The sequence below is a fragment of the Xiphophorus maculatus genome, chromosome 11 (genome assembly GCF_002775205.1).
Source record: "Xiphophorus maculatus strain JP 163 A chromosome 11, X_maculatus-5.0-male, whole genome shotgun sequence".
Lineage (NCBI taxonomy): Eukaryota > Metazoa > Chordata > Actinopteri > Cyprinodontiformes > Poeciliidae > Xiphophorus > Xiphophorus maculatus.
This window is the reverse complement of record NC_036453.1, coordinates 17,814,632-18,391,347: the sequence shown is the minus strand read 5'-3', so window position 1 is coordinate 18,391,347 and position 576,716 is coordinate 17,814,632. Positions and strand designations below refer to the sequence as shown.

At 38.3% G+C, this 576,716-nt stretch overlaps 27 protein-coding genes across 57 annotated transcripts in view; 12 read left to right on the top strand and 15 right to left on the bottom strand.

Moving 5' to 3' along the window:
• LOC102218549 (pro-neuregulin-2, membrane-bound isoform-like) overlaps nt 1-84,038 on the top strand; it is a 124,645-nt gene extending 40,607 nt beyond the window's left edge. For 2 of the 8 annotated variants that reach the window (XM_023342156.1, XM_023342163.1), the window contains exons 2-12: nt 43,819-43,984; nt 45,194-45,312; nt 66,006-66,068; nt 67,868-67,988; nt 72,384-72,442; nt 75,854-75,877; nt 77,224-77,326; nt 77,833-77,956; nt 78,042-78,169; nt 79,717-79,938; nt 81,997-84,038. In XM_023342156.1, the coding sequence (XP_023197924.1) occupies nt 43,819-43,984; nt 45,194-45,312; nt 66,006-66,068; nt 67,868-67,988; nt 72,384-72,442; nt 75,854-75,877; nt 77,224-77,326; nt 77,833-77,956; nt 78,042-78,169; nt 79,717-79,938; nt 81,997-82,651 (1,784 nt within the window). In that variant the 3' untranslated portion in view covers nt 82,652-84,038. Of the gene's footprint in view, nt 1-30,102; nt 30,546-43,818; nt 43,985-45,193; nt 45,313-66,005; nt 66,069-67,867; nt 67,989-71,930; nt 72,008-72,383; nt 72,443-75,853; nt 75,878-77,223; nt 77,327-77,832; nt 77,957-78,041; nt 78,170-79,716; nt 79,939-81,996 lie in introns of those variants that run through there. The other 6 variants (XM_023342162.1, XM_014471313.2, XM_023342158.1 and 3 more) reach the window with 6 other exon arrangements.
• Nucleotides 84,039-88,200: 4,162 nt separating this feature from the next.
• On the bottom strand, nt 88,201-94,757 carry LOC102230659 (solute carrier family 22 member 6-like). Its single transcript, XM_005805825.3, has 11 exons — nt 94,389-94,757; nt 93,849-94,239; nt 93,631-93,734; nt 93,336-93,490; nt 92,845-93,013; nt 92,615-92,738; nt 92,417-92,532; nt 92,118-92,332; nt 91,413-91,521; nt 88,796-88,999; nt 88,201-88,676 (listed from the first exon to the last, which is right to left on the bottom strand). Exons 2-11 carry the CDS (start codon nt 94,233-94,235, stop codon nt 88,583-88,585), a joined length of 1,677 nt encoding a protein of 558 aa, XP_005805882.1. The 5' UTR covers nt 94,236-94,239; nt 94,389-94,757; the 3' UTR covers nt 88,201-88,582.
• A 6,995-nt stretch (nt 94,758-101,752) lies between these two features.
• On the bottom strand, nt 101,753-120,577 carry LOC102230208 (glycogen phosphorylase, muscle form). Its single transcript, XM_005805823.2, has 20 exons — nt 120,247-120,577; nt 115,001-115,102; nt 114,808-114,886; nt 114,612-114,715; nt 113,917-114,048; nt 113,713-113,824; nt 113,536-113,618; nt 109,410-109,553; nt 109,122-109,214; nt 107,962-108,108; nt 107,175-107,338; nt 106,453-106,567; nt 106,240-106,341; nt 104,712-104,859; nt 103,954-104,012; nt 103,734-103,875; nt 103,440-103,647; nt 102,831-102,965; nt 102,410-102,476; nt 101,753-102,269 (listed from the first exon to the last, which is right to left on the bottom strand). The coding sequence occupies exons 1-20, from the start codon at nt 120,487-120,489 to the stop codon at nt 102,120-102,122; spliced, it is 2,529 nt and encodes an 842-aa protein (XP_005805880.1). The 5' UTR covers nt 120,490-120,577; the 3' UTR covers nt 101,753-102,119.
• Nucleotides 120,578-140,311: 19,734 nt separating this feature from the next.
• LOC102229945 (neurexin-2-like) lies at nt 140,312-307,740 on the top strand. 8 transcript variants are annotated; one of them, XM_023341836.1, is made up of 22 exons: nt 140,312-140,734; nt 174,922-176,008; nt 178,355-178,375; nt 186,882-186,911; nt 187,141-187,152; nt 194,335-194,636; nt 200,608-200,769; nt 213,037-213,466; nt 215,204-215,587; nt 216,437-216,640; nt 222,349-222,375; nt 228,286-228,405; nt 228,480-228,861; nt 230,393-230,583; nt 230,688-230,861; nt 232,398-232,517; nt 286,951-287,132; nt 294,878-295,049; nt 298,111-298,200; nt 300,684-301,012; nt 303,241-303,325; nt 305,262-307,740. In XM_023341836.1, exons 2-22 carry the CDS (start codon nt 175,306-175,308, stop codon nt 306,062-306,064), a joined length of 4,923 nt encoding a protein of 1,640 aa, XP_023197604.1. In that variant the 5' UTR covers nt 140,312-140,734; nt 174,922-175,305; the 3' UTR covers nt 306,065-307,740. The 8 variants fall into 8 exon arrangements, with proteins under 8 accessions (XP_023197604.1, XP_023197607.1, XP_023197609.1 ...); XM_023341838.1 differs by lacking the exon at nt 140,312-140,734 and adding an exon at nt 140,765-140,783; XM_023341837.1 differs by lacking the exon at nt 140,312-140,734 and adding an exon at nt 140,893-140,987.
• Nucleotides 307,741-313,670: 5,930 nt separating this feature from the next.
• On the top strand, nt 313,671-340,050 carry pcnx3 (pecanex homolog 3). 3 transcript variants are annotated; one of them, XM_023342108.1, is made up of 36 exons: nt 313,671-313,880; nt 314,783-315,261; nt 316,835-317,043; nt 317,120-317,225; nt 317,417-317,456; nt 317,576-317,671; nt 318,399-320,138; nt 323,041-323,170; nt 323,379-323,548; nt 324,013-324,070; nt 324,184-324,325; nt 324,428-324,585; nt 324,759-324,912; nt 325,107-325,139; nt 325,769-325,940; nt 326,064-326,174; nt 326,429-326,520; nt 326,600-326,709; nt 327,261-327,366; nt 327,449-327,541; nt 327,642-327,792; nt 328,572-328,716; nt 328,845-329,022; nt 329,120-329,228; nt 329,361-329,490; nt 329,593-329,651; nt 330,169-330,384; nt 330,763-331,016; nt 331,618-331,848; nt 331,948-332,051; nt 332,697-332,844; nt 332,939-333,169; nt 333,787-334,061; nt 334,170-334,339; nt 335,000-335,388; nt 336,309-340,050. In XM_023342108.1, the coding sequence occupies exons 2-36, from the start codon at nt 315,109-315,111 to the stop codon at nt 336,420-336,422; spliced, it is 6,777 nt and encodes a 2,258-aa protein (XP_023197876.1). In that variant the 5' UTR covers nt 313,671-313,880; nt 314,783-315,108; the 3' UTR covers nt 336,423-340,050. The 3 variants fall into 3 exon arrangements, with proteins under 3 accessions (XP_023197876.1, XP_023197877.1, XP_014326800.1); XM_023342109.1 differs by having other exon boundaries at nt 313,671-314,001; nt 328,848-329,022; XM_014471314.2 differs by having other exon boundaries at nt 313,671-314,001.
• On the bottom strand, nt 332,769-344,711 carry LOC102218029 (immunoglobulin superfamily member 11-like). 3 transcript variants are annotated; one of them, XM_023342113.1, is made up of 8 exons: nt 344,639-344,711; nt 343,786-343,940; nt 343,244-343,310; nt 343,008-343,139; nt 342,216-342,371; nt 341,467-341,595; nt 341,163-341,391; nt 332,769-332,853 (listed from the first exon to the last, which is right to left on the bottom strand). In XM_023342113.1, the coding sequence occupies exons 1-7, from the start codon at nt 344,709-344,711 to the stop codon at nt 341,177-341,179; spliced, it is 927 nt and encodes a 308-aa protein (XP_023197881.1). In that variant the 3' UTR covers nt 332,769-332,853; nt 341,163-341,176. The 3 variants fall into 3 exon arrangements, with proteins under 3 accessions (XP_023197881.1, XP_023197878.1, XP_023197880.1); XM_023342110.1 differs by having other exon boundaries at nt 341,163-341,595; XM_023342112.1 differs by lacking the exon at nt 332,769-332,853 and adding an exon at nt 340,736-340,853 and having other exon boundaries at nt 341,163-341,595.
• A 4,051-nt stretch (nt 344,712-348,762) lies between these two features.
• On the bottom strand, nt 348,763-357,952 carry dlat (dihydrolipoamide S-acetyltransferase). Its single transcript, XM_005805821.3, has 14 exons — nt 357,538-357,952; nt 355,822-355,923; nt 355,596-355,720; nt 355,328-355,490; nt 354,362-354,488; nt 354,020-354,213; nt 353,052-353,184; nt 352,888-352,955; nt 351,758-351,871; nt 351,361-351,468; nt 351,128-351,246; nt 350,022-350,184; nt 349,799-349,935; nt 348,763-349,709 (listed from the first exon to the last, which is right to left on the bottom strand). The coding sequence occupies exons 1-14, from the start codon at nt 357,790-357,792 to the stop codon at nt 349,580-349,582; spliced, it is 1,938 nt and encodes a 645-aa protein (XP_005805878.1). The 5' UTR covers nt 357,793-357,952; the 3' UTR covers nt 348,763-349,579.
• A 1,061-nt stretch (nt 357,953-359,013) lies between these two features.
• LOC102217780 (dixin-like) lies at nt 359,014-372,330 on the bottom strand. Of its 3 annotated transcripts, none has more exons than XM_014471320.2 (21): nt 372,088-372,330; nt 371,243-371,372; nt 370,006-370,131; nt 369,389-369,620; nt 368,476-368,577; nt 366,060-366,160; nt 365,877-365,980; nt 364,435-364,518; nt 364,136-364,189; nt 363,954-364,004; nt 363,767-363,871; nt 363,553-363,606; nt 363,368-363,442; nt 362,915-362,986; nt 362,739-362,804; nt 362,117-362,266; nt 361,082-361,145; nt 360,889-360,985; nt 360,581-360,689; nt 360,245-360,324; nt 359,014-360,167 (listed from the first exon to the last, which is right to left on the bottom strand). In XM_014471320.2, the coding sequence occupies exons 1-21, from the start codon at nt 372,148-372,150 to the stop codon at nt 360,158-360,160; spliced, it is 1,929 nt and encodes a 642-aa protein (XP_014326806.1). In that variant the 5' UTR covers nt 372,151-372,330; the 3' UTR covers nt 359,014-360,157. The 3 variants fall into 3 exon arrangements, with proteins under 3 accessions (XP_014326806.1, XP_023198573.1, XP_023198574.1); XM_023342805.1 differs by having other exon boundaries at nt 363,368-363,439; XM_023342806.1 differs by having other exon boundaries at nt 366,060-366,154.
• Nucleotides 372,331-373,069: 739 nt separating this feature from the next.
• cfap54 (cilia and flagella associated protein 54) lies at nt 373,070-399,397 on the bottom strand. 2 transcript variants are annotated; one of them, XM_023341665.1, is made up of 57 exons: nt 399,182-399,397; nt 398,864-398,969; nt 398,479-398,628; nt 398,232-398,397; nt 397,450-397,508; nt 396,940-397,083; nt 396,561-396,671; nt 395,566-395,664; nt 395,088-395,280; nt 394,836-394,934; nt 394,091-394,203; nt 393,712-393,823; nt 392,911-392,996; nt 392,639-392,776; nt 392,351-392,498; nt 392,216-392,265; nt 391,180-391,308; nt 390,831-391,065; nt 390,557-390,690; nt 389,522-389,716; nt 389,352-389,444; nt 389,075-389,263; nt 388,859-388,977; nt 388,623-388,770; nt 388,339-388,494; nt 388,135-388,257; nt 386,823-386,945; nt 386,582-386,702; nt 386,001-386,084; nt 385,384-385,510; nt 385,062-385,164; nt 383,484-383,566; nt 383,200-383,397; nt 382,861-383,021; nt 382,643-382,779; nt 382,356-382,565; nt 382,069-382,268; nt 381,089-381,224; nt 380,855-380,981; nt 380,515-380,676; nt 380,221-380,433; nt 379,979-380,066; nt 379,684-379,854; nt 379,518-379,584; nt 379,177-379,362; nt 379,010-379,096; nt 378,466-378,585; nt 378,260-378,307; nt 377,713-377,854; nt 377,354-377,529; nt 377,052-377,206; nt 376,869-376,950; nt 375,702-375,861; nt 375,308-375,465; nt 374,447-374,593; nt 374,227-374,347; nt 373,070-373,423 (listed from the first exon to the last, which is right to left on the bottom strand). In XM_023341665.1, the coding sequence occupies exons 1-57, from the start codon at nt 399,325-399,327 to the stop codon at nt 373,284-373,286; spliced, it is 7,674 nt and encodes a 2,557-aa protein (XP_023197433.1). In that variant the 5' UTR covers nt 399,328-399,397; the 3' UTR covers nt 373,070-373,283. The 2 variants fall into 2 exon arrangements, with proteins under 2 accessions (XP_023197433.1, XP_023197434.1); XM_023341666.1 differs by lacking the exons at nt 373,070-373,423; nt 374,227-374,347; nt 374,447-374,593; ... (1 more) ...; nt 375,702-375,861; nt 376,869-376,950 and having other exon boundaries at nt 377,090-377,206; nt 377,816-377,854.
• Nucleotides 399,398-400,698: 1,301 nt separating this feature from the next.
• Nucleotides 400,699-402,403, top strand: LOC102229423 (alpha-crystallin B chain-like). Its single transcript, XM_005805820.3, has 3 exons — nt 400,699-401,005; nt 401,203-401,325; nt 401,402-402,403. The coding sequence occupies exons 1-3, from the start codon at nt 400,826-400,828 to the stop codon at nt 401,591-401,593; spliced, it is 495 nt and encodes a 164-aa protein (XP_005805877.1). The 5' UTR covers nt 400,699-400,825; the 3' UTR covers nt 401,594-402,403.
• A 169-nt stretch (nt 402,404-402,572) lies between these two features.
• On the bottom strand, nt 402,573-406,069 carry LOC102217275 (melanoma-derived growth regulatory protein-like). Its single transcript, XM_005805860.2, has 4 exons — nt 405,537-406,069; nt 404,575-404,708; nt 403,474-403,584; nt 402,573-403,367 (listed from the first exon to the last, which is right to left on the bottom strand). Exons 1-4 carry the CDS (start codon nt 405,652-405,654, stop codon nt 403,344-403,346), a joined length of 387 nt encoding a protein of 128 aa, XP_005805917.1. The 5' UTR covers nt 405,655-406,069; the 3' UTR covers nt 402,573-403,343.
• An 88-nt stretch (nt 406,070-406,157) lies between these two features.
• On the top strand, nt 406,158-412,716 carry LOC102217030 (BICD family-like cargo adapter 2). 4 transcript variants are annotated; one of them, XM_023341908.1, is made up of 10 exons: nt 406,158-406,242; nt 406,772-407,202; nt 408,774-408,989; nt 409,094-409,210; nt 410,132-410,278; nt 410,461-410,607; nt 410,822-410,896; nt 411,272-411,351; nt 411,457-411,571; nt 412,401-412,716. In XM_023341908.1, exons 2-10 carry the CDS (start codon nt 406,960-406,962, stop codon nt 412,572-412,574), a joined length of 1,314 nt encoding a protein of 437 aa, XP_023197676.1. In that variant the 5' UTR covers nt 406,158-406,242; nt 406,772-406,959; the 3' UTR covers nt 412,575-412,716. The 4 variants fall into 4 exon arrangements, with proteins under 4 accessions (XP_023197676.1, XP_023197678.1, XP_023197677.1 ...); XM_023341909.1 differs by lacking the exon at nt 406,158-406,242 and adding an exon at nt 406,259-406,685; XM_023341910.1 differs by lacking the exon at nt 410,461-410,607.
• Nucleotides 412,717-413,284: 568 nt separating this feature from the next.
• LOC102229166 (mitochondrial import receptor subunit TOM40B-like) lies at nt 413,285-426,564 on the bottom strand. Of its 3 annotated transcripts, none has more exons than XM_023341912.1 (10): nt 426,447-426,564; nt 417,381-417,580; nt 416,737-416,804; nt 416,565-416,657; nt 416,071-416,172; nt 415,839-415,944; nt 415,521-415,643; nt 414,647-414,723; nt 414,457-414,569; nt 413,285-414,384 (listed from the first exon to the last, which is right to left on the bottom strand). In XM_023341912.1, exons 1-10 carry the CDS (start codon nt 426,458-426,460, stop codon nt 414,282-414,284), a joined length of 999 nt encoding a protein of 332 aa, XP_023197680.1. In that variant the 5' UTR covers nt 426,461-426,564; the 3' UTR covers nt 413,285-414,281. The 3 variants fall into 3 exon arrangements, with proteins under 3 accessions (XP_023197680.1, XP_023197679.1, XP_005805876.1); XM_023341911.1 differs by having other exon boundaries at nt 414,467-414,569; XM_005805819.2 differs by lacking the exon at nt 426,447-426,564 and adding an exon at nt 417,970-418,272 and having other exon boundaries at nt 414,467-414,569.
• fdxacb1 (ferredoxin-fold anticodon binding domain containing 1) lies at nt 418,353-421,709 on the top strand. Of its 2 annotated transcripts, none has more exons than XM_023341906.1 (5): nt 418,353-418,841; nt 418,925-419,081; nt 419,759-419,867; nt 420,150-420,229; nt 420,306-421,709. In XM_023341906.1, exons 1-5 carry the CDS (start codon nt 418,664-418,666, stop codon nt 421,504-421,506), a joined length of 1,725 nt encoding a protein of 574 aa, XP_023197674.1. In that variant the 5' UTR covers nt 418,353-418,663; the 3' UTR covers nt 421,507-421,709. The 2 variants fall into 2 exon arrangements, with proteins under 2 accessions (XP_023197674.1, XP_005805915.1); XM_005805858.2 differs by having other exon boundaries at nt 418,354-418,841; nt 419,759-419,962; nt 420,071-420,229; nt 420,306-421,708.
• alg9 (ALG9, alpha-1,2-mannosyltransferase) lies at nt 426,006-434,556 on the top strand. Its single transcript, XM_005816088.3, has 15 exons — nt 426,006-426,194; nt 427,639-427,774; nt 427,919-428,053; nt 428,300-428,370; nt 428,713-428,801; nt 429,808-429,943; nt 430,029-430,116; nt 430,313-430,418; nt 431,397-431,519; nt 431,820-431,974; nt 432,061-432,190; nt 432,272-432,419; nt 433,219-433,348; nt 433,429-433,559; nt 433,703-434,556. Exons 1-15 carry the CDS (start codon nt 426,055-426,057, stop codon nt 433,824-433,826), a joined length of 1,842 nt encoding a protein of 613 aa, XP_005816145.1. The 5' UTR covers nt 426,006-426,054; the 3' UTR covers nt 433,827-434,556.
• A 78-nt stretch (nt 434,557-434,634) lies between these two features.
• On the bottom strand, nt 434,635-443,968 carry layn (layilin). 3 transcript variants are annotated; one of them, XM_023341714.1, is made up of 9 exons: nt 442,383-443,968; nt 442,252-442,272; nt 441,835-442,132; nt 439,304-439,461; nt 439,184-439,228; nt 439,017-439,079; nt 438,837-438,933; nt 437,113-437,769; nt 434,635-434,823 (listed from the first exon to the last, which is right to left on the bottom strand). In XM_023341714.1, exons 1-9 carry the CDS (start codon nt 442,462-442,464, stop codon nt 434,751-434,753), a joined length of 1,494 nt encoding a protein of 497 aa, XP_023197482.1. In that variant the 5' UTR covers nt 442,465-443,968; the 3' UTR covers nt 434,635-434,750. The 3 variants fall into 3 exon arrangements, with proteins under 3 accessions (XP_023197482.1, XP_023197483.1, XP_023197484.1); XM_023341715.1 differs by having other exon boundaries at nt 442,252-442,269; XM_023341716.1 differs by having other exon boundaries at nt 434,635-437,769.
• Nucleotides 443,969-447,542: 3,574 nt separating this feature from the next.
• LOC102216506 (complement factor B-like) lies at nt 447,543-462,153 on the bottom strand. Its single transcript, XM_023342815.1, has 18 exons — nt 462,048-462,153; nt 457,175-457,381; nt 456,900-457,085; nt 456,351-456,527; nt 455,440-455,526; nt 455,095-455,234; nt 453,244-453,388; nt 453,014-453,142; nt 452,309-452,404; nt 451,553-451,687; nt 450,019-450,128; nt 449,698-449,830; nt 449,359-449,497; nt 449,172-449,248; nt 448,453-448,553; nt 448,250-448,379; nt 448,117-448,166; nt 447,543-447,998 (listed from the first exon to the last, which is right to left on the bottom strand). Exons 1-18 carry the CDS (start codon nt 462,103-462,105, stop codon nt 447,816-447,818), a joined length of 2,283 nt encoding a protein of 760 aa, XP_023198583.1. The 5' UTR covers nt 462,106-462,153; the 3' UTR covers nt 447,543-447,815.
• Nucleotides 462,154-465,818: 3,665 nt separating this feature from the next.
• On the bottom strand, nt 465,819-475,420 carry LOC102235456 (complement factor B-like). Its single transcript, XM_023342852.1, has 18 exons — nt 475,315-475,420; nt 473,875-474,081; nt 473,600-473,785; nt 473,050-473,226; nt 472,147-472,233; nt 471,802-471,941; nt 470,474-470,618; nt 470,244-470,372; nt 469,524-469,634; nt 468,767-468,901; nt 468,187-468,296; nt 467,866-467,998; nt 467,527-467,665; nt 467,338-467,414; nt 466,619-466,719; nt 466,416-466,545; nt 466,283-466,332; nt 465,819-466,164 (listed from the first exon to the last, which is right to left on the bottom strand). The coding sequence occupies exons 1-18, from the start codon at nt 475,370-475,372 to the stop codon at nt 465,982-465,984; spliced, it is 2,298 nt and encodes a 765-aa protein (XP_023198620.1). The 5' UTR covers nt 475,373-475,420; the 3' UTR covers nt 465,819-465,981.
• A 1,053-nt stretch (nt 475,421-476,473) lies between these two features.
• chek1 (checkpoint kinase 1) lies at nt 476,474-482,310 on the top strand. Its single transcript, XM_005805856.3, has 14 exons — nt 476,474-476,608; nt 476,799-476,864; nt 477,136-477,250; nt 477,316-477,424; nt 477,753-477,817; nt 477,895-477,964; nt 478,044-478,232; nt 479,007-479,111; nt 479,842-479,925; nt 480,203-480,269; nt 480,353-480,521; nt 480,626-480,757; nt 480,873-480,974; nt 481,636-482,310. The coding sequence occupies exons 2-14, from the start codon at nt 476,800-476,802 to the stop codon at nt 481,729-481,731; spliced, it is 1,368 nt and encodes a 455-aa protein (XP_005805913.1). The 5' UTR covers nt 476,474-476,608; nt 476,799; the 3' UTR covers nt 481,732-482,310.
• Nucleotides 482,311-482,644: 334 nt separating this feature from the next.
• On the bottom strand, nt 482,645-489,281 carry LOC111610125 (V-set and immunoglobulin domain-containing protein 10-like 2). Its single transcript, XM_023342719.1, has 11 exons — nt 489,092-489,281; nt 488,104-488,487; nt 486,694-486,969; nt 485,756-486,031; nt 484,992-485,276; nt 484,645-484,902; nt 484,268-484,558; nt 483,756-484,112; nt 483,043-483,165; nt 482,916-482,940; nt 482,645-482,823 (listed from the first exon to the last, which is right to left on the bottom strand). Exons 1-11 carry the CDS (start codon nt 489,159-489,161, stop codon nt 482,667-482,669), a joined length of 2,502 nt encoding a protein of 833 aa, XP_023198487.1. The 5' UTR covers nt 489,162-489,281; the 3' UTR covers nt 482,645-482,666.
• A 15,696-nt stretch (nt 489,282-504,977) lies between these two features.
• On the bottom strand, nt 504,978-507,473 carry LOC111610102 (V-set and immunoglobulin domain-containing protein 10-like 2). Its single transcript, XM_023342537.1, has 4 exons — nt 507,320-507,473; nt 505,588-505,863; nt 505,156-505,388; nt 504,978-505,016 (listed from the first exon to the last, which is right to left on the bottom strand). The coding sequence occupies exons 1-4, from the start codon at nt 507,471-507,473 to the stop codon at nt 504,978-504,980; spliced, it is 702 nt and encodes a 233-aa protein (XP_023198305.1).
• A 1,833-nt stretch (nt 507,474-509,306) lies between these two features.
• Nucleotides 509,307-525,638, bottom strand: LOC102238052 (nectin-1-like). The gene is made up of 10 exons (XM_014471325.2): nt 525,238-525,638; nt 514,812-514,924; nt 514,083-514,341; nt 513,740-513,857; nt 513,264-513,445; nt 512,390-512,507; nt 511,661-511,812; nt 511,215-511,347; nt 511,050-511,110; nt 509,307-510,280 (listed from the first exon to the last, which is right to left on the bottom strand). The coding sequence occupies exons 1-10, from the start codon at nt 525,287-525,289 to the stop codon at nt 509,963-509,965; spliced, it is 1,506 nt and encodes a 501-aa protein (XP_014326811.2). The 5' UTR covers nt 525,290-525,638; the 3' UTR covers nt 509,307-509,962.
• Nucleotides 525,639-527,531: 1,893 nt separating this feature from the next.
• Nucleotides 527,532-529,600, top strand: LOC102228903 (thy-1 membrane glycoprotein-like). Its single transcript, XM_005805818.2, has 4 exons — nt 527,532-527,658; nt 528,110-528,160; nt 528,825-529,151; nt 529,229-529,600. Exons 2-4 carry the CDS (start codon nt 528,124-528,126, stop codon nt 529,324-529,326), a joined length of 462 nt encoding a protein of 153 aa, XP_005805875.1. The 5' UTR covers nt 527,532-527,658; nt 528,110-528,123; the 3' UTR covers nt 529,327-529,600.
• A 1,877-nt stretch (nt 529,601-531,477) lies between these two features.
• bud13 (BUD13 homolog) lies at nt 531,478-535,545 on the top strand. Its single transcript, XM_005805854.3, has 10 exons — nt 531,478-531,652; nt 531,791-531,878; nt 532,098-532,182; nt 532,262-532,546; nt 533,281-533,570; nt 533,670-533,778; nt 533,868-534,006; nt 534,087-534,268; nt 534,375-534,456; nt 535,210-535,545. Exons 1-10 carry the CDS (start codon nt 531,513-531,515, stop codon nt 535,301-535,303), a joined length of 1,494 nt encoding a protein of 497 aa, XP_005805911.1. The 5' UTR covers nt 531,478-531,512; the 3' UTR covers nt 535,304-535,545.
• Nucleotides 535,546-536,509: 964 nt separating this feature from the next.
• snrnp35 (small nuclear ribonucleoprotein U11/U12 subunit 35) lies at nt 536,510-538,043 on the top strand. The gene has a single exon (XM_005805853.2). It carries the CDS (start codon nt 536,668-536,670, stop codon nt 537,334-537,336), a length of 669 nt encoding a protein of 222 aa, XP_005805910.1. The 5' UTR covers nt 536,510-536,667; the 3' UTR covers nt 537,337-538,043.
• Nucleotides 538,044-541,455: 3,412 nt separating this feature from the next.
• Nucleotides 541,456-559,824, top strand: LOC102237276 (rho GTPase-activating protein 42-like). Its single transcript, XM_014471304.2, has 24 exons — nt 541,456-542,037; nt 545,060-545,155; nt 545,250-545,311; nt 548,896-548,967; nt 550,405-550,506; nt 550,606-550,716; nt 551,305-551,409; nt 552,544-552,673; nt 552,820-552,920; nt 553,770-553,879; nt 554,006-554,084; nt 554,190-554,229; nt 554,319-554,381; nt 554,474-554,548; nt 554,647-554,731; nt 554,823-554,881; nt 555,563-555,668; nt 555,876-556,035; nt 556,112-556,262; nt 557,352-558,005; nt 558,106-558,262; nt 558,487-558,558; nt 558,659-558,738; nt 559,493-559,824. The coding sequence occupies exons 1-24, from the start codon at nt 541,884-541,886 to the stop codon at nt 559,579-559,581; spliced, it is 2,913 nt and encodes a 970-aa protein (XP_014326790.2). The 5' UTR covers nt 541,456-541,883; the 3' UTR covers nt 559,582-559,824.
• A 251-nt stretch (nt 559,825-560,075) lies between these two features.
• LOC102237023 (short transient receptor potential channel 3-like) lies at nt 560,076-575,215 on the bottom strand. Of its 2 annotated transcripts, none has more exons than XM_014471309.2 (14): nt 575,009-575,215; nt 573,845-574,176; nt 570,381-570,513; nt 569,785-570,085; nt 568,124-568,309; nt 567,535-567,699; nt 567,219-567,462; nt 566,915-567,136; nt 565,485-565,749; nt 564,590-564,785; nt 562,499-562,699; nt 561,797-561,853; nt 561,599-561,674; nt 560,076-561,272 (listed from the first exon to the last, which is right to left on the bottom strand). In XM_014471309.2, exons 1-14 carry the CDS (start codon nt 575,212-575,214, stop codon nt 561,142-561,144), a joined length of 2,715 nt encoding a protein of 904 aa, XP_014326795.2. In that variant the 5' UTR covers nt 575,215; the 3' UTR covers nt 560,076-561,141. The 2 variants fall into 2 exon arrangements, with proteins under 2 accessions (XP_014326795.2, XP_023197777.1); XM_023342009.1 differs by having other exon boundaries at nt 573,845-574,173.
• Between the last annotated feature and the right edge of the window lie 1,501 nt (nt 575,216-576,716).

Below are 576,716 nucleotides of genomic sequence, written 5' to 3'. Positions count from 1 at the left end.
CACATATAGAATTCAAAGTTAGATGTCTCCGATTTATTATAAATGAAGACGAAAACCTCTACCGGATGCAGTTTCAGCACCAGGGACAGCGGCGTGTTGCCGGTTGCCTGTCACGTGTAGAAAATCACGCTGTCCTCAGCAAATTGGTTCCTAGGCTATTTTTAGTTTCACACCCAGCTTTAATGCTTTAATACCTAAAGCGTTTGGAAGTCTTAAGTCCTTCTCACCCATATGCATCTTTACACATACAAGCGTAGAGGTGTGAGCTGTACTTATCAGCAGGAAGAAATGAGTGCTGCAGCTTTTCAGATTCGTTACTATTACTATTTTCATATTAAATAGTCTCAAATAATATAGAGGGACTCTCCTAAGTTTAGACATTCTTGTTAAAACTTTTGAGAAAACGTGTCAACTTGTGATTTCAAACAACCATGATCAATTATTTGCAAATTATTTGCCCCCATTCAATAGGATTATTTTTAGCATTTCAGCAAAAAAAATGAATTCATCTTTAAGAGAGGGAATAGAAGGTGAGAAGCTGCAATAACCCCAGTTACATAAGTGTGCACAGAAATACTCTAAAACTTTGTCAAACCAATTTTTCATCTAATTTCAAAGTTCAATCTGCTGCAGCATCCAGTTGCCATTAATTGGAGGGAATTTGATGAAGCTAGAGGGATTGTTTTTATTTGTTAGTTTAATTGTACATATTTTTTGGTAAGAAAAAAGTTACAAAAAGCTCTGTTGTTCTCAAAATTATTCATACCCCAGGCAGATTTAGTTTTCAGTTAATCTTTAAATTTTGGAGATGCGTTTCTTTCTGACAATGTTGATGATTTTGGAGTGGCCTAGCCAGAGTACTGGCTTCGGTTTGAGCTGATAAAACTCTTGACTGGGAAAAATAATCTAAAATCTAAAATACACCAGAGATAGTAATATTAAATATTATCGAGCTTAAATGTGGTATACTGTATTAAAGTGAAGTGAGCCATTATCAGTAACTGAAGGAAATATGGGCTACAGTGAACGAAACATAAAATTTCTCCAAGATGAGGAAGACTATAAGACAGAAACTAGCTAGAGAGGTCGCCAAGAGGCATAAAGTAACATTGTAGGAACAGCAAAAGTTTATAGCAAGTACTGTTTATGCTCTGTATGTGACAACAATCTCTTGTATGCTCATATCTCTGGAGTAAGAGTAAGTTTGAAAGACAGAAGTCTTACTTTCCCAAAGTATTTGGATCTGATTAAATGAGCTAATGATACCAAACTGGGACTCTATCACCATAGTTTCAAAAGGCAATGAAATGCTGCTATGCATCAGCAAAAGAGCACCATACACATAGTGAAACAGGTTCGGGGGAAACGTTTCTTCAGATTGTAGTGTATATTTTTGTTTAGGTGGATAAGCATTTGAGCAACATCTCTAGGGCTTTGTTGATAAGTGCCTTAAGGTGGCAACCGTTTCTAAACTGAACAGAACTGAAATTGAATTTGAAAACGGAAGAAAAAGAGAGATATTATACAGCATCATTGTGAACCTATTTTGTAAAATAAAGGCGTCAATAGAAGAAAAGTAGATTTTTTTCATAAACAGGTTCTTAACTCCCCTGCCACTGCATGCAAAGTGTAACAGAAACTGGACCATGAAAGGACAACGCCACATGTACAGAAGTCTTGCTGATCTCTCAGAATCTGGACTATTAGCACTTTCTTTGTTTGATTAATCTTTAGTTTAGCTGCTTTTGGAAGAAACAGATGTTGGATTCACAGTGCCAAACATTAGAAAGACCCTCCAGGTAGTTACTGCAGAAACAACTTGATGGCGTAGGGGGGTGTATCATTGCCCAAGGCATGATTGATTGGGTTAAAAGGTTTAATTGCTGCAGAATTATGGAGATAAATCAGCTACAATAAAGGAGATGTCTTTTCCAGGGCAGCCTGCTGTTATTTTGAAAGCAAAGCTTCATCGGCGCTGAGAGTGTTTGCTGTACTTGACTCTCTGCAGTACACACCTTTCTCTGCATGGCACATCATAAAGAGGAGAAGAATGCTACAGATGTGATCTGCTGAGCAGCTGGAGCTTTGACTTCATGTTTAATAGAAACTGCTTATGAAACCTAAACTAGATACTCTCAGCTCTCAAACTTTAAAAAAATATTTTTAATAACAGCAATGGAAAGAATATTACAACCGCCTGCTACCTTTATTTTAATGCACATTTAAAAACAAAAAAGAACCAATTTACTTATCTGTCTGCTACAGAAACGTTCATAAATAATTACAGATTCTACTTTATGTTGACATTTTAATGTAAAATCCATCATTTTGCTAAAAAAAAAACCCAATTGTTCCAACAAAAATGGGAACAAGTGTCTTTCCAATCAAAGTTGAATTCAATAATTTTTCCACTCTTCTCTCATGCTTTTGACTTTTATATTTTGAAGAGTAGCAACAAGAAGTTGTTGTCTCCATCATTCACTTAAATAACCCAGGGAATATGAGGTCATGGATTACTAACCTAAAGTTCCTAGACGCAAATGCATATGAAAAAGTAACATTAAAATGCTTTAGTTCTATTTATTTTACAGGAATTTGTAGGCTTGAAAGTAAGTTTGCTACTGATAAAAATAATCCTACAATGGGATCCCCTCATGAAAAACTGTTCTTAAATCAAAGATTGGGTTCTTCTAAGGAAAACATCAACAATAACAAGTACAACATTATATTTCTGCAGGAGCATATACATTTAATAAATAAGAGGCTTTTCCCATCTTTACCAGGGAAACTGATTCAGCTTGTTTTCTTTTGACTTGTCAGCAAGTTTTCCCGTTTTGTCAACTCTGTTCATAACAACCTTTTAGTGTTTCTCCTTGATGTTTAAGTCATTTACTGCAGCTTTTAATCTCTGCTGAGTTAGAAGTAGCCCACACTGAACCATGTCACATCACAGCTTCAATAAAGGACCGTCAGCAAGTTGTTAAGCTGGTACGGCCACCTGTCCCAGCTCACTCTTCAGCATAAAGCTCCTATAAGATATGGAGTCTTGTGCTCAGAGGGAGTACTCTCATCATAGATTCTTATGCTATACCTTCTTTTGATCAATTAAATTATTTCTAGTAAAATATGGTCATCCCAACATAAAAACCTGTGTTAGTATATGCTTAGCTGGTAAATTTATGTTTCAGTTACCATCATGGCATTCAAGATCTCTGTATAGGTCAAGAAACTCAGACAACATATGTGACATGCACTCTGCTGGATAACTACGATATGAGGTCTCCTGCAGTCATTATGAAATGAATGCATGCAGGCCGTATTCCGCTGCATTAGGTTGTGATAAAAAAAAGTCTTAAAGTTGCTTCCAAAGTGCCAGACTTTGTTTGCATCAGACTCTCTCTTCTTCGTATGTTCCGGATCAATAGTTCTCCATGCTTGAAGAACACGAAGGTCTTTTCAAGTGTTTCTAGGAATTTGTACGATTTTCCTGTTCGTACTTAATCAGTCTTACCTGGCAATGGAAGGTACACAATCATGTGTTGGCGTGTGGGGTGTGTGTGGTGTGGGCGTGTGGGTGCGTGTGAGAGAGAGAGACAAAAAGAGAGAGGACAGACAGAATATAAGAGAAGGAGAATGATAAAATATTTCGGGCCTGGAGATAATAAAGAGAGGATCTATCTGTGAGAATAAAGTCACATATTTAAGTATGAGTAAAAGAAAATGAAGATCTCATTTGTGCCAAATTGTCATCTCACTTTTTTTTGCTGTGAAAATACTATTTTCTGTTGTGCTGTGTCGTCTCTCGTATTTTTGTAGATTAATCTAAAGAGATGGGAATAAAACGAGCCTTTGTGACACATATGTTACAAAACATCCCTCTAATTGTGTGTATGTTTTCTTTTTCTGGATGAATAGACTATTCGTTTTTCTATAACAAACAAATAGTGCAACCTGTAGAAGATTTCGTTGAGTATTTGTCAGGTTTTGTCTGATATTTGAAATGGGAAACTAATTAAGATTAACACTGTGTCATTAATAACTTGGGTTTCTTCCGCATTTAATACACCTGGAATCCATTCAAATTTTGACGTGCTACAACCAGTAGTGGTTCTTGCATGAATGGGAGCCTGGGTAAATCTCTTTTGCAGTCCCCCAATCAATACGAATGTAAGATATCTAAATTTAGAGGTGGGTTAAAATGTGTTGCTGCCCTGCACACCAAATAGTCCTAGTAGCAAGCAGAGGGCGCCAACTCCCTATTGACTGCACATGCATAAAACCAATAAAAATTTATTTATGGCTCAACTGGCAAGTAAGTTAGATCTGCTGCTTGTGCGCTCCATTTCTAATGCCACCCTGGGCAACTGCCCTTAGACACGTTTATAAACCAATGGTTGCAGCCAGAAATGTAAGTATATGTTAGTGTGATTTTCTTTGATATAAGAACAATAGTGCACAACTATTAAGTAAAACAATGCTCAATTTTAATCTTTTTTTTTTTTTTTGCTTCTATAAATTAAAAAAGTTTAATTTGACTCGCCCTTTGAGTCAGAACTAGAATCACACTTTTGCTGCAATTACAGGGTATGTTTGGGTATGTCTGAACCAGCTTTGTAAATAGCTTAGGCACAGTTAGATTGGATCTGTGGGCATTCATTTTTACGTTTTGCAGCAGATTCCTAATTGGCTTTAAGTCTGGGTTTTTAATTGCACAATTGACATGGCGCCACCTGTCAGTCATTCTACGGGGTTTGTCAGAAACTGACCAATCGGTGCTCGCAATTTGTCCCTAAGTACAACGCCCCTTATCTGGAGGAACATTGCCGGGGGTTTATCGTCGCTAACGGGTGCGGTCATACAGATTTCGAAGAAAATAATAGGAAATCACGGTCCAGTGTTGTCAGTGAGGAACATGCATCCCGCCAGCCGTTACCCAGAGCGTGTAGAGGGCGGAATACAATTTATGACATTTCCAAACCTAAACAAAGTGTGGAATAATGCAAGAAATGGATCAAGGCCTGCAGTCGACCCCATGTCCACTTGAATGAAACTGCGAGGAAGGGCATCTAACACTTCGTCTGCACTAAGGTAACTGGTAGATCAATAAGTGAAGGTAGTTATGCTTGATTTTATGTGTGCAAATTCAATGGTAGCTCTACAGCAGCGTGAAAACGTGCTGCAGTAACTGCTGTGTTTACATGTGAGCACCTTTTTATGCTAATTTATTTTTAAGCATTTACCTGAAGGCAGATTTTCACAAGCAGGTATTATTTAAATTATTAGTCACCCGTTTTCTACGTGCACAATGTGTCCGCCACAGTTTTCACAGTCACATCCAGTGAGACTTGAGCTATAACGTTGATTTCTCCGTTGTAATCAGTAAATAACCTTACTGACCTGATGTAGGACTCGTTGGAGAATTTTGCTTCAATAGAGGCAAAAACGACAGGCAAGAAAAAAAACTACTCTTAAAATGTTTCGGGTAACCACTGAATTCCCCAACACTGTTTGCTTGTCCGAGGTTTGTTCTACTTCCGCTTGTGGGCGGAACCAGCGTCATGCAGGTCTGCATGTTGGTTTAGGGTCATTTTTTCCGCTGGAAGGTTAACCTCTTTCTCAGTCTAATGCCTTCAATTTCTACTACTTTCTGTTGTCCGATTTCATAAATGGAAAAAAAAATACTTTGGAGATTGTGGTTGAAATTTGGCAAAGGGAGAAAAAGTTTAAGGGGTGTAACTATTATTACCCCATTTCTTACTGTGTGGCTGTTTTTAGACTAGTTGCATCTTTGCATCAGTGAATATATTGACAACTGTGTTCAGAAGAAGGTGTGTTAATTTGTGGAGTGATGGATTGACATATTGCTACTAACCAAGCATTGTGATAGTTTTTAATTGAACAGGCCTCTATTTAGCTTGCTTGTTTTCAGATATAGTGATGTTTCTCTTTTTTAAAAGAAGCAGCCTCGTTTCCTCACAAATCTGTCACAATGAAGTGTGTGCAGGTCGCAGCTGGTGCATTGAGGTGGCAGACAGACTGAATTTCACCCCGAGCTATGCATCTGTCTGTGACCTGAAAGAGTTGCTTCAGTGAGCTGGATGTTGTGCATGTGTGACAGCTGCCTGATGGCTTCAGGGTTCTGCTCCTGCGCCACAGTTTGTCTGGTGGCTAATTTAACTCATATGTATCTATAAATTTACCTTTGAAGAGTTTTAATTGAGCAACCTGACATCAGTGGCGTGCTCTTATGGTATTAGAGTACCAAAAATGTTCTTTTAAAAACAAATTTCTAGTCCCTTTATGTAGACCTTCTGCTCCAATTGTTTTTCTTGAGCTGACAAGAGAATTTGATGTATATTTATAGGGTGTGTGGAAAAAAAAAGAAGAAACAGTCATGGCCATTTCAGTAATTGGTCACTCATTTTCTTGTCCATTAGGCACTTTCTTGCCATCATTCAGGTTTTTACTCCACATTCCAAAGACAGAATTTAACAAGTTATATTATGACACCAGGGGCAAATTAGAATCCAAGCAAAAACGTTCCTGCCGTTACTCACCATTTTTACTGGTAAAGTTAGAGTTTACGTAACCCCTTTTTGCGTTACACATTTGAGAGAAAAATACATTTCATAAGCCTTCATTTATGTTCTTTATTACACCCTAAAACAGGGATGTCCATAATGTGGTCCACGGGCCATTTGTGGCTCTTGAAACGCTTTTGCGTGACCCATTACTGTAGTTCAAGAAGGGTACAAATATGTAAATGTCTGATTCCATTTTCTTAGGATGAGATATCAAACAAAATATTTGATACAAGAAGTTGACGGTTCATTTCAACGCAAAGGATTTATTATGCATTTATAATTTTTTTTTTTGCTCTGATTTTAATTTCATAGTACATTTGAAAAATATCTAGCAACTTTTACTCAAACCCAGTTTTACTTAAACTTGCTGTTTATTAATCTTGGCTGATAATGGTCACCAAACCAGTGTTTAGGCCTGACCGCATTAAGTTGGGCATATTTACTTGAAAGATTTAACAAATTCCAGTTTTCTTTTCACACAACCATAAGTTCGGTCATGTGGTAAAGATCAATTGTGGCAAAAGGAGACTTTCTCATCTGATGACCAACAATCAGCCCAACATCCTGATTGAGGTATTTCTAAATGGTCGGTGTCTTGTATACCAATGTACTGTGTTTATTACACAGCAGTATAATCAAAACAATATCTTACTGCTGTTTACCATTTTATCAGGTACTTTCCTGACATCTCTGAACACAAAACTGGTAGGTAGATATTTTCATAAATGGGAAAATATAAATAGTCATTATCTGTCAACTAAATATAACAAAATATGAGATTTTAAAAAGTAAGTCATTTTTCTCCTGTCCTGAAAGACTTTTGTTTCTGAATAAGAAAACTTAAGTTAACTAAGCTTTTGTTTCTTCTGCACTCCTTTCAGTACCAAGATGAACACTGGCATGTAAGTGTACTCTGAGCTCCTCTTACTTCTGAAAAATTGTTAGAAATTGTTGGGTTTTAGAAGAAAATGTTTTCTTATTAGCACTAATACAGTTTAATGTAGACATTATAAAGGTTATGTCTGTCATATGTGAGGTCTAAGCTGCTTGTCTGGCATTTCACCCTTGCAGTCCTCCGACGATTATTTCCGGAGTGTGAAAACGTCACTGATGAGATCAGTAGCGCCTGTGGGCTAACCCGCCACATAATAATCCCTTCAAAGCTGATTTTAAAAAGAAAACAGAGCCGATGAAAAGACTTAACATTTTATTTGTCTTCTCAAATATGAAGGAAGGAATAAAATGTGAAAATAATTACTTGCTGTTATTTGTGTAATCCTCCTTTAAAAAGATCTAGATTTCTCACTGAGCTAAAGGAATTCCAGGAACAGAAAATATGTGCATGGAGATTATCTGGATCCGTTTCCCAAAAGACTTAAAAACACGAGAGAGGCAAAACAAAGCTGTGTTTTCATAGCCTACTGTAAGCATACAAAAGAAACATGAGGCAGTTGTCACTCTTATCACTAGAAAAATATTTTTAGCACTTAGATGTGCTAAGGTAAACTCAAATGTTGCCGGTTCAGTTCTGAATTCTGGGTCCAAGCTCTCCGTGTGACGGATATTTTGCGCAGATGGAATGACTGTTTCCTTGTCCTTTAATCACACTCGCAACAAAACAAAGCTTTGGATGATTACATATCAATGCTGCAATACAGAATTACCTCTAGGCTGTTGGACGACAATGAGCTTACTGTAAGATCTGCTGGATAAATACTGGGAAGACAAGTCTGCAATTCTGTTCTGGTTAAGACTTTGAACATGTTTCCTAACTGCTAGCGACTTGAGAAAGACCATAAAATGTGTTTGAATAGGAGCCAGGGTAAAGTGTGTATAAGTCTGGCAAAGTGACATGGAAACTAATGTCTTTGGATTTCAGCCCTTTATAAACAAAAATCAGTGAAATCTCCATGCACCCAGTAAGAAAATGATTTTAGGTTTTAAAATAAATTTCTGCACCACTTTGACAGGGGTTTCAGTAGGTGTGGAGACTTAAAGTAAGAAGAACTAAAGGTCACTATTTTAATAAAATGATAAGCAATAATCCCAAATAATGTAAGTGAGACTTACCATTTCACTGAGCCCATTGAATTCTTACTCTGAGAGCTGCAGACAGCTGGCTGAAATCTCAGGGAGCAGCAGGACTGGGTAAAGTGGCAGTGTCAATGTAAATCAGATTTGAACTAATCTCACAACAGCTATTGTTCATTAATCTCTTTCTTAAAATTAATTTTCTGACATGAAAGTGGGGTTTGTTGCATATGTATATATTTCAAATAGAATTTGATTCAGATCAGTGAGGACAAATGAACATGGAACCATTGTCCACTATTTAATAAACTGTTAATGTGCCAACACAAGCCAGTGCATAGAAGATGTAGAAAGTTAAATAATTTTAAGTTTTTATTTGCAAAAAAAAGAAGAAAAAAGTTTGTATTCTGCCCCATCTAATAGTATTCTCTTCCATTTTCGTACATATAAAGATTGAATTATTTTTCCCGTAACAGCTTAAGCTTAGTCAGACTTGAGAGAGAGCGTCAGTTAATGACATTTTTCAACTCTTGGCAAGTGTGTCTAGGTCTGGACTTAAACTGGACCATTCTAACATATGAATCTGCTTCAACCATTCTGTTCTAGCTGTGAATTAATTCTTAGGGTTCTTGTCTTGCTGTAATTTGAACCTCTTTACCAGTCTCTGCTAATAAGTCCAAGTATGCCCCTTTGGTTCTTCACTGCTGGTTCATCTACTCAATATGCTTTGTGCTCAAACGTTGGTAAGTCTTCCAGCTCTGTTTAATTTTTACGTTCTTTCTTCAAGTGTTTGGATTTTTGGACCTTGCTTTGTTCTGTATCTGTTTGGCATATTAAAAATGTTTTTTGTTTTTTTTTCCATCCACCTTTGCATCTCTCTAGGATGCTTTTCCAAAGGCAAGCCAGCTATTGGTGTATGGCTAGTGGAAACTCAAAGATTCACTGCAGTCATACTTGGATTAGAAATCGTACTTGGACCAAATTAGCTGACAAGCAAAGGCAGTGGGATGTGTTTAAGCATATTAGAGGACAGGGAACTGAATTCAGATGGACAAATTTAAGAACCATCTACGATTTTATTTCTTACAGTTCATAATTATGCACTAGTTTGTGTTGCTCTATTCCATGCAACAAAGTTCACTAGATTTTGTGTTGAAATGTCATGAGATTCAAGGAGTGTGAATATTTTTACAAGGATAGGTGTAAAGTCCTGCGACAGACTGGTGACCTGTCCAGGGTGAACCCCGCCTCTCACCCGAAACATTTGCTGGAGATAGGCACCAGCACCTCCTGACCCCACTAGGGACAAGTGTGTACAGAAAATGGATGGATGGATGGATGGATGGATAGGCGTAAAGTCACATTTTAGCGATGATGATACTTGATTTTTTCCACAAGAAGCTTGAAGAAAAGTAACACAAAGTGTCTCTCTAACCTCTTCTGCTGCATGCTGTCTCTATGAAGCAACTTACACAATAAATGCTGTATTTTTACAAACATATTCTATGTACTCTGACATAAACAGAGAAAAGAACCAGAAACAAAATGCTCACGATGCAAAAAACAAAACAAAAAAACCTTAGCCTCTCATGTTGACTTCACCACAATGAGGCAGTATATGATCAAGATAGGGAAGCAGGAGAAACTCCTGGAAAAAAAAGAAAAAAGTTTGAAGGGATGACTCCTTTGGGAATGTCACAGCAGTTGTTAGGCCTGCGGCCCCTGGAGTTGGAACAGTGTCAAAAAAACTCAAAAGCCCCACAGTTGAGTTCAGTCCGGAAGATATGTCCAGTGCAACAACTGTGAAAGTCAGTGCCATTTGGATTTCAGTGTGATCGCTGGAGTGAGCCAAGTTTTATAAGGTTGCAGTAAAACCTGGGCAGTTAATTCTGCAGGCAGCTTAGAATATATGTTTCTTTGACTAAACTAAGCGTAATGGTGTCTCCTGGGCAAAGACAATCATGTTCAGCATTGGACTGTAGAAAAACAGATGGCCAGTAGTAACTCTATCCAGAGATTTGTGTAGATAAACACATCTATTGCTGCCTCTCTACTGAATATCCCCAAGATGCAAGAAATAAGTCATTTTTAACTAAGACTGTTCCTGAAAAACAGGGAGACTGGACTAATAGCACAAAAATATGAGAGCAGTGCCAAAAATAAAATCACAGTGGAAACGTTACTACAACACAAAATCTCAAATATGGAGAGAAAACTCGCTTTGTTGTTACTATTCATTGGATACCTCATGATATCATTTAACATGTTTTATGTCTGCCAGCTCTACTATTGCTCTTGAAGGCAGTTTAAGTTTATCCAACCTTTTGAATCATTCAGTAATTTGCAGCTATCTTGGGCTGCAATACTCTTCCTTCTGAAGCTGCAGCCACTGGATGTAATTAATTATTGAAACTTTTTTTTTCTTCTGTGCAAAGCAGGAAAGGTTGTTGGAAAAAAACGAATCCTTTAAGCAGTCAACTTGTACCAAAATTTTATCCCAAATCTGTTGCTAAAGGAAGCTCAACACAGCTGACCATTGTCAGAAATGCTTTATGCTGCCTTGGAAAAGTATTCATTCCCTAACAGCCACAAACTCTGTACTTTGTTGGGATTTAATGAGGCAGACTGACACAAAGTAGAAAATAATTTATATTTATTTATAAATAAAAATCTGAAAAAGGGAGCATGTCTTTATTTTCAGCCTCCTTGCGTCAGATTCCCCTTAATAAAAATTCAGTGCAACCAATTGCCTTGAGCAGTCACCTAATTAGTAAATGAAGTCTTAATCTTGTATTATTTAGTCTCAGTGTGAATCACAGCCATTTTGTGATTTTTGTACAAGTGTGGCAGAAAACATTAGTGGAAAAAAAAAACAGCATCCGGAAGCCCAGTGAACACAGAAGGCAGGTCAGGGATTACGTTGAGGAGAAGTTTAAAGCAGAGTTAGTTTATAAAACAATATCACCCTATCACTTTTAACAAGATGCCGCCCTGGGCAGTTGCCCACGTCACCTAGATCAGAAATTGCAGTAAAATACATTAAAGATTGTGACTGCAATGTGACAATATGCAATCAAGTTTCAACAGAGTTAAGACTTTTTTTATGGACTGCTATTCATGTTCTGTATGACACCTTACATTTTTATTGAAATTGTTAAAATCATATTTTGTTTTACATGAGAAAAGGCAGTTTGGGAAAAAGCATATCTATGATTAAATATTTTAAAACCAAGTTAAAAGTAAGAAATATGCAAAAATATATGTATCTTACCATGATAGGATACATGGACTGTCCTAAACGTTAAAAGAAAAAGTAGATTTATGTTCTAACATTGAACTAATAACACTTACAGGAAAAATAGGTCATATTTTTATCAGGTCTATTAACACTTTTTATATGCATTTGGCAGTTCTGCTTCAATAAATACCCATTAGATCATGTCTCTGTGATCTTAAACCTGTTCAGGTTGCCTGACTCACTGCAATAAAAGAATATTTTTAAAAAAAAAAAAAGGTTGCCGTGGCATGAAAAACCTCCTGTCCAAACTTCTGGAACTTGTTATCATCCCAGACGGAGTCAGATCAGCATTTGATGGATACTGTTTATGAACTGTATAATTGTCTGCAACATAAGGCTGGTGATTGGGAGTGTCAAGATCACACAAATCAAAGTTGAGATCAACATAGTTTTGGCATGTTGCTGGAATAATCTAACGTTTCCTATGCCAAGATGGGATGGAGGAGATGACAAGCTCTTCCATGCTTGTTTTCAGACAAATCTGTCTGGTTTTGAAAAAAAAACAACTCCAGAGGATTAAAAAAAACTGGTTTATAAATGACAGGAAGGCTTCTTTATTATTATTTATTCACTGATTTAAGGAGGATTAGCATCAGTCAGCTTGTAGTGCAGTCTCATTTGGGCATTGTTTTGTTACTGGCGTCAAGCACTGGCCTTACTGAGGATAGGGGTGAACCTTTTTTTGTTTTCTTCAGGTGGAATTCCGTGCTTTGCAAAACCTACCCGGAAACAAAATATGAAAGAAATCCCTATCCAGCTTTCTGGCAAAGGATAACCTGATGATGATGACGATGTTCCAGGAAGTGAATAGTCGGTTTTGGCTGGAAGCCATAGGGAAAGGTTATCAACTGAAATGGAAAGTATCGGCAGCGGATTTTAATACCTCGTCACTATTTGCTTTGCAAATGTCTAAAACGTGGATCAAGTAAACCAGAAACGTATTAGACATGCTGTTATGTATCCGGGTTGGGTGTGGATTTTCCTTTATAAATGTGCATACTTCATTGACCTTAGCAGCAGCTTGGGGAAGAGAGCTATCACAAGGCTCTTTATGGGAAAACCTAACTGGCAATAAAACATGAGCAGATCCGGGTGCCTCCTCGTTGCAACATCTCCTGACTGAGGTGTCAGTTAGATTCACAAGAAGTAACATGACACTTAAGGATAATTCAGGAGATAACCTTCTTCTGCACTTTCTCTCTTCTTGGGATTCATTGAATATAAGCCTCAGGCCACTGTTTTGCTCTTATCGAGCATTTCTTTCTAGTCCTCTTGTGGTCTTATCTGTTGAGATAAACCTGCTTTGTGACATCACTGACTTAAAGGCTGAGACACCCAGGCTTTCTTTCCATCTACAGGGTCATGTCATGTTAAATAGATCACCCTGAGCACTGAACAATAACTGCAGCATGCTACATGCATATGAATACCAGTTAATCCATTCTTGAAATGCACTAAAGTTTAGTTTTCTGTCTACGCAGACTTGCAGAAATGGTCAAATTCAGTTCTGTTTCAAGCTCTGACTCGGGTGACTTTCTGGAACTTCTTCATTGACGTGAGGAACTTGAATTTCTATGAAGTCGATCTGCAAAATTTCTGAATTTGCAAGCAAACAGTGCCTTGCAAAAATTAACAAACTACCACCACAAAATAACTGCAATGTGCTGCTTGCATATTCTGCTTCATCATTTGGTTGTAAGATGGCTAGTTTCCTTAATGCACATTCTTTTGTTTCATGAGTGAAAAAAGGGACTTTTCTTCTGATAGATTTTGCACAGTCTTCATGAAATATCAAAGAAACACTGCAATGTGCTTTGTTTCAAAAATACTCACTTCTTGGAAGTTTTTCAAGATTTTGGCATTCAGACACCAACTTCAGTAAATTATCCTGAGAATTTATTTAATAGAAAAAAAGAGTAAACATGAAAGTTGTTTATTTTAAATTTTTTTTTAATTTACCACACGAACAGTGAAAAGTGCCTTTAGAGTAATTGTGCATTACAGTTAATTTCAATGTATTTCATTGGTATTTTAGGGGATAAAACAACACAATGTAATGAATAATGAAATAGTGAAGGCAAAGCATTCTTATTTTTTCATTACCAATAATAATAATAAAAAAAGTTGTAGCATGCATTTATATTCATCCCCGCAAACCTAGTGCTCCAAAATAAAATCCGGTGCAACAAATCTTTCCTTTACACTTACTATGTACTGAATTGTGTTGCTCTTTCACGAGAAATTTATAAAACACACCTAAAAGTTTGTGGCTCAGTGAGTGTAAATACTTTAGCCAGGCTCTTTATGCACACAGACTTTGAATTATTGTAGATCTACACAACTTAGACATTCAAATTACATTTTGTAAACATATAAGTTGTAGATATCAACTCTGCAAACTTTGAAATAGTAGATCTGAAGTGGAAGGTTTGCATGTATATGGAATTGTTTTTAGGGTATCTGACTTTAGGAGGGTCGAACACAAATGTAACCTCTTGGATTTGAATTATTTTTCTTCCGAAACCATGCTAAATTTTCCTATCACTTTCTGTTGGTTTATCACATACAATCCTAGTAAAATGCACTTACCTTAGCAGTACAATTACAGTGCTTGCATTGCTCCTTAGTTGCGACAGAAGAGCCTAGTTGGAGAGAAGTGCCTCCTTTTGTTTAGTGATTTTAAAATGTGATTGCTCTCACATAATCTTTATGAAATATCAGGGATCACTGAAGTGAGTTCATCCTGGTGTTTGCCAGTAATAAATGTCCAAAGAAAGCTGACTGTGTCCATGACAGGAACTCCCCACAAAACGACGGGGAACAAAAGGACCATGGAAAGGGCAACTGTGCTTGTGTGCGCCGTGCCGAAGTGTTGAAAAGAGGGGCTGCTGGCACTCCTGCCGGGCGCCTCCCGGTGTGTTCAGGGAACGTGTCCGGCCACGTTTGCCCCACACACACTCAGTGCATATCCTGAGAGAAGGTTTGTTTCCTCAGGTATGTTGTAGGTGTGGATTGATGTGTGTCTTAACATGAAAAGACTTTACACAGAATGGAATGGCTTGTTAGCAATGTTTGGAAGTGGACCAGCAGAAAAACCATGTTTCCCTCTGCGGGGGTCTCCTGCTTGGAGATTTGAGGCTTATTTCAACAGAGCTCGTGATAACACGCCATCGCGGCAGAGCGGAGATGAATTGCCTAATTCTGTGGTCTTATTAAATGAAAGAGAGAGGAGGAGCTGTTAGAATATTATGACACTGCTGACTCACAGTGAAATAAAATGTCAACAACTGAACACAGACATTCCTTAGTATTAGCTACACGAATTGGACATTTTGACATATGTAGGTTCACCATATAGCCTTCCATACAAAGTGCCTCAAAAGAGTATTTACAACCCCTGAAATGTTAGTTTTCATGAAAAATATCGCATTACAGCCATGGATTAAATTTTTTTTTTTGGAATTTTAGTGATAAGCTAATACAAAGTGGGGATTAATCATGACAAGGAAGTGGTCATGGTGGTGGTAGCATCATGCTGTGGGAATGTTTTTCTTTATCAGGGAAAGGAAATATGGCAGAGTTGTTTGGAAGATGAATGGAGCTCAATAATAGGCAGTCCAGGAAGAAAACCTGTTGAGACAGAGGTTCAAATATCATTTTGTCTATTTTCATTGTCTTTTTTAAAATTTCAAGTGTGTGCTTTATATTCGTTTTAAATGGTTTTTTTTATGTCTTGATTTTTATTCCATGTCTCGGTTGTCTCGTTTTTGTACAGCACTTTGGACAAACTTCTGTCCTTTAAATGTACTTTATAAATAAATTAGATTTGCATTTGGATTATACTGTACATAATGTGGTAAGAGATGAAGCTTGTTTTCAATAAAGGACCTGTGGCAACATAAAATTGCTGTTCAAAGACATTCTCCATCTGATCTGACTGAGCTCTTTTATTTTAGCTATTTTGCAAAGAAATATCCTCAATTTTTTTTTCTCTTGATGTTCAAAGCTGGTGTTGACAAACCTAAAATTAGCTCTAACTGCAGCGAATTGTGGTCCTACAATGCATGCAACCAAAGGATCTTTATTTGTGTCAAAACATTTCAAAACCACACATTTTTTCCCTTCCACATTATAATCATACACTAGTTTGTGTTGTCGTATCAAATAAAACCTGAAAAACGTACATTGAGGTTTGTGGTGGTAGTAACATGATAAAATATGTTCAAGGCCCATAAATAAATTTTCAAGGCACTGTATTGAACACAGTTTCAGCAACCGCACTGACTGGAGCTGGTGTGTTATTTTTATGCTTGTGATACTGAGAATTTCTGTGTCAAAATACAGGGCAAGCTGATTCCAATTCTGGAATCCCATACCAATGATTTTTTTTCTTGAAATATCCTCATCATTACATAATTTGGCGACTTGACTTCAGTTAGTTAATTCTGATTATGGTAAAATACATGGCAAAGATCCAACTGCAATATAATGCAATGTAACAGAAAATAAATTAAATAATTCCCCTTTTACCTTTTACTACTACACACAATTGTTTCTGTGTTGTAGTGAACACATGGCCTTATCATATTGAGCCATATTAATATTTGCAAACATTACAAAGGCATGAAATCCTGCTCTCATATTGAAAATGGAAGCAAGTGATATTTGGCATTTTCATTCTTGCATATGTGACTGGCATGAACTTCAGCAGATTTGAGTAATTTGGTGGACATATGGAAGAGAAACTGCAAACACAAATATCATTCTCCTCACGCTGATATCAATCTGATTCCAATCCTTACTTTGGTATTGAAAGTATAGATCTTTAGGCCAATACATCCAGTCCTAGTTTCCACAACTGTATGGTTATTCATATTAATTTTGACACTTTTCCATGTGATAATAACTTTAGGAGGAAAGGAAATGGATGGTAAACCTTCCAAAAGGATGTATTCACATGAAAAGGAAAATGTCTCATTTGAATAGTTAAATAATAAGTAAATTAAAGTCAAAATTATATTTTGTTGCAAATTCATCCCTTTGATTAGCATAAAACCTGCCAAAGTAATGGGACCGACTGTATGTTTCTTGCAAATGTTCCTGCATGTGTAATGCATTGTGGAAGTGTGTGTTTTAGCAGCTTCCCTGTCCTTTTTACCAGTGCTCGCTCCTGACCTTCCACCGGTGCTGCTGCTGCTTTGCTCATTCTTGTGTTGCTCTAATCTGGATCGGACAGGACTGGGTGCAGAAGTGTATTTATCTTCCTGCACAAATAGGACCTCTTTCCGTCTGGTCCTTGCTCAGCTTGTTGTTGAAAGATAGCGAGCAGCATAGAGCAGGCTTTAGTGTGCGTGTGTGTGCATGGGGTGAACTCAGATGTGTCCCAGCTGGCCCACCGACCAGCACGCTAACCATCACCTCACTGCAGCAATGTAGACAAAAGGGGGATATATCTCCCCTGTGATATCGATACTCCTCGACTGTGGGGTTGTTTTACTCAGGATGAAAAAAGCAACATTCCTCAAAGAAGTCTGGTAAAAAGTCTGTAAGATCACAGTTGCAGAAAGTCCCTGCAGAGTCTCCTCCGTAAGCCCTTTTCTGCTTTTCCTCCATCCCATCTGCTCGGAAGTGTATGGACTGTCTAAGCATGTTTTATTGTATTCCCTTGCCGTCTCCCTGATATTAGGCTCACAAACCTAGCTTCCAATGGCTACAAGCCAAGTAACCAATACTTGGCTGTATTGCTGGCTAATTCAAGGGTTAGCCAGCAATACAAAAACGCAAAAATGTACCTTTAAAAAAAGACACAGCTCATCTTTCTGTCACCACTTACTATGAGTGCAATGTTACATCCAGCTCACAAGAGAATAGGATATATAATATTGGATTTATCAGAACAAAATTTAGGCAATATTTTTGGAGAAAACCAACAGTCTACATTTTTTGTTTTCACAAATACAGTATATGTTTGACAAGTGAAAAAACTGCGTTTTAAACAATTTCTGCTCAATGTAAAACATCTTGACATTCCTTCCCATTTTAGTTCTTAATAGGAAGGTTCAAAGCCAATGTTAACTTTAGTGATGTTCTCATAATTTATGCAAACCACTTGTATCTTATTTAGGATGCTGGTAATCATTCTTATTATTGTTTATAGAGGTTATGTCAATGTATCCATCTCAAGAAACCATAAAACGGTCATCTTAAATGACAATGTGTCTTTTAAAGAATATATAAATGCAGAATAGTTCAGGTTTGCCAAGTTCATATACTGCAGTTTATCGTGAATTCTACTTGCAACAAATGAAAACACAACATTTTAAGATTAGGCTATTACATCAGACCAATGAAAAACGTACTTTTTACACAGAAATGTGGTCTTCATGGAAAGGAATGTTAATACCAGCTTAAAGGTTATCATTGTCAAAAAGTACTTTTAATCTGACAAACGAGCCTTGTTGGAATGCAAATTGTAATTCATTAAATATGTTATAAATTACTTATCAGAATCAGGACCAGAATTTGCTTTCATTGGCCAGAACTGTGTGCACAAACAAGGAATTTATCTTTGGTTTCACACGCTCACAGCAAAACCCCCCATAAATTTTAGCAGGCATAGAATAAAAGGAAGGATATGTACATGTATGTGTATGCTCACACATTATGGGGCTTTTTTCTAAAGAAAAGTTGTGGTAACACAAAATATGCTTATTTTGTTTCACATTGGAGTAGTTGACAACTCTTCCTCTAAGATGTGTTGAGATTGTGTTCATCAGAGAGAACCTGACAGAACAAACTGTCTCTGTGACTTTTGCAAATATTGCTCCATAGTGCTGACCTGAAGGTAAAAGGCCAAACAATTTGTGTCCAGCATGTGTGGGGTATGTGGAGATGTAAGCTGCCCCTTTCCTCATGCTACACCTGTACATCCAGACCTAAACTATATAGATAGAAGGTCACCTCTGAGGATCCTCTCTGTAGATCTGATTGTTTGTTGCAGTTTGGCCCTGTCTTGTTTTTTGGCTGAATGAAACCACACTGTGATGGACGAACACAGGACAGACTAAATAGTACCAGGGTAAAAGATCCTGTAATGGATTTTATTTCTTCAGTTGCTGCAGGAATTATATTCTCTGCTGGGCTTTTCCAGACAGTATCTATGTGCTAGGATGATCTCAAGTCACAAGAAAGGGTTTCCATTTCTAAGTTGACAATTTATCTTTCACGCTGTGCTCCAAGTCTCTGAGGTGGGAAGGCCTCCTTGACATCAGCCTGATGTTTTGCTTCAGATTCTCCATGAGAATCAGTCGAGACTCTTGTTGGGCCACTCCAAAACTTTAGTATTACTAAGAAGAAAGATAGAACTAAAACAAAATATTACTTTAAACTTAAATCTGTTTGCGACAACAATATTTTAACTCTCTATATTGTAACATTCATGAAAGAACCACTTCAGACAATAACGAGGAAGCAGATAGACTCCAGTTCGATGAGAAATATAGGCTTCAGCCTATATTTCCACACTTGATCAATTCATCCTGATCTTCATGTTTTGTATTACTGTCTTTTTTCATGCAAGGCTTCTGAAGGTAAATATCATTAATGATAGACTTTTTTAGCTAAAGATTTGATTCTGTGCCTCTGTCCATAAGCTGCTCAGCAATGGCAGCGGTTTGCCTCCTTTAGCTATTACAGCTTGAGTAAGCTTTGACCTCCTTCTTATGCTTGTCATTCACTGCCACGATGGGATTTACCCCGCTTGTCTGGGTTTTTTTTCTTTTTTTTCTTTGTCCATCCGAGCGGTCATGTTGTCGCTTTGAGATGACCCAAGTGCCACTCTGGCTCTGTGGCTGTCGGCCAGAACGCTGTGTGAGGCCCTCCTGGCACTCTTGACCAGTTATCAGGCTCAGTCAATTTGAGCCCGCCTTCATCTGGACGTATGCTGGCCGAGGCATGATCTAAGCTTACACATGCGTAGTGGCCTGTTTTCCAGGAAAGGCCGACGTTGGCGAAAAACAAACAAAGAGATAAGGCATACTTTTGATAAGCCGTGAGAGGGGCAAGCAGAAATGCAAATGATGTAGCCAAGATGCTGGTTCGACTTTGTGTGAAACTCCTCACAGTGTCCTCATCCTGACATGTTTGTGTTGCTCCAAAAGCACATTCTGGAGATAAAGGACAAGTGCAGAGCGCTGGAGGAATTTGATTTGATGCAAAGAATGTGAAGCAGAGAGCGGATGCTTGTATGTTTTTGAAGAGGGGGGTCTGCTGATAAAAGGAACAACCTTCCTGTGTTTTCCTTTGAGTAAACTCACAATTCTGTGTTTTTATGAAAACCTAATTGACAGAATCAACCCTCAATGAAGACAGTTTGAAACCTGTTTAAATCTTTAATTTCACTTTCATTCAAAACAAACAAAATAACAATCCAACCAAAACGGGGTTAAACATGTCTATGTGAAACGTTTCACATCATAATTTATGATTAACCACCTTGTTTTGGACCCAATTATTGTCAAACTGGCGAACCAAGAAAAACACCTCGATAGAACCTGTTTTACAACATGAAGTTGGCAAAAATATGTCAAAAAGCAACACGTCATACTCTGACCTTAACGGGGTAAATAACTCCTAATGCTGTATGTCTGAGGGTCAAGGTTAGTTCGAGTCTTCTAAAAACAAATCTACGCATTACCAACAAGCAGTAAAGTTATTTAGTAGGTGTGAAAATTTGAGCGTAATGGAAACAAAATTGCAATTCTGGGGAAACACTGTGATTCACATGTGATGTCCTAAACGCCGCGTTTGTACATGACGCATGGCATCACACAGCCGAATGGTTTATGTTCACAGTTAGTGGAAAAATGTCCATTTTGAAGACATCAGAAACTCCTGAACTTCCTCGACAGTATTTACTCGTGGATGCACCTGCGTGTTTGCATGCGTATGTACGTGTTTGAGGGGGTCGTGTTTGGATCTGAGTGTGACAGTGTATACTTAGTCAGCCGGAGGATACTTAGATTGAGTGCGTACAGTCCTCTCTTTGGCGAGAGCGCACATATGTGTTTGTGCGAAGACCCGGTCCTATGTGGGTGTGTGTTTGATAAACTGTGAGAGCATGTGGGAGACTGTTTGTCTATTCATCTGGGTGAGAGCGGGAGAGAAAGAGCAGAATGAGGAGGTGGAGGAGATCTGCTTTCCAGCCTCTATCTTCAAGTCAATCTGCTCACAGTAACACAAACCTCTTTATCTCTGCCTTAAACAGAAGGGAGGGAGACAGGCAGAGAGACAGACAGAGGGACAGACTCAAAATAAATGCTTTTAGCAGGAGGAAAAATACAGAGAGAAGGAGACAGAGATTCAATCAAACAGCCTTAAGAAGATCAAGCAGATAATCATATAAGAGGAGCGTGTTTTTTAGCATTCGTCATTAAAGATGTTTGTTCTGTTGTAGTGAGCCATAATTGTTCTATTTAGAGGCCTCTTCTGGTTAGGTAGATAAAATACATGTCAGTACCTCTGTTATTTCAGTGCTTGTTATTCCCAGTGTTACAGTTAATTGTAATAGTAAAAAAAAAAGGATAACCGACTGGCTTTACTGCTACGGTGTCTTGCAGAAGTATTTACAATTCTAAATGTTTTTAGAAATTGTGTCGCATTCCAACCACAAAATTGAATGCATGTCATTGAAGTTTTATTTTAGAGACCAATACAAAGTTGTACATAATTGCAAAGTGCTAAAACATAAAACATGGTTTAATTTTTTTTCCCCCCCCCAAGTAAAATTATGTTGCAGCTTCCACAGACTTTCCTTTACATTCATTCGAATCACCATAAACATGATCTCCACATAGCAACTTTCTCCACATTTTTCATCTGCTCCATTACTTGCAGCAAGACTGCAAATAGGACTTTGTGTGTGTTTTTTTTCCCCAACAATGTTTTTCTTTAATCTATTTTTTCAGAAAGACCAAATTTATGGAGGACACAAGTGATAGTTGTTCCATCAACATATTCTATCACCTGAACAGTGGATCTCTGCAGCTCCTCCACAGTTTGTTGTAAAATGACTTGCTACATGCATTTTAAACCCTAACTTATATTTTTTTAGTTCACCAACATGCATTGTTTCATCCCAATACAATACATGAAGTTTCAGATTGTAAATTGAGACACTTTTCAAAAGTTCCATTGGTATAAATACTTTTTTAATGCCGCTATTCGTTTCTGAGCCACTATATGGACTTCTCTTTTTTTTTTTTTTCCCCCATGCATTTACAGCAAACAAAAATTCACACACATAACCAGACACTTCCTCACATAACCATGACCGATGCCAAAGATAAGAATCATCTTCCAGGCCTGAAACAAGGAAAACCACACAGTTTTATCTCTGTCTTGGCGAGTGTATGTCTGCCCGCAGAGCAAGCATGACCAGCCAAAAACAAAAAAAAAAAACAAAGAAGATGGAAAGCGATAAGAAAGAAGGAATCATTATAAACTCCTAATTGTAATTTAAAGACGAGTGGGCGGGGGGTCATTCACCGCTCGGCTTTTGCAACCGACCGAATTAGGAGGACGGCCAGTGGGAGTGCTGCAGGCACAGAGATCACATCTGGTCGCAGGGTGTTGTTTATGTGTGGGTTCAAGGCAGACGTGGTCCCGGCCCGTTGTTGCACTATCATGCCCCATTGGCTGATGTGTTGCTATGCTCATCTGTCGGTTCTCTCAGCCCCGATCAACCCTGTCAGATTCTAAGTCACTGTGGCCGTAAGTGGGGAAAGATGCCTCTTACGATTACATCAATCACTTATCAGGGGCATCAATCAAGCCACGTCCACTGAGGGGCCACGTCTGGAAAGGGATCGGCCGTGTCATGTGCTTGTGAAGTGAGTGGAAGACTGGGATGGAGGGGTTGGGGGGAAACTGAACTAACCCATACGGCTGAAATCTCATTTTCTCCACGGCCTTGAGAGTGGAGCATGCCCAGTACTGATGTTTGTCATGTCTCCTCTCTTTGAGATGCTGCTGCAGTGCTTCCCAGCAAGCTTGGCACAGGCTTACCCATAGACATTTCTCTTATTGGACAGATTCAGCGCAGCAGCCTAGTAGATATCTCTCTCTCTCTCTCTCTCTCTCTCTCTCTCTCTCTCTCTCTCTCTCTCTCTCTCTCTCTCTCTCTCTCTCTCTCTCTCTCTCTCTCTCTCTCTCCTCTCTCTCTCTCTCTCTCTCTCTCTCTCTCTCTCTCTCTCTCTCTCTCTCTCTCTCTCTCTCTTCTCTCTCCTTCTCCTCTCTCTCTCTCTCTCTCTCTCTCTCTCTTTCAGCATTGCACTTCCAGCTCTTCACTGCTCCCCTGTCTTTGCTTTTCTCGTTCTTCCTCTCGCTGTATTTCTCACACGTTATCTCCTATTTTGTCTCTTATCCTCACTCAGCCATTCTCTCTCTTACATACTCTCGCTGCTACCCTTAAGACTGTGGTTGCCATGGTGACAGCTTTGTGCTGCAGGAAACGTCAAAGAGCCGAATCCGCCCAGCATCACTTCCTCGTTTAACACACAAATTCTGCTTCATTGTTTCCTCCTTGCTGTGATTTCTGTAACATGACAAATAGCCGAACTTGAGTTGTATGATTTAATATAAATTTATTCATGGAGGTGTGAGCATTGTCAATGAGTCAGCAACTTTGAATTTGACATACCAGATCTCCACTCTTTTACCTTTAGATTTGGCACAATTGACCTTGGAAAAACTCGCTTAGCCTACAAAGAATGCTCAGTGTTTCCCCCAGGAACTTGGACCTGAGGCATGTGGGCGGGTGCTAGAAATGACATTTTTTTCAGCTTGATTGAATCCAATTTCCTTTAATTTTGGGTGATCAAAGTTCAACTGAAACTTGCATGTGAAGCTTATCTTATCCACTGATCCAATCTACCTCCACAAAGGTCTTGAAATTAGCCACTGCCCCCTTTTGCTCTCCCGTGACAGAGCTGGTCAATTCTGCGGGTGCACGTCACAGTCAACTGACTGTTGCCAACTTAGCAACTTTTTTTTTTTTGCTATAATTAGACCAAAAGAAAATCTGTATCAGCAGGTCAGACTTTCTCATCACTGCTTTCTTTTTTTAGCATCAATCTGTAGAAAAACTGACTGCTGTAAGACGTAACAGTCATTAATACAAATAAATATATTTAACAGTTGTTGAAGAAGTCCTTGAATACGTCTTGAATATATGCACAAATTCAACAGAGCAGTCCTAATAAAAGGAAATAGAAAATGTTCTTTATTTCTCTGCAATGTGCTACAATAATATAATTTTTAATATGTCTCTCTCTATTTTTCAATCTTTATTTACTGTATCTTTGTCTCCCTCTTTGCCAAACTCAGTCTTAAAGAGCCACAGGGAAAATTTTACTCCGACAGCTGAGCCAGGTTAGGCTGGCCGTTGTTGTCCTGTCTGCTCAATTCTCATCTCCCTTCAACGCTCAGTCTGGAATTCCTCCCATTGAACTTGATTTCTCCAGTTGAATTTCAACCAAGCCGGACAGAAGAAGGAGTTGTGAACAATGTAAAGGCAATGAACATGCCATATAATGTAGGGGGATTATATGCAATTACAACGTAACATAATGGACAAGTTTCAATGTTAATATATTTCTGTTTTGGATTCATTGCAAACGTAGGCCCCAGCGTGTGAATTGTCTTTGCAGTGACTGGAAAACATAAGATTCATTATTTTGAACTTTAAAACATGTTTTCTATTTTTTCTTTTTTGTTGTTTTTATCACCAAGCTGCTGTGTGAAGCAGGGTTAATACTCAGGCACATTACTGCCTCCAACAGGTCAGTTGTAGTAACTTAACTTTGCTTAGATAGCGCACTTGTCACTTCAGCACATGGAGCAAATTTGCATTTAGTTTTTTTTTTTGCAAAAAAACAAACAAAAAAGGTTCTCCTTGAGAAATAGATGGAAAAGAGTCCAAATTTTGGTTGGGGAAAGGCAGATGTTTTTTGCTATCACTGATCTCGAAATCTATTATGGTTTAAAACATAGTGATAGCTGGAAAAATAAATGTTTCAGTTGCCCTTCTGATAGTGTGTATTGCATTAAATCATTCAAGTATTACTGTATCTACTCCTTTAGTGTTTAAATTGATAAAATGTAAGGATATTAGGGCTGAAACGATTCCTCGAATGATTGCAGTACCTCGATTATTAAAATTCTTTGAGGAAAATTTATCTGCCCCGAAGCTTTCGTGTTCCGCTCGAATCATTATTTGTGGTGGGCAGCGCTCTTACTTCCGCCTATGAGTAGTTGTGAAGTGCTAGCAGCATGGTGTTTAATTGTGTGCCGTTTTGTCATGGGACAAATAAGGATTGTTGAAGTTTGCGGTGCAATGGTCGGACTACGAGGGTTTGTGGTGTCGGAATCGTGCCGTCACGATTTTGGAGCGAACGGTAGGAATGAGAGAGATCCGATTCCTTGGATAATCGTAAAAATATTCTATACAGTACTCGATTACTTAAAATATTCTTTTACAACAGCCTTAAAGGATTAGCAGCAAATCCTTTAGCAGCGAAGACTAACCACTGTTAGCCTTTGCTGCTAATGGATGGATTAGCAGCATGAATTAATTGGTTTTAAGGCATTCTCAGATCCAGTTTCTTGGTTCACTATTGTCAACTTCAGTTTCTTGAAATATGGTCACCATGCATCTGTCCCAACTTGTCTTTTTATTAGCTAGATATAAAACTTAAAAACCTTTGTTTGCCTTCTAATTCTTTGACACCCAACTTTCTAATGAGTACCCCGAAATGAAATCAAAGTACCACCAGTACTACTCATCCCACAGGTTAGGAATCAGGGCCCTTGAAGTGAGGAAAATCTAAAACTTAAACTACATATGCATAATCAGAAAGCGTCAGCTCTCACAGAGTTGGCTGTAAACCGCAGAACGTGTGCTTCTTTTGTGTCTCCTGAAACCGTCACTAAAGCCAAATGAGCAGCTTTTTATCTCTGCAGTCAGTCGGCCTGCATTTATGTTTTGTTACCACAGCATGGTTCAATGCATGGCCAAGGAGACAGATGCCTTATTAAAAAAGGTGAAAATCAGCATGTGGTGCTTTTTTCTGCCATCTGATGTAGAGGTCGTTATCTTTTAGCTCTCAAATACCTCTGTCACGCTTTTTACCTTTTTTCCCCTCCCTCTTTAATTTTTTTTTGTGTTAATTCTGTTTGATCTCCCTTTAATTTCTATCTCCTGCTGCGGTTTTACGCCCCTCTACCCTCCTCCCTCACTACAGAGAATTAAACCTGCAGATGGGCGTTAAAAGCAAGCACCATACAGTACTCCAACTCCCTCAATCAACCCCCTCTGCAACCACCATCACCACCATCACCACACATGCAAGCACACCCATGTCCACTCTATTGGAGAAAAAGAAAGAAAAAAGCCCAGACAGATGTAAACAACAAAACCTAATGGCTGTTTAAAGCCATTATGTCGAAAAAGATAAACTCTCCTGGCTGTGAAAGGGCAGGAGTGCTGTTGAGCGGTATCAGTGTGATGATGTGCAGGTATGCCGCTGTTAGGAGTGAACTGCTCGGCTCCACAGTGGAGGAAAGCTCTCTCTTTTTTTTTTTTTTCTGGGAGCAGCAAAAAGAGGGATTAGGAGGCAGGCAGAGATGGGTTCTGTGAGGCATTTATGGAAAGCGCGCACAGTATCAATCAAAAGTTTGGACCTATTTTCTTCAGGCTTTATAAATATGATCCCCATAAAAATTGTTTCATTTTATTACCGTTCCATATTTTTGCTGAATTTTTTAAAATGGTAATGGAAAAGCTCATACTTTAATTATATATTATTATATCTGAAAACTTTGTTTTTCACTTTGTACCTAGTTATGTCGGTTGTGATCTCAAAAAACTCAGGTATGAAGTCGGGAGGAAGTGATCACCAGTTTTATTGATTATTATGATCAAATTTCCAACTGTATTTAAAAATGGAAAAACTGTTATTACATTTCTTTTTTGTTGTTTTTCTGTGGGTTTTACTGTCCATTGAACGCACCATCTTAGTTGCTCACTAAAATATTTCAACTCCTTTTCAATGACCAGATGCTCCAGTGTTTGTATCCTGGCCCGGGGTGTTTCTGCATTGAGTTTGCATATTTTCCTCATACATGTGTGAGTTCTCTCCAGATGCTCGGCTTCCACCCACGGCCCAAAAACATGACTGTTAAGGGGCAGTGTTATGTATTTTCCAGGCATATAGTGCCAAGGAGAAGCTTTTGGAAATAGGCAGCGCTTTGTATGAACTAGCATTTAGGAATGGCTGCCAAAGGAGATTCAAGGATTTCTCAAATATCCACAATAGAATCAAAATATTGGAATTTGGAAATATTTCTGTTTGGGGAAAAAAAAATAGACACTTGTGTTGTGGAACGAAAGGAGCGCCACCCATTATTCTGACAAAGGTCACAGCTTTAGAAATAAAGTTGGCAGGTGGCTTTAAATCTAAGCATCGAGATTGTAGAATGCATTTTTATTTTGAATCTTGTTAACATGTGGATTATGTGGAATCATGAGAATCATGTCAGCCAATGCTTAGCTCTTGTGCATTCTCGTAATTCTAACCTGGCTGTATTTGCATTGTTTCATAAATTCGCTTCAAAACATGCTTACGATGTTGAAAACAACAGATGACAAACATTTCCAAAGAAAAAATCTCTTTCCAAATTTACATACTGTCATCCTCAAAGGCATTTTTTTTGTTTTGCAACTTGACATCATGTGTGCTCACATAAACTGCGTGCCCACCCAGAAACGTGCAATCCTTGCTACAAGTCCCATCTTGTCAAAACGGCAAGTGGAGGAAGTGAGCGTTGAGATTGGGGCGATAGGGCGGTACGAGGCGTCAGGAGCATATCCCTGTCATACCGCGGCCCCTGCCAGCTCTTACTCCTTCCTCCGTTGATAGATTAGATCATGGAGAACTACCACAGGAGGAGAGAGCAGAGGAAAGAGCAATTTGTTTTTTCTGAACTCAGAAAAGCACTGCGTCGGAGCCGGTTGGTGTTTCAAACCTTGGCCTTGTTTTGACCCCTCTAGCCCACAGATAAGGATTATGCTACTGAGTGCAGTGACCTGTTAAGACATGACCCATGAGCTGCCCCTCTCAATCCCTGCCGCTACCGCCTACTCGAAAGAGACGACAAGAATCCTCTGAGGGCTTGACGGAGACAAACCCCGGTATGGCCCCGCAGATGACTCATCGATGAGTTTCATTGAGAGTAACTGTTGTTGTTCTTCTGTTTCTTTTTGTCTACATTTTTTTTGGCACTTTACCAGAACATTGAAGTGCAGGAAGCCTAATTTTGGAAAACCTTGCTTTAATATGTAGTGCCTTGTTATTCCACATTTTCTCATATTATAACTGCAACCTATGCTATTGGAATTTTTATTGGAGTTTTTGTGTGATTGAGCCACATAAAACAGGACATAATTCAGCAGAGAAAGAAGGTGATCCATTTCTTTTCACAAATAAAAATCCGAAAAGTGACTTTATGTTGTCTTTGGACCCGTTTCCTCTGATGAGCCTCAGTAAAAGCTTCTGCATTCAGTATTTAGTTTTATCTCAGTATAAGTCCAACTCAGTGGTTTCTAAGATGACAATTGCAGATAAACAGGATCACGAGGACAACAAGGAGCACACCTGATTGGTCAGGGGAAGTTGTGTAGAAGCTTAAAGCAGGGTTAAGTTCCAACACATTACCTAAAGCTATGGACTCTATTTGATCAATCGTCGGCAAAGAAAAAAGCACAACTACCAACCTACTTAAATTAGGAGTCTGAAACCTGGTGGCTTCTTGTAACTTTGGCCAAAGACGAAATAAAAATGAGGTATGTTTTAATTTATAAAGAAAATATAATTTCTACACCAGGGTTATATATAAAGTTTTTTAAAGTCATTTTTGGTCATTTATTGTTAACCTACATACTTTTTGATGTGTTTTTATATCCTTTATGAAAAAAAATAGTATAATTTTCTTTATTCTTACCTCTAAATAAATAAAATGAAGTGGTATTGTTTTTCTTTGTTTCACTAGACTAATTGTACTTTGGAGTAATGTGGGTAAAAATGGCTGTTATCAACACATGTTCATATTTTAGAATTGCCTAGTCAAAGTCTGCGGCAATAATTGTTGTTCCGGGGCTCCTTATCTAATCTGACTGATTACTCTGTGAGTAAAGCTGATTGTGCCCTAACCATAAGAGGTGGAACTACAACGTATTCATTCGGAGGGGCTGAATACAAAAATGCATGCCACACTTTTCAGATTTTTATTTGAAAACCAAAATTGGTTTTGTGTGTTATTTCTCCACTTCATAACTATTTTGCTGTTAGTCTGCTATATATAATCGTCGTAAAGTATATTGAAGTTTGTGGTTGTAAGTGGCGCTGTAAAAAAATCTTTCCTTTTACAAGACACTGCGGTAGGTTGAAATAAGACTTGGCCACATAAAGCAGGACATAATTCCTGACATAAGTCCGCTGTCACTGTTGCAGACATGTCAGATGGACATGAAAGGGAAAGTTGTCCCTTTTTTACAGTGTCACCCTGCTGTCTTTTGGAGCCACGAATGTAACTGTCCTGATCGTCATCTTGGTTCTGTCTGCCTTTTATCCAAAGTGTCTCCTTTGCTCTGTTTTTTTTTTTTTTTTTTTTTTTCAATGCTCCAAACTGTCTAGACAAAACATCAAGGCTAATAACGCTTTTTAGATTCAAGAAAGATACAGAAAAATATCACAATATCGGTGTAAAACACGCTGTACCTGTTTTGCACTCTTATTGCTGCTTGGACAATAATGACAACCGGCCAGAGGCGTCAGTGAACAGAGAACCTCAGGCACCGGCGTGCTGAAACTCGCCTATCGTACCGGTGGAGGTACTGACAGATGAGTGAGGAAGTGCAATTTTGAGCAGCAGTCCTTCATAGATTGGTATCTGACATTCAGCACCTCGCACACGCATATCCACAGAATCTGCGCTTCGCAAATGGGAACCAGATGTGAGGCTGCTCTGGGACCCCGACATCATCCTGGCAAGGGCAGGTCGTCTGCAGGCTTATCTGGGTGGGGTGAGCAGCGCTAAGGGGGTGGGGGGATAACTTAACTGGTCTCATTTCGCTTTTCTTCTATGGGTCAGTAGAGAGGAGAAGATGCTGCCCGGGATGGCGAAACGGAGCTCTCCGGAAGCACTGTTGTGAAGTTGAAGATTTATGATCAGATTCCTTGGGACACCCTCTCGGTCTCTGTCTTGAGTCACGGCTTCAGGGTCTGGAAGATCCAGTCATAGAAGGGTTGATTGCCATCATGCAATGGGAAATGCTTTTCTTGTTCCCACCCTCTTCCCTCCCTCTCTGTCAGAGTTGCTATCCTTGATCAGTGCAAGTCTATATAGGAGCAGAGAGACGCTCTCACAGCTTCAGAGAGTCTGGTGGTGCCCATTTGCCACACGTTTCCAAAAAGGACTACCACTTGACTGCAGCATGACAGAACCCAAGAAGAAAGACAGGAAAGGGAGAAAGAATGGGGGTAAGAGAGGACGAAAAGAGAGCGATCCTACTAGAGGTAAATACAATTTAGTTTCTGTGTTACATGTTTAAACTTGTGTATGTTTACAACAGAGAGGAACAGTGACGCAGAAATAGACTCGGACAAACAAAAGAGCAAGATTAGGATTGAATTACTGTATTAAGAAGGGGAAATTATAGCCTTGTTTTGTAAAAGTTGCAGCCAAGTTGTCACATGAACTTACCTTTCAGTAGCCAATGACACACAGAGGCACTTGTTCTGGCAACTCTTTCTTTAAGCAAAAATGATAGACCAAGTTAAAAAAATTCAGATTTTAAAACAGCTGAACAGAGAAGATCTAAAAACTTGCTCACAGGAGAGTTTTAGCAGTCCATGTGTTTTATCCCCTATCACAGGGTATTAATTGAATAGTAATGTCTGTGTGACAGCAAACCCTGCGTCATAATGCACTGTTTGACAGGGTTAATATTTCAAAGGTTGCTAAAGTGTTTTCACTTCTCATTTTAATATTGAGTCTGCCGTGACTCATCCAGCATAAGAGTCGGCACTTTTCTTTTTTGCGCGTGTGCCCTAAGCTGATTTAGTTTTACAAAAAAGAAAAGGAAGCTGGAGACCTGTTTGTATTTCATATACACAAGAGGTAGAAATGCGGTTGCTCTGTAGTGAGTTCAACAAGCTGCAGCATGTCACTTTAGTTTGACCTCGGGTCATGGGGAGGCCCAGCCCCCGTTTTAGTGACACTTTAAGGACAATAGCTTGATTAGTACTGTAGTTTCTACATATGTCATTCCTTGCTTGATCAGATACTGTCTCTTTGAGGGTTCATCTTGATAGACATTTTGTACCTGGTGATGTCACCCCCCTCAGCCTCCAGCAGATAAAACCGGAGATTAAATGGGATGTTTTTCTCTAAATCCAACTTTTTTTCTGTCTGTCTGTCTTTTTTTTTCTTTTTTTTTTTTAGCCTGCTAAATGTTTCAGTTTCCTTCCGTTATGTAAGCCAACTACTGGTGATCTGGCTTGTTTTAAACAAAGTGTTGAAATACTTGCTGGCTGCCATTCTAGATTTGAGGGTAGCCTCTAAACTTGTGAAATACATAGCTTACAAAATTCATCCTTTTTCAAACAGCCTGAGAAAGGTCAGTGAGTTTATGATCAAAATGGTTTATTTTATGGAAGTGTTATCTTGCAAGAAAAATTTACTTATGGCAAACCAGCATTGGGTGTCTTTATAGGGGCTTATTGTTTAAAACAAAAAGTATGACGGGAGAAACTTTTTCCAAAGCTCAATTACGTTTCTTCAGCTCTTCATTAAACATCTGACTCTTGATTAAACAGGGTAATTAAAGCTGAATTATTTGGATAAGTTTATTAGTGTTGGTCCACGAAAACTTCTATATGTCATTGCATGAGTAGCCACCTGGGGGCAGTATAGCGACCTTGTTGAACAATCTGGCTGTCTTGTGCAAATGAAATGGAAAAATCAGTATTCGCGCAACGTATTTCCTTTTACTGTTGTAAGTGCACCGCAGTGTGGAAAATACATGTTTATTCTGCTGTATCAAGGTCTCAAATAATAATTTAACCAGACACATTTTGGTACATAAGCATTGTGATTTATTTATTTATTTTCGGAAAGTTGATCATCCTTAAAATAGCAATGTATAAGTGTGAATTCTAGCTGTTCATGGTGCAAGTAACAGGACTTTCACATATCCGGATTCTTATAATTTCCCCATAATAGCGTTTCAGTTTTTACCTAACTTTGTTGAAGAAAGGCCACGAGTCAGTTTGGCTTCGTAGCGGAGCACAATATTAAACATTAATCTAGTTTAGTTTTGATTATTTTATACGTGTTTGTTCTGTGAAATTAGTTCATACGGTGTATGCCGTTTTGTGATTGCAGGATTAATGAAAACTGCATGCAACCTTTTTTTTTTATATGCAACCATAACCCTGTATTTACGTTACCAATGTGTTCTTTTTAATCTAACTTAAACAGCTCATGATTTATTTTAGCAGCTGGTTTAGGATGACAATGAGACATAAAAATGCCAATAAATTAGTAACTCCAACTTAGACTGACACTCTGAAGGTGCATAGCCTTTCTCCTCTGCAGTTAACCCATGAACACTTTTGTCTTCGCAGTTGATCAGGTTATGCATAAAAAGTTATTTTACAAATAAATATAACTGTAATTTGACTGTGACTTAACTTTTTACCTCTGAAAAGTAAGACCATCATTCATTTCCTCTTTTTTTTTTTTTTTTTTACTATATTTGGTCTTATTCAAATTTTAAACTATGTGTGCTCTTTATTTTCATAACAGTCCTTTTCACTGTTGTGCTTGTGGTTTTATGTAATAATAATTTTGGACTCTTTCTGGTAAAAGGTCTAAAAGAGCCAAAACTAAACCTTGTTTTCTTATTTGATCTAAAAAATATATAAAGACACCATAGATGTAAAACATACCTAGGTTAATTATTTATATTAAATTTTCACTTAACATATAAATAATAAAGTTTATTTATTGCCATCTAAATTCTAAATTTCACACAAATTATACGTTAAAATAGTTTCAAACCTGGTGGGTTCCTTTCACTTTGCCCACTCAGCTCCTCCAGACTAGCGGCAGTAACAATTAGCAAACAACCTGGTGGAACTGTGCATCTGCTGAGCTTATCATACAAAGTGCTTCTCAATCCGATGTTTCTCAGAACGTTGTAAAGGTCATAATGGCTCATCATTGTTGTGATAATGTCCTGAAGACAGAAAGAGCAGGAGCTTCTTAAAGAGATAGAGACCACTTCAAAGTGTCAAATTGTGAAGTCAAATTTATCTTATGTTTAATATATACATTAGATGGCTGTATGACTTTAAAATACATAATTCTGCCCCTTTAAGTAAAGTGAACAATCCAAATGTTCAAATCCTGAACATGTGATTTGAACACGCCTCTTCAAATCATTAGAAGATTATACCTTATATCATTATGCCTCTTTGGTCGTTTCGTACCTTTGCGGTTTTTGTTGTTTTGCAACCAAATTTTTTGAGATACAAAATGGTGCCAATTGGTTGGTCTGTTTTACACCGACCTTTCATAGCCACATGGAAACCGCTGACAATTTACAGTAATTTTATATATTCTACTCAAGCTTTAAAATGAATTTATTGAATAGAGCTGAACTTTATGCCCTTTTAAGGCAAACAATATTGTGTTAGCCGGAGAGCATAATTTCCAACTTTTATTATCAGTCCTAAGAGAAAACATTCTCCATGTGTTTTTAAGTGTCACACGTATTGTGTTGTATTAACACTTAAAGTGATATATTCGATCACTGATGATGGTTTTTGAAAACATCTTGTTTTTAAGTTTACACTGTTGAAAAAGGATAATGTAAATGTACATAATGTAAATGTTGTAACGTGGGGTGGAATTTCACTGCTGAAAAAAATGTTCGATATATATGTTGTGAAAATAAGCAGACTGAATATGAATATGTGTATTTTTTTTATTTCATTCACGAATTGTTGCTTTTCATTAGTTCACACTAGCTACTTTTGACTAATTAGCCAACAAGCTAGCCAAAACTAGCTAACTCATTTAAAAAAACAAGACCAGAATTATATATTTACTTCAGCCAATACGCCAGTGCTCAATTGAAGTTGTCATATTTGAACAATTTTCCTTCACATGTTTCCAAATTGGCCAGTCGCATGCTAAAGATGTCATTTCAAGATTACTTTTGCATAGATGCAACGATATGCGGCATAATTTGGAGTTATACAATATGCTGTGTGAGCATGTGCATGTGTACACGTGCCTGTCTGAATTAGGTGTGTCGACCCATAATTGTATGTAAACAGGAGCAATCTGCCGAAGCTGTCAGTCAGTGATCAAAGAGATCAATGTGGCATTGGGGGCGTGAGACAGGTTCTTCTTCTGTTTTTTTGTTTTTGTTTTTTTGCAGAATTTTTTTTTCACATTAATTTCAAGATATCCCCTCACAGCAGGTGTTTCTTAAAGTAAGCACCCTTTCATTCAAGCTGACATCTTTGAACCAAAAAGTGTTGATGTGTGCCATTTTGCATCTGCTCTGTTGCATGATCATTTACTGACTCATTTATCTACTTTAACTACTTGTAATGTAGCTGCAAAGCTGGTAGTTTTTAGAAAATGTCAAAAAAAGGACAAGTTTAACACACTTTTACAATGGAAGGCCTTCAGTTTTTAATACTAGTTGTTGGTGGAAGAAAATTGCATCTCAGCAGAAGAAAAACTAAGCACTAACTCTAATTGGATGTCTTTGCAGTCTTCCTGACCTATATAGATATGCTGCTCCTGTTTGTGATGTAATAATTCATAATCATGCACCTCCCACCTATCATATGTCAAGACAAAACACAACAAGTTTCTTTCTGCGTGGATGGGTTTGCGTGTGTAGCCAAGGATTGCAATAATTACTCAAGGAAGTAAAGAAATGGCTGTTCATTTTGTGCTTGTTGCTTTTCATCATGTAGTAATACCTGCTGCACCTTTAAAGTTATGGTGGTGCTGTTTGAATTATTCAGCAACTAGTCAGTGGAGGCAGCAGGGATTGCTTCCAACTATTTCAGGGTGATCTTGCATTTATTTCTCACCAGAAGAGGATTCTCACAAAGAAAACAAATCTAGTCCATCATTATGCCTTCACTCTGCGACATCTTCTAATTTTTTTTTTTATTTTAATGTATTCTTTCGAATGCCACTTTGTTGTGTTCATTAAAAGAGATGGGGGTTGAAATGTGTCCTTTCAAAAGCATGAAGCTAGAAAGTTTTTCAGGCTGAATTATGTGAGATATTCAGATAAATTCTGATCAAATCTTAACTTGAACACCAATTTTAGATGACAGCAAAGATGTAAAATTTACTGCTTGTCTTTATGACGATACATAATTCATATAGTGTCTGGTTTTAGCAGGATTCAGGTGTGACTACAGTCAACACTACCACACTGTCAGCAAAGACTTGATTCATCATTAATTGTAGTTACACAAGGACTGGCTAACAGTATGACAATATAGAGTTTAAATACAACAGCAGAACATTATCACCACCCAAAGTTTAAAACAAAAATGTAAATAATTATATAATTTCTTTCCAATCAAAACAGCAATAGCTTTTGCATTGCTGCTGCTAAATAATATTGAATATTACAGATAATGTTGTCTGGAACATTTATTATTTATTGACAAAACAGCTAAGGATGTTGACAGTCAGTTGTTTCATGTATGACAATAATTTAAAAAAAATAAAGTTTTGCTTCACTTGCAAGCACCCAAATAGTCAGTGTGACTACTTGGTCAGTACTTAGTCAGGTACTACTGACTATTATCTGCATCAAACTGCAGATGATTTTAAAGGTTAGCTAGCCTGCACTCTGCTTAACATACAAACTGCTACAGAATGATGGAACAATATCTGTAAATTCAGAAGAGCATTAGCTTATAGTAGCAAGTAATGTATGGCGTCCTTTAATTTCCAGTTCATAGCTTTCCAAGTAGCTGTGACTTTCCTCCAGACTCCACCCACTCCAGAACTTTCTCTGGAGTCGGTGGACACTCCTCATTTTACTGGGGAGTGTCGCAAGAGTAGAAGCTTCTTAAAGAGACAAAGGCCCATGTCAAGGCTTCAGATTAGTCAAATGTCTTATTTTTTATGAGACATTTTCAAAACAATTGAAGGTAACATGGTTACTTGATTGTTCTATGAAACGGCACTATGTATCTGGAAAATAGAAAATAAACTCCCTTTGAAGGAACTTAAAACCTTAAAACATAATAAACATAGGAGACACTTGTTAAGCTTTTGCACCGTGACCCTGGCTTTGATTTTACAAACTGGTACTGTTCCATTGATATGACTGGATTAAGTTTGCTCATGTCTGGGAAAATATGTATCTGTTGTGCTGACATGTGTAAATTTCTTCCTGCATTTAAATGTAACTTTGGAAACTTCTGCTGCATCAAGGTAGAATTAGGATTCAGTCCATTAAAAAAAAAGTAATGTTTAGAACTACATTTTTAAGAGATACTGTTACATACAGAATAGCAAGCTGCTTCCCAAAGTAATAACTAAATTTTGTGAACCGCTGGGTGGCCAGCAATGCTCCTTTGGATCTGAAACGTCCTGAGTTGAAATTCTTCTCAGGCTTTATTTTATTTTATTTTTTTTTTGTATGGTATTTGCATGAAATCTCTGTGCATAGATAAGTTTTCTCTGGGTACACCAGTTTCCTCCCAATGTCCAAAAACATTCATGTTTGGCTATTGGTCACCACCTCTTTCCCACTTATCACTTGAGCTGGGAACCAAACAGTTAGTTAATGCAGATGATTACACAGCATCATCATCTTGATGATACACCACAGAGTTAAAGTTAATACATTTAGTTACTTTTTGTGGTGTCCTGTCTGTAATTTATAATTCAAATTTGTAATGCACAATACTATAGAAACATTTATGTCAGGATTGGCCGGTGTTAGTCATATTTGAACTAATTGGTATCGGCCTCATAAGGAAAATATGTAACAGTGCTAGTGATGCAGAATAAGATTAGGACTGGATTTTGACCATAGCAGCAACATCAGTGTCAGACCAAAATGGTATGTTGGTGCATCTCTAGTCATACTACAGCTGAAGAAGCTGGATTTCAGTCACTGAAGTAGATTATTAAAGCTGATTTCAATCTGGAGAGACTCAGACAAAGAAAGGGAAACAATTAGGAAAGTTTATTAACAGCATGAGTTACATTTTTGACGCTCGGGCCCCGGCTGAGGACATCTATTATCGCAAACTTTGCGATGGGCTCGGATCCCTGACTCTGAACGGAACGTCATCCCCCCGGGACCCGACACTGGTGGTGGAGGCGATGAGGGATGCAGCCGGATGGCCGAGCGAGTGGAGGTGAGGGGGTGGAGGTGGGTTGAGCTCTGTTGGAAAGCGAGAGACGCCGTGGATGGTGGTCCATTTCAGCTGGAACTCTGTCGGAGATTGGGCGTGACTTGGATTTGGACCAGCGTTGGTTAATCAGCGGTGATGAGCAGGAAGCGCCGGTTGGATGATGCAGATGGGGCTAAAGAGTCTTCCAGATTGAATTTACGCCTAGGCTTCGTTTCAGTTTAAAGCCTGATAAACTGAGTTTCATGCAGACTGTTTCAATACCACCAAGGTTTCAGCGACGTAATATTGGCATCATGCAAGTGCAAACAAACAAAGATGTTTATCCTCTGAAAACATCAAGTAACCATATTCATTACTAGCTGAAGTTTGTGCCGACATGTTTTGAATACTGTGGACCGTTTCAAACAGCACATCAGTAGTTATTTGAAATACAACGAGTGAAATGGTCTGATTAAATTAAACATAGTCCAGCATGACTTGTCAAGATTTTTGGCTCCAAACAGCTTCTTATAAACAAATATAAGTCGGCTGGCTTTTTTTTGATCTGAGATCACAAAGTGAAGGCGATCATTATTTAGCTTTTCCTGTTGACTTCCTCAGTTTTTGTGGGGTGATTCATCTCTCTTTGGCATCATGGGTTAGGTGTTGAACACAGGGAGGGTTTTAAAGAGATAAACTAAACTTTAGATTGAGAATTATGACTTTCAAGCAACAGTTCAGACCTTGCGTTTTGCCTCAACCCCTGAACACATGATATATTCGCATTCTCTATTAAAACCTAGAATTGTCCTTTAGACATGACGGACAATTGTCTATCATGTAGCAAAAAATGTACTAGAGAAAGTACGCATGTATAGTCTGATAATGTATGAATAGTTAGACATTTTATTGATTGTTAAGCTTGGCTCAAACGTGCAAAAATCTCAACTAATACAGAGTGTTGGCAATGAAGTATCCAATACAATTTTACTTTCAAAGGTTACAAGTAGGTTTGCTGTTTGAATTTGTCCACAGCTGAAAAGTTTCAGTACAGGATTGATAGTAATTTGGGGGATCTCCGGATGGTAGGTAAAACAATCCCAAGAATGTACAAGGTCCTCACTTTGTAAAAGCAGATTTGGCTGGATGCTATTAAACTGATCTTTTTGAACAGATGTTGTGTTACAGTAACTAGCGTATGGCATCTGAGGGGCATTTCCACATGCAAATGGCATATCTCTGGCTGCCATGCAATGCGGTTTGTCTTTTGACAACGTGCAGCGAGGTGACATAACACCGCAGTAATCAGGGATACTTTGTATGGGGGGGAAAAAAAGGAAAAACACAAAGGCATGCCTTAGATTCCTTTCCTAAGCTCCTGGAAATGAAACAGAAATGTTAACTCGATAATAAGGGTAAGGCATTGTTAATATATCAAATAACTTTGTTTTTGAACAGCTATGTGGGCTGAGATCTCCAACTGTTACCCAAGGCATGAGCTGTTGACACGCCAGATAGGCTTCTATTCTCAAATTGGGTTTTTATAGTCCATGTCTGCAGCTGCCCCTGTGCTTCAAAAAGAGAGAAACAGGCTGTTCTTGAGGCCACGGTTTATCATCACTCCTGCACAGTTTTTCATTGAGGAAATGGAAAAGGACTTTTTGGTTACATTGACAACTTGTTTTCATCAAAAGTTGATCATAGCATAGTGCAAAAGCTTTAAAGGTTATTTCAGACATTTTAAGAGTGAGGTTCTGTGACATTATTAACCGGGATAGTTCATTTACCTGTAGTATGAAGATATCAGTGAATATATCCTCAAATTGGCAGATGGCTAATAGGTGGCCATGTTCTAGGTAGCTTTAGCAATTGAATAAAGCTGATAATTTGTTTAAAAACTAAGAATGTTTGAATCTATGAAGTATATTGCTAAATAAATGAATATTTACATTCTGCTGTTACAACTGTTATCAAGTTTCACTGCTGTCTCAGTTAAACAGCTTTCTATGCTAAAGATGGTTGACTTTGTTATTAAGTTTATTGTCTTCATATTACTATTCTAAGATGACATTTTGTGAAGTTGTTACCTGCGTCATTTGTGACTGCAGAAATTATTTTTAGATGTCTACAACACCTATAAAATCACCATTAAGATCCATCTTTGAAGACACTGCATATATTAGAGACTTAATAACTATGTAAATTTTACTTACAGATTTAGAGTGGAGTGATTTTAAGGATTAATGGTGTGTTAATCCTGCTTAATACGGAAAACCACATGTGAGAAGAGAGGTACGTTCCACTAAAATAACACACCCTGTCTTGATGGAGTGGAACACTGTGAATTCCACACCCTTGATCCCAATACTCATGATTGATTCAAACTGGGAGGAGATTAAAACCAACACTCGCACTTGAAAGCCCTGATGTTTCACAAAATCCGTTTCATTTCACGACATTTATACCTGCGGAACATGTGTTTTTTTAAAATGGCCACAGTGCAAGAAAGAAAATACCATGAGAGCAGCTTTTAAACTGTCTTGCTATCTTGGTGTTAATGTTTTTCATCTGTTGGAAGAGAGCATTTTCAGTCTGAGTTGTGTTAAGTTGCTAAAATAAAGAATCTGTCTGATTACTTCTTAGCCATCCATGGTTTATTTATTATGCGGGTCAATTTACATCTTTCTACTATAGGGAAGGGAAATATTTTGATAACTCCACAGAACTTCACTTAAAAACCTTAACCTATTCTTTTAGTTTGTTAGATATATGTGCAAGGGGGATTAATTTAATGATACTGATCAGTATCTGAAAGCTGGGCAGATGAAGCAGACCCTCCAGCACATCTGGCTAGCTGGACTGATGAAAAGTAGAGTCCTGTGTTTCTGTTGCTTCTCTTGCCAAGGACAAATCTTTGCTAATTCTCTTGGCAATGACAGACTCATGTCCAGACATTTTTTTTTTTCCGTATAGTCGGTGCAACCTCATTCTTGCAGCTCTCTGACTGACGAGGCTTTCCTCAGGCAGTGTGCACTGGTTCAGTGTGGCACAGTTCAGTGTGTGTAGATATCACAGGCAGACGTTCAGTTTCTCAGACTTGGGTCGGCTCACGCAAGCATTTCTAAGTTTTGCTCTCCGTGTTTTAAATATCTGCAGAAGACAATGAATTTTCTAAGCCTTTCAAATGCCAGACATTTGCAGATACTCTTACACAGTTGCAGTGCGACTAATACAGTACTGTTTTTTTCCTTTGGTGAGAGTAATGTAAAAGTTAGAGGTAGGTCAGTAGGGTGGACCACAGAACATTGAGCACTATTTAACATCAATTCCCATGTAGTGCATTAAATTGTTAAACAGCAAAAAATCTTTATGGCTCAGTATTAGACCTAGCTTCTAGCTATCAATAAACCTGAAGCACTTGCAGAGTTGATGTCAAATGGTAATATGTTGTGTATGTTCAGCCCATATAATTTTATGACTTTCAGCAGATCTGCAGTTATGCTTTGCTGAATTAATGGGGGTTTTATATTTCCAAACTCTTGGGACTTCAAAATCTTGAAGCAATTCCTCGAGCAATTGCACCACCAATATCTATCTTGAGACAGAAAGCTCATTAAAGTTTCAAAGTGCTACATTACAAAAGTACATCTTGCCTTTTCCCTGAATGTTAGATTCTTTGTCTTTGTTTTCCCAATGCTGCAAATATCATCAGCCACATTTCCCAGCTGCATGCTGTTTGTAGATAAAAGGCCCTTGTCTTAATGAAAACAGGATAATTTTAGCAACAAAGTGACCGCTATGAAGCTAAAAATGGCTATGTTTCCATTGATCTGTGTGCTATTTTGGTTTTTTTGATTTACAAACTGATCTATTTTAAACAGAGGATGTGTTATCTTCATTAATATATCAATCTTCCTTGGATATATCCATGCTGCTTTGCATTTAAAGATTTAATGCATATTACTTTTCAAACTTTGTGAAGTACACTAAACGCAAAGACTTTTTGAAGCTTTTGCTGGGGTTTACGTTTTAGCAGACCGTGTTATATGCATTATCAGGAATAAAAGAGCTTTTCTCTGAGCAAAGAGATGCTTCTCTCATGAATATTAGTGCCAAATGCAAAATATGAGACATAATTAGAAACGTATGCACTGCTTTACAAAAGATTTTATTCTCCTTGAACATTTCTACATTTTGGTATTACCGCAAACTGCAATGTAAATAATTGGTATTTGGTTTGTCCTGCAATGTTTTAGTTCCAATCTTTACTCTGGTGCCCTCAAATAAAATCAAGTGCAACCAATTAACTTCAGCAATGTCAAGAAGATGGACATTGCTGAAACAATGCCTTACCCCTATTTCTACTAATTACTATCAGAACTCTCAATAATTACTTGTAGGACTTCTGAATGCTAAATGTGTTGGAAAAGTAGCACTTTATGCTATAATAAACACACCACCTCCACAGTCAAATGAGGTGGTGGCAGCTTCATGCTGTAGGATTGCTTTTCCTCAGCAGGACCAGTGAAACTGGTCAGAGTTGGGTTGATATGGATTGAGTTAAACACAAAACAGCATAGCTGGTAAGATGTAACCCATAAGAGTTGCAGCTCTAATTGCAGTGACAGATGGTTCTATAAGTGTTGACACAGGAAGGTTGAAAACATATGAATGTCTCACCTCTCAGATTTCTTTTTGTGAAAAGTTTTAATAACTGAGTAAAGTATTATTTTTCAACGATTCATCACTTTGTGCTTGTCTTTGTGGAAGAAGGTGCTCTGGTCAGATAAAATCAAAACGGAAATATTTGGTATACATGTAAAACATATAACTGTGAACATGCCACCCCCACTATGAAATATGGTGGTGTCAGCATGACACTGTGGTCATACTGCAGGGATAAGTTCCCAGCAGCCCAGTGACCCTGTCCAAACAAACAAAGTCTTCAGTGCAAATCCATGAGATAAAATGAACTCAGTCAGTATTTACTCAGGGGGCTAAACACAAATGTAAGCCTCACTTTTCAGATGCCGATCTACAGAATATTTAAAAGACAAGCATCATTTTCCTCTCAGCAATTATGCATTATGTTTGTCTGTCAGACGAAACATGTTGATATTTGTGGTTGCAACAAGACAAAATGGGAATAGCATAAGGGGATTAAATACTTTTGGAAAGTACAACAGTTCACTGTTGTAAGAGTTCCTGGTATTTACATTTGCAAAAGTCTCCCAGGTATGTGACCTCTCGAGAACTGATGATTTCTTCAAATCCAGTTGAAGATTATCATAATAGCTGTTTTGTCATTACTCACTTAAGTGTTTAAAATTTTCACTGACAGAGGAAAAAAAGTGTCTGAATACCTCTGTGAATGCTAACTGAACATTACCCTAAATCCATCACAACTGTCAACCTAAATCCACCAAAACGTCTTAAAAACTGCAACATCATTGGATTTGTTTTCTTTTTTTGGCTCTGCGCAGACATGTCTTCTTTTAATAGGTCAGTAAAGTAGGACAGTCTCTTAAAAAAAGAGGGCAAGGGGGGATACATTTGGTGCAATGCTATTTCTGTGCCCAGTTGTTACCTGCGTGAACTTCATTTTGCTTGTCATGGTTTGTTCGTCTTCATTCAAGTGTCGTCTTCGGGAGGTAACTGCAGCAAGCAGCTATTTGCAGGACAGCATGGTGCAGATTGTGCATGAAATCGTGAATGTTACTCATGGTTATTGGAGGCGACGGAGGATGTGTGTGTGTGGGGGTGTGTTTGTGTGTGTGTGCACCAGGGGTCATCCCCGGGCTGACCTTTGCTCACCCCTTTTCTTACTCCACCTAAACATGTGTGCAGCTGTCAGCTGACATGTTGCTGTGTTCTTTGTATGTATTTGATGATTTATGTTGTATGATCATCACAAATATGGTTATCATAGAACGAAAGCACAGAATGAGTGTTATGATTTAGCATGTTTTCTTTTCCCTCTCACAAACACAACAGGCCAGTTTTACAATGTTTTAACTTTTCTTATTTCCAGATTGACTTTAATTGTGCGTGATATTTGTGGCTGCATATTTCCCCTCCTCAGCTGGTGGATGTTTGCTAAATACTGCCTCAGGTGTTTTTGTAGCAGCAAAGCCAGAGTGAATATGAGCGTGTTTATTAGTCCAAGGCGAAGTTGATGATGTCTCCAGTGACCACATCTGGAGGTCACCTGAGAGAGCTGTTGGCTCACTCCATTAAGAGGGGTTTCTGGCTCAGCTCCTGTTTCTCCACTCTTCCCCTGTCTCGTTTTGTAGCAAACCATGATGCATAAACCTGAAATATGTTTTCTTTTTGTTACATTGCATTAACACTGAGGTTTTTTTTCTTTCGTCTTTTTATTCCATCTTAGCTGTTGCTCCAAAGTTGAAACCAATCAAGAATCCCATCGTCGTCGGTGAGGGAAGCAAGCTTATGGTGAAGTGTGAGGCCACAGGAAAGCCTGTCCCAACCTACAGATGGTTTAAAGATGGCAATGAGCTGACAAGTAGTCGAAAAGTCAAGATCAAGTCCAACTTGTGAGTACAAAGAATCGTTTTCTAGTAAGCCAAACACTATCACACTATCAAGAATGTTGTAAGTTGTCTACAAATGATCTTCTTGTAGTCGGCCACCATCTAATAAAATCTTAGACAATGAAAGAATCAATAGAACAGCCCGTGTACTGTGGTATTTCACTTTTCACACTATGGTTTAATCTGAAATAACCTTCAAATTTTTTGTTCATAGCTTTTGTTCATACACCACTGGTGTTGCACCACCACTTAGCTCCATTTCTGATTAAAAAACCTTTCAGCTTTTATGTAAATATAGTTTGTAAAATAGTATTCTCATAAACGGCTAAGAGATTTTTGAGGATGGAGCGTTTTTTTAAAACACTCATTGTTGTCTTTGGTCTTGGTCCCTCCTAGGCCACGCATTAGCTTGAATCCATTAGCTTTGCTTAGCCTCTCTTGTTCTAACCATTCACTTCAGACTCAGCCTCTTAGATTAGTCTTTAGATCCAGATAATTAGTTTGACCCCTTTTTGATTAGCTGTTAGCTTCATTCTTTAAAACTAACTAATATAGATTTATACAAAATAAAGAACATAAAGCCAATTATGCACTAAAGGACGTTAGGACCTACTCAGAGGCTTATGACTTAACCTCACTTCAAAAATCCTGAACTATGTCTTTCAGAAAACATTTTAGTTAGTTAAAAGCTAAGTCACTAGTTTAAATAGCTTGTAAAAAGAAGTCTTACCAAGATTTAAATTAGTGTAGAGGCCATATAATGTTGCTGTCGCCAGCATCTTTTTTGTAATAAGCTTACATAACTGAGAGAAGCAGCTCAAAGCATTTAGCCAAAGATAAAGAAAGAAAGACAGCTTTTCATTGTGCTTAAATCCTGTAATTTCTCCTTTTTGACAAAATGGCTAATGGTGAGCTAAAGTTAAACATACTCACTTTGAGGAGAAAATACCCAAAATAAGAGCTTACATTGACAATATAATAGCAAAGTCTTTATTGATAGTAGAAATGTAAATAAGTTAAGCTGCAAAGGAACATGTTGGGTAACCTGGATGCCATACTGAAGCATCATAAGTTAGAGATGAGCGTGTGCTATAATTGCTCTTCGGCCTCTTTGTCTCTCTATGTTCCCACTTGTTGTGTTTCCATACCTTTTTTTTCCTCCTCCCTGCCCTGATTCCCCTGACTCAGCTGTGCGAGTGTTGTCACCCACAGGAAATCCTCCAAAGTCCAGATCAACATAGCGAAACTGGAGGATTCTGGGAATTACACTTGTGTGGTGGAGAACTCGCTGGGGAAGGACAACTCCACTGGCACCGTCAACGTACAAAGCAGTGAGTACCGACTCCCGAGCAACAGGCAGAGCAGCGCAGATGACCTGGCATTGTTGTTGTTGTTGCAACTGTTCTCTTGCCAATTGAGAGATCTGACAGAGTCAGATGGCATGCAGGGATAGTAACATGCATGGAGAACAACTGTCCACACATGTGGTTTTGGCCTACTGTTCAGTGGAATGGCGCACTATACTTGGCAATGAGCAAGAGTGAAATGTATCGGAAGGTATGTCTGTTTCAAACAGCAACTAATTAAAATGGGAAGTTTCAAAAGGAGTGTGGGATAGAAGCTAATGGGATTGTTTGGTAGAGATTGATGTCTGTGGGTTACAGATTTTCACAAAGCCTGTAGCAGATGAAAGAGTTTTGATAACAGCTGCTTCCATTTGGTGAGGTGGTGAGTTTGCCTTTGGTCCAAGAAGTGTCGGGAAAGTTCAAGGCTGCTCTTGGTAGCTTTTATTTTTATATGAATTGGTCCAAAATAACATAAGAGTTGAAGGAATCTCACCTATAGATCTTCTTCTGCTTCTAATCAAGAAAGAACATGCTGGATATTGGATACAGATTGTTCAAAAAAGATCCTGCATTGAACTTTCTGTGCAAGATGAAAACATATCTGTACAAGTTCTAGGAAATGTACAGAATATCCACATTGCCTTAGAAAATATCCATATTTATTCATTTTATAACTACAGACTTTATTGTAATTTAATGGGATTTTATCTGACGTGCATAATTATGAAGTGAAAACAAAATAGTCAAATCTAAAATGTGTGGTAAACATTTTCATTCAGACTTGTTTACTTTGTTACCACTGAGGAATTCCCATGTAACAAATTACGCATGCAATCAAGCTTTTGGACGCCTTCTGACTGTGGTTTAATGTCAGTGTAAATATATTTTCTCTGAAGGGATAAGTGGTTTGTTAGAGAACATTAGTGAAGACCAAGGACCACAAGATAGGTCAGAAAGAAATTTGTAATTTGGGTAAAACCATGTAGAAGAAACAGCAAACATCTAGAAGAAGGTGGAGTTTAAAACGGAACTTTTTGGCCTACAGGCAAAAAGGCTCATGGTTATGTATTACATATTATTGGTCTATTACATAAAATCCCAATATTATACATCCAAATCTTTGGTTACAGCATAACAAAAAGTCAAAAAGATGAAGGGGAGTTAATTAGCAAGCCTCTCAATAGTTTTGAATATTGTGTGACTTCAAAATGCTGGACACCATTTCTGACCCTGACAGCTGGTTGATTTTTGTTGACATCCCACACACCTAGAGATATAGCTGCTGAAAAAAGACGAAAAGCCGGCTTCGGCAACCGGGGGCTGTTGAGTTACACTTAGTGTCCTTGTAATCACTTTCAGGCACAATATTCACTCCCCCTTCTTTCTTTACATTAGTCAAGGCCACCTTTTTAGAGCTATTGTTTAGCGTTTGCAGTCTTAAGCTTGAGCTGCATTATTAGAGTATGGCTGCTCTTCTCAGAGAAAGAACGCGCCCATTGTGTTTGGGAAAAACAGAGAAGGCTTGATATCCAGCAAACAATTTTTGCAGAAAAGAAGCCATCCATCTTGTGTTTTTAAATTGGCTGCAGATTGCCTCTTTTATTTCTCTGACATCTAAAAAGCTTTAGCTGAGTTTTATGAGTGGATCATGTGACTCCTACTTTATGCGTACAGTGCGACACTCGGCTTTGTCCAGACACGGTGTCTTATTTCTCTTTGCCAAAATCAATGCAATATTTATGCATCCTTCTAAGACACACTGTGCTGACATTTATTAAATGTTAATGTCATACAGGTAAGTCACTGCACAACAACCATGTTTATTGGCAATTAAAACAAAATGGGTTGAATCATGCTCTGAAGCCTCAGAGGTTGGAGAATCCCTGGTGACTGCACCTGCTTGTCTTCATATTCAGTGAAGGCTCAAGAGTATGTGATTGGTGGCCCATGAAACTATATATGATGATCTTAGCAGGCTGAAATCCTGGTGATGCAGAAATATCAAAGAAAATCTAAAATTACAAAGCAGTGAGCATGTGGGCTTATTCCCACAGTAGCCATAATGGAGAAAACATGACAGAGCAGCATTATGGAACAGTGTTTTCACTTGCAGTGCAGACGATTTAAAACAAGTTGAACAGGATATCCTTACGTGTAGCGCAATGTATGATAAACAAGAGCTGGCAACTGGTAGAGCAGACGCTAAAGCAAAGACAAAAAAAATATGTTTCGTCTTTCTTATTCACCATCTATACATATCTTTGTGTAAAAGCGTCCCTGTGCTTTTCCATCTGTCAGCACGGACGTTTCTTTAAGTCGCTCAATGGCATAGCTGTCCTTCCCTTAAAACGCCAGCGATCACGGGTTGTATGTCACAGTTTGGTTTGTTTGTGTACGTGTGGATGTGTCGGTTCACCGTTCCTTAAAAACATCCCATTGTACTCCAACAGCACGCCCACTTCTGTCATGCTTCAGGGAAGAAGGCAAGACGGGGCGAATCGGGGGTGACACGTCTATAGGCAGGTCTGAAGACTTCGCTGAGGAGATGTACGCTAATTATCCATAACAGTATAACTACCCACCAAATGTTAAGGCAGGTTCACTTTTTGACTTTTAAGCATCACTGACTTGATGAGATAAGGACTTCATTAATCATCTGAAGCTTTGTATTCATATCCAGCTTCCGTTTAGTCCGATTTCCGTAAATTGGAGTAAATCCAGCATAGCCTAATGAATTCAGAAGTTATCTAATTGACCTAAAAAGGTCATTTTGTGTACAGTGGTGAACAAAAATGCCATCAAGAAGACAAAAGAATGCAGCAAACTGATTAGTGATAATGTTTTGGACAACTTTAAAGCATTGGTAGATGATAAAACAATATCCCAAGGTGTCGAGTCAATCGTATTCATGAGTATTAGTGGCCCAGTCAAAGTCTGTACTTAAATCTCACTGAGAATCTGTGCAAAGAAGTACAGTTCATAACAAGAGGACTCTCCATTCAATGTAATTTCTGTTTCTAGATGTATGAAACAGGTGAAGACATACCTAAATGAACTGCAGCTGCACATGCAGCGAAACACGATATTACAAGGCATTGACTTGTGGAGTTGAATACAAACGGACAACACTTTAAACCTTGCATCACCTAAATGATCTACTTTGTGTTGGTCTGTCACATAAAATTTCATTAGAATACACTGACATTTCTGGTTGTAATATGAGATATTTAAGTACTTTTGTACGGCACTGTAACATGAACTTTTTCAGTACTTTATTTACATTAGTTATGCTACTGAGTACAACAACATGGACCAATGGATGCTTTGTTCAGCCTGTTGCCAGCTTTCATTTCTTAAACAAAAATCTTCTTCTTTCGATGGCTTTAGGTAAGCCCTGGCCTTCGCAGGCCGGAAACATCCTACAACAGCTGCAGATGTTGAGATGCTATGACTCAGCTCTTTAGGCATCAAATTTTGGCTGTTGCAAAAGTCTCCCCTGTAATCCTTAGCCATTTTCTTTCTTCTGCTTTCAGCATATCATCTTCATGGACAAAATGTCCACAATGTGCCTAAACTTATCTCTGGTTCTACTGTAACAAAATATATTTTTCACTGTCTGCTTTCACAACGTTGTGGCTAAATATTGTATTTCTTTAAAGAGGAATGTCGCTGTGATTACAACATGTGGTTGCGAGGCTTAAGGTAGTTGTTTAGGGAAAATGACACATTGCCGTTAAAGCAAATGTGATCAAAGAAAGGTTTGTTGGAAGCTAAAAGCATGGTTTTATTAAAGACGACGCATAGTTGATTAAGGGAGTTTCTTTCCATCCTATTGGGTCAGGAGAGAACCGGCTGTTGTGTTAAAGGGCTGCAGTGGAGCGCGCTTTCCTGCTGCAGTATGTTGCCAAAGCAGCATGTAGCTGCAGTATTATCTGTGTATGTGTGCCTTCAAGTGAGGGAGAGCGAAAGGAGGGAGGGGGGTGCAGATGTAGATGGACAGGGGGAGCAAAAGAAGAAGAAGAAGAACAGAGCGTGGATAAAGGGAGGGGAGAACATGTAAAATGAGGGAATGCATGACAGAAAACAGACAAAGCTATTAGTAAGAGCAAGAGAGATATGTATTACTTGTGGAAGGAGAATACCAGAGCAAGGGAAAAAAAAGTGTGAAGAGAAGGAAGATGTGTTACAGTGCAGTCAGCGGTTTCAAGCTTTTCCCCTTCTTCTTTCTGCTGTATCTGATGTCTGCGTTAGGGTGCAACAGTGTACCTCTTTTCAGAGTGTGATGTGTGTTTTAGCCAAACCTGAGCAAAAAGAAAATGTTAAAAATTTTTATTTTTCCAATTTAAAAAAAAGATCACAGATACATTTTAAAGCAGCTTGGTGCAGCAGCATCAGTTCGACTCACAGCTTACCTACAGTGTAGCACATGGCTGTGCCTGCATGCTGCCTGAAACCAGCACTTAGCTCCACCACATGGTGAATCCAGGCCACCACAACCTACTTCTGCAGAATGTACAGACTTCCCCAGACAAGCATTTGTGTGTTTTTACTTCCATATTTGATAGTTATTACAGAAATGTCTGTTCATAGATTTTTGCAACAGTGTTAGGCAGTAAAATAATATGTCTCTGGCACGGTAAATATAGCAAAAACATTTTTATCAGCATGCCTGAGTAGCACTGAAGGGTGATGACATCTGAGTTGCCTAAAAAAATTCCCAAAAGTGAAAGTGATAGCCGGATTTGGTGCAGAAGCTTCTAACTAAAAACATATAAGACGTTTTCACTGATGCAACACTTTACAGCTGGCCACTGTAACAATATTTGTGCAGCAAGACAAATGTAACCAAGTCTGCCTCGGACAAGAAAAACATGCCAGTTTTCCTCAGAGTGAACCCCATCTCAGCATTTGAAGGCATGCAGTGGCTTCATGCCAGCGGATGGAGTTCGCCAATAATATTGATTGATTGGACTTGTGTGGGGATTTTGCTCATGCCTCTCTGTTGGACGAGTGGAAGAGAAACATACAGTGATTAAGTGCCAGTTACTGAATATTCTACACAGATGGCTGAGATAAGTGTTTGAGTTTCTTGTTTTTTTGTGTTTGTGCATGTAAAAGTACAGTTTTGGCTGCATTTATTCCAGATTTTCCCCAGTGGGCGGTCCACCGTGTTTTTGTATTTAAACATGTTAAGTTGACATTAAATATAAAATGTGAATTAGTAATTATACGTTCCTGGAAGTCATTGTTGACTCCCAATTAGCCAGTGGATCTAAAAACACTAAGTAACACTGTTGACATTTATAACAGACCCAACGCATATATGAACTAAGCAGCTGATTTAGGCCCCCCAGGCCTTCAGGGGCCCCATAAATACTAACATTTTAACACAAACCACAGATATAGAATTTTATCACATGTTTATTGAGAATGTCAATAAATTTGATTTAATGATTTCAGCATAGATGAATTAAAGGAATTCAATTTAAGATTTCACAAAAGATCTTTGTAAAAGTGCAAAGAATAATTTTTGTAGTTAGATTAATTGTTGTTAAACTCACAGCATTAGTGAGAGCCTAATCCTGTGAGTTTGATCTTTGAGTTTGAGCTCTGTTTGTTCAGTAATACATCTCAGTAAGTTACAGTTATCACTGATTGCTTTTATACTTGGCCACAGCAAAGACACATGCAGTCCGGGGTCACTGGTTTATAAAATAAGCTATTTTAAGGAGTTATTCCTTTTTTTAAAAAATAAAAACCAGCGATGCTTAGCCTGTCGGGGTGAAGTGCAGCCTGGCGCCCCGACAGGTTTATAATACATTGGAGGAAACCCTGTCTATTCATTTGAAATGAGGTCCCCTATTATTATCAGTAGTTCCCCACCAGTAGTAGTTTATATGTCGTGTTTTAGTGAGTTTGTGAAAAATTGAACACATCCTCTAAGAGGTAGAAGACTAATGGCACGAAAAAAACTGTTGTCTTAAAATAGGAAGTTTGTTTTCTGTCTACTAAAGATCTTTGATGTTATTGCTATTTGTTGCGATCCCAAACAGTAGGACTAAATAAACTTTGGAAAGTGTAATAATATTTCGGTTTGATATTGGTTCAGAATTTCTTTTCTCCAGTTGTCCATCCAGTTGTGATTTTAAGGATTTTTGCAAAACGGAAGAAATTTGTTCTGTCACGCAAGGTCGCAAGGACACATTTCTTTCATATTTCACAAGAACTCACGTTCAGAGACCCTGGGAAGTCCTCAAAAGTCCCTCCCAACTGTAAACTTCTAACTAAATGTTATATTCAAATGTTGGGGAGGTGTAGATTTTTTAAAGTGTAGCAATACATGTCTTGAATATGTAACATTTTAGTTTGAAATCTTTTAACTGCTAAAATGAGACAAAACTCAGGTCTGACAACCTTCTAGCATTTAAGCTCTCTAAAGATTGAATCGGTTTTCTTGAAAGTTTCTTTCATTAAACTATGAAACACCATGTGCTGTTGATAGAGTACATTAGAAATACTTTTTCTTTCAGGTAAATGGAACTGTGTTTGTCCTCTCCAGACATCTCAGCAACAATTGCTACCATTTAGCAAGTGCTGACTTAAACTTCATCCACGACCCCCAGTGTAGACGCCCGGGGACCATTTGTTGTCCATGTGGTCTGACCTCTACCCTGTAATCAGTCTGGCATGGTGAGACCTGCTGGCCCTCTGCAGCGCGGTGTAGTATATCATCAACTGTTTTCTACAGGGCCAGCTTTGAGAGGCAGCAGCAGTCAGAGTTTGCTTGTTTCCACGTGGCTTCAGATTAAGGCCGCCATTTATCCTGCAGGCCGCCGTGTTGTGATAAGCGCTTGCAAGGCAGCCATGTGTCTGCAGGCTGCAGGTCACATCCTTGGGGGGTGCTGCACACAGCTCCACAGAGAGGCTGTGTGAGCGTCCAGGAATGTGTTGATGGAAATCACAGCTGAACATATGATTGCTCCAACCTCAGTAGTCATGCTGAGGCCCACTAGAAACAATTTGCACACTCCGGGACCCTCCTCTTTACCCCCAGTGACATACACACATAGATGTGCACACGTATGTTTTCCCTCTGTGTCCTGAAGTAGTGATTAACTAATTCACAATGTCTTAATCGTTTTACGGTTGAGTGGAAGGAAGCTCGTTAACATCTTTTCCACACCACAGTTTGGTTTATTTGGCAAGCTCACTATGCCATCTAACATCATACATCAGTAATATTTGAATTTTATTCGAGGGTTTATTGTTGAGATTCTGGAAAGTTTTTGTGTAACATGATTAAACCAAATACAGGAATAACTGTTGTCATCGAGCAAAAACAAAACTGAATTTTTTTCCTGCTTTCTTCCAGTAAATCTGAAGATCTGTTTTACGTAAGTGAAACTGTAAGCACTTTGACTAGGATAAACAGCAGCTTCCTTCGTACCTACTATGTCACCCTTTAGCCTGCGTGCGTAAAACATAACTTACTCACTTGTACCACGCAAACAACAAGATAAACTCGACTCCAATGACGCTAAAGGATGTTAGTTGTGGCCTTGTCGTAAGCCAGTCAATTGTATTGATCGCTGTGTGCAAGAAGAAGCGGCAGCAACAGCTGGACCGCCTATATCTAAGAAGAGCAACTCTTTACATCTGCCAAATGATTTGTATTTACAGCCCACCAGAGAACACCTCGTCAGGCTCTGTGGATGTAGCTGCTGTGCTATTAGTCATACCCACTTTTTCCAAATAATCCAAAGTCTTGAGTTCTGGATAAGAATTCCTGTTTGTGCCAGAATCCCAGGTCTTTTTTAGTCGAAATCTACACACAGAGGCATAATCGGGTCCAGGAGAGATGTTGTAATCTAACTGACAACATTGCAACAAAAAGATTATTTTTACATGGGTCACTTTACCTTTAGAATCCTCCTGATTATCTTTACTTTGTTGAATAAATAGAAATGAATGGAACTGATCATAATCCGAGCATTTAGGACTAAAAATAACAAACTTCCAAAAGAAGATTTTTTATTTAGTTTTCTGTCATTATCAAAGCAAGCTGCGTCAAAGATATTATCCCCAGCATCAGCTCACTGACCGAGGGTGGTTTGTTTCCAACAGAGCTGTGACAGTTTGCACTTATGAGAGTTCAAGCCCTCTTTTTTCTCAAGGGGTTCTCAAATCCAGCCATTTCACCCACGCCGGCGTTTGTTTTTGTTTACTGTTTGGGCCTTCCTGGAAATCTAGTCAGTTTCCAGAAGTGTGGGAGGATCGAGAGTAAGTGGAAAAATTTATGTTTTGAGCAGATGAACACCTCCAGTGTCATAAGCACCAATCATGCACTGGAGCAACATTGCTGATCTGTCAGGCTACAGCATGGGATTGTTATAGTATGTATTTGGCCGACTTAAACTAAGCTGACTCGATCTTAAACTTTAACCTTAAAAAATTCAAAGTCTTCAAAACTTCTCATACATATTAAACTTTTTTTTAAGAATTCACATTATGTCAAACTAATGTATTTTAGTGCGATTTTATGTGACAGGGCAGCAAGGGCAGTGAAGACTGTGAAGTGAAAGAAAAATGTTTTTGAATTTCTTTCTCTTTTTACAAATAAAAATCAAAATAATGCATTTTTATGTTTATGTATTCAGCCACCTCTACTCTAAATATTTTTAGCAAAATCCAGCACAACTATTTTCATTCAGAAGTTATCCAAAAGTGGCAGAAAGCTAAAAGTTCACATCATCCTCATGGGCAAACATGGTGGAAGAAGGAAGGATCACAGTATACGAATGCTTTCTCTTCCTCCTGTGTATAATGTTCCTTTTACCTTAAGTGGAACACAATAGATAGACCAGCAACATAACCCAATAAAAACACAAAAACTGGAGTTCAAAAACCCTGAATTGGGTTAAACCTCCTTCAAGAAATTGAAATATTTTCCATTTTTGTGCTTCTTCTTTGATGCTTTTTATTCTGAGAAACATTTAGTAATGTTTGACTAATAAAACATAATTAAGCACTTTAATGTGGTGCATCCTTCTTCTAATCATAGCCTTTTATATTCTGTATAGACTTAAGAAGCATAATTGGGCAAACAGAATAAAGCAGCTTCCAAATGTTTCCCTCAAACTTTTGTTTTCTCTCTCAGCTTAGTTTCATCCGGTCATTTTGATGTTCTAATGTTATAAATAATCAAAGCACGTCTCATTTCAGAAGATATCCAGTAATCTCTGTGTGTTATACGGGTCAGTTAAGCCATCAGTTTGAATGGATGAGGATATGGCTATGAATGCAGGAGGAAGCAGCTGTTACACTTGAAAAGCTGAGTGATGTGAGCAGGAGGTGACACAAGGTTTTCGCTGTGTGCAGGGGCTTTGTTAACTCTTCCAGTGCTCCTGGACAGAATGTATCAGGGCCTTAATTTGATAGCATAATAAAAAAAATCCCTCTCAGCCCCCTGTCAGCTGTCCTGGTGGTCTTTTCTCTGCTGGTGACCCCAGCTGCGGCTGGCTGTGCTCTGGTTTCTGTTTTAACTTGCCAAATAACTAACAAACACAGCCGTGTTTGTTACTGTTTTCAAAGAGGAGAATTATGGCCTAAAATGTTTCATTGCATCATAAAGGCTTGTTTGTACTGAGGCCGTAATAATTCGCAGTTGCTTGGATGTTTTGTGAACAGAGCAAGAACACTGAGAAGGGGCTTGCCAGAAAACTATTGTTCACTCACATCAAACAAAATCGAGGCTCCTCCTGTTACCTTGCATTGTTCAGAGCGGGGTATGACTAATTCTAGGTGTCCTTGTGCTTTTTAAAATTTTCTTCGTGCACCAGGGGAACATATACTTACCATTCCATTGCTTAAAGCTCAGCAGCTCAGTGTTGTAGTTGAGTTGCCACAGATGTCTGTTATCCTAAACCTCCCATTACTCCATCACGCTGTTTCCGTTCATTGGTGATTTGGCACCTTTACTCATCATCACATCATGTTTGTTAAGGTGAGCAAGGTTCTTCTCCGGGATTTTGTATGAGTAGTGGGTACCTGTAAGTTTACGCTATCCACGTTTAAGTATTAAGGCACGACTTGAGGATGAAACCGTGATACACTCACAGTGAAGTTGATGTGTAGTATACAGAGGCCCAAAAGCCTAACAAATACCCTTGCTACATGACCTGTTTTCAGGGTGTAAGACAAGTGTGGGTGGGGTGTGTATGCATGTGTGTTTATAGGCATAAGAGGGCTGTACTCACACACGCACACGCCCGCATACACGCAAATACAGGTAGGCTATGTACAAATAGGCTGAGTGCTTTTTGGCTTTCGGGGAATAGCAGTGGGAAAATCTTTGGTCTGAACAGCTGGCCATCACAATAACTGTGAGTATGAGACCCAAATTTGGAGTAGGGGTTAAAGGGTTTCCTTTTAGCTCACTAAATCTACTTCTCCTCAGTAAAAAGAGCATCTCACATGCTGACTTTCCAAGTGAAACAGGCATCTGTATTCGTATACCCTATTCATAGTTAACTCCAAAATTACTGATAGTAGATATTCAGATTTAAAGTAAAGTTTTAATTTTATCAACATATTTATAGGCTACTTACTGGAGGTAATATTTTCGAGTGACCCAGTTAAACCCACCACAGAAAAATTGTGAAAATACTGGTGGAAACTTTAAGAACAGTTTCATTGCTGCAACACCAATAAAGCTCTTGCTTTTGATTTTTGACAAGTGTGTAAATATTTTTGACATGCCATTTTTTTAATAAATGCAATAAAAAAATTCATTAAAAATTGAAATTCATTTTACATTTTTATTGTCTTTACAGAGATATCAGAAATCTGCTTATGGGTTGAGACAAAAATAAATAAAAAATTCTATATTTTCCATGGATATCATTTTGGCATTTTGTCCTCATCATCAATGTTCTCTTTAGCAAGACATAACCTCGTATGAGCAAGAAGACTGGAGACTGAAGTGTGGTGTTTGAAAAATTAGTTGATTAAAGCTGCAGTATGTAATTTTATTGCGTAGCTCCAATAAAAGTGTCGACTTCGCCTGTTAATTTTTACTTGAGTCACCTTCAGCTAACCTTGCATAAGACTTAAATCTAAAAGTGTGGCGGTAAAAACATCATCATCTTGCTGAGTGACACATTGTATTCTACACATGCTGAAGGAATTTCCACACAACTTACCATTTGGCCTTTAAGTTCAAATGTGTCACCTTATGGCTGCAAATCTACTTTGTTGACATAACTATAAGAAGCTCTGCCCTGTCGGGGGGCTTTGACCAAAGATGTTGGCAAATTTAGAGGTTTTAAAGTGGATGGGCTTAGGTCCTCAGGGTCAGTGATCAGTGCTAGATTTTACCTTTCCACATCAGTGAGTTAGTGTTTCAAATCTTTCCCAACTGGGTTTTCAGAGTCCCTCCAGCACTGAAAATAAGGACACTCCAAAAGAAGTATGTTCACCACTTCTTGCTCAGGAGATCCAAGGCTGCATTCGTTTTTAATTTTTTTTTTATTTTTATTTTTTATATTTCAACATTTAAAATGTGCAAATAGTTTGAACAACAGAAACGACCAAGCAGAGAGCAAACCTGCCTGGAACTGAGCTGCAGAAAACACAGTTTGGCCATTAGTTGCCAACTGCACTCAAACTGGTGTCCGACAGCAGCCATGGCGTGCGCCCGCGTGTGTGTCGTGCCATTTTCCCGCCCTGCCAAAGACGCACTTTGCTTCCTTGCAGTGCCTGAACAGCTGTTGTGCAATCACATACAAGGTTGCTCTTTGATTACACTTCAGCGCTAAGACGATTGAGGCAGACAAGACCAGGCATATCAGCTATGTGACTGAAAAATGGTAATAGGAGACAAGAATATAAAAGAAGACACACTGGTTGTGGTGGTCTTACTGACGAGTGGGTGGTAGATTAATGTTGCGGGCGGGCTCCATTTTGTTCATTTTCTAAACATTCCTGTTTTCATTTCAAAGGTGTTTGAATTGGGGATAATTTTCTATTGGAAAGAAGCTTTAAAGGAACTCTTATTCATAAAGGGTTTTTTTAATGCATCACACTGAGAGTAAATAGTAATTTAATTCCTCTGGTTATTTGACATGAAATCTCCCTCGCTTGAAGGCACAGATGCTGGATGCAGCTATTGATTGGGTGTGGTTAAACTCTACGTACGGTATTTGGTTTTTGTTAGTTTTGGCACGCTTTGATATTTTCCTTCTGATCGTGTCAACACACCATCTTTTCTCTTCCGTCGTCTTCCAAGCATTCAGTCTGTATCTTGTGCTTTCTTTTCGGCTACCTTTTTATATGTTTTTTTTTTTTTTTATTATTAATCTTACTTTGGCGACAGCTTTATCTCGGTTTCAGCTTCTGTCAACATATGTTGTAATTTCGAATCTGAAAATAAAAACATGTTTCATGCGTCAACGTTCATATTAATACATAAAAATGTCAGTGCTTGCTAATATCTAAAACATAAAGAGCCTTCATGTAACTTCTGCTCCATCTTTTGCTTTGTTTCATGTTTAATTTGTGTTCAGCTGGATAAATGGAGTCATTTATTTCCCCTTTCTTTCATGCACTTTGTTTAAACCACAGAACTTAAGCCCACAAACTTACATCTAAAACTTTCTGCACATCCTCTGTAACCACATCAGACCAAGCTGTCAACGACTTTATATTCAACCAAAGGCACACTTCCCACTTTGGTCTTTTGTGCTGCCAACTTATCAGGTTCATTGTATTAAGTCCATTTAGAGAAGACTGCCTTTGCACAACAGCATAAAAGAACATGCAACACGCAAAAGTGTAGCAAGAATGCCTGCAACTTGAACTGGACCTGAGTTGAAAGATCCTGGTCCCAGCTGTAACAGGAGACATGTCAGACATTCTCTGCCAAGAAGTAAGGAGGTGAAGGGAGGTGAAGGGTGTGTGAGTCTGAAGAGGGGGGAACAATCTGAATTTTTTTTTTCCCGGTTCATAAAAGTGAGTTGTGGAAAAGCATGTATGGGTGACAGAGATTACAGGTACCATCACCCTCTTTATTTATGTTTAATAACCTGTACTTGTGACATTTATAATGTTTTTCCATCTGATTTTCACAGCCCAACAAAGATATTTGTTTTTTGTTTTAATTGTGATGGTGATTTACTGCATCTCGCGTCTGCATGTTTTTGTAGCTCGAAGCTGAATGTCTGAATGAAGGCCTGTGGACTGTTCTCTTACGACTGTGATTTACTCCTGAATCAGAGACATGATTTATACGTTTTATCTTGACAACATTGCTTTTAAGAGCAAAAGTAAAAAAGCCGTAACAAAGTCCAGATGGATGGTGGTCCAGCAGTGTTTAAATAACTGCCTTGACGTTCGCCCTACGCAGATTCAGATTCTATCTCATGCTTCGAGATGCTTTTCTGTTCAACAGCGCTCCGCAGAAGTAAAACAGATTAAGCAAAGCTGAAGAAAATTATCAACATTTGTCATGAATTAGCAGAACATGTGTACAACTTTGCACCGTAGTCGGGCCAAACTGAAAACTTTCATTACACAATTCTGGATAAATGGACTGGACTGTGAGGTGTGGTTCAGGGCTATGATTCGGTGCAAGCAGTTTTCTGTTTGCTACATATGCAGAGGGTGCCTCAGGAGAGGGAAAAAAAAAAGAAACGTGTAAAAGGGACCTCTCTTTTCACTTTTACGATTTTCCTAGAATCCTTTGGAGAGCGTGGAAAGACAGGCATGTTTATGAAGGTTTCCAGATGGTCCGGCTTGCACCCCCAGCTTTTCCTTTTCAGTACTTGGGCCATGAAGGATTAATCAAAGTCAGTGGCAAAAGCTGATGCCTAAACACTGTGGCTCTTACTAACCCAGGAGGAAACCTCTTCTCAGATCTCTTCACATTCAAAGCCCCAGGCTATACTGCTGTGGAAAACTGAAACGCGAGGTTAAGAAACCAAGCAAACTTATCAAAACCTTGGCTACATGAGTGCATATAAACAACACAGGGAAAAAATCCTCTTACTTCAACCCTCATCAACCCAGCAGCCAATCTCCTACTTGGGGTAAAAGGAAATTGTCCCCAATGTTCGGCCAAGAATTAATGAACATACCTTTAACTTTGGAAGGTGCCTAAAGAGCAATATGTGGAATGCACCTGAACTATTTACTCTACAAAACACAGATCATTAAGAAAGTAGGAAGTTTAGATACCAATGATTCAATGTGACTAGTTTCTACATCATTGGGAGCTACATATAAATTAGTTGGATGTCAGAGAAAGCAACGTAAAAAGGGTACATTTCCTTTCAGTTCCTCAGGTTGGGAACTGAAGTTGAAGGTTTCAGAGGAAGTTTATTTTAAAAACTCTGAATTATACCTCACAAAAAATACTTTAAAAAGTAAAGGTTTAGAGTAATTCCTAAAGCAGTATTGTTTAACATTCTTACTAGGTAACTTAAACAACTCATCACTATTGAGAACTAAAGGAACGCACAACTCAACAGAGCATTGACTCTGCATTAGTTGGGATATTTTCGGAGGAAAACTTTAATGCCATGAATTATATTTTTTAAAGAATACATTTTATTCATAATCACCCAAAGTCATCTCTATGTGACTCCATAAAGCTGTGACTTTGCATTAGTTTTGCCACTGAACTAAGATCATTTTTGTTGTCGCCTATTGATGATGACATTTATGCTGTTCTACAAATATAGAACATCAAATTACATTTGAACTATTTATCTGTATAAATAGATTGTACAGCCTGATACAGTTGTATGAAAATAGTGGAGTCAATTTCTCCGTTTTTAAAGAAGACATGCTTAAAGGTGGCTCACTTTTTCTATATTATAAAAAAAAATTGATCTAAACTGGATGAGCACATTCAAACACCAGAAATAAATATGCACCTGATTTACCAAACACATTAAAAGTTGTATATTTTAGAGCTACAAACTGTTCCAAGTTACGTACATAAAAAAAATAAAACCTTCACTGCATTATGAAAAAATAATGTAAAGAATATCAAACCCACCATCAAGAATCTAGTGCTATTTATTAGCAGTGGCTGAATGAAAAGAATAAAGGAATGTAATAAGACTAAAGGTGTTGTAAGTAAAATATGTGCTTTCACTGTGATTATTTTCACTTGCTTCATGTTCAGACATTATTTTGAGAAAGATTTAACCCACTTAAACCTAATCTTCCTCTCAAGACAAACATTCGTCTGATGTAAAACCGATGTGACTGAACGCAATTAAAGAAATCCAAACACACACATAAAACAGAATGACTACTCAACATTATAAACCCACATTGCGTCTATCTCACAGGTTATGAATGTGTACGTAAGCTGAGTTTACTAAGCGTGAAAAATGAAACTCTTCTTCAAGCTGTGAACTGAACCATCACAACATATTGAAAATAAGTAGGTCGGTATAATACTTGAAAATGTTTTTTACACACTTACTGCCAAGAAATTTGTAGGAAAAAAAATGTATGAATGAGCAATGGAGGAAAACAATATCTGTTATAATCACAGAAAAGAAATGCACTTGCAGACTGGATGGATATGCTGTGTTATCAGAGTTTACAACAACTCTGGAAGAATATTCTGTCTGTGAAGAAAATCTGGTCAAAATGTTCTGTCAAGTCACTCATTTAAGTGATGGTGAACGTTTTGCTGCATCACATTTACACAAGAGACGCTCTGGTGATGTGTCAATGTTAATCTCTAAACAATTCAATAAATACTTAAGCTTTATCACGATGTTTAATCTCAAGCTAATATGTTGTTGAGCCTGAACAAACATTAGCACAAACAGATTAGAACAGAAACACAAAGGGATGGAGTATAGGAAGGCATGTGAGAAATCAGCAGCCTCATTTGCAGCATTTCTGCAGTCAGGTCATTAGGATCACTGATTGCGCTTAGTAGTAAAAAACATTTTATTTGTGTATAGAAAATAAGGAAAACTGAAATTCTCGAACATATGTAAACTTTTTTCTTTGATAAAGAGGGAAACTTCAGCCTTTTTCACACCCTTATTTTGATTTTTATTGTTAGCCTAATTATGGGCTTTCCAAGTGATTTAACTGTATAGGCTGCGAACAAATGACGTAGTTCCTGTAATCTTATCATATTTTGTGGTGTTGTGACAAAAGAAAATGCGTCAAAAAAGAAAAAAAAAAAGCAGTTAGGGAAAAAAACAGCTTTGTTTATGACATGCAATACAGACAAATTGCAAAACATCAGTACCAGAGATGATTTTATTCCAAACATGTGCCCCTTTTTCAGTTGTGGTTAGCTGAGACACGCTGGGTTGCACAACAATAAAAAAAAGACCTTCATTTAATTAGGTAAGAGCCAGCAAATCGATCGGTTTATTTTTGCAGCTTGTTGCAAAATGTCGAAGCGAGTTATGGTATTTATACGTGTTTGTAGCCCGATAAAACCTCCTGCAGATGTGCAACTCATACTGAAAAGTTTCCAGAGGACACTTAATGTGTAGTAAGTTTTCCAAACTAAGTGGACAGACTTTTTTTATTTTTTAGCTTTCATCAGTGCTTTTGCAATCCAGAGTGACAAAGCATTAAGGAGAATTTCTATCTGTGCATTAAATCCTTGCATAGATGCGTCAGAAATCACTTAGAGCAGGGGTCTCAAACTCCAGTCCTTGAGGGCCGGTGTCCTGCAACTTTTAGATGTGCCTCTGCTGCACCACACCTAAATAGAATAATTAGGTCATTAGCAATTGGAGAACTGATCTGGAGAACTGACCTACACAAGGAGGAGGTCATTAAGCCCTTTCATTCCAGTGTTTTGTACCTGTGGCACATCTAAAAACTGCAGGACAGCGGCCCTCGAGGACTGGAGTTTGAGACCCCTGACTTAGATCCTTTACTGTCCAAGAGAGCTCTTTTATTTCATGGTTATTTTTCACAGAATTTTGTATTTAGAGATCTCTTAGTTCATGTGAGAACATTCTAAAACTACCCCTTTATTTTTGTCTAGCTTCAGTGTTAAAGTTATGCAAAAGGGGAGGGAGAACAGAAAAAATTAGAACTCTTGGATTTTTTCCTGTGCGACATTATATGTAATAATACTAATTTTTACCATTGCATTTAGTGAAAATTTATATGTACGCCACTGAAAAAATTTACAATATAATTGTAATTGTGTAGCAACTTTTTACATTTTTTTTATTTTTTTGGAATTCTTGAATTGTCTAGGAAGACTTTTTTTTTTCTTTTCATTTCACTGTTAGGAGGGTAAAGCCACGCTTCTGCTTCTTAGAAAAAGCCCTTGAAGACAAACAGATGGGATTTGTTGTTTGGCTAAATGAATCCTGTGTACTGAGCGTAGATGTGTGGGCTCCACCTGCAAGTACTCAGCTGGATGTCAACACAAGACCAGCCTGCTGCTATAGCTGTTTAGTGAAGGTTCCCACTTTAAGGACGTTTGACGAAAAGCCTGTTAGCTGTACTTTAGCCTCTGCTCTTCATTTTTACAATGTATTGATTTTTGAACTTGATGTTTAGATTTTAAATAATCATCAAGTGAATCATAACCTGCTTAATATCCAACTAATGTCTCTTACAGTGATTACCAGAGTTAATGCCAACCAAAGAAAGTGACTGAGTTGAGCAGTTTGTTTCTAAGACATGCCAGGTTTTTGTCTGGAGGAAATACCTGTAATGTACCAAACTGATTGGATTTGACAGGACTTGTCAACAAATATTGCTGAGCATGAAGAAGTATAAAAATGGAAATCAATCCCATGCTTATGTTATCTATTCCCTTAGAAATGCTCAGAGGTGCTGGAGACATTAAGAAAACAGCAGTAGTCTGTTTTTAGACATATTTAAATCATGTCTAAAAATGGTTTCAACCGTTTTTTCCGATATTTTTCCACTCATTAGGGCTGCTTATAGAGTACCACAGGGTATAGTGCTGGAACCAATTTTCCTTTTACATATATCCATCCATCCATCCATCCATCCATCCATCCATCCATCCATCCATCCATCCATCCATCCATCCATTGTCTTGTATCAATAAACGATTGTTGCATGTCAGTTAAAAATCTTGCCATGTTTGAGTGGAATAAGTTCAATAAAGGATCATTTCACCAAACACAGCTGGTGTTATTTTACAGAAACTAAGAGGGGTTTTGTTTATTCATCTATGACCAAAGTAAGCTTGGCTGCTGTACCCTTTTCACATTTTAAAATAAAACTTTTCCCATACTGTTAGCAGCTGAAGAATTGTTATTCACTAAAAAATAATAGACTTCAGTAGTTAAAATACTGCTACAAAAAAATAATAATCACCAATTACATATACAAATGAATTGCAGAATATTTGAACTGTATTATAACGTAACATCTTGTCATTCTGATTTTATTATAGCAGTACAAGTATAACAAACTCAACTGGTAATTGTTTTGGCAGACTGTTTGAGTTGATATAGTTGGTCAGTTATAATCAGACATCGTTTTATTTTTATTTTCCAAGCAGCCGGATTTTTCTTTCTTGTAAGCGACAAAAGCAGTATGGTAGGCTTCTGTCAGACAGCTGACTGGCAGTGTGCAGCATATGATGGGAAAGAACAACTCTCAAAACAACTTCGAAACTTTATGAAAACTTTGTAACCCCCCCACCCCTCCCTCCTCTACTCTGCCCCATCCCAACATCAACAGCTGCTGCTCTGTTTAATGATTCACCCAGCTTGTTTTGCAGTCTTTCCACTAACATTTTTTAAAGCCAAACCCCTAGGAAAGCTTTCCACTTTTAGCATTGGAGGGTGGGTTCAGTCCTTCGAGGTGCCTCAGTCCTTACCTGATCTTTTTTATCAGGAGTTTTACCTGGCAGGACGCAAACTGAATGAGTCAGGTGAAAGTGAAGTTAGCTCCGATCTGCTGCTGAAGCTGAAAATGTTTTCCCATGGAAGTGGCAGCGGATAATGCCGAGGGGTGTGCTGGTATGAAAATATTATTGTGTTTTGTTAAACCCTGGAATATGGGTGACAGTGAAGCTTAGGAGTTTAGACATGTAATCCAGTTGCAGCTGAGATGTTTTTCATGAATCACACATTAACTAATCTAATCAGATTAAACCTGCCGTAAACGTATATCTTGGTTTATTATTTGGGTGGATGTTTATTGGAGTTAAACCTGAGATTCTTTGAGTGTGGCCTGCTCTGCATTTTGAGAGTTGAGCAGAAACTTCTTACTGCTTTGCAAGGCAGTTGTACTTTCATCATGTATGCGCTCGCATTTTTAATTTTTATAAAAGCTTTGTGTTTTCTGACTAGAAACAAGAGCATTGACTTAGTATATATATTTGATTTACCTTGTTTACTAGCGGAAGAACAAACCTTTCTAGTTTTTTGTCAAAGCAAAACATCTCTACCTTCTTGAAATAATAACGAACGAGAAGCAAGAGTTGTGAAACCTCGCCGTGGAGGCAAACAGACCCAGAGGCCTCGCTGAAGAAATTCCTTGAGCAATTTCTTGTCACAGCACTTTGCACGGCATGAGTATCAGACTACAGATATATTGGAGCTATTGACATTTTTTTCTCGGTGCAAAGCGTTTGTGTCTCCACCAGCACACTGCAGCATCTCACTTCAGGTACAATCGCATTTCAGCATCTGACATGCAAAGCACAACCCTCTCTCCTCAAGCCCAATCCTGCCATGTTTTACCTGTCCCTGTGTTTTGATAAGCAGACTTCATCCCAGGCATGTTATGTCAGCTCAGTCAGAGGAAGGGGGATTAAGTTCAGATACATGACATTTCGGGCCATTCCAACGAATTGAGTCAGTGCATAAACAACTCCTACGTTATGTCAGGGAAATATTTATCTTTCTTCGTAAAAGCTTCTTGAGATAGTGTCAACACTGCTTAGAGACACAATTACATCTGAGGCTGAGCATCGAAGAGTCCTTTTGGAGATAAAAGTGTGGTTTATAAGTAAATCACAAAATACTTGTGGCTATACAGGACTATCGCTCTGATAAAACTGTCCCAGAAGTGCATATTTAAAGAAATACTAAGCGTGGCCATTAATCATATCGTTTATTCATATTTTGACTTGAAGAGATTGCATTACGGTGATCTTTTGGTGGCTATTAAGAGAAATAATTCAGCTTCATAAAAACAGCAGCCTTTATGATTTTGTCACCTCAAATAAACGTGAGTAAAAGCCTTAAAATAAGTCACAGTAGCATACATTAAACTTCCCAGCGTTCAATTTAATTCATTGACATCATCATTTCTGTTACCTGTACTATCGACAATATTTTCCTTTTAGGCGCCTAACTCCACAGTACAGCCACCCACTCTCCACAGCTGCATGCACACAGACTTGGGAGAGGTTTAATGTCGGATGCCCGGCCTGACACCCCCGGGAAGGGAGGGAACTAGGTTGAATGCGAGAACCTCCAGGCCTACAGCAAACCTGCTCTACCACCCAAACCACTTCCATCTACTCTAAAATTATTGCAACTAAGCCAGTTTTCAAATCTATTCTTTTCTATTTGTCATGGTTGGTTGTATCTTTTTTAACTCACATGCAGAATCACTGACATGTTAATAAATTAATTGTACCGTACTTGTTGTAAAACACTGGTTTCTTTGTTATCTTTCAGGCGTGGATTGTACAATGAGCAACTTCTCTTGCAGCACCACTACAGAAAGGACAAAAGGAACAGGTGAGTACATGGAATAATGTACAACAAGTATGAAAATCTTTGGTTAATGGGGGACAGAAAGGTTAGACTGACAAGAACAAGAAGGTCGGCTTTGGAGGAGGATGTTCGTGGAGGTAAGTGTTCCAATGTTGTTCTTCGAATCCTTCTTAGAACGTGGACGATTTCCAAGGAAGTAATTTCAGAGAACACAAAAGGAGAAACTCAGTTGGGATTCTACAGGAACACAAGTATACACAAAGGTATACTAGTAGACTAGTAACATAGAGAGCAACAGAACTGCATTATTCCTTTCCTGATACGACGATTACACAGGGATGTGAGAAAGGAGCCAGCAAAAGCCATGGACCCCAGATCTGTGCTGTCACCCTGCCTTAACAAATGCCTCTTGGTGGCTCAGAAGATCCAGATGGTGGAGAAGCTGTGCAGCTGGTGATCATGGAGTCATCTCTGCTTGATTTTGGACAAACAGAAGGTCGTGCGCTTAGGTTTGGAAAAAAGGAAATAGACAGCAGTGGGACTGACGTTGGATTTTATTAAGGCACCTTGAATATCTTATAATAGCACTTAAAGGGGAAGTCTTTTGCAGAAAACCATGCCTTTTGGCCAAGCTAGTATTTTGGGCCTGGAGTTCTTTTATGCTTGTTAGTTTTGTTTAGAGATTCCTTGGAGGGGTGAAGTAGTTTAGTTCCACATCTTTCAGTCCATATGCTGGTGAACTATATGTACGTTGGCATGGGATTTATGTGCATGTTCGATCACCGGTAAACGTTGACCCCGTGAATAAGGATTAGAATTGGTTACGAACCTAAATGTGACTTCCATTTCCTGACTGAGTTGTTCATTTTCACCATTATTTCTTGGATGGAAACCTGAACTAAGCATAACTTTTCCGATTGGGAGATACCATGAAGTCTACACACGTTTTGGATGAAAAGGTTGGTTATCTTGCTGCCAGATGGGAGTTTTTTCTTCATCAATGAACCATCAAGACTTGGGGAAGCAATTATTCATAGATAGGATTATTTTTGAAGAACCCAGTAAAATGTATCAAGACGTCTTTGACCAGGACTTGGAATACAGCAAGGGCAAATCTGAGTTTGAAGGGTGTTGCTGTCTGAGTTTCAAAAGCTTTTTCCATCATTCCCCTTCCACATGCAGGTCAGATGATAAGTTTTGTGGAGGTCTCTGTTGGACAATGTAGTGGTGCAATGTACTGATCTGAATGCTGTGGAAATGAGAGGCAGTGATTTGGTTGAGACCGTGGTATTCAGTAGACTTGGGGAGCTATCTTTCTTCAAAGCAGACCTGATTTCAGGTCTTGAAAACTTGAGACCTAATCTCAAGTTTTGAAAAACTTTATAATTATTAATTCATACAAAGTTTCCCTAGGACATAAATACAATGTGACAAAGGTTAAAGACTTTTCTCACATCTTTACCACCACGTGTGGGGTTTCTTGTTAAATAAACAGAACAATTTTTCATCTAAATGTTTAAAGATTATTATTTATGGTCAAAATATGGACAAAAACTATGATAAATGGCCATGCTTAGTTCTTATTTAACTTAGTTCTTATTTAACTTTGTACTTGTGAGATTTATCACATGTATTTCTTGCAGAAAATACATTATTATTGTCTAAATAACTCTTCAATGTTCAAGTTCCATCATGGTGTCTGCATTGCCTGACGTTTTGCACATCTTTACAAGTTTTGACAATATTTGTTGAGGTCTGGGCATGTATGTGAAAATGTCTTAATGTTGTCTGTTTCTTTTTGTTCTTTTCTCTTTTTTTTCTAGTAACCACAACGCTATCTCCAGGCTCAGGCCATGCCCGAAGATGCAATGACACAGAGAAGACCTTCTGTGTGAATGGCGGCGACTGTTACTTCATCCCTGGTATAAATAAGATTTCCTGCAAGTGAGTTTTCGTCCTGGTGATATTGGGATTCCCCGTTTTTATTGTCAGAGTTTGATCTTTACAAGATGTTTTGCTGTGTAATAACGTTCTAGCACCATATTAAAAATTGTTTTCATCATTATGCTGCAGTTTTCAGCAGCAGTAGTTACACATCAAGTGGGGGAGGGGGAAAAACTCAGTTCCTCTAATCTGCCACCTGTTGTGTATTTTAACGCTAATAATGAAGTGAGGCGGTGTGCTTACTCTTTTAAGTTTTGTTTAGTGTAGAGAAGGGCTGCACATTAAAAGCCCTTTCAAAATGTCATGAGTCACTGGTTTAGTAGTGAGCAAATATTTATGCCTGTTCGAGGCCTCCAATGAGATAAATACAATCATTGCTTACATTTGACAGAAGGGATCAAGGCCAGTGTGCAAGGATGTGTTTAACTCTGTATCATTGCTTTCTAAGTGGAAAACGGGTTGACGTTTTCTAAGAAACAACCATTTTTCTCTCCCTCTGACGTTTAGATTTGAGTTTGTCTGATGCTTACAGTCAAGAAACATTAGTAAGGATGGTGTGTAGGAGAACATAAACAACGAGTTTTCTATTTGTTTTCATCAGACATTTTTATTTTTGAGCAGATGTTTACTCATTCGGGTGATCCTCAAATGTTTTCTCTAAACTTTAATACATTTCTAATTTCAGGTTCAGAGTTGGTTAACCTTGGCTTGATATCTTCTAATCTGTTACAGTACCTATAAAAAACCACTCCAAAACTATTTGCTAATTCTATGATGAAGTTTTGCTGTCAAGCCGGTGATTTTAATTTAGGTTTTAGTTTAGCTATATTTACGTAATGTGGCTAAATACAAATGCATGCTTCTTATTTTCAGATTTTCAAGTAAAAAATATTCTATCAGATGCAATTTTACTTCCACTTCTCCATTACTGTATATTGTACAGTATACAATATACAATATTCCGTACTGTATACAATATATTGGTTTACCACATAAAATAAAAAAAAAAAAAAACAACACAAAGGCTTGTGGTTGTAAAGTCACAAACTCTGAAATGATTCTAGCAAGGCACTGTGTTTTACTTGGAAAAAATGCAGATTTTTATTACTTCTAGTTTATGAACTGGTTAAATGAAAACAATATACAATCCAATGTGAGTTGCATGTTTAAAATCCGAGAAAAATTATACATCTTTGCTTCAGGTTAGATTATTGAAAGAACAATGCAAACCGTTCCAAATTTTGATGAAAAACAAAAACAGTTAGTGAGTATGATATTGCTAGTTTGACTTTATAAAGTAGAAACTAATATCAGAAAACAAACTAATCTCCCTCCAAAGGTTGCCAGGCGTTACCATGCAGATTTTTCTGGGAGCACAAACTGTCACATAAGTCTGTCAGTGGTTTTGATGTAAAGTCGAAATATTAGCAAGGCTCTGCTGCCAAGTCGGCCAGAGAAAGTATGTCTAAACAACCAGCGAGGACACGGCTGCAACCAAAGTTTGATAGGCTGTGTACAAATCAGAGGCGGCAATAATCCAGCCGCTGCAGCTAATTCATTCACGGCCGGGGCATAGGTCCAGAAACGTTGGATAATGCGGGGAAGGCCTGCAGCAATTTGTTGTCCCACTGCCATTTCACTCGACACCGACCAGGTTTCTCTTTGGTTATAACTGAGAGGCTAAACAATCATGTAGACAACAAGTCTGTGTTTCACACCCATCTGCTTCTCATTGATGTACAAGTTTTGAAAAAGTGAGGTTAATTAATAAACTAAATATATTTATGTGTAATCAAATATAAGCAGAAAAATAAACAGGATTACAAAGAAAGTAAAACACAAACAGAATCAACAAGAATATTTTTAACTGTTAAACATGATGATTTTCTTTTATATTAGATACTTTTATGCAGTGGGAAACAAAGATAGTCAGATTTTGCTAACAGGAGTTGATCATACAATTGCTGGCAAAACTTTTTTTTTTACATTTTGTGACAGGTTAACACAGATTACTGCATAATTACAAAGTGGAAGGAAATGGATAAATGGTTTCAGAGAGTTTTAAAATTAAATTTTTGAAAAGTGTAGCTATCATTTGTATTCATCCCCCTTTACTCTGACAGCCCTAAATAGAGCAATCAGTTGCCTTCAAAAATGACATCTTAAGTAAACACATGTCCAAATATGTTAAGTTTAATTTTAGTATAAATCCAGCTATGCATTAGTGAACAGACAGCATAATGAAGATCAGCACAGCAGACAGTTCCAGTATCAAGTTGTGAAACATTTAGGTGGCAGCCTCATGCCACATTTATGCTTAAGGGATATGGCTATATTTGTAATCTATAAATGTGACACAGAAGGTTTTACTCTTAGGTTCAGTTCATTACAGTGAGCTGGACACAAATTAACACATTTGTGCTGTCAACCTTGTCTTGCTTTTTCTTCTAAAATATGCTTAAAATCTATTAGAACAAAAAAAAATAAGTATTACAAATTACATAATAAGTAAGTACAAAAAAATATTTCTACCTCACTCTGGGACTGAAATATCTGCAAACAGCAGATCCTTCCAGACAAGTCCAAACCTATGCTAATTTGCTTATTTCGTTCTGCATGTAACAAGTTTGGTTTTGGTCCCATCCCAGAGCCCTGTTTTCTCTTCTAATTTTTTCTTAATTACTCATCAGGGTTTTTTTGTTTTTTTTTAACTTTCAGCAAAGATTTCTTGGATTAGCCAGTCTTGTGTTACTTGTCGGTAAAACGTTGGTGGCCCTTTGAAAGGCCCACTCTTATCCTAATGGGACTATAATGAGGAAGTATGGTCAACACCCTTGATCCTGGAGATAGTCTGTCTTCAGTAACAAAAACATTAAGCTACATGCTATCACCATAAACCATGTAAAGTAAACAGTCCAATATTAGGAAGCATCTATGTTTTCACAAATTCCAGTGAAAAATTTGGAGTTTACTTTTGTCTGATTTGTTGTTACAATAATAAAACTCTCACATTTGCAGGTTGTGAGCACAGCTACTGGGATTCCAAGAGGCTTTTCAAAGGAAGACCTCATTAATCTATTTTCAGTTTTGTTGCACAGGTTTCCTTCAGTTGATTTATGGATGAAGACTTGCATGGCGATAAAAGGGGGACTATCAGAAATCAGCTTTTATTTAATAATACCCATTTGTTGATTATTTTGTAAAAGTTTTGTGTTTGTTTTATTGATATGCAGAGGCTCTAGTAGGCCCTTTTATATGTGTCGGGCTTTTGTGATGAAAAAAAGTCAGATCATGGTAATGTTACTATCAGGAAAAAAAGTTTAATTTGGCATTTTGGTTTCCTTGTAGAAAAAAAGCCTCTGTCCATCACCACTGACTGGGTTTTATTAATGTATTCATTAATATATATGTCAGTTTAACTCTGTCTTTGAATTCATTTTTGGCCAAAAATGTATTTTGATTGAGCAACTCAGTTCTTTAGTTCAGCTTAGTTCCAGCAGACCACAATGCCTTGTAAGTTTATGGGGAATTTTAGCCAGGGCTGCAATTTATTTTGCAATCTCTTGCCTTCAAACAACAAATGTGAAAATTAGGAGACTTTTGTTGGATGTAGAACACAACCAACACATGACAGAAAATCCAGCAGCTGCTCATTTATTCATCTTTTCTTCTAATAGTTTCTTTTATGTTTTATGTTAATTTTATTGTCCCATCAAAAATGTGAAAAAATTCTTGAATGATTTTTTTTTATTATTTTTTTTTAAATCATGTCACTTTTTAGGTCTCAAAAGCCTGGCTTTAAAACTGGATACAATCTTGAGAGCCCCTCTTTTTTTCCCCATACATGACATGTCACGCTGCACGAATGAATGCCTTGAAATTTAAAAATGCACCCACTCCCCGTGTTTTCTTTTTTCATAACACATGTCTGCTCTTTCCCAGTTGTCCACCCGGATACTTCGGTCGTCGATGCTCGCAGACCGAGCCCCTGCGGTCGTACATGCCCTATCCTAATAAAAGTATGTCCACTTGATATGAGCAGCTGAGAACAGAGATGCAGTTGTCCCTGGATTCTTCCAGTGGACTCCTGTCACCCCGACCGTCTTGCTCTTTCTCCTTCTCTTCTTCCCTCTTAGGTCAACTTCACAATGAGCTGTGCACAGCACCATGCACACAGTGGTTTCGTCCATGGGGAACACTCTGCTTTTGCTGTCTATAGTTTTGCTGTTGTTCTAATTCTGTGTCTCTCTCCCTTTCTCCCACCCCTCCCCCCGATTTCTCCCCTTTTTTTTCTTACACATGCTCTTCCTTTTCACTCCACTGTCCCTCTATTTTCTTCCTTTTATTTTCCTCACTGATCTCCTCCCTCTGTTCCTTTGGCTTTCTTCCCATCAGGTGTCCAAATGACTTTACTGGTGATCGCTGTCAAACCTACGTTATGGCCAGTTTCTACCGTATGTCAACTTGTCTCTTCTGTCTCTGTGTCAGACTGTCCTCGTGTGATGCATGTACGCTGGGTGTAGAGAGATTGCACTCATTTCCTGTTCTTACCTAATAATTATATCTGTGTCTCCTTTGATGACTCATTCACAAGCTGGCACAGATTAGTAGAGCGTGTTTCTGTGGTTGGTCACCATGTGATTTGGCGTGTGCGTGTGTGTGTGTATGTGCTTCCCCTGTAGCTCAAAAGAGCTTCGCATGTGCTTTCCCGTAGTAGATTTGCCTGCAACCTGTTGTGAAGTGAAGTGATCTTGCTTTAGATGCTGCCTGAAACAATTGTTTGCACATAATGAGCTGCATGTAACAACACCGGCAGGATAAATGCTAAAACACACCTCTTTATGCAATCAGTTGCAGACATGCAAGCTTGGGCAATATTACCTGAGACAGTCCATTAATGCGGAACCAGATCTGAACAAAACCTGTCAATGAAAAGGCAGGTGAAATTTGATGTTCAGTGTGTTCCAGCCTAATGAAAGAGGAACACACGACTTCTCTACTGCAGAATGTCTCTCACAGAATTCCTTTATATTTACAGTTTTAATTAGCTGTATTGTCAGATGCAACATGAACCAACGTGACAGAACACTTCCCAATACTTGTTTAATTCTTGACTAATTGTGCCTGCATGCATCTGAAAGCCTAGCATCACATCCCTTCAAGCTGTGACAAGAAGCCCCTGCTCGTTTCACTTTCAGGCCAGTTGATCGCATGCTGAGTTCCTCAATTACAGCCATTCTGAGAAAATGAAAGGTTAGGGCTCCATCATTAAAAATACAGCTAGTTGTTATTGTTTGGGGGTGGGAGGGAGAGTTGTATCTGCTAACATGCAGCACTTTAGAAAAAAAGCAACAAAATGGCACTCACAATTGGAAGAGCCCCATTGCACAAAGTGCCTTGCAAAGATATTCAACTCTTTTCATTTTGTCATGTCACATCTGCAAACATCAATGTAATTTTTTGGAATTTTATGTGATAAATCAACAGGAAATGATGAAAAAGTGTGAAGTGGAGGGGGGAATGACACATTTCCACATGAGCAAAAACCATAAGGTGTTGCATACATTGGAAATGATGAATTTTAATATCTCAACTCTACATGGCGACATTGGCAAAGACAGCCATCAGCTGAAAGATTATCCCAAAATTGGTGGAAGAGCTGCTGAGAACTCTCCTGGATGGATCCTGGCCTCCAGGGATTTTCCTGTGAAAACAGTCTGGAGACGAGCTTCTCCTTCAGTCTGTCTGCCTTTAAAGCCGCTGAAGTGCTTCCAGTATCACAAAAGTATTCGACAGTGTTAAGTGATGCTGCAATACTGTTACAAAAACATACAGCTACAGAAAACATTCTTACATTTTCTACAACAATGAAAACAAGATTCCTTTCTGTTAAAAAAAAAAGACCTCCTGCTAATCCCATTGCATATGTGCAGTCATCGTGTGTTTGCAAGATCATACAGTTTCAATTTAAAGTACATAGCAGTGAGTGCATCTGCTCTTGTTAATCCGCCTGCTGATTACAGAGACCCGTCTCTGCGGTCCATGTTACTCAACTCGCATATGCTGTTTGTTGTGTGTTGGCAACGAATGAATTGCAAACACCCCATCTCTCCCCCATTGTCTCTCTCCTCCATCTTAACTACAAGTAATTTAACCTCACACTAAGCAGCAATGCACTGCAGTGAAATTACTTGTCTTTTGGCAAAGTATTGTTGTGTTTTTTCCGACACTCACTCACTTTGGTGCAGCTGTTCATCTGCGTCAAGGTCGGCGTCTATTTCCTGTTGCTGTGTAGTCGTATGGAGACAGGCCAGCCTTTCTCCGCTTTGTTCCTTGTACAACATCTTGTCAGCATAAAGAGAGATCAAAAGATAAAAGGCGAGTTGATATAAGTCTTAATAAAGTGATTTTATTCACACTTATTGAGCGCTTCCATGTTTGGTCGCATTGTAGCCACAAACTTTGCACGTGATTGTGGAGTGGAAGCTGTTTTAGAAAAAAAAAAAGATAACATTTCAATTTTAAGCAAAGTTGGGAAGGGCATTTTTCAAACTTGTATCTCTAAAAGCTTCTGATAACCATGCATCATGCTCCTTCCATATCAAAATGAGGGTGTTTCATATAAGAGCCCAATAAAACACGCTACATTAAAGTCTGTGATTGTAACATGAGAAGATGAGACAAAGTTCACTGGATACGACATTTTTCCAAAGCACAGTAAAAACATCTTAATTGTACACTAAATGAAGGCATATAAAAGGGTGCATCTCTCCTCATGAGATACAGCAGAGAAGGAGGATGGTTTCTTCCTCTCGGCCGTGAGGGCTTGAATTAATAAGGCATGTTGTCATAAGGACAGCTGGGACTCGCCTAAGCCCAAGCAAACCAACAGAGTTGCCAGAGTTATGGACTCGGCTAGTTGGTGCAACATCCCTATGGCCTCGCTCTGCCAGAAAGCTTAGGCCCAGCAATAATTCAACGATATTATTCCAATATTGAGTACAGCTGTATTGAAGCAACCCCTGTTCTCACAGCAGCCCTTTAACTTGCCTGTTCATGTGATGGGTGTGTCAGGGAGCTGACAGTGTAGCAGTTCTGCACGGCAGAACAGTGAAAAGCACAAGTAATCTCTGCATATGACACATATTTTCCCCAAACAGCACCAATGAGGGTTACTATGCAACCAAAATTCAATTCCCATTCACAGAGTTTGTTTACTTGAAACGTCTCTGCAGAACGGAATTGTAAAAAAAAATATAAAGCTGTGCCGCTTTCACTGGTTGTATGACAAACAGTGCCTCGGAGAGTAGTCATGCAAAGTAAGATGTTTAAGACTAAAACTTAAAAAAAAAAAAAAAGTGGTTCATTCTGTTAGGAGTTAATGAGTTAATACACGACGGTGGCACCACCATCCTGAGGGACGCTATTCTCAAAACGGTGTCTTCTTTTCCTCCAACTTCACAGTTATTCTCAGCGTTGTGTTGATTTGTCCCTTAAAACACAATCAAACACATTAAGGTTTGTGGTCGTGACAATGTTAAAGACTTTATATGTTGGGTTGAGACATGCAGCTACCAGAACACGTTTCACCTCCCTAAACTGAGAGCCCCAATCATGAATGTGAAATTAGCATTGTTCATTTGTCTTGTGTGGAGTTGTAGAGTTTAGTTTAAAGTGTGTGCTGCATGCTTTTGTCTTGTCTTGCACAATTTCTGACATGTTTGTTGTTTCAGTTGGCTGTGTTAAGTTACTTATCCGCCACTATGTATATGTATGCTCCGAGGTGCCACTACCTTAATCTGCTCTCTTGTTTCTTGTTTTTGTTCTTGTTTCTCCTTCCATCTGTCAACCCTCTGCAATGGCAGAGCATCTTGGGATTGAATTTATGGGTATGAAACAATCCATTTTGACTCTCAGTCCTAGCCTAGCTCCCACAATGTCCGTCAATGTGACATGCTTGTTGATTTGTAAAACACATCGTCCCCCTTTTTTTATTAACCAATCAACGTCTTTAGTGAGCATAACTCATACGAATGACAAGCTCACACGTCCTCCGCCCGGCATCATTAACATGGATTCAATACGTCCCTCCGTACATGTGATCAGATGTTTCCACCTTATACTCACGATAGTTAGTTTTCCCTTTTAGAAGCTTGGATTTTAATTTCATTCATAACAAGCATGATGTCTCATGTTTGTCCCTACCAGATGATTTGACTCCGTTTTCAGTCCAAGTCATTTTTCCTTCATCTCTATCTTTTTTTTTTTTCTGACATGCCTCGTCTCACTTTTGATTTACATGTGATCTCCTCTACTTTTATTGCAATCCTCTGTTGTTAGCCGTGCAGAAATGCAATGTTGAAGTCTGAATCATGATATGTGTGTTCTTGGCTCAAATTCTCCCTTTTCTAATGCATGATATTTTAATGTTTGACAGCCTTCCCTTTCCTTTCTATCAGCTTCTGTCTCTTTTTCATTGTTGGCTTTTGTCTTCTGACACTTTTTTTTTTTTTTTTTACCAGAAAAGAGCTTCAGAGTGTGAGATTTTAGAATAATGGCTAGAGGCATCCTTTCAGACATCGTGCAATTATACAAGTGCATTCACGCACTGGAACAGAGGAACACTATGTTATTGCAGAAACACCAGTATTATTTCCTCTGTGTAAAGTCATTATCAGCAGATGACATGCACCGTGAAATATTCCCCACTTTGCTCCTACAGATAAACTAACTTTATTTATGGTGCCATAAACTTCTCACAAATTGGCATGATGACGAACATGGCTGCCGGTGAATGAAAGACGGAGCCTCCTATGGGAGGGGATGTGAGAAATCTATCACATTACTTATCAAAGATCCCGTCAGCACAGCATTTTCTGCCTCAGCCACGCAGCACTGGAGCTCTTTTTTTGTTCAAACACAAATCACTCTTCAAAATAATCATATTTAACTTTTAAATTAACTTGTTTTTATAATGTTGTGACAATATGTTTCATTCCTTGCTGAAATCTTGAGTAGATGTATAATTCTGTAAAGTTTAGGACTGCTACATATATGTTAGACATCTTAGATTTTATTGCTGCTTAGAGCATATTGTGTTTGTGTTGCTGGGAGGATGAAGATTTATCCGACAGAATTTAGATCTGGAAAGTACTTTGGGAAGGATCACCTCCTTTGTGAAGCTAATTGTTTCCTGTCTTTTCTCTCTGTTGTCTCGTGGGTTTAATTTTGACAGAGGCAGAAGAACTCTACCAGAAAAGAGTCCTGACAATCACGGGTATTTGTGTGGCTCTGTTGGTGGTAGGCATCCTGTGTGTGGTTGCCTACTGTAAAACCAAGTAAGTCCTGCAGATGACATGTTAATGTGACTTATGTGTGGTCATTTGAGCCAATGGATTTTAGTGAAAAGATTATAAAAGCTTATCATAGGATTAAGTTTATGGTCTAAGGGGCATATATCATCACTTTTTTTCTTCAGTAATGCACATGCTTACAGCTGAAAATAATTTTAGATAGTTATATCTATTTTGTGTAAAGAAATTGAGAAAAATGTTTTCTAGAAAAAAAATATCTAGCACTAGGCTGACTAGAATGCAAAGGAAAGTAAAGACTGGATTTTTTTTTTTTTTTTTTGCCAAAATGTGTTTTTAAAGTAACCAGTCCGATTTGAAAAACAATGAGTAGGTCACTATAAATATATATATTTTTATTTATTTAATATAAATAAGCTTTAAAATATAATGTGATCCCTCTAATATGCAGTTTTATGCATAATTAATTCTAGTTCTTTTGTTAAATTGCAAGCTTAACATTAAAAGAAAAATTGATCAAAATCGTTCCACAGGAAACAAAGAAAGAAGATGCACAATCATATGCGACAGAACATGTGTCCTGAACATCCCAATCGTAACCTTGCTAACGGACCTAATCACCCAGGACCCGGCCCGGAGGAAATCCCTATGGTGGATGTACGTTTTTATGAGAACATAAACATATCGAATCAAAGGTTTTCTCTCTTTTACATTTCTTAATCGTTTGATTCTAATTTTACAGTACATATCAAAGAATGTCCCTGCAACTGAGCGAGTCATACGGCCCGCGACAGAGCGATCATTCCCAGCCAGTCACGCCTCTTCCAGATCTCACAACTCTTCCACACGAGCCCACTCATCAACTCAAAGGTAAGCAGTCATTATGCGTCACGCTGTGTGTGTCATGTTGTACCCCCTTGCACTGATGTGATGTACTTCAACAAAAATTCATCCTTTGGTTAGATTGTGTGACTAATTTTTGCTAATCTACTCATTCTCACTGTATTTCTGACTACTAAGGGTTAGGTTTTATTTCAGATTTGTTTCTTCTTATTGGGCTGTCTCTGTTGTGTAAGAGCCTTATCTCTTGTCCCAGAGAGTTTTGGAGAGTTTTGTTGCCTGTAATCATCACTAGGTGTCCTCAGTTTCCCTCGGGTTCTCTCAACCTGTTTCCTTCAAATCATCTTTCCACCCGTTGGCTGTTTCTGTCAAACTCTTTTCTCTGCTCTCCCAGCATCTCAACTCAGAGGATGTCTGAATCTGAAAAACAGAGGATGCTTTACAGATTTCCATTTTTCAGAATGTTCCTTTGATGTTAGTGTTTTTGTGTTTCTCAGTCTGTTTGGTTAGTTGTTTGGCTCGTCCCGCTTTGTTGAGATTTTGGCTAGTTTTAGTCAAATAAAGGTTTTCCAGTTGTTTATCTGCCTATGTTTTCACTACAGATAGACAATGCAGGAACATGCCATTCATGGAATAATTAAAATGATAAAGTATTTGCCAACATGCAAAATGCATAGTATACAAGTATTCATACAAGTATTGAAATGATTATCTAATTTATTATAGAAACAAATTCCATCCAAATCAACTTGAACAAGGGTGGAAAAAATAAGCTCTTGGATTATGCCGGACATTGATCCAAAACACACGCTAGCAACTCAATTTCTGACAGGACAGGGAGAAAACAAGTTAAGTGATGGTTTGGTTTTAGCCTAGTCACCACCCTGAGTTAAACAAGCTATAAACAGGCAATTCTTGTTTGAAAATCGTCATTTTTTTATCGAAGCAAGCTATTGTTTAGTTGAGTGGGCCAAAATTCACCCACAGCAATGTAAGACTGATTTCCATTTATGGTAACTTTTTCGCCCCAAATACATGAACTCACCATTTAAGAATGACTTTTGTGTATATTCCGGTTATCGATGCCTGAAATTTATGTGACGATCAAAAAGAAACCTAAAAGCTGTGATGAATTTGTTGGGATTTAGGATAATATAAAACAAAATTGTTTACTTGGTTGGTGAATTCAGTTGATTAGAAATATTTTTGTTAGATAATAATAAAATAAAATTGTGAGTTAAGCTTTTAATGTTCATAACAGATACAAGTTTTTTCAACTTCAAGAAAATACTATAGACTAATTTTTGCAGCATTGAAATAAACCCATCTTGTTTAGTGTACAGGAATATCACCACCATTAGTTTCTACTGGTCAGATCAGCTACAAGGCAGGAGATTACGAAATAGAATCTGTGGTTTTAACACACATGAATTATACCAAAACGCTTGCGCCTGCGGAAACAGTAAAACGGTTCCTTTTGTTCTCCGAAGGCATTCTTCAGCGTCTACAAAGAAAGAGAAATATTTCTTGGGGACACTTCTGGGTGTGGGTATGTTAACACCTATTTTATTTGACAGACATGAGGAACGGACATGGAGCCTGGAACGTTCTGAAAGTTTCCTCTCTGACTCGCCGGGAATGATGTCATCGTCCGTGGGGACCAGTAAATGCAGCAGTCCTGCGTGCATGGAAGCGCGGGCGCGGCGAGCTGCTCACTGTGGTTACTCTGATCCCCATCGGCCGGGGCTGCAGTACGGGGACTCGTTCGACTCGCTGGGAGACTCTCCGCACAGCGACAGGTGGGAAGCGAGGCCTGCCCGGCCGATTTGGCTCTGTCTGTAATAAACACGCTGAAAAGTTTCCCCTCTCTGCTGGCTCCGTGTCCACCTCGGGAGGCCAGCGAGGGCAATCAGTGGAAACTGACACACAGCAGGCATGATGTTCAAATATGCAAAGGAAGGCAAAATTAGAAAAAGTGCTTATGTCAGTGGGAACTCTGCTCTTGCAGCTATAGGACCATTATTCCTTTTCTCATATGTTGTTCTTGAGGCTGTTTTTCACTTGCTGCTTTCGTTTTTGTTGTTGTTGTTTTTGTTTTTTCTTATTTTTTAGTAAGCCACGTGTCAGTCACAAAAGACGATAATTCTGCCATAAAAATAGTTGAAGCGCAAGTTAGCACAAAGGGAAAGCCTGACAAGGGAGGAAATGAGGCTTTCATCAACTCTGATGTAGTCTATATTTATCCTGTGCATATTTCTTTATATTGTAGGCAACAAGATACCAATCTTCTTATGCAGCTCTGGGCATGACAGACAGTAACCTTAACAGCCTTATCTTCTAAAACATCAGGCTAGTCGCCTTAACATGAACGTTCTGCACAGCTGCTCAGTCACAATGGACTTTCTAAAGTATTATGCTTTCATGTCTGCCGTACACATTTTATTCGAAAAAATCTGTTTCGTATGTACAGTAACTCACTTTTTATGGCTTTACTGTAAGCTGAATTGAAATTTGCCAGCAATATCAATAGCAAAAGAGCCAAGCAACAAAAATGGCCCTCTTCGCTATATTGTAATGTTTGAAATTCTAGTGAAAAAATGTCCATTATTGCTTCCTGATCCAAATTTACAGCTGTTTGGCTGTAAGTTTTCATCCAAGTATCTGACTTTATGAAAAATTGGTTATCAGTAACATCAGTGTATCTATTTCAACTCTTTCCATATCTTGGGACTTGCACTTTTAAGGTATATCAAAGTTTAAAAAACTTAAGACTTTCAAACAATATGTTTGTTCTTTTGTCTTTATATTACCAGGTAAAATGTTTGAGAATCAGTTCTAATCAGAAAGCCTGACTTGGCCAAGAGGCTGTTAAAAGGAAAAGTGCAAGAACACACAAATAAATGGAAACAATGTGGAACAGTCATGTAAATCATTAAAATGGAATCAGAGCTACGAAGTAAAATAAATCATCTAGGACTGACGGGAAAGGAGGAGGATAATGTGTGTATGTTACTGTGACTTAAACTCTGTTTAATGGGATCCTAGAGAAAGTGCCAGAATGAGAAGAAGTTTTTGTTTTGTTTGTATGGAGCATAGAATGATACAAGTCCTTCTCTTCTCCACGGACTGTTAGCTGGCTACATTACACCGGCCTCATTACACTTTAAATCTTTTTATCAAGTTAAAGAAAAAATTTGTGACTGATTCCAAAATTGTTCCACTTTAAGAACATGCATGTTTTTTATTCCTGCCTATAGCCATTTGAATGCAAAGAAGATGCAAATGTTGTCACAATCCCTGTTAACAAGGGAGATGATAAATGCTGGAGATTCTGTTTTTTGGATACTACGAAAATTATTGTAGACATGGATTTTTATTTGTATCCCTTGCAGATCAATATAATATATGTGTATTATTGGATCCAAATGTTAGCAAAACAACAGCGGTCCAGAAAACCAAACTCATTGGGGATCTGTTTTGAGCCTGAGCAGGATCGTTTCCAATGAAGACTATTTCATCATCAGCAAAGGTTGAGCCAGCTTGAGCAGCAAAAGAGAAAATAAATCAGGCAACAATAACATGTTTTGTCTTGAATCAGTTGTAAAACGTAATTTAACAGATACTTTATGAAAGACATTCCACAGAAGGAAGTAGATCAATGCCCACCATGCATCCTAACTTGTTGATGTACACAGAAACTCTGTGGAAAAGTACCTCCCACACACTGTTCTAGTTTCTGCTCAACCTGACAATAAGGGCGTGATTTGTGTTCAGTCATCAAAATGCTGTACGCTCCTCCTTCTCTGCTCTTTGTCCTGCTCCAATCACCTGTAAATTTTTCTCTGTATTTCAAACAGGTACGTGTCAGCCCTGACAACACCAGCCCGCCTGTCCCCGGTGGATTTCCATTACTCGTTGCCCCCCCAGGTGCCTACCTTCCAGATAACATCCCCCAATGCCAGCCACGCCATGTCGCTTCCTCCTGCTGTCCACAACCCCTATCCTCCAGAGGATGACCAGCCGCTGCTGCGCCGCTACCAGGTGCCCCTACATGACGCCCAGTGCCAGGAGCCCTACCGGCAGCAGCGCCGCACCTACCTAAAGAACAGCAGGGGCAGCCTGCCCTCCAGCCCCTACCGGCTGGCCGAGGAAGAAGACTATGAGACTACCCAGGAGTACCTCTCCTCTCGGGAGCAACCAAAGACAAGTGGGTCCAGCGAAACTGGTAGCCGGCGCTGGAAGAGATCCAGACTGAACGGCCACGTGGCCCCACGTGGATACGAGGCATCTCGGGACTATGGATCTCGAAGCTGCCTAACAGAAAGCGAGTCAGAGGAGGACGGTGAGAGCACTCCCTTTCTCAGTATGCAGAACATGAACGCCGAGCCCTCTACCATCTACAGGCCGGTGGACACTCGGACTTCTCACTCATCAGGGTGGCACAGCGGGCGTGGCAACATGCATACAAGACTCACACAGTCGCGCTCCAAACCGGACAGTACGCCCCATTAAAGAGTGACGATGAACCAACAAAAATCAATATAGTATAGACCTGCATCTATAAGAAATATTTTTATTTTATATAACTGACAGATATTCTAAACAAATGAAATATTTATTTTCATTTTAGCAAAAGTTGTCTACTAGTTAACAGCAAAGAATTTTTTATAGGGAAAACTCTATTTATATGTACATTTTGATTTACAGCATAAAAAAGATGTGCCAGTTTTTTCACAACGTTAAAAAAAAAAAAAAAAAATAGAGTAATATTGTGGTGCCTTTTGCTGTTTGCCGATGCCAGAGGGCCAGTGGAGGTTTTTGTAGCCTTTCTTATATGGACGCCTCATTTTTTATACACATTTATGTTCTTTTGTTCTGTCTGATTTATTTTTTTTTTCCTGTCTCACTTTCTTTCCAAAAAAAAAGGCATTCTTTGAGAAGTCTGTCCCCACTGGAGCATAACCCCTTCCATGTCACGCAATATAAACCACTTCAACATAAAGTGTGTGTTTACATTAATATGATTCGTCCTGTAGGGTTTGGTGGTTCGGGGATATAACAGAACGCCTGACAAATACAATGTAGAACATTTCTGACGTATGTGCCCTGAGAGACGAAGAAAGAAGATAGTGATGTTCGGTTGAGTGCAGGTACAAATGAATCTGTGTGAGTGTAACGTTGCTTGCATGCTTTTGTGAATGTTAGGAGAATATCATGTTGTGAGATTAAATGTGTGGATCTCAGGAGAGCTGCCACTGACCCCTTCTCCTCTTCCCTTCTCCCTCCCTTTGTGTAGGTGGACAGGTAAGGCCGGGTTGTATTATGCAGGTCATTTCTTAATGATGTATTTACAACTGTCTGGCCCCAAGTCTTCCCCTATTCTGTCCTTTTTAAAACATCCTTGTACGAGGCCAACAAACGCTTAGCTGATGGGCAAGGAGTGGACATATCGACGTAGGAGACCAAATCAAAAGATATAATCTGTTTTCACTTAAAACGACTCCTCCTCCCACATCTCATTATCATTCTGTATCCATTCTGTTTCTGTGGCTTGTTTTAAAGGCCACACAGTGTCTCAGGATTTCCACATAGCCCGCTCCACCCCACACACCCACTTTCACCTCCTCTCACACCTTGAGTAAGGCCTACCTAAGACGACGGTTCTCGGAAGTTGAGGACCTGGAGATAAACACGCTACCAGTCTACCAGTCCCACGCAAAGAAAAGGTGGAAGCAGCTCTGCTGAAGGAGAGTAGAAACAATGTAGGGAATTAGCTGTGAAAACTACGGAGGATCATACAATGCAAAAATATGCAAACTTTACATTTTGCTGTTTGACTACATCATTTTCTAAGAGGTGACTGTAGTGTGTTGTGTGCGCAAAAAAAAAAAAAAAAAAACTCTCTAATGCCTGTGGAGCAGAATGAAAACAATGGGTACCTACCTGAGTTATTTTTTAAAGCCATTATGCAGACATCTATCCACTGCTTTGATCCATCCTTCACTTGCTCACAGAACAACTGTGTCTGTGGCACAGGATTTAATTAGACCACTCCACATCACACATACACTTCCAAATATTGTCTCGTCTAGTAGTGCTGTGTACTGCTTTGTCTGTTTGACGCGTTTTATCATTTTGAATTTAATCTGTAAATGATCGTTTTACCAAGGTGCTCATAGAGTAAGTAATATCACCCTCGTTTAAAGTAGAGATGTGCCAAGAATCAAACTCAACTTGTCTGGAGACTGTTCAATCAAATACTCAAACTGACTTTGCAAACCCAAAGGAGGCGACACATGGAGATGAGTGGGGTCAATAGAGTATTAGTCTATTCTTTTAAACATTTCAGCTCTTTTCAGTTTTATTCTTTTTTCAGGCTAAACAGCACTTGCAGAAAATCCAGTGATCTGTCTTGTTGGTCTATAGCATGATGTGCGTGGTGAAGGTTTCGCCTTAAATATGCTACTTACCTCGGCACATAGACCATCTGTAACCAGCGACCAGCTTTTACAAGTCAGCTGATGCTATGACTGACTTGCTCGATGAGTGAGAGGACATAACGGGGAGAACTTGACCTCAACCGCCCCAATCCCCTTCACTATTTGATCCATTCATCAAACACATGGAGAGAATAAAATAGTTCTACCTATTTTCATTGTCAGTGAGGAGTTTGAAAAGGAAGTCTAAGGACGTATGTAGATGTAAGAAATGATATAAACTGAAACTATTTTTCATTGTTGATTTGTTTTTTCATGCTGCAAAATTAGAGCAAGTATTATCCAGATGCTGGGGATTTTGCTCCCTCATCACCAACTTGTACTTTTGCACTTTACATAGTGTTTTCCCCCTTTCATTAGTTATAGGAAAGAGCCGTCAGGCAGAGGACATCAATTGGTGACTATTAGAATATTTATTATTTAAAGACAAATCTTGGGAATTTTGGTGTGTTATTTGACATCTTTTCAGACTCGAACATGAAAGCTTCTATAGGTTTTCTGTGCTTTATATGCCCTGGCTCCAAAACATTCAAAGGCCACCCAGTCCTCTCTCAGCAGTGTGTCCCAGCTGTAGACAAGAATAAGAGAACTTCATCCCATTTATCTCCAGACAGTAATGGCTGTAATGTCATTTTTTTAACTTCTACATGGATTTTAAAAAATCTAAACAAATATAAAGAAAATTTGACAATGTATTTTAGCTCATTTTTGTCACGTCCAGATAAAGATCTAAAATTGTGACTTGTGAAGAAAGTTTATTTGGATTACAAAACAGAGTTTTACCCACTTTTTGCTTTCCCAAAATGCCCCTTGCCTTTTAGAATGGCTGTTACAAATATACACACTTCTCCAATTGCATAAATTAGATTGTTAAGCCAATAGCTACATTGCTTAGTGAGGAGCTGACAAAACAATGTTTTGCTGCATTAGCAAAGAAGCAAAATGATTTGGAGTTGATTCCTGTAGATACCAGGACTGCCAAACACATTACAGAAAATATTCAGAATCTTAAGGTAATGGTTTACATTGTCTTGGGAATACACACAGAGACTGGTGTTCACATCTACTAATGCTAAGAGGACTAATCACGCTAACTCCTAACATAAGATGCTAAGTTCAGCTTTAAATGACCCTTCTCTGGTAATGCTAGTGTTAAAAGGGCATGCCATCTGATTTTGTTTTGGATTAAAAGAGTGAACCCATTTTAAAGCCTGTGCTCTCAATAGGATGTCAACGCCATGCTGAAGACAGATAACAGAAAAAAAAATCTAATCAGAAATTGGTCACAAATCTCTTATGGGTGCATCTCTACTTTAAAGGGACATGGTAAGAAATTAAGCCAATGATCACATGTCACAGCTGGTCCTTTTTTTCTTTTTAAGAGAAACTGAATACTCAATTGTCCCATGAATATTGACCCACAACTGTCAGAAAAATGTGTCTGCAATTTGGAAAATGCACAGAGGTATTGTGACAGACGGCGATTTCTGGTCACACCTCCATCACATCTTCCAGATATTTCATCAGGTTTCTCACCGGGGTCGAATTTTGTATGTCTGATTGAGATGAGAGACGACTCCACACCTCTAGTTCAAATGTGACGCCCTCTTCACTTTACCAATCCTCTCACACAGTTGATACGGTACCAGGCATGTCCTGCCAGTCTCTTCTTTTTTTTTTATTTTACGTTCTCCCACCCATCCACGCCTATACACGCACACACACACACACACACACACACAAACATACACCTGACCCCGCCCCTCGCTTGAAATGTTTGAACACCTCTCCTCTGCATGTCTTTGTGATCAAGGTTAGATGGGTGCATGGATACTGAAAAAAAATAAATAAATAAGGAAGAAAAATAAAGCAGCAGACAATTATTTTCGAGTCAGTGAATGTGCATTTCATTTAACATTCAGCAATAAAAAGGAATCCTTACCCCTCCCTCATGTCATTCCTAAAATATGCTAGAAAAAAGTAAGTTAAAAATGCGAGACTGTCATAGATTGTAAAATAAAGTGAAAAATGAATCCACCTGTTCATATGAAAAATAAATCTTTATTCATATCATTTTATGTTGCGTTTATTTCTGAAGAGCATTTTTCTTTCTTTTGGATCTCAGCCCGGAGGCTGAACTCTCTTTTTCCATGTTGTTGCGCCTCTCAGGAGTGCGCACATAAAATCTCAAGGTGAAAGGAAATCTGTTTAATGTGGCGGTTGGGGCTTTATAAATTATAGTAAAAGGGTTACAGTCTCAGATGCACAAAAAAAAAGAGCCAAATACCATATATTGATTTTTAAGAGGTGAAGAATGTGTCTTCGGGCTCTTTAATAAATAATCAGACATAAATTGCTGTCTTTAGCATTGTACTCTCTAATTTACCAATATTGATGTCACTTACGCCTTTAGCTGTTTTTAGCACATAATGGATTGTTTTTTTTTTATCCATTATGCAATACTACTAAAGGTCCACTAGATGGAGACAAAGCAAACATCAGGCTCAAGAGAACAACTGGCCTTCTGTAGGCAGAGACATTTGGGTTTTTGGTCCTTTAGTATTATAGTATATAAACAAATGATTCTACATTATGCAATGCAATTATTAGTATATTCTTTTTAAATTTCTGGATTTTTGCTTATTTATTTTCATTTGATTTCTTTTACATATTGATAAATGTGTTGGCCCTATTTAGGATGTAATGGGTCAACATAAAACGATATTTGGAAATTTAGGGCATGAATGACACATTTTGTATTTCCAGAACTTAATTGATATGAAATGATACAAACGTGTACTATTGCAATAATAACTTGCATGCAGTCATTTTCTCAACATGGGATGAAAAATAACACACAAAAAAAACACACCAGAAAGATATGCTATCATTGCCAAGAGATAAAAAAGAGAATATGATCCCACATAGAAAAACCATTTAAATTGACTGTCTCTCGAATAAAAATTACTGAAGGGTAAACAAGGAGTCCATTGATACTCCTTGAGCTTTTCATCCCTTGAATCCACTAAGTGCTCAATAAATTAATTGGGACTGTGACAGACCAACACAGGAAGAGTTTTGAAGGACTTGCAGTGGTAATTATTCAGGTAATTGCAGCAAAAGGAGTTTCTACTCGGTATGTAATCTGGGTGGTTGCGTTCTTATAATCTGTATCATTTACCTTCCATTTAACTTATTTTCTTCACATAAAATTCCATTAAAATACATTTCATGTAGCTGTAATGTGACAAAACGTGGACATTTTTATGTGTAAAGAGCGCTCTGTTTCAAGATTATGATTTTTTAAAATTAAATTATTAGCCTTAGGAAAATGCCTTGCGAACATAAATAGTATTCAGAAGCAGTGATGGTATGCTTTCAAGGTTCATCAGCTGAAAGTTGAATTAGCAAAGATGATGTTATTTACTTTTGCATTCTTTGGTTTCTTCTGCTTTTCATCATTTCCATGGTTGTTCCAGTTAGGTTAAATACGACTAATTTAAACTTTGACAGCTCCCATTCTAGTAATATCTGAGTTAAAAACAATAAAGCCAAACTCAGAAGTGGAGTATGTGTTCACTTTTATTGAAAAATACAAAGTGGTACATACAAAGCAAAACAAATTTACAAAAGCACCAATAAACATATAGTCAGCCTTGTATTCGTTCTACTCAGAGATTTGGGTTATAGACATGATTGTTGCAAAGAAGTCCTGAATTTCTCAAAGCTACTGTTTCACCAACAAACATACTGCAGATCCAATTTCTTGATGCATTCAGATTATTTTACTGACCTTTTTTAAATAACACTCTCTCTCCATTTTTCGGGATAAAACAACACAAAATAAACTGTGAAAATCAAATATGCAGCTATGAAGAAAACAAACCGTACAAACGCCATTTTTATTTATGTGTCTGCACATTCACCAGGTTTATATGCAGGGATTTCAGGCAGCCTGTTTGAGGAAATCCACTTTAGTGTCCTGCAAGATCATCGTTTCCTTTGTTGGCGTCGGACACTTGGAGCTTTTTCCAGAACCCCTGAGATCAGAACAGAGAAGGAAAAACTGAATAAACTATCCTTTCTCTGCATTTCAAAGGGTTTTTGCAAGACTGAGCCATTTGCTGTTTTAATTTTCAACTTTGCATGTTGATCATACCTGTCCTCCACATCCTGTATTGTGTCAGGGAGATGTGTGCCCAGTGTCTCTGGAAGAAAAACTGCAGCAAACCCTGAGAGAATTGGAGCTCCTCCGTAGATTAAACCTGGCAGCCAAGGTATGTAGTCCCCAGTGAGCTGAACCATTGGGGCCACCATAGCTCCCACGCGAGCCATCATGGACACCCAACCCATGCCACTTTGACTGAATGTGGAAAAAGTCAAAATGATACAATAAAAGCAGAATCAGTGGTCTAGTTGCTCTGCAGTTAGAAATAAAATTATTTTACAGCCTTTAATTGACATTTTTGTCAGAGGACATTCTTAAAGGAAGATAGCAGGGGCTCCAGAAGTGAATGAATGAATGAGTTTAATATGATTAAACTAAATTTGAATATTGAATCAATTTTGTATTTTTGCAGTGTTCACACAATTCCACTATAAAAATTTGGCAGAGAGGACGATTTTAAAAATGTAACAAAATCAGAAGGGGGAAATCTATGACATTTAGCTCAAGATAGAGTCCCTGGCACTTTAGATGCCAGGAATTGACAGTATTAAGCAGCTAAGGGGTTCACTGTAACATCTACAGCTCATGAGGGAGAACTAGTTGATTCAGAGCTAATCTTGGAACAATGGCACTATGAACGCCACGATTGAAAAGACCACCCCCAAAAAACGTACTAAAAAAACTAAATAATACAAAATGTTATGTGGAGGAAAACTAACACCACACATGCCCGTTGACACACCATCTCCTGCTGGATTGAAGTAAATATATTGGAATACTGAAAGTAAAAAAAATTGAGGGTTAAACAAACGGGGGACAGAGGTTCACCTTCTGGCAGGACAACGCTAAGCAAACAGTCACAGCTGCAATCAAAAGATTTGGATCAATGAATGACCTGAATACAAATACCCACAACAGATCTTTGAAAAAAAAAATCAAAGCACACATATTTTTCCACTTCACAATTATGCCTTACTTTCTCTTTGTCTGTCCCATAAAATCTCAATGAAATACATCCAGCTTTGTGGCTAGAACATGACAGTAATTTATCCAAGGAGTATTAATAATTTTGAAAGACACTGTACAAACACTGTGTGCATTTAACCAAATAACTCAGAGTCAAATCCTTCAACAAACCTGGATTTGCTTTAGCTCCTTTTAAATATGAATGGAAATCTTTTGTGAAAAAAAGAAGATTTTGTAACAAATGAGTGAACAAAAACCATGTGATGTTACAAACTTTATATTCCAGAAAAAAAAACAAATGCTGTGTAAATCTCATCTGACACATTGGCAGTCCACAATAAGCGCATACAAGAGGATATATTAGCCTGCAGTCATTGGCACTCATCACAAACATCTGTTTGCAGAACTTGTTTGAAACTCAAGAGTATTTATCCTGGCCAAAGGTCACCTGGAGACTTCCCAAGGTCAACTTGAAACTCTTAGATCATTCTTCTTTTTTTGTCAAAACCTTTTCAAACTCCTTGAATGCTGTTTTGTTTTTGTTGTTGTTTTTGGTTTTTTTTGGTCCAAATTCCTGGTAGTATATTTAGCTCTTATATGTCTGTAAATGTTTCTCAGGTAATGTTCACAAAGCTGTTTTTGTTTTCCTTGATTGTTTGCTCGTTTGGAACATCTCATTGAGATGAATAAAAATAGTCTTATGAATCACTGCATTCATACTGTTTCATAACAGGCCCAATTGTTTGTTCTAATAAAAACTAACAAGTCTGGCTTGCATTTGAATTTACCCGTTTGCACTTGTTAGATGCCTTTCATCGAATCTTGCTGAGCTTCAGCTGCTTTGCAAGAAAGAATCATTAACAGTTTCAGTCTGTAGTTGTGCACAGCTGATAGAGACAGACCCCAAAATAGTTGCAGCTGTAAATACCACAAAATGTGGCACTGCAAGGATTTGTAGAGCCACAATACGTCTTTGGATTTATGACGCTCTTTTAACACCATGCACCACTTTCCTTCCTCTTTCATTCTGTTTTCTGACACATAAAATCAGAGTAAAATACATTGAAACTTGTTGTAACACAATGGAATCTAAAAGATTTGCGGCGCACGGATACTTTTGGTCACATGTGAGAAAATGGTCACTTATTTAACTCAATCCCTCACTGTTTAGTCCAAGTTTGGACTGAATTGAACTCTGTGTGACACTGTTAATCTGCAAACCTCCACCCTCTGACCTGTATCACTGAACACATGTGCCCGTAAATAAACAGAGAAGCAAACATAATTCAGTGTATTTTCACTACTACATCACAAACCTTATCAACTTTAAGCTTAATTTGTTTTTATATTTTCATTACTTTCTTTCTCCTGAAATTAAGTATACAAACATATACGTTTTTTATTATTATTTGTATCAATTATCACTTTTGTGTCTTTAATCATGCTTTAATTTAATCATGTTTTAATTTTGACGGGGTTTTTTTGTCAAGACGTTTGTGAGATGAACAAAGTCACAAGTTCTATTTTTGTCAGAAACACCTGTCCAGTCCAGAATTACACTCACGTCATAAAATGGAGGAACACTGATTTTCGTCAGGAGGAATCAGATTCAATAAATTCAATTTCTGTTTTTAAAACATACCGGATGATAGTTGGGTAAAGTTCTCCAGAGTACAGGTAGCAGCAGCTGAAGGATGCAGCCAGACAGCCTTTGCCCACCACTGCCAGACAGGTTCGCACAGTCTGTTTGTCTAAAGAAAAAAAGACACATTACTAAATGTATAATAACTTTTCCCATTTCAGTAGATAACTGTATGTTTAGTTTATTACGAAGCATGCAAAAACAAGGAAAATCAATTACAATAAAATTATTTTCGGGAGTTTTAGTTTCTTTTATGCCTTCTCACACCATGATACTGCCACCGCCATGTTTTACAGTAGAACTGGTATATTCGGGCTCAAGCGCAATATGAGATTTCTAATCATTTACTGCATGGTTTTCATTGATGTTCTCCAAAAAGCTTGGGAGATCTTAACCGAGCAACTGGATTTACATTGAGATTTAATGACACGCAGATACTCTATCCACTAATTAAACCACTTCTAAAGCCAGTCAGTTGCTGTCACAGTTTGAGTAAAAATATACGCATGCAACAATTTTTAGGTTTTCACTTGGGGCAAAAAAAAAAAGGTGGTACATTGTTTTTTCATCCAATTCAAAATGATGCACTGTTTTGTGTTGGTCTCTCAATTATTGTCTCTAGAAACACTTTTCTGGTTGTAACGTAAAATCTAAAAAAAAGTCCAATAATATAATACCAGGGTAAGATATACGTTCCATATTTACCATAAGGTACCAGTATGTTGATCAGAATTGTGACTCCAGCCAAGATGAGAGCGCCGCATTGTGACGGCCGGCGTCCAATGAAACTCATACACACGGTAATGACAACTTTAGCAGGGATGTCGACCGCTCCAAAGATCACTTGTATCAAGTAGATGTTCACCCCAAATTTCTGGAGATCCATAGCAAGGCCGTAGTATGCAAAGCTGGTTGATAACCTGAGAGAGAGAGTGTCCTTTACTGCAGATTATTTAAAGATGGGTTTTGTTTGTGTCTTTTCATAGAAAAATCAGAATGTCTACCAGGTGGCACTGAGGCAGAAAGTCATGATGCGCATTTTGGGCGTGCGGAACAGATCAAGGGCAGAGTGGGTCCCCTGGGAGCAGGACAGTTCTTTTTTCATAGATTCTTGCAGCATCTACGCATAAAGAAGACATACTTTCAGTGCACGTCCCTTTTATGAATAAAAACACAATTCTATGAAAATGACATTGCCATACTTTTACATTAATCTTTTCCCCTTCTTCATGGCGGCCATTAAACCTGGCCACACTTTTAAGCATCTTGACAGCCTGTTCAGTTTTATTGTTTATCGCCAGCCATCTTGACGATTCATGAAACCACCTGAGAATATACATGTGTTTATTTTCTTAGATGGTTTTTGCCATTTACAGACCCTCCCAACATTTGACCAGTCCATCCACTCGCATCTTTGTATTCACCATCTTACCATGCAATAAGGAAGAACACATAGAAGGGCAACGACACAGTCAGGGTCAACCACCTCCAGTCCGTGATGAAGTAGGCAGCGGCTGGCAGAAGCATCTGCCCCACAGTGTAGCAGTAGCCGGTTGCCGTCCCTGTGAATGTCCGCACACGAGTCGGGATCCACTCCACAACTTCACGTGAAAGAATCAAAGAAAAACATTTTAGTTCCAGACAAACGTCCATAAAAAGTCATAGATTATAATAGAGAATATAGAAAGAGGCGGGTGAAGAGACAGACAGATATGCTGCAGTTTTATTTCAATTTATGTTAGTTAAAGATAGCCATTCAAAAATAAAATCAACATCAATAATGATAATAAAAAAATAACATCTTGGTTATTATTGTTATTGCCTTCCACAGTTTGTCTGATGAGTTATAGTTTAGGCTACATTTTATCCCTTTAGCAAACAAATTCTTGTTGTTTTTATGTTTTTGACGGAATGCTTAATTACTGAGTGAGAAGGTGTTGAGTCCCAGGCCGGACAGAGCCATGCCACAGCCAAACCGGAACAGACAGAAGAGGGAAAAGGAAGGGGAGAAAGCAGCACACGTTCCTGAAACCGCCATGAGCAGGTTAGAGATCAGCAGGAGGATGCGGCGGCCATATCTAGGAGAGAAGAGCGATGTTTGGAAAATGTTTCTTTTTTAAAGGCACATTAAAGGAAAAGACTATTTTACTGATTTTGAACATGTTTGCAGTTAGCATCAGATGGAGTTGGAACTACGGATAAAAAATTTGGAGGATACCTGTCTGAAAGGCCTCCGAAGACAAGAGCCCCCACAAGCACACCGCCCATATAAATGGTTTGGCCCATTTGCTTTAAGGAGCGCAGGTCACACACCAAATGCCACTGAAGAAAAGAACATATACATCAAAAAACAAACATGTAAGTGTCTCCTACAATCATCTCTGGCTTGATTAAAACCCCCATGATAGCAATAAAGTCTGAAGAACGCAGCCCTACATCAGATATGATAGTGGACGTCATATCCGTCATGTTGTAGGACCATCCATCAACACATCCCTCCAAGACGACACCATAATCCCTCTCTGTAGAGGAACTACCATTCTTAGCCAGGAGGTGCCACTGTGGAGCAGCGTATCGCTGGCAACTCTGTGGTTTCCCTGCTTCATTCAGTGGTACTGTGATCTGCAGAATCTCCTCCGGGCTCAGCTGGGTCCAAGACATGTTGGAATGTGTGCTGCAGTGATGAGGCGGCACCATGGCCACAAAGTTCTGCAGCAGGTTGTGACTGGCCATCATCAGGACGGGTGTGCAGAGGAGCATCACATGGAGGATCTGGAAGCGACCCGTGCTGCCAACCTGTTCGAGGAGGTCTGCAAAGGCCATCCTTCTGCACAACCACAATATTGATATTAAAATTCAGGTTCTGCTGCATTAACAAACTTACATTAGATGAGTAAAAAAAAAAAAAAAGCAAGTACTCTGTAACCATCTGTGGCATCAAAGTGTTGCTGTTGATAAGAAATGTAACAAACTTACCTGATTGATCACGCTTTGCTTTGTAAAGAAAAATTCCTAAAGCAATAATAAAAAAAAAATGCTTAATGCACGAAAACTAACTAAGTTTAACCTAAAATCCCCATATAAGTCCTGAAAATGTGGGGAAAAAAGGGCACCACAGAGAAAAAACTAGCTTTGTCACTGCACCATATTTAAATCCATAAGCGGCTCTGAAATTCCTCTACTTCTTCTCAACCTTAGGAATTAGCAGCTTTTTGTTTGAGCACAGAGGTAAAAGAACAGAGTCCTTTCTTCACAGGTCTTGTTGAAAGATTTGAAAGAACTCCAGCATCAGTCGAACCTCAGCTCTTGTCCCTCTTTGCACTGAGACACTCAGTGCGCTTTAGTGGTTACTTAATATGAATGACGGGGTGTGTGCGCGGGTGTGTGTGTGTGTGTGTGTGAAAGAGAGAAAACGAGAGAGAGGCACACGTGCATACACGAGATCAAGCAAGAAATGTTTTTCTTTACTATTTTTTGCTGATGTTTCTGATTACAGCACCAAGAAGTTAGCAGGATTAAAGATAAACAACAAGAAAAGAGGTAATAAGTGAGTGAACAATGAGTGAGTCATTGGCGTAAGTTGCAAAAGACATTGATCAATATTCAACAATTGAAATGCCCTTTAACACTGTGAACCTTTTCTCCTTCTCTCTAGCACCTTGTGTTATAACACTGTAAATAAGTTACTGCGCTTTGCTTTGCAAACTAAATAATATAGGAGAAAACGACTGAAAATAACATATAAAAAATCCAATAATTGTATTTTCAAGGTTTGATCCGATTGTAACTGAAATATTAGCTACTTTAGCTTTGTTAGATTCCTGCTGATTAGTTTTGAGGAATGTTTTCTCTTATGTAATAGTCAGCATGAGACGTCGGAGCGAATGAAGCTGCAGGTGCACCGGGGCTAAACAAGAAAATCTTAGTTTTTTCAGCTGTCTGACTCAGAGACCGACTTGAGCTGCTAGATTATTCCTTCTTAAGCATATTTCTTGTATATCGATGTATTTAAAACTGGAATCAAGGTAAAACCGTATCATGCGGTGCTTTGTAAAAATAACTTTTTACCCTGTTCCATTTTGGAAAACTTTAATATGTCTTTTTGTGATGGGTTGTGAAAAAAGCAACACAAATGTTGCATAACTGCGGATGGGAATTTTTTCTTCACGGTTTATCAAATAAATAAAAATCTGAATAATGCAGCTGGTATTTATGTTCAGCCCCTTTAATAATGTGACAGTATGCAATCTCAGTATTTATACTGAGATTGATTTAATCAATCTCAGTATAAATACTATGGCTCAGTGAAAAAATATGTAGATTTGATACAAATTTGGGGAGAAACATTTTTCTTTTATAAAAATGAACACAGAAATATCTTTACTTTTGTTTCTGTTTTACAAATAAAAAATTGGTTGTAAGAGCCCCCTCTTTTCCATTTCACATACCTGAGATATTCTTTAATGAATATATCCATAAGAAAAGAAACACAAGCAGAAGAGAGAGAAACAGGAGATATTAAATGTCCCGCTTTCGTCTTTTATTTTGTTCTTTTCCTTAATCTCACATTATTCAAAGAACAAGGGACTGAAACAGAAAAAAAAAATGTACAGAGAAATCATCCATAAATTATAACATAAAACTCTGGAGAAAACTTTGAATACAGTCTTAATGTCTTACACAAGATGTGTCAACATTTTGGCAGCTTTCTATGTTCAAGGTTGAATATCTAACCAGACGCGGTAGAATATGCAAATTATTTATCTGATCCTAGAGGTGAGCAGGCAATGTTTCTGTGATGTTATAGCGAGGCAGAAAGCAACAAAGCTTCTCAGATCAAAATAGTAGTAATAATAACAATAAACAAATGTAAAAAAAAATTTTAAAGCATGAACACCAGCGAATCAACTGCAGATGAAGATTTGTGGGATCATTTAGCTTGAGTTGAGCTGGGCTGTTCCATTAGGTCCACTTTACATGTCACTGTGTTACATAAGACCAGTTCAGAAAACGCTTTCCCATTGCTAAAGTACTCAGAACCCAAGAACCTGCTCACATTTTGTCACCGTGCAACCAGAAACCTCTGTCTTCTTTGTAATGATGAGCCAACACAAATACAATCTTATCGTAAATTTTTTGCTCTTCTTAAAATAAAAAATAAAATAAAATAAAATAAAATAAAAAATCAACCGGTAACCTGGATTCCCATACAGGAAGTCTTTGGGTTAAAATATTTTCTATACCCACTTATTTCTTCCAGGGTGCCTCCTGGCAATGGTGATCCCAACGTCCAAGTGAAGTCTGATCTCATCACTGTTTAGTTAAAAATGGCTGGCTGAGAATAATCATGAAACCCCTCTTAAGGATAAAACAAACCAAGTCACAATTTTTGACTCAATTATTGGTTAAAGTTATGCAACCTTTGTCGCAACTGCAAGAACCCAGCATTTGGCTTAAACAAATCACGAGAAATCAGTAAGACTCCAGCCTTGCTAGCAATTCAAGTACCTCAAGTTTACCTGTAGATATGAAAATTCCTGTTTATTTTGCTCCACATCATAGTGAAAACATAATGAGTTGATGGCAACTAAAGTTTCTCCAGCAAGCATCATGTTTGTGGTTTGTAATTGAAGTGCAGTGTTTTAACAAACTAGACCAAATAGAAAAAGCCGTCTATTTGTAAAAACAGATAAGTATACTTTTACAAATACAGCGACCAGTTAAACTAGCTGGGATATTTGTTGGTGTGAACGTATTTACTGAACATTCTCCTCTAAAGTTATTAGTCCTTCTTATATCACAAGAGTCTGACTCTGTTGAAGAAGGCGACGGGGGCGAGCAGACTTGTTTCTTGGATTGAAAGACTGACTTATTGAGCGAGACACATTTATTTTTTTTCAAACAAGAGACTGTTTTCTGTCTCTGTCATATATTGATCAAAGCAAGTCTCAAGCATTTCATTTACACCTCAGGAAACTCTGTCATAAGGCATAATATCTCTCCACAAACACAGAGCTACAAAGTGAGGCAATTGCAGCCAGTGACTCCTCGAGAGGAGCATTTTTACAGACCCACAGATCATAACTTTAAAAGGTAAAGTTATGTTTTACAAGGGAACAAGACATAAGTGGAAATCCTGTTTAAATTCGTTATATATCTACTGTTATCTGAAGCGTGGGATTTGTGCTTGATCCTTGAACTCAAAGATAAGCCCAAAAGCAACAAGTTATCTTACAGTTTACTGCAACTCTAAAACCAGACTATAGAAGCCAAAATTTATAAATGTGACATAACACATGTTTCCTTTTATCCTCTCATCAAGTCTGTTAATGGGTTTTTTCAAGATTAAACACACAACCCTGATCTTTTGTCACTGTGCAAGCAAAGCTTGTTGAATAGAAATGTGTGAATCATCCATTTAAAGTCAAGCTCCAACATGGTTAGAAAATAACACAACTTTTTTTTATTGGTGTCAGATGTATATAAAAATATCCTCTTCTTCACTGGCAATAGGGCTGTGAAAATGTGATCCCCTCATTCTGGTTTTCTTTTGTTTGTCAAATTTAAATATTCCAATTCATCAAACAAAGCTGAATAGCAGCTAAATGGAGTAAAGTGAAAATCATTTTTCAATGGTCATTTATTCCCAACTTAAATCATGAATGAATTGTGTTTAACAACAATCTGTGGAAGACTGAAGAGACTTTCATGCATGACACCCATTCGAGGGAAATCAAGAAATCATTGACAACATAGCAGGCTCAAAGAAACACTATGTCATAGTCATTGATACTGACATTTATCAGCTTGGAAATGGTTACAAAAAACATTTCTAAAACTTTGAGACTCCAGGGCACCACAGTGAGAGTCATTATCCACAAATAGAGAAAATATGGATCGGCGGCAAACATTTTCAGAAGTGGTCTGCATACCAAAATTACTCCAAAAGCTCATCTATGACTCATCCAAGAGGTCTCCATGTAACCAATAGATTGACAACTATCTACTGAGTGAGGCCTGAGTGTTTTGGTTGGTTAATCACTCGTTGGTTAATGGTTTTTGAGAGCACCGTAGATCTTAGCTGCTCCAGCGTGTGTTGCTTCGACAAAAAGTGGTTGTCAAAATTTAGCATCTGCAGCAGGCTAATATTCAGCTTCTTTCATGGATTTGTCCACATTACTTCCAGGCATTCACTACTCACTTGGTTTGTTTTTCTGCTTCCTTAGATGTCCTATCTACTTGTTGACATTGTTGCCGTCACCTGGCACAACAGGGCCTCTCAATGTTAATGTTCACTTCTTTCAAATCTTGCGTCACCATTTGCTACAGCAGCTTCCTCAACCTCATTTACTTCTTATTTACCCATGAATTCTAAAAATCTTTGCAAAATCAAGCGTCGCAGTTAAATTCTCTCTGGTTACTTCAAATAGACTTCAAACTTGATATTTGATGACCTTGAATTTTATTGATTCTTTGTACGCGGTTCTTTCTCTGACAATTACTGAGAAAAGTTTCTGTTCTTTGGTGATTTAAAAAAAGAGGGTTTAACTCTGCAGTTTGTGACTGATGACATACTCAGCATTTCAAATGCTTGTATTTGCCATCGGGTCACAGCCAAACTCCAAAAATGTCACCTATTATTCACTTTTAATGGTGTAAGCATATCACAGATACAAAAGCTATTTACTGTACAAGAGTTTTGATTTGGCAGAGATTAAAAAGCCTGGATAAGTTTTCCTTTTTTTTTTCATGACACATTTTGAACCCACATATTACAGAGGTTTTATTTATTAGCTGTTTTTCAGTTACTTGTACATTTTTTAATTTAGAGCGCACTGCCACACAAAAGTATGTCTAGCCTTTAAACTTTTTCACCTGTTGTCACATTGCAACCTCAAACTTCCACGTATTTATTATGAGATAAAAATGTCGAAAGTGTAGTATTCTTTATGCTGTTTGCTGAACTCACAGCTGCAAATGTTTCCCAATATGTCCCCAGTAACTTTAAATATCAAGACACTGAAATAGTTCAAATTTAGTCAAATTGGATGGAAAGTGTCTATCAACAGTGAATCTCAGTTGGTTGCAGGTCTATTGTTGCTCTGGCTGCATGTTTAGGGTTGCTCTTCTGCTGGAAAATGAACATCCCTCTGACTCTGTTTTGTGATAAGGTAACTTCAGAAGATAATGGAGTGCACTGGACTTTGTTTGAATAGAAGTAAATAGATCTGAGCATGATATAATGTGCTAGCAGATAAAAGACCTCTAGTTGGGGTTGCAAAGAAAGGGGTTCTTCTCTAAATCTAAATGTTGTTCAGCACATGCTGGCAAATTCGGGCCATTTAAATTCAACACTCAGTTTGTAGTCGAGGTCATGGCCTCCTTGTTAAACTTAAAATAAAAAAAAGATCAATAACTGCTCTAACAGGTCACACATCCTATCGGACTGGAGAGAGGAGCCGGTTTATCGTAGCAGAGGTTCTTTTTTATGCTGATGTTGTGATTCGTGGCTTTTTATTTAACTATATGAGTACACCCGTTGCACTGGAGCAAATGTTATCAGGAAGAGCCTGTGATAACAGCTCATATTAAGATTAACTGCTTCTGGCTGCATCCCTCCGCTGGAGTGCTGCCCTCACAAGTAAAAGTGCCAAAGTCCTGTCTCCTGGTAAACTGGGTCTCGTGCTAATGTTGACACAGAGGTTTGCTCTGGGGCAACAGCCTTATCAGACACCAATATCCTTGTTTTTGTGTTGACCTATTTAACTGGACATATTGTCCTTTTCTTTCTTTATTTTTGCAATGCCATCCCATGTTGGGTGTTGGAGTTTTGTCCAAAACAATCCATCCTGAACTCATTCACATCTTGACTGTTTTGGCAGGTACCCTATTTATTTTCCCAGCAGCTGATATGGTTTTACTAGGGCATAAACGAGCACATTTTGTGATACATTTATGGAAATACCTGTCATATCCATTGACGTTAATGAAGGGATGTGCCTGTTAAAATGTAAAGTCTGCAGTTCTGTGGAAAAAGAATTTACCCCCTTACTTTGCTTTTTTGCAAGAGTGAATGTTTCAAATCATCAAACAAATGTTATCAAAGGAAGCACTAAAAGCAGTTTTCAAATGAGGATTAAATTTTTAGGCAACAAAAGCAATTCAAACAACATGTGAAAAAAGTTATCTTTCCTTGCCCAAACATAAATTAATTTAGATGACGCCAGCAAATTTGTTCAGGTAGGTACAGCTCATCCTGACCTTACTTAATACAGGACCTTTCTCACAATCTGCAGAATATAGCAGGCAAATACTACTGATTTTGGTGTACCATTTAAGCTGCAAAATCTCTAACTGTACTCTTAAGTTCATGAGCTATCATTGGCCGCTTTGTTACCTTCAGCCCATCTACCTCCCCTGTACCTGCATGGGCTCTGAGGTCAGAGACCCTCTCTTCATTTTCTGAAATGTGGAAGGGATAGTCATGGTGTTTACATGCGCTTATCACCGATATGTTGAAGAGCATGCTCATGGTGTAAAGAGACTGAAGCTAATAATCATTTCATTTTAAATTTACATGCACGTTGTCTGTGATTATGCTAATTTTTCAAAGCTAAGTGCAGGATCACCAATTACATAAAGACCTGATTACTGCTAGACACGTAGAATCAAGAAGCCACATAAATGGAAACCATCAGACATCATTAAGTATGCTAAAAGATCATAAAGAAAGGTCATGGCACAAAGTAAAAAAATTCAAGCACAAACCCACTTTTTTATGTAGAGCAATATATATGTTTTCATTATTAAAGGATATTAAAGACATCATTTTTTATTTACTTAGTAAAGAAATGATTTAAAAAAATATATATACAATGTGAAAATGTTAAGTGTGAAAATAAAGAAAAACTGTTTTTTTTTTGTTTTTTACTTGTAATAAGACTGACGATATGAGACAGGGGGTTAAAGAAGCAGTAAAGAGAGTCTGGTGACATCTAGTGGCCAAGGTACACATTGCAATCACTTCAACACTTATTTTCCTAATGAAGCACAGCATCACCCTTTTCATCCAACAGGTTAGGTGAATTTCAAAATAAAAAAAGCACAATGCTTCTATTTATTAGTCAGATTTGCATAGAAATACATAAAATAATGCTTACTCGTTACATGATTTTTATCTAGTAGACATTTTCTCTGTAGTTACTTTTCTGAAACAAATGTGATTATATCCCAAAATATATATTAAACATAACATTTAAGGTGGAAAATAATGTCTAAAACCTATAATGAAGTCCACGTGGCCCAACAATAGTGTGTTAGGTAAATAAAGTCTCAGAAAGGAAAGTTGTTAAAACACATTTTATTTAGAATGAATCTGAATGGATATATAACAGAAACGTTTTAATAATAATAAAAAATATCACCAAAAAAATGTACAAAGCCCACCACAAAGCTCTTTCAATCCACTTTACTTCAGATACATATCAACTCCTACATCTCCAAAGAAACAGTTTTCCTTTGCCATTATGTTACCTGGATTAGTAATAATGAAGGTAAGGAGAAAGGTAAACTTTTTGAGGTTTGAATGTGCTGTGGATGCAAGCTTGTGGGGGCTTCTTGCCTGACATTACAGAGTCAACAATACCGGTTTCAGGTGTTGGAGCCTAGGTGTGAAAGTGTGTGTGTGTTGGCTGTCATAAGAAGAGTTTATTGCTTATCATCAGGGGCAGGCAGTTTCTCAAGCGTGGGCTCCATGCCCCAGATCTCACGCGCGTACTGGGCAATGGTGCGGTCACTGGAGAACTTGCCACATCCAGCAATGTTGTAAATCACCTTCTTGGTCCATTCCTTAGGGTTCTGTTATAAGATGAAAATAACAAGTAAGCAATAGAAGCAGTCACTTTTGTTTCCCCCTATTAAGACTACACTAACAGTACACTAACAGGACTAATCCTAAGCAAGACAGTTAGAAATAATGATTTATTTTGAATTTATACCTTGTACAAAGCATTGACTTTCTCCTGGCATTTAATGTAGTCTTCATAGTCAGCAAAGACCTTGAACCTGAGAGGAAAACATGAAAAACTTAATGAATGAAATGTAGACAATACAAAGCTAAGGCTACAGAGATCAGAGATCTGACATCTTGATGTCTGATTCCAAATTCCTAGAGTCAATGCCAACTTTTATTAAATTATTTTCTTTAAAATGCTTAGACTAGTCAGACCTGACAAACAATAGAAATTCATCAAGGCCTGATCCAGTTTGCTCTACCACCTGCACAACCAGAAAGCCTGTTCGTCAATAATGGTCCTATTTGTACACACTTGCTAGAGTCCACTAAGACCTTCTGCACACATATATATGTTCATCAATATCTATATATTTAAATATACACAAACACTAGATTGTTTGTACCTGTCGTGATGCATCAGCATGTTGACGATTTCCTTAAACAGGTCTGGCTGCTTTGGGCTGAAGAAGCCACCGGCGATCTGGTCAATGGCCTGTTTCAGCTCAGGCAGTCGGTTGTAATACTCCTCAGCATGGTATCTAAGCAGGATGAAAAACAAAAATGAAAAACATTGACTAAAGCACAAGCTTATCGCTGTGGTAACAAGCTCTTTCATCGGTGCAACTACAAAACAGCTCTGTGTTCTTTACAGTCCCTCCTTTTAATATACAAAACTCTTACTATGCTAGGAAAAAACAGTCTTTGAGCAAAGGAAAAGGAAAAGATTATTATTAAAACCAGTGAAACAGCTCAGAGCAGCTGGACTGTCAGAGCTTGTGGAGCTCACTGCGGTGATTTTAAAAGGTCTTGACAGTTGGCCTCTCTCGGAGGTATTTCCCCAAATGGATCTGATAATGATACTCCGATGGCACAAGTAAAAAGAAAAGGATAAACCTCTCTGTACTCCGTCTAAGTCGTCCTATAAGGAATTCTAACATTTTTCAGAGCCAGTAAAAGATTTTCCTGTCCTCTTGATTGCACATGAAAGACGGAAGGTGTGGTTCACTCCTTACCCCTTCTTGTCGAGTGCATCAACGTCATCTACCCTCATGCCAAAGATGAAAATATTGTCTTCCCCAGCTTCCTCTGCCATCTCAACGTTAGCTCCATCCATGGTGCCAATGGTCAGGGCTCCGTTAAGCATGAACTTCATGTTCCCGGTGCCGGAGGCCTCAGTGCCAGCTGTGGAGATCTGCTCTGACAAGTCTGATGCTGGGATAGCTGCAAGATGGCAAAAGAAGAATGTTGATCTCTGCAGTAAGCGCTTCATATAAGTCTTTTCCTCTCGGCATAGAGTGGTTTCTTACCTTTCTCTGCCAGTGTGACTCTGTAGTTCTCCAAAAAGATTACCTTCAGGCGATCTCCGACGACAGGATCGTGGTTGATGACCTCGCCAATTGCTGTAATCAGACGAATGATCATCTTGGCTGTGTGGTATCCAGGAGCAGCCTGCAAGTTGACTTCAGTTAAAGATCTGGTCACATATCTTGTCAAAGTGTAATATTTTTTTTTAATTTTAATACAAACCTTTCCTCCAATCATGACTGTTCTTGGAGTCCACTGCTTGTTTGGCTCTCTCTTAATGCCTAGTAGGAATTGCAACAAAAGTAACTTAACAACCTAAAACTACAAAACAGTACAAAAAAACAAACCTGAATTTATTATGTAAATAAATCTCTGTGAAGGTTGTAAACTGAATGGATGAGCTGGAAGGAACCATCTAAATCCTGACTATTAAAAAGTACAGCTGTCCAACACAGTAAAAACGTTTAAAGGGTATCCTAACTCTACTGAGAAGATTAATGTATAAAGTAATTATAAATATAAAAGCAGTTTTCAGGTTATGGTTTAATTTAATAAGGGACAATTAGTATCCAAGCATGTCGAGTAGCAGTGTAGTTAGGTGTTTCAGCTTTCCAAGTTGCACTCCCTTCAGAATCTTTTAGATATACCTAATGAAAAAAATCTGTGAGTAATTTGGAGTTATCTTCCACTGAAAAACCCATGAATACTGAACCACAAGTAACTGGGAGTCAACTGTAACTCCAACACAAATACTGAAATGAAGGACCCTTTTGAATGGGAGGTAGAAGGACTCCAAAAAACAAAAGACAAATTCTATTTAATCACTTTATATGTTTTACGTCCTGGATAACTGATAATAGACACCAGAAATCTCAAAAGTTGTTACAGGAAAAAATACAAAGCGCTAAAGGACCTCAACAGTGGAAGATTTTACATAATAAAGTAGATGTAGAGCCAGAGGCAGCTAAATGAGGACTTACGGTTGTAGTAAGTGATGATGTGGAGGCAGTTGAGCAGCTGTCTCTTGTATTCGTGGATTCTCTTCACTTGGACGTCAAACATGGAGTTGGGATTGATCTTCACCTTGTAGTGCTCCTCCAAGTGCACAGCGAACTTCAGCTTGTTCTCCTACAGGATCGAAGCATTTGTTTTTGTTTGTAAAGAAAAAAAAAACGTACTTCAGTGTCTGCCACTGTGAACAGATTCATTATGCAAAGGCGGTTAAAGCAATTACCGGAGACAAACAATACGCGAAACACAAACGCGGGAAAAATGCCAATGAAAACTCATAAAGTGTCATGTCACCTCTCTACGCTGATTGCTGGCTGTCACAGCCTGGGTGGGCCAGGGGCCAAGGATGTATTCATTATAATTGCTTTTTAATTACACAGAGAGTTAGAAGTAATGAAACTGGGACACGCCTGTGATGTATAGAGGAGAGATATCCAGATGGAGCTTGGGAATGCCTGGGAATTATATTTGTACTTAAAAAGCCAGTAGCTGTTTCTATGTGTGAAGGACATAATTTTGGTGTTAACAGCCTGTGACTACACAAACATTTTTATATGTTGTCAGAATCCAACCACAAGCTTTAAATACTTTTATAGGGATTTTATGTGATAAACCAACTAAAAGATCTGTGGTAATACTGGAGGAGCAACATGACATCAATTCATTGTGCACCCCACAAACATCTTTGACAGAAGAGAGAAGGCATCCATTGTTGCTGTGACCTTCAGGATAGAGAAGCTGACCACAGTTTATAGAAAGATGGGTGAAGGTAAATACAAATCAATCCTGGGGGAAAAAAACGACGTGAGAAAGCAGAACAATGACTCTTAACGGGCAGCCAGAGCTGCAATGGAATGATTTGGACCAAAGTATATTCTGAAGTTAGAATATTCAAAATGCAGACCAAAATCTAGCTGTGGCAAGAACTGAACATTAATGTCCAGACATGCTTTCCATCTAATCTGACTGAGATTGAGCTAATGGGCAACAACTTCAGTCTCTAGAGGTGAAAACCCAGCAGAGAGATTCCTCAAAGATCAGCAGCTGTAACTTCATCAAAAGGAGGATACACAAAGCACTGAGTCAAATACACTGAAAACAAACCAATAGCACATTTATCAGAATCATATTAGTGAAATCAATTAACCACTGGGACAAAATGTGCAAATGGTTAGGGGATATAATAACATTATCAAGGCACTGTAATTAGATTTAAGGCAACATTGAAAGCATTGTGTGAACTTAAAAAGTGAAGACATACAATATATGTGAAATCTTGCAAAAGCCTATTTTCTTTCACAAAGCTGCTGAAAAAGAAACCAAGATCAGCAGTATGCTCTATTTTTGTGCTGCTAATTAACCATGCTGTGAACCCCAAGGAATGTTGCTACTAAGGTGAGGGAAGTATTTGGTTTTTAAATTTTATTTTTGCTGGGTTAGTGAACAGTTAATGAATCACAAACTCAAGCACATACAGCTAAATAGTCCATTATTCACCTGTTTCACTTTGGCAACATCCCGAATAAATGCCTCATCATTCACAAAATCCCGGAGACGCTGCAGCTGGTCCAGATCACGAATGAAGTCCTCCCCAATTCTCTGATGAGCAACAAAACGACACCAAGTCAGCCCATACTGTGAAGTGGTTCATTCTGCCAGATGACCTAAATATGAGCTTGGTTTTGTTTATGCCGTCTGAGCGCAGCTGACCTCAGCAATGATCTCTGCCAGCCCGGGGTTGCACATGACCAGCCAGCGGCGAGGGGTGATGCCATTGGTCTTGTTTTGGAACTTGTGTGGCTCCATTTCATAGAAATCCTTAAAGCTGGCGGGAAAAGAAAACTTTAGATATATCTGCACACAGCTGCTTGACATTCATTATGTTATTATATAATTTACAATAGAAGTCCTTAAAGCATTCAGGACACCTTGAAGGTTCTCTCTCATTATTTGCAAAACAGCTCAGATTTGTCAGATCAGACTGGGGCCGTCTGTTTACTTTATTTATTTATTTTTTAACTATTCTGTTGTTTCTCAGCAGTATTCTTTTTCTTGGTAGTGACTAAAATTCATCCTAATCTGAAGTGTTTTGCTGCCTGAAATGCAGCCTTAAAATACTGTCCCATATTTACCTCTGTTGATCGCATCAAATCTAAACAGCTGCCACCACCATGTTTCATGTGGAGATAGTGTGAATGAAGTGAGAAGGTGAATGAAGATAAACAAAGCTGCCCACCCTGCTTGCGTCTTTTTCTACTTCTAAGATTACATCCTGCTTTCTGTTGCTGTATCACAAAAAAATCCCAAAACATAAAATGTTGTTGTTTGCTCTGATATGATTAAATGAGAAAGTAAGTAAAACAGGGATGTATGCTTTTTCAAGGGACTGTAGTTCTAATTTAATTCCTGGTAAAACGTTTTTGGCTACTTACATTGTAGCTTTCAGGATATCAGAGTGGATTCTGGCCACACCATTGACAGCGTGAGAACCAACTATGCACAAATGGGCCATGTTAATCCTCTTCTGCCCTTCTTCCTCAATCAGCGACATCCGACGAAGACGATCAACATCTCCTGGAAATGCGGCGGCAACTTTCTGCAAAATCAAAAGGAATGCCTAATTTTAGAAAGAATTACAAACACATCTTTTGCTTGTTACATCAAAGCTGGTCGTTGTCTATACACAACAGGTCACACCATACATTTAAACTACAAGTTAGCAGCATCATGACCATTTCCATCAGTGTGACAGTAGATGAAAGCTTTCACATGAAAGCTTTCTCTTTTTTTTATTGTGCAGCTCTGCCCACCACTTCATGTCAGAAATATCTTTGTCTTGTTTCAGAAGAGATGTGGGAGTTTTTTCTGACAGATGTTGAAAATAAAACTCAAGATACATCTATTTTTTTTTTTTTTTTTTTTTTTTGTGCTTTCACATTCTGAAAGATATTCATCTTTAAAATAACGTTTTTGGCACTGAAAGTCATTGCTGCACTTTGTGTGTTAAATAAATTCTCATTTAATTGTTTTCTAATCTTGTTATTGTTAATTGTTAATGTAAGAGATTAGATATAATTTAATTTCGTCATCATTTTATTTTCAACCATGCTGAGTATACTCTGTGAAGATTAAGCAATAGTCTTATTCCACCATACACTGAAATAGGGTTTTGGATGCAACACTGCTGTCTGTACAGATGTTGCAGTTTGCAGCACCAACCTCCAGGTGGCGTCGGTTGATCTCAAAGACGATTTCCAGGTGACGGGGCAGCAGATGGGAAAACAGGTCTACTGGCCAGCGCTCCAGAGCTTCAGGAAGGACTGTGTGGTTGGTGTAGGCACAGGTCCTAACACATATGTCCCAGGCCTGAACATCAGCCACAGGAAGCAATAGTTAAACATCTTTGTTTTGTTTAATATCACCCATCCATCCATCCATCCATCCATCCATCCATCCATCCATCCATCCATCCATCCATCCATCCATCCATCCATCCATCCATCCATCCATCCATCCATCCATCCATCCATCCATCCATCCATCCATCCATTTTCTGTCCCTTAGAGGGGTCAGGAGGTGCTGGTGTCTATCTCCAGCTAACATTCCGGGCAAGAGGTACACCCTGGACAGGTCGCCAGTCTGTCGCAGGGCATGTCTAATATCAATAAAATCATATAGTTTCTTGAATGATATGATGATACAGGGTTTTCCCAATCATTTACAATGTAATCAAAATTATATGTTGTTTTAGTAATTCAATTTAAAGAGTGAAACTCATATTTTAGATTAATATCTGAGTTTCACAAAGTGATGTGTTTCAAACATGTTTTCCGGCTTTTTTTAATTAATATTCAAATTTTTAAAAAATACCCCAAAATTCTGCTTAATAGATTTTTTTAAAATATTAGAACTAATTAAAAAAAGCATTTTTTACACAAAAATTTCGACCAGAAAAAACACATCCAAAGTAATTTCAAATTATGCACACCATGAGGAACTAATTCCAGTCTCAATTCACATCTTGTAAATCTCCTTCAAATTCTTTAATGAAATGTACACTTTCCCATTCTCTGTCATAGTGGCAATAATCTCTGTAGTTTATGTACTTTTTGAGCCACAGTTTTCCTTTCACTAAATTTTCCATTAATAGGCCCACTGTTTCTTTAGTAATACACTTTTGGGTCTCACCCTCTGTGTAAGCCATTACCAACACAAACAGACACACATCATTCTGTTCGTAATTTATTATTTCCAGTCTTATGAATTGAATAATTTACCTTTTTATTGATTTACTGCTTTGTAACTTTGTACTACTAAGATATACTTGTGCCTGGTACCTGTGAAGAGCTTTAGGAAGATAAAGAAAACGGGACATTTACCGATTCCCAAGAGAGTTTTTCATTATCAACAAGAACCCTCATCAGCTCCGGAATAGCCATTGCAGGGTGGGTGTCATTTAGCTGGATTGCAACCTGCATGTGCAGAATATTTGGTCAATGTAGAACATGCACAAAATGCCAGTAACAAACGTAAAAAACATCGCAGGTGCTGTTCATGCCAACTTAAAATGATCAATAAACAACTACAATATCGGCTCAACACACTGATAGAAAGTTTTTCATGCAGACATTTGACAGAAGTGACTCTGTCAAGTTTTCCCACTGTACCTTGTCAGGCAGTTTGCTGAAGTCTGTGCGAGCGACCTCCCTGGAGCCAAACTTTGAGACCTTGAAGCGACGGATGATGTCCTGCAGGGTGGCAGACACCACAAAGTATTCCTGCTTCAGACGGAGCTCCTTCCCTTCAAAGAACTGGACACAAAGACACCGTTTCGTTCTGAAGTCAAATTTCAGTTATTTTTATTCATTAAATGGGTACTTTCATTCAAATCATGTTTTTTTTTTGCATAATTATAATCAAGGCATTGACTAAAAGTCAATTAGGTATTTGCACAAGTTTGTTGCTGCTGTTGTGCTCTTATCTTTTGTAGATCTACAATAGTGTGAGTTAATTTTTTTTTTACAGTTCAGTAGATGGTTTCACATCCATTCATCCACACCCAGACATCTTTCTCCACTAGTCCATTCTAATGAGTCCCAATACGTTCTCAGGTCATAAGGAATATATAGTGCCTACAGCAAACATTTTCAATATGCTCAGAAGGCTTCCAGATCAGATATCCATAAATATCTCTGCTGACTCCTTTCAACGCAGAAGTGCAGTACCTCTACTCTAAATAAAGTAGTACCTCACTCATTTTCTGAGCGTCAATGAATGTTGCCACACAGCCAGGCTAAACAAAGAAGGCTGATATCAGCAGCTTGTGTCTGGAATAGTGTTCCTTGAGTCACAAACAATAATTCATGACCATAAGCTTTGATGTTTCAAAAGCCGTCAATGTTTTGTTTATATTAAAAATAAAAAAGTGTGGCAGGCATTTATATCCTCCGTCCTTCCCCATATACATAAACACATGCACCCCCGCACACCCACACACACATATCACCCATCAAGCAAATATTTTGTAGAACCAGATGTTGTCACAGTAAAAACTGCATATCTTTTGATGTGTGTATCTTCTAGTTTTGCACATCTACACAGACTTTTTTTTAGCCAAACTTGCTTTCAAAATATCTCAAGCTCAGTCAGATTCGATCTAAACCTTTTCACTGTAGCTTTGTCCAAATGTCTACCGTTGTTCTGATGGAAGGTGAACCACTGCCTCAGTTTCAATTGGTTTTCAACCACTGACAGGTATTTTCAGACTAAAAAGACATCCTGATAATACATATATACAAATATTGTTACATCTTAATCCAAAAAGTACACTGTGTTCCAAATTATTAAGCAGGTGATGTTTTCTCAGATTTTCCTAAATGGTCAATGCAAATGACGGTCAGTATAATTTTCAGGTCTCATATTGTTACAGTTATTATTGCAGTATAAATCTAATTTTACTGAACAAAGCTCCCCATGAGAACAGTATTTTTTTCAAAAATAAAAAACTCAAAATGCACTGCTCCAAATTATTATGGATAGCAGATTTTCTCGACATCTTATGGATTATAAAGAACTGCAAACGGTCATTCTTTGAATGTGCAGCATTAAGTGGTCACATGTACTAAAATCAAAAGATATTTCAATCAAAGATATCTTAATAGACCAAGTTACATGTTAACATAGGATCCCTTCTTTGATATCACCTGCACAATTCTTGCATCCATTGAATTTGTGAGTTTGTGGAAAGTTTCTGCTTGAATTTCTTTGCAGGATGTCAGAATACCTTCCCAGAGCTGCTGTTTTGATATGAACTGCATTCCACCCTCAGGTCTTCTGCTTGAGGAAACTCCAAAGGTTCTCAATAGGTCAGAGGTCAGAGGAGGATGGTGACCACACCATGAGTTTCTCCCCTTTTATGCCCATAGCAGCCAATGACACAGTTGTATTCCTTGCAGCATGAAATGGTGCATTGTCATGCATGAAGATGATTTTGCTACTGAAGGTACGGCTCTTCTTTTTGAACCATGAAAGAAAGTGATCAGTCAGAAAGTCCATATACTTTGCTGAGGTCATTTTCACACCTTCAGGGACTCTGAAGGGTTCGACCAATGATTCTCTCCCCATGAATTCAGCCCAAAAAATGACTCCACCACCTCCTTGCTGACGTCACAGCCGCGTTGGGACGTGGTGGCCGTCCACCACCAATCCACTACTGAGTCCCTCTGGACCATCCAGGGTTGCACAGCAGTCATCAGTGAACAAGTCTGTTTGAAAATTAATCTTCATGTACGGCTGGGTCCACTGTGACTGTTTCTGCTTGTGAGCTCTGGTTAGGGATGGCTGAATAGTAGGTTCGTGCACCACTAGCCTCTGGAGGATCCTCCACCTTGAGGTTCCAGAGGCATCAGCAGCTACATATAACTGTTTGCTACTTTTAAGGGCATTTTAGCAGCTGCTCTCTTAATCCGATAAATTTGTCTAACAGAAACCTTCCTCATTTTGCCTTAATCTGCCCAAACCCATCTTTGTTTTGAATCAGCCACAAATTTCTTCACAGTACAATAATGCTACAGTTTTCGTTAAATATCTAATGTTTTCATACCTTGTCATACGGCACTACACTAGCTGATGATTTTCGTCATCAGAGATCCTTTCTCTTTCCCATATTGCTTGAAATCTGTGGCCTGCTTAATAATGTAATAATGTTCTTAAGTAGATTTCCTTTAATTGAGCTCACCAGACAAACTAATCAGCCAGCTCTCTGAAATTAATTATAGTGATTCAAAGAGCCCTGACACACAATACCATCTATAAATTTAATAGCACAACAAAAAATTTTATCTTTATGAGACTTAGATCCAATTTGCATAATAATTTGGAACACGGTGTCTATAGTGCTGCAAAAAGCTCTGTTTCAGTTCACTAAACATTTGTAATTTCACAGCTGCAGTGGCTACCCATCCCAACATCTGCTCTCACTTGCACAGACATAAATTTCTAAGCTCTTCCTGACTTATAGCTCAAACTAGATGTCTGTCTCCTGGAGTAAATCCTTATTCTTGGGCTTTCAGAAAGCAGAGGTCAGGCCTTAAGTCAGGTCTAAAAGACACCAGAAAACTCCTTGGACAGGGGACTGTGATTGAACTGAAGACAAAACACATTCATTGTCATGTCAGGTGGCTCCTGTCTCCAGGTTAATCACACAACAGCCACACTTTCTTATCTTCTCACCAAATATACTGTGCAGGGAAAAATCAGAAGACAAACCTGTATTCCGTGATTTGATTCCATGCAAACAAAAACCAAAATAAACATTAGGTTATTAATTAAAGGAACAGTATTATATATTTTCCAGGCATTTTATATCACAATCAAGTAACTATGTTACCTCCAATTCTTATAAAAATGCTTTATATTACAAATATGACTTAAAATATATTCGACTTTATAATTTAACACCTTGAAATTGGGCCTCTGTCTCTTTAAAAACTCCTGCTCTTTCTGAAACTCCGCTTTCAGGAAGTCATCACATTATCCATGCTTACCACGTGGTGAGGTGAGGTTTTATGCTGGAAATGTTTTATTTTTCATCCCAAACTGGTCCTCTCTCTTAGTGTCCAACTATTTAAATTTCAGACTCATCTGTTGAAACATTTTCTTTACATTTTCTGCGGCAAACTTCAATGTGGCCCTCATCTTCAGTTTTCTTTTTTGTTCAAGGAGAGCAGAACATCCTTGCAAACCTGCCTTGAAATTTCAACTTGTGCAGTCTCTTTCTGACTGTACAGACATGCACTTAAATATTAATAAGGGCCTGTTGTAGGTTTGGTGAGAAAAGGTTATGGGGGACATTCAGTATTTTGCAGTCGGTTGAACGAGCTTTCCTGGATGGCCAGACCGTGGCATGTTTACTGTCGAAAGTTACCGTTGTGTAGACTACTTTCAGTCCAGTGGAATGAGTAATTTCAGACTCTTTAGAGACTTTCTAAAATCCCTTACCAGACACAAAAGGTTTTACAATCTTTTTTTAAGGCTTCAGGCAGCTCTTAAGGTTTCCCTCCCTCTTCAACAGTTGGAGCCACAATAGACTTAATGTCTGGGGTTTAAACAGCAATAACTTCATTTAAGTACTCTATTTCTCACCATTTTAAATGGGCAAAAAAATAGGATTTTCTATTAAATTGGTATTAAATGTCCATATTTACAAATGTGTTAGAAAAACACACAGTGTCCTAAATGTTGGGTCAGTGGCTCCAGTTCTTGTGGATTAGAAGGTAATATAGTTTTTCTTACATTATCATTGGGGTAAAGGACACGGGAGATGTTCTCAGCCAAGTTCCTGTCCAAAACAGCCTGAATGTAGCCACCAACATTGACTATGAAGAGAAAATAAAACACAAACTTATTGGTTTAAGCAAGATCTGGAATTAGAGAATGTATTAAAAAGTGTCACTAATGTCAGACACGTACAGTCTTTGAGGTTAAACTCGCAAGGAGCCTTCGCAGACCACAGCCTCATGGTGTTCACAACGTTGTTTCTGTAGCCAGGTACAGGCGTGTCATATGGCAGAGCCAACACAACCTATCAGTGCATGAAGGGACAGAAGTATTGCATGTCAGTAGTGTCCCATCTGAACAAGATTTAATCTTTGCTACTTCAGATTATATTTTCACCTGGGTGTCCACCCATTTCACACCGTCAGGCTGATGCTCAGTTCTGCCATAGAAATGAACTGGACGCATGTACTCCGGTCGAGCCTTCTCCCAAGGGTTGCCATAACGCAGCCAGTCATCGGCCTCCTCCACCTGACAAGTGACAGACAGGACAAATGCACGAGTAAGATCACAGAAAAAAATTAATCTTCCATGCGATTTATGGTTAAAAAAAAAAAAAGAATTACCGGTACTGCTAATTGCAGTGCCTTATAAATTATTCTTACTCCTTGAACTTTTGATATCATCCAATGTTTCAACATTAAGGTTTTGCGTATTTTTTATGATTGTAGGAGATACGGTAGCAAGAAATTAGACATGAATATTATACCCACAGTTAAACAGTACCATGTTTTATTAATGACACGGTAAAGGGTGAGCTGCGAAACTGTTTAAAAGTCACATTTTCATCTCATATGCCCAGAACCTCTTCTTAAACACGTTACCCAGATGGTTTGTGCCAAATTGCATATGGTACATTTTTTCTAGCTTTCTTTCAACAATTTTGCGAATCGTTATAAAGAGCACGACGGACGCCATGACTATGAATTGTCCTGTTAACAGATTTCCCCACATTTCCCCCAGGGCTCGGTTAAGAGGAATGAACACAATATTTTTGCAAAACACTGTATTAACATTCACTTTTTTTTCTATACCTGCCATCCATTGACGATTCTTTGGTTAAAAATGCCAAATTCATAGCGAATGCCGTAACCATACGCAGCCAGGCCCAATGAAGCCATTGAGTCCAGGAAACAGGCTAAACAAACAAAAGCATGTAAGAATGTATTCATAGAAAACAAGAGTGATAATTTTCATCTCATGCAAAGTGCAACAAAATAAAAGACGTACCAGCAAGACGTCCCAGGCCTCCGTTACCCAAGCCAGCATCTTCCTCCATGTCCTCCAAGTCCTCCATGTCCAAACCCAACTACACAGAATGGACAAAAGAAGAGGGGATTTGGGGGAAGCTGCTCCTTTATGCACTCTTTGGAAACAGAATTTCACTCTCATAAGAGGATTAAATTAAGCTGCTTTGTCTCACCTGGTACATGGCCTCGTCACAGGCGTTCTCCAGTGCGAGGTTCACCATGGTGTTTTGGAGCGTGCGGCCCATGTAGAACTCCAGAGAGATGTAGTACACACGCTGCAGATTGGACACAAAGAAAGACGAAATCCTGTCACCTTCAATAAACTGAACAAATGAATAAAAAGGCGTTAAGAGGTTTCATTTGTGCCACTGTTATAACGGTGAAAGCTCCTCCCAGCTGGATGGATGGTAGTGGTGGTTCTCAAAGGTTCACACATTCTTGTTAAAATGCCGGGTCTACATGCCATAAGCAAATGAGAGGAAGAAAATTTAGCATTGTTTCAACGTATTCTCCATCAACAGAATTCGCCATGTAATGTCAGAGGAAAAACACATTAATTATAATATTAGTGCAATTGACTGATTAAATATGTGTGCACAACTTAACCTGATATTTTACTAGGGCAACTTGAGGCAACTATTTGGTTTACATCTCAAATTAGTAATATTTTTCCTTTGTCTAATTTGACAAAGTTCTCTGCGCAATTGCAATCCTTGGTAAAAAGAAAAATTCTTGAATTTTTTTTTTTTTTTTTAATTTAAAAAATCATTAAAGCTGCATTGTGTGTATGCAAAAAAGTTGCATATTCATTACAACTGCTATTATATCCTGATAGTGTCATGTGAAAAATTAAGCTCCTCTGCCTTCTCCCTGTGTTTCTACTGCCATCGGCAGAAATACACCACTCGGTCAAAAACAACCAATCAGAAGCAGGAGTAGGACTTTAGCACTGTCAATCAAGCTCGTGTACACACTGCTCACACCCTCCTTCTCGATCTCTGTTGCGCTACAGCTCCTTTCCTTCTTTTCCCTCCTGTGAATGCACAGGCTAGTTATCATGGCCATGATGATGGCGGAAGATAGTTTTTTTCTGAAACAGTAAGTTGTTTCTCCGCAATTAGCACAGCTGCAGTAAACCGGCAATCTTGACCAGTACATACACTAGCGTGATTAACAGTGCTGAGAACTTCCTCCTGGCTCTGATGGGTTGTTTCTGATCGAGTGCTATATTGATGGCAGTAGGACCACAAGCAGGAAGGAGAAGAACTTGTTGTTTTTCCCAGATTATCTGTTTCATGTTATACAGTCATGACATACTGACAGTTTGACCAAATATGTAACAAACATATTTTTATAAAAGATACCGACTGCCAGGTTTCTTTTTGGACGTCTTATGCATGCTTGAACTCTCAGTGATGCTTGAATTCATCAGACCTTAACACATTCTCCTAGAAGGCTTTAACATTGATCTTCAAATCCAGGCCTGGAGGCCCAGTGTCCTGCAAGTTTTTGATGTGTTTCTGCTTTAACACACCTCAGTCAAATAATGAGATCATTAGTAGGACTCTGGAGAACTCAAGTGCATGGAGGCGGTGATTCAGCCATTCGGCCGTGTTGGACCGTGAACTCATCTAAAACCTGCAGGGCACTGGACATTGAGGCCTGAACCAGAAGACCTCTGGTTTAAGAGATTTTAACCAGGCCTGGATGGTTTCTTTGAAGGAATAATATTATTTTAATACCCCACTTATTAGTCTAGACACACGGAGAATGCAGAACATTGTTGTCATATGTAGAATACAACTAGTTCATGCTTGAAATAAATTCTCCTTCAGTGTTGCTCTCTGACCCTTGGCTGCCTCCCTGACCACTACAAGCTCATTCTTTTAAGCAGTTGCTGAAAAGGTTCAGTTTCTATGATATTCCTCTCAATCCATAGATGAAATTATTGGTAACTTTCTACATTGTTGGCATATGTAAAATGCTAAATGATGTAAAATGATTATTATTTGTTTACCATTTTTTGCACTGTAATGATGGGAAAGAATGACATCAAGAAAATCTTACTTGTGCAGCTTATCTTTATTTCAGGTTAACCCAAAGATCCTTGAAATATTATAGTTGTGAACTCAATTCTGAAACTGATTTAAAAGGAGCTCAAACAAAACATTAGCTCAAGGGTGTGCATACTAATAAAGCCAGAATATTGCTGCTCTTTATTTTTATATATTTCCTCTAATAAAGTCGTTTTTAGTTTAACTGTGCAGGATATGTCACTGACTTTATTCGTGGAATAAGGTTTTTAAATCCTTTATCAAAGTCTAATTTTCTTACCTCTCACTTTTGAACAGGGGTTTGCACCCTTTTAAGAGTTTCTGTATTTGGCACTGAAACTATAAACCTGAGAAATCATATGCCAAATGTCAAAATAACGCCCACACCTTTCTTGAAAAAACAAACAAACAAAAAAAAAAACTTCAAGTTTCATGATTTAGTTTCATGGTTGGGAGCGCTTATAAATGTGCCACCTGAGACAGTGTTTAGCCTTTGCCATTTAGATGTTGTTGTTTTTTCCCCCCCTTTCCTCTGACATGGAAGGGCACACACAGGCAGAGGAGAGAAGGAGGAGGACTAGGGAGGGGAGCGGGTAGAGAGCGAGGGAGGGGACTAGGGGAACAGATTGCTTTGGGTATTACATAACATCCAACATTTTGGGCCCGGTAAAAAATAGCTCCTGTAGAGGTCGTTGTAAAGGTCAGCCAGAACCTGATAACCTTTAATTGTGGAGTTCAAGTCCTGGTAGACAGAGACGGTACAGATAGATGTTTAAAAACGATGGTGAGGGGAAATGACAGGGGCTCCATTTTGAGTGGTGCTGAGGATTCATTAAATTATATATAACAGCACGTTCCTATCCCATTTTACTTAATTTACTCTACTGATCACCCTGTTTTTTCCAAGAATGCAATCAGTATTAAGAGAATGGATCACGGAGGTCCACACCTTAGTTTAGCTTGGATGACCTTCCTCCCTATGCTTTCCAGTTAGACCAGCATGTTATTCACCTTCGACCATTCCGTTCAGAGCTCAACCCCAACATGCCACTCTGCTTCTGATTGTGCTGTTGTAGCCCACTGACCTCTGAGCAAACGTTTTCATACAATCACCAGGATCTTTCTTGAAAGCATTGCCTCAGCAAGTGTTGTTGAAAAGCGGGTTCCCTCTTCCAGCTTTGTTCAGTAGGTTTATTAATGAGCCTCCAAAGAACATATTATCACACAACGTAAGAGGAGATGGAGCTGACTTTTACCCTCCTTCTCAACCCTCCGCCTGTAATTACATACGGTTCCAGCTGACATTTCTAAGTGCAAATGTGTTGCAGCTTGCAGTTTTATTGTTCTGTTCAAGTGAACCACAGCCTTATAGTTCCTCTAAGATTCCCAGCTGTAGCTGCTGCTTAATGACTGAGTGGCTGTTGGCATAAAGCTTTAACGTAACTGCATTACAACAAGCAGGTTTCGGGCGGCCTTGGATCTCACACACTCACACGACCTAAGCAAGGAGGAGGAGGAGTACGTGTTGGTGGTCAGACGGGACAGGAACAGAAGGTCATGGGTGAGTTTAGTGTTTCAACACACTATAAGCAATGGGGGCATACTAGCAGAGTGCTAAGAACCCCTACCCCAAAGAAGTCTAAATGTCATGGCTGCCATACATTGGCATCAGTATGTTAAAACTGTGCTTGGTATTACTATCCTGGGCTCAGAGGAAGAGTTCATATAATTTACCTTCAGTACAACACAGTTAAGTTCCTTACTGTATTTGGTCATACAATAATAATGTATTCTTATTTATTGTTTTATCTATATAAAGGCAATGTTTTGTTTTGGCTAAACACACAATACCCTGGCTGGGCTGTTGGTAACCAAAAACTCCACAAAAATACTGATGATAAACTAACATGCTATTATAATACAATTATGTAATATTTATATAAAATAAATACTAGTGCATCACTGCTTTCAGGCCGGTAAAATCTAAAATCTGTACTGTACAAGAAACAGGATATGGGCGTTTTAAATTACACCAGAGAGTTCTCATTGTTGTATTACTGTACAGTACAAGCAATATTTGTTGCTGTATGCGACGGTAAGCAGCAGTAAAGCTGGTGGCATGTTCAGTGGTGCTAGACTTAACACAATTGTTACAGCCTAAGTATGGCATGACTGTTAATTTTAATCAAATACTGTGACATTTTTTACAAATTAATGTTTTGGTTTTTTTTTTTCTGTTTTTTCTCCGAAGAGTTTTTGCGGCGCTAGTGGCTCGTATTTTTTTGTACAGTAGGCAGACAGGAAGGAGGGTGAGGAGAGGGGGGAGGACATGCGGTAAAGGTCGTCGGGACCGGGAGTCAAACCCGCGACGTCCGCGTTGAGGACTAAGGCCTCCAAACGTGGGGCGTGCTAACCCCCCTGCGCCACCACAAATTAATGTTTTTATACAATATAAGATATGGTGATATTTTAGGTATGAGTCAAGGCTGATTAGGGGATAATGTTTATTATGCATGTTTAGTCTTTTCTTGTAGCAATGGTCCAAACAGGGCCAGTATTTAGCAAAGTAAGTATGACTCCACTGCAATTTGTGTTTGTTTGTAATCAAAGCCTGCTTTGTGTAGGTAGGGCCCCAAAGCTGCCTTTTGACTTTTGCCTTCTCTGACACTGGGCACAAAATTGGAGTCAACTAAAGATTTCCCACCTTTTTTAAAGCATTTACTGATTACTTTTAATTTATTTAGACCTTGCATTAAATAATTTAGAAACTTGAGTACAAATACTTGTAGCACTAAATATCTTTTAGAAAATTATGCAATTTAAAAACTTCAACGTTGTTTTTTTAAATTAACTGATGGGCAGACTTTGAGGGTGGCACACCAGAACCAAGAGCTACACCAGAATTTCTGTGTTTTTATCATGCTGAATGAGTACCAGCATAATAAACCAGGAATCAAGATAAACTGCCTGACCACAAGGTCAAATAAATAAATAAATTATGCCATTTAATGAAGCTTGCACTGTGACTCCTTTAATTAATGTAATAGACTTGATCAGGGAGAGCAACATTGGTGGGTGTGGCTTTTTTTCTCGGGGGTGCCATTGCCTTTTTGGATCCCATCAGTGACACCACTGTTAAATAAAAATGTTAAAATCCAAAATATTTGCACATAATGATTGTGATCATTGTTCATGATATAGGTGTAGGTATTTTAATTTCATCTCACAAAAACAATCTTTCACTCCCTTTTTCTCATAATAGTTAGAGAAGTGTCTTTGCTTTTGAACTCTTACTGTTTATTTTTTTATAAATTGGAATATGAACATATTGGCTTACATTTAGTGCTGCTCTGAGCGTGACTTACTTTGGGATCTTTCTCATAGTAGTGCTGCTGGGTTCTGATCCACCTGCCCACCAAGTGGTCTCGCACCGTGTGGGCGAGAGCAAAGTAGTAATCCCTTTTGGTGGCGACATTCCTGTCCTTCACCAGCGTGAAGTGGAGATGTCTGTTGAAGTTCTGCTTCAGATCTGTGATGTTCTCGACGCCGGCAAGACCCCTCACTGAAATCTGTTTCTTCCTGTCGTGGTCGGACAGAGGCTTGGACATGTTGGCAGCTCAGCTCTCTGAGGTGGGTAGAGATGTAAACGACAAACTAAGCTCAGAGACGCAACTAGAGAAGCAGCCAACACCGCAGGCTGAGGATGAGCATTTTATAGACACGGGTATGAATATTAAGCAAAGGGTGGAGTGGCCTCCGTGTATTGGGTAAAGGGGAGGAGAGAACATGCTGAGGCAGAAGACATCACTGTCAGACTCATGAATAACCAAGGAGGGGCTGTTTGGGACCAATGAGGTTTCCCTGGCAGAAAGACAGTTCACCCCCATAACATGACAGTATCATTTGCAGGATGCATAATCATTCTAAACAAAGTAAAGATTTTCATAAATGTAGCATTCAGTCAGTACATAAAGTTCCATGCAGAGGTATCCATACACATCAGGATTTATGCATTTTGTCAAGTTACAGTCCCAAAACACAACATATTTTGCCACAGAACAACACAAAGTACCATATAATTCAAAGTTAAAGAAAATGATTTAACAGTTTTCAGAGTTCGAAGAGGTCTAAAACGTGGAACTTGAATTTGTATTCAGCGCCATTTACATTAACAACCCCAAATATAATCTTGGTATAAATTGGCCTTAGAGGTTTTTTGAAGAACATGTCAATGGCACTTTAGCTGTAATTTAATCTATTCACACTATGAATAAAGTCTCATTTCTGCACAGGCTTGGTCTCGCACATCCTTGTCATGCTACTGTATTACTAGACAATGCAATAGTACTGTAAGTAGTGAGTGATCGATGCAACGTGTGTGTTTAAATCACACTGTTCAGCAGCCCAGAGCAACGTCAGGCACAAAATTAGCAGGAGCAAAGCAACTAAGACCCACTCTATTCTCAGTTATCACTCTGGCGCGTACACTATCATAAAGTCTTGACCTTCTATAAATAGTTACTCTGACCCAGTCCCAAAGGCCATGATATTTGAAAGGCGTATCTTGTTAATGTCAGCAAGAGCCGGCAGAAAAAACTAGTATATTACTATCAGTAGGACGGAAATTGCAGTAGTTTCCTCAGCTGGTCTCAGTGGGACGCAGTGCTGCATGATTATAATTTCTCCGGTATAGAGGCGTTCTACCTCTGGACTGAAATTGGATAAAAGCTGGTTGAGAGAGTGAATCCTACTTTGCACTTTGCAGTGCGTTGAATTGCTCAGCACTTTGAATAAATGTTGACAGGAAAAGTATGAGGAATAAAATTACCATGTCTCTGCAGCTATTTCTCCAGTCTGTCTCAAGATGCAAACAAGAAAGAGAGAGAAAAAAAATCCCGCTGTCAACCATTACACCACTCAGACAGAAGCTAAATAGAAATCAAGCTGCAGGTGGCTGAGGTGCAGTGCTGCAGAATCTTTAGAATCTGAGCAATATTTTGAATTTAGTCAGTGCAGAAATGCCGTTTCTATTATGTTCCTGGATGCCAAACGACCCGCAGGACAGGAGAACAACCGCAGAGCAAGTGACAGAGATTGAAGCTGGCATGCCCCTGATTTGTCCAGTATGATGAACGAATTATGCTCTTACATGTCTACTGGGTGTTCAGTCAAAATGTGTGTCGAGTATTTCACAACCAAGCTAAATGAGCACACAGGCTAATGAAGACAGAAATGAATAATTATACAGTCTTAGGAAGCCTGTTTCCAGCAATATCATGAATTTCTTGAACTAGACTCTTTCCCCATTTCTCCAATACTAATAAGACACAGAATAATTTGCGGAGCAGTTTCTTTCACACAAGTCAGAAAAAGCGGATTGTTTCTACAGTAACAGCAAATGTCTAGAAAATATCCAAGTTTGCCAAATGCTTTCACAAAACAGCAAGTTTCAAGGTTAGACTTAAGAGATGTGTTCCTGGTGAGATGTGTGTGAGTTTAGCAGGACAGAGAGCTCCATCAAATGGGGGCTCTAATAGTGAAAACCCAAACGCCACAGCAGTAAAAAACTGTGACCTTGGTACAGCTAGCAGGGAGCTTTTATGGATATAAGCAGCAACAGGGTGTACAACATATCGATAACCAGGTTAGGGACAAGGTCATTTCAAGTTCAGAAAGTAAACACAAAAATTTTTAAGTGAGAGTGTTATGTAAGAAAAGCATTGAGGTAGTTTTTCCTCCATGTTAGTCTTAGAAATGGATTTAACTGCTGGATTTTGTCCCAGCTAAGGAGGTGAAGGGAACTGCGATAGCGACTTGAATTTATGATGTGCAGACTTGTCTTGAACATAAATTTGAACTGACAACATTTGCATGTTTTATTTGTTTTCGTGTACTTTAGAGCACAGGTGTCAAACTCCAGTCCTCGAGGGCCGCAGTCCTGCAGTTTTTAGATGTGCCACAGGTACAAAACACTGGAATGAAATGGTTTAATTACCTCCTCCTTGTGTAGATCAGTTCTCCAGAGCCTTAATAACCTAATTATTATATTCAGGTGTGGTGCAGCAGAGGCACATCTAAAAGTTGCAGGACACCGGCCCTTGAGGCCTGGAGTTTGACACCCCCGCTTTAGAGCAGGGGTGCTCAAATCCAGTCCTCGAGAGCTACCATCCTGCAACTTTCAGATGCATCCCAGCTCCAACACACTTGAATCAAATGAATGGCTTGTTACCAGGCCTGTTTAGAGCTGATCCCGGTCTGTTGGAGTAAGGATGCTTCTAAAAGTTGCAGGATGATAGCTCTCGAGGACTGGACTTGAGCACCCCTGCTTTAGAGCAATTTCCTGCTGTGCAACCTACAAGTGTGCATCACCTAAGGTTCATTAACTGATGGCTGGACAATCCTTCAGGATTTTTCATCACTTGACAGTTGAATTTACTTTAGTTATCCCTTTACTTTGTTGATGATCAGGAAAAATGATAATAATGTGACAACACACCAAAAACAGAAGGCATCTGTAAGAGAACAAATTCTTTTTCACAGCACTTTACAAGTTTCATGTCAAATAATTCAAGTAAAATTTCACACTGTCTAATACAGAGATGCCCAAGTCCACTCCTCAAGTCCTCACACCTGAATCAAATGGCTGAGTTCCCTCATCAGCAGGTCATTCAGCTCAGCAGAAGCCTGGTAACGAGTCATTTGTCTGATTCAGGTGTGTAGGAGAAGGGACGCTTTGAAAGATTGCAGGATAGAAGCTCTTTACTTCTGAACTCCAGCGTCCCTGCTCTAATGTATAAAGTCAGTTATCTCTGTTTATTAAAGTTTTATTAAATCAAGATTAATCACAGCAGTTGCAATAATTAATTCCAACTCTGTCGTTTTGGCTCTTTGATCCAATAAAATCTGGCAAAAAAAAAACACTTTAGGCGAAGACAAAAGCCACAGAGTTGAGTCAGTCCTTATGTAAACACCAACCTTCCTGGTTCTAAATTTGCCTCCTTGATAAGAAACACTTGAGCCTGTTGGATCGTCACTCAAGACACACCCCGGAAAATCTGCATGTCTACTGAGACTAAATAAACACAATTAAACTATATTTACTATTTTAGTGAGTTCTGAAGGATATTTGCACTGGATTTTATTTAGTGGGATCAGACTAAACAGGGATGAAGTCTAATGTACGAACCAGTATTTAGGTCTTTATTCCAATTTTAAACGTTTTTTAAAACAATATATTGACTTGGTCATGCTTGTTAGTATTTTTTAGATTTTCATTTTGTTTTGTTCTAATTTTGGTTAGTTTTTCTGCTCCTATGTTTTGAAAAAGTCATTCCCCAGGCAGATAACCTCCAGCACACAGTAAGTTTAACCTTTTATTTGATTAAAGACACTGTTCAACATGACTGAGTATAAATCCTGCTTGAAAGAGGATCCCACACAATAAGTTCTATTATTTTCTCCCCTTTTTTTTTTTTTTACAATTGTGCATAGTTACGCACTACCCTACGTTGGTGTATCACATAGCATCCCAATAAAAATGCTAAAGTTTATAGGTGTAGCATAAAAATTGTAAATCAGTTAAGTAGATTATAATAGCTTTACAAATTGCTCAATGAAAGCAAATCAGTTGCTTCACCTTGCTTTCAAAAAGAGATGTGCAACTAGTGGACAAAAAGCAGCGCTCAGCCTGTTTAGTGCAGCAGAGACTGGCTGCTAAGCAAAGATGACAGAACACTTAATGAAAAATGTTGAACGATAAAAGAATCAGAGTTAGCTGGGAAAACAACCTACTCAAAATTTGATCCTGTGTCACTTACAGCATCTGCTGTATCCACAGCATAATTATATGCATCAATATGGATGAAGATTTCTGTTTATATAAACACAGCAGTTTAACTAACATTTATTTTAGGCCACACGGCTACTTCCACCAGCTAAAACAACTGCCTTCTTCTCATAAAGTAATTTCAGGACTAAATCAGCTTAGTTAAAGCGAACAATTATATATATTTATGAATGTTTGACTTACTTTTGAATGATGCAATTATTTTAATTATTTTTTGGGGTGTCCTAATTTTCTATGGGTGCTTTTCACAATTAAGAGTTTGCTTCCCATCTTTTATGTTTTTTTTGATGGATGCAAACAATTTATATTTCACATGCAAACAAAAAGTGAAAAAAACAAAACATATTTGCCTGACATTTAAAAAGAAGCATCTGCAGAAAGGTTTTGGTGACATTATTTATGGATCATGTTGTTTTGTTGTTGTTGCTCCATTTTATGATGTAAACTTCAGGGAAGATTTGTTTTCCCCTTTTTTTGCGTTTGTAGGATGAAAAACTGTAAAGCAACAAGCCCACCACTCCTTCTCCTTACACTGCTGTAAACATATCTGAAAGCTGTCATACAAAATGATGTGCTACATTTGCAGGTGTAATATTTGTCTCGCACTTCAATGTCATAAACATGATGTTTCTTCGTAACCTTTCACAAGCTTTCAGGTCATGCATTGGCTTCCTTTTCTTTTTGCTTCTATTTTTCTCTTATTTGCCTCATATTCTTGCCTTTGGCTGGTTGTTGAATCCTTTCATGATGAAGGAAGGATTTACATCTCTTATTTCCACAATATTAGATCAGAGATGTCATGGGACTAAAAGGATGAAAGGATTAAAAAATTAAAAATGACAGTAACAAAAATCTGGTGAAGAAAAGAAAGTCTTTTCTTCTCTCACACACTAGTGCAATCTAAGCCTCTCATTTTGTATTTTCAGCTCATGGTTATATACTTGTCTACATTCTGCATTACAACAATGCAGGACAAGACAGGACTCCTCTATAGATATCGTATACAAGAGCAAAACAGCCAAACGATTTGATCTTAAAACCTCATGTCACACAGGAACATCAACATTGTTACACACAGTTAGCTGTTTCCCTTCTTTTGCTGAAGGGAAGCTTCATCTTTGTTTACATCTCACCAAAACTGAGATGTAAAATTTATTAGCACTTTGGGATTTGCTGTTGTGTGTTTCTGTGTGAAATGTTAATTCATCCCTGAGGTTTAAGCAAAATATATTTTTTCTGTATGTGAAAAAAAAAATGGTTTGTTTGCTGCAAACTCTGTTTGCAAAACTAGTTCTAGAGGTTTTCCCCACAACATAACACTTACGACCACAAAATCAAATCCAATGCAACCCACTGGCCAAATGGCCTCATCAGTAAACAGAGTACACCTGTCTGTAATTTCAACTCAGTATAAATATTTTGTTCTGAGAAGAGATCAATGTTTGTCAGAGAGTATTACTGGATGGTTAAATTCACACAATCTGTTTTTCATCTCCTGCTGCACTTGCTTTCCTTAAGTGGGTATGGATGCTCTGCTGTGGTGTCTGAGCACCTGATCCCTATCTTCTCATCAGGCAGGCGATATAAGTGCAGCAACCTCATGGTCACCTTTAGATGCCATTTTTTGCTGATGATCTCTAACTAGAATCTCCCACACAAACACCCAGAACTCCTCTGCAACTCTTTACCACAAGGATTTATATGAATTCCTTGGTCCTTATTCTCAAAGAATTATAAGACTAAAGGTTGCTCCTGACATCATTTCAAGAAAATTCAAATAATTTCTAGACAACCACTGAGTGTCTTAAGCAGGGACACTCAGTGGCAGAGAGATTGACAGGAGAGCTATTCTCCATAAAATGGATAGAGCTGTGCCAGCAGCCGGCCCTGCACCTCTGTCCGTATGGTTTGGATTCCTTTTCTTCATTTTATGTTGGTAGTTTTGTCAGCTCAAACAAGTTTATACAAGCAAACAGTCACAGCTAAAAGCTGATCATAATGTCAAATAGATGACTTTGTAAAATGACCAGCATGATGAGAAGTTGTGACAATTCACAGTAATGATGATGTAAATAAGGTACGATTAAACACGTTGATGCCGTGTGGTGATTCATTCAATTTTGCATAGTTTCATCATCATGACACACTTATTAATCCAGCCTATATTCAAAGATCGTTAAATTTCTATCAACTGTTTGGGACACATTTATTTATTTATTTATTTATTTATTTATTTGTGAATCAACCAATCACAGTTAAAACTGGACCTTAGTGATCTAATTCAGAAAGGCTCGAGAAGAAAACCTACCATATCTTATTTTTCAAGACCGTGGAAAGTACGGATATGACATTTGGTCTATGTTTATGTTTCTTACCAGTTGGTGGCGGTAATGCTCCAGTAAGCTTACCAATCATCATAAAGAAGTTGAAGAAGAAGAACCAATCCTCCCTAGAAGACAGCGTCACATTACCCATCGTCTCCTTATTACGATGGGAATTTCTGTTGTCTCGTCAACAGCTGACTCTTAGGCTACGTTGACACTGCAGGCCTTGATGCTCTTTATTTTTTTGTGAAATCTGATTTTGTTTTTCTTTATGCGTGGTCGTTCACATTTCTAAATATATGCGACTTGCATGTGAACTGCAAACGATCTGTGTCCCGCATGCGCAGTAGAGGGCGCAATGAGGTCACACATAGAAAGCGTGCTCAGTACCACTGTAAGAAAAAAAAAAAAAAGAAAGTGCTCAGTGTTTGCGTAGGTAATCGTGGATGGTAGTGGTGGAGCTTAGCTTGCGATTTTGAAGTTGTCGTTCGGCCGATAAATAAATTGGATTTGGGTCTTTTCACTTAGGCTGCAGTGTGAAAGTAGCCTTAAATTAGGACTTTTGGGGCCAAGATAGGAGCTCTCTGAGAATCGTTCAGTATTCGGGCCGTGGTTTCCCTCTATTGTCTGCAGCAAATGCTCACCTCTAGTCACCAAGCATTCTGTGCCTCAACCTGCAAAGCACCTTCTGGACACAAGCCTGGACTAACACACCCCACTGTGGAAGCCAAGTTAATGTCTGAAATATGTAGTTACGGTTAAAACTTATTTGTTTAATTAGTAATTCAATGAGTGCATTTGTAGTTGAGGTTTAGGTGAAATTATTATGTTACATGTAGGTAATTTCATAATATTTTATTGTGAATAAGTGTTTTATTAGAAGTTTGTATGTTTTATAGCTTAATTGGCCTCTTCGCAATTTATGCAAATGAGGTGTGCCATGCTGGAGCGACAACAATGATAGATAGCAGAGGAGGGAGGGCGCTGTAAAGTAGATAGAGCCACACGGTTTTTCAAACGTAGTTTGTTTTGTGGAGGTTATCTAAGATTCAATTGCTCGTGTAAAGGATAACACCGAAACTGTGGAATAAATTTTTGTTTTGCATCTTTACATCGGAGCACAGTGGAAGTTTTTATATTTCCTCTTCAAACACACGAGTGAAATCTGAGAAATTAACCTTGTGGCAACACACTCACCTTGCATACTGTAAGCATTTGTTGCAACCATTCAAAATCAATCAGCACTTCACCCTTCTGTTGATAAATTGCAACATGTTAGGCAACTTTCTAATCAACAATCTGCTTTTCCTCTTACAAGAAAAATCAACAAGACATACTGGATATTTGCGTATAATAAACTTTATCATAACTTATCCAGGTCAAAAAATAAATCTTTTGAACATATTATGAAGACCATGGAACACACAATGCATGGGAGGGTTAAAGCTGTGCTTAAGGCAGGGTTGGGTAACTGGAGGTGTTGCCTAGATCTGGTAGAAGAATGTGTCAGCAAGACAGCTGTGGACTCAGTTTACAAATCTGACCTTCAGCGGCAAGAAGAAAGCAATCAAACTCTGACCTACATGTAGAAAGCACAATGTGTGATAGACACATCACCCTGCCACCACCACAAAACCTGGTGGTGGTAGCATTATGCTGTGGGGATGATATTTTGTTCTGGCAAAGCAATTGAAGCCAGTCAAATGTTATGAGAAGATGGATGGAGATAAATACAAGAAAACTTGTTAGGTACAGCAAAAAGTTTGGAACTGGTTCACTATCCAGATGGAGCAACAATTTGAAACGCACAACCAGAAATGCAGTGAATGCTTTATTCATGGGCCAGAATGGCTCAATCAAAGTCTAGTACTGCCAGTCTGATTGAGCCAGAGCTAATTTGCAAAGCTGAGAAATGCCACTAAAATTCTGTAATTACAGTAAAATATTCACTCAGAGGAGCTTATTACACAAGTCACGCCGTTCTTATCTTTAAAGAAAAATTTAAAAATCATGCATTATTTTACCATCACATAAATGCTCTCTGTCGCACTTGAGGTTGTAACACCTCAACTTGTATACAAGCTTGAGGGGAAATCAATATATTTGTAAAACATTTTTCTCTGGTGGCGAATTGCAGAACATTTCATCTAGATGGGCTTATGTTGCAGCATGTTTAACTCGGGTCAGAGGCTTTATTTTGTCTGTGATATCCTCAATGGTTTGGGTGGACGGAGAGCAGTAGGAATACTGTCACCTGCTGGTGCATAAGGTAATCTCACAATGAAAGCCAGGTTTTGCTCTGTAGCAGACTGTGGAGCAGCACCAGCAGCTGCACCTGTTAGAAGTAAGCATTATCAACTAATTAAATTTACAAATTAACACGGAGATGTAGAGTAATGACCAGCTACAGATGTTCTCCCTTATTTGTACATTTGTGGCTTAAGTTTATCCAGTTTCTAACAGGAATAAAAAAAAATTCTGTAACAATAAAAAAATTATACAGATTAGTTAGAATTCATGAATTAATTTGGTTTGTCTGACTTTTGCATTATATTGTCATTCCTCTGATGCTTTTTCATCTTGCAGTTGGTAATTGTTTCTTTCATGTTTCTGTTTTTATGTGTGTTCTTGTCTAGATATATTCCCCCATGTTTCCCTGAAGTGTTTACATTCATTCACCAGCCACTTTATACGTGCACCTGTTCAGTTGCTTGTTAACACATATAACAAACTATCCACTTAGCGTGGTAGCAAGTCATTGTATTTAAGCGTCTACACATGGTGAAGACAACTTGCTGAAGTTTAAACATAGCGTCAGAAAGGGAAGAAACAGGATTTAGGTGTCTTTGGATGTGGCTGGGTTGTTTGGTCCCAGACCAGCTGCTGTGGGTATTACAGAAGCTGCTGATCTGCTGGCATTTAACACGCAACCAGCTCACGTTTACAGAGAATGGCTTGAAAAACAAATTGTGCAGATAAAAGCACCTGCTTGACATAAGCGTTCAGAGAAGAATGAACAGTCGGGTTCAAGATGGTAGAATAGCAGCACCAACTCAAATTGCTACTTTTTACAACTAAGGTATGCAGAATGCCATCTCTGAACATGCAACATGAAGGTGTGTGCTACAGCAGCAGAAAACACATCAGGTGTGACTCCTGATATCTGAGGCTACAATTTGCAGATGCAAATAACAGACAATAACAGATTGCAAAAATATTATCTCATCCAATAAATCTCAGTCTCAGCTGTGACATAAGTGATGTTTTGGGTCCCTTAGCTCTACTGCCTACCTGAATTGTAGATCACTATCACCATGACGACCACAGTGTCCAGATCATCTGACTCTCAGTGTTTGGCTGGTGAAAACATCTTCAACTACTGTCTTAAACATAATGAGCTCACTGTATTGCATTGATCTCCACAGTCACCATCCAATAGAATACTTTTAAGGTTGACAAACAGTCAGATTTAAAAATAGATGTGAGACCAACATATTTGCAGCAACTGCTTGATGTTATGTTAAAAACTCAGGAATATTTCAGAAACCTTGTTAAGTGATGTGAGTAAGCAAAGTTTTCCTTTGATACAGTTCTCTTAGTACCTGTGTTTATGCTGCCCTATAATTTTTATCAGCTGTTCCCAGGCCAGTTACTCAGACTCACTGTTTTTACACCAGTAATCACCTCTCAATAATCAACATCACTGCTGATTTTTTCCTGTTTTCTTCCTGCCCCTTGTTGCTCCAGTGTGTGCTCTGAAAGCTATTGTTTTTTTCTCCCATATTTGGATTTCCTCGCTGCACGAATTCTTCACAATAAGCTTTTCAGTTCCATTCCTATTAAAGTGCTGCTGTATATTATACCAAAATGTCCTTGCTACATTGGGCTTATCTAAAAATCAAAACATAACTGTACTGAAACGTTCAAATTTGAGGGAGTGTTTCCTGAGCATCGGCAAAATTTAAGCCTTGGGAAAATTCACATTTTAAAATGTACTGAATACATTGGTATTTTTGGTCAGTTTGATTTACATTCCTAATACATCTACTTAGTATTAGACTAACGTTCACACTGCAGACCTTAATACTCAATTACGATTTTTTTTTCTTTGAGAAACCTGTTTTTGTTTGTTCTTTTTTCATAGTCGTTCACAACTTACAAATATATATGAATCCCCCTGAATTGCAAACGATCTAGTGTCCCGCATGCGCAGTAGTGGGCGCAATAACGTCACACAGATGTTATGCTAACATGTGACGTAGATGCTAATGGTGGAGTATATCTTATGATTTTGAAGCTGTCCGATCGGAGCCAGCACATTAACAATTTAATAATCATTATCATCCGCCATGGTGGTTGTTCTGTTTTTTTCCAGCTTGTGCAGAATAGTGACATTTGTCGAGTATCAATGACGTTTAGGTCGTGTGAACGTGACGTGGCCATACAGATTCTGGTCACGTTTGAAAAGATCTATACTTAGTGGCCTGCTTCGCATTCAAAAACATCCGATCGGTGCTGTTTCGACTGTCGTGAAAAGATCAGATACAGGTCGCATTTAATGCAAAAAAAATCGGATTTGGGTCACTAGAGGCTGCAGTGTGAACATAGCCATAGCCAATTTTGATTAACAGAAAAGGTTTTAGAAGCTACAAACTCATAAAACTGTTTTTTTTTTTTTGCTTTGTAAGTTTCATCTGTTTTTTTTTTTTTAGTTGTTTTTTTTGTTTTAGATAATTAATAGAGACTCCTATGTAGATATTCTTTCCTTTTTGGTGCTGCTCTGCTCTAGTGTGGGGGGTAGGTTTTAAGGAGTATCCAGCCTTGTGAGACCAAACTGACAATTGTATACATGCTTTGCACAAAGTTGAACTGTTCCCAGTCTGAATTGGACTTCCTCACAGCTGCTCCTTGTCACTGATTGTGTTCGTGTTGTTCTAGGCATCTTCAGACCATTACCTCTAGGATGAGCTGGAGCAGTTAATAACTCATTGTGAAGCAGAAGAGGGTCAAATCCTTGGAGTTTGGAGCCATGATTCCCAACATCAAAAAGGTTGGATTTCTCTCTCCAGGTAGGAATTATTCTCAACTTTTGTCATAATGTAATGTTCTAGAGGACAAAAATGCAAAAACAACAAACCTGAGAGTGGTTAAGGATGATTTATTAATAAAATGGAACAAGAAACCAGCATGTGGACTACAGTATTATCTAATGTTGTGTCACTGAAACCGAGAAGTGTAAAATACTAACTTGATTCCTGGATGCAACATGTGAGTAAATGAGCAGATGGACCTGTGTACATGAACCAGAAGCTTAGGCTCTGATATAAAAATGACACTACTTATCTAGAATTTAAGAGAAAATTAATAGGATGGAAAAATATAATGAAAATAATTAATCTTAATTTCAGTTCCATGTTTCATCGATAGTCATTTAATGTGGGTCATGGTTTTATAAATGAGATCCCAGACCCAAATAGATGAAAAAGCTTTCAGAATCACATTCTCAACATAGACGTCAGATTCTGCAACTTCACTTACAAGGTACCTTCATTTCTTTTTCTGTGCCATATTCCAACCAGAATCTCATTGACAGCAATATTACAATCTCTCTTTTTTTAATAAAATGTCATTTTACAAAAAGCTAAATTTATCTGTTATTCTAAATTAATTTGACATGGAATGAGAATGTATGCTATTTATGGTCAAAATATTTCTTTAACCTCTTATAACTGTTACCTACTGTATATTGTTTGTTTTTAGAATTATTTTCAAAAATCAAAAGACATGTGCCTTTTTGCGTTGAAAAGTGTGCTCACTGGAAAAGTAACTTGTCCTAGAGAGAGATTCGGGAATGAATGACAGGCAAGATTTATGAAAGACCTTGAAAATGTGGCTGCCAAGCTGAAAGCAGCAGTCACTAATTGTATCGTTCACACCTGGGATTTTCTGACTGAAGTGACAAAATACTGTCAGTGAAAGTAATTATTGATTTTCTGACTTTCTCCATGATATTTCATATTTTGACAAGCGATACTGATGCAACAACCATTATGAGATCAACAATCGACCTGTTATACATTTATTATTTGATGCTTTTAGGTCATTAGGCAGTCACCTCTGGCTTCTCTGCTTCCTTGTTTTCTTGCACCTCGCCTCTCATATCATCAGTAAGCTGTCTGTTTAGAGTTCAGTCTTGACTCTACAAGCCACAAACGTCTTGTAAGCTGATGTCTGAGTGTTCTTTGTTCTTGTTCTGCAGCTGAATCCCAGATAGAATGCTCAATAATGTGCGTGCTTTACTTAAGTCCTGAGGGCTTTCTCCTAATATGGGCCTTTCAATATTTTATTACAAAAAGTATCTCTCTGCACCACAGATAAGCACCCCTATTTCCTCGACGAGGCCGCAGAGCTTCAGTCTGTCTTACATTGGAACAAAAATCAATAATTGGCCCAGACAAGGCACTAAAACACATACGCACACACACATATCTGTTTGGTAAAGTGTTTTTGAGGTCGAAATTACACAGATGTTCCAAAACAAAAGCACTGGTTTCAAAAATACTCCAACACTGGAACAACAGCTGTATGATTAAAGCTAACTGTGACACGGTGTGGTAAAGCAAAGCACCCATTCTGTCGAGTTTGTTCCTTGCTACACTGTTGATATTCTACTTGGCAGCTTTGGTTACATTTGCACAACATTTTTGCTTTTAAACAGCATCATAATAAAATCTGCTTTTGTGCCAGTAAGCAGCATAAAGCACATACAGTGATGAGGCGCAATAAAATGCTTAAAACTGTGTAGATCCCAAAACAACCGCAGCGCCCTCCACAATTGTTTGCACTCCTGGTAAAGATGTGTGAAAGGCATTAAGCTGGATTCATCTTTTATTGCAGCATGATTTCACGCAGCAAAGAAAAAAAAAGCATTTTTTTTCTAAACTGTGAGGTTTTAGAGCCTTTTAATACCTCTCTCCTCTGTGTGGGCTTTTAAGATAAACTAGGATGCTCTCCAAGCTTTGATTGACACATTTCAAGTTATTTTAATGAACATTTCATTTGTTGCTCTTATTAATATTATTATTTGTACATGTAATTTCTTCCAACCTCAAACTTTAATCGATCTTAATGGGATTTTATGTGATGGACCAAAACTAAGTAATTTTTTACACATCCCTAAATCCAATCCAGAGCGAACATTTTCTTTTATTAGACACAAAGAGTTCACTTGATTAACAAATGTATGGCACATTCTTCCAATTAAACAGTTTATCTACCTCATAACTACACAAAGTAGCGCAATTATGCACTTCTTTGTGTTCATCTATCACAAAAAATCATTTTTTGTTATTATGTGAAAAAAGTGTAAAGGTATGAATAATTTTGCAAGGCACTTTTTTGACAAATCTGGGCAAGTAGCTACTTATAGCCATTTTCTAACTGACTCATGTACAGTACATCTGGCTTCTCTGAATAGCATGTTCTCATGTGTTTCCTGTTTTGAAGGGTAGCTAAAAGAACTGGACCTCTTTTCCATGTCCTAGTTATATTTCAAGGACTTTGAAATTTACTTAGTACCTTAAAATACACAATAAAAAGTAAGGTTACATTAAATTGTTAAGATGCAACAATTGTTTTATGTGTATATGTGTTTATGTACTGTATATATACTGTATATATATATATATATATATATAATTAAAGTGGCTTTTTCTTAATTAAATTATTTGAAGGTTGTATTTTTCTAGATTTTCCTGAAATTATGCTACTACAGTAAAATAACATCACTTAAAAGTTTCTGATTTTGTTTTTTTCTCATATTTACTATAGGTGCCAATGAATTTGGAGGGTATTACAGTGCTATAGTTTTGGAAAAGCAGACATGGGTGGATTACAACAGTATTTGTTAGGCTGTCTGGTGCTGGATGCTGGCAGCAAATCTACTCTGGTAAAATCTGTAGATGCTTGGGATCAGTAAAGCTGCGTAAGCACCTTTTTCTTTTTTTTGTTATTGTCTCTTGAGCTGTTTATGACGTCGCGGTCCGTATTGAGGTGCCACGGGGAACAACTTACATCAGCAAGCAATATCTTGGCCTGAAATTATGGTACTGATTATCCTCTTTACTATTAAAAAGTACATTTCAACTTCAATGCTACAACTAAATCTTTGACCATTGTTTGGCGGCAAAGCAGTGCATTGTTGATCACTTATTTGCGATATTTATCAGTGACTTCAACATCTTTGTCGATCTTTACTGAAACACATTGTGAGAAAGTAGTTAACCTTCATCATCCAAAAGATTTTTGAACACCAGTTGTAAAATCCTGAGGAGGACTGGAACTAGCATTCTATAGAAGACAGAAAATTGATACCACTTCTAGTTTCTGTGCTAAACAAGGCCAGAAACTATGCAGGGGTGTCTAACCTCTGAAGTTTGAGCGTTCAAACAGGTCTTTGAAACAGTCACACCTCTGAAGTGGACTTTGTTTGAAATTCACTGCACATTTCCCACTATGTGACTGACAGGCAAATGGAGACTATTCTTTTTATTCAGAACCAATTGGTGGGCTTTGCTGAGGTTGTCCTGTACCATATTTCTGTAAAAATATTGTTTTGACTTTGGGACTTTTAATACAAGAACATAAAAGCTTGAAAACAATAACAGATTTGCATATTATAATTTATAATCCACGAAACTGCCTCTTTGTTGCTATTCTTCAGGGTCCAAATGCATTACTGGGTCTGACCAGTTGCCATTTTGGTCAGAAGTTTACAGACGTACATTCATCATTGTTGTGACTGTAAATGTAATTTGGAGCTTTTAATTATTCAATTGATCTGTTTTTAAAAACTGACAAAACAGTTTTTTGATGTGTTTTGGGATCATTGTCCTATTGGAACATTCAATTATATGCTGGCTTCAACTATCCGGCCTAAACTGTCAACCCTGATAAAAGGAAATTTGACATTTCACCTGGCTGCTGAGAGACCAACGCATACATTTAAAACAACTCTTTTCTAAAACTTTGACATTTGCAGCTGCCCACATGAACAAGCTAAATAGTTCCAGTTGAGGGTTTTTATTCGGCTGCTGTTCCCCATGAGCCCGCCTACTGAGGTTTCCAGAACCACAATGATCCCAGGCACACATGTCTGGAACTAGTTAAAGAAAATGTATCTAGAATTAGCGAAGTTTATGTATATTTTTAAATCTGCGTGTAGCAAAGAAATGGTTTCAATTGCATAACTGCACGCTTAGCCCAAGCTGTATACCTAAATTTGAGTTTTTTTGTGGCGCCTACTCAGACATTACTAGTAAGTGTTACTTACTTCCTCACTTGGACTGAATTGTTTAGCAGGGAAAAATAAGATTTTTGAGCATTTATTATTTATATATCTCCCTGAGAGTCAAGATTGCTTTGACTTTTATCCGGAAGTAAAGTCGTCGACGTACCTCGGCTCTCTGGAACTGATATGTCAAATAGTCTACACTCCCAGACAGAGCTTGTGCAAGGCGCACGATATGAAATTTGACTTTTCAAAACAATAACGTGCTTAAAATTTCTCATAGCAAAAGCAAATGCTTTTAGCGTTCCATCTGGTTCCCTGATAGCTGTAACCTTTTGAGTCTAAGCCCGAAATGGAAAAGTATCAACATTTTCACACAGCTGAAATGAAAATGAAGTGCTAAAAAGGACAGCTTGCACCTTCATAGAGTACAATTTAACCACAAAGAACCCTACAAATTAAAACAGACAATTTAAATGTCTCAATTTGAAAAAGAATTAGCTCTTTTAAAAAAAAGAAAAAAGAAAAGTGTTTGAAGTGCTTGCTTAACATTTTGGCTTTGCCGGCAGAGCATCTCGGGGTTAACCTCTAAAAACGACACAAAGCTGTCACTGAAACAAGTTATTTTGATGGACTAACCATTGTTGAGAGCTGCTGTCAGCTTGAGTAACTTTGCCTTTCTTTCCCTTCTCTTTTCTCCCTTCTACTCTTGTTTTAAAGCAAGCACCTTCTCATTACTTTGCTGTCTTCACTCTGACAAAGCAGACATGTATTATTTGTGAATCCAAAACTGCTATTTAAATCTCTTTAATTTATGATTTATGCACGCAGTTTTTTTATCTGTGTTTATAAATACTGTAGATGTGGATTGTCTATGTATAACAAATGTGCTAAAGTGTCATAAATTGAAGGTTCAAGGGGGGAAAAAATCAATTCAGTGAAGAGAGGACATTTGTAGGCATATACTGTACATTGGTTTCTTTTAATTTACCTGTGTGTGGCAAGAATTTATTTTTGTACTTAAAGGTAGTGTATACAGTAAATTTAATTTTGATATTTTTAAAAGCAAGCTAACACCCCATCTACAAGGGAAAGTTTTTATTTTATTTAAAAATAATTTTTTAAAAATTGGTTGTCACTGCATGTTTCATCTACACAGAAATGCAGAGAATGGCTCAAAACCTTTTTTTTTTAACTCTCCCAGACCAATAAATTGGATTATAAAATTGTTATAAAACAGGATTCAGCTTGGGTCTTAGCTGAAAGGAATGTTTTATTACCAATTCATGTTTTCATAAGCTAGAAATTCATAATTTGGATTATGGAAATCTATGGATTTTAACAACTATTAAAGTCTATATTTATGCACAGCTATTGTATTGTACTTCTGTTAACACTTCAGTAATTGAATTTCTACTTTATTCATCAAATGTTATGCTAACTGTATCGTTAGTCTTTAAGATTTTATCACCTATCACTCCATTTCAATGTTCACTATTTAAGATTCTATAAATAACATTTTTCACTTCATGATTATTTCCTCAGTTAATCTATATGTAATTTTTATTTTTTGTTTTTGTTTATTTTGCTTGACTGTTAGGCATATTTCAATAAACACTTCTATCTAATTTTACCCTATATAAATGCCCATGCATGTGATTCTGACTGTTTCTTTGCCATCATAGTTACAGTTCTGTCACAGTAATTGACACCAGTGTAATGCAAAGTTGTTTTAATTTTTGATTACCTCTTAATAATTTGTACTTTACAGTTTCAGGATTGTGTTAACATGCATTTGTATGAGGACTTTTATACCAACTTGCTTGTCTGTTTGACGTGTAGTTTATTTATGTAGAACTTTTAATGTCTACCGAAGAAAAACACATGAATGTAAGAATTCGGGATGGGCAGATTTGTGTCCTTTGACTTGCTGAGAGGTTCATAAGAGCTGGGTTTTAAGGTCCACATGAGTTGGATCTGTGTCTGGAGAGGGTTGACAAGTGGACCTGGAGGCATTCTGTGGAAGGTACTGTGGAGTAAGATGTCCCACAGTAGGTCCTGCTATGTCAAAGCGGGACATACTCGGATGTCCCGCTTTGACACGTCGGGATTTCATCTCTTCATTTTGCAAATGTTTTTCCGTTGGTATTTTCAATCCATTACTTTCAACGCACAAAGAGCTCTGATATCTGAGGGAAGGTTGAGACATTGATTATATATTACAAAAGTAATAGTGGTAATGTTTATTAATATATATCGATGGGTTGAAGTACAGACACTGCTCTGCTGCATTGTGTCAGTATAGGTAGTTTAGGCATCAATTCAGTATACCTCTTAAACGCCTCCCTTAGGAGGTTTTCCCAGAATGTCCCACTGAGAGGGAAACCTCAGAGTAGACCCGGAATCTCCTGTAGAGTTCTAGAAACCATGTGGAGAGAGATAAGGGTAGAGTTTGTTATCATCCAAAAATGTGGAGGAAATTGTTTGGGTTAGACATGCATCCATTATAATTATGTTGCTTACTTTGAGTCTTACAGTCTGGTCACTGGTGAAGTTAATGTCAGAAATGTTTAATTTCTAAACCTCACATTCCTCATGTCATCCCTGCACATAATGTGAAAGGCAAGATCTAATGACAACTGAAGAACTTTGTATGCATTTGTCAGCGAGTAGCGTAAATTGGAGTGACCGAGAGGAAATGAATGTAATTGATCCTGATCTGTTGAAAATAAAATCATTCGCAACGAATACATTTCCCTTGAGTCATAAGGATTTTCCTGAGTGAAATTCCCAATTAGGCAGGCTGCTGTTGTAGGAACTGCATGGGGATCTATTGAGTTTAATATGAGATAAAAAGGTTTTCATTTTTATGTCATGGTAAGCCAATTGAAACCAGCTAAAAATCAGCAGAGTATGAAAATAGCTTAAATTTCATCTAAGAGTGCAGACCCCCAGTGCACGCAAAACAGAATCTGACGCTTGTAAAGAGGCAAAATATGCTTGTAATTTTATTTAGCAAATGTTTGGACTTTAAACCTGGGTTGAGTTTTGCCATTTGACTATGAAAGAAATGTCATTTATTTTAACATATGAAATCTTAAAAAGATACTAACTAAAATCTGTTGAGTATGAACTGCAATTTGTGTCTACCTACATGGACAAGTCAAATCTCTTGAGGACAAAAGATTTTTACGGTTGGAGAAAACAGTGGGTGACTTTTTCTTTATTATTTATTTATTTATTTGCCCTGAAGACATGAATCACAGATGCAGGAGTTAAGGTGAGGCTTCAAAATCCAAGAAAGCAACCCAACTCTCTTGCTGAGGCGTCTGTTGCTTGTGGAGCTCCTGCATTATGCAAAGTGAATGGTCAAATGAATTATTGTTACCTTCAGATTCCTAAACTTCAGTACAAATTAGCAGCTTGATGGGTGACAGTTGGGTAAGAAAATTATCCCAATCATCTGTAATGAATAAAGTAACATTAAGCTTACTAAAAATGTATGCAATTAAAAAGAGCCATTTGTGATCATCAATAATGTCTAGTGTGTTACCAGATGTTTCTATGTTTATTTGATAGTAATCTAACCGGAAGCAGTTAAATGTTAGCTTTCGATTTTTAATGGATGGATAAAAAGTTATCCACCAAAATAGGGAAGAAGTGGGTAAAAAAGTGGTGAGTGGCTTGCACCTTGCTCAAGGGCACTTTAACAGGATGAGAGGAGGACGTGGGGGGCTGATGGAGGGAGAGGAAACAGGAAACATGAGATGTCTCCTGTATCAGGATACCTGATCACGGCAAATTAAAATACACCCACTCACAAAGCCGGGGTTACGATCCCGCGTGGTACATTTATACGCAGTTTAATCCTCCCTGGCAACGTTGATGTTATAGTTTTGATGGGGGTGGAGGATTGGTCAACAGCAGCTGACCGCGCCCTCAACCCTTATAAGCTACCTACTAAACTATTACCATCAAGTGTCGGGGGAGAGGGGGATGACGGCTCTGCTGCTGCTGCTGCTGCTGCTGCTGCCCTCAGTGCGGCGGAGGAGAGAAAGCATCTTTGTCTGCACAGAGCAGCTCTGCTGGGCTTCCCTGCCTGTCTGCTTTCATCTACACAGCAACATCTAAAGATAAGGGAGACTCTTCCTGAAAACGGGATTCGTGGATTCATCTGCCGCATTCATCTCTGCTGAAATTTTCGGACTTTTCCTTCCCGTTTCCTTCTCTCTTCCTCTCTCTCTCTCTCTCTCTCTTTCTCTCTCCATTGTGCTTTCCGGGCTTTTTGTGTGTGTGTGTGTGTGTTTTTTTTCTTTTTTCTTTTCTGTTGCCTTGCTGGAATAATCCAACCCTCCCCTCCGTGTCCATGTGTCGGATCGCTGGATGATGCACAGGTAAATGACACCACGCACCTCCTACACACAAACGACCTTACGGACGGAGGTAATTGCTTTTTTTAAGGCATGCCGCAGCGGAAAGCCACGTTATACACGCCGTGTATTTGTGTTTAAAGCTGCGAGGCTGTGCTCCCTTTTTTTCTTCTTCTTTCTCTCTCCTATGTCAGTGATTTGTTTTCTGTCACAATTCGGGGGCTTCTCATTTACTACTTCTTCGGGGTGTCTTTTGGAGATCTCAGTCTCTATGCAGGTAAAGGTGATCTGATTTTCTTTCAGAATTTAAATACATTTCCAGTCAGCTCAGCTGGGTGGAAGAGGACAGAGGTATGGTTTCAAAATCTCAGCACGGTTTTGCGGATGAGGTCGCCTTATTGCGTGCCGGAAGACATGCCCCGTGGTTGGGCTGTACATGCACCACATACTGTGGGGGCTTTTCCTTTGAATGCATACAGAAAACTGGCATGGTTTCAACAGATCCCACGTACCAGGCTGACTGGTGAAGATGCTAAATATTTTATGGGGAGGAGAGAGGGGGAGAAAAAAAAAAAAAGTGAAGTTGAGGTGGTCTTTGAGTCATGCAGCAGGCAGGGCCCTTGTCTGTAAAATGCTCGAGGTAGCCTATTTATTATTGAGGGGGATTTTGTGTTCTGTGCCAGAGGACCAGCTAGTTTAAATAAAAACAGAAGGAATGGGAGAGGGAACAGTTGCAGCCAGTTCAGCTTTAAATACGATAATAAAATTTGAGAAAAGTTGGTATTCCTTCCAGCGTTTATGGTTGCAAAAATCTAATTGTGTGGTTTGCATTTTAGGAGTTGTTGTGGCTCAAATTACAGCTTGTTCTCTATCTTCTTCCGAATACATTTGCTTTATTTAATTCTCAGTTCTAATTTACAACCCCGCACATTATAACTAGATTATTGTGACTGAGCAGAGGGAAACAGCTTATTTAATCACCACCTATTGTTTATGGGAAGGCACCAATTGTCATGGTGCACTACTGTATTTGGGTGTTACTTTCCTCCTCACTGGTGTTTGTTTTTATTTTGTGTATCTTTTGTGTCTTGAATATTTTTTTATAGAACAGTAGCGACTCTGATCACAGCTTGATGTTTTCCCCCTTAATAATTAGATTAATTTATCCAAAAACTGAGGGGAGGTGCCCAAGGGGGCTGCTGCCGCTCTTCTCAAAAGGAGTGTGGCTGCCCTCCTTGCACCTCCTGCAAACCAATTTGCTATGCAAATTCAGCTCCACCTGTGATCTGATGCATACTGTTACTTGTCTTTGTCAGGATGGAGCAAAACATCCAGCTCAAGACATTAGGCAATAAACGAAGTTGGATTCACAAGAACACAACCAGATTTTTTAAAAGATATTATTAAGCAATAGTATTTCGGGTAAAAATCCTTACTTTATATATTATTTATACAAATAGAGTAATCTCATAGTGTTTGAAGAGTCTCTAATCTACGTTGGACATTGAAAATGCTCCTTTTTGTGTTTTCACAAATAGAACAAATACTTAATGAATGTCAAACTTGGATCTCTCCAGTGAAGAATTACCCACTTTTAGTTTTTTCAGCTCAAGTATTTTAGATTTTCAACTAGAGATGATTAAATACAGTCTTTAAAAAAGTGCAGATGCTAACTTTAGGATAGTTAGTAGCTAATAGTTATCCAGTCCATTGCGTACATGTAAGCTGTATTTTTCTGTTAAGTCCTCCTTCAGTGCCTTTGGAAAATAGATGTTGTCGGTCAGCACAATGCAGAGTTTTTTTTCACTGAGTCAATATAACACAACATCTGGTTACATCCCTAAATTGCCGACTCCAAATCAAATCAGAAACAGTTAAGATCAATTTAATCCTATACAAACTGTGTAATGGACCTTTAATTTAACACCCATAGGAAGCTCCGAAGCAGATGGGAAACATTGCATCATTAGTGGCTGATGGCTTTGCACACACTGTAGTCTTGCAGTGCTTACAAATCATTTGTGTCTTGTCTATAACTCTTTTAATGTTTCTATACTGTGCACCCAAATGCTACCTGACCCATAGCCAGAAAGTTATGAGTGTTTTTGTTCAGCTGTCCCAAACAGAATTATTTTTTTAGTCGACTCTGGCAAGAAGTAAACTCAAGAACTACTTCCTAGCTTACAAAAAAAATATAAAAATAAATACATAAAATCTATCCCACCATAAACACAAGAGGTTTGTCAAGGTTTAGCCAAGTTTTAAACAGTTAAAACATTTTTCAGTGCTTCCCCACCTGTTGCTGCGCATTGATGGTCAGCTGACACCCTTATGCTTTTCAGACGCATAAGTCAAAGCTGATCTTCTGGAAGTATTTCCAGATGCTGCATACTTTTTCCAGTTGTGAAAAGTTTAGAGTATCATTGTGCCTAAGCTTCAAAACAATGATAAATATTATGATATTGCAACCAATATGTTTTACTATTTCAGCAGTAGCAGGAATAATTGCTGGTTTTCTGTTTTACATAACTATAAAATAGTTTTATATATTTCTGGTCAACATTATCGTACCATTAGATTGTCATGCTGCCCAGACCTACTAATTACTGAGGTCAAGCTTGAAGTACTAACCTTCATGTCATATTCATAATAGTAGCTTACACTTACCTCACTAGATAAGGTCACATCCTAACAGCAACTACTAGATTGCGCTTTTGGAGACAGACTTCGTCTCGTTTTGATGAGAAATATCATGGCATTTTAGTAATGCAAGGACCTCAGGTTTCATTGAATAGAATGACCAAAATAAATGATTTTGCAAAGAAAGAAAAGGGTGAGGGACCATTCAAAATGAGGTATTGCTAAGGTCATAGTTACAGACTTTGGTGAACTAAGCTTTATTGCATTCAAATTCTTAATGGATTTACCAATCTTATAGCTTAATACTACAATTCCGATTTTTAAATCAAATTTCAGCTTTACTTTCACTCAATGTGCTATAGCTAGGATTTCTCCCATTACCCTGTTGCTATTTTTTGGAGGGGGAGGAGCTTTCAGGGCCACACTTTCCACACTTGTGTGGCTATGATCTGACTCACTAGGCATCTGCTTTCATTACTGCCTCCAATAAAATGTGAGAGTTTGGGAAGGTTTGGGCGTTTAAGAAAGAGGGAAATTGTGTCACTGCTGTCATCACAGCAACTTATTTAATACCAAGTCATTGGAATCATTTTTAAAATAATTTTTGTGATATTTTTTTCAAACCTATTAGAATGTGGCAGATCACATAACTTCACTTTTATTTAGTTGAGCCTTTTTTCTCCCAAAGGTATTTCTTGTCTATTGGAATGAAACAGAAATGCAGATTCAAGACATAACATAAAGCACCAGCTAGAACGCAGCGAGAGATGGGTGGCTTGACCAAGGAGACTGCTTGAAATAACAAGAGGGCAAAGTTGACGTGGTGTGCGTGGATGTTTGTGTGTTTTTCATACATGTGTGTCACAGCTCAATGGCTGCAGCATGCATTCTGGGGAAGCGGAAGGTTACAGATATTGTGTGGCATTGCAAATCGTGTCGCTTCCTCTTTATCATACCCCATCAAGGTCATACCCACAGACTGAAAGTGGTGGCCCTGGCCTTTTCCACTCCTGGCTCTGGCAGAGGAACGGGGCCCGCGGACCACTGTTGCTTCTAATCAGGGCTGACGCGTGACTCAGTTGCATGCCAGCTGCAGAGCCAAACAGGGATTATGTCCCTGGATGATGAAGACAAAAAAACAAAGGTCACTGTTGAGATCTTTGTCTCTCTACACCTTCAGGGAGCTCGAGTTATTTCATCATTTGTGCGTTATTTTCTAATGAACTTTGCTCCACAGAATGGAGCAAATAGTAGAAATAAAAAGAAATCTTTTACCCAGTACAAGTCACATAGCCAGAGGGCTGTATAGTTAGAGTTGTGACACCAGCAGCATAGTGTTGGTTAAATTACAATCTGGGTCATTGTGCCACTTGTTTCAAAGGGTAGAAACAAGGATTTAAAACATTGTTATGCACAGCCGAAAATCACAGGGGACGGACCCCCTGCCCTCTTTTCTGGGAAAACTGGAGCGTTATGCCACAAAGTATTTCACTGTAATTCTAACTATATAATTTTATATTGTTCATTATGCATGTTAGGTGCATGTGGTAATTACAGATACAAAACAAGTCTTTTCAGAACTTTGAAGATTTTTTTTTCCTCTCTCCTACGCCTCACAATGCTATATATGTTACAGCCCACTCAACTGACTGGAAGTGTGTCAGATGCTGCTGAGAACTAGTAAACAGATTTTTTTTTTGTAGTAGTAGTTAAAACAGGGCAGGATTTAAAAAAAAAACAAAACAAACAAAAAAAACTTTTCCCAGGCAGAATAAAATATGCACTTTGTCTTACCTTGCACTAGACATATAACAAAACGTCTAACTTATGAGACAAAACATGTAAAGAAGATGCAAGAAATTGGACTTGAGAAAACATGAGATGATGAGTATTTTTGTTGAAACAAAGAATTCTGTTTTTTTTTTTTTTCGCAAAAATTTGTGTTGAATAGTACAGCCCAAGTTTGGCTTATGTGTTTTTTTGCACCTATCTAATCTAGGGTGTTCTTATTGTACCAAAAACGACCTAAAATACTTCTTTCTGTGTATTTATAAATAGACTAAAGGTTTCATGTCTATTTTAAAGAATCTGTCTTCAAAGTTGACATATCCAGTTCAGTCCTGAAAAGCCTAGTTGTTTTTGATTTTGATCTAAAGCTGACCAATTGCAGTTCACACTAATTAAACACACTGAAACATGGAAATGTGAAACAGATGCTAACTTAACAGTGAGCTAGTTGTGGTTTTCTTACTGAGTCATCTATCATCCTGTCACAGTGTTTTTTCCCCCCTCTAATTTCATTTTAAGTTTGTCTTTTATGCATGTTAAATGTGTGGAAATTACTGATGCAAAACATGTCCTTTGAAAGCTTTAAAATTTTATATTGCTCTCTTATACTTCGCAATCATCAGGTGCAATATCTTACAACCCACTCATCTGACTTGGAAGATAATTATTGCTTAAAAGTCAGCATCAGACATTTTTTTATTTTATTTATTTATTCATTTTTGCACATTTCCCATTCAGAATAGACAAATGCTTTGCATTTTGTTTTCTCCATTAAATGCTCCATTTGGGATATAATAATACATTCGGCTCACAGTACATGACATTACACTATTGGCTCACAAGAGCTTGACAAGATTAGATTTAAGTCATATTTTATTTGTTGTTGTTTTTTTAATAAATACAGTAAAGATTTAAGAAATTATGCACTGTATTTAAAAGAGTATGTTTAATATTTCTGTTCATGCTTTGCTTATGTATACATAAGCAAAGCAATTTTTCTTCTTTTCTAAGGTGATCCCGGTGCTGAACAAAAATATTTTCTGTTTTCACAAAATGTACATTTTCTAAATTCTTTAGATTTAGAAAATTTAGATTTTCTAAATCTAAATTTATAGATTTAGAAAACCTATAAAGATTTTTTAAATGTAAGACTGTTTTCAAAAATGCTTGCCCACAAAATAGGAATGAAAGTGACTTGTCGCTGTGATTATTAGCCGAGCACGCAATCATTACATGAAGTCAGTTAAAAAGATCGATTACGCAAATCAAACATCATCCGCGGCAACATTCTTTATCTATAACTGATGTAAAATTAAGAGCATAAATGTTTTAACATGACCATTTTCTTCTTATTTTTGTTTAGATTTCTGAAGAGAATCTGTTTAGTGTGCAGTTATTCTGTCTTTCACAATCTTTTTATATTTTAATCTTTAGTTGATCTTTAATTCTATGCATCACTTTGAGTTGCTTTTAGTACGAAGCGTGCTCTATAAATTTCAAATGGATTGATTGATTCATTGATCAAGCACTCAGTCAGCCCAGATTCATCAGCAACTGGTCATTAAAGCTCAGCTGCTTATGATGCTAAAGTTAGCATCTGCTTCCAATGTTTAGCCACAAGCTGAATCTTTAAAAAAAAAAAATTCTGACAGTTTTATTTTTCTTTTTTTAGTTCTTTTGGTACTGAGCAGCATAATGTTTTCAGTTAAAATCTTTATTTACTCCATCAACACAACATCTGGTGTGGCATCTGATCATACCTCTGCCTTGCACCAGCTCCTTATCGCAAATTGTTAAATGTCACCTCGGAATCAGTTGAGATCATTTCAATCCTATGCAAGTGTTTATCTGTTACACCTTAGTTAAGCTCAAAAGTCAGGTTTTAACACCACAATGCTTTTAATCGAATCATTTTTTTACACCCTGTACTCTCCAGAATGTCTGACAAGACTGGAGAATGTCTGACAAAAGCATTGAACCATGCTGTTGAGGCCCAAACAGGGGCCTTTTGAAACATCTATGAAGAAAAATAATAACTTATTTGCATATGCAGCAGCTACTGATTTTAAAAGCCTGATTGGTCCTGCCATATATCTGTGAAATAATTGACGGTAAAATTGCCTGTGATTTTCACCACAGGTGGTACAGTAGGTGGAAAGGAACGAAAGGCGGTCTGTAATTTTCCGTAAGCACAATGCTACTTAGGATTCATCAAAGGTTGTCAGCGGAGTCTGTCATACTTAGGAGACACGGTGACAAAAATGTCTCTTGAAAAGCTCAGCTGTTGTTCATTAAGTATGTGCATGACAAAAATGTACCCGGTCAGATTTTTCCCCGACATCTTGCACTCAAAATGGAGAGACATTTATATTTGTTACGTGTTTTTTCTGTCGTATTTTTCTAATAACACAAATGCTGTTAGATTGAAGTTGTTTTTTTGTTTTTTTGGGGGGAAAATAAGCCACATAATTTACGTGGGGTTAATGTGAGAAACATGTGGCATGCAGAACCTAAAGTTTTATTTCCCTTCATCCTGGAAATTTTACTCTATTCTATTTTGCTTAACTTAACAAATACGTTTTCTCCTACCCCGTCGAGCAGCTAAATTTTGTAACTGATGGGCTCCTGAGGTTGACACCACAGACTCCAATCAGCTCCAGTCTTGATTAAGAGGCTATTGTAGGCCAGTAAAGTAAAAAAAAAAAAAAAAAGTAATGTAAGTAGTCATTATCACCCTTTTTAACTTTGTGATCTGCTATAATCTTACTAAAATATCATAGAGTAATGGGTTCTGAGAGTGCTGATTGAAGGGGATATTTATTCACTGTTGAACTGAAGACGTACAGCCCTCTAGTTAAACAAAGTGGCTTCATCTTGCAGCGCCATTCAGGTATCTTTTGCACATTTAAAAAGTGTTGCATTACATTGCAGATGTAGGAATTTTTAAGCCCATCCATCTTTGTGACAGAATGAGTTAAAGGAGGCTGAAGCTGCACTGTTAAGCGAAAGGTGCCTAGGCAGCATAATCGGTGCCCTTAGTGAAATAAAACACAACATCACTTTGTCAAGACATACGTTGTGCCGTTAGACTGCTCAAAAAAAACAGCAATCCTACAAGGACCAAATCTGCTGCTGGAAGGAAAAGGATTTGAGTTTGCAAGAATAAAAACTAATGCAGTTATAGTATTGCTTTGAATTAGTATTTTTTGGTCTAGAGAAATGGTCTTGATTTTCTGCTATCAAAATTAAGGATGCACCGAATACTCAGTTGGCCACCAGAAGCGGATGATCTTCAGCTTGACCGACTTGATTGCTAACAGTAAAACATAAATACAATTTAAAATGAGTTACAGAAAGTATGAGATGTAAGAAGGTGCTAATGAGAAAAAAAAATGCTATGGAGTTTGTTTGTTACTGATTGTATTTCTCAGCGCTGGATTGGCTGAGGTTTCCTTTGTATCTATGACTTAAATAGTTAATCTTTTCAAATGTAATTAGTTATGATTTGAGGCCTAGCGAAAGTGTGCTTGTCCTGTGTACGTTTGTGTTTTAAGTCATGATTAACTGCAGAAAAAAAAACTATTAGCGGTTTTTGCCTCCCTTATAGCTCAGACTAACTCCTCCCTGTGTTTTAAGTCAGGTGTGTCCAAGGTCAGACCTTAAGGGCCGGTATCCTGTGTTAGTTCTCTTCCTGGTGGTAGTTACTATCTCCTCAGCAAGTCAGTGTTCTGCAGAGGCCTGCTAACGAGCCATCATTTGAATCAGGTGTGCTGAACCAGAGAGAAAACCTGCAGGATACTGACTGGCCTTTTAAACTGACTTTGCACACCCCTATTTTAAGCATTCTCAAACATTCGCTCACATAGCGTAAAGCTGAAAAGTACAAATATATTTCTTTTTTCGTACCGATGGAATGTCTTTTTTGATTAATGCACCACAGCATGGAAAATAACCAAGAAGGTACATGGTATTTGCAGGGTTTTGGAGATGTCTCCTGTGCTGCATCGAAAATAGTTTGCATCCCTCATGATATTTGATGAAGTGTAAAAGGTCTTAGCCATGCAGAAAACAACCATGTTGTTGTAGTTGCGGGTTGGCATTGTCGTAGCAGTTATTAAAGATCAAAACTCACAAACACAACAAACACTACAGTTTGTGGTGTTTGTGAGTTTTGAAATCCAAGTGAACACCACAAACACTACAGTTTGTGGTGTTCACTTGGATTTCACTTTGGTTTGAAATCCAAAGTGTACTGCACTAAGACTTGTGTACAAAATGGCAGCCTCTGCTGTGCATTGTAAAGGCCCCTCACATACATTGTCAGATGCTGCTGATAAACTTATACAATAAATATTGTTTTCCTCTTCCACAAAATGGTGGAGCTGCTAGTTCAGGTGCAGAAACCTCTCATATTAGATAAATTAAGCATATTGTGAAGAAATATGTCAATGCAGGCATGATGCTTGTGGCTATAGCATCCTGACAGAATTAGTAGAAAGTACACCAGGATCTTCCTTTTTTTTTCCCAATTAAACTGTTATCAAAATTTTTCGCATTCACACTTGGATCTCCGGACAGTCTTGGACAGCCATGAAGGGGATGGTACTGGCTTCCTGATTGTTCATACGGCATATGTGGGCATTTTGACTTCGGGCCTATTTGTGTTAAGAGTAGCACTAAGAACTGATGGAATACCGGTTCAGTTTTGCTTTGAAATATTTTAAAACACTACCCAAGAGATAGTGGTAAGGGTCGAATCTCAACCAGGTGAATATGAAAGCTTGTAAATTAAAAGAAATGTGCATTTTATGCTGTCTGTTTGTTCTCAGTGAGAAATTGGAATCTGCCAAAATCTTAATTGTCAGGTCAAGGAGTAAGTGTAAAATGCTGCTGTTGGTGCATCTCTAATCATGATGAGATTGTGCGTGTTCATCTCATTGTAAAAAGCTAAATTGTAGTCAAGTGTTCCAAATTACAGAGTGTAATTAACTGTAAAGAGCCACACAATCCCAAGGCTATTATTCTGATTTTTGTATTCTTTATGGTATACAACAATCTGAAGCTTTTAGTTTTGCAAACGACATATTTTGGGTATAATGCCGTCAACTGGAAAGACTTGCTGCATTATTCAAAGGCCAGCTTTAAAGAAACGTGCGCATCAGCCTCTTTCTTCTTGAAAGATGAAAACAATGATGACATGGAGAAGGTTAAACGTTCACCTTGGCTGACAGCGCGTGATTATGTATTATCTGCATCACCTCAGCAACCCGTGGCTCTGAATTAAAAAGAAAAAAAAAAAGTCTGCATTTTGGTTCGCTGAAATATTTTGATTGAACTTGCATCAGATTTGTTGTCAGAAACTCCTGGTAGGGCCACAGAGGTTTTACTCAATCTCAGTTGCAAATCGCTCAATGGATCTTTCTCTTTCATTCCAGCATTAATGTCACCAGTAGGGGAATTCATCTTCTCAAGGTAATATCCACACGGCTCTCACATGGGAGGTGGGAAGGAGTTCACAACGAATGTGTTGGAAACCTGGGCAGACTTGTAAAATTGCACTGGTATGTTAGAGGTAGAGTCCTGTCAGCTTTTAATTTTTTATTTTTCTCCCCTCTCTTATCATGTGACAACAGGGCGTAGGGCAGATTTACGTGGATGCAGTTGATCAGTGAATGGCAGGCGGGTTGCGAAGCGAAAGATTCTTAGCAGCTGTCTGGCTGTCCATCCATCACGCCGCACTCAGGCGCGCCAGTCACACTTAGATGACCAGCAGACTGCAGAATGGGGGATGCTGTGGTAAACACTGGTACAGTCGTTTATTTCAATTCAAGCTGTGTCTTCTGGCATCTCTCATGGGGAGCGGATTCTCACTAATTTGTTACAGTATGCAGCGGAAATCTTGCCTAATGCTGCATTGCAAAGTCAGTCTTTTCCTTGCCCGCGGCTGCTTCATCTATAAAGGTGTCTGTCTCATGTGTCCTATCTGTGCGAGGGAGCTTTATGCTGTATCAATGTCAGCTTTCATTGGGTCTTAGCGGAGCTTTCTGATTCTGGCAAAAGGAGCTGTTACCTAAGATCAACCTAGGCCTTTCTTTTGCTTAGCCGCCGAAGAGGAAAGAGGAGTCGTGGGTTTGTGTGCAAGTCTGTGTACATGTGTGAAAAGAAAAGGCTCGGCGAGCAGGATCCTCGCTTTGCTTCCGCTCAGGGTTTTTGTCTGGTGGCATCCTCCTCAGGATGAGATGTGACAGCACTGGATGATCTAATCATGGATGTCATGGCATAGCTGCTTATTAACTGAGATTTCAAGGGCAAACATTTCCATCATTAGTAGCTAGTATACTGTATAAATGGCTCCATGAGCAAGTGGTGCAGTGGTGATGGCTTCTGGTAATGTCACAGTATGTGGTGGTGGAGAGGAGCTTGTCTCATTACATTTTTTGCATGTATATATGAAGAATTTATCTTCATATATATGTGCAGATATACTGTATATGTGCTGCTGCTGTTGTATACTGGATACAAATGGTTGCATCCAGTATACAACCATTTGTATTTTCAGAGAAATTTAAAGTCCTCTGAGGTTCAGAATTACATAGGATGTAAAATATATGCTCATTCATGTTAACTAAAACATTAAAAAAATGTACATTTTAATTTTAGTCAAGTGCTGTCATGAAAATTATTAATGCACATCAAATATGTTGGTCAATGTTTAATTTATTATGGTTTAAAAGTAGCTCTAAAAGGTGACTTTTTAGCTTAGATATAAAGGAACTATGTGTTTCAGCTGTTTTGCAGTTTTCTATAAGTTTGATCCAGATTTGTGGTGCATAGAAGCTGAATGCCGCTTCTCCTTACTTGGTTCTGGTTCTGGGGATGCAGAGCAGACCAGAACCAGAAGACCTGAGAGGTCCAGAAGGCTGAAACAACAACAGCAGATATTTAATGTATTTTGCTGCTCAGCTGTGACGTGAGTTGTAAACTAACATAACTATTTTGAAGTCTATTCTCTGAGCTACAGGGAGCCAGTGGAAGGACTTTAGAACTAGCGTGAGGTTCTCTATCTTCCTGGTATTAGTGAGAACACAAGCAGCAGCATTCTGGATCTGCTGCTGATGTTGTATAATTGATTTTTTATTTTTTATTTGGCAGACCTGGGAGGATACTGTGAGATAAACACACAGATGAGTTTCTCTAGATCTTGCTGGGACATTAGACTTTAATCCTGGAAATGTTCTTCAGATGACAGAATGCTGACTTTGTAACTGCACATATTAAATAAGATTGAATACACATCTACCATCATTTACACTAGAGTCTCATTTAAAGGTCAGTGGCGATACTTGACTTTTACTGACATTTTCTTATTTACATCTCTAAGCACCATCCATTTAACATGTCCCTTTAAAATTTGTGGAGAGACAAGAAGAAAACTGGTCGCTGGTGTTGCTAAGAGGCCTACCTATGTGTTTAAAGTACTGGCTGTGTTCACTGCATATGACTGGACCGAAGACTAATAATAAAAACAGCCAGTCATAGCAAAGTCTCCGTAAGCATGTGAGAAAATTGAATATAGTGCGATCAAACTATGTTTGGCACAAACCTACACCGCACATCACCAAAAGAACCCCGGCCTGAATTGAAGCGTAGTGGTGGCAGCAAGACTGAAGCTTTGTTTAACCCAATTCAACAAGAGAATAGTTTATTTCTGTCACATTTCAAAGACAGGATTTCATTTTCCTGTCCGTAAGTAGCATTGCTTGAATAGAAGATAAGGAAGTAAAAGTTAGCAGACTGAATTGCTTTATAATGCAAATTTATGTGCATCAGTTTGAGCAGAGAAGTTTGAGTCAGACTTGTGAAATTGCATTTCAAAATACTCTATTGTTGCTACTGTGGTGAATTTTCCATCGCAGCCTTGCCTAAGTTGTCCCACCTGTCTCTGAGATAGCAGAAGAAATCCTCTGGCAGCAGCAGAGACATTTTATGCCTGGAGCACATAGTGTCTGTCTTACATGAGAAACAAAATTGTACACGTCAAGTGACGGAGTGTCTCTGTGCACTGGACACCGAACCATTAGCTGTAAGTTTCTGCCCATATCATCCGCTGACAGAATCCACCTATATTATTTGGTGACGCTCTAAGTGATGTCACCGGCTCGGTTGTTGCCAGGCTACAACCACAACATCCAGATACAGTCACTGTGATCCACAGAGATTTGAAGCACACCTCTACCTTTGCCACACATCCAGCTTTCCTTCCGTTTACTCAGATAGAACATGCTATATAATTATTTTCACAGTGTAACAGATGCCTACCCTAGTAAAATGTATTAAAATGGGCAAAAAAAGGTAATTAACTTGCCAGAAGAGCAACCAAAAGCAGCCAGTTTAAATAAACTATGCCGATTTTGATGACAGTACATGTTAACAATCCAGCCAAAGTCATGCCACGGCCTTTCTGACAGTTACAAAAGAGATATTCCAAACATTTGCACTGATGTATGTGAAGATTTGAACCTGTAATATTCCCATAAAATTCACATTCATTTAAAATTCAAAGGTCACATAGTATACCGAATTCAGATACAAACCAAAGGTGTGCCCCTCCATGTCAAACTGTCGTTTGACATGGAGGGGCGCTAACATGTTGGCAGTGAAAATGATCTCAGTTCACATTTTGATTTCCATGCGTCTCACCAGAACATAACACACTCACTAATGCAGCTCCTTACCTTCTGTAAGGCAGCCTGGATTTATTTCTGAGATCCGTCTCAGGCGAGAAGCTTTTCTCGAAACATTAGGAAGGGTGGAAGATTACTGTGTATTAACAGAAAATCAGAATCATTTATGATGTTATGACATTGATTGGCTAAATTCAGTCGAGCCCTAAATTATTCTGACTCTATCAGATTTTGGTTTAAAGTAATCTTTTAAGTTTATCAGCATGTTTCTTCTGATTTAAAGTGATAGTAAAGTTTTGGGTTAGTCTCAGTCCTGGATCATCTATGGAGGGAGAATAGGATGAAGGTCATGACAAAGATCTGAAACTCATTTCCAACTATAAGTCATTCAAGTTCCAGATAACTTTATGCAAAAACCTGTACCAAATAAAGATTATTCTACTGATTGAGGAGAGTGTAATTTTTAAGCTTTAATTTGTGGATATACATCTATATCTCAAAATTGAACCTTTGTCATTTTCATTGTCATTGTCTTATTTCTTATGAGAGACAAACTTCTTGGTTAACTTGAAGTTCATTTTTTTTACATCAAAAGCCCTGAATATACTCTGCAAGAACAGAGAATTTTGTTCCGTCTCCGAGGGATGCAAGAACAAAATGACATCTTTCTGTTCTTGCAGATTATCTTGACACATTTTAAGGGGAGAACAATTTTCTCTTGTGGTGTCTGAGATAATATTAAGTCATTGAAAAGAATTTAAAGAGGGCAGTGATACTACACTGAGAAATGGGAGCGACCTATGAGGACTTCCCAGGAGTTCTGCACAAGTATTTGTATCATAGTGTTGCTAAATGCTGTTGTAATTCTTGATAAATTTATATACTTAAAGACTTGGGGTGTTTTCACATCTGATAGTCTGCTAGACTCTTCGATTGGGACCAAAATTGCAACATTTGTTACATGTTCAGCTGGTGTGGTTTACTTTCACACTGTTGCATTAAACAAACCAAATGCTTTGAGCAACCTGTTCACCTTCTCACCTGTGGTGGCGCTACACCAAGAACCAAAGAACTACTGGGAGAAAGCACTCAACACACACCTATGAAGCACACAACTTCCTTCTTCACAAAATGTAAATGGTGGTGTGACATCAGATTTTAATGGTTGTAGAATTTCTCTTTTGTCTTTAGCAAAAGGCCACAAGGCATTTCTCCAATCAACGCTATACACTCATTTGTTTTGATTGCATTTACCCAGAATGCCATGGGCTAAAGTTTGCTTCCGTCTTGTGGGGTAGTCTCCGGTACACTTGGCATTTACATCTGCATTTGAACAACACCACTTCAACCAAGAGCTAGGTTTTTAGGCGAACCAGAATTCACTTTTTTGGTCCGGCATCAGTTTGATCACACTTCCCCAAAAGATCCAGCCTCTCTAGGCAAATTAACTTGCGTTAGATTAAAGCTGACTAAAGTTCAGAGGGCTGGTCTGAATGCTCCCTTATACTTAAAAGTCATAGGTTAATATTTTTCTATTAAAGCTTTTATATAAATCGATGTTTATAAAATATTTAATCCTGTCAAGAATCCTGCTGTGTTTTTAAAAAGAATGTATTTTAGCAGCTATATGCCTTTTTTGTCTCATTCCTCATCTGCTTTCTTTTAGGTTAGACTTATTAACACTATTTTTTTAAACTTTGAATTCACCAGCAAATGTGGTTACCTTCTGGTAAAACCATCAGCTCTGGATTTAGAGATCAAAATTGTGCTCCTTTGATCACCTGACACCAGTTCATTTGGCTGGGGCAGGGATGAGTCTCTTTAACAGTTAGCAGCTAACTGCTAACTGTGTGACATGTGATCGAAGGAGCATAATTTGATTGGCTAAAAGCTGCTTGACCTGATCTAGGGCTGATTGCTTTGGCTTGGGTCACCAGAAGGTCACCACTTTTGCAGGTAAATTTCTTTTGCTAGTGAAGTTAAAGGAGATATATATATATATATATATATATATATATATATATATATAGTATATAATAATTGAACAGGATAGAAATTCAGTGTTATCAAGTCAGAAAAAGTCTGATTCAAATGAGACTATATTTCTTCCATACTGTTAAGACTGTATTTCTTCCTTAGTAAAGTTAACGTCTAACTGCTTGTATCAGCACTTTTTTTGGAGCCAGGACTGCATTTGGTCATTTGTAGTTCAAAGCTAAAACGCTTACAGTAGTGAAACCTGAACTGATTCATCCGATACTGAACAGAGATTCTTTGAAACACACATTAAGTCATATGAAAACCTTTGTTTTGTTTGAGAACAAAAAAGGGTGTTCTTTTTTTTTTAAACGTCTTCTCTCATTCTCATGAAACCAACATCAAACGTGGTTTTGTGTAGTTAGCTTGATGTAGCATCACACCCTGACAAAATAGCACTTCATACCTCCATACTCATTCTCGCACACATCATGCCTGCCATCACATGCTGAAGTGGGTGTCAAGCAGAGGATTTTAGTCTTCACTAAGCTTGCTAAAACAAATATTTCTCTTCAGACACGGTCATGTTCTGATTCCCTCTTACCCACACCGTCAAATGTTAATGGGGGAATTTCATCTTGATGGTGTGCCAGGACAAAAATCTGTCTAATGATGCTTGGGAGGGTTTGGTGCCTGAGCTGAGCTTCTGTTAACTCAACCTCCACCTCAGTGTGTGATAAGGGTGGTGCTCTGATCCTGCTGGGTTGGACACAGACAGCGAGGCAGGCTCATTTGCAACGTGCAGGCGAACAAGCTGCGCGATGCCTGCCGTGTTGTCGTTTAAATCACTTTTTTTCTTGCTGTGGGTATCCAACCAAATGGCATTTCTGAGGAAGGTTTTTCAAACGCCACGGTTACAGCTATACAGGGAGCAGATGTGCATGCATTGTGTCATTACTACGCCTACAATACATTTACATTCACTTAATGAGGGCATTGTGCGCAGTACCATGTTTATGCTTGTAGCGAGTGTTACGTATTTAGTTACCTAATTACCTGGCTTGCTGGTTTGTGAAAGTGTCAGCTGTTATAATGTCTTGTACCACAGAGAAAATGGAAGCCTGTGTTCTGTTGACATGAGCTCGGCATGTACGGCCTGTGCAGGATTCTACTGAGCTGACAGAACCTTTAAACTGGATGTTCCGCTTGACACAAGATCTGCTTATATTTATCCAACTCGCATCGAGGAGTGCTGTAAAAAAAAAAGCACAGATTTTTTTTGGTGTGTGTATTTGTATCTGAATGTGTCAGTGCTTCCTCTGTGAGACAAATTGGCAGTATGTGAGGAAAAATACAGGAGCATGATCACAGATTCTCAGAAAATGGTTGACATGATCGTTTGCAGTTAAAGTCAATATTCTAGCCTGCGCTTTCTGTATATTTGAGATAAAAAATGTGGTAGCAAATATCGATCACTCCATGAGGTCTACTGTTTCTTTAAATGGCACAAATTTCAAAATAAGAGTGGCTTACATGCCAAACAATCAGCTGACATGTTTGGCAGTAAAGCTGATTCTGGCGTTGGTTATTTCTTAAGCTTGCTACTGAAGTTAAAGGTATTTAAAAAATACAGTTGCACAAATATGAGACAAAAATTGTTTGTTTTATGACTATATAGAAGCCTTTATATTAATAATAATAAGTTACTATAATAAAAAGCAATTATAAATCTTTTGAACTGAATATCAAATATTTTGTTCTCCCAAGCCATTTTTATTTACCTGAAATCCCAATGCTGCATCACAAAGCAAAAGTTCAGTGCTTTGAAAAGGGCTTTTGCTATTTTGTGTCTTGCTGAGAGTTAGATGAGACAACTGATAACACTCCCGTGTCTGGACAGCAGATATGAAGAGACTGCCAGCAGCTAGCCAACTTATCTTCCCACAAAAAGGAAAAATAGTGGGAACATAGCTGCACCGCATTTGTTCAACTGTAACAAAAAATGTGCACACCGGCAACTCTAATGCACCTCCTACTGACATGTTGTATTTAAGGTGGACAAAAGGTGTAAAAACTAAAAATGAATTGGGTTTTACAGGGATCAGTGGGGATTTCTGGAATGTGCTGGAGGTGATCATCAGTAAAAAGTAGATTTCCTCCATAACTTTGTTTCAACCTCAGAGCCTCTTTATTTCTGGTGCTAGTACATGTAAATATGTTCACATGCTACATTTTCCTGCTGTTAGGATTTGTGATTGTAAAAAAAAAAGGGTTTTGATTTTATTTTGACTCCAAAAACAGTGAATTTGACAAAAATAAATATTATGGAGAGTTTTTGGCCACAGGTGCAATAAATGTAATGTTTTTTCCAAAGCTAAAGGATATAGTGACAAATCATGAGGAAGAGTACTTATTTAAATATCAAGCAAAAATAATTGTGATTTTACAAAAAAAATATTTAAACATACTTTCCTTTTTGCTTAATTTATATTTAATGTTACCTCCTTGGTGAGTGTACTTATGTAAGTAGAAGACACAAGCTAAAGGATATAAAAGCGGAAAAAATATATATTTCCTACATCCTAACTGCTCACCAGCACTTAAACGTTTAATCCATTACTATTTTCTATTTTAACTAATTTCTTTCCAAATTCACTGATAAGTGTTCAGATAATTTTCCTCTTCAATTTTTTGATTGCTGTTCTCTCATAATTGGATCATCTCAAATGCATTTCAGCTCCAAGTCTGAAAAGCTCCTTACTTTGCTTCTTACTGGCTGAAAAGTTTCAAATCGTTCATATTTACTAAAAATTATATGCCTGTTTTGACATATAATTTAAGGAAGCAAGAGGACAAAAATGTAACTATAAAAAGAAAAACATCCATAGAGTGTAAAGTACAAACAAGATGTATCAAATAACTAGCGTTAGTAAAAGATTTAATGAACATACTGATAAACATATTTCTGAAATTAAATTTAATTAAAAAAAAGAGATAGTGTTATAATTTGGGATTTTATTGATAAAGGGATAAATGAGACTGGAAGGGATTTTCTCCAACTCGTATTATTTATTTTTGCTTGTACCCACTGTAAAACTTCCAATTTCCACCACAACATAATCAATACGTCGGTGTACCAAATGGTTGGTCATTAATTACGCATTCTCTATGTGAATTAAAATCTGTGGATGATGGCTATCTGAAGCCATCATCAGACAACCATCATGTGTTTTATGGCGCTGGATCTATAGCGGTAAAAATCTTTATTGTCTTTGTGCTGATATTGAACTCTCCTTTATTTCTCATATTGACAATGTCAAAGGATATAGTTACACTGGGGGAGAGTTTTGTGGCCACAGAAATACCCATTTTGTGTCCTCATATATAGAATACAGATTTTGAAAACATTTTTTTAAAGACTGACTTAAAGAAAGACTTTGAAAAGTGAGAACACCATACCATTTTTTACTCACTGCTCACATCTGTTAGGGAAAAGTGGTATCACAATAAAACATGTTTTAAAAATACTTGTCCTTCTCTAGATGCATTGAAATAGTAGATATGGTTTTTATGTTCCTGCTTATTTATATTTTTCGTTGCAAAAAACAAAAAAAAGCAGCTGCACGTGAAGCATCAATTGTCTGTGCTTTAGAGCTTACCTCTCTCCCATCAATCTTTTTCTTAAGCAAGGTGCATTCTCGGCAAAAGAGAGCAAAAGAAAGACAAATACTAGATCCCTTGTATCTGTAATTAAAGTTTTAAGTTACACCAGCCACTATGGGTAAGTGCAGGCCCATCATAAAAGATTAAGTTACTCCAATGAAGTTGGATCCAAAAAAAGACTGAGTACTGAGGAAAAGGCAAAAGGAATAAAATGTAAGATTCATAAAGCTGGAGGAAGATGAGAGAGTGTTGTTTGCAACGTGACATACATTAGAAGATGGGACACTGACATGCACTATGGAAAATGTGGATCTTTGCTATTGAGAACAACACGGATATAAAAATAGCAGGCAGGTATTTACTGAGCAAATTACAGCACACAACATAGGTTTATGTGACAAAAGTAATGCGGGAGGAGAGAGATTGTCTTAGTGTCTAATACACTTTCTTATGGGGAAAACTGTTGAACAATTAACTCCAAATTTAAAAAAAACCCATCGCTAACGCATCCTTACTGCCAATAAATTAAAAAAAAGAGCCGTGTGGAAGAATTTGTAGCAGTAAATAAATGCATACACATGCTCATTAACCTTCTTTTGATAAAGTGACCGTTTTCCTGTCTCGCCAAGACTTTGTGCAGTATCTTTTCCTTAGAATGATCCTTTCAGAGATAAAAAATGCAGCCATCTAGGGACTGAAATGCAAATAATTGATGCTGTCCTCTGGCTCCAGAAGGTTGAAATGGTAAACAATGACTGAAAATGTCCTCAGATTTAGTCTCTAGGTTAAACTTGAACAAAAAATTTAAGAAGAAAATGATTGTCAAAAAAATGCACTTGGGTTTTGAACGCGGCAGAAAAATGAAGTTCAGTCATAAAATATTAGTTTTCTCCAACATTTATGATGTAGACTTCAAATAAAGCAGCAAACGGTTAAATATATTCATGGTTATTAATTTCTGTTGTTTGAAGAGGTATCCTTCTTGGCGGGAAACCTCTGACAATGCAGTGGGGAATGTGTGTAAAAAAGCACTAGGAAAACAAGCAGTCTTTTCTAATTACAGCTCGACACACATCACAAAATAAAATAAACAAGACTGATGGCAAATATTGCAAAAAAATTTGCTGACCTGAGAGCATGAGAGCCTGGAAGAATAGATCTGCATAAAGCTTGAATTCCCCACACAGAAGTAAAAACATGGCTAAGATTCTTAATTTATTGGAAATGTAGTCATGTTCAAAGTATCATGTATACGACAGAAGATAAAACATAAAGAAAGGACGATATTGACTCAACAGATTTATTTCTTTTTTTATTTTATTTTTGTAACATGCATTCAACATACCTGAATTAAAATTTTATTTTTGTGACCCATTATATGCTTTCTTATATTGTCTAAGTAAATTTTTCACAAATCAAACAGAGCTAGTGAAACATTTTAAGATTGTGAATTGCTTTGCTTTTGTGTCTTAGTAAAGCCTCACAGAAGCACTGACACCCTAAATCTGTTTCATGGCAGACATTTTGACATGTCTTAGCAGGAAATAGACTGGTCTGCTAATTAATTAGAGGTTGATTGCCAAGGATTACTGGGGCACTGAAAGGAACCAAGCCATCATTCATGTCACTCAGTAAATCTGTGCTCTGAAAAGGCAAAACGTCTTCTGTGGAAGCCAAGCATGTTTTAGAGTCTGATTTTATAGCAGTTCATCTAAACTTCCTATCAAAGTGCACCTTGTTGTTGTTTGTTTCTCTGAGTTTATTTTAGTTGTAGAAATTATTTACTTTAGAGCTGTAGAAAAACTTGCAAGCTATTTTTGCAAGATCTTTTTCTCCTTTTGTGTTGCCTCCACTTCAAGGGACACATCTGCTGAGGAAATTGCCCCTGAACACAATTGACCGTATGGATTATTGTTCAGTCAGGGATTGTTGACGTTGAGAAAACATTTGAACTGAATCGGCTTTGTACAAAACTACACCTTATGGCCTGACAAAAGGGTGATCTGTAATGATTTCTTTTTTTCAAAAACTGTCAGATTGCTTTCTGCAATATTAAAATTAGCTTGTATGTTGACATATCTAAAAATACGTTTTACAGTGTGCGACTCAGAATGTAACCAAGTGAAGCAAAACATCACCAGTAACGTCACATACTGTATATTAAGCAATTGTGTTGCTTATGGTGCTTTTGTTTATCATCTGCTTTGAACTTTGTAACATTTACTGAGAGAACCCTGTTTTGTGATTGTGTCTCTTTCTTTTGGATAGACCATCTTGGGCTGAAAGGTCTATGCTACATATGTAGTTTGTTCTCCTTGACACGGTCAAATAATTAACAAAAATATTTAAAAAATAAGTGCAGCTTCCCCGTCACGTCAGACACACATTTGGTGTACTGTGGTGAATCTTCACTAGCAAAGATAGTGTCTGCATATATTGTTGTGACATGAAAATATGTCATTTTTTACTGTCATTTACAAAACAAAAAGTTTTTCATAGCAGTGTTGTGTGTCATAGTGTTGACACTGATGCTACAAAATGTTCCAACATGTCCACAAAAGTCTGATCCCACCTTGACTAGCTTGAGTTCACAGCACGTGCTGCTCTATCGGATTTTCAGAAATACAATGTTGGTGCCACATTTACTATATACTTTGAAGTTCTTTATCTAGACACAAAATTGCAAAAACAAATGCAAGGCAGAAATTCAGTAGTGTGTAATATTGAGGTAACCTAACCAGGATACTGTTCCTTACTTCAAACTAAGCTATGTAGTGTCAAATTTAAATGCTAAGATAGTAGCTATAAAACTGACACTATTAATCTACTTGTTACATCAGCTGGATGGCATTTCTTGACAAGACAGACCTCCCTTTGACAAGTGTACTTGTGTTTTATATCTCGTGATCTCATGCCACAGGATCTCATCATACCCCTGATAAATGCTTTTTAACTTGACAGAAATTGCGTAGTGGTGACATTGATTAGTTCTCAGTGGAACAAGCTTATGAGTTTAGATCTCATTTAAATAAAGTAAGAGCTTTATGAAACAAACGTAGCTCTTCAAAATCTGATCTTCTGACTTAATGCTGCCTAATTGTGTTCCCCATATTTAGTTATAGTGTTCAGCATCTTTTAAAGTATTAGAATTTTTCTTTCTGTTCCATCTGTAATTAGCAACTTTAAATGATAATAAGCTGGCAGTATTGACAAACCACTTAGACATTTTCTGTGTAAAAGAAACAGCGTCTTGCGCCTGTGCAAACAATGCTTCATTTTATAACATTTATCATATTAACTGTACATAAAGATAGATCTTTGTGTACAAAACTTTACATAATGACAGAACATTGATGTAAAGTCAAATGACATAAGAATAAATGCCCTCACAGTTGAAAGGAAGAAAGTCCTTGTGACAGCTGGCGGAGATCCGCCGTGGACTCACTGACAGGAGGAATTTGTTGTAACAAAGGCAGCCACAGCTCGCTGAGGCCGCCTGTAAGCAGAGTGAAAAGCTTCAGCCAGGCCAGACTGAGGTAGCAGCTTGTTAGAGCGACCCCACACAGCTGAGCAACCTTCTGTGGCTCGTCCTGGCTGCTGCAGGGTGGAGGACGGGTGCAGTCCTTGTGACTTTGCTGTAGCTCCCCAGGCATTATCAGTGCCTGAGTGACAAGTCCCTCTCCCCCCCCGCCTCCTCCTCCTGGTGCCTTTTGCTCGCTCCCATTTGTATGCACATCCTATTTATAAACTTTCACTTTAGCACAGCAGATTTTGCGCTTACATATTTAAGGTTGATGAATATTCATTAGTGTTATGATAGTCATCCTCGGAACTTTGCATAAATGTCCAAATATCTGTGACAGCGGCTTGGAAATGTTCGTTTTTGACATTAGAGAAAGTTCAGGTTTAGATTGGTGTGAATCCCAAAGAGTGAGGGGTTCCTGCAATTCTTCTAGATGTAGAGAAATTATGACACAAACACTACATGGCTTGGAATCATAACCATATACCGAGCTGTAGAAGAAAATAGATAATATTATTAAAGTGATGTTCTTTCTCACTTTGGTATTTTCATTTTGATTGCAGGATTCCTTATTTTCAATTTAAGATGTACTGAGAAAAACTCTGCGCTCACGCTCAAGTCCAGTTGGCTTGCTTCCAAATGCACTTTTCTGCATTTCTGCTCTCAGATTTAAAACCTCTGGCACAAATATTTCCATCACCTGTGTGCTACTCCTTGTGCTCAAAACGTCTCTGAGGTTTCTCTTGTCTCCTCATGGATTATTTTGCTCTTGCAAATCTGCCTAGTAACAATTTAAGCCAATAGAGTGTCAGCGTGTGACTGTAGTATCACGGCTTTTTAGTGGAGTTCTTGTTTTACTGACACTCTAGCCAAACTAGCTATGAAAAGTATTTTGGTTAAGTCAACATTTAATATTCAAGATTGAGAATTGAGAGACCAATAAAGGGAATCTTTGTGCAAGCGGGACATCTGTAAGCAAGCAACAATGTTGTGCTTTTGTGGTTTGAAATTAGAAGTCTCCCATAGTTCGTGCCCCATCCTTGGAAGCAGACAGGCCTGTGATCTGCCAGTTTTGCTGGTAATTCAGATCAGATTTACAGCATCAAAGAGCTTCGCTTTGATTAAAACGTGTGTATATATATCTACTTTGGTTTTTACCAGGAGGTCATTTAGTTCAGTACTTCAAATGCATGAAATTTATATGGTTTGCACGGTTCTTACGAAACTAGTGGGGAAAGGAGTATTTTAAAGAGTTCTTAGTGTTTTCCTGGGTGTAGTCTGTGCATACGATGCATGGTAGACTTACAGGTTTGTAGAGCGAGAAAATCTTCCGGTTCCAGCCCTTTTTGTCTGCCATGCAACAGCACTTCCCAGCATGCTGACCTAGTTGGGTTTTCATTGTCTGATTGAGGCTCCACTTGTTGGATAGTGTTTTGTCTCTTATTTTATTTATTAAATAACTTTCCTTGCTCTCATAGTTTTGCCACATAGAAATTGGTGAGGCTGTTAGTGGAAATAAAGTTCTAGTGTGAACGAAAGCATACAGCTACATCAGGTTTATTTGAAGAAATCACTCTCATTGTTACACTCTGTAATTAACATGCCACCAAGAAGATATATACATGGTTCATTTTTAGAGAGGAAACAAAAAAAGAAAAAAAAAAAGTTGTGACTCAGGCTCTCCATTTGGCAAAAAAAAAAAAATACCTTGGCTGACAGATGAAGTGTGAAGACAGCACAGGTTATCAGATATTCATAAATGCTTAAATTGAAGTCTACTTCCTTCTTTTTATTTTTGGTAGATGGTTTACCCCTACTTCTAAAAGCTTCTTCGGTTCTGAACATGGATTGGCAGCACCAGGTTTATACAGGTCTGTTGATTCAAATAATTTGATTGTGTAAAAAGCCTTAAAGTAAATGGCTACTTCAGGTGAAATTGCAAAGGATGGCTTAGGTGCAATGTCTGGTATTTGGAGAGTTGGATGGCCTTTTTTGCCTTTGGTCCTGAAATAGTGCATAGATCTTTCTGATCAACATGCTGCAGAGTGATTTTTAGAATATTACTACGTTGTAAACATAAAAGTGTGCCAAGAAAACACCACAACCATATTATCTCACTACCACCAGCCTAAAACATTTATACAAGGCAGGACTGATCCAGATCTTCAAGTTTTCTATCCCATTTTCTGACTCAACTATCTGAATGTCACAGCTAAAATCAAGATTAATTGGGCCATTTTTCCAATATGGTTTTCTCCAATCATGGTGAGCCTCTGTGACTTGTAGCCTCAGCTTCCTGTTCTTAGCTGACCGTAGTGTCACCCTTTCTGCTAATGTTTAATTCCCACCATGTTAAACTAGCTTGCCTCTTCTCCTCTGGCACCAAGAAGGGATTTTTGTTCACATTACTGCCACACATTCTGTTTTTGACTATTCTTTGTAAACTCAAGAGATTGTTATCTGGCACCAACCACCATGTGACGTTCAGACATTTAAATCCTCTTTCTTCCTGAGTAGTACGTTTTATTCAGCTTGTCACAATGACCAAAGGTTTTGAGTTGCTGCCTTGTAATTGGCTGATTTGCTGTTTAGTAGAAATTATACAGTGGGGATGTATCAGGGGTGAGAGTAGAGTAGCCAAAAATTGTACTCAAGTAAGAGAAGCATTATTTCAGAATATTTTTACTCATGTAAAAATAAATTGTAGCCATCCAAGAAATTATTCAATAGTAATACAGTATTTGGTGAAAAGGCTACTCAAGTATTGAGTAACTGAACAAAACAATCATTTAATATAAAAAAATTACATGATCAAATGGACCAAAATGTAATGTTATGTGGAAATGTTTATATCTTAACAAAAATAAGCAGAATTCATATAAGTAACATAAATACAAAAGAACAAAATCAGGCAAAAGAAACATGTTTTCCAAATCAGTTTCTTTCAATATAAAAATGATGAAACTTGGACAGTTATGAACAAAAACTGCAGGTGTATATCTATTTAATTTTTGATTAAAACAAGCGTGTGCTTCATTCAGTGAAATTACTCAATCGGCAGAGTATCCAGAAATTTTACTCAAGAGTAGGTATACGTCATAATAAAATTACTCCTAAAAGTTCCTTCTTGTCCAAAGAGCTACTCAAGTAAATGTAGCTAGTTTCTGCCACCTCTGCTTCAACTATTCATGTTTTTAAGCAGTTTCACCATAAATGTGACCCAATTTTGTAGTCTGTTTCTATCGTTCCAAACAGCTACAGAGAAATTTTAAACAAATTCAACGGGTGAAACATTCACAGTTTTGTGACTCTTATTTGTCCAATTATTGGAGCAAAGCTATAAAAAAGCTCCTCCTAATATAAATAATTAAAAAAAACATTAACTTGACAGTAAACAGGTATTTCCTTGAACATTTCCTCATGCTGGAGCAACTTCTTACACAGAGGGAATCTTCTGCTCAAATGCAGCTCCCAAATGTCATGAATACTTCATTAGATGTTTGTGATTCATGGCGGTAATTAATATCCAAAGACATGCCCTATTTTGCTGCTAGCATCGCACGGACCACGACGCCGAAGATTGAGGGGGTGAAAGATCACAGAGGCGTGGAGAGAAGTCATTTCTTGCCGCCCAACTCTCACTCCGTGCACAAAGCCTTGACACACCCATACCTTTTGAAGATTGGGCATGCATATTGAGTGCAGTTTTTCTCCCATTTGCTCCTATTGGGACCTATTGGAAATGCATCCACGCTCTCACAGGCCCCATTTAGAGAATGACTGGATATTTAGCCCCCTCTGGTCCTCTAATAGAAAAAAAAATGATGGATGAAAGCAGCAAAGCTAAACAGCTGGAGAAAAACATAGCCACAAGGAAGATTGGGTTCAAATGCTAAATTCTTCTTCCTATTGGAAGCCTAATGTGCTTGGATAAACGTTGGTTTAAAAGAATAGCTTCAGAGCATGTGCAGTTTATTTAAGCATTAAATAGAAACCAATCCGTGCAAGGAAGGCAAGCTGTAAGACAAGAAGACCTTGAGCTGTGTCTGCAACAGAACAAACACTGTCTACATCGCAGTGTTTGAAGATGCCTCCGTGACAAGCAGGCGCAGACGTCATATATGATTAAGTCAAACTCACTAATGCATTTTAAACAGTGCCGCAGCATTACATACGTACATGTTACGGTATCTGCCGTGTCACAGAAACTATTGCAAAAAAAAAAAAAAATGTTCTGTACTGTTCTAAGGTCTCTTGGACACATTTCTGCGTCTCTGAGCTGTTTTATTTTTGTTTAGCCACTTCACAGTCCACTTCCTGCTCTGCTCTTTAACCCGTTTGCTAAGTTGATTCCACGCAGGGAGTCTTTAAGATCGCCACTGTGTTTACTGACACGCTGCTGAGGATCAGGAACACGGCGAGCCTCGCGCCATGATCCCTGTTGTTTGTTGTCAGCTTGTAGAATCAAGAAAAATGGTTCGGTCCTATTCCCTGCAACACTCACTCTGTGGGGAACCAACACGTATAATCAGTAATTGCTGACCCCAGGGCCCTTCCTCTGGTTACCTCTGAGCTTCAGCAGCAGCTCATCCATTCTTAATCTCCTGTGCAATACAATACTCTTAAAGATTGTGGTTGGATCTATTTAAGAGAATGTTTCGATTGGTAAGATTATGTTTAATTGGTAGAAATTTTTAGCTTCCTTGAGATTTTGATGTATTATACGGCTACATTTTTATGGCCAGTAGCAACAGCCTGAGATTAATGGTTGTTGTCGGACAGCAGTATCTACGATATCGCATTCTTGAGACGTGTCATAACTATTATCATCATGAATGTCTCATATATATATATGTGTGTGTGTGGCAGTGTGGCATATAACAAACCTAGCAACACACTGTTGCAGTGTCCAAGATGTATGAATTTAGCATATTGTTTAGATTGTTTTTGGGGTCTTTTTGCTCATGTAGCATGACATTAATCTAGTCAAGAAAGCTAAGTTTGCTTTTAAAAGCAGTACGATTTATGTAAAATCAATTTAATATAAAACTGCAATAGAGTAACTTTGTAATTATGTAGAAATTCTACTTGTAGTTTAAAAATAAGTGTAGAAAACACATCAAAGGCAACAATTATTGAGTTATTTCTGCTACTCAATTTACATTAACTTTAACAATTCATTTGAAAAACATTTTTCTACTTTGCCATGAAATGATGAAGAGCAGGACCCAAATGCAAGGAGAGAGCAGGCAGGTGAAAATAACCAAAATTAAAGAATGCTTTTCAAAACCTAAGGCCAAAATTATATATTGGTATGGGAACACCAGGAAACAGACTGCTGGCAACAAAATGATTTGACCAAGTGAGAGATTTTAAGCTTCAGAGTTGATTGCTGAATATGGAAAATATGGTTGACCAAAACCTGGGTGCAGCTGTGAGGCAATGCAAGTAACTCAAGTGGACCTGAGGAGAAACGGCTGCTGGATTACACAGGAAATATCAGGCTGTACTAAAATAAAGCTGAACATAAAATCTCTAAGGTCATTGCAATAAATAGACAGCTTTTTGTTACTATTACTTAAATTGCATTTGTTACTGTAGATAGTTATGTTTTACTTTTTAAAAGCAGCACAGATAACACAAAAATAGATTCAACTCTATTCAAAGCTCCACATTAATATTTAGTTCCAAACAGGAATTAAAATAGCAAACGCTTTAAGTTTAAAGACAGGCTAATATTACTAAAGTGAACTATTGATTTATCTTTTGTGCAGTTGGTCTATTATGTTTTTTGCTTTTTTAATCTGTTTTGCATATGCATGACTTTTGCATAGTGTGTAAAAGAGAAACAGAATATTCTCTCTTTAGCTTCAGGAAAGTTTTTTTGTTCATCAGACTGCAGTCCAAAATCTTTAATACTTTGATGAAATATGAGTTAATTTAATATTTAACAAAAGCACTGAAAAGGGTGTCGAAAGAAGTCAATCTTGCACTCATTTCTTTTTTTTTTACACTAATTGCAATTCATGATTGCTTTTCCCAGTTAAGCAATAAACCTACTAAGGCAGCTATTGTCAAAACCTGACCTGTAAATCATTAGCCTTGCTTTTGTTTTTACTGGGTTACTATAATTCTCTTTTTAATCTCTTTTTAAGAAATTGATTTTAATTTATTGAGGTTCAAAAAAAAGCAGCAGCAAAAATTTTATCTTGCACAAATTAACAAGCTGTTAACTGTCACTCCTGTTTTAACTTCACTCCACTTGTTGCCAGGCAATTTTAAAGTTTAATATTCCTGTACAAACATTAAGATGAAAAGCTCCTCAATATATCTCAAACCTACCAGAAACGTATTCTTCCTCTTGGCGGTCTTATGTTTACCAGCCAAAGGTTGCTGATGATTTCATGCACTCTGTGTGCAACTCTTCAGTATTGATCCTTCGAATCAGTTGCACTGAGACTTTGGAAAGCATTTCCTCTATCTTTTGGGTGCAAAGAGACTATTGACTCTTTTAAACGGCATCTGAAGGTGCTTTTATATAGACATGCATTCCGTTAACTCTGTCGCTTTGATGCTTCCTGAATCACATATTTAAAATTTGTTCAATGTATTAGAAGGTACAGAAGGCTCTGGGGTAATGTTTTCAATTTCTCTGTTTTTAGTAATTTCATACTTTAAAATCATTGTTACTAGAACTTTTTAAACTTTGAAATAAACCTTACTTACATTAGAATCCTATAACCACAGTCTTGCTTTATGACACCTAAACTGTATTTGTGAAAATAAAAAAAATTGGATTCTTAATTTTCCATAAAATATATGTTTAAAGTCTATTTGTAAATGATTAATTTTGACTAGCCAGACAAATGTAATGGGACAATGTTTTTTGTGAGCTGCTTAGTGTTTTTATGCAGGCTTTGAAATACGAACAATGCACAATCAGTATTTACCATGGAATGCATTTAATATTACTCTTAATGCTTGTTATATAAATGTTTTAGTTGGTTAATGGGCGTACAGTGCAGTTCAATGGACTTGCCAGGGTTTAATAATACATGATGGTACACAGCCTTGTTCTCTTATTGTGTTATTAGTGTCTTAGTGTGGATAAAAATCGCAACTGTCCTTAATTTGAATTATATACAGCTCTGGGGGAAAAAAAACATTGCATTGAACCCCATGAAACCCTCCTGGTTATTCCACCAAAGACTGATTTCTGAACTCTTCCTGAATTAAAACATTAGTATTGTTGTTTCCAAATGAATGTGAACTTGTTTTCTTTGCACTGTTTGAGGTCTGAAAGCACTTAATCTTTTTCATTAATTTGACTATTTCTCATTTTCTGCAAATAAATACTACATTTTTGGTTGGGATTTTGGAGAAATGTTGTCAGTAGTTCATAGAATAAAAGAACAATGTTCATTTGACTCAAAATGCACATTATAAACTCATTTTGAGTTCATTTGAACTCAGTACCTCATAGATATAAACATATGCTTTATACCCATAAAGAGTAAAGTCAGAGAAACGGTGCAGTTCGTACTGGGCGCAGATGATCTGACGGATCTCAATCAGATGTTAGCCTGGAGAAGATGCCTGGCATTTATATACCACGGTTCAATAAAGACTCATTAAATAATTGGACAAATCGGGTTATCAATGACATTACAGAAACTGGAGATTTATCTAAGATTGTTTTAAAGACAATCTCTTGTGGCAACTTGCCTGGCAACCATTGTTTTAGCAACAGTGCAGTAGCTGCAGGCATTTCCAGCATGCACTGGTTACGGTCTACAGGTGATAACCAGCTTTAAGGCTAAGCTGAGAAATGTGGTTGTCAGGCAGAATTGTTGCCACCCAAAGAAATTATCCTGGAGTTGCTTAAGTCTCCCTTATGACAAAAATGCTAGAAAGGTGATGCATAGATGAAATTAATACAAACTGAGATATTTTGCAAAGAAGGATGGGCTAAGGTCACTGAGTTAAGATGTGGCATCAAAATCATCATCAAAATGTGCAAATTTATGTGATTAATTTTTATAGTTTTTTTCCCCCTGTTTCAAAGGGTTTATTTGGTTTTCTGTTGAATTTTACAGGATAAATGTCCCATTTTATGGGCGCAAACCTTTGAAGCAATGAAGCATGCACACAGTTTTCACAAAGGGTGTGTGTAATTTTGAGAGCCTCTGTGTGAGTAAAGTTTTCCATTGTAAAGTGTTACCAGGCATATTTTATTTTCAGTGACGTGCGGTGAGGTTCATAGCTGGTGAGGCACTGACTTCATCAGAATCAGATTTACAAATAGATGCATAAATTGACAGCAGTTTACAGGTTATGTTTCACTTCTGCATCCTTACACATACAAACTGTAGCTCACAAAATCTATCGCTGCACTTGACTTGCTTCCCGAATCGTTTAGCCTAGCTCGCTGTCACTTACTCGGCAGTTGAGGAGTGAACAAGACGAACGTCTGGGATCTTGAGCGCCCCCTGCCATGAGGCAAGAGAACTGCCTGCCTCACCTCGAACCTGTTCTCTGCCGTTTATAATCGCTCATTACACGAAACACGTTACACAAACACAGTTGGTGACAAAAAGCACTGTACATTATATACATAAGCTAAATTATTGGAAATAAGTTCACATATTAAATTTGTTTAAACCATTTTATTGACGCCGTACAGCAACATGCTCTCTCCGCTTAGCAGCCAGCGCAGAGCCAGGGGTTGCGCAATCCAAGGTGAGGCAGAGCTCGCTGCTGCCTCACCGGCATCGCTTCCAAGCATTTGAATGGGAAAATAAGAAAATTCAGCGATTTTGAACAAATAAAAATCGAAATTGGTGAAGCTACATGAAAAATAAATATTTTTTAGTACAAACCACCGGATGAATATAACAATTTAAATTACTTTATGATTATATATTTTCTTTCTTTCCATGATGGCTGGTGAGGCACTGCCTCACCTGCCTCCCCTGACCGCACGTCACTGTTTATTTTGTAGATGTTCTGTTTTTATTCGTCTTTTATGCAACTTAAGGAGAAAATCCAGCAGCCTCAATGGATTAAATTCGTGTTTTCAGGGCTTTTCGGTTGGCAGAAGATAGAGATGCACATTTGGCTGTGTTATTGTTTTGGGCACAGGTCTCCAATTTAATGACATTAATTTATAACCCCGGATAAATGCTAGAGCCCATTGTGCTCATGATCTGTAATTGGCCTGCTGCTTTTAATGGAAAAAGTGGATGTTATCCAGTGAGAAAAGCCATTAGATGTACAGAAGGCTCTGGGCCATTTTACAAGCATTGCTGTTAAGTTGTCACAGAATTGCAATGTAACAGGCGCCACAAACACAAAGAAAGACACTTTAAATTCTACTGCATCTATATAATGTTTTAGAAGTTTTCTGTAGATTTTTATTTTCTTGTTTTCTGTTTGCATTGGACATTTTATTTAATTTTCTAAAGCTGTCTTTAAACAGTCGTTATAAACTGAATAAATAATGTGAAGTGCTACTGTGTGGTTTAAAAAAAAACCTTGGTTTCTGAAGAGTTTACTATAAAATACTTTTCAAATATTAAAGATGTCAAAGCCCACAGTTCCTATATGAGCTCGATTCAGCTGGTTTGCTGGATAAGGATTTGATTTATTTATTAAATTTTTTTTTTTTAAACATTTGTAGACAATTGACATTGACCGAGCTGCCTCTCATAGCTCTTGTGGGGAATCGCTGTCTCTATTAGCTTAGCTGTGGGTGCCATGTTGATAGAACTGGCTGTAAAAAAGATAGAGGATTATTACTGTAAAAACCCCACAGAAAATGTGGAATGCGGAATCAGAAACAGGCTTGAGCTGTTGCACAGTCTTCTTGCTGTTAAGAAAATGTGTTTGTCCTGCCTTCATGTTTGAATTTTTATACCACTCGCTCATTTTAATGAGTACAGGCTGGAGAAGGATCGACATGCGATGATGCTTTAAACCTGAAAGGTGCCGCAGCCCTCCTTATTTCAGCGTGTACAAAACGACCAATGTGTTGTTTTTCAAAATCAATACAAACCCCGGCTGTATCAGAAATAGTATTTCCCACACCGTGCGTGACCCTGACAAATAGCAATTCATTCTGCAAGGAAAGTGTCAGCTTTTATGACCTTCCTCGATGCAGCTGTTCCCTTGATAAACCTGTCTGTCAGTAAGTTTTTTTCAGCCTACAGCAATCTGATACTTTGGTAAGAAATTTGGATTGATCTTGTCAAGAAATCTCTGTTGCACTTCTTCTATTCATTTTAATGTTTTTGGGGGGTTTTTTCCCCTAGGAAGCCGATTTTGGCATCAGTTTGCTCTGATTGATTAGAAGAAGTCCCGGTAGCTGCAAATATTTTAGAATGTTTAAAAGGAATTAAATGCCCTAAATAAATTATACTCTAATTTGAATGGGACTGTGTGAGCTAATGTATTCTGGAGAAATCATGAATACCTACAACTGTTTCATTCTTTTGTGAAAACTGTAATCGATTGTGGCTGTTGATTTTGTGTTTCATCGCTTAATTGGACCATACAAGGGGTTTGTTCTTTTATTTTATTATAATAGCATTAAAGCAGCTTTGGGAAATGAGCTCTACCAAGCTGTGTATTCTGTACACTCCATACCTACAGTTTTTTATTTTGTTGTTGTTCTCTTGCTAAAACGTAAATATTCTGGGAAGAGTAGACAGAAGGAATCATTCACATGAAATCTGAAAGTAAAGTTTTACTTATTTTATGAGTTGTAGTATTATTGTACTAGGTCTGGTCCCATTGTATCATTCCCATCCTTCAATTCTAGCATTACTATGTCATGTCAGCGTTACAACACAAAACTACCGACTAACTTAGTTTCACTCGATCTGCCAGCGACCTTGAAAGCACATTTGAATCTAAAGTACATGAGCCTGCACATGGTACATTTTTTAAAAAATTATTTTTTGATCACTTTTGCATGAAATGGGACTATGGTGTGATCTCACCTTATTTTTTCACTTTGCTGATATCCTTTTTGTTGAAGCCAATATCTCTTGTGCCAAAAGTGGGAAAGTAAATTAGGCTAATTGAAGTACTGCCTGGCCATTGTGTGTGTGATGAAGGTGTACCCCTCCATCACATACACAAGGCTTCACATTGTGTGATTACCAAGTCACACAGGTGCAGGTGAGCTCCCCATGGCACCAGGACAAAGATAAACGATAAATGGATCAAACTTATGTACTGTTGTGTAGGACTGTGCAATATTAGGAAAACTTGTGAAACGGAATATTATTGGAATAATGATATTTAATGATTTAGTCTGGTGTTAAAGTCAGGGGTTACTTCAGTGGGACGTTATTCTAAATGATTGTTGCTAAGTACAATATGTGATAGCAATATAGTAATCCTTTTCTAGTCGACAGAAAATAAACATTTATATTTACTTTTCTTGTTTATTTACAGGCCGACTTGTTTTGCTCATTTGTACCTTCTCTCTTTGGGTGCCAGGAGGAACCTGTTAGGGGCTTGATTTTTTCAAGGTAGACAGCCTTTATGTTGTGCCAACATATTTTTGTGGGTAATTTTCAAACATCCCACTATCATTTTAGAAATTAGTTGACTTTAGCTGCTTTCTCCGTTTGCTTGGTTATGAGGGGATATGGTAGGCTGCCAGATTTTAGAGAGCCCATTACTAGTGGAAAACATCTTTTCTCTAGTCAAAATCTTTGTTTTTAAAAGTTGCCCTTAAAAGCTTCTAAATGCTGATTTCTGAATATATTACTCTGATCTCCATAGCTCCCTCCTTAATAATTTGTTAGATTTTTGTAATTCATTTGCCACGGTATTGGTAATGAATGCAGATTATTTACCTTTTTTGTGCAATCACAGGCTCATAATGCTTCCAGCTATTCATTACACATTCTTCTTTCATGTTTTAGGATATTGGGATGCTGAGCAGAGTGGAGGCTGTACCTAGGCTGCATGCCTAGCTAACCCATGGAGAACTGACAGGAGCAGTGCTGGATGGAGGCCAAGTCACTGGATGGCGAAGACGAGGAAGCACACAGTACTGTGGATCGCTCGCATTGTTTGTTCTCTTCCTCAGATGAAAAGTAGATGCGCCTCGATTGTCAAGAGATGGCAAAAACAAATCAGGATAGGCAGTCAGTGCTGAACAAACTGTGCTGCACATAGAATTTTAAGTGTTTTTTTTTCTTTCGCCAATTTTATGGTGACTTCAGAAATATTATAGACATTAGATAAAATTCCCTGATTAAATTGGAGAACACACAGACGCCAATAGGAAGCAGAGAGAAACCACCATGGGCAGCTGTAAACGCGAGGTTTCCCGGTTTTTGTTTTTAGCGTGTTTAGTGTTAACAGGAGTAGCCTTGGAATATGAAGGGGTACCTGGCCAGTGGACTCGCTATGCTCAGTGGGACGCTAAGACGACAGGCGAGCTGAGCTTTATTCTGAAGACCAACATCACCAAAGCCCTGGTCCTCTACCTGGATGATGGCGGGAACTGCGACTTCTTGGAGCTCCTGATCGCAGACGGGAGGCTTCAGATGCGATTCACCATCCACTGCGCAGAGCCGGCCTCCCTCCACACGGAGACGTATGTCAGTGACCAGCGTTGGCACAGAGTCCTCCTCACCCGCAATTACCGGGAGACCCGATTAATGCTGGACAGTGAGGAGAAAGTGGCCGAGGTGAAGTCCAAGAGGAAAGAGATGGTTGTGGCCAGCGACTTGTACGTCGGTGGGATCTCACCCGACGTGCGTCTCTCTGCTCTGACGTCGAGCACCGTCAAGTACGAGCCCCCGTTCCAGGGCTTTGTAACCAATTTAAAAGTGGGAGATGCTCTGCCTGTGCTGCTGGATGGTCAAGCCGTGCACAATGATTTGGAGTACATATGTGAGGCATACTCACCCTGCAGCAACCAAGGCCTGTGCTCTGTCAGCCAAGGAGAGGTCCTCTGTGAATGTATCAATACCAGCTATAGGGGAAGGTACTGCCAAGAAGGTGTGTAAACTCCAATCTTCTTTCTTCTTTCTGCAAGATGTGTGAAAAGATTTACAGGCTAGACGGAGTTTCATTCCGTAAGCAAGACCAGACACTGTTTTAAAATTCATAGCAAATCTATTAATTTGAGGCTCATGCAATTATTAATCTGAGTCTCTCATAAGTTGCAGCCGCTGAAAATTACCAAAGTGTTCAAACGGTACATCTGCTCCAGGAAAATACATTTTAATCTTCAGCTCTATTATACAAATGCACCTGATCTGTTACAGCCTAAAGACAAAACACACTGATTTCATATTGGGCAACTCATAAATCACATTGACATGCTGTATTTCAGAATTATTCTTGTTTTTGTCTTTAGTTTTGCTGACTGGTTCACTGTTTATGTCATCCTTATGACGATATTACTTTTAGTTTGCGATCTTTTTTTCCAAGGGTGGAGTGATTATACAACTTTAACAAAGTATTACTACTTTAATAAAGTATATTTGTTAATTTAAATTTTTCTTCAAAAATGCACAAATATTTACATGCACGCACAATGTTTGTTTAGTGTTCATTTTTTTAAGGAAAATTAAAAAAAGGAATTAAGTAGCAGTATAATTCTGACTGCTAAAGTCTTTGAAATTGGTTTCCTTTCTGATATGGAATCAGCTCTGAATTATGTTTCTGAATTTTTTCAACAGGTTTGAGGTTAGAGTTTTTGGAAGACTTTTCCAGACCAAACCAGTTTTTACAAATGTTTGGGTTCATGCAATTATCTCCTTATCTCAGGCAACTGCTGAGATGAGGCAAGATTGACCTTTCACCTCATCTGTCCACAACTGTCAGTAAAATTAGTTTGATACAGTAACGCTGCCACCTTTCTTCGGTCTTCTATATAATCTTCTTGGTGAGTTCACCTTTATTTATACAGGTAAATCTTGTGGAGATCCACTGTCTGCTTTTCAAGAGCACCTGCTTTATGCAGACAAACAAAACTACAATATGTTAAAACAGACAATCTTCGGTATATCCTATACAACAGATTAACTGAAAAAGTACAACTGAGTAAAGACAGTAGCAATAAAACATTAAGAACAGGAACTTAATGTGGATGGTTGATCAGTGTGATCAACCATCCACATTAAGTTCCACACTGGATCTACTGTGGTTGGCGGCTGGTGCAACCGTTCCAAAGCTTAAGATGGACACAGGTGGCTTTGTGCTTGGAAATCAACTCATTTTAACAATCTCTACCCTTTCTGCCTCAGAGAATTGTAAAATATTCAAACCGAATTGTACTTTAAACTTGTTGATGGCTCCAAAGAGGGCACTAGCCAAATTTTAGCGGAGATGTACATATTAGTTTGATTGTGTGGATTAGAGAAACTCCTCAATTAAAAATCATTGAAGATGTATGTTTAGTATTCACTCCACCCTGGGAAAAAAAAAGAGTGGTCTGTTATGTTAACATGACAAACACGCCCATGATGGGTGCATGCAGACTTCCGAGTGGATCTTTTGTAATTCTTTCGTACTAAACAGCAGATGCTACCATCAGCTGCATTTGTTTGGCCCATAAATGGTACCAATATGTTATTAATATCCCCTTCTAAACATATAGTTCCAACTCTCATTGAGCTCCTGGGGATAATCAATAAAGCCCACTTAACAGCAATCCAAGACAAAGTGTGCTCCAGCAGTGCTCGCAGGCTGCTCGGTGAAGCAGTTATCTTCACAAGGCAGAGGATTTAAGCCGTCTAATGTGATCGGTGTTCGCATCTTTTTTTTTTTTCTTTTTTAAATGCTCAGACATCTAACGGGCCTCCCAAAATGAATGTCATTTTCTTCTTCTGGAAAAAGCTGAGCAAAGAATTTAGCATTATAAAGTGAGCTCTTAATCTCCTGCAGCTCGGAGCGGAACGTGTAAATGCAGAATATACTTTCCACTCTGCACTTAAGGTTTGCTGTTTTATGAATGTTAGTCATTAAAAATATGACTGACGTGGAAACTATGCGGTCCAACCGCAGGGTTTCTTTATAGTCTAAAATACTAAAGATCCCAAACTGCGGTCCTTTTAATTTAACAATGATTGTCTGAAATTCATTTATGTGCCACAGATGTGATACAATGCCGCCATTAAAGGGCATTAATTTTATTGCTGCGAATATAATGGGCAAAAAAATCACACCCCACCATGCAAGGCTGAATTGTTTTAGCCAGCATGTATTTTCTTATTCAGAGCAACAGCAAGAAGATATATAACATAGCATGGTGAATCCATGGTTTGGTATGCACATTTCATGTATTATTCTGTTGTCAACATTGTAAACATCAGTTTTCTGTTCTTTATTCCCCTGCAGCTGTCCAGAGAGAAGTTGAAGGTAAGGAAATGCATCCAATAATGAGCGCAAACGGAGAACGTGGCCTGTTTTATGGTGATGTTCTTATTTGCAAAGGATATCACTTTAGCATGACTGTGTGAGAGAGTGTGTTTGGTTATTATAAGGTTGTTATTTTCAGTTTGGACTGCAGTTCCAACATCCAACAAATTAAGCTGAGCTGAGACATACTATTGCCGGTCACAGGGTCACAAAAAGGGAAAAGCGTCTAATGTGCTCAACGCTCATTGTGTACATAATCAGCGCGCTCAAGGTGACTAAAGGTCTACAGAGTGCGTGGGTGTCACACAATATGGACAACATTCACAAACTCCATAAAGGAGCAAATGACAGTGCAGAGTTGCAATTCAGTTATTTATGAATCCTTCGTTTTCCTGCCTCTGCAGGGCATATTTTTCACATCTTAATTACTTGTTATGAGGTTTACTTTGTATAGTGTGCCATTAAGTGCTGAGGTCAGTATGTGTGCAGTATTAAACTCAAAATTACTTAACTCACCATGACTGATCACTGAAACCTTAATAATCAACTTGTGTGTAATAAGATTTAGAAAGATGGTTTTCTTTTCATGAAGGGGGAAAAAAACTTGTGCTACTTCTACTGACTTCATTTTGGTTTCTAATGAGGTGCCCATACCGAGCTGAAAGGAAGGTTGAGAGTGAGTTGGGAAATTTGTTTAGTCGACATTGGAGAGATACATCCATCTCCCCCCAGTAAGGACTCACGGTTCTGGTGAAAGGGCAGCCAGCGGACTCAGGAGACCAGTATGAGGTGTGCTGCTCTGGTGCACGTTATAAATCACTGTAACTTACACAAGATGCCAAACCCATACACACACCTGTTTTCTGAAGTACTACCTCTGGCACACACTTGCCATACAACAGCAAAATAGACAAAAAATTCATACCTATTGGATGTTTTTCCATTTTGTCACATTACAAATACAAAATAAAACATTTTTCTAAGACAGAAAAAAAACCTGCATGATTTTCTACATTGTTTCACAAACTAAAACCAAAAAACTCTGGCCTTGATTTGATTTTATTTAGGGTTATTTTGATAACCCTAAATAAATGCCAGCACTGCCAAGCGCCTTCAGAATGAATCTGGTACATTGAGTCAACCTGTGTGTAGAGTAGCAGAGATCTTAGGAATGGGCAATATTAAGTAAAAAAATAGTTTATAGTATTTTGTGTTATTTATTACAATAATGGTTAAAAGAAGCCATTAAAATTCTCTGCAGTCTAGAAAGCAATTATAGAGCTATGACTGTATGTCACTGCATACAATCATAGCCTCACAAACACAAATGCAGCTCTTAAAGTTCCCTGATCTTTATGCAGGGATACTGAGATAAAGTTCCATATTTTTCGGACTATAAGGCGCACATAAAATCCCTATATTTGCAAAAAAAAAAACGGTAATGTGCCTTATATTCCGGTGCGATCGACAATCAGCAGGAAACTAATTCTTTTTTATATGTTAAATTATAAAGCATCATTCAGTCGCAGCAGGATGTTCTGTCCTCTGCTGAAGATTTTTTTATTTATTTACTAAAATAAATTCTTACCTGACTTTCAGATCTCCTGCAATGTTTTTTATTTTTTTGTCTTTTTATGTGCCTTATGTATGAACAGTGTACCGTATGTTTTATTATGACTTTGGTAAGCGACGAAGCCACTCCCCTTGATTGTCAAAGCATAGGTAAATTTGTTTCAGATTTTTATGAGAAATTCAAGAAAACCAAAAGTATGGTTTTCTTTCAACTTTACATTTATGCAGTGCTTTGTGTTGGCCTATCAAATTTCATCAATATACACAGAAGCACGTGGTTGTAATTTGACAAAATGTGAAAATGCTGAAGTGCTATGGACACTCTGTAGGTGTGTGGAGCTCAACAGGCATGAGGACGGAATGTGTAGAGATAATAGCCTTAGTGTAGATTCTCTGCTGCTTTGAAGACTTAGTCACAGAGATATGTGATTTTTATTTTTAAGCAACATTTAATGGGTTTCATCTCAGCACAAATTGCAAAAACAGGCATTAATCATTACTAATGTGAGCAAAGATGTCAGGACTCTGCTTACAGCTAAATTGCAAGGAATATCAAATGACATGCGCAAAAAAAGAGCACATCAGAATGTTTATTGGATTAAAGCTTGACACGGAAACAATCCCCCATTGCAGAACGCATGAAAACAACACTGACAAGACTGGGGGGAAAAAAACACATTCACCAAATGCCTCTTTTCTGTCCTTCACACCAGTCTGTGAGAAGGAGCCAGTCTTCTCTGTTGCCCTTGCATCAGCTGAAATAGACCGATCTATGCATTACCTAAATCGCCTACTCCCAACAGAGATGACAAAGATGGTAACCCAAATGCTATATTTGGTCTTTGCTGTGTGTGTTTAAGTGGCACAGGAGTAGTCTTTATTTGTCTGAGGAGCTGCTCTAAGATGGTGAAAACCTTTCGGATTAGCAGGTGAGTCCTCTGAGTTGTCCATCTGCATTATGCGGCACGCGGGCTCGCATTGATCTGTCCCCACAAAGGCCGCGCCGGAGCCTGCTCAGCTGGCGAAACAGTGCAGCAGCCTCTGACGTGCTGCGAGATCTGCGAACAAGAGATAAGGAAAGCCACCACAAGAGGCAAATAGAAAGAGAAATCACTCCAAATATATATATATATATATATATATATATACATATATATATATATATATATGTATATATATATATATATATATATATATATCTGAAGCATACACAGATATATTTATAAGAAACACATGCTAATAGTGCAATTTTAGTTGCACTATTAAAACAAGTGTTAAAGTTTGTGAAGGACGAAGGACACATAGGCTTGCATTTTGGAGCAGCAGTGACTTTGGTCTAATCCATCATTACTATTAGCCCCTAAATGCTTTACTTTTTGTGGGGGGAAAAAAGAAAAAATTGGTAAATCCTAATCCGTCTGTGCTGCCTCTTTCTTCTCAGATGTCTGCTAATTAAAGCCACAATAATGATGTCTTTCAACATCTCCAACTGTTTTCACTTTATTTTTTGTTGAAACATTTGGAGATAATTGTTTTTATGCTCTAGATAGGACATCTTAAAAGGGTAATGTTGCAATAAAAAGTACAAATAAATTATTTTCACTTTACATAGTCATGCCAAAAAGTATTTTCTCCTCAAGCACATAGTTTTAAAAGTACAAAATACATGTTCCTACTATGTTGGATGAAGGTGAATAGAAAATCATGATGGGCAGTAGACAGAATCTGTGAAAAAAGGAAAACAGGAGAAAATGTGTCTCAAGGAATCCCCTTTGCTTTGTGCCATTATTTCACATTATTGAACAATGTGAAAAGCTTTCTTGCTCAGTGGAAATTGGGCTTTTTTACCAAACCAGTTAAAGTGCTGAAGTAGAAGTAGAGCCAGTTCTTAACTGGTTCCATTTTTCACAGTCAGAGAGCCAGCTTGGTGCTTCTGCATTACTTTAATTGAAACCTCTCTTCCAGTAAATGTTTGATCCTCCCTCTATTATATTCTAAATTTCTGCGCAGATCACATTGCATTGAGACAGTTTATATCTTTCACATTATTTAACTCATTTTCCATCCAAACATTTATGTTAATAGCATCAACTTAATTTATTTATGTGAAAACGACAGTCTGTTTGTGAATACTTTACGTAGTCAGGACCAGCTGCACTCTAAAGTATATTTACAGGTCTAGAAACTGTAATTAGGCAAGGTTAATTAAAATAACCATAATTTTAAAATGCAGAAAATGTTTGATTTAGAAATGATTTTCACAGCTACAAAAATCAATGTAATCAAAATAAGTTTATTCCATTGCTAACCACGTTATATATCTAATCAGTGTGAAAGATTCATCTTAAGCAAATTAGATTAGAAGCTAAAGTGTAACTCAGCATGATGCTCTTAATGTTTTGATTACTAGTTTTCATGAGCTTTACCTTTAGCTCCTGACAAAAACAATTCCTTCCTTTCACCCAGTAAACCAGGGGTCTCAAACTCCAGTCCTCAATGGCCGCAGTCCTGCAACTTTTAGATGTGCCTCTGCTGCACCACACCTGAACAGAATAATTAGGTCATTAAGGCTCTGGAGAACTGATCTACACAAGGAGGAGGTCATTAAGTCATTTCATTCCAGTGTTTTGTACCTGTGACACATCTAAAAACTGCAGGACTGCGGCTCTCGAGGCCTGGAGTTTGAGACCCCTGCAGTAAAGGTTTTGTGCCAAGATGGTTGGTGCCTCTGGCTGTGGAAAAAAGAACCAGTATTAAGCAAGAACTGGTTCACCAAGTCCTGTTTAGTAATGGAATCGGCTGCTTTGGCTATAATTGGGGCTTGACTATTGTAGCAAAGCAGAGAGAAGTTTTTGGGTAGGATTTTCTATTCATGTACATTATGCATACAAAGCACATGGATGTGAATTAGAGATGCACCGATTAGAGATTTGTGGATGATGTCCGATTGGAATGGGCATTTTAAACTGTCTTAATTGTAAACTAAACACTGTAAGCAACAAACCTTTGCTTGGAGTACTCAAATAAAGTTGAACTATACCTTCATTTTGAGAATTACAAAATCTACCAGCATTTTTAACAATTTATGTAAAATTTATTTATTTTTTTGTGAAATTTAACAGATAATTCCTGAAAGAAAAGTTCCAGCTCCCTGGGTCTAGCATAATCAAGACTAATCATTGTAATAAATAACTCTGACAAAGGTAAAGGGCTATGGAGCTGGAAAAAACACCAGGAAGAAATAATAAATGAGTGAGTAAAGGCCTTTTACAGTCTATGCTGTTAGTAGGTCTCAGTTGGCTATTGAAAATCAGCTTTTTTCTGCCTTTATATTAGAATATAAAAATACTTTACATGTTCATTGAGAAATGGCACTAATCTCTCAATGATGTGCTTTTGGAGTTCTATGTGTTTTATTATTTGATAGTATAAAGATTGCCATCCTTTCCCATGTTGACTGTATTCTCAACCTGCAATAGATCATTAAAATAGTTGAATATGAAACTACTGACCCCTCAGAAATTAAAGAGCAGATTAAAAAAACCTGCTAAATTTGTTAATTGGACTCTAAATCAACAACAGAATTCCTGCAGTTTATCACTTGATCTAGAAATAAGATGGATAGTTTCCTTTTCTTATTTTTGCTGCTCACTCATCCCTAAAATGAGAATAATCTTCCATCTGTTACAGCTTCCACACTGAAGAGTCTTGTGCCGTTTGCAACCTTGTAGCACTAAGATTTAGTGCATTTGTTTATTTATGATTTTTATTTATTTATTTATTTGTATTTCAAAGCAGTTGGTCATATTGGAAATCATTCTGTTCCGGTTACCATCAGATTTCTCGGTGCATCTCTAATGTTTATTCACAGAATGTGGATATGAACAAACCAAACCAATTATTTCCTGAAGCTTCCTCAGAACAAAAATCATCCAATTTACATCTTCCTAGTTCAGTTAGAAATTGACAATGGTTATTTTACATTGTCTGACAGTAAAAACAAATGATTTGACGTATATAAAGGCCAAGTCAGAAGGACTCTAAGTAGCAATGCAAAGTAGTTTTGTTCAGAGGTTTAGTTTGCTTCTTATTTAAAAATAGAAAGCTGGTAGATTATGGGTAGGACGGGCAGCTTATTTCCACAGTCTTTCTCCTCTACTGGGACTCTACAGGTCTGAGCCAGTTATCTCTGCATTTCCACTCACTGAGATTTGGGTGGAAGGCGCAGCAAAGTAGGAAGCACACATTCAATAGTTGGCTGCCTTTATGAAAGGGCAGGAACGACACCTCTCCTAATCCACAGGAGTGTTTTGAAATATCGTCAGAGACTTAATTCACTGACTGGTGTGTTTGCGAGGCAACCACCTTGACCTGTTTTTTTTCTGCCAGCGTTTCAGATAGATGCGGATTTTCATTGCCCGGTGCACTACTAAAACTGGTGGTGTGAGGAGGCTAAATGTTTTGGTCAAAAACCTTTCTTCAGCTTTGTAGCAGAAAAGCTGGAGGAGGAGACCAACTGGACCTTAATCCAGTGGCATTTAGAGAGAGAGTGAAAGAGAAAGCTTTGTACTGTACATACACAACCCAGCCATCTAAAGAAAAAGTGAATTACTCGTAGGTTTGTCAAAAGCAAGTACAATATGCATAAGAATGAAGGCAAAATAAAAAAAACAATAACAACCTGCAGGCCATCCAAGCAGCAATAAAATACATAGCAGTACAATTTAGTTCGACTCCGTGTGATTCCACCGTTGAACACCAGAGTCTGAAACCCTTCTGTCACACCTTCTTTATTCTGTCATGTATTCAGACATTGTTTGTTTTCTGGAAGATGATTGTACATATCAGAGATTTGCAGCCGACTAAAAACCAACTTATTTTCTCTCTCCCTTTCTGGTGACTGGGTTGATGCATAGATTGGCCTGTCTTGTAGATTGCACAGCCGCAGTTTGGGTGCACACAGCAGCTCTTTGTCTGCTATGCAGACTGGGCTTTGGCTGAATCCTGTGAGTGAGCAGAGGCTCAGTCACTGGCTTTGCGATGGCACACTCTATCAAAAGCCTACGTGTTGGCAAGCAAGGACCCTCCCAGGGGTAATTATGTTCATTCCACACTCAGAGCTGCAGCATTAATAGCCTTGTTCAGCTGTACATGAGTAGATTTCTACAACCTGGCCCTTCTGAAAGTTTTAACTAATGACTAAAATGGGACAATAGTGGTAATGTAAGTATTAATGAGTAATATAAATGACTTACTGTGCAGAGCTGTTTGTGTTTATTGGCACAGTGGCCTCATGTGCACAAGTGTAGCAGAAGGAGCCGATGACGTATGCCGTGCAATTTTCAGCTGACCTATTGAGATATTTCTGTGTCTCACATGTGTATGTGCATTACAAAAGAGGTAAGGATACAGAACAGAGATGTACAGGAATGTAATTTTCACTGTTTTGCTCTAAATAGTCAACATTTTGCAAACCTCCACTGATTTTATCCATTGTCACTTGCAGTAAGGTGCCTCGTTACTTTGCATTTACTTTCTATTGGGATGAATCGTATCACTCCTTCCCTTTTATAGAGCTGTGCTAAATCAAAGTCTAGATATACAGAGACTTGTAAAAATATTCACATCCTTGAATTTTCGTGCATTTTTATCAGCTTACCACAACCAACTGTAATGCATTTCATTGAGATTTAATTTGACAGCTCAACACACAAGATCATGTAATTTTGAAATGGAAGGAAGAATATGAAGGTTTTATTTTTGGAACAAATGAAAATGCTTAAAGTGTGGGTTGCCTTTTCAGTCCATTTGTTCAGTAAAGGCTTCAGAGGCTTTTAGGTGGACAACAGTGAGCAAACATCATCATGAAGTAGAAAACACAACAGATCAGGGATGAAATTAAAGAAGTTTAAAGCAAAGTTAGGTTAAGAAACTACTTTACAAGGTGATCGAAGGAGCTCTGGTTAGAACTACTAGAACGCAACGTGTGACAGAAGACTAGTATTCCATGAAACCCAGAAGAAACCTTTAGCAGGGTTGGACATAGTGGTGGCAACATTATGCTGTGGGAATACTTTACTACAGGAATGACAGGACAGCTGGTAAGAGCTGATGAAAAGATGGATAGAATTAAATACAAGGCAAGATAATGTTTTCAACATTTCCTCATGCCTAAACATATAACAAGGGCTACATTGGGAAGACTCAGATTTAAGCAAAGTTGGTTGATGGAGTCTAATCTAAATTCAGAACTAAATCCAACTGGGACTCTGTGGCAAGACTTAAATTGATGTTCACCAATGTTTACATGGACCTCGGTGAACATGGAGAAATCAATACAACTACACACTACACCGTTTAGGTTTTTAAATGCACCATTATGTTTTACTCTGTGTTGAACTGTCATCTAAAATCTTCATAAAATGACACAAATGGATATTTTTTTAATATGCCAGGAGGTTAAAAAGTTAAAGGGGTATGAATATATTTTCAAAGAACTTCAGAAATAAACTGTGCATCTGCAAAACATAATAAAAATCAGTGAATGAGCCTTACCAAGTGCGGTTTATTTATACGAGGTGTTTTCAATACACGGCAGCCTCTATGTATAGTAACACATCCCAAACGTCTGCATCTAGTAAACATACAATATGTGTTCCATTAGAAAAAAGCATCTGTGTGAGCAACTACCTGTGAGGGTTGCGCCGGTCAAGATGTTTTTTTCTCTCCTTGCCTCCCCTCTCCTCCCTTGAGATGTTTGTCTGTTTGAGTTTAATTTTCCCCTTATATTTTAGTTTGAACTTTGACATCCGTACCTACCCCCAAGGATGTCTGTCACAAACTGCAGTCCAACATTGTGACAATGCTTTTGTTCTCCCGAACCTCTTTATGAACTTCCTGTTTTCGTATCCTTTTTTCTGTTCTTTCCCTCAAGGTCTGGCGCACCTGATGTTAAACCGCCAAGGTATGGGGTCTATTGTTTTGCTTTTCCCTCCCAGCCACCTGAACACCCAGAGGTCATTCAGTTTACTGTGCTGCACTAATATTTCCTCTCCTCTTTTTATTTTTTACATATACTTGCCTGTTCATTTTATGCTTCCTCTCATGTTATTCTCACTACTCACTCAATATTTGTCCGTCAAACCCTTGTCCTGACCACTGACTGATCTACTGGAACATCTTCATCTCTGCAGTTTTACGCCAAGGTAATGCTTCTAATGCTAATAGAATTTGTTCGGTTTGGTTTAATGGTGTTTTCAGACGATTCAGTGATGAAGAGCAAATGTTTCACATCCCAAAAGTAGCGTTAGCACTTTCAAAACAATCAAGACAGATAATTGTATTCTGGTAGGAATAAATTCTTGCATTAGGTTTTTGCTATTTTTCATTCTCAGGGTTTCATTTCAAAACTACCCAGATTTCTCACTCAGTTGCATATGATCATTGATCAGCAGGGGATTTCAAAGCACAAATGGAAGCGAAATCTTTACCTTGGGGAGTTTCACTAATAAAGAGCTAGCAGCCCAGTAATACACACTTGGCAATGCTGTTATTTATCATTTTTCACACTCTGTAGAACGCTTAAATTAAAATAAAGCAATAGCAGTGAGAGTAAAAATCTTGGAAGGCAAACATGCATCTGCTGCTAAACTGGGAAAAAATGACCTAAATTAATTCTGAGATGCATACATTTACAGTGCTAAGAAAAAGTATTAGCTCCCTTACAGTTTTCTTCTGCTTTTGCGTTTTTGTCTGAAACATTTAAAATGTTTCAGATCATGAACATTTTTTATATATCAAAGATAACCTCACTCAAGTAACAAAAGAAACCCATAACAACATTGAATGCACCGCAGGCCTCACTTGCATCAATTATGTAAGGTCAGTATTGATGATTCAACAATATGAAAGAGACTTTTCAAAATGGCATCCAAGGGAGAGTCCTGCGATGAAAATCACTGCTGGGGAAAAAAACCCCCACAATGTCTTGTCTTAGATTTACCAAAGAAATCATCTTTATGTTTCCCAAGATTTTCTGGAAAATATTCAGTGGAGTGACAAGACAAAAATGGAAACTTTTTGGGAGGTGTGTGACCTGTTAGGCATAAAGGACTTCACACCTGTAATCAAACTGCAGGTGTGAATGTCTGGAACTACCTTGCTGCTCCAGGACAACTTGATTTATTTGATGAAACCACAAATTCTGATCGGTTTGTGACATTAATCTGACGCACACGTGGGTAATGCAGGAGAATAATGATCCAAAGCACATCCGTAGGTCTAGCATTGCCTGGTGCACAAAATTAAATAAATAAATGAAGATTTTGGAGGCACTTACTCAAACTCTGGTCCATAAATTTAATTAAGATGAGGTTGCATACTCTTAAGCAGACCTTCCATGCTCAAAAAACCACCAATGTGGTTGAATTAAAACAATTCTGCAACTGAAAGTGGACCAAATTCCTTCCATAGCAATTTAAAAGACTTATTTCCAGTTATAGGAAATGCTTAATAGTTATTGCCTCCAAGGCTGGACAATCACTTAATGGAGCTAGATGGCTTTCACTTTTTCACAAAAGGGCATATGAAGGTTTAGTTCACTTCATCTCCTTTTTTCAATTAAAATCATAATTTGAATTTTTTTTTAGATTTTCTTACTGAAATTTCTCCACAGCAATGTAAAAGAATCATCACCAATTGTAGGAAACACTTGATGGCAATTCTGGCAAAACAGTCGGTATGTTTAAGGGACAAATACTTTTTCACATGTGAAACAGGTTGGTTTGGATAGCTTACACCCCAAATAAATGAAATCATCCTTTGAAAACTTCAGTTTCTGTGAAGGTTATCTTTGTCTAATGTTAAATTTAGCTTGATGGTCTGAAATATTTAATTGTGCCAAAAAACTCAAAACAGAAGAAATCTGTAAGGAGATAATTGTTTTTTAAAGGACTGTCTGTACATATAAATTCAAACACATATAGATATTTAGTTTTGAAACTGTGCCTCCAGGTTTTCCTCGTGTCTCCATGGGAGTCTGGATTGCCTTGAAACCTACTTAAGACATGGCTTTCATGACCCATTCTGCCCAAGTCCTCGAGATAATGAGTCACCTAAGCAGAAAAAAAAAACACTTGCTGTTGGGTTATCATTACACTTCCTGTGTTCTTTGCTTCTTTTTTTTTAACTCAATTTCCTCAGAGACATAAGACTGAATAATCTGCAGCTGTGAACTGAAATTGCTTTGTCTGTCATCTTGTGTTACTTTCACATCCTCTGAAAAGAGAGGGTGTGGCGGCACTCTCAATGTTCTCATGCACATGTTTTGTGCTGAGCTGATTATGATATCAAGGCTATTCTGATTAAATTACTTAATCAAATTAGACCGGTTTATCTGTACCTACAAATTATGCAGCTAGAGGCCAAGCATGGGTCTGATATTTTAGATTAAAGTCTGCTTTTATTGTTTTCTAATTGTGGAGCTCATTTTTGCATGTTTAAGGGCCGTTAAGCTGCCTGAACGCTGTGACTGAACACACTGAATGCTTCCACATCCTCTGCTTTCTCAGAATAAGTGCTCTATAGCTGATTCAGGACATTGTACAGTAAGTGTGTCCCAAAGCCACACACAACGTGAGTTATCATGAACTGAAGAATGGGATATGTAATTGCTTAATTTCATGCATTAATGTAAAAGAGAAATTCATTTTAGAAGGAAGATTTACAGAATTGTATCTGCGAGTGATAACCATAACGCAGCCCACAGTTATTAAAATGATATCATAGCATGTACATGAGACATCAAATTTTTATTCAGACGTTAAATGTTTGAAGGAACATTAGTTATTAGCAATTACCCAGCTTTAGCCTTAGGGGCTGTTCGAGATAGAGTTCTGATATGATGTGATAGATTCATGCAGACCTCAGGAGGTTGAATATTGGCTGGTGTGCACAGAAATCCTTGATGTAATGCAAATTGTAAAATCATTCAGACACCCATGGACTGTGCTGGTAAGCTACACTTTTTTAATCTCTCCTTTTCTGCTGTAGTCCATTGTTAAGATGATTGTCCAACTGTATGTGAACACTGCTTTTATTCATACGCTTACCCTTAAGAATTAGATTATGGGCTGCTCCATTGACAGTAACTTTGCTCTAAGGTTAATATTAATGAAGAGATGTGTTCATTATTGTGGTCAAACATGCAGAAGAAATAAATGTAGAAAAAAAACACAGTTACTTGGTTACAAACTCCCTAAGCCAATTCTTTGTTGGAGGACCTCCTGTTTCAGTTTCAGCATTCTCTTTTCTTTCATAGGAATTTCTAAACATCACAGATTTTCACCGGTAGAGTGATTAATATCTAATCGCCCTCTAATGTGAACATTCTACAAATCCTCCAGATCTTGACATCTCTTGTCCACAACCCTCCTGAGGAGACGCCACAATTTTCCTGTCAGATTTAGTTGTGAACATTTTGAAGCATTCTTTTTGTTTATTCAGGGGTATTCTTGGACTTACTGCAACACAGAGAAGTTAAAGGGGGGATATTATGCAAAATTGATTTTTATGATCTTTATTCCATGTTCATCAAAAACATACATACAGTGTTGATTTAACTCATTCATGTATGTTTAAAATCATGGTGGCCATTTGAAGAGCCTAAGTGCCTTCTCATACAATGCGCCGCCTTTTAACCCAAAGCTACACCTTGAAGCTAAGCTTCCACCCCACAGAGCATCGCTCCTCCAGACTAGCGGCAGCAAATAGCAAACATCTAGTGGATAGATTATCTGCTGAGCTCATCATACAAACTATAATGCTCCTAAGAATGGTGGGCAGCATGGAGAAGCCTTGTGATGATGTGCTGAACAGGTAGTGTCAGAAAGTGAAGGAAGTTCTAGACGGAGGCCAATTCAAGGCATCAGATATAACAATGATGCAAAGTTAATTGTTTGAAGGTGTTTTTGATGCATAAAGCATTTTTATGACAACTGAAGTCAAGATAGTTACTAGATTGTGGAATAAAATGGCACTAGGCCTGGAAAATACACACCTCTCATTTAAGAACCTTTTCATTTTCCCTGCAGACCCCTGATGGTTTTGGGATCTACAGTAAACTGATAATTGAAATGATTCACAATTTCAAACACTGTTACAAAAACGTAATATTTCACATTAGGTATGGTGTTTCTTTGGAGATACCAAATATACTTTATGGAATTGTGGTCCAGGGGTTTAAGGCCTGAGTGTTTAGTTTTGAAGGAAGTGATTCCATGTTTCAAATGTACATCTTATTCCAGACATATCAAATTTAACAAGGACTGTTGTCATATGTAAAATACAACCAGTACATGACCTAGATTTTTACAGCTTCCTCCATTATGTTATTGGCCTCTTAAGCTTTCCTGACGTGCTTACATCTCGTCGTTTTCTTATTTTGAAAAACATCCAGTTTTTGTTGTCTTTTCTGATGTATTTTTTTACCCTTTCCTGCACCGTGGTGTATAGAATGTTATAAAATGGTCCTTGTCTTCTTCTCACACACCTTTAAACAATGAGATCATTTTAAACTTTTGACTCCGTATGCAAACTGCAACCTTAGCTAAAAGATGTAAAGGTCATGAAAATCCATTTAGGACATCTGATCTTTATTTCTGCTTAATCAAATTTACTTTAGTTGATGTGAGGCGTGAACCCACGAGCAATGAATGCTAAAACTGAACCAAAAGCCACTTTAGTTAATTTAAGGATAGGACAGGATATATGTTGTGTTAAAACATGAGTTAGCTGTACCTGGCCCGCAACAGCAAATGTTTTAATGTAATATTTCAACAAAGGCAGATAAAGTAAAGTATACAGCGCTTCTTTCTTGTTTGTTTATTTATTTATTAGCAAAGAAATATGATATCTTTTGATGTAAAATGACTTTGAATGAGATGCTTTTTTAAATCCAAGGGCATAAGTGTTAATGAATTGATACAATTATCAGTTCACAGGAAGTTTGATATGCTAGACAATGCTACAATGCTGTTTCCTTTGGAAAATTAGGATAGCTACTGTACATGCTAGACAAAAACAAATAAGTGAAATATATGTGTTGTAACACATTGTTGCATATTTTTCCCATTTTTCAATGTGATATGATCCCTCTAATTGCTTTTATTGTGTTAAACAAAATGTGAAACCAATAATATTTGAGGCCTCTCTTTTTGGAAGTAGCTCAATAAATCATAACTTGTTGGGCACACACATACTGGCAACGATGGCTTTCATGGAGTGCAGAGGTGGTGGAAGATCACTGAGAAGGCAAATTGCTGACACAAAAAAGAGCAAGACATGACATCCAGTTGAGAAGTAGGAGAGATTCCTGGAGACTGTTGGTGTTTCCATTATATTCTGCTGAGCTTTCATTTTCTATCGAAGGGTTCTTCTATTTGCATCTTGGTTCAGCACAATGGTCTCATGCTTAATTCCAAGAGAGTTTGAAAGCAAAGCCTCCCCCACCTTATTGCCTCCAGTCAGCAGCAACGTACAAAAAAAAAACTGCTTGGAAAGCATCTTTTTCAATAACGACTACAGCCATCGTCTTAGAAAGCGTTTCAACAGAGTTAGTGCCAAAGTATGTGTGGTGTTGTGACAAAAAGAAAAACACAGTAATAAATATTTCTCATGCTGGGAAATTTTTGTTGTTTCTGCAGATATTAGTCTACTCTCTAGATAGGCTGCCCATGTAATTATTCATAATACCCTATAGAAGGCCTTTAAGATGGTGTCATGGTCATCTACAGAGGACATTTTCATGGCAGGAAGTTATAATGAAAAAAAAAGATTGCACTAGCTTTGGTTTCATTTCTTAAAAATGTTACTTTTTTAGCTTAAATTGTATAGTATCTACTTCTGGGTTGTTGTTTTTGGTAAGAATGCACTTATCAGTAGGGAGGCTCACTGATAATTTATCAATTTGTTGTGTGCACAGTGTTTGAGCACCTACATAGCCTGAACAATAAAAAGTAATGGGGCCCAGTCAACCCACAGCCTTAAATTGGCCCTGGAGCATCGGCGCTGACATTTACAGTACAAACAAGCGCAGGCTTTAGGGACGGCTTATCCGTCCTGCTTGAAATAGCTCAGTAGCAAACACTGCAACTATCTAAGGACAAAGCTTGACACAACCTACACATTTTAAATGGGGGTATTTATTGGTTAACAACTCTTATTCCATGTCAATGTCAAACAACAGTTTAATGGCAGAAATTATAGCGTTGGTACTGTATTGGAGAAGTTTGTCATAGTCAAGAGTGGTTGTCTCAGCATACTGTATTCATGTGGCTGTCTGTCAATCTAGCATTTGTCTATCTGTTTATCTAGCTGTCTAACTTTTTTATTATATATTTAACATGTGTTTTAGTGTCATCTACCACATATTTTTGAGTGGTTTTCAAATAGAAATTCAAACTGCTAGAACAACAGTAAAACCAGCAAAAGCATTTTTAATCATCCTCTATATGATGTCCTCTGTAGTGTTGGGGAAAACCTTCCAACATTTCACAGGGCATCTATATCACCCAATGACAAGTCTTGGAAAGTAGGTGTAAAACAAATATTTGACCAAGTCGGCCACAATTAGTTAGCCATCCTTTCACATTGTCTTGCAAAAGTATTCACATCCCTTGGATTTATTCCAAAGTGTATCACAAGTTTAAACTTTACCATATTGTATTGTTTTTATAGACCAACATAAAATAGAGCGTAATGTGAAGTAGAAAGAAAGGGTGAATGGCCTCAAACTGTTGTTTTTTTTCAGAAATACTCTGTATTTAGCTCCATCCATCTTCTCACTAACTCTGACAAGCGTTCTTGTCCTTCCTTTCAGATTTGTATTTGTAAAATATGTTGAAAATAATATAACACTTTTCTTTCACTTCACAATTATGCTCTTCCTTGGTTTTGTCTGTCACATAAAATCCCATTGAAATAAACAGCTGTTTGTGTTTATAACATGACAAAATGTGAAACCCTTTAGGGGATGTATATACTCTTGCAAGGCACAGTAAATGCTAATGTTGAAGAAATAGCAATATTGTGGAATGTTGAATGTATATTTCAAAAGGGTGAAAAAAGGTCATGCTTAGCTAGCTTGATCTATATTGTGTTATACTCTTTACTTGTTACTTGTTTCTATTTAGTTTAAATGCATGTAGACAGCGTTTCTAAATAGCTTTCTCACGCAATATTGTCTTTTCTACTCATTTTAGTCCTTACTTTTACCCACTAAACATATCTTACTCAGCCATGCCTCAGATGTAAATGCATTCATTTTGCAGAGTCACAGTTTTATCTAATTATACGGACATTTTTCCAAGATGTTTCTTTTCCCCTCTCAGGGCAGCAAGAGTCGGTGGCCACCTTTAAAGGCAACGAGTTCTTCAGCTACAACCTGTCCACGACTCCCATTCAGAGCAGTTTGGACGAGATCACGCTGTCCTTCCGGACCCTGCAAAGGAATGGCCTGCTGCTCCACACCGGGAAGTCAGCCGATTATGTTAACCTGTCGCTGAGGAACGGAGCTGTGTGGCTGGTCATCAACCTGGGCTCTGGGGCCTTTGAAGCGCTGGTGGAGCCTGCCAGTGGAAAGTTCAATGACAATGTCTGGCATGATGTGCGAGTGACACGCAACCTTCGCCAGGTGTGTATGCAACTGTTACCTCAGCATTCAGTGCTTGGAATCAGGACTTGAATTTGAGGCATCGAAGTCTCAAATTCAAGTCTTGAGCATTAGCCCAAGACTTTACTTTGGCTAATGCTCTAAAGATTCTGGAGTTTACTAAAAAAAAAATTATTAATCACCTGCAAGCTGTAATGTAAATTGGCAAGTAAGCTCCAGAGTTAGACAGCGATGTGCATATTCTCCTGTGAAAGGGAAAGTTCTGATTTATCTGGCATGGTGGTGGTGCAGGGAATAGAGCGCTGAACCCATGTCCTCAGTCCTTGACGAGACCGTCACAGGTTCGAGTCCCGGCTCTTGAACCTTTGCCAGATGTCTTCCCTCTTTGTCACAACCCTCTTTTCTCTCAATCTAATGTCTCTCAAAATGAGCTCTTTAATTATTTTCAGGTAATGTCAGAACTAAACAAGCTTAACCTCCCTGAAATGTCATGTTACATTGCGGATAAAAAAAAACCCTACCAAAAACTACCCCTTTTGCAATCAGTTAAATTTTTTTTTACCTTTTTACTTTACTTTAGTACACCTGACTTTTGTTTCATAATTTCTCCCATGCCTAGGAACATCAGGGAATGAGGGAAGCATTGCACCAATTAAGTTTCTAACGGTCTCTTTAGATGCTGAGCGAAATGTGAAAAAATGAAGCGAATTGTTGATCGTCATGTGTTAAAGGACAAAGCAGTTTCACAACCCTGTACAGTTCCACTGTTAGAGGACAATAATTGCACTTTTTTATTGCTAGAACAAGAATTTCAATCATTAAAGCCATGAATTGTTACTTAGAATGGTTTGAGAATTTAATTGTTTCCACTATTTAAAGAATTGAGACTCGACTTGGACATGAGTTGTAAGAGTGGAGGCCTGACATTGGTTGAGATTAAATACTTGGCATTTGACTTGGAATTGAGATGAAATTGTTGAGGACTTGGTTGGACTTTTCCCTTAAGGGTTTAATATTTTGACCTGAGACGTAAGACTGAAGACTTGACCTGAGCTGAAAAAGAAAGGTTTATAACTTGAAAGACCTGATATTTAACAATTTGAGACTGGATTTAGACTTGGAAAAAAAATAAAAACACCTCAGACTCTAATTGGACTTAAAACAAAAGAGTTCAGCGTATTTTGACGTCTGAAACTTAATGATGTACTTTCATTTTGCTCCCCATTTTACTTTGTGAATAGCAGGTGGGGTGTATAATTTATCATTTAAAATGAAACATATTATATTGTCTTTTCATACAACACTTTCTTTTTTTTTTACCTCAAAGTCAATACAAACAAGCCTTATAAAAAGAAAACAGACCATCTGTCCATTCTAGGGCTTAAGTAAATGACTGACCTATAATGATAAGAATACACTGCAGTAGTAATGATTTTCCAGGATTCTGCTCATTTTGCCACGTCTATCGTCACTCAGATTGCCATATTTTTGTGTGCTTCAGTTTCACAAAGCGCTATGAATTTGTTTTGGTATCTGCAGACTCTGATGCAACACTGCAGCAGGATAAGTAAGTTATACAAAAACGGGATGGGTTTATTTAATGAATATAGCAACTTTGTGTGTCCGGCATTGTTTTCCTGCATTGTTCTGCAGCCAAGTATTACTCAGCCTTAAATTTTCTATATCGGAAATAATCTGGACAATGTGCTGATCACCCAAACTTATTTAATACTTTTACTGTTACCTTTAGTGCAATTGTTCTCATTTCACTGTGACTTACAGGGTTTTTTTTCAAACCCACCAAATTAAAATTATTATAATGTAATGCACACTACTTGCTTGCAGTGAGAACTGTGCAAATAATTAGCCTTTTTTTCATTATGATACATTTCTATGCAAAACAGTAAATGGTAATAAAGAAACAAACATTTAAATACAGTGTCACCACATTTTTCAATCATTTTATCTAATAGCATCAATAATATGTTAATAATCTTTATTATGATTATCTATTTTATATTCATGTTTTCTATAACTTGGATTATCTACAACCTAAAACAGGGATGAATGCCTATGCCCACCGATTCATCTATCTGAGTTTGGGCTCTGTTTATATTCAGGTTTTTCTACCAATTAATTTTATCAGACATAACATTATCAGACATTTTAAACTGTCCTCAGCCTCACAATTACCATTAGTAACTGCAAACAGCTAAGAGATCTTAGACCCTCTACATTAAAACAGAAAGTTTTATTTGATTTATGTTTTGAAAAAAGGCAGTGTAAGCTATGTCGCTGTTTTTTATTCATACAAACATTTTTATACATAAAAATGGCATGCAGTTAAATCCACATATTTCATCTAGTAAAGTCCACTTGTGATTTTTTTTTACATAGATCATTTCATATCATTTTCAATATTTAAATCATTGTTGTAAATTGGACTGACTGTTTACTTGTCTACATTGATTTAGCTCATGTCTGACTGTTGACTTTACTCATAGTTTTCAGGCAGCGCTTGGCCTTTTCATTTCTGACTTAAAGGACTCAAGATTCATTGCAGTGTATGCATTTAAAGATGTGTTAGTAAAAAGCCCTTCTTTGTTAGTCAAGAGCAGAAGGCTAAGTCAGTTCGGTCCTGTGTTTTTTTTTTTATTATTATTATTTTATTTATCTTAAACTCTAACTGTAAATTGTGTCACTCACTGACATTCTTTTTTTTTTTTTTTACTTAATATTTACTATTATGAATTTGCTTAAAACCTGCAGCAGATCTTACTGCTTAACCCCACACACCACCCAAAGAAAAAAAGGCCATATTTTCTGCCAGAAAAAGTCCAAGCTACATTAATGCCCTTAAATTTTTTGAGCATGCTATCTTCTCTGGCAATGGTGTTAATTGGGCCCTTGCGGCGCGAGGCAATTCTGTTACAGTTGATAACATTGCTGGAGACTGCAATAAAAAAAATTAAAAATAAGCATAACACATTTGAATAATCCATATCCAATACAGCTGGTGATGAAATACAGTATTTTAAACATGGTTTTATTTAAAAAGGTCAAATTTCTGCATGCTGCAGTGACTGAATTTATGGCACATTATGGATGAAATCCGTATATGAAGTACTGTCTATGAGATGCATTTAAATCCATACAAAAAAAAAAAAAACTCCCCAAAGTCTAACATGATGCATTTCTAAAAAAGAACATCTACTCTCATGGTGGTTTGTGTGCATAAATTATATATGATTAACTCAGCTAAACATAATATATTCAATACACTCATAGCAATCTTTGTGAATGCCAGTTGTTTTTAACATAGCCAAATCTATTTTGTGTCTAACCGTCTCATCGTCACCATTATGTTCTGAACCCGTCATACAAAACCTGTGTGTGTTGCATCCTCCTCCACATCTATTTCCTTACCCTAGCTTCCAGAGGAGCTGCAATCCAATGTTAGCCACGTCACTTATGCTTTCAGGCATGCATTTGATCCCTGAGTAAATTGCTTTCCCTTCAGATAAGTTACCTCACTGACATGTAGATAGGGGGAACTGTTGCTCCCGAGAGATTGTGGGTGGAAGCATTTTATTAGATCTGGTGGTGCTTTTGAGGCTAGAATTTCTCCTGTTACTTTCTTTACCTTTTTTCTGATTGGCAGTGTGTTTCAGTCATGGGTGAGCAGGGCTTGGTTCATCCTTAACCTTATTTTTTCTGTTTGGGTGGAACTCTGCTCACTCCACACAGCATACCCAATGAAATTCTCCATGAGAGGTCAGTTTCAAGTTGTTGCCACCCAAATACTGAAGCGTAGCCATGGCTGTGTGTCTTAAATTAATCATGACCCAGTTCTACATGTCTCTCTGAATGCATTGATCCCATACCCCAGATATTCAGACCAGTTCAGGTACTATCTGTGTGCTGCACATGGTGTAATTTCATGCCACACAGTGGTTGTGCCGGGTTATCATTATCAAGAGAAAAGGAGAGCACCATCAATCAGTTTGTAGCCATGAAAGCCTGTTTTTCTAAAGGTTCCTAATGTTTCGTGTCATCAATTTGAAGCCCTTTCATTGTCTGCTGTCCAAGCCAATGACTTTCCGAAGACTTAGATGGACACAAATCAATATTGGATGTTGAATGAAGAAAGACTTTTATCCGATAGAGGTTAAAGCCGAGCATGCCGTCCCAGGTCTTCCTTTTGTCTATTGTCTAGTTTTCACATGACCTACACAAGCATCGCATAAATTTAGGTAAAATGTTAACCCCTAGTGATCAAGTGTTTTTTTTTTTACACTTACTGAACCTTTGGTTGCTTGATTATAATTTATTCAGAACTATTTCTACATTTACTATTTACAAATGTTGGCACTACTAGTAAAGATTTGCTAAAGAATTGAGGTTTCTTTTTTTTGCAGGAGCATAATATTATGCTGAAAATTAAGAAAACAAAAATCCAACCTATAATTTGAGCAAACAACCTATAATTTGAGCAAACAACCTATAATTTGATAAACATTTTTTATACAATTCTTATGACCTCTCTGACCAACATGACACCACTTAAAATTTTAATATAATGTTTTTATTTTTATTTTTGACCATTCCTCTATATACAATTTAACTACATTAACTAAAGTTCTGTTTTCTCTCTCATGTCATCTCGCAGCTTTTCTGCAGCATTTAGTTTTTAAAGAGTGAGAAAGGGTCACCATGTCTGTGTGGATTTGGCCATATGTTGTGGATCATTATCCATCTGCAAGACCCACCAGTGACACATTTTCACTTCACTAGCAAAGACCAACACATTGTTTTTTTAAATCTTCTGGTATTTCAAAGAGTTTATTCTGTCTAACAAGGTCCCCAGAAACAGGCCAACAATATCATGGATCTCATCTCCTGTGTGTTTTGCACAAGTTTGTCTTTTGTCTCACACCAAATCTACCAGAAGTGGTTGTTGTCAAAAAGTCTAATCTTATTGCGATGAGACCAAAGCACACAGTTCCAGCTACATTCCAGGTAGAGTTTTGGAAACTCCATGTTTACATCTGAGATGGTTAGACAGAAAATGCCTCTTTCGTTCTACCTTTGTCCCATATGGAACAGTATTATAAGAAATATCACCAGTGCCAAACATAAATAAAATATAACAATAATTTCTGTTTTAGGTAAATAACATTATTGCCGTCTATATGAAATATTTAGAGAAAAGGGGAAAAAAATCTTTAGTCTTTAGGGCACCAAAATGTCTGTAAATTATGCACAACTAATCCAGTTTATTTGCATCTTTACCTCTTTGACACAATTTACTAGACTGATTTTAGCACACATTTCTTGTGTGACATTTTCCCACTCAAGATTTATGAAATGATGTTGAATAACCTCAACCATTAGCAAAAAAAGAGAGAGATTTCACAAGATTGTTACAGTGGTCATTTCCATTTTTCACCTGACACACATTTTACAAAAGAATATTACATTTGGTTAAAAATTGAGACAAAGAAATGGAAATTGTTTTGGAATATTACTGTTAAGTGGGAGCTTTTACATCAGTGCAAGATTCTGTCTTAAGTGTAGGCTTATTGTCATGGCAACAAGCACATCGCTTTTACCTCCACAGCCCCGTTCAGCCGTTTTGTTTCCTTCTCTAGGTAGTGATGAAACTGATATGGAAATTATCTTGTCTTGTTTATGATGAAGCACAGGTACTGCAGCTTCTGGGTATCTTTCATCTCAAATTAATTGAGCAAACTGTGGCATTCTGATCACTTTGGAGCTGAAGGAAAATTTATGGAGCATTGACTCCTCTGCCATCCGGCTCACATATCAGAAACGGGGATCAGCTGAGATTAGTGAACTCTTTAAAGCTGTTCTTGTAATTGCCTCCAAGTGCCAACATTAAGGCGAGCTCAACCAGAATCAAGAAATGAGGCGTGAAATAATTAGGCCAGTTCTTTCTGTTTAGGCTCATAATCTCTGCTTGGTTTTGTAGGTGACGATCTTAGTGGACGGGATCCTCACCACCACTGGCTACACGCAGGAGGACTACACCATGCTGGGCTCTGATGATCTCTTCTACATCGGGGGAAGCCTGAACACAGCCGACCTGCCTGGCTCCCCGGTCAGCAACAACTTCATGGGCTGTCTGAAGGATGTGAGTACTACTTGACCTCTCGCTGTGGCCTGCAAATATTATCTGAACCTCCCTTGATAGCAACGCCCCACCCTGGAGCAGAGTGTATTGAAAAAGCTTCTCTTATGTTTGTACTGATGCTGCTGCTGTAGGGTATTTGAAGGAGAAGCTTTCAGTTGAGAGGCAGCACTGTGCACTTATGGATTCCTCTGGGAAACCCTTTGAGAATGTTAAACTAATATACATGAGAAACAATGCTATCTCATGTTCGCTCCTGACACACAGGACCAAACTCACTCCTCATCACTACTTCCACTATTTTTTCTGAAGCATTTTCACTCCAACCTACACTTGTCACATTGATTATCTAGAAGATCAGATCATGCACTTTGCATGGGAAGTAGCATACAGTGCTGCCATCCCACACATTTCTAATATACAATCTGAATAATAATAAAATATGATCTGAGTAAGTACAAGCTGCATCTTTCGATTTAACTATTTTTGGGGGGGTGTAGGCCAACCAAACTAACCTGGTTATATGTGAAAAAGTCTTTCCCCATTAAACACAAAGACTGTTTGTCCCACCCTCGGGGGCAACAGCTGCCATCAAGAGTTAACTATCAATGAGCCTTTAACATGTCCGTGGAGGAATTTTAGCTTATTCTTCTTTGCAGAAAGGTTTTCACTCATCACCATAGGGGGATGCCTTTTTGAAGTCATTTTAATTGGATTTAATCTTTTACTTTATTATTTTATTAAGATTTTGAGTCTCTCACAGGTAGATTTGTTGGTAGGCTTCAGATCATTGTCATATTGCAGGACCCAAAATGTACTTAATTTCAAGCCAAGAAACTGATTGCTGGATCTTCTCCTGTACAATTTTGTGGTGGACAGCATAATTCAAGGACCCATCAATTATGGTAAATCATGCAGGTCCTGCAAAGCAGTGCAAGACAACCACCACCGTGACAGTGCTCGTGATGTTCTTTATCTGAAATGATGCGGAAGGATTTATGCTGGATGTAAACAGACTCACTACTCATGAAAGGTTCCATGTTTGTCTCATTATTCCACTGAATAATATATTAAAAATCTTAAGAATCATCAAGTTTTTAGGCAAATGTTACCCTGGCCTTTGTGTTATTTTAACCTTGGGACTCTACCAGGATGCCAATTTGCTCAGCTTCTTTTGTATTGTTGAACCAGGAACCCTGATCTTAACTGAGGAAAGTGAGGCATGCAGCACTATAGTTGTTCTGAGTCTCTTTTGTGGCCGTCTGCATGTGGAATACTTACACTCCTATTTTGTAATATGGTAATTTTGGCTTCAAAATAATATAATAATGATAATAAATAAATGATTATTTTGAGGCCACGTCTCAGAAGGTTCCCCAATGTTCTATATTTTCATTTAATAGTTCTCACTGCAGTTCAGTGAAATACCAAAGACTTAAAAAATGCTTTGTAACTCTTTGAAGACATGTGTCACGGACTTGGCTATCTTTGTCTGATATTAAAATGTGCTTAAGATTTGAAATGTGGATCTTGGAAGGTGTGTGTGAAAATGAACATCCCGAAATCACAAGAGTTGGACTTCGGTCCGACCATGTTGGGCGCTTTTGGGTAACGCAAGAGACACATTGCTTTAAACAATCAATAGGAGAGAACTGATTTAAATAGTCCACATTATTTAGACTAAAACAGACGCCAAGATTGTTATCAAAGTATCCCTGTAGATACAATATCAGAAGCAGATGTTACAAATAAGGTTCTATCCTTATTGTCTTTTAATTCTACTAAAATAAAAGACAGGTTTATAACTAATGATATTTAAAGGACTGTGACATGTATTGGCAGGTATATTGTCTAACAAGGGCATCTTGAAGGCACTGAAAGGAAAGCACCTAAAAGATAAAACCTGGTGTTTTTGTGTAACCTAGAAAAAGCAGCAAACGTTGGTTTTCTAAAAGAATCTTAACAATCAGCCTTATTCTTTAGGAAACAATGATGAGTTATGACCATCGTTTTATTAGGGTCAGTGCCCAACTACAAATAAGTTGACTTCTCTCAGCCTTTAACGTCATAGATAAATGAATTATTTCATTATATAAATTGCTGTTAAACTCTGCTCCCAATCCCTATTAAATCCAGCTGCAGGGGATGCATCAGAGAGTGCACCAGGAATAGAACAGACACATCATTCAGACATAGGATACATAAAATGCACAAGGCAAATAGAGTGGAAATAACCTGATTAGGCTACATGCAGTAACAGCAGTGGCAGGTTGGAAGGAAGTTTAACCAGCTGCTGCTTCATTATGCATGAACGCAAATGCTTGGCAGTTATTTTTCTGTAATTTCTTAGGGTTTATACAGCCGGTCAAATTGTGCAATCATGAAATCATGTATCATATAAAAAGACATGTCTGTAATGGGGAAGTGAAAAAGTTGAAATAAAAAAAGGTGTGTATGAAATCTTTCGGGCACATGAATATATCTATTTTCAGTCGGATGGGTACAGTAACTAAATATTTTCATAGCTAATGTCTGCAGTTTCAGGAGGCCAGATAGAGAAAATGCATTCTCTAAACAAGGAATCAAAAAAGGAAGAAAAACTCATAAAATTATGCTAACCTTTTCAACGTATTTTCACAGATTTGAACTTTTTAGAAATTGTAATAAAAAAGGGTTTTACTTAGGTAAATAACAGTGTTAGCTCAAGTTAAATTTCTAAAGGTGTCATATACAGGATCATTCAAATTGAAACCCTAGGCGGCCCACCGGGCCTATAATACTTTGGCAGGGAGACCTGCACTTTTAATCATAGTTCACAGAAGACAAAACTGTCTTTACTATTTCTTCTCAACAAAACTTTGTTAAAAGAAGCTCTTCAGACAAAGTCACTGGTTCTTATCCCGACCACTTAGCAGTTCGGCAAAGAAATAAATAAGTCAATAAAAAGTGTGTCAGTCTTCAAGACCTTGGGTGATCAAATTAAACGTTCCTGGAAACTCTGCAAGTCATTATTATATTTGACCAGCTGGAGGAACTTTAACTGCTTTTGATGTAACATAATGGTGTATATAGGGACTGAGATACTAAAGTGGAAGGGTCTTGTGATGATGGAAAAGAATCAGGAAGATGTGAGTTAAATGTAATCAATATCAACATTGAAATTCAAGTTTTCCTGATATGATGAAGCCAACACTTGCAACCCACACAATAAAACACAACCATTTTATTCAAACAAACATCTTCATACTAGCAATACACACACCAACAACCTTTTGTTCAGTTTGCCCAATTAAATATTCAAAGACTGTCTTGATGGTGTCTTTTACATCTTCTAAATAGATTGTGAGTATTATAACTTGTGGAGTTGCTTCTGTAACCACATCATCAACCATTTTCTCATCATTATTGAGAATTGCAGTAGTGGCCAGCAGTCATAAAGTTATTTTCAGCCTCAACAGTTTACATGTACACGCTTTAATCTGCAATATGATCTGGTTAATAAAATGCAAAGACAGAAACTAGAGTTTGATCATTTCAATTATAGTTTACAAATGTTGTTCACATTCATGGTTCCACAACACATTAGACTTTAATGACTAGATAATCACCTCACTCTCGGGTGCTGTTCATTGACCTGAAAAGCACAGATGAAAGAACTTTAAATAAATAGTGGAAGACTACAGATTGAAGCCAAATGTGGAAGCAGAAATGTGTTTGCTTTTAAGCAAGGACAGATAACCAGTCCTTTTTTGTTCTAACATTGTTCAGACATTTTAATTGGGTCACTGTTTATCATCTTGATCATGTTTGTACTTGAAATAAGTATTGCTGCTTTTAACACTGAACAAACATGTTTGCTACCTGAGAAGGATCAACACCTTTAGTATAGATTCCTTTTCTCAGATCTATTCTCAGCTGCTGAACATGCTACTCCTGACCGAAGTTCGGGACACACTGTGCGAGTTTCACTGTCTTCACAAATTTTTGAAAAAAATAGGTGTTAACACACTGGTTTTCATTTTAAGACTGATAGACTGAGGATCACATACTTATCGACTGGACCTGGTCAGGGTTCACAAACTACAGGATTTATGAAGCCAACTAAAGTCAGCTGAGCCCGTAAAAGTCATGGGGACTCTAGCAAGGGCTAAGGTTTGAAGGAGCAGTTTGAAGTATGTATTATCCTCGGTGGCGATTTGTGGTTATGAGCATATTGTTGCATCCAGAACAGTCTGAACAAACTAAAACATGTTTGTTTGACTTCGACTGAGGTCAGCGGGTTCTCCTCAGACATGTGCAGGCTCCAGTTTTCACCCCAACTCACACTAAGATTTTCATTCTGACTCACCCTGCCAACAGTCCACAACTTGTGCAGACTGGCGCCAATTTGTCTGACTGGGAATCAGGGGTAAATTTGGGCAAAAACTTCATGTCGTATAACCCGAGCTTAATGTGTCTATTCCAGAAGATTTTTGCTCTAATTTGTAAGGCAATTCTATTTTCTCAGTATTTAGGCCCTCATGAGGTAATTAGCATCTTGAAAGAAAGTTATTAACCCTCTTGGTCATCATGTAAGTCATCTGAAACTCATGTAACACACTGCTTTTAAACAGATGGCAATGCTGTTCTGCTTGTATCTGGCATCTTATAAATGTTTTACCTTTAAAAACAAAATTCTGATGGCTTTCAGAAACAAAAACAGTCTGAGACAACAGATGAGACATTCAAATAAATATAAAGCGAATATGTGAATTTATATCATTGATGCTAAGAGTCTACATCTATACATCAAGGTACAATACAGAAATGCTCCTCAGTTATGAACCTGCAAAACTTGGATAAGGATTGCTCCTTTGAAAACATGAAAGTCCACATTTTGGACAGAGGAAAAGGAAAGACTAATAAAAGGTGACATATTGAATCTATTTTTAATTGAAATAGCCTAAATTGTGGCCTAAAGCATCCACTAGTCATGTATAGTGATTTGTACTGATGTTTTAAAGCTCCATATACTTGTTTTAGTGATCTGTTGGTTTACAAGTTAGTGTATCAAACACACAACTAACCTCAGTCCGAACTTGAACACTTAATGGCTTTTGTGAACACACTTGTTACTTCCAAACTGAGAAGAAGATGAGAAACTTTCTCATTAGGTGACAAGAGAGGAAACCTTTCAGGTTGCTTAAACACCTGAGGTGTTTAATTTGTTTAAAATGAATTCAGGTTTGTTTCCCTTCTTAGTGGAGTCAATTATGAGCAGACGTGAACATAGAAATCACTCTTTTGTGCAGACCAAAACAAGAGACCAAAATGGAAAAAAGTGGTCTTGGTACAGTTCCAAGCAAACCTTGAAGCAGATAATATGTATATGAGCCAATCGCAATTCAGTAAAGCTGTATGCTGGATTCTTGTTCCAAACACCTTTCCATAGCCAGGTTTGCACTGCATTGTGGGATGCATTAGAGTAAACTAAGTAATAACATATATTCTTTTCAAAAAGCATAAAGGCCTATCCATCTTGCAACCTGTCTTCTCAAAATCCTTCATTGTGCTTCTCAGATAGTCTTTTCCTGAAGTAGTAACCAGAACCACAACAGTAATACATTTCAAATCTCAGTGTTTATTGCTAACATCTGATTCCTGTATTTACATTTTCTACTTTGGCCTTTGACACAATTGACGAATAAACAGCCAGAAAAATGTTTGCATGGTTTGTAGTGACGGATTTTGGTTTGCTTGGAGTTTTGAAAAGAAACCAACCAACTGGGAAAAGTTAAAGTTAACAAACTCGTCAACTAATTTGGACTACAATAAACAAACTATAGGTAAGAAAATACCTGTAATTGAAATACTAGGAAGAAGAAAAAAAACAATAGCTAAACAAAGAAGTACTGAGACTGGGGTACTTTCTATGGGACACTCAAACGTTCTAGTCACGATAGCTCTATCAATGGGTTAATCCAGAAAAATTACACAGTGAAACGTTGAAGCATCGACTCTGGAGTACCTTCTACGGTAGAGGGAAGCATAGGGAACACAAACATTTAATGGCAGCAATAGGTCTAATAATAGCATAATCTAAAAAAACACAAAGTTGAACATAGAAACATTTAATTAAGAGTACTTTTAAAGGAGAACAGAAGAAGGGCCTCAGCCGCACAGCTAAAAACAAGTCAGTAATCACAAGAAGCATATAAATGCAGCCACTTGGTTCTAGCTGACTTTATTCCCATACATGTATATATCCAGTCAGCTAAATCCAAATGGATTCTTTGAACAATTGAATTAGAATAATTTCTTATTAAAGTATGTAAGATGGACATTTTAAAGCACATCTGTAGAAAGGCTTTCAATTCAGTGTTTACATAATTACTTTGCCATCTGTATGCAGCGAAATGAAAACGAGATGTTATTTATGGACAGGTTATTGTTCCAGCATCACTGCCAATGCTCCAACCTCCGCTCTGTGGGCGGTGTGGCTGTTGGTGGTGTTTAGACCTACTACTGCTGTGGATAATCACACAGATGTACTGTAGGCATGCAGCGGGAGCAATATGGCAGGAAGGAGAGAGATAGTCAGGAAGATGGGCTGACATATCTCAGAAATCCTAAATTGTGGGAGTTGTGGGAGAAGCAGAGGTGATGAAATGGGATCAGCTCTCCAGACAGTCCCGCCGCCTGGCGCAGAGACATGTCTGACCGGGCCAAAGGTCCTGAGGTCGGTGATAAACGAGAGGAGCAGAGTGGACGTAGTTCAGACAAGATATTAATCTTAATCCACGAGAAGAGAGAAAAACCTGCAGCGAGGAAAATATTTATTGTGTAAGCACCACATCTATTTAGGGAGTCTTATTTCACTGACTCTAGAGAGTATGCGCCATGACTAATCTCTCCAGACGTTGCACAATAACAGATGTGAATGGAGCTCGGCAGGCCATCGGGATCATCAGGTGTGAGGAAAATAATGGCGACTTTCACATGAAGGTCACAACTACAACGACAAACAAGGAAAGGCAGGTTTGTCTTTGAAGTCGAGAGTTTGTTGCGCGCACCCGGGGGATATTCCACACTAGTTCATTAGGTTCCTGTATTTTACCACTTCAAAGATGGGACCCAATTTAGTCATGAAGACAGTTGTGAGCAGCGGAGAGGGTCATTTTCAAAGTGATGTTACTCTTCACAGCTTGAGCAGTAATGACATAGCTGCTTTGTCGGATGACTCTAAAGGAGCTTTATTCTTGTGTTTTGGGATACTCTATAATCCAACTAACACACAGTAAGCATCTGAATCTGTGAAACAGGATTCCACTCACTGTATTGTCCTTTGGCTTATATAATAGTTCTGCAGAGGTCATAGCTCCTCTTTTTCGTGGCCATCTCTGCCTTCTAACACGTTGTTAGCTCTTTGTAAAAATGGCCGTCTTGACTGGATTCCCCTTTTAGAGTTTGCCCGTTTCATTCATTTCTCAACGGTCAGTTTCAGCATCTGATTTCACCGTCTAATTAGTCACACCGAGGCAGTGTAAAGTGTGATATTGGCTTACACAGGCTCCAGGCTCTGCTGTTAGTCCTGTGTGCAGTGTGGTGTGTCACCTCAGGCGGCGGCTGGTGGTAGAGTGAGGTGGCAGATAACAGTGGGGCGACTTACAACTGATACAAAATGAGACAAGGGTTGCTGTGTCTTGTGAATATTGATGAAGCCAGAGTGGAAGCCAAAAAAAACAAAGTAACATAAAGAAACCCACGGGCATTCTTTCAATGTATGCATCAACTTCTGGTATCGGATCAAGGTTGATTGATTTAGATTGTTTTGTATTCCAGTAAGTCAAAAATGACCTTGTAAAAAAAATATTCATTCCCCAGAATGCCCCTTTTTACATTTAGTCATGTTACAAACATAAAATTTGGTGTCTTTTCATGGGATTTTATGCAACAAATCACATAAATGTGAAGGGGAAGGACTTGAAGCAAATTTCCACCCTTGCCACAGTTCCTCCTTTGGATCTGGACTTTGATTGGGCCATTCTGAATCTTAATCTGAATGTCTCCACTCCAAAACTGTCCTGCAACTTTGTATTTTGAAAAATAATTTTAAAAAATGTAGTCTTTTCTTTCCACTTTGCGTCTATGCACCGTGTTGTGTTGGTTAACAAACAAAATTTGAATGCATTTAATAAAGTTTGTGTCAAAGTCTGGAAAGGTTTTAGCTGCATAATTCCTTTGAAAAAAAAATTTATAGCAAAACTATATTTGTTGTTCCCAAAACACAAACAAACCATGGGCATAGTAACTGCACTAGAAATAAAATACAGTGCTGAGGGACTTTAAATTTGTTGTTGAAGAAATGACTCTGCTTTTCTCTTTATACAAGAAATTAGGACACATGAGTTTAAAGTGGTATACTCCTTTAAGCTGCTGTTTACTCTTTATTTTAGTAGTTTTATGTCATATTTAACGTTAACTTTGTATTAGTTTTGTTACTTTTCTACTAGCAGGTTGCAAGTTCAAATCTGTGCTTTGCAGGTATTTGCTTGGGATGTTTGTTCTCCCTACACCTATATGGCTTTTCTGTTGGTACTCCAGGCTTCTCCCACAGTACAAAAACACATTAGGTTGACTGATTAAAAGAAAATTGACATAATGAGCCAGAATGAGTGTGCATCGTCGCTTTGTGTATCTCGTTGTTGGCCTTGTGTTGCATTGGCGTCATGTCCTGAGTGTTGCCCACAGACAGCCAGTTCCAGCTTCCCACAAGCTGAAACCAAGAAGGACCAAGAAGGTGTGAATACATGGATGAATCTATTCTCCTGACCTTCATCTGATTTGAGATTGTTTTTGCTTGTGGGCCTGAATTAATTACATTTTATAAACTGTTTATCCGCTTTTTCTTTTTTAGATTTGATTCCTATGTCTTTGAGTAGCTGAGGCCAATTAACAAACACCTAAAGACTCTCACTGAAAGGTGTTAAATTATTGTGAAAATCAGTAAATTCCTTTTGCTAACAAATTTGTTTGCTAAATTATCTCCTTTAAATTTCTATGATATGCACTTTCAGAAAGTACTCATCAAAAGACAGCTTCTTATCTTGCCATGTATGTTGCCATATCTGAAAATGGGTTTTACATAATGTCCACAAATAAAAAACAAAGTTCACTGTGTCCTGTTGCATAGACAGCATTATACATTTGGAAATGAGACAAAAAGTAAAATGAGATGATAATAGAAGAGGAAAAGTAATTTAGTCCTTTTGCTGTAACATCATGTACACTTTAAACCTTTCATCACAAAATACTGACAGAATATATTAAAGGGCCCAGAATATACATGCATAATGTGACTACATTTTTCCACATTTTGAAAAAAATAAGTGGCTGCCTGGCTTAGCTGGAGATCACGTTCCATGTACTACAGTATCAAATGTGTAGGAAGGTGATGCTGAATGTTATTTACTTAAAGCCATGTGTCTCTTCAACCCATGGAAACACAAAGCCAATGTGCAATAGTGTGACGGGGTTTAACAGAACAATGGTTTAAAGCAGGAGGCCCTAGACTCAGACTTCAAAACCATTTATGTATTTAAAAAGGGGACATGTAAGCATTCTTTTTATTGCTAAATGTCCCATTTTTTACCAGAAAATTTATATACACCATATTCCCAAAGTTGCCAGCTCATCCAATCAGATCATTACATTCAGGATTTCCAGTCACCCCAATGGCCACAGGTATATAAAATCTTGCACCTTGCCATGCAGACAGAAGGAAATAGTTGTGAAAAGATGGGTTACTCTAGATAAGTGACCCACCTGTGCAATTAGTCCAGTTGTGAACATTTATAAGTAGTTTTTATTCAACAGTCGACTGCTATACTAAAGTGGAAGTTATCAGGATCAACAGCAACTCAGCCACAAAGTGGTTGGCCACATCAAACCATTGATTGGGGTGAGCAGATGCTGAGGTGCACATAGAGGTCACCAATTTTCTGCAATAGCTACAGACCTTCAATAGAGATGAAAGAAGTTTGGGTGGCAAAACAGCTGCATTTATGCCTTACATCACCAAGTACAATTCAAAACATTTAGATGTAAAGCACATGGCGACAGTGAAAGAGTTTTCTCTGAAGTGACAAAATATTTGGTAATTCGGTTGATCAATTTGAACAGGCCTTGCTAGGAGAACAACACTTGCCTGACTTCATTGTCAAACGTAAAGTTTAATGCAGACAGGATAATGGGGTGGGCTATTTTTAAGGAGTTGAGCCTTTGGTTCCAGAGAAAAGAACTCTTAATTATTCCAAATACCAAGATATTTTTTGGCAATATTATGCACCAGACTATTTGGGGACCGTTTAATCCCAGTTCCTGTTTCAATGAAAGCATAACATTTGGTGTAGAAGAACTTGACTGCCAGACCTCCTGGTAGCAGTAGAGTGTAGACTGTGAGCCAGGTCTTCTTGTCCAACACCAGTGTTGTTGTTGTTTAGTTTCTGATCATTCAGAAACTAAACAGCTTGATAAACCTTGGGGAGAACCTTCCTAGACGTGTTGATGGGCCGACATCTTAGTAACACCTGGGTTAAGAATGTGATGTCACTCGAATCCATATGTGAGTAAAGGCAGATAAACAAATACTTACATATACAGCTCTGGAAAAAATGAGAGTCCACTGCATTGAACCCCATTGAAAACCTCCTGGTTATTCCACCAAATATTGATTTCTGAACTCTTCCTGAGTTAAAACATTGGTATTGTTGTTTCTAAATGAATATAAACTTGACTTATTTGCTTTATTTGAGGTCTGAAAGCACTGCGTTTTTTTGTTATTTTGACCATTTCTCATTTTCTTGTAATAAACAGAAAATTTTTTGCTTGGATTTTCAGCGACATGTTGTTACTAGTTCATAGAATAAAAGAACAATGTTCATTTTTACTAAAACATATACCTATAAAAAGTAAAATCAGAGAAACTGATCATTTTAAATGTTCTCTTAATTTTTTTCCAGACCTGTATATAAAGTCTATCTAGAGTTGGAAAGGATGATGTAACATTTTGCAAGCTGAAAAATAACTAGCGTTGGTAGCCATGTGAATTTTTCTGTGAATTAAAAAAGTTTAATTCTTCTCTCAGTGTGTAGAAAATTAGATAATTCAATTTATTTAAAATAAAATAGTCCAGTAAGAAAATTTCTGTATTTACATTTGTTACAATTTACTGTCAGTAGTATGAAAGTTAACATTGTAGAAATTATACAATTTGTTTAAAGACCATGCAACAAAATGATTATTCAGATTTTAGGTCATTTGGATTTGACCTTTAGCATACAATATGATTTTAACAGCTCATGCTTTCCTCAGAGGTCTATCTAAGTGCTGCAGCTCTATGTAATAAACCATCTGGTGGATCAGAGCAGGCTTTCACTTGTAATGTCTGATTTCACAAAACAGTATCGCAACAACCCAAAGTGAGACAAGATGGTTGTGTCTGCTGTGTCTATGTTTAACACGTTGTCTGCGGATTTGGTTGAATGCAAAACATTTTGTTTTTGCTGTTTAGAAATCTTGTTTTTCCCGTTTTCTTATTCTGCATCTGTGACATCAATTTTGTCTGAACTGATGTTTTTCAGTTAGCTGAGACTTAAAACACATATTTTCGGTCACTCTGGATATTGATTTTTTTTGTGTGACTGTGACAGCTTGATTTAGTTTTTTTTAATCTGCTCTGGCATAAACCAACTCAAGCATATTTCTTAAAAATGTATACATTTCATCAACATCCGAATGTAAATCAATTTTTCCAGTTTCAGAGTCCTTGCAGCTCTCTGCTTTGATCCTTTTTGATAGCAGTGTTGCAGCACTTTCTAGGTGATAAAAACAGGCAAATTAATACATGATGCAAGGTCTCATTGGGGAGAAAAATAATGTCTGGCTTCACAAATAATTTTTAAAGCTTTCAGCTGATGAGTTTATTAAATGGTACAATCTGTTCAGTGCTCCTCTGTCAATGCATTGACACACAAACCATCTCAGCGAGGCTAAATGTGTGTTTTTTTTTTAGATTACTGCACTAAGTGGTCATAATTCCATCTAATGAAAATTTGCCTGTTTATTTCAGCTCAGGGATCACTCAACACGCTGTCTGCTGTGTACCCTCGTAAATGCTGCTGCGCCATATTGATTCCTGGATTTATTGATGAGCAGTATTCAAGCTCGACGCCAAATCTTACCCCCCTCTTCTAGCTGTCATCTCACTACGACATCTCTCTCATTTATTAGGTGGTCTACAGGAATAATGAGTTCAGACTGGAACTGTCACGGCTGGCTGAGCAGCGGGACCCCAAGATCAGTATCCATGGTGACCTGATATTCAGCTGTGAAAACGTGGAAGCTCTGGAGCCGGTCACCTTCGACACGCCGTCTGCCTACCTGACATTGCCCAGGTGGAACACAAAGAAGACCGGCGCCATATCTTTCGACTTCCGCACCACAGAGCCCAGCGGCTTGCTGCTGTTCAGCCACGGCAGCCAGCAGGGAGAGCTGCCCGACAGGAAGCCCCGCGCAGACTTCTTCGCCATAGAGCTGCTGGAGGGATTTCTCTACCTGGCCATGGACATGGGCTCTGGCAGCATTAAGATTAAGGCCAGCAACAAGAGGCTTGACGATGGCGAGTGGTGGCATGTGGACTTCCAGAGAAAGGGGCGCAATGGTGAGATAATTTCATGCATTTGTGAAGGCGAGGGGTGGAGGTGGGGAGCCTTCTGTCTGCTTCTGTGTGTCTCCAGTTTTAGCTGTTGGGCATAAAGGCCTCCAAGCTGTGAAATTGCCATATGCCAGCATGGATACAGTGACATCCGCACGTTCCTGCTGCTTTTTATTCGCTGCAGTGAAACAGGCGCACATATTAGGTTTTAATTATGATGATATTTTGGGATGGTGTAATCTCGAAATGACATTTTGAAATTTGTGTTAACCTATTTCACAAGTGGCCAATTATACAGTTACCTTGTTCAAGTGAAACTGTTAAATGGCCTGCTGTATTTGAGTAATGAAAATGTCTTATTAGCAGAATCCAAGTGAGACACACTGATCTTTTCGTTTGTATTCCTGCTATGCATAAGTGAGAAGTACCCATATAGCTTGAAGGTTTTTTTTTTAAAACCACAGTTTTCATTTTAGTTTTGTTGAGATTCGTATATTTTAGACCAACACAAATTGCCACATAGTTTTCAAAAGATTTTATTTTCTTTTGGAAACTATTGAAAACGAAGGATCATGGTGTGCATTTGTCTTCATTCCCTCTAAGTCAATATTTTGTAGAACCATCTTTCCCTGCAGTTACATCTTCTGATCTGTTGGGAATTGATTCTTTCAGCTTAGCGCATGAAAATTCTCTGCAAAAGGCTCATTTAGACTGAATGGAGAGCAACTGTGAACAGACATTTTCAAGTTTTGCCACAAATTCACAAATGGGTTGAGGTCTTGATTTGACTTGACTTGGTCGTTCTACCACATTAATATGTTTTGATCTAAAACAGCCTATTGTAGCTATGGCTGTAAGTTTTGGGAAGTTTTCTGCTAGAAAATTCCATTTTAATCTCAACGCTTTTTCAGTCTAACATTTTTTTTCTGTTATTGCCACCTATTTAGCTCCTTTCATTCCTTCATCACATCAAACCAACTTTTCAAAAGAAAACACTCCTGTGGCATGATGCTGCAACCAATACTTTTTCTTGTGAAAATAGTGTGTTCACGGCTGTACCTTAGTTATCTTTTACACAGTAGTTAACATGTGCATTATAACTTTAAATTTTGTGAGCACCTTGTTCTATATGTTTTCACATTTCTTTTCTCTTCCATATAGAGATTGCCCCAAATGAGCTATGGAGCTCTGCAGCTCCTCCAGTGTTACCATAAGCCTCATGGCTGCTTCTTTTTATTTGTGCTGAGTTAAAATCATAAACAGGTGGACAGTGTTTAATAATTTAATAATTTGGTGACTTCTAACATTCTGTCTACGCTGAATTTCACTGAGGAAAAACAGAGTAATTTGTAAAAAAATTAAATAAATAAAACCATGTATCCTTTTCTTTTCACTTCACAACTATCTGGACCTTAGTGTTGCTCAATTACATGGAAACAATTTACACATAAGACTAAGCTCAAGAGCACTGAATACGCTTATGAGTCACTGTTATACAGTGAGCAAAATGTGGATATCTAATTTGAACCTTCATTCAAATTTTAAGCTCTTAAACACTGAGCAATGTCTTCATGTGGATCCTTCAAAATTAGCGAGTTGGTTCCCATTACCGTAGCCTTATACTTTGTTTATGCATTTCACTCAGCACCACCCACACCCAGCTGCTGTTTCCTTTTTCTTTTCCAAAGCATCAAAACCCTTCTACGAGTTCAAATTGGTTCAGTGTTAATGTCCACCCCACAGGCTTCATCTCAGTGAACAGCCAGAGCATCCCCTTCACCGCCAACGAGGGCAGTGAGATCCTTGACCTGGATGGAGACATGTATCTGGGAGGTTTACCCGAAGATCGGCAAGCCCTCATTCTGCCCCCTGAGGTGTGGACAGCCTCCCTCGGCCTCGGCTTCGTGGGCTGCGTGAGGGACCTGTTCATCGATGGACAGAGCCGCAACCTGTGGAGGCTGGCTGAGGTGCAGAGCGCCGTGGGTGTCAGTAGTTTCTGCACCAGGGAGACTCATCTGAGGTGCTCCAGAGACACGTGCGCCAATGGCGGACACTGCAGAGAGGGCTGGAATCGGCATATTTGCGACTGCGGTGGCACAGGCTACGTGGGCCCCAGCTGTGAGAAGGGTAAGAGTCTCTGGAAGGGATGGTGGTGGTGCTGCATGGAGGGGACAAGTGATTTTAAAATGCTGCAGGGATGCTTTTAGCACACTTTGGGTTGTATTTTATTTATTAGGCGAGGTGTAAAAAGTGACTGCACAGACAGGAATAATGTAGATACAGAGAAAATTTATCATCTGACCTAATATCCCAGGCCTCCACAGAAATTTAATTTGCGGTTGCAAGTGGATCATTCTTTAGATTCTCATATGTATTTAAATGAGATCCATGAACTCACCTCCAAATATTGCTTTATGTCTTGAAAGCAGTTTGGTAAAAATTACAGCACACTGGGAAAAAAATAATGTTTTATTTAAGGCCTTCTAAAGTAAATAGCAGTATTTTCCCACAGTCGAGTAGTTCATTAATGAATTGTCTGTGTTGTGCGGGTGCGTGTGTGTTGTGCGTTTCATTAGGGATGCACTGGTGCTTGGGCAGAGTCGTTCACCCTGAATCGCTTTGCATTATCCATGCAGATGGTTTTCTCACGGAGAGGCCAAATTACGCAGATCCATTGGCAGCTAATAATATGACGGATGTATGAAAATCCCTCCTGTATTGCATTGGGATGGGAATAAATCCTTCGGAAATTTAATTGCCGCCGCATTTCTCACCCCCTGCCTTCATCTGCTCCAGGCTTTTTCTGCCATCTGGTGCGGCTGATGAAAACTGCAGTCTAAAACTTTATCATTCTGTCCCCAAGATTGTCTCAACAGGGGATTCAGGGTTTTTTTTTCATAAATGCTGTTTATTTTTTTATTTAGTGTTTATTGATTTCAGTGTCCATTAAGACACTCCTGTTCCCTAATTGCACAGAGGCCACAGCAGTGAGCTATGATGGCAGCATGTATCTGAAGGTGGTGCTGCCGAGGACGCTGCACACAGAGGCCGAGGACGTGTCCCTGCGGTTCATGTCCCAGAGGGCCTTTGGTTTGCTGATGGCCACCACATCTCAGCAGTCAGCGGACACCTTACGCGTGGAGCTGGACGGAGGCAGAGTCAAACTCACTGTCAACCTGGGTAAAGCTGCTGCAGCAAATTTAAGCAGATCATTCCACCTGACTTATCAGGACGTGTCACCTAGACAAATGAAATTTGTTTAGTTAGACTTTCTTCCATTCACATCTTCATGCACAATAACTACAGTTGTCTAAAAAGATAAACACATCTCTCGTCTGTCTGTTGGAGCTTGAAATTGTTTTAATGTTGAATTTGACCAAAAATCTGAACTACTGAAGTAGAAAACTCTTGCTATGATCATTCACACCTAACATTAAAAGTCTTATTTTGAAACTCTTGAGGCGTTTCGTTATGTAGCAAAAGTTGTGCTACATAACTTGTGTCATTTTTAGTGACTTATGGGTTAAGTCACTAAATATCTTAACCCATAAAAAGGTGCAACCATATGGAGCAAGTATTGTTGTTTTTACTGCATGAATTTATTTACAATTAAATTTTTTTTTTTTCTTGAAAAGGGATTCTAGATTCAGCAGAGATGGTTCATTTGAATGTATTTAATGTGAATAATAAATGTAGGTATGCAGATTAACAAAATCGCGCATAACTGGGTATAATCTGCACCCCTAGAAAGTGAAGGTAGGACAGTGCAATTCATACACTTTTGGAGTGATTTTGGTAGGCCAGTTTGCAATTGTCCTATGACTTTTCCATTTCAGATAATGACTCTCACTGTGTTTGCTGAAGTCCCAAAGTCTCAGACTTGAATGTCTTTAGATTGGAGCTTGAAGTGTTACTTTATATGATCGATTTTGTCTCTTTGATGTTGACTTGATTCCTTGATTCAACAGTTCAAACAGTAATCAGGAGTGGGTGTGAAAACTTATTAAGAATGGTTTAAATATAGTCAATTTATGGTTTAACATTTGAATATAATTTTGAAAAAAAATCATTTTGCAAACTCACAAAATATATAATTGTCCATGCTGATTTTGAGCGCAAAATTAGCACAATGACAATATGACAAGATCAGTGACGTGCGGTGAGGTTCATAGCGGGTGAGGCACTGACTTAATCATAATCAGATTTACAAATATAGACACCCTGCATGTTACTGTTTACATATGGAAATTTCGCGCATGCGGACAAGCTGGAGGACACGAAGTCTATTCTTTTACATGTCATCCATAGCTGCGCTGCCGCAGTAGAATAAATCCGTTAACTCAATTAAACTTGGACATGTAGATATTATTAATTTCGTGCTGTGCTCCACAGCAAAGGGGAAACCCGTTTAAGTACAACTCAAAACCACGTCTTTCTCGCTCTCTGTGTCAGCAGACTCTTTACCATAGCGACTGACAACAACGCCACAAAAAAAACCGCACTGAAATGTTTCCCACACAAAAAGCAGAACATTCAGTCTGTTGCAGTAGCATGGTTTTAGGCTTCATTGTGATTATTAATAAGTGATTGCTGTGGTAAGAGGAGAAAACTAAATATATCGCTGCATTTTACTGTATGGCTAGCTCCATGGCTAGCTCGCTGTTATCGTCTCTTACTCTGCAGTTGTGGAGTCACAATGTCTGGGATCATGAGCGCCCCCTGCCATGAGGCAGGAGAACTGCCTGCCTCACCTCGAATCTGTTCTCTGCCGTTTCTGATCGCTCCTTAGCACACGAAACACGTTACACACACAGTTGGTGACAAAAAACACTGTACATTATATACAGTACAGACCAAAAGTTTGGATACACCTTCTAATTCAATGGGTTTTCTTTATTTTCATGACTATTTATAAGGCAAGAAATCCCACTTATTAACCTGACAGGGCAGGTTGACCTATGAAGTGAAAACCATTTCAGGTGACTACCTCTTGAAGCTCATCAAGAAAATGCAGAGTAGTAGCAAAGCAGTAATCACAGCAAAAGGTTGCTACTTTGAAGAAACTAGAATATAAGGGGTATTTTCAGTTGTTTTACACTTTTTTGTTTAGTGCATATTTCCACATGTGTTATTCATAGTTTTGATGCCTTCAGTGTGAATCTACAATGTCAATAGTCATGAAAATAAAGGAAACTCATTGAATTAAAAGGTGTGTCCAAACTTTTGGTCTGTACTGTACATAAGTTAAATTATGAAAAATTAGTTCATACATTAAATGTTTTTAACCATTTTATTGGCGATGTTCAGACAGGAGGAACTTGCTCCCATAGAATGGCAGCCAGTGAAGTTAGCGAGAGCTTGCGCAATCCCAGGTGAGGCTCAACTCGCTGCTGCCTCACATGCATTTGAATGCTGAAATGCGAAAATTCAGCGATTTTAAAGAGAAAAAAAATCAAAAGCTAAATGAAAAATAAATACTTTGTAGTACAAACCACAGGGTAAAAATAGCAATTAAAATTATTTTATCATTATTTTTCCATGATGACAGGTGAGCCTGTGCCTCACTTGCCTCCCCTGACCGCATGCCACTGGATAGGATGTTGGAGCCAGAGTTAGTATGCACATTCTTGTAGTCAATTCACTTCATTTAAAATCACCCTGACCCTCTGTGTATTGTCCTAATTTCATTATGAGAGTCATTGTTATATATAAAAAAAGAAAGTACAGGGAGTGGCTTTGACATTTGATAAAAATCAGTGTTTCCATGGTAGCCTGGTCAAATTAAGCAGTGCAGATCAGTTATTCAGATTTTCTCGGTGGAAAAGCAAATCAATTACACTCGTGCATGTTTAAGGAAATACTGTGGAAATTTTAACCTTTATTGAAAAGGTTTTGGCACAGAAAGACAAACGGAGAGATTGCCATCTGGAACCATTTAAGCTTCAGTCATGTGGTAGGCAACATTATATATCAGAAAATGTGTCATGTTTAATGAGTTTAAAGTAGAGGCACTCTACCAGGCAGACAAGTACCAGGAATAAGCAGAGTAAAAGGTTATATTTATAAAGGCAACAAGAAACTTGCATATAATGCACAAGGGAAACAGAATGTGGAGCGTGGGCAGCATAATGCAGGGAACGATGCAAATAATAGTGAAAACCAGTGAGCTTATGCTTGGGAAAGGATGGAGAATGATATAGGGACTTGTTAAACAAAAAAAGAGGAAGTTTCTGATGAGCTGTTGATGCAAACCAAACAGGCAGACTGAGGGAAAGTGACTATTCCATTGGTAAAATTTAATTTAAGTATTAAATTAAAAAATTTAAATATTGACTTTAATTAAAGTGCAAAATATAATGCTTCCACCATCTTAGTCAAACAAAACCCTTTTCAATGAGCTTATTTGTGCTTTAATAAAGCCCAACAAAACAAGGGATGCTGCACCTTTTTAAACAACTGTACATGTGCATGTTTCGTCTGCCTCTTTATTTCTCTCTAGCTATACCTGTCTCCCTGTCTCTCTCCTCTCAGTTCATCCTGGGGTCGGGTCCCACCCGACTGTCTCGGCTCTATCAGCCCTTCAATGGCTTGTCTGCAGTTCAAGGAGAGGGCAGTCAGAGACCTGATCCATCATTACGCTGAAATATCACCACTTAAACTCCTCACACTGTAGATGGACCCATTGTCGTTCCTTCCCCTCACATTTGCTGGCTTGTCCAGTTTAGAGTCACTTCACTGAGCAGGAAGCGCCAGTGATGGACACACACACAGACACACAGACTCAAAGAAACACATACACACGCCAGCATCAGAAAACTCTCAGGTCTCTGGGTGTCTGTTTCCACTGCTCTGTGATGGTTGACAGCCTGAGAGCACTCCGCCGCCACCTGATTTACACCAGTCTATTGTTGTACATTTCCTCAGGTTGTCTAAATTTTCCAAACTTTAATGTGTCTTATCTGGATTAATCTATTTTTGAGTTGAAAAATGTTATATCTTGTTAACTTGAAAGATCCAATCAGTTTTGGATGTCAATAATGCATTAGATTTGTGCTTTAATAGTTTCGTAAGGTGTAAGTTTGACTGTGGCTGCAGGTTGTGCAAATCACCACTTTTCCTCCCTGTTTAACATGGTAAATAAATTGCCATTAAATCTATAGAATGAGGCTTAATGGCAACTTCAGTTGAAATACCATACATTCTTTGAATAAAGGTGCATCAGCCTAAACATTTAGAGAGTTAACTATCAAACCAGCAATGCATTAATCAAAATCGCATCAGTCAGTTTGTATTACTTAATAACCAAACAGTTCTTGGGATCAAGTGTTTACTTTGTTCTTATTCTTCCCTTCATGTACTGTATACAGGGTTTCAGTACAGACTAGAGATGGAAAGGAGTGGTTTTAATTGTGCATAGTAAATCATTCAGTTCTTTTAATATTCATTTTGCACATGAATTAAGAATTGCCATTCAAAAAGTCAACTGTCATAAAACTTGCATACAAACAACGAAAGTTCTGAGAGCTGTACTGCAGGAGAATAATATAATATAATATAATATAATATAATATAATATAATATAATATAATATAATATAATATAATATAATATAATATACAAATAAACTTTCATGAAAACCCATAATGAAAAAATTGTTTTTTCAGACTGTAAGGCGCTCCTGAGTCCAAGTCGCATCGGTGAAAAAATATGTCATGAAGATAAGAAAAACATAAGCCGCATTTATTTAGAAATCGTCAATCACGTTGGGGACCTTGACCATCACAATGATGTGACCCAGTAACATGTTGTGTTCAGTCAACAGCTTTTCAATAACATGCGGAAAATGACTTTCTGCAGCACGAAAGTCACAAATGGCTTCACTCTGCTGGTGAAGTACGCATCCGAGCAGAGACGCATGCAGAGTAAATCTAGAGTGGAATGGACCAGGGCATAAAGACGTAACTGCATTGATCACAAGCTTTAGCTTGTACAATGTAAGCTAGCCTAAGATGGTTGAAGTACATGAGTATACTAAAATCTGTTTGAAGGTACAAATGGAAGTGGGAAGAGACGAAATAGTAATTTTTGGGTAACAAACAAGGTGCACATTGGTCAAGGAGTGAAATGACCTGAAGTTTAATGAAACTGTTTAAATGTGATTCTTCACAATAAAACCGTAGACAAAAAAAAATGTCACAAGCTTTGTTTTTAATTATGAACATACAATTTTACAACATAAGCTGTTTATTGCATAGTTGTTACAGATGTTAAAAAGCCAATCTGGCGTTATCTAAATAGAAAAATACATGAATAAATCTTTATCGTAAATGTTTTTTTGCTCTGCTGATATGTTTGAAGTTGTTTCATATCAGCTGCACGACATGCTCAAATTTAGCACATGTTCCATTTTCTATTTTCGTTATCTTCTTCAGACGACTTTCCTCACAGCGGTGCATGTTTGCTGATTTACCCTAGAGCACATGTCAGTAAAACTATCAGTCACGGCTTCTGAAACAATCAAACTCTGCCAAAAGCTAAGCATAAGCAGCCTCGCCAGAGCCGGTACTCATGCGGAAAACAAAGTAAAGCTGGTGCACCTTTACTTTTATGGTCAATAAAGCTCTTATTGATCCGAACTTTGATGTGCTCTGTTATGCCTCCAGCAGAGCCAGACACACAGTGAGCTTTGTCCTTTCTCTCGCTGGTTTGTTGTGAAAACTACAGGGAGGGAAGTGGCGGTTTAGACTCTCGAGGCTGTCCCCGGATGGTGGGCTCTGAAAAGCACTGAACTGTCTGCAGAATATACCTTGAAGGATGTGAAATATTCTCCTCTTTTGTGCTGTTCTTTTTTTCCTTTAATCTCACCATCTCACTCTCTCTCTCACCAGATTGTATCAGGATAGACTGTAATCTCAGTAAGTGTCTCCTATGATTATCTTTCGTTCCATGATTTAGAGAACATGCACTGTGATATATTTATATTCTTCTTTCCTTTTCCCCCCCTCATGAAACAGAACATTCGTCTTGTTTACTGTTGCTGCTGTTTCTCTGAAGTACCATTACAGATAACAGCAAAAATGAGACCTTTATTCACTGAACAGCTGCACAGCTAAATGTAATTAGATCCCTTTGTGCTTTGCTCAGGAAACCCAACAATCTAGTTACATGTTTTCTAATTATTTTAGCTCCATAATGCAGTAATCAAATGTAGCTAAATTTGACATATACTAGTCTACTGCCACTCAGTTAATTATCTGTTTGCATTTTGCTAATTGGCTCTCATGCCAGACAAATGGGTTTAGCTTAAGAATAATTAGCAGTTTTTTTTTCCTCATGAGTAAATTAGATCCAAGACTTAAAAAAAGCAGAAGTGAAGATGGCAAGTAGAGATAATCATACATTAAGTATGTTTTAATCAGGAATTGGTGTGACATTATGCAAACTAGTAAAGTGCAAGTTTGCATGATCCTACATTAGAATTGCAACAAATAGTTTGTCAGAACTGCCTTTATATGCTGCATCAAAATAAGATTAGCTGGGATAAACTAGCTTAAGACTAATAATTAAAGAATAACTGGTCACATACAATGCACCAACCACAGGTACTGAGATTTGCCAGAATCTTATTTAAAAGTGTCTCGATTGTAAGCCCAGCTAATTATTGGGACTCTATTAATATATAATATATCCTAAATGTTACCCTTCAGTAAGTAATACTCAGTAAAATGAGTATCACAGCAACAACAAAAAATTTCAAGATGTCTTAATGACTCCATGAGTAGAGTTAAATATTTCCACCTAACATTCATGAGGAATTTTTATGGCATATTTCAACAAGCATTTTATTTTCCTGATAATGACTCTTAGCTTAATCCTGGACTTATATTTGGCTGAATAAACGACTTAGAATAAAAATCAATAAAAGAATGACTGTTTAAGTCTTTCAAAACCAGCAAGGCATCAAAAGAAGGCTTTCCTTTAGATCAACACAATTGATTTTCTGGAATTCAATCCTATGAAATGTAGCGATATTTTATATCTCAGCACAGTCAAATACATGATGAAGATTGTGGTGCTCAACAGATAGCAAGAGGCAGGCAATTTAGGCTCTGCCTGAGATAGCAGCAGTGTTAGAAACAGATAAAATGTATCACCAGGAAAGCTGTGAACATGCTTTATATAGACGCTGGGAAAAGTTACTTCTGCAATGCAGGTTGTTTGCAACCTCTGTGTTTCAATAATTTCGGATTATTTTTGAATAAAATGTCTAAATGTTCCATTTCTCAGTGATTTACAGGATTAGTGTGCGTGATTATGCATTTCTTATTACATGAAATGAAAACCCTAATCAGAGTAGTTTTTATTAGACTCGCAAATGCAACATTTTCAGTTCATTAAGACCTGGTCTCAGCCTGTAATCCTATAAATTTATTAGTTGGAGATGAAGCTTTAACGTCTTTGAAAGGCATATAAGGGCACATTTGCAACAGATTTATTGCACATCTGTAAGACTAATCTGCTGCCCCCTATGTTCAATTGATTGCACTTTCTTTATCTGATCAAGGTAAGTAGAGGGAATGTTTATGTATGTGTGTGAATAGTTATCTTAAAGATATTATTTTTAAGATTTTCTGCGCCTAGTAGAAAATTGTAATATAACAAAAAATTGTGAAATTGGCTAAAGCGAGCAGTTACCCCTCTTTCCTTTAACTGTCTGGGTTTAAAAAAAAAAGTCCCAATGTGTGCCAGCAGATGGCAATGCACTTTCACATATTGATCATAGAACATATGTGTCGTATGTGTGTAATTAAATGGCTTCCAGATATTTTTAAAAGATGATGGCCTATGCAAAAGCCTAATCGACAGATGTGACAAAAGAATGCTGAACCAAGCAGCACCAAACCTCTGAGCGAGTTAAAAATATATCTGCTCTATTAATTTCATGGAGGACATAAAAAAAATAAATAAATAAAATTCCAAGGTTGATAATTAAGATATTTGATGTATAATTGTGACAGGACCAGAGAATGAGCTTCTCTGCAGACAGTGCCTGGAAACCATCCATCACTGGATGCACACAGGGAGGGTAAAAGTTGGTTTAACAAATCCTGTTACAGCGCCCTTAATTAATTCTTGTATAACCACAGAATAATGGGCCACTAGATGCTTCTGAAGTAAGATGCACCAAATTACAAAATGACTATAACACGCTTCGATTAACATGCACGTCACGCACGGCTGGGTCTCGGCGCGCTCGCAGGGATGACCTGTATAGCTGCGGCGGCACCTTTGAAGTCGTCTTTGTTTGAGAGTATTAATCAAATTCAATTTTAAGTGAGGATCAAACTGGACAAAACAGACTCCTTACATGGGCGGCTAGGGCTTGAGCTTCTGGAAGAAGAGCTTGTGAAGTGAAGGAGGTTTGAAAGGAAGCCAGATTTCAAAGAGTTTATGGTCAGATGCCCGGAAGAATATACATCACAGTCCACCATCTCAATACCTCCTGCTGAATCAGAGCTAGATCTCTGTCTTTTATAAGAATGCACTTTTATTACATTTATTATATAGTTTATTTATAATTACTGATAGGCTATCATATAAATGCTGACTAAGTTAGGATGTTTAAATTAGTTAAACATCCTAAGTTAAACATAGGATGTTCAACTTGCAAATTTTAATTCATTTAATTTTTTTTCTTTAAAGAACATCTCTTTAGAATCTGTTTTAAACTAATGAAGGACAAAAGAGCCATCAGGTGAATGTGTTGCAGCATCAAATTTATCGTCGAAACACAAATTTCAGGTATGGATCAGCAACTGAGGACAAATAAATTGATTTTCAGTCACAAAACAATTTTTTTGTGTGTGTTAAACCACACAATGGGGTTTCAGCCCTTTGATACTATATGGTAGATACAGATGCTTTTAAATTTAAAAATCACTTGATGCACTAAGATGAGAAAGAAATATGTAGAGGACAATGTCCTCATCAAACATTTTTTATCTGAGTTCTTCACTAAATTCTTAATGACAGACAAAATAGCAAGACAATCACTGCATTGTGAGACATCTGTTTCCTAACCCTTATGCTCAACATATGCAAGTTGAGCATATGTTTTTTAAAGGATCCAACACTATGCAAACAATATAGTAATACCGTAAAGTATAAGTGTATTTTATGTTTCAATCAGAAAATAGTTAAAACCAAAATTATTAATTCCTTCGGCAGATTCGGGTTAAAAGTAATTTAATGAACATGTTTCTTCTGAATAAAGGAACTTTTAAAGTTTTGGAGTGGAACAGCCAGAGTCCAAACTTGAATCTGACCGAGAATCAATAGACTGAACAAAAAATTAGAGTGATGGCAAAGAGGCCTTCCAACCTTAAATATCTTTAAAAATACCAGTGGAAATTTTCAAAAAGCTGGTCAGAAACTATAAGAAGAGATTCTGATTGCTGTAATGCCATTTTTTGCTGATTACTGCTAATTATTGAGATTGCTTTTAAAAGTTTTAAGAGAATTCTTGTAAAAGGAAAAACAGATGTAGGTAATAGCCCGGATAATTCTGACATAGAAAGGAATCAAAACAACTAATTCAACAGTTTTAAAGATATAAATGAAATAATTAAACCTGCAAGCATCCCCCTGCAGTTCGTTTTTAGAAAAACTTAAAATTTATACAGAAGATCATTCACCACAGAAATCTTCATTCAAAATTAATGTCATCAGTTTACCATATTAATGTTTGCTCATATAAGTCACTAAAACTGCCTTAGATTCTCTCTGATAGAGTTTAAATTTGATTAGTGTGAGGAAATTTTAATGCCAAGGTGGAGTTTGTCAAAGTTCGACATGTGTAAATTGTCAAAATTCCTCAAAAATGATTTGTTAAAAATTGCCTGTGGGAGAAAGAGCCTCTTACGCCATTCTTGACTGAAATTCAAATCCTAAAGTTTCCTGCTGCAAGGCAACTGTGGTTTATATGTAAACAATAAGTAATTGTACTGAACTGTGGTGACCTTAGTGTATGCTCACTGCTCAAAACTCCACTGTTGAAGAAATAGATTGCTGAAACTCATTCAAAGCTTCCTGAAGGCAATTTGGAAAATTTAACATACATCAAAAGTAAAGTAAAGAATAGATTAGATTCAAAGGTATCTCTTTAAAAATGTTAAGGCACACACAATATTTAGAGAAGATATGGCACTGCACACCACAGGAAAACACATCATCAGTGAGGTTTGAATCTGGGACTATCACGATAGGGAGTAGTTTCTAGCATTCTACTGGCAAGCTTCATATCGAATGAAGGATCAATGGAGAAATGTACCGGGACCTTCTTAATAAGAATCTGAAGAAGAAACGACGGTGGATTTTTCAGCAAGAGAATGATCCTGAGCACACAGCCAAGGAAACTCTCAAATGATTTCTGAGACAAAAAATAAAGCTCCTTGAAGATTAGATTTCATAGAAGAGGCCCCCAGAAGCTTTTAAGATTGGAAGACAGTAATGTGGAAGAAAATCTCAAACTCAAACCTAAGAAATGCAAATGGCTTTTTTTTTTACACAGAAGATGACTTAAAGTTGTAATTACTCTAAAAAGCTTTGAAAAAATGTCCGTGATCATGTTCCATTCCGCTTTATTACACATAATTTAATGGACCAAGTTGCCTACATTTCTCCATATGAACTCGTGTAAGTTTTGTGTCAATAGCTTCGTGAGAAATATATTTTCTGAGGGAAACATTTGTTTGCTCAATGTTTATTTTCCCTGCTGTATAAATCATTACTTCCCTGGCCCAAACTTTCTAGAAGTAACATTTTTTTCTGTGTGGGTATTCGTGTATTTGGCCTTATATGTTTAGATAGCACCAAAGCTCCCCCCTGAGCAGCACAGATTAGATGAACAGCCTCCTCTACCCTTCGTCCTGCAAACTCCTATTTCATTACAGCAAATCCTGCCTGTATGTCTGATTTCATGATAGTGATTCACAAGGTAAACATTTCTGCCTTTTCAGCTCTACTTGACTCCGCACAGTGGTTTGTTTTTCCATCTAAGTAAGTACATTGAATGCAAAGGATGCAGGATTTGATGTTATTGATCCACTCAGAGTGCATAGCCAATATTCAGTCCGTGTCATGCGATGTGCTACGTGGAGACACTTAATTTGCAGCCGGACAAGGTCTCCAGGCACGGGTTTTATTTCCCAGAGGATGAAACAGTGTATTGTTCGGAAACCAGCTGATGTTTTTCATTTATTGCCCTCTATGCGTCCCTTGTAATTCTCCTGCGCCCTGAGCACAATTAGACAGACAAACCCCTCAAGGCAAAGTCAGCTTAGGCATGGCCAATTAGTTTCCCAAGCGATGTCAGAACTCCTTTGAACTGCCGTGTCGGCCTGTTGCATAGGCACTGATTCGGGTTGACGGTACTGCAGTGGCAAGCCTCTGCACTGTGACCTATTTTTAAACCAGTGAAAAATGCAGAGGATAGTGAAGAAAATCTGAAAGTTGAATTTATATGAGCGAGCCAGGCCCTTTGCTGTAAGCCAACACAGCTTTTCAGCAGAGATCACACAAATGTCTCAACACACGTTAAATATTTAGCCTGAAAATGACTGCGCTGTAGGTGTTTTGTTCTTAGTTGTACTTTGAAATGGGGTGAATTTAAATTATTGCTTTCTCCTGAATGTTTCTGCTGTATGTGTGAGTGATAAGTAAATGGATGTATTCACCCTGTAAGTGCTTCTCAAGTTTGAGTGCTCGTGTGGAAAGATACTGCGCCCCTGTGATATGATTGTCACTTGACGCTTTCCTCCTCTTAGGCAAGGGACCAGAGACTCTTCTTGTAGGCGAGAAGCTGAATGACAACGAGTGGCACACAGTGAAGGTGGCGCGACGTGGGAAGAACTTGCAGCTATCAGTAGACAATGTGACAATGGAAGGTAGAGATGAGAAAAAGAAACTTGGCCTATCAAAAGTGTTTTAGCAGCTCATGATAAATGGGTTTGTTCTGTAGGCCACATGACTGGTGCCCACACCCGCCTGGAGTTCAACAACATCGAGACAGGAATCATGACAGAGCGCCGCTTCATCTCAGTGATGCCCTCCAATTTCATCGGCCACTTGCAAGCGCTCTCTTTCAATGGGATGCTCTATCTGGACCAGTGCAAGAATGGAGACATTTCCTTCTGCGAGCTTAATGCTCGGTTTGGCATGAGGCACATTGTGGCCAACCCTGTAACTTTCCTAACTCAAGCCAGCTATTTGGCCTTTTCGACCTTGCAGGCCTATGCTTCCATGCATCTCTTTTTCCAGTTTAAAACCACCAGTGCGGATGGCCTGATATTGTATAACTCTGGAGATGGCAGTGACTTCATCGTGGTGGAGCTTGTCAAAGGGTGAGTGATGGGATATTTCACACATGCAATTTAAAGGGGTGATATAATGTGTGTTACAGGGATATAACGCCATTTTATAGCAAACTATATAGCAAAAATGCTATATATCAAACAAAACTTAACTGTATGATGTAAGAAAACTTGCCTTATCAATTTAATACTTTGAAATTGGCCTCTGTCTCTTTATGAAGCTCCCAATTGTATATAGGCAGTGCTTTGTATGAGCAAGTATTTAGGCATGCCAGAATGGCTGCCACAATAGAGTCAAGGATTCTTCAAGCATGCCTGAGAATTTCAAAGCAACACTTCAGGTCTGTTTTTGATGAAGGAATAACATAATATATTATATAAAACTCAAAGTCGATTTTACATAATACTCCTCTTTAAAGTAGGACTTTTACATACAGTATGTATGAATGTCATGTTAATGTTTCATGTTAAAACATGAAAGGTTTTTTTTTATTTCTTAATCCCATGGAAGTTTTTTCCTAGTCGAAATAATACAAATACATCTTAAAGACATTTTTTAAACAAAAATTGGCTAAACAAGTCATTTAACTTTCCAGAAACCATATGTTGACATACACTGAGGGAAAGAGTCCATGCATGTTATTTTCTCACTTCTATACTATATCAGATTTAATAATTGCTGTTTAAGTCAGTCAGGATAAATAAAAATGTTTATCTGCTAAATTAAATTATTTTCAAGAGAATCTTTATAATTTTCAAAATCCAAAGTTTACTCATACTGAGCTTGTTATGCCTTTAGCAACTGACGAAACCCGACATCATGCAAGTTATTTGTTCTATAATCAATCCACTCTGGGGAAAGAACGTTTCAAATTCAAAGTTAAAAGCCCCACAATTATATGATACTAGATGTAAATTCCTGAACTGTAAATGCATGATATAGAAAATTATTTAAATTATTTGTGAGGACAATCGGCGTCCAGGAGTCTCAAGTTAAAACACGATGATAGCTCCCCTATAGAAGCATCAATAACATAGACATGTTTCAAAGGATCTTTTATTTTTCTATTAAAGATATTTTTTCATGGCAAGAACATCAGAAAGTGGCTGTGGAAACAGAGCCAGCAAAGCCGCAATTGTATCATCCCACTGAAATGCCAAGCACAGACTCTCTGTCAGTGAGCAATTAGTCAGCAGGAGGTCTTGTTCAGATCTGGAACCAGCAGCAGAAGCTCCCAAAGACAACACAGACAAAAAAAAAGGCTCCCAACACTTCTGTCAGGATTTTCCGGCTGTTCAGTGTTTTGTGTGAAGTGTGGCGGCTCATTCATGGATGGTTCTTAACTTTGATTATTAACATAATTAAGTTTGAATTAAGTCTGTCTGATGACTATGCTTGAAGTAAAAGACACTCGTTCGCAATTAAATCACATTATTTTATTTGAATGGCAGCAAAAGAAAATGAATTGTTGCCAAGTGGAATTAGTGGTAATTTATGTGTGACATTTGTTATGAAAGGAATTTAAAAATACAGATCTTGAGCAAATATTTTGTCTTATAGGTACATTCATTATGTGTTTGACTTGGGAAATGGACCGTCACTAATGAAGGGAAACTCTGACAAGCCTCTCAATGATAACCAATGGCACAACGTGGTGATCTCCCGTGACAACAACAATGTACACGTACTCAAGATTGATTCCCGTACCGTTACCCAACACACCAACGGAGCCCGAAACCTGGACCTAAAAGGTAAAAGTCATGCAGTTTACATCAAAATCTGACTATTTTCCTGTTTAATTTGAAATTAAAGTTTGCTAAAGAGCATTTCTATTTCTTAACTTGGTGTTTTCCAGGGGAGCTGTACATCGGTGGTGTTGGAAAGAGCATGTACAGCAGCCTTCCCAGGTTAATAGCTTCTCGGGAAGGATACAAGGGCTGTCTGGCTTCTGTGGACTTAAATGGAAGGCTCCCTGAGCTGCTGGCGGATGCCCTTCACAAGGTGGGAGAGGTGGAACGAGGCTGCGGAGGTGAGGGCAAAAAAACCCCATCCCAGATCATTTCTGTAAATGGTTTTCTTGTTGTTCAGCTTGGCGTATTAGGGATTAAACCAGAGGGACAGGAGGCCTCTCACTGCACGCTAATTGTTCCCGATTGGTCTTGGAATTGAACAGGTGTCTCAAATATTCCACATTGATTGGGAAGAAAACAAATTCAGTAAATCTATTTTTTATTTTAAATGTTGCAGTATTTATCCATGAGTGGATTTTGACTTTTTTTTTTTTTTTTTCTTTTTTGTAATTTTTTTACAGTCCAAAATGTAATCTATAAAAACTGCCTAATAAAATGCTGAGAGAGCTGATGAGTGGTAATGACAACTGGGAGTGGCAATCAGGGGGATGTGGAGCAGCTGGGAAAGAAACCATAAGGGAAAACTAAGGGAAGTTGATTAATAAGAACCGAATGAACACAAGAGGAGACGAACCAAAACACAAAATAATCTACTAAACAACAGGAGAAGTATTAATACAAAAAAGAAATATATGTCTAAACCAAAATACACAGAGAACAAAACTTAAGAAACAACTTTTAAACTAACAGTTTTAGCCAAAATAATCCAAATACAAACACAGGGGATTCCAAAAACATTAGGAACATCTCCAGGTCACACTCTATGAAGTCCCTCCCTGTGAGAATCACATAAATAGATGCAAATAAGCCCTAGATCTATCTAAACAGAGTCAGCTATTCCCTCGTGTAAAATCTGTTTCACATTGATAAGTTGTCTTTCATATCTTGTGCTTATGCACCCAACCTTGTAATGCCTATATTGCCCACATAAAAGGCGACTTGAATCTAAACAAAATGTGATTGAATCCCTGCATACTCAGGGATATATACTTTCGATATACCTTTGTAGAAATGACCCCTGATTATTCATTAACCAAAACTCTAGAATTAACAGAGTATGTGCTTTTCTTTTAATGTGACTGGATGTATTTAAATGCCCAAAGTCTTAGTCCTAAGGTAGTAAAGGTCTTTTTTAGTTCTTGGCTTTGAGATTCTGTCATTAGAAATCAAAGTGGCATGACTTAACAAAATTTACTTTTAAAATGCACTTATTATTGATTTATGTTTTAGTTTTTTGTCCCTTTATCCAATGTATTCAGTATATTTTATCAGTGAAAACCTATTTATTTATTTTTGTAGGAAAGCATGAGAACTATTCATTCATTCATCCATCCCACACTGCAGAATTATGAATTGGAAGGGAAACAATGGGTGGCTGTGAATCCCATTTACTCTGTTAACCCTAAATTAAATCTGGTGCAACATACAAACTATTAACTGAAGAGGGTTGAACGCAAATGTAGGCCACTCTCTCAAGATTTTGTTTGTACAACATTCCTAAACTATATAGATTGTTGGATATGTTGGATGTGTAAAGGTAGCCATATGTAAGTGTTTTACTTACTTTGGTTTCATTCACTCCTCTTGAGTAAAAGCAAAGGTGCATAAAATGAAGTGAAAAGCCCTTTGCTTAATCTACTGTGAACACCCTTCAGGGCCCAGCACAACCTGCACAGAGGACTCCTGCCACCACCAAGGTGTGTGTCTGCAGCTGTGGGAGGGCTTCTCCTGCGACTGCACCATGACCACCTACGGGGGACCTTTCTGCAGTGACCGTAAGTAGAGGTGTATCACGCCCGACTGGCTACAATGCTGGAAAATGTCTTTTTGGGGCTTATCACTGACACGATGCAGATCAAATTCCACCATCAATACAGAATTCAGTAACGCATGAAATACACTTTAGAAAGAACAGTCAGTGTTTTTTTTTTTTTACCTCTAAAGGGATGAAACCTTTAGGTGGTGTCCTGCCTGCTACGCATTGAAACGGCTTCCATTTACATCTTAATAGAATTTTAATGAGTTTTTGTCTTAGAGGATTCACAATCTAAGGACTGAAGGTAAGTTTTACACAACGATATGAGATTAATGTGTTAACCATTCCAACAAAATCCAAGCAATAATTATTTCCTCTCTGTGCATTTTCTTTTTAAACATAGTTACACATGACTCACCATTTCACTATATTACAACAACAAAACATATTTCTTATGTAGCAAGGTTATGAATAATACAGCCAACTGTTACCACGGGCTCCTCATATTAATTATAGAAAAGTATTGGGTTTAATAGGCCAACCATGGCAAGTTAAGCTTCATTTGCTGCAGAATCGTTTAGAATAACTGCAAGAAATGTGTCTTTGTGGTAATTGTTTTTAAAATGTGGTTTTATGTTTTACTTTTTAAGAGGGTAAAGTACATTAAGCTATAAGCTCAGCAGGCACTGTAACAGAGGATAATTTCTTGATAAGTGGTGTTCTGGTTAGAAAGTTAATATATAAAGATAAAAAAAAACACTTCAAGGATAGGAGCTCATTTGTTCGCTCACAAAGACAGCAGTTTTGGGTCTGAGGGAAGAATTCAGTGAGCAGTACGAAAAGCACGTAAGGATTAAAAGATAATACTTTGTCATTGATGGTTAGAAGCATGTTTGTTCACTCACATTTTAACTCTGAAGAGAAAATTCAGCAAACCTTTGTGCACTTGATGTTGCAGAAGTCATCAAAAGCGGTTTCCTCACCGCAGGGTTTCCTTGATGTGCTTTTTTTTTAAGTTAAATACACTTTTCTGTAGTTTTCAAAAAGCATCCATTAATGTGCAAAGACAATAAAGGTTGTAACTAGAGATGCACTGAAAGATCCGCTGGTGACTAGAATATTACTGTGTTTAGCTTCCTTAGTCCTAAAAGCTGATCGGAAACTCAAAACTGGACTTTTTTCAATCAGTAAATGAATAAGAAAGTGACACAAGTTTGACACTTGTTCTACAGATGCTGATTATTCCATAGCCTGTCTAATATAATTCATGAATATGTGTGACATATTTAGTCTTTCAGAATAAACATGCAGTGGAATTTGCAAAGTGAGGCAGAAAGTACCGTGCGCTGAACACCATCTGCTGGAAACAATCATAAAAACACACAAAAAATAGTCAGAATAGAACAATTTAAGGATGACTCTCCTCCTTGGCGATCATCCTCCTTAAAACAGTCAGACTTTTACAAATGAAAGCAAACAAGAAGGAGACACTGATATGTGGAGATGGATAGATAGGCCCATGGACTTTATATACAAATAAAGGTAAGATCAGATCCATTTTCAAGCTTATTTTCAAAAAAAGAAAGAGATCAGAGCAAAAAAAAAGAGTAAATTTTTCAGTCAAAAGAAGACTGAGTTATGTCTCTGGTGTTCAAAAGTGACACCAGATGAGGCATCAAAGGTGTAACTTTACAGCTCAGCTTGAAAAGCATTACTGTTAAAGCAGATCTTATCTTTCATACAGTTGCACAAGAAAAAATTGTTTAAAAGGATGAAGTGAACCATGGACATTCTTAGTTTAGTTTTGTCTTGTATTCAGAGAACCTTTTATGTATGCTTTTCAAAGTGTGCCCTGATTTGTTGATTTTCACTTCACATTACTGTCTTGAAATTGACTCATTTCTCTTTTCACTTTCAGTCACTTGCGAGTGCATTTGTTTTTCCACTTATAATTCTGCTTATGTTGTAAGCTGTTTTCTTTGAAACAAACAGACCTCCAAATTTTTTTCCCCTTTCTCATAAACAGCAACAACATGCAGTTGATCCTTATTATTCTTGAATAAGATGTCAAATGAGTTCCATAATGTTGCTATGTGGGTTTTCAGTTTTAATTACAAGTCTACTGAATAAACCACATAAATCCTCCCACCAACCTTTGCTGATTTTTCTTTTTAAACTCCAGATACCTGATTTTACTTTTGTAATTTTGAGACATAATCACACGGCTTAGCTATTTATTAAAGTATTTCCGATTCCAGCATCATGTTATTGTGATTAGGATGTTTTGAACTGTGACCTTGATTCCAGTTTTTCAGTTCAATTCTTTTCTCAAGTTCCTAAAGAAAATGTTTTTCAAATTATGCAAAAAAAAAGACTTTTAACATCACAGCAAAACAACATATTCAACAAAAGCCCAATTTCATGGAAGGTTTTGTGATTTTCATCTCTCCTCCGTTTTTGGGAGGCCTCTCAATCAAGCCCATGCTTAAATGGCATGGCAGCCCAATATCAAAGGTCAACCCAATAGATCAGATCTGTTTGAAGTAAATAACAAGTCTTGTGCTTCACATTGAACCATCACTGAGTCCTTGGAAGCAAAACAAAATGTTGCTGTAGTGTATAAACAATGAACAGTGTAGCAATGGGGTTTTTTTTTTTGCCTTGCAGCAAAACGTTCTTGGATTCAGATCCTCTCTGGGGTTCTTTCAGCATGAATACGCTAACTTCCGTCCACAGTGCAACAACATGAATGTTAGGTCAATTGGTCTCTAAGCTAGCCTTCGGTACGACTCTACGCATGTTTTGTTGTTTGTATGTTGACCTGTGATGGGCTGGCTGGTTAGGGTCAATAGATCTGTGTAAAAACAATGATTAATACTTGGAATTTTGTAGTTTTATTCAGCATGAGATGTCAAAGCTCGCCTCTTTTCACACTGGAAAGTAAATTTTGGTTAATTTTATCAACACCGACAATCTGAAGAATTTTTCCGTGACCAAGGATTAGAAAGAAACTGTTCTGTTGAACCATTTAACCCATAATAGGAAAAGCTGAAATCACTTCTGCTTGGTTTGTGACTCAGTGCATTGATATTCATATACAGACATTGTCTAAGTGAGTTTGCTATAAACATCTGTGCTTATTATTTCTAGGTCATGGCTTCATTACCAGAATTAACAAGAATGATGTTCGGTGCTCACTTTTCAGCACTTCCTCCTCTAAACATATGGTGTGTGTGTAATTATTGGTTAACCTTTGCAGCTACGGATAATTGATTTGGCATATTTATTACCTGCTTGTGTTCACACATTGGCCCGTTTGTCGCAGTAAAAAAAGAGAAACTATAAGGATTATAGATGTACTCATGTTTCTTCCATGATATTTTATTTTTTTCATTCAACTTTAATTTTAGAAAATGTGACATTTAATTTAAGATAAATTGAACATTGATTTACTTATTCATTCTCAGTTCGGACTGAGTAAAGTTTTTAGTATATTCTAATTTATTTAGTTATGGTAATCCTTGCTTTTCCTTTTCCTTTGGATAAATAAGTATAAAATATTTGATTTTATACTTAACACACAGAGGCAATTCGCCATAGCCACTCTTCAAAATAGGAAAGACTACAGTACATGCAATTTACATAAAATGTATGTTTATCTTTGTAAATCAGGAAGTATTACTCTGATGCTATTTTTCCCACTGGTATTTATCTGCCATTCCCCTCTTGTACCCTGGTTAACCAACCACATATTAATCACCTCCTCATCACTTTTACCTCCCTCTTCTGTTATGCCTTTGTCAGATCATCAGGCTAGTTGCTGTTATCCTCCCTGACACCATGTATATTATGATTCTGGTATCCACCATTTTTGAAAAGGAATTTCATTAGTTATGAATAATGTTTCTTCTAATTGCTCTTCCAGTTTTTATTGAAACAGAAAATATCTTCGAAATTCTATCCATACCACTTAAATATTGGTTCTACTTGTGTTCTTCCATTGGTTTTGATAAGTTCCTGTCGTTCTGCTCGCCTCCTGCCAATGACTGAGTTCACTACCAGTGAAAAACATGACAGTGACAGCCATTACAGCGGGTTCCCAACTCGTGTAGAGATTTAAGATATTTCGAAATGTGTTTTGTTACATGTTTTTAGAAAGATTAAAACGTCCTGCTTTGTGGTTTTAGGAGAAATGTGATGTTTCACCTGAAAATGGGGGGGAAAGGAGGGAAAATGTACCAGGATGCGATGCTCGATAAACTGCTGTTTTTCTTTTGACCTTCATTTCAGGTGGATTCATTCACAATTACTCGTACGTCCCAGACGGGATAATCCAGGATAGAGGTTTTGACTTAATCTTGTGCCTTGGGACAGAGGCTCAAGAAAACATATTGCTCTTCATAACATGATGACCTAACAGGAATAGAGTTCAGATATGTGACTCTTCCTGGAGCCTGTAAAGCTACAATTTTAGTTTGCTTTGGATCAAACTAAGGACTTAAAAAAATGTACAATAATTTTTTTTTTTTTTATCCCCATACATGAGGCACATCTGCTTAAAAAGACTTTTCATACAACAGAAATTTTACGAGCTTGCAATGAATGTTTATATTCCAGGTTTATTTAAGTATTTCTGATTAGCAGTAATTACAGCTAAACAGGCTAATGCAGAAAGAGCATGTTGAATTGGAGACATAAATGAGTGACTCACAGCAGCGTTCATTTAACAGTTTTAACTAATCTAACATCAAATTCAGTGCAGCTTGTTGAAATTGTCTTAATTAAGTTTTTGAAAATGAGCATGGCGGTCTGTGGAAAATGATATAAGCAGATCACTGTAAGGTTTTAGTACATGTTTCAGAAAGTTAGGTTTGTGCAGATTAAAAAGTTCTGCTTTGATAATTTCGCACAATTAACAAAATGTCTTCTGTTGGTATAATTAGTTTCAGAAGCACGTTTAGGCTCTGATTTCTGCATATAATAAAAATAATGAGATCCTACCTGCCACAGAACACTATTTAAATATACCCAAGTGGAATTAAAACCAAAATTAAGAATAATAGTTGGTTTGGAATAAATGCAAAAAACCATTCTTTTAGTTTGTGTTTTTCCTAGATGAACTAACCTTTCTTTTAGAATATGAACTAAAGATGCAAAATATAGCAACATTGCACATTTCCATTGCTACATGAATATATGCATATAAGAGAATGAATATAAGAGAACTGCAGTACATTATTTGGTAATGTGGCATGCATTCAAGTTTTCCAGGAACATTTTTGGTCAGACTTTTATTATCTTTGTTGCCATAGTTCTCTGAACAAGGTGCTAAATGTTAGAGAAAACGGTCAGAACATCATATTAATGGAAAAGGCAGAGAATAGTTAGGAAATTGTGGGTTAATTGCATAATGATATTGCTATTACCATCCAATTAAGGATTCACAAAACAAAAATATATACAGTACAGACCAAAAGTTTGGACACACCTTCTCATTGAATTCAATTTCAATGCATACCGTATCATTGAATTCAATGAGAAGGTGTGTCCAAACTTTTGGTCTGTATTGAGTACAGACCAAAAGTTTGGACACAGCTGTGTGTCCAAACTTTGGACACAACTGTGTGTCCAAATTTTTGGTCTGTACTGTATATTCAGAGATTAAAGGATTATCATGGCATAAAAGACTTGAAGATGTCCGTCTGCTAATTACCGTAAGTATTTCCCTTTGCAGACATCCCACTCCGAAATTTATTCTTTGGGATCTCAAGGTTTTCCTCAAGTCTACTGTGACAAAATGGCCATCAGATTTTGAGTTTTCGCCCGAGTCTCCTCCCAGTAGGATGTGCCCTGAAAACATTAAAAGAGGCATCCCAACAGGATTCCTCAACCACCTCAAGAGACTCTTTTCAAGGCAGTCTACCTTTATTCAGAGCTCCCTTCGAATGATGGTTCTCCTCTGCCTATCTATACAGCCAAGAACAGCCACCCAAAAGAAGCTCTTTTCAGCCTCCTATATGTGGGTTATCAACCTTTCTGTCACAATCCATATCTAATGACCGCAGGTGAGGGTTGAAATGTAGACAGACAGATAAATGGAGGCTTTTTGACTCAGCTCTTTCTTTTCCACAGTAGACAGAAATAGCACCCATATTACCTCAGACAACACCCCAGTCAGCCTATGCTGCTCCTGCTTCATCATACGATCAATTGAGAAAAAGGCAGAGAATGAGTCTTGACTTGTATGGAGAGGTCTACTTTCTCCTGGTTGAGGACCATTGTCTAAGAAAAGTGGATTTTTATCCCTGCTTCTTCACAGTCGACTGCAGGCAGCTACACTTCACACCAAAAGCCATAGTCACATCATCTGCAAAAAACAAAGATGAAACCTTGAGGTGCTCTTCTTTAGATTCTGTTTAAAGAAACATAAACATGGTCAGGGATTAGGACCAGTCCAGCCTGCATTTGAAAAAAGTTTAATGTTCAGCTGAGATTGCAGACAAAGCTTTTAGTTTTAGCCTTTTTCAGATCCACAAAAGCAAAGGTTGACCTGACAAGGGCATGCAGGTGACCCTCCTAACAGTGGTTCACTGTTCTATGGACAGAATATAAGCCACACTGCTTCTCCTTCAATATCCAACCATCCAACTTTATAAAGATCTTAATATTTTTTAACAGAGACTGGATAAAAGCTGAACAGAGTAACAGAGAGTATTTAAGGTTCTTAAAGATTAGCCTCTAATCTAATTCTATTTTTATGAGGAAAACATTCAAATTCATCATTTCATAAAATTCATCACGTCAGGTTGAATCAACGCTACACGTTTGCAGCATTCAGCCCTTCAGCCTTGTGCAAGAAACACTTAGGACAATTACATAGATGTGAGAAGAAGTCAAGCACCTGAGGGAAAAATGTCCTTTCCGGCTTATTTTTGTTTCTGTCCTTGTAGTCTCTCACATCATGTCTTCTGTGGCACAGTTTAATGTTTTTTTTCTCAGAAGAGCAGCATCACTGCTCAGACACTAAAAACTCTAGTAAACATGATTAAATACTAATCTGTTTTTTATGTTAATCGTGCATTAAAAGTGCCATCAGTAATCAGACCAGATTAATATCTTATCCTGTTCGGCAATATTTGAAGTGAAACTCTGCTGGGTTTCATGTAGTGACACTGACAAAATGAGTCATGCAGTTTAATAAACTGGCAAAGACATAAAGCAGTTTGTCTAAAGAGATACTGATGATGCTCTTCCATAAATTGCATTTATGGATTTTGAGCTGTCAAGATAATAAAACAGTGCAATTTAACAGAATAATTTTAGATAAAAGTGTTGGAAAGATGAACGAATAGAAAACATTAATGTTGCTTTTTATTGGATAAACTGACTCAGACTTAATGCTGTTCTCTATTGATAGTTTACTTCTCAAAGGCCAATCGAGGATTTTCCCTGTCGGTTCAATTCAAATGTCAACGTGTGACATTATAAGAAATGTGAAGCAACTTCATAATGATGAAATCAAATACAGTGAAGAGGTGTACAATTTATTTTCTTTTTCACAAAGCATCTGTTAAGAGATTGTAATTTGTCTTAAATGTATTAGCTTTCATTTTGGTGAGTGAGTATAAGAAACATCCAACACCGATCAGGTAAAACATAATACTGAAAGCAACGTCTGACAGAACGAAGGGGGAAAAAAGTAAATTTTACAAAACGAATATGAATCAATCTTTAAGATTCAGAGTCTATATATTTACCTTGACCTTATACTGACCTGCCATTTTATTGAACATACATTGTTAGTACCGGTTCAGGCTTGATTTTGTCTTCAGAACTGCCTTAACGGTCAGTTTCAGATTTGAGCTTTGTGACATAGTTTTATTTTTATGCTGCTGAAAGCAGCCAGAAAGAGATGGACGTGGTCAGCAGCAATACCAAGGCGGCGAGTAAACAAGGCTAAATTGGTGGTAAACAGACTCTAAACGTACTAAGAAAATGTCCCCTGTTTTATTACACTACCTTCAGCATGAATTATTGATGGGAGGAAGATTGGACCTATGCTCTCGTGTTTACATCAAATTCTAACCTACCGTCCGAATGCGGCAGCTGAAATCGAGACTTACTGAGCCGATACATTTTTCCTATCTCTTATTGTCAGTTATTTTGGATTGCCCGCATACATTTTAGCCTTAGTTTGCTGTTCTTACCTGGCAGGAATGACACCCACTGTGATCTTCAGCTTCTGTAGCTCATCTGCTTCAAGGTTTGATGTGTTGTACATTCAGAGATTATTTTCCCCATATCTTGGTTGTGGTTATTTAGGAAACTGTTGCCTTTCTTTCATCTCGAACCAGACTGCCCATTTTCCTCTGACCTTTGGCAGAGGCAAACAAGGCATTTTCTTCCACACTGCTGCTCTTTGGACAGTTTCCCTTCTCCCTTCCCATTCTCTGCAAACCCGAGACATGGTTTTTGTGTTAAGATCCAAGTAAATTGTCCGTTTCTGAAATACCCATTCCAGCCTGTCTGGCACCAACAACCATACTACATCACACAAAGTCCCTGTCTTCTCTGTTCTGATACTCAGTTTGAACTTCAGCATGCCATGTTCACATGCGTAAAGGCCTAAATGCACGGAGTTTCTGCAATATGCTTGAAGGATTTGTTGATTGAAGTGATTAAATAAATAGACTGTGAATACAAAAAACTTCTAAACACAAGTTTGAGATCAGTAGTAAAAGAAAACTAAAACTGCTTTAACGTTTACATGGAAAAATCTAATGCTCATTTTATCCTATTTCTTTTTGAGATTGTGCTTCTCCTTTGTTATACATCTTTTATGATATCCAACATGAGTTGATGCACTGTTTAACTTGGAGCACAAGTAACAGTGGCACATAACAGCTGGTTATTTTTCTGAAGTCTATGTAACACTATTTTGTATCTGCTTTGAATTTAAATTACTTAGTAAGATAGACAAATAAATGATGCATAAAGGATTGACTGCTGATTCTCTGCATCTATTTTTGGAAAATCTCCAGCTAAAACAAGCTACCACAAACTTTTTGGAACAGTCGAATGGTTTTGTTGCACGAGCGTCATGACTAAGAGATGGGAGAGTGGTTGGCCATTAGCAGGGTGTGCTGTGGTGGCGCAGGGGTTAAGCATAACCCACATACAGTGGCCTTAATTCTCAGTGCGGCTGTCGCAGGTTCTCTTCCTGGCCTGGGGTCCTTTGTCACATGTTTTCCCCCCTTCTCTCATTACCCATTTTACTGTCAATTCACTATCAAATAAAGGCCACTAGAGCCTATAAAACCTTTAAAAAAAATACTACTGGCAGTCAGTAGTCATCGAATTCACTTTAAAAAAACATTACATCACTTGAATCTACAAAAACACCAACACAAGTTGCAGTTTGAATCTACTTGTATTTCAAAACAAGAACATCATCAAACAGCACTGACAGCAATATACAACAAAGGTCACACAGTATGGAAATCTTTTCTTAACCACACATTTCAGAAAACTGCTTGTCATAGGGATTGTAATAAACCAAGTCATTAATTGGAAGAACGTAAAATGAATCCTCTTACTGATACGGTATGCATTTAAATGATCATTATATTGAAGACTGTCCACTCTGTCAGCCAAAATAAAAGTAAGGATATTCTTCTCCTCCAGTGTCGTGAAAATGTCCCATCAATGCTACATACTTATCTGAACTCAACAAAATATGCTTTATCTCCTGATATTTGGGCAGACGTAAAACTAAAAAAAGTGATTATTACTATATGTGGCAGTGTAAAAATCACTGACTGCAGGTTTAGGTTATTCACAATGAAACATGAACATCTTAACCACTTCAGTTTGTCTCAAAAAACAGATTCATTTTAAAACATTATTTGCTTTTTGTGTTGATCTTTATTACAATGAAGCAATCAACTGTACATATTGATATCTGCTTTTACAACAAGGTCCCCAGTCAACATCACTTACTGGTGTAGTAAAACTGAAAATGTTATGTAAGTGATTTACTTCAATATTAAATATTGAAGATATCAGCCGGAAAGCTAAAAATTGTACACAAATTTTTTTCAAAACGTGACTAAAAGACACCAAACTCAATGTTTTGGAGTGTTTATTAATAAACTTTTTATCTGAGTCCCTTTGCAAATTTGTGGGCAGAGCACAAAATAAGTGTTTCAGCAAAATCACCCCACAAATCTGACTCAGTTACTCGTTCTGTCTATAGGAGGGCGACCCGAGTTCCAGCAAACTATTGTGAGAAACTTGAGGAACGATACCTCAAAATGTTATTCTGTTAAAGATAATCCTTCTCAAAATTAGCGAAATGTTTATAAAGTTTTATGTCTGAAGAAAGTATTTTAAAAATTTCCTAAACGTAGATCTCTCTCTATAATATGAAATTTATCAAATATAATTACTCGTGGGAAAATTAAGTGGAATACTAGTCCGACGGAATGTCAGACAGTGAGACAAAAAGTTCGCCTTAAGTTGTATACAGTGTATGTAAACATCTGATTTAATCTATACTTTTAGCCGTGATGGTTCAATATAATATAGCTTAGCAAGATTGTTTTCCAGTAAAAGCAATGTTTACTTTGGTCTGATGTTGTTTACACTGGTTTAGGTCTAAAGTACCAAAGTTGCCTGTGTGACTGCCGACTGCAGTGCTGGTCCTCGGTGTCTTCATCTCCTCATTAGCCTCAAGAACTTATATCATCAGCAATCTAAATTTTTTCCGCAAATAAACCTGTTCATTATTTACAGTGACTAGACATTGCTTCCCCTGACCTCTTGTATGCTTTTGGGTGAAGTGTCACGGATTGAGATAATTTAATGCGAGCTGATGGCTCATTAGAATGCAAGCAGACGCAGGCTGTGCTGAGCTATGTTCAACAGATTTGAAAATGCGAGCCACACTGGCAGCTCACTCAGATATGCGACAGGTTATTTCATGATTAGTCATGGCCTCTTATGACTCACCCTCCAAACACTGAATGCAGGAGAGAGGGAGTTCAGTCTTTTGCCGATGTCACACTGACTAACAGAGTTAGGAGAAATATCCAAACCCCTACAATACATATTTTACTCTCTGTGTCCGCAGAGGGGTTCAAAACTTACAGGAGGAAATTGAGCTTCTCTCTGCAGCTTTTGTTTGAAATCCATAACAGGGTGGTCACTCTGGTTAACCAAGTGAGTTCTCATTTCTTCCCTTTTATCAGAGAAAATGCATTTATGTGTGAAATTCTTTAGGAAATGTCTGTGTAACGTACAAGTATTCAGTCTTGAAACTCAGATCTCATTTTTATCCGTGGTAGTAGTTTGGTTCATTTTATTGTTGTAGCACCAATTCGCAACAAACGTGATCTCAAAATATTTTACAGGACACAAAGGTCCAACTCATCAGCATCAACATAGAACAAATTATGAATGTGGCATAAATTCTGCTCAGAAAATCACTAATAAACCACGAGAGGTTTCTTGTGTTCTTATTATAGAGTACATTATTTTTAATTAGTATTTTTTTTATCTATTTTAATACTTTTATCTTTGTGGAAACATAAAATCCTCAAACTCGTATCATTTTGCTGTTGTTACACCTGAATTACCCCACCATGGGAGAATAAAAGATATTTTTATTTAATAATAAATTCCCAAGCAAATATGTGTCATATGATTCAAAAAGCTGTTTTTGTCCTCCATTCTAAAAATTAAAATGTGTTTAGATCTGAATGACTTCCAGTGACTTTTCCAGATCATTTATGAAAATCTTTGTAAATTTTGTTTTAGAGTAAAACTCTAATGTTTTATTCATATGTTTGAGTTTTAGAACAAAGAAGAGCATCAACTAAAACCTACTTTGAATGGAATGTTCTGCAGTTATGCAAAGAGAAACAAAAACACCCAGTTTGCAGCATTATGAAATATAACAAAATATTTCTTTTTAGCTCAAACAATTCTGATTTCCATCTCAAATTGACTAAACCTATTAGGAGCCACTGTGGATCCCCTAATGAGCCAATCAGGGCTCCAGATCTGCAGCAGGAAGACCTCTGGTGTGTTTGGGAATCTTTCTGTGACCTAAGACTAGCAACCCTCTTCTCTGCAGCATCACATTGAAAGTAAGCAACCTCATTGCACTGTGGTTGTGCGAACATGACAGCCAGTGTGGTAGAAAGCATCTCAAGGCAGCAGGCGTAATCAGTGGTTATTCTGTCTGGTGAATACTAACTGTGTCAGCATTGTCACCTTTACTCTAAGGGAGGTTTGCAAAAGTTGTCCCAACATAATAGGTTCTGCACAGAATGAATAGTTCAACCCAGTTGATGTTTCACTGCCAAGAAACCAGCACCTATTCAGTCACTGCATTCACACATGGCTTATTTTGTGTTACCAATTTAAGTATCATTATTATTGAATAACTGCTTTGTTGAACATAACGGAGTCTATTATGTTGTTGAACCTCATTGTCAGCATCCTCGTCTGTTCCTTCAAGCAGAGAGGAATTATTGTAATAGAGAGCGCTATAAATTGCCTGGAAGCATCCCCCTTGCTCTAAATGGATTAAAACATGTACCAACACCAACCAGAAGCACACAATAGCTTTGAATAGGTCACAGGAAGTACTGCATTCTGGCTGCGAAAGTGAAAACAGCAAAACTGTGAGTTATTTCATAGTTATAAATTGACTTGTGATGTCTGCGTTCTTTTTTGCTGGAAGCTACGATGCTATTTATGAAACTTTGTACTTAATTATGTCTTAAATTTCAAAGGCAGTTATTGCAATTTAAATACAACACAAAGGACGGCCAAATTTAAAAGTCAGTTTTACAATTTATAGAATATTAATTTCTTACATTTGACAGAATAACATTTAGTATTGAAAATTATCAGTTTATGTTACCATTATGGTGGCTTAAGTATTCATAACCCTTGATCTAGACAAAGTAGTTAGTAATTTTTTTTAAGTGGATTAAAGTCATGAATAATTTTACATGGTTTTCCAAGCTGTTTTAGTAAAACACAGGTCATTTATTCAGTAAATGATTAATTAAGGAACATGTTTCAGCAAACAGAATCATGAAGACCTACAAACACAGCAGACAGGGCAGGGAGAAAGTTGTGGAGGAGTTTTAAGTTTTGAACACCTTTAAAAATAAAAAGCCTTCGGATTTTGTCCTCTGAAAGCGGAAAATGCATAGTGCAGCTGCAAAACTGCCCAAAAAGGAGAGCATTTCTGTCACAAGACACACAAGTGGTTTCCTAGCTCCCCGGGGGTTTTCATTTTTCTAAAATGGATACATCATTAATCCACCTTTGAGTTTGTAAAACATATATTGCTATAGTGCTCAGGAGTTGCCTTGACAGCACTGCACATGATATCTGTCATTAGTCTCCCTACACTGCGCTATTCAAAACAATAATGGCGATCTAAGTGAAACTAAGTGAAGCGACCATGTTGTTGGTTGTGTGATTGCTTCAAATTTAAATATCTCTCCCTTCCATGCTGTTACTTTTGGAGGCCTGTTTATGCTTGTAAATCCTTTTACAATTGAACATTTTGTATCGAAGCCTATTCATATGATCGAGACCTGAATCCTATTTTAATTCAATCTCCAAAAGTTTACTACATTTCATAGATTTTCATAAAACAAATAGAAAAATATGTACTTTTATAATCTTGCATTGATTTATTACGTTGTATTCAAATGTCACATAAAATCCCAATAAAAATAATAATAATAATAATTTGCAGCCTTCGGTGTACTTATTACATTCTTCGGGCAATTGTACATTGCACCTCCAACTGTATCTTCCAACTTTTTCTACCCATATTTCACCCTGAATAATATTATGGAAAGGGGAAAAAAATAAATAAATATCTGAAATAATGCATATTTGATGCAAACAGGAGAACTATTTTTTCCCCTTCTCAAAATCTGTTTGGGGAAAAAAAGAAAACACACAGCCTCCTCTGACTTTGTTTGCCAGAGGTAGACCTACAGGGTGGAACGCCTCTATTGCAGTATTGTAAACAGACAATAAAACTGAAAGATTCCCTGAAAATAGCTATCGGGAAGGCTGTATATCAGCCAGAAAGAACCTCTTGCATGATGACTTATTCCAGCGGCCACAGGCAGTTTAGAAGCCTATTGTAATATGATAAGAGCCAAGTAAAAGATTGCAGCAGTAGCAAGAACTGAGTTCCACACAAAGGATTCGTCTCTGCTAGGGAGGAGGTTTTCTTTTTATAATAACAGACACTTTATTAGAGAGGACATTTAAAAATAATTGCCATTTAAAGGCTATTTATTGAACAAACATTTTTGAAAATTACTTTCTCACTAGCAAAAGAAGAAGCAGCAATCATAATACGCCTGCAGGTGAAGTAACCAAGAGCACACATAATTATAGCAATAAATGGTGTGAAAGTGGGGTCAGAGGCTCTCCAAGAGGCTCTGTGCTGCTGCTCACAATGAGTGCAGTGGGTGTTTTCAGATGTAAAATACGCTGCCTTGCACTGGCAGTTAGTGCCTCTGTGCCGCTCTCCCATTTCCAGGACGATATTCAGCGCAGCATCTCCCTGGTTCCAGTTCTGGGGCCGACATTATGCAAGACTTGATTACCAAGTGGCCGGTCGCTGCTCAGTGCTGACTGTTACTCTGTGCCCTGCTCTCCATGGGAACATGGTGGGTTTCACTTGACACTTAGACCACGCAGCAGCTGAGCCTCAGATGAATGCTAGTCTATACCTGCTCCCCCTGGGGGCGGGGGCAAAGCGGGGGAGTCTGGGGCTTCCGAGTCTCTGCTGCAGGGGTTGTGTGAGAGGAGAAAGGTTACATTCAGTTTACATCATAAAGGCTAGACACACACACACACTCACACACAGGCCTTCAGATACAGAGCCCCCCTCTATCTGACTCCATCTTTGACTTTCTGTTGTTTTTTTGTTGTTTTTTTTTCTCCTAACACTCTCAGACACACTGATACTCAGTGATACATCATTCACTTGCTGTTCCCCTCAAAAAGTCACACTTTCATTCTGTTCAGAGCTGAGTAAAATTACAATCCTCTATTGTGAGTCCCTGCAATGTGTCAATGTTGTTACATGTGTCTTAAAATCTATATCTTTATTTTGTTGGGGGAAAAAAACACAGTTTTATAATGTCTAGCACACAATGTGAAATCAGATTAACCAATTTCACTTTATTGTACCTACTAATCAACCTGGCTATTTGTGAAAAAGTAATTAGAACAGCAAACCCCCCTGGTTAGTAAGCAGTTTTCCTAACATACATGTACCTGACTAGTTTTCAGCTGTAGTTTTAAAACAATGCCTAAGGTGCTATTACAATTACATAATAAAGCATATGTAATTTAATATGAAGATAATACCGAACATGGCATTAAGATCTAGGTTTTTGTTTTGTTTTTTAACCTGTCCAGTCCAGCAGTGTAGTAACCAGAATTTATGTTAGTCCCAAGAAGAAGCCTAACAGATTTACAGGAGTGTTCCAGCAAATGTTCCACTTAATATGCATTTTAAAAAACTTTATTAGAATTTGCTTTAGGTTTCTTTCAATCACAACGGAAACTGAGAGGGAAACGAAAAGGCAAGGAGAATATAGGAACAAGAACTCGGTTACCTGAAAATAGCCAGAATTTTTGCTGGCACAATACTAACAGCAATATTCTGCTCCATGACCTAAATTGCTTTTTGTTAAAACAGTTGTTTGTTTGTTTTTTTGACAGTTTTAATAAGAATTAATTTATGATGCAAGTGAATGAGTGCAGGTGTAGAAAAGATTGATAATAAATTAAACTACACATAGCTGTGTAAATGTAGAGTACCCAAAATATTGTGTGAGCATCTTGGGTATTTTCACATCATACTGAATTTTATTTTGACTACGCAAATCTGAATTACCATAATCAATAAATGCCTTACTGCTGAGATGCAGACGGACATTAAAAGAAGCAAAAATTTCTATGTACTTCTTCTGAACATTAAGTTTATTCAATATCACTTAGATGTGTGTGACTTAAACTATTGTCAGCTAAACACCCAAAAAACTGTTTTAAGTTGCGGCAAACAAAGCGTGCCAGTTTTTGAACATGCTGCTAAAAACAAGAGATATGAATCTTCAAAATTACCTACAAAACAAAGTTGAAACTGATGTTTACATACACTTTATATTTCTGACTTTCTGACATTAAATCAGACTACACCTTTCTAGTCAAATTCAAATATTTGCTAACACTAGTATTCCACTGTCCTTAAACAATCTGGGATGCCTGGTTTATGCTTTGGTTCCAGGTTTGGTACATTTGATCCAATTAACCTACAGTAAATCAAAAGCACAAAGTCTTATGAAGATTGTCTTTTTCTAGTATGGGAATGCCATTATCCACAGGTAAACACAAAACCTGCACTGATATGGCGTGTGAGGCTCTTGGCAAGGAAGGGGTAATTACTTCCAAAGCAACATAAATATCAAATTAAAGTTTGCAAATGTAGTCTGAGACAAAGACATTAATTTCTGAAGAAATTTCCCGGGGCCAGATGAAACTATAATGGAAGTGTTTGGCTTTAATGATCATAGTTACATTTGGAGGAAAACGGGAAGCTTGCAACCCTCAGAGCATCATCCCAACTGTGAAGTTCAGTGATGGCAGCGTCCTGCTGTTGGGATGTTTTATTAAATGAGGGGTTTGTGCTCTTCACAATGTAAGAGGCGGGACGAGGAAATGGTAAGACATGTCTAGAGATGAACCAGGAAGTTAAAATTTGGGCACAAATGGGTCTTCCAAAAGAACATGAATCATAATCATACCACAAAATTAGTTGCAAAGTGGTACAAGGACATGACACCACAAAGCCCTGATGTCAGTTCCATAGCACATTTGTGGACAGAGCTGTCTAGACTGGCAGAAATTCAGCCACTAATTCTAATTCACTTTGTAATTGGTGTCTGAGATCTTTCTGTTCTGACCAATCACCTATTAGCGCTAATGCACTTCAAGCTACTTCGACATTTTAGGTTTGGTTTGCCCTTCTTCTTTCTGCTGCTTGTATGCACTACAGCACTCAGTATTCATTGATCTTTCCCTCTTGTGAACTTAAAAGTGGTTTTATTTGCATCATAGTAACATTTGGTTTGAGCTAAATCAAATCTTCCCTCAGAGACCACGGTTTGAATTTCATATTGCATTTTCCCAGTACACCAGGAAATCCTCTGTATATGTATCTCTTTCTCTTGCACACACACACACACACACACACACACACACACACACACACACACACACACACACACACACACAGCTCTTTACTTCTTCCCTTTCCATTTTCCCCCCTCTAAGTCTCTTTGTCACCTGCTCTCTATTCCCGGCTCATACTCTGGTCATTGCACAACAAAGCGCCAGTCGCTGCATGCTCAGCAAAAGAAAACCTTTAGATTTTTTTCTTTTGCTCCCAGTTCATTTTGATGAATTGTTCCCTCACTTTCTTCTATGTTCAATGAATAATAAAAGGATCTTTTAAGCTTCTCCCTCTATTGTGAAGTAAACTTGCTGTTCCTCATACAGTTTTCCTCAGATGCAGTTGTAATGCAGATAATGATATATTCATGGCCCACATATGTATTCATTTCTCACCTGATTTGATTCTTTGCGCAGTGTGGCTTCAGTACACAGTGGGCGCCCCTGTTATTTGGGCAACGATACAATGCATTATGATTTCAGTTTGAATACGGTTAGGCTAATAAACTCTAGAAAGAGCTGCTTTTTTACCATTACATTACCTAAAATTGCATAAATAATACTGTTTTCCATTCACATCCAGTCTAACCTCTATGCAAAAAAGCAAAGTTTAATACCTTTCTAAGAGATATGTACAAACACAGACAATTATGTTAGCAACCATAGTCTCAATATTTAAAAACCCTCCAAACAAATTAACCTTTGTTGACCTTTGGCATTATTTAACCCTAAAACCTTTAGAAAAAAAAACATCAAATGTTACTCATATCAGTCTCTAAAATAAATCTAACTGGAGGATCTTGGTCAGTAGCATCTTCTAATCAGCATTCAATGATTTGGGGGTATAAATATGATGTGACCCTTGGGCCCTTTTCTTTAGCCTTTTGCTAAAAAGGCTGGATGAAGACCCATACTTATCTTGCCACCATGCTTAATGACCAAGATGGTTAGGGCAACTTGGGGCAAATGAGTCTCCATAACAATCATTAGATGCCATTTACAAGCCATTTAGTTTGTAGGTGATGCCAGACGAAAGCCCTATCTGTCCTACGATCCCAAACAGTTTGCTAAATGCTGCTGAAACATTGACTGGAGTTATGCGCTTCTGTGACATTAAATTCAGATTGATCTTTTCGGCAACAAACGATTCACAAAGGATGAATATGTGTGTCACTTCCAAATGTTTTAAGAACCATAAACAGTTTGAATTACCATGATATTTAAGATCAACAGATACAACATCAAGTATCTTTCATGGCCACTTCAGTCCTCACACCTTAAGAAAGTAGAAAACTTTTGGTTTGAATGAAAAAAAGAGAACATAAGAGAGAATTTATTAGTAGTATTTTCTAATTGTTATCTAACTATGCTTGTTTTTCAGCAAGATTGAATGGATGTATTGTTAGATTTAGAATTGTGAATTCTAAATCTAACAATATAGTCATAATAATAATATTTCACTTTAATTTTAATTTAACTTTTATGTCTTTCAACTGATGTGTAAAAGCTTTTGTCCTTGAAGCAGGAGGAAACATGAAGACGCTGTTCAGCGTCCTTCAGAAAGCTTCATGGTTCATGCTTTATAATTACACCTTGTTTTAAGTGTCAACATCATCCTTGTCTTTTTATTGTCCCCTTAATTGTTATCCAAATTACTTACCAGCTTACCAGTGTCATGAAAAAGCACCACTTGTTAAACACAACAGAAACCAGGACAAATGTTGATTAAGATGAAGAGTTTATAAAGCACACCTTGAAAATGCACACAATATCATAGTATGGTCAGAATCTCAGTCAGCAGTGCTTGTTGTTTTTCCCAAACACCTGAATACTGTCTGCTAACCACCACACATAAGACCTGTACTATGAAGCAAGACCAGTGGTTTATTGAGTTAACGTCAAGTTAGATTCAAGAATTTCAGTATCATAAAGCTGATTCACTTCTTGCCTGGGTCTGTCATCATGGTAATTTATGCAACTTATTACCAAATTACAGCTGAAGATCATGGAAGCACTGCTTTTCAACCAATAAATAACCCAAGAAAATGAAAAAAGGAAAAGGACGGCAGTGTATGGGCACTGTCTCCATTTTTTCTCTTCATGTTGCAGTCATATCTTCCTTTCACCAGCAAATATTTGTACGAGAGCTTACAGCAGAATTGCAACAGATACACCAAAACAGATACTGATTTTTCTGAAGTTTGTTTCTGTTTGAATCTGAAGCCAAGAACTTGGTTAATTGCATTTTCTAATTAAATGTAATCCTCTGAAAATCGATTCCTCAATTCTCAGCCAAAGCTATTTGCTGCATGTCTTTCTCTTCGCTCTCTCTCCACATCTTCCTGTCCATATACTGTTGAATAAAGACCATTAGTGCCACAAAAATCTCTACAAATTATTTTCAGTGCACTGGGGAAATACGACTTTTATACAGCCGGTAGCGAGAGGCTTGGCAAAGTTTTATTATGAGGGTCATATACTGATAAAAGAGAATATTCAGTTTCTGTAACCTAGTACCTGAAGAACATGCTTTCTTGACATGTTTCACTCTATTTGCCATGTGAAAGTAGAGTAGTCTTCTCTCAGTTACAGGAATCATGCTTTGCGATATTATCCAAAACATCCCAGAAAGTATCTTTATTGTCAGAGATCAATATCTTGATGAGCCATCTGAAATATTACGAGTTGGATTTAAAAGTACTATCTGTTAATTTTTTATGGTATAATAATTCCCTTTATGTTTTAATTGATAGGTACAAATGCTGGTAAAATTGGATGTTCACTCAGACTTTTGCTACCCAGGCCACCACATTAGTACCTCTGTTTCAATGACAAAGCATTTAGCTGCTGTAGCTGCTGTTTCCTGTGCTGGAAGGTTGGTAATTGTTCCACAGGTCTAAATGTAAGGAAAGGAATTGGATTTTGTGGAACATCAATTTCTGTAATGTCAGTGAAATAATTTGTGTTGCTTTTCATGCATTCATGTTTTCAATAGTGCCTCTGTATTGGGAATGAGGATGTGGTATTCACAGTACTCATTCCTGATGTTGTGGTGTTACCATTTCATAATTTCCCCCATACTTGTAGATCAACTTCCTGCCTGGAGATTAGATTTCAGTACTTTATAGTTTCCCCAAGTTGTCACATATTAGCATATTATTAGCTACTCATTATATTCATGTTACCAGTTTTACTGAGTTTCAAGAATCCAACATCCTGAGGTGAGTGAATGTTCATCAATCAATCAGCCAATCAAATTTTATTTGTAAAGCACATTCCAGCAGCAAGGCATTTCAAAGTGCTTTACATCATAAAAAGCACCAAAACACCAAGTCGTGCAACATAGAATCAACAATCAAAATATTACATTAAGTCCAGTGCCATCATTAAATTCGGAATTGATTATGTTTCAATACAATTCTAAACAGGTGGGTTCTTTAGTCGAGATTTAAAGGAAGTCAGTGTTTCAGCTGTTTTACAGTTTTCTGGAACTTTGTTCCAGATTTGTGGGGCATAGAAGCTGAATGCTGTTTCTCCTCGATTGGTTCTGGTTCTGGGGATGCAGAGCAGACCAGAGCCGGAAGACCTGAGGGGTCTGGAAGGTTGATACAACAGCAGATCTTTAATGTATTGTGGTGCTAAGCCGTTCAGTGATTTATAAACTAACAACAGTATTTTAAAGTCTATTCTTTGAGCTACAGGGAGCCAGTGGAGGGACTTTAAAACTGGTGTTATGTGCTCTATCTTCCTGGTTTTAGTGAGAACGCGAGCAGCAGCATTCTGGATCAGCTGCAGCTGTTTTATTCATTTGTTGGACAGACCTGTGAAGACGCTGTTGCTGCTGAGCAGCAGTCTGTGTAAATGATGTAGCGTTGGAGCATGTTTGGTATACATGATGCGTGAGAGACGGGGTGTTTTTCTGACATTTAAAAAAAAATCCATAGCAGCCTTACTTATCAAGTGATCACATTATGCATGCTACCAAGTTAAATGTGTTATGCATTATTTGCCTAAGGCGAAATATCCTCCTGCTACATTGAAATGAAGAACAGATATGCGTTACTGTGGTGTGGGATAACACACATTCTTGGCATAGGTTGGCTACAGTCTTGAAACGTCATAAAAAATGTATATTTGAACACTTTTTCCCCTTCGACAAGCTTTATTAATGCCTCCTCCTGTTTTACATACATTTCCATATATTCCTTTTTAGTTATCCTTGAGTGACTAACAAAGCTAAATAAAATGTTTCGTGGTACTAAAATCAATAATGTAAGGAAGGTTAGGATCTTTTGAAATAACCCATCGTTGTATTGGGCCGTGTTGTTTTGTCTCTCACTGCTTACACATCTCTCTTGTCTTTGTTTCCTCTTAAAACTGTATTGTCTTCTTTTTTACAGTTTCTTTTTCCCCATGCTAGGTTTAGCTCTTCCATACTTGATCAATGCTCCTTGGTGTTAACTGTTTTGTTATTTATTAAACATTTGCTTTTTTTGTTTCCTCTCTTTTGTGCATTTTGTTTCTCTCCACCGTTGTGATGCACAGCAGTGTGACATATTTTTACACTCTGCTCTCAGAAATTGGAGATACAACAGGCAACTTTAAAACAGTGAGGAGTTCAGGCCCAATCAGAAGTAAAACATCTCTTTAATGGCTGTCGTACAAGAATGTATAAGTGCAAAGTAACTGTGAGTTTGGTGTGTTAAGGTGTTAGAAGAGGTGTCCTCAGAAGAGATTTCAAAGGCACAGTCTGCTCTGATAACCTTTGACAGCTTTTTCCATCATCGTGGAACTACAAATAGGAACAGTCGTCTTTGAGACTACTTTGTACACAGGAACAGATTCCAGAAAAAAAATTATTGCAAAAAATGTTGCTTACACAAGATTTCATTATTTGTTTTGTCAAAAATGAAAGAACTGGTAGTGTTGAAAACTGTGTTCTGTTTTTAAACAGCATTTTTGAAAATATTAACACATTTATCACAGTGCCGTTTGCACCAAAGCCCATCTTTGCTGCTGCTTACAGCAAATTTCTAATTTTTATGCCACCCTTGGGTGTCTTAATAGATGACTCAATTATTAACATAATTGTTTGGGAAGGGCCCCTATTCCTTAAAGGGATCCATGATTAGCTGTACATGTTGACCTGAACATATTGTAATTTTCTCATTAACTAAAAAATTGGCTATTTGGGATACATAAATACTCATAATTACTTCTAAAATGTTATATCTTTCATTATATTTTTCACCCATGAACGTCCTCATTTTTTCATCTGCACAATGCAATGCTGGGTTAATGACATCCATGTGACAATATTTTTGATTTATGAAAACCAAACAGCCTTCAGTATTTTTACTGTATTGTTTTTACGTCTAATATAAGGTTATCAGTTGTGCACTCTACAAATCTGGGCTTTTGTGGAAAGCCTACCTGCAGTTTTTTGCTGCATGTTTGAGTTTCCCAACCAGAGATGAGAATGAGGGCAAGAAGGCCTTCACAACTCAAAGACTTGCTCTTATCCAAAGATAAATCATCAAATACTAAAAATGCAACAAATTAGTCGGTAATCATAAGAAGGATTTGACTTTCAGCAGATATATAAACCTGTTGAATTTAAGACTCCATGACATTATTATTATTATTATTATTATTATTATTATTTCAAAACTCTGCTTCATTTCTTATTGTTAAGAGATTAAGTTCTCTTCCTTTAAATATATTGGTGAATGAAAATATTTAAGTGCATAAAAGTTTAACTCTTCTTAACGGTGAATTTTTTTTGGCACAACCAAACTGCACATTTAGACAGGTTTATCTAAATAACCAGTTGGATAGGGTGCATTACTTCCAACTGCACTTTTGCACATTTACCTCTGGCTGCAGGTTACAGTTTTATTTTACTCCTTATTGTTTTTCTACACTTCTTCCTGAGCTTTGAAACTTGGCAAATGATAAAGAGTTGAAAAGTTTGCAGCACCACCACTGGGATTAGAACTAAGAGAACATTGTCTCTATGAATAAAGCACTTTCTTGCAAAAAGGTTTATGAAAGCGTTAAGAGTGAAATGTAGCGAAATTGTTAATGGAGCCCATTTTGAAACAATATTCTCAAAGTTGAAAAATTACTGTTGGGTGATTTTACTATCATAAATTAATATCAGACGTAACTGATCCTTTTGAAAAGTTATCTGTAGCTCTTTCCTAACTCTGTAAGTTAAAGTTTAAATTAACATGATTTACTCAACATCTATTATGTTGCCAGAAATATAAATGCTCCAGGAAATAATCAGACCATGTGGTTTTACATGATTTTTCTCAGAAGGAGACATTTTTCTTCTGCTTCTCTCATTCAGTTGTTTGAAAAACCACCACCAGTGTTGGAGGCTGCCTCATCACTCATTCATAGGCCATACACTGGCGTTATGGTATTAATTAATGTTAAGAGCCGAGCTCAAGTGTGTAAAAATGTACGGCAACTAAATATTGACATCGTAACAAATCCCTATCTTTACTACCTATTGCAATAAATGTACACTCTAGTGCTTTAGTCAGTTTCCGATGTTAGATTTCTTATTGGTGCATTTCTTTGCCTCACAATTCAATGAATCACATGTGAATGGTGTGAAAAATTCAGTTGTGCAGCACTTCAGCAGTCAGCGATGATCCAAAATGTCAGGGTGAGCAAAGCAGTGAATTCAGATGCAGCCCAAGGTTTGAATGTTAAATCAGCAGTGTGTGAGCAACAAAGAAAGAATATTTCATTGTTTTGTCTCTGTTTCCCTTGAGTGTCTTGATGCTGAAAGGATGGAAACAATAATAAAAGGAAAGGAGTTCACAGATCTTCTGTTTGCTTTATCATTTACAAAACACAACAAATATGATGTACGGATTTGAACTTGTTGAATTTAAGACTCCGTGATCAAATCACTACAAATCCCTGCAGCACAACTAACAAAACAAAACCCTCTCCGTGGTAATAAGCTAGAACATATGCTGTTGTATAACAGGAATTCAACATATCCTTCCCCTTTCTGTGGTTTGTCACTGTAATCTTCTCAGCAGTTTTTTAGCTGTTCCACTCTTAAATCTTTACAAGTTGTAAACTCCATGCAGAAAGAACTCAGACTGGGATTCGAACCCACAATCTCATAGAAGCAAGGCATCACTCCTACCATTTGCACCATTTTGCAGCCCAAACAAAATTTGTCATTTAAAATTTCCAAAGCTGCGACACACTGGCGTCCTGTCCAGGGTGAACCCCGCCTCTCACCCAGAACGTTAGCTGGAGATAAGCACCACCACCCTGACCCCTTTAGGGTCAAGGGTGTTAGAAAATGAATGAATGAATGAATAATGGATGGATGGATGGATGGATGGATGGATGGATGGATGGATGGATGGATGGATGGATGGATGGATGGATGGATGGATGGATGGATGGATGGATGGATGGATGGATGGATGGATGGATGGATGGATGGATGGATGGATGTTTCCAAAGCATATTTGGAGTTTGATGGAACAAAAATGCCACAATGTTCAGTGTCTGTAAACTAAAGGTACAGTTCAATTTAGTTTCATGTGTGTATATGTGGATAGTTTTGAATCACTACTAAATTAATTCATGAATACTTTCTCAAATGTTTGGTAGTGAAACAAATATGGAAAAAATGTGACATTAAAATAACATTCATTGCATTAAAACACCAAATTTTTTCTTGCTCAAAAATAATATAATAATTGTAGAGACAAATTAACAATGCAGTCTCATCGTGTAACCTACACTATTTCCACATAAGAAATATGTAATAAGTACCAGTAATAAGATGTAGTACAATGTAGTACACTGTAGTACCAATGTTGTACCAGGTAATAAGATGTTTTGATGTTACAGTCAAAATTTTGTGTATGTAGCATAAAATGTAGCATATTTCCTTTTACTTTCCAAAATTATCATGTATTCTGGTAATAACAGCAGTGATGTTGTGATAATACTAGAGTAATTATTTGGTTGTAAATAAAAAAATTATAAGTTTGTATAGTTATTAAAGTTATCATATAATTAACTGGTATTTACTCCTTACAGTATTATGGTAACAATGTAGTATTTATTTGAGCGTGTAAAAAAAGTGATATCATGTAATTACATCAAAGGAAAACAAATGTTCATATTTTCATATAGAAAACAGACACTTTGAAATTGTAAAGTTTCACAGTTTTGTACATATTCATTTTTGGGTTTTTTTTATTGACAATTTTTATTGAGTTTGTTTAGACTTTCTTCCTGTTTAACACTCCTCTCAGTTTGAATAGTGCAGTGTAATTTACAGTGTTCAGGTGTGTCAGTGTGATGCACGCTACTGATGACTAGACATCATTGTATTTTTTTAAATATTTAATGATCATTTGGCCATCTGGCCGTATTTCAAGCATTGAACAGATACTTCAATCTGTTCAAAGCAAATCAATGCATGGATGTGCCATAAGTTTCTTCATCTGAATAGAAACCAAGTTTAGGTACTTATTTTTGTCAGGACAAAGCTAGAAACTACTGATCAGACTTGAAATCTGAGTGTAGTGATAGGACCTTTGCGGTCTGTGTTGTATCACCAGAAGAATATTTCTTGGCTTAAAGGACGAATTTCCCACTACTGTGTAGAGAAACTCATTTGTACCTTTATCTGCAGTGTCTTCACAGGTTTGCTAAAAAAGTCAGACAGCTGCAGTTGTTCCACAATGGTGTTGCTTGCCTCCTTACTAAAACAAGGAAAATAGAGTGCACATCACAATGTCCTTAAACCGGCTCCCTGCAGCTCAGAGAACAGACTTAAAAAAAGCTGTTGTTAGTTTAAATCACTGAATAGCTAAGAACCAAAATACGTAAAAGATTTGTTTTCCTGTCTTCCTCCCAGACCTCTCAGCTCTGAAATAAACTTCCAGAAAACTACCAAAATGATAAAACACTCAGCTCCTTTAAACCAAGAATAAAAAAACCCATTTGTTTAAGGTTGCCTTTGATTGATGATACCTGGAACATCATTAACTGTAGGTTGAATTCTTACTTTTGATTAGTTTCATTTATTTTTCCACTGCAGTGTAATGTTTCTTGCTTGCTGTTATGTTTTCATCATGTAAAACACATTGAACTGCCATACAAATAAGCTCATCTTGCCTGGGAGCTAAATGCAATGCCTAATATGTTCCCCCAAATGTTTAGATAATTATGGGCCAAATTAATCGGAATGTAGGTCATGCTATCTGTTTCACTTCCCAAGGTGAGTGAATGTTTGTAGTGTTTGCATTGTGGTGCAGGCAATTAGACAACTGCAGTTTTTTAAGTGGTATTGTGGTGGATGCGTGGTATACCTGGCATGTGTAAATTTTTCAACATCCAAAAAGATTTAGTAGATGATCAAATTATTTGTGCTAGAGTATGAAATGAGTTAGAAAAGGATGCTGGTTGGTTATTTACCCGAGACATCAAAATGCAGAACCAATGCATGTCACTGTGAAGTTTAAATTAATTTATGTCTAAGCCTAAAATGCTGCTACACCAACAGTCTAAAAGTGGCAGAGGCCTTTCTATTGCAAGATGCCTGTATTATAGACTTATAAAACATAGTTTATACTTACTTCAACAGATAAAACCAAATGGTGACAGCAAACTGAATTGTTTCACAAGAAAGAGTGGAGCATTTTAGCATTCTGAAATCTCATTCCTTGAAGCCTCAGGACACATCTAATGTATTCCTTTACTAATTTCATGCAAGAGAAAATGGAACATAACAGCTAGGTGTCAGTAATTAAACTGATTATCAACAGGTTTGATCATCTATTGTATTGGGAGCTTTTGGGCTGAAACCAGAACAAACCGTTTCAATCCACTAAACCTTCCAAGCTGGGAATTTGTGAACACAGTAAAAATATTCAGTGCGATTTTGCTGTGGGTTTATATAATAAAGGATAGAGGATGAAAGGGAAAATCAACAAGTGGGTTTGAAACATTTCTAACTCCATTTCAAATGCTTAAAGTGATTTCTAAATGCGTTAAATCGGTACACAAGCTGAAAGGTACCATCTCCTCTGCATGCCTGCTTGCTTTACCTAGTGACTATATAATGAGTAAACCAGCTGATCAAAACTAACCAAAGCTCCTTCCCTAATGAGCTTCCAACTCATAGTTTCCTAGATTTATTGTCAAAATATTATCAGATCATTAAGCTGGGAAGACTTGAGATTCTTTCGCAGGTTTGGATTTCCATGATGGCAGCATGTATAATTTATTCCTCTGAGCCACAGCAGTTTAGAATGATGGATATTCAGATTTGGCTGACTGTGGCTCTTTATCCCTTGTCGTTGGCATTTGTCTGCATTGTATGCATCGCTGCCACTCTTCGTTTCCAGGAACCATGCTGGGGCTAGCAGGCTCAGCTAAACAAGCAAATGGAGTCTATTTTTGCCAGCACCCTGTGCAGCCGGCAACATGCAACACACTTCTGCAAAGGATGTCTTTTCGAATGAGAATTTTGCAGGATGCCAAGACACCAGAGTTTTGTTTTTTTTTCAAGCAAAGAGTGAGAAATCAATGTGCACTGAAAGTATGAATTTTAATAAGAAAAAAGTGCTAATAAAGTTGTGCATCATTAAGCCCTCCTTTACTTCAACTCTGAATAAAGAACCGTAGATTCTTTTTGTTCCCAACTGTGGAACTGCAATTAGTATTAGCTCAGTAAAAAAAATAAAACAACAAGCAAGTTGGATTCCATTTTTGCAACAAAATGATTCTGTGCAATTCTGCTGGTTTTTGGTGCAGCTGCGGTGCATCGTGCTGCGTGTTGTCTCCTTCTCTTCCACCGTCTGAGCCAGGTTTATTTTAGGTGTTGTCGCTTTGAGATTAATGAAATCAACCAAACATCACAACTGCAGGCCATGCCTTACAGAGGACGCTAGCATTATGAGTAATTAATCTGAAAGTGCTATGATTAATCCTGCTACTTTACCCCCTGGGGCTAGACTGGATGTCTGCAGAAAAAATCCCCTCACCAATCCTCCTGAGAAAAAACATGCACATTTAGCTTTCTTAAGTCCTTAAAACGCCGTGCACGTCCTTTCATATTATGTCATTTGCAAGTTTACGGGAAACCTCCTGGCTTCTTCTTTTACTACGATATTCAAAGCTCTCCTCATAACATATATATTTATATTATAACATACAAGGAAAAGAGAGTGGCTTAGTGGATCCAAGTGAAAAAGATTTGGTTGTAATGTAAAAAATGTATGTAAAAAAAGTATCTGGACGGTGCTGCAGAAATGGAAAATCTAGGGCAGTTACGATCCCATCCAAAAACATTTTCCCCATCAAATATATATCTTTGTTTTTGCTTTTTTTGTCACACTTGAATGTGTCAGACCAAAAAATGGCCCGACAAAGATAATCTGAGTAAATACAAAATGCAGCTTCCACATGTTGATTTCATGCATTAATTGAATCAACTGTCTAAACCATCCTGGCCCTATGTAAAAATAAAAATACAGTAAAAGCCTCTTGATAAACTTTCATTTTATAGTTGAGATCATTCTCATTAGCCACACCCAGACTAATAAAAATGAACATTGAATCAATATTCTATTAAATGTAGCCGATTAGAAACGATGATACAGGCTGACTCATCTGCAAAAGCAGTTCAGTTCAATTTAGTTTATTTCTATAGCACCAATTCGCAACAAATGATTTTGCAAGGCACTTTACAAAAATATCATTTCAATTTAATCACACATCCTGTACATTCCAATTAATTAATCCTAGTTACCAAACAGGACAGTATGCTCAATTAATTCTTCAAAGTATTTAAAAAACTTTACCCAGCACTTCACTTCTCTTCACAGCAAAAAAAACCCCTCAGTACCAAGCATGCATGTAGCAACAGTGGAGAGAAAAGCTTCCCTTTAACTGGAAGAAACCTCCAGCAAACCCTGGTTCAGTGCAAGCGGCCATCTGCCAACGCTGACAGGGGCTTTGAGAAGACAGACCAGATCTAAGCAAAACATTATTCTTTGTTGTAGAATCAATTTAAGAACAAATAAAGAACCAACTCAGAGACATTTATAAGTTTAAAAGCAGTTGCAAAGGTATTTCTAAAGCTATGCCACTGCAACGTAACACAGTTAGAATTGTTATTCTCAAAAGGAAAAGACATGAAAAGGGCGTGTCTAGTCTACTAAAACACTACAACTTGAATTGAATTGTAGAAAAAATATCATGCCAACAGTGAAATATTGTTTGTTTGCCATATATGGCAAATATTTTGCCATATACTGTATGTTTGCATTTTAAAAGTGCCCCTTACAGCTGATCCATATCATACCATTCCTGGGCCTGCTCAGCCGTAGGTCCGTAAATTCAATTTACAATTTAATTTTTCTTTTCAATTGAAAATTCCATAGGATTTTCAATTCCAGCTAATTAGGGGCTGAAAATAAGGTCAGAAAACAGTGGGATTTGCTAGTTATTGTGATCCTAACTACTATTAGCAATATAAACTAATACTAAAGTATTTTTTCCTCATTTATTTTAAGAGACAAGAGTAAGTTCACAAATAGCTATTGCACAATACAATGTATAACACTGTACTAAACTTAAAATGTGCTATTCAAAAGTCAGTCACCTCCTCTTCATTCTATGTTCATGGTTGCCATGTTGAATAAAAAAACTTGTGGTGCCTCAGTAAGCCCTGACTTTCCCAGCCGTAATCCGGACTTTATCGGGTGTTCTTGTTGAATCTCCAACTCTGAACGTGGAAAATCCACCTTTAAGAGCAAAGAGGGCGCATTAAAACTCAAGGGCTTTTGGGTTTTGCTGCAGCACAATGATCTGAAGCACACCAGCAACTCAACCTCTGGATGAATCGTAAATAAAGCAATAGATAAAGATTTTAATAGATAAATATTTTTGGAGAGACCAAGTCATGGTGCAGGCTTAAATCAGACTTTGATGCTGGGTTGAAAAACCCTCAAATGTGACTCAGTTAGAATAATTCTGCAAAGAAGAGCCAGGTTGGTTAAGATAAAAATTTCTCTTATTAAATGAAATCATCAGCAGCGATTTGTATTTTCTTATGCTATCTTTTATGTTAAAATTTGTTTGATTTTTCTCAAAAATTTAAATGTGATTATTTTCTTTAAATCTGGACAACTTCACCAGAGTTTTATTTTAAATAAATGAATCAAATATGTGTTCAAATACTGCTTATCCGTACATCTCGTGTGGTCTGTCGGAAGTTCTACATGGGATGCTCAGCCTATCGAATATCCAAGGACAGCACAAGGACAGCCAGTGAGTCTCAGGCTTCTCCATCTCCCCAGACTTCCTTCATGTTGAGCAACCCTCGAGCCTATAAATTGATTAAGGACAGCTTTTCACTGCTGACAGCTCCCACCAAGATATCATCACTGCCTAGAAAGATGATCGCATGCTGGACAGCCTGACAGTCCAAGTCGCACATTATAAATCACCCCACTCTGTTCTGTTGTACTCAGACCTCACTATAATTGGAAATTACATGCTGTTTTTATACTTGTGTGTTTTCATAGTGTGAAATCCCACACAACATTAGTGGGGGTTTTTTCATAGCTATTAATGTAGTTTATCCACTAGGTAAAAAATAGCAGTAAGAAAGAAAGTGAAAAGACAAAATCCAAAACACACGTATACAATTAAAAATTTTAAAAACATAATGTGAAATTAAAATCTCACAAAAGCAAAATGAAAACATGATGACCTTTAACTAAACTCTCAAGCTAAAAGCATACACATATTTTCAAAGTAAAATTAACATGAAGCATCTCAGGATTCCTTTTTATTCTCCCGGACCAAGTAGTCAAGAAAATGACATTGCACCAGCTTACAGCATCCACCACAAATTAAATAATATCACCTTTTATTGGAGCAGAACAGATGCTTACATAAAAATTCTGTAAAATATAACCTTTAATTTGAGTATATTTATTGTGGTATAACAAATGTGTTAAATTCCACAGCTAATGGTATTCCTGCTGTAGATAGATGAACAGCATATCTTCAGATTTCTTCAGATTCATCAAAGTTGAAGCATGCACACAGAGGGATCTTTGCACGTTCTTTTTATGCTCTCTCCCACTCAGCTCCCTAATGAGCCAAATTTAGGAGTTTTTATGGAAGAACTTTGACTTTATGTCTAGTTTTGACATATTCTCAAAATATTCTCGGATAGTTTTAATTCTTAAAAACCTGGTGACCTATTATGAGTTTACAGGCATTTTTATTTAAGATCTGGTGGTATTTAAGACATCATGGTGATTTCTACTCTAACAAAGTGCTCAGGTTCTTGAGAAATGAAAAGAGGCCCTCATCATCACAAACCCTCTACCGTACACCAAAACCTAATTGACTGTTTGCGACTGTAAAGCTTAAATCTCAAATCCCACTAGATTACAACAAACATCGCATTTAAAAAAAGGTTTTGTCCTAGGAAACACTCAGTTATTCCATAAATGCCACTTTGAAGACTTTGTGTCCTCTGGTTGCCACTCTTTGTTGTCGTTCTCTGACAACGAGCCTTAGAGATTTTTTTTCATTCCTCTCCCCCCCCATGTTTGTCCTTTTTGCCAATGGAGACAAGATAAAGTTGTCCAGCCCAGTGACCAGTGTGCTGTCACATATTTTCCCTGGGAAACAAGAGGGCGTTTATTATTAATTAAAAGTTTCTAGATGCTCTGATCAACTTAAATCAAATAAAGTTTTATTTTACTAAATGTTTTTCTATTATAATTATTATATAAGAGTTGTTGGGGTGTCATTAAGTTTGCCACCATTGATTTCATTAGGAACAATTGCTCCAAGATTAGAAGTTTTTTGTCCTTTAAATAAAGGTACTCAAATTAAAGTTTGTGTTTTTCTAAATTGTTCAACATGAAATAATAGTGCTGCAGTAAAAAAATTATTTATTTCCGGGTTTTTTATGTATCTTAACCAAGGATGTATGTGGAAGTAGATTTAATGCTTATGATACATTTCAAGCTAATAAATAGAGGATTAAATACGACAGACATGAAATTGAACATACAAAAATAAAATTGTAACATAATGTAGTTAATACTGTAGTGTGACATATTACTCTTCTATAAGATAAAACAAAGTTGAACAACACACGCCACACACATTAAATAAATCACTTATTCACAGTTTTCTTATGTGACCTCATAGCTGACAATATTATATATTCCCTAAGAGATTTAAGAATAATAACATGAAAAATAGACAAGTAAAAAAAAATAGAATAAGCCCCTAAATAAATAAAAAAACTGCTGACTTTAACAGTTGTTAGAAAACAGTAATAATGTGCCACACTACAGTATTAAAAAAATATTACAAAAAAATATTCACATTAAAGAATGGACAAAATATAATTTACACAAACAACTTATGAACTTTTGTTGACATTTTTATTTTGCGTTGTCAAATTTCTTTCACTGTTTTGTGTTTTTGTTTTTGCATGCGCCAGGTCAATGCAATTACTCTTTTCCTTTCCTTTTTCAAATTGTATGCTCATAATGATGCATAAGTAAACATAGTTTTATAAAATTATCCAATGACGTTACACTCATATGTAAAGTAATTGGAGTTTCCTTATCTGTGTGCGAGGGATCATTCCACTGTTTATATCTCTGTAAATGTCCTCATCTAAATTATAGAAAATTCATATGTACTGACAAGGACCTCCACATCGTGATACCACAACCTCCAAACTCCACTGTTGCTTTGATATTTAAGGGTTGCTATGTTCATTGGCTTGTCCGGATGTAAATTATAAACAAGTTTAAGCCTCTTTTTTTTTCCTGCAGTGGAATCTTGTGAGCAGACAGAGGAAATTGCATTACTTGATGTTTTGATGGTCGAATGGTGGTTCGATGGATCTGCTAAAGTCTTTCTGCGACTGTAAATGAGCCAACGCTTCTGGTTATTTTTTCCACTAAAATATTGTGGGGTGTAGCTTTTCTCGGCTGGTTTACGGTGAACTAATGTTTTCATTGACAGAATATGGCCCCAGTGATGCTTTCTGAAATTTTCAGAAGTAGAGATGCATCTGTGACCACTGCCATCATTTTCTTCCTCAGGTGAAAGGTTGTGAATGTCTTGGGAGAGCGCTGTACTGATAGCTATCACAAGATGCTTCTTGTGTGACACCCTGGAAATGAGAAACTGCTATACTAGCCACAATTTTGATTAAATCAGCTTATTTGAAGGGTTTGTGCTTCAACTATTGACAGATTCCACTTGGTTTCTCTGCCTTTTTATACCTTCATATGTTCAATAATTTATTGCCTTTGCAATTCTACTTTAATACACACAACCTAATTTATGAGATAACTTTTTACGGTGTCTTTTTTGCGCGTGGATTTCTTGGGTTGTTACCAATTATTGAAGCCATAAAACAACAACAACCTATAATTTACTTGCAACAGGCTATTTGTAGATTATAGAAAATTGCTTTAAATCAGTAGTTCACAAAGCAGGCATAAATGTCCCAACTGATGCATGATTGCTACAAAAAAAGACCAAAACCGCAAAGATGCAGAATAGCAAAAGGGAAAATGACCTGACATACAAGTCCATAATGTTTTCTTTTATTGTGCACTGCAAAACTTGAGCAGACCTGTTATAAGGAGAGTGAAATGTGCATCTGTGCAGGTATTGCCGATGAGGTGTCTGTATGTTTTGTCACCAAAGAGACATTTGCCATAAACTAATCTTCATGTTATAAACAGGCAGTGTCTGTTTGGGAGAGCTGACACGCATTACGATTTACTGAAAAGTACAAAGAGAAGGGAACACATAAAGGATTTAAATCTCCTTCTGACTCAGATGGGAAAACGAAAGCAGATCCACAGCCTCTATCGGTTTATTTATGTCCACAATATCCGCGGATGAATGTCTGAACGCCGTTCAGCCACTTGTGATTTCACAGCGTCGTGCGCGTATCTCTCCTCAGTTCCTTTAGTTCAATCAGCCTCGCTCCGCCACACGCAGCACTCCCTCCCTCTCTTGAGTAATGGCCTGTGTCGGCTTCTTGTCACCGTGAGAGGTGGTGCTGCATGGCTCGCCTCTGTCCTCCTGTTTCCATGCCTGTCCTTTCAACCGACCAGGCAATCCCGGCTGATATCTCTATCGACCGTGATTCACTTGATACAGCTGCAGCCTCCCTCTCCCGATGTCTTCCTCCCCTTGTGTTTCTCCTCTTCTCCCTTCGCTCCTGTCCCTACCTTCTTCTCATAACGTCTCCATTGTGCCAGAGCGCCACATATTTTTCCTGTGAGCAGCTCAGGCATGGCCGGAGAGCCCCTGACCCCACGGATCGGTCGTGGCTGTGAATGAGTTCAGCATGGTTAAGCAGCATGAGAGCTCCTGAGCAAACAAGAGAGGTGACTGGTATACAGATGTAGGAGGAGGGATTGTGAGCAAATAGATTGGGAGCATGGCGATGCTCTCCTGCGAAGAGACAGGTCTTCGATTGGATTTTGATGCAGCTCTTCTTGATTTCTTCTAGACAGATTACACCGCCCAACCTCTGACTTCCTCCGTCCTGCTTTGTTTTCGGCATGCGTTCTCGTTCCCCTCTCCTCTCTACCTGTTGTAGCGTTGGGGTCTTTATGCTGCTTGTATCCCCCTGTGTTCCCTGTGCAACAGCTCTGACAGCTCACCTAAATCAAGCTCCTCCTCTGCAGTATGATTCCTACGTGTTACTGCCAGGACCTGCAAGCCAGCGCGCTGCGAATTCTCTAGCATGTATTTATTCACACAACCCATTTACTTGCCTCACTATTTCCCGGAGTGTTTGCCTGTTCTCTCTTTCGCCGTCTCTTCCTGAGTCGCCCTCCCTTCCTTCCTCCCTCCCTCCCTTCCTCTCTGCCGCTGTCCCTCACTCACCCACCCTCACCCTCCTCGCTCATTTGCTCACAGACTCTTCCTCAGACGCACACACACACACAAACATACACAGAGGCACATGCTGTGCCTCGCTGGATCAGAGCACCCTGACTACAGTGTGCCTTCAGAAGAGCTCCTTTAGCTCGCCTCCAGTCCAAGGCGAGGATATCGTCCTCACCGGGAATCTGGGCTTGTCCTGGAATCTCAGTCATTCCTGGGATTTATCACAGTCTTTCATTTTAATTAGCATAAACCTTTCTGCAGCGAGTCGAGCATCACCTGCCCTCCTCCGGAGACCAGACGCCGCCACTTGAATGTCCTCCACCAGAAGCTAGCGGATCTGGACAAGGTAACCGGAGAGGATAAAGGGAAGAAACGAAGGAGGGGGGGGGGGGAGGAAAGGAGCAGCAGCGGCAGCGAGGGGAATGCAGCAGTAGTCGTTGCTGCATGAGTCTGAGCAGGTGGAGCGTGAGAGATGGAGCCTACGTCCGTCTGAAGCTGCTGTAGCTGCATTCTGATGGATCTCTGAGCACGACAGAGGTTGCGGTTCGCCAGATCTGCGGCGCCACTGAGAGGAGGACTGGGGGGAAGAGGAGCTGCTGACAAATTATTTATTTATTTTTCTGGATTTTCTTCTTTACCGCGCTGCTGCAGATACTGCTCCCCGGCTTTCTAACCTCCCCCCCACCCCCTCCTCCTCCCTGTCTCTATTCTTTTTTCTTTTTTGTTTCATTCCCCGGTTAAAGGGAACAAAAGCACTGGCTCCAGCGTCATCCTCCGTAGCTGCACCCCTCGTATTTTTATCTGCTCGAGATTTATTTATTTATTTATTTATTTCCTTAATGAAATGATTCATTTTCCCACGGAAACGTGTTTCATCTTTTACTGCGGTGGAGGGGCTCTCTTCTTCTTAGTGGGCAGGCTCAGCTGCCCTCAAGCTCTACCTGTGGGCGATGGAGGCTCTTATCAGAATTCTTATCACACGAGTCTCTGCCCTGCCAGCATTCATGCCTAAATATAATGACTGGACAACATGGCTGTTGGACTGAACCCCAAGCTTTGTTTGGATCTGCATCTTCCTGCATGCTGGAGCTCAGTTTTGGAAGAATGTTCTCGAGGAAGCTTTCCAGATAGATTTTGAAATTTTGTGGGGGTTTTATCTTGTTTTAGTAAACACCTTTGCGTGTGGCTCTGGGTTTGGATTGTTTCTTTTGAATTCTCTTTTTTTTTCTTCTTTTTGGTGCAAATCTAAAGGATATTTTTCTACCAGAGTCCAGGCCAAAACAAAGAGACTAATCCAGCAAGGGATCCTGAAAAGAAATGGATCCAGCCTCTCAGTGAGATGCCCTGCTGTCTTCAGGCTGAACGATCAGAGGCCAGAGCCCGGCCCCGTTGTCTCTCCTGGGCCTTCGTGGAATCAGCACACATGGGTAGACTTTTTGCAGCCACCCCCGTGCTCGGACACAGGAGCAGCTGGTCCCAGTTCAGTCTCAGCATGGGTCTGAGTTATTGTTCGAGGCAAATACTCTGGTTCACCTTGATTACTTTGCTCCCAATCCAGACCGGTACGGCGCGAGTTTCTTCGAGTTTGAGCACCACCCACCATGTCCACCACTTCCACAATAAGCATGGTACCGTCCCCATTGCGATCAACAGGATGCCTTTTCTTACGAGAGCGGGGCATGGTAAGACATTTCCCCTCCAGCTTCCTGTTTCTTGTATCCTTTGGTTCTGACAGTGCAGATTGGTAGAAATGATAAGAATTAGTTATTCCACGCGTAGTGTGTACTGGTGGTAACATTGGTGGCTTTCTTGTGACGTGCATTGAAAGGATGAGTGTTTCACCAACTGTGTATGTGCTTCAGCCTCTGTGCACCATGAAATATCTTATGTCTCTGTTAGAATCAGTGGCGTTTGCTGTTTCACATGCTTACAGCATCAGAGTACGAACACACACCAGCAGTGGGATGAATCATCATTGCGAGGTTTTTTACTCCTTTTTCAGTGACATATCTGATGTTTGAGCAGCACAAAGCACTGATCTATTAATTAGGATGTTTTGTGGCAGTGGTGTTCAGAATATTTCAATTAGTTTACAGTTGGATCTCAGTCAGTCAGAATAGATCGAAACGTCATTTAGTATAACTTATTAATTTAGTTCAGTAATTCAAATTCAAGTGAAACTTATTATTTACATTAACGTCACACAAAGTGGTATGCTTCAGCACTTTAGTTTATCATAAAACTATAATATTACATTACAGCAATAAAAGATGCTTTTTATTACATAAAAGTTATTGAAAGATTCATTTACACCCTAAACTTTAAAGGATATTTCTTAAGAATCTGGCTTTTCACATCCTGCCACATTTAAGTACATTAGTGGAAAGTTAGGTGGAAGAAAAAAGTGTGGTAGAAAAGCAGGGTCAGGTACTGGGGATATCTACTGGCTTGAGAGGATTTTGAAGCAAAGGCCGTTCAAACTTTAATATCTTTACGGCCCTCCATGCACAGGACAGACGGACAGGACAACTGTTGCATGTCAACCCAGAACCATCAGATTCTGGATTGACAGAACTAGGGTTCAGAAAAATATGGCCTTGACTAAGAAAAAAAGGAACCGTATTTTTGCTCAGTAGTCCAAATTCCTCCTTTCAGATGACAGTAAATTTTGCAATTCCCTTTGGAATAAAAGTCCCAGAGTATTGAGGAAGTTGCCTGAGGTAAAATGTGAATCATCACAGTCAGTGAGGATTTGGACTCCCATGTCTTCTGATGGTGTTAACTTATTTTACCAACTCCAAAGTCAGTGCAGCATCTGCAAAATCTTTTAAGTGACTGATAGACTTGGCAGCTTCCAAAATTACCAGTACCTTGTTTAATGACCCCAGTATGTCTGTGGTGGACTGACCAGCACATCCCCTTGACCTAAGCTCAAAGAGAAGCTATACTGTCAAGAGGTAGTGAGAGAAGAAGAGCCAGAAATGCAGATGACTGCTGTTAAATCAACTTTGGCTTCTTTAAGCCCTCAGCAGAATGACAGGCTGATTGCCTCCATGCAATGCTGCATTGATGCAGTAATTCAGGCAAAAAGTGGCCACATTAAGTACTGAGTGCATATACTATCTAGTGGCTGGACAGACCTTCCAACAGGCTTACATTTCTTTAATAAAAAAGCTTTTTAAATTAGAGCTTATGGGTTATTCTAATTTTCTGATCTAAATGAATTTTAGGTTTTCATTATGTGTAAGCCATGAGCAAATGTTTTTCATATATCACTGTGCATACTAAATCCATTTTTGAACTAAAATATTGAAATACATTAACTGAGAGGCACCTGTGGTGTCATTGCTTTTATAGGCTTAATATCCTGGTGTTGGAACATTTAATAAAACTTGAAATAATGCTCAATATTTGAGTCCTTCTTCTTACCAAACTTCATTTTGTATTTAATTTTTAAAAATTCATGCTACGATTGGTTGGGGAATGTGAAGTATCAACCTATCCCGGAGAATCTACATCAAATTTGTTACGCTACTCAAAATGGCTCGATCAAAGCACTGACACAAGTCGTTTCTCTCTTTCATATCTCAGTTTGAAAAATCAGTCCTAAGACTCACTTTTATGTTCTATAAAAAGAGGCCCAATGGATTTGTGATGTTTTTTTTTTTCCACCGCAGCAGTTTTGTCAGTTTCAAAAAGGGCCCAAAAAAGAATGTGATGAATTACATCGACGCTGTTACAGCCGTATCATTCTGGGCCAGACTTTTACAGGCACAGCAAAGCCTCTGATTAAACAAGACCATAAAATACTCTTCAAAGAACTCACTGATATATTTTCAATTACCTGTATTGCAGATTTTCAGCTGTGAATTATTATGAAGTATGTGCTTCAGAGCAAGAAATTCAATTTCCTTTGACATAAGTGATACAGACAGCGCTTATGATTTACAAGTCGTGTACACAAAGCTCTATTGCTCTGTGTGGAGTACATTTTCTGATTTTGTTCAACATTTGTTGGTGCTGTAATTACTATAGTGAGCCAAATTACAACGTTTACAGAAGCACAACGGATTTAAAAAGCAAAATTATCTTTGAATTTAACAGTCACAAATCTCTCGTGCTTTTTTGTAAGTCTTCTTATAAGTCAGGAAGATACATGTATTCATTTCTTTAAGGTGTTTATTTTAGGGTTATATTTATGAAATAAATCTACACTATGAATACATAAGCCCACACTTGCATCCCAACCTCAATAAATTAAATAACTGCAAGCAAAAAGGCCCTTTTGACGTCAATAGATTCACCCTCATTACAAATGCAGTTCCAGCAACACAAACATACAGCTCTGAAAAAAATTAAGAGCCCACTGCACTGAACTCAGTTGAAAACCTCCTGGTTTATTCCACCAACTTGATTTCTGAACTCTTCCTGAGTTACATTAGTATTGTTGTTTTTAAACAAATATGAACTTGTTTTCTTTGCATTATTTGAGGTCTGAAAGCACTGCGTCTTTTTCGTTATTTTGACCATTTCTCGTTTTCTGCAAATAAATAATATTTGCTTGAAATTTTGGAGATGTGTTGTAAAGAGTTCATAGAATAGGAAAACGCTGTTTATGTTACTCAAACATATACCTATAAAGAGTAAAATCAGAGAAACCGATCATTTTAAACGGTCTCTTAGTTTTTTCCAGAGCTGTATGTATTTGGCCATTTCCAGTCAAAAGAGACAAAAGGAAATTTGACACATTTGCATCACATTGCCACAGTCAACAACAGAAAATCTCATGTATTCTTAATTCAATTTAGCTTAAAGTCATATCCTTCTAGCTTGTACTCAGTTTTTCTTTGTCACGTTTTACAACCTCAAACTTTAATGCTTCATTAGTTTTTATTGTGATAGGCCATGGCAGATGCTTTAAACATTTTAAAAGTAAGAATCTTGAAAGTATGGCATATACTTGTAGTCATCCCCCTTTACTCTCACACCTAATTCCACAAAATGTCCATCTGTTTGCAACTTAGCCTTAGTATAAATCGAGCTGTTCTGTGAAGGCGTCAGAGGCTTGTTAGATGATATTAGTGAACAAACCGCACCATGAAGATGAAGGAACACATCAAACAGCTCGGGAGAAAGTTCTAGATACGCTTATAGCCCAGTTGGCAATAAAAACAAATATCCCAAGCTTTGACCATGTCGTGGAGCTCTGTTCAACACATTATCTTAAAATAGAAACAGCGTGGTGCAACTAAGATTCACAGTTCAGGTGGGAACTACAGCTCTCATCTTTATGAAAGAAAAATAACATGAGAAAGAATCCGTTTTTGAAAGAAACTTACAAGAAGTCCCATTTGAAGGTGTCACAGTTAACATGTTAAAGAATGTGAACTGTTCAGATGAGGTCAAAACTGAACTTGTTTTTTTAAATGAACACTACACATCCCTAACATAAACCATCCCTAACATGAAACATGGCAATGGTGATGGTAATGCTGGTCAGAGTTTGTGGGAAGCTAAAATGGGCCAAGTATAGAATAATTCTGGATGAAATTCTGCAAAATAATTAAGACTAGGGTGGAGGTCTTCCTTCCAGCAGGATAACAGCCATAAAGGTAAAGTTAGAGCTGTAGCTGCTTAGATCAAAGCATGTTCAGCTGTTAAATTAGTTCAGTAACTCCAGATCTAAATTCATTAGTGGCAAGAATGTTGCTGTTCAGACACACTCCACTCAATCTTTCTAAGCTTAAACTATTTTGTTTCCCACAAACATTGACTGCACTGTGTGTGTCTATCACATTGAACAATCAAAAGCATTGAAGTCTGTAGTCATAGTGTGACAAATTTCAATATCTTTGCAAGGCCAGTTTGGTCCAAATTCAAGCAAATCCTACACTGGGAGGATTCTGGACGAATTGTACTTTAGAGTCTCATTTTATCTAAAATGCAATTCAATCAAACTGAGTGGATCAGGAAATGCCAAATGGCAAAAAGTCTGAAGAAATTACGTTGAGTCAGTTGGCTCTGCAGCAAGACTCAAAAGGCATGATGTGATAGTTGAGAGGGAACAAGTGCGAATCTCAAAATGTCTAAAGATTTGTTTGATCAAAACACAATATTTAGATTTTTTTTTTTTTTGGTGTACCCTGATTTTCATACTTAAGCCTGTCAACCAAGCCAGTTAGCTTATTAGCTGGTAGCATTATTTTTATTTGGACATCTCTTTTGTTTCTATCCAAATCAAACCTTTGTATGTTTTTCCCTTTGTTATGCAAAGGGAAAAATCTCCGTCCATGTAGCAGTCTGATGCTGTGACTGCTTGATGCATGCACTCGGTTTATTTGCATAGGCTGCAGCATGCCTGAGCTGGTTGTTAGCACAGAAGTATAAATCAAGTTCCGGACTCCTGGAAATGGATGTGAGTCATTGTGATGCCCTCCGTCATGGATACACAACTGTATAAGTGTGCATGAGTGTTTCAAGGCTGGCCAAAGATTTCTGAGCGCCCCTGGGCAACTCTCTATTAATAGCTCACCTCCCCTGCTGCAGCGCCTCTCATTCCTCATCTAAAACAGAGGTTACTGCATGGATTGTTACATTATTCCAATATCAGGACTGCAGACAGTTCATCAAAAAACACATGAAAGAATAATGTCAACTATTCAGACACGTTTCACATAATTAAATGAAACTTCAACTGCTTTGCACAAGTTCAAATAAATGACTGAACTTATAAACATTAAACACACAAATTTATGTTAAGCTAAGAAACTAAAATAAGTCTTGGCAACTACTGTATAATAAGGTGTTATATTTAGTATACAGCTAGGGAATCGCAGTCACAACTGATGAATGCTGAAATATGAACACAAGAATTGAAACTCTGAAACTAGAATATAAAACATTAGCAAAATGTAAATTATCAAATCTAAAAAAAAATGTCACTGAAACTAAAATAAAATTATAAATAACACTAGGGTATCATGGTTGAAATGGAAAAATAATTGCATTAAGCAAATAAGTGAAAGGAAGCGAAATAAAGAAGATAAAAACCACGACGGCACGGCTAAAGTGACTGAAATCCAGGCTAAAAATATTTATTTTTAAGGAAAGTTGTTGCAAAGGCAATGGTTGTAATAAATAAATAATTGACTGCAAAGATTTCTAGATGTTCAATAAATGCATCATATGTGTTTTGTTTATTATACTGTTTTATGCTTTAATCTTTTATTTTTTTAAACAATTTCGTTCTTTACACTCAAAAGAAATCAAGTAACTCTGAAAAAAATACTCCAAAAAAGTTTTTTCATAATTGTCCCACATAAAAGTAATGTAATAATACATTAAACATGTAATAATTAGCTGGCCAGAAATAGGATTGGCAACTCTTTGCTCAATTGTTTCAGATTGCTGAGCAGCAGTCCAAATATGGAAAAATCGCAATAAAATTCCTCAATAAACAAATACATCAAAACAAAGCCCTGCCAACTTTCTTGGTTCTGCTTTGAAATTTCCCTCTTAATCTTCCCATCAGTGTATAAGACATGCTTCAGTTGGTGTGAATAAGAATTTAGTGAGAGAAACCTTTTTTTTCTTCCACTGTGTACATGATACGAAATTAAAATCTTGTAATTTGCATACAGATCAGACAATCAGATTTCTATTTAAAGCTTACAGTCTTAAATCCCACATCATATTTCAAATATTAGGTTTGCAGCTAATATTGACTTAAACAATTCATATTTCAGAATTAATCTGCCCATAATAAAGTAAAGAGCCATATCTGTACAAGTTAGAAAAGGCCTATCAGAGAAATCCTTCGGTGTGTCTGGTTTCACAAAGATAGTGATGCTTCAGCGCACATTTTACTCTGTACTTGTGTTGCACCGCAACGCTAAGGGAGAGTCAGCCACCACCATGACCACAGAACCAAAGAACTTGTATTCTCTCAACTGGATTATAAAAAAAGCTTGCACTGTTGCTGACCCCTCATCACAAGCCCAACACACCAGCCCGATCAACACACTCATGAAAAATCTGCTGCACTTCATTCTCCAGGGCCTCGGTGTTAGTGTTAGGGCTGTCTGGCTGTGGCAAAGCAAAGAGCAACTAATGCCTCCAGAGAGACGTCTGAAAGGGGGAAGGAGGGGGGAGCATCTTTCGAAGGATGTATCCGTTGAGCCTGATTCAAAAATTGAATTTAACAGAGGACAGGTTGTCCTTAGATCAATGCATTAGTGCTGGGAAATGTTTTTCTACGGGGCTCTCTCCAGTAATGTGTGGAGCAATGTTTATTTTATCTCAAAAATTGGAGAACAAAGGGCCATGGGCATCATTGAGTCAGTTCAAGAGGGCTCAAATTCCCCCCCCACGCCCCCCGGGTAACAAACTGCATTACCTCATGAGTGATGGTGACTGGCTTAAATACACATTTTCACTGACCTTCATAAAAACAAACAACAGCAAAAACCCGCCAGCATCTGTAAATTTTGGTTAAGTATTAGAATTAAATCCGTATTTACAGGTGCAATAATTAGAATATGTTTGAAGAGTTCATTTGTTTTAGTGGTGGAATTCAAAAATTGATGCTGATATGTTTATGCAATCATTACATGAAAAGTGATAAATTTCAGGCATCTTTTTCAGTTGACTTCAATTAATATGGCTTACAGCTAATGAAAACTCTAAATTGGGTTTCTCAGAAATAAATATTGCATAAAACAGATTTTTAAAAAGGTGTTTGAGAACAAAACTGCTGGCCTTCTGAATGGTATTATGGTTTTTCTTAGGAAGAGTTTGTCTATATTCTCTTTAAAATATAGATTTTCGATGGGTTATGATCAGGCAAATTTGCTTCACAATCCAGACTCAGTGTGTCATTGACACGAGTATTCGTACCTTTGGCAATGTGGAGAGGTCAACTCAACATTCCCATTAAGATTGAAAGTAGAAGGAAACAGGAAGTGCTTTAAAATGTCCTATTATATGGCTATGCTAACATTGGATTTGATAAGCACAGTAGACCAACACCATGGTACCCCAACTCATCACTGACTGTGGAAACTTCTCACTGAACCTCAAACAACTTGGATCTTTTGCCTCTCTACTCTCCTCCAAGCCTCTGAGAACTTGATTTCCAAAAACTGACTTTCATGTGTGAAGAGGACTCGTTACCACTGAGCAACAGTCCAGTCTAATTTCTCATTAGCTCAAGTAGGACCATTCTGACATTGTCTCTTAATCACAATCCTCTCAAGGCTGCAGTTTGAGCACCTTTTCTACTGCCACACCTTTTCCTTCCACTTGATTTTCCTTTTTACATTCTTGCTTTGAACTGCCATATTCTTCACAAATAAAATGTTATGACTCTTGGAGGATATCATTGAATGTCTGGCTGAGTTTCGAGACATCAGTTTTTCCTTAGATTGTGTAGAAGATACTATAACATTTTCATACATGAAATCCTTTCTTATTGGTATTTTGCAAAATAAAAAAGAATAATAAAAATGAATAATAAGAATACCGATGAAGGAAAAGCTGTTGAAGGTTTACAGGTGCAGTGTTTTAGCAAACAATCAAGCACACCACTGCACAAGTGCGGCAAACCAAAACAAGCTAAATGTAAACACAAACTGACAAGGCTTTAGTTTTCATTGTCTATTTGTAGTTTCACACAGCTGATGCCTTTTCAAAATTACTATCACTGTTTATGACAGTCATAAAGATGAGATCTTTCAGAAAACTGCCAATTGAAATCTAACAAGGTCGTAGAAAAACATATAAAAAGGCATAAGCAGTCAAACATTTGTTTTACTGCTTCTGGTTAATCAATGAAAACTGTTTTTTTTTCCTCCTTTTTTTATTTTTGAACGAGTCCAGTAAGAAGCAGAACCATCTGTACTGTTCTAGATATTTGTGGCAGCTGGTAAAACACCGGTCTAGTTTTCTAATCTTGCCTGTAATGTTTTGGACTTGAACAAGCAGTCGGATTTTACAGTGAGCATCAGCAGCATTTTAGAGGAATCCATGGTGATCTTTAGAAAGCGACGCAGACAGATGTGCTATATATGTTTTTGCTGTCATGATGGATAACTTGTTACAACCAGTTTGGACAAGAAGATAATAAACCCTTTTATACAAATTTTATGAGATTAAATAAGATATATTGTTGATTTGTAAATTTTAAAAAATAATGGCAGATAAAATAACGAGGTGATCATGTAGAAGAGAACATCTTTAATATTTATTTTAGGTCCCTTTTGAATCTTTTGAAACCCTGAACATCCCTGATAAAGCAATCTGTCTTTATGATGTCAGACAGATGAAGTTTTTTCACAGTAGATCTGCACAAATAATGAGCATACCGTGTCTCATACATGTCAGGATCTTAAAATCAAGTTTGTTCTTGATTGTATTAACATTCTCATCCAAATCGTAATGTAATATGTAGTGACGTCTTAGCTTAGAGACACAACAGGTACAGCTAAGGATAACAGTAAACAATCCTGTAGCTAAGAAACATGGGGATATAATAATTTAAAATGTATAAAATGATTGGAGAGTATGAAAGATATATTTCCACAAAGCACAACAAACTTTCATGTGCACCTGAGATTCTGGTATTTTTAAGTTTGCAAAACAGAAGTGTGTCTTTGGTTGCGTCTTTGCATCTTCTGGTTTCTGTTTTGCTTTATGAAATATTTCTTTTCTCATTTTCCTGAGTCAAATATTGTTTGTTTTTAATGTTTGGGACTTCACAGAAAATGTACACAGCATTAAAGACATAGCAAAATGATTTTTTATTTTTTTCAAGCATGGTTTTTTGGGGGGGGTTACATTATCTGAATCACAAGTTCTTAACAGTCACAGTTTCTAAGAAATCAAGGTATGAATAACTTTTCCAAGAATATTGCCAGCATTTTATTATTTTCTTAAGTGGAGCTCAATTTTTAGGATATTTCTTTTTTCCAGAAATCTCTGTGAATCATTTCAGTCTTTCTGAGCCACCATCATCTTACCCAGCAAGTCGCACAGCATGAGGGACATTCAGGGTTTGATGGTGTATATTACACTAAGCCACGGCCTTTTTTAAAACCTGACCTCGAAGATTTGGTGGCCAGAACCAACAAGAGAAAACAAAAGAAGTACATGTCACTAGAACAATTTAGAAACTCAGGACTGGACTGATACATTGTTATATTTTATCAAAATCCTTCTGATGTGACAAACCCAATACTAATGCAGGAACAGCATACTATTTATTAGAAACATTCATACGGTATCTATCTGACATGTTACTTGACTGGGCTGCATTACGTTCAGCACAGTAATTCATGTGCTGCATTCGCATCGGCACAATTTCATCGCAACCCCGAGTCACCTGAAATCTGAGTGGGAGAAAGCCTGAACGCCATAATGGAGAAGAAAGGGCTGTTTGAGGTGCCGCGAGCTGCAGACATTCAATTTGAAAACTGGCAGTCTGAATGCGTCTTGCTGAAAGGCGCAGAAACAGCAGTTCGACCATAATAAAGCTGAAGTCAGCGTGTGCCGACTGCATGTGTGGTTTATTTAAGATTCATAAGACTTTTCCAGCCCACTTTCGCTTGGCCAAATTTAATTGGTGTGATTGATTTTTATTTGTTGAGTCTTTGCACACAGCTCTAAGTGTGTGATGCTGCTTTCTAACTGGAACACTATATTTTAGCTTGAGAACCATATGTTCTCTCTGACAGGCTTCAGGCCTGCGTATTCATTTTCATCATTTCACTAAGCTGAATTTAATAGACCATGGTGCAAGTCTGCCTCAGATGCTATAAGCCAGATGAGAAATTTGAACTCCATGACTCCCCGTTCCTTCAGAACTGCTCACATTAGAGAATTTAAGTCTAAATCGAACAGCTTTGTTTGATGTGGCCTTGTTGCCCTTCACAAACTGTCTTTCCTGAAGCGTCCACACAACACTGTACACAGTTGGCCACTTTTGCCCTGCCAGAAATATTTCCAGACAGCGAAACGCTGTAATTCAGAAACGAAGCAAACGACCATTAAAAATCCTGTGTAAGTTATAAAAATAAAAGCTCTTACTGCCGCAGATGAAATTGAAGATTAGTTCTAACCTGCTCTTTCAGCTCTCGGCCAGTTCAAGTATGAGACATCATATTATGAATTTAATAGCAATACTACAATTTCATGCAGTGGCGGTTCTTACTTGAGTGGTACAGAAACGAGTCTCTTCCCAACCACAATTTAGTGTGGGCTTAGTGCCAAAACAGTACGTGTATTTCCATAAATGGAAAAGGTTGCAAACAGTATTTTTATATAAAATTGGTCGAGTAATTTAGTTTATGTGTTGCACAATCTAAGTATTTTAGATTTTGAGAAAAAGATGATAAAAGCATCCCCAATTCCTTAAGGATCTGTGCAAATGTTTTCTATTCAAGCAATGAATCAGAAGGCAACAGATGTGTTCAGTCATATTTCTAATTGAGCTTTTACTAAAACCGACACCGGAGGGCACGGTATCACTCCATACTGCCACAATGTGAAAATAATTATCAGAAAACCTGTACAGGGAGTGACTGACTGGTATCACTGGTGTCATAACATGGAAATTGAAGCAGCTATGCACAATATGATCTGATTGTCTATTTAAAACAAAATACTAATAGATTAACTGTATTTTTCAGACTTGATCTAAAGCCAACTCTTTCTGTTGTTTTTCCAGAATTGGAAAAACAAAGTCTGCTGTCCCCGCTGTTGGACCATTCAGAAGATCATAATATAATAATAATAGATAATGTTAGACAATGTTTTCTTTGACCCTGAACAAAGCCATATGCAAAAATTTACTTTATTTTAGGAGTAACAGTTACTAGATGCTATTGGTCAGCGCGGTGCACTGCACTGCTCGCTTGCCTGGTCGCCATGACATCGCACTCATTAGTTGCTGTGCAGCGCCGGACCCAGATCTATGTGCCAGTGGCATACTATGTATTGTAATAATGATATAAAAACAAAGTTTTGAGATGGGAAACTGAGAAGTGTCCTTGCAGACATGAATGCCTCCGATTATATAAATGCTCTTTGGAGTGTTTTTTTTTTCCACCACTATGTTGCTGGTGGATGTTGTCATCTCCAAAGTCAGTAACCAGTAAACCAGTTGGTTTTAATATGTCCAATTATTGCATTTTTGTATTGCATAGTAGCTTGCCATCATCAGTGTGTGAATATGTGCGTAAATGGAAATAACTGATTTCATTGTAGAGCAAATTTGAGAACCCCTTTGAGGGTGGAAAAGCAGACGTACAAGTCTGATGTAATTTCATTTAATTTCATTTCTTATTATTCTCATGTTCTACAATGTTGCATCGGTGACTAATCAATTCTGGGATCTCATTGTATTTTCATGTCTTATGGCTACAACCTTTCTTCTTTTTCACATTCAGCTGGCTTAGAGAACATATGAAAGAAGGACAGAATATTTGTGTGGGTAGCATTCATCTTGGCATAAATACTGTAAACCCTCCATACTGTTGCATTTGTTGTGTAAAGATCCTTTAGGACATGATAGAGTGTCATGATTACTTTTTGAGAGCTTAACCAAAACGAGTTGTAATTAATTTAAAAAGCGAACATCGTTACTATAACTCAGTCTTCTTGGGCTTTGAGGGGGGTAAGAAAAATGCTGCTCATTTTGTATGTAAACATGCAGAGGTTCACCTATTTTTCATAGACCTCTTGTATATTGTTTCAGATGCAAGTGTTACTAGAATGTCTGTGCAGCTTGATTTAATTTTCAAGGTTACCAACTAATAATGATGACACAGTACTGATCGTGCAGTTTAGAATCTCAAGGCTGCCTTTTTATTCATGTTATGAGAAAAAAGACGAGCAGAGCAGCTCCCATGAGACGTTCCACAAAGCCCCGTTACCGAGGTGCTTCAAGGTAGTAAACTGTGTGGTTTTTAGTAATCATTTTAATAAAGCTGATTTACCACCAGCTTCTGCTCAATGCAGGTCTTCCTTTTAGAAAGGTAGAGCTGGAGCGGCGAGGCAGAAAGGTGTAATGAAACGCTTTAATGTCATTACTAATGCAGATGGTGCTGTTGTCTATAGATAGATGCCTCCATGTTTTCCTCCAGGTGCATTAATATTCCATATTTCAGGAAGCGCATGGCAGGGAAGCATGTTAACCTCATTCGGCCTTCTACTTTTTCTCTTGTCTGTCTGCTTGTTTACAAAAATCTCCATTTCATAAGCTGTTTTTCGAGAGGTCTTCACAGTAGTGCGATAATTTATATTTTTTTCCCAAAATATTATTAAATGTCATTAAATTACCTTTATTTACAATGCACAGAAACTCATTTTAGTATGTACTGATGTGTTCAAAGCCTTGACGTGAACCAGCAGAATGAAATGAATTGCATACAGTTGGATTTGACTAGGACACTTAGATGGCTTTTGTTTTGATTTGGTGCTAAACAATAAAACTGAAATACCTTTGGGTAGTATTTTATCAATCAAATTACTTCTGTCTAAAAGTTATACTTATTATGACCTGTATATTCATCATCTACTATTACAGCTCATACCCAATTAACATGGATACCCTGTAGATCAACAATTTACAACTTTTCCTGATTACTTTGTCAAACTCATGCCTCGTACAATATCTGCTGCCCTAGGAAAATGTAAACTAAAGTTTTCACAGTTAAATATATTTAACCTCATAGCTAGAATTAACTTTAGCTTGTGTGAATTGATTAAATTAACATCTAGAAAGGAGAAACAAACAAATCATGTCTTATTTGAGTCACTCGCTTGCTTGTTGAGATTGGCCAACTGCAAATCATGTAAATCAACAAAGAAGCAACCCACACAGTAATGTTTTTGAAAAGACAAACACCCCTGAAGCAGCAGGATGATGTGACCATATAATACAGGAGAATACAGTAAAGTATAATCAGTCAGGGCCTATTAAAATAGGTCAGATTCCTAATCTAACTGGTAGCTATTGCTGCAAACCTTTTAGAAGACTGTAAAAAAACTGTAAGGGTGTATCATTATTGTAAAGTCTGTTAGTAAGTTCAGCAACCTAGATTCTTGATAGAAGAAAGGTTTGCAACAAGCAGTCTGCTGCAGAGCACAGTATGCACAGCTCAGAATATCACATGGTTAGCATTAGCTGGCAATGTTCAATTTCAGCCAATTCAGACTCCCCAAAACCTCGTTTTTCTCATGAATGATTTAAAGTCCACAAAGAATAATTTGAGGTCTTGTCTGAGTTTGAATATTAAAAAAATATATATGTATTTACCCTGCAGGTCAGCCAGCTAGTGGTGCAGAAGATTTCACAGTAAAGAGCCCAGTTAAATATTGATTTGATAATTTAGACTACTGGAGCCTTTCTTCAAAATAAAAATCAATTGAGAATTGCTTTCTAAAAACCAGTATGCAGTGGCTGCAGAGGAAAGCTATTGGAGTGCAGTAAATGTTTGATGTACATGAGGAAATTTCAGTATTATGTCTGAAGTCTGAAACAGGATGATCCAGATGTTCTCTGACAATGGAAAAAATCCTAAGTTGATTAATGGACTGAACATATGTAGCACTTTTCCATCTGTACTGACCAGTAGAGCACAGACATGCATGCATTTATACATCAATACAGAGACCTTAAGGTTAAGTGCCTTGCCCAAGGAGATATCAACATCAAATCTACAACCTTCCAGTTGCAAGACAACAACTTTATCAACTGAACCACCCTCAACACAGTTAAAAGTGACCCTCTCTTATATTCATATACTTTTAATTATACGTACAGAAATGCTATGCTGTGGCCTAAATAATCAAGGTTAAAACTGTTGACTTGGCAGCTGCTTAGCAGACACTAGAGACACTCTCCACAAGGAGGGTAAGACACAAATGGTCTTTGCTAACGAAGTTGGAAATTCTTATGTGTTGCACTTATCTAGTCATACTGACTAATCAAAGAGCTGTTAGGCTAGAGGAACATTCACCCAGCCACACTTACTCATACACCAATATGCAAATTGTAAAGCAACTTGGGGTTAAGTCCATTTGCATTCATTTCTTTTCAGATGAAAGTCAATATTCATTTCATTTTGCATTGGCATAGACACCAGATCCAGCTGAACTAACTAAACTTTTGTGTTTTCTAACATATTGGCCAAATCATGTAATAATAATAATAATAATAATAATTAAAAAAATTATTTATAAGACCCATTATATCTGTAATTTAAATCTCAAAGGGCTTATTCACCCACTGATTATGGTAAGCTACTGGTTTGTAGCCACACCTGCCCTGGGGCAGGTTGACAGAAGCAAGGCTGCAATTGATTTTTTGCAATTTGATTTGCATCTAAAACATGTTTTAGATGCAATCAAATGCATATTTTCAATGACCAATGTAAATCTTTTTAGAACTTACTAAAAGATTGTATTTAGGGCAGAAATCTAAAACATTTGAAAAAGAATCAAGGCTATGCTCATGATTCTGTTAAGTAATTTAATTGTGGAGAAAAGGGGGGGAAACTTAGAGGCCAGATGTAGATAACTTTCACTGAAAGGAAGAAACTAATAAACCACTCAGTGAGCCTCTTTGATGTGACTAATGTCACTGACTCACATTTGACTGCAAATCCCAGACATTAATTAAGATTAACTCAATAAGAAATAATTAACTCGGAAACAATCACCGTTGGAGAGCTCACCCTTTGAATTAAATTCAAAGTCAGCACAAGGTGTTTTTTGAACCCTCAGATGAAGCGTTTAATGTTATTTTTAGCTGTCAGCCAGAAGTTAGTTTTCCACAATAGGAGACCTTTTATGCACTCAGCAGAAGAGCCTTTGCAGATTGTTGAAAATGGGGCCACAATTTTTTTCCTCAAGTGTTCCTCAGCTTCACTGAATAATACCAAGCGCACACACTACACTTTTCAGGTGTGACAACAGTGCCATAAACACAGAGCTGTGTTCTTTCTAAGGTGATTGTTGTTTCCGCTCCCAGCTGCATAACACCCACTGACGCTGCACAATAAGATATTATCTGGCACTTTCTGCAGTCACCACATGAAGTCCTAACTTTGAGCTGGCATGATCTACATATGCATGGGGTGCATAAATGGATTACTGCTCTTCTCACAATATCCTTGAACAAATTACAGAATTTAGCAATTTGCAGCAGGTTTAGCGAACAACCGGCACAGTACATCTCTTCACATCTTTCAAAGGTGTGATTTACAAGCAAAAGAATTTAAACACATGACTTTGCGGATATTCTCTGGTATTTCTGTAATTTGAGCTAGACTTGTAAATGACAAAATTAGCTTCAACGTTTCCTCATTTATCTCAAGGACAGACATGAATCGTTGTGAGTGGAAAGGAATAACTTAAGGGATAAAAAGTTTAGGCAGAAGCAATTGCTTTTCCACGCACCTGCCAGATTCTGAAGGACCAGGTGGAGGAATTTCAATCAGACATGAATGAATGCTTTAAAAAAAAAAAGCACATTGAAATACGACCCATCTTTATATATATATATATATATATATATATATATATATATATATATATATATATATATATATATATATATATATATATATATATATATATATATATATATATATATATATACAGTATATATACAGTATATATATTGTATATATACAGTACAGACCAAAAGTTTGGACACACCTTCTAATTCAATGGGTTTTCTTTATTTTCATGACTATTTATAAGGCGAGAAATCCCACTTATTAACCTGACAGGGCAGGTTGACCTATGAAGTGAAAACCATTTCAGGTGACGACCTCTTGAAGCTCATCAAGAAAATGCAGAGTGTGTGCAAAGCAGTAATCACAGCAAAAGGTTGCTACTTTGAAGAAACTAGAATATAAGGGCTATATTCAGTTGTTTTACACTTTTTTGTTTAGTGCATATTTCCACATGTGTTATTCATAGTTTTGATGCCTTCAGTGTGAATCTACAATGTCAATAGTCATGAAAATAAAGGAAACTCATTGAATTAAAAGGTGTGTCCAAACTTTTGGTCTGTACTGTATATATACAGTATATATATATATCTACATTTGACAGTTAATGTATAGTGTTGTGCATTTCTTAATCTTTGACTTTTCTAAAGCTCCAGTCACCCTTCTTGTTTTGACTTGTGTGCTCTTGTTTAAAATAAAAATCAAATGTTAGGCGGAAGAGGAAGCAGATTCTGTTAAGTCTGAAGTCCTGTTAGGACATTAAATTGCATATATTACTCTTGCCTTATAGGTCTTAATACTACATGTGTATCTGGGTCAAGCATGTCAAATTTACAGTGCTCTGCTGCATTAGAACAGGTCACCTTTCTTTTGCTGTGACGTCACAACTTGTTTTATTTATTTCTAAGTCAGTTTCTATGATAAATGTGAAGTAAACTAGCAACAAAAACAGAACTGTTTCCCTGTGGCTTAGAGTCTTCCTACTCCACTGAAACAAAAGATAGGCATGGAGCGGTGTAGCAGATGTTTAAGATTAGTATTTAAATATCTACATATATGGCACAATAAGTAAAAGTGAAAGTCAAACAATTAAAATAATGAATCAGTCAGATTTGAGAAATAAGCATGACTATGCTCAGAAAGAAAATGAATCTTACATAAAACATAAATTAAAAAATTGTTTGGTTTTGTTCAAAATTGAGAATTTAAAAATATTATAGTGTTGAACTTAATATTTGAAACAACTTTATGTGTGAGTCCCAAAATCTTATGACAATTATTTGGCTATATCATTCAGCTAATGATTGGCACCGCTTACTTTCAAAACCCTTATTCTACTTTCTAAATTAGGGTTTTTTAGTAACCATTAAATGAAAGAATTCATCCCTAATTAATTTCCATTCTTTGCAGTCCGATGGAAGCTTTTGGTTTGCTTTTTTTTATTATTTTGAATTACATAAAAAGTGGAGAGCACAGCTGAGGACAGAGGTGGCCTTGTTAAGAGAGGGTTAGAGGAGAAAGCATAATTTCATCTTCATACAAGGGTTGGTGCTCTAAAAGCTGAAAAGGGCAAATGTAAAGTCTGAATTTCTGTGCTTGACGAGATCTATTATTAAATACCTGCAAAAAAAAACAAACAATGACTACTTTCTAATGTTTTCTTTTTCTGTCTGTTCCCAGCTGGGACCACATACATCTTTGGCAAAGGAGGGGCCCTCATCACATTCACCTGGGCCCCCAATGAAAGGCCGAGCACCCGGGCCGACCGGTTAGCCGTGGGCTTCAGCACTCAACAGAAGGAGGCCATTTTGGTGCGCGTGGAGAGCACCCATGGGCTTGGAGACTATCTCCAACTGCACATTGTAAGTACACCACAGGGAAATACTTTTTAAAATGTTGTGGTCAATATAGGCTGCAGGCAAAAAAAATGTTGATGTAAAATTGATCAAATTCATATTAAATACGGTGAGTCACTTAGTATTTATTAATTTACCAATCAGCTCAGTTCTCCTGGTCATTGTGATGTCATCAACCTAAATATTTGTAGCTTTTTTTCTTAATTGCGCTACTTGAAAAATGTATTTCCTGACATCATGAGTTAAAAAAAGAGCATACAGCACTGGATAGTATTTTTAATTTTTTTTTACCTTTATATCCTTTAAAATTGCAACTTATCTGTAAATATTACAGGCTGTTGAGCAACAAACTGCTGAGATAGATTAAATATAAGAGACCAGAGGGTCACTTTACAAACATTTCTAGTCAAGGGGAAATCTAACTTTAAAATAAAACTCCCAACAGTGGCAAAAATAGAACATTTTTTATAGAATTTCATGCAGGGGAAAACAGAAAACCATTTCCAAATGTTTAAAAAGTTGCATGATTCCAATCTTAAAGCACTGTGCTCCACATTTTAGCAAAATACTCCTAAAACCTATTGTAATAAATTGTGAATTAGGTTGTAACTACTAATGCTTTTATTCTTGGCTCTAAGACACCACAGCTTGTATGATTCACCAATGTTCAGCTACGGTGTCCAAACATTGAAGTAAATTAGTAGCTAAAAAAAATAAAAATACAAGGAACAGGAAGAAGATTGAGAGCGTCACATTTGCCATGCGATGTTTCCTAAAATATATTCTTCCATAGATTGAGTCCAAGTGAGTCAGCAGATGCTAGTTTATTTTTTCAAGGTCTGTTTTGGTGTGTAGACGCAGCAGGATGTGGAACCAGGCAGACAAACTGTGAAATATCTGAGTGGTGTAATAATTAAAATCACATCTGTTGTCAAAGCACCTGACAAAAACTGGTGTGTATGTAGTTTGTTGTGAACACATGCTTACTGAAAGCGTATTATGTACCCTGTCATAAATCAAACCTGAATAATTCTTTGGTAGAACAATACATGCCATCCTGTGATGGTGCTGTATATGATGAAAATGATGCAGGCACACATCTACTGCTGATTTAAAGTCACGTCTAACTGAATACACAAATGTTGTGATGATGAATGAAGGCCATATCAATCATAAAATTCATCAAGGCCTACAAGAGTAGAACATCTACTGGTCTCTACGCACAAATCAACATGTTGCCTCATGTTTTAAGACACCTCATCTTGTAAAATACAATCTACAAGATCACGTTTGGTTTTTTTGTTTTGTTTTTTTATCTAACATGCTTAGCATTTTTAAATAACTCTCTACAAATTCAATGATTGCCTCTTAGCATGTACCACTAATTTCAAGACATCCAAGCCTGTTCGAGTTACAAGTAAAAAATATACATATTTTTTAGTCGTTAGGCTTGATGACATGTAAACTACTGTTAATTTGTAACAAAGCACTAAATCTTAAAATCAATAAAATAAATCAAATTGTGCCTGTAGGTTATAGTAAGACAGGCATTTAAAAACTGAAATTTGAGGAATAATTTCCCTCAGTTTACGTTGACATTGACTATTTTTTTAAGATATCCCAGTGAAATGTTGGAGAAGCAACCTCCGAAAGATTTACCTTTAACATGGTTCAAATACATGTCAGTTAATCCATTTGTAATAGTCCCTTTATTCAGCCAAAAGGGCACATACTTCTCCACACTTCTTGTTTAAATTATTTTACTTTTAAATGTGTGATGCTGACCTAGCCTGCCTTGCACATAAATGCCTTGATTGCTGCCGACGTGCAAACCAGGCAATTTTTTTTTTCTTCCTTTTTTCAGAAGCTGCCAAGCCTCTCACAACGCGACAGATTGCTTAGTTTGACAGCTTATTACCACTTTGTGGAAAGGAATCCAGAAAGATTTCAGAGGGTGTCGAGGCCTTTTGTCACTTCGTAAAATTCTAGCTTTCCTTTTTGAACACATTCTGTTTCTTTGCTTTAATTATCATTTTAAAAGGACTGTGGAAACTCTGGGAAGACAAAGAGAAACTGCTTGCTGCTGGCCAAAATAATACTGGCCACAAGGGAGAGCTGAAAATAGTAAAGGAAACAGATGATTTATGACTTTTATATGCTGCACGCATATAGGTGATTCAGATAAGAGCCCTTTCTCTCAATGCTCCAGACCCATCTATTTATTTTTTTTTTATTATTTAGACCTATAGTAAGACAAATAATAGCAGTGAAACAGAAGAGTGCCATATTAGAGTAGTCACACAGTTCACTGCAACTGTTACTCAGAACATGGCCTGTGCAGCAGCTCCATAGACCAATTACTCTGCACAAACTGAACAAACCATCCCAGCATTCACCAGAGAGCATATTAGAGGAACTAATGATGGTCTCAAATGATCATGTTTTTAATGAGTGTCTAAAAGATGCAACTTACAAAGCTCTCACTGTTCAGAAAATTATGTTGATTAGAATTGCTGAAGAAGTTACGGAGCACAGCTATGCGTCAAACCGCAGAGAGGCAAAATATGTACTTATTTGGTAACCAGATGAGGTTTGGAAGATGCTTTGTTATGCATTTTCATTATAAATTTATCAGGTACATGGCCAAATTGTTGAGTAATATTTCAAATAGCAGAGAAATGTTTTTATTAACTTGATTACTTCAGATGTGTAGGTGAGGTAGACGTCATGCACCCAAAATGTTTTCATATTAAAACCACAAACTACAATGTATTTTATTGCAATATTATGTGACATATTAACATGAAGTAGCACATAATTGGGAAGCTGTAGTAAAATTATGCATTGTCTCTTTCTTTTTTACAAATATAAATCTGGAATTTCTGCACTGTATTCAGACCCCATTTATTCTGATAATGCTAAATAAAATGAATCACATCTCACTGCCTTCAAAAATCATGTAATTAGTAAACAGAATCGTGTAGCTTTAGCTCAGAATAAATCCAGCTGTTCTAGTAAAGCTTCAGAGGTTTGTTAGATTGTTTGCAATTTGTTTGAAAATTTCCTGGAGCCAAGCAGGAGAAACAGCAACATGAGAGAAGGAACTCAGGTCAGGTGGGGCTTAAATTAAACCTTTTAGCTTGTATGCAAAGTGCTGTGTGTCAGAAGACTAACAACCTCTTTGTGCAAGACTATATGTCACTGGTCATTAAAAGCCAAAGCCTGATGTTTAAAATTGAACAATTTTCTGTAATATTAAACATCTGATATGAAGTTTACTGTAATAATTTATTTGCACATCGATGTCCTTCTAGAGAAAATACTTTCTTTTGATCATTTGGGAAATGTGTAAAAGCTCAAAGGATGAACGCTTCAAAGGCTTTTTTTTATTTTTTGATGTCTCATTTCCATCAAGTAATCTTCCGAAATGAAAAAGAATCGGCTCTCCATGCTCACCAACAATTGTATCCGTTACCGTCTGCCATAGCTATCGCCGAGCTGCTGAAAAGACACTTTCTTTATTCCAGTGGGAATGAAAGAAGATAAGAAGCCTCCGAATCCCCAGCAGCACTGAGACGTCTACAGCAAAGAACCTAGTAAAGCCAGGCAGAACAGAGGAAGACAGTTGGCTGATGACAAACTGAGACAGACAGATCTGCCGGTCTTCTTAAAAGAATAATGATCCGTCCACTTTAAGCTCTGTTTAAAGATGTATCAAGTGGCAATGATGTCTCATCACAGATCTGTCAGTTCTAGAGCCCTGAAGGATTTTTCTTTTTCAACTAATCAAAGATAAATCCTGATGATCATAATTTATCTACATGATAATCAATCCTTCTCCCTTGGAATGGGATTAAATTTTGATCTCAGCTCTGAGAATTGAGCTGATGGTGTCACAGAATACTTCATCAGATGAGTTAGATGGAAGATTATTTCAAATCAACCGACAGAAACAGTAAATGAACAAAAAAAAGGGAACTTTGGCTTAATTCAAGCTAGAATGCTAGGTTGTTGTTATACCAGATATCACAAGCTGCTTCGCTGCTATATTGTTGTCAAGCCGGAAAGAAATCAAAGTAGATGCAAATCTTTCTATGGAGCTGCAAGAGACCATCAACAGACTGTTTTGACCTAAGAGATTTTAATTGCTTTGTCCAACATAAGGGTTAGATTAACCTTAGGTCGCTCTGCCCTGTAGCTGTCTAATGACTACTTGTCAGACGGCCTCATCAGTAGAGTAATTAAAGTCTAAGTAACTTTCTACAAAGCCTGTGGAATATAGAGAAACATGGAACGTGCAGGGCTGAACTTGAGAGATACTGTATGAGTGATTAATTATATATGTGAAAAGGTGATAACAGGGTTTCTAGTCGTGCATTTGTGTGACTTAGGTGTTCCTTACCATGAGGTGATCTTTCCCACTGAGGATCTGTAACACTGACTTTAATTAGCTGACAGGTTTGTATGAACTAAGTGTGAGGGGTGAATATTTTGACCGCAGGGGTTCTCCTCTTCATTCTGACACGTGTGGTTTAGATTAGCTGGTGCTTTTGCGTCACAAAGCAACAATATTGACAATTGTGTTTCCCACTGTTAAAGTTTATTCAAAATAATCTGTATATAATCCAAAAACCTGCTAGTTAAATGACAGAAATGTTCACACTGTCGAAGTTTCAACTCTTTAATTACTCAACCCTAGTGCGCCTGAAAAAAACCCATTATATTAGGTAGAGATTCACATTAACACCTCTAAGCCTATTTTGACAGCGAGCATTTAATGTCTGGATCTTTTACTGAACATTGAATTCAATCCATCCGTCTTAATGGCTGTGAGGTTGGGGGCTGCTGCCTTTCATTAGCTGTCATTGGGCGAAAGGCAACAGAGAGATACACAGAACAACCAACCATGCACAAACACACTCAGATGTGAAACAGTCATCTTTTTGGACTGTGAGTGGAAACAGGAGAGAACCCCTCAATGCAACTCCATGCAAAAGAATAGCAGGCCAGTATGAACCTAGGATATTCTTAAATCAAGTCAACAGTGCTAACAGCACCACCATTCTATAAGGTACAATATTTAGCAGACAATGAAAACAAGTAGAAATCTGAGTGTAAAATTTGGTAATGTGGATGTATATTTATAACACTTAGCTGATCTAGCTGATCATCTAGACATTTGACTCAACTCACCCTTGCAAGTTGGAAAATTTCAGGCTTTGCTTAGACTTGTAATCTGGGACTTGAGTTTTTATTTCATGTAATGAGGAGTTAAACTGAGCTGCTATGCTCAGGCAACGCATTTTTTACTGACATCCAGATTCTGCTCCTGTTGCTGTAGCTTCGTAATATTAGCCACACTGATAGCTCTGCACATGAATGATGGATTAAATGACTTCAGGGGTTGATTGTTTTTTTTCTGGAGAAAGAAAACCAAATTAACTTACCTACGAGATTTGATTCTGTCACCTTGAAATACTTTTATTGCTTAGGCTTGACAACAAATGTTTTAAAAAATAGTTATATGTTTTTCTTGTATTAAATAATGCATTATTATGTTTATATTTATGATTGGATATTGTGATAGTAAACAGCAGCTTATAACAGTTGGATTGCACATTAAAAAGTTAAAAAAACAACAGTTAAATGTTGTGATAAATTAGATCTAACGATTAGATCAGCGATTCTGTGTTACAGAGGAAAGTAAATGGCATGCTTTTGATGAGAAAATGTTTATTTCAGTCATTAAAAAGTGAAGGACTGAAACTGTTGAGATTATTCATACTTGGAAAAAAATATTTTTGAACATATTTGGTCAATGGTAGGTACAGTAAACCATCCTAAGTTATTTAATACACAGTTTGCTATCCCTGTGGTCACTATTATGACGCTACAGCAAAAATGAAAAGCTTGTTACGAACCATTACAAGCACCAAAGTGTGGTTAATAAATCAAACACACATTTCACAAGGGAGTATGCACATCTCTGAGGTCATTTATGATCTTTGGTAGCAAGGATCTCCACCAACCAGCTTGCTGCTTGTAGTTCAGTTTTTGTTTGTGTAACTTAAATGCACCTCGAGTCTCAATCCCAGTCCCCATCTTTACTGAAGAATAGTCTCAAGGTTGTTTTTTTTCAATCACAAACTTTACATCATTAGAGAAACACTTAAGGTCTCTGAGAAGACCTCTAAATTTAAAACCGAATGTGTCTGCATAAATTATCATTTTTTTATTTCAAAAGCCTACATGATTGATTTTATTTTACAGATTTTGCATCACATAATAGCAGCTGTCACTGAGGCTAAAAAAGAAAAGAAAAATTCTGTCTAGATTCTAGAATTTCTTTTATGTTTTAGTCATTAATGCAATTTGGGGTGTAGGAACAATCAGTTATAATAAGTGGGACATGTCAAGAACTTTGTTTTTAAAAGAAAAGTTAAGCTCAGTCGCATTACGGTTTTGAGGCCTGCTGGGTTTGTCATCCTAATGTGACATGCAGGAGCAGCAGTTTGCAGGGTTTCATTTCAGTAAAGCACCACTCAATGTCATTGTTTGTTTACCATCTTTTCTCAGGTTATGGGTGTACAGTCTGCTGGATTTACGGTTTTATAAATAAAAACTTCAGTACTGTTTGTTCATAGTAAAGCTGAAATGAAAATAATTTGACACGAAAAGTATATTTTTATTGCATTCTTCCATATTCTTCGTAGTTTCAGGCATTGCTCAGGCAATGGTGAAGTAAAACTCTACCTTTGGTGTGCCTGGCATTTTTTCTTTCTAATGTGCTCTACAACTACCACTGCCACCATCCCTTGCATTTAGAAAGACTTCAAGGCAATAAGGCGAAAGTCAAAGAGGCACAGAAACCACACTGTTTGTTTTCCAATGTTTCTTAATAGCAGCACCCAAAGGCTGTAGATTAGGAAGCAGCTCTGACCTTTCAGGGAGGTTTGTTGGTCTGACTTGGGAGAGACTGAAAGGCATGAGAAGCTGGTCAACCAAAAGAGAAACAGCAGGTTTCTGTCAAGACTGATCAAAATCAGGAAACCTGAGCTGACTAGAGGAGAACTTTCACTGAACCCTAAAAAAAAAGCTTAGCATATTGTTCAGATCTAAAAGATATAATATTTTGTTCGAACAGAGCTGCACAGTGGCGCAGCTGTTAGTACTGCTGCCTTGCAGCAAGAAGGCCCTGGGTTCGATTCCCAGCCAGGGGTCTTTCTGCATGGAGTTTGCATGTTCTTCCTGTGTATGCTTAGGTTCTCTTCGGGTTCTCCGGCTTCCTCCCACAGTCCAAAAACATGACTGTCAGGTTAATTGGTCTCTCTAAATTCTTCCTAGGTGTGAGTGTGTGTGAATGGTTGTTTGTCCTGTCTGTCTCTGTGTTGCCCAGACTGGCAACCTGTCCAGGGTGAACCCGCCTCTCGCCCGGAACATTAGCTAGAGATAGACACCAGCACCTCCCGATCCCACTAGGGTTAAGGGTGTACAAAAAATGGATGGATGGATTTTGTTCGAACAATCATTTTAGTTCATCTCTGTGTAGTTTCAGTATGAAATGGCATGTAAATATAGTCAAAGAATTACTTTTGAATAAATAAATCAGCATGGGTAAAACAATGATGGTATGAACAATGATGTTAATTTTACAAGTGATTGTCACTGTCTTTGTTCTCTCTCTCATGGTAACTAACCGTATCCCTTGTTTTAGTCATTTGCCTAACTCCTTCACGGTCTTTTTCCGGCAGGATCAAGGGAAAGTGGGTGTCATCTTTAATGTGGGAACAGATGACATCACCATTGACGAGCCTGCCGCCATTGTAAATGATGGCAAGTACCATGTTGTGCGCTTCACACGCAGTGGTGGCAATGCCACTCTCCAGGTGGACAACCAGCCAGTCATTGAGCGGTACCCACCAGGTAAGGGAAGCGAGACCGCATGTTGCGTAAACTGTGATTAACATGAGGGGCAGCATGGATTTTTTTTCTCTGTAGGCTTCCGGAGATTGCAAGTGTCCACTGGAAGTAATATTGTTTATTGGCCAATTTTATTAATATAATTACCTCTGCAAATTATTACGTTTGTACACACACATATGAAAGATGAACTAATAAAATTTCAGGGTCAGAAAATCAATAAAAGAAGTTTAATCAATGTTTTATTTTTATTTTTTTAAAACGTACAACCACTCAAGGAGAAGTCGGTTCAAGTAATTTTCAAGAACATTTTTAAGCACTTGTTTACCAACATTTAAACTTCAGATCAAATAAGATATTATGCATCGTGCAAAACTAATTGCAATAGTAACATAAATTATCAGGGTTATTCTACTACGTTATTGTCAGTGAAATGTTCATAAGAATGTAAAAAATACTGACGCAATCAGAGAAGAGGAACACAACACATAATAAGGGAAATCACTAACCTCCATAAATATAAACTACGCACAGAGCCACGAATGGTATAAAAACCCATAGATTATGTGATCATTGCTGCCTGTGCTTTTACCTGCTCTGAAGCAATCAAGTAATTAACATCATTCAGCACAGGTGCACAAGCTGGCAGAGCGAGAGGAAAGCAAATCCCCACTCTGCCTCCAGCTGGTGCTCAAAACACACACACACACACATGCCTACACCCCCACCCGCACACACATGCACATTTGCCACAGTTGTGCCGAAATCAGAATTGTATAATACGGACGACCATGTGTGCATATTTTTTATTCAGCTCCCACTCAGTAATCAGTGGTTTTTAAACATTTGCAAAAGTAAATGATTGAAGTTCACCGGAGCAATCATAAAGGAGGGCTTTGTTTCTGTAAAAAGAGTGTGCAACACGTGCTGCAGGTGACGATTATGACCACTGTAAAGCAGTGAAATTAAAATTAAATGTCATGAAGTAGTGATAATATAAAGCATCAAAAATGCAGGTGTGTCTTATGACACACTAAAGGTTTAAAACGTGTTCAGCTTTATTTAATTTACTACCTACTCTCTGTTGAATCAGAATGAAGTAAACACATTCACACTGCCTCATATTCAGATGCTAACCTTGCTCTTGTGGTTTTCAGAGTAATTAATCTATTATACCATAATTTTTGTTGTAGATGTTATGTTTTGTGCTTGCATGTGGTACATAGAGAGCTAAAGTCATCTTTCTCTTCGGTTTATTGATTTTTTTTAAAGCTAAAATGTATTTGGTGGCTCATCTATATCCAAATACTGTAGAGTTAACAAACATACAACAGTGATATACTATTTCTTCATGTTTCATTGGTAATTCAGAATTTAATTATAATTAATATCTTAATTATAAGATATTAAAATGCTAACAGGACCTCTTACGTCTGCCCAATAAATCATCCACTGTTTATGCGCAGATATCCAATTGAAAATTTGTGACTTAATTCATTACATTTCATAACATCGTTTTAGCCCAAAGCAGCTACAGTTAAAAGCAGACTGAATTGAATACGAATTGGCTAAAAATGTGCTTAGATGATGCTGAAAAGTCAAAGTAATGAGATCTAGTAAAAGAAAATGGTGCACATTAATGGCAAAGTACTCATACAATTAAAAATAAAGCTGCCAGAAATGCCTCTTGTATGTAATGTCAAAATGTACAATGATAAGACTGAAGCAACACTGTAGCGTAGCAACCAGATGTGTTGAGATAACCTCAGACCGATTCTTCTCAGGTTTTTATTGGCTGATGAAGTCAGAGCAAGTCATGATGAAACCTGCTTCTCGATCATTGATAAAGTCGGAGCTGACACAGGTGGAGGACAGGTGTTACAGGTTAATGATGGACTGAAGATAACATTTCCAAACACAATGATAACTCCTGGAAGATGATCTGTTTTGTAGTGGCTGAGGAAGAAGTTTGTTTAATCAATGCATCACTGGCATCCCTCAAATCAACAAAGGCCTTAAAAAATAATGAAGAATGAGCTCTACCTTTTTACTTTCCTCATCTTATATGGATCCAGATGAGAGAGTCATATCAAACTTGGCAACTCTTTGAACAGCAGGGGTGCCCAGCTTGAGAGCAGGCATCATGTAAGATTTAGAAGTCTCCTTATTCATCAGTTGTACAGGTGATCACTTAAAAATGTTAAAAAATTTGGCCCACTACCTCAGATCTAGATTGGAGCATCCCTACTAGTTACATACATTTTGAGAATAAAGGAGTCAGTTGGGAACTAATAATGTTGCTTGTTGTTAATTTTTTTAAATTAGTTTTTTTCTTTCTTCCTTTTTTTTAAATCTTTTATACTTGCTGTAGCATTAATTGCCCTTTGGTACTTGAATAAACCTGAACCTAAACCTGATCTACTAACTTTTACCACTTAACATGGAGTGGAGAAAGATGAAACATCCTTGTATAACGTGCAAATTTGAATTCAATAACATTTTAAATTGACTGTAAGTGTTCCAATAATTAAGTAATAAAAAACATACTGACAGTTCCTGATAATTGTGCATGCAATGTACATATATTGTGTAACAGAAGAGGCCTGAGACTTTAGCTCTCTATACTAACTGGGGTTTCAATTTTGGTTCTGCAATTCAATTTTACTGCCTAATTGCATGGGGTTTTCTGACTGGCTTTGTTTGAATCATTAAGCTGTTATGTATTTCTTGTGTGTGCCTAAATTAACCTGTATTTGCATAAAATGATTTTTGCTGTAATTGATCTCTGATGTAAGATTATGCTTTGCTTAAATAAATAGATAAATCACACTAACTAGTGTAGTGAATTATAAATAGCCTAAACATTTCTCTAATTAGCATTTTAAGAATGTAACTCACAATAACTAGATGGCTCTAAGTAAAGCATACCTTTGTTTTAACTCACAGCTGGATGGAAAATTGCCAACTTGTTAACCCTGTTAGACCTTAGAACGTTGTTGCTAACCTTGTGATCTTTCAGCTTGCAGACTTTAACCTTTAACCTGTCTCTCCAAATTCTTTGAAGGACACTATGATAATGAGCGACTGGCTATTGCTAGACAAAGAATCCCGTACAGACTTGGTCGGGTAGTTGACGAGTGGATAAACGATAAAGGTAAAAATTATTAGATGAATTAACCCTAGAAATAACCACTAAATAACCTTTCCCCATAAGAGGTGCAGCGCCAGGACACAAGGATGAGAGGGATCTAGCTAGCCTCATTCCAATTTCCACTCAAATTTGAATTTCTATTGGCAGTGAATTTGGATGGCCTCTATTTCCTTAAAATAAATTTTGAAGCGTAACGCTATATCAGCCTTGCTATTTATTTTTATATCCTTACACCTTGTGGAGATGCTGCACCTTAAACATTTTAAAATAAATTAATCAAAGCTCATAACCCTTGTCTAACCCCCATTCATCCCTGTTAACCAGTGTGTATAAATAGATGCTGTGTCTAATTATTAAACATAAAACATCATTAAAATGTTGTGTAACCTTTTCGGTAACCCCAAGTGAAACTAACCTGTGATATAAATGTCTTTCATAACACCTAAACATTTTAAACCCTAACGTCTGGATGTGATCACACAGATGAATTTGCTCTCCCTTTACTTTTTCCCTGTGACCTTGTATTTCCTCATATTGTTCTGCAGTCACACTGAACTCCCACGCTAAGTATATTTTACCACAACACAGCGGACCTGACAGGCTGTTTAAATACAGCAGTTCACTGTTTGCAGCCATTAGCTTTGCTAATAAGTATTCTCCTGAGTTAGGCCCATTACTGCAGTCCTGTGATGTAACGGCTTATCAGTGAGGCTGCTGACAATGTTTCAGTGGGCTATCATTGCCCCTCTCAGGGGGTGGACACAGCTGGATGTGTTGAAATCCCTAGCAAAGCATGTTTTAAAGACCTAATGGCTGAAGGGGTCAGTGGGAGGAGAAGTCAGCTTCACATAGTAAGAAGCTTAACAGTCGGGAGATTTAAATTCTTAAAAAAATGAATAAAAAATGGACACGGCGTACAGTGTTGTGAAAAAGTACTCGCCCCTTACAATTTTCTGTTTTGCTTACTCATTTGTCACACTTAAGTGTTTCAGATTATCAAACAAATTTTAATATCACACAAAGATAACCTGAGTAAGGGCATAAATAAAAAACACTTTTAAAAAGCTATCCAATCATGTGAAAAAATAAGCCGAACCACATTTTGTAGAAAGCTGACAGTTCACATTTAAGCATAACTTCGTACAGAATGAAGAAATTAGTTAAATGGTGCCTGCCTAACATCATGAAGCAGGCTACACTGTCAGAATAAATAATACATTTTACCCTGATCTAAAGTGCTTCAAAAACAGATGAACAAAATCACTGACATCTATCAGTCTGGAAAGAGTTACACAGACATTTCGAAGGTTTCTAGCAAACCACCCAACACCATTATTATCCAAAACAAAATAGAGAAAAGATGGAACAGTGGAAAACCTCCTAACAAAATTACTTCAAGAGCTCGTCAATGACTTAATCAAAGGGTTTCAGATTAAGCATAGAGCTTATCAACCACTGCAGGCCTCTCTTTGCTCAGTTAAGGTCAGTGTTCAATAATAGAGACTTGGTAAAAAGAGCGCCAAGGTCAAAGCCAAAAAAGAAACAAAGGCTGTCTCACATTTACCATAAACATCCTACTGATTCTCTGAACCTTTGTGAAAATGTTCTATAGGCCAACAAGAAAAAAGCAGGTCCTTTTGGAAGACGTGTCTTCTGTTAAATCTTCAGAAAAAGACAATAAGGCAGTCAAACATGGTGGTGGTAGAGTGATGGTCTGAGCCTGCTTTATCTCCAAGTCGGGACTTTGGTGTCTTGCTATAATTGTTTGATTCATTAATTCTCCTCTTTGGTAGAAAGTCCTGAAGGAGAATGTCCAGCTCATGCCAGACATAACGAGGTTGAGTTTCTGTGGCATGACTTTAACAAAGCCGTTCATGTTTAAAAGCCCGGCAGTGTTGCTGAATTTAAGCAATTCTCAATCCACAGATAGTGGGCTAAAATTTCTCTATAATGACGGAAAAAAAAACATTAACAGCTATCACTTGGTGGGAGCGTTTGCCAGAAATTCACAAGCAGTCGTTAAGTTAGAGGGGCTTTTTCTATAAATGAAAGGCCCTAATTGGAAACCATATGATTTTCTTTGTCTGATATTACAATTTGTTTAATGTTCTGAAACATACAAAATAATTATAAAGAGAAAAATGAAATATCTAAGGGGGGAATACTTTTTACAGAGCTGCACACAAAATTTATTCTAAAGCTAAGAGATTAATAATCCCACAGAGTTCAGTTAAAATGTTTAAAAACGTACAAAACGACACCTAAACAAGTTTTAATCCTCTTGCACCAACTGTGAAGTCAAAGTTTTAAGCTTCCCTTCTAAAGTTAACATCTAAATAAACCTTTTATAAAAACTATAATCCTTAAAGCTCACCTGGTTCAAATGCTTTACCAGTAAAAAGAAAAGAAAAAATAGTTCTCTGACTTTGTCATGTCTGCGTTCTTTTTCCTGCTTTTTCTTTGTCCATGTTTCTGTCTGACATCAGGGAGACAGCTGACCATCTTTAACAGCCAGGCGGCCATTAAAATTGGCGGCTACGACAAGGGTCGGCCCTTCCAGGGTCAGATTTCTGGGCTGTACTACAATGGCCTCCAGGTGCTCAAACTGGCTGCAGAAAACGACCCGAGCGTTCAGGTGGAAGGGAACTTGCGCCTGGTCGGAGACTCGCTCTCTGCGTTGACTACAGACACCACCTCTGTGACACCGCTGGCCGTGTCCGACATGTCCACCACAATTATGGAAACCACAACCACCATGGCTACCACCACCACCCGCCGGCAGCGATCTCCCAGCTTGAGGGAGAGCATCTCAAAGGTTGGGCAGCTTAAATGAAAACAAGTTGAAGGCTGATTTTTGAGAAAAGGAACTTAATCGGACTTCGAATCAGATATTTATGGCCAAACTTGTTTCAAAATGGTTTGAAACGATGCGTGATAAGGCTCACCTAATTTAATATTGTTGCCTGTGTTGATTTGATTTACTTTTACAGTTGCTAGTTGCTATTATTTTTCTGGTTTACTTTGAATTTGAATTTGGATTTGGATTTTTTTACCTTAATCCCAGTCCAGTTTGAACACACTTGCCTGCTAACCGGCGCATCATGTTTCATTGACACATTTTTAAAAACAAAAAACAAACAAACAATAAATTGTTGTGTGTACGGTTGTTAAAAGCTATAGCTAGTTCCACAGCCAACTAAAAGCGGGGCTTCTCAATAATAATATAAAGATCTAGATCCTTTCCAATTACTTCTCGTATCACGTTGTGCTCTTAGTCTGAGGGACCTTTTTCATGCATTATTGATACACATACATTGAAATGTAAGATAAAGAACAGTGCAAAGAGAAGATCAAAAGTTATAAATTCAAGTCTGAGGAAGAGCCTTGTGCTCAAAAAGTCAGCACAAAGTAAAAACCTTTAAAAGTAGCCATCAGGTTTCAGGGTCTCTCCAGCACCAATAAAAGAGCACGATCACACGAACGAAGGGAAATCAGATGATAGATTAGGCTCCTTGGTTCGTACACTTGGAAAGGCCGTGACATTTTAGAACAATGAACCTTGGCTTCTTACATTTGAAAACGTCCTTACTGAGACCAAAAAACATTTGTGCTTTTGTTCGATTTTTTCCCTGAAGACAAACATATTAAAGATGTACTTATAAATGATTAATACCATTTGGGTATGCTCTCTACGCATAAAACAGAGTGAGATTCTTATGATATGATCATATTCAGTTTTATTGTTTTGATAGCTTGTTAAACAAAAACCAGCATCATAATTCAAATGATCAGTCCTGCTAAATTACTATAATACTCTATTCATTAGCGTTATGATCATTTTGTCAATAACATTAATTTGTTTTATAGATTTTTACACAAAGACTAATGTAAGAACATAGTAGAAGCACTCCTGTTTAACTTGGGGCCAGAAATGTTTCCAAACTCCCCAGTTTGTTTTCCTGTAACTAAGGGCAAAGTGCCTCAGCCTTTTGACTAGAGCTGCTAGAGAACGGACCTCGATGCATTATACTCCATGTTCTCTAGCATTTCATTAAAAGGACTTTAAATAAAAAATATGATGCCAAAAAATATTCCACATGCATTTTATGTGGTTGTACAAATTGAAACTAAAACTATTTTAAACTGTCTCTTTAACTGACGTATTTAATATTATAAACTACAGATGACAAAAAGTAGACCAGATTTTATGAAAAAGAGCAAAATAACCATTGATTATTTTTAGCATCCAGTGTATGCAGTCATATTAACTGATCACCCACTACAGCACGCAAGCAGTAGAAAACTTGTTTCAAGATCAGTCTGCGTGATTCAGTGTAATTTTTTCTGAGCCCTTTTGCCACTCCTGATTGGATGGCACCCTGGGTGGCGAGCCATACCACTCATATCAGAAACTGCCACTGCTTCCATGACCAAACCCCTGAGTAGAAAAACTTTGTTGAACAGAAATGGAAACGACACTGCCTTACTTCTAACCAATGGGAAGATGTGGTTAGAGGTGAAAAGTTAAAGGATTTCTATATAAAAACAACCATTAATCTCGATGGATGGAGTTAATCAGATGGGCCAAATAAAAAAATGTCATGCAAGTACAGTCAATGTATCAAAAGGACAGTCCTCCTCGCATTCTGCTTCTTACCTTAAAGCAGCATGTTTTTGTGGAAATTCACCAAGATAATTGCTTACAAAACAAACATGTTCACAGTAAAATAGAAAGTATTAAAAGGCATTTAGCCTACAGGTAATCTATCAGTGATGTTTATTCTTTGTTTGCACACAGTGCATGAAAACCGCCACAGGGGTTAAAGGATAAAGAGCAGCTGCATATGTGCTTGTTTTGAACATGCACTCTTACCGGAGTTGCTCCAAGCCAAAGAACAATAAAAACACTTCTGTGGCATAGCTCTGTGTGGAGCAGATATTCCTTAAATAGAACAGTCAGCAAGAAAAAAAAAGCAGGTGGAAAAAAAATCTAGCTAGAAATGTGTTAATTGTTCATTCACTCTGTTGGGGGGTTTTTTCCAGCCTCAGAGCTCTGATGACATTCTGGTGGCATCAGCTGAGTGTCCGAGTGACGATGAGGATCTGGAAGAGTGTGAGCCTGGAACAGGTGGGTAGCCTATCAGAAAACCAGAAAAACATCTTGTTGGACTGCTACTCAACTCCTGTGCAGGATTGTTAGCGGACAAAGTGTTCTGGTTCCATTGTTGTTTTCCACAGCAGTTGAATTCTTTCTTTGTGTTTCCGCTCCTCTTTCCACCACTTGCTCAAACAGCTGTCCTCATTTTGATTGTCACTAAAGCCTCGTCTAATTTTTACCCATCATATACCCATCTGAAAATCACTCAGTTGGACTGAATTAATGAAAATGAGTGTGGAAAATTAAGAGCATGCCAGCATAATTAAGATAAGATGACAGTAGATCAGGTTTGTGACAGTTACAAGCTTTGAAACTCAAGAACGAGTCTGACCTTATTATGGGTGCCTCCATTATTAATATGACCTTATCAGAATTGTTTGTTGCTGCCTGGCTCTGCAACATGTGACTCAAATGATAATGATGAAAGGGAATGGAGTCACCATAAATATCTGTACAACTCTGTAAATAGAAACATTAGATAGATAGATAGATAGATAGATAGATAGATAGATAGATAGATAGATAGATAGATAGATAGATAGATAGATAGATAGATAGATAGATAGATAGATAGATAGATAGATAGATAGATAGATAGATAGATAGATAGATAGATAGATAGATAGATAGATAGATAGATAGATAGATAGATAGATAGATATATAGATAGATAGATAGATAGATAGATAGATAGATAGAGTCTCTGAGATATGTTTGTGTTTCATTCAAATAACAATCTGTTTCCTCTCTTGTCATCCCTGAATTTCTGCCCACAGATGTGCACACAGCAGCACGGCCATTTAATTTTTTGCACTTTCATCCATTTGTCACGTGCTTTTCATTGAGCTTTCACCCTCTTAGGGGTGCTTGTGTGTTGGCATGTGTCCTGATTAAGCTTTTGTTGCGTTCTGGTTACCGTATGTCTGTGTGTTATTCGGGATTTCTCTTTTGCATACCCAGGCATTTACGAGTCACACCTCTAAGAGTGTTATATGCAATGTCTTGCAAAAGCATTCAGTGATGTGTGTGTTTTTAACATTTTTAGTATAAAAATCCTAGAGGTTTCTTTGTGGAACGTTCCTTCACTGCAGATCTTTTGGAGTGTGTCTCTACTAGCTTTGCAGGTCTAGACACTGAAGGTGTTGCCCATTCTTTCTCAGAAAGGGCTAAACTTCAGAAAGCCTAAAGAGTTCAAAGAGTGGCTGTATTTACTCTGAGAAATGCAGCCGCTGTGTGTTATTAAGGATTTCTCTCTCAGAATACATTACAACTTACCAAACAGGTGATTTTTGAAGTATAAATGATGATTAGGCTCACTGAATGTTGTTGTTTTTTTTTCCTCAGAATTCTGTGAAAAAAGTTTGATTCATGACTTTTTTGACAGGATTTTGACTTGAATATAGATGGTGAACTGGAAGCAACCAGATTCAATGACAGAGATGTGAGTTGTGCAGGAGGAGGACTAACTTTGTGGAGGAACATGTCTGATTTAAGTGATTGTATACACGGTCGAACAGGTCCTGGAAGATGCTATTTTGTTTTTTTGTTGTTTTTTATTTTCAGTGGCCTTAACCTTTTTTAACCAATTGTTACAACTAGATTTTATTTTGAAGGATTAGAGTTAAATGGGGGAGGGTGTAGATAAATGCACACCAAACTCTACAAAAAACTTAATTATTTATCCTCCCAGATCACAAGTATGAGCCACTTTGTTTTGGTCTGTCATAAATTCCCAATAAAATACAATGAAGTTTGAAGCTATTCAAGGAACATCGATACTTTTGCAAGGCAATGCAATATAATAATATCACTGACATTAGCATATATGCCAGAAAATATTATGTTGAGCTGTTTAGTCAGACAAGTTCTAATTTGGGATACCTTACTTTTTCTCTTTCCTTTCTAGGAGGAGAATTAGTGTTGCCTATTATAACAGTGGATTCCCTTGAGCCCCCATCTATCGCCACTCGTTACCCTGTAATCCCTCCTCCTCCCACCCTCCTCTCCCCTCTTGAAACCACCAAAGAGTCCCTGATCCTCCCTCCTCATCCCTCCTGCCCCCCGGACCAGGAGGACTGCGGTGACCCTGTGGAAGTCTCGGCCTTCGGCTCAGGGGAGATGACGGAATCCGATGATGAGGACTTTTACAATAATAACTCCCCCATGGTCACTGACAGGACAGTCCTTCCTCCACCTCCCGCCGTTGGTGAGGGTGGAGTTCAGAAATCCCGCCCTTTACCTCCTTTTGTTCCCACAACCAATCCTGACCAGCTCCACATTCCCGCAGGCAAAATGAACACCCGCGACCAGGTGCTCCTGCCCCCTGCTCCTCCATCCTCCCGTAACACACCAGGACTAACGTACCCCCCCAATTTTCCCCATGTGCCCACAGCCAATCCCACAGCCTCTGATGAAAAGAACCAACCAGGCGCCGTAGAAGTCATCAGGGAGTCCAGTAGCACAACAGGGATGGTGGTCGGCATCGTGGCTGCTGCTGCTCTCTGCATCCTCATCCTTCTCTATGCCATGTACAAGTACCGCAACCGGGATGAAGGCTCCTACCCAGCAGACCAGGGTCACACTTTTGCCAACAATTCCACCGTGGAGGGCAATGGAGCAGTGGTTAAAGACAAAAGCACAGCCACCGCCTCTGTGGCGAAGGCCATCACAAAGGGCAAAAAGAACAAAGACAAGGAATACTATGTCTGAAAGAGAAGGAGAATAGGCAACCGTGGACTGAGACTGGAGGATGAGAGAGGATGCTGTTTTCCTTTTTGGGTTTTTTGGTTTTGTTTTTTGCAACCTGAATCCATCAGGTATCTGAAAAACTTCCCAGACTGCAAGGAAACATTCACTCGAAGTGAATAGATATTGGTTTCCCTACAGTCAAGGATGCCCAGTTCCCCAGCAGTGCTATATTCCCCGTCAATGACACAAGATCTAACACATCATCTGTGTCAAAATGGACACTCTGTATTCACCATCTCTTTGTTGGTGTACGATTTTTATTTCATGTTTTTAACTTAGCTAGAAAAGAGAACATCCACTTAGGCTTTGTACATAGCATGGATATGGTACTGTGAAGAAAGTGCTGAGAACATCCAGTTTCTTTGGACTTCTTTATAATTCTCTATCCTGAGTCTCAATGTCCCCATTATGATACATGAGGCAGAACAGGCCAGTTATTGAATTTTTATGGTATATGAGCAGCAAGCGCCCCGGCAGTCATCCCGAGCGCACTCGAAGAGAAAGCCCTTTTCACTTGGAGAAGACATCACATCGGCAGCCTTCGTGTTATGTTATGTGTTTCCTTTTTTCTTTTTTTTTAACTACCCCGATCGCTCTGCATACATCCGTCCTCATGAGATGGGATTATTTTCACTGATGGATACTTGTACTGTAAATGAGCCAGGACATCTAGCTCTGTCTAAAAGTGGTCATGAAATCACTATTCATACCTCTACACAGCAGTCCTCGAATGTTTCAGTCAGATGAATCTGAGGAATTGTGTGATATAATGAGGCGATAATGGTGAACATGTGAAGGTATTCCTCTACAAGCACTGCTTGTATGTACTGTACATATAGAGGTTAGCGGACTGACCAGGATGTGATCACATCCAGGACTGTTGGTCCAGCTCCCACCATTGATTCCATCACCACATCCAAACTGTTGCAGTTCGATGGAGCTTTGAGAAGCGCAGAATCCCACTTTTGAAGAGCGTTTTGGAGAAAGGCCGGCTCACTAACAACCTTTTATTTCCTCTATGCTGTCATTGGGAATTTAAAAAGCACACTGAAAATGGAAGCGTAGCTCTGAGACATAAGGTAATCCTTGTAAAGCAGCCAAAAGTATTGATTTTTGTTTTCTATCAGTTATCCAAAAGACTATTCTGTGGGATGAATAATTAAATTTGTGAACTGTAATATTTCTCTGATATTTCGATGTATCTTGTTACCACTCTTCTTAACACACCACATTTTAGATTGCTTTCTACTTTAATCCGGACAAAAAAATAATAAAAGAAGCACACTCTCCTCTGATAGCTGCAAATATGTCATTGTTTTTCTCCCATTGTTTGCCATTCAGGTTATGCAGAGGAAACAGAAGGATGGAACCAATCAATGTTTTATTTTGTTGTGCTTTTTATATGTGCTGAATCTCAGTGAATCTGATGATAACTTTTTGTTTTCAGTTATCTGCTCATGCTGTGTGATTTCTTTTTTTTTTTTATGAAAGTGCCATTTAATGTGAGCTGCTCAGTGCTCAGAAAATATACCATTCCTCACTCATTACTATTGTATAGTGTTCATGTGAAATGGATCTTAATATGTGTACAGAACGTGGATAAAGATGAAAATACACTTGATTATATACTTTGTACACACCTGTGTCATGTGATGCTTCTCTGTGATTTAAAACTGTTTACTGACATTGCAGCTGATTCAGTTCATAAAATGAAATTCATATTATGATTGCTTCCAGTTAACTTAAACCCAAAATTCACTTTGTCAAAAAATAAGTAATACAAAAATGTTAGTCCAGTTCACAGTACTGGATCATGTTTTCTCCAAACCTTTGAACATTTTTTTTGTACTTTCTTTTTCCACTTTATCTTCTAGTTATAATATATACATTATAACTGCATACAGCCAACTTCTACAGCAATTACTTTTTGTTGGTTACTCTCCTTTGTCAACTGGGAGCATTTTTGTATTAAGAAAATGTTTACATTGATCTGACCTAGATTTCACGTTGAATTTGGGTTTTTCATTAGCTGCAAACTAAGATAATAACAATTTTAGAAATACATATTTAAAAATACATCAATCAGGTTTTAATGAATCTATAATATGAAATCTTTGCTCTTTGTATTTAATTACTGATTTGATCTAACCTTATAATGGTATTCTAACTTACCAACATGCACCTGTGTGTTGCAAACATTCACAAAGAAACTCACAAAGTTATCATGTTAGTAAAATACAAGGTAAGACCAAATGCAGAAAAGATTCCAGGTATCAGTAAATGAAGATGAGAATCAGGTTTTGAAATGTGAGTTGAAATTCATAGCCCAGGGCACAACTTTGGATGACACAAGTGCTTGGATGAAAAAAAATTACTTGCCAATTGTTCCCCAACATCTTATTTCCATGTCATGTCAATTAGGAATAGGCACTCCCCTGTTTATTTCAAATGGCTCAAGAGTCTGGAGTCTTGAATCAAGATTTTTTGTTTAGGGCTAAACAAGAAGGCAATGTCTGCTTTTTTCAGGAAGTCTGAAAACTGATCAAAATGTAAATTACAGCTGTGTAGTTAAAAAGGAATGTGTTCTGCAAAATCAACTTTTTTGAGCATCATATCATGTTATAATATTCCCTCATCAAAAACATACCTGGTGAGTTGTTTTGATTCTTTCATTCATGTTTGAGAAATCCTCAAATTGGAACAACTTCTCAGTTCAACACTCCAAAGAACTGTCTCCTGAAGAGACGGGGGCCAATTTCTGCATCATGGCATAAAATGTTGCCATGATGCAAAGTTAAATTTCTCTAAAGTTGTTTTTTTTATTATTTATATAGCAATTTTATCACAACTGAAGGTAACATATTTATGTGATTGTGGTACAAAATGGCATTATGTTCCTGGAAGATGCATAAGTCCCTCCTCCCTTCCATCAGCATTTTCCATCAAAATTGTTGTCTATGTTCAACAACACGTTGCAGCAATAATCCAGCTTCTCAGAAGATGCAGAGACAGAAACATCAAGAACATGGATACATGGAACATCAAAAGCATAAGAAATACCAAGGTCTCAAAAAGAAAGTATAGAAGTTGTAACACAATAAGAGTGACTTCAATTAGATTGGTTCTTTTTATCAATCTAAGGTTGTTCCGATGCCAATAAAGCATCAAGAAGCTTCTTTATATATACTCATTGAACTATTTACTAGGCACACCTGTTCTTTTCTTTATTAGCACAGATAGTGATTCGGCCAATCACATGGCAGTAACTATATGCATTTAAGCATCTATAGAAGGTTAAGATGTATTGTTAAAGTTTAAACTGCTTAGATCTTCATGCACAACAATAACTATAGTTTATATAGTAAGGTCTAAAAAAATTAATATCCAGTAAATGGCAATTGTGTGAATGAGAAACCATTTTAGATGTGGTGTAATGGAGTGGGAGATATTATTGTGGTGCTTAGTACCAGTTAGACTAAAGTTTTACATGTAGAGTCAACAAATCTGCAAAAATCATGTGGCAGCATCACGCCAAAATCTCAGAAATGTTTTCTACACCTTGTTAAATACTTGTCACAAAGAATTCAAGAAACCCTGAACCAAATGATAAGATAAGATAAGATAGATAAGATAAGATTTATTTGTCATTGTCATCAACAGATTACAACGAGATTGAGATTTGCTCGACTTGAGTTAAGATGCAGGTTATGTGTATATACGTAATATACAAAGATAAAGAAATGAATAGTACAAAATGAGAAATAAATAGACATCAGAAGATGGTTGCAGCGCCTGGAGGTGTCGCAACAGAATTTACATTTATAACAAAGTGGTGTCAAGAGCAGAAGTTCTTATGTCTTTGAATTTAGTGCCATGATTGCCATCGGGTAAAAACTGTTTTTTAGGCGATTTGTCCTGGTTTTTATTGCTCTGTATCTCTTGCCTGATGGCAGCAGCTGGAAGAGACCATGGCCAGGGTGTGAAGAGTCATTTAAAATGTCCAAAACTTTCTTGTGGAGCCTGGAAGTGTAAATCTGTTCCATAGTGGGGAGGGGGCAGCCTATGGTTCTCTCTGCTGCCCTAACAACCCTAACAAATGGTGGTGAACCTTATACTAATAAGATGTATCAAGTAAAGTAGACTGTGAATACATTTATAAGGTGAACAATGAGGGCCGTGTCATGGGCAACATTTATGCAAGAACCAATGCAAGTGACCTTACATTTGAAACTGAATATCCTTTGTATTTAACTTGACTGTTTTCTTTTGTAATTACTATTTAATGCTACTGCAGATTAAATACTTACTGATTTAATCTGCAAGGGTCACACTATACAAACAAGAAATGTTAACATGAAGAAACAGCTTTTTATACAAATCACAGTTCAAGAAAAGTGTGCATTACACTTAAGTTTCATCATCATTTTCTCGCTCATCCTTTGCTCTTTCCCGGTCTCTCTTCTTTGGAGGCAGTATAATTCTGTAGGGACAGTAACTCCCGCATATCAAACATTCATCGTGGAACAAAAGATTTTTTTTTTTGGTTGAAACAGAATGTCTTTATCTTGATTTGTCTAATTTAGCACTATTAAGTCTAAATATGACAAAGCCTTAAGCCAGCTGACTCCTTTGTCTGGGATGATGAATCACTGCACAATGTGATAGAATCAGGACTCAATCATGTTTCCACAAGTACGAAGACGACCCAGATGGCCAATTCTTTCAGGGTGATAGAGGAGAAGCGCAACACATTACACTCCGTTTAACTGAGCCAGTTCATGTATAGCTGCTAGATTTGTTCAGGTTTGGGCGGCATGAATGGCACCCCGTGGATTTAACTACATTTGATTTTGTAGAGCTCCATAAGTCTGTTTCTTGTTCAAGCACCTTCATCCAATGTGCTTGGTTCTACTCTGGGGAGTGATTTGAATCACAATTGGATCAATGTTATTTCTTTGGACCTCAGGAAAAGCCATTTTTGTCACCTTGGGACCTTATATTAGAGCAGCCAACACAACCATCTGCCATACCAGCACATAGTCATTTCATAATTTCAGGCTACTAAGTATAGAGGAAGATCTGTAAATAGCATCCAAGTAAAGAGGAAAATACGGTAATTTAAAAAATGAACATAGTAAAAAAAAAACTGTGGTCAGTTACCTTCTGTGAAATCCCTGGAGAACTGCTCTAATGGAATCATGAATAGACTGTTCCCTGATTAAATAATGATTTCTAATAATAATAAAACAAATAGTATAAAACTGACACTGGCATGTTGCTAATTAGGTAACAAATTAAATCTAAAATTGGCTTGCTTGATTTAGCATAAAAGCTGGCCAGCAGCTTTTATGCTGCTGGCCAGCAGCTTTTACATTGTAAAGTTCACAATTACAATGTAATTGTGAACTTTAGTAAGCTATTGAAAATGACATAGATGTCAGAGGATGTCAGGACATCACTGCATGACAGTAAATACATTTTCATTAATAGTTAGAGATTAAAAGTACCTACTAATAGTCTAATTATAAATCTAACCAAACATAATAAGAATACAGCTTTTTTAAACCTAAATTTCAAACATAGGATTCTTTTTTTTACAAGACTGGTATATGAAGCTAAATTATGTACATATGTTTTGTTTAGTTTTTCAAATTAACAAGCCATTTTTGGTTTAGTTAGAGTCTACCGTGCCGGTAGGCTCTTCCGGGTAACCACTGGACTCCACTGCAGTTCACAATAATTTAGTAGCAAGTGGAATAAATGAAAAAATGAATTATAGTAATGGATGAATCCATAGAAAAGAATTACTTCCCAGTCAGGAGAGACGCTGGTTTATTGGTTGCTTCATTAAGTTGCATGATATTAAATAGCTAAGAAGGCAAATTGAGGTTTCTAGATGCCTCTGGCTGCATATAATCTTTATAGTAGGAATAAGAAGGTTGCATACCAAGTGAGTCATAAATGAAGCCATGGCAAAAGTAAAATACTGTATGTCCAATGTAATACTTTTGATGAAAATAGCATTGCCTCTCAATGTCTGAGGAAGAACTGCATGCTGTTGTATGCTCCATACTTGTGTAGTTGGACCCCCCCTGCTGAGATGAAGAGGAACTGTCCACTGTGCACACATTTCTTTCTAGGACTGAGGCAATAGCTGCCTGATTTAAAGCAGCCATCAATTTTCCAAAGGTTTATCACTAAAGACAAGAATTTAGAACGGCTGTTTTCCAAGCCAGCGGGGGTCACTTGTCCCGTCAGTCCCTTTGTGCTGAGACGGAAAAGAATAGTCCTTCAGGCTGCAGAGGTGTGGTGTCACTGCAGGTCTGGTGCAGGTGAGGACTGATCTGTGCTGACAGAAGGTATCAAACTGGGGTAGCTAAAGGACACAATAAGCCACTCCTGAGAATTGCAGAGATGTCACGAGGTTAATTCGACAAAACGGCTCCAGCAGCAAAAGCAGATTACAGCTGTCTAACCAAGCACTGGTCCTGCAAGAAATGTTTTTAAAGTGATATTTTTTCTATATTTTCCAAGATATAAATAAATATGCGGGTTGCAAATGCATGTGCAATGCTTTGCAAAAATATTCAAACTCTTTAAACCTTTCTAGATTGTATTAAATACCGTAATGTATTTCAAAGGAAACCCACTGCAGAAAGTAACGTATAATCGAGATTATATGTTATCTCGATTATACGTAATGTAGGTAGGACATTTATGTATACCCGCAAATGTCCTACCTACATTTGCAGGTAGGACAAACTGTTGACTGGACAGCTTTTGATTATGCACTTCACAGATCAGGACATTAAGGAAGACTCCTGAAGAGAGCTAAGTAGTCCTAAACTTTACCAAAAACAATGTGGAGACACAGCAAACATGTGAAAGATGAAGGTGGTCAGGTCAGATTACCTTCGAAATCTAACCATTTTGCACAAATGCAAAATCCCTATGTGAGCTCAGCATCCACCCAGTAAAACATGTTCATGGCAGCATCATGCTGTGGAGATACCTTTCTTCAGATGGAATAGTGAAGCTTGACGGTGAGCAAGACAGAGATAACTTTGAGGCATTAGTGAAAATGCATGTATGTATATATATATATATATATAGACAGACAGACAGACAGACAGACAGACAGATACATAGATAGATAGATAGATAGATAGATAGATAGATAGATAGATAGATAGATAGATAGATAGATAGATAGATAGATAGATAGATAGATAGATAGATAGATAGATAGATAGATAGATAGATAGATAGATAGATAGATAGATAGATAGATAGATAGATAGATAGATAGATAGATAGATAGATAGATAGATAGATAGATAGATAGATAGATAGATAGATAGATAGATAGATAGATAGATTTTTTAAAAAGGTTTTGTCGGCTCTAGTGGCCTTTATTTGAAAGTAAAATGTCCCAAATAAAAAAAGATGCCCCAGTCAGACTTTAAGCGGACAAATTTCACTTCGTGACGTTGACATTCACTTAGCCAATCGGGACCATGGGAACGTCTCCGTGTACGTACTTACGTACGTGCGTGTGTCAGCTAGCTGTTAGCTGGGGCTAACAGGACCTCGGTGTGCCAGACCTGTAACAGTCCCACACAGACTTCGTTTATGCCAGGAAACAGCTGTCGTTCGTGTACAGAGGGGTTCACTGTTCTTGTTTTATGTCTGTCAATGTTTAACACCAAAGAGGATGACGGACTATGAGGAAAACCAAGATAAATTAACCAGCCCCAATAGAACAGCGAAGCTCCAGGTAATCTACAGTTGGACTGCCGTCTCCTGCTAGCTGCATCCTGAGGAGGAAAGCTCTGAGATTTTACAAGGACTGGATGCGGAAGGAGGATATGAGGCGAGCTCAACAGCTAATGCTAACTGTAAGCTATGTTTGGGTCCAGACTCGGAAAGCTGTTTACTGTGAGCAGTTATTTAAAACTGTCCTCCTAACCTGAGTTTACATAGCTAAAAGCATCCACCAGCGGATAGCTTCGGTCTGTCTTGTTAGTTTAAAAAACGTTACATTCACCTTTCATATGGTATGCGGCCTAGCATTAGCCGGTACCTAACGTTAAGAATTCGGATGTTAAACGCTGGCCATCGATTTTTCAGACTTGTAGCAATTTTATTCTTTGTATCGTAAGTGTTTGCAGAGGCTAATCCACGCTGGTGGCTCAATGCGTCTACGACGTATATCATTTAGAAAAGCAAAGCGATTCCATAAAGCTAGGCTAAAGTGTCTGCTAGCCTGCTAATGCAAATCTAAAACTTAATCTCGCTGGCATAGCCCTGGCCTACCTCTAACATTTTGAAGTTTTAAGCTCAGTCTTTTGAAATTGGAAAGATGTTTTGGTCATGTCACGTACCCTCCCATAATGGCGTAAATGGGTGTACTTTGGAATATTGTGGTCAATGGGTGCTTAAAATAATTTTCTTGCTTCAGCTTGGCTACTGATTGAATAATAAATACTTAATTACGTGTGTAAAATAAAACGAACGAAAGACACATTCATAGTCAAAATATGTGAATAACAAAGTACTATAACAATGAGTTATACAGAGTACTGTGGCGTTTGGCTTTCCCCTAAATGCATTGCTAAAACAATGTCAATCACAGAAACAGATCAACTGTCAAGTGACTATCTTTGATTTGTCTTTCAGATGAATGCCATTTCACACTTTCAGTGGGATGTCAAAGTGCCAAAAGATCAAACAGCTGAACACCCAGCTGGGGTTAGGGTAGAGAAAAGCAGCATTGGTATAGAAAGGGCACAAGAATATGCAAGGACTTTCAACCTCCACTGAGATCTATAAATATCCACGATACAGAACTGTTGTCCTCAACAAACCAGCCTTGGTCACCATGCTGTCTATGTTGGAAGTGCCATCATAGAGAGAAGATACCGTGCCTCAATCTGCTGCACGGTTTTTTGAGCTCCAGGCTCGGAGGAAGCTTTCCAGCTTTTGTCTAACCCTAAACGGTGGAGATGGGCTCCCAAGCTCTACAGATTTTGCGGCAGGGTGTGTGGGCTTCACTCACAGGAGGCTGGTATGTGGACCCCCATCAGAGCACATTCTCCAACTGCATCCACCTGTACCTGTGGATCTTTCTCCTGGCCTTCCCCTTTCTTCTGTACATGGTAAGACCACAGTTATAACGGCAGCTACGTTGACAGAATCATTCTTCTACAAATAATGTCTTGTTGACCTCAGTTTTTCTTTATTTGATGTGGCAACCTGGCATGAAATCAACACAAAAATTGTCAGTCAGAACTTTTCATACACTCAACATGGCAATGATGTCAAAGTAATTTTAGATACATTTGAATTGTTTACCTCAGGGAGGAATAGTTGTACATATTCAAGGTTTTAAAAAATGTTGAGTGTAAGAAATGTGAATTTATTGTGGATTTTCTATGTCTCGCGCTTGGACTGAAATTTTCACATATGACAAATGTATATCTCTGGCAACAAGGGAGGATTGCTTAAGATCAATTTTCTCCTACAACACATTTAACAAATTTTAAGGCTCTAAATAAGAATGAGTTTTAACTCAAGTTTTAGTGAGTAACCCCACTTAATAAAATTCCTCATAAATATTGTTGTTTCTGTCAATACAATATGTTATGTCTTATTTAAAATTGTTAGTGGGATTTTAGAAAATAACTTTTGCTACTTTGTGTATAAACCCAAAAAGATGTTTACTTAGATTCTTCCAGCTGTAGCCAGATTCATGTGAGGCTTATTGTGTTTTTATCCTACTTTAACCTCGGGAGGGTTTAGATAAGAATGAAACACTCCTCCATTTTCAGTGTTTCAAAGGTTTTGAAGGTCTTTAATGTCTTAATGCTGAGCCAGAAATGTTGGTTCCCAAACTCCCTGTGAGAAACTTTTTGATAACCCAGGTATAATTAGGGAGTGACTCTCTGTCTAGAACAATTAGAACAGATCAGGCTGTACGGACACCGGGGGAGGGGAGACCTTAAAATTCATCCTTAATTTCTTCTTAGATGAATGGTGGATTTTTTTTCATTCTTTGTTTCTTTTGCCTATTTATATTTATGTAGTTTAAATACAAACATTCCTTTTATAACTTATTTGGGGTTGGACAAATCTGGAGTTTTCAAAGATTGAGATAAATGTTCCTAAACAAGATGCAGAGCAACTTAATCAATAAAACCCTGACATAATTCTGGCTGGATGTTTGAACAAATTGTATAGCCAAGGTAAATTGGTCAGTTTCTTGGCACAGAAATCAAACCCACTTTTAATCAGAGTTCATCAATTGTATAATAAGTTATTAGGGTGGAGGTCAGGCCTTCTTCCAGAAGCTTAATGTTCTCCTGCTTTATCTACTGCAAGACCAGTATAGATGTGTTTTGGGGTTCATTATCCAAGTTTGAACTATCTGAGCTACACTATGACCCTCAGATAAAAATTTAATTACTTGGGATGTTCAGCAACAGTCCAAGACCCACCAAGTCTCAAGACGATCACAAGCTGAAAACTACAGAAACACCAATATTACTCACCACTCCAGTGAAGTGAGTTTTGCTTAACCATGGGATAAAAGGGTCTAGACTCTAGACCAAGAAAGAGAAGCTGCTCCAAAATCAACCCGTTTTAGCTTGACTTAAATCTTCAGTTGTCCATTTAGACAAAACATTTCCTGGGTTTCTAATTCCGCCTGGTTTCTTTTCCACTCGCTCTCAGGCTCTTCCTCCAAGCTTGGTGGTGGCAGGCGTGTACTCTGCTGTGGTAGCGGTCTTCTTTACCGCCATTAAGGTGGTTAACTACCGACTTCACGCCATGTTCGACCTCGGTGAGATTGTCGAGAAGAAGCAGGCTTCTCTCGCAGCTGACGCCCCGAGGACAGAAGAAGGAGATGATGGGTCAGGGGCTCACGATGGAAATCAACACAGGTGTGGAGATATAATTGAAAGGGATGTTGGAGAATGGCATTTTTTTTTATACTAACCAGTACTTATTTTTTTCCAGGGATAGTCATGTTGGTGTGGAAATGACCGTTTTTCGGAAGGTTAACTCGACTCCCCCGGTTCGCTGCAGCTCCCAGCATTCTCTTTTCGGATTGAACCAAGTGTCGGTGAGGATTGCTTGGTTCAGTAGTTGCATGTTGGCCTCACTCATTTGCCCTGTAATCCTTGTGAATTGACAAATCTTTCATCTTTAGTTTTCAAAACCTTTTCAGTCATCTAACAATACTGTCGGTGCAGGGTTGATAACTACTGATATGACTCATGAATTTTAATATGCCATATATTTTTGATTTGTTAGGAGTTTTTGCCCCAGCTTGAGGACGTAGGAGGAACTACTGGTAAGCATTTAAACCGTCTTCTCCTTTTTTTATTAATTATTTCCTTGATTTTTGCAAACTTTTCTTTACTCAGTATTTTGATTCACATTTTTTGACAATATCTTTTGTTTTTTATTCAGATCTCAAAGAATTAACACAGGCACAGGGAAGCAATAATGTAATTGTGACTTCGGCCCATCGTGCGATTTTACGTCAGAGCTCCCAGGATGCACAAAGTAAGGCTGCTGTTTTTTCTGTAATCTGCAGTGAGCTTTATTGCATGCTGAGTGGTGTCTAATTCTTGCCTGTATAAAAATAACTGTGCCTCAAAGCATGTGCAGATGCACATTTTTATAAATCCTTTCAAGAATAAAAAGTACATTTTGAAACTGTGTTTGCTCCTGTTAAGCCCAACTTGCATTCCAGGATTCCTACACAGTCTGGAAAATATTGGAAAAGTATAGACTTTGATTGACGTATCTTCCAAGACCTTGATCACTTTCCAACTTTATTCGATATCTTATTGCTTCTATGCTGTGTCGTTCTGTACATCCTAGCTTCTGTGTTCCTTAATATCCTTATCTTTCCTCCTTGTTTTTCCTACTGCCTTCCTTCAATGTGTCTTTCCTGGTCCTTCCTCCTTTTTATCAGTTCCTTTCAGTCTTCTTTGTGTCCTTGCTACTTTTTGCCAATCTTTCTTCCTCCCTGTCGTCATTGTCTTTGTATCCCTTCTTCTGTCCTTGGGTGTGGTTTCCTCTCAATTTGAGCTTACTTCAATCTAAACTCTGAGCATTGTGGATGTTTCTCCAATAAATTTATGAAGAACACTTGTATTTTACATTAAAATTTTGCATGAAATATACTGGACTTTGAAAATTAATCTTTTTACATGTAATATTTGTAGAATGCTAAGTAGTTGATGGATTTCAGTCTGATTGTGTCGTTTTTTTGGGGATGTTTCAGGGCCCTCCAGTATGGTCCAGTCCTGCATCTCTGACTCTCCAGGAGGCGAATTCCCAGGTCTCATTGGAGTTCCTGGAGTGTCATCTGGACCTGAAGATCCTGGAGGATGCCTGTCCATCCCGCCTTCACCTTTAAGTCAAGAAGATGGAGACGAGAAGGAGCAGCCGAAGGACTTGCCTAAACAATCATCTCATCAGAGTCCCAAGGATAATGGGTTGGGAACATATTGTCCACTTGGACCCTCTGCCGAATCTGAAAGCTTAGGCGATACACCCCTCAGCCCTCTTATAAAGAACAGCTTAAGCGAGGAGCTAAGCGAAAACCTCATGGGTTTGGGTCTGGACCCTGGAGCTTTTGCTCCAGGAACTGAGCACCCAGGCAGCCGCAGCGGGGTAGCTTTGGCTGCGGGGTCCACAGACAGCTGCTTCAGTGCAGGTGGAGCTACCACAGACCGCGAGACACTAAGCACCGTAAGCAGCTACCGCTCAGAGAAAACAGACTCCACTCAGTTAGAAAGTCCATCGTTGAGCCAGTCGCGGCCTGCGGATGGACAGACGCCTGCTGCAGCACCAGTGTCAGGTTCTATTCCTCTGAAAAACACAGAGGATGCAGCCGGACAGGGTGGCAGTGACACTGACAACCTGTCAGACAGTGTGCTCCTGCGCTCCCCTTCCAAAGAGTTGTCCATCAGCCAGGGCTTAGACCGGACACTTGTTGAGGAGGACTTACCCCCTGCACACTCTGATATTGCACAGCCCCCTCCTCTCCAGAACTCTTCCCCTTCAAGTAGTGGCCACTCAGAGGTGTGTGACTTGGACAGAAAATCTCATGGTCCTCCTCTCCCCCCACCTCGGCAGGCCAATTCAGTGCCTTCAGGGCTGGCCCTGGGTCTAGTGTGTTCTGAGCCTTCTCTGCCCATATCCTCCACCCCATTGTTACTGTCTGACCCGCCTGTGCTCCAAGCCCAGCAGGTCGTTCGTCCTAAAGACTTGAAGCTGCTGCGGGCTGGAGGCGGAAACATGGGCCACAGGCCGGGCCGAAGGAAAGCTCTCAGACGGCGAACAGGAGCGGGCAGCAGTAGTTTCGACTGTGGCTCTTACAGGCGTCACCACAATCACAGGCAACACAGAGATTACATCCCGGTGCGCAGCCGGCTGGGGGCTAAAGCTTACAGCGAAAGTTTGTTTGAGGACTCCAGTGACGAGGACGACGGCAGTGATATTAGCGCCGGGTCCAGCCTGGGCTCCCAGCGCAGATACAGCTCAGACGAGGACAACGACAATGATGACGACTCAAGTTCCTCTACCTCTTGCTACTCCTCAGACCTCGCCAACATCAACATTACATCCCTTCGCTCCACTGCTTCTCAACTTCCTGCTCCAAGGGAGGGCGATTTACCCGAAACCTCGGCCCCCTCTCATTCTCGTGCTGCTCAGCGCTCCTCTAGCACAGCGAGCGCCAAGACTCATGCGAGGGTACTAAGTATGGATGGAGCTGGCGGGGGCCAAAGCAACGCAGCGACCACGCCCTCCGCGCTTCTTCCAATGCCCTCCACGTCCACCCCGGCTCCTCGCACCCTTACTATGTCTAAGTCTGATCTTGAAGCCCGAACTATACACACCGACGGCTTCCCTGTATGCCATCGTCATCATCGGCTGGATTCTCTCGGAGGGTCTTGGACCGGCAACCAGATGGGTTGGAGGGCAGGAGAGCTGGTTGAAGAGGGAGCCGTGGGTGGAGGTTAGTTCACCTAAAAATCATTTGTTTAAAGCAAGTGTTGCAGACTTACCTCTTTTCTGAGAAGTAACTCAGTTTTAAAAATGATTTTGACTACCCAGTTAAGTATTAAGACCCTGATTTTATGCCAAGTTTTATGGTTTAGTCTTAGAAGCACTTGATAATGGAGCTGCACAATGTATCAAATCTTAATATCAGATCCTTCCTTGGATGCAATATTAAGTCAAGTGTGCCATTTCAAGTGCAATACAGTAGGGTTCTGCTTTCTGATGATGCATTTGGCCATTTGAATAGATGTTGACTTTCCTCAGTTGGTATTGATCTGAGAAACTCAGATTCTAGAGCTCACCGAGCGTTATGGGTACATTGTGTCGAAGGGAAAGAAACAGTACTGAGGAAAATGAGGGTACTAATCATAGAGCTGCACAATGTAACAAATTACTGTCATTATCACAATATCATTGTTGTATTGCAATCTTAAAGGCAAACGTTTCAAGACCATTTAATAGGCTACAGTGGCCATTAATCCCAGAACCTGATGTTTACATTTAGGAGCTGGGATGCTAAAGCTAATGGAAAGTGCTGAGGTCATTGTATAATTTGAAAGACTCAAAATGTGTCTGGGAAATTTTGTTTAATTATAATAGGTGTTACCATTTCAATTTTCAGCAACAATATTGCAGTCTAAATAATTTTGTAATATGGTGCAGCAGTGCCTATTTATCAGTCAATATTATTTCTGTCAATGTTATTTATTCTTAATACTATCAAATCTAGAAATAAGTTAATGCCATAAGTTGAAATGTCATATTTTTTTAGTGTTTAGTTTTTGTTATGTTGTACCTACACTTTGGAGCTTTTCTAATTTTGTCATTACAACCAGAAATATTAATGTTTTATTGTGATTTTATTTGACAGACCAACACAAATTAGTGCATACATTTGAAGAGGAAGGAAAGTAATAAACGAGTTCTAACATTTTAAAAGTAAAATGTAGTGTGGGATACATTTGAATTCACTTTGTTGGACCACCTTTCACTGCACTTTTAGCTGCAACCTTTGGTCTCAATTTTTGCAAAATAATTCAAGCACCTGTGAACATAAATCTTCAAGTTTTGCCACTCATTCTTGATTGTCTTTGCAGTCTTTTGCTGTTTCCCGGTCAGTTTTCTACATAATTGCTTGTTTTTAACTCCATCTATTTTCCCTTTAGCTCTCACAAGTTTCTCTGTCCGTGCAGATGAAAATAATCCCCGTAAAATAATGCTGCCACTACCATGTTTCACTGTGGGGTCAGAGTGGTGCACAACATTAGTTTTTCACAACGTAGCATTTTACATTTGCATTTTAGCTCCTAGATTATTAATAGATCAAATTATGTTGACCTAGAATTTGACTTGGAGTTAGTAAAAAACACGTTCTTTATTGGGAGTGAGTAATTGAATGATAAATGTATAGGATTCATTTATTGCTCATCAAAACTGTAAATCAGCATCTTAACATCACATCCACAAAGCAGTGCTAAAATCTAATTATGGCTATTCTCCACATTGTAAACTTTAACGAGTTGCCAAGGAGGAAAACATTTCCTGTAGCATGAGGGCAAGTCAGATGTGGTGTAGATTAAATCCTGAAAATGTGGTTCTCATACCAGACAACACAGGGCTCAAACAGCCAGCAGTGTGTTTTTATTAATAGCAGCAGCAGCTTATAGGCAGTGTTTCCTTGTTTCACTTTCTGAAGAAAGAAGTTAAAACCATGGCGCCTCTGCTGATTTTTATAAGCTTGTAGGTATTGCATTCCTGGTGACCGACATAGAGCAACTAGATTTGCTGGTGCTTTGTCACTGATTAGGAGGGAGGAAACTTGCTTGAAGACGTTTAAGCAGATGTGAGATTAAAGTTGAAGAAAATTCCAAGATGGCGCTAATTTAAGTCTTGCATTTAAGGAAAGAAAACATGATTTCCCTTTCAAAAGAAGATTTTAATAAGCAGTTTAAGAGTTTGGCCATAAATAAATCGAAGGGAAGTGTATGTCGAAAGGGGGACTTGGATTATATTATGTATGATTTATGAATTACATTTTTAAATTTAAAAATTTGGCTTTTCCACAGAGATCTTTGCACAAAACTTCTGAAAAAAAAAAATTGTTCAGTTCACACCTCTTAGGAGCAATGGGTATTTAACAGACTTTAGTGTACGTTGTCATAACAAGGTTAAAACACATCGCCCTGTCGCGTTTAGATAAATTAATTTGTGTAGCTAATCTTAAAGCTGATAGGTGTAAGGTCTTACTAGTACTTCTTGCCATCAGCGAATTCATTGACAAAGTTTGAAACTTAAAGAAACAAAAATCAAATAACAAACCTCAAGTCAAATGCTCTAACTTGGATGTGAAATGTTCCAGACATTATTGCTTAAGATTTGTTAGTTTGTCTTGATGAAAATTTGCTGTTGATATGTAAAACGGTAAGATCAAAAGAATTTACACTCCCACTTCTGAGATGAAGCTAATGCTTTATGATATAAAGGGTTGATATAACGTAGGAAGGATGATTTATTCTACTCGAAGCTGGGAGCATGGTGTACTTTTCATCCTCAAAGCCGAATAATACATTTTTAGGCCAAAGTGTCAGGTTTCCGTCAGAGTTATGAGTCTGTTGTGACGATAGGCACCTCACTGTTTGTCCATCATAAATACAACATAGATTGCTTTTAGAAGAATTGCCTTTCCCTTTAACGTAGTGTTATCCACAAGAACCAGTAAGTGGATGTTGCTTCTTTTTAAATAGCTAACAGACTTGAATGTATAACCAGTTTTGATGCAGCTTTTTCTTGCTGTTATTTGCGTAATTAATGGTGTAATTGAAGCCACTGCACTGATGAACCCATTAACTCTTCTCCAGCTTTAGGTCCAGAAGACGGAAGCAAACATGAGTGCATGACGAGCGTGAAGAGGACCCAGGCGATTCGCCGGAGGCACAACGCCGGGAGCAACCCCACACCCCCACCTTCAACAATGGGATCGCCTCCCAGGTTAGTGTGGTAGTCAGGAGTAAAAGGTTGCATCAACCTTTTCTTTGATCTCTCTGATCTTTAATAAAACTGTAAAAAAAAAAAAAAAAAAAAAAAACTGCTATGATGGGGTCAAAATTGATACTAAATTTAAATACAAAACAAAATCTGATTTATTAAACTAGTTTATAAGGATAGCTACAGTCGTGCTTTTTTTGGTTTCTTTTAGCCTCCAAGACCTTCAGCGTGTTCGGACCTCGTCTCATTCCCGCACCCGCACGCTTCCATCAGCCTTACAGTTTGCGTCTTCGCTCTTACTCCCCCGCAGCGGCATCCACGAGGCCTCCAACTTCGACGACACATCAGAGGGAGCGGTGCACTATTTCTACGATGAAAGTGGTGAGTCTGTGAGTTTGAAGGAATAACTCGGTGGGGAAGAGGAGTTGTCAGGCAATTTGGATGTATATGTGATTTCAGTCCCGGTCTAATACTTCAATCAAATTAATAAAATGAGTAACTTGTAAGTGCTTGAAAATGTGACAGTTTTAAAGTTCAGTAAAATATCGCTTCATCACAGAGTAATGTACCTACTGTTTTACTGTTTGCATGCTGTTTTGTTCATGATCCTGCATTAGATGCGTTTAATCTTTACTTCAGCCGATCTTTTGTCCCAGTCAGGGATTTTTTCATTACATTCAGCTGGGAAAAAATAATAAAACAAATATTGTTTGTTCTTAATAAATACTTTGATAATAAGTTGAAGAAAATATGGATAAAGAAAGTTTAGACTTGATACAAAGGCAGAATACATTAAGATCAATACATACATCATAATTACTTTTATTTTGGGTGTTGTGTCTCAGGAGTGAAGAGATCATACACTTTTGGACCTGCTGGAGGAGGTTATGAGGACCCGGTTCAGTACGTAAAGACTTGACAGGCTGGATTATGTTTTTAATTTTTTATGCTACTGAGTGAATTGGTTTCTTGAAAAGCATACAGCACAGTAAGTTGTGAAAATGTGAATGTTGCAGAGAAAGAGAGAGGCAGTCCCAGTCATCAAGCTTCACCTCCACTGAGGTTCAGGATGGAGCGCCAGTCCTGTCCATCCTCCAGCCCAGACCTGTGGTTCTGCAGGGCATGCAGGTCCGCAGGGTGCCGCTTGAAATGCCGGAGGTTAGCCGACCTTAATTACTTGAATAGCAGATTATTCCTGGTCGAATATGTTGGTTAGTCCTTTTTTTAATTACCAGTTTTTTACCTTTTTTTTTTTTTTAGTTTGATCTTGATCACGAATCCCTCCAAGAATCCCATGAGAACACTCTGATGATTGAGGAGAAAGCCAAGCCTAAGCAGTACTACCGGTTTTGGGTGCTGCCTGGAAAGTGGTTGAGGGTTCGATACGATCGACTGGCTCTTCTGGCTCTGTTGGACAGGTGGGAAGAAATGTTGGAGTAATGAAAAGAAATGATAATTGATGGCCTTTTTCTTTTTATGGCATACAAGTCAGTTTATTTCAAAAAAGCCTTCATACCTTGAAGGCATTTAGATGAAGGAGTTGCAGCCTGATGGAGTTAAAAATAATTATTTCTCTGGACGTTGCGTGCAGGAATCGCCGCGTGGGAGAGAACGTGTTTTCGGTGTTGTTGGCCAGCCTGGTGGCCTTCCTGGGGTTTCTGCTCCTGCTTCAGGGCTTTTTCAGGGACATCTTGGTCTTCCAGTTCTGCTTGGTCATTGCCAGCTGCCAGTACTCTCTACTGAAGGTAGGTAACCTGCATATTTTAGAAAAAAAACCTATTAAATATACACTAATCATGTATCTTTCTGACATGTGGATTCAAATGTTTTTTCCTCCAGGATCACATGTTTGTTTTTGTCTTACAAGTTGTAGAATCTTTATTGTTTATGTTGATGATTTAATAAATATGAAATATAAAATCGTCTCCTTCTACTTCAGAGTGTACAGCCGGATGCTGCCTCCCCAATGCATGTGAGTATTGATTTATGTTCATCATTTGATGGGGGAGCAAATGCTTTCATGTTGAGCTCATTTGATGAGGTCTTAAGGAAATGTCTTAGATACTTTACTCAAAATTTATACTGCCTTCCACCTTGATCTTTGAGTAGAGGAAGAAATGATGAAATGAGAAATGGTTTCATAGCAAAGGATGAGACGAGCAGAAGAGTTTTAATCAGGCATGGGCCAGTTACCGCTGTCAAGTAAGGCAAGGTTTTAACAAGCTTTTATTGAGATAAGAAAAACTCCCAGAGAGACTGGAGTTTCCTCCAGGCATATGGAGCACGTAGCAACAGTGCTGCCCCTCCCCCACCTGTTGCTTTGCAGTGCTGGACACCTGGCTGAAAGAAGGCTTCTGACCTTTCAGTGGTCTCCATAACATTTGAATTTGATTCATAGTGTCTTCATACATGCTGCATAAAACTAAAGAAGCATCACTCATTACTCTGATTTTCCACAATACCATAAAGAACATTTGAAGCTTACGATTGTTGTAGATTAAATCCATGGATAGAAGAGAAAATCATTCATTGTTAAAGCACAAACCTGAGCCAACCATGCCGGTACGACTAAAATAAGTGTTTTCTTGTCTTATTTCCCAGGGCCATAACTGGATCATTGTGTACAGTCGGCCTGTTTACTTCTGCTTGTGTTGTGGGATGATCTGGATATTTGACTTGTCTGGGCGAGCTGGAAGTCTGCAGCCATTCTCCCTCTATGGGGTCACTTTCTTCTCTGGACACTTCCTGCTGTGTGTCAGGGACATGCTTATTGGTCAGTTTTTATCAATCGCTTTTTAAAAACCAACTTTTTACTAGGTGATGTGTCTTGAGATTATACTAAAAAGTAAATGTCTTTGAGAGTAATTGATGTTTGTTTTTTTCCCTTGTTCAACAGTTTTTGCCTTGTGCTTTCCAGTCATTTTCCTGTTTGGGTTGCTACCTCAGGTCAATACATTTGTGATGTGTCTGCTGGAGCAGATTGACATGCATATTTTTGGTGGAACCGGTAAGACTACGCTTGCCCCGACATGAAACAGCTTCTTCCTGTTTGTTGCAAACAGCTGGGGAATATTTTCAGATGATCATGCTATTTTTTTTTTATTTTGAAAAACTGTTGTAGCTTTTTTTTTTTTTCAAAACCCAGCATGCAAACAGCAGTGTGTTTCACCTTGTATTCATAATATTTAAAAATCCATTGTCTGTTGATGTAGTTTGACTCTTTCATATGTTGTTCCTGAACTTTGTCTCCTCTTTCATCAGCTACTACCAGCCCGCTCTCATCTCTGTTCAGCCTCATACGCAGCATAGTGGTGGCAGCTCTGCTTTATGGATTTTGCCTCGGCGCCATAAATGTAAGTCCTTCTGAAATTTAGATTCATTGTTATCGATATTAGTTCATATTTAATGTGAATATGCATTTAATTGGAACAGGCCCCATGGGGGGATGCCCATGTGCCAGTGCTGTTCTCTGTGTTTTGTGGTCTACTTTTGGCCTTGTCTTACCACCTAAGCCGCCAAAGCAGTGACCCAACCATTCTGTGGTCAGTGTTCATTCCTCCTATTGTCAGCAATTGAACAGTGAGAGATTATGTATAAATCTCCTTATATGTAAGGAAGAAAGTTTTTTTTTTTAGTTCAGAAATGGTGATAAATGTCTTATTTCTTCACCATGATGCATTCAAATTGTATGTCATACAGTAAGCTGCTTAAAAAAAATTGTAATTTGTAGAGTTTGCTTTTAGTTTTATAAATTTGGATGAACATAAAAAATTGAGGACAGTGGAAACAGTTTTGTTTCTAATCATTCCTGTTTTTCATTTGACTGAACACAAAATTTTGACTTTCTAAAAAGTGGATTTAGACACTGCAGAGCTTTCATTTGCTTTTTGTCTTTTGTATTTTAGTCTTCAACTTAAATACACTCGCCACAACTTTGCTGGTATCTGGAAATTTGAGTCTAAATGATTAATGTACTGAATCCCTGCCAAACACAGCTGACCTTTTTTTGTTTTCACCACACTGCAGCCAGTGAAGACTTATAATGCAGATTAGTTCTTCTGTGATTTATTTAGCTGTTGGCTTATTGCTTTAGGTCACTGGTCCGGTCCAAATTATTCCCAGAACTGGAGAACAGAACACCAGAAGATCCCCCTGTGGAAATCAAAGATCCTCTCCCCGAGAAGCTGCGCAACTCTGTGGTAAAAACGGCCCGACTGATTCCAGCGGCATGTTTCCAGGTGTTTTCATGCTCCGTGGTTAAACCATCCTGTCTCTTTACAGAGCGAGATCCTTCATTCAGACCTCGTCATGTGTCCGCTCATGGCTGTGATTACCTTCGCCATCAGTGCCAGCACCGTTTTCATCGCTCTCCAGGCAGGAGCTCACTCTTCCAGTGCTTTTCTCTCAAGATTTTGGCAACAGGTGTTCACAGATTTGTAATGCTCACGTTTTTCTTTTCCCGCTCGACCCTCAGCCTGCTCTCAGCTTTGTCTTGTACATCCTGGCTGGAGTTGTAGGGTTCGTTACACACTATCTCCTGCCTCAGCTCCGTAAACAGCTGCCATGGTTCTGCCTTGCACACCCTGTGCTCAGATCCAGAGAATACAGCCAGTTTGAAGTCCGAGGTGAGCTTCTGAGGAATTTTATCTTCTGAAAGTACGTCTTAAAATAAAATTCTTATAACACAGAAAATACATGGAACAAGCCAGTTCACAGTTCACTGTTTCAGGAATGGACTGGAGCTATGTTTACTGTTTCAGTTCATTTTTTTGTGCATCTTCTTTTTTTTTTTCATTATTTACTGCTGTGCAAATGTATTCACTCATTAAATTTTGTTGTCACATTATAACCACAAACATCACATTTTATTGAGATCTCATAAATTTTGAAGGGAAACAAAAATGAAACGTAGTTTTCCCTTTCTTTTTTTTAACAAATCTAAAAAGCGTTGTGTGTGTACAAAGCTAGTTTTTTATGGAAAAATGGCAAGGAGAAAGACATAATAATTCATATGTGCAGTGTATCATAAGGGAATATGTGGAGGAACGCTAAATATAATGTCAGATCTGTAATGGAATGGTTTAAAATACTGGATTCCGAGTACCAACACATACCACACTTATTAATTTTTTATTTCTCAATAATAATGATAATTATAAATATTTAATGCTGCATCTCAAACTCTCAAACATAATGCTTTGAAGTTTTGTGGCTGTAATGTGACAAAAAGGCAAAAAAAAAAAAAGAGTCCTTCTTATTCAGCGTCTAATTAACAGCAACGTTTCTACCTCCAGGTTATTTTCAGCCAGATTTTACAGCTTTGATTTGAAGGGTGCACTTTTAACTGTGGATTTGTGTCTGGAACAGTCTGTGTAACGTTGTTTTCGCTCTCTGCCTTCCCTAGATGCTGCTCAGCTGATGTGGTTTGAGAAGCTTTATGCGTGGCTTCAGTGCGTGGAGAAATACTTCATCTACCCAGCAGTGGTGCTGAACTCTCTAACAACCGAAGCCCGAACTGTCGGCCAGAGTCATAAAGATCTGGACATCTAGTAAGTCTTGTCAGGGTTGGGTTTTATGCAAGCTTCCGGCACTTTTTTTCATCTGAAATCCTCAGTACAAAAACAGAATCTAGCTGTGGATGTTATGTTTAGCAGCGCGTGCCTGTGTTTCTCTCCAGCAGCCGAGCTCTCTTCATCTCAGTCGCAGGAATGAAGCTGCTGCGCTCATCCTTCTGCACCCCGTCTCAGCAGTACGTCACGCTGTGCTTTACCACGCTCTTCTTTCACTGCGACTATCCACACTTCTCGGAGACCTTCCTAATTGACTACTACTTCATGTCCATCGTCTTCAGCAAGGTGAGAACACAAAAGAAGTCATTTTCTCCAGTGGATTAAAAACACACATTTAAGACATTCCTACATATAATGGTGTTTTCTCTTTGTGTTTTGACAGATGTGGGATCTGCTGTACAAGTTGCGCTTTGTTCTGACTTACATAGCCCCCTGGCAGATCACATGGGGCTCAGCCTTTCACGCTTTTGCTCAACCGTTTGCCGTTCCTCGTATCCTTCTGTTAGTCCAACCTGTTAACAGTGTTGATGGAAAAAATTGAGCTCTTCAAGTTATTTCTTGTTCCTTTCTTACACTAATCAAATTGAATTTCCACATTGTGTCCTTAACTCGTGTTTCTTCAGACTCTGCTGTGCTTTTCGTTCAGGCGGTCTTCTCCGCCATCTTTTCCACGCCGCTCAACCCTGTTCTAGGCAGTGCCGTGTTCGTCACCTCTTACACAAGGCCTGTGAAATTCTGGGAGCGAGACTACAAGTATGTGTTTGACGGTATTGCACATGCAACTGTGAAAGTGCTGCTCGTATACTCCAAATACTGGATAAAGTATCGCATTTAACACCAAAACCTTTTTTGCAGCACAAAGCGAGTCGACCATTCGAACACCAGACTCGCCACTCAGTTAGACCGCAACCCAGGTACGCCGCTAGTGATTTTCGCTCATGTTTTTACAGCACTTGCAAAATTTATACCTTTTATGTTTTCACATTTTATCATACAAATATCAACATTAAAATTTTATTGGGGTGTCACTTAATAAATCAACACAGATTAGTACATAATTAAGTGAAAGAAAAATCATATTCTTTTTGACATTTTTCTGAATATTTCAGAAGTGGGGCATACTTGCATGTATTTGGTCAGGTTTTTAACATCTAAAAAAACTATCAAGTGCACAAAAAGTAATTGTCCTTTTCATTTAAAGGTTTACATTTTGTTGGATTTGTATTTAGCCTTTGCTATACTTTCTAGAGCTTATTTTGCTGAAGGTACAGCTGCTGCTTTTGTGGGATGTTTCCTTACCATTCTTGTATTTAGGGTTATCAGAGGAAGGGTTAAACATCAAAACGTCCAGGGGTATGAACACTTTTGCAAGACATCGTATTGTTTTGTGTTCTTGCTCTTATGGTGAGCATCTCTTCTTTTCCCCCGCAGGCGCCGACGACAACAACTTGAACTCGATTTTCTATGAGCACCTGACGCGCTCTCTGCAGCACAGCCTGTGTGGCGACCTGCTGCTCGGTCGCTGGGGCAACTACAGCACGGGCGACTGCTTCATCCTGGCGTCGGACTACCTCAACGCTCTGGTGCACATCATCGAGATCGGCAACGGCCTCGTCACCTTCCAGCTGCGTGGGCTGGAGTTCAGAGGTCAGCTGTGGCTTAGGATGCAAATGTATGGAGCCTTTGAAAGCTGCAACTGTTACCAGATAGCTATCGCGTCTCAGTCTAGAGAGTTTTTACTTTCTAATTTCATTCATGAAAATGTTTCAAAAATGTCATTTTAAAAAAGGCTGAAGGGGATTATAGCAGAGCTTTTATGTCTAAAAATATTTTCATCTTGTCTTAAAATTAAATTTTATGCACAAATTCTTGGCACTGTTATTTCTTACAGAGTATAAAAGCTGTTTATTTTGTTACAAGTTTCTGGAAGTTTAGTAATGTCCTACAGTTTCTAACCTTGCTTGATTAAATAGAAATGTCATCTTTGGCTTTGGGGCTGATTGTGATATGTCACACCCTGCTCAGGAACCTACTGTCAGCAGAGGGAGGTAGAGGCCATCACAGAGGGGGTGGAGGAGGACGAAGGCTGCTGCTGCTGCGAACCAGGTCATCTGCCACAGATGTTGTCCTTCAACGCTGCGTTTGGACAGCGCTGGCTGGCCTGGGAAGTGGCTGCCACCAAATATGTTCTGGAGGGCTACAGTATCAGCGACAATAACGCAGCCTCTATGTTGCAAGTGTTCGACCTGCGCAAGATTCTCATCACCTATTATGTGAAGGTACGATGTTGGGCGGTGGAGGTTTGTATTCTAGCTGACTTGATAGCCAGCGGTACGATTCTCATGTAAGGTGTTACGTGTTGTAGACCGGAGGGAAACAATCTTGAAGTTAAAAGTTTTATTATATAAAACAAGAGGTACTTGGAGAATAACTAATGTTAACACATTGAAGTTTATTGTGTAAAATTCATCCAAATACACACAGTGTCAGGTTGTTTCTGTGCTGTTTGACTCTCCCTCAGTGGATGTCACCATCAGATATTATTTTTAGGAATTTGTATCTTTATTACATGAACGTCTATACTAATGTAGACTGGTGCCATGGCAACAGCTTCTCTTTTTCCAGAATCAGTTATTGGCCAATCATATCTCTTCGTTTAATTTCTTCTCTTTATACAAACGTTCACAAATATTGAGAATTGCTGTGATTTTAATAACTATTAGTTATAATACCATGCAGTGCTCATGCACATGTATTCCTTCTGTACATTTATTCAATCTCACTGTTAATCATGCATTCTCTAACCATTAATTTCTCTCTAACCATTGTTTTAAATGTCACCGCTTCATATTGGACGAATCTGGATGTTTGCGCCACCAGAGCATCATCTACTATGTGAGTCGGTCCCCTAAGCTTGAGGAGTGGCTGGCAAACGAGGCGATCCAGGAGGCTCTGCGGCCGTGCCTTGCCCCCAACTATGTGGACAGCGACCCCACCTTCAACTTGAACATCGACGAGGACTACGACCACCGAGCCTCGGGCGTCACCCCCTCCTCATTCAGCATGGTTTACCTCGACTGGATTCAGTACTGCAACAGCAGGCGCCAAACGGTCAGACCCGACACGGCATGACGACAAGTAAACTAACAAGAAGAAATTGTAAATGTTGTATGTTTTAATTTCTTTTTTTACTTCATTTTGGTGTTGTAGCCGGTAACTTGTGAGAGAGATTCCCCACTCGTCAACCTGTGTTTTGGCCTTTGTATCCTGGGAAGAAGAGCTCTGGGCACAGCATCTCACAGCATGTCTGCAAGGTAAAAACCGCAAGAGCACTTTCACATTATGTCACATTTCAACCGCAAACTTAAATTATTGGGATTTTAAGCACTCTATGAATCCACACTGTTTACCATAATGATGTAGAAGGGAAAGAAGACTGGCTTTCTTTGTGTTTACCAATGAAAATTTGCAAGAAGAAAACGATGAGAAGTCTTATTTGTAGTTTGCAACAAACATTTAGAGAGAACACAAAAGCAGCTCAAAAATGACAAAACCTCCTTAACACACGATAGCTGCAGGTATCTTTCTGTTTGGATGCCGTTCTTCAGCAGTCAGTGAAGCATTGGAGAAATGGCTGGAGCTAAATACAGTGCAATGCTGGAAGAAAGCTTAATAGGTCGACCTTCAGGCAGGACATCAACCTTAAACAATTAAACAAAGATTAAGTTTAAATCAATGTATTTGAATGGCCCAGTCAAAGTCCATGTAAAATCTGAATTTGAGCTATCTAGCAGGGAAAAAAAGTTAAATTCAGTTTCTAGATGTGCAAAAGCGGGTAGAGACGAATCCTTGCATCCATTTACATTGTCTAGACTTATGATTTTTGTAAGATACATTGAAATGTTATACTGTTACTGCTCCCCATGTAATGAAATATTAAATTTTTTTAACTGTGACAGTTTGGAGCCGTTCCTCTACGGCCTGCATGCGCTCTTCAAAGGAGATTTCCGCATCACGTCGCCCAGGGACGAGTGGGTGTTTGCAGACATGGACCTGCTGAATCGAGTCGTGGCGCCAGGAGTCCGAATGTCCCTCAAACTGCATCAGGTAACGTCACTGAAAAAAAAAAAAAAAAAAACTAATTATGTTTGGGTATTTTTTCGTCACTGGTGTTAAACTGTTGCTTTTTTTTCCCCTGTAGGATCATTTTACGTCTCCAGATGAGTACGAGGATCCGATGGTTCTGTATGATGCAATCACTGGAAACGAAGAAAAGATGCTGATTTCCCATGAAGGTGACCCGGTGTGGCGCAGCGCCATCCTGGCCAACATGCCGTCACTGCTGGCACTGCGACACATCATGGATGACGGCAGCGACGAGTACAAGATCATCATGCTCAACAAGAGATTCCTCAGCTTCAGAGTCATCAAGGTCTTTGTTGTGTAGAAATGTCCAATTTTTAGTTTCGTTACTGTTTTTAACAAATCTGTAATGTTTCTAACTAAACATTAATTAAACATATATTTATAATCTGTAAAAGTATAGAATTGGACTTGGGCATTTCTAGGTTTGGAAAAAGCAAAGTGTGGGAAAATTATTTTATTACCAGACTGTATATGTCCCAATGTCTAAAAGTGTTTTCCTTCTGTAATTTCTTTCCTTTTTGTTTCTGAAGTTCTTTCCTTCTTGTGTTCTGTCTTTGGGTTGTTGCTTCTTTCTTTTATTATGTCTGTCTTGGTGTTTTTGTGTCCTAGCTCCATTTCTTCCCCGTTTGTTCCTCTCTTCCCTCTTTGTATCCTTCCTTCTGCTTTTCAGGTTCTTCTTTTTGCACATTACGTTAAAGTAGTAAAAGCTAATCCGCTATTAAATATTTACAGTGGATTTCTAAGAATTTAGTATTTTAGAGGTGAACGTAGAGGTCTGGTAACTCTGGGAGGTTGAGTGTTGAAACATATGCAATTTATTTTGAAAAAATATCTAAGAACTGTAGATTCTGGACGTTTTAAAATATGAAAAATGATCTTTTTTTTCCAACTTTGTGCCCGTAGGTGAACAGAGAATGTGTGCGTGGGCTGTGGGCCGGCCAACAGCAGGAGCTGGTTTTCCTGCGTAACCGTAACCCAGAGCGAGGGAGCATTCAGAACGCCAAACAAGCCCTGAGAAACATGATCAACTCCTCCTGCGATCAGCCCATCGGTTACCCGATATACGTGTCCCCACTCACCACCTCATACGCCGGGGGTCACGGCCAACTCCGTTCAGTGTGGGGCGGCCCGGTCAGCCCACACAATATCTACACATGGCTCATCAGCAGCTGGGATCGGTATGTGTGTGTGTTTTTTTTTTTTTTTGTGTTTTTTTTTCTTTTTTCAGTTGGTGCTTTCAGTGTTAGACTCTGATCTTTTTGTGACTGCAACGCGTCTCCCTGCAGGTTGCAGAAAGGCTGCGGCGCCGGCTGTAACAGTGGCGGAAACATCGAGGATTCAGACTGCGGAGGAGGCTCCACTTCCATCTCCACTAACCCAGCCATTCACACCACGCAGAGTACGCCAGCCTCCGGCCTGCCCCAGCCGCACATCACCACTGTCCAGCCCTCCATGGGTAGAGACCTTTTGCTTATTTCATATTATTTAAAAAAGGAATCTGATTACTAATTAAAACGGAGATCAAAGCTGTTGCGTTTTCATGTTTTCTTCCATATTTAAGAAGTAGAGATGCACCAATATTGAAATATTAAATATCTCCTTTTTAGATCAGGTCTTGGTGACAGTGTGGCCAATCCATGAGGGCAAATCTATTCAGTTTAATTCTGTGATTTGTGCTCTAAGTGACGTCATGTTTTAATATTTATTTGCACTTTCTGGACCATTTGAAAGATTTCTTGCCGTTTATTTTTCCATGTTTGACAACAGTGGTCAACTTTTTTTTTTCAGTTTCATTATTATTTTACATTAGCTGTCAATGCTCCTAATTGCACTGACTGAACAACATTAAAGTTGTGTTGTTTTTACATGTTTGACCAAGCTTGTGAAGCTTTTGGTGTATTTAACTGCTGCACTGGTGCAGAGTTGTAATTTAGTACATTTATGTCAGTGCTCATAAAAAAGAAAAAGGAAAAGTTTTAAGTCAATTCTGCATTGTTTTTCTGTTTCGGATCAGCCGATATTAAACCTCAGATATCGGTATTGGTAGCGCAAGTGAAAAAAGTGGATCGGTGTGTGAATATTAAGGAGCCATTTTAAGGCTGGTCTTGCGTTTCAGGTACAGACAACTCTGCAGGCCCAACCCAGAGCTGGCCCCACCATCCCCAGCCTCTCCCATTGGCTCTGCTCAGCCAATCGGAGAGCAGGATGGAGGCTGGCCTGCTGTCCTCTCTGCAGCGGACGTCCTCCATCCAGGGGCTCCTGGGCCAGCAGCTCTCCAGCTCCCAGCTCTCCTTCAGCAGCTCCATGGTTCCGCCGCCTCTGCCCGTCCCGGAGCGCTTCTGCCCGGCAGCCCTGCTGGAGAACTCGAGCCACAGGTTGAGCCACAGGAGCGGCCTGCACTACGAGAGCCACTTTGGCAAGTGGAGCTTTTCAGGCAGGAAGGGCTTTAACGGGCCGGCCGCCGTGGAGATGGAAGGAGGGCCGGTACAGACTATACGCACACAGGTAGGCAGACTGCTGGTCACGCTGGTCATTACTCTGAGCTTCAGTACAATGGAAAACTAAAGACACTATACAAAACCTGTTATCATGTGTAGCCTCCCAAGTTTTGAAATTCTGATCATTTTTTGATCTTGCAGTGTGAACCAGACATTAGATTTCTAACTACTAGCTTTTTCACTTGATTTCCATCACAGTATACACACAGTTTGTGATTTCCTTCTGGTACGATTTCAGCTGTGAAAAAAAAAGAATCATATTTTTATATTAGGCTTCATGGAAAGATGGCTGCGATTTCCTTGCTTCTGTAGATGGTAGTTAAAAATCCCCAAAGCACTAGTATTAGAATGCCACATGTGAAAGAGGAGAGATTTTCCTAAGTTTAATGCAGGATTAAAAGTGGTAAAGTAGTTGTGGAATACAGGAGCTCAGCTGAGCAGCAGAGTGGGTGAAGTTACAAGTTTTAGGTGGAGAAAAAAGGCCAAAAATATTCGCAGAACAGAAACTTTTATTTTTATAAAGCCTGAATCGTTACAGTCAAACTCTGTCCCACCTTTGATTGGAGTTTCTCACTGAGGTTATTAGTCTACAAGTGTCTGTATGATTTGAAAGTTTCCCACTAAAATTTTTAAAGGATTGTTTTTTTTAATTATTATTTTAGAAAAAGTAGAATGTTTTAAGAGGTATAAATATGCAAAATCTTGTCTGGTTGAAGGACAAAGAGACTTTAAAAGGTATGAAGAGCTGCATGTTTGACAGTATTTGCACCATCTGGGATCACGTGGCTCATTAAGGAGGATGACTCAACATCTGCAGCTTGTTCACTGTTAATCTTTCTCTTTGCCTTTTTGGTCAGGGAAAACACTTTAATTAGACTTTCCTTTGTAGCTTTTTTTTTTTACTAATTATTTATTATTATCTCTCAGCCTCCTCCTCCTTCAGCGCCAGTGCAGGAGGCCGGTATCACACACGACCCGCTTGGAGCCACTCAGACGCTCGACCCGATTCTGCTGGGTTTAGGTGGCTACGGCTGTATTTGAAGCTCCCGCTTCAAAAGAGGAATCCACAGAGCTGCCTTTACTTGATCAGCGCCGCTGACTTTTGCACTGGCGACATTTTCTACGACGAAAGCACACCGTGGGACCCAGTCCGCCCCACCCTGACCAGACGCATTCCAGCCGCTTCGGGACTCATTCCATCGATCCCCGCCTGAATCTGGTAGCAAAAACGTCCCTCCGCAGCCGGAGCGGCTCAGCGCGCAGCAGACCGCGGAGTGAATTTAGCCAACTTCACAAGTCAGGTTTCATCATGAGATCTGATCATCTACCTTTTTTTTTTTTGTCTCTACGGACAACCTTTGGGTTGTATCAGAAGTGACAGGCCAAAAAGGCCAGTGCAATTAAAAGGGATATTTTGCTTCAGGAGTGCTTATTTTTCTATACCAGAGAAAAGAATCTAGCGTCTGACTGTCTTTTGCTCGACAGATGCAGTGACAAGTGTTTCTTTTTCATCAATTTAAAAAAAGAAAGAAAGATCAGTAGGTTACTGTACCTGACGTGTGGAAACCATGAAAAGCCTTGTTTAGTTTTCCCGCCGTTACTGCATCCTGACTGAACCTGCGGCCGAGCGTCGATATCTGGCAGAGCGTAATTGACAAACTTCAGGAGCCTCCGCGGTGCCTCCCTCCACCGCACGCCGCGTGGAAACAAAAATAACACCCAGTCCTCTGAGGAGCATGGCCAGATCAGCAGTTAACAAAGACATCCTCCCTCTCCCAGACCGACGGGCGGTGCGCCAACAGCTAGTTTACAGATCATTTAGGCCTGTAAGAAGTCCTGAATTGAAAGGCGGAGATGTGGAAGACAGAATGGGCCAAACGGAGGCTCCTCTGTCTGGAAAGCATGGGGCTTAAAAACCCATGAACTGGGGGTTAGCAATGTCAAACCTTTTTGTTTCAGTGGGTTGTATGTCCTTTCTTTATTTTTTTTTTTTGTTTGTTTTTTTTGTTTTACTTGAAGAATCCCAAGTTCCTCAGTGATTAAAAACACACTGAGTTTGCTTTTTGTTTGATAAACGATCGATAGAAGCCTGACTGGTTAGATCCAGCCGGCTGCCTGCTCTCCAGATAGCAGGGATTCATGCTGCTCAGTGTGGGGAGCAGCGCTTCCTCTCCCGTTACTGTACTACTGCTTCTGTGTCCCCTGCTACTACTAATGTACTCACTACTACTGCTGTTTCCTTCGCAGTTAAATCCAGCGTTTTAGTTGGAACTTTACACCGCGGAATAAATGGTAAAAGCAAAGGCGAAATATTTATTTGATTAAACGTCTTACTGATTATCTTTTATGAGCGGGGCTGTCTATGTGGTGTGCTGATGTATTTTCCTTCTGTCAATTGCATCCTCTCTCTCCCATCAGTTTGTCTAAAAACATATCATCAACTCCAAGAGTTTTGTTTAAAGGGATAGTTTGCATATTTGAAGTGGGATTTTGGAAGCACTTTTGACCAGTGTGCATCTTATTTTGAGACTAATCAGAGTTTTCAACTCACTTGTCAATGTTAATTTTAACTGCACATAAAATATGTGTTTCTAGCCTCTGACTTCAGTGGTCAGTAATTATTTACATCGAGATTAAAGGCAACATTGCAGTATTTTTATTTATTTAAAATGGGAACAAAATGATTACTGGGTTAACATTTTAAACTGGCTTTAGCATCTAATGTAGCAAAAACCAGTTAGCCCAGTCTGTGTGTACATTCTAGAGAAAATAGATCTTTCACACTTAGATTTCTACAAGGCTGCTTAGATTTTCAGACTCAATATGTATTTAAGACAAATTTGCAGTTATACATTCAGTCTTCCTCTTATCCCTTTAAGTCTTGCTCTCTCTCGCTTTCCCGCAGCCCGAGAGAATAAATTGTCATGTGTCAACATATCGCAGCTTCTTGCACCTCTGCACTTAATTGCTAATTTCTTATTCATTTTTAGTCGTATTCACTCAATAACCACCTCTACACTGAAGAGTGTAGTTGTTGAGCTTTGATCATGATCGAGAATCGGCCGATTCCATTCACCTTTTTTCTTTTTTTTTTTTTTTTGTGCATCTCCGACTTCTTTAGGTTATATCGGATCATTCCTCCGAGTATCGGGGAGGTTTTAATGGAGAAACCAAACTTAGAAAAAGGACTAAAGAAATGAATAAATCTCACTTTAAATCTGGTCAAGAACAAACATTCTTTTTTTTTTTTTGTGGATCATTGTTCAAAAGGTGATTCGGATTACTCTCTCAAAGTTTGTGAAACCTGTTAGGACTGAAATCAAGTTTCCTGCTGATGTTTTCATGTTGAGCGTCTGTTACCTTCTTCATTACAGAGGAGAGTTTAATCTACTGTCCATCAGTGCTTCACACAAAACCATTTCCAAATAAACAAATCGTCTCTTTAAGCTCTGTAGCGTGACTGGAAATATTCCTGAGAACTCAAATTTAGCTTTTCTCCTTTCCACTCGTTTTTTTGTTTCTTTTTTACCGCTGTGAAAATCTGCGAGTTTTAATGAGTTGCAGGTAAACATGAAACAAAACACAGAAACTGGCAGCCCGTTCAGATGTTCTCCTCCCCGCCGCAGCGCCCAGCTGTCGGCTCTCTGCGGTGTTCGTAACGTTGTGCCATAGCATTAATTGCCAGATCCTGGTTTGCTCACAAATTAATTTCTCTACGATTTTTTTTTTTTTTTTTTTTTTTTCCCTCTGTGGGACACTTGAAAGAAGACGAGCATTCTCAGGATTTAACATTTTGTGGGGGGGAGGAAAGAAAATTAAGAGGGGATTTAAGATCTTTATTATTTGAGTCGGGTGGCTTGAATTAGGCTCTGGTCGAAAAATGGATATTTGACACTTAAAATTAAAAATAGAGTTTTAAAGTAAAGGTCACTTAATGTGTGGGTTGGGAACTGGGTCACACTGGTGTCACAATTCTTCATGGTGTTTGAGAAATCGCTCTCTTTGCTGTCGTCTTTGCTCCACTTTAAGCTCCTTACAGATTTTTTTTATTTTTAATCTTTTGAGCAGCCCTGAGAATTTTTGTAAATTTGCTGCGAGGAACCTTGTACAGCATCTCTCCCAGGACTTGGTAACAACACCCTCAACTCAGGAAATACAGACTTGTCGATCAGTGCTGGGGTTTTTTTTTGGTTTTTTTTAAATATAATTTGCATCCAAAGCAACGGGGAATTTTTCTCTTTTTTTTTTTCTTCATTTTTCTTTGTTGGGAGACGGGAAAGCACAAGCTAACAGGCAGACCTGGGTGTCCAAAAGGGATTTCTGAATCTCTAGATCTATGTACAGCATGTTTGCTATATGAATATATATTTAAAATATAAATCTATTTTATTATTGGGTTTTTTGGTTTTTCTTCATCAAAGACACTATGTGCGGATGGGTGAGACTCTGGATTTTACTCAACCTGAAGAGCTGAAATGTGCAGTTTGGGAAGAATCACTTATTACTTCCTTTGCACAAGATTTCATCGTCCATCATCCCAGTTTTTGATTTTAGACATTTTTGGGAAGGTGGTCTTTTATTTAAGAACTTTAAGTCAATGTTCTGTACAGTTTTTTATGTGATTTTTTTTTCTTCTATTTAAATTAAAGTTTTTGTCTTTCTTTGCAAACTTGTTGGTCGGGGTGATTTATTTTTCTTTTTTTGTGAAGTGCTGTTTCAATCTTGGATACCTTGGCTTTTTGTCTGTTTAAATTTGTTATGGATTGGAAATTAATTGCCTTTTAACTGTATTGGCACCCTGTGAACTTCTTCAAAAATCAAGTATGTTTCGTTATCAGATGGACTAAGAATCACCTGAGAGACGAGACTAAGAATCAAGTATTTGTGATGGAGAAAGAAGCTTGAAATGAAAAATGGTTTTTCATTTAAACCATTTTCAGTGGCCTTTGCTGCATATTTGGGTTTGAAAAAAAATGAAAAATATTAATAGTTTATAATCAGATAATGGAGAGAAAAAAAAGACCAGATGATCCTGACGCTGAACATAAATTAAATGCCAGTTTAAAAAACTTGATACAAAAACAGACATTGCAAACTAGATGAAATTAGAGTGAAGTGAAGCTCCCTTCCATTAACAAACATCCTGCTGCAACTGCAGCCGACAAAGATGCTAATTTAGTGAAAACTGGTGCAGTCGAGTCCAGAGGCGATGAAAAGCATGAACACTAAATGCTTTTCAAGGTCTTCCGACTCAAGAAAAGGTTTGAACTTAAGGGAGAAACACAATTTTTGCAAATTTATCAAAAAAATACGCTGATAAAATTCTAAAAAAAAAAAAAACATACTGCAAAAGATGTACATGAGCTTCAAAAGATAAAGGGAATAAAACATTATTAAGCTGAAACCCTGCACTCATAAAGAACATGAGACGATGGCATCCAGCTTACATTCAACAAAGACCCACAGTTGCTTCTGTAGGCAGGCGGAAGAAACAAAAAAAAGCGTAGATTATTTTGATAGTTGAAAAAATGAAACATTTTTCATTAAAAAAATTCTTGAAAAGGAAAACCCTGAAGGAGAGATGCAGCTCGACATTTTTTTTAATTAGGTTTATATCTGGTTATAATCATTTAGCTTTGAAGGCAAATGGGGGGAAAAAAAGACTAAAACTAAAAGAATAAACTATCAGAACTTGGATATTTTTTTAATTTCACAATATTTCTGGCAGTACAGCCGTGAGAAGAGCAGAAGCAAAGCTGAACAAGTCCCTCATTTTAATACCTGATGCTGAGACTTCAGACAAAGGAGCGCTTCATCAGGGATGGAGTGTAGCGTATCTCGTTGTAACACTCCTCTTCCTCCGCCTTCCTGTCCCTCCTCCTCCTGCTCCTCCCGTCCTGCCCCGTGCGATGCAGCCACAGGATGATGACCAGCAGAGCCAGCAGCACCAAAGCCATCACCAGAGTGAGCAGCACGCCTGGCAGGACGCCCGGGGGGCCGCCTGGAGCCGCTGCGGTGCACAAAACGGCTCCGATCAGAAACGGCTCGAGCAAACCTAAAGAGGCGTGGCGGTGGTGAAACGGACCCTCGCTGTTGTAAATGGCCAAGTTGATGTAGCAGTTTTCCGTTCCCAGGACGTTGGCGGCCGAGCAGCGATACAAGCCGGACGTCTGAGACGACACGTTGACAATCTGGACTGAGCCCGACAGCTCACCTGAGAGACGAGAGACGCAGTGAAGACAATGAAAAGAGGACAGGAATTATAATAACGCCAACATGTTTTGATGTGGAAATGTGGGGTTCATTTGTACATTTCGCATCAAAATATGTTTATCTTGTATAACAGATAATGGTGTAAGCAGATGATCCAGACCTCTGGTGACCAACGTTTGTCTTTCCAGATATATTGGGAGGTTTAACTTTTCAGTGATGTCACACAAAGAGGCAGAGTGTTTTAGGTCTTGTCTTCATTTAACTGAAATGTTGTGTAATTAATCAGACACTTACATCATCAGCTGAGTTTCACAAATTGCTTAAAGGCGTGGTAATGTTGGTGTATGACACCTTTTATAAATACAGCCCCTATTTAGTGGTTTCATGTTGTACATTCACGGTATGAAGTCGTACGTAAATGTCTAGAATCCTTGTGACGATGCGCACGCAGCCTCGGAGTCTCACAGAGGAACAGTTTCTACTTTTTATACAAACAGCTTCATCAGAATAGTTTCGTCGTTTTCAAATAAGCAAATTGACAATGCAAGATTGATTGTGTGGTGTGGATTTTTTTTTTGCCACATTTTTTTTTTTTCCTTACCACAAGAGTAGGATACTGACCCTCCATGTTGATTGGAAGTGAAATTTCCTCGGGGTTCACTTTCTCCCAGCGGATTTCTGGGGTGGGGACGCCCTCTTCCACGGAGCAGGACAGCCTCACGCTTCCGCCCACGTCACTCGCTCCGTCCCACTCGCACACAGGCAGCGAAGGTGGCTCTGCAAGCATCATCCCACGGGTTCAGAGTACCTATATTGGGTTATGCATTCAAATTGCACCATCACGTCTGACTTCAAGAAGTGCAAACAGGAAGGTTTGGAAGTGGCATAGTTAAAGTCTGAGCTAAAATCCAATTAAGAGGTTGAAGCCTGACAGGACGCTCTAGCTTGAAACCCGTCTAACGTGTTTGATTTTAAAGAAGATTTTGTTGCATCTTTCAGTAATAAATAAATAAATAAATATATAAATAAATTAAATAAATAATTGGGTTTTGGGGGCAGTTCTAATTTCACGCCAGACCAGGCTTCTTTGAATGCTTTTCCCATTAATAAATGAAAGTCATTTAAATTTTGCATTTTGTGTTTAGTTAGCTTATCTTTCTTTAATATTTAAATTACCTTAATATAAATATTAAATTAGACAAGTAGTCTAATTAAATAGCCCTTTAAATATGACCAAAAAGCACAAACCTGTATGAGAGCAAATAAATAAATACCTTTTTTTTATCCAGATGAAAAATGACAATTTCGTCAATAAACAGGTGAAATATCGTATATTCATACAAATTACAATAAAGACAATGAATAAATAAATAAATAATTTTATTTAAATAAGGCAACAAGTGAGCCACCTACCCAGCACGCTGAGCAGCAGCTCTCCCACGCCAGGGTCCGCCGTGTCTGGCGGGTTGTTGACCATGCAGCGATAAATCCCGCCGTCCGAGACTCGTGTTTCATTTAGCATAATGTCTGCACTGAATGGAAGGCCTGCAGTTTGTTTACATGAAAGAATAAAAATGTACTTGTCTTTAGCTTGTAGCTAAAATGCGTAGAAGGCAGCGTGAAGAAGAAGAAGCTGGTTTCACATGTACCTGTAAAATCCACTCGGCCAATCAGGGAGGGGTTCTTAATCACCTGACCGTGGTCAAACACGATCACCTGAAACGGGAGGAATTTCAGAAAAGCGTCTTCTTTGTTGTAACTACAACTGACCTCGTTTCTCGGTGTTTCTTACACATTTCCCCTCAAAAATACTCTAGATTTTATCATATCAACCGCAAACCGGCAGAAACCCGCAGCTCGCTTAGATGTTTCTCATAAATCCAGCTTTTCTGAGAGTGAATTGAACTTCAGTTGAATATTGGTGACAAATAGAGAGAACTGTGTAAAAAGGCGGGCCCAGAAAATACATTTTCAGGACTATATGGCAGGAAGAAGAAAAAAAGGGTGAGAAGTCACTACTGCATTGGTAAAGCAAGGTGGTGGCTGCATCATGCTATGGGGAAAATGGACTTTTACATCAAATCTCTTTAACATAAATCAAAATCTGACAGTATGCGAGGGACATGGATGCTTTTGTCAGGCCGTGTGCGTTTTTTTTTTTTTTTTTGTGTTACACATGGAAGATGCCAACCTGCACTGGGCTCCCTGGGCTGGAGGACGGAGCCAGAGTCCAGATCACATTAAGTCTGGAGAAGTCAGAGGAGGTGAAAAAGGAGCAGGGCAGGAGGACGGAATCGCCTCGAACCGCCTCCAGACTGGATTCCCTCATGGTTACCCTGAGAGCAGCTGGAAACGGGACAAATCACACAAACTTAAAACTTATTTCCACGTTTCTGTCTCATCGGTTTGCTTTGAACTTCTCCAGTTGTCCCATTGAGACCAGTCGCCCCCCCCCACACACACACACACACACACTTTTCACTTCATTACTGCGATAATGAACCTCCTCTGTCGTCCCCGGGCCTTTTGTGTGAGCGACAGAGGGAGGGCGACTCGGCGTGCGGATCAGCTGTTAATTACACTCGACAGTTTTGATGGCGAGCCAAACTAATCACAGACAAAGTGGAACAACAGGCCGCTTCACTGGGAAAACAAAACGTCGATTCACAGCATTGTTTTTGAAAAATAGATCACTGGGCTTAAAAAATGTCGCTCTACAGAGACACTGTCTTTATCTGGAATAAAGACAGTGAACTATACCATCTGAATTTGGTTTTGAAACCTTATCGGAACAAGACAGATGTAAATGCAAAAACATTCTGTGCGAATTGTTTCATTTCTGCCCAGAAAAACTGATTAAATTAAGTTCTAACCTTAACAAAATATGTTGGTATCCTATGTCATTAAAAAAGCTGAAACTGTCTTATATATATATATATATATATATATATATTTAAAATAGCCACTGCAGCTTATCTGTATCCAGCCTTCAGAAGTAAAACATTTCTTATATTTGTTTCACAGCAACAAACAGGCGGACTCACCGTTCTGCAAAGCTGCAAAACACACAAGCAAAGTCCAGAGAATCCACCTTACAGGAGAAGCCATGATGGACATGGAAGGCAGAAAGGCAGAGCTTTCTCACTGCCCACAAACTAGTGGCACAAATTAGGACAACAAATGAGCATGCATGATTAATCAGCTGAGCGACCCCTCCTCCCTTTGTCCTCTCTCCTCTTCCCCTCTCTGACTGCAAAAAAAAAAAAAAAAAAAAAAAAAAAAAACTGCAATGGAGTTGTCAGGTGAACGACTAAGGAGCTGTCACAATTAACCGCTTAAACCCCAAACGGATCGCAGCGGTTCCTTTGAGATTCACCCCAGCAGGAATTCACTCAGCTGCTCCAGGTCGAGTGATTCTGTAGAGCCACGGCGAGAACGTTCTCCACCGTCAGCGGCTCAGAAACAGGAGCAGCTCCAGGATGTTTTTACATATAAAATGAAAATAAACAATCATTTACAGTACATGGTGAGACAAAGACTCCAGATCAGCCCAAATACTGCAAGACATGATAAAAAAAAAAGGCTTCTGCAGTTTTGCAAATGAATGCAATTGAATATTCTCAACAGATGTTTAGAGATTAAACCTATTCACTTATCAGTTAGGCTCAGTTGATGGTTGAGAAAAGAAAAGGACTTTACATACGGACCAAGTTCTTTAGGTATCAAGGAAATCCTGGATGGAAATAAAAGTCTGTTGTGGATTACAACACACTGCTAATATTGCTTTTTTTTTTTTTTTTTTTTTACATATTAACAAAAAGTGCAGCACTCCAGTCCTTTTTCAAACCAGGCTTCACCTTTGTTTCCTGAAGCCAAATTAATTGTGGGATGAAAAATTAATTAAGACAGAGTTCAGTCAGTAATAAATAAGACCAGCATTTTAAAATCTGGATTTTTTTGTATTTTCTCACATTTAAATTTTGTGAATTATCTGCAACAATTAAGTTGTAAAATTATATCTGACTTTAAACTCCATACTCTACCTTACTACATAAAACTAAGTGCTGTTAACTTTGATTTTTTTTTTTTTTTCCAACTACAACATTCAGATTTTGTGGAAAAAAATGAATCTTTTTCTCTCTGTTGAGAATCAAATTTAGATATATCTGGGGAAAAAGAAAGAAAACAGTATCTTTAGCTTTTCATTGTGCAGCAGTCGTGTACGGATTCAAGGCAGTGAAAGATCTGAGGCTGTCAGTGGCGTGAAGAAATATTCAAAGACAAGTTCCCGACACCGCCAAGTGAGCCGTGCGATGATAAGGAGATCCTCGGATTCTGACCTGCAGGGCTAAACAGAATGCAGTCGGAGCCGATCCATCCTTTTGATGGATTTACATAAAATCTGTTTGTGACTCACATGAGTTGATCCGCCACAAAGTTTCCCTGTGATCATCCAAAAATGTTAAGCCCACAACAAAACGTCGCGAGTGAGCCTCACAGTGATGCCACGGGGCGGGGGGGAGTTAAAGCCAGTCAGCGTGTCAGGATTAATAAGCCTCATTTAGCAGCATTAATTAATCAGCTTCATGCTTGCAGGAATGCTGAGCACTAGCATGCGGCTACACCTGTTTGTGCTTTACTGTGAAGCTGAGCTCCAGACAGTCAGACTCTAACAGGGGTCAAACTCCAGTCCTCGAGGGCCGCAGTCCTGCAGTTTTTAGATGTGCCACAGGTACAAAACACTGGACTGAAATGGCTTAATGACCTCCTCCTTGTGTAGATCAGTTCTCCAGAGCCTTAATGACCTAATTATTCTGTTCAGGTGTGGTGCAGCAGAGGCACATCTAAAAGTTGCAGGACTGCAGCCCTCGAGGACTGGAGTCTGAGACCCCTGCTCTAGGAGGTACAGTAGAGCAGCATGTGCCCTTTTCAGCTTTTCTGACTTGACCTTTGAGTTACGTTCCCGTCTCTGACAGCAGCTATTATGTTTTCTCTCTCGGTTTGTTTGGAGTCTCCGAGATCACCGTGTTGCCATGGTGCTGAGAAGAAAGGGAGTTTGCTAGTCGCTGCCTGGTTGTCTTCATGGTGTCTATGAAAGCAAAAAGATCGCCGTAGTTTGTCCTGAAGACATCCGTTTCGCCTTTTAACACCATTGCCTTGTGAATAGTGGTTAAAGTTGACAACATTTAACAACTATTACGTCACCTGCCTGCACTTAAGTGAACTTAAGTGACCTCCTCCCATTCTTATTCCACTTAATATGATGTGGGGGAATCTGTTACAGATACAGCAGCTGTCAGTTCTTCTGGGAAGGCCTTCCAGAAGACCAGTGCAGTTTTTTCCAAAGCAATCTCACTTATCAATGTCTTTATAGACCCGGTTTGTGCATTCAGACAGTTATGTTCAAACAAACAGGGTCGTCCACACACTGTTTCCACAATGTCCAAAGTACCTTAAAGTAACACCAGCTTCTTTCACTGGAACTAAAGTTTGGAGGTCTGCAGCCATAAACTCTGTTATTGTTACAATACAATAACAGCTGAATATTTAGTAGGAAGGAAATCAAACAGTTTGTGTTCAACGATTGGAGAACCTGATTAATGATCTGTAGGGATAACCCAAAACTGTTGGCAGACACGTGCAGAGAGGTGGGGGGGGGGCAAGGGGGCTTGAGCCCCTGCCCCTTTTATCCTTGATGCCCCTAGTGCCCTTTTTGAGTTTTTTTTAAAATCTGTATGTCAGAAGGCCTGTTTGTGCCTCAGTCTCAGTCTTATAATTCTAGGTCTCAGAGGTGATAACATCAAACTATTATATAGAGTTAACCCCTTTGAGCTTTTTGGATCTACAAATCAGTCTCCAAGTTATTCTAGAGGTTAAATAGATATTATTAGGGCTTAATTAGTAAAATGGCAGCAAATTAGCTTATTTCATAACTTCATAACCTTTGACCTTCTCTCCTCTGGTCTGTTTAACAGCTACAGTCTCAGATCAGCTCAGCCCTCCAGGACTGTCAGCAGCAGCAGTAACAGCAACTTTATACCTGTTGGGGAAAATATAGACTACGTTTGCTTTGCATTGTCCCCACATGATGGCAATGGTATAGTAGGACGTAATTAGATTCTTGATTAATATGGGTTGTTGCTATGTTGTTGTACAGAGTTTTTGTTCACTGTGCCCCTTTTTTTAAATTTGAGCCCCTGCCCCTCCAGAGGTCTCTGCACGGCCCTGCTACTGTTGGGAGATACAGCGCATTTACTTTGTCACCTAATTGAGACAGCATCTGAAATGTCTTGTTGACCGGACATGGCAACAGAGCAGAATGTGAAATAAAAATGTGGAGATTTTTCAGCATTCAAAGTTTTACCAACAGGGTTAAAACGAGCAACCAGTGCGTAGCAAGGCTCAGCTCTACCATGAACTACTACTAGAACCCCAGCACTATTGTCCACAGAGAAGAGTTTTATTTTTTTTTTTTTTACCATTGTCTGTTGAGATAGAGTAGAATACTGTAAGAAAGAAGTACTGAAATGTTAAAACACACCTTTCTAGTCACTGGATTGACTTTATTCTCTAGGTTAGATGTTATTACTTCAGACATACACACGTGAAGCTTTGCAGTAAATAACTGTTGTTTGATAGCAGCTTTCCAGACTGATGGCACTCTCTTCACTCAGCTTCACAAGGCAATCGCCTGAAACGGTTTTTAAGTACCAACTGTGCCTTTAAGAGGTATTTCTTTATATGGGTCATATTGCCTACGGTCACTATAGAAAGGGGAGGCACACAAGCACCAGATAGAAAACGATAAAATGAAATGGTCTTCTATAACTTGGTATCTTTTTTCTCTGGTAGTAGGAAGTTGGCACCTGACTTGCCCCACATCCACGCCATGCAACACTGATGCAAAAAGCAGCACACACCAAGTATTGAATGCAAAAGGATGCATACGTTTTCATTTTCTGAGACTGTATTTTGTTTGCCATGACCTATAACCTATAATTAGAAGTCATAACCTATAATTGTCAAAATTAAAACTGAACAAGTGTTGAAATATATCACTTTGTCTTGAAATACATTTACTTTTCAATAACCCTTAAAAATGAACCTGTAACCGGACATTTAAAACGACGACTTCGTCCTTGTGAGCCAAATCAAAAGAGTCTGTGCAGAAGGTCAGAATCTCCCAATTTATTCCTTTGCTGTTATGAACAACATCCAGCACCGGGTTTGTGCGTTTTAGCTGCAAGATCAACAAAATGTTTGACACTATAGAACAAAATGGAGAGAAATTGGTAAAATCTTTCCGTGTCTCTTACCCCTCAGAGCTAGACGAGCTTGTCATTTCTATGGTGAGGTCTTTAAGGAACTTGGTTACTTTAACCAAACAGTTCAACACCATATACATAAATATACAACACCGTGTGTTTCCACAGTGATTATTATTATACACACCCCCGTAGTTTTAACTCACAGAAAAAGCATAAAGTATTCCAACTGTATGTGTATGGCCACTGAATGCAGGTGTGTGTGTGTGTGTAAATTTGGCCCGTTTATCTGTCAATTTCATTTTATATTTTACCATGTTCACTGTGACACATAACAGTTTGCAGAAATACACACACCCACTGGTTTTAGGGTTAATATGCAAAGTGGATAGACATGTAACATTTGTTTTTGTAAAATATTCTCTGTATTTTAGCGACATAAAGTCTTTTTTCCAGGATTCCTAAAGCCTAATTCCAGTCTCTCGTAGGATGGGGCCAAAATAAATAAAAATAGTGAAAGAGAGTGACAGGAAGGAAAGCTAGGAGAGACAGTGAAATGGACAGACAGGAAATCGGAGTGAGTTCTGCCTCTTCCCCCGTCGGGCTAAGTGGGAGTGACCTTATGGCAGGCCAGCCAGTCACACGAGGCTCCGGGCCAACCAGAGCTCCTCAGTGTGAGCTCTGCGCCCGCTGCCGCCGCTCTGTGGCGGTTCAGTCTGATCACAACAGCATGGTGACCGGTTTCTCCAGGAGCTTCCTGAACTCTGCTAGCCACTGCGCTCCGACTGCTCCGTCCACCACCCGGTGGTCGCAGCTCAGCGTTACCGACATCATGCTGGACACGTCGAACCTGCGAAACCGCCAGGGCGACCGGGGTTAGCGTTGCATTATAAGCATTTTGTTCGTTTTTATCAAAGCAGCTGTTGCCATGACACCCACCCCTTCTCGTTGTCAGCGGGCATCAGACGTTTCTCGGAGCCTCCCACAGCGAGGATGCAGGCCTGAGGCGGGTTGATGATCGCCGAGAAGTTTTTGATACCGAACATCCCCAAGTTGGAGATTGTGAATGTTCCTCCCTAAAAGACGTAACATTAATAAATGTTAGTTAATGAATGAATGGATATGATTAGATCATGTGAATCCAGCTGACAAGGCGATGCACCTGGAACTCGTGAGGCTGCAGTTTGCCCTCCCTGGCTTTGGCTGCGAGAGTCGCCACATCAGAGCCGATGGCGACGAGGCCTTTGATGTGGGCGTTGAAAACGATGGGCGTGATGAGACCGCTGGCGGTGCTCACCGCCACACTCACATCCACCACGTGATTCCTGGAGAAAAGCAGTCAATAGTGACGTAATCGATGTGTTTCCGAGCCAGAAAAGCATCAGAGTGCCCTCTGCTGGCTCAAATATGAAGCTGCAAATTCTAACTTGCTTATAGATTTATTAAGGTTGAGGAGTTTGGTGGATAAAACATTTATTTGGAAATGCACGCACAGGGAAGTTACTAAGGGATTTGTTATGCATGTTAAAACACATTAGCTTTGTGCCTCACCCTTAAAAATCTTCTCTTAAAAATGATCACAGAAATTTATGAATGTACTTTTCCAAATATTGTCAATGATTCATGAATTTCCTTTATTTAAATACCTGTACCATGCAATTTATACATATTAGAAAATGTTGGATGTGGAAATGTTGGCAGCCTTTTGAAAATCTCAAGAGAGAATGATCGATTCTGTATTCTCTTGAAATTATTTCTGCAATGTTAGCTGTGCTAATCTCTAGTATGAGAGGTTTAGGAATGCTTAAAATCTTCAACTTTTAGCATTAGGAACAGGAAAAGCCTGTTCAAGTATAAATAATTACATTTTTAATTTAATTATTTAAATTAAGAAAGAAAGAAAACAAAATTGTAAATGCTTTTCTTATATTACGGTTCTTAAAAGATTATTTTGGATTAAATAATCCAAAAAAAAAAAAAAGAAAAAAGGGACAATTCAGTCCTCAGAAATGTACTTAATTTTAAAGTGTCATTTTCCTGTTTGACAAACTGTAGACAACAGTTCAATTTCAGGGTTAATGTCCTTAATGCAAGTATGAACCTTTGACTTTCTGCTCTTAGGAGGGTGACAGTTTGCTTTGTTGCGTCGCTATTTGGTAATTTAGTTAACTAAAACAACAGACGGCTAAAATGGGAATTCAATTCAATTACATTTAAGTAATGACAATGCCAACATCTGAACTAAAATTAACTCTTGTTTCTACTTACTGCCGTATGACTGTGTCCATCCAGGAGGAGTTGCACTCAGGAACCTTGAGGCAGGCCAGAGCGCTGGCTTTGATGATAAAATCATTCACACTGAGCTTGATATTCTGGGCTTTCACTTCCTGCAGAGTGGGGACAGCATGTTCACTTGCTCATTTCAACAGTAATTTAATGTGTTGCATAAATTTTTTTTTTTTAAAAAGTACCTCGCATGACTGCTTAGAAGCTGCACTAACCTCATTGAGCTCTTTTCTAAGTTCAAGCACTTGGTCCATGTTAACATCTACAGAGAGATAATAGTGCGGGATGGTTTGCTTGGACTGCATCAGTCTCTGAGCGATGACCTGGAGGACAGACAGATATAAGCACTTCAGCTCTGATCCATAATTCATCACAGAGAGACGTAAGAGGTGTGCATATCCAGTCTGGGCTGATAAAGGTAGTTGCCTGCCTGTAAGGCAAAATGTGGAAGCGCAGGTCACAGATAACAAAGTATCGCTGTGAAACCTCCTCAGGGTGTTTACTTCAAAGCTCTGAACGCAGCCGGTGGAGAAGGAGGCCGTCCTAAAGCCCGGCTGCCGGCAGAGCGGAAAGTCATCACGGAGGGAGTAGAAGTCAGGTGTTGGCTCTCACCTTGCGGATGTTGCTGATGGGGATGTCTGTGAAGGTGCCAGCTGGAGCAGCCGGAGCTGCAGCGGCTGCAGGAGCGGCTCCGACAGCGGCGGGACTGGGAGCAGCAGCTGCAGTCTGCCAGAGGAAAGGATTTAATCAGCAGAAAAACATTAAGGCACGAACAGTTTTGACACTTAAAAAATAAAGAATAGCAAATAAAAACAGGTTAGATACCAAAATCTAACCTGAAAAACAAAAAAACCAAAGCGAAATTGGATGTTGACTTTTTGACTGGTGTAAAATCCAATCTGTCTTTCCATCACTGAATGCTTTACTGCATAACCAGAAGGGTAAAATAGACAGAGGGAGCAGAAAAGGTGTAAAAACTGTATTTTCAGTAATATGTTTAGAGTCTGTAGAGGCTGTGGGAGAGAGCGAAACGTTACGCTTAAGGCATGCCTGAACAAATTACAGTAAACGTAATTCGATTCCAATTTTTGAAGCCATGATTCAACTCGAAATTTATTTGGTGAAAACCTAAATGAGTCCAAATGTTTTTCTGTCATTTTTGTAGCTTCCTCTTTGTTGTGGTGCTTTCCTCGCATACATACGTTCCAGTGACTTTGGGATATTTTATTTAGATTCTCAATCGAAATAAACTGAGAATCACAGTTCTTATGTGAATCCATTTCTTGTCATATACCAAAAGAATAGCACTTCCAATGCCTTTAGATTTGAAAACAATTCCAGGACTTTGTTGTCACCCCAGAGCAGCAGCTTACAGATCCCTGCTTGACTTTGATTAATTGATTTTTTATTTATTCAGTTAGTCATCAATAATTTGGGGATATACAGACTGATGTATTATCAAAACCAGCTACAATTAATGGTAATTTAAGTTGATAAACTTTGTTTGAAATCTAAGCACCAATTTTGTTTATCTTTGTAAATAATAATCAACCTCGTTTCATTCCTACTGCTCTATGATGTCACCTCGACTCCTGATTAAATTATTGGCCATTCTTTTTCATTATTATTTATATACTATAGATATTAAGAAAAAAATTTGAATCAACTACACTCGTCAAATAAAACTTTACAAAAGGCAGAGAAAAAATTCTTTAAACAAACAAAGCTGGACCTTCACTCACAGGAGCAACCTTTGGTGGAACAAAGCTTTCAATATCTTTCCTGGTAATGCGTCCATCAGGACCAGATCCTGAATGAAAACAAAATAAAAGTACCATGATTACATTGTTCTTTGTAATAACATCAAAGTTGCCCACAGTTAGCTCGGTTAGCCTCGGTTACCTACCGCTGACCTGTGCCAGGTCAATTCCTTTCTCAGCAGCAAGCTTCTTGGCCAGTGGACTGGCAAACACGCGGCCTTTCCTTGGTGCTGCTGGGGCGGCGGCGGCAGCTGCTGGAGCAGCACTGGGAACTGGAGCCTGCAACAAACATCCAGAAACAAAACCTGATATTAGTCAGTTTCTGCAGCAATCTGGATAAGACCTCTCATGATTCAGTATTTAAAAAAAACTTTTGTGAATAAAAGTAAGAAACCCCAACCAGAAACAGAGCACATGATCACATGATCACTGCTCAGATTTCTCAGCAATCTGATCAGTACTAAAAATACCTCTGAGAAAGAGAGGCAAAAAATGCTTTAAAGAAAAATGCAGAAGTGGACTATTGGACATATTGAAAATTATACAATAAAAAAAGTAAATATCAGTCGGCATCCTCACTACGTTAACGCTCATCAATCTACTTTCAATTACACATTGGCTCAACTTGACAAAAACACTTTGTATCACAGAGAAACCTGGGTTTGTTTTAATGCATTGATCAGAAAGGTGGGTGATGTAGTAAAATACCAAACTAAACAAGACTCTGATTTCAAGTGCGCTCTGTCTCATAGTAGTTGGCCTAATAAGAAACCTACTTTTTGTTATAAGGTAAACAACAACATCATCATCAAGGTAGAGTTAGTGTATATTCTACCTATTTAACAACTGATGGGTCTGCACAGTGCAAAAAACAGCTATGGACAGATTCCTATTTTGATAGGACCTGTTGATCATTTGACTCAAAGCAGATTCTCTTATGTTTCCAGGTATTCATAACTTTCTCTACAAAGATGCAGAATGTTATTCTCTTGCTTAATTAACTTAGTGCTTTGCTCTCACATCACCAACCCCTAATTAACCTATACAACTGAAATGTGTTGATTTTTATCCACGTGTAAACACAGCTTGAGAAGAAACTTTATGAATGTCCCACCGTGACAGGAGTGGGAGCGGGAGCAGGAGGTGGCATGGACACGTCTCCCACCCCGGTCTCTACGTAATCCTTGAAGGCACCGATGTCACTTTCTTTCTCTACGATGATGCAGAGTGGCGCTCCCAGAGGAACATCCCGAGTTCCCTCTGATATCAGGATTTTAGCCAGATATCCCTCCTCCTGCACCTCGAAGCCTGCGCAGAAACCGGAGATGTTAAATTTTCATGCAATTTGAAAAAAAAAAACATCCTACAGATGGAAAAAAAACATTTTGTTTAATACATCTTTACAAATCAACCCAACCCACCATTCAGGTTTGACTCCTACTCCATTTGGACCTACCAATAGTTGCCTTGTCAGTTTCGATCTCAGCCAGTAAATCTCCTTCGCTCAACTTTTCTCCAACCTTCTTCTCCCAGCGCTGCACTGTTCCCATTGTCATGGTGGGAGAGAGTGCAGGAAGTGCAATCTGTAGTAGACAACAGCCAAAGGGTTAGAGAGCACAAATTCAGAGCCTTGTAATTGGTCAGAAAAAACTTCTTATCCCTTCAATAGTCCCATTTTGCCACATAACAACCGCAAATTTCAATGTATTTCATTTGTTTCACAAACACCAAGCAGTGAAAGTATAAAGTCGAAAGAAAGCAATACAAGATTTTTCATTTTTATTTTTTTTTCCATAAATAAATATTGTCTTCAACAGTTTCTAACATGTTTTCATTGTATTCAGCTAAATCAAACTTCGAATTATTTCTGAAAAAAAAAAGAAAAAAAAGAGCAGCATCCCAAAATCTTGTCAAACTGTAAAGTTTATTTTTGTACGGCTTCTTGCCATTCTTCCATAAAAGCCAAATGCTTAATTTGAGACGCCCTCCCACCTAAGCTGTGCATTTCGGCGGCTCCTCCAGAGCTTTCATGGGGTTCTCGGCTGCTTCTCATTTGAAGTTGCAGTTTTTCCCATTTACAGATTCTTTGTGACACATTCAAACCTTGGGATGCTTTACAACCAAAAAATGCTTAAGACTTCAACAACTTTCTTCCTGTACTGTCTACTGTGCTTCTCTGTCTGTATTTATCTGTATCTGAAGGCCAATAAAACTGGACAATAAAAAATAGAGACATTCCAGTGCCACAAGTAGCTCAAGGAGTATGAATACTTTTTCACTGAAGCGTGAGTCACATACAGAGAATGTGACTCTGTATAACTCTTCAGCTGACACAAGCTGTGACTGTAAACAGAAGTTTCACGTCACTTTCACCCTCTTGTTAGTGCACACCTGATGGTATTTGACGTTAGAGTACACCTACCTTCATGTGTGGGGGGTAAGAGCTGCCTGGTGCTGCAGGAGGCGGAGCCGTGGCAGGTGAAAGAGGAGGAGGAGGAGGAGCAGAAGCTGCAGGTGAAGGAGCAGCACCAGCAGATTTAACAGACTCCAATGTTACGTCCTTAAATGCTGGAATGAGCTCCGGGCTGGAGGAGAAAATTTGCACAGACATTTCATTTAGATCCTCATTTGGTCATTTTCTGAATGAGAAGAAAGTTTGCCATGAATCGATATAAATACAGAGCACTGACTTGTCAACTGTGATGCAGATTACTGATCCAACATTGACGTCTCTGGTGCCTTCAGGGACCAGGATCTTTGCTAGATAGCACTCCTCCAGCATCTCGAAGCCTACAGTGGCTTTATCTGTCTCTACCTGCAAAGGTGGTTAAATAAAAATTGAAGTATGTAATATACTTTAGGATTGTATTGGAATGCTTTTTTTTTTTACATTTATACAATAAGACAGCAGCTAACCTCAGCTATAAGGTCCCCCTCACTGATTTTATCCCCTTCCTTCTTCTCCCAGCGAGCGATTGTTCCCGTCTGCATGGTGGGCGAGAGAGCAGGAAGCTCCACCTGATGAACGACAAGAAAGAACAGGAAAGTCATCTAAAGGAATACACATAAAAAAACCCATCATGTTAAAATAATCTCATCATAGAGGATTTGTAAATAATGTCAGCTGTTGTGAGCAGAGTTGCAGCGTCATCATCGCCTCATTTGACTGTTCAATAAAATGGCCCACATGTCCGATTTCATCACATCTGCAGACTTTACGGTGGCTACTCGGGTCAAGTGACATCTGATAGCAGAGATAAGAAAGAGCTGCCAGCTGTGAAGCCGACAGGAGAGAGTGGGAGATTTCCCAAAATAAACCTACATTACACTAAAGAGAAAATAAAAGATTTATCTAATAGAAAATCTGAATGTTGAAAAGCAGAACAGGAACACTTGAAAATGTCTGGAATATTAAAATATCTTTATAAAATATTAATTAAGAAAAGGACAGATATTGACTGCTCTTTCACATTAAAGAATTTGAAAATAAAATGAATAAAACAGTTATTTTTTTTCTAAATCAAGATTTTATTTTAAGTCAGAATGGATTCACCCAACTACTGATGCTTAAAAACATTTTCTGTAAAAGTATTAAATCAAATCCCTGCTAATTAATCTGAATTCTTTCTGAACAGCACTTTTTAAAACACCGATTCTTCTGGCACTGCATTTAGATAAAAAGTAGGTTACTTTTGACATAAAGTGACACTGAATAGTGGAATAAAAACATCAGAAACTCACAGAATAATGTAAATGTCTCCATACGCAAAATATTTATAAAAATATTTATTACAAAAAGGTTTGATATATGTAAATGGCCAGCATCGGAGCTAAATACAGGTCCTTAAAAAAAAAGCCTGTAACAGATTAAAAAAGCCTTAAGGTTCAAACTCCAGCAGGACAACAATGCGAAACAAAGTTTCAAACCTACATGGTTGAAATCAAAGCAATTTGTTGTTGTTTTTTGGAACGGCCCAATCAAAGTAAATGGATGAGGACATACTATACTTAACAGAAAATCAAACCAGCTCATCATTCTGAAGTTGAATGATGAGTTTCACTATGAAACTCATCATTCATGCAGTGCTTCATAGTGAAACATGATGGTAGCAGCCTCATGCTGTGGGGATGTTTTTTTCCTCTGTTTTGTTTTGTTTTTCAGCGGGGATGCTGGTCAGTTTACATTAGAACATGAATTAAGCTAAATGCATACCAGTTGTGGAAGTAAATCCACGCCACAGTTTGTACATTATTTATAACCAAAAGTGAAATCTGCATATCATTTTTCTTCTTCACTACTATAGGAACTTGTGTTGATCTGTCATATAAACATTGATGTTATGTGATGTTAAGAATAATAATTAAAAAAGAAGCTAACATGGGGTTTGGATACTTTGGCAAGGCGCTGTACGTCCCCACTTTTAAGGTCAGAGTTTATCGTTTTAACAAACAATCACAACGTATTACAAAGTTTAAACTCTCGTGCCGACATAATGCTGCGTCAACTTGATGGTTTTAAATCCAGCTATTACAAAGAAACGCCGCGTCACGACTCACACAGGTGTGACAGCTCTCCGCTGCTAGCTGCTACCGTGAGCCTCGGTGCTATAGCAACCGGTCAGGTAACCTTACCTTCTGGTGAGGAGGGAGACTGTAGAAGCGGCTGCTCTGAAAGCCACCAGCCAGCTGAGGACACCGCGGGAGAGTCGTTCTGTGACCGAAACTCGAACCTAGGGAAACGACTCGGGAGCCCGCTCCGCAGTGAAGCCGCCTCAGACAGCCGGTGACGGGCACAGACCGAGAGCCGAGCGTGGAAGGCCCCGCCGGGAGGGCACGGGGACAGGAGAACCCGGCGGACGGTCTGAGCCGGAGAATTAAACGAATCATTTCGCAGCGTTTGAAATACTACACAGGGATGTTAAATAATGTATTTGCCTCACATCGGCATCAGAAACTAGCTGGCACCGAGTTAGTCTGTGCCCGGACTCCTTCCTCCTCACTTTCTAATGACCTCCTCCAGTCCAAAACACAACGCTTTACGGCTGTGGTTGACTGCAGTTTACGACAACGTCTTTAGAGGAGGTGTCGTAAATGTCGGCCACCAAAGTTTAGTCTTGCAATAATCTCCGAAGCTTGAAATGAAGGTAGAATTCAAAACACAGTAATTGAAAAAAATAATATTCACAACACGTTTTGGTGCGCTATAAACTATTGAAAAGCTGTAAAATTAGTTTACTGCAATACCACTAGGAGGCACTTGGTGGCAGTAAACATGGCATACGCATAGAGCAAAACAGCACAACCTAAAAATTTTCTTTCTGCTTAATTATTCACTACTTTGTCATGTTCCGTCACATAAAACCCCTATAAAATACATTGAAGGTTGCTGTAACGTAAAATAAATTAAAATGGCACTACATGGAGGAATTCATCTGATGCATTTTCTCTGATCAATTTTAGTTACTCAACTTTAGTTTACTCTTTCCTACACATGGACTGACTGAAGCATAATGCAAATAGGACATTATATGGCTTTGTCCCCCCTCTTCCAGAACTACAATAAGTTTAGGTGAACAACCATGTTTCAATATGCCTGCAGCTGCCCTGTATTGTGCCTAGGGAGATGTTCAAAGCTTTAAGTACTTGCACTAGATTAGGAGTATCAGCATTAAAGGGGCTAAACAGACTATGCTCAATATTTTAATTTCTTTTTAAATTTGAAAACTGTATGCAACTCTTACAGTTATGAACCATCTTGTGTTGGCCCACAGTATAACTTACCAAAATACTTAGGACTGTGTGGTTCTAACATAACAAAAATAAAAAGATTATTGTTATTGGGATGTCAAGGCACCACTTCATTCGCACAGATGAGCAAATGTAAAAATAGTTGAAACATAACAGTTTAAAACATTAAATGACATATTTCTAGCCTATTTATACTGTAGATGTATTTGAAGTACAATTGTGTGTAACCATAAATTGGGCAACAATAAGTTGCAAAAAAAATCTCTGATTAAAGAATTTCTTAAATGCAAGTAATCATACAACACAATACAGCTCTTGGAAAAAAATATTAATAAAGTAGCAGAATCATAGATGCAAATGCACATTAAAAAGCGGCATACAAAAATTTTATTTCAAAATGTGAAACATTCAAAGGCTTTTCCTCCCTAAACATGCAAATATCCATACTTTGCAAAAAAAAAAAAAAAAAATCTCAACACCACAAATTGATAAATACCATCTCACCAGAAAATTGTACAATTTTACTGTACATGCAGTCATGGCATTTAAATACATGTGATCACAAAACCGACTTGTTTCAGCTGGCTTGTTAGTGAGAGATCAGTCACAATTTTCCACAAATATGCAAACCTCCACAGAGAGAAATAAACAACATAACTAATGGAATGGTTAATTATTAAAGAACTAAAGTTTGCTTTGACTTAACATTAAAATCTGACACTTAAAAAAGGCTGTTTTATTTAAAAATCTCTATACAAATAAACCATTAACATAAATATGATCTTATTCAAAATATTAAGATATATAGTCTACAATGATCAAAAATGGAGTTAGGTATGGGAAGAGGCCTTTTTGTCTAAATTTCTACATGGGCGCATACAGGTGTTCTTGCAATGACAATGAGTTCAGATACTTTAAGGCTTTTTCTTTATACAACTGTAACTGTTCTCTGGAAATGCTTCCTACTTCCGCTAGGTGGCATGCAAAACTGCAACTGTAGGACAAAATGGTTTGTCCCACAAAAAAAAAAAAGGCAAATTCTTATAAATTTGTTTTGTCTCATCCTATCTATTCCGTCTTCCAAGCAGTAGCAAAACACATTGTTCTGTTTTCTAATAGATTTTTTTTCTAATTAGTTTATTATTTCATATTCTTTAAACAAGAGCTAATGTAGTTGCATAAATAACTGAAAAATGTTTGTTTTTCCTCTAATTCTCCATGTGAGCCTCAGTACAGTAGTTTCTAATCCACTTAGTCCAAAAGAATGTTCTCGACTATTTTTCTACAGCAGTTATAGTGTGGCAGCATTAGGAACATGATAAAAATCAGTTTTCCTTTGTAAGGCACAGAGTCTTATAATTTCCTTGCTGTCAGATATTTGCACAGACTGCAGGGATATTCAGTTCATATTTAATAATCCAAAAAATCCTATGTTCTGACAACAATGTGCTAATTTTGTCCAGTCTCCAACCCTGTGCATATTTTGTAGCTGCTCCGCTTGAATCTACAAAGGTCTAAAACAGAAAAGAAAGTGAGTCTGTTGTCATAGAGAGTAATTAAAATGGCTGAGAGACACAACAGTGATTATTACCTCTCATCGCCGTGGTCCTCTTCCAGCCAGGCCACTATTTTTCCCTCCCAGCCTGGAACAATTGCTCCATCCAGGAACACCTGGAGAAAAACCGAAACATTTCATCCTGCTGAAATGCTCAATCTCAGTCTCATCTAAATTCAGCTGGTTTCCAGTTAAACTCCCTACAATATTTAGCAAACTAAACTTTAGTGATAAAAGGTTTAGGTTATTATAAAAAATATTTTAAAACTTAACACATCTTTATGAGGGGTGCCAATACATGCAGCCACCATCATTAGTAAACGGTGGCCCACTGTTGTCCTGTTTTTATCTTTCTCTCCGTCTTAGACTTACCTCCTCTTTTACAGTGCCAAACTCTGGGTCCAGAGCCTTGAAGTGGTACCTGTAGTTTCCCTCTCGATCAACAGCCTCCTTAACATCCTTCAGAGTTACTTCACCCAGCCTGCATAATGCATGTCAAGAAAAAGAATTCATTTTTTCTTGTTTTTTATGACATTTTGAATCATTTTGCGTATTGTATGTTCTATTTGTACTGCATTCACAGGATCAGTTGTATTGACGAATGGTACACAGAAGCTATATTTTCTTACTTAGCATTAAAGAAAACATATATTTCATTGTAAACAAACAAAGACACAAACCTCTTGGGAATATTGATCATGGAGGGTGTTGGGGATTTTCCAGTAAAGTAAAGGATTTTTGTAGAAGAAGGAGAACCATTCTGTGACTGACAACTCTCTGCAGCAAACAGCAGTTTCAGTTAGAGAAAAGTTTTAAGGTAGAAATGTTTCGTCACAATCACAATTTGTGACTCTACAGAGTAGAGATTCTTACGGAAGGAGGTCCAAGAGTCCAAATCTGTGTGCTGACCTTTCCGTCTCGGTGATTTCCCTCTGCCCTACAGATGGAAAGAAAAAAATATTCGTAGTGTAATTAAATCGCTCTCAAAAACATTATTTTTTTCACGGTGCATAATAATGCATTGAACAATGACATTGTGTTAGATTTTACTGTGTATTTTCTATAAACGGCTGTATTGTGTATTTTCCAGGGACAAAGTGCCATTTTATAGCACAATCATGTAACTGTGGTGGCTTCGGTCGTTATGAAAAGGCTTCATATATGAAAAATAACAAAAAAATAATAATATGAAAGCAGTCCACAAACTTCCAGCTGGATGTCTGTTTTTCTGAGAGGTCATTAATGAAGCTATTATATGTCATCCTGCTGGAATATTGCATTTAACCCCAATTTCAACCATTTGACCCAGACAGTTACTCGCAGATTAACAACTGAAGCTGAAGTCTTCTATGAATTGGAAACTGTTCCAACACTAGCATAGCTTTCCACAGTGGATTAAAGTTTGAATTACTATTGACTAAAAGAGTGACAACTGTCCACACAGATAAGCCAAATGCCATTAGGTGAAGAGAATTTTGGTCAAGATGAGGCTTTAACCTACTAACAATATGCCTACTGTTCAACATGGCAGTGGTACCATAATGTCCAGGGCTTGTTCAGCAGTGGATTTTAGCTGAGAAAGGTGGATCGAATAACAAGACAGGAAGTTCACTCATAAATTTTTCAAAATCGCCTCAATTTGACAGCTAGATATTGAAAACATGGATAATTTGGTGATCCAACAGGACGACGATCCCAAACGCACATCGAAAGTGGTTTTGGAATGGAAGAAGCGGGCCAACATTATGCTTCTGGAAGGGCACCAAACTCAACCCTACTGGAAATGGACCGTGTTTAAAAGCTTAAAAGAGTGTAAACAAATATGCATCTATATGTAAACCTTTTACCAGAAATGTACTTTTCTAATATTGTTTCCTAAACCAGGACATTTGTTTGAAGATGTGATACCCTGTGAGTATTCACAACATGCAGTCTGTCGATGAGTGACACTATTCCCTGCTCCAGGGTGTCTAGTGTATGGTGCTGCGGGTCGTGGTCTCTGAAGTTGTTCCGCAGGCTCCTCAGCGCGTCTCTGAGCAGCTGGACCTCCTCCGCTTGCTGGCAGAGCAAAACCAAAACACACTTTCAGCCCAGTGAAAATGCACCATGAACCCATCTCGGACAGATCACTTTGTCTTTGCACATCATGCAAGTTGAGCCATTCGTGAGTGTTTCTATGTCACATGCAATTCATATTTCAGAAAAAAAAAAGTGACAATTAGCAACATTCATCTGAGCAATAGAGTGTGTGTTGGGGATTTTCTCTCTAACTGGTTGAGGCTATCCAGTCCAAAACATTCATAAGTTTGTGCTTACCACCTGAGGCAGATTAGAGCAGCAGATTCTCCCTCTCCCCGTTCCATGTTAAGATTTCTTATTTGATTGTAAGATGTAAAAACATGTGTGGCTCACAGAACAAAATTTTGATATGAGATGGGCAATAGGACCATGTCAACCTTAATATGACATAAATGATATATACAGTAAATCTATTCAGTATTCAGCTGATAGAAAGAGAAATAATACTTACACCTGACACCGAAGGAGTTGGGTTTCCAGAGTAAGAATATCCATTGTTTTCTGTGCTGACTGGAATCTGATAAAGAAAAAAAAACATAGCTGTAGGTAGAAGGGGTGTGTTCTTCATGGCAGCAAAAAAAGAAGAAGAAAAAAAAAACACCCAGCAAAACACAGAAACAGCGTTACCTCTTGCAGATTTCTACTCATTAGCTCCTGTAGCATGTCATTTTTATGCTCCAACTCTCTCTGTGCTTCAGCCTATAAAGAAAGTCACATGACCAAAAGTTGGGAACATTTCATGTATGAAGATTGCCCATAAATAACTCGCTGGTGTCTCCCCGTTCATTGTTTCACAGATGTTGGCATGTCTAAAACCTGTCATACAGTTCTAAAGAGGAAGAAATCAAATGCATTTTTGAGAAACATCAAGCTTTAACAACTTTATGACGTCCCTCATGCATAACTCTACTCTAAAAATCTCAGGATGAAAGTTCAAAGCCCTACCAGTGACCCTCAAGCCATTATGCATGATTCATTACTACTTTTGCTGAGAAACTTGTAACATTTGTAGCAGGGTGTTATAATGTCTGAATTATTAAAGTAGTTCACTTCACCCCTCAATCCAGTAAATTAACTTACCTGGAGTTTTTGGCTTTCTTCTAGCTTGTGTTTGAACTGTTGGAGTAACCTGTCCTTCTGGCCGACATCCTTCTGCTTCCCAGCCACATAGAGAAGACATATTAGATTCTTTATTCAACTCAAACTCATTTGATGTTGACAAGCAAGATTAATTAAACAAAATGAATTGTATTGAAGCCTGTCACCTTGCATTCACCCCACAGCCTGTTGCATTCCTCCAGCTTCCACTTCAGTTCTGCCTACAGCACAACATTACAGAAAAGGAGAATTACTTCTAAACAATCTTCATAAATACCATTTTGGAAACAATTTTAGGTGCAGTGTTTTAATGATTTTCCATGATCACAATTAAGAAAAGGGAGAAGAATTTTTTAAGAGAAGCCTGAATGTATTTCCTACGTGGTGGATGTTGAGTTCATCTTTCGTCATGCTGGCTCGGAGAAGTTCCTGCTTCATCTGCAGTATAGATGCTTCCTGAGTGCACAGCCTCTGCTGTTGGGCTTCCTGCACAATAAGAACCAAACACAAAGTCAAGACCTGAATCGGAAAATTATTTAAAACATAAAAAAATGCTGCTTCGACTCACCTTAACTGCCTGCAGGTTTCTGATCTCCTGCTTACAGAGCAACAGCTCTCTCTAACACGAGGAGCAAAGAACATAAGGCATTAAACATTAATGCCAGAGTGCAGTCTGTAGTTACAAAAATCTTGTTCCTAACAGAAGAAACAAATAAAATATTAGCATAAAAAAGATAACGTATTGTGTACCTTCAGCTCTGTGACCTCCTCCATACTCTGATCCAAACGGCTGCGAGTGACTATCTGGAAGAGAAAAAGGTGTGTGAGAACTACAACAGAGGGAGAATAAAAGGAAACTGATATCCGTGTCGCTCTGTGACATACACAAGCACGCGCATACTCAAATGGCTCAGGAAAAAGTAATGTGATCTGCAGCGAGCACAAAAAACCTCAAGAGATTCAGAATAGAGACCGAAAAGAGTCAGACAAACAGAAAATCAAATCAACAGTTAAAAAAATACAAATAAATCAAGTAAACTAAAACCTACCAGCTGTTGTTCAGTATTGACTGGCTCCAATGTCAAAGACACGTCCTGTTCATCCTCAGGGAGAGAGCCATGCAGCAACAGAGACTGGAAAAACACCCACAGTCTAACATGTGACACCAATTTGTACTTTGCGGTGAAGCCACTCACCCATTAGCTGACAAACTATCCTTTATTTGAAGTGAAGTTAAGTTTGTGCAAAATATACAAAAACCAAGCAAATGAAACAAAAAACAGCTAAAGATGAAGGTCTTACAATTAGGTTTCAGACATGACATTTTTTGTTTCACTTCCAGTAAAACAAAAAATTTTTTTGTTTTTTGTTTTACTATGTTTGAATCTCCTCATAAAGCCAACCAGATTAATTGGCACCTCTGGTAAAGGTGTGCTGAAGAAATTAAAATAATTCCATCTTTTAATGCAGAGGCACAATTTCACCATTACATAAAAATCCAGGTAGTATTTTTTTATAGTCTACATATCAAATTAGTTAAATGGCTTAAAGCTAAAGGGAAGGATTCAGATGTCTATTTCTCTTAGATTTTGGCCTCCAGAATAGACAAGGCACCATGTTTCTCTTGCCATCACAGACTGGTAGAAAACTGCTGCAACGAGCTGCACCTTAGGACGTCCAAAACCTCCATAGCAACAATGGATGACCACTGGTTGTATGGCAGTAAAAGAAGAAAAAATAAACCACTTTCTGTTCTACCATCATAATATAAACCTGCAGAGCCGAGGCCGTAACTAGAACGGTGTGATTTCGTCACATGAGAGTAAAATTAAGCTTTTCAGCAAAAAACTCTCCAGGTGGGTTCGGCTTCAAACAAAAGATATATAAAAGAAAATATTATGCCCATTGTTCAGAATGGTAAACAATGGGTATACAACAATATAGCCATTGTTGTATACCCATATACAACAATGGGTATATGATGCTTTGGAAGAGTGCATGACATCATGATCACTTAGGAATAATATAATAATTTAAATAATAATTGAAAGTGTTAAAAACAGTTTTTTTGCAACACGTTTTTCCCCTTCATGACATAAATTACCTTCATTGTGAGATTTAGCTACTGCAATAAAAGATCGATAAATCTTAAGAAATGTTACACATTCTTGCAGTTCTATGATTACAGTGTGAAATTATTGGATAAGAGCTGCGTTATTAAATCAAGAATTGTGTAGAAACGTATCAAATCAGAGGGAAAAAAAACAGATAGACTATTGAGGTATATAAACAACTGTTAACTATTATTCTCAACAGGCTTAAACATCTCATCGTCAATGTGGAAACAAGTTAGTTTCAGCTAATGCAAAAGAGTAAATCAACATAACTTTAGTACTAATTGACACCTTTATCATGATAACAATAAAATCCTCCTCATCTTTTAATACTGTTAAAAGAAGGGAATGTTATCGCCTCATCCTCGTCGCCATACCTGTAGGGCAGACACCATCTTCCGTGTCTCTTGAACCTCCTTCTCCAAGGTTTCACTCAGAGAATCCTCCAGTGCCATCTGTACTACAGCATTAGATGACTCCACTACGAGCACACGTATAAATGAGTTACACAAGCCAAGTGAATGTGTTTTGATGCTCACTGTAGGCTCGACAGGCCGTACCGCTGCTCTCCTGCTCCTGCTGCAGGCTGTCATGCGCCTGTCGGTCAGAGTTGCTGCTCTGCTGACTTCTTGGTGACGGCAGTGGAGTGACGGAGCTGAGGCTCACGAGAGACAAAAAACATTAATTAATCTATCTATTGGTAAATGTTTCATTGGCCAAATGAATTGGCAGTATCCGAGTCTATCCCCAGTGGTGGAATTTTCTGATTTTGTAACTTATTTCTGCTTAATTTGGCAGGCGGTCACAGGTTTAGCATCGGCGCCCTAACCAGTCCAACTTCTCTGGACCCCTTTTGGTGCATGTGGACCACTTGATAGTGAAATATTCAAGGAGAATCAATTGTGAAAACAGTAAGTAACCCATCAACACAGCAACTATAAGGACAAAATAATAAGCTGTAGTCAAATTCAATGCGATATTCAGAGAGAAGGGGCTTTAATCATGTTTGTGATGTGCATATTTTCACCGATGCCAAAGGCAATTCTGTTAGCTTTTAGCCAGAGGATTGAAAAACCGTACCAATCAATGCAGAACAAACCTGACAAAATATGCCTACAGGCAAACTGAATGTTGTGAAAGCAGTCTAGAACACCACTCTGTGTTACAGTCTGCATTTTCAAATTAATAAGGCATGTCACAAACCAGACTCTATCAGTATTGCAAATGCAATATAAAAAAACAAGTTAGTAGTCATTTTGCATGTTATATTGTGTTCTTTGATTGCAGTCAGTTTGCATAAATATAATTTTTTTTTGCTGAAAGATATATTTTATAAATGAGGGGACGTAAGAGCAGAAAGAGACAAACCATACAGAAAAGAGCATAACATGGAAAAGCCACAGGCACTAGTTAAACTCAATCTTATCTGAGTTAAAGTTGCTTAAAATTTTGAAAGTCAAAGAGCCTCTGTGTCTCGGCTTACCATTTAATCTGGGTTCCCCCCATAGTGGGCTGCAGACAGTCCGGCCAGCACAAAACTCTTCACTCCTTTCCTCTGTTTTAGCCCTTAGGATCTTGAGAAACTCATGACAATTTCTGTATCTGTATGCTGTCAAGCCCCGCCCCCCTGCCCTCCAGATAGCCAAGGGTTACCAAGGCAACCGATACAGTTGGTATTGCGCAGTATCTCCCTGTTAACCTAAACATCTAATAAAGGATTGTTATAGTGAGTCTGAGATGGTCTCTAAGAAGGCAGCAAGCTTGGAATAAATGCACTGGTTTTCACCCGTTATTTTCACGACGGGTAAAACGCTGGAAAACAAAACTTCACACCAGCATGTGACTGCAGAAAATAAAGACAAATCATTTCTTTTTCTCAAGTATCAGTCCTGTGGTTAGCTCAGATGTCTCTGAGGAAACGCACACAAATCTAACCAAGATGAAAGCTTAGGGGACAAAGACAAAAGTCATATGCCCCGTCAGACACACACACACACACACACACACCCCCCACACCCACACCCACACACACACACACACACACACATACACACAGACAATAATGAACCACATAACATGCTGTGAGGTTAGGGTCTGAAAAGTGACAAATATGGAAAATAAAAAGTAACTGTGAGCAAAGGTAAAACAAACAAAAGATATGTATTTTTAAGTAGCACAAAGTTCTTTAAAACAGGAGCCATGTTTGTTAACTTCAATCAAATCAGCCTCTACACTTTTCTAAGTCACAAAGAAACTAAATATATTCTTTTGATGGGTTTAGGCTGTTGTTGCTCACATCTGCAAGATTTGCTCACAACTATGTTTAATCTCATTCAATAATTCTGTGTCAAAGACTACAGCAAATAAAATTCTATTTTTATTTTTCTGTTAAATCCAAGAACTGTTTTGCCTCAATGCACTTCAGATAATTTTAATGTTTCTTATAAAAAAATGTTTTAATGACAATTAATTGCTTAACATGAGAAATAGCATTTGAGGTCAATCATTCTTATTTAGCCCTGTAGTTGACTGGGATTGAAATACTTCAAAATAATTTAGGACTTTCACTTTGAAAATAATTTCAGTCGATACAGCTAAAATCCTTTTCCTACTACAAGCTAGATATGACTGCATTTTTATGATAGTGCAGGTACAACAACTACCTGATTGCTGCCAGAACTTTTGTTTTACTTAACTATAATTTTTGTCACAAGTAGTTATTTAGACTGTTTTAAATTGCAGTCAGACCATTAGTCCCCTACAAAGAGCTTTTCATTCCCTGGATACGGTGCTTGACTGTTACGTTTCCTACTTCTCTCAACACAAAATGAAGTAAAGAAAAATTCATTGCTTATTGTGACGAATTTATCGTGACATCATCCATGGTTGTTTTAATCAAATGAGAAATGGGAATGACTACAGAGTGGAACATTGTTTCTTAGAAGAGTAATTTGATTTTATGCTGAAGCAAATTACCTGCTGAGTTGAGGATTCTCCTGCTCATCTGTGACTCCTCTTTCATACTGCTGGACCAGGGCACGAACACATATGCTCCTTTCTCCATCTAACCCCCAGCCACTAGAAGACGACACGCAAAATAAAAATAATCCAATTACGTGTAAGGACTGTCTGATTCATCATCTATAAATAAGAAAGATGAGCCTCGGCTCAAATGGAGGATAATCAATTGATATTATTTGTTTGTCCATTAGAGGTCAGCAAATCCTTTGAGGCTGTTGCTCTGAGACCCAGTAGATCTGTATCTGGATGGTTTAGATGAGTAAAGCCAAAGTAGGTGTAGGCTCAAACAGACCAGGATAAACAACAAATTATGGCAAACTAATTACAGGGTAGTTTTTTTTTGCTCACCAGTTAGAGTTAAAATGCTCTAACTGGTGATCTAAAAAAAAAAAAAATAGCTGATTTTGAATGATCATAATTGAGAAATTATAAAATGATTCAGAAAGGATGCATTTGCAACTTCAGCTACTTAAGCTGTTTATATAAAGACACCAGGTAAGTCAAGGCCACTTTACAGAACGTTGACAAAAAACTAAACGTGACCAATGAAAAATGTTATAAGAGAAAATAGGCCCTTTTTTGTGTCTACTTTGGTGTCAGACATTTTTATGTTGGTCATAGTCACATTATAATCATTTGATAATCATTACTGGCTATAGATTATTTTTATAATAATCTACAGCTGAAGACAGACAGGCTGAAGACAGAAGGTCAAGTTCATCAGACCTCAAATCGAAATTAAGACTAATGTACAGATTCGCAAGATTTAAGTTATAGTGATCCAAAAGCAACTAAGGTACATTAAGGCATTCCTAAAAGTTTCTCTTTACAATGTGGGATTATCTTACAGTCAACAACACTGGCATACCTGTTGATGCGTGCGAAACGTATTGGCAGTGAGGCGTCCAGGCGGGCAGATGCCAGAGCAGCAGCAGCCCCTTGAGCCAAAGCAACCGTGGAGAGAGGATTGTGGGTTGTGTTTCCTCTAGTTAAGCTCCTCCCACCTAAAGCTGCAGCCCTCTGACTGGCTGAAGGTTTGAAATGGGCTGCCAGAGCCAGAATAATCCTCATGATGGACTTCAGGTTCCCATCGACGATGTCTAAAAACCCAAAACAAAGCCTGTGATGCAGATAAAAAGTGTTTCTGTTTTTCTTTTATGCTATTAAATGGTCTCCTTACAAAAAGCCTGGTCAAAAGATACAGTTTCAGTCTCAGTGGGGAGACCAAGCAGAATAACTTATCAGAGAAATTAGTTTTTGTTCACCACATTCCACCAGCACAATACAGCAATAACAGCTTTTCTATTATTGCCCAAAGATAGGAGACCAAGTGTGTGTGTAGAACAAAGCAGAAAGAAGACAGACATGGTGAGATAATCTTATAATGGCATGTCTATGACTGAAACTGACAGTCAGTGAGGTTAGATATATAGAAACAACAGCTGTGTAAAAAACATAGTGTAAAAATAATTACTTGTCTTTTACCTTTTGCAGATATGCGTGGCATGCGTATGTTTCTAGAGGAAATGAACTTTAAGACTTCCTCCACATTCTTTCTGCTTTCCTCTTTGTTCAGTGAAGGTGTGTAGACTCCCTGTAGAACCTCACCAGCTGCCATAATAAAAAAAGCACAGATAAAAAACATTAGGGACTTTATGTTGAGGGATGTGATCATGTCCCAATCAAAACTTCCTTCTCACACAATCCAAGTGACTGAAAAGGCATTTGCCAAATGTGAATCCCATTCTGACAATTCAATAAAAACATAAGACAACCAAAAGGAAAAAAAAGAGTGCACTCTGTGACCTTGAAAAGAGAGTAGCTTAAAAATGCAGCAAAACAGCACACTACCTTCCTTCTCGTCAATTTTTCTTGACAGCAACAGACATTTTGTCCACACAGGAGTTTTTGCAGGACAGCCTTAAGCTTCTAAAAATATACTGCTCAAAAAAATAAAGGGAACACTTTTAAGTGTTAAACACCTGTTCACATGTTCCCTTTATTTTTTTGAGCAGTGTATATCTGACTCATTGCTGCAGTGTTTGGTAAACTAACACCTTGTTTCTGCTGCTGATGTTTTCATGTGAAGTAGTCTGTGAAATGCTAAGCTACAGGTCTCAAACTCCAGATACTGGAGATACTGGAGATCAGGAAGTGGATGACTGAAGATAGTGTCATCCACTTCAGCAGTCACGGTAATGGCCATTTACTGGATTTTATTTGATTGTCTTAAGTCCAAAAACTTGTGACGTTTGCAAAAGCGGATCTATTTTTTCAATTAGACAAAACTTCAAAATCTCTAAACAAAGAAAAACTTTAAAGCCTGAAAGGCACTCAGATTTTATGAGCTCAACAAATGTTTTTGGACCATAATAAATGAACTATTTGAGCAGCAAATACCATGTGCTTTTCGAAAAACGGTTGCAAATTGCAGCACAGGTGTATGCTTGTCTGGACATATAAAACAAAAAGCTTGAGCTTAATTAGAAATTATGATTCTGACCATTTAAGAATGACATAAGCAGACATTTTTGGGACCACTATACTTAGATTTACATTTTCTAAACTGTTTTGCTCATCTCATAGATTCACTGAACATTACATCATATTAGACAGATCCAACCAAAAACAATGATGGGTTTTGCTGAAGCTTTTCCCCAATTGAGTTACTTCAACATGTGGTACTGTATATCAGCACATGTGTGAATCTGTGTACATTTACCAACAATCTCTATGAGTTGAACAAGCACAACGCCATCCTGCAGATCACGCCGGAGGTCTCCAATGGGCTGTAGGCCCAGCTTCCTCTTCAGCTGAGAGTTCACCCAGGAAACATATGCTGCCAGCTGCTGCTGCAAGTCAGCAATCAGATGCACACATCCAACACACCACAGATAGACACATACACACAGATGCAGGGCTTAGTGATTGGGGCCACATGAAGCTCAGACAAATAAGAGCCTTTGTTGCTTATGTTAGGACAGAGCAGAGGGAGGGCGCTGGGGAGGAAGGTCAGCCTATTGTCCCAATAATTTCAATTTTGCTTTCGCTCCTGCAGTTCCCTTATTTAAAGTTTTACTCCTGATTTAAATATTCCTTCAACACATCAGCTTTAACAAATTTGATCGTTACTGATGCTTCATGTGACAGCTCATTGTCATCAGGATGCATCACAAACAAGGCACACATTTTACACACAGCAGAGGTAATTTCAGGTTTGGCTTCCTGTGTTATTGAGCTTCCTTAGCTAAAGTAAGATTGAAGAGCTCCAGTAAGGATATACCCTAACAACTACATATTATACATTTAGAATCATTGATGACTTTATCAATACTTTATTACCAAGTCTCGTATCAACTTTTTTTTGGGTTGGAAGAAAACATTTACACTCGCGATGTTACTCGCATGTACAAGATTGACATATCTAAAAAAAAAAAAAAAAACTTATTTTAATTGTTCGTATATAGGAAAGCGCACGCGCTTTTAAGCTTTGAAAATGTAAGCAACGTCCGCTTGCTAATTGGCTCAGCAAATTTACCAAACACAGAGTCAGCAACGCTGGGTTACCTCATTGTAGCCCCCATGAAGAACCTCATCCAGAAAACTTCCTCTTGAGAGTGAAGCGATCATCTTTTAACTAGAAACTCCATTTAAAGACGGCTAACCAGCTAACTGTCGCAGCACTAGCCTGAACAACGGGCGGACCCCCGTAACTAACCACTGCCGGACTCAAACAAACGTCAGTTGAGCCAGACAATTGATGGCTCCGAGCAGGCTGCCGTTACTCTGGACAGCAGACCTGCCATCAAGTCCGCCATGGTAACAGCGACCACGTCCGGTGACGTTTCACAATAAAACACTTGGCCGACCGGAATTCATATTTTGAATTTATTTACCAAAATACAGGGAAAATTTACGCCCCCTTTTAGAGGAAGATTGGCACCTACTGTACATCTAGATAGCCAATGCAAATTCTTGGGTATTTTATGCACAGAATGTATGAAATAAGCAAAAGGATGTGTTTAGTGAGATTTAATTAATCAAATATTGCACAAGAAAGATAAAGAGTTGTGAAAACTCTTTATCTTTCTACTATTTCTAAAATAGTAGAAATTTTGACAGATTTCTATTTTTTTCTTTTTTTTCTCTCGCAAATGTCAGATCATCCAAAAATATTTTATTGTACATGGAAAACATGAGGAAGTTAAAAAAAAATTATGAAAGCCAACTTGTCCTTCATGAAAAAGTAACTGCCTCCTATTAACCGTTTTTGCATTAACCACTTACATCAAGCTCGTCTGATATTAATTTACCTAAGGAAAATCACAAAAAATCAGTTTGCTTAATTGTGTTATGCTTTTATTTATCAAATACCAATGAAGCAGGTATTCAGTTGGCTCATTTCTATCTTATCTCAAAATAGGGTGTGGTCAAAAACAAATAAATATGCAAGGGAGCAAATATTTTTAAAAGCACAGTAAATGTTAAAAAATTTAAGAATGAAAATAAGAAAGAAATCATTTTCTTAAAGGTAAAGAGAAAAAAAATCAAGTTTAAGTCAAGTAAATTTTTTAATTCTTGAAATTAGGATTGTGCAGTCTTGTTGTTTAGCAGCACAAATTGTATTTGTATTTTATAACTGTATTGCTGTAATACAGAACAAAGATAACCCTGTAATGAAACGCAGCATAGGTTATACAAAGGGAAGCAAAAACTCCTGCCTCTCAAAATGGCAAAAAGTCTAATGGAAGCTATGCCATTCATCAGCTTTCATGGCTTGGAGGGAAAACTGCTTGAGAATCTTTCTCAGTGTTATCAGATGGGTGCTGACTCTTCATGGGAGTGGACAGTGATGACTGGACAAATGCTGATCCTTCCACGTTGCCAACATTCAGGACTGAACCTGTAACAAAGGAGGCATAGCAATTTTTCAGCAATTTTGAAGGTTAATTCTTCAACTCTGCAAATTTATGTGGACTAGTTTTAGGTAGTTTTACAAGATCGAACCTAAGACTGGTGGTGTAGCTTCTAGTGAACAATGTCAGACAGATTGTTTGATTTCTGAAAAAATCTCACTAAGGAGCGCATCCTATCTTGTGCTGCCTGGTATTTCATACCAAAGAAATCATGCCATAACTACACTATGTTTGGAATTACACCGCAAAGCTATTTAAAATATAAAGTTATCTTCAGCTTAGTTAGCACCATAATTCATTTAAACTACTCTGAGAGACGTCAGTCTTGTTGAAAGCAGTTAATGTTCTAAATGCAGGACTCAACAAGATACTTCCCAAATACTACAAGAAACAAAATAGAGACAAAAGCATTAACAAGTTTTTATTAGGAAACCTAGTATGCTATTTGTTAAAGTACGAGCTAAAACATCCTTTTATGTAATATGCAATAAAAGTGACATTACAACTGGGTTCGTAAAAAGCACCAAATGAGTAAAGGGCTTAGTTTTGTGTGTTTCTCTGAGATGGTCATTCTTTTAAGCTTTTTAATTGGAAAATTCACAAATAACTAGCTGCTTGTGTGCCTTGCGACAGACTGGCGACCTGTCCAGGGTGACCCTGCCTCTCACCCAAAATGTTTCACTGGAGATAGGCACCAGGACCCCTCCAGACCCCACTAGGGACAAGGGTGTAAAGAAAATGAATTGATGGATAGCTGCCTGTGCCCGGTGTATGCATGTTCATGTCTTACCAATCTTCATAGTAATTTTGTTCAGCATGTCGAGGTAAGGGAGGTAGATGTTTCTGGGTCCGGGTGGAGAGAAACGCATATTTCCATCAAGCCATATTATATTTTCATCAAACAGGCACAGCTGAGACAGAAGGTCAAGAGGTTAACTGTATGTATTTCCCTCCTATCAGTACAATGACAGAATGTATACATAGTGAGCTTCATCTTATTTTATGTGTACCTTCTTTTCCAAGAGTTTCTGTGTCAGTTTGAGAAGTGTTGTGCTTTGTTCTTTTTTCAGGTCACTGAACAACAACGTGGCTCGAGCAAGAGTCAAAACAGACCCAGGTGGCATACATGTCCGTCCTGACAGGAGATTCACTGCTTCCTAAACAACAGATATAGATATAAGGAGAACCTTAGTTTATCATAGTCCCATTTGATGGACAGAATTTACAGAACCAATAAAGTGAAAGAAAAAAAGAAAACGTGGATGTGACTAATTTGTAGTTTATGCGCTCAAGGTGCATATACCCTAACCCTAAATCCTAGCTATGACTTGCTTAGGTTTTTTTTTTTCATTTAGCCGTGTTGGTGCTAAAATTAAGTGTGGTGTAATAATGAAACTATCAAAACTGGCAACAAGATTGAAAAGAAACAAAAAACCACTAAACAACATGTAAAAGACAGATCAAGTCTATGATAAAAAAAAGAAGTCCCAAGTATACATTTTGCTAAGAGAGCTGAAGTTAATTTAAAAACTTAGAAGCAGCTAAAAAAAGGAAAAAGAATTGAACAAGAAAAATAGATATTTGAAAAACATAAATAAATGACATTTACTAAAAAAAAAGTAAAGTTTCTTACAACCAGCAAATTCATTATTACAGGTCATTAACATTGCATGACGGTAATGACTTCCTTATCAAATGAGTTAACTCTTGTTCTAACACATGCATAAATGTGACTTTTGTCAAGATGCATGCTGTCTACTCATAACGACATAAGTTCTGTATAGTATGCATTAATATGTTGTGAAAAGTGCCCTTAATTATTATTTAAATTTCTAAAAATAGAGAAAACAAAAGGTTGCCCCTGTTTGTACCTTCAGCATTGCCATGCACTCATCAATTCTGTTTCTCTGTGCTTCCAATTCTACAGCTTCCACCAGAAACAGAGCTTGATTGTCTTTGTCTCCGCATTGCAGACATTCATCCAGTCCCTGCTGTATCACCTGATATATTTCTTCATTAATGTTCTTACCTTGAAAGACAAAATGCCATTAACACACAAAAAACAAATTAATCATATAGTTAATCTTCTGCTATCATATTGCATATCAGTCATAAGGAGAGATTGATCAATAACATCACTAATTAAGGTTTTCTTATGATTTTTTGAGTATTTATACTCACACTTACGACTCATTTCTGCAATATTATTGTAAAATTAAGAAATTTAATCATGAAACACAAAAAAAGTCTAAAAGCTTCTAAAACCTGGAAAAAGAGTTGCATTAGCAGGGATGTTAGCAGTCAGGCAGTGGACCAGAGTGAGCCGGCAGCGCAGCCACAGCAAAACTCCAATTCTCTCACGGGCTTCAACGGCCCTGGACATGTCTCTTTGCAGGTTGTCTGGTGCACTGTAGCCCTTGGTGTCCTTAAAACATAAAACACATACTGTTGTTATGGCCCCTGGCCTCTGGAGGCTGTGCAGGCTTCTTTTTGTTATGCAGGTTCAGCTGTGAGGGCACACCTTCCTGATTGGCTGCCTGGAGGCTGCAGGAGCGCAGCCACCCCATTGGACCAGAATTGCAAGCCAATTGCAAGCGTTGATGAGCCTCACCTGCTCCCTGTGAAAGGCTCCCAAAACCATTCCTCCAGTAGAGCAGTTTGTAGGGAAAGGGTTTGTTCAGCTGTCCCCCAACTTTGGTGCTTGCAACTGTTTTGGGCAGTTTTGAGCCATTTAAAGACATTTTGAGACATTTTGTTCTTGCTTGTTCTGCAAAGCTGTTTAACTTTGGAATAGTTTGATTTCACAAGCTAAAAGCTCGTGTTTGGGAGGCTTGGTGCTCCCTTGGTGTGTGTGTGTGTTTTATTTTCCTTTCCCATTTGGGCTATTTAAGTTTACCTTAGACTTGTTTGGACATTTTGCTGTTTTAATTTGCACTAAACCTTCTTCAGTTTGTTAGACCCCTGTTTTGTGTTAATTGGGTTAAATTGTACTGTGTTTTGGTTTTGTGAAACCATCTTTCTTTGTAATAAATCATTTTACATTCCACTTATTTTCTCTGGACACATCTTTATGTTACCGCCTCTGAACCCCTAGACCTTGGGGGCGTAACAACTGTAAATAAGTTCTGGGTGATAAAGATTCATTGCAGCACAACAGAAAAATACTCCTATAAAGAAGGAAACTAAGGAGAAAGAAGCAGTATCTAAAAACTGAGAGCTATCCTGAATGTGGTTATACATAGTTATCAAATATAGGAATGTACTTAATTTGTCAGATATTTCTCTTTAATAAGATTTTTGTTATTGGTAAAAAATACATTTTTAGGGCCTGGTGAATAGTAGGTGAGTATTTTATTTTATTTATATATTGGCATGTAAAAATAAAAAAAACCTTCTTATTTTCACCATATATGGATGCATATGACACTTTACCTGTTTACTTCCAGGAGGGGATGGTGTCACAGTGACAGGAGATGTCTGCAGCAACACCAAAGCTGAAACTGCAGCCTCAGAGCTAGGGGAGAGCAAACAAACATGGCAACATAGAAAACTTATGCAAATACTAAGGATGTAAAGACATAACAGTTGCCTAAATCCACTTTGAAGTGTGGGTACCTTGGTGCATAGTTTTCTTGCTGCAGACAGAGGTTAGCTTTAAGAAGGTTCAACTCCACCACCAGTTCCAGTTTCTCAGCTTCGCTGCAGGTAAGAGAAGTGAGCTGCTGCGTAGCAGAGGAAATCAAAGTGGAAGCTCCTTCCAATAGAAGAAACTATAAAAGAAGAAAATGACATTTTCACACATGGCCCACCACTTCCTCAGAATCTGTGTTGAAGTGCCAGGAACAGCTAAATACAGAACGGGCCTGCAGCTAGCAAACTCAATAGGATCTACTGGGATAGAACTTTTACACTCTTACCTTGATCCTTTCTGGAGATGACTCCCTCTTCTCCTTAGCAAAAGAGACAACTTTCGGTGTCTCTGTTTTAGGGGATGATCCCTCTGTTTCATGTCTCTCCTGCTCATCTTGTGCCATATCCTCTGTATGCACTTCTTGACTTTGTGGGCTAGAAGGGCTAGAATTTTCTTCAGAATCTGAAAAACAATATGTCTTTATGTAAAAAAAAAAAATACATTTTTATGTACCGTACCTCAGAAGTTACAGTTTAAGGCATATATTCAGCACAAAGTACCATTTCAGCCCTTAACACAATATTCTTTTGCAAACACACTGATGGCAAAACAAAGTTAATAAAGAACAGCTTCTTTCTTACAGACCTGACACAGGACTGCCACGTACAGACTTGGTGATTGCTAAGATTAGTTGAATACGAGCAAGGTTGAATTTGCAGCACAGTGTAGGACCATACAATGTGCAGACCTCTGAAGTAAAGTCACAGTTCACAAGGTCTTCCACAGCCTAATCATAATCATAAACATTACAAATTAGATTAAAAGAAAACAATTTTATTTGACAAATTCTACAGCATTTATAGTTTCTGTTAGAAGTTCACTCATCAGCATAAATTTTACATTTATTTTTGTTTCTATTTGAACCCATCCTTAAAAAATGGTGGTTCCAATAAATCATTAAGAGCCAGAAATTAATCTGAGAATAATGCAGATGAGAATAATGCAAACTTCTGATAGGTACTGCATTTTTTAACTTGAGGAGAAAAATCCAGTAGAAAGGAAGGACCATATCAACAGTATATTTATCTCGTTTATGCAAGAGTGTAGATAAATATGAATAGATGTATAAATACATCAAAGTGGTTTTAATGAACTGATTTGAAAGTGGAGTCATAGAAATTGCGTAGTTTACCTCCACATTGTCAGGAAGAGATGCATCGCTGCAGAAAGCATTTACAGGCTGTTTAAAAAGCACAATTACCATTAAAATCAGGTTAGAAAAACGTATTTCTGTTGTATGAGCACACCTAATCATCAGAGACTAGGAAGGTAGTGCTATGGAAAAATGCAGAAATATGAACATATTTCAAATGGATTAAAGAGAAAAGGCAAACATACTTGTCGATTTGCTGTGGTCACGCGGAGTCCAGATGGAAGAAAAATATCTGCTCCTTGAGTGAATTGAATAGCTTCTGTAATGGCTTCAGTAAACATGCACAACTCTGTAAGAGCACGAACCTGCAGAAAACAACAGTCAGATCAGGTAGCAAAGAAAGATGTTCATGTTAAAAGAGAAGGTAAAATCATAACTGTTGTATTTTAATTCTTTGAGTATGTTTTATCTGACAGTGTAATTGTTATTATTCCTTCTGCAAGAGCATGTGCCTGTCTAGTGTTATAAGCATCCACTGCAGGAACATTGTGCTGTACTCCTGCTCCAATAGGAGGGTTCAGAGTCATCAAGTTGTCTTTTCCCTTATGATATCTGTGCATACAGAAGTGTTTGCCCTCTCCTCAGATAGAGAGAATGAGCAACTTCGCCCTCCCAGCTTACAAGCTTGAATAAATCTCCCAAACCACAGCTTGGTTTGTCATGATAGGGTTCATTTCTCACTGATGGTTAACAGAAGAAAAAATTCACAGCAATAACTACGATCCTGACCTTGAGGATCTTGGCTTCAGCTGTGCGCGCTACATCTCTACACACGGGCCCCACAAAGTGGAGGTAAAGGGCTAGAATGGGAAAAAGCTGAAAAAACAGAATTTACCAGTAAAGTCTATTTTTTTTCTGAATTGAAGTTCAAATTGAGGACAAATGTTAATAAATACCGTAATGTAGTAGCCTGTGAAGAAGAGCCAATGGCAAACAAAGTGAAGACTTGCTACTGTGGTGTCGACTTGAAGCCTATGGGGCTCAGAAAAAAGGTCAATGCCAGGAAACAGTTCATCCCTAATGCTGTATGAGGAATATTGTAGATCCTTCTGAGGGTGAGCCATGGAGCAATACAGCACACACTAAAGAGTATGAGCAGACACCAGGTCAGAGATGATACAAGAAAAAGAAATTGAGTGACTTGCAAAAGAATTCATAATCATGAAATTTTCATCATTTTGTCACATTACAGAAACAAATTTCAGTGCACTGTAATAATATTCCTGAGACAGATTACCTTAAAGAAATGAGCAGACAGCCGACAACGCTTTGTGCGCTTCTTGATATCAGAGGTTAAAATAAACCTGTAAATTAAAACATGCGCCTCAGCAGAAGTGTAGTTTTAATGGGACATTTCTTGCGACACACACAAAATGGCATATCAACATAAAAGTCCAACGTACTGCGCTATCTTTGCAGCGAGCACAGCACCTTGCAAGCATCCCCATATACCAGCTTTCTTTACAATGTTTTGTGAGAAGCTGCTCTCAAAGTTAACATCGTCCCATTGCTGGATGTCACCTGAGCTCTGGAAGATGCAGTCAAGAGCTTTACGCCAGCAGGAGTGTGCAGCACTAGAGGCAACACAAAACAAGCAGATACCAAAATTACTGAGAGAATGAAAGAAAAATTATGACACAAGAAATGCACACATTCTTATTGATTGGTCCACATAAACCCATTTAAATGTTTTCTAACCTTATGTTTCCAGTATAAAAGTGCAGGTTTCCAACTTCATGCAGAGCTAAAATGTGAAGGGAGTCGTGACCGTTAGCCTGCAGGTCCTCTGAGGAAAATCAAGAGAAGAGAAAGGACAGTGAGAACTTCTTAAGCGCCTATATGCCTACACTGTAATTTACACATGATCAAATGTGGTTACTTTGTCCTTTCATTCTGCTTCTTTCTAAAAATATACAATAGTAGCAATTATAAGTTCTTACTGATGGAGTTTGTGTAAGCAGCAGCAACAGTTGGTGCACTGTTAAGGCTGACGGGAAGGCTGTAGATAGCGTTTGGAGAACTAAAGTCCTCATCAAGCAGGTCCTCAGGGAGGAGGTCCGGAGAGGTAACAACTGCTGGGCTGAATGACACCTGGCTTGCTGGACGGCTGGTACCTCCTCTAGTTCGACAAGTTGGAGTCTGTGGTGCAAAGCCTGAAGAATCACATCAGCAGAGTTTTTACTGCAGAGGAGCATATGCACATGCCCCTGTTGTTTAATAAGCAATAAACTTACAGGGTTGTGTGCATGCTAAAAGCTGCATAATTAATGAACGACTATGCTGGAGGAGTGGAAGACTGGGCGATCTTTTTCCAAGGGCTTCACGAAAAGAGCTCAGGCTGTCTTCCACGACAAGGGGAACGCGCACAAGCGACATAGCGAGGTGCAATTCTGAAACTTCAGCACAAAACATTTTTGTATTGTTTTACATTTTCTATTTATTTTGCACTAAGAAAATTTGCTTTCAATTGTTTGTCTTTGGAAGATTTGAGTTATTTTTTTGTTGCAAAATAAATATTCTATATGACTCTGTTCAGCACTTTTCTAATGAATGAAGCTTTTTGTCCAATCAAACCTTTCAGTGAAAATGGATCTTTATATAAATGCTTTTTTGCTCCCTTTTTGTGAACGTTCTGTTTCCGTGGAGGGGGTCGATTCCACACACTGAGCAGCTGGTAGCCTGCGTAAGTTCGGTTAGTCATCTACCATGAAAAAAAGGAAGACACAAACAATTCAATGCACACAATACACAACTACTTTGTATCATCACACAAAGCAAGATGTGATTTCTGTTTTGTGTATGCCCTACTTTCTTCCCGGTGGTGTTCTCTGTCTTGACATGGTGTGGTTGTGGGACTGTAGGTCCTTTAAAAGAAGAAATTCTCTCAAGCAGGTTCCTTTGAGCATGAACCAGCAGAGGAACTATCATCAAGGCGTAACGTTCCCTAGGGACAAATATAAATTCATTTCAAATTTAAAGTCTTCAGTTGCAGGACTAGGTCATAAAATGAAACTGCAAAATGTCTAATAAATCTGTATGAAACACCCTTGCTTTACATGCATTGAGCATAGCATAGTGCAAAAGCATTCATACCACTTGAACCTTTTCACATTTTCACACAATACCACAATCTTCAACATACTTTTTTATTACACATGATAGAATAACACTGCGTAAATGTGGAGTGGAAGGGAAATTATTCATGGTCTCCTGAATTTACACATTTTGATACTGAGTTTTTATGACCATTCTCTGATGCTGAACAGCTCAGACTTAATGAAGCGCATCTAGCTCAGCAACAATTTTGTCAGCTACAATTTTCAAGAACTTTATTTCCATAGATTCTCAGTTGGATTTAGGCCTGGACAATTCTTTTTTTATCTAAATCACTCCACTGTGAGTGTATCTTTGGTGCCGTAGAGCTTTCCAAGTCTAAAGTCTTTGCAAATGGTTTGCAAATCCATTTTCCAAACTACATTGACCAGCTTTCCCGTCCATGCTGAGGAGAAAGGTCCCCACAGCATGATACTATCACAACTCTGTTTCTCCCTGGGTATGGTGTGTTCCGGGTGATGTGCAATGCCACAGACAGAACATTGAATCTAGGCCAAAAAGGTAAACCCAGACCCAGAGATCTTCCACATTTTTTCTGTGTGCTACATGGAGTGCATAACTAATACTGATTTAAAATATACATACTTTTGCAAGATACCAGGCACAGTGTATAATCTTCTGTATTTTTGAACATTTCTTTTAAAAAATTATTATTATTATTATTATTTATTCACCGTGTGTATGAGTTATATAGTAAGGCAAAGTGTGCCAGGGTCTCCCATTTTTCACAGAATTGAAGCTGCTCAAGAGTGTATAACACCAAAGTTCGAACCCAGCGCAGGTCCACCAGGAAGCAGTCATCGTAGGGGTGTGAGAAGTGGAGACGCGACTCAAGTTCTTCAACATTCACGTCGAGATCATACAAACTCCAAATCTGGTGGGAAGATAATGAAAGAATGTGACAGAAACTCACAAAAATCTTAAATAAAATGTTCATCTGTGTAAGTAGAATTTGGCTGACCTGAAGTTTAGTCAGCATGTCCAGCGTAAAATCTGTGGCTAGCACCAGAAGAGGGGTGAAGATGGCTTGCAGCTCATCAGCTGTGACTGGCGGCAAACTTTTACTTAAAGCACCATTTTGTGCCATTGCAGTAAGCTTGTGGTTTTGGTCCCACACAGATTGACACATGTACTGCAGAGTTGTCCAGTGGTTTCCACGATGGGCCAGTACCTGACAAGATAACAGTTAGGTAGTGTGGAACAAACATAGCAGCCAAACATTCCTGTTTATCGTTGCATCTTGTATACCATTGCTCTGCGAAAATATAAAGCAGCATTTTCAACAGAATTCAGTAGTACATAAGAACTCCTTTCCAGTGTATCTTTATGCTGATCCTCATTCTCATCAGTGATCCCCTTTGGCACAGGGATAACCTTTCTAACAGCTAGAAAAAAGAAGCATCAAGCTATTTAAAAAAATGCCAAGTTATACTTCATTACAGTCTTTTGTTAAGTAATTTTCTCACCCTCCCGTCGTTTCCTCTCTGCTTTTGGAGTCACAATGTCAACCTTACGGTCAGAAGCCTTCTGTAATTCCTCTTTTTTTTCAGAAGAGGGCAGAGAATACTTCCTCATCATGATGCCAGAGTGGGCGAGGGAGAACCAGCAGATATCAATCTGGCTATACCTAAGCAAAGTATGAAAAAAGCAACAAACAAAAAAAAAAGCAAAGGAGGCTTCACTGCAACCTGAAATTATTGGTTACAAAATGTACAATATCTTGTTTCAAAAGATAAAATTAAATATTGGCATAATGTTAACAGAAATACAGTGCTGCTCAGAGGAACTTCATCTTGACTGGGAACCTTTCATCCAGATGCCCTTCATTAATCAGATGCATGCCCTGGTAAAATTTTGCTAAATGTGCCGTAGCCATGCAGTAATTAAGGAAAGATCTCTCTGCTCTCTCGTCAGCTATTAAGTTCCTCAGCTGAATCCGCTTCTTGTTGCGTTGCACCACAAAAGACATCAAAAACAGTAAATGCTCCACAATGTTCAGCTCTCTAAAAACACACACACGAAAGTTGTTAGTCCAAACTACTACACTGCAATTTGAGTGTCCTTGACCATCGATATTCACGTAGAATACCTGAGAGTTTTCAGATTCTTCAGTAAGCTCTGTGGCAGTTTCTTCCTAAGCTTCCTTCTTAACTCCTCAAACGTGGGCACACTCTGCAGTAAAACACAAAAAAGGTTTTACTGAAAATAAAAAAGATGTGCAGATGCACAACACATAGCTTAAATTTTCTATACATTGTTCTTTGAAATGTTTCGAAAATTTTTGCATTATAACAACAAATTCCAACTTAGACTTTCCCTCTATTAGTTGAACACATAAACATGCTTGGACCTTTCATTGGCTTCATGTTTTGGGTTGTTGTCCAGCTAGAGCAGGGATGTCAAACTCATTTTCATTTTGGGCCAAATTAAGATCATCAATGTTCTTAAAGGGCCAAAATGTATTGATAAAACCTGCTATCCAAACTGTTAATATGCAAATAAATTCTTAAAATTAAATTATATTGTAAATCTTTTCAGTCCCTCCAGGATTTCGCGATTGTTTCTGTGGTTTTTTACAACTCAAATCAAAGTGTTTGTGTTACTAATTTAGGAATATTTGTGCTTATGTATGACTTTTTATTACTTGTGGTATCATTATGAATAATTATTTCACATCAACATAAAGTAGCTGTTTAGTAGAAGTAAGAAATATCGCCACCTGCAGGTGGGAGCAAGCAGTCGCTTTGATCCAATGTTTTTCAACATTTTTTACCAAAAATCTGCATCAAATTCACAATTATGTATTAGCGTGAAAAACTGCAGGGATTTGTTGATTTTGTGTTAATTTCCACGATAATTTGAAAGAAACAGGAGGGACTGACTGGTGTAATTTGGCAGAAAATGAAAAAAAAACTGCTTTGATTTGATTGATAAAATAATATTTAAGCCCACAGTTATCTTAACTGTGTGTCCCTTTAGAGTCTAGAGGGCCACATAAAAAGCTATGGAGGGCCGGATTTGGCCCACGGGCCTTGAGTTTGACATATGTGAACTAGAGGGTCAACCTTTGACCCGGTCTTAATTCTTCTGCAAACTTTACAGGCTTTCTTCTAGGATTATTCTGTATTTTGCACCAACTATCGTCCCATCAACTACGACCTGCTTACTTGACCCTGCTGAAGAAAACCCCACCCACAGTATGGTGGTGTATTCAGGGTGAGGTGTCGATAAAGTTCTCTACCAAACATAGTGTTTTGAATGCAGGCCAGAAAGTGAAACTGAGTGAAACTGAGATCTTCTTCTGCATGTGTCCTGTATCCCCCACATGGCTTGTGGCAAGAAGAAAAAATAACTTATGTGCTACAGTTTTCCTGCCACAGTTTAACACTAATACTTGTCTTGTCAACAGATTCTCTCACCTGAGCTATAAAACAGTAGAAGTTATTGGACCACTTAAAGACTATGTATTCTTTTGCTTTCATTCACAATAATGCACAACTTTATGTTGTTGTATCAAAAATAAAAACTCCAAAAGAAATACATTGAAATTTAGGGTAGTAACATGACAAGATATGAAGAAAATCCTAATGTATGGACACTTTTGCTATGAGCTCTACACATGCTGTACATGTCTAAATATGTGCATTTGTGTGTATTTTATGTTCACCTGAGGTGCTATACTTTTTCTCTGAGTCATCGAACTCTCTCCTTCTTTACTTTTGCTGCTTTCCTGCACAGTTTTTGTGGCTAGTCCCAAAATTTCATCACGTCTGCAAGTGTAGTGAAGAGGAGCAGAATAATCAGTGAAGTACGTTGTAATGACGAGGCTCACTGTAACATAACTATTGACTTAGTAATTACATCAACTTGGAAAGGGATCACGTCTATTAATTGAATCATGACGATGAACACATTTAAAGTTGATGTTAAAATGAGTTTTCTTGTCTTGCCTAGATATCTGTGAAGCCTTGAATGTCAGTAAAACAAACCTGGAGAGAGTCTGAAAAATGGCTAGTCCCCAGTCCAGCACCAGTTCTGGACTGCCTTCCTCCAAGGTCCTCTGTAGAAGCAGTGATGCAAACTCAAGGAAGTATTTTTTCCGTTGGAGCTTTATAACTATTTAAAACACACAAAGATCCATCTTGCTTTGAGTGAACGTGACTAATCATTCAATAATAAATTGATTTTAGATAGCATTTATTGTCATTGAACAGAATTCAATTTATTGAATGAATGAACTGTTAGACAATCAGACAGTAATGCTCCTGTTTTAGGTTGGTTGGTTAGAAAAACCAAACTGATAAGTGGCTGAATAATGAGAGAGATTTTTTTTATGAAATTATTTTAAATTCAGTTAAGATTCTTATGCTTTTAAACAATTTGAGAAAGCACACGTATAAGTAAACTCAACATCTGATGCCTGAAGTGCCACATTTAAACATGTGCACATATGTAAACACATAATGAGAATTTCCATTTATCATAGGGAACTTACAAAATTGAAGAAAAAAAATTATTGACAGACTATAAGAAAACATGTGAAGTGCTTCTTATAGAGCATATGTAAATATCTGGTTTCAATTGTTTGTAAAGATAAGCTACTCACCATTGTCAAAGTTATCCTGCAGTGACAAGCGGGGGAACAGTCGATAAAGAACACCAGGATCTTCAAGGGTAACCCATGCAATCTCTGGAGACATAGACAGCTGTGTTTATAAGAATCATTTTTGACTGAGGTGAACTGAAATGCCCTAGCACATGCTTGAAAAGTTAATTCACATTTTCTATATTTAATTCAGCTCAGGGCTTCAGAAATGGGTAACACAATGCTTAAACATGTATGGGCAGAACATGCAAAAAAAGTTCCACATATGAATACCAATCCATTAACAACAAACTTTTAACTTTTCAGCTTTTGACACCATTTAATTTTTTTTTTTAGATGGACTAAGGTTTTACTAAATATAATCCATCCATTTTTTCTAACACCTTTGTCCCTAGTGGGGTCGGGAGGGGTGCCTATCTCCAGCTCACGTTCCGGGCGAGAGGCGGGATACACCCTGGACAGGTCGCCAGTCTGTCGCAGGTTTTGCTAAATATAATAAAACCTAAATATAAGGTTTTATAATTTAATTTGCTAAGGCTAATTTGAATATATACTCTTCAAAAGGCGATTTCTGTTATTACCATGATCTCTGTTAAGAGGCTCCTCGGATAGAATGCATCTTATGCTCTTCATATGCAGTGCTTTTATCAGCTGGCTCATCTTTCTTTGGCTCTCAGCTGCAGCTATAGCTGCTGCTTTATCCTACACATAGATACATAAAAGCTGAACCGTTCATAAACCACATTTCATATACATACATGCACACATAACTCTAAGTATTATGATAAATGATGAAACAGATCAGTATGTGTCTTGTCTTACATTCCCAGCTTGAAGAACTAGTTTGCCAAATTTAAAATGTGTATCAAAGACCTCCTGGACAAGACTCCGCCCACAATCAAGCACAGCAGCGGCCGACTCATATTTTCTGAATGTTTGCAGTGCCTGTGAGTGCAAGACAGTAAAACATAAACTTTATTGTTGATGAAGATAAAAGTAAACTCAACAGTGAACTCAAGGAAGTAAGTAATCTTTGATAAGGTGCATTGTTAAATGGGTTAATATGGCATGTATGTTCCTTCTTCAGTTAAATGTGTTGAAAAAACTGCCTGGTTTCAAGCTGCAAATCTAATTGAATAAGAAAGATATCAAATTAAGGGGGGCATTCTATCCACTACACTTCTATGTTCTTGTTGTGACACAAACATGTTGTTTTCCTCCTTTCCTTTTAGCTTAAAAAAACGTGTTTACATTAGTATAGATAGTTAAAAGTAAAATTACCATTAAAAGTTTATTTAGGTTAAAAAATATTTTTTCATTGCCATCAAATGTATCATCTCAGACATTGTGCAGTCAGCAGGTGTGAGGAGAAGATAAAAGTATGGAAGGGATATCAAAACCACCAAAAATATCTCAGGAAGGAAAACTTTCTGAAGATGTTTTGTTTTCACTACATGCAGTTATTTAAGTTAACTCATGATGTGTATTGAGAGAAATGGGAGATCCCCAACATTTTGGACTGGTTTAGACTGGGAAATAATGCGACAGCTGTCCTCTGACTGGTGCTCAAATATCCTGCAGCAGTAAATGTACCACAATGTCAAGGTGCAAGCTGCCTTATATAGGCTGACAAGCTTTACCTGTGGGTGTGTCACGCGGCTAACCTAAGACAGAGACAGGGGACTGCACAGGATTCAAAGTTTTGTGTTTGGAAGAAACCCACTTACAGCTAGTCCAAAGGATTTTCCCCGATGGTACCACACTTTTTAAAAACAAACTAAACTAAAAATATAAAACCTGAGCAACCCTATGAAATTGTGTTTTTCCCCTCTTTATTCTCTAATAACCTCATCAATAATTTCAATGTCAGTGCTTACCTCGGAGCTTAACATTTTGCACTTAAACTGCAATCTGAAAATTACAACTCAGTCGGTATATGCACCTCTTTAGGGCATGCATGCTACATCAGAACGGGACCTAGTGTTGGCACTGACTGTACTTATTTTGATTATTGTTTATTTCTTTTTCATTGCTTGATGAGATCCGATTAGGTTGCTGTTGGAGAAGTAAAATGCGCTCTAGACCAGGGTTAGAGTTAAGAGTACACCACACACAGAACTGCACATAAACAAACCATTGACAGGTAGTAGGTGATGCAGGAAACCATGTGCAAAAGGAACTCTGAGGAGTTTCCGGTCCATTTTTGCTTCATAAGAGATGAATTATCCTCCAGAACCACTAGACACTTTAATAGCACCTGGGCATTCAAATAGACACACAGTTGTAAATTAAAAAATTATTTTAAATGTACATATAATTTTAGATCATTTTTGCATACTTGCACCACAGGATCGCAAGCAATCTGATGGTAGATCAGAGGGGCCAGCAGCCTGTAGCAGGTAACTACAGCTCGTAATGAAGCCCCACCATCATTCAAATATATCGCCAGGTCCATAGCCAACATCATCCGCTCAGTCTCTGCTAATCTGGCTTCCTTTATACACATAAACAAATGCAATTATTTGTGTGAGCTATTATCCGCAGTTTAATTAATATCAGCAATTGAGACATCATGCTTTCCACATGAGGCTGCTGTGTTCTAGAAGACGTGGACATATATACCTGTTCCCAGATAAACGGTCCTCTGTCACCACATGTATCGAAATGGAGAGACGCCTGTTCAATGTTGATTTCTGTCTCAGTGAAAATGGAATTCAGAAACATCTTGCAAATGTTAGGAGAGGTGTGCTGTAGGGTCTCCTTATGTAGCCTTGAAATTGGGGAATTTTAACAAGTTCATTAGAATTTTAAAAAAGGCTAAATTGAGAAAAGTGTACTAAGTATGTTTCCATCCTCACCCACTGGAAGCAAATCTGTTGTGTTTGCTGTTGGATGAACTGTCTGGATCTATGTATTGACTCCACAGTTTCCTGCAGGCTCTTTTAGCTACAGCATGCTGCCCTGTTTCAAATGCCACCTGGGAGAGAAGGCAACAAAGATACATGAACATGAACATGTATGCCTTATGTTTCTTTGTCTCCTTGGTAAAGTTTATGTTTGTGTACGTAATTTACCTCAGCCAAGTGAGCCCATGTGGAAAGCACTGGGGTGGGCAAGCATGCCAGCACCGGTAATGATGTATCCCCTATAGAGTTGCCCACCAGCTGCCCGTTGCTGTCATAGGCTGCTACAGCAAACACATACTTCTGGTTGGACTGCAGACCGTCTACCCTGAGCAAACACTCACCAGAAACCACTGGCACCTACAACATAAATTGAAGTGCTGCATGAATTATGTAGATAAAAGTATTGGTAATTTCAAACACTGTGCCTTTCAAAACTAAACGGTACCATATTCCCAGTTCCTGGTAAACTGCATTCACCAAGGCGGACTTTAGGGTTGACACCCTGGACTGTTCGCCCACAAAGCTGATACCAGCTCACCTAAAGAAAGGGAAATTATAAGGGACAGGAAAACATAGATTGTGTGGAAAAATTAGCCCAATATAAGCAAATCTCACCCGTTTTTTCAAGTCATACTCAGCAGGAGCAAAAGTAATGGAGTGGTCAGTTCGTGAGATTAGCATTGGTGGAGGTGGAGCTTTTTCACCTTCATCATGTTCTGCTTTGTGCTTTTTTTCGTTGACATTCCTAACAGTGGCCATATACGTTTTCATCTCCTCCAGCTCTGCTTTTTCTACCAGGACGAGAGCTTCCTAAAGAGAGTACATGAACACCCTAGTTGAACACCTATTATACATTATTGAATAACGTTTGTTTCTGTCATCATCAAAACATCAAGCTAAATATGAAAAGAAAAAAGTATTCATTTTAACTGTATGGAACGTGCCTGGATTTTACATTAATGCCCCTTGCATCTGTTTATGGGCAACTACATTGCTGTATATTTTAATAATATTTGCCACATAGAGCAAAAAATGTCTGTCTTCTTGTAACACATTAAGTCATGTTCACTAAATTAGATGAGTTCTGATGAAGCTCGGTTGTCAGATTAAATGTACCTTTTGAAAATAACAACCTTGAGCAGGAGTTAAACATATGTTCAATGAAGCCCAAATTTCTGAACTAAAATGTTGTTTTTTCATACAGAAATGTGCTCTGATTCAATATTCCAACTTTAAATGGTATGTTTTATTAACTGTAGGTTGAAAAATTATCATAATTTACAGAAATCAAGATTTGAAAAGACAAGTTTGTGTGTAGTTAATCGATACCAGGTTTCACTTACTCAATTAAGTCACTGAAATAGTGTTTCATTATTATATAATTTATTGAATATGACTAGTTTCATTTGATTTGTTTAACTTCAAAGATAAAACAAACTGATTCTGAACTTAATAAGTTTCAACACACAAGATAATTTGCAGAAGGCATTTCTATATGTTCAGATAAATCTATAGTTTATGCAATTGTAGATTAAAAGGCACCGAACCATTTTTCCCACAAAACAGATTTAAATTTTAAATGGAAAATTAGTTTTATAATTACATGCACATGTGAGACTATATAAAGCATGTTAAGTATAAATGTTTTACCTCGAGGAGACTTCTGATCTTGCTGCTTTCACCTGGCTCCCCTTTACTGTGCTCCGCCGATGCTTTCTGCATCATTAAATGAGCTTTGGACAGCTTATTTTTCTTGATCCGATGAAGCAAATCAGACTCTTTAACTGAAAAAAATAAAAAACAAAGCTTCAGCAAAGTCCTTTATTTTTGAATTTGCACATTATTAATAACATTTAAAGGATAGGGACATTTTAGCTTATGGTAATGAGCACTATGTATACTGTATTAAAGCAGCGAATCAAACCTTCATTTAGCAGCATTAGTTTGACAGAAGCCTTGTGGTAGATGATATCTAGCCCTAGATGAAAATCCTGGGCCAGTATAAACACATTTTTGGACTCTACGTCCTGATGGCCTTCAGTTTTTGACTCTCCCTTAGTCTCCTTTTCTTCTTCAACTTTTACAGGGATTTTATTTGTCCCATTTTGCTCTTCTGCTGGTGTAAAGGATGGATTACCGGGATGTAGGGACTTACATTTCTAGCAGAAAAAAAAGGATTTGTTTATTGAATTTTCACAATTCAATTGGAAATTATGCATTAAGAAGTAAAAGCTTTATGTAACCTTGCATTACAAGAAAGATCACCTGCTTACCTGCATGCAGGCAGTGTCAGTGATGGCTGAGCGATCTTGTGGAATCAGTGCAGAGACACCCTTTGACAAAGCATCAAGACCCTTCTCTGTCACTTCACACACCTTCTTTAGAAGATTTGTGTTTGACTCCTAAAAAAGTAGAACTTTAATGTATTTTATTGATATTTTATGTTCTGTACAAACACAAAGAAAATGATGTTCAGAGAAAATAAAATAAGAGTATTCAAAAACGACCATAACCACTTGGTTTGGAAGTTGACTATTTACTAAATAGAAACCACCTGTCTGTAATTTGATCTTACAATAAATACAGCAAATGTGTAAAAGAAGATGCTCTGGTTTTGTCGAATAATCTTTAATGTAATGTAATCTTTTAGCCAACGTATAATTCACACGGTGTGTCAGAAATTTTAAAGGGACAGTATTATGTATTTTATAATTTGTCATATTGTGCTATTTTATAGCAAAATAAAGTAACTATGTGACATTTAGTTGTTATAAAAAATGATATATATATCAAATATGGCTTAAAAGAAATTTGATGCATTGAAATTGGGTCTTTGTCTCTTCAAAAACTCTGCCTACAGGAAATTATTATAACATCGCTCCTGATAAGATGATGATAAAAACACGGAAACAACAACATTTTACATGGCTCATTGTACAACACTGTTGTACAATGACACTGGAATCCAAGTGAATGGGAGAAAGCCCAGAATGTACTGTAAGCAGAATTTAAATCAAGTGCAGGAATGCAATGGCCAGGCAAAGTGCGGCGCAGTTCCAGAAGAAAACCTATCGGAGACTGCAAAAGGCTTACAAATGTAGGTTCAGATTACAGCTGGTTGTAATCTGAACCTACATGTCAGATTGTATGGTAAAAAAAACAGATTACATAACCCATAATAACGTGTTAAATTGACATAGACAAAAGCACTTTTCAAATTTGCACTTCTAAAAAGATAAAACTATTTTGTCTCAATCTACCACATAAAATCCTTGTCTTTTTGTATTGTAATTTAAGTCATGCACACACCTTAAGAATAGAAAAGGAGCTTTGCTTCATGTCCTCAGATCTTCCACAAACTGTCGTAAAGAAATAAAAAAGTATCTCAGGCAGAATCTGTAAGACATTACATGTTCCTGTGTTTATGACAGAGGCATTTCTCACCTGATCCCTCTGCTTGATTAATACGGCCAAGTACTCTCTCAACATGTTCACCCAACATGTGGATCATCTCTGCCACCATAATGCAGTCAACATTGGCCAGCTCACAGATAATGGCCACATCACACAGTACAGAGAGACACCACAGCAACTGCCAACATGTTCACAAGAAACATAAAAACAAGAAAGCAGACTAGTGGATCCTCCCTTTCTACAATGTCGAAATTATTAATTGACTTCTTTTACATATAAACTTGGCTTTTTAAGCAATATTTCCTGGAGAAAACAAACCTTGTCATAACACTGTAGCTTCTGTTGATCATTAACAGAGTCTTGGATTTCCAGGTGATGACTTTGCATGATATGCTTTAGTCTTTTCCAAAGAAATATCAAAATATCAAAAACAAGGTCTGGATTAGGCCTCAGTTCCTGTAGAAAACATGCATGGACAGGATATCTGTAACATGTAATTCTAAAAATCCATCCTCTGAGAACTTCTTCAGTCTGGTGTCTAAGAACATCCAAATGCAACAATAAATTAAACACACAACATGGAAACTTACAGGATCAGGGCCAAAAACACACAGATGCAGGGTGTCGACCATGCCAACAAGCTCATCGCTGACGGCGGACAAGAATTTTTGTCTGTCTGTGAAAAAGTTTGAAGAAAAACAGAAAGAAAAAATAACCATATTATAATGCAATAATAGGTGTAAAACCAACAAAGGTCATGGTTAACAATCCAGAGTATGTATGTGACAACATTTTGTCAGTATAACCTTGAGTAAAAATAGCATGGTTTCACGATACCATGATAAAACAGGACAACTAAAAACAGAAATATATCAAATCATCTAACAGCTGTTTTTGAAAACAAACAAAAAAAGCTATAATCAAACTGCTGCAAACATAAAAGAGAATATCCTTTACTACAGTTAAAATGTCATATTTACAGTATATAATCTATAGCATGTTATGTATTTAATTTTTCTAAAAAAAATGTATTTTATTAGTTTTTGGATTTTGCTACACAGTATTCTATACTTCACTGCTTGCTGTTGCATTTTTTACAAACGCTGAATTTTTTCTTTTCTTTTCTATGCTAACCGGCAGTGCTAAGCAATGGGAGGGGGAAGGTTTAGTTATTTGTTTCTAAAAACTCTTAACTGACTAATGCCTTTTCCACTATAAGGTTTCTAGTCAATATTATAGTTAAATACTGCTCAACAAAATATTTTAGTCTATTCTTAAATAAAATTTAAACAAAGTCTCCTTAATGAGTATTAAAGTAATGTAAACGATAATGCATTTATAGCCATAAATGATAAAAGTGCTAATGACCTACATAATAGCTTTATTGTTACCATCTCTTTTGTCCTCTTTAGTATTGTCTCTCTGAGAGTACAGCAGGTTGCTGTAACTGTAGAGTAAGGTGAGCTCACGTTCTGCCTTCCTGAAAGGCGGACCTTCCGCACCCTGATGCAGAGAGAGAAGTTATGCACACAAACTCATTTGAAAACACAGAACAGGATCTGAATGAAGGTCCTTTTTTATTTCTTTAAAGAAAAAACATTGACACCGGTTTGTGTTATTTGCTTCCGAAATAAGTTTTCTTTTTTACGTCAAAGAAGGACACCTTCTATAAAAATGGATGCAGAGCACAGGAAAAAGGAAAAACTCAAAATGTTTCGCCACGCATTCATATAAATGTAGATAACAGCAAATATCTTCAGAGGTACTTACAGATAAAATATGCAACATCTCCTTGGTGAGTTCTGAGAATGCTTCTGGCTGCTTGTACTTAAACAACAGTTTGATGAATCTCACTGCAGACGTAATCTGTATTTTATTCTCACCTGGAGAAACAAAATTTCACATCTCTTGATTCTAACTATTACAGTTAGTGCTTTAGTTAAACTATGGGTGTAAAGCTACATTTTGGGTGAGAATTTTCCTTTGGAGAGAGGGCAAATATCTATCAGTGCTTAGTTATATATTTTAAAAAATGTAAAAAAATAAATAAGAAAAATATGACAGAAAAATATATTGGACTTTATTATGAAAGTGCATATAGTACATTACATAAACATATACCGGTAATTACAATCGTCACTGTAAATGACTATGATATTGCAGACACTGACTGCAATCAGTATCTGCAATATTGTGATTGCGAAAGACTGGGAGTAAATGTGTGGTTATGTTAGGTGGTTATATTAGTTTAAGTGCCATTCATTCAACTCAGTGCAAATTTTAATAAAATATGAAAAGCTGACTGAACTCTAATTTCCCTTAAAATCCATATCAGACCTTTTTCTGCCAGCTGGCAGGTACCTTCTGGTACATCCTTTGGAATGTCATTAGAAGAACCTTACATTGTCATGTCTTCAATACGATTATTTTTAAAACCTTGGTATTCCTTGCGTATAACCACCTTATGCTTACGTATTATGTTGATCAAGAAATATACTTGATGATGCAGACTTACCTTCTGTTGCTAGATCCACTAGAGTGGATTCTGTTGTCAGTACGTTAGGACAAATACTCTGGTAATCGTCAGACTTTTGTTCACCGGTACTTGTGCCTCCTTAGCAAACATTAACATGAGAAAAAGTCATTTCCCAGTCAGGCCTTCACACCCCCACAATACAAGGTTATCATGTATATATTTTACAACACCTCTAGATTTCATTACATCGCCGTTAAAAATGTAGTAGGTTGGCGCATTTGTTGCACTAACCAGACAAAATACTCATGCCAGCAGAGAGGAGCTCGATGATCATCTCAAGCAGCTCTGGCTCATCGGGTAGCTTTATTTCCAGTGGACGTGTGTGGCTTTCCCAAAGTGCCTCTGAAATGGCTAAAAATTGTCCTGCAGTGCAGTCAAACTGGTTAACCAGCATCTGCTCTGTTGGGGTACGAGGCCATGGGATCTGGGGGAGAGGCAGACTTTACTTGCTGTGTTTTGTCCAGTGTAGGAGTTATACAAAGATTTCTGCATAGAGTTCTGCAACTTAAACATTTAAAATCCAACAAGAGAAGTACTTAATAACAGCTCGACATGATGGCAAACATTTCATAAAATTAAAAAGCCTTTGAGGACTTGCAAGAAATATGACTGTTAGCAAAGTACTGTAGCTCAAGAAGTGCTACATTTCACTCAAAGATTAGATTTAACATTGTGGTCGGTATCACAATGTCCATGTACATGATATTACATTGGGGATATCTTTGAGGGTGCTTTTGTTTTTGGTTCTTAGCGTGTTTTTAAGTTTTCTGCTTTCGAAGACTGTCCGCTTGAACACCAGAACACCAAGCTAAAAGTGGGAAAAAAAGAAAATAGTCTTAATTTAAACTGCATGACTCAAGCTTGTATAACTGTCTTTTCTGTGTAGAATGTCAACACAATAACAGCATCGCTATATATTTAAAACAACATTTATTCATTATACATTTCTTCCACATACTTTTTCATACAATCATTCAATTATAATATTTGTTCTGAGGCTCATTAGTCAGATGAAAAACTTTAAGTGGGTATTAAACATCATTTTCATGAAGCTAACATTTTAAAAACTGTATTAGTTTTATGTAATATTCTAATGTTAAATGCAAAAAAAATCATCATAATTAACAGAAATAAAAACTTAACAGCGGTCTGAGTGTAATCAATCTATGGAATGTGTTCCAGTCAAAGAATTGAGTTACTGAAAGAAACATTTCAGTAATATTCACTATAGCATACCTAATGTAGTTTAATGGATATGATCTGATCACAGCCAAATCCAAAGAATAAAAAAATAAATAAAAATAAATCACTTAAATAGAACCTGTTTGACAACATGAATTAGGATAAAAGATCTCAAAAGCGACACATACTCTGATATTAGAAAATTCAAAAACATTAGTCTGAGTTTAACAGAGGTTACAAAGCCATTTGTAAGGATGGAGGACTTCACTATTGTGAGATTTTTTTATCCACAAATGGGGAAGATGTGAAAAATGGCTGAATTAAACTAACTCTCTGAAGATAAGTGGGCTAAAATTTCACTCAATTGATCGAAAAGACTGCACTTTGCACTTAATCGGGTTATTTTTGTGTGATGGTAACATCTGCCTGATTATTTGAAACATTTAAATAAGCCAAAAATGCTAAAACATAAGGAATCTGGAAGGGACCAAACATTGCTTCAATGTGTCATAGTCTGCTTACCTTCAGAGACGCTGTTCTGTAAGCTTTCTGAGTTAATGCATTAGTGCATTCAGCCTCGTCTTCCAGGCTAGCCATGTCATTTATTTTTCCAAGAGCTCTCTTAGCAAAATCCTGAAACCAGTAAAAATAATAGATTTGTGAAAAGGGAGGATTAAGCTTTCAGGCACACTTCTATTATCTTACCTACATTTCTAACCAACAATTAATTTTACAATTATGTTTTTTTCATTTCACGTTGGGATCAATAAAGTATTTTTGAATTTGAATATAATGTACTATAAGGGGTAAATTGTAAAGGTAGCGTATTTAAGATCAATTCATTAGTAGTTTTTTAATGTTTTTTTATGTGAATGTTTGACTGGATGCAAACGTCTTTCACCTCTGCTTGCAGTTCAGCCTGGTTGTCATAGTAACACTGGCAGACTGAACAGTAGAGTGTGACAATAAGTGGCAGATATCTGGGTGTCATCAAAGGGATGGACAGCTCCATACTGATACTCGCCCACAGAAGGTACTCCAGAGCCTGAATAGGAGCATAAATTATCCTGTTAGGTGTCATAAATAGGGATGCATTTATATGCATGCTGTAGATGTGAAAGAGAATAAGTTGGTAGCGACTCAATTATTTTTGCAGACCTTTTCAATTATAATTTCAACATTATACTGTAGGTTTTATCATAATTCACATCTGGTCTATCAAGTTATTTGCTCCCAAAATCCATTTTATCATATCTGTGTTGAGCATCTCTGAAATCAGATGCTGTGTTGAGCATCTGATTTCAGATGAAATGTATGAAAAATCATATGTTTTCCATATGAAACATATGGTTCATATGTTTCAGATGAATCATATGAAGAAATAGTAGAGAGTCTATGAATGTAAAAGCACCTGCTCACTGCAATTCATAGACATCAGGTAACGGCAGATGTTGTAAATGGACAATGAACCTAGGATAGATGAGAAAGTAAATGTGTTATAGAGTATGGAAATAATTCTGAAACACAACCTGCAAAATAGTTTTGCATATTTTATGTAATAGAGCAGCACAAAGGGGTGAATCATTGTGAAACAGAAGGTAATTGACATGATTTTCAAATATATTAACAAATTAAAAGAAAATCTGACAAAAGTGTGATGTGCATTGGTATATATAGTGAAAACCAAAGAACACAATAGACAGGTTAATGTAAAAGCTACAGAGTTTTAAAGCAGGGTTAGGTTAGAAAACAATATGAAAGCTACAGATATCTTACAAAGCACCGTTTAATCCATCATACAAAATGGAAAGATCATAATATAAATGCAAATCTACCAAAATGACAGGTCAAGCAATAATTACAGAATCAATCTAGGGTAACTGGTGGAGCTTGCTTATTTAGCTAGAAAAAATGGCCAAAAGACCGCCTCTACATAGGCAGATCTGGTAGAGACATACCATAAAACACGTACATTTCTAACTTCAGTGAAAAGTAGAAAATAAAAAACCATTATGATCCTTTAACACTACTTTTTGTTGGTTTACCCTCCCAAGAGTTATACATATTTATGTAATATTCAATACTAGATACAGGTTATTACCTATAGTCAGATCTTTTAAAGACAAAAATATTTTGGCAACTTGTTAATTTATCTTATAAGCTGAAACCAGATAACTAGTTGACTTTACAAACCATTATATATGAGCCAGGAGAGATGCTCATGTTGCTGGAATGCCTGCATCATGATCCTAATGAAGTTCAGCACTTTCAGCAGTGTGGAGAGTCCCTTCTTGCTGAGGATGCTGCGCTTTTTCTCTTCCTCAAAGATACATATGGCACAACCAAACATTGCACGCGTCTGGGTGCACAGAAAAATACACACTTGTTAATATTCTGTGTACTTGTGTACTTGTCTAAAAAAATGCATTTGTCTGTATACCTTTATTGTAAAGGTGCCTTGTTCCAGTTCAAATCCTTCAGGGAAAAAGCAAGCCATAAAGTGGTCCACATCTGTAATGTCAGTTATTTGCACTGAGCTCAACTGCAGCAGGCTGAGACCGTAGCCCAGCCACAGAGCCAGCTGGTACAGCTAGAAACAAAGAGAGTAAGGGTAAAATCTGAAATGTCAGATGCACATTTGTCAGCTTCAAATAGTTTTGGATGAGACATTGTGTTGCTGTTAACATACACATGTTTGGTGTGCACTATCATGCACACCTAAAATGGTCTGTTGACTGACAACGTTCTGAAGCAATAATGACTTTGACGATGGTGCAAAACAGCAGCAGAATTACAGCATAAATAACTGTTATTTATTAAGGTACCTTATATTCACAAAGGATATCTGCAACCTGCAACACGTGCTCCTGGTAAAACCTCTCTGGTATTCGTTGTTTGTACTCTTTCCGTATTTTCATAAGAAGTTCAATCCTAAAAACAAAACTATGTTGAAATATGTCTTGAGAATCTGACAAAGAAAAGAGGCTCCTCTGCCTCCAAGTGTACCACTGCTTTGGAGGGAGGAAAAAAAATTGTGCTAAATGTTAGCAGTATAACATTAACAGGTTTTTTTGTGAATAAACGTAAATGACGAGACAATCAGGTGCGTGACGTCATCATACTGTACTTTACCACTTTCTTACCCTTTAGCATAAGAGCTGTTGTCGCGCTTCGTCGTCGAAGTGACTTGTTTCATAATCTTTAAAAATGATTCCGTGTCGCGTCTAAAACATGAAAGGACAGGATTTTTTTCGTCCAGTTCGCCATAATATGTAGCCGGTAGGTCCATTTCTGTAGATAGAAAAGCATTTGAAGCAGCTGTGAACAAATTTTGAACAAACTCCTTCTCGCAGCAGCAATGTTAGGCACGTCGCTATGGCAACCGTCGGTAGACCGGAAGTTGACTGACCGAAACCTCTTTTTGTCTTTCTACTAATTAATTACTTTTAAACAAACTCCCAATGTAATATGTAGTTAATTAATTACATGTAAATGTAATGTAATTCATTTATTAATTACATTTTACGCCCAGAGTGGGTCGTGAAAGTTTTTGGTAAAATCACGCTTAAGTACATTTTTATATATGTGTGATATTAAGACAGGCTGTACTTTTCTTTATGATTTTAAGTATATTTACTGGAAATTAAAATTTGTTTGATCTAGGAATCAATTGATCTTATTATATATATATATATATATATATATATATATATATATATATATATATATATATATATATATATATATATATATATATATATATATATATATATATATATATATTTTTTTTTTTTTTTTTTTTTTTTTTTTTTGATAATTTTACCTATATGTTGATACATTTAGACTATTAATTTAAAATACACAGATTAAAAGATAGATCAGCAATCTTATAATCTTTAATACATAAAAAAATTAAGCCTTTCCAATGTGGCCAATTGGGTCAAAATTACACAACAGAGATGTAAAAAAAAAAAAAAAAACTCACTTGCTGCCAGGAGCGGCACAACTATTTATTAGGTAAGGGGTAATATTAGCTTGGTTCAACAACTTTTTCACACAAGGTCAGGTGTTTGGATAGCTTTCTTTCCATTAATAAATAAAATAATAATTTAAAAACTTTGTTTTCTATAGGGATCACTGTGTTATTTTTTTCTCTTTTTGAGCAGAAACATTTAAGTAGACAAACAAGCTAAAATAGAAGAAATGTGTAGGAGGACAAATAACTTTTACTTTGAACAACCAATGGGAAAGCAATTTTTAAAATCTGAGCTCATGGCAAAACTTTACGCAGATAAAGTCTCACCTAATGCTGTCCCATACAAACTCATCAGTTTCCATTCAACACCACATCCACTCCACACATAGATCTAAGCTTTTGGCACATGGTGCACCACTGGCTAATGCTCCGTAAGCTATACGCCAAACAAACTCTCGAACACTGGGCAGCGGTATTTCCTGGGGCATAAGCTTGGAGGTATCAGCAATATTCCCAGCCAATGTCCCATCATGACTGAGAGAGAGAAACATGGTGTCGGGGGGAGAGTGTGAGACAACAGTCAGACAGAGGAAACAGTCAGGGGGATGAAGGGACAAACAGCTGACATCATTGTTCCAGAGAGATCAGCCTGTTGGCACAGTTTCACTGCCAGTGATGGCATGGGAAGTTAGGGAGGCTTGGATGGGTTGGGAGGGGAAGGCCTATAAATTCAGTGTAGGACTGGAGAGCTGCACCCATCTTAAGCCAAGTTAGACCAGCTCTGAGCTCTAAACCTTCTCTGACTTCCACTATGGATATTCCCATTCAGTACCCCTGGTACCGCCGTGGCTTCCCAAGCCGGTTTTCTGACCTCTCCTTGGCAGAACCTCTTGCTGACTGGCCACTGGTGTGGCCCTTCTCCTGGTCCTTCCCCTGGATGCGACCTTCATTTATGCGCTGGTTCAACTGGCCAGAAAATGGACACAGTGAGGTAAAATGCTGTTTGGTTCACCTTTTGATGGTACTTCAAGCCTTAGTGTTTCACAGTCACATTTGTGAGATTTGTTGTTTAAATCAGAGTTCTAAGTGCTTAAGTTGAAGTCAGAAACACAACTGACTTTCTACTGATATGAAATTGCACTGAGATAAAAAACAGCATCTTGCTACTTCTAACAAATTTCTGCACAGATGCGGATGGAAAAGGACCGCTTTGTTATTTATCTGGATGTGAAGCATTTCTCCCCCGATGAGCTGTCCGTCAGTGTTAGTGACGAGTTCATCACCGTGCACGCTAAGCACGAGGACAGACAGGTCAGGAGAGATTTCAGAGATCTGCAGAAACTGCAAGCTGTACCCTTTCTAACTCTCTGACTAATTCTGCTTTCAGGATGATCACGGCTTTGTGTCAAGAGAGTTTCTGAGGAAATACAGGCTTCCATCTGGCGTGTTAGGGGCCGACATCACCTCCAATCTGTCATCTGATGGTGTGTTAACAATCACAGCGCCTCGGCCATGTCTTGGGCCAGACTGCAACATTCCCATCTCATTTGAAGATGGCTCACAGAAACAAAAAATGTAGAGTATCCTGACAGCCCTGATACTGATTAAGTACTAACCCACCACTACTTGTTTATATGTTGGCATTTTGGTTAACATAATAGGTCAGACAAGTTGGAAAAAAAAAAAGCAAACATAACCTGCTGACTTCCAACTTACAATCACTGATGGATTTAGAACATGGTAACCTCTGGAAAAAATTGGACCCTGCATGAACATCGAACATTACATGTGAGTTTTGTCTGCACAATGTTAAGCTCCAGAGAATAGACCTATCTTTGACAAATTATAGCCATGCATTGATCTAAAATTACCACATGTATTTCTTTCCTTTACCTAGTGTGTGAATATGAGACAAAGCCCGAGAAAGCTTTGGATTTAGGAGACCAAACTCTAAAAAGTTGGGTGGAAGGAAAAGGCCTAGACAGCTTAAAATGTTCTTGTCTAAAACTAACATTGTCAGACTTATTAACAAAATGCCAGCTGTGCTCTCTTTTCAGTGGGATAAGGTGCTGGTTTCTGTAAGTGAAGAGATACAGGATCATTGGGAGCATTTGATTGCTTTTTTGGTTAATTCAAAATGCCACCAGAGGATTTAGGGCCAAGACTGTGTGGAGCGGAAAAAGCAACAGATGAAGAATGACAGGTGCAGTGTAAAGGATGAGCACAAGAGCCACTTTTTTTCTTCAGATATCTTATCTATATGTACTGTTTTGACAGTGAGTAAATTTTTACTTGTAAACCCAACGCTCTACTATTACTGTTAAACTGGCTATAGCCTCTGGCATATTAACACAGAAAACCATATTTAGAATAAATATTGAAACTCAAATTTGTCTTGTCATTTTTTTTTCTTTATTCTGTTGAAAGTATAATTTCACACAACAGCAGAGGCTGAAGAGTCGAGCTATTTCATTGTTTAGTCCCCAAAACATTTGTGACAATTAAAAAGCAATTTTTAAAATTCAAATCAATAAACCAAGATGTGGCAAACATTTTATTTGTTGTTTTACAAATTATTACACAATCAAAACAAAAACAAAAATAAACCTGAATGACTGCCAGATAGTAAAAATTGACTTTGTCTTGAAAAAAATATTTAAATCCAAGTGTCCTGTATATTCTGAATGTCTAAGCATAACACAACTAAAACAAAAAAAAAAACAACACATTTATTTAAAAGATGTGTGTTTCACCATCATATCGTGCTACAATAAACAATAGGCAGCATATTCAGGTGAAATCTCTTGCCAAGCTCAGCCTAAAAAAAGACACATTTTTGCAGTTTTTGTTGAAATGTTTATTATCTGTAAAACTGAAAGTATGAAAAGCCAAAGTGTCCCAGATAGCATATGTAGGAGAACTATCTTCTAAATAATTTAAGATAAAGATGATTACATGTTTAAATACAGATAAGATAATTGCAATATATTTTCTTTATTTAATTTTGACAGAAAATCCGATTAAATTCTGTCAAGTCATGTTGTGTAAAGTAAATCTCACTTAAATACCAAATAACAAGAATACAGAAAAACATGAAAGAAGAGCCCAAGTTTGATATATAACAGGAAGAGGAAAATAACTCAACCTTGAAATCAATGACCAGTAATCAAAGCATCTATTTGACAAGGTTATCAGAATGCAATTTCTGACACCCATAAATCATTTTATGATTTTCAAAATCGTATTCAGAGACGAGCTAACATGGATTAGACCATAATTGTGTGTTAATTAAGGAACGCTTGTCGTTTTCTCTGTCTGTCCATTCAACATCAGTTGCAGTAGAAGTCCCAGTTCTGGATTAAAAAAAATGAAAGCAGTGAAAATGAAGAATAAAATAGAAATAAATTGATAATAGTTCAACTTATTTGTAAATATGCACAGAACTGTTGGTTCACTTACGGTAGTTTTGACTTCAGTGGTTGCTGGCATGAGAGCATGTGTTTCCTCCACAACGCTGCTAGGGAAGTGACCAATGCGAGCCTCCTGTTCTCCATAATATGTATTTTGTACCTACAGTAGTAAAATAGCTAGATTAGAGCTTCTCAATCTTTTTTTTTACTATATCTTAATAAACTTCAAGATGGCTGAACAACACCATCTTTAGAGACATTTTAATGCAGTAGAACAACAGGACATAGTTCACACACCTAAAATCTATTTTTGATGATTGTTACAATATTTTATACTGTAGTTACAGTTGGGAGTTACCTGGTTTGTAGCAGATGTGCCTTTTAAAATGAGTACAACATAACCCATTATACCATTTACCAGAAACGTTTTCTTGTTTACCATGGAAGTTGCTACGTTAATTTATTCCTCCTGGAACATGCATGTATTGACTTAAAACATTCAAGGCTTGAGTAGAAAGATATTTTCAGTCAATATTTGCTTGGCTGTTCTTGGCCTGATGGCAGGCGCCGAGGCTGATTAAGGTGAGCCTGTTACATCTGTAAGCTGTGACTGGAACATTTGAAAGTAGCAAAGAAAAAATATCTGTGGTATTTTTTTTATTTATCTACCAGATTCTTAATTTCAGAAAGAAGCCTTTTTCTATTTCAAGTTATCTTCACACCCAGCAGGTTTGATTACCTTACACATGACATTTTTTGAAAGGGTTGAAGCAAAAATTAGGTCTTGTTCACTGGACTTAAATCTTGCTACAAACAAGGCAATTATTTGGGTACAAAGTTACTGGCAGGCTTGTGTTGCCCCAACAGTGTGCTACAGACTACCATAAGCCTCATAATGTTGATTGTTCTTCAATGGTTTCTAACAAACATCTGAAGCCTTCACAGCTAAGATTACTTTATTCACTTACCAACGACTTTTTAAGGAAAGTAAATTCATGATTATGTGGTATTTTTATATTGATCGGTCACACAATAAAATTCTGCAATGTTTGTGCTTGTAATGTGACATTCCAGAGGTATGATTAATTTTGCAAGGCACCGTGTATTATGGTCATAATGAATTTTTCTAAAATTATTCTTCTTTACTCACACTGCCAGCCCAGAAGAGATTCCCTCTGTCTTTCAGCATTGCATAAACATAGACGAGCTGCCCCTGTCGGATGGGGATGAACCTGCAGTCTCCAGGGTAGTAGTCCTGAAGCGCCTGGGCTATGAGGATCGGATCTGTGTGAGAACATAGTTTAGGATTTGTAGGGGCTTGAATGACTGTGTAAGATTTTCAGTTTTTTAATTGTTGTGCAGTTCAGAAAATCAGCAAAATTTTAGTCAGTACAGTAACTACATTTAAAAAGTAAAATCTGTATATTATATACATTTCTGACACACATTGGTTATATTTCAAGTGTTTATTACTGTTAACTTTGATGATTAAGGGTCACTGATACAGACATGTGATCCTTTTGAAAAGTTAATCTGGATCAATGTGGCGTGGCCTGGAAATGATCAACTTGTGGGTCCGGGGTGCTAAACAGGTCGTTTCCATGGCAGCCAATAGCTCATCCTCATTTTACTCTCTCGTTTCTCGTCTTCTTTTTCACAATACTCTGTAAATTCTTTGCATAGTTAGGTCAAACAGGGTTTTTTTTTCTGGCCAATCCAGTACAGTGATAACATGGCTATTGAAGCAAGTATTGGTACTTTTGGCAGTGTGGACAGATAATAAAATCAGTACCTTCATAAAAGTTATGAGCAGAAAAAAGCATGGAGTGCTCTAGAATTTCCTGGTGGATTCTGAGCCGTCTTTGAGCTTCAGAAAACACAGCGGACCAACACCAGCAGATATGGCTCCCCAAGTATTGGATTCTGTACCTTTTCACTCTTTCTCCAGACTCTGGTACCCTACTTTCCAAATTATTCTCCTTTATTCATGAAGAAGCAACTGTATTTTTTCCATTTCTTTAAAAAAAAAATCAGCATTTATCTTTCATATGTTCCAGTTGTTAGATAATATAATCAGTAAGCAAGGAAGAAATAGAAGCTGTTGCTACTTACGACTGCATTCAGAGTCAGCGCAGAGTTTCTTATTTGATAGTTTGGGCATCTGCTTTCCAGCTTCACAGGCTGTCAGGAAAAGCATCACAGAGAGAGCTAAAAACAGCCTGAAAGCCATATCAGAATGCAGAAAACACAGAAACTAAGACAAAAAAATAAGTTTTATGATTGATGAGTGTCGTGCTCAGCTTTTTATTCCCTCTTTCCCAGTTTGCTGCCCCCTGAGAGGAGGTGGGGTGTGAGTTGCCTTCTCTTCGACACTCTCCCTGCCCCCTTCCTCATAAGTGAACAGAGCACTCCTTTGAAACACTCCAAGCAGGTAAACAAGACAGGAGGAGAAGGAGGGAGTGAGAGCTGAAGTTAACAGACCCCTATTTGTGTCCTCATCTCTTTCCATCCCAAAAGAAGATTGCTGAGCTTTCAAGCAGCAACTTCCTCAAACTTTATCTGCCTTTTAATATCCCTGCTCAACCACTAGATATCCAAACAGCACCTGCTTCATCTGATCCTGACTCTGTTTCCTTTACACCTTCGTGACTCGGGAAGAGGTGTGGCCCTCAGATTCTATTTACATACCGGATGTTTCCACTACCAGGGAAACCAGCTGAGCCTCTCTTGCGCAAATAGTCCCAGGGCACACAGACAAAATGTGCGCACACTCAACACCAAACAGGAAGACTATTTCTGGTGACTGGTAACCCGTCAGGTAAGTAACATTGACAGACTTGATTCTTCTTCTTTGAGCCAGAATAACTTGGGTTTTCGTCTGACTTCAAAATTTGAATAATTTGACATACAGACAAGTTCTGGAGTGCTTTAATTTGGATGAATTATTGGCTTTAAGAGGTGGAAGTAGAATGTTACGTCAAAGAGTGACCTCAGAAGGAAATGGTTTTGAATGAAATTTGTGTTAGAGGAACATCACATTAGTTAAAGTGTGTGGAAAAAACAGTCTCAATTCTCAATTGTTTCTGTTCACAAGGTTTCAGAAACTTTTTACTTTAGTTTCTTTACAGTCTGAGACTGAAACACAATGCTTAAACTAGCTGTGGAATTTAGGGAGGGGAGCAAGAACAATGGTAATAAAGGAGCTAGATTTTCGGTCAGAGTAACCAAATCACCAGTCAGACAAAAGACCTCCTTGTTAAGGTTGTTAGATAATATCACCAGAAAACAACTTGTCATGCTAAGCCTTTCTAAGATTGTCTGTCTGTATTGATTTCTTGCTGTTACAGATTTGTCTCTGAAGAGGAGAGTTTCTGAACGACTGCAGCGTTGGTGCCTCTGAAGAACACAGTGGGAAACTAAATGAAAGGAGAAGGAATGGGAGTTCATCCCTCACCTCTCTGACCCTGGAGAAGTCATCCAAAAGCCAAGAGGGTGATGGTTTCAAACTAATCCCTTAAGCCAACACGTTTCAGTCATGTTCACTCCCAGGAAAAACAGCCTTCCCTCGCCCAGCCTGGAAGACTCCTTCTTTCCTCTCTCCTCTTCCTCTTCGGTATCTCTCTTTGCTTTGCAGTCAGCCTCGTCCCCCGCTGACGGCGTGGACGGCGGGGGAGCGATAGAGACTGACCTGATACTGGCGGCAGAACTGGGACGGGCCTTACTGGAGAAGAATGAGGAGCTGGCAGAAACTCTGCAGCAGAGAGAGAAAGAGGTGGAGGTAAGGAGATAACTGGGCTGAAGGAAAAATAACTGCACAGAACTCTTGTCTTTAACATAAACAGGAAAATACCACATGAATCAAAATGTGAGTCAGTTTCAAATGTGTAACAAGTTGCTGTTCCGTTGATCATACGATTCATTACTTAGGGTTTTTCCATCTAGGAAAATAAAAATGCGGTTACCCAATGTTGAGCCACCAATTATTAACAAATAAGTCTGGAATGAAAGCTTTCTGCAACAGTAGGTGTTATGTTGTGCCACAGACAGAGTCCTCTCAAGATTTTTCCACTGAGCTTATCTTCTATGAAAACACTGAATGATCATTTCAACACTGGTTTGGGCGCTGTGTCTGGGTAAATGACGTAGAACAGAATTTCAACATGTTGATGTCTTTCTCAGAAAATATGTTTCTAATGAGGCTACATGAAATCCAAATATTGTCCAAAAAAGCCAAACACCATTCACACAGTTACAGAGACCCTGAATAAGCAGAAGTAGTTTTTCCCCTCACAATCTATATCTAATGCAAGAAAAAGCACAATACTTCACTGAAGAATTAAGAGTTTTGCAGCTTGAATAATGTTTCATCATTTGAACAGGAGGCTAATGGTTCTTCTGGTTGTAAAGTGGCTCTTGCTAAAACGTTCTTCTTGTGGATCCTTGGGCTCTCTTCAGATATTCTTCCCCTCCCAGTCCGAAACATCCTAAATTATCCCTTGGTTGGAAAGTGTGTTCTGAGTCTTTGGTTGTTTTTCAGGTGTGTGTCTACCATGCTCTGTGATGCATGGAAAGACATTTCAACAAGATAGTTAAATACTGGAAGTATACACTCTTGTCAGATGACATCAAAATTGAACTCTTTGGGTCATGTATTGCAAGGAGAAATGTCGCTGCGCATTGCTCCAAAAAATCCCATCAAACGCAGTTTGGAGTTTGGAGGTGGGACAATCATGCTGCGGGTCTGTTTTTCAGCAAATAACACCAAAATTGAAGAAATGTACAAGGACGATTTGTCACACACGTATGCAAGAAGGAGAAGGTGAAATAATTTATTTCCTTTGTTGTGTGTTTCCGATCAATGACAAATCAAAAGGATGATTTTGGAGTGCAGCAAAGATCACAATATCTTGGGAAGGAATCATTAATTTTTTTTCTATCAAAGCTTAGCTACAATTTGCTCTCGATTTCTTCCTTTATATATAACGTTATGGGTCACGCTTTATTTGTTAAATATATCCATGTAGACAGTCATTTAAAAATAATGAAAATCTTTTTGAATAAAGAAAACTAAATTGGTGTGGCCAGCCTAAACGCCCCTCTGATACAAATATGTGTCTAAACATTATCGTTTTGTAATTTACATATTCAAAAAAAAACTTGTTGCAAAACTTTCTAGTCCAGGCACCCCACGCTTTCCTAAATATAGCCCTAGGGCAGGTTTCTCCTTATTTCATTTATGGGGAGACTCCTGGTGATTTGCATGTCTCCCTTTTGTAGGCTCTGCTGCTGATATTCATACACTTCTTGTCAACATCATGAAGTTGATTAATGTGCAGTTTATTGTCTCAGGCTTTACAGCAGGAGAAGCACGTCCTGCAGAGGAAGCTGGAGATGAATGAACTGGAGTCTGGGCAGAAGGAGTCAGAGCTCAACACAGACATAGCTTCACTGAGGGCAGAGCTGCAGAAATACCACAGCGAGGGGCGGGACCGGAGGAAAGATGACAGCGAGCAGATGACTCAGTTGGCCAATCACAACCAGAGACTGGTGGAGCAACTATCTGAGGTTGGATCATTTTCACCTGTGTATTGAGTCACATCTGATTAACTTTTTTTGGCTGCTATGCAGACAAACAGGTTTCACAGCCTTGTATCTCCCACGTTTTCTAGGCTGTAACACTGGAGCACTCCCTGAGGACTGAGCTCCGCACCCTCAGAGAAGAGATGGAGGAGTCATCCTTTAGTCGAAATATCAGCTTCACGCAATTAGAAAATATGCAAGCTGAGGTATTAGAACTTTCTCATTGCTGTTAAAGTACTTTGCTGTGGAAAAGTATTTACTCCCTCACAGATTTCTCATGATTTTACTTCTTTTGACTTAACATTTTATCTCATCTAACAAATTCTATTATAAGACTAGACAAAAATTTGAGTAAATACCAAGAAAGAAATAATTGCCCCTAAACCTAATAACATTAGCATCGACTGCCGTGGAACGTTTTGAATGGCTGTCAATTACTCTGCCATAAGAATGCCAATCCTCTATACTGAATTATATAAAAATATCTACACAGCAGAATATGAACAAGCTGTTTCAAGTGATGCCACAACATCTCAATCAGATAAAGTCCAGACTTTGACTAAGTCAATCCAAAACCCTCATTTGTTTTTTTTTTAAGCCATTCAGAGGGGAACCTATTAGTGGGTGTAACCCAAGTATGCTTAACTTTAAGGTCACAAACTGATGGCCAACTACTCTTCTTCAGGGTTTCCTCATCGAAGGCAGAATTCATGGTTCCACTAAATACTGGAAGTCATGCAGGTCCTGAAGCAGAAGGAATCTGTAAGGGGGCAAATACTTATCCCAACCCAAATTAGCACTTTGTATATTTTGTGCGGGAAAAAAAAATTAAAGGTCAAATTATTTATGAAATATGTCCAAATAGTGCAATGTTGCAGTGAATTATTTCAGTATTGCAATGCAAGATTGCTATATTCAGGTATTTTATATTGCTATGCAGATTTCCATTTAAATAGAACTAAAACATGATTTAATTAACATTTAAGAATAAAAACTCAAATATTATTATTTCTGTTCACCCACATTTGATGCATGAAAAAAGTAAATCTACATATATTCAGAAGTTTAAAGGAAAGCTTCTCACTCAATTCATGGAAAAATGACAATTCTTGTCTTCATTCATGCAGAACAGAGTATTGCAGGAGCGGCTGTCGCACATGGAGACGCAGCTGAAAGCTTCAGAGGAGGACAGCCAGAGGCTCCGTGTGGAGAGAGACGGACTGCGGGACAGACTGTCAGAGCTTCATGTCAAACTCACTGAGAAGGAAGCTGAGGTGAAGATCCGGCATTAGTCACAACTGTCCTAATAATAATAATAATACCATTCATCACTAACAGAAATAACTAACACATCTGCTTTAAAATCCTACACAGTCCGCCTGTTTGCTTCTTATGGTCTGTGTGTGTGTGTGTGTGGGTGTGTGTGTGTGTGTGTGTATTTTGTGTGTGAACATAGATAGAGCAGGAGCAGGGGGTTGTGTTTGAGTTACGCACCTTGAATCGCTCTTTACAACAAAAACATCTGAACCTGGGAGAGGAGAGCTTCCTGGGCAGTACGCACACACAACCTTTGTCTCTGCTCAGTGAAATTCAGCAGACACAGGTACTCACAGATACACACATGCAGTAACTTTACTGTCTGACCTGGGAACTGTCTGCTAATTCTGAACCTCTACTCACATCCCTTATGTTAGAAGTGTCTGGTACTAACACGTGTCCACAATTAAATTTCATTGGAAACCTTGCAGAGATGCCAACATATTGCGACAAAATCTGTGTAAGCGTTTTGTGCTCTTTATGTTTCCTGTTATTTATAGGCTACAGAGGCTCTCTTGGCTCACTCCTCAGCGCTGCAGGCCAAAGATGAAGAAATACAAGCATTAAAGGACGAGGTCTGTTAAGAGCTACACATGAATTCAACATTCATTAAAGCAGCAGGTCACCAAAGCAGAGGATATTGCATCATTTGGGGCCAATTAGCGAAAACAGAAAAAAATGAAATGAAAAAGTCCCCCTTCAAGACAGTAAAAAGTAAAATAATGTTTCTAATGTGTGTTCAATGGGATGAGCAGTTTTGAGACAGCAATGTAAGTTTTGATATCTTATCATACAAAGTTGGAATTATTACAGGATGTGTATATTGTTGAAAATGATGTCTTAATTCTTCTATTAGACAACTGGTGTTTTACAGTTTGTATTGTATATAAATACTCCCAAGATGTATTTAAAATAAAGTGCTGAAACTTTATTATTTTCTGTCCTTGCAGCTCCAGTCTCAGCAAAAGGAACTTGAGTCTCTCAGGGAAGAAATTAAACCCTTCATAGGAGGAGAAAATCAGAGCTACAGGTGATACTGCAACACAAAACGCCCCAGTGTTTTATTAGACATTATCTTTAATTTATAACAAAAAATAAATAAATAAAGGCTAATAGTATTTTCTTTTCTATCCAGCTCTCTGGAGAGCGAACTGGCCAAAGTTCGTCAGGAGAAAGAATCGCTCACTCAGCAGCTTCTCAACACAATCAAACACAAGGTGGTGCTGTCTCAAGAACTGGATGCCTGGCAGGTGAGTTTGTTGTTTGTGTAAAGATTTTATTTTGAACATGTTCAACTTGTAGATTAAAGTAAATAGTTATCTATACAATACTAAAATATTCAGAAAAGTGGAGGAGGAGGCACACTCGTTTAATCCTCTCCTCTACACATCTATGCCAAACTTCACACACACACATGCGCACCCACACAAATACAGAAACCTTCAGTGCTAGGTCTGACAATAGAGTAATACAATTGTAAGAGCTTGATAATGTTTGTTACAAGTTTGAAAACATATTATTGGAATACTAATGATTGTGTCATAAAACGTTTTCTTATTGGAACGTGGAACATCCTCCAGTTATGATGTAAACAATTTATGTTGTAGCAACAACAATTCTGTTGATATAACATGCTATAATATTACTGTAATTTAATTTTTTGTGTTGCAAAATGACTTATTGTGTAGCCTATTTGTTATAAAGATATTCTTGGATTAATAAGCTTTTCAACTGATAATGCAATACGATTATTTTTCTTTTCCTGAGGTAGTAGCTCTATGCTGCCATACTAATAAACTCCACCCAGATCATATTCATGAAATTTTCAAAACAACCGTAACTGTTGTCCGTTCTTGACCGTGGTACCACTTTCTTAAACGTGGTACCATAAGAAAGACCCAAAACCAACCCCTACGGAACACCACGACTTCCTCAGGGAATACAGCCGAGTACTCTGATTTATCTCCTTTCAGTTTCCGTTTTTGATTATTTGAAGCTACAGTAACTACGGTAGTGTGCACTCCTAATGATGTCCTTACATCAGTATTTTCTAAAATCTACCATTTTGTCCTGCTGCAGGAGGACATGCGCTTCGTCATCAATCAGCAGGTGCTGCAAAGGGAGGAGGAGAAGAAGAAGAAGGAGGAGAAGCAAGAGAAGGAGAGCACTGTTGGATTCCATAGGAGCAAGTCTTTGAGAGTGAGGGGTGAAGGAGGAAAAGGGTTCTTTTCCTCTTTATTCAAGGACAAATAAGACACAGCCTCATTTGTCCGTTTGGCAGCAGATGAACACTGATCAATATCGGCAATATCAGCAAGTTAAATGTTTACAAATGTAATATCTGAATGTACTTTTCTGTTTGTAAATATGTACAGTATATTAATAATTTTAAACTTTTAATAAAAACATTAAAATTTAATGTGTTTATTTTCTGTAATCTGCATACAGTCTCCTCTGTTTTATGTAAATAGGGGAACAGACTGTTTCCTTCATTATTCTATTTAAATTTGTGCACTTCAAGCAGGAAGAGCTGATGGTCAGTACAGAGGGTGAGGATAAGATTAGAAGAGCTGAGATATTATTTTTTCCTGCTATGAATCATGCAAAACATTATCTCAGAGAAAGAGTTAAAAATAAGCATGTGTCTCTGTGTGGTTCATAAATGTGAAGGGGAGGGGGAATTTTGATCGGTTTCTTGAACATATGACCAATTAAATATATATATACAATATATACAGTATATATATATAATTATTATTTTAGATGTTTTAGCCTCTAATAGACAAAATGAGAGCATTTCTATCTTTTCTCCAAGAATCACTTGCTCTGTACGTTTGGAGTGAGCACTTTAGTGAATATTTTTCTGAATTGTCAATAGTTGCCGGAGATTTCTAATTTAGTTGACCTGATCTTTTACTATGTCAGACCAACACATGAACACACTTTGACCTAAACCACTCCACTGTGACTCAGATGGATTTTTTAATAGGCAGAAGACCAAAGGTTATGACATAAATAACATCTTTAATAAATCATGTCAGAAAAAAGTACAGTCATCTTGTTCTCCAGTTCAATGTCCTGTTAAGTGGATTATACATTACAGATTTAAAATATTTGGAATTTGTCAAATAGAATTTGTGTTTTTACAAGCCTTTTTGGGCAAACATATAAGAGACAAATCTGTTTGTGCATAGACGCCCTCAGATCCATTTGCTTTGCTCCTCTGCGTTTCTTTGGGGATCATACTAACATCAGCTGCTGACAAATATTCATACAGACCTAATCTAGCTGTATTTATTCCATTTGGGAGCTAAAACTTGCTTCAGGCTGGTGATTTTGTTCTTTTTAATGCCAGACAGTGCTTGCAAACTCATAAAGCCCAAAAGATAGATGCCACGAAAATGTTCCATCTTTCGATTTTGTTGTTTGCAGCTTTATTCTCGACCACTGACTTTGTGAAAAATGTAAAATACCATAATTTTTTGAATTTCTCTTTTAGAAACAGCTTTCAGAACAATCTACAATACATAATTTCCAGATAAATCACTAAAATGGGAAATACATTTTTGTTATTTTATGTATATATTTATACATTTCTTCATGACTACCGACATTGTAAAATTGATACTCTAAGTATACGGTACAATTTCACTTTCAGCTTTCAAAGTTCAGAGGGTGATGCACCCTTCTAAAAGTAGCATCCATTCCTCTGGCACAGAGCTTTCCCCATAGTCAGAAAACATCACCTTGTTATTGAGAGGTAGGTTGCAAGGTGAGATACATGGAGTTAAACCAACAGGAAGAGTTTCAGTGCAGGTGATGCACCCTTTAAGTCAGTGCATTTTAAAATAAATCTCAAACGTAGGTCTCTGGATTGATGTCCTGACATTCTTTTCATAATTCCAGTTTGAGCATGTGGAGGGTCATCCCACGTTGACGCCCAGGCCGACCTGCAGCTTGTCACCTTTGTGGTTCACAAAGGCTCCCATAATCAGGGTGGCAGGAAGCGGGGTAAGACGCTTCTCCAACACACCTCCAATGATGCACCGGCTGTTGATCATACCTGAACATTTGCCATAAAAAGACCCCTGATACACTGATTTTTTTGGCACTAAGCAACCTTAGTTAAAATCACCTTAGACTACCTCGAAAAACCATGTTGGCCTCCGGGAGATCCATCTGGTACCCAAAGGAGGCTGTTGTCTCCTGCGTCCTGGTGCTGGCTTCAAACTCCACCCCAACTTGGATCTGGCAAAACAAATTTTCCCTTAGCATGCTGCACACAAATAATGAGCAAATAACAGCCAGGCTGTTAGTGTTCATACCTGTTTGTTGGCTCTGTGATAGTAGCTGGCATGGGCGCCACCTTTGCCAGCATTAAGGGTTGCAACCCAGTTTGGTCCTGTATGGCAACAAAGTAAAATAAAGAGAAACCTTTTGAAAAATATAGGTATAATACATCACATCCCAGCTTTTCACCAGCCTTGAACACATAATTTCCACTTGCAAAACCAAAGTGAGATGATGCCGTAGGAAAGTCTCAAAAGTTGAAAGCGCAGGCAAGCTGATCCATGCCCTCGTATTGACCGATCCGTGTTAGTGATTTGTGCACGTGTATTTTTAGATTTATATGCGTAATTTATTACTACTTGTGTAGTTTGAAACATGTAAATTCGACAAACTGTTTACACATATGTGAATCTTGAGGTACGCATTTATGCATTGTGTTATACACATTTGTGAATTATGTGTTACATTTACAAAGCTTCCTGTATGCATCCAAATTTCATTGTGCGCTTTGTGAATCTTTATGACACTAATTTAGCTCTGTACGAACACCACTGGAAGCTTGTTAATGGTGCAAATCATATACTTTAATGACGTGAGGGCATTTTGTGCAAAAATCTGGCGCTATTGGTTAACAGAAACTGAAAAAGGATCATTGGCCTTTTTGTGGAGCATAATTAAAAGCTGCAAACACAAATATGATTTAGCAGACACAAAATCTGCCTTTTTAAGTTAACGGGAAAAAATCCAACAGAAAATTTGAGGCACACGTTCAAGGAAAGAGAACACAGGAAAGGAGCTTGAGAAATTATTTTGAGATAATTGATCAAAGATAGCCCTCTTTATTGTCTCCAACTTTATAAAATGTCAAAGGTTAAGAAACCTATAAAAGTGGAAAAAACAGCATCTCACCTGAGTACTGTCCCGCCAGAGTCAGAATTCCTCCTTCCTCTGCTCGCCCTCGGTGGTACACCAGTTCTCCTCCCAACACCAGGCCAGATGACACACTCTGCAGGAAGTGTGCTACCAGAATGACTGTACACAAGAGGCATATAATAAAAATTTACCAGAGAGACATTATGGAAAAACTTGGAAAATGCTACAAACTGCGCAAATTGCTAAGTTTTACATAAAATTGACACATTTAAATAATCTTTTACATCACCAAGCAAAAATTTGAATGCATTATATATTGTTTAGATTTTTAGTTGCGACTTAGCCATTTCTCACCTGACTCTCTGAGGATGTCTGGGTTGGCCACTGTCACAGCAGCGGTGAAGTCGCTCCCTCTGTACTCAGTTTCAAACTGCCACGTTACGAACTGAGACTGCTGGGTCTGAAATACAGTTCAGGCTGTGAGCTTCTGGCAAAAAAAAAAAAAAAAATCTGCACCAGTTTTTAAAGAAGGATCGGACTTGTATGGATGCTGCAAATGGGCCCCAAAAGACACCGGGAAACTCACCTGGAATACCGTTCTGGCTCGAACGCGCTCGGTGAGATGAAGGAGAGCGTGAGCGTTCAGACTACCTGAAGAGTCCATTTCACCAATCAATGCTGGGGCGTCCTAAAATTGGATAAGACAAGGAAAATCTATTTATTTACTTAATTATTACTGTAACTTCTAAAAAATGATGTTAACAAAGTGATGGTTCCTACAGATATGCTAAGTCAAAATGTTATACTTTTCCAGAATCAAACTGGATGAAATACTTCTACAGTATGTGTATCATTTATTTAACCCGTGTTAAAAACAAACCAGTTGCACGGTTATTTTTAAGGTTCAGATATTAATAAGGTTTAAAATAAAAGACTGCAAATATAAATGTATTTGGGTAGTAGGTTTTCTTATTCCACACTTATCCTAAACTAAAATCCATAATTTTCTAAACTTTTCAAAACTAAACAGGAACTCTGAAAAGCAGTAATAATTTAAAAATCCGATTATTTGGGTCCAACCTTGTCCTTGCTGTAGTCGTCAGACTGCAGATGCTCCACGTGGAACCGATAGTAGGAGGGACTAACAGCACTGAGGTGGAGGGTATGACTGACCTGGAAATAGACTCTTTACTTTAGTCAAAGATAAAAAAAATATTGTTTCAAAATATAAATGTAAATAATGAAGAGTCACCTTAAAAAAGCTACTCAAAGTTTTATTGATAATCATCTTGACACCCTCAATCTGATGAGGAAAAACATCTGGTGGGGTCAAGGAAGAACAACAAAAATAAAACATGAATAGAATGGTAAACAGCACTGTATAAAGTATTAATAGCCTTTGAGCTTTTCCACATGTCACAACTTCAAACCTCAATATATTTAACTTGGATTTTTTTTTGTGATAGGCCAACACAAAACAAAGCATAATTACAGAAGAAAAATTCTATGTTTTTTTTCCAAATAGAAATTCTTCCCCCTTTTAATCTAATACTCCTAAATGAAATACAGTGCAACAAGATGCCTTCATCAAATGTTTAAATGATGTTCACCTGTGCAAAATTAGGCATAAATCCAGCTGTTTTGTGAAGGTCTTGGAGACCTATTAGAGAATGTTAGTGAACAAAAAGACAAAAACATAAATATGTACATATAGGGATATGATAAAGAATGAACGGTGTGACATAAGCATGACTACGTGCTATTTTGTGTTGGTATATCTCATAACATCCAAAGAAAACACCATTGAATTTTAAGATTTTGATGTTATGAAACGTGCAGGGGAGTGTAAGTCATAGTGTTCACTCCACAGATCTTGATTCATCAACCTAAAGCTACCTTTGCAGCTCCTGTGGAGAGAGTGAAAGCTGCCAGGGTTGGGTAGGCGCCCATCTCTCCTCTCCCAGCGTGGTGGACGGTCCCAGTGGGCAGGATGTGCATCCCAGCGAGAAGGAAGGTGATCCTTGGAGAAAGGCCAGTTCTGATGGCCCGGATTGGAAGACAAAGCCAGAACACTGCCCATGTGGGCACAATGCTTCCTAAAGGACGTAGAGACAAAGAGCACATTTATGACACATTTTTTTTGCATACCTGATACCTTTAGAGGCACTTTTATACAGCTGTAATGTGGGATCCTGCATGACAACAAGATAAGTAGAGCATAAACATAGCAGAGTTAGCCACAGATAAAATAACAAGCAGATTTGTCCCAAAGACCCCAGAGAGTAGCAATGCAGAATGGATTGTGTGGAAAATTTAAACGGATAAATAGGAAAATTATAGCTACAATTATGAATGAGATAGATAGGCACTGGTTCCATGACTAAGTGCAGCATTTCCGTTAGCTAGCATGACCTTAGCATCAGTAAAATCTGGCATGTATAGGTGAATACTATTTCATTATAAACTCCTAATGTAATCGGGGTACCTTAAAATCCCGAGCGAAACTGGGAACCGCACATCAGAAACACTGTCAGGGGTATTTACTTCCTAGATAAACCAATAACTTAAAATATGCGAACTGATGCTGCGGATCAAGTGATGCTGTAGATTCCTCCCTGTTCAAGATGCGGCGAGTCGCTCCTGCGAATCCTTCCCTCCACACACACATAATTATGAACACGAGGGCTAAAAATTAACGCATTTCTATGCAACGATGAGAAAGTCACAGCTATCGCTTCTTTTTTTATTTATTTATAGGACCACGATTTGGTGTTTTTAGGACGTGAGAGTTCAGGGGAAAATTGCGTAACGAACTGGGGATTTGTTTCCCGTCGGACAATTTATGTGCGACACCAGCGTTGGTTGCCACAGGTGACTTCAGTTGTAAGTACCGCAGCAGCAGCCACGAATCCAGGAAGGTCATTTGTTTACCTCTAAAATAAAGTGAAAATAGCTACCAACCAAAATGTGTCCGTTTTAGATGCTGAAACGCTGGAGGTTTGATTAAAAATGCAGCTGGTGAGTTTTTATTAGACCGTTGAGCAGCAGGACAGAAAGTGGTCTGTCGCTTGTCGTCGTCTCATTATTTCTGCCTGAGAGCATCAAAAGCCAGAACAACGTCAGAGCAACTTGTTGGGGGAAATTCATAATTTAAGCCTCTCTTCTCGGGTGTGTGTGACATGTCGCCTTCACGGTCCATTCTGCTGGTTGGAGAGGGGAACTTCTCCTTCTCCTCCTCAGTGTGCAAGTTGGATTCTGAATCGGGGAGCAACATAACGGCCACCTGCCTGCAGCATCAAGAGGAGGCACTGCGGCACGATGGAGCCGCCGCCAACATCCAGACCATCGAGGACTCGGGTACCGAGAGCTCCAGTATCTGTGGCTGCTGTAGCGGATTTTATTTTGGACTTTTGTGGTTACTTCTCGTCCTTGTTATTCAGGAGGAAGTGTCCTGTTTGAGGTGGATTGCACAAAGCTGGGGGAGTGCGCCTTCCTGAAGGGCCGTGTGTTTGACCGAGTCGTGTTCAACTTCCCCCACTGTGGGAGGAAGAGCGGGGTGAAAAAGAACAGGGAGCTTCTCAAAAACTTCTTCCTCAGGTAAAACAGCATCTCACGTCATCTTGTCCTCACATGCAAGGGGGTTTCTACACATTTTTCACGTCCAAATACCAAACTTCTTTTGACTGAAGTCAGCACAGTTCTCGCTCTGTACTAAAAATCTAAACTAACTGAAAAAGAAATTCATGGTGAATTTATTCACATATTTATTATGATGGATGAATGGACAAACAAATGGATGGATGTTCATTTAATGGCTGGATGGACAGATGGTAGATGCAGCTATGAATGAATGGATAAACAAATACGACAGAATGAATAGATGGATGAACCAATGTATGGATGGAGGAGTAAATGGATAAATAAGTGAACAGGAGGATGTGTGAATGGATGGATTGATTACAAATTGATGGAGTTATGAATGGATGGATGGATGGATAGACAACTGGATGGATGAACAAACACATGGATAACTAGATAGATAGACAAATGGATCAATTGATAAATGAATAGATGGATTTAATGGACAATAAAAAATAGTCTAAAACTGTTTTTTTTTTTTTGTTTCTCCAAGCATATTCCGACCTACCCCTTTTGATACTGAATAGCACATGTGTCAACTCAAGGCCCCGAGTGTCTAATATTTTTCAGCTTTAATGACGTCCTCACAAGTTCTGAAAGATGTCAAATTTAAATTCCTATTTTGAAACTTCCAGTTGTGTTGAGGTTCTGGCTGAGGACGGGGAGGTTCACGTCTCCCTGTGCAACGGACAAGGCGGGACTCCGGCGGACCAGCCGAAACGCGAGTGGCACAACAGCTGGCAGGTGAGTGCCATGGCAGCCGAAGCTCACCTCATTCTCAGCGCTGTGCGACAGTTTGAAAGTGACAACCTCCCAAGCTACAAGTCCACTGGATACAGGTAAGAAGTCAAGGTGAGTGTTGAAGTATAGGATTGTGTGTCCTCTGCGTGTTTGCGCTGTGCGTTTGGGATCCAACGTTGTTTAACAAGCGTGTTGCTGTTGTGCAGGAGCCAAGATAAAGGCTTTCATGTGGGAAAAGCTCTGCTGCATGTGTTTTCACGCAGCGCCCCATTCACTCCTGTCCAGATAGTTCAGATGGAGGAGGTTGTTGAAGGGGAGATGGTCCACTATAACATACCAGCTGAGCTCAGTGATTATGTATCCAGGTACTGGAACTGATAGACTTTTATGATTTGTAGTGAATAAGCAAGGAGGTCTTATTATCTCTTTTTTTCTCCTTAGAGGGTTCCTCTCCTCAGATTCCATCCATCCTGTCAAGTTGGTGCAAGACTTTCTTCTCGAAGGCTTAGGGGAACATTGGCCAGTGTCCATGAAAAGAGACCCTTTCCCCCACCTCATATCAGCCAAGCAACTGCAGACTTGCTGCCACGATCTTGACAATTTGCAGTACTACTGGATCCACTTGCTTCAGAAAGAACTCACCTCGCAGGCTCAAGAAGACGATGCAGTTTTCTCCAACATAAAAGCAACTTCACCTCCTACCAAGGCAGACAGAGTGAGGAGTAAAGGCACTGAGAGTTTGCAGTCTGTGTGCTGCCATGATTTTAATTTGGAAGTGGAAGGGGGTCTTTACCTGCTGCGTCCATCACTGCTTCCTCAGCTGGAAGAGCTCCTCATAAACAAAGATATTAGTGGTAATGCAGAGCCTCAAGAGGAAATTGATCAAAGTTCTGAGGTTGAGGGCAGTGAGGCGGAAGAAGCCTGTGACAGCTGTAATGGGTCTTCTAGCTTATTGTTTGGTATTAGTGGAGTGGTGTTCAGGAGCGTGCCCATCAGCCTTTGGGCTCTGCCTGCCTTTCACGAGATTCTCCTCACAGGTGTTTTCCCTTTGGAAAATGAGCCCGTTAAATTGATGGGACATGAGCTGGAAGCGCTCCTCTCTCCCTATGGGGTCTCCATAGTTACAGAAGAGAAAACCCTACATCTGGTGGCTCAGCCGATGGGTTTGATCGGTAAGGTGTTTGCGAGCAACACAGCTGACGGCAACAACCACGTCACTGTCAGTGCATCTCTAAATTTAGACCTCCTCGCTGTTCTCTTGTTCTCACTGCCTGACTGGCGTCTGCTTTGGAGTCACGACCCACGCTTCCTCAAACAGTTTTCTCTCCGTCCACCACCAGGGACGTCTTTTCAACCTTTTTCACTGTACCCAGAGTCCTTCTCCTTTGACATCAGCTTCTGGACGGGGCCGGCGTGGGAGGAGAAAATGTTCCACGCTATTGCCCGAGAGGCTAGCTGCGGAACTGTGGAGCAAGTTAAACTCATCGACACATTCTCGCACCCTGACCTGAGTCAGACCAGTTATTGTTACAGACTCACCTACCACTCACACACACACGCCCTGTCACACACACAAGCCCTGACATTTCACAAAGAGCTGGAGGTTTTGCTCTCGTCTCGTATGCAGGTCACAGTCAGGTAGCACTTCACACAAACTGTTGGGAGACATTAGAATAGTTCAGACATTTTTGTTCTCCACATGTGCTTTTAGCTGGAAGAAAATTTATTAGAAAATCTATTGTCGGATGTTTACAATGGTTGAAAATGTGGTTGTTGTATTATGCATTTGAAATGTGGCTGAAATCATCCAGTGTATGTTTGTCTCATAACCATAAAATAAACCTACTATTGAAGCTGAAATGTTGATCAATGTAGATCATTTTAAGGCTTTATTTCTTATATGTTAACAATAATAAACAAACCCTCTCAGCCCCCAAAAGAAATAGTTTCATAATTATATTCATATTATTTTGGTCATTGATATTAAGAAAAAATATCAAATTAATGAGTATAAGAATTTAAAAAAAAATCTGTCAATAACATGTTCACATTGGAGTATAAAGAAGCAAATCCCATTTAATTTCCCTCCTCCACTTTGTCGTCATCATGTTTATTTTCAATCCAGTCAAGTTATGAATGGATGAATTATTGACTGTGAAAAAAAAGAGCATTTCACTCTACAAACCATGAAAAATCAAAGCATTTCTTAAACACACGTGTATGTCACAGAACTAATTATTTACAAATACGAACTTAAGTTTCTAATTGTTGCACTACTGCCACCTACTGGAACTACTTAGTTTCTGCAGTCTACAGTGAATCAATTTGACTACTGAGCCCTTTTCACCCTGCCCAATGACATAGTCCAACCTCTTCTTCTCTGGTTGGGGCCTGCCATGCAAAGCAATGGCAGGAACCTATTACTATTGTCGGAGAGAAGCGTCTCTTTATTATAATTCTTTATTTTTCTTCCGTAACCGTTAATGCGGCTCATACCGCTGGGTGCACACCTACAAATGAGGTATCAAAACGTGCAGAAAATTCACGCCATTGGAGCTATTATTTTTGGTGGGATTTGGGCTTAACGTGGCGACATAATTCGCAAAAAACTGCGAAAAAAACCCCATTATAACTCAATGGGAAAAATCCTAGAAATACCCTATTTTTGAGGATTTGCTGTGTCGTCACAAATTCACCTAGAAATGCCATTCAAATTTCATTTTGTAGATACGTCTGTGATCTCTTCGAAAGTGAAGACGGCTCGTCGATACCAGTTACGGTTTGTCCACAATTTGCCTCTAAGCGACCCAAAGTTTCTCATTTTTCTTCAAATTAGAGTGACAGCCCATCTCGGTTCATATCTGGGCACAACATTTCTTTCTCTCATCACTGTAAATGCTCTGAGTGAGGTACAGATATGAATCTCGGGACTATCGCAGAAGACACATTGAACTGTCATACGCTCGAAACGCTTTTCGAATATGTATTACGGTTCCCGAACAAGAAGGATTTGTTTCCAATGCTTTTTTTCAGTAAAGTGTGTTTGCTCAAACACACTTGTGTGTTTGAGAGCTCACAGCTCAGAGCTCACACCTGCTGAGACCATTATTTGCCATAGCAACGGAACTCAAGAGGCTATTGGCTGCTGATTTGGACTACGAATACGCATCGCTGTAGTTCTATCTATCCTCAGTTGAAACAGATCAGGACTGAGAACTGGCCTTTAGAACTACTGCTGCTATGGGCTGTATATAACTGATTTAACTCAGTAACTGTTACACATGGGATTAGTTTGGAACTTTAAAATGGAGCATAATAATAATTTCAAAATAAAAGCCTTGAATAGTTTTACATCAGGTAATTGCTGTTTTTGGCTTTATTTGACGTTTTCATCCAAAGCACTGTTACACATGGGATTACTTTGGAACTTTAAAATGGAGAATAATAATAATTTCAAAATAAAAGCCTTGAATATTTTTACATCAGGTAATTGCTTTTTTTGGCCGTATATGACTTTTTCATCCAAAGCAATGTTACACATGGGATTAGTTTGGAACTTTAAAATGGAGAATAATAATTTCAAAATAAAAGCCTTGAATATTTTTACATCAGGTAATTGCTGTTTTTGGCTTTATTTGACGTTTTCATCCAAAGCACTGTTACACATGGGATTACTTTGGAACTTTAAAATGGAGAATAATAATAATTTCAAAATAAAAGCCTTGAATATTTTTACATCAGGTAATTGCTTTTTTTGGCCGTATATGACTTTTTCATCCAAAGCAATGTTACACATGGGATTAGTTTGGAACTTTAAAATGGAGAATAATAATTTCAAAATAAAAGCCTTGAATATTTTTACATCAGGTAATTGCTGTTTTTGGCTTTATTTGACGTTTTCATCCAAAGCACTGTTACACATGGGATTACTTTGGAACTTTAAAATGGAGAATAATAATAATTTCAAAATAAAAGCCTTGAATAGTTTTACATCAGGTAATTGCTGTTTTTGGCTTTATTTGACGTTTTCATCCAAAGCACTGTTACACATGGGATTACTTTGGAACTTTAAAATGGAGAATAATAATAATTTCAAAATAAAAGCCTTGAATATTTTTACATCAGGTAATTGCTTTTTTTGGCTTTATTTGACGTTTTCATCCAAAGCACTGTTACACATGGGATTACTTTGGAACTTTAAAATGGAGCATAATAATAATTTCAAAATAAAAGCCTTGAATAGTTTTACATCAGGTAATTGCTGTTTTTGGCTTTATTTGACGTTTTCATCCAAAGCACTGTTACACATTGGATTACTTTGGAACTTTAAAATGGAGAATAATAATAATTTCAAAATAAAAGCCTTGAATATTTTTACATCAGGTAATTGCTGTTTTTGGCTTTATGTGACTTTTTCATCCAAAGCACTGTTACACGTGGTATTAGTTTGGCCCTTTAAAATGAAGCTTAACAAAAATTTCAAAATAAAAGCCTTGAATATTTTTACATGACGTAATTGCTCTTTTTGGCTTTATTTGACTTTTTCATCCACAGCACTCTTACACGTGGTATTAGTTCAGAACTTTAAAATGAAGCATACTGAAAATTTCAAAATAAAAGCCTTGAATATTTTACATGAAGTAATTGCTCTTTTTGGCCGTATATGACTTTTTCATCCAAAGCAATGTTACACATGGGATTAGTTCGGAATTTTAAAATGGAGCATAATAATAATTTCAAAATAAAAGCCTTGAATGTTGTTACATCAGGTAATTGCTGTTTTTGGCTTTATGTGACTTTTTCATCCAAAGCAATGTTACACGTGGTATTAGTTCGGAACTTTAAAATGGAGCATAATAATAATTTCAAAATAAAAGCCTTGAATATTTTTACATCATGCAATTGCTGTTTTTGTCTTTGTATGACTTTTTCATCCAAAGCACTGTTACACATGTGATTAGTTCGTAACTTTAAAATTAAGCATAATAATAATTTCAAAATAAAAACCTTGAATATTTTTACATCATGTAATTGCTGTTTTCAGCATTATATAACTATTTTAACCCAAGGACTATTACGCATGGGATTAGTTTGGCCCTTTGAAATGAAGTTTAACAAAACTTCCAAAATAAAAGCCTTGAGAAAATTTTAAATCGTACCGAATGGTGCATGTCCGCCTCGCTTAACGTTCTTGCGGTTCTCCGCGTGCCACTGGTCACGTCGCGGCGTTCTTTAGCGTCGACGCCGACTTGTGGCGTGACGACGCCGGGCCCAAAACCCCACGGGCGCGCCTTGGCAGGCCCCGGCTAAATTTCTTCCGAAATTTTCTAGTTTTCACCTATCACTTACAAAAAGTATGTGTTTTTTATTCAATATTAAGAAATTAAACTCTGCTGCTCATATTATTATATAGATACATTTTTGTTTGCTTTTAATATGTTTGCAATGCAGCCACCATTCTTTCTCTATATGTCATTCCCTTTATTATTTTGAAACTAAATCACTAGATTGCAGCTATGTATTGCTTAACTTGCTTGATTCTGTTGCTATTCTAAAAAGCAATTGTAACACAGCACATTTGTAAGCCGTCTGACTGGAGTGGTTATGCTGAAAAGCCCGAACTTGAAGTGTTTTTATGCGTCATTGAATGTGGAAAAGTGTATCACAAGATCATAATATTCATCAATACAATTATCACCTCCTGATGCAGCCTTGTAAAGAGAGATAAAGCATTAAGAAAGATTTGTGTAAAAATTCTTAACTTGTGATAAGTCATAACAAAAAGACTGTTTTTTGCAAATTGGGCTTTAAGTTCCAAATACATCAGCGGAGAAAGATGAAGCACACTCATCCAGGTTATCATTCATGATTATAGAACCGCCTCTGTAAATTATGACTTTGTGGATTAATATGGTGTATGGTTATGTAAACTCGAGGGTAGATTTATATATTTGTACATAAAGCCCCATTTTTAGATTCTCTGTACACATCAAACTCTTAAATAATTAATTTAATTTAATTTTCCAAGTTATATAAAGAAAACGAACGCTTTATTCTCGCCTCATATCATAATTATTAATATTGATGCGCTACACGACGTCCATGAGAAGAAGAAACGAGGTTGGGCTCAATAACCGAACAGAGACGAAAATGACCGAAGCGCCACTCGGCAGAACAGCGCTGGTGAAACATGGCGGCCAAGGCGCTTCGGCAGCGAGCCAGACGAGGCAGCAGACAGGATGCAAACAACGTGAACGTCCCAGCCGAAGCCCGGCCGACGAAAGAAGAGAAAGGCACCGATGAAAGCAAAATAACAGAGACCCGGCAAGAGTGAGTACGAGCCCGAAGAAGAGAGGTTTGAGTGTACGGCTCTATGGAGTGACTGGCAGCTAGCTTTGCCAGCTAGCTACTTCATAGCAAGTTCCGACCATAACAAAGCGATAAAAAAAAATTGCCTAGGTCCACTGCATAATTAATAAGACTGTCTGCTCACGGTAACAAACCCCCAATGGACAGTTAATTGTAGCGCAGCTCCGCATTGTAGATCTGTAGCTGTTGCGGTTCAATAAGGGTTTTTTTTACCTGATCAGATTCATTCATTCTCCCCTGATGCCACGGCACATTTTTACAAAGGTAACAGCTTGTCGGTGTCAATTGCAGCGCTACTATCATGCCAGCGACTGTTGTTTTTGCTCCCTCACTGAAGCCATCTAGATAAAATGTTGACAGCTTTGTGGGATGACGTGTCTTAATAACAAGGCAGCATTGGATCAGCTCTGGGCTGCATATCTAATCCGATCTAATGAAAGATGTGACACAAAGAAGACTTGCGACACCAATCACATCCTTCCAACACAGAGCATGTTACATACTATATACCCACTTTAATACTGGGAAAGCTCAGATATTGTTTAGTCTTTAGAGGAAGACTTTTACGAATGAATATATTATCAGGACATGCAGGATTTCCGAATAAAATTACCCTTTGTAGACACAGTAAGCCAGGTATATTAAAATATATTTTGCTGAGATATGTGCCGACTGTGCATAGGCATGGCCAAGGTTTCAGATTTTCACAATGTAGTCTAGAAGAAAAATACTCCTGCTTGTGAGGTAATCATTTGCTTTTAAAACAAAATGAAACCATTGTTACTGCTTAACCAAACATTTTCTCTATTACAGTGCTAGTAATGTTATCTATCACGCTTTCATTGGTATTCTGACATTGATATATAGACCTTAGGAAACATATAAACAATAAAAAAAAATAGGATAAGCACTCAAACTTAAGGAGGGAGGAAAAAGTGTATTGTTGACCTGATGTATGATTATATTTATTATAAACAATATTGAAGTATGCTGCTGAGACATACTGTAATATATTTTTGTTTTCTGGGACACAGTCTTTCAGGCTCTTCACTAGTAATTGTCTCTGAGATGTACTTTGTTTATCATTGCAAGTTTATATATATTTTTAAGTTAAATCATTTCAACAATACAGTTTTAATTTTGTTCTGACCGATTTAAAAAATAAATAAATAAAGGTAAATGCATAGGTAATCATTAATTAGTAAAACACTGTAATGAGCACAGTGCCCACGTGGAGCGCAGTTACATTTGATTTGAAAATAACTTTTTCTAAGTTATTTATGTATTTTTTAAATACGTTGTTAATATTCAACAACCTTTTAAACATACTCAGTGCGTTCTTCGAATCTTATGCATGTTGACTGTAAACAAGTTTTAAACGAGGATGTATTCTTTTTTCCAACAGGCCGATAAGTCGTGGAGGGCAGGTGTGGGCTCCAGAGGGGTCGACGGCATTTAAATGTCTCCTCTCTGCACGCTTTTGTGCTGCTTTGCTCAGCAACATCTCAGACTGTGATGAGACGTTTAACTACTGGGAGCCTGTAAGTTCCACTTTCCGATAGAAATTGAAGCTAAATAAATTTTAGCTCATAAAGCTAAAAATGAGCAAAGTTGCCTCAAAACCTATCTTCCAAATTTTGCATAGTCTCCATTTCAATTGTTTTTTTCACATTGTGTTTCCACAGATGCACTTTCTCTTGTATGGGACAGGAATGCAAACATGGGAATATTCCCCACTGTATGCCATCAGATCCTACGCTTACTTATGGCTGCATGCGCTCCCTGCTTGTTTGCATGCCCATGTTCTACAGACTAACAAGGTAAGTGTCAGAAGGTGTAATCTCAGTTTTTGATGTAGATGTTTACTTTTTAAATGTTTTGCTGAGAGTCATCAAGAGTTTCGTTCATAATAAATGACCTACGTTCACATGAACGTAGGTCATTTATTAGAACAATGTTTTTAAGAACTCTGTCTTTTTAAATATAGGATCTTTTCATGTAAAAATACACACTGTTGCAAATCACGATGCCAAAACATGCACTTTGATTTAAAACTTGTGTTTCAGGTGTTGGTGTTCTACTTTGTGCGATGTGTGTTAGCATTCTGCTGCTGTGTCTGTGAACTCTATTTTTACAAGTGAGTTTGTTCACCTAAATACAAGATAGTAATATAGCATTTTGAAATTATGTTAAGTTTTACACTGCCTGGTTAAAAAACAATAAAGACAACTTATCATGTCGCCATGTTTGAACTGATCCTCTGCAGAGCGTCTCATTCTTTAAAGTGCTGCTTTTTTTGCATGAGGTCCCCACTGAAGGTTTCTGCTGATATTCATTTTTGGTAAACTAAAGGAACGGTCAGATCCTTTCAGTATCGTGAGATTTCCTTTCATTTTTGGCCAGGCAGTGCTTGAATGCAGTTTGTAAGTTGTATGGAGTTGAAGTAAAGTATTTGATTTGTTTGTTTGCTGTGATGCAGGGCAGTTTGTAAGAAGTTTGGTTTGCATGTGGGCAGGCTGATGTTGGCATTCCTTGTACTGAGCACGGGAATGTTCTGCTCCTCGGCAGGTTGGTCAGATTTATTCCTAGCTTATCAGGCTTTATTGTTTGATATATAATTGCTGCAGCTTAATAAACTACCTATTATGGAAACTAAAAGCTAAAGGAATACATGTTCTGTCTGACTTGATAAATGACCTGGGCAGTGGGTATTTAGGTTTTTCCGGAACATGACAGTCTAGGTGGGGCTGGTACGTTGTACAATTATATAAGTTAGGCTATAATTAATAATTACATCATTTCTCCTTATATCCATCTGCTTACAATTTGAAACAGAAAAATTTCCAACCCCAGAAAACAGCATCTGTGTAGCCACCATTTCTTAGATTTCAGGCCTTGTTTACTTTTTAAAGTATTTTTGGGAATACAGAAACATGTCCAGAATGTTTCCAGTTTTGTTTGGCTGAAATTCAGAAAATTCTAAAAATGAAAACAAATGTATATATATTTTTTAAGGTGGTTTTCCAGAGCACTCTCTTTGTCTATAAGACTTATAGTTGCACAAGTTCAAGACGACTTGCTCGCTCCCTGCTCCCTCAATTTGCTTATGCAACCAAAGTTTAGATGACATTAATTCAGTTTGAATTATTCTATGTATACAGCGTCAATATGGAACAAGAAGCCCTTTAGAAGACCAATTTAAATACAGATATTTACAGTCAGACTAATACAATCATGAAGACAAATTCAGAGTCAGTTACATGCATTCCAATTTTGTCCTCGTTAGAAAACTATCCAGTCAAGTTTAATTTATTATACCAATTTGCAAAGCGTAAAGAAACTCAGCCGATGGCATCGAATACCTGATGCAGCAGCAATCCCTCTTTCTGGATGAGGATGTGGTGACAGTGGATTTGTATCTGTTCATTAACCATAGCATGCTACGACTCTCTTTTTAACAAGAACAAGCCTTCAGTTAGTATTCTTAGAATGTGGTACGAGTCTTTGACATGTTTTTGCCAGCTTTTTATTCCTAACCATTCATAGTTTCTATTTTTCTGCTCTTTTTCCACAGCTTTTCTGCCTTCCTCTTTCTGCATGTACACGACCCTGATTGCCATGACGGGGTGGTTTCAGGACTCGATACCACTGGCTGTTATGGGCGTGGCCGCCGGTGGAATCGTTGGCTGGCCATTTTCTGCCTTGATTGGGTAAGATGGTAAATAGTAACACTCCCTTTTTAAAAGTAAAATTCAGAATATCTGAAAGGCGGCGTGTTAATTATCGTCTGTGCAGGTTTCCGATCGCGTTCGACCTGCTGGTGATAAAGAGAGAGTGGAAGAGTTTCTTGATCTGGTGCGCTCTTGCTTTGCTTCTGCTGCTGGTGAGAACGTTCACTGTAATATGTTGTGAAATAAATAAACTTTTAGAAAAATCTCCATCTTGTCTTTGAGTCGAACTAGAGAGAGATTACATTTTGTTTTTCAATTATACAGAATGCACTTTTTCCATGTTTTCTGTGTTCATAAATGAAGAACTGTGTTATTTTTTTTTGTCTCCATCTTGCTCACATTTTCAAGGTCCCTTTGGTGGCAGTGGACTCCTTCTTTTATGGCAAACTGGTGATTGCTCCACTCAGTATCCTGCTTTACAATGTCTTTACAGAACATGGGCCTGATCTTTACGGTAATTTGCACAAGTACATCACAACCATGTCTCATTTTCTTAGTCGCATTCCTTTAAAAATTATGTCAGAAAAATAAACAACTCAGGGGAACATTATAATTTAATATTTCAATAGAATGCTTTAAACAATCTGAGAATGTTGTTTGTGAGGAACATGGCTCATTGTTTAGTGCCAGGATTTAATGTCACAACGTTTTTAATGGCTGCTTTAGAAAAGTTTAGTGAAGAAAAAAAAGCTGACCTCCATACTTCAGCTTGCCAAGAAATAAATGAGGCATGATCATTTTTTATTATGTTTCAATTTGAAATAAAAATAGTGAATTTAAGTCAATGAATAATTATTCATAAATGTCTAATTTATTTGATACACAATTTAAAATTAGAGGTGGACATTAATGAAATGATTTTTGTTTATTAAAATGTCAAATCTGATGTCATTATTTCAAGTTTTTTTTTCCCTGGTAAGTTTCCATTTTATTTTAGATTATAAAGTGAAATAATTACCTAATTTACAGAATAAATTAAACTGTCTCTATACATAACAACTTCACCTCAGACCAGTTCTTGATTGTCCTGCTGCATAAGACCAAATTAAAAATGGCAACTCGTTTATCATTTTTAACATCTCATGAATTCAGATAGCTAGCCATTAATTTTAACATCTAATTATTCAGATTAAAATAAATTACTAACTTGTATATAATTTTATTTAAGTAATAACAAACAAAGACTCTACTGCTTTATTGTATTTTTTAATCATAGAAGAAGATGAAATACTGAACAGAGCAGACATTAGTTCAAATGTATTATCAGATTACGTATGTCACATATTACATGTTATATCCACATTTAATGTAGTTGCATATCTTCATCATAGATGCCTTGAAATAAATTTTTGATCTGATGGGTAGTTTTAACATTTAGAGCGACTCACAGTTAAGTGATAATTTGACTCTGTTTGTGTCGCTCTGTTCTCAGGTACGGAGCCGTGGCATTTTTACTTTCTGAACGGAGTCCTGAACTTCAACCTGGTGTTTGTTTTGGCGTTGTTTTCCCTGCCGCTCACCGCTCTCATGGAGACGCTGCTGCACAGGTTCAATGGTGAGGCCTGACTCATTTCTTTTCTGTTTTATTTTTGTTTTAATGTTTTAATGGTAATCGAAGCACTCGGGTTTCCATTTGTGACTCATGACGTTTTTTTGCAACAAGATCTCACTTACAGTGTCACAATTACAAACTATTAGAAACATACCCATTTGCTGGTGCTTTTCTGCACATTAGTTCCCCTTATTTTAGGTATAGTTAAACATTACACATGGTTAAAGTGTTTGTCTGTACTAATAGTCAAATCAGATTGTGATTTAACATGTTGCTTTATTGTTTTTTGGGGGGTTTTTGCAGTTCAGAACCTGGGCCGCCCATACTGGCTCACTCTTTCTCCCATGTATCTGTGGATGTTGGTTTTCTTCACTAGACCTCACAAGGAAGAGCGCTTTCTCTTTCCCATCTACCCTCTCATCTGCCTCAGTGGGGCAGTAGCGCTCTCGTCTTTACAGGTATAATTTGCTTTTTTCCAAGTGTATGGCTTAATTTTTTTGACAGTGTTTAGGCAGATAAGGTATCCTAGTTTATTTTCCCACAGAAATGCTACCACTTCCTGTTCCAGCGATACCGACTGGAGCACTACACCGTTTCCTCCAACTGGCTGGCTTTAACCACTGTCGTTGCCTTCACAGTGCTGTCACTGTCTCGCTCTGTCGCTCTCTTCAGAGGTTTGTGCACAAACAAGAGTCTTGGAAGCAGGCCTATCAGCTCAATGTAAGGTCAGACTTTGTTTTACGTCGTGTTTACAGGGTACCATGCTCCTCTGGACCTGTATCCAGAATTTCACCGCATCGCCAAGGATCCCACGCTGCACTCCGTCCCCGATGGCCGACCAGTCAGTGTGTGTGTTGGGAAAGAGTGGTACCGCTTCCCAAGCAGCTTCCTTCTGCCTCACAAGTTAGCTCTCATTAGTAACACATTTTTTTTGCATTTCTGGATGTGATTGTGAGAAAATCTTAAAACATCCCTTTTGTTAACAGAAAGACATGATATAAGTAATAAACCATCAAGTGTGGTTGCAGGAGTTTTACCAAAAGATTGCTAATGTCACAGGAATCCCACAGTCTTTATAAACACAGAAATAAAATTCTAATAATAATATGTTATGGAAAAATACAGCAATTTCTATATTTTATTCCTCGTCTCAATGCCAACAAGTTCCACTCATTCAACTCTAAATCCATTTAAACTTTTGATCATTCATCATCTATCCTGCCATTCATTCATCCATCTGCTACTTGTTTCTCCATCCATTCCATTTGTCAATCATCCATCTTTCTTCGGTTTGTCCATCCTCTAGTTGCCCATCCATCTCTCTTTGCTCTCTTTAAACTCTGCAGAAGTATCTTGTGTAATTCCATGGTGAACCTTAGGATTTATAGGTTAAAACGTACCAAGAGTGTATTAAATCTGGTATTTTCATGAGACAGATGTGACGTTAGTTTCAAATAAAATACTATTGTCTAGATTTATCTTTTTCCTTAAGCTTCCTGTGTGTAGGTATTTAATTGCCTAAACTACTTCTTCTGCAGTTTTTGCTGCCAAATCATAATTATCTCCTCTCATAATTATCCAATTACCAGATCAGTTTTGGAAGAAGTCTTACATAAAAAATACTTTTATTTCTGTATCTGTTTTAATAATTAGAGTGGATGATTCTTATCTTTTCTGCTAAAAGTCTCATCTTTTTCCGTAGCTGGCAGCTCCACTTCATTCAGTCTGCGTTTAAGGGGCAGCTTCCTCAGCCGTACCCCTCTGGGCCTCAGGCCACGCAGATCATTCCAGCCAATATGAACGACCAGAACCTGGAGGAGCCTTCCAGATATGTGAGCCCCTTAGACATAATGATGTTTGGCATTGCGTAGGTAATAATTTCACTGACCCGTGAAAGTTCCTTTTTGTGCAGGTAGATATAAAACAGTGCCACTATCTTGTGGACTTGGAGACGGATGAGGAAACGCCACTTGAGCCTCGCTACTCAACCAATAAAGAAGAGTGGTCGGTCATTGCTTATAAGCCTTTCCTTCAAGCTTCAAGGTACTTTGACAGATTACTACAGACTTTCTGACAATTTCCAGTTGTTCTACACTTGATATTTAAAATAAACATGCTACTTTTCTATGTTCACAGAAGTTAAAAGACGGATGCATGTTTTAATAAGGTTGTTTTTTTTTTCTCAGATCCTCTCCTCTCTTCAGAGCTTTCTACATCCCATTCATATCAGACCATCACACCACCTACAGGCGGTACGTGATCTTGAAAGCACGGCGACAAAAGCAGCCTCGTAAGCGGGCCCACGGCTGACACTTGGTCCTTATCCTTCTCCCTATCCTATCCAAGATTATTGAAAAAAAAAAAATTAGGAGTCGGTTACATCTGATCCACGCAGCCGGTGTTTGTGTGTCAGTGTGCATGTGGTGTGGTTTGTGTAAGGAAAAAAAATGTGTGAGTTAGCGGACCCTTTAAAGATGTCACGTCTGCTTTGGGCTGGAGCGATTGTCAGAAGATGTTCTGAATGGAGATGTGATTGCCAATCATCAACGGAGGTTTTTTTTTTTTTTACTTTTTTGTGTTTGCTTGTACATTCATGTCTTAAAGGCATAAGCAGAAACTGGATTTTACACTAAACCAACCTTAAGAGGCCGCGGCACAACAAATCCAACTGTTCTCTGTTTATGCTCTACTTGAAAACGTGGCCTGAAATGAAGAAATCTTTTGAACATTTGATCTGAGTTATGTGTCGTCTGCTTGTCTGGAAATGGTAAATGAATGAGGGTGTGCTGTTGACAGAGTTCCTACACAGTCTTCTCCTTCCAGTGTTTGGTTTTGCAGGTTCCATCGTTGAAGAGTGACCACTGCAAATATTTCTTCCATAAATCCGTGGTAAAGTTTGGTTTTTGTATGTCAAAACTTTCTGCCAAAACATTGACCAAACAAATCTGGAGAAGTATGAAATTTGGAAATGACAAATGTGTAGGAAAACTGTGTTAATTTAACTTGTGAATAATGTGAATAAATTCATGATTGACTGTGAGTGCAACTTTGTTTTCTCCTTTTTCCTACACTAAAAAACACTTGATGACCTGAGTGGTTAATTTCTAATCATTTTATTCAAAGATGTTTTCATGTGGCAATCATACAAACTCATCTCACTTGCAGGAGAGTTGTCAAAGGATTACACATTCTAAATAACAATAGTGAAAATGCATTCTTTCATTCTCTTCGATTTCATGCTGTTATGTATGGCGAGGCTGGAGCCACTTCGTCTGAATTCAGAGCAGGATCCACGTTTGAACCGACTCTGTAGGCAAAGGACAATGATAAATCACACAACAGTTTTGTGACATCTTACAATTTAAGGCAGTATCCAAAAACACAATACATATAAACAGTTTAGAGTTTGGTCTGAAATGCGTCTGGTTTTAAAATAAAAGTTTTTCAGGCACTGAACACAATTATCCATGACATCTCTATTTTGTGTGACAACGCGAGGGCTGCATGACAAGTTCATGCAAACAGACTCTTACACGTTTTTTGAAAGTTTCTCTTTTAAAGATCCTGAACTTGATCAAATCTATTTTTTTCTTCTTCAAATAGCTTCAGCTGCCTCTGAAAGTTGCATCTTTTTGTTTTTGTCCCTTTACGTGTTATTAATCGGTGAGCCGCCTCCCTTGATGTGAGTGGATCAGATAAGACAGGTCCTGAGATATGATTAAGACTTCACCAGGTTAGCATTCCATCATATCATTACCGAACTGAAAATAAGACTTAAAAAGGGATCGAAATAAGTTGTTTTACTTTTTCCATGCATTGTTTTCTTTTAGAAACCCTCTACCAGCAAGAGCTGACATATTCATGTTAGTGAGATGAGATTACGCAGCACAGGAGCAGCTAACCTCAAGGTGAGAGGAGAGATGGATTACAGTGTCACTAAATCCACACTCAGACTTTTTAATCCCTAAACCCCAAATGACCAGTGAACTAAAAGAGGTCAGCTGAGGTTATATTTAAATTATAAAAGAAGATGCAAAGCTTATAGATACTAGGATTGCTGTTCTATGCATCCCATTCTGTAGCACTTATAATCTCATCTCTAACCAACATAGGCAGCACAGAATGCAGGATTTTAACAGAATTGATGCTAAGAAAACTCAAACGACCCTCATGTTGTGTTATGCAGATGCACTGTCTGTACTGATGAAGATCCACTCACATCTGGTTGCTGATTGCTTTAGGCAACTACTTTCTTATTTCAGATGATAAATATTTGACGATTTAGGCTTTCATAAATGAGTTCATCTGGTACTGTGAAAAATTATTTCCCCTCTTATGTCTTCTCTTTTAGCCATTTCTGACTCTTACCTGCTTTTCTTAATAGAATGAATTTTAATTTCAGAAAAAGAAAACAGGATTAAATACAAAATGCAGTTTTTAACTAATGACCGCAATTCCTGGAAAGGAATTTTGCCCCTCTAGGTCCTAAAGTAGCAAAAATAACCACAAAATATCACACAGCAACACCATGTTTGGGTGTCACCAAAATCTCATTTTGCTACTTCACATTTTCCCAGAAGTCTTGGGGATCATCATGCATGTTTGACAAACTTGCGACTGGCCTTGTGTCCTGTTGGATCAGCAATGTGGGGGGTTTTGCCTCAGGATTCTGCTTTAAATGTTGTTGTGGGTTCTTTTAATGACCTAGAAGAATCACTGAGGCAATCCTGAAGGAGTTTTGGTTCACCACTGCATTGTTTTCTTCATTTGTGGATAATGGTTTTCACTGGGATTCGCTGGAGTCCCAGGGCTTTAGAAAAAGCGTAGTAGCCCTTTCCAGATCTAAACTGATAGATGATCGTTTAGCCTACTTCATGTTGTCAAACAGGTTCCACTTGAGTGTCTTCTTAAATCTACTTTAATAATCATGCGTTGGGAAATTTTAACTTCAGCCAATATCTGTGGCAAATCACTGTTAATTTATGAGTTTAAAAGTGGACCTTTTCATAAAACGCTGGGTTGCTTTTTCTTTTTATAAATTATCTCACCATGATAAAACTGCATTTTTTAATTTTCTAACTACATAGGTTATCTTTGTCTAATTTAAAGCAAAACTTGATTAAATCTGTAAGGGGACAAATAGTTTCCCCCTCACTGTAAACTCTCTTCTGATGCAGGCTTAAGTTGAATTTTACATCTTCATCATATTACAAAATCACTACGCAAAAATGAATCTCATCCAACACACGACAGGACTTATTGTTCCTAAACGTACGCGTCAGCCTGAGCGTTATGCATCAGATGTGCCAAGATACATGGCAACATAGGAAGCTTTAACTATTTAAATGTGTCTGACTGAAATGACCAAATTTCATTATCCATACGACTAACAAAGTAAGGGTTGGAGTAGAAACAAAATTAGTATTTTCAACCTTAGATTAAAAAAAACAAAAACAAAAGAACTATCAGGTCTTGCACATGCACACATTTTATCCATTCTTTTATCCCTGTTCAGTCACTCTTACAGTGGTGTGAGCAGACTTGAGTGAAAAATCAGTATCTCTCTCTTTTTATCCATTCCTGATCATTGAAGTACCTCCCTCCACTGTCAAGATTCAGGCCGTTTCTGTAGCAGTCCAGGTTTGTGTGGAAGGACTTCCGGTTTGAGTATGCTCCCAGATTGGTTTGAAACGCCTCGTGCCTACCGCTGGTGATGTATGTCTGGTAGAGGTCAACCTTTCCCGTTTGACCACCAGCTTTGAGTCTGGCATCATACAAGTCAGTGCCTGCTCTGATGCTGCTGTCAAATAGGCCGTGATCTCCATACACGGTGCCGCTGTAATGCTCGCTCTTCGTGGTGCGGCGGCCCAGGCTTCTGTCGTAATACTCCCTGGTTTTGGTGCGACCCAGACTGCCATCGTTCAGTACCCTCTTAGCCGAGCGTCCCAAGCTGCTGTCGTAGAAGTCACGGGTCCGCTGACGCCCGAGGCTGAGGTCGTTGAGGTCAAAGTTCAGGAAGTCGCTCTCTGTGCTAGCAAGGGTTACGAAGCCGCTCTCTGTGTCCCGTCCACCAAGGTTGTCGTAGTCGCCCGTCGGCGTGTCCGGAGAGGAGCACAAAAAGGAGGTGTTCTTTGTTTGTGGGCGAGCAGAAACCAGGTCATCATCCTTCTGGGAGCGGATGACGTTGTAGACGTCTGTAGTAGTTGGACTGGGATCTGTTTGGCATACTTCTGATTTCTGTACGTTCCTCCTTCTGTGTCACACATAAGGATAAGGAAAACACCCAAAGTAATAAAGCCTATTCAAAACTGCACTTTTAAAACAATTAACTCTAGTCACTTGGGTTGATGCATTTACATGTTGGTTAAATATCTTTTTGAATCAGGATTCTCTAGGATAGTTAGCAGTTGACAATATTTTACTTGCAGTAGACACCAGTCAGATCTCAGTTTTATAACTTGACCATGTGAAGAGTCTACGCAAAATTCAATGCATCAAGCAAAGCTGGTCACTGTCTGAAACATCTGAGGTGAGAATAAGGCTTTGTCGGTACCAATTATTTCAAAGCTGTTCAGGTTAACATTGTTGAATTGATCTTCACAGTTTCTGGATTTGTGTCAGATAGTTTTGTTTTTTCAGTGTGGGTTGTACACAGTAACTTTTTCTGTCCCATTGGCCAGTTTGGCATTCGTTGTAATTCAGCATGGACTTAGAAAAATAACAACCTAAAGAAACACACCAATCTGATTGTAGCAGCTGATTGAGCAGTGTTACTTAATAGGGCATATGCATAAGCTACTATGATATTTTTAGGATTTTGGTGTGTTTTAGGATGGCAAAAATCTACTTTTGAAGCTCTACCTAACAATTAGCTCTTTATCCAACCAGAATTTACTTTGCTTGTTTTTGCTGTGTACGTTAGCTAACAACTAATGATAACTCCATCGAACCCCATTCTTAAGAAAACTTGACTTATCCCCTCAAACATATTCTAAAAAACTTTCTTTAGAAAATCACATTGAAAAACGACATTGTCTTGCTGTATTTAAGACGGGTCAGATGATCTTTCTTGGTTTAAGCTTGAAAACCGCTGCAACAAAGTGTAAGCTGTGGAGCTGCACAAGAACAAAAAGTTTTAAATTCAAAATCTGCGTCAAATTTAAAGTCTGTAAACGCTGCCTTTTCAGTAAAGCAAAATAAAATAGTCCCATAAACAGGTTTATTATCTTGTACAATTACAAGCACTATGCATAACTGATAAGGAGTCTTATTTTTATTTTCTGTTGTCTTTTTTTATGCAGTTCAGCTTTAGCTTCTCACCGACTGCGCAGCACTTTGAAGCAGCAAACTCCCGTCACTGTCAGAAGCAGCAGGATTAGTGGGATTGTGGGGATGATGACGTAAACTAAATTCACGGCTACAAGACAGAAGCAGATGTTAGAAACTAATATTTTGTTATAACTGTATAACTTTTGGCAGTAAATGCAGACTTTGAATGACCTGTTCTTCTTTGCTGGTTGTTGTCACGTGGGTCCAATGGGAGTGCAGATGGAAGGGAGGCATCTGCAAAAAATAATGACGTCTCAGGCTTTGTACATATATATATTAATATACTGCTTAAAGTAGCATAAATGTCTAATATCAATGTGTCATGTACTGTACTTTACCTTTCTGACTGGAGTTGGGAGACAGAGTGGATGACATTGGCTTTTCTGTGAAGAATATGGAAATACAGAAATTTAGAAATATTCAAAGTGAAACAGCAGATAATTTGTTTTCAGCTGTACCTCCTGTGTATTTGCAGATAAAATTGTTCTTGGTTTCACAGTTGTCGTCGTTCCACTGGAACATGTAGAGGCCACCGTGTTCGGCCTTAGCAGACGGTTGGTGATACATCACCACACACACTTCATAGCCGCACGACGGCTCATCAATGTGCCAGTTCCTGAAACACAGACGGAGCACATTTAGTGTCTTGGGAAAATATTCATATAGCGCCGACCTTTGCACATTTGGTCACATTAAAACCAAAGATTTTCATGTAGTTTTGGGGGCATTTTCTTGTGATAGATAAATACAAATGTAAGAGATAAATAGGATACAAGAATCTACAAAAAGTTCATTTTGATCAGTTGTATTCATGACCCAAATGATTGGCAATTTGAATAGTTTTATGATCTACTACCAAAGATCGACATCAGTTGTGCAGCAGCAACTCATTATTGTTGAGATGGAACGTTTTGCTTGGAAAAACAAAAGTTTTGAATAAATCTGTTTTGACATTGATTTCCCCCCTTTGATTTCTCTGTTGCCATATTATGCAATCATCTTGTACACTGTTTTACCTCAGGATGGTTCTCTAGGACTAGTGGAGGATTGTTGAAATTAATTTAGTTCAAGTCTTTTAATTTATTCTATATGAGATGAAGGGCTTCTGTTTGTATAATTCAGCCTAACCCCTGCCTCATAAACCAGGCCAAAAATGTTATGGTCATAAAATCCACACATTCCTTACTTTTGCAAGACACTTGGTTTGAAAATTCTGCTGATCATCTGGGCAAAGTCAATAATGATTAGAGTAAATAAAACATGTTTTATAACCTGTCTCTGGCATGTTTCTCTTTTTGTTGCCAAATTGAACTCACCGTTGGCAGCATCATTGGCGTTGTTTCTTGATTAATGCCTCCTGTTGTATTTCAACTAGATTTTGATGTGCACCTAATTCAATGGCCACAGAGTGGGTGTAACTCAGCCGTCTGTGTTTCGCCTAACAGCTCAGGAGATGGAAGACATGCACATTTAAATTTATAGAAAGTTTGAAGGAGTTTGGGTAATTCAGATCTGAAGCTTCTGGGTGGCAGGGTTCCTATAAGTCAAAACTCATCCCGAAGTGTAAAAGGCTTTTAAAATGACAGAGCTGTTGTAGTTGATAAACTGATTTAGAGTTTCATTGAGGACTGTATGAAGCCTGCTCACACCCTTAAAGAAGAACATAACATAAGAACATAACATAAGAAGAACATAAGAGAGTTTGTTCCAACTATAAAAGATTTACACTATTCAGCCTCCTTGGGAGAGTTTACTCTTGAGTATTTAATAGGAAATTCTGACTCATGGTTATAATTCAGGAGGAACTTTGTAAATTTCATACAGATCTTTACCTTGGTGGAATAGCCAAGAAGTCTGATTGTCCTTTCCGCAGGCGTTTCGTGAATCTGGAGAAGGCGTACAACTTTTTCCATAGAGACATTTTGTGGAGGACATTGCTGGAATATGAGTTGCTGCGGATGATTTTAAAGGTAGCGCAAGAGCTTGTTTCCTTATTCACAGATAAGTCTGTGCTCCTTGTCCCAAATTTTCTTTTTGTTTTCATGTACAGGATATAAAGAAACTATCATAAAAAAGTGGTTGGTTGGATTAACCTTTGCCTTTTGCAGATGATAGTTCTGTTCCCGTCGTCAAGCAATAACTTTCAGCATGATCAGAGCTGCTCTAAGTATGAAGCCATGTCCCTCATCTGGGGACACCTTCACACAGTGTCCCCAGCATGAAAGGACGCTGTCCAGACAGTGTACCTTCAGTGTCCCTGAAGGTTGCTTCCTTCAGGTCGGGTGTCAGAGGAGATCAAGTATTTTTGTTCATGAATGTTGGTAGGATGGAACAGGAGATGGAAATTGGATTGGAACCTCGTGTGCCATAATTGAGGTTCCACCTGGTGTATTGACTTGAAAAAAGATTAAAGCAAAAAGGCAAAGCTTTCGATTTACCAACTGTCTACATCTTGACCCTGACCTTGCTCATGACATATAGATCAAGCCTGAAGGAACAAGACACAACTGGCTGAAATGAGCTTCAGGTGGTCAGGCACAGCCTTACAAATCTGGGTAGGAAGTTTGTAATCTGGGACCTCAGAGTAAAGCAACTACACATTAGAGTCAATTTAGGTGGCTCGGACATCTTATCTTCTTCATTTGGAGGTTTTCTAGGCATATTGGGAAGGAGAATCTGGGGAAGACCCAGAACCCACTGGAAATCTCATACATGGCTTATGTTCTGGAAACACGTTGATATCCAGGATAGGGGCCGCTTACTCCTGCAACACGATTTCAGATAAAGAGAAGACAACAGACGGAGTTTCAGGGGTCTTTATAGTAAGATTTGTGCCGGCGGCTCTGTTGGACCAGACGACCCTTAGATAGGCTGGAATAATGATTGCACTAAACAAAAGTGAAATGAGTTTCTGATAAAATGATTCTGTAACTGTGTGGAGCTTATTAAAAAAACCATGAGTGACCCCTGCTGACCCCTCCGCTCCTACCTGAACGAGGATTTGCTCCCGTCCAGCCAGTAGTACTGAAACGAGCAGTCCGAGCTGCTGTCCTCGTGTCCCGGTCCACGCCGGAGACCTATCCAGAAGTCTCCATCCGTGGGACGGAGATCTCTGATGAGCTGCTCTACGACCTTCTGCTCGGACGCGGACTCGATGCTCAGCAGCTGGCCTCCGTCTCGTTTGCAAGCGCTCTCCGCCTCCTCAAAGTTCAACTTCCAGCGCAGCTCTGAGAAATAGGCCAGTTTGTAACAAGGTCTCCCTTTTCCTGTCTTGCACACTCTTTGACCTGAACAGAGACACAAAAAAAGAGATGTGAAGTAAACAGGTGGGATTTTTTCTTTGCTGGTTTCTAACAATGAGGCAAACATATACTGAGATACATGCTGAATATGTTCTCTTGTGTACCTCTCGCTTCAAATATGTCTGCTTCAGGAATCAAAGTCCAGTTTAGAGTTCAGAAGTCAAAAACAAAACAGATCCTCAGATTAATTCAAATGTTCTTGACTTTGTGTTGTGTGTTTTTAAGAGTAGCTTACCTGTGATGACGCTTGCTGCTGCAGATGGATGGACACAAAAGAGCAGGAGAAAAAAGGCGGTTATCACCAGGTCCATCTTCATTGACTATTTTCAGTTTTCTACCAGAACTTCAACTGAAGTTTCGTGCTTTTCCTTTCTGTTCATCTGTCAGGTCGTCAAATCGGTTCAAACAAATCCAGAAAGTCCATCTAAATTCCACAAGAGGGGTGAAAAATAATTCTACAAAGTTTAAATTAAAAGACAAAGAGCGATTTATTTTACAAAACGGGGCAAGAGGGACAAGTCTCCTGTTGTATCTCGTGAAAAGGCTGTGTGTGTGTGTGTTTCAGAAGGAGGAGCAGAGAGAGAGGGGAGGAGAAAAAGACTTCATCTTTGGGAGGGGGGCTGTAATCTGTTAAGAGCAGTCTTAATGATAAGAGAAGAGGATACATTGATCGCTAGACATCCAATCGCCCCAAGTGGTTCTCATTGTAAATGCTGACAAGAGGCAGATTTCACTCATTCCTTTATTACTTAAGCTTTCGATATTATCATTACAAAAGTGTTACATGAAAACGATCCCTCTTAACTCAATCAGGGATCATTTAAAACGTTATTCCCAGTTCCTCTGGGCTGCAGCACTCTTACTGGTTGCAAAGCAGCGTAGATCTTTGTTTGACATCTAAGATCTCTATTGAATAAAAAAAAATGTAAGGATGAAAGCTGAGAAATGCACTTTACATACTTGGATATACGTGTTAAGGTTTGATTTAGATGCATTACCTCAGTTGGGAAGACATGACTTCACCTTTTCAAATGAAGCCCTCTCTCCTTTAAATCAATAAATCAGAGTGCAAATGGAACAAAAGCAAAATCTGTCTTGAACTGTAGAAGAAGCAATCTGTATTTTAACCAGAAATAATGCTCACCATCATGAGTAACTATTATTAGTGGGTGCACTGAGATTACATTTTTCTTAAGCATTCATTGTCATATTGAAATAAAAGATGAGAGAAACATTTCTGTCCAGTTAGTTTTACAGGGGCTTCTGCTGTAAAACTGGACTCATCTTTCATTGCAGCAGCTTGATGTCAAACTGAAAAATTATTAAAATATGACTTCCAACTTAATCAGTTGGAAACTTTTCTTATGTCAAGAAAGAAAATGCTAAAAATAATGTAAAATAAATGGGAGTTAGGCACGTTTCTGATTTATGTATCCCTTTATTAGGTTAAGAAAGGAGTTTTGATTACTAATCCAGATGTTTCATGTTTTGGGGGAATAAATGTGTTGTTACACAAAGGCTCATTACCCCTCAAACATGTTTCTTCATTTCAGTACTTTGACTATTTAAAGTGAACACATACACTTTTTGGATCAAATGTTATTTTACTTACCTTTTACGTAAGGTCAAGTGTAGGCAAGTTGTAAGACAAACCTAAAAATCATCATTTTTGTAATCCTTTTGAATCTTAAAGAATCCTTTTGATTATTATGATTGTTTTAGTCAATTTTATTTATACTGGAAAAGCCAGCAAATTTATCTAACAGTTTTACGACTGTTTAAATTGAATTTAAACAGTTAAACCTCTAGTCTTGTTTTTTTACATGGTTAAATCAGTACTTAGCAAAATGTAACTTATCAAGCTAAAGTCAAAGAGGCTTTTGCTTCAGTAAATAGCAATTGAATTTGGAAGATCCTGACACTAAACTTTATCACCAGTGGTAGGAAGATCTTTATATTTCTCTGATTCCACGTCTGATTACGATTTCAGTTTCTTTTACGAATTTTAGATCAATTTGTATATTTCAAAACAAGGTTAACTGATTATTGAAGACAAATCGGGCTTTGCCCGATTTTTGTAATTAATGTTTGTGTCAGCAGCATGTTTTTCAATTTCCAAGCTGTGCCAGAGACATTCATTTACTGTGTCAGTCTAAATATGCTGTGATCTAAACCATTCAGTTTTGTCAGGTTGGTTTTTTTAGGGTCGCTGTTTCACTGGAAGATAATCTCCAAATTCAGGTCAAGTCGTTTGCAGCCTTTTCTTATGATTGCCTTGGCCGTGTTTCTTCCATCCATCTGCCTATTAACTCTGATTGGCTTATTGAAATAAGCCAATAAGCCAATTCTTCAGCATGGCTTAAATGTCCATGCTGAAGAAAAACATCCCAGCAGTATGATGCTACCACCACCATGCTTCGCTGTCATTTGCCATTTTCACTGTCCTGGGGACGATGTGTTGATTTTCTTTCTTTTCTTCAGAGACGTTTAGAGTCTGATATGTTCTGACTTCTGATCTAACTCTGTTTAAAGTATTTCAGAACTTTCTGCTGACCTGTCTGACCTGTTCATTGGTCTTCATGATGATGTTTGTTCCTTAATGTTCCCCAATAAACCCATTAGGCCTTCACAGAACAGCTTAATGCTGAGATTGAATTACACACAGGTGGAATATATTTGCTAATTTGATGACTTCTGAAAGCAGCTAGTTGCACAAAATTATATTTAAAGGCAATGAGGAAAGAATGCAAAAGTCTTTTCACAATCATGCACTACTTTGAGTTGGTTCCCAAGAAAACATATTAAGGTTTGGGGGTTTGAACGGGACAAAATGTGAAAATAGTCTAATGGGTTTGAATGCTTTTGCATCTAGTGTACACAGTAAGTCAGAAGTTGCTAAATTTGCATTACCTGATGTTTAAATTGACCACAAGAATAGAAAACAGGTCATGAGGGTTCAGGCAAATAAAGTTTCATTGTCTATCTGTGCAATTTCATTTTAAAGTAACAAGATCAGCAAAAAAATATGCATTCAATGCATGCAGTCTTCTTTTCTAGAGCTCAAAAGAGAGGGAAACGTGTATGCATGCAGTTCCTAATGGCAGCAATTTCTGAAATGGCCTATAAGGTTGATTTAGGGCTCTCAGTGAGACAGATCAGCCAGAGTTTAAACAGCAGGATGCTTCATCAGGAATATGCTGTGTGTGCTAGCAGTGCACAGATGGTGAAGAGTGGAGGGGGCTTAGCCGGGCCTGAAATTACCGCCGCTCATGCACGCTGCTCTATCCAAACACCGCTAATCAGTTTAGGTGTAGATTGATTTCAGTGAAAGCCGAGGGTTCAGCCTCGGTTAAATAGCAGGCGGAGAATGAGGCAGCTGTGATCCAGGTAGAAAAGAAGACGGAGAGGTTAGCGAGCCCTCAGGAGGGATTCAATAAGAGTAGGACCCTGGTTTAAATTTCCTCCCTGTTTACGGCATCTGAGACCTGAAGGAGCTTTCACTCAATTAAGCCTCTGCCATTCGTCCGTCATCGCACGCAGTCTGTCTTCTCCTGTCTCTGCCATCCTCTCTCATCCCACTGACCTCCTCCCTCTCTCACAGTTAGAGGGAAACCAGACAAATGTTCCCAGGGGGAAGCAGTACATCATGCCTCCGTTGCTGCACACACGCAGAAGCCAGGGTTCAACATTAATATTGAAACATCAACATTTTCTGTGATACTGCCACAACCAATATGCATTAGTACGGAGGTTTGCATAAGTGTACTCTTTTTTATTATTATTATTATTATTATTATTGAAAGCTGGCTGGGTGGCAAAACAAAATAATTTGAAGCAATGAAATGGCTCCGACCGCAACAAATCACTCTTGATGTAATTGCCTTGTTTGTGTCGGGGTTGTAAAAAATACAACAGCTGACAAATTCAGTATCGTTTCATCTCGCGGCCATAAAGAGCAAAAGAAAAACCTAATTACACAAAAGAATAACTCTCCACTAAATTTAATTTTAAATGAGCTGGCCGTGGCACACGGCCAAATGGAGTGTCCGCATTGCGCACGTCTGCGCCAGGAGCTGGAAATGGGGCTTGACTCACTGACCCGGTGGGGGGGAGCGAGCTGGAAAGCTTTATCAGCAAGAGCTGAGCAGCCATAAAAGAGTTTGGATGAAACCTTTTAAGGGCTGGAGCAATTCCTCAAAGTGCTCCTTTTTCAATTTTCAATTTCGGAAAAGAGGATTATTTAAGAACTGCTCATTTGGAATGGAGAAACTATTTGTTAGAAAGTTCTGCCATATAATACAAAGTACCTTTCTACACATAGATAAAAGATAAGCAGTCTGATCATTTGAATGTAGTGAGAAAATAAATGTAAAAGCTCTGTTGTTAAGTAATCAAGTTGTAAGAATAAAATGTTTATAAACTTCCTGCCAAAGATAAAAATCTAAACTCAAACTACAACAAAAGCAGTATAAAAAAACAATATTAGGTTGTTACTATGTTAAGATAGCTATCAAAATATGAATATTGTTTACAAAGCATTTAGTAGTTCTTTTAATTGTTTTATTTAGGATATTAAGTCGCCTTAATGGTGAGATTGTTCAAGATTTAAACAGTCCCAGGTCTATCATGCATCAAAATCTGTTTCTAAATCAGATTCTAAAACTAATGTTCCAGATTCTTTTAACAATTTATGGAAATTAAGGTGAGTTTTTTTTTTTTAAATTGATCGGGGTCTTCCTTAATTTAATAAGATTCTAATAAAAATGAATCTTGACTGATCACCACAGAAAAACACATTTTCTTAAGTCAATAAGACCTTTCTCAAATAACTGTGTTGTATATTTATGTCCTAATCATCCTCAGAGTCACCATTGGCAAGTTGCAGGTCATGTCCCTTTGCTCTACGTTGGCTGCTTCTCTTGTTGACTCTTCTGTGGAGCTTCTGTTGGGTCATGCAAGGACTCAGATTTGGTTGGTCATTTGTGGGAACTGATGTCTATTTGTTAGTTTGTCTTGGAAAGTCATGATTTGTGCAATGCCTGATTTAAAAAAAGAAAAAAGCACCATCTCCCGCAGGCCATCTGGGGCATGTGAGCCACTGTGTGGTTTACACTCAAATGAAAAACTCATGGATGACTGTTCCCATTTAGTATTTTAAAGCTAAATGGAAATAATCCATTTAGCTTTAAATGGATTGCTGAATGAAAATAAAAAGATGAAGCTGTGTGCTGACTCTATGTTCACTATTTGCTTAAAAAAATAATCACTTTAGTTTTGTTTGTTTTTCAGCTGAAAAAAAAGTTACGGCAAATCCTGCAGGATAAAAAATAATTACCTTTTGATGCGAAGAATGAGAAAGCCCAACTTTCTATAAACAAAATGACAACAGGTAAAATACCATGACAGCTTTAATCCAAGATATAGTTATTTTCCAGATTATCTGCATCTTTGAAACAGCAGAACATACATTAAAACCTGATATGATGGACACATAATCATTCATTCATTCGTTAATAGAGGGAACATTTATTTTCAAAGGTTGCATAAACACTGAATGCCTGTCATGTGGGGTACAACCAAAAGGTCAAAGTCTGAAAAGAGAGCAAATGTGTGAGTTTAAAATGCCTTGAGTGCACATTTTATGTTATGATGCAATTATAGCGTGCAGTTATGCTCCGTTTTTCAGAAATTTCAGTGCTGTGTAGTCTTGACTATCATCTCCAAGGTTCTGGGAAAGAAAATCGATCATTCTGAACAGATTGATATGGAAATCTCTGGACTCATCATTGGACTCAACCAGTCCACCCGTGGAGGAGCACAGTGCCTGTGTTCCCCAGCTGACCACGCCAATCTGTGAAGAAGAAACAAATCTGTCATCTCAGTCATTACTTTGATTGACCTGTTCTTTTTACGCCATGTTTATGACGGTAAATAACTTTCTGACACATTTGCTGCACACGGCTCTTTACCTGGATTGTCCGCTGGTTGAAGTTCTTGAACACAGCGCCGCCAGAATCCCCTGTCCCGAGAGTTTTCCACAGACAGAGTTACCAAACTGGACCACCATAAGAGTATAATCCGTGGAGATAAGAGTATACCCACCTGTGCATGCTATGTGATCTCTGTACCCAACCCGACCACCGGTGCACAAGAAGTTATCGGTCACAGCAACCCTTTCGTTTTTTGTGGTGATTCCTGGTGCCGAAAGAGCTTTTTTGATGCACAAATCTCGCTGCAATAAACCGTTCAAGCATCAGAGAAACATAACGTTGGCAAACAAAGCGTCTCATTTATATAAAACTTACGTTTTCTCCAAGCTTGGCATGGACGATTTTTTCTGCTACCAGCGGGTGCGTCCTTGTTAGGAAACCGAGTTGCTCACGGTAACTCTTTAACAGGACCTGCTCTGTTAATTCAGAACACAATCATTTGTAAGGGGCCTCCACTTTGACTCGAATCATAACTTGACAGTCTTCAGAATTGTATTTGAAATGTAATCAATTACAAATTTATTGATGGAACTTGACTTAATGCTGTGTTTTGATTATTGATTCCATGTTGCCTTGTGTTTCTGTGTTTGATATGATGTAAAGCACTTTGAAATGCCTTGCTGCTGAAATGTGCTATACAAATAAAATTTGATTGATTGATTGATTTCTCTATAAAACATTTTCTGAATCTATAAAATGCCTTGCTCCACGAGACTACACTTTTTCAGAAAAAGAAGGAAAGAACGTGTGCCATCTTTAAAGAGCCATTGGACTAATTTGTTAAAAAATAAATAAATAAATAAATAAAATTGTTTTTTAGAAGAAAGCTACACTTCAGAAAAACAAAGTTCCCTTTCAGTCCCTTCTTTTGATTTCCATAATGTAGCACAAGGAAGCTGGGTGAGTGCGGTGTTGCCTTGAAATGCATCTGCAGGCATGTCTCCATTTAACTAAAATTGCTATCATCTAATCATAAAGTGTTTACGCCTGATTTCAAGTGTGCATAGCAGAGCACAGGAGCCAAACCCCCAGACCTTGTTGCTTGCATGTTGACTCGCCAACCAGGTTGAGAGCGTCGCTGGTCTCCTGGGTGCAGGGTATGCATATTGGTCTGAAAGAAATTCAGGTTTTTGAAGCAGGAATGTGAAAATTGCTACATCAATTTTTAAAAAAAAAGTCTAACTGTAGCCATATTATTTAAAGACAAAGATGTGAAAATACCTCACAAATTCAGAGATCCTCACTGGTTCTTCCAGTCGGATAATGGCCAAGTCATAGTCATAAAACTCGGCCACGCCTTCTTTGACTTTGGCCGTGATGTTGTACAGTGGGTGCAGCGTGAAACTTTTCACAGTTTTCACTGCATAAATAAAGATTAAGCATGTGCCGTGATTAATTATACTGACTGATTCAAATAGTCGGCGAAATGTAGTTACAATGTTGTGTTCAAAGACAGTATAATAATCTATAACAAATGTCTAAGGCTGCAACTGCATATTAAATGGTGATAAAATGGAAGCTTGTTTTGTCAAATTGAGAAGGAAAGTCAGTGATATTTACCTTTGCTGCCCAGTCCATCTTCAATTTCAACTACTATATTCGCTGGCAAATCACCAAAGGTGAAGCAATGAGCAGCAGTCAGGACAAAGTCCGGCGACACCAGCGACCCGATGCAAGTTTTTGCTTTTCGTCCCTGAAGTTGTACAGAACAGGCAGTGGAGAAAGTGTATGCTGTTAAACCAGCATGACTTTTTGCTAAAATAAAGATGGAACATAACTCTAACAGAACCATAAATAAATGGTGCTGCAACACATATATTTCATGGCATTTTAATGCTATTTTGCTGTATGATTAATTAACTAAATTGCTGAATTATTCACCGTGTTAACAATAAACGCCAACCATGGGTATCTTTTCCTTTTGCTTTCTTTATCTTCCATGGTTTCATAATCCCTGTGCAGGCCACACATACCTACAACTTCGCTTTCATCTGCAATAAGCAGAACAAACAAATACATGGTTAGCGTAAACGGTAAACAAACGGGACAGTATTTAGAAATTTAAAATAAATATTTAAACTGTAAAGGAAATTTAAAAAAAAAAAAAAACAAGTATAGAGCCTGTTGCATTAGATTAAAAGACTCCACTCAGGTCCACTGAGGGGCTTCATCACATCCATCCCCATCAGAAGAAAACAGCTCTCTTCCTGACTACTTTGGGAAACTAGAGAACCATTCAGAGCCCCATTTATACGGTGGCCGACAGGTGCAAATGCGCAGCAAAAGAGAAAACATGCAAACAAAAAAGAAGACACCCCCGAATGAAATGCAGCAAACAAAAAGAGAGACGCAAACACCCCCGAATGAAATGCAGCAAACAAAAAGAGAGACGCAAACACCCCCGAATGAAATGCAGCAAACAAAAAGTGTTGAAAACGGAAGTGCTCCAGACCACTAGGGGGAGTCAAAGAAAATAGTATTCATTTCTATGGGACCAGATGCAAGATTCAGAGAAAGAAATTTGAAAGAAAGTAAAGGTATCTCTCTGAATCTTGCATCTGGAAAGTGTGATTATTGTGAGAAGTCTGAAACAATAGAGCATGTTATTTTAGAGTGTTGTAAGTATGAAGAAGAGAGAAGATGCATGCTGAGAGAATGTGTAGGTATTAAAGAAAGGTTTAATTTAATAGAATTTTTGAGGAGAGATTTCGGGAGTAGACATATTCAAATAATTATTCGGTATCTTAAAAAAAACAAAGCTATTTCATAGGGTATGAGTAGAGCAAGTTGGGTGTGAATGTGTAAAGAATATCAAAGAGGGGTATATAAAGTTATAAGCAAGTTGGATAATATAAGCAGGTGTGTATGTGTGGGGGTATGTTTAATCAGGAGTTAATGGAGGGAAAAGGTAGAAAGTGAAAGTTTATAGACCATCTCGAACCACACTCCATACTGGTAAGTGGCGGTAATGCTACTGTAAGTTTGTTGCCAACCGCCAATAAATACCAAGAAGAAGAAGAAGAAGAAGAATCTTGCATCTGGTCCCATAGAAATGAATACTATTTTCTTTGACTCCCCCTAGTGGTCTGGAGCACTTCCGTTTTCAACACTTTGTTTGCTGCATTTCATTCGGGGGTGTCTTCATTTTTGTTTGCATGTTTTCTCTTTTGCTGCGCATTTGCACCTGTCGGCCACCGTACATTTAAGATCACTTACCTCCCTGAGCTAAATTAGTGCCAAATGAAGAAATACGGGAACTATACCAGCACACGCACACAGACACGCACACACACGCGCGCGCACACACACACACACGCGCGCACAGACACGCCCACGCAAACACACGCACATCACAGCTGACGAAAAAAAAAAAACAGAGGCTTTTAACAACTTTCCCTTTTCAAAGTTGACTCACCAATTATTAAATCAAAGGTCTCCTTTAATTCTACGATTTTTGACATCCTGAAGTAATGATTTCCTCCGGTTCCTACAGTGAGGGGCTGCAGGTCGTCGTCAAAGATGTCACTCCCAATGGCGAAGATATAGATGTCTGCAAAACGGTGTTACTTTGTAAGTTTGTGTTTCGTTTACATTGCAGATAGCAAAGAGCCCTGCAAAAGTATTCATACCCCTTTAACATTTTTAAATTAGATCAAATTACAACAAATGTAAAATCTCATGAAAATGTATTTTCATGAGATTTTACGCACCAATTCAAAATAGTGCATGATTGTAAAATTGTAGAAAGTGGTACACTGTTTTAAATTCTTCTTTTTTTATTACAAATGAATATCTAGAAAGTGCTCAAACATATAATTCAGCCTCCCTGGGTCAATAATACAGTATTTACAACAGTGTAACGAACAAACATGCATTAGTGCATAATTTTGAAGAGAATTATGTATGGGTTTAATTTTTTTCATATCTTTTGAAGCATCAAGGAAAGGTATTTTTCTAGAAGACACTGAGAAGCTTGACTGATGGAAGGAGCAAAATGTAGACCGATCTTTGAGGAAAACCTGTCAGAAGTTGAAAGTATTGACTCAAGAGGGGTTGAATACAAATGCAAGCAACACTTTTCAGTTTTGGATTTATTAAAGATTTTGAAACGCATGAACACTAGGCACTATTTTTTTATTAATCAGTCAAATAAAAACTAAATTAAACTTACCAAGAAAGTCATCTCTCTCCGCAGTGTGATTCATATAGACTGTGTTCTTTATTCTGGCAACAGTAGGCTCAGGAGAACCACCCATGTTATACGCACCTGTGGAAAAGGTCTTGCTCGTAAAAGTTTCAGATGTAAAAAAATATATATACGTTTATTGATATCCCTAAATATGTGTGAAAACATATCTTATTTTAATGTTGTTGTGGATTTACAAAGTAACAAGAAAAGAAACATAGAAATGTCAGCAACATAATCAGATGTCAAATAATAATGTTTTTAAATAAAACCACCGGTGCCACAATTATTTTTCAGAATAGGGTTAGAGGCTAGAGAAATGAGAAACATCTGAATAAGACAAGAAAACGTAACATTCTGTCGGAGATCTTGTCTGAGACTAAGTTTTAAAATAATAGAATTTATTCCAATACATTTTTTTATATAGTTCTTTTGCTTGAAATGTAGTCCCCTGGAACTTAAATGCATAGATATTTTATTTATTTTTTGCATTGATCAAAGACTGAAGGAAAAGGAAATTATTAACATTTTAAATCTATCCTGAAACCAGTAACCGAGTTTTATGTCTTTAGCCAAAGGTACTGAAATATATGAAATAAGATTTTTTTTAGACTTGTTACAAAGGATATCAATAAACTGTGGAAGGTTGATGTGTGTTTGCAAGCAATATGTGTGATGTAGGCTTGTTACCATCTGTGAAAAGGATCAGGGCATGCCGATGAGCTTTGAATCCCTCATCTCCAGCTTGTCGCTTTATAAAAGCCATCTGTTTCTCAAAGGTTTTGAAGACCATGTTCAAATCTGTTCCAGTGTTTCTGTCTTTAAACCAAACGCCACAAAAACACAGATGTTAAATCAGAGTCCAGGTAGGTATTTAAAACCGTTTTATAACCATTATCTTGTGCTCGGGGTAGACTCACTTTCTATTTTAAACTTTTCCAGGTCTTCTATTACTTTATTAAGTTCCACTTTGGCATTGAAAAAATCGAGGATGTTGACGACCCTGTATATTTCAGATGAGAAGAAGACGATTTCGTAGTTTGGAGACACACTGAAGGAGGCGATCTGTGGAAAACAACAACAGTTGAGGTGCGGCGGTCCTGTGTAAACGTCGGACACATTTTTATGAGCACAAGTTAACTTGAACAATTGCTGTGAAATGCTTTGTTAATCCAGCACGCCTGATACTTTAAATTGCTTAGGGTTGTTATCCTATAGAGAAAGCTATCCATTTATCAGCTGGGTGCTTTTCCAGAAGCGGACTTTGACAACGGGCCAAGGGCCTCGCGCCAAGGAACATCAGTCAAGATTATGATTTGTAATTCATAATTAAATTTACCTCTAATAGGCTGCTGTTGTGGCGGCCAAAGGGAACAAGAGACTGTATGTCAAATGAGCCTATAAGTGCGTGGAAGCACTGAATAAAAGCTTCACACACAATCGGACCCAACTGAGTATTTTTAGAAAGACAAATTCTCATTTACATGTAAAAATTGTCCACTCTGTGCTATAACATGTCTTTTGATTAAGACATGTTAATCAAAGACATGTCTTAATCAAGACATCTCTTGATTAGATTTGATTTCATAGATTTGATTTCATAATCAAATCTATGAAATTTGATTAATTTCATAGATTGAATAAATGTCCAGACCTAGTAGCACTAACTGCTACGTTTCTAACCTTCTTTAAGAGCTCAGCAAATTTATTGCCAGCACCCATCAACAGGAGTCTGTGGTCTCACCCTGTGAGCATCCTCAGACCCTTAAACTCCACCCGCAATCAGCAGAGCCATCATAGAATAACTGCAGCCCAAGCACTATGCTGCTGAGTCTCTGCACACTCAGCGCATCGTAAGGCAGAGGGGGCTCTAAAGCAGTTGACCTTTCCATTAGAAAATAATATAAAACTTTTAATATGACCGGCTGATGACACCTAAATGTCTCTGTCTTTAGCCCAATTTTTTTAATGAACAGTAAAATTTATGTTGCCGATCATTATTGTGGACTGAACAAATGCTTTGTGAGTTTATTCTAACACCCTGACAATTTTTGCATTGCAACTTTAAAAAGGGGCGACGCAAGTACAGTAAATATTTTGTGAATTTGGAACGCCTGCAGTTGTGCAGGACAAAAGAATATCTTTTAAATGATTCTGCTGCTGAAGAAATGTTTTAAAGTCATAAATACTGCCAGGTTTACGTGTGGGTTTTCACTTTGTGTATCAGCATCCTCGTGGTTATTTTTATTTCAGACAGGAATATTCCTCATGGGTTTTTGTCACATTTGTTTGCTCTCCTAAAATTATAACTGACATCTTTTTTTTTTCTTTAGCACTAGGACTACCAGGATTTTGAGAAATTCCTATCTCTACCAAGAGGGGCCAAATTGGGTATCTTCCTAGAACTACCGAGAGAGGGCCAAACTGGGTTATTAGCATCCAAATGTGGCCAAACTGACGACTCTGAATGGTCTAATTAGCATCCCTGTAGATGAGCAGGGGGGAGGAGAGCCAAACTCACTACATCAACTTTCACGCTGATTGTCCTTGGAACAGGATAGTAATGGCCTTATTTACATAACAAAGGCGCCTCTTCACACCCTCTCTTGGAGGGCCAAGCTGGCCCCTTTCTGGTAGCTCTAGGGACAGGGCCAAACTGGCCCCTCTCTGGTAGCTCTAGGGACAGGGCCAAACTGGCCCCTCTCTGGTACCTGGACGAAGATTCCCATTTTGGGAATCTTTGGTAGTTCTAGTGTTAAAGACGTCCTTACCTTTTTAATCAGAGTTATGATAGCGTCTCTTGCTTTCTCAAAATCTTCTTTTTCTATGCTTTCTGAAATGTCCACACCTATGTAGATGTTGAGAGTCCCACTTTTTGAAATCCTGATTAATCTCCCTTCTTGGGTATCATCTGAGTAACAAGAGGTTTTATGAATGAGCCACATTCATACAGTTGTTTTACATGTGCAATCAGGAATAATTAGCAATAAATATCTTTTTGTCATGCCATGTGTCATGTCACTCTTAGTGATGTTTAACAAAAGTAAGACATTTGTTTCTAATATATTGCAGTTATAGTTTCAAATATTGTCATAAGATGAAGTCCAGGAACTTACTAAGAGATTGTGTAGTGGTGAGGGTGCCTTTAATCGCACCTCCAAATGATTCTGCAACCTCGCGTGGGGTATCAAAGGTGTGCTTATCTGAAAGAAGTAGCAGCAAAATTAAACACAATTTAATTCAGTAATGCAGATTTAAAGATCTAGGGAGAAAAAAGAGTTTCGTTGACCTAAACAAAAGAAGTACAGACAAAAAAAATAAAATGTTTGGTAAGCGTTTCCCCTTACAGTGGAGCAGCCTTAAAAATGTACAAAAGACAAGATGCTAATCAGGTTTTTTTAATACATGCTAGGCTACATGACGCATGATGCGGCATTGTCTCCATGGTTACTAATGGTTAGACGCATACTTTCCCCATAGTTGATATCTTTTTAATCATACTTACTTATAAAGTATATGAACGTTAATCTTCTTTCCTTGTAAAAAGTGTTCGATGCAAATCTGTGATTACACTGAGGGCTGACAGTCATTATTATTGACAGCAGCTGTCCGTTGTCGCCATATCTTTCCTCATTAAAAGTTATAAGATAAAATGACATGTTTGGTTTCTGTCCTTGTCTGTTTGTGCAACCGACCGCGCAGGGCCCTGTGACCATTTTTTAAAGTGAGATCAACTAAATAGAAGCGATATGAGGCTACCAGTCTGTTTTTAGACTGGTTTTAAAGGAGCGCATTTTGACTGCAGCCATGGTGGAGTGGGCGGAGTTCTGGAGAGCGTGACGTCACATGCAAAAGGTCAATAGCGGTTTATTTAGTGCAGCGGACTCTAAAGCGCTTCACACTGTATTCAGTCATTCACGCAGTCATTCACATGACGATTTAATCAAGATGACTTCATTTTAAAGTAGCTCTGTACCTCAGGAACATATTGATTAATAACTATTAATATGAAATTAACAAATCTTACAGTAGCATGCTGGCTCTGTCCCGGTCCACTGGCCGTTCTCCAGACACACTCTTTCCTTAGAGCCCACCAAAAACAGTTCGCCATTGCAGGTGTATCTCACTTTGTCATCAATCCCAAACATATTTCCTGCTCTAGAGGCTCCAGGTGGGACTCCAGGATCAGGACAGGCAGAACCGGCTGGGGAAAAACAGAAATGAAACTCAGTTCTCGACTGTTATTTCTAAAAGGAAAAAAAAGGTTTGAGGTCTTATTTTCTGAAATGTATTGGTGTAGTGTACTCTCTATTACATTTATCTACATGTTTTCTACCTTAATCATCCTTGTTGGCTGGCACATTTTTGAAAGCTGCATTAATAAGGACGGTGACTTCTTCTTTGTTTTCAGATGTCATCACATCATAAGGTCTAATCCTGTCTCAAATACTGATTCTTAACCCATTTAATTCACTCCTTACACATGGGTTTGTCCCATATGAAAAATCTCTATGCACCCAAAAAGTAAGCAAAACAAAACAAAGCAAAAAACAATGAAATGTTGCTCAAGACTTACAGTCACGGCTGCAGATTGGAGTGGAGCCACTCCACTTCCCATTTGGTAAGCAAATCCGTTTGGACGATCCTCTCAATGTGTATCCAGAGTAACACTCATACGAAGTTTCATTCCCCACAAAGTACTGGACCTCAGGAGGAGACACGTTTCCATTCTCCATAACATTCGGATCAGGGCATTCAACAACTTCAGGAAAATCAGCAAAAAGGAGTCAGAGTTGTTACTTTGCTGAAGTCTGGTGTGAATTATGAATCACTCAAAGTTGTGTCGCTCACGTTTGCATTTCTGTGGTGAAAACCTCCTGGGTGCTGGTTTCCAGGAGCCATTTGGCTGGCACATACGGGTCAAAGCAGGATATGGGTAGTATCCATCGTTACAGCGATAGATGAGTAAGCTGCCTTTCTCCAGCTTCTTGGTCAGAGTAAAATTACCTCCCTGGATTTGTATATCATGGTCAGTGCAATCACAAAGAACCTCAGCACCTAAGCAAACAGACAGACATTTTTGTTTTTTGGTTCAGTTATTGTGTTTTTTAAACACAAAAACAGGCACACAACTACATGGTGTATGCTTCACTGTGTGGAATGGCTTTCATCCAAGGAGAGCTTGAAGTTCCATAATATAATATAATATAATATAATATAATATAATATAATATAATATAATATAATATAATATAATATAATATAATATAATATAATATAATATAATATAATATAATATAATATAATATAATATAATATAATATAATATAATATTATATTATAGACCCCTTATGATGGACAAGAACTTTGGACTTGGTGTTCCCTCGCCCGGACGCGGGTCACCGGGGCCCCACTCTGGAGCCAGGCCTGGAGGGGGGGCACGATGGCGAGCGTCTGGTGGCCGGGCTTTTACCCATGGAGCCCGGCCGGGCTCAGCCCGAAGAGGAAACATGGGCCCCCCCTCCCATGGGCCCACCACCCGTGGGAGGGGCCAAAGGGGTCGGGTGCAGTGTGGGATGGGTGGCAGCAGAGGGAGGGGACCCTGGCGGTCCGATCCTCGGTTGCAGAAACTGGCTCTTGGGACGTGGAATGTCACCTCTCTGGTGGGGAAGGAGCCGGAGCTAGTGCGTGAGGTCGAGAGGTTCCAGCTAGAAATAGTCGGTCTCACCTCGACGCACGGCTCTGGTTCTGGAACCAGTCTCCTTGAGAGGGGCTGGACATACTTCCACTCTGGAGTTGCCCAAGGTGAGAGGCGTCGGGCAGGAGTGGGCATACTTGTTGCTCCCCATCTCGGCGCCTGTACGTTGGGGTTTACCCCGGTGAACGAGAGGGTAGCATCCCTCCGCCTACGGGTGGGGGGACGGGTTCTGACTGTCGTTTGTGCTTACGGGCCGAACGACAGTTCAGATTACCCACCCTTTTTGGAGTCCTTAGAGGGGGTACTGGAGAGTGCTCCTCCTGGGGACTCCCTTGTTCTGCTGGGGGATTTCAACGCTCACGTGGGCAATGACAGTGAGACCTGGAGGGGCGTGGTTGGGAGGAACGGCCCGCCCGACCTGAACTCGAGCGGTGTTCTGTTGCTGGACTTCTGTGCTCGCCATGGATTGTCCATAACGAACACCATGTTCAAGCATAAGGGTGTCCATATGTGCACTTGGCACCAGGACACCCTAGGCCGCAGTTCGATGATCGACTTTGTCATCGTTTCATCGGATCTGCGGCCGTATGTCTTGGACACTCGGGTGAAGAGAGGTGCGGAGCTGTCCACTGACCACTACCTGGTGGTGAGTTGGCTCCGGTGGTGGGGGCGAAAGCCGGTCAGACCTGGCAGGCCCAAACGTGTTGTGAGGGTCTGCTGGGAACGTCTGGCGGAATCCCCTGTGAGACGGAGCTTTAACTCCCATCTCCGGCAAAACTTCGAACACGTCCCGGGGGAGGTGGGGGACATGGAGTCTGAGTGGACCGTGTTCCGTGCCTCCATTGTCGAGGCGGCCGATCGGAGCTGTGGCCGCAAGGTTGTCGGTGCCTGTCGCGGCGGCAACCCTCGAACCCGCTGGTGGACACCTTCGGTGAGGGATGCCGTCAGGCTGAAGAAGGAGTCCTATCGGGCCTTTTTGGCCTGTGGGACTCCGGAAGCAGCTGATGGGTACCGGCGGGCGAAGCGGCATGCGGCTCGGGCGGTTGCTGAGGCAAAAACTCGGGCGTGGGAGGAGTTTGGAGAGGCCATGGAGAAAGACTTCCGTACGGCTTCGAGGCGATTCTGGTCCACCATCCGGCGTCTCAGGGGGGGAAGCGGTGCAGCACCAACACTGTTTATAGTGGGGATGGTGTGCTGCTGACCTCTACTCGGGACGTTGTGGGCCGGTGGGCGGAGTACTTCGAAGACCTCCTCAATCCCACCAACATGCCTTCCACTGAGGAAGCGGAGCCTGGGGACTCTGGGTTGGGCTCTCCAATCTCTGGGGACGAGGTCACCGAGGTGGTTAAAAAGCTCCTCGGTGGCAGGGCCCTGGGGGTGGATGAGATCCGCCCGGAGTTCCTTAAGGCTCTGGATGTTGTGGGGTTGTGTTGGTTGACGCGACTCTGCAATGTCGCATGGACATCGGGGGCAGTTCCCCTGGATTGGCAGACTGGGGTGGTGGTCCCCCTGTTCAAAAAGGGGGACCGGAGGGTGTGCTCCAATTATAGAGGGGTCACACTCTTAAGCCTCCCTGGCAAGGTCTATTCAGGGGTCCTGGAGAGGAGGGTCCGTCGGATAGTCGAACCTCGGATCCAGGAAGAGCAGTGTGGTTTTCGTCCTGGTCGTGGAACACTGGACCAGCTCTACACCCTCGGCAGGGTCCTGGAGGGTGCATGGGAGTTCGCCCAACCAGTCTACATGTGTTTTGTGGACTTGGAGAAGGCGTTCGACCGTGTCCCTCGGGGAGCCCTGTGGGGGGTTCTCCGGGAGTATGGGGTACCGGGCCCTTTGATATGGGCTGTCAGGTCCCTGTATGACCGGTGTCAGAGTCTGGTCCGCATTGCCGGCAGTAAGTCGGGCTCGTTTCCGGTGAGAGTTGGACTCCGCCAGGGCTGCCCTTTGTCACCGATTCTGTTCATCACTTTCATGGACAGAATTTCTAGGCGCAGCCAAGGTGTTGAGGGGGTCCGATTTGGTGGCCTTAGGATCTCATCTCTGCTTTTCGCAGACGATGTGGTCCTTTTGGCTTCATCAGATCATGATCTGCAGCTCTCGCTGGAGCGGTTCGCAGCCGAGTGTGAAGCGGCCGGGATGGGGATCAGTGCCTCCAAATCCGAGGCCATGGTCTTGAGCCGGAAAAGGGTAGAGTGCCTTCTCCGGGTCAGGGGGGGTGTCCTGCCCCAAGTGGAGGAGTTTAAGTATCTCGGGATCTTGTTCACGAATGGGGGAAGAAGGGAGCGGGAGGTCGACAGGCGGATTGGCGCAGCGTCTGCTGTCAAGCGGGCGCTGTACCGGTCCGTCGTGGTGAAGAGAGAGCTGAGCCAAAAAGCGAAGCTCTCGATTTACCGGTCGATCTACGTTCCCACCCTCATCTATGGTCATGAGCTTTGGGTCATGACCGAAAGAACGAGATCGCGGATACAAGCGGCCGAAATGGGTTTTCTCCGTAGGGTGTCTGGGCTCTCCCTTAGAGATAGGGTGAGAAGCTCAGTCATCCGGGAGGGACTCAGAGTAGAGCCGCTGCTCCTTCACATCGAGAGGAGCCAGTTGAGGTGGCTCGGGCATCTGGTCAGGATGCCTCCTGGACGCCTCCCTGGTGAGGTGTTCCGGGCACGTCCCACCGGGAGGAGGCCCCGGGGAAGACCCAGGACACGCTGGAGGGACTATGTCTCTCGGCTGGCCTGGGAACGCCTCGGGATTCCCCCGGAAGAGCTGGAAGAAGTGGCCGGGGAGAGGGAAGTCTGGGCCTCCCTTCTGAAGCTGCTACCCCCGCGACCCGACCTCGGATAAGCGGAAGAAGATGGATGGATGGATGGATGGATAATATAATATAATATAATATAATATAATATGATATAATATAATATAATATAATCTAATATAATATAATAAAATATAATAAAATATAATATAATATAATATAATATAATATAATATAATATAATATAATATAATATAATATAATATAATATAATATAATATAATATAATACAGTGGCGCAGTTGGTAGAGCTGTTGCCTTGCAGCAAGAAGGTCCTGGGTTCAATTCCCGGCCCGGGGTCTTTCTGCATGGAGTTTGCATGTTCTCCCTGTGTATGTGTGGGTTCTCTCCAGGCACTCTGGCTTCCTCCCACAGTCCAAAAACATGACTGTCAAGTTAATTGGTTTCTCTAAATTGTCCTTAGGAATGAGTGTGTGTGTACATGGTTGTCTGTCCTGTTTATCTCTGTGTTGCCCTGCGACCTGTCCAGGTTGTACCCCACCTCTCACCCGAAACGTTCGCTGGAGATAGACACCAGCATCTCCTGACCCCACTAGAGACAAGAGTGTACAGTATATAATATAAACACTTTAGTCTATAACATTGAAGTAAAACAGTGAAATATTTCCTATATTAATTCTTGTTGTCATTTTATTATTTATTTATGTATTTGTTACTTTTTCAGTTTCTCTAATATATATACATATACTGTATATATATGTATATATATATATATATATATATACACTGTACATACACATACATAGCTAATTTATTAAACATTTGCACTTCAAAATTCTTTTTATATAAAAGTTAGTAATAATAATAATGTTATTTACTATTAATATTATCATTAGTGATCGATTGCCAAAAACAATTGAAACTGGTGCATTCATAGATTTACCAGGAAACTGTAATCTTCAGTATTTCAACAGTAATGTTCACTGAATAAATAAACTTTTATCCGGTTAAATATGTTAGAACCTTATACTAACTTTTTTTGTATTTAAATCAAGGATGTTAATTTTACAGGCACATAATGACCATTCCATAATTCCAGCATCTGACTTTTTAAATTTGTATAAATAAACTTTTAGGCTCTGGTGATATCCAACAAATTTCACACATTTCACTCAAATGTACAAGAGAGACACCTGGACATTCTTGAAAATCTGGAGTTATAAACAAAATGCAGGTATTGCATGTTAATTATAAGTTCCTTACCGAAACTGAGGAGCCACAAGAGTGCAGCATACCAGCTCCAGTTGCTAGAAGCCCCCATGTTTCAGCCTAATGAGAGAACAAACTGGAAATGTGATAAAATGGCAGGAACATCTGATTTATTTCAGAGTGGATAAGGTTCAGGTGGGGGTGAGGGGTACAAGGACAAACAAAAACTAGTCTGTTACTTATTACCTGTTTGAGCAGTAAAAGGAGATCAATATGTGTGTTTCCCCAGAACATTTCGGTTTAGAGTACTTTGTTTAAAATGTCTGCCCAAATACGAAGAAGAAAGAAAGGATAACTCGTAAAAAAACTAAAAAAAAACGAGATGGCTTAGATAACTAGGAATAATCAAGCTTTCTTATGGATTTCCTCCTTAATTTTCTGGAACCACTCTAAATTAGGCCATAACCTTTTCCTTTCTCTTTAAAATTGTGGTTTCCCCACTGTGTTTATCCACCCACAGGGTCACATGTTGCACAAAAAAACAAAGTCATTGTGAAACAGAAATAAAGTACAAACATTTGCCTCATCATTTCCCAAAAACGAAGGCACATTTGAGTGAAGTTTGTTGATTAACTTGTTGATTTAGGCCAACACACGTATGAACAGCACTGCACCCTTATATCTTCTCAGAAAGAGCCTCATCTTTTTATGTTGATATTTTATTGTCAAAAAAATGTCTAAAGCCTGGACAATGGAAATACAGGGAAAATAAAATATATTTTTGAATTTAATGAATAAGATTTTTCAGTGACAGGCTTAATTTTCATGCATAGATTTTTCTCAATATTTTCTTTTTGACTTGTATGATTTTTCTCCAGCGCCATCTTGTGGAGAAATCTCTAGATCCCATGCAACCCGAGTTATGAGACGGTTTAAATCGGCTTTTAAAAAACTATTACCATTACTTGCGTTGGTGTTTGTTTTTCATTCTAACCAAATATTATTTGAGAAGGATGATTAATTAGTGCAATTTAGTTAATCTTCCCTTCATAAACGTATTTTGTCAGTTTGAGAAAATGACACATTTATAATTTAATTTAATTTAAAAAAATTTTATTTTATTTTATTTTATTTTATTTTATTTTATTTTATTTTATTTTATTTTATTTTATTTTATTGCGACAGAGGGCAACAGCGCACAGAACAATGTCGCTTTAGCGGAAATGACGAAGCTTTGCGGAAGTTGCGTCCAGTAAAACAACAAGGCGCCAATTTTCCGCCAGGATCTTTTAAATGAGCTGGCCGTGGCACACGGCCAAATGGAGTGTCCGCATTGCGCACGTCTGCGCCAGGAGCTGGAAATGGGGCTTGACTCACTGACCCGGTGGGGGGGAGCGAGCTGGAAAGCTTTATCAGCAAGAGCTGAGCAGCCATAAAAGAGTTTGGATGAAACCTTTTAAGGGCTGGAGCAATTCCTCAAAGTGCTCCTTTTTCAATTTTCAATTTCGGAAAAGAGGATTATTTAAGAACTGCTCATTTGGAATGGAGAAACTATTTGTTAGAAAGTTCTGCCATATAATACAAAGTACCTTTCTACACATAGATAAAAGATAAGCAGTCTGATCATTTGTATGTAGTGAGAAAATAAATGTAAAAGCTCTGTTGTTAAGTAATCAAGTTGTAAGAATAAAATGTTTATAAACTTCCTGCCAAAGATAAAAATCTAAACTCAAACTACAACAAAAGCAGTATAAAAAAACAATATTAGGTTGTTACTATGTTAAGATAGCTATCAAAATATGAATATTGTTTACAAAGCATTTAGTAGTTCTTTTAATTGTTTTATTTAGGATTTTAAGTCGCCTTAATGGTGAGATTGTTCAAGATTTAAACAGTCCCAGGTCTATCATGCATCAAAATCTGTTTCTAAATCAGATTCTAAAGCTAATGTTCCAGATTCTTTCAAACAATTTATGGAAATTAAGGTGAGTTTTTTTTTTTAATTGATCGGGGTCTTCCTTAATTTAATAAGATTCTAATAAAAATGAATCTTGACTGATCACCACAGAAAAACACATTTTCTTAAGTCAATAAGACCTTTCTCAAATAACTGTGTTGTATATTTATGTCCTAATCATCCTCAGAGTCACCATTGGCAAGTTGCAGGTCATGTCCCTTTGCTCTACGTTGGCTGCTTCTCTTGTTGACTCTTCTGTGGAGCTTCTGTTGGGTCATGCAAGGACTCAGATTTGGTTGGTCATTTGTGGGAACTGATGTCTATTTGTTAGTTTGTCTTGGAAAGTCATGATTTGTGCAATGCCTGATTTAAAAAAAGAAAAAAGCACCATCTCCCGCAGGCCATCTGGGGCATGTGAGCCACTGTGTGGTTTACACTCAAATGAAAAACTCATGGATGACTGTTCCCATTTAGTATTTTAAAGCTAAATGGAAATAATCCATTTAGCTTTAAATGGATTGCTGAATGAAAATAAAAAGATGAAGCTGTGTGCTGACTCTATGTTCACTATTTGCTTAAAAAAATAATCACTTTAGTTTTGTTTGTTTTTCAGCTGAAAAAAAAGTTACGGCAAATCCTGCAGGATAAAAAATAATTACCTTTTGATGCAAAGAATGAGAAAGCCCAACTTTCTATAAACAAAATGACAACAGGTAAAATACCATGACAGCTTTAATCCAAGATATAGTTATTTTCCAGATTATCAACAGCAGAACATACATTAAAACCTGATTTGATGGACACTATTAAGGAAGGAAAGTTATTTGGTTAGCTTAAGTTTTGGAAACAGCATGGCTCTGCTTTCCCTCCTGTTCGCCGGGTCTCGAGCAGATGTCGTCACGGCCGGCAAGAAACGGCGAAGCTCAATGACGTCACAGAAATGCAGAGTTTAATTCAATAGAAAACACCGTATGAATTTAACAAGAAAACTTCAGAGTACACAGAAGTACATTCTTTACCTGAGACAAAAGAATTAAAAGAAAAAGAACAAAGGCGCCTTTGGAGACAGCTGATGCTTAAAAGCAAAACAGGGCAGTTGTCTGAATTCTTATTATTGAGCATTCCCTTTTCTAGTGAAGGCGTTTCTCTTTGTTAATATATGCAAATAGGGCGTACCTCTGTTTTGACCAACCAAGAGCTACCTTGGAAAAAACTTAGACCTTCCCCTGAGTTTTAATGACAAATATCAAGAGTCATTTTAGTTATTAAAATTATAAGTTATTTTCACAAAACCTATCCTGCTCCTCTGCAGTCAGCTTCTCCAAAGATTTGAATCTTTACCTTATCACAAACAATAATGAGATAGAAGTCTTTTTCATCCTGTAAAACATAACATTCAAACCATTCCCTTTTGGTTTCCGATATTGTCATAGTTAGTACATTTTCAAATACATTCCATTTAACTAGATTAGTACTTGTAACTTGGGTAATATATTTTAATCTAACACACTATTGCTATTAATATTAAGAAGGTGTATCAGAAATTAAACCTCAGTGTTTCCAAGATTCCTAAGTTGTGATCAACTCCAGATGCAACTCTGAGCTCCTGAGAAACCCCCGACCTCTGACCTGCGAGCCGGGGAAGATATTCTTTATGGCCTCCTAATTTAAAACCTTTCAAGAGCTTTGTGTTTTATGGCTGATCTAAGTTACAGCCTTGCCAGAAAAATGTTTATCTGTGAACTCCTGCTTGCATCTGCTTTTGTCCAAAGGAATGTTGGTCTACTTAAACACACATGGCATTAGCTTAACTATATTAAACCATCAAAAATAGCCATGATTCCTTAACAATACATAATCATTCATTCATTTGTTAATAGAGGGAACATTTATTTTCAAAGGTTGCATAAACACTGAATGCCTGTCATGTGGGGTACAACCAAAAGGTCAAAGTCTGAAAAGAGAGCAAATGTGTGAGTTTAAAATGCCTTGAGTGCACATTTTATGTTATGATGCAATTATAGCGTGCAGTTATGCTCCGTTTTTCAGAAATTTCAGTGCTGTGTAGTCTTGACTATCATCTCCAAGGTTCTGAGAAAGAAAATCGATCATTCTGAACAGATTGATATGGAAATCTCTGGACTCATCATTGGACTCAACCAGTCCGCCCGTGGAGGAGCACAGTGCCTGTGTTCCCCAGCTGACCACGCCAATCTGTGAAGAAGAAACAAATCTGTCATCTCAGTCATTACTTTGATTGACCTGTTCTTTTTACGCCATGTTTATGACGGTAAATAACTTTCTGACACATTTGCTGCACACGGCTCTTTACCTGGATTGTCCGCTGGTTGAAGTTCTTGAACACAGCGCCGCCAGAATCCCCTGTCCCGAGAGTTTTCCACAGACAGAGTTACCAAACTGGACCACCATAAGAGTATAATCCGTGGAGATAAGAGTATACCCACCTGTGCATGCTATGTGATCTCTGTACCCAACCCGACCACCGGTGCACAAGAAGTTATCGGTCACAGCAACCCTTTCGTTTTTTGTGGTGATTCCTGGTGCCGAAAGAGCTTTTTTGATGCACAAATCTCGCTGCAATAAACCGTTCAAGCATCAAAGAAACATAACGTTGGCAAACAAAGCGTCTCATTTATATAAAACTTACGTTTTCTCCAAGCTTGGCGTGGACGATTTTTTCTGCTACCAGCGGGTGCTTCCTTGTTAGGAAACCGAGTTGCTCACGGTAACTCTTTAACAGGACCTGCTCTGTTAATTCAGAACACAATCATTTGTAAGGGGCCTCCACTTTGACTCGAATCATAACTTGACAGTCTTCAGAATTGTATTTGAAATGTAATCAATTACAAATTTATTGATGGAACTTGACTTAATGCTGTGTTTTGATTATTGATTCCATGTTGCCTTGTGTTTCTGTGTTTGATATGATGTAAAGCACTTTGAAATGCCTTGCTGCTGAAATGTGCTATACAAATAAAATTTGATTGATTGATTGATTTCTCTATAAAACATTTTCTGAATCTATAAAATGCCTTGCTCCACGAGACTACACTTTTTCAGAAAAAGAAGGAAAGAACGTGTGCCATCTTTAAAGAGCCATTGGACTAATTTGTTAAAAAATAAATAAATAAATAAATAAAATTGTTTTTTAGAAGAAAGCTACACTTCAGAAAAACAAAGTTCCCTTTCAGTCCCTTCTTTTGATTTCCATAATGTAGCACAAGGAAGCTGGGTGAGTGCGGTGTTGCCTTGAAATGCATCTGCAGGCATGTCTCCATTTAACTAAAATTGCTATCATCTAATCATAAAGTGTTTACGCCTGATTTCAAGTGTGCATAGCAGAGCACAGGAGCCAAACCCCCAGACCTTGTTGCTTGCATGTTGACTCGCCAACCAGGTTGAGAGCGTCGCTGGTCTCCTGGGTGCAGGGTATGCATATTGGTCTGAAAGAAATTCAGGTTTTTGAAGCAGGAATGTGAAAATTGCTACATCAATTTAAAAAAAAAAAAAGTCTAACTGTAGCCATATTATTTAAAGACAAAGATGTGAAAATACCTCACAAATTCAGAGATCCTCACTGGTTCTTCCAGTCGGATAATGGCCAAGTCATAGTCATAAAACTCGGCCACACCTTCTTTGACTTTGGCCGTGATGTTGTACAGTGGGTGCAGCGTGAAACTTTTCACAGTTTTCACTGCATAAATAAAGATTAAGCATGTGCCGTGATTAATTATACTGACTGATTCAAATAGTCGGCGAAATGTAGTTACAATGTTGTGTTCAAAGACAGTATAATAATCTATAACAAATGTCTAAGGCTGCAACTGCATATTAAATGGTGATAAAATGGAAGCTTGTTTTGTCAAATTGAGAAGGAAAGTCAGTGATATTTACCTTTGCTGCCCAGTCCATCTTCAATTTCAACTACTATATTCGCTGGCAAATCACCAAAGGTGAAGCAATGAGCAGCAGTCAGGACAAAGTCCGGCGACACCAGCGACCCGATGCAAGTTTTTGCTTTTCGTCCCTGAAGTTGTACAGAACAGGCAGTGGAGAAAGTGTATGCTGTTAAACCAGCATGACTTTTTGCTAAAATAAAGATGGAACATAACTCTAACAGAACCATAAATAAATGGTGCTGCAACACATATATTTCATGGCATTTTAATGCTATTTTGCTGTATGATTAATTAACTAAATTGCTGAATTATTCACCGTGTTAACAATAAACGCCAACCATGGGTATCTTTTCCTTTTGCTTTCTTTATCTTCCGTGGTTTCATAATCCCTGTGCAGGCCACACATACCTACAACTTCGCTTTCATCTGCAATAAGCAGAACAAACAAATACATGGTTAGCGTAAACGGTAAACAAACGGGACAGTATTTAGAAATTTAAAATAAATATTTAAACTGTAAAGGAAATAAAAATAAAAAAACAAGTATAGAGCCTGTTGCATTAGATTAAAAGACTCCACTCAGGTCCACTGAGGGGCTTCATCACATCCATCCCCATCAGAAGAAAACAGCTCTCTTCCTGACTACTTTGGGAAACTAGAGAACCATTCAGAGCCCCATTTAAGATCACTTACCTCCCTGAGCTAAATTAATGCCAAATGAAGAAATACGGGAACTATACCAGCACACGCACACAGACACGCACACACACACGCGCGCACACACACACACACACGCGCGCACACACACGCCCACGCAAACACACGCACATCACAGCTGACGAAAAAAAAAAAAAACAGAGGCTTTTAACAACTTTCCCTTTTCAAAGTTGACTCACCAATAATTAAATCAAAGGTCTCCTTTAATTCTACGATTTTTGACATCCTGAAGTAATGATTTCCTCCGGTTCCTACAGTGAGGGGCTGCAGGTCGTCGTCAAAGATGTCACTCCCAATGGCGAAGATATAGATGTCTGCAAAACGGTGTTACTTTGTAAGTTTGTGTTTCGTTTACATTGCAGATAGCAAAGAGCCCTGCAAAAGTATTCATACCCCTTTAACATTTTTAAATTAGATCAAATTACAACAAATGTAAAATCTCATGAAAATGTATTTTCATGAGATTTTACGCACCAATTCAAAATAGTGCATGATTGTAAAATTGTAGAAAGTGGTACACTGTTTTAAATTCTTCTTTTTTTATTACAAATGAATATCTAGAAAGTGCTCAAACATATAATTCAGCCTCCCTGGGTCAATAATACAGTATTTACAACAGTGTAATGAACAAACATGCATTAGTGCATAATTTTGAAGAGAATTATGTATGGGTTTAATTTTTTTCATATCTTTTGAAGCAACATGGAAAGGTTTTTTTTTTAGAAGACACTGAGAAGCTTGACTGATGGAAGGAGCAAAATGTAGACCGATCTTTGAGGAAAACCTGTCAGAAGTTGAAAGTATTGACTCAAGAGGGGTTGAATACAAATGCAAGCAACACTTTTCAGTTTTGGATTTATTAAAGATTTTGAAACGCATGAACACTAGGCACTATTTTGTTGTTAATCAGTCAAATAAAAACTAAATTACACTTACCAAGAAAGTCATCTCTTGTGCCGACATTGTTCTCCGCAGTGTGATTCATATAGACTGTGTTCTTTATTCTGGCAACAGTAGGCTCAGGAGAACCACCCATGTTATACGCACCTGTGGAAAAGGTCTTGCTTGTAAAAGTTTCAGATGTAAAAAAATATATATACGTTTATTGATATCCCTAAATAAGTGTGAAAACATATTTTCTTTTAATGTTGTTGTGGATTTACAAAGTAACAAGAAAAGAAACATAGAAATGTCAGCAACATAATCAGATGTCAAATAATAATGTTTTTAAATAAAACCACCGGTGCCACAATTATTTTTCAGAATAGGGTTAGAGGCTAGAGAAATGAGAAACATCTGAATAAGACAAGAAAACGTAACATTCTGTCGGAGATCTTGTCTGAGACTAAGTTTTAAAATAATAGAATTTATTCCAATACATTTTTTTATATAGTTCTTTTGCTTGAAATGTAGTCCCCTGGAACTTAAATGCATAGATATTTTATTTATTTTTTGCATTGATCAAAGACTGAAGGAAAAGGAAATTATTAACATTTTAAATCTATCCTGAAACCAGTAACCGAGTTTTATGTCTTTAGCCAAAGGTACTGAAATATATGAAATAAGATTTTTTTTAGACTTGTTACAAAGGATATCAATAAACTGTGGAAGGTTGATGTGTGTTTGCAAGCAATATGTGTGATGTAGGCTTGTTACCATCTGTGAAAAGGATCAGGGCATGCCGATGAGCTTTGAATCCCTCATCTCCAGCTTGTCGCTTTATAAAAGCCATCTGTTTCTCAAAGGTTTTGAAGACCATGTTCAAATCTGTTCCAGTGATTTTGTCTTTAAACCAAACGCCACAAAAACACAGATGTTAAATCAGAGTCCAGGTAGGTATTTAAAACCGTTTTATAACCATTATCTTGTGCTCGGGGTAGACTCACTTTCTATTTTAAACTTTTCCAGGTCTTCTATTACTTTATTAAGTTCCACTGTGGCATTGAAAAAATCGAGGATGTTGACGACCCTGTATATTTCAGATGAGAAGAAGACGATTTCGTAGTTTGGAGACACACTGAAGGAGGCGATCTGTGGAAAACAACAACAGTTGAGGTGCGGCGGTCCTGTGTAAACGTCGGACACATCTTTACGAGCACAAGTTAACTTGAACAATTGCTGTGAAATGCTTTGTTAATCCAGCACGCCTGATACTTTAAATTGCTTAGGGTTGTTATCCTATAGAGAAAGCTATCCATTTATCAGCTGGGTGCTTTTCCAGAAGCGGACTTTGACAACGGGCCAAGGGCCTCGCGCCAAGGAACATCAGTCAAGATTATGATTTGTAATTCATAATTAAATTTACCTCTAATAGGCTGCTGTTGTGGCGGCCAAAGGGAACAAGAGACTGTATGTCAAATGAGCCTATAAGTGCGTGGAAGCACTGAATAAAAGCTTCACACACAATCGGACCCAACTGAGTATTTTTAGAAAGACGAATTCTCATTTACATGTAAAAATTGTCCACTCTGTGCTATAACATGTCTTTTGATTAATTTCATAGATTGAATAAATGTCCAGACCTAGTAGCACTAACTGCTACGTTTCTAACCTTCTTTAAGAGCTCAGCAAATTTATTGCCAGCACCCATCAACAGGAGTCTGTGGTCTCACCCTGTGAGCATCCTCAGACCCTTAAACTCCACCCGCAATCAGCAGAGCCATCATAGAATAACTGCAGCCCAAGCACTATGCTGCTGAGTCTCTGCACACTCAGCGCATCGTAAGGCAGAGGGGGCTCTAAAGCAGTTGACCTTTCCATTAGAAAATAATATAAAACTTTTAATATGACCGGCTGATGACACCTAAATGTCTCTGTCTTTAGCCCAATTTTTTTAATGAACAGTAAAGTTTATGTTGCCGATCATTATTGTGGACTGAACAAATGCTTTGTGAGTTTATTCTAACACCCTGACAATTTTTGCATTGCAACTTTAAAAAGGGGCGACGCAAGTACAGTAAATATTTTGTGAATTTGGAACGCCTGCAGTTGTGCAGGACAAAAGAATATCTTTTAAATGATTCTGCTGCTGAAGAAATGTTTTAAAGTCATAAATACTGCCAGGTTTACGTGTGGGTTTTCACTTTGTGTATCAGCATCCTCGTGGTTATTTTTATTTCAGACAGGAATATTCCTCATGGGTTTTTGTCACATTTGTTTGCTCTCCTAAAATTATAACTGACATATTTTTTTTTTTCTTTAAAGACGTCCTTACCTTTTTAATCAGAGTTATGATAGCGTCTCTTGCTTTCTCAAAATCTTCTTTTTCTATGCTTTCTGAAATGTCCACACCTATGTAGATGTTGAGAGTCCCACTTTTTGAAATCCTGATTAATCTCCCTTCTTGGGTATCATCTGAGTAACAAGAGGTTTTATGAATGAGCCACATTCATACAGTTGTTTTACATGTGCAATCAGGAATAATTAGCAATAAATATCTTTTTGTCATGCCATGTGTCATGTCACTCTTAGTGATGTTTAACAAAAGTAAGACATTTGTTTCTAATATATTGCAGTTATAGTTTCAAATATTGTCATAAGATGAAGTCCAGGAACTTACTAAGAGATTGTGTAGTGGTGAGGGTGCCTTTAATCGCACCTCCAAATGATTCTGCAACCTCGCGTGGGGTATCAAAGGTGTGCTTATCTGAAAGAAGTAGCAGCAAAATTAAACACAATTTAATTCAGTAATGCAGATTTAAAGATCTAGGGAGAAAAAAGAGTTTCGTTGACTTAAACAAAAGAAGTACAGACAAAAAAAATAAAATGTTTGGTAAGCGTTTCCTCTTACAGTGGAGCAGCCTTAAAAATGTACAAAAGACAAGATGCTAATCAGGTTTTTTTAATACATGCTAGGCTACGTGATGCGGCATTGTCTCCATGGTTACTAATGGTTAGACGCATACTTTCCCCATAGTTGATATCTTTTTAATCATACTTACTTATAAAGTATATGAACGTTAATCTTCTTTTCTTGTAAAAAGTGTTCGATGCAATCTGTGATTACACTGAGGGCTGACAGTCATTATTATTGACAGCAGCTGTCCGTTGTCGCCATATCTTTCCTCATTAAAAGTTATAAGATAAAATGACATGTTTGGTTTCTGTCCTTGTCTGTTTGTGCAACCGACCGCGCAGGGCCCTGTGACCATTTCTTAAAGTGAGATCAACTAAATAGAAGCGATATGAGGCTACCAGTCTGTTTTTAGACTGGTTTTAAAGGAGCGCATTTTGACTGCAGCCATGGTGGAGTGGGCGGAGTTCTGGAGAGCGTGACGTCACATGCAAAAGGTCAATAGCGGTTTATTTAGTTCAGCGGACTCTAAAGCGCTTCACACTGTATTCAGTCATTCACGCAGTCATTCACATGACGATTTAATCAAGATGACTTCATTTTAAAGTAGCTCTGTACCTCAGGAACATATTGATTAATAACTATTAATATGAAATTAACAAATCTTACAGTAGCATGCTGGCTCTGTCCCGGTCCACTGGCCGTTCTCCAGACACACTCTTTCCTTAGAGCCCACCAAAAACAGTTCGCCATTGCAGGTGTATCTCACTTTGTCATCAATCCCAAACATATTTCCTGCTCTAGAGGCTCCAGGTGGGACTCCAGGATCAGGACAGGCAGAACCGGCTGGGGAAAAACAGAAATGAAACTCAGTTCTCGACTGTTATTTCTAAAAGGAAAAAAAAGGTTTGAGGTCTTATTTCCTGAAATGTATTGGTGTAGTGTACTCTCTATTACATTTATCTACATGTTTTCTACCTTAATCATCCTTGTTGGCTGGCACCATGTTTGAAAGCTGCATTAATAAGGACGGTGACTTCTTCTTTGTTTTCAGATGTCATCACATCATAAGGTCTAATCCTGTCTCAAATACTGATTCTTAACCCATTTAATTCACTCCTTACACATGGGTTTGTCCCATATGAAAAATCTCTATGCACCCAAAAAGTAAGCAAAACAAAGCAAAGCAAAAAACAATGAAATGTTGCTCAAGACTTACAGTCACGGCTGCAGATTGGAGTGGAGCCACTCCACTTCCCATTTGGTAAGCAAATCCGTTTGGACGATCCTCTCAATGTGTATCCAGAGTAACACTCATATGAAGTTTCATTCCCCACAAAGTACTGGACCTCAGGAGGAGACACGTTTCCATTCTCCATAACATTCGGATCAGGGCATTCAACAACTTCAGGAAAATCAGCAAAAAGGAGTCAGAGTTGTTACTTTGCTGAAGTCTGGTGTGAATTATGAATCACTCAAAGTTGTGTCGCTCACGTTTGCATTTCTGTGGTGAAAACCTCCTGGGTGCTGGTTTCCAGGAGCCATTTGGCTGGCACATACGGGTCAAAGCAGGATATGGGTAGTATCCATCGTTACAGCGATAGATGAGTAAGCTGCCTTTCTTCAGCTCCTTGGTCAGAGTAAAATTACCTCCCTGGATTTGCATACCATGGTCAGTGCAATCACAAAGAACCTCAGCACCTAAGCAAACAGACAGACATTTTTGTTTTTTGGTTCAGTTATTGTGTTTTTTAATCACAAAAACAGGCACACAACTACATGGTGTATGCTTCACTGTGTGGAATGGCTTTCATCCAAGGAGAGCTTGAAGTTCCATAATATAATATAATATAATATAATATAATATAATATAATATAATATAATATAATATAATATAATATAATATAATATAATATAATATAATATAATATAATATAATACAATACAGTGGCGCAGTTGGTAGAGCTGTTGCCTTGCAGCAAGAAGGTCCTGGGTTCAATTCCCGGCCCGGGGTCTTTCTGCATGGAGTTTGCATGTTCTCCCTGTGTATGTGTGGGTTCTCTCCAGGCACTCTGGCTTCCTCCCACAGTCCAAAAACATGACTGTCAAGTTAATTGGTTTCTCTATATTGTCCTTAGGAATGAGTGTGTGTGTACATGGTTGTCTGTCCTGTTTATCTCTGTGTTGCCCTGCGACCTGTCCAGGTTGTACCCCACCTCTCACCCGAAACGTTCGCTGGAGATAGACACCAGCATCTCCTGACCCCACTAGAGACAAGAGTGTACAGTATATAATATAAACACTTTAGTCTATAACATTGAAGTGAAACAGTGAAATATTTCCTATATTAATTCTTGTTGTCATTTTATTATTTATTTATGTATTTGTTACTTTTTCAGTTTCTCTAATATATATACATATACTGTATATATATGTATATATATATATATATATACACTGTACATACACATACATAGCTAATTTATTAAACATTTGCACTTCAAAATTCTTTTTATATAAAAGTTAGTAATAATAATAATGTTATTTACTATTAATATTATCATTAGTGATCGATTGCCAAAAACAATTGAAACTGGTGCATTCATAGATTTACCAGGAAACTGTAATCTTCAGTATTTCAACAGTAATGTTCACTGAATAAATAAAATTTATCCGGTTAAATATGTTAGAACCTTATACTAACTTTTTTTGTATTTAAATCAAGGATGTTAATTTTACAGGCACATAATGACCATTCCATAATTCCAGCATCTGACTTTTTAAATTTGTATAAATAAACTTTTAGGCTCTGGTGATATCCAACAAATTTCACACATTTCACTCAAATGTACAAGAGAGACACCTGGACATTCTTGAAAATCTGGAGTTATAAACAAAATGCAGGTATTGCATGTTAATTATAAGTTCCTTACCGAAACTGAGGAGCCACAAGAGTGCAGCATACCAGCTCCAGTTGCTAGAAGCCCCCATGTTTCAGCCTAATGAGAGAACAAACTGGAAATGTGATAAAATGGCAGGAACATCTGATTTATTTCAGAGTGGATAAGGTTCAGGTGGGGGTGAGGGGTACAAGGACAAACAAAAACTAGTCTGTTACTTATTACCTGTTTGAGCAGTAAAAGGAGATCAATATGTGTGTTTCCCCAGAACGTTTCGGTTTAGAGTACTTTGTTTAAAATGTCTGCCCAAATACGAAGAAGAAAGAAAGGATAACTCGTAAAAAAACTAAAAAAAACGAGATGGCTTAGATAACTAGGAATAATCAAGCTTTCTTATGGATTTCCTCCTTAATTTTCTGGAACCACTCTAAATTAGGCCATAACCTTTTCCTTTCTCTTTAAAATTGTGGTTTCCCCACTGTGTTTATCCACCCACAGGGTCACATGTTGCACAAAAAAAACAAAGTCATTGTGAAACAGAGATAAAGTACAAACATTTGCCTCATCATTTCCCAAAAACGAAGGCACATTTGAGTGAAGTTTGTTGATTAACTTGTTGATTTAGGCCAACACACGTATGAACAGCACTGCACCCTTATATCTTCTCAGAAAGAGCCTCATCTTTTTATGTTGATATTTTATTGTCAAAAAAATGTCTAAAGCCTGGACAATGGAAATACAGGGAAAATAAAATATATTTTTGAATTTAATGAATAAGATTTTTCAGTGACAGGCTTAATTTTCATGCATAGATTTTTCTCAATATTTTCGTTTTGACTTGTATGATTTTTCTCCAGCGCCATCTTGTGGAGAAATCTCTAGATCCCATGCAACCCGAGTTATGAGACGGTTTAAATCGGCTTTTAAAAAACTATTACCATTACTTGCGTTGGTGTTTGTTTTTCATTCTAACCAAATATTATTTGAGAAGGATGATTAATTAGTGCAATTTAGTTAATCTTCCCTTCATAAACGTATTTTGTCAGTTTGCGAAAATGATACATTTATATTTTATTTTTATTTTATTTTATTTTATTTTATTTTATTTTTATTTTATTTTATTTTATTGCGACAGAGGGCAACAGCGCACAGAACAATGTTGCTCTAGCGGAAATGACGAAGCTTTGCGGAAGTTGCGTCCAGTAAAACAACAAGGCGCCAATTTTCCGCCAGGATCTTTTAAAGCTTCCACCGCTGACACATGACAAGGTTATTTTAGTCTTTCGCGAACCGCCTTGTGCGAAAACTGCAGCTGACGGCCGTTCAGGTACGATGAAATATACAGATATTTAAATCACCCTTTTCTTTAAATGAACGGTGACATTTAACATCTGGCGTCCTTCCTGGCATGTCTAGACTTTAGGAATGACGTGTTTCAAATGCGCAGTTGTTAATGAGACACGGAGTCCTTGTTTGATATGTTGTTATAAAACCGTGTTTCTGTCTGCGTCTCGCAGCATGGCGATCCCTTTTGTGCAGGACTGGGACGTCGTCCAGACTCTGGGAGAAGGAGCTTATGGAGAGTAAGAATGGGTTGTTATAAATATTTCTACTTTATACATAGCCGTCATATTTTCCACTCAAAAATGCAAATCATGTGTTAAATTTTGTACTCTGAAATATAGATGTTGGCATTGTCTTTGAATCATTTTTTATGCATATCAGTAAAAACTGCAATACATTTATGCATGATCCACAATTTTGTTTTTCCACACTTGTTTTCATCTATTTATTTAAAACATTGTCATGTGCCTCATAATTTAACCACAATTTTTGTTTTACTGATCGTGTCAGAGTGAGGTTACTGGTGAACAGACAGACCGAAGAGGCAGTGGCGGTGAAGGTGATTGACACTTCTCAGGCTAAGGAGTGTGCAGACAATGTCAAAAAGGAGGTGTGCATCCATAAGGTAGGCTGCTTATTTTGCACTTTAAGCCTCACAATCTACACATTTTAACACTTATGCTCTGTTAGATGCTCACCCACCCCAGCATCGTGAGGTTCTTTGGTCATCGAAAGGAAGGACCGACTGTTTATCTTTTTCTGGAGTACTGCACCGGAGGAGAGCTGTTTGACCGCATTGGTAATGGACAAGTTGTTGCACAATGTTTTTGTGACATTTATTCTCGGTATAAATTTGCATCTACAACCCTTCGTGAAAGTGCTAAGATCTCTTGAAAATTTTCACATTTCATCCATAAACTTTAATATATTTTATATGGATTCTACAGACAAATGTGTGCTGCAGCAACATATTGTCTTACTTTACCTTTTACTTAATATTTATGCACTTTGTTGTGTTGTTTTATCACATAAAATCCCAATAAAATGTATTAAATACAAGTTCATCTTGCATATAGTTTTTATTCGCCGTGTTTTAAGCCTATTTGGGGTTCGTTCTGTTGTTCTAGAGCCTGATGTGGGGATGCCAGAGAAAGACGCTCATAGGTTTTTCAAGCAGCTAATAGCCGCTGTGGTGAGTAAATTCAGACTGTAAAAGTTTGAAAAATCTACACTTGTTTTAAAGGTTTTGTTCTTGCTTTGTTTTCACAGGAGTACCTTCACAACCTTGGCATCACCCACCGAGATATAAAGCCAGAGAATATTTTGCTGGATGACAAAGGTGAGGAAATAAAATGGGTTCAAATTGGAGTTCATGTTTAATATATTCATATATCATGAGGTGTTTTCTTTCCTCTTAGACAACTTGAAGCTGACAGATTTCGGTCTGGCCACCATGTTTCGTTTCAAAGGGCGGGAGCGCCTTCTGAATCGACTCTGTGGAACGCTCCCCTACGTTGCTCCAGAGCTTCTCGGCCAGCAGGAGTACAAAGCTCAGCCTGCAGATGTCTGGGCCTGTGGGATCGTTCTGAGTGCAATGCTGGCAGGAGGTGAGACACAAACGGTGCATTTGGACTGTAGGGACTTTCAGTTTTTGGGAAATTATTGATTCCTCAAGTTTTGCATTTTACTCACAGTCATCATAGCCAGATACATTTAGACACCTTGAAAGGTGGCTAAATCAATTGTTTGATTAAAAATAAATAAATATAAAGCTGTGTTACTCACTCACATTGTACAGTGAACCTTAGCTCTATGTGAGATTGTTATTTACAATTGTCATTACTACTATTAGTATTATCCGTACATTTTCCTGTCTCATGAAAATTAGCTTATAGCTATCTTGTCTATGCAATATAATTTATTATGGGCATATTATATTATGTAATATAACATATTAAACAGGCACATGAATAATATAGCATGACTTAAATTACACATTTTTGATCATTATTGAGTCAGTAAGTAATATATTCCATTAAACTGAGATAAGGGGTAGGATAAAATAAGTGGTCACTTCTTCCTACTCCTTTTCAAACAGAAAAGAAGTAATAAACAAATTATTTTGCTCTTGGTTATGTATTCACATGTTTTTCTCTGTCCTACTGATTGCTTGTTCTCTTGTTTTTTAAAATATGTTTGAAATAAATAAACAAATACAAATACAGTTGTCAGCTTTATTTATCAGGGTTTGTCACTTTTTTAATGTGAAACAAAAGTGATGAGATGGAAATTACCAGGATTTTTATTTTCTGGAGGATTTCCCGTGACTTGCTGCTGAGTTACAGAAACCTTTGGTCAACATGTTTGTTTTTCTTCACCAGAACTGCCCTGGGATCAGCCCACCGAGAGCTGCCAGGAATACTCAGACTGGCTCCAGAAGAAGACTTACCTACCTCCCTGGAAGAAAATCCAGCCGATGCCTCTTAGTAAGACTCAGACTTACAACTATATTCTGGGGAAAAAAATACACTGCATCGGACATGGATTGCAATATTTTTCCTACTAAAATGTACTTAGCTTTATTAATTCATATTCTGTAAAGATACAGGTCGAAATCACTTATAAAGTCATCGTTTCTTCAGTAATTAAATTAAAAAAAATATTTTGTTTTGTTTAGTAATGGCAGAAAGTATTGTATTTCTAAATTATGCAATTTTCTCATTTAATGTTGAAAAGCTTGATAATCGATTTAAAATCTGAATAACAGTCAAAAAATAAGAGTTTGTAAACTTTATTCCCCATTCCATACATTAAAATGTTATTTTTCAAATATCTCAAATATAAAGTATGTTTTAATTTTTTTTTAATGATGTCTTCTATGTTTATTTATATCACAATTTGACTTTTTGCCCAGCTAATTGGTCAGTTTGGTTTCAGACCGGTAGATAAATGCAGCCTCAGGTTCTGGTTCAGGCACAAACACATTTTTTCAAAACAAAATAAAGCCAAACCGGAGCATAAACTGCTTCACAGAATCTTGATTTACAAAACAATAATCAGTTCCAGGTTTAGTTGAGTCTGCATTTTCTGGTTTTTGAAGTAAAGCTTGTATAAGTTAGTCTAAAAGATAAAGATTTTACTCATCAAATGTTTTGTATTCAAAAATGTTTTAAAATCTGCAGGTTAAATTCTTGTTTTTTTCATAAATTTCCTTAGGTTTGCTGTCCAAATTGCTGCAGCCCCATCCTGATGCAAGAATCGTTATCGCAGACATACAGAAGGATCGGTGGTTTACACAAGGCAAGTCTGATTCAAACTTTTACCTTTCAGGCTTCATGTAGCATTAGATCAGCATCATTTTTTTTAAAAAGAGCAAATAATTCCTTGTGTTTTATGTTAATAGACATAAAGATGAAGCCAAATTATTATACAATTAGAGCAAGTTTAACTTCTTCATTTGGTTTTATTTACTCTCTTTAAAGAAGAAAATGGTTTCAGTTATTTTCAGATGTTATTTTAATCATGCATCTTAATGGGTTAATATTCACAGGGCTGATTTCTGTCTTTTGTTCTCTAGGTTGTCAGAGATCAGGATCCAACAAAGTTCTTCGAACGGAGTTGGAGCTTAAATCCCGGACAAGCAGGTCCATTCCTCGGAACAAAGTGATGTTTGCATACAGATTTAGCTGAAATACTGTTTATTTATGATCTTTCCGTGTGTGTGTAGTGATGACAGGATGCAGTTTTCCAGCTCTCAGCCTGACTTTGCTCCAGGTGGATGGGAATCCATGTTGTTGATCGGCCTGGCCGAAGGGCAGGTCAGCTTCTCCCAGCCGACTAAACCGGAGCACATGTTGCTGGGCAGTCAGCTGTTGGGCACGCCGGGAGCCAGTCAGGTACGGCGCATTCAGAAAATGTTGCAAATGTGTTAAAAATGAACAAAATTCACATTTCTTTAATACTTTGTTGATGAAGTTGATGTGTTTCTTCCTGTTAATAGTCGCTGTGGCAAAGATTAGTCCGAAGAATGACTCGCTTCTTTACCAACGTGAACGCCGACGACTCCTTGTCTGCCCTGAAAGACGTCTGTGACGGCATGGCACTTGTCTTCAAACTCACTTGCACCCAACAGGTAAACACTTTTTTTTTTTTTTAAGTGGATGATAATTAAGGGCTGCCTTCACACTGGCCTCCTCTAACTGGAGCTGCCGTGTTTTTATCTTCATAAAGTTCTCCCTTCTCTTCAGGTCACTGTGAGCACTCTGGACAAACGTAACAACAAGCTAATCTTCAAGGTCTTTTTACTGGAGATGAATCAGCGAGTGTTGCTGGATTTCAGACTGTCTAAGGTAAGCGGTTGCGTTTCAGATTGACGCCTGAATGTGGTTTTCCATGTGAAAGAGCATTCAATTTGTTTTCTTCTAAAGCCTTGAACGTGCAAAGCGAAATGGGCTTGGAAACCACAGAAAATACAGGGAAAGTGCAGAAGCAGCAACAAAAGTTTTGAAAATGAAGCACATATTTAAAGTTGCTTGTAAAAGTAGTCAAGATTATTGAAGGCTTTCCTCATTTGATCACATTAAAACCACAACTTCAGTCTGTTTTAACACACATAGTTTTATGTGTTGAGGAAAAATTTTCTTTTTACTTCTATCAATTTTTCAGTGTTTTGATTTGGAATGAGACTGAAAGCCATGCATAAATGTCCTTCCATTTTACAACTATGTGCTGAATTGTGTCAATATATCACATATGACCCCCAAAAAAACACATAAACGTGCAAGAAAATATACGATGAAAACTTTCTTTATCATTAAAATTGTATTTATCTTGTGGAAGGAAGAATTTGAGATGCACCAGAGCGAGTTAATCCTGCAACTCAAGAGTTTGTAACCAGTTGTTACCTTTTTGTACAAATATTGCTTAATCGCTTAAGAGAACGCATCGGATGCATTTTGGGAGTTCTTGTTTGCGTTGCTCTGAAACGCTGAAATGACTTTGCCTTTTCAGGGCGACGGATTGGAGTTCAAGCGACTCTTTGTGAAGATAAAGCAGAAGCTCGGAGATGTGGTCTGCACCCAGAAGATTTCACTCCCCATCACATAATAAACAGAGAAAAACACACGCTGTCATGGACTGTAGAGACAAACTGTATATATTTACATGTTCCTGTTGTTAACACTTGTTTTTTTATACACTTGAAAGATCAAGACTTTATAGATCACATAGTTTTCTACAATTTGCCATTCATATAGACTGAAGTGTTCTGGTTGTTTTTGCTATGTTAATGTTCAAAGCTGAATAAATTAATAAAGATCTTGTTTGCTAAATGATCTGTGATAATGAAAAAATCTTATATTTTAATTGATACACAAACGCGCATTACTATCCTCTATGCAAATCTGAAAGAATCTGAGGTTAATGTGTAATGAAGACGGATGCCTGCTTAGGCGAAAAGCTAAAAAAAAAACACTTAACATGTACATAATATACATAGCAAATTGACCGTCTAGCTCATTTTTGCAGCGCCTGACCTTTCAAAACCAACATCAAAATGTTTTGTTAGATAAATCAGACAAATCGATGTGCATGACGCTATTTACAGCAAGAGCTCCAGTGTAAACTACAGCTGGTTTATTTTACTCTAGGATTCTGCAGCCTTGACTGTGATTGTGACGCTCACTGGCTCGTTGTCGTCTCCAGGGGGAGGGGCTTGACTGGTGGGGGTGGGAGTGGCACTCCTGGGTGAGGCGGTGAGGGGCGAGGATGCCCTGGGTATAGAAACGGCTGGGCCTGAAAGAGATCAACATCAAGGTTCAACTTCCAGTAAATGAGAGGGTTATATGCACACAAAGTTCAATTGATCAATCAGGTTAATTTGTGTAGCACATTTCAGCAAAAAGACGGTTCAAAGTGCTTTACATTATAACAGTTAAGATGCAAAGCAAAATAAAAAAAAAAACCATCAGTCTTTGGGGTTTAATATGGTCATTAAAGCCTTTTCAATAAACTGTTGATTCTTAAAATTTCAAAATGTTATGTTAATGATGAAAACAGAAGAAAAGAAGAAACCGTTTTTGAGGCAAGGTTGACTTGCCTGCAGTTGATAATCCCCCGATGTCCTCTATCCCTCCATCTGACCCTCTGACCATTTCATCCTCTGGAAAATTAATGTTCTCTCTTGACTGACTGTGCTGCCTAGAAATAAACAAACAGGAAACAGACATGGATTATTTATTTGGGAAATGAGCCTCATATGGATAAACTAACATCAATACCCAGATACTCACATGCCAAACAGCATGTCATGCAGTCCTGGGGGAACAAAAATACAACATTAATGCATAACATTTTTTAAGTGACTTTATTATCACATGCTGCCTTTGCTAAATTGTGATTCCCCTTTCTAGGACTCACTGGGATTGTTGTTGCGGTTGCGGATTATGTACATGAGCAGCAGGACTGTGAGAATGGCTGCGAAGAGCATCCCGCCTATCGCTGCTCCGATCACAGCAGGGTACATGCTGTTGCGTGGTTCCGCTGCAAGAGACCAGAGTTACAGATTGCAAAATAGTACACCTCTGAAATGAAAAAAAAAAACAAAAAAAAAACAAGAAAATAGTTCATCCTGACAAATACGTTGTTTAAGAATTTGAAGTGGTTCTAAACCAGTTTGTGCTGCAAACTATTGCAAATCTGGGAAATGTAAATCTTACTCCAGTCTAAATCCTCTAGTTAGCCCAGTAAAAATTTCTACAACATGTATAATCTACTTATTTTGACAAATCAAGTGTTTTATAAGAATAGTCTAAATGGGGTCAGATTTTAGAAAGTTTAGAGAGGAAGGAAATGGAAACAGAGAGAAGTTGGGTGAATGTCAGTGTCAGGTGTGTGTCGATGTGTGCATTTGCGTTTTTGTTGTGTGTGTCTTTCACCTAAGAGGATAAAAAGAAAAAGAAAATTAGACCTTTAACACAGTAATCAGCAGCAATCACAACAAAACACTGATAGCTGGAGATTTAAAATATCATCTGGTCCTTTTAATACATATTGGTCTACATGATGTGCCTTTTTCTACTGTTTTTAAATCTTGCTTGTATTGTTGTCTTTTAAGAGTTCACTTACTGTACCTGGAGTTTTTGTTGGAGACGGGTGTCCGATGGTGCGGTGGTTGATGGGTGTTATGCGGAACTGGTAGGTAATGGTCGGAGTCAGTCCTCGAACTGTGTGACTCCTGCTGCCTGGATCCTGGATGATGGTACGGTACCAGTCTTGGGAGGCAATCCTCTCCTCCATCTGCAGCTGTGAAATATGGCTGCTCCGTCTCTTGTTTGGTCGCTCAGACACCCACTGGTGCTCCACATGGAAACCAGTCCATCCTCCAGTCTCCTCCGTACCGTCGACCTGCCACTCCAGCTCCACCTCGTTACGCTGTCGGCTGTTGTACGTCGCTCTGATCAGGGTTGCATTGGGTGGCATGGGGTATCCTGACACAACAACAAAACAAAAAGATATGAACTAATGTATAATGTGTATATTTTACTTTCTGACATTTAACAAACTTTATTGAACTGAATATGAAAAGTTACTTCTCTTAACTTCTTCTAAGGGCTTGGAAAGGAAAACTAAATCTGATTCTTACTTTTGACCACCAGAGTGACGTTGATCTCAGCGCCTCCCACTGCGTTTGAAGTGGAGCATCTGTACTCTCCGCTGTCCTGCATCTCGTCGGTTTCTCTCACAGTCAGGTTGGCCCAGGCAGACGTTTGCAGCAGCATGTACTTCGACGTGTCTCGGACATCCACGCCCTGGTTGTTGAACCAGGTGATGTCATTGGCTGGAAGGTAATTGGCTCTCAGATTGCAGGTGAGCTGAACGTCACTCCCCTCGTACACAGAGATGACTCTGCGCTGCGTCAACAACACCGGGGCCTCTAAAAATGAAAGATCTTAAGTAATTTTTAAAAACAAAAATCCCTTCTGCTGTTTACTGTTTTGTACAGTGATCGTTAGGACTGACCCAGTGTGAGCCTACAACTCTTTGCTTCCACCATAAGTGGGTGTTTAGCGTAGCAGGTGTACGGTTTCCCACTTCTGGCCGTCCCATAACGGAGGACCAGGATGTTGGAGTTTTCTTGTCCTCCTTTGCTTTGGCCCCCTGGTCCCTCCCACCACACTAGGGCCTTTGGGGCCCCTCCATCCCAGGAGCAGGACAGCATCAGGTATTGCTGAGTGTTTGTGACGTAGGCAAAACACACCGGTTCTGCAGGAGGAATGTCTGTAAGGAGGAGTAGTATGGAAATAAAATATGGAATGACAACACAAAAACACTTTTTTCATCATCTGCTCTGACCTTTGTGTACTCACATGTCCGTGTGCTGCACTCTGTAGTTTGTTTCAGAGCAGGATGGGAGCCCACACATCTGAACAAGCTGTTAGGGGTCACGCTCCCAGAGGGCAGAATGATGGCAGTGCCACTTTGTAGATTAGTTTGTTGTTCTGCGTCCACCTGGGTTTTTCCTGCCTGCACCAGATCTCCGGTCCAGTCCAAGGACGGGGAGGGGAATCCCCCGGCCCAGACGCAGAGCAGCTTCAGAGCAGTGTGATTCAGAGCAGCTTCCACAGAGCAGGAGGGGGAACCGTCAGGAGGGTCTGCAAGGATAGATCATACAGTGGCCACGCAGTGATGTTCGAAGTGGAGGTAAATTCATCAGGACACATTCTTCAAAATGCTGGGTTTCAATCTTTTCGCGTGACTAAAGAGTAGAGTGAATCATACGTAACCACTTCTATGATCAACCTGTACTTGCAACAAAAGGTACCTGCCAAAGTGCCTTCGAACTCTCCCAAGGTCCAACTCCTGAATAGATCTGCAATACTTCCTGTCTCTTGTTTGTGTATTTATGTTGGTGTGTGAGTTTGATCTGATGTCTGAATGAGTGAAAATGAAATACTGAATTATTTAAGAATAAAGAAAGACAGCAAAAAAAAACCAAGCTTGATGTGGCAAAAGAGGAAAGACCCCATCTATAGTTCTGCACCTTATTGTACCAAGACAGAGAAAGCACTCTGGAACTGACAAAAGAGCAATAGCGGTAATATCAGGCCCTGAGGTCAGAGGTCACACTCACAGTAGACAGTCAGGCTGATGGTTTTTTTGGAGCGGGTGTTCAGGTATGTGTTCTGGGCCAAGCAGGCGTAGTCTCCTGTGTGCATGCGAAGGATCTTGGTGATGGTGTACTGCGGCCCACTGTAGACCTGGGAGTTGTTGTAGAACCAGACATACTGACTGGCTGGATTGGACGGGGCTTGACACATCAGTGAAACAGTCTCTCTCTCCAACGCTGAGTAACCCCGCTCTGTTATACTGTACGGAGTCACGTCTATCCGGGGGATGTCAGGACCATCTACAGAGAAAGAACATGGAAGCCTGTAAGAGATGAAAGGCCCAGACGGTCCAAGCACTGATACTATTTGTCAGTTCGGGGTGGGAAGACATGTCTTAGTATTATAAGGAGAAAAGCTTTTACTACTCTATGCTGCATTCAATTGGATGAAAAGCAGCCAATCAGCATCACCAAATCAAAACACTTCAGAAAGAAAATAGGGTCAAATTTACTAAACAAAATTTGAGGTTTTATAACAAACACAAGACAAACTAATAAGATAAACACATGAATATAGAAGGTAAACTGTGATCTGTGTCCTGTTTAATGCTTGGGATATTTTTTGTGAGATATTATTCAACTTTATATATTTTTGTTGTTTCTAGTGTCGTCTTTCTCTTCACACAATGTTTTTGTTCTTGAACAAAGACCTTCAGAGAAGAACTGGACTTATACTAACACGAAATTATACACTTGTGGACTCTACTTATTGATTATTTGTCAGAACAAAGGGAGATTAATAAAAAAAAGCCATGTTTTTTTTTCATTTTCATTTCTGAAAACAGAAAATAAATGGGTATGTATTCTTTTCGAAGTCGAAGACACTCATCGTGAATTTGCAAATACACTAACACTGTTTTAAAAGATTATAAAACATGATGAAAGAAACTTTTTACACTCACAGATGGTGTCCAGCCATAAGCGGTTAGAGCTCTCACTGTTGACGGCATTGGTGGCCACACAGCGGTACCAGCCAGTGTGGTTTCTGTTGATGTCCGTTATGTTGATGAGGTTGCTGCTTCCCTGGGCCACCACCGTGATGTTGCCACTGTGGGTTTCGTGCTGCCATACGTACTGGATTGGCCCGGTCCCGTTTTCCAGGTTGCATCGCATCCACATTGTGGAGCCTTCCACCGGAGACACATCGCTTAGCAACAGATACGGCTTACTGACGGGGACTGCGTTCAAGGAAAATACAGAGAGAAATAAGAGTTTTATGCTAATAATCATTTTCATTATGTTGTGTTTCAGTGCATGACTGAACCACTCAATGGATTCTGACTCTTTTGTTTGCATGATACTATACCAGCTTTAAGGCTACTTGTAAACTGAATGACTGTTGATTCTGTTGATTATAAAAATAATGGACAGACTTGTTTTGGTCTAAAACCTTAGACCTGATCTATGATTTTGTGTGTTTTCCCTTTAAGATCGCACATACTGATTTAATGAGCTTGGTGCCAGGAAATTTATTTATGAATTCACAAATATATCCCCAAAATAGCTAAGTTTCAAACTTAGTCTGTGCATAAGGACAATGTTTCAAACCACCTGCGAGTGGCTAAGACACAAAACAAGGTTTTGGAATGACCTAGTCAAAGTCTGGACTTACATTGGACTTTCATCCAATTAAACAGGTGTAGGCTGCTCTTCATAAGGCAGTTGATGCTCAAAAACCCCCTAACGATGTTGAACTGAAATAATTTAGCAAAGAATTGACCAATTTCATCTACAGTGAAAATTAGATTAAAATTTAAAGTTTTTGAAACTTTAAATGTTTTCAGAACATGTGCTTTGTAATTTTGCATGCTCAGTCATGGGCTAAACTGAGCACTTAAAGTAGATGTTTTAAAAAGTTTTAATAGAGGAGATCAGGCTTAGCGGAAAAGGAGAAATGGGGACAAAGCAGTTCTTCACCGAAACGCTGAAATGAAATGCTTGATCTGCAACATTAGACAAAAAAAAAGAAAAACCTGTAAAAGAAAAATGGTTTTGTTTCAGCCCTGTTTGCTTCGCATTACTGTAAGCAAAAAAAGCAAAAAAGAAAAAAACAAGCACACTAAAAAATATATGACTTGGCATCCAAAGCGAGACAGTATGGAAGACCAATTTTTAAAAACTATATTGCTTCTTGATTTTTATAAAAAATAAAAATAAAAAAAGACAACTATTGACTATAAACAGTTGGTCACTAATTTGGTGATCAAAAAGGTTAGAGTTATCAGAAGAAGTGTCAAAGTACACAAGAAAAGCTGAGCCTGTTACGTACACCCAGCTTGACGAAGAAACGTAATTTGAGTTGAGAGTCTTACCTCTGACATTGAGGTGAACGTAGTAATAGTAGACTACGGGCTCCTTGTCGATATTGTAGAAGGCCTGGCAGGTGAACAGGCCATGAGCAGCCAGAGGCAGTTTCTCAATGCTCACTGCTGCACTGTTTGAGATGATGGTCAAGTGTCCAAGTGTTTCAGCAAACTGCTGGATCCTCGGCCCTTTCCCCAGATTATACACCACTGCTTTGATGGCGTCAGTGCCGGGCTTGGTGAAGCTCCATATGTAGATGTCAGGCACGCTGGTGCCACACTCCAGGATCACGGCTTTGCCCACCACCCCATAAACGTCAGTGTCCTGGTAGACCACCTCCCAGTTTGGATTGATCTTTACAGATGAAGTTGGGACAGGATACACTGACGTGCCTGCAAAAGGGTCATGGAGAAAGACGGCGGTGTCATGTGCCCTGCTGGTGTTCTGCTGCAGGTTTGATTACACTGCAAGTTTCAGGAGAGGCTTACAAGATTCCAGAACAAGTGTTGTTAATGCTGTCTCACTTTATTTTCAAATCCAACTTGGAAAAATGCTTTACCTTTTCAAATTTCCTATTTCTCTGAAATGATGGTCATGTTTAATTGTTATAAAGCAAATATAGAGGAAATGACAGCTCAAAAACAGAGAAAAAGTAATGATTTAATTGCACAAGTTATGTTGGAAGAAATCTGGAATAGGATGCTTTTAAAATATTTTTTTGTGGCATTTATGGTCAAAATACAGTGGAAGTGGAATGGAAAAGATGCAATCGTCTGATACATTTCTTGTTTTTATTTGTATTTAACTATTTTTACAATTATTCTGCACACTGACAGGTGATAAGAAGAATACTTTTTATTTGTAGGTACCTAAAGAAAAATCATGCAATTAAATGTCAAAATAACATTGATCATAAAGGGATCATCAAATATTTAAGAGCCAAAAAGTCATTTTAAAAAGTGTTTGTAATTGAATTCAAACACCGTCAATCCTTACCATGTGCAGAGAAGGTGAATGGACCGGTTGTGAGATAAAGAAAGGCCAGCCCTAACAGTTTGGCCACCATGGTATCATGATGATCCTGAGTCCCGCTGCTTCTTTACTCCGAGAAACGCTGTAGAGCACAAACTGAAGAAAACAACAGCCAAAAACTCCAAAAAGAACCTGCAAATGCCGAGACTCTCAGTCTGAGTCACGGTTTCTTATCCACAGGTTTCTTCAAGAGTCCAGTTGGAGGCACTGACTTCATTAGGCTGAGAGTAGGAAGAGACTGATTTAGATTCAATTATTGATGTGTTTTTCCTTTCTCTCTAGTTCCCTGTGCTTCTCTGTGGGGTTAGAATGACACTGTGTTACTGGACCCCTGCATTATGTAGGACTGACTCATAGGGTTACCCTTCTGCATGCACTCATGCATGTTAAATAAGACAAAGTCAAGGCTGCATTATATAAATCTGACATCTATTGTTATCATTATCATTATTATTCACACCAAACATAATTATTCTAACAATGGCGCTAACATGAGAATTTCTTCCTGCTGGACAGTCATATGCTGAGCAAAACGGCGTAAGCAATTATATTACCTTTTCCATAATTTATTTTCAAAACGAAATGTTTATATTTCTAGATTATAGAAATATAATCAATAATAATTTATCATATAAAATGCAGATTATGCATAATTTTGCAGATTAAGATGCAAAATATTCATACCCTAAGTCAGCATGATTTGATGTATTTTGTTGGTGAAATGACATGAAAGGAGTGCATTGTTTTTAGATTTTTCACTGGAAATTTCTCTGTCAATCAATGCTGTCCCTGCTGCATCCCCACAGCATGACACAGCCCCTTCCCTACTTCATCAAAGGCACAGTGTGTTCAGGGTGAAGTCAGTATCAGTTTTCCTACACGGAGAGTTTTGCATGTAGACCCAAATGTTAAATTTTGGTGTCATCTGTCCAGAACCCTGCCTTTCACATATTTGCTGTGTCCACTGCACGGTTTCATGTTACATAAAGGCCAGATTTGTTGAGTGCAAAACTAATGTCTTGTCGTCAGATTGTCTCACCTGAGCAATGGGTCTTTGCAGTTACTCCAGAGTTGCCTTAGGCTTCTATGCTGCTTCTTGTTTCACGATTTACTAATTACATTACTTTACTTAGTGGTAGCAGAACAGAATGTATTTGCACAATGTGTTGTTTTCTTTCCTTTTCCCATGTAAGCATTTCTGTCACCACAAAATCTTAATAAAATACAGATATAAAAATGTTCCAAGGGCATAGTTTTGTAAAGTAACACATTTACAGTGAGACTGCATAAGCAACACATTATCATTATCACCGCTGAAGAAGATGAACCAAGGCATAAGTTTATCATAATATATTTTTTAAATGCTTAGATTATTTAGATAAGCAGAATTATCTAGGTGAAGAAAAAAAAAACATGATGTTTTACATATAGCAAGTAAATGGTCACATTAAAATTTCCTAATGAGGAAAAGGCCCCGAAACCAAACCTGGTTTTCAGTCATTTTAGCAAACAGTGTCCAGTCTGGCCTGGCATGCATCAGAGTGTTTCCTGCCCAGTCCTTCTTACCTTTACCCTGCCTTTGAGCACCTGACACCCGCATCTGCACTCCAGGAACATTACATGTCTGGGAGATAGTGCCACTGACATTGAATAGTTCTCTCTTAGATTTAGATCCAATTCATTAAAGTGTTGATAATATGTATGAAGTTTAAAAGTTTGCAGCTCTGTTTGAAAAAAGAACAGACAAGCCGTTAACGCTCAGGCAGGGAATCAAATTGAGGACAGAACACTGTGGGGAAATAGACGTGGTACATCTGCACAATATTTATTTTTGCAGCTACTGATGTTACCTTAGTTAGGATTTGTTGAACTTTCTGTTAGATGCTGTCTTACACTTATTATTTTTTTTATTTTTCAAATGTTTTAATATAGTTTTGTTTTGCTTTAATAAAAAATAAGTTGAGTGTTAGATTTATGCAATACACAATCAAAGACTCCTCTCCAAAGGAAGTGAGTTCCAGAGTCTGGGGGACAGTGAATAAAAAGCTCTGTCTCTCTTTTGTTTTCAGCTTTGTATAGGGCACCGTCAGCAGGCTCTGATTATTAAAGAGCCTTTGCGCACCTGCCAGGAAAGTATGGATGCGGACGTCCTCTTGTATAACCTAATGCTTGGCCATGGAGAGCTGTCAGAGTCAATACAGAACCTCAAAGGTGCACTCCGAAACAAAGTGGGAGCCAATGGAGTTCACTATTTACTGTTTGGCCTCCGCATGGTTTGGAAGAATTTTGGCCCTCTTTTCTTTACAACGCTGCCAGGGACGTTGCAATCATGGAAGAAGGTGTTCTGATCAGACTGAAAACTTCAGCATAAATGCAAAACGCAGAGTGTTTTAGGAAAATTAACAAATAATCCGGGGATGCTTTTCTTCAGCAGAAACAAAGTGGAGCAGAGTTGATGGAAAGGTAGATTAATTAAATACAGGCAGTCTTAGGAGAAAACCTCTGAGAGGCTGCAAAAGGTCAGGTATTATGCTAGATGTTGACCTTTCAGCAGGGCAGTGACACTTAAAAGCTAAATGTTTTAGATCAAAGTATGGTCATGTGTCAGAATAATTCAATCAAAATCAATTCAGACTTCTATTGAGAATCTGTAACAAAACTTAGAAATCGATCATCTCCATCCAGTCTGACTGAGCTTGAGTCATATATGAAGCCGGTAAAATGATGCAAACACCTGTAAAAGATATTTCATGAAAAGTTAAAGTGGGTGTGAATGCTTATATTGTATAAAAATATGAAATGCAAATTTTATTTTTTTCTTTCCTATTTGTTTCACTGATATTGTACAGTCATAACCTATTACATTCTGCACAAAAACAATGATGTAAAAGTTGCAAAAAGCTATAGTGAGTTGATATCTCCACGACTAACCCCATTAAGTTAAAATAAAAGGCTTCACATTGTAATCTCTAAGGTCAGGAAGGATTAAAGAGGCACAGCAAACTTTTTCAACCAGATTAGGATCTGAATAGATTTTAAAAATCAGGCATCTGATCATAATTCTATGTGCTCACAATGTTCTGCAATCTCCACGGCTTTAAATCCCCACATTTAAAGATAAACTCTAATGTAGTTATTTATCTTCATGGATGCACCATTTCTGAATTATGTGTTTCATTTTAATAATAGACTAAGCAAGCTTATACAAGCGAAAGAGGAGGAGAGACTGTTAAGTGGATCCGTGAGAATGTAATGCGAGATGTTTTTCATGAATGGATGCAGGACAGAGATCAGTTTTCGTTACCTGGCAAGGGCAAGCAGAGACTCAAAGGTAAGGTTAATAGCTACAAGGTTTCAGTCTACAGCTGATATCCATATGACATTATACAAGTTACAATAAATAAAATGAGAAAGAACACAACCATTGTTTCCTTTAATCTACTCTAAAGACACAATGTGCTCTTAATGTTAAAAAGTGTTTATGCACCCAATGTAAATCTGAAACTGTTTCAATTTAAGGAGGGGATTTTCCAGTCAAATCCTATCTGGGATGTTTAGAAATGGGAATTTTAGGAATTATTAGAAACTGAAAACCGTCGTTTTGAGCTGGAACACATACATTGTTTACGTTCAGGGATTTAATACTAAGCTATTCATTAACCTAAATCCTGTTTTAGCACAGCTAATACAGCTAAAAGCTCAAAATAACTCACGTCTGACCATGAAGGTGACCTACACCTGAAAGGAAATTCATCCTGTGTTAGTTGGGATCCAGTTCACTGCAGAGAGGGATTTAGAAACTCCCAATACCTTACCAGTGCTTTGCTGCTTCCTTCTGTCCTACTTTAATTTTGTACCAATAAATAAGCCAAGTATGTTTTCATGAATTGTGTTTATTATCATTCATAAACTACTCAAATCTCACTTGCAATTTAATTGCCATTATTATCTACACACAGTTTCTATTTTTATTCCTTGTTTTGGCCTTTGACTCAACATTTTGTTTAACACATTTGTTATGGAAAACCAGAATTTAGAGAATCCATTATTTCAATAATTTTCAGATCTCTTCTGTGGTTATGTGATGGAATAATTGAAAACTTGGCAAGATGAGGCCAAATGAAAAAAATATTTTACGAGTATTGGATTTTGCCAATACTCGTAAAAGTAGTGATCATGTAATTAAATTGGCTGGAAACACCTCAGGAGACAGTAACACATTCAACTTCATAAATGACATTTCAGATTGTGTCATAATCTGAAATTATACCGCCTTAATCTGAAATTGGAAAGTAAAAGCATTAGTCTTAAAATTGAGAGGAAGGGAGTCTTCCTTATTTTAATGTCATTTTACAGATTCAGTACAGGAAAAAAACATTTCCTAGAGATTTAATGGGAAAAACATCCAGTGTAAAAATGCTGAACCTTATGTAAAACTGACAAACATGTATAATATGAATTGAGCATAACTTAACCATTTTCAAAAGCACACATATAGTATTTTGTGACAGAGTCTTGGAGATAAGTTTGCATGTTGTAAAAATAAAAACACACTTTTAATGTTTTGGGGAAATAAACATTCATCTCAGCATGTTGTCAATTGCTTGTAAAGGCTAAATGACACTGAGTGGTAAAGGACTGTGAAAAAGCTAATAGTGACATAATTACACATTTTGCACAGGTGACATTCAGACATATATCTTTCGTTTTTCTGGCTTCCTACATTCCTTCATCTTCTGCAGCTGTGGAAAAGTTAACTAAAAAATAAATCCCGGTCACTACCTAAACAAACAAACAAACCATTTCTTAAAATAAATTGTTCATACATTGATAAAATGCCTTGGTGTGACGAATCAAACTGCCTACAGTCTATAAAAATAATACGGGATTTAATAATACCCAAATGATTTAGATTTATACAGTTATGATCTTGCAGCTGGTGCAAACGGCGGTAAAAGGCTCATTACGTTACTGCAGTGGGAGATGCTTGCCTGCGGCCAGAGAAGATGATGCTTTTGGTTCTGCTGAAGTTGTACCTGGAAAAAACAGCGTAATATTTCTACAATTCCCTATGAACGTTCAAGACTGTGCTTTACTGTCCTGCTTTTATAGTGTAATGACATTTAGGCTCTATCCTTAGATTGATCAAAAATGTGTTTGATATGACTTTTTCTTGCCTGATCCAGTAGAGTTCTCTAGCCCACCATCTGAGTCGGCAACCACCTCATCCTCTGGGAAGTTAATATTTTCTCTGGATTGGCTGTGCTGCCTGGAATAGCAAGAAAAAAACAAATATAATGTCTTTACAGACATTCAGGCAATTAACTAAAGCTGCCTTATTTGTCTAGAGATAATACTCACGAGCCAAAAAGCATTGCATGTAGTCCTGAGGAAAGAAAGCAAAAACTGCTAATATAGCACAACACATTTTAGTGTCTATATCAAAGTGACATTTCAGAATTTTATTTTAAGGCTTCTACTGCCTTAAAACAACTCCAGTCCCAAAAATGTTACTGGGTTTGTGCAAATGATATTTGTGTTTTTTTTTAATGAGCATCTTGTTTGCACTGGGTAGTTATAAACAGAGAAACCATCAACTGTTTACAAAGAAATTGGAGGTTCGAGATATTGCATTAGCAATGAGCTTCCTGTGTGCAACACATGCTGTTAGCAGAAAATGTTAAATATATTAGGTCAGAACAAATGTCTGATAGAACAGTAAATCAGTATAAAAATAAAACCAAATGTCTTTACTTAACGCACTATTTTCGCATTTTACATCAAAATCGCTGTTGGCAGATAGCCTCTAGCTTCCACTTCCTGTATAGCTAATCATTAGTTTATTTGCTAATAAACGCCCAGTTCTAATGTGACAATAGTTAAAACATTTCTAAAGTAATGCTTGCATATACTGCTTTAAATTTTTTAGGACTTGAGTTTTTAAAGACAGTAAAAGCCTGCTTTGGTCTTGGTCCCAATGTCACTTGCCATGAGCTTCAGCCAGCGCTACAAACATATCTGGATTTATACTAAACTAAAATGCAAACAGAGTTTTTGAGGACAAAATATATGCAGCCTGTAACTTTTTCAGAGAGCCTTTAATGTGGGGGACTTACGAGGATTGCTATCCCGGTTACGTATGATGAACACAAGCAGCAGCACAGTAGGAATGGCTGCAAAGAGCATCCCACCAACAGCTGCTCCAACCACAGCAGGGTACATGTTGTCACGCAGCTCCACTGCAAAAACATCACAGTTGCACAAAGGTTAAATATAAAAAGCTTTTTCTCAGTGAAAAAAACTTCACCGCTGTATCTGTCTCACCAAGTTTCTTTTCAGTAGAATCACCTCATCACTCTGAAAGTATATTACCAATACCCCATTATGGCCAATAACTCTAAATTTTTTCCTGTTTAAATTAGAATTTATGTGAATTATCTGGTACTAAGATCTGCCTTTTACAGCAATCATAAAGTGGTTTCATCCTCATTATTCCATCACAATAAACAAAACAATTCTGCAATTATTAAAAAAAACAGAAACTTAAAAGGATGTATTGGAAAAAACAATAAAATAATGTGAAGGGGAAGCAAGTGAAAGATGTAACGTGTATGTCATCGTTTCCAGAGGTGGGGCAGAGTACCAGAAAATGTACTCAAGTAAGAGCAGCATTAATTTTTACTCAAGAAATCCAAGAAATTATTCAAGTAAGAGTAAAAAGTATTTGGTAAAAAAGTCTACTTAAGTACTGAGTAACTGATCAAATTATCACTCATTTAATATATAACATCACATAATCAGATGGACGAAAATATAAAGCTAAGAAGAAATTCTGGTATTTCAAGGATGAAAATGCCAGCAACTCATATAAGTAACAAAAATGACAATCAGGCAAAATAAAAAAAAATCCAAATCAGTTTCTTTATTCTTCATTCAGTGAAGTTACTCACAGAAAATTCAAAATTTTACTCAAGAGATACTTCAAAATAAAATTACTCAAGTAAAAGTAAAAAGTAATTGTTTTCAAATAAGTTATTCAAGTAACTGTACCTACATTTACTTGATCCTTTCTTTCAGATACTTTCTCTGAGAGAAAATATGTTTGGCCCTCAAAGATGACCAGGCTTTCTAAAATTTTCTCTTTGTTACCTGGAGTCCTGGCTACAGACGGGTGTCCGATGGTGCGGTGGTTGATGGGTGTTATGCGGAACTGGTAGGTAACGGTCGGAGTCAGTCCTCGAACTGTGTGACTCCTGCTGCCTGGATCCTGGATGATGGTACGGTACCAGTCTTGGGAGGCAATCCTCTCCTCCATCTGCAGCCGTGAAATATTGCTGCTCAGTCTCTTGTTTGGTCGCTCAGACACCCATCGCTGCTCCAGGTGGAAACCAGTCCATCCTCCAGTCTCCTCCGTACCGTCGATCTGCCACTCCAGCTCCACCTCGTTACGCTGTCGGCTGTTGTACGTCGCTCTGATCAGGGTTGCATTGGGTGGCATGGGGTATTCTGATGCAGAGGCAAAGCAAAAAGAAATGTGCCCTCAAAACTGGTCTAGTAATATCTATTACGAAATTTAGACAATCCAAAGAGATTCCTACTTTTGACCACCAGAGTGACGTTGATCTCAGCGCCTCCCACTGCGTTTGAAGTGGAGCATCTGTACTCTCCGCTGTCCTGCATCTCGTCGGTTTCTCTCACAGTCAGGTTGGCCCAGGCAGACGTTTGCAGCAGCATGTACTTCGACGTGTCTCGGACATCCACGCCCTGGTTGTTGAACCAGGTGATGTCATTGGCTGGAAGGTAATTGGCTCTCAGATTGCAGGTGAGCTGAACGTCACTCCCCTCGTACACAGAGATGACTCTGCGCTGCGTCAACAACACCGGGGCCTCTAAGAATGAAAGATATTAAGTAATTTTTAAAAACAAAAATCCCTTCTGCTGTTTACTGTTTTGTACAGTGATCGTTAGGACTGACCCAGTGTGAGCCTACAACTCTTTGCTTCCACCAGAAGTGGGTGTTTAGCGTAGCAGGTGTACGGTTTCCCACTTCGGGCCGTCCCATAGCGCAGGACCAGGATGTTGGAGTTTTCTTGTCCTCCTTTGCTTTGGCCCCCTGGTCCCTCCCACCACACTAGGGCCTTTGGAGCCCCTCCATCCCAGGAGCAGGACAGCATCAGGTATTGCTGAGTGTTTGTGACGTAGGCAAAACACACCGGTTCTGCAGGAGGAATGTCTGTAAGGTGAAAAAAGTAAGGTCTTAATTTTAACAACAACTTTTCAGTGTTGATTATTTCTTTTTATGTGTGAACCTACATGTACGTGTGCTGCATTCTGCTTGCTGTTTTCTGGCAGGATGAGCACCAATGCAAGTGAACAAGCTGTTGTTAGGAATCCTGCCTTCAGACGGCAGCAAGATGGCAGCACTGTTTTGCAGATTCGTTTGCAGTTCTGTTTCCTCCTGTTCCGCCTTCATTACATCCCCAGTCCAGCGAAGGGACGGAGAAGGGAGTCCACCGGACCATGAGCAGAGAAGACTAAGAGACGTATGATTCTGAGCCGCTTCCATAGAACAGGAGGGGGAGCCAGCTGGAGGGTCTGTGGGAATTTAGCATAGATCAGTAAATTGATGAGTGAGTCAGAAAAAACATCGTGTTCAGTTGAGTAGATGGTTTAGTTTTTATTTATTTTTTACCAACTATATGAGATCTATGTCATGAATGTGTTTAAAATGATCAAAAATCCCTTTATGAGTAATAAAGGGAATGAAAATGAATTAGATAAGTACATCAGATGGGGAGGTAAAATTGGGAGTATGAACTCTATGGCACTATATTTGCACTTTACCTCTCACTGTTCATGGACAGATGCAACTCCATATACAGCATCATTTTGAAGTACTGGGTTCAGATCTTATTTGGTAGGCTGAAATCACTTTGTGTCATTTCCCAATTATAAATGTGAATTAATAAATTTAATCTGAAGTTCGACAAGGCTCTATTTTCAGACCTCTGTTAAATAGCAAGTTTTATAACATATATTATCATATGTATTCTGATGATGACTTTTGAATTTTGGACTTTATATGTTTGTGTCTCCATCACCACAGTTTTTTTACAGTTAATAATGAAAGTAGGTACATTAAGCTAACGAGTGGGATGTAGGAATTTCTTAGCTTAATGTAGAAAGGACAGAGGTAAGTAGATTCATTGAGGTTAACTTTGGTGTTGGTACCGTCTCAGATTTAAATTTTAGTTTCAGCAGAAAGTGTGTTATTAAATCAGGCTACTACCATCCTTAAAAAAATTCCTAGAATAAAGGGTTTCCTTTCAATAAACTGTTCTAAGGAAGTACACAAAGTGAATACAGGAACCAGCTACACTAAACAGGAGTAAATAAAAACAGCCAAAGCCTCACTTTGACTATGTTCACACTGCAGCATGAAGTGACCCAATTCCGATTTGTTGTCAATCGGAATTTTTTTTTGTTGCCGTGGTCATTCACATTTCCAAATATATGCGACCAGTATCTGTTCTCCAGTGGGAAATGCAAACGACCTGAAAGTGTCTCGCATGCGCAGTAGAGGGCGCAATAACATCCGCAAATAATGTTTGCGGAAGTAAACGTGGACGCTAACTGCGGAGCAAAGCTTACGATTTTTAACTTAAAAATTTGAAGCTGTTGTCTGACCAGAGCCAGCATATTAACAACGTAATCCTCATTATAATCCGTCATGGTTGTTGTTTTTCTTCCCGCTTGTACGGAATAGGGATGTTTGTCGAGTATCAATGACGTTCAGATCGGATGAATGCGACCTCACCGTTAGGATTCAGGTCACTTTTGAAAAGATCAGGTGCGCATGTGTCGGATATCCAGGTAGCCTGGGTTGCATTCGAAAAAAAAATCCAACCTGTGTTGTTCAGATTGCCATGAAAAGATCAGATACAGGTCGCATTAAGGCAAACAAATCAGAATTGGGTCACTCCAGGCTGCTCAGAATTGTTACCATGGTTTTCATTTATGTGAATGCTGGTTCAGTGTCAGAGGTCACACTCACAGTAGACAGTGAGGCTGACGGTTTTCCTGGAGCGCATGTTCAGGTGTGAGTTTTGTGCCAAGCAGGTGTAGTCACCAGTTTGCACACGGAGGATCTTGGCAATGGTGTACTGTGGGCCGGTGAACACCTGGGAGTTGTTGTAGAACCAGATGTACTGACTGGCTGGATTGGACTGGGCTTGACATGACAAAGAAACCGGCTCAGTTTCCAGAGCTGAGAATCCTCGATCTGTTATACTGTATGAAGTCACGTCAATCTGAGGAACATCCGGGCCAACTGAGAACAAAAAGAGCATGAACACAGTCAAGAGCTTAACGCTGTGCTGAATATAGTAAATTAGCTTGAAAAAAAGCACTAGATAATAAAGATATGCGAAACTTGTGGGTAACTGTTATCTAAAGGTTAGCCATATGACATTTACTAAGCAGCATTTTGTAGAACTTTACATTTTCAGATTTTACATGATAACTTGATTTTGTTCTATCAGGATCTGCTCTGTGTTACGCAATTACTTATGAGAGCTTCTTTGTCAGAACTGGCAGTACAAAGTACATTTACTTTGTTGTAATTTTAATGGAATTTACTGTTTACTTCCAATTAAAGTTTTCTAAAAGTATTAGGTTAAAATATATATATATATATATATTTGGAAAGATTATAAGCTGCTAACATGTACATATAATTTACAATTACTTACAGATAATGTCCAAAAACACCCAGTCAGAGTTTTCAGTGTTGAGGAAGTTGCTGCCTATACAGCGGTACCGGCCACTGTGGCTCCGGTTGACGTTGCTCATGGTGATAATGCTGCTGTTGCTGCCCTGAGCAAATGTTGTGATGCTGCCTCTTTCAATTTCACGCTGCCACACATACTGGATGGGCTCAGTCCCATTTTCCACGTTGCACTGCATCTTTACCGTCGCTCCTTCCACTGGGAGTGTGTCTCTTACCAGGACAGATGGTTTACTAACAGGGACTGTGAAAAAACAAATCCAGCAACAAATCAGTCAAAGGCTCGCCTTTATGTGAATATTTTAGACTCGGTTGCCTTTCAAAATATTGCACATAACAAGAGTAAAACAGTGGTTATACATTTGTTTATAGGTCAGGTTTTGCCTTGGTTTTCAAACTAAAATTTATGACAAACAGGTTATAAAATGTTATTTAAGTGGAATAAGTAAAAAAATATATCATTTGTATTTTTGTCTTACCAGAAATTATATGGCCCTGTGGGAAAAAAAATCCACACACTAACAATTTTACGTTGTATCAACACAAATTTAGCAACCATTTTCATCATCATTAAATACTTGAATGTACAAATTGGCAAGCACGTTAAGTGCCAGTCTTAAGGTGGCAATGCAACTTTAAATGCTCTGACGTTTTTATGCTTTACACTGTTGCAGTTGCCAGTGTTTTACAATTAAATTGAAGTGATTGGTTCTTCTAAATTTATGCATATAAATGAGAATTTATGGCGTTTCGCTTCACATAACAAGCACTTCATCAGCAAAATATCTCTTAATTCCCAAATCATTTATGCTGTTTGTGACCATGAGCACTGACCCAGTGTAAGTCCACAGGTTTTTGTTTGAGTCACAAGCGGGTGTTTAGCAGCGCATACGTAGGCCTTCCCAAACTGAAAGGCGCTGTAACGAACAATCAGAACGCTGGAGCTCTCTTCTCCGTCTTTGCCCTGACCACCTGGACCTTTCCACCACAGCAACGCTGTCGGGAACCCTCCACCCCAGGAGCAGGACAGCACCAGAAACTGTTTGTCATCCGTCACATTGGCGAAACACACAGGCTCTGCAAAGGGGGCATCTAGAGCAGAGGGAGTGAAACATGACTGAACGACTTTCTTTCTCTCATTCATCATTTTTATTGAGCTTTCTGGACTCACATATGACTGTGCTGCAATTCATCTGCTGCTTTAGAGCAGGATGGGAGCCATGACAGGTGAACAAGCTGCTGTTAGCAGTTAAACCTCCAGAGGGCAGCAAAACGTGTGCACCCATTGGATTTATTTGTTGTCCTGCAGGGATCAGGTCTCCAGTCCAGTGAAGGGACGGGGAGGGGAATCCACCGGGCCAGACGCAGAGCAGCTTCAGTGAGGTGTGATTCAGAGCCGGCTGCATGGAGCAGACGGGGGAGCCGTCAGGTGGATCTGCAGGGATTAAATATGTACAGTAAGAAGTGAGTCACTGGGGAGGGAGGTGCACTAAATATTTGTTCACTAACATAGCTTATGTAGATCATTTAATAATTTCCAGCTGTAGGTTGTCAGAACAGCAACTATCTACATGATTCCATATTCTCGACTGCCTGCATGGGTTAAAAAGCATTTAAATGTTTTATGTGGCAATAACTAGAAAGAAATTTACAAAATACTTCTGTGTGTAAAATAATTTTATTGAATAGTGATTGAAAATAAAGTAGCAGATGAATTTGTCACTAATAAGATCAATTGTTATAGGTATGACTTAGAAAATGTTGCACACCAAATAGTGTCTCACAGTTTATATCAAATCTGTCATAATAAGAGAAAAATCTATTGAATCTGTGGGAGCTAATATATAGAAATATATAACAATTTAATTCTTAAGATTTCATACTCATCTGTGAAACTAGGAGAATCCTTTTCAATGATTTGTTGAAAGTTAAGAAGTTTTGAAGTGATTTTCTGTTAAATCCTTATAGGCAGTTAATATCTGCAGCAGATAACTGTATTAATGTCCTTTCTGAGTGCAGATCTGGATTAAGTAAACCTTAAGACTGAAAGTAACAGTTTGTCCAAGTTGGCCCAAGACCAAAGTGAATTTTCATCATCTTAAAACAACAAAAAAATATTCAAGTTACATTGCAATTTAGACATTTAAACTATTGTCATGTTGTGCATTTATTTGCCTAGGAAATAAAGATGGGAGGTGGGAAGGCATCAATAATATTCATGATTGAAAATGTATTGAGAATGAAGAAAGCATTTGATAAAACTATTTGTGAGTGAAATGTATGAATCTGCATGAAGTGGTTAAATAAATAACTTATTAGGGATTTTTGTTATTATTCAAATCATCTTGGCGATAATAGAAAGATGCCAATGTACCTTCTTGCTTTGAGGACTGTTAGTTTTGTGATTGAAACCAGAAATAAGGTTTTGTATGAAAACTTAACCATCAATAACATCAAATCAGAAGAAAACTTCAGATTGATCAAATTAAAATAAAGAAAATGTTTTGTTGAAATTGATAAAAATGTGATACATTTCACTTTTGACTTGCCTGATGTTGTACTATGACATATTTGGATCAAGGAGCCTGCAGGGATGCAGCACAGAAAGAGGAATGGTCTGAATTTTAAAGTCCCACTTACAGTAAACTGTCAGGGTGATGGTTTTCCTGGACTGCGTGTTCAGGTAGGAGTTTTGTCCCACACAGGTGTAGCCACCAGTGTGCAGACGGAGAATCTTTGTGATGATGAGTTGCGGTCCAGAGTACACTTCAGAGTCATTGTGGAACCAGACGTACTGACCGGCTGGATTGGACTGGACTCGGCATGTCAGTGAAACCGTCTCATTTTCTAGCGCAGCGTAGCCCCGCTGTACAACACTGGATGGAGCCACGTCTATCTGAGGAACATCTGGACCAACTGAGCAGAAATAACATGAACATTGTCTAGATCAATGCTGTCAATCATCTATCTTTAGAATGGGGCAGCTGTTAAGTTGGCAATGGCTCATTAATCACCCAAAGATGCTTTTTTTCCCTTTGGGGTAACACTTTATTTGACGGGTTGCGAATAAAACTGTCATGACACCGTCATAAACATGACATAACGCCTGTCATGAACATGAGTAAGTCTTCATGAATATTTATGACTGTTGTCATAAAGTGTCATTTGGTAAATCATGACACTTTTAATACAAAGTTGACATTATTCAAAATGTCTTTGTTATGACAACTTGTCATTAACCAAGAAATCATGATCTGACATAAATTTGTTATAAAAGTATTACTGATTAAACTTTAGCTTTAATAACATAAAGCTACATAATTTTTAAAGTTTAATCAGTAATAATTTTATAACAAATTTATGTCAGATCATAATTTCTTGGTTAATGTCAAGTTGTCAAAACGAAGCAGTGCATAATATTAAGGTGGAAGGAAAGTTAGACATTTTCTTTTTTTGCAATCAAATATCTGAAAAGTGAAATGTGCATTTGTAAACAGTTGATCTCATGTGGCACCACCATTTTCTGCATTTACTGCTGCAGGTTCACACAGTTTTAACTTGTGGAGTGTTTTTGTCCTTCTGGAAGGTGAACCCAGTCCCAAATCTTTTTGCGGCCTCCATTAGGTTTCCTTCCATGACTGTCCTGTTTTTAGTTCGTTCTGACTAGTTTTTCTGCCCCTGCTGAAGAAAAGCCTCAATTTCTCTGAGGCCTTAACAAAGTAGCCTCATTTATGCTGATATCAAATTATATAGAGGGTAGCTATTAATTAAGTTGTGTAGTGCAAAGCAAATAAGGCAAATTTTGAATATTTAACACAAAATGCAGAGCACAGGGAATTAATTTAGTGGATCCTTTACTACTTACACGTGACGTTGAGCCATAACTTTTCTGAGCTCTCTCTGTTGACGGCGTTTCCTGCAGCGCAGCGGTACCAGCCAGTCTGGTTACGGACAATGTCTGTGATATTAATGAAGCTGGTGTTGCCCTGTGCAAACGTTGTGAAGTTTTCATTATACAGTTGATGCTGCCACATGTAATGTATTGGCTTAGTCCCATTTTCAATGTTGCAGTGCATCCAGACAGAAGATCCTTCCTTCGGGGACGCGTTGCTCATCAGGAGGAACGGCTTACTAACGGAGACTACAAAGAAAAGGAATCGCAGATGTAGGGAGACAGAAGATAATATAGTGTTCACTAAATGAAGTGTTTTTATTCATGGTGTGTGTGAAACTAGAAATTGCATTACTGAGCTATTCTACATTCACTCAAGGATTCTGACACCTGGGGTCAGGTTGGCATTTCCAATCAGGTTGGCTGGATTGGCTGCTTAAGCTTCTTTTAACTCTGTCATGCAACATGCTTTGTATACTGCGTTCAAATCTTGACAGGTACATAAGAAGCAGCAGCTAAAACACAATTCATTCAATTTTATGATGTTCAAAGCATCATAAAATTGCTTTGAACATTTTGAACACTCCTGCTTAGTGTATGAAGCAGGAGAATAACTTTTTCTGCATTTCTGCTGGAAAAATGTAAGTTTAGTCTGTGTCTTCAGTAAGAAAGGTGTTCAGAACCAAATGATAAATGATTTATTTAAGCATCAGACTGGTACTAATTACGACCAAATGCTCGCTCTTGAGTGATGAATTTTAGGGACAAAAGCAATCTTATGGTTTTTGTTGTTTTTTTAAAGACAATTAGCATGTTGCATGTAATGAAACCATAAAATCTTTTTACAAAAAGATAACTGTCACTTAATTTATGCATTGCAGGTGTCTCTGCACATTTCCAAATTCATTGGAAGTAATAATTGATTGTTCTGTACAGCGAAGATGAGCACTGACCTAGTGTGATTCTGCAGGTCTTTGCTGCAGTCAGAAGTGGGTGTTTGGCATAGCAGGTGTAGGGTTTCCCACTGTGGGCAGTCCCATAAGGAAGGACCAGGATGTTTGAGTCTTCTTGTGCGTCCTTGCTTTGGTTTTCTGGTCCTTCCCACCACAACAGTGCTTTGGGTAGCCCTCCATTCCAGGCGCAGGACACCATCAAATACTGCCTATCATTGGTCACGTTGGTGAAACACAGCGGTTCTGAGGGAGGGATATCTGGTGTGAAGAAAAAAGCAGGTGAAATGTGCAAGTTTTCTGCCCAGTAAGTTATGAGAGACTTAATGTTCTTATTCTGGTTCTCACAGGTATGCGTGCTGCACTCTGTAGGTTGTCGTAGAGCAGGATGGGAGCCGACGCATGTGAACAAGCTGCTGTTACGATTCAGCTTCTCAGACGGGAGCATCATGACGTTGGTAGTCAGACGAGGTTGTTGCCCTGTGTCGACCTGTTTTTGTCCTGCCTGTGTTGGGTCTCCGGTCCAGTTGAGGGACGGGGAGGGAAATCCTCCGAGCCAGGAGCAGAGGAGCCTGAGAGCAGTGTGGTTGAGTGCAGACTCCACAGAGCACACGGGGGAGCCATCTGGAGGGTCTGCAGGACCAAACAACGTGTGTTATCAATAAATTTGCAATGAATTAGAGCTTAAATTAAGATGTTTGTGTGTATGGTTATATTTTTCAAGATGTTGGAAATGAAATTTTCTAACATGGAAGAACTTGAGACTGACAACAAAGATTAATGTGGGAAAGTGATGATTAAATTAAATGTTCCGGTCAAAGGTCACACTCACAGTAAACAGTCAGGCTGAGGGTTTTACTGGACTGGGTGTGGAGGTGGGAGTTCTGGGCCATGCAGGTGTAGTTGCCAGTGTGGCTTCGGAGGATCTTGTTGATAGTGAGGAGTGGTCTTGTGTAAATTTTTGAATCATTGTAAAACCAGATGTACTGACTGCCTGGATTGGACTGGGCTTCACAGTACATGGAAACAGTCTCATTCTCCAGAGCAGAGTATCCATGCTTTGTTATACGGAATGGAATCACATTTATCTGAGGTTCATCCGGACCATCTGAAGACAAACAATATGAGCAGAGTGTCAAAATGTAGGTCAGAGATCGACAGCCTACTCAGAACAAAGATGCTTTATTTTTATTTTTAAAAACCGTCACAGTAGAGGAAAAGTTCAAGTGGAGCAACAAACAGGAGGAAAGCATTTAAATGCAATTTTTTTTTATCTGCATCTAATCTGCACCTAATAGGAAAATCCAAAGTACTTACATGTGACATTTATCAACAATCGGTCAGAGGTCTCATTGTTGACGGCATTGCTGACTTCACAGTGGTACCAGCCAGTGTAGTTTCTGCTGATTCTGGTCACAGTGATGATGCTGCTGTTCTGTGATAAGTCAGAAATGTTTTTATTGAGAGTTTCATGTTGCCACTTGTACTGAAGCGGTTCAGAACCATTTTCAACACTGCAGTTCATCCACATTGAAGATCCTTCGATTGGAGATGCTTCACTCATCACGAGATACGGCTTACTGACAGGAACTGTATCGGAAACATAATCACAGAAGGCAGTGATGTTTTAGAAGTGCAACACTGTCAATTTAATTTTTAAGTTTTATACAGTCATTTTAACCTGATTTTTTCATTTCTAAATACTGTAACTTGTAGGAAACATCATCAGTGGATTTGGAGCAGCTAGCTTGACGTTTCTCCTTTTGTTTAGTACATTGTAGTTAAATGTTTTGGTATCAGACATTGTGCCTTTGGTGCTAACTCTGTGTTTTTTGCCAATGGGAACACTAGACACACAAATCTAAAGATCTTACTGTCTAAACCTTTTTGGAAAAATGTAGCAGGTGGATTGCTGAAATTAATCATGATTTTGTTCAAAATCATTCACCTGATCAAATCTGTTACTACAAATTGACTACAATCTACTTGAATGCTCCTGAAAAGGCTCATGTCATGACTCAGTCCCTTCGTTAAAATGTTTATATGCTAGCACTGTCTACACTAAACAACCCAAACTGATTTCACATGGAATGACCCATTGAGTGTTACCAGAACTGGGCCTTCATTGCTTGATTGTGTTTGATGACGTCAACTTAAACCTTTCAATACCCTCAGCGGGGAAACGTGAAACTGGTTTCTTGTTGGAAGGGGCATTTGTACTACGAGTTGCCTTTGCTTAGACAGTGATTGGGATAAATGGCTGCCATGTTTTTTTCTGAAGCTCGAGGTTTACCAGAAAAGACATTGGAGATCAGGGGCTCTGATTGCCATTTTAGCTCCTAATCTCAAAAGCTAATCTCAAGTATTGTTCCTGGAATTTGTTCAAGTTCTCCCAGGTTGGGGGTTCGAAATGTGTGATTTTTACTAAATGTGGTTTTCATCTGTCACCTCTGTTGCATACTTTGTCTGTTCTCAGAGGTTATCCCAGTGTTCAACTATGACATCCCTTTATTGTAATAGGGTACCCTTCTAACCATAGTCATACCTACAGGTGGGACTCTTACCTTGGACAGTCAGATGTACGTAGTAGTAGTAAACTATAGGCTCATGTTCAATGTCATAGAAAGCCTGACAAGTGAACAAACCATGTGCAGCCAGAGGCAGTTTCTCGATGCTTATTGATGCCGTGTTTGGGAGGATTGTCACTGGTCCGACCATCATAGCTAACTTCTGGATCCTCGGTCCTTTCCCCAAATCGTAGAGCACTGCTTTGATGCCATCAGTGCCTGGCTCAGTGAAGCTCCATATGTATAAATCAGGTAACGCTGCTCCACATTTGAGAACCACAGCTTTGTCCACCACCCCATACACACTGGCATCCTGATACACCACCTCTCCAGTGTGATTTATCTGAAGGGCTGAAGGAGAGAAATGACACCATGTTTTGTCGGTAAAATGTGTGTGTTTGTGTGAAGGAAACAAAGATGGAGGTGTCATGTGCCTTGCCTATGTTCAGCTGAAGCCAGGATTGATTACACATACACACACAAAGTTTTGTTTTACATATATATAAGCTTATATATAGGTTTGAGACTCTGTATATGCTAAATGTATTTAGCATTGCTTTTTGTTCCCTACACTAACAATGTGTACCATGGTATTATTTTTCAGTCATGAGTAAACTAAAAGAGAATAACATATGAACTTAAACAGAACTGATCTATTGCAATTGTGAAATTACATGACAGAGACAGATATATAAATAGATAAAACCCTTACCGCATGTTGCTAAAACTAATAAACTTGTTGAAAGAAATACAAATTCCAGCTCTAGCACTCGGGCCACCATTGTAGCATGATGATTCTTAGTCCAGCAAGAAGTTTAATCCAAAAAATGGGAAAGACATTGAAGGTTGAAGCTTACAAACACCAAAAAGAAAATCCCCTTTCTAGTACATCCTTTTTGCACTAGAATTGTGTTTCTTTGTCTGTCTAGTCCAAATGATTCTTCATGATGGCTGAAGGCACAAGGACTAAATTTAAAAACTTGATTTTGTCTTGTCCAGTCTTGGTTTTTGTTTTCTCTGCCCGTCTTTCCTCCTTTCTTTTCCTTCAGGGTTAGGATAACACGGGGATCGCAAGCTCATCTATTATGCAAGACATTTGCATGGGTGAACGGCTCAGACTTCCACACACACATACTCATGCATAAATGCACATACCTGCACATTACCTCACACAAGCAGGGCTGTTTGGGGCGAACATTCGAAGTTTTACCTGAATAATTTGGAATTCAAACTGGATCAAAACCTATTTCATAAAGGCATGCAAACATGAATTAAACATCTGAAAAGGCACATTCTTTAAGGATTCATACCTAGTTTGACGTTTTTACACAGAACCCTCTGAAAGTCTTCCAAGGTCTTCCAAGGCCGTTTTTGAACGTCCAACCGTTCAAAAAAACCGTCCGTCGGCAAAAAAACTGACCATGATCACATCAATATTCTAAGGAAAAAAGTTAAAGATAAATGCAGCAAAACAGCCTGGTAGTTTAAAAAGTTGAACACAATTATTATTAATAATCTGCGCTATAAAATAAGAAGAGAATTATCTAGGCTCTCTAGTTTTCCAATCAGACAGAAAAGGAACCCGTATTCTCTTTACGCAGTAACTCTGCAGCTTCAATCTTATTAGGCCTCAAGGCCCTCCACTGAGTTTCTGTCAACAATTAAACAACATTGTTCAAGCTTGAACAGCATGTTGACACATTTGATGATTGTATTACTCTGAAAAAGGATAAGACCCGGCATGCATGCAAAAGACTGAAATGAGTTTCCAACTCGCTCGAATTCTCACACACATAGGGCCAAGTCATACCCAGAGATAACCCTTACATGCATGAGGAGAACATGCCAACACCAAAATGATGAAAGAATGTGTTTCTGTCTAAAAAAAGGATTTGGAGGAAAATGCTTTTTGAGTTGATTGTTTAGTAAAAGAGTTGCATAATGTCCAAAAAGACACCTAAAGCAAAAGCCATAAATTGTTCATGTGATAATTTTTATTTATTTGCTAAACTTTTCAACATTCATCCAACAACACCAGATATCAACAATAGACCATCACTTTCATAAACTCCCTTGGAATATAAAGATTTTTTTTTCTCTTCATTACAAGGAACAAATCATAAAAGATACAAAATACAAGTACAGAAGTACGGTAGACCAGGAGACAATGCCAAGACCTTACATAAAAGGATTGTATCTAAATACAACAGGAAAACAGTGCGTCATCAGAAAACACAGGAATTGATGTAAATTGATGATAGGTGTTTTTCTTTTTCTTCCTTTTTTATAAAAACCATGTTAATGTGGATAAAGTAAGGAGAGTAAACAACATCAAGGTAATCCTTTCATCTGGATTAAATACGTTTTTCTTAACATTGTTCATTCAAACAGGCAATTTCTAGCCTAAACGTTGAGTATGGAGCACAAGATTCCCTTTGAACATTAAATTAAGACAAAGAAAGACATAGCAAGAGTGAGGACATTACGAAAGTCCAGCAACAAAATGTTCAGTGTCCTCAGATGTCCATAGTGCAGATCTCCTGCCTGATAGTCCATCTAGCTTCAAATAAGGTTCACCAAACCTTTCCTAAAGACATATGTTCAGGTTCAAGAAGTTTGGGCTTGTGACATGATGCCGCTTCAGACGTACTGCTCTTTGGGGAAAGTATATGGCCCCACTCCAGGCGGAGGAGATGACAAACCTGGCACAGACGGGTATTTAAAGATGGCTGTGGTGTGTGTCTGTGGAGCAAAAGTGTTTTTTGACGGGGTGCTGGCACTGCTGGTGCCCAAGACAGGCATCGTTTGTGAAGGGTGGTAGGGTTGCTGGGGTAGAAATGAAAGAGGGGGGTTGATCGGTGGGGAGTAGGGTTCTGGATAATCCTCCTTGTTACAGGCAAGTCTGTAGCTCACGTAGTCAGCTGTGTTTGGAAGTTCCTCATAAAAGCGTCCAGCATGCTGCAGAGAAGCAAAATCATAATGTTAAAAGTCAAAAACCCATTATCTCTGTGCTGTTTTTCTTTTGATTGATAGTAGTGTTGCAGGAAACCGAGCTATCCTTGAGTTTAACCCATGTGAGATAAAAATTAACCCAGACATATCAAACACGATTTCAAAATCATTATAAACTACTTCAGAAACTTTAATAGAAAGGAACAAAAAATGTTGTAACAGACCAACTCCACAGTGAACTAAAGCATTAAAGTAAACATTAAAATAATAATAATAAAAAAAATACTAGCTGGTAAAGCTATTTACTGATTTCTTTCTTCTTCCTATGAAAAATGTGAATTTTATGGAACATAATGTCCTGTCACATCTGTAAACAACGTGTATTGCTTGTGAAGTGCCTCTGTTTTGTATAGTGTGTGTATATTGGGATTAAAAATGTAAAATTCAGTGTTCAACAGCATTAGAACAGGGCATGACCTTTTACTGAGTGTTTGTTTAAGGCAACTTCATAACAATAGTCCACAAGGTGTTACGAACGAAGTGGTGTTATGTAAGCGGTGTTTAATACACAATAGGTGCAGCTGTAAAGAGCTTGATTAATGTCCAAAATGGCTTTCAGTAACGGAAGTTTTAGTAACATTTGAGTTTAGTGTTGTTTAACCTTTTTGTCCTCATAAAGCAACATAAAAAAAGTAACATTACAGTACGGTTATAATACTGTAGACTGATTCAAAGCCCTGAGATTTGAAAATTTCAAGCACAACATACGGGTTACCTGAAAATCATCTGGTCTTTTTCTGATGGGTTGAGACAGTTTTCTGGATGGTGAGTCACCTCTGATCAAAAAGCATTAGAGAGAGAAAGCAAAACATGTCAAAATTAATGGGAATCGCCTTGAGAAAAAACTAAAATGTAACAATCTGAGATTGCGTTCACATACGAGGAGCTGTCTTTTCTAGTTCTTATTTTGAGCACCAGGACTGTGATAGTAATGCCCATCAGGACGCCAGCAGCCAGTAATAAGGCGATCACACTGATGACGTCTCCTGTTGCAATCTGGGGCAGGGGCTTTTCTGCAAGAACAGCAAATACACAAGTAAAAGTTTTCCAATAGCTATTAGAAAATAAGAGCCCTATTGATAATTCAAAAATTTGAATAAATTTTTTTCTACTTAATATTAAAATACGCATATCCACTAAGTCAGTGTAAAATCTTTACACTCGGCCTCATGCGAACCCAAAACAGTGTACCTCTGAAGCTTCTTCAAGTGCTTTGTTCTTTCTTTCTTTTTGCCAGTGAATTTGTACATTTAAACATATCATAGTTTTTGAAGGACCTAAAAGTAATAAATCAGCTGAATAAAAGACGTACTCTAGCTACCTTACCTAAAACGCTGACTTCGACAAAGGCAGAGCTGGTCCCGATACTGTTGGTCGCGTCACACACGTATGTTCCTTGGACCTCGTATGTGACGGGCCCTTTAAACAGGAGGACGTTGTCTCGGATTTCGACATTGCTCGGGATGGAGCTGTTAACCCTGCAGTCGCAAAAAACATATCAAAAGATGCAAGGTAAGCGTAAAAGCTGGTCTTTAGATAGTCGATGTTGCCTTTAGTTTCAATTTAGAGTAGTATTTAAAAGTGTTAGTTCAAATAAATAAGGAAATGGTCTGACCCAAAGCCTCCTGCAAAGTCACATTTCTATTTATCTCCAACATGACTTAATCAAGAAAATTATAACTGGCTATTGGAAATTTTATTTAAAGGCAAAAACATGCAGGAAGGCTCAAAACCATAATTTTGGATATTGTGTTTTTTTTAAATAAGGAGATTCCTCCACCTGTCCAACTAATCAACAACCTGATGACCGAATTAAGTTGTGGGATAGATTAGTTGAGGTTATTTTGATTTTACTGATGCTGAGAAAATAAATAAGCTTCCCCATAACAACCCATGAGTATTCTGAAAAGTTGAACTTATACACAACATTGTTTTTGTCCATCGCATCACTATGTCTGCGATGTGTCAGGTAAATCTATCCTGGCATTAATCTGGTAAGGAAACAAATGTGATTGTTCAAAGAAAAAAACTAAATCTGTGTAAGTGAACTCTTACAGTCTCCACTGGTACAGAGAGACGACTGGATTGGCGTCGGCTTGGCAGCTCAACTGGACGTTCTCTCTGTTCAGATACCAGTTCCCATCAAAACCATCAATCATCACATTGGGCTCATCTAGAGAAGAGGAAGCAATATCAGTTAGGTTAGCCGTTATTTCACCAGGCAAAATGTTAAGTATAAATAAAATAGACAGGTTAAAGCTGCAGGTTTGTTTTTGTTTTTTTTACAGAGCTAGACCATCTGCTCCAGCTGGCTTTTTAGGATCCAAAGAAAGCAATTCAACTTTGACCTCTTTGACATTTGAGATTCAACAGGTAAATCAGACACGATATTGAGTTCAGCATTAAACAATGGTTGCAAATACATCAAAATGTCCAGACTTTTTGAAATACTGGTTAAAAAGATCTGCCACGTAAAGTTTGTCAGTAACCACAATATTATCTGATTTGATAGCTAATAGTTCATCATTTATTTTCTAACTGCTTAGCTGTTTTCCAAAATAAATGGGAATTTGAATTCCACCTGTGTTGCTCATTGACATAATACCTCAGTTGCCTTATTTCTAAATTGTTGAAAAGAAAGTCTCATTATAATTCAGATTTTCTGGCTTTTCTTTTTTTGCCTTAGGTGTAAGGCCAGGTCTTGGGAGAACACAGAAAGTAGCTTGATAAAATGGCCCTTAGAAATGCAAAATGATCACTATAATAATTTTAAAAAGTGCCAGGAGAATGCAAATAGGAAGAATTTGCTAAGATTACCTCAATCAATGATTCTTAGTCTAATCTTTTTGAGTCATACAGTGTTAGTTGGGATTCAAATTGGTGAAGATTTAGAGAATTATATAGTTTGTGCTTCTCACGAATGACTTACACTGGATATCAAGAGTGACACTGTCCGTGTAGACCTCCTCATTGTAGGTGGTGACGCAGGTCAGTGTCTCCCGGTGGGTTTCCCTGCTGGGGACTAAAATGTAGTCGCTCTGAACAGTGAACGTCCCGTCTGAGTTGATGTACTCTCGGGTGGTCACTTCTCCAGGCACCCTCGTCTCCCACCTGTTCCCGCACACAAGACAGACGAATCTCAAAAGACTTGCCATTTAAATCACAGTAAAACTGCAGCAAAAACTTTAGAAAACCATGTATCATTTCCCTTTCGCTTCACATTTAAGACACTACTTGGAAACAGTACTTTGTGTTGGTCTGTCACAATGACAAAAAATGGAGTTTATAGTTAGTTTTTTTTTTTTTTTAGAAAATGTGAAAAGGTTCTAGGAGTATGAACACTTTGGTGAAACACTGCGCATTTCAAAAAAAGAAAGGTTAATTTGAACACAAATACAGACAAACCTAATTGTTCCAGGTGGCTTTCCGTTGGCGGAGATGCAGGTGGCCACTGGAGTTTTTAGGTTTGATGAACGAGCCACAAGTGTAGGCGTGGACAAACTCATCTGGGTTGTTGGGCGAACTGTAGAAATATAAATGGAGATATGTTAATATTCAGTGATGATGCACACGTGTCTGTCAGTCAACAACTTTTTTGCTTAAAAGTTGTTGAGCATACAAGGATTATATACAATAACTATTTATGCTTGGAGAATCCACCAAAAATATTAAAATACAAAGTTTTACCCTTCAAAATAATAGTGTTTTACACTTCAGACACTGAAAGGTCACTCGGTCATGCGCTCACCGAAGACGGTGAGGTTTACGGTGTTCTCCCGGTTTCCTGCAGGGAACGTTGTGTATTCACAGATGTAAGTGGCCTCATCGGAAAGGCGGAGCGAAGAAAAGATGATGGTCGTGTCCTCCAACGTCGGAGTTCGCCGTCTGACTGCTGCGTTCTTGAAGGTAACGCGATCCCTGTAAGGAGGGGCCACAGACACACCCAGCGATGGGTTTGCTATCGCCACATTCTGCTTGGAGCCGTTCGCCAGTTTCTGCCACGTTACCTTGAGAAATTGAGACAAAAATCGAATAGAGTCAAGCAGAAATTTCAAAAAACTCTTTGACAAAAGTAAATAATAAATTATTGTTTTTTCTAAAAAGGACTTATGGTCTTGCTGTCTGTTACCTGAATGGGATAATTATTGAAATGTTTGCTTCTCATTCAGTGTTTTTGTGTTTAGATGCGTGTATTAACTGGACATACCCTTAGAAAGAAAAAAAAAACAACTACAATTTTATTTCAGTGGTGCAGAGCAGCAAAAGCCATTGTAATCTGTGTTGATGACCCATTATTTAATCACTACCTGTTGGTACTTTAAATGTTCTCCATCCGTTATCTGAACACGTTATTTAAATGTTCTCATTAATTTAAAATGTTTCATGTGACTTTAAGAGAAAATCCGTGACACTGTTTGTGAGGCATTTAATTTTAACATGTGTTTGACTGCGTTAATCCAACACTGTTGACGTATACCTGGGAGATTTTAACAGGTGGGTTACTGTTGATGAACCGGCAGCGAAGGTCCACCTTTGAGCCAACATAGCCGGACTTTCCATCATCCATTTCCACTCTCTGTCCGTTTACTTCTGCAAGCAAACAAACGAAACACAAAATGAAGATTTAGCTAATAAATTGCTATGAAATTCACAGCATGCTTAACGTGTGAGCTGAGCTGTAAAAGGTGGTGCATGTTGGCAGAGGTGCAGGTAAACTGCGCCCAAAGGTTGTGGATTAGCTGGAGGTATAAATAAGCAGGATTTGTTTAGTTACTCCTTCTACTGACTTACTGATCTCCTTTAACAAATCCACAGCAGAGCCTCGCCCACTGTACTGAGGCAGCACAAGCATCACGCTTGTTTACTTGTGCCTGTCAGAATCAGTAGAAACAGCTTCCTGTTCAGTTTTTGTGATGGCGGATGGAATTTGTCCTAATTATAATGTGGGTTAAACAGCAAAGTGAGCAGGACTGAACAAAACACAGTGAAACAATTCCTGCTCTAATTCTCAGACATTAATGTACACATTACTCGCAAACATTTCACGGCCACAATTTCAACTTTTCACTGAATAAAACCACATTTTTTTCCAGTGTTTCCCAAAGATCTCTTCTCACCCCGCGAGGTAACTAACCTCAAAAAGTGCCTCGTCTGCCAAGACCTGCGATGTATTTAGCTATTTTAATCCATGTTATCCACACCATCATTTAATGGGCTCTTCCTTCGCACGTCTAAACACCAGGCTCCACATTTCCCTACTATTAATGTTGCATTGTGGGTGTATCTTTTAGATAGTTTAATCAACACACATACAAATGAAAATTATTTATATAAGCTAGCTAGAAACCCAATAAAACAGATAAAGATACATCTTAAACATTCCAACTCTTGTTACAGTGTGTTCAAATAAATGTCCCATTAGTTATTAATGTAATAAATCATGACTTTTTTTTTATTTTGTTTTGATAGTTTCGAGAAAATCTTTTGACAAATACATATAAAAACTACATTTATTTGCACAACATAAAATGACGTTGATTTTCATATTTTCATCTGTATTCGTAGTTCCAGTCAAAAGTGTACATCCAATCACCATGGGAATAAATGTCACATTAATACAACAAGCAAATTCTGGGATATTTTTTAATAAAAGTATGAATTCACGGAGGATAGAAATTTACATACAGATTACTACACAGTTAACTAAAACTACTAATACCCTAGCAAAGGTAGATTTAAAATAATCTTACCAACATTATTTCTGACTGGAAACAATATTAATTTCATGACGAATTAATTTGTGCCTCCACAGAACAATGTTACAACGGGATTTACTGGCATATTCAGTAGAATCTACCTTTATTATTTTAATAACTGCATAGTCTTAATAACTGCTTACTTTGTACATTTAACAAAGTAAGTACAGTCTTTATTTTGAACACATAAAGGACAATTCTATTCTACTACTTATTTTCACATATCTGTGTCTGTTAGAGCTCCGCTTAAGCTTTGTTTTATTATATAAAGCTCAAGTAATGTGGCTAAAATCTCTAACAATAACATATGTTTGTGTGCTTGTTGTTGAGCTGACAGGAGTTGAAATTCAGCTTACATTGGTATATAAAAGCTTTTGTAAGTTAATTTAATTTCCCTATTTTTGAAAGATTTCAATACTATTGCACATTTTTAACTGGACAGGGATACAAACACATCATGAAATCGTGATTCAGAATGTCAGTAGATTAGCCTAACATGATTATTCACAAGCAAACAGAAATACACACATCATATTCAAGATGTATGTGCTCAGATAAGGCTCATTTCTTAGATCTCAGATAGAAAATAACCTTTAAGCAAGTATTAAACATATTTTTAATTGAGCCAAGCATTTATTTAAAAAAAAGATTGTTTTTAATTGTTCTGATGCAAGATGATAATCCTAGATATATTTTATTAGCTGTAAGGCAAAAATCATCATAACAGAAGTAAAAGCTTTAAAACATCAGTCTGTCTGTAGTTAATCTGTGTAATTTATTTCACTTAGTGAATTAATTAATAGGACATAATTGAACTATTCAAGCATATTCTAATTTATTGAATCAAAGCTCAATGTATTTATTGAAATGTACTGAATAGTGATTGAAATGTGTTCTGTGTTTGTGTGCAGCATTGGGAGGAGACATAATAACACTGGGAGCAGTGGGATTTAGGAAATTAAAATGCATATCAGAAAATTCACAGTCCATCTGCTGCTCTACATCTGACATATGGACGTCCAGAGACTGACCCTCGTGACTCGGCCTAAAGCTGAGAGTAACTAACAAGGTTAACTGCAGGCTATGTTAACTACCTCCTAATTGGAACCTATTGCCATCACTCCACCAGTGTTTACATTTAGCTAAACAATGCTAGTGTTGTTTAAAATAGAAGAAAAATAGCAATTAAAGTGTTTAAACCATTTAAAATCAATTCCATTTTGTACTCTAGCCTGAAATCACTAACAACCATGCGCTGACTCTACCACAACTTTTTGTTATTTAGCTTGTCCAATAAATTTCCCATTCAGAAATTACATGCTATGTGATTTATAATATAGGTTAAGCAGGTAAAATAAGTATTGGACTCATCATATTTCTTCTATTTTTTTCTTCTATTGGATTAAAAATGCACACCAGATCTCAGCAAAAACCTAAGAAATCAAATCAGTCCATGAACTTAAGAGGGAAAAGAGAGAGAGAGCAGCAGAGGGAGTTTAGAAATGCACCTGTAAATGTTGCTATTTGTACAGTTTGTCCCTGAGACTTTTTTATGGGAGTCACTTTTGTGTTTTCCAGCTGTGGCACTTTCTGCAACCCTTGGATAGTTTTTCAGCCCATCAGTTATTAAATCAGCTGATATTGATTTAATAATCCTCAGAATCCTTTCTGAATATTTTCTGGATTTGAATACTTCTTTTCCTTCATGTTTTATCAGAATTTCTTGTGTTGTTCCACTTTTTACCCATATTATCATGATTATCATGAAATAATTGTATTGATTTCTGTTTATGTGTGAATTATTTAGGTTGTCTCAATTACCTTGTTTAAACTGTAAAAACATGTTCAAATATTTACCTTCTGTACATGACACATAGAACGCAATCTTAAGATCTCAGAGTCCAAACTGAAAATAAAATCTAGAGCTTTGTGAACTGTGATCTTTTTTGAATATTTTTTCTTGTTTTAGATGACAAGAAAAGACAAACAAGTTGAAAAGTTTAACAGTGTTTGCACAAGGCTGTAAATCTTCATTTATCTATCAATAGCTACTACCAGAATCCCGGGAAGACAGGTGGTTAAAAACTCTTTACTGACAGCAAATGACCTGCAGTCTCTGTGATAAACTCAGAAGGGGTCCTTGCATGAACTCTTAACGAACTGGAGACTTTTGACTGGGCCAAGATTCCCGAGGAACGCAGCCAGACGCCGCTGTCTGGCTGTGACTCACGTTTGCAGCAGTGCTATGAGGTGGTTGAATATTTTGGAGATTGCAGGAAACATTGTGAGTAATATTAAACTAAAAATTCAATGAACAGATTTTCTGGTGTTTACATCAAGTGTCATTTTCATCCTTCCCAGTCTGAAAAGATTAAATATTTAGACCAAACCAACATGACAAAAAATCCATCACAGCCTAATCCACTTCAAATAAATGCTGCCAGTAAATAAAATCTTCTCTGGAAATGCATTAAATCTACGTGAGCATGACTGGAAACAATCTGAAAGGCAGTATGGGTGCAGTGCAGCACCCATCTACTGCAAGAAAACACTTGTTACAGCATCGATATATATTACATATTAATGGTTTAAAGCTTAACTTTTCACAACAACGTTGGCTTTACTGAATGAAATGTAAATGTACGACACCATTTTGTTAATGGCTAGAAGGGGAGTTAAAATGCAACTTATGTGTAAAATGTTTGGAAGCTTGATATAAACAGGCAAAATTATTGTTAGCCTTGTAGGCTCATTCTCCAACACAGCAAGGAAAAGTAGGTTTGATAAATTAGTTTCCCCCAATTTTTGTTATATTTCAACTTGTATGCATGAAATATAAATACTATTTAAATTGTCATTCAGTAGAGGGAAGATTAGAAAATTAAATGTTTTTTTAACAAAATAAGATTGGACTGGCAGTGTCCGTTATAAAAATAATCAGCTGATCTGAATCGGCAGGCCAGGTTTTTTTAAAGATTGGTGATTGATCAGAAAACTGCAATCAGTGTAGTCTAGCATGAATTCACACCATTTTAAATTCCACTATAATTGGTAAATCAGTCTAAAATATTCTGCCATTAAATAAACAATCTACTTCTCAATCTGAAGTGAGCTCTTTTCTTTTTCTGATGAAAACGTACCAAAATTTCTCCTGACTTCTCTTAACTCACTGGACAAATCGTCATATAAATCTTCACTTTCGAAACTTGCAGCGGATCTGGAGACTACAGGTCGCTACGTCGTGTTTGGCATTGATGAACAAATTAGCGCTCAACTATAGAAAAATCTAGAAGTCTCTAAAATCCCAACATTACTTACTAGGTAAAATTTGTCAAAAAACAAAAATCAGGCTATGTATAACTGTTAAGAATATATAGAAAAAACACCAGTATTTTTAAATAATTTGTCCGGAGGGAAATAAAATATGTCGTAATAGTCTTTGCTTTTCATGACTTTTCTATTCAACACAGACATGGAGAGTCCGCCCTGATGACCTCTGCAACTGAGCTGATTAGGAGCTTAAACTGAAGCTATCGCAAAGAAAGACAACCTTTCTGATAGGTACAGAAAGCCTCGTTTCTCCACATCGCTCGCAGCTTCCTCGTTTCAATTGTGTCAGCTCACATTCTTCTATTGTTTCTAGTATGGGAAATGACCTCATCATGTCAATAACCCATAAACAGGAGCATGCTGGCAAGAAAAGGGCTTGGGAAAGAAGCACAACAATAGCAATACTGTTTCCCGCCTGAATGGAACATTTAGGAACAGTTAGAGCAACACAGCATGACGGTGGGGCTTTTTGTTCACATCCTGCACGGATATCCTGCATCTTTCTTTGCTGTTATTTGAAAAGCTAATTTTACCATTGTGTGTATGAATGAAACACTGAGGCAAGTGCAGGTGTTGCGGCTGAAAGTTGTTAAAAATACAACAAAAAGGTCACTTTACTGGGCAGTAAAAAAAAAATCCTTCACCTGATATGTAGTCCAGCTTCTATAAAACAAGATGTGACAGTAATGTTTGAGGTTTGTTTTGCTGGGTTATCGTAAATTGAGATTTGACAGGATAAAATTCACTTCAACAACCAGTAGGGCTGGAATATGAAGAAACGAACTACGATAGAGCTGCCTTTTGTGTTAACAAAGATTTATAAACTTTGTTTGATTTTATCATTATCCATCCATTCCTGATTTTCCATGCAGGACGTACTGTGCTGGTATCCGTCAGCGGTCATTAGGGGAGAGGCGAGGTACACCCTGGAAGGTCGCCACCCCATTATTTTTTCAGCGGATTGCTTAAAATATAATATGTCAAAGTGAAAAAATAACAATAAAGCACTATCCCACTTCCTTTTGTTCTCTTTTAGATGGTATCTAACATGCAACCTTTGTATTGAAGCATCATCTGCTTTCAATTTTACATTAAGATATCAGAGATATTTCTGTTTTTCTATCTTCCACACACATCACAGCTTAAGTGTGTAACTCTTGCTGTCATGAAAATCTGCTGCACAAGTTACAAAAGTATTAATCCTGTCCTCACTCATAATTTGTTTTAGCATACTACTTCTCAGAGTGGTTGAGAGAAAGCACTCAAAGTGAATTTGATGGGTTAGTAAATGGGACTGAAACACAACAACCCACCTTATACTCAGTTTAAGGTTAGGGGTGAGACGCAGTTTTAGTAATGTTTACACATAACTATTTTCAAGTAATTTCTACTTCTGTAAGTTGTTCTATATCATACTTAACTATCCTCAAGAAGCCGCCTGTGACTCGGTTCCTAAGATAAGAAGACATGTGATACTCTGGGTTTACAAGAATGAGACGAGATTTTAGAAATACTTGTTTTAACAAAAACTAAGACTCTTTTTTTGTTTGTCACAAACAGAAAAAAAAAATCACAAATCTAAGAGCTTACAGTTGTAAATCTGGCTTTTTTTTTTTTTGACAAAACTGCAAACATTTTTGTCTCAAAATATACTTCTCTTCAAAATGGCTTTCATTTTAAAATTTCGTCTGTAGTTATACTTTTGCTAACCCTTTGCTCAAATGAATATCAGACGAAAACAATGATGGCATGTGATGGATCAAAAGATTAAAAAACGTTCACAGAGAGAGAGAAAGAGAAGAGGGCAGATTAACTGTTTAATCTTTCTGTCATAGAATCTGTGATTGATCGGGGATTACATGCCCCGTCTGCGTTTTGAGGTTTGTGATCACGGATGCTGAAAAGTCTGAAAACTGAAAAGGCCCATAGTATTTACCGTTCCTTGACAAAAGTTGTCATATATTCTGGTGATTTATAGTGTTATGAGTATTATTAGTATTTATAGTCTATTTATTAGTATTAGTATTTATTATTTATTAGTATTTACAGTGTATTTGCCCTTTACGGGGTTTTTTTCTGTTTTTGTATCTTCGCCAGACTTAAATGTTTCAGATCACAAAACAAATTTTCATACTGAATATAGAGGACCTGACTACATACAAACAGCAGTTTTCATATGATGATTTCATTCATTGATGGGGGAAAAAGCTCAACCTGGACAGTGTTTGAGCTTAAGTTGATCAGAATTTCCTGGTAGAGAGTAAAATTCCTGGTAACATTAAATACAGACGGTCATACGTGTCTCCATGTACGTAGAGAAACAACTCCATACCAAAGTTACAGCCAGAATGTTTGACATTTTATTTATTTTTTTCTGAAATGTTGCTTAAATGTATACCAGATGGAATGGTATACATACCTCCTAAACAGTTCTGCTTTTTCTTGTACAACAACAGAAGATTATTAAGATATTTTAATACGAGTGTTCGATGGAAGTCACTTTTCCCCAGCCTCTTTCTTTTGGTTGAATCATGAACACTCATGAACCTCTCATTTTTCTGTGACCTCCTTGATGAGTTGTTAGTACATTTTTGGAGTAACTGTGGCAGATTGGCCACTACTGGGAATGTTCACCATAAGTCCATGTTTTCTCTTCTTGTGTGTAATGGTTCTCTATGTGGTTCACTGGAGTCTCAAAGCTTTACCGATGGCTTTCTAACATCTGCAGACTAATCAGTGTTGGTGACATTGTTTATCATCTGCTTTTGAGCTTTAGTTCAGGGCATAACATGTTGCTTTCTTCAGATCTTTCAGCCAAATCCATGATGTCAGTCAGGATATGTTTACCTGATTTCTCAATTTTACAGATTCTACAGTTCAGGCAGAAATCACTCCTGGTGAAATAATTACTTGAACATTAACTCAGGTTGGTTATTAAAATTTGCTTGATGATTCAAAGAAAATTTTAACAAAAAAAAAAAAACTGAATACAGTTTTCTCACAGTGCTGCATTGCCACTGAAACCAATTCTGCCCTTGTTTTTGATCAGAGTCAGTGCACACACGTGTCTTCACGCGTGTGTATGTGAGTTTATGTGGGTGCGTAATCTCCGTGGCAGGAACGTGGCGAGTACGCTTGGCCAGCGTTCAGCAGGCAGCTCACAGGATTATGGTGACTGCTGCATGTGTGGCTGAGACATAACATGAGAACACAAAAGGCAAAAAGGAGACGGGATGAGGAGAAACGAAGAAAACACCCGGGGAGAAACTTTACCAGACTGAGGGGGCAAACAGGCAGAAAGATGGTTTCAATCTGCACACTCCGGAGAGAGTGGAGTAAAAAGGAGGGAAACAAAAGGCAGAGCAGACAGAAGGAGCGTGTTTGTGCGGGATTATATCTGTAGAGTAGCGTCTGTGTGTTCCAGCTGTGGGCAGTGGATTACGCAGAAATGCATGAGGCTGTCTGTTCGTCTCATTCAGCCTTTTCTGCGTGCCTCCCTGCTGGGGATTTCAAAGTTTTAATGCAAGAGGAAAAACAAAATAATCGATTGTGATAGCACTCATCACTAATCGATGCCAGGTGGCCCCAGATCACACCGACCCGCTCCAAAACATCCACAGAAAAATACCCAGCAGCAGCAGCCAGCAGCCCTGGCAACAATCTTGTTGCCACTTCCTGCACAGCTCTAATCCAATGCTGTGTCCTTCAACATGACAATCGTATGGCACACACTACTGGTATGAACATATGTGTGCACAGCAGCAAGTTACTGCCCAGCTTCCAGAGAAAGCTTTTATTATTCTGAGAAAGGAAAGGGGGAAAAAAGCAATCACAGCTGATGTCACAACATCTCCCTCCATGTAAGACGCAGCCACAGATCGAATGCCAGCTTTAATGTGTGGCCCAAGCTTACAGTGATTACACTGCTGCACCTGTTACAGCGGCCATGAGTTGGTCCATTCATTCACACACACAATAAACCTCCAGACAAACACATCTACGCCGTCTAAACCAGCACTCACTTTAGTTTTTCTGCTTTTCTTTAACTGCGGTCAAGTTCAGGCGGACAATATGTAGGTCCTGCTGAGCAGCTGGTTATTATTGAGTGTAGTTTGAAATCTTAAATCCTTTAGATTGGAAGAGTCTGATGCAGGTTTGAGTTGAAAACGGAAGAGCTGTGCATGGTGTGGCGTCTGAGTTAAAATAATACAAGCTTTTGAAAATTCGTAGTAAAACTGGTCATTGTGATAGAGGCAGGAAATAAAATCCTTTTGGGAGTGAAAAATATAAATATTCAGATGGAAAAACCCTAAACGGCTCAATGACAGATGTCAAACTCTCTGGTTACCTGTTGCATGGGGAGGTTGACGTAACTTAAAATCTACGCCAAAATGTGTCAAAAATGGTTCATTCGCCACTTTTTATTTTTGTTACTGGTGAACAAAAATGCATTACTGTAGATATTTAATATTAATATTAAACAGAGCAGTATTGTGGTATTTTTGCTCAATCCCAAATGATCCATGTTATCATGGTACAGGGGACAGGATAAGCATATGCAGACAACATTAAAGAAACAGGAAGCAACTATTTGATACAGGATCAGATTCAATGTGAAGAATGAACTAACAAACCCCTAAACAAAGGGAGGCAAAGGCACACCATAACAGAAACCAGAAAATCATTATGAAGCAGAGATAAACATGTGGATCTGACAAATACACATAAAGGAAACCGGGACTGTAAATCCACACAGGTGTGCTGGCAACAAAGCCAGAAGTGAGACAAAAAGGCAGGAAGGAAGACTGACAAGGAACCCGTATTGCGGAATAAAACAGGGAATGACTGGCACAAGCTGAACAAAATGAAACCCAAAAGAAACATAAAACAATGTTGACAGAACACAACATGCAGAAATGTCCGGATAATCAAATATTTCTCTTTCCTTAAATTAAATGTCCATTTATTTAGTTATGCCAAGGAGCCATCGTCCTCACACCTGCACCAATGTGCCTTGGCTGCTAATGATCATGCTGCCAGTTCATTGATGTAGATACTTACCACTGCAGACTGGGAATAAACCACAGCATCTGCAATTGTGAAAATCCTTTCACCCCATAATCTAGTCATCAGACGTTCTCAACGTCAGTCAAACCGTTTTTACTTGGCCAGTTTTTCCTGCTTGAAACACATCATCTCTGAGAACGAATGCTGCCTGAAGCTATCCCACCAAAGGACAGAAAGACATCCACTTCACTTGTCAGAGGTGAAAATGTTATGCTTGATCTGTGTTATATCATTACAGTAAAAAAATAGCAAGTAAGAACAATTTATTTAATATTAAGTCCACATTTTTTATGCTGAGGATGAATTACTCATATTTCTTTATCTCTTTATGTAAATTTTACTCTTTCATTACTTGTACTTTTACTTAAGCAAAATACACAAACAGAAGCCTAATTTTGGACTGCAGTGTAACATTACATTGTTGCCACTTAGGCGTCAGTTTCACTAAATTACATTTACACTTGAACATGTGTATTTAAAAATGTTTATAAAAGTGTCTATGATTTGAGTTTTCCATATTAAGAGGAGACTATCAGAAAAAAAAAAAAACAAGACATCACTACTATGTTGTCACAGGAATTAAAATGAACATTTGGAATGAATTAAAACACAGGGGTCCGATAAATCTTAATTGGTGAATAAAAATGTTTTAAATATCGCCGCACAAAGTACTCAATGTGTGAATACATGAAACTTCAGATACGTTAAGAAGTGATTTTTTTTTCTTTCTTTTTGTTAAATCAACCTTACCTGAAATAACACAAGTAGTCACAAAGAATATCCACAGTCCAGCCTGTTCCATGTCCTGAACACCGTTGCCAGTTTCTGTCTGTTTAAATCCCTAGAGTAACCTTCTCCTCTTGGCTCTTGGAATAGTAATTGTTTTTTTTTGTTTGTTTGTTTGTTTGTTTTAAAGTAAAGAAATAGACTCAGCTTCAGCACCAGAGTCCGTTCGTGTGTGTCACAAGCCGTGCGCAACCTCCAACTGGTCAGTGTGACCTGTGGCACTTTTTCTTTCTGGCGCTCAGCGTGTGGAGCCGGAGCTGCAGCGGTCTGAGGCTCGGCGGGGATAAAGCCGCTTAAACGCGTGGGCAGATTATTTCCGAGATAGACTACCCCCAGCCCCGACCGACAAACAGCCTGTGGGGGCTGAGCCGAGCAACCCGGGCAGCACAGGGCGCCTCTGTAGAGAAATTAAAAGTTGTGATCCGAGGACGCAATTAACAGTCCGGACAGGGACGGAGCTACGGACTTTAAGGCTGTCAATGAAGGGGCCCCCTTTACCTGAGCTTCAATTGGATGTTTATTTTATGAAGTACAAAAATGTATCTGTAATAAAACATTATCTCATAATAGGCCTCCATAATTTATGTTTTCCTTAAAAATTTTATTTTATTTTTTTGCATTTTTGTATCCTATTACATTACAGTTGGATTTTTACTAGTTGGACACTAGTCTCCAGGGGCGCAACGGCATACTTTCTGAGGCTTTGGTGGTTTGGTAGAATTAAATCAACACTTTATTTGGTCCGTCTCAGAATTGGTGTTAATTATTATATATAAGTTGTTATAAGTGATTGAGTAATTCTTAGACTCGAAAGAGTTAAAACTACTCTACTATATAAATATATTTTGGATGAACTGAATATTTTTTTAGTTATTCAGTATTATGCAATAAACTTGATACAACGTTGTTTGGTATTGTACGCTGATTAATTAAAATGGCTGCATTGGTTACACTCGAGGTTTTACACTCATGAATCCAAAAGATGGGTTTCCTGTAAAAACCATGTCTGCTTTCACATTTTCCAGGTGATTAATTATAATTTGGATTGTTTTTGCTCTGATTTTAAAGCCACACATTCCAAGAACCAGTTTAAGTTTCTGCACATTTATTTCTAAACTTCTTCACTTGAGGATAAATCCAGATTTGATTTTTTGATTTATTTATTTTTTTATACGTGATTTTAACCTAACCTAACATTAACATTGTGTTGCAAATACGTTTACCTTCATCTTACATTTTATACACCTCCCATTACTAACCTCCAGATGGAGACACTGAGCTTTTTTTTTAGCGGCACAGTGATGGAAATTTCTGAAGGGGCACAAATGAGTCATGGAATCCAGAGATGCTGTGAAAACATGACGATGGGTTTTTATTCGGGCAGACTATCTCAGGGAGAAAACCAAAAAGTAAAAGGAAATAATGCGCTATATGCTGCATAGACTGAAGAATTGCTTAAAGCAGGATTTTAACTGTTTAATTCTATTTTAGCTTGTATTTGTAGTTTTATTTGGCAGGCATAGAGTACTTTTGTTCTTGTGGTAAAAACCTGCTTTAGCTGATGGTTTTCAAAACATTTTACAGATTGAATACTGAAAAGTGTGGAGTGCACATGCATTCAGTTACCCTGAACCTCTGGCTATATTAACAGCGTCGCTCTCTGCTGGAGGGTGAACCTCAGACACCCACCAGGTTGGTTGGAGAGTTTCTATAACCGTAAATCTTTAAGTCTGGTAATTAGGTGTAGGTGTAGACTTCAGCTAAGTGATTCTAAGATATTGCTATACTGTCATTTTCTGACAAGCTTTCTTGTACTTATCAAGAAATCCATCCCTACACCAATAAAACATAACGTTTTATTTTGGCAACATAACAAAATGCAAAGCAATGCACATGTTCTCGTTAGAAATAATTTTCTTGTATTTGCACATCATAATGAGACTGCTTGGTGCACAAAACACTTCCTCTTTTTGAGAAACACTTAGAGGAACAACCTGGACAGAGGCATGAAGGGCAAATCAGGCCAGCATGACTTAGAACATGAGACACAGGCGAGGACTCGAAAGAGGGAAAGAGACAAGGTCAGACAACACCTTGCTGGCGAAAAGCGATGACCATGCCCGAGTTTTGCCTCTGAGCACACACAGACAGCCAGCTCATTGCTTCCGTCAGCCACTGCAGAGGAAAAAGACGAATCAGCGCTCTTTCTGGTCCAGGATCGTCCCTCCCTCCCACTGCCTCCCTCCACCTCTGTGTGCTGCTCCCACTCCTTCTCAGTGGTGGGACGCTCTGCAGTGCTGCACACCGAGGTGATTCCCGGCAGCCGCTTAGCGTTTTACAAGCGGAGCAGAAAGGAACTGCTGCATCATTCAGCTTTGGCAGGAGGTAAGAGTCCCTCAGGGATTTTAATTAACTGTGGATTAGAGAGTAAATATAAAGTACTGAGGATGAGATGCAGGAACATGTAGCTATAAAGACATGATGGATAAAAGTGAGAGGCCAATTTATTCCAAATAATATAACAAAAAAAACAACATTAAGACATATAAAAAATGGCTTTTAATGTTGACAACGCTGCTCTAAATTATGTTACGTCATCTCTTTGGACCGCAGATGGGTCAGGCTCTTCACACTGAACACATCCATGTTGGTTTTGACCAGAACTTTCCAACCTCTACGGGCTGTTTGTTGTCACAAAAAAACTAAATTAGGATCCATTTTAGTATTTTTAGCTGTTATTGGCACCGAGCCGAAGAAAACAACTATGCATCAGTATTACGGTTTAAGTGCTATCTCTTCCTCTGTCTCATTAACCCATTTGTCATTTTTCCCACAGTTGGATTCCTCAACATGCTCACATCTCTGATTCTAAGTGGGATACTTGGAGGTGAGAGTAAAGTTCTAGAAACTTCTAAGGTGTGGCACTGAGAAGCTAAGCCAAACTATTTTGAAGTATCAGAAGTTTCTGATGATAAAAAAAAATCAGGAGATTGTTCTCATTAGAGAAGCTGCTTTATCTCATATTCAAGAACGAAGGAAGCAACTGGGTATATTTATTGAAATATCATCTTGAAGGATATCACCATTTCTATTTCTTACTGATTTAGTCGAGTAAATGAAACAAAATAATAATGCGAAATTTCTAATATGGACTATTTCTACAGGGGAGAATTTACTGTATGTTCAAGCATTTATTTTATGTAATTATCCTGTTGAATAATAAAAAAAAAAGCTTCACTTTCGGTATTAATCGCTATTAACTCATCATGGATTATTTCAAAACGCTTTTCCGCATTTGTCCAGATTATTTACTGACGCGCTTTCAAACAAACAGCTTTTGATTATAACACTTCAGGGTCATAAAAACAGATACAAGATTCACCATGTGGTACGATGTTGCTATGGCTAACTGTAAGAGTCAAACTGGGATATTCAGTAATGACAGCTAAATGCTTCTAAAAGGGCTGATCTGTGGTGTCTGTGGTCGCTACAAATGAGACTTAGCTACTTCAATCATTTTCTCTCGCGCCACATGTTTGCGTTTTACCCAGTGCTGCTGATCCCAGTGCAATCTCAGCTGATCTCTGTGTGCTTGGAAGAGGACGAGGACCTGAGAGTCGACTGCCGGATCGAGCCCAAGCCCAACAAAATCAGCAGCTACGAGTTCTCCTGGTCATCTGGAACCAAGGAGGCCCTGATCAACACGAATGTTTCCGGCTCGGCTGCAGAGGCCCAGTTCAGAGACAAAAGCGAAGTGGTGGAGCTTGATCCCCACGGCTACAGGATGACCCTGAAAGGCTTCACAAACACACTGCCACACAACACCACCTACATGTGTAAAATATCTGGGCAGGTTGAGAGTATCAAGGTGGAGAAAGGTGGGTGGATTAGCTATTTACGTACATGAGGTTCGGTGCTTTGAAAGCAACACTGATACTTTTCCGTTCTCCTGCAGAACATCTGCAGCCTTGCTCGGCTGTCAGCCTGTTTCTGAAGAGCTCGTGGTCCTGGATCGTCCCCCTGCTGATCGTCCTCTTTCATACACACTGCTAAATAAAATGTGACACCCTAGCATGTGCCTATCTACACACAAACAAGCCCAGCCCTGCTTCTGTCTACATACACATCCATCAACACCACAGCTTTAGGTTTTATCGCTGTTACGGCATTAGAATGCTTTTATCGAGGAAGATGACTCAAGACGTTCAGAGACCTTTTGCTTCAGAACTGCACAAATCTTTTGTGATGTAATGCACTGTGACAACTTGCACATGTGAATATATAGTGATGGAGTTCTGGTTTTCAATAAAAGAATGCTAAATATATAGCCAAACAATGATTTTCTGGTTACTTGGTGCTCATAAAAAAACCTGAAAAGAATAAAAATGCATAGTCAGTTCAAAGTATGAGGCTTGCCAGCAGAATTTCATTAAAGGTCCATTCTCCAATCAACCCATCAACCAGCCAACATTTACATTTGCTGACCAAAGTCACAGGAAATGGGATATTCTGCAAATTAGAGTTTCTTTTTCGCAGATTTGATGCAGGATAACTCTGGGTAAAATGTTGGAACCCATATGAAATACTAAATGCGTTAACTGTTTTGAAGTGATTCACTTATTTGACATTTGAAACCCAGATTAGACCGAGTTGAATCAAGTCAAGTTCAGCAACAATGCAGTTCAAAGTTCTTTGCACCATAAGAACATCATACAGTAACCAATTATGAAACAAGCAATAAGCATTACATTTTGTCAAATGCCATCACCAAAGTCATGAACATCATGCATTAAATATGCTGATCGGTATTCAAGTTATTATGAAACAAAATAAACTTTACACAGGTAGGTATTTACCTTTGATTTACATTAACTATGTTTCAGTATCATTATAGTTTTCAGGACGTTTGTTCCAGATCTGTGGTGCATAGAAGCTGAATGCTGCTTCTCCATGTTTGCTTCTGGTTCTGGGGATGCAGAGCAGACCAGAACCAGAAGACCCGAGTATTCTGGAAGGTTGATACAACAACAATAGATTTTTAATGTATTTTGGAGCTAAGCTGTTCAGTGATTTAGAAACTAAGAAAGTCTATGCTCTGAGAACAGAGAGTCAGTGTAAGTACTTGAGAACTGGGGAGATGTGCTCTATTTTCCTAGTTTAGTGAGAACACGACCTACTTAGCGTGTCCAACTGGGTTAGCCCATATGGGTCCAGTTGAGAAAAACCAGTTGGGCCCCGTGCAAAAAACAAACAATCATTTTAGATTTAAAGTAATTTATACCGCTGGTAGATCTGGATGTAGAATTATTTGCATTCAACCCAGGAGTTTATTTCTAGCTGGAAATGCGGGTTTCTCTTATAAGATAACAAGACCATTATAAATGGGAATAAATTCTGGAAAAAAAATAAAATAAAAATAATCCGTTTTTAGGCGCATTTTATAAAATAAATGAATAAAAAAAATGCTTATAAAAAACCCAACCATTTTTCTTTCAATACAGCAATCAAACTTATGTTCAGACCAGCTCTCTACATGTTTCCATTAGTACTGTAAAAATGTTTCTAAGCGACGGGCCGATACTACTACTACTACTACTACTACTACTACTACTACTACTACTACTACTACTACTACTACTACTACTACTACTACTACTACTACTACTACTACTACTACTACTACTACTACTACTACTACTACTACTACTACACCAGTAAAAAAGAGGCCAGGCTAAAGACTCCGAATGGCAAGGTCTGTTCCTCTCAGCATTGCCGGTCCATAAGCTGGCTCGAAGTGCAAACGAGTGTTTGGGGGAGTATAATCCTTTCAGACATAGGGAGAATAGTCAGTTGATATTTACATGCCTAAAAGCAAAAGCAAAGATTTCAGTTTGAAATGCAGTACATGTGCAGCCCAGAGTATAAATATAATGAATGCAGCACCAAACAAAACATGCTTAGCATGTACACTCACTTTATCTTTTCCATTTGAAATATATTAAAATATATTATGTTATATTTACTAAAAATAAATGTTGTGTTTTTGTCCCTCAAAATTTACAAAAATAATTCTCCCACGCCCTGGTCATTCGTTCTGATCTCATAACAAGAACCAAAAACTCCGCCCAATTTGGACACCCTCCACGTTCCGTGTACATAATGATGCGGATCCGCGTCTTCTGCTCGCTAGCTTAAGCTTGAACCTCAATGTCATCCGTAGTTTCCAAAAACATCCAGCTATGGCCGCCTCTACTAGCAACAGCAAGGGAGCAGAACTCTCTAAAGCTGAGTACCTCAAACGGTATTTGTCAGCAGACGACAATTCCAGTCAATCAAAAGGGAAGATGAAAAAGAAACGACGTAAGGTTCCCGAGAGAGGGTGAGTGACTGAAAAACCCAACTGCGATTCTCACGTTTTAGATCTACACTAGCGCCTGAGCTAGTTTTGAGTCTCGGCGACTCTTTGGCGGTTAGCTTGATGTGACATTCGTCTTATTTTGCTTGCTTCCGTCTGAAGACTTAAAATAGTGGACGACGACATTGACTGGAGACAGATGGTGAAGGAGCAAACGGAGGTTGAAGAAGATGAAGAGGAGGCTCCTGTGGTAAGCACCGAGCTAACGTTAGCTTGCAGGCTAGCCTAAATAAATTCATTCATTCATTCACTCCTTTTACTTACTTATCAAATATTCAAATAAATATTTGTTCTTAAGACAAATATGTTCTGTATTTCTTTAAAAACATACAAATTAAAACATATGCAGTCGTTAAAAATTATTCCAAGCAAACTATTCTACTGTGTTTTGAATTCTGTTCTTTCTTAGATTGCCGAATTCATTGATGAGCGACCAGATGATGTGAAACAACTGGAAGTCTTTAGGACCAGCAACAGATGGAAAGTTATTGGAGGTAACTGTGGGGCAAATAAGAAGAATTTGTTCATGTGTGAATCTGGATTGATATTTACTTCAAATCTCCTGTTGTGTAGCTGATGAGGACAGAGAGGAGCAGGAGGAGGAGGAAGGAAGTGAACACACAGACCCTGTTGTGTCAGGCAAAATACGGCCTAACTCTTCAGAACGTTCACTAAAGGGAAATAAACACAGTTCTCCTACCACTAATAAGAGACACGACTCTCCAGATGCTTCTTCTCCCAGGAGAATTCGCCATGACTCTCCAGATGTATCTCCTCCCAGGAAAACTCGGCACGACTCTCCAGACGCGTCACCTCCAAGGCAGCATTCAGGGAAGCTAAGAAAGGCGCAAAGTAAAGGTGGGTGGGGAAAGTAAATTGCTTTTTTGTTTCGAATATAATCTGGACTCTGTCTATGTTATTGTATTACTTATGCCATCTTTTTTGACATAGAGCACCTTGCAAAAGAAAACTATCCCCACAGCATAATACTACCACTACCTTGTTTTACTATGAGCATGGTGGATGTTCAGCTTGATGTGCTGCTTGTTTTTGCTTTGACTTCTATGTGGCAAACTGCAAATTTGACTTGTTATTCTATCACACTTTCATAAAGTCAGATTTTTGGAGTGCTTGACTAGTATCTCCTGTTGAGATACCATAACCCTTGTGCTCCTTGACCTTTGTGATGTTTTTTTATTCATTTTTTTGGAATTAGTAATGAAGTTGCACAGGATTTTATTTAAGGCCTAAATAGGTGCCCCACTTTCAGATTTTTCTTTCTAAAGATGTAGCCATTTATCATTATTCATTCAGTCCTTTGTAGTGCTCCAACACACCAAATCTCACTAAATACATTAAAGTTTGTGGCTGCATTGCAATAAAATGTTAAAAAAGATGAAAAGGGCCATGAATACTTTAGTAAGGTGCGGTAAAGATGCAATAGAAAGTCTTAAGTATTTTCATTTCAGTCATCTTTACTTTTTATTTGTAATGTTATGATGAAACTTTTGACAAGCTAATTTGAATAACAGTTTGTGTATCCTGACTGACAGAAAACAGTAGACTGATCATTTAAATATTATTGTTTTTAGATTCCTCTCCTAGCAGAAGCAAGCACAGTTCAAATCGACGATCGCCGGACGTTCGGCGATCACCTCACGCTAATAGAACTCAGAATCGGCATGACTCAGATTCTGACCAGTCACCTCCTCGAAAAAAGCCTGTGAAGCAGGAAGCGCCGGACTCGGATCAATCTCCTCCGAGGAGACGTCCAAAAGGAAGACAGGGCTCTGATTCTGACCAGTCTCCACCCAGACGGCCGCGGACTGGAAAAGACTCAGATGACGACTTGTCGCCACCTCGAAGATCTGGGCCCTCGCAAGTAAGCCAAAATATATATGTATATATCCATGACTAATGTCAAAACATGTTTTGCTTCAAACTTTTACTTCTTTTTTTTTTTTTTGGTTTATTTTTACAGGGCCCAAGGATGCTTTCAGGGGGAAAAGCAGGTCTGGTTTCTATTGATGTCTTAAAAAAAGAACAGGAAGAAAACCGACGACGGGAAAAAAACAATCAGCCACTAGAAAGTTAGTTAAATTTTTTCTTCCTTCACTTTGTTTCTGTTTGACTGTAAAACATACAGGATGTTTCATTGTATGTTTCATACTTTGACTAGATGAATCCCGGAATGCCCAGACGGTGTTCCGAGACAAGAGCGGTAAAAAGAGGGATTTGGATTCAGAAAGAGAAGAACAGAGGAGAAAAGCTGGAGAAAAAGCTGCAAAGGATGAGAAATATGCTCAGTGGGGAAGAGGGTAAGTCTGTTAAGCATTATTTGACATATCAAAGGACTTTGAAATGTGTAATATGGTTCATTAAATCAAAATGTTTGTAGGTTGGCCCAGGGACAGATGCAACAGCAGAAACTAGAAGACGCGCTGCATGAAACCCAGAAGCCGCTGGCACGTCACTACGACGACGAGGATCTTGACCGAATGTTGAGAGAGCAGGAAAGGGAAGGGGATCCAATGGCTGGGATGCTCAGGCGCAAAAAGGAGCGCAACACCAAAACACCAGGTTTGAATGTCTCTCACCTTCATTTACCTCAGTAAAGTTTCTGCGGTTAACTGTTTGCCAAAGAGACACCAAGTCAACAGGTCTGTTTTTGTGATTTTATTCACAGCGAAACCTCGGTACCAAGGGCCTCCACCGCCTCCTAATCGGTTTAACATTCAACCAGGTTATCGGTGGGATGGAGTCGACAGGTAAGGCTTGTAGATGGTTCACATGAAATCACAGAAGAACAGATGGCAAAATCATTGCATGGCTGTTGTACAGTTGCACCTAAAATTATTCAACGCCTACCCTAATACAAACAGGAATTACATTTATTGGCAAAATCCCAAGTTGTTCACCTGGTTGCCATGAGCAAATGAGACAGAAACAACTTCAATAGTTGAATAACACTAATATCAAAATTATTTTTTATCTAAATTCAAACTACATCCTGCATTCAATGACTATTTGCGTGTCAAGCGGATTTAACTGGATGGAGTTCTTCCTAAAAGCACACATTTGCAGATGGTTTTGGGCTGTTGATGGAAGCTTTTCATTGCATGGTGGAAATACAACTCAGTTAAAGAAATTGTCCAAAAACCTGAGAGAAAAAAAGCATTGCCTTGACCTAAAATGGAAAAGGGAAGGGGCACAAAAAGTTACAAAAGGCCCTGATAATTGCAAGAGACACCAGGAGTTTGGAGGTCAAAAACCCTCAAGTGACTGAAAAAAGACCTGCAGCCACTGAGGTTTCAATTTCCACTGTAACAATAAATAGGTTTGTGTTCCCTGGTGCTTGGGCATCATTAGACCTTCAAACAGGATATTGATCCTAAGCAAATCTCAACCTAAAGTCCCTTGTCAAAAAAGTGTTGAAAGTAAGGTTTACTTTATTAACTAAAGTTTTTTTAGTGAACATGTAAGACTGTTGTGACAACGTTTCTGTATGCGCTGTTTTACAGATCCAATGGATTTGAACAGAAGCGCTACACGCGGATAGCTGATAAAAAGGCTCTCCAGGAGGAAGCTTACAAGTGGAGCGTGGAGGACATGTAAATTTAATTCAGCATCAGACATCCCCTAGTTCTGGTGAAACAGAAAAACTTTGGTGAAACAAATGCAACGTGGACAAATATTTTCTAAAGGGCTGAAAAGGTTTTTGCTCTGTGATCCAGTTCATTGCTGTATCAAAGGCAGCATAATGTAAATACTAGTAAAGTAGAATCATTTGAATGATTTTGTTATGAGCCAAAGTAAAGAAAATTAGTTTTCACTGTTCTCATTAAATAATCTTTTTATAAAGCTTTGTGTAGTGTGTTTTCATCCCTAAGTTCAAAGTTAATTGTTTGTTAATTCATGCAGTTATACTGAAACCAAGCCATGTTAAAGTGGTGGAATGCACTTCAAGTGCTGCAGCAGTAAGACGAGGTATTTGCAGAACTGTGAAAAGGTATTTGGTTTGTGTGTCGCATGTTTCAAATAATCAAAGAAAGTTGAAGATCAAAGTCTTTAAATGTTTTTATTTATTCTGGGAATAAATATTTTCAAGTCTAACTGTCCCTATGATAAAAAGCAACTGAACTCCCCATCATGTTCTTTAATTATGTATTAACTACAACTCACTGAGTTTAATTTTACTAAAATAGAAAAAATATTCTGCAGGTGCCATAACAAAAAGTGGAACATTTTGGGATGTCCGATTTAGGCAATATGTACAAAAGAATTTGTAATTATGTAATTTATTGTGGTAAGGGAAATATTTAAAAACTAAGTGCATAATGTAAAGGCCATGTTTTGATGATGTGCTGAAGGTGGGGTGTAAGTGTAGGAACTTTTTAGAGACAGGCTGAATTTCAACAAGTCAAATGTCTTTTGTTATATGTGACATGTACATTTTTGTAACTGAAGGTAACAGTTACTTGAAGGTGCCATTTTTAGCACAGTGTGCCTGGAAAATGTGTAATGCCGTATATTAAAATGATTTAATTATAATTTTGTGAAACAAACTTTAAAAAACACTTCAAGCAGCAATGGTAACAATCCCAAAGAAACTAGCAGTTTGGGTGGATATTTGTAAACATAATTAGTTTATTACTGGTGCAGTAAATAAAAATTCCTCTCCTGTTTATTGTTATTCACGATAATAATTAATTGTGCAATAATTATCCATCCTGTTATTGCGCGTCTCATTAGAAAGCCTGGAGAAGAGGAGACGTCCTCAAGTAGGAACCAATAAAATGCGACGTAGAAGAACTCGTTTCCTCACGGATTATTTTTGCTGAAGCGCTCCGACACTTAAACGCTGTAATGAACATGTAGTGTGACGATTTTTAACGGTAAATGTCCGTGTTGAAAAGTTATATCAAGTCAGAGTAGCTGCCACTGACTCATTTGAAGTCTGATAAACCACTACAGCTAAAATGTCTGACTGGTGTCCGATAGCGAAAGACTACAACCCCCTGAAAGCTGGCAGCATCGACGGGACAGACCTGGAGCCCCATGACCGGGCGGTATGGAGGGCCATGTCTGCCCGCTACAAGCCCAACAAGGGCGTCGTTGGCGACCCGCTGCTCACATTGTTTGTGGCCCGCTTGAACCCCCAGACAACTGAAGACAAGCTGCAGACAGTGTTCTCAAAATATGGAGACATACGCCGGCTCCGACTTGTTCGGGACATTGTTACGGGTTTCTCCAAAGGATACGCCTTCATAGAGTACAAGGAGGAGCGGTCCGTGAGTCGGGCCCGCCGGGACGCCGACAAGCTGGTGGTGGACCAGCACGAAGTGTTCGTGGACTTCGAGCAGGAGAGGACCCTCAGAGGATGGGTGCCGCGGCGTCTCGGGGGCGGGTTGGGCGGCAAAAAGGAGTCCGGACAGCTGCGTTTCGGCGGCAGGGACAGACCCTTCCGCAAACCGATAAACCTCGGTCCCGGGGCCACGCAGGAGCGAGGACCGGGGGATAGAGACCGAGGAGAACCGAGAGTCAGAGGGGACAGACGCCGGTACGGAGAGAGCGACTGGGGCAGCAGAGACAGGAGAGATTACCGGGAGAGAGACAGGGGTGATCGCAGACACAGAGACTGGAGATGATGATGATGATGATGATGATGTTTATAGGCATTTTCGGCTGTAAAGAACAGACATTTCAACTGATTTCGGATTGCCTTACCTGATGTGCAATAATTTCCATTCTCCCTTTTTAAAAACATTTTTTTGTTGTTAAAAATACTTATTGGGCTCTTCAAACTCAATAGGAGTCCAATTATATTTAGGGTATAATTGCACCTTGTACATTACATCCAAGTTGTCCACATGCAAAGAAGTTAAAGTTTCTTTTTCAATTCTGCAAGTCAGAACCAATTTGTTTCTCCATTCCTGTTTCAAGGAGACACAGTTTATTTCAGTTCTTATATTTGCCAGTTTGCTAACGTTGACACACAGGTTTTGATTTTTGCTTACTAGGATTGTAAAGTATGCTTTAAACCATAATTGTTTGACACAAGAGTATAAAGCCCCTCCCAGAGATCCAAATAAAACAAAAACAAGGAAACAAAAAATTCTTTATTTGTATTTAGCACCCCCTGAGCAATCGCAGCTACAGACATTTTGTGATTATGTCTCTGCCAGGTTTGCAGATCTAGAAGTTAAAGTTCTGTCAGATTGTATGGAGAGGGTCTGTGAACAACATAGGGGGGGAAATGACTGTTTTATCTGGTACAGGAGTGTATTGTTACAATCTGATGACCTTGATGATTGGTTAAAGTGCAAAGTTATTATTAAAAGAAAACCAAAGTTTTGAGATGTTTTGCAAATAGGCCTCTTTTAGAAATCTATTTTTTGTTATACATGATTGGCAAATAAGACTGTGGTAAGAATATTTGGCCTACTTGTCAAAGATGTTACAGTAGTTGTTCCCTTTGTACTGCCTCAGGATTAAAATAGCAGAATATTTTATTTCCAACATGACTAAACTTGTGCAGGTTAGAACTCAGAGGCCTTGTTGTCTGGATGAAGCCAGTTTCTGCTTGTCAGCTTCTCTGAGCTTCATGTCAGCTTGGGTATGCCTCTTTTTGCACAGTGTTGAATTCAGTCCTGCAAAGTCAGAACACAGACAGACGAGCTGTGCTTAATGACAAAGCTGCAGGAGACTGAAGAGATGTCAAACCCGGTGTCTCCTGAAAACAGAGTTGATGTCGAGGTTAGCAGTCAGGTTGTCTGGAAGTTTTACACATGAAGTTTTGCAAATGAAAACTTCATGTTTATACATAAAATGAAAACTTGTATTTACCAGTAACAGTAACCTCAGCAAGTTTTAATTTACACATGAATTTTTTGTTTGACATTGTTGCGATGCAGCCACACGCATTAACATATTTTATATGTATTAACATACAAATACAAACTAAGATGCGGGAGCATTAACCACAGAAGAAGTTAAAAGTTTCATATTAACTCTGGAGGAGCTGCAGAGATCCACAACTCAAATAGAGAATCCAGCCATTATTGACCTTGCTCTCCTCAAATTAGCCACAGGAGACACAGTTGAGCATGAAGATGGGAGTTTGGTCAGAAGAAACTAAAATGGGACTACATGCAAAATGCTAATGTGGTTGAAAAATAAAATTATACACCATCCCCACTGTAGAACAGCGTAGTGGCAGCATTGTGCTGTGGGGATAGTTTTCTTATCGGGGACTGGGAATCTGATAAGTTTTGATAGAAAGATGAAGGGACCTAATTATAGAGCAACCTTGGAGAAAAAAAAGCCTGTTTAGGGTCAATATAGACTTCAGACAGGAGCAGATGTTCAATGTTCAGCAGGATATTGACCCTAAACATGCATAGCAACAACTGAAAGGTTTGAATCAAGGTATGTTCAAGAGCTCAGATTTGATTAAGTGGATTTCATTTCGAATACTTTGTTGTTGTTTTTTCAGACATGTTCATTTGTTGCATTGTTTGTATTTCACTACATGGAGATAATAGTCTTATAAACAATTACCCACAACCCTCGCACTAAGAGGTCTATAAAGAACAAAGTACAAATGTCTCCGCTAAGACCTATAAACTCATAATTTATTTTAAAATATACATAGCACCTTTGGATGTGGTCTCCATCTTGGAAGCTGTGCTTGGTTACATGAAAAAGCCTGGGAAAACAGCAGTAAGACCCTTTTTTGTTTTTACTAAGATCCTGATTATATAAAGCAAATGTAAAACTTTTTTTAGTTGTCTTTTGCTTTATTCATCAGATGCTTAGTTATGTGTGATTAGAAACATTTTAGTTATAAATGACACTTGTTACTCAACAGTTTGTTGAAAAAGTGCTTCATTTTCTTAACTTCTTTGCATTTTCTGCTACAATCACCACCATCATTTCAGTGTATTTTCTTTTTGTTTGTTTGTTTGCTTCTTTGTTTCTTCCTTTCTTGACGCTCCCACTATGAGGAAAAGCTAAGTGGCATTAAGAGTTTTGCCTGATAATGTGGGTAACCTGTTTTAAATAGATTATTTTAATTACCAAAGATGTAATAAAACAGTCTGTTAAAGTCCAGACTGATTGATTGAAAAAGAGCGCTAACTTCATCTGTTGCATTGCCCCAAATACATGACGTTTTAACCGTTACGGTTGGAGGCTCTCCTTTGTAGGGTCGACTGCGCAGAAATAATTCATGGTAGTGGGGGGTCTCGTATGTGGGCATTTTCAAAGAACACTTTGTCTGAAGGGTCTCGAATCAAAAACATTAGCAAAAGCTTTAATTCTTCTGTGCCTGGTACTTCAAAACCTTTGCCTTAGTTTTATGTATTACCTTTCAGCAAATATAGAAAAAGATCACAATTTCCCATGAATTCGAACAAATGCTGCTGCACAAAATACTTTTGAGTATACAGCTTATAAATATGGAAAAACTCTTGTCTTTAATGTCTCTTCCTAAGCTGTCTGCGTCAAAACTACTTTTAGGCCTGTTGACTCGAGTAGTCATGGTGTTCCAGTCTTTTCCACCGCACATCCTAGTAACGCAACAATAAAACAGCAGGATCACCAAGAGAATACTGAAACCTAACAGGATTTGTTAGGTTTCAAGGGGACGGAAGGGCCTGTATAAATATTTTTTTCAGCTTTATTAAAGACTGATTAAGCAGAAAAAAAGAAAATAGCCATCTCAGACAATGTGCAATGCTGAAATGTGGAATGACTCAGGATGACTCAGTTGTCCAGCAGCAAGTGTGATGTTGAAAGTGAATTTGAGGACTGCAGTGTTTCATTACACACACTGAAACAACCGAATGTGATTCTGTGAGTCTGTTCGGAGGTTACCACAGGATGTCTGGCCAGAGTTCAGTAATCCTGTGTGCCTTTCTGTGTTCTCCTGGCAAAAATCCCACAGCAGTGTTTCTTTCACATTATAGCCCAATCTATTCATCAGATGGCCTTATCCCTGGGAAAACCACAAAAACACTGCCAAATGAATGCATGAACTCTCTTGGCATTTTTCAAGGACTTAAACTTGTAAGACTTGTATCTTCTTTTAAGAAACTCTAATAACTGTAATTGAATTCTAAAATAAAAAACATTGAATTGTCTAGCTACTTAATATTATCCTTAGGGGTCACATGGAATTGGAAACTGGATGTAAACATAAACAAATATGTTTACCATCAATTATCCAAAGCAAAACGTCACAGGATTGTCACAGACCTGCAACACAATATCCCAATACTATTACATATAAAAATGCATCTGCAGCAATTAAGGAGCCCAAAAAGCACCATCATGGCCACCATCATCTTTTGAGAACAGGATTGTAACTATTTGTATCGCAGAACATTTTACAAAAAATAACATGCATTTCACTTCCAACACTAGTTTTAACCCTCCTTCTAACACCACTTCCAAAACGAACAATTGTGTATTTTAGTGGTCTGAACCAACAACCTCTGACGTGTTTATTCTTTTCAAAAAATTAATTAAAGTGTTTAATATGCATTTAAAAAACAAAAACCTTTGCTCAATATCTCAGAAAAGTAGTTTATACTAACAAGAAGGCGCAGGAGGCTTCAGAAAAGCTACCCTTCTCAATCTCTGCCTACAGATTACACACAAGACTACTCGGGTTTTTCTTGGCAAACTTTTCTCCTGATTTCTGTCCACGCCAGCAGGAGTCTCCCGTTCCCATAGTAACAGCCCTTCCATTGGAGCCGTAGGTGAAAAAAAAAAAAAAGACGTTAGCTTCCAAGTGGTCCTCTGCAGTTTTTATGCGTCCTAAGAAAAGCATTTCTCGGTTCTCCGACTCGTAAGTCCTTTCTGTTTCATTTTTTATAACTTATTAATTCAAAGCGAAAGTGTATTTCAGAGCAGCGCGTTTACAAAGTGGAAGAAACAGCTCGGCTTAGGCTCGCTAGCCAAACCCTCTCTGTCACAGGCTCTGCTGTGTATCAGTGTCCGGAAGTTCACGCGAGAGGAGGGGGGGGGGAGAAAGGCATGAAAAGAAGGAGCTGGGAGAAACATTAGACCAAGACTTTTCGTGCGTAATAAAACAGCTCGTTATGTGAAAAGGTTTTTCTCCCTCTGGTTCGGATTACTGAGACGTCTTGTTGCAGTTCTGTAATTATTGGCCGCCTGTGCTGAGTTACCGATGGGTCTCCCGACGTTGGAGTTCAGTGATTCTTTGCTGGATAGTCCGGAGTTCAGAGAGCGGCTGCAGTGCCATGAAATCGAGCTGGAGAGAACCAACAGGTTTATAAAAGACCTGATAAAAGATGGAAACATGCTCATATCCGCCCTCAGAAGTAAGTAAACAACGACTGATTAATATTTTGTAAGAGTATTTAACCTGATTTCGGCGCAATGTGTGATAAAAAAGCCCGAGGCCATCAGTTCAATCCCATTTAGTTTACCTACTTAAACTCTCAGAGGATAGATATTTCTATATATCTTTATTTACCATACATTGGTGCGGGTAGTTACTATGTAATATCTATTATATAATATCTGTATGGTAAAAGTACCATTACTTTAAACGGAATTTTACTGTACATTTGCTATGGATAACCTACTGTTTAAAAACACATATTGTTATTGATTGCACATTAGAGATGATTTAGTGGTTGATGGAGTATAACTGCATGCATTAATTGAAAGAAAGTCATCCAGTACCAGGGACGTTTCCAGAAGGTTTTGTAAAGGGTGGCAAAATGGGGGCCACTAATTATCTTGGGCTGTAGAAAAGAGACGAAAAAAGAAGGGAAAAGAAAGGAAAGGCACAAAAAAAATGTCAGGACTTTTATTTACTGTCGGTATGTTGCAAACATTTGTGCACATGACTTTAAAAATAGTTACTCTCTTAATAAGGTAGATGCTTAGGAAAAGGCATGCAATGACAGACAGAAAGAAAACAGTAAGATCAAGTTTAAAAAATTGGTATTGGGGCGTGCCGTGGTGGCGTAGTGGTTAGCGCGACCTGTATTTGGAGGCCTTGAGTCCTCGACGCGGCCGTCGGGGGTTCGACTCCCGGACCCCACGATATTTGCCGCATGTCTTCCCCCCTCTCCTTCCCAGTTTCCTGTCAACCGTATAAGGGACACTAGAACCCACAAAAAGACCCCTGGAGGGGTAAAAAAAAAAAAAAAATTGGTATTGGCCAAAATCAGAATCGGCAGGTCAGGCTTTTTAAAGATCGATAGTTGGCAAAAACTGCAATTGGTTGACCCCTACAAGACATGTATAGCTGTCTTTCTACAAAAGATGTTTCTGCAAATCTTTGATTTATGGGGGTTGCGTATATGAATGTTAAACTTAAATGTTTTATTCTCTAAACCATGTATTACATTGTATTACATGCATGTGGTTTTACATTTGTGTGCCACTGTCTGTTGGTGTATCACATTAAAGAAAATAAACTGAAGCTTGTGAATATGATCTGAAAAACAATTAGAGTTTAGAGGGTGTGAATACTTTCCACACAGCAAGACACTGTGCACGTTTTTAAAACATCGTAAAATTTAGCTTCCTCTTTTTCTTTTAGAATGATCTTACTACTTCTTCAAAGCTTGAGAAATCAGTACAGGTTTTCAAAGACACTGTAAAGCAAACCCTTAGGTTGTAATGAGTTAACAACTGGAGGGTCCAGATTCTTTCTTCACTTAAGATGCAACATTTCAGTCCCATTCTGGTTACAGGTTAACAGAGAAAGGCTGAATTACCATAAAAACTAAACAGCATAGCGTCTAAAACCCCAGAGGCTCAAGAACTCCAAAGCCTCTTTGAGAAAGGTCTAAATTTACATCAGATTAGGTGGTTTGTGCTAATGTATCAACCTTATATTTATTGGCGTTTATTTTTACTGACCATGATTCTGTTAAAAACATTATCAGCAATAGTTGATAATCAAAAATACAGATGTCATCATCCTCAGACTGCAGTTTTATACTTTTATCCTCAGTGCTTCATCTAAAATCTTGACGTATTCCCCTAACATTAATTCTCATATTCAGAACTCCTTTTGTTGTTAGCACAAGTATTTTATTCTGAGAAAATAAAAATAAAATTGGAGACCAACCTTTAGATAATCTGATCTGAAAATATTAATAGACATTTCAGCAGCATTTTCCTTCATCTGGTCCAAATGTTGTCAAATCCTTTGAAAATTAAGTTTTGGGGTTTAATTATCAGTGTCTAAATAAGAGCTTTACAGTTGTAGAAATGTAATTATTGACACTGGGGTGAAATAAAAGTCTACTTTTTCAGCACAGATCTGTTCTCTTTAGTAGAATTTGGCTTGCTGTTTATTGTTATTATAATAACTTCCAATTGTTGATGTTAAGGAATTAATTCAAAAATATGATTAAATGCAATTACAGTGTGCAGCTTAGCGATTAAAATATCACCCTTCTTTCTGTAAAAGGAAGACCCTTATTTCAAATGACTTTTAAGATTGCTTTGACATGCAGTTCCAGCCATATCTAAAAAAAGGCCACAAAGAAGTTTACATTTTTTATCGCCACTTTTATTATTTCCACAATATTACCACCTGCTTTTTACACAGCTAGTGTCATCTCAAGCCACACTGCAAAGACAAAACCCCCTGAACTACGGTGTGAAAGGTAGGAAATACTTAGGGAAATCAGTCTGATGGCTCATTGATTTTAAAACCTGACAAAGAAGGGCGAGACTCTTCACCTCTTCAGGTTACGTCCGTCAGTGCGGTCAAACTAAATGGCTGCATTGTTCTTGAGAACAAGTCCTTTTCTGTGAAGAATCACCTGAGCCACCATATTTAGATCCAGTAGAGTGCAATTTGTTATTCGAGACACGTGTTGAGCATTTTTAGGGCTATTTATTTTTTAAACAAGATGAGTTGCTAAACTTAAGCAGACAAGTACGAGTCAACTTAGTTTCCATCTCATGGCTGTAATGAATAGGACTTGGTTTCTGTTCCTGGTGGTGGAGAGCTTTGGGTTATTCAGTTCCTTTTATATGTTGAAAACCAAACGTGACTTCAGATCCCTGCAGGGGTTTGGTTCAGATCGCATCTCACCGCAGCGCAGTGTAGTGACAGAGTGAGACACACAGAAAGAGCATTTAACACAAACACGTGTGTTATCACCAGGTGTGGCAGTTCGCTAACATCAGACTTTGACACTTCGCCTCTTGGTGTCACATGAAATGCCAGGTCCTTGTTTCATAACATCAGGATTATTTCTTAAGAGAAACAGGGATCGTTGTAATTGGTTTGACCAGTGACATCAGTGAGCTTTTATTAAAATTATATTAGCAGCATGATTATTATACCTGCCTGTCCATTTTCCTCAGGTCTGTCTCTGGCAGTGCAGCGGTTCTCTCAGTCGCTGCAGGAGTTCCAGTTTGAATGCATTGGCGATGCTGAAACTGATGATGAGATCAGTATAGGTGAGAAAAATAAATCTAAACAACTTCCATCTATGTTTCCTCTGAAAGATATGACTCGACTTCAGAGATTATAAGTCTGTGATTTGTGCTGCAGCTCAGTCCTTGAAGGAGTTCTCTCAGCTTTTAAGCACCATGGAAGAGGAGCGAAAACGACTGGTGAGAGTTTACGCTTTTGTTTTATTCATATATACATGTGCAGAGTAAAAGGAGACTAATCTACAGATTTAAACAAAATCGGTATTTTCAGCCACTTCCTTTCTCAGGTTTTGTCTTAATGGAACACATTATTTATTAAAAATAATTTCTGCAGCTGTACACACATCAAGTCGTTTATGTGTATTGCACATTTCAGCAACAAAGCAGTTCAAAGTGCTTTGCATCTTATAATCATCATACAGTCACTAATTATGAAACGGCCTATAGCAATATTTTAACTGAACCCATCAATTTAGATTCCTGGCTCCTCATTCAAACTGTTTGTTCGTTAACCTCTGAGTTCTTGAAAAGAATGTTCTTATTTTTTGCCATTTAGGAAATATTTTGGTGATTCAAACTGATCTGAAACAGGAAAAATTCAGCGAGAAACAGAGGTTAAGTGCCTTTTATACAGAGTACGTTTATACTGGTTTCAAATTAGATTAAATTTCATACTAAAACCCCTTTTTTGCAACATATTATTGATATGTTTCTATTTCTTTTTTTCTGTGCTGTTGCAGTTTATTCATTTAAAATCTGGTAAGTCAAACAGCTTTGAGACACGATAAAGATCATCAGGAAACAGCATCGTGCTGGCACTATTTATTTACACGTGCATGTAGAAACGTGACGCTTTTCACACCGTTTCAGCCAAAAGCTTTCTGCTGGGGCTTTCTGTATTATTTGACTCAAGCTTTGTCTCGTCATATGTTTTGTGTTTCCTCTGCTTCTAGTTTTACTTATGATCATCAGTCTAACTTTAGACACAAACACAAACAAATATTGAGCAGATTGTGCATCAATGTGAAGTTTTTAGTCCTTTTAGGAAACTTCTGACTAACCTCCTTTTTATTTGTCTCTTGTTCTGGCTTTCCCACATCTTTGATTCACACATTTGTGGGTTAACTTTGTGCCAGCAGCAGCGTGTGTTCACCGCAATGTGGAAATGTCTTGGACTCAGTGATCCTCCATCATTTGGAGGCCTTTGTGAGGACTGACTCAATTCTGGCACACTCTGTGTGAAGCCAAAGCTTAGACCGCTTGTAACAGAGACGTATAGTAGGCCGCCTTATATATAAACCCTTGTGTGAGTGTGTGTGTTTGCCTTTGTGGCTGCCTGCATGGTCTGGTTGCACAGGAACCATGTGGAACCTATTCTGGCAATTCCCCTGTGAGACTGAGTGCAGTTTGACTGCCTGGGAAAGTCCATAAAAGGTTTCTGTGTGTGTGCGTGTGGGGGTGGGAGTGTGTGTGTGTGTGTGTGTTTGTCTTCTGTCTTTTGCTCTTTCTGTGTGTGTTTTGATTTTTTTGCTTTTTTAAACTCACTGTAACTGGAACCCTGGTGATTGATCTAAACTTAGAATAATAACATCATTATTCAAGCTCCTTTTAGAAAATAGTTTCCTCTAAAATACTTTACCTGTTCAACCTGAAAGTTCTCTTATTTGGATTTGACAATCCCTCCCAGTCTCAGTTTTCAGTTTCTCTCTACTTATTGTGATGTGTTGAAAAATCCAACATTACAAAGAAAGCAGCCCTTTCTTCGGGCACCAGTGCAACATTAAACTGAAGTTAAGGTGCGGCGCTGAGTTTCTCTCTATCGTGAATTGAATTTTAAATTGATTCATTTATTTCAGACATTCCACTAAGAAAAAAAAACAACAAAATAAAACAAAAGTAGTAAATTCCTAAGTGTAAATGTAACACACACAATTACACACAAACACACCACTTATTTGGTGACTGTGTCTGAAAAGAGGTAGGAGATAGTTGAACTTAATCTTACAACCAGACATAGACCAGCTTTTTCCAGACCGAATGCAAATACAAGTACTTCAGTTTAGGTACTTGCCAATTCCAAGTACCAAGTTAATAAGTTGTTACTAAGACATCACACAACTTTTGAAAACACATTTATTTTATTTCGAACACAGCGGCTCTTCATTGTTTAGGCCTACAGTCCCTCTGACTTTATTAACAAATCAAATATACAGCATGACATACGCTGTTACATACATTTAACATAAATTAAAAATAGTAAAAGTTAAATTCACATTTTTACAGGTTTTCCTGAACTAACTAGCAAACATTTCAATTAAAATGTAAACTATAACACATTCAATAAACTTTAGCACCACATCTCTATGATGGCAGAATTTTACACTGATGTTTGTTTGCTCTGTTATTTTTCACATTTCTGGAGTTTCTGCTGCAATGTTGGTTGTGCTGGTTCTCTTTGAATTTTAATGTTGTGTTTAGTTTTAAAATTCTTTGCCAGATTAGTCATATTAAAGGAGTATTATTCAACATTATGCTTGACAACTTATCGGGGCACAGCAGACAGTCTGCTTTTTTAGTATCCTCCATGATTGTCTTGAAATATGCACAAAATACAGACATTTTTTCCCTCTTCCAACGTTTGTTTTTGTTTTTTGGGAGTGTCAGTAAATAACTTCTTGATGTATTATCACCACCACCTTGCATGGAGTGTTTTCTAACTTTTGAGTTGCATCGCACCCAGCCCAGGAGGAAAACCAAGCACAAAAGTGGTGTCGGTTCACAGTATCGGGTTGCTTTTACAAGAACCTGACGCTGGTATCAGTACAAGAAAAAGAGGTATTCCATTTATACTTAATGAGTATATCTAAAAATGACTCATTGAATCACTAAATATAAATTTAACAATATTGACGACATATGTCAAAGGAGGTTTTACCGAGGTGGCTTTGGGATATTTGCAACCTCTTGCGGTTTTTTATTTCTTGACTCTACTACAGGAGTTAAATTTACACTGATAGAAAGAAATAATTTGAAGTAAGGCTGCATTATATTAGAAAAACACAGGATTGCAATATTATTTTCAAATATTGCGACCTCCATCCACTATCTCCACCACTCTGCTTGAGCTTTAGTGTATCAGTTGCTAAGATCTACGTCTGGTGTAGATGTGAGGGGCAGTCAGACTCTAGGAAGCTGGCTAGGTAAATTATTAGCAGTCAATGCATAAAGAATGGCGCTTTTAATTTAAAGATCTGCAAATTGGTACACTCAGGTAGTTGTCTGTGATTACAATTTTGCACATAAAATGCAACTGTGATTCAATATGTTTTTCAGTTCATACTTTTAAACCCATTTAACATTTTGAACCCTCTTACCCTTGTCAAATATGTTTGTATCAACTTACATGTGATTCCTGTGTTATCTTGATCTCCGTGTAAATAAATTGTCACTGTAGAATAAATCTCCATCTTCTCAGTGATACTTTTTGTGAAGCTAACTGTCGATTAACATATTATGTCTTATTTGAAAGATTTTTCTGGACACGTCACTGAATTAAAAGCTTCACAAAAGTAACAATCATCACTGCTTTGTAGAACGTGTCAAGGATCTGCTGATCTTTAATGAAACCATATTTGAACTTCAACAGTGAGCTTCCAGCTGCAGCCCTCATGGGACATTTTTAATGCTGCTCTTGGTATTTACTGTTACGACAAACTGAACTCACTTCTGTTTTTCTGTTGTTGTTTTTTTTTTCCTTCTTTCAGATCCAGAATGCTGATGACGTGTTGATCTCACCACTGGAGAGGTTTCGGAAGGAGCAGATTGGAGCAGTTAAGGTACATCCACTTCTCTAGGTGGTGGAGTTAAAATCTAAAAAATCTTTATTGTGCCGAGAAGTTATCCGGTGATTAATTAATATTTAGAAATTCAGTTAGTTCAGATAAACGTTGGATCGCAGTCTAGAGTCAGTGACAAGGTCATGGGAACGGACACTGGGAGAGACTGGGAGCATGTCACAGACAGACAGTGTAAACACTATGAATATGTGGTGTCTGCTTACTGCAGCTGTTCAAGTTGTTTTATCCACTTATCTAACTTTCTCTTTTCTAAAACATTTAAGAGGACATGGTGTGATTTAATGAGTTTGTTTAGTTATAAATAAAAAAAAAAGCAACCTGAAATTTCAGCCTCAGCTCACCTCTGTGCATTTGTTTAAGCAGCTTCTCAGTTTGCAGAATGTAACACAAATGTGTGAGCAGCACATCATCGGCTAGACCTTGCAGAGCAAGAATGTCTGTGGCACATGTGGAGTAGTTCAATACTGCAGTGCAGCTGTTTGGAAGAGAGCTGTTTCTTAATTATTTCTGGCAGAGTCTCTTTGTTTATTATTAACGGCCTCTCTGTGCTCCGCCAGAGCTTTTAGTTCCTGAGAGCTGATGCCTTATTATTTAATAAAAATCTTCCTACTCTTTCAGCAGTTTAGTTGCAAAGTTGGGTTGCGCTAGACAAATTCGCTGACTTAGTAGGCGTATTTTCATGGTGTTTTAACGTTAATAGCTCTGACGGAATAAATCTTTAGTTGCTTTTCCCATGACAACACTAAAGAAGATTGTATTGCATGTGAAGCCAATCTGATTTTGAAAATGTAATATACCTTGATGTCTGACATACCAGAGCAATTTTCTTCTGAACATTCTGTCTATTTTGAAATGAGTTTGAAATGTGTGTTGGGCTTTGTGTCTCTTTTCACAGTTTCAGTTCTTTCTGTGTTTTTTTTTGCTTTTTCATGCTACTGTTAGTTTTGGGGGATGTAATATTAAGTAGAAAAGCTTCATGTTTTACATTAGCTATATTATATTTAAGATTCCTAATTTCCAGCTTCCTGTTTTTCTCTCCAACCTCTACAGTGTAACTCACAAATGCTCAAGTAGTTTTCTTTCCATTTGTCCTGTTTAAGTCACTCCGTGCTATTTGATCTTGTGACTTGATGTCACTACAATTAAAGGGCTGAAGTTTAGACCTGCCTCCTGCATGTCTGCATTTGGATCCTTTCAATCTATGTAATGACACAGGTTTCCTAAAAAAGGCAAAAATTCTTGAAGCTTTTTTAAAACATTCTGATATAATCCTTGTTTGTGATTCAGAAATAACAGCAGTAATAAACAGCTCTGTCGTTAAAGCCTCCGTACAAAACAAGTAGGCATGCAATTCCTTCTCTGTGGTTTTAGAAATCTTTGTTGCTAACATCCTGTCTCCTGAAATGTATTTACCAGGAGGGAAAGAAGCAGTTTGATAAGGAGACAGAAAGATATTACTCTGTGCTGGAGAAGTATCTCGGTGTGTCCTCCAGGAAGAAGGAGTCCCAGCTGCAGGAGGTAAATTCTCAACATTCTCACAAAGCTACAACGCGTCTCTCCCACACCTGTTAAGTTACATCACATTCTCAATATTTGTTGTGTGTTTTTCCCTCATAGGCTGACTCACAGATGGACAAAGACAGGCAAATTTTTTATGATGCGTCTCTCCAGTATGTCTTCAAGATCCAAGAAGTGCAGGAAAGGAAGAAGTTTGAGTTTGTGGAGCCAGTAAGATTGTATTCTTTAGTACCATTGTTATATTTATAACTATGTGCAACCCCCTTTTTTATATTTAGAGACGGGCATTTGAAAAGAACAATTTCAAAATGGAAGGCAGGCCAGTACATGCTGTTTCATCACAGGAAAGTTGGAGCGATTAGACTTTTCCTGTGCTGTGTTTTCTACATACAGACGTCAGCATCAAGCCGAGCCATTAACAAGTGTGTATATATAAACACACTCACTGGAATAACAAGTGAACCATGAGTTCAAAAACACACTTTGCACACACTGCATGACGAGCGGTAAAACTTTTTAAACGATAGATATCAGTAAAGGACGCTTCCTGTTGCCGTAGCAGGACTTCCTGCGATTAGGTTTTTCCAGCTGACACAGAGGAAGAGCTGTTTGTTGTAAAATAAACAATGGCAGCAAAATAAACAACAAGCAAAGCTCAGCGGGGGTTTTGTCTTTAGAGCCAGTTTGGATTATTGAGCAGATGACTGAAAGTCAATTCTCTGTAATTTCCTCGTCACGTTTAAACTCCCAAGCCTTTAGATAGCAAGTCTTCTGTTGATCTCTCCCTGTGCTTCCCAGTTATTAGCCTTCCTGCAGGGCTTGTTTACCTTCTACCACGAGGGTTATGAGCTGGCCAATGAGTTTGAACCCTACAAGCAGCAGCTCCAGTTTAATCTGCAAAATGTAAGTGCTTGTTTTTCCTTAGCTTTAAGATTAAATCTATGCCTGAGATTACTGCTTTGTAAATAATCACTCGCATTTCAACTGCTGGAAACGAAGTAAAAGTACTCTGTGTCAAAGTGCAAACTTCAGACTCAGCTGATATTTCTGGCGTATTATTTTTAAATAAGACTTTCTACTAATGAATTATATTTATCTTAACAGTTAAGTTAGTTAAGTTTTTTTTTTTATTAGACAAAAAGTCGCTGTTGTTCTTTGGTGTTTTCTTTTTCATGTCACTTTAAATGTATAATAAAATATCTGGATGTGTTTGTGTTGCATATTTTTATAATGTACAATCTGAACTACGGTTTGGATTTTAATGTCTGTCTGCTTAGCTGTTTGAAATGGTTCAAATTTAGCTCTAGGTATTCAGAATTGGTTTCAATTCTCTAGTGAGTTTTGGCTTTTTTTTTTTAAGATTGGCATTTTTAGGGGTAGATGTTCAGCAACATTTTTGAAAGGGTTTAGAAAAGTGTGTAAAAAACATTTTTCATTTGTTCCATGTTTTGTTCTAGTTGAGAAATCTAAGCTCGTCGCTGTTCCTCATATGCTGGTTGTAGTTAGTTATTACTTGAGTTACTTGGGATATACACACACTCTCTCATTGTCAGAGAGTGTGTGTATGTTTAATAAGATATAGCTTTAAAAAAGACATATTAGTAACTTGCTCAATACTTTCATTAGTAGCCATTATGAAGCTCACTGGGTGCTTTTTAAAAAGGTGTTGAAGTTGTGCAGCCTAATGGTAAAAGCCACAGACTTACCAATGAAATGTGTTAAAAGTTAAACTTTAGCTGGATATTAAATTTGTAAGTTATTTTTATTTTTCATTATTATGCATCTACAGTAGGTCCTAAAATTAGATTATGATGGTCTTAAAAGACTCCACATTTTACTGTTTAAAACTTAGCCTTTACCCCTTATTGCTCTTTTTTATTTACACCAGAAAAGATCAAACGATGATGATGATGTTCCATACAAAGCTAGATTGCTTAATAATTCACTTTCCTGAATAAGTTACAAATAAGTAATCTACTCATTAACCATAAATAAAACCAGTTTTAAGTTGTTTCCAATGCGCGTCTCCTTTTAAAGGCTCGCAACAACTTTGAAAGCACTCGTGCTGAAGTTGAGAGGCTGATGAAGAGGATCAGGTCTGCTGAGGATGACTTCAAAGGCCCCAGCTGCTTCGCCATGGAGGGATTCCTGTACATACAAGAAAAACGTGAGATACTCTTTACTATGTTAGTTACTTTTCCTTAAGGAGAATCAAAATTCTCCTTAAGGAGATCAAATTTCTCCTGTCTTACTAAATCAGACTTGAAAGAGTTACATTTCCAAATGCACAGCAGTGACACTGTGTGTATCCAGGTCCTTTGGGGAGTGTGTGGACCAGGCATTACTGCACCTATGAGAGGAGCTCAAAGATGTTCACCATGAGCAACACGGAGACCAGACCAGCCAGCAGACAGGTGAGCCGGTGGCTCCCATGTTTACTAATTTATTTGTATAGGGAATATCAAGAAAATATTAATAGGTTTTTGTACGACTTTTAATCATTTGGAGTTTGTGTACAGGTTTGTGTGTCTATGTCACTTGGAGACTTACATCTCTGTTTCCTCTAACTCAGTGTTTCTCAATTTCAGTCCTCACGCCCCCCAGGCCTGCATGTTGTAGGTGTTTCCCTTCTGCCACACACCTGGATTGAATCTTTGGGTGATTAACAGGCTTCTGCAGTACTAGATGGCTGCAGAAGAATTCATGCAATCATTTGAATCAGCTGTTCTGGTATACTGTAGAGGCACATCTAAAACATGCAGAGCAGGGGGAGCCTGAGAACTGGAATTGATAAGCACTGCTAACTCAACTTTTGAGTCTTCACTCAGCAACAGTGACTGCACCAAAGAGTTTTGTTGTCAGTACAACAGTGTTTCAACTCTAGTCACCATGTGATTTCTTTCTGCATCTTTAAGTTATGCATATGAATTCATCTCATAGCAACTTTATGCTCATATTAAAGCCTTAAATCCACCTCTAAGAAGGATTGATTTTATTATAAAATCCTGTTTTGAACTTGAACAGGAGAATAAGTATTCAAACTACCTTCATCAAACTTGTCTTTGTTGTGTTTTTGCCATTGTATAAAATGTTTAATTAAACTGACAGGACTAGCAGTAACATTCATGTTGACCGACACTGTTTTCTGCAGCGATACAGACAGTTTTTCCACATTTCATTTTTCTTACTTAAGTAATTCCTTACTGTCAGCACAAAACTTTGGCATCCGGCTTATGCGTGTGTGTTGCTGGTCTCTCTGACAGAACGGCGTAGTCACTGGCTCCCCAGAGATGTTCAGGCTGCGCTCATGCGTTCGAAGGAAGACGGATTCAATCGACAAACGCTTCTGCTTCGACATCGAGGTGGTGGAGAGGTGAGCGGACAATCTGACCGAGAGTCTTGGTGTTTCTCATGAATGATGCCTGGTTTATTTTTGCCTTTGAATAATTGGGGGTGTGGCTGCCGAATTGAGCTTGGGTGTAACTATGTTTTCATACAGACATGGCGTCATTACTCTGCAAGCCCTGTCAGAGGCCAACAGACGGCTGTGGATGGAGGCGATGGATGGAAAGGAGCCTGTAAGGATACACCCAGCTCCATAAAGAATACATCTCTGGAGAGAAATTTCTGCTCGGGCTACTAGAAAGCAACTTTTACTCATGTTTTGTTCCGTGTTTGTACAGATTTACACGCTTCCTTCTCTGCTCAGCAAAAAAGAGGAGAGTAAGTGTCAAGTTCAGATTAGAAGATTCTCCTTAAGAAGAGAATTATGTAAGAATTGTTTGGTCTGATTTTGAGTTTTCATTTTATAGCATTTCTCAACGAAGCAGGCTTCAACTTTGTTAAGAAGTGTGTTGAGCTGGTTGAAACAAGAGGTATTCCTCGCCTTTACGAGATTTAACTGAAACAATATTGATGTATGCTTGTTATATCGACTGTTGATCTTTATTTATTAACGTGTCCACAGGCCTTACTACCCTTGGACTTTACAGGACAGGTGGAGTAAACTCTAAAGTGCAGCGCCTGATGGCGTGCGCGTTTGGTATGCTAATATTTATATATCTGGGAAAGCATTATTTATTTTATTAAAAATAAAATAACATATCATGGAAACATTCTGACATTTTAACATCCCTGCAGCTTCTTCTGCACCCTCCAATGTGCAGCTAGATGCAGAAATCTGGGACAACAAGACAATAACCAGTGGCCTGAAAGATTATTTCAGGTAATCCAGGCAAACAGCATGACATTTTTTTTGCTTGTTTTTAAGTACATTTCCCCACAAACTGTGAATTATTTCTATAAATTACATTCAGGTGTTTGGCAGAACCATTACTTACCTACAGGCTGCATAAGGAATTCCTCAGGGCTGCAAGTAAGAATATTTTTGATTTTACGAAAGAACACATTATGAATTGCAAATCCTACCAAGATATAAACATCTATCTAAATTGACAGGCTGGACAAGCAGAGTATTAATCAGAGAAACAACAAAGAAGGTTAATGCTAACTATGCTAACGGCGGAGAAGCTGCAGAGATCCGTAGCTTAGCATAAGAATGCTGATTTGCAGTTTTTCAGGTAGAGGTCACAGCAAATATGAAAGAAGGTGCTCAGTTAAAAGTGAAACTTTCTGGCCTTCATGAGTCTAAATGTGACACATGACACACTTTCTTCTTGAGATGTAGACTTCCAGCATTGACCCTAAGCCTACAGCCAGAGCTACAACAGCATAGTTTAGATCAAATAATCATGTGTTCGAGTGGCCCAGTCAAAGTCAAAACCTAAATTGTAAAAGTCTAAAACAATATGTATTATTTTACTTCCACCTCACAATTTTGTTGTTCTTTGTGTTTATCTGTTGCACAAAATCTCAATAAAATAGATAATTTTATGGTTTTAATGTGAAAAGTTAGATAAAGTTGAAGAAAACTCAATTTTTGCAAGGTATTTTTATTTAAGTTGCTGCTAGCTTGAATTTGTTACTTTGTAAAGTTTATTTAGGGTTAAGTTGAAACACACCAGGCTCCTCCCTCATCACTCTGCTTCTCTCACAGAATATGACGACCAGACGTACAGAGTGAGAGCAATTCATGCTCTTGTACACAAACTCCCAGAAAAAAACAAAACGATTTTGGACATCTTAACTAATCATCTTCACAAGTATGTACATGATTTTATGGTGCTCTTATTGTTTAGCTTTTACTAGCATTTCTGTTTTAAAGCAGTGTTTAAAAATGATTTCTGAAGTAAAATTTCTAATCTATTTTATCTTTTAAATTGGAGCTCATTTGTTTGTATTTGCCAAATTCCTCTGTGTTTATAACTACATAGCTAAGCCAAGCTCTCTGTTTTTGTTTGGGCGTGTAGGGTATCCTCTCACAGCGATCAGAACATGATGACCGTATCTAACCTTGGGATGATCTTTGGCCCCACGTTGATGAGGTCACAGGAGGAGACGGTGGCCGCCATGATGAACATCAAGTTTCAGAACATTGTGGTGGAGATCATTATTGAAAACCACGACAAAGTGAGTTTAAAGACGCCGCACACATATAAGCACAGAGCCCACTCACATTGATGCCAACTGTCGGTGTTTGCGTCAGATCTTTGGTGAGGCGCCGGACCTGTCAGTGCCGCTGCCTCAGGCGCCGTCGTCTCGCTCCACTCCACGGAGGAGCAAGGCCATCTGTCTGTCATCTGGAAAGAGAAAGGCCCGTCTATACACTCCTGCTCTCTGCCTGGCAGATAATGACAGTGAGTCTTTTAATGCATCTTATAAATAACACATCTTACCATTTATATTAGGCTTCCAGGTAGGTAAGTCTCTTTTTATTGGACTTAAATAATTATTTTTTTAAAATATAGTCATATTCACTTCACTCTACAGAATGACTCTCAAAAGTCCAGACCATAATTAAATGATTAAAAACTGGTGACATTCTGAAGATTTTTTTGCATCACAAAAAAAACTTTTTATACACTAGAAATAAATTAAGGTGACATAAATAATTCAGTTCCCTTTTTAAATAAGAAAATAAACATTTTTTTTGCCTAAAATGCAATAACAGCATTCTTTTAGTGAACGCATGATAACTTGCAGATTAACTGATTATTTTTTAGATTAGCCGGTTAATGATTGAATGGCAAAAGGTCCTTAATAGATTATTTTTTTTGTAGAATTTGAAAAACCTAAACCTAAGGAGTTTGGGTAGAATATATTTAAAGACAAAGGGTTTTTTAAATTTTACATTCAAATGTCTATATTTTTTTGTAAAGTCTTAATTACTGCTCAGAGTGTGTGCATTTTTAAAGTTATTATATTCCAATGAACAATTATTTAATCACTAAATCAGTTGTTGATTATTTCAGTAATCGATTCAACATGATTAATCCAATTAATAATTTCACTAGTCTGGATCCAGTCAACACTTTATAATTTGGACTGCTGTGAAGTAAAGACCTGAAGACGCAAAGCAGAAATTGGGGAACATTTTCTTTTTAAATCTTTCTCCTTGCCGTTAATTGGAGCTTCGAAGAAAAAAATATTATTAGCAGAATTTTCTAGTCATATTAAAACAGAGGAAGCAAGTTGACCTCAGCCTAGCACTTCAGCTAACATCTCGCTGTGCTAACGCTCCCTTACTGAAGACTTTTTATAGCCATTTGTGCTGAGTCAGATCTTCCTGTTACTGTTTTTCTTTTTTTCCCTCAATGTTTTCATCGTAACTGTATTAACATGTGGGCATTGCTTGGAGTTGTATCATATATCACCAGGACCGCCAGACAATAGATCAACAGTCTGGCTCCTCGGTCTCTGATGTGGCGTTTCCTCCTGTTTTTCAGGCGACACGTTCAGCAGCAGCCCTGATACGACTCCGATGGGCAGCCAGGAGTCGTTGTCGTCACACTCCTCTGAAAAAAACAGATTGTCTCAGACCTCCCCTCCATCCTCTCCCGCCGCTGAGCCTGGCTCGTCCCCCGCAGCACAGTTTTCTCCTCCTTCGACTTCCTCCGGCTCGTCACCACTCAATGGGAAAGATCAGAAAGCGTCTCCAGACAACGCTCCCTCCCCCCGCCTCACGCCTTCCTCTTCCTGGATCTCCGCTCCACTGTCCTCTGCCGAGCAGACTTCCTCTGTGTCCTCCTCCACATCCTCCTTACTCTCTGCAGTGGAGAGGTCTTTCAACAGAAATTCAACCGTGTCTTTGTCTTCTGCGAAAGACTCGAGATGTGCTTCCACACCTTCGGTCCAGCCCGCGTCAGGGAATCGTTCCTCTCCTGTCAGGGAGAAAGCAGCCTCCGTCTCCTCCCTGAAGAGCTCTCAGTCAGAGGAACGAAGAAACGCATCCTGTGCTATGGCCACAGAAGCCGGAGGAACAGACTCTACCTCTCAACCACAGCACAGCACTGCCTCCTCCTCTTCTTCTTCCTCCTCTTCTCTGTTTCCCTACCGGCTTTCCACGTCATCCTCTCTCACCTCCTTGCACATTTCAGAAGGTGTGTGAAAGACTCCTTTTTTTTTGCCTCTAAAATAAATAAAAGCCAAAACATTTACCACTGTGCAACCGCGATTCTGATCTCTTGTGTTTGGTTGAAGATTACAAAAGCTGTCATGGGTCGGTGCAGAGCCTCATGTCGCTGGAACAACAGGAGAGAGCGAAAGCACGGAAAGGTCACCACCGCTGTGGCTCCGATCTGACCCCGAAGCTCTCCGCAGCGACATCCAGCAACGGCTACTCAAGGCCCATCTCACTGTGAGCGTCACTTTAAGATGTTTCACTTCAGTTTAACATTTTTGTGCTTTAAGGATCTGAGAAAGAGAAGCTCAGGAGGAAGGAAAAGCAGACTGTTGACTAAAACCTATCTGTGTGCTGTGATTTTCATCACGAATTATTTGAAAGCTAAACATATTACTTCATTGTGATTAATAAGTTACATCAGAAAAAAAGATTTTTTTTACGTTGCGTTTGTGTTGCAGAGTATCAGTCAGGCAGCCTCAGCGTGAGAGTTCAGTATTCTGCTCAGCGTTAGACATTTGTCCCTCTGGAAGGTAAGGCAACATTTATGATATTTGAAGCCGTCGCTTCTTCTTCAAGAACAAATCCCTCGTTAACTCAATTAGTGAGCGCCTTTTTAATTCTCTCTTGCAGGGAAGCTAGAGCTCTGTACTCCTGTGAAGCAGAGCACAGCCATGAACTAAGTTTTCCACAAGGGGCGCTGCTCACAAATGGTAAGATTTTATGTGTCCGAGAGTTAACGTGTACAAAATAAAATCTACCCATTGATTTTACATGCGAATCTTTCATTGTCTTACACTGACATATTTTGATCTTGAGAGAAAAGCAATGTTGTTCCGTTGTGTTTTGATGTTTTTCCTCTTTTTCATGCATGTCTCATGGTTGTTTGTGACCACTTTCTTTATCCACATGTAGATTTGTTTTTAACCTGAGGCATAAATGTCTTACGCTATTTTCAAAGTGTTTTGGCTTATTAAATGAAATATTAAGCTAATTTGTGATTGAACAAATGACTGGTCTAGTTGTGGATATATACATAATATAACTATTTGCTCCATTCACATCAGTCTTGAATGGGTAGAAAAGGATCAGATCAGCTTTGCTGTTCTCCATTGAGCCTTTCTGTTATCTTTATGTCTTGCTCTCTCGCGCTTCCTTCAATGCTGAACAAACCACAGACATCATGGTGTAGAAAATACTGTTTAAAATCGCTTCTTACGAGTCTTTTTCACACAATAACAAATTCCAAACTTAAGAGTGTTATTGTCAGGACAATGTGTTCCTGCTAAGTACGGTGTGTTCACTGATTGGAAAAAGATCAGACCGCCCGATCAAGCAGAAAGTTGTCTAATTCCACTCTCCACACAATTTCTCTGAGCATCTCTAATGTGTTTGTAGAAGGGCTATAAAAGTCTGCGTCTTTATTGTCTGAGTTTTCGAGTGATTTCTGTTTTGTTGTTTTTGCAGTGGGTCCATCTGTGGAACCGGGTTGGCTTCAGGCGACATATCAGGGCAGAACTGGCCTTATCCCTGAAAATTACATCAAATATTTCTGACAAGCCTGACGAACCGTCGGCACATGAAAGAATCACAAAGTCCTGACTCAGATTTTAAAGGTTTATAAAGAATCAAAACCATGATACTGTAACCGTGACTATTATCACTGACTGCTGTGCTGCAGCATGAGTAATCGGCCTACTGCATACAGTAGGTGTTAATACTTGACGTACAGTACAGACCAAACGTTTGGACACACCTTTTAATTCAATGAGTTTCCTTTATTTTCATGACTATTGACATTGTAGATTCACACTGAAGGCATCAAAACTATGAATAACACATGTGGAAATATGCACTAAACAAAAAAGTGTAAAACAACTGAAAATAGCCCTTATATTCTAGTTTCTTCAAAGTAGCAACCTTTTGCTGTGATTACTGCTTTGCACACACTCTGCATTTTCTTGATGAGCTTCAAGAGGTCGTCACCTGAAATGGTTTTCACTTCATAGGTCAACCTGCCCTGTCAGGTTAATAAATGGGATTTCTTGCCTTATAAATAGTCATGAGAATAAAGAAAATCCATTGAATTAGAAGGTGTGTCCAAACTTTTGGTCTGTACTGTATACGGCTTAGCTTCTCAGTATCACCTTTTTGTATTTTCTGTTTAGTAATTCTGAAAGTTATGTATTCAGTAAACATATGTAAAAGGTACATAGAAGCAGTATTTTTCTATTAATCTTGATAATTTATGTTTTAATGTCTCATTAGTCGGTCTAGAAATTCAATGTTCACACCTCAGTGCCTTGAACTGTATGATTTGTTTATGTCCTCTCTGCCAGCTTTACTGCTGTCTAAATAAAAACAAAACCTTCAAATAGCATGTATGTGTGGATTCTGCTTGTTTTTATTCATTTATGCCTGATATATGGTATATTTGTTTTTAAGCGGTGATTTGTTTTTACTTAAAACAAAAAGAAACACTTAGAATTGTAACAAACACAAACTATGACACGTTGTAGAAAAACGTTTAGAAAACTGACGAAACAGAAGAAAGCTGTTCTCAAAAGTATACACATCTCTGAAAATACCAGCATTTTGTGATGAAAACATGAAACGTAGAAGACTGAATCCTAAAACTGAAACAAGAGGTGCTTCAAAACAGCTTTAGTTTAAGAGTGTGAAAGCATATGACGTTCCTGGATTTTTTTTTTTTTTTTCTTTTAAAACGGAGGAACAAAATTAGTTGATTAACCACAATCTGTTGTTTTGCCTCTCAAAAACCTGGCATTTGAAAAGGGCTGCAGAAACTAATGAGAGCTAACCTGCAGCTTAGTTCCTGAGCTTTTAGGAATCATTTTCCCACCAAAACTCCAGACAGAACCACATGTTATGTTTAACATTTTTTGGGCAAACTTAGAAGATTTTTACTCTCATTTGCACATTTATTTGCGTAAAAATGAAAGTTCTAGAATGTTTCCAATCATAATGAATTTGTATCCTTGTATTCACATTACTCTGCTGTATAACCTGGTAATGCCTCTATCCAAATGCGGGTACATTTAGTGACATTTAAAAGGCACTTAGCAAGCTTTGAGCATTTAGCTAGAGGTTGTGCACTAAGATGATGGCGTGCTGAACTCTCCCAGCCTCCTCAACAGTCCGTCAAGCGTCTCCAGGTTCTGGGATTTCTCCTCCAGCAGCTCGTATCTCAGGCTCGAGATGTCCTGTTTGATCTCTTTCAGCTCACCTGGACCAGAACAGATGCAACCAAGAATAACAATGAAGTTTGAGATTATAGTATGATAAGACTATCATACTATAATCCTAAAATAGTACAGATACCCAGATATGTATCTATACCATTTTAGGTATAGATGGAAAATAAGACCAGATCAAAACAAATTAATCAGGAATGGATAATTGCAGACACTTATGGCTGGGCAGTTTTTGCAATGATTGCTCTAAAAGATTTATGCCTCAGTGTTTTTAGTAGGAAAATAAATACTACAGACCAAGTATTTATTGTCACAAAGTTATAATAATGACAAACACACAGAGCATAGTTTATATTACCTTCTGTGATCTCGTCGCTCTCTCTGTCTGCTTGAGCTTTGATTATATAACGCTTGATTAGTCGCTTCATGATCTTCTGCAGCCAGTGAAGGAAAAGATGGGGAATATAACATCATTATATAATAAAATCCATTGTAAATTTATAGAAGTTAATTTTATACAATATATAATAAAACACTCAACTACTTCAACACACACCTCATATCTTGTCGGGCCATTTGAACCGCCATAACCTGGATTTTTGCTCTCCCCAAGCTGTGGAAAAACCCATATATGTTATGTAATTTGATTTAACTAAACTGAAATTACAGTAATTTATTTTACTTTGCTCTTTTGCTCTCAAGTGAGTTTGATCCTGAAGGACTGCTTAATACCACTAGAGGGCGCCAATGATTATTTCATTTACTTTTCAGCCGCTGAAGCGAAGAGGACAAGTGCAAATTTGTCTACAACCACAACTTTAATGTAGTTCATTTAGATTTATTGTGATAGATACAGTTATTAATTAGCTGTAATAATTAAATATAACTGTGAAGAAGCTGGAAAAGATATATGTGTTTTAAAATGATTTATGAAAAAAAGTACATCACTGAACAAACAACGTAATGGAGATCGATGAACACTCCAAGCTGCTCGAGGTTCAGGTATAAAAAATATTCAAAAATTATAAACCTGCTCATGGAGGATGCAGCTAAGATATTCATTTTAGTCTCAGTTAAAATAGCTGAGAATCTACAGATAGGACGACTATTAATTGTTCACTCTGCAAATCTGTGCTTTCTGGAAGAGTGGCAAGAAAATCCAGAGTTAAAAACATCTGTAAGACCAAATCTGAGGAACTTAAAGGAACATAAACACTTTATTATGTGTTTCAAGTCATTACATGTTGAATCTGTATACCTGATTAAGTTGTGTCTCAGTTTTCTTCTCCCTGTGTCTGTGAGCCACATGCAAGAGCATGGACTTTATGGCTGTGGCCAGTCCCAGCACAGATTTTGGACTGGGGACCAGATTGAATGGCACAGGGAGTGTCCTTCCCTCTTCAAAGTAAGAAAACCAAAGTTTCGCCCGAGCAAACTTCCACTCGACATCGGCATCATCCTGCAGAGTAACAAAATGGAAAATAAAAAAACAAAAAACAGGTTTAAAGTAGTAAATTAAATATCTTTTGGGAATAAATTAATTCATAACCAGATTTAGAAAATTAATCGGTGATGGTCTGCCTAGAAATAAAGATGACATAATCAAATGACATGTAACAAAGGCAGAAATAAAAAAAATCTGTTGTATTAAGTAATTTGGTGTCATTGTGAACATTTTGCATCCATATTTAGATCTGCAAAACAGTGGAAAGGTCTGGTTCAGGGAGAAAAGACAGATGGACAGAAGCAAAACCCAGAAACTTTACATCATACTGTAGATCCAGTTACAGTTACAAGAAAAATAAAACAGCCTTTGCAGTTCATTGAAAGCTAGATTACAACACTGATAGCAGTCAGATTGGTTGTCTTGGTTGTGTTAGGGGGGAAAAAAATACACATCAGCATCCCTTAAAGGCTGGAAACTTCTGGTTTGTTTGTCCAAAGATCACAAAAGCAATTTATGAGATCATCTAGAACAGTGGTTCTCAAACTTTTTTCAGTGATGTACCCCCTTAAAAATATATTTTTAGTCAAGTACCCCCTGACACGGGCAAAACATTTTTGGAATAAAACAGAGGTAAATACCCTGTAAATACTGAATATAACATTCAGTGCATGAACACACATTTATATTTTATCGAACTTTTTACAAAATAATTTTTCCCAAGACTTATTATGAGGAGCCTACTGATTTTTTAAAGATATTTTGAAAAGCTTCACGTACCCCCTGCAGTACCTCCACGTACCCCCAGGGGTACGCGTACCCCCATTTGAGAACCACTGATCTAGACAACAAATCCCAACTATATCTGGACATGGTGCTTCTGGACGGCCAGACTGCAGAAACCTGCCTCTCTTTCTTGGTTTTGTTTTCTACACCGCCTTGCAAATATGTTCAAACAGCTTGAGCAATTGTTTCAAATTCTGACATAGTTTAACATATTTTATTGAAATTTCGTGACAGAACACAAAGTAGTTCTTATTTGTGAAATGGAAGATAAATTAAATATGGCTTAAATTATTTTTACACAAAAAAAACTAAGAAAAAAGTGGTGAGTTAAAACAGCTGCGAGTCTTTTCTGTTTGGCTCGACCATTGTTGCACATCCAGAGACAGAAACGTCTGGACTTTGACTGGGCCATTCTAACGCATCAACATGTTGTAATCCATTAATCACAATACCTCCACAGCATTATGCTGCCACTACCTTGCGTTCAGTTTGGTTTTTGCCATATAAATAATTTTGACTGTTTGTCTAAAAGTTTCCATTTTGTTTTCGTCTTCCACAAATTTGCTGGATCTCAGACTTCCAACAAAACTTCTCACTGCGTCCTTCCAAGAATTGCCTTCTTCTTCTTGCCTCTCATCCATAAAAGTCAGATTTGTGGAGTACAGAACTAATCATTTACTGTTTACTATGATTAAAACTCTCCTTGAAATAATATCCATAACCTAACCCTGCTTTAAGTTTCTCCACAATTTTGAGTTTAACATGTCTTGGTCTTCATAAGGCTTTTTGCTCACTAATGTTATCTAACAAACCTCAAAGGCTTTGACAGAACAATTTGATTTCTACTGAGATCCTCTACCGATAAAGTGACTTTTGAAGTCAGTTGTTTGTGCAAATTTTTATTTAAGGCCGTCTGAAACTGAATACATGTGTTTTATCTGTTAAATATATTTATGTTCAGACAGAGTTCTGTGCAGTAAAGCATTTAAATTCATTTTTATGAACACAAAGAAAGTTTTTTCTACAAGAGAGTGCAAAAAATTCCAAACACATTCCAAACTCATATTTATAGGCTTATACCTGGACCACACGGTAATGTAATATACTTCAGTGATGTACCTCTATCTCCTGGAAGGAGCTGTTAATCATGGCGATGAGCATGTTGAGCAGCACTATCACCATGGTAACGTTGTAAACTCCATACAGTACGTAGCCAATGTTCTCAATGAACTTGTGTCCATTGTTGATGACTACAGACTTGACCTCAGAGAGTCCAAATATAGCCCAGAACAGCGTCTTGAAGCTCTCCTCCAGGCTACATGAACATACAGAAGGGAACGTTTTTAATTTAAGCAACCTATTAAACACGAAAAAAAAATAATCCAACAGCTGGAAACCTGTTTCCAATATCCTCTCTAATATCTAAATACAGAGTACCCGTCTAGAAAAGGTAGAAGCAACGCAATAATTCCTAAAAGAATAAGAATGAGAAGGAAAGTTTAACATTCTTTGTAATTTTCTTCTATTATCAAGGTTGTTGTATTTATTGAAGTTGTCAAATATTACTGCATTATGGTATATTCATTTAAAAATATATTTTTTAACATGTTAAATGTGATGCTTGCTTAGATATATTTTACTACTGTTCTTTTGTTTTCTTTGCTTTTGTTTCAAATGTATTTTGTTTGCATATAACTTTGTTTATTCTTTAATTACACTGCGCTCAATAAAGTCAAACACAAAGTCAAACTTAAATTCAAAAACCTGATAAAAACAGGCGTGTTTTAGAAAAATAGTGTCTGGTCAAATCAGATTTGTTTAAAAAAAAACAGATCACTGCAACACTGATCAGAAAACTAATGAGGGCAATATAGTTTAAGCTTGGTTGTGTTTTGTTTTTTGGTGTTTCTTTTCACAAAACATTAACCAATTTAATTCAGAAATAATCCTGTTTCAGCCTCGTTCTTCAATAAAAGCATCACTTAGGATAATTATGTGTGCATGAATGTCTCACGTGGTGAAGGCGTCATTCTGCTTCGCTCCCAGGTAGTAAGAGTACAGGTTGAACATGCCAATCATGAACGCCAGAAAGACCAGCAGGAAGATGACCATGAACTTGAAGATGTCTTTGACGGTTCTTCCTAAAGAGATCTGGAGCGGCCCAAAGCTCTCGTTGGCTGGCAGGATGTACGCAATCCGAGAGAAGCTCAGCACGACTGCGACAGCATAAAGACCCTCCGACACGAGCTGAGGATCTGACGGCGTCCAGTGGATACGAGCTGCAAAACGGGCATAAATCGGCTGGTAAGCATCAGGATATCTGCTGCGAATGAAAACCTGAGTTGTCTTACATGTGACGGCAGTGTTGTGACAGCAGCCATAGTTAAAATTCATTTTAGTTTTAATAACTAAAGCAGAAGGGCTTCAAAAGCCATAACTACTGTAACTACTTTTGATGTAGAGGAGCCGCCGCAGCTCTACTTCATGTTTCAATGAATAAACTTTAATGGTTTGAATTGAGATTTTACGCGTTGGACCAACACAAAGTTTTGCACAATTGTGACTGGAAAAGAAATTAAGATGATTAACATTTCTTGCAAAAAGAAATCTGAAAAGTGTGGTATGTCTTTACTTTTTAGCCCACCTGAGTATGCTTAAAATGTCTTAAATTCATCGAAACACTATAATTTAGCCTTAAATGCATTTATTTTAGGTCTTAAATTTTGTTGTCTCATATATTCTATATAGCTGACTTTTTTCTTGCAGGGCTTTACTGTTGCAGCAAACTTTGAGTCTGGGTTCACTGCGTTCTGTGACTCAAGGCACTGCTAGCTGCTAATAACTAGCTGCTAATATACTCTTGGCCAGAAAGGGTTAAGCTATCTAGCATTATGGGTAAGTGCAAATTCATTGTCTCACTTCAGTTGCCAACCCAAATTTTTTTACTTGCTATTTTCTTTTGCACATTTTTGCTGTGATAAAGGTCTTAAATTCTACTCATAATGGTCTTAGAAAGGTCTTAAATTTGAATTGGTGAAAACTGCAGAAACCCTGCTGAGTCAGTTTTTTGTTCAATAAAATTGCAATTACAACTATTTTGGTCTCTACCAGCTTTGAAACTCTAGAGACTTTTAATTCACTCCTCTCTGAAAAATGGTCCAGGTTTTCATTTCCAAATCTTCTCAACTGGATTTAGGTCTTGACTTTGACTTGGCCATTCTAACATCTGATTAGGCTTTCCATCACATCTTAAATCTTTTGCAGCTTCTAACTGGTTCCCTGAAGTTAGCAAGAATTGCCCTAACTTTTAACTGGTGATACTAGATGTGTGAATGTGTGTGGGGATGTGTGTGTGTGTGTGTGTGTGTGCGTGTGTGTGCGTGTGCATGTGTGTGTGTGTGTGTGTGTGTGTGTGTGTGTGTGTGTGTGTGTGTGTGTGCTTACCCAGAGTGAAGTAGTGTATCTCTGGGGGAAGTTGGACCAGAGTTTTGCAGTGTTTGTACACATAGGCCTGAGCCAAGTCAGCTTGCTTCATTGCAGAGAAGCGGCAGCTGAACGAGGCCAGAAAAATGGCCAGCATCCCAAAGTCCAGGAAGTTCCACGGTTCCACCAGGTACTCTCCAGGTCCCTGACTCCAGATCTCCTTCACTTCGGCCCAAATCATGCCTACAGCAGCACGGGTCAAGGGTGACATCCTTGTTTTAACATTTGCTTTAGTTGTTTTCATATATTGTCATCTTCCGCTCACCCATGACCCATGAAATGATTAGGATCTCCATCCAGGTGAAGGGGGTGGTGGTCTTGCGGTGAAGCAGCAGGGGGTCCAGCTTGAGTTGTGGACTTCCAGGTTGCTGATGGTGGGTCATGTTCGGCAACAGCGTGGTGCCTGCAAAGCGGTCCGCTGCATTCAGGATGAGCAGGCCCAGGAAGATGGTGAAGGACGAGGCGTGGGCGACAAACTTCATGAAGGGGCTGCGCATAACTTTTCCCACCTGAGAACAGAGTGAAGAGCATGAGAGATCCGGTTGGCTAGTGGGTAAAATCTAAGCCTGAACGTTGCATACTCTGCTGCACGGAGTGACCCAGTAAGCCACAGACAGTCCAGGGAGTCCTACAGCCACCGCCAGCACCACCAGCAGCTTCACAGCAGTGGTTTGTTGTCTCAGGCCGGGCAGGTTCTCGTACCAAATACTCAGCAGCTGCTGCTGGCAGTTTGGATGAGCAACGAACTGGAGGAAAACGGAGCCGGGTTAAAACATCGTCAGACAGCTTAATTCAGTTTATATACGAATCCTGCTCATTCGACGTTAGATGGGATCTAATTCAGAATCAATCCAGTTCTTTCCAAAGCAATTTAGTCACAAACAGTGAAAACTGCAGTATCTTCTAGACGCCAAATTGTGCAAACGATGTGCCTCATATTCTGGAAAATAAAGTATGTTGCACTCCAGTCAATTTATAAGGATCATATAACAGGAATTGGTGAAAAGTTCAGAGTCTTAGATGTTTGAAGAGCATTTATGTCTGTTTGTTTTAACAGAGAGCCAATAAAGAAGAGATCAAACTAAACAGAAAAACTCCAGTTCTGGATTTTTTTTATTTTTGGGAGACTCTAATTAATTAACTCTATTGTTTGTTTGAATGCCTGGTTACCTTTTTGAGTTCGTATTTGATGGCTAATTTGAGGCGTGTGAGGGAGGGACGACCTGGCATGTCGAAGCTGTCGTCAGAAACCGTTTCTCCATTCAAGATGGCCTCCACTTCCTCTGTGCTGCGACAAAGATCCAGAAGGCCCACCACATAATCCTTACACTGGTTTGACAGGCGACTGTAATCATTCTGCATAAAAATAAGAACATAAGCTGAAGTCGTTTTAAAGCAGCAGTAACAAAGTGTGGTAGGAAAGCAATTGTGATTTTCTTCTGATTTATACTTTTGCAGATACTGTGCTCATTAAATCATCGTATTTTTTGGACAAAAAAAAAATCACAACCAAGATTTCAAACATTTCATTTCACGCCTATTTTATTCATTTTATGTTGTTCTCTTTACATAGTGAAAGGCACATTGCCCCTTTTCTGTTTTTGCAAAAAGAACAAGTTTAGTTTTAGCCACAAAGTGTTTCCCCACACCTCATTGAAGTAACTAAAATATGGAGGAATAAGTGAAAGTCCAAAGCAAAATTGGATCCCAAGAATGCAAAGCACTCTTAGTTTTACACAAAACCCAAAAATTCAGTTTATGTATTGATGTAAATTCAGTTGATATTGAAACTCTAAGTTTTACAATAGTAATTTAGTCATCTATTGTTTTTTCTTGTTGGTTAAAAAATAAACAAAAGAAACTAGACTTTAGTATCACTAATATGTACATTAAAACTTTTAGGTCCCAACACTAAATCTTATGGTACTCCACCTTTAATGTCAGCAATATTAACCAGCATAAACGGATTCCCGTTATGATCAAACACTTATGAGCAAAGCTTCTTTTCTTCTTTATATACAAACTTGTAATTTTTTTACACTTTTTGTAAGTGTAAATAATCTTAATCTGTACTGCTTTCTTTCTGTTCCTGCTGTATGTCCTTAAGTAAATTCAAGTGCTGAAAATGATGGAGATCTGTTAGTTCAACATAATAAAGATAAAACAATTTTGTTCTCATACAGCACTTTAGAAAATTTAGAGAGCAGACAGCAAGAACAATTTCAAACAGAACCGATGCCATGCCTCCTGCCCTCTGGGAGGCGTTACCGAAGCCTACAGACCAGAACCACCAGGCACTGGAACAGCTTCTTTCCCACAGCTGTCACGCTTTTGAACGCCTCCTGACATAAAACATAAACTATAAGGACTGTACTCCCCTATCCTCTGATACAACAATAACACATGGACTATCCTCACACACACACACATCACGGACTGTTTTCTTCACACACACATACAATCTGTAAATTTTATCTGCCATTATTTATCTTGTATTATATTATATACATATATAATCCATTCCCTAACATTCTTGTATAATCTATATAATATGTGCATAAAGCTCCCATATTTATATTTATACACAATATCTATATCTCTTGCTATAACCCCTTATAGTCCATACATACATAGTCTTGTACATCCGTAAAGAAATATTTATATCTCGTAGAGCACTTCTAGATAGATGCAAACTACATCTAGTTGCTTGTACTTGTGACATTGCAATGACAATAAAGTTGAATTCTATTCTATTCTATTCTATTCTATTCTATTAATGCGACCCTGACTTGACCAGTACAGTTGCACTGACAGGATGCTTTTCCACTGACCTTAAACTCCTTCTCAATGTCAGCCAGCATGGCCAGCTCATTGCTGAGCTCCAAGGCAGCCAGCACTGGGTCCTCACTGGACAGGGAGAGGTATGCAGGACTGGCCAGGCCTCTGTAGGCATTGATCCTGGAGCGTGAGTGGCTGAAGGAGTCGTACTGCTGCTGATAATTACACGAGTCGCAGCCACAGAAGTAGTCGTGAGGAGGGTCGATACGGGCGCCTTTGCTCAGGAGCGTGTGAACTATCTCATATTCCTGGCAGTGGGCCGCAAGTATCACTGGAGTCACATCATGAGAAAACCTATGAGGATAAGCATGGCAACAGCAATGTTTTCAGTCGACCAAGAAGTCGGCCTTAACTAGGCCACCTTAGTAAAAATTTATATAAATAACATAAAACAGCTGTATTTATCTGCAGACTCAAAAACGGTGGACATATTTTGTTTTCAGACCAATTTCTTTTATTTGCACTGTAGTATCTGATTAAAAGAATAATTCAAATTGATGTAGTCTTTTCACCCCCCTCACAAATTTCATTAGTTTTTGCTTTTTTGTCAGTGGTTGACCTCATTATGGTGCTTCTTTACCAGTCGTACCTTGTCCCATCTTCGTCATAAGCATAGAAGTCATCCAACATGTCTACTTGAGCCGGACTTGCTGTCAGACGGTGAGCGTCTCTAAACGAAGGGTGACTGAGCAGAGCCTCTGTGATACGGACATAACCTTTACCTAAAGTAAACGTAGAAAGAAAGCGGTTAAAACGTTGTGAAACAAAAGTAAAGTTTAGTTTATGTGCAAGTAAAATGCAAATTTGAAAGTAAAAAAAAGAAGCGTAGCTTGCATATCTGGTTCACCCTTTGCTACAACTTGTGGTGGAAAAATCTATTACAGGGTAAATGTTGTATAACTTTTTTAATCTGAGAGTCATTTTATTACTTAAGAACTTTTATCCAATCAACAACAAGGTACAAGTGTTTTTGGGTTTGTCCTTAATTAACAGCTCCAGACATCTAGAGAATAAAATTTCTGTAAATTCTTACTCTTAAGTCAGATGGGATTTAGATGTGTGTTAGGATTGTTGTTCTGCTGAAAAAGCTCATCGCCACTGCAGTAGCACATTTTGAAGGATCTTGTAGTAAAACTACTAAAACAATCATTAATGTCATGGTATGTTTGTTGATGGACCCAAAATGCAGACAGGAGCTGGGAGCATCGATCGTGTTGAATATTTTTAATGACAATATGGAAAACTTACTAAAATCACAGGGAACTCAGGGAGCCAGAGCAGAACAAAAACAGAAATCCAGGGGAAATACCAGCAAGGAAACACGAAGTGTAACAGAGAGAACCAGTGATGGGTGAATTAAAGAGGTAGAGTAGACTGGCAACTAGGAAAGGAATCTAACAAATTAACTAGACAAAGGAATAAGTAAACTAGAGTAAGAAAGATACAATAAATAATTAAAGCTGCAAGCAGCCTCGGGCGGCCCTCGCAGCAAGCGCCGCTCCGGCCTATTGGCCACCGCGGGGGTTCCAGCCACCGCAGAAGCTCTCGCACAATTTCCAGAGCCGCAGCCAACTCCCCACCGCAGAAGCTCTGCCGCAGTTTCCAGCACCGCCGCCCGCTAGCCACCGCAGAAGCTGTCGCGCATTTTCCACGCCCGTCCACCAGGCGACATGCGTGAATGCGTTCGGCAGCGCTCCCCGACGACTGTCAAAAAATCTGGTGCAGATCGGTCGATGCATCGAGGAGACACAGCCGATGTATTAACTTAGGGGGCGCAGTGGAGCCAAATTACATTTCAAACCCGTCGGGCTCTTTAGAGGTGAACAAAGGTCATACATATCCAGTTTGGCGCCAATCGGATGATCTATGTGTGAATTAGAGCCAAACGTATGAATATGGCGAGGGACTGATATTCGCCATTTGGCCACGCCCACACGGTTCAGCCAGCAGCGAGCATTGACAGAGTTTATCATCCGAATCATCTTGATTAGGTCAAGAGAGCCATAAACAGAGCTTTCCAAGTAAAAAAAACGGCACTTCCTGTTCTGAGGGGGCGGGGCTTAGATGACGTCATAATATGATGACATAGGGTCGTCAAGGATCCCACCAGGGTCACTCGTGCAAAGTTTGGTGCAGAAGCTATCGACCGTTCACAGAAAAATACAAGACTTCCTGTTGTCAGAGGGCGTGGCCTACGTGATGTCATCATTTGACCATTGGATATTATTGGACACAAGATAATGATCAATAACTCAAACTTTGGTGTCTCTGTGAGTTTTTGTGTTAGAATTACAAATTATTTAATTTTTTCCTCTTCAATTCAACATTGAACTGTCATTCCGTAGGGCAATGCTGCCCTCTGGTGTCGAATTACTGAAATTACTGAAATAGTTTCATTATTTCAGTAATTCGACACCAGAGGGCAGCATTGCCTTACACATGACAAAATAATCCCCTTTGTAATTGACTGTGTAACATATTACACAGTCAATCACAGGGGATCTTTGAGCCCTGCTAACCCCCCTTCAACATGCTCCAAAACTCACCAATTTGATAACTTTAAATCAAACATGCCTTATGATCAGACTGACCAAGTTTGAAGTCGATCAATCAAAATCCCTAGGAGGAGTTCGATCAAATACGAAGGCTGTAAACGTCAAAATCGAGGTCAAATGAACTTCAATCTAAAATGGCCGACTTCCTGTTGGGTTTAGAGCATGGCTCTAAGAGACTTTTTTGTACGTCCTGACAAGATACACATGTGTACCAAGTTTCGTAATTCTAAGTCAAAGCATGTCTTGGGGCTGATTTTTTAAAATATTCTATGGGGCAATGTAGAAAAATTAGGCCACGCCCACCAAATATCGCTATGGATTCCTGTTCGGGGATGGATAAGGATCCATCCTAGTGAGTTTGGAGCAGCTCACCCCGAAACTGTGGAATTCAGAGCCAAACGAAATTCGATGGCGTTCGCAACGCCGCCACGCCCACCTGCTTCATCGCAGCCGGTCGGGGTTGGAATCCACAACACACCAACATGTCTTCTGTCTCTGGACACAGTTTCATGTTGATTAGGTCAAAGGGCTAAGATAGCGACCGTTCACAGTAAAACATTACACTTCCTGCTCTCAGGGGGCGTGGCCTACATAAAAAAAAAATTTCACTGCAGGGTATTATAGGACACCCGATGCCGATCAATCACTGAAAGTTTGGTCCCTCTATGTGTTTTTGTATAGGAAATATAAGAGGTTTTTGTTTCATGGCGTGTAGGTGAACTTTGACCCCTGCTAACCCCCCTTCAACATGCTCCAAAACTCACTAATTTGATAACTTTAAATCAGACATGCCTTATGATCAGACTGGCCGAGTTTGAAGCCGATCAATCGAAATCCCTAGGAGGAGTTCGATCAAATACGAAGGCTGTAAACGGCCAAAATAGGGTCCAAAATGGACCTTACAAAATACAAATAAAATAAAATACAAAATGGCCGACTTCCTGCGATACTTGCACTATGACATTACTTGTAAATTCTGAGCGTCTTAGTGAGCTCTACAACTGTACCGAATTTCAAGTCTCTACGATGAAGTAAGTGAATAGCAATGGGTCTTTTGAAAATTGCTAGTTGCCGCCGTTGAGCAATTTTTTTTGCGATTTTTGCGGCGACCTTAAAATTCAAAATTTTTAAACCGCCTAGTCGCTTCCGCCAAGTTTGGTGAGTTTTTGAATATAATAAAGCCCCCAAAAAGGCGCACGAAGAGGGGGGCAGAATCGTTAGAATAATAAGAAACAGTACAGATACAATAGGCCTTCGCAGCGCTTTGTTGCTCGGGCCTAAAAATAACTAGAATCACTAAGAAGGAGCTGAAGTGAAAATAGAAACTAACAAAACCCCAAAAAACTCAAAAATCCAAAATCCTAACAATTAACTTTAAGGACCTTAAAAGTAGTAGAAGAAGACACTGCTACATTCCTTTGTTATCATAAAAGACACATTATCTCCTTCAGACATTACATCTCCAAGCAAATTTTGTCTATGCATGCAAATTCCTTACTGATGGCTAGTAGGAGAGCATCTCCCACTCTGGCCAGATCTGCCCTCCCCAGCAGCAGCTCCGTCACCTCCAGATGTTCGTTGGCCACAGCGAGCTGCAGCGCATTCTGTCCCATGTAGTCCACTGCATTGACGTTCAGGTTGGGGATATGGAGCAGCATGCGGCGCACCTCTGGGATGTTGCCGTACTCAGCCGCCTCCAGGAAACGCTGCTCGACCTCTGACAGGCTGAAGGAAGGAGCTGAGAACATGTAGGCAGGACCTCGCATAGCCTGGCGGCGTTTAGAAGCGCTGAGGCGAGCTGTGAGCGACCTGTCAGCGCTGCTGTGCCTGCTGGGAATCAGGGAGACATACAGTTCATGTCAGGACGTAATAAAATGGATCTGGTCTCTACCAAGTTTTAACGCTACTTTAATCTAACTCTGAAAGCGAGAGACCAATCAAGTCCCACACTGTCATGATGTGTTCAACAAAGATGAAGCCAAAGGGGAAAAGCTGGGAGCAAAAAGCTTAAAAAAATATATTAATCGTTGAATAGTTTATTGTCAGTCAGTGAGACGCTAACAACAAAAGCAGGAGTTTTGTCGTCTGCTGCACACAGGCGTATGTTCACACAATGGCAGGGTTGGAAAACATCAGCACTGACTTTTAGAGGGTTAGAAGACCATTTCCAGACAAGCTGAAGTCCATCATTCTGCATTTAGAGAAATTATTCAGCGGTGGAAAACATTTAGGGCTACAGATTATTTTAGCAAAAGTGGAAATCCTAACAATTTCAACCAAAAGGTTGAAAAAACTATGCAAAACAACCGCCTTATACGTTACACATCAAAGTTAATGGAAAGGCAACTAGAAAAAGAGAAAGATTAACTGAAAAAGGTTGCTAATAAAAGAATATGAACGCATGGCTTAGATTTCGAAAACTGCATCTAAAAGAAAAACAGAAGACTTCTGGAGTGTCGGGACCAAAATAGAGATCCTTGTTCATTACATAGAGCACCATGTTTGAAACGCCAAAGGCATGTCAACACAAATACCTCATAAAAACTCAACCTCCCTAAACAACAACAAAAATTAAAAGGTTCCAGTCGGTCCAGACCTCACCCTTCCACACAGATGTTTACTGTTTGTTTATCTGAGTAGTGGATGTAAGTCAGAGCCTTACCCGGGGCATTGCCCAGCACAGCAGTATTCCTCTCCAAAGTCATCATATAGGAGCAGGTTGTCGCGGCTCCTCGCTCTGGATCTGTCCGTGTCGCCGGCAGCCCGGCTGATGCGGTCGGCCAGCGGCGGTCTGTGGTTCATCCTGGAGGATGACCAGCAGCACAGGCTCCAGCTACATGTGAACAAGTAGTCAAGTGCCTGTGGCATGTTCCTGCCTCGCTCGCTCGCTCTGCCGCCCTCCCCCTCTGTTTATTCTCCATCCTTGAGAAAGAATGCATCCTTCTGGGTCCCACTATACTTTTATTTACATGACACGTTGAACCTCACAGATGTGGAAGGATCCTGGAGTGTCAATTTCTGAACAGCTTGTTTTCTTTCATTTCAGCCATCCGTAGACTCCTCTCTCTCATCTTCTCTCGCTCTCTCTCTTAGCTTGACCTTTGACTTTGCCTTACCTGTGGAAGGATTAATAAAGTTAAGTTTCAGAAGAAAAAAAGATGAATATTCCTTCCTCTTAAGTTTTTATACATTAAATACTTTTTTGTGTGCGTGTTCGAGTGCGTGCATGCAGGAGTGACTGATGGCTGATGAACTGCAGATGAGATTCCTTCGGGTTTAAATTCCCAGTAGACTTTGCTTCCTGTCCGCTCCTACATTCAGCTGATCCCTGTCCAGTGTGGGAAAACAAACACACACACACACACACACACACACACGCACGCACACACACACACACACACACAGACCCCAACGTATATTCCTGAGACATGTAAATTAAACTTGTGCGTGCCGTTTTCAGTAGCTTTTCTCTATTTTAGAAAATCATGGCTTCATCTCTTGACTGGAGCTCATTCTCGTTAAAAGTGGCGACGCATTAAAAAAAAAACCCTAAAAGCTGAAAGGAATCTGATAAAACCGAGTCTCTGATGTCTGATAGTCAGAGAGAAAACTGCCTTTTAAGGCGCTGATTGCTGAAGATTAGTCATTTTGGACATTTCATGCTATGAGAGCATTAGACGGTTTCAAGGAAAAGGTCTAAACACTGACGAATGTCACCAGTAAGAAGAGTTTTTGTTGAGACTTCCTTCCACAGAGCAGAACAGACCCGAGATCTGGATGTAAACACTGTCAACCCAAACATACACAGTCTGATTGGGGGGGAACACAGAGTGCAAAGCACCTGGATGAGCCTCATTCTCTATCTGTGTGCGCCAGTGTATTGATGGACGCTGCCAATATATGCACATACCAGACCACACAAAGAGCCAGAGTTCCTACAGTGTTATCAGCTGCGTTAATAAACCTTTATCACGCAAACACACACAAACAGAAAGTGAATTACGTGTTCCTGCGTGCAGAACTGAACAGGAAGACAGAGGTGGGACAGTACTGAGAAGAATGCAGACTCCTCAGATGAGCATTCTGGTCTTTGTTTCAAAGCTAAAGTAACTCATGTGCTTCCACGCAGCAGCTCTTCTTTTAGGTTGAATATACACACACCAAGCTACCAGTACAAGGCAATAAAAGATAAAAAGTAGCTGAAACCTTGTCGGATTTTTCTATTCTTCCTTTTTTGTCACATTCAACGTTTTCAGATCACCAAACAACTATTAACGCCAGGCTAATATAACCTCTGTTAACACAAGATGCAGTTTTCACATTGTTCAGTTACAAAGGGAAAAAGGTGAATCTTACCAACTATGTTAAAA

Excerpts from the sequence above, each read along its gene's own strand:
- LOC102228903 (XM_005805818.2), top strand. The coding sequence starts at position 528,124 with ATGCTCACATCTCTGATTCTAAGTGGGATACTTGGAG. Across the intron at positions 528,161-528,824 it reads TCTAAGTGGGATACTTGGAG|TGCTGCTGATCCCAGTGCAA; the intron begins GTGAGAGTAAAG and ends CGTTTTACCCAG. Across the intron at positions 529,152-529,228 it reads GAGTATCAAGGTGGAGAAAG|AACATCTGCAGCCTTGCTCG; the intron begins GTGGGTGGATTA and ends GTTCTCCTGCAG.
- LOC102229423 (XM_005805820.3), top strand. The coding sequence starts at position 400,826 with ATGGATATTCCCATTCAGTACCCCTGGTACCGCCGTGGCTTCCCAAGC. Across the intron at positions 401,006-401,202 it reads CAGAAAATGGACACAGTGAG|ATGCGGATGGAAAAGGACCG; the intron begins GTAAAATGCTGT and ends ATTTCTGCACAG. Across the intron at positions 401,326-401,401 it reads CTAAGCACGAGGACAGACAG|GATGATCACGGCTTTGTGTC; the intron begins GTCAGGAGAGAT and ends TTCTGCTTTCAG.
- LOC102235456 (XM_023342852.1), bottom strand. The coding sequence starts at position 475,372 with ATGGGGGCTTCTAGCAACTGGAGCTGGTATGCTGCACTCTTGTGGCTC. Across the intron at positions 471,942-472,146 it reads CACCACTACACAATCTCTTA|ATGATACCCAAGAAGGGAGA; the intron begins GTAAGTTCCTGG and ends CTTGTTACTCAG. Across the intron at positions 468,902-469,523 it reads CACAAGAGATGACTTTCTTG|ACATCTATATCTTCGCCATT; the intron begins GTAAGTGTAATT and ends ACCGTTTTGCAG.
- LOC102229945 (XM_023341836.1), top strand. The coding sequence starts at position 175,306 with ATGGGCAGCTGTAAACGCGAGGTTTCCCGGTTTTTGTTTTTAGCGTGT. Across the intron at positions 200,770-213,036 it reads TCATGGGCTGTCTGAAGGAT|GTGGTCTACAGGAATAATGA; the intron begins GTGAGTACTACT and ends CTCATTTATTAG. Across the intron at positions 216,641-222,348 it reads CAAACTCACTGTCAACCTGG|ATTGTATCAGGATAGACTGT; the intron begins GTAAAGCTGCTG and ends CTCTCTCACCAG.
- cfap54 (XM_023341665.1), bottom strand. The coding sequence starts at position 399,327 with ATGGACCTACCGGCTACATATTATGGCGAACTGGACGAAAAAAATCCT. Across the intron at positions 392,266-392,350 it reads TAATCAAGCAGAGGGATCAG|TTTGTGGAAGATCTGAGGAC; the intron begins GTGAGAAATGCC and ends TCTTTACGACAG. Across the intron at positions 386,085-386,581 it reads GCCTCTTAACAGAGATCATG|AGATTGCATGGGTTACCCTT; the intron begins GTAATAACAGAA and ends CTATGTCTCCAG.
- alg9 (XM_005816088.3), top strand. The coding sequence starts at position 426,055 with ATGGCGGCCAAGGCGCTTCGGCAGCGAGCCAGACGAGGCAGCAGACAG. Across the intron at positions 428,371-428,712 it reads TGTGAACTCTATTTTTACAA|GGCAGTTTGTAAGAAGTTTG; the intron begins GTGAGTTTGTTC and ends GCTGTGATGCAG. Across the intron at positions 430,419-431,396 it reads ACATGGGCCTGATCTTTACG|GTACGGAGCCGTGGCATTTT; the intron begins GTAATTTGCACA and ends CTCTGTTCTCAG.
- snrnp35 (XM_005805853.2), top strand. The coding sequence starts at position 536,668 with ATGTCTGACTGGTGTCCGATAGCGAAAGACTACAACCCCCTGAAAGCT.
- LOC102237023 (XM_014471309.2), bottom strand. The coding sequence starts at position 575,214 with ATGCCACAGGCACTTGACTACTTGTTCACATGTAGCTGGAGCCTGTGC. Across the intron at positions 574,177-575,008 it reads TGTGCTGGGCAATGCCCCGG|CAGGCACAGCAGCGCTGACA; the intron begins GTAAGGCTCTGA and ends CCTGATTCCCAG. Across the intron at positions 562,700-564,589 it reads GCTCCTTCCAGGAGATAGAG|GATGATGCCGATGTCGAGTG; the intron begins GTACATCACTGA and ends GTTACTCTGCAG.
- chek1 (XM_005805856.3), top strand. The coding sequence starts at position 476,800 with ATGGCGATCCCTTTTGTGCAGGACTGGGACGTCGTCCAGACTCTGGGA. Across the intron at positions 479,112-479,841 it reads AATCCAGCCGATGCCTCTTA|GTTTGCTGTCCAAATTGCTG; the intron begins GTAAGACTCAGA and ends AAATTTCCTTAG. Across the intron at positions 480,270-480,352 it reads CTTAAATCCCGGACAAGCAG|TGATGACAGGATGCAGTTTT; the intron begins GTCCATTCCTCG and ends GTGTGTGTGTAG.
- pcnx3 (XM_023342108.1), top strand. The coding sequence starts at position 315,109 with ATGGGCTCCCAAGCTCTACAGATTTTGCGGCAGGGTGTGTGGGCTTCA. Across the intron at positions 333,170-333,786 it reads TCAGCTTCAGAGTCATCAAG|GTGAACAGAGAATGTGTGCG; the intron begins GTCTTTGTTGTG and ends TTGTGCCCGTAG. Across the intron at positions 334,062-334,169 it reads CTCATCAGCAGCTGGGATCG|GTTGCAGAAAGGCTGCGGCG; the intron begins GTATGTGTGTGT and ends GTCTCCCTGCAG.
- fdxacb1 (XM_005805858.2), top strand. The coding sequence starts at position 418,664 with ATGTCGCCTTCACGGTCCATTCTGCTGGTTGGAGAGGGGAACTTCTCC. Across the intron at positions 418,842-418,924 it reads CCAGACCATCGAGGACTCGG|GAGGAAGTGTCCTGTTTGAG; the intron begins GTACCGAGAGCT and ends CTTGTTATTCAG. Across the intron at positions 419,082-419,758 it reads CTCAAAAACTTCTTCCTCAG|TTGTGTTGAGGTTCTGGCTG; the intron begins GTAAAACAGCAT and ends TGAAACTTCCAG.
- LOC102230208 (XM_005805823.2), bottom strand. The coding sequence starts at position 120,489 with ATGTCCAAGCCTCTGTCCGACCACGACAGGAAGAAACAGATTTCAGTG. Across the intron at positions 114,049-114,611 it reads GAATCGTCAATGGATGGCAG|GTGGAGGAGGCCGATGACTG; the intron begins GTATAGAAAAAA and ends GTCACTTGTCAG. Across the intron at positions 102,966-103,439 it reads GATGCACTCGACAAGAAGGG|ATACCATGCTGAGGAGTATT; the intron begins GTAAGGAGTGAA and ends CATCCTGCTTAG.
- layn (XM_023341714.1), bottom strand. The coding sequence starts at position 442,464 with ATGAAGATGGACCTGGTGATAACCGCCTTTTTTCTCCTGCTCTTTTGT. Across the intron at positions 438,934-439,016 it reads CAACCAGCAAAGAAGAACAG|CCGTGAATTTAGTTTACGTC; the intron begins GTCATTCAAAGT and ends TCTGTCTTGTAG. Across the intron at positions 437,770-438,836 it reads TTCAAAGTGCTGCGCAGTCG|AAGGAGGAACGTACAGAAAT; the intron begins GTGAGAAGCTAA and ends TGTGTGACACAG.
- LOC102217030 (XM_023341908.1), top strand. The coding sequence starts at position 406,960 with ATGTTCACTCCCAGGAAAAACAGCCTTCCCTCGCCCAGCCTGGAAGAC. Across the intron at positions 410,608-410,821 it reads GTGAAATTCAGCAGACACAG|GCTACAGAGGCTCTCTTGGC; the intron begins GTACTCACAGAT and ends TGTTATTTATAG. Across the intron at positions 410,897-411,271 it reads TACAAGCATTAAAGGACGAG|CTCCAGTCTCAGCAAAAGGA; the intron begins GTCTGTTAAGAG and ends CTGTCCTTGCAG.
- LOC102218029 (XM_023342110.1), bottom strand. The coding sequence starts at position 344,711 with ATGTCCATCATGGCTTCTCCTGTAAGGTGGATTCTCTGGACTTTGCTT. Across the intron at positions 343,311-343,785 it reads GCCCAGGGAGCCCAGTGCAG|GTGATCGTGTTTGACCACGG; the intron begins GTTGGCATCTTC and ends CTCCCGTTTCAG. Across the intron at positions 341,596-342,215 it reads ACTTCCAATCAACATGGAGG|GTGAGCTGTCGGGCTCAGTC; the intron begins GTCAGTATCCTA and ends CTCGTCTCTCAG.
- LOC102238052 (XM_014471325.2), bottom strand. The coding sequence starts at position 525,289 with ATGGAACAGGCTGGACTGTGGATATTCTTTGTGACTACTTGTGTTATT. Across the intron at positions 513,446-513,739 it reads AAGCCACCTGGAACAATTAG|GTGGGAGACGAGGGTGCCTG; the intron begins GTTTGTCTGTAT and ends GTGCGGGAACAG. Across the intron at positions 511,111-511,214 it reads ACTAGAAAAGACAGCTCCTC|AGGTGACTCACCATCCAGAA; the intron begins GTATGTGAACGC and ends CTTTTTGATCAG.
- LOC102229166 (XM_023341911.1), bottom strand. Across the intron at positions 416,658-416,736 it reads CTTTGAGTAGCTTTTTTAAG|GTCAGTCATACCCTCCACCT; the intron begins GTGACTCTTCAT and ends GTCTATTTCCAG. Across the intron at positions 415,945-416,070 it reads GAGCCAGAACGGTATTCCAG|ACCCAGCAGTCTCAGTTCGT; the intron begins GTGAGTTTCCCG and ends ACTGTATTTCAG.
- LOC102217780 (XM_014471320.2), bottom strand. The coding sequence starts at position 372,150 with ATGATCGCTTCACTCTCAAGAGGAAGTTTTCTGGATGAGGTTCTTCAT. Across the intron at positions 364,519-365,876 it reads AGATGGTGTCTGCCCTACAG|TCTCTGTTGCTGCATGGCTC; the intron begins GTATGGCGACGA and ends GTGTTTTTCCAG. Across the intron at positions 362,805-362,914 it reads TGAGTAGAAATCTGCAAGAG|ATTCCAGTCAGCACAGAAAA; the intron begins GTAACGCTGTTT and ends TTTCTTTATCAG.
- LOC102216506 (XM_023342815.1), bottom strand. The coding sequence starts at position 462,105 with ATGGGGGCTTCTAGCAACTGGAGCTGGTATGCTGCACTCTTGTGGCTC. Across the intron at positions 455,527-456,350 it reads GACAGAGCCAGCATGCTACT|ATAAGCACACCTTTGATACC; the intron begins GTAAGATTTGTT and ends TACTTCTTTCAG. Across the intron at positions 450,129-451,552 it reads GACCTTTGATTTAATAATTG|ATGAAAGCGAAGTTGTAGGT; the intron begins GTGAGTCAACTT and ends TGCTTATTGCAG.
- bud13 (XM_005805854.3), top strand. The coding sequence starts at position 531,513 with ATGGCCGCCTCTACTAGCAACAGCAAGGGAGCAGAACTCTCTAAAGCT. Across the intron at positions 532,547-533,280 it reads AAGAAAGGCGCAAAGTAAAG|ATTCCTCTCCTAGCAGAAGC; the intron begins GTGGGTGGGGAA and ends TATTGTTTTTAG. Across the intron at positions 534,457-535,209 it reads CGGTGGGATGGAGTCGACAG|ATCCAATGGATTTGAACAGA; the intron begins GTAAGGCTTGTA and ends GCTGTTTTACAG.
- LOC111610125 (XM_023342719.1), bottom strand. The coding sequence starts at position 489,161 with ATGGTGGCCAAACTGTTAGGGCTGGCCTTTCTTTATCTCACAACCGGT. Across the intron at positions 488,488-489,091 it reads ATTCACCTTCTCTGCACATG|GCACGTCAGTGTATCCTGTC; the intron begins GTAAGGATTGAC and ends ACCCTTTTGCAG. Across the intron at positions 485,277-485,755 it reads CATCAGCCTGACTGTCTACT|ACCCTCCTGACGGTTCCCCC; the intron begins GTGAGTGTGACC and ends CTATCCTTGCAG.
- LOC111610102 (XM_023342537.1), bottom strand. The coding sequence starts at position 507,473 with ATGGTCGGACCAGTGACAATCCTCCCAAACACGGCATCAATAAGCATC. Across the intron at positions 505,864-507,319 it reads CGTACATCTGACTGTCCAAG|ATGGTCCGGATGAACCTCAG; the intron begins GTAAGAGTCCCA and ends GTTTGTCTTCAG. Across the intron at positions 505,017-505,155 it reads ACAGCAGCTTGTTCACATGC|ATATCCCTCCCTCAGAACCG; the intron begins GTCGGCTCCCAT and ends TCTTCACACCAG.
- dlat (XM_005805821.3), bottom strand. The coding sequence starts at position 357,792 with ATGATTCGTTTAATTCTCCGGCTCAGACCGTCCGCCGGGTTCTCCTGT. Across the intron at positions 351,872-352,887 it reads TTCCACCAAAGGTTGCTCCT|ACTGCAGCTGCTGCTCCCAG; the intron begins GTGAGTGAAGGT and ends TTCCTCTGGCAG. Across the intron at positions 349,710-349,798 it reads CCCGCTGACAACGAGAAGGG|GTTCGACGTGTCCAGCATGA; the intron begins GTGGGTGTCATG and ends GCGGTTTCGCAG.
- LOC102217275 (XM_005805860.2), bottom strand. The coding sequence starts at position 405,654 with ATGGCTTTCAGGCTGTTTTTAGCTCTCTCTGTGATGCTTTTCCTGACA. Across the intron at positions 404,709-405,536 it reads CGCTGACTCTGAATGCAGTC|ATCCGATCCTCATAGCCCAG; the intron begins GTAAGTAGCAAC and ends GTTCTCACACAG. Across the intron at positions 403,368-403,473 it reads CCACTGAAGTCAAAACTACC|AACTGGGACTTCTACTGCAA; the intron begins GTAAGTGAACCA and ends TTTTTAATCCAG.
- LOC102230659 (XM_005805825.3), bottom strand. The coding sequence starts at position 94,235 with ATGGCCTTTGCAGACCTCCTCGAACAGGTTGGCAGCACGGGTCGCTTC. Across the intron at positions 93,735-93,848 it reads CGTCCACTATCATATCTGAT|TGGCATTTGGTGTGTGACCT; the intron begins GTAGGGCTGCGT and ends TCTTTTCTTCAG. Across the intron at positions 91,522-92,117 it reads CAACATACTGGTACCTTATG|ACAAACAGACTGTGCGAACC; the intron begins GTAAATATGGAA and ends TTTTTTCTTTAG.
- LOC102237276 (XM_014471304.2), top strand. The coding sequence starts at position 541,884 with ATGGGTCTCCCGACGTTGGAGTTCAGTGATTCTTTGCTGGATAGTCCG. Across the intron at positions 542,038-545,059 it reads GCTCATATCCGCCCTCAGAA|GTCTGTCTCTGGCAGTGCAG; the intron begins GTAAGTAAACAA and ends CATTTTCCTCAG. Across the intron at positions 553,880-554,005 it reads GACATCGAGGTGGTGGAGAG|ACATGGCGTCATTACTCTGC; the intron begins GTGAGCGGACAA and ends GTTTTCATACAG.